The sequence below is a fragment of the Hypomesus transpacificus genome, chromosome 10, assembly GCF_021917145.1.
Source record: "Hypomesus transpacificus isolate Combined female chromosome 10, fHypTra1, whole genome shotgun sequence".
Taxonomy (NCBI): Eukaryota; Metazoa; Chordata; class Actinopteri; order Osmeriformes; family Osmeridae; genus Hypomesus; species Hypomesus transpacificus.
In genome coordinates, this window is record NC_061069.1 from 7,086,291 (window position 1) to 7,504,033 (window position 417,743).

Sequence of the window (417,743 nt, forward strand, 5' to 3'; positions counted from 1 at the left end):
GCCCTAACGCCTAACTGTCATGGCATTATAGAAATGATCGTTTCATGTGATATAAGATATTTAGTCAACAATTTTTACCCTTACAAGAATGCAGGAGACAGGTTCCATCTGGTGAGTGAATAGTGCCCGTAGTAATGAATGAATATATTAAGCTAATGTTTCTCATCCTGTTGCATGTAATAGCAATTGATGTTGGCCTAGAAACCCCAGGAAAACAGCTTTTCTCCAGAGCCCCTGACATGAACTGTGTGTTGGGTTTTGGGCTTGTGGGTTCAGCTCCGCGACACGGCTGGCGCTGAGGCCCAGTTCCGTCTGGATCATGAACGCAGGCTGAGAGCTGGGCCGGACGACCGAGAGGTCATCTTTGGTCCTATGACACAGGTAGGGACAACCGTGGAACCCTTATTGTTAAGGTTTTTCAAATCTGAGAACATCAAGCTTTCTGTGACAAACAGGCTTTGAAGAGGCTCCCTAGGATTGGAGCGGGAAAACCAGCCCAATCAGACAATGTTACACTCGTTATTTAAGCACCGAGCAAACAGAAAGCAGAACAGTTTTATTGTATTCATAGGACAATATCCATTCACTCATCTCCATCGCTGCAGTTGTAGTTGTTGATCATATGTCCAACCCTACCCCCCTCCCTCCCCCCCCCCTCCCATCCCTCCCTCCCCCCCCCCCCCCCCCAGGAGGAGGAGCGGAGGCGTCTGGAGGTGCGTCGGGGGGGTCTGGAGCTGCAGGGGCTGCAGCAGCCCCGTGAGGCTCCCTGGCTCCAGGAGAGAGCCCTGCTGCAGCACGAGGTGGGCCTGTTTCGCCACAACACCATCCTCTTCTACATGAAGCTGCGCTGGATCCTCACGCACTGGAGGCTGGGCCGCCGGGCCGACCCCGGGGACGAGGCCGCGCACTCTGAGGTCAGCAGGCTGCCGCTTGGCCGCTAACGCTAGCCTAGCGTGTGGTGGGATGTGTCTCCGACAACACTTTGATGCACATGCATGTACTCGTATGGTATCTGAATATACTGAACCTTATTCCAGTAGACGTATAGTGTCGACATGTACTGGATCGACTATGTCTTTAAGGCCTTTGTTCCTGAGGAAGATGATGTTGCACTGTCTCTGAGTTCTGTTCTATCTGTTCCAGTATGAGAAGTTGGAGAACATTCCAGAGCTGGCAATGATCATGGAGCAAGGGGAGGGGGAGATGGAGAGAGAGGAGAGGTCCTGCATCCCTCAGACCCCAGGGGACACCCCAGACCAGGGACCTATGGTTGTGCTCCATTCCCCTGAACATCTGCAGCACCAGAGACAGGTAGAGAGCCGTGTCTGTGTCCAGGCTGGTAGACTGAGCTTTAAACTGTCATTTGTATTTGACCCAAAGCCTAAAAGATTTCCCTTCCGAAGCATCTTACTCATTTTTGAGTGTGTTTTTGGCAGCCATTCATCGTAACTACTTAGCACAGTATGCAAATGAGAACGACGACCTAGATAGCTGGATAGCAATTGTTATGAGAGCATAACTTTGCATGTTGACATGAAAACATGTATCCACTGTCAGACACAAAGGAGACAGAGCAGTTCGTTCAAATTCATGTGGTACAGTTTTGTTCCAGTTAAAGGAATGTGTGCTCTAACAGTACTCTGGCAGACATGCATTATTCAGTAGCTCTTAGTGCTCTGTTTTGTCCAGCGTTTAGATTTTCCCTAACTTTAAGAAACTGGTTTGTAAAGTGATCTGGCATTTTTGTTTCAGCACAAACAATATCGCATTTGTGTATTAACAGGTATACCTGCCAGGTAGGCTATTTTTAGAATGTTGTATGTGGGGGAAAACTCACTAAGCATTTGTTCACACTTTAGAAAACTAGAGTAGCACTGAAGATAAACCCTAGCTAGCAGAAGATAATTCTATCTTTGGAATATTTTTTAATTGAATAATTGTTTGGATATTATTTCATGAGCTCCATGTGGTTGGAGTGTTGGTTGTTTCTAGTTTGACCTCCTTGTTGGCTGGTCTCACACAGCCTCAACACACAAAGTGTCTCTTCTTCCCTTGGCCATTACCTGGCTGTATGTTGTACACACATCACTTCTGTGTTACACAAAGCCTTTGTCAGGGTCTATTGTTGGCTCAGGGCTCTCAGCATAGACGATGCAAGAAGCTGAGAGTTTTCAGGAGCACTTTCAGAACATAACTACACTTCTTCAACCGGCAAATACTGGCAGGCAGGAGAACAAAACAAGAATTGTTTAGATCACCTGTTCCATGGAGAATATCGGCATGGCAGCTCGAATGTGTCAACTGTGAATGTGACATGGATTCCGTACTCTTCCTCCTCTCCCCCTCTCCCCTCCCCCCCCCGTAGGTGGGGGAGAACCGGCGGGTGCTGCATGCCCTGCGGATGTTGCTGGAGGAGTTCCGGACTGAGCTGAGGGAGGAGGAGACCAGACGGTGCCAGCTGCAGCAGACCTACGCCAACGAGAAGGCCTCCTGGGAGGTGAAGTGGGCAGAGATGCAGTGCCACGTTGCACAGGTGCGTATGATGTCATGTCCTGCTGCCTGCCTTGAAGGGTTAGGGACCCCCAAGAGGCTAGAACAGAACTAACGCTTCAAATTGGTATAAAACACCATGATGGTGAACAGGAGACAGACAGGGTTATGGCTCCTGCCAGTCCTACATCGATCTCCAGCATGGCTAGCTTGAAAAGTACAACATGTCACTGATTAGGGTCAGATGCAGCAACATTTGGGATCTGCACTGTTTTTCCTCGTGTTTGTAGACTACTGCATGTGTGGTGTGGAAGCTCATATTTTTACTCCGAGCAGAGTGTTCTCATTTACATTATTCTCCTATATACAGTATATATTTGAATCCTCTTACAATATTTTCTGGGATCATATATAGTTCATATATAGCAACAGTAAATCGACTTGACATTTTTTTTATCCGTAGTTACTTATTAAATGATATATTGTGCTTTAAAACCTGTTTTTTAGATGACATGGCCTGCTTGTCTGACAACCCATGTGGGCTTTCCTGTTGGTCACTGATACGGTGTAGCTTCCAAAATATCTCTCTATATTTACACAGCTCCATACTGACTTTGACATTTTGTCATCACATGCTATTAAAAGAAGCTACACACATGTAAAGTAAATCTGAGTATGGAATTAAATGACTGTTAAAAGCCCCTTTTGAAGGGATATTAGATTTATTAGATTTATTAGAATTATGTAAACTAAGGAGGTTTCAAGACTTTGGGATGCACATTTCCCCCAGTGTGAGAGGCAGATACATGTTGCTAGCTCTGCTTTGTACTATGACGTTGTGTGATCAAAGGCAGCGTGCAGATAACAAAGCTGTCTACACTGCAAAGGAGAAGGGAGACCTCAACGACTTCCCTATCTCGCTCCAGTCCTTTGAAGTATCTGCAGTACACCCAAAACTGGAGTTCAGGCTTCCCCCACGAGTACATGTAGTTTGAAGTACAAATTTGGGAACGGAAAACCAGCTCCTATTCCGAGTATTAATGAAAATGCATTTGTTAACAAGATCAGAATTCTTATCTCATCAGGCACTTCCTGAACATGATGGGTTGTGTGACAATGATGCTTTACTTTACTGTTAGTCAGCATTCGCTGTACTGATATGTGATTTGCTGCCTGTCGTGTCTTACTAGCTGGAGGAGGCACGGGGGGAGGTGAGAGGGGAGGCCCAGGGCGGAGCTGGAGCTCGGGGCGGGGACGGAGGAGGAGGAGGAGGAGAGCCTGACTGGGCCTTCCAGCAGGAGAGGGAGGAGCACCGTCGCCTCCTGGCCGACAGCCACAGCACCTCCCTGGACCTGCGCTGGAAGCTGCAGCACAGCGAGAAGAGGTGGGGCCGGGAGAGGGCCGAGCTCCTGGAGCGCTTCGACCGCGAGAGGCAGGAGTGGGATGGCAGCATGAGGGACATGCATCGCAAGATGGACAGGGTGAGACACTCAGGAGAGGGGACAGAGATGGAGAGCCCCGAGGCAAATGTCAGCATGTTTTGACGTGTTCGTTCTCACGGTCACAGCTCACAGGCAGACAATCATAATTAATAATAATGATGATGAATGAGTAGCAGTTCGGCTCAGTCTAGGACTTTTCGCTGATCGTTGAAGAGGGAGGAAGATGATTAAGGATGCTCATGGCAGAGTGAGATCCGCTGAAAGGATTCTTTGGTAGACGAGCTCCCTTTGAATGTAGAATTAATACAGCCAACTGCTGATGAACCAACCGTACCTTAGAATGCACATTCACAAGAGCGTTATGGCATTTCAAGATTGTGAAGAGAATAATGAAGACAATTGTTAACCGTCTACCCTTCCTGTCCCTCCTACCTCTCCTCTGGTCTGTTCTCTCTCACAGTTACAGAGAGAGGTGAATGTCCGCCGCACCGAGGGCTCACCCGCCGATGTCAAAGATGGGGTGGGCCACAGGGGCCTGTTCTCCCCCCAGGACAGCCCCTGTAAGCCCCCCCGGTCACCCCACTCCCCTCGCTCCCCCTGTCTGGCCACCGGCCCTGCCCCTGTCCTCCCCACGCGATCCCACTCGGACTCGGAGGCCGTGCTGGGGGAGCAGGGGGCTGTGGTGAGGCTGAAAGGGCCGACGGAGAACCTCTTCCTGGATGCTCTGTCGCTGGACCTCCTGAGTGGGGACCTGGAGGTCCCCCTACCCTCCAGACTGGAGAGTGAGAAGAGGTTCCCCTGCGTGAAAGAGGTGAGGCTTGGTCTGTTACACTGCTGGACTGCAGGGAGGATTGTCCAGCGTTTGGCTGTAATGGTGTTTGTGTTTGATCCTCTGAGCAGGCCCTTAATGAGATATCAGACATGGAGGCTCAGTCTGCCTTTGAGGAGGAAGATATAGGCTCTGGAAGCCTCCTCAGGTGAGTGTGGCCATCATTATTCATACAGCAACTTTGTGATCTGAGTATTGATTATGTGATATTAAGTGTAATATAGCATTTGGGGCTGTAGTACAATGCCCCCAGTACATACTGTGGGACTCCTTTGGGTAAAAGGTTGGCTTGTGTTGGTTATGGCTAGAAGTGACTTGAAACTCCCTGGGGATCTTTGTGAAAGCTTCTTGTTTTGGAGGGGCTGTAATCTAAGTAAACTCAACCTGCCGTTGAATTATTCAATTGGTTTAAAGTGATCCTGATCCCTCATGAAATGTATTACTATGCACTTTGAAAGCAGACATGATTTAACATCTGTTTCAGTTTCTTTATTCGACCAGACAAAAGCCTTGTGACATACTGTATCCAGAGCTGATCACAGTCAGTCTCATATCTGTAATGTGGGGAGAGAGCACCACAATAGTAGAACCTAATAATATTCACACGTCTCTGTGTGATGACCCAGCTGTAAAGCTGCTGTCTCTCTCGTGTCTCCACACAGGGCCAAGTCTGTCTGCTCCATGAGTGATTTCCAGCGCCTGATGGACAGTTCTCCCTTCCTCCCTGATAAGAGTCGCCACGGTGACAGAGGCCAGGACGACGTCACCCCTCCTTTGTCCCCTGACGACCTCAAGTACATTGAAGAGTTTAACAGCAAGGGCTGGGACTTCCCCTCTGCTCCCTCCTCCTCTGCCCTGGAGGCCTGGGGAGAGAGGCCCGGGGAGGGCCGGATGGGAGAGCCTCCTTTGGATCCATTCCAGCCAGCCTCCTGGTTCCTCACCACCAGCGCCACCCTGACCACCAACACCCTGAGCAGCCCCGAGCACTGCCAGAGGTCCCCCATCCGTGGTAATGGAGCGGGGGCTGCGGGGGGCGACCACCACGGCGTCCACGTCCTCCACAGCCCCACCAGACCAGGCACCGCCCACCGTCCTGCGACCCCCGAGTCGGACTTCCTCTACGCTAAAGGCACGAAAGGCAGAGGCGCGAGCGAGCCTGGGGCAGGGGGGCCCGATGAGGTGTTTGGCAGTGGGAGGTGGCCCTGTGAGCTCCCCCGGCATCACAAAGAGCTCCTGGAGGCCGGGGGTCTGCGGCCCCCTGCAGACCGCCCCCCGCTGTGCCCCACAGTGAGCTACGCCTCCTCCCTGGAGCTGCAGCTATCTCGAAACCTGAGCGACGACATGAAGGAGGTGGCGTACTCCGTGCGGAACGCCATCCGCTCCAGCCCGGGCCCCGAGCGGCCGGAGACGCGGCAGGTGCGCGACACGGCGTGCCAGACCAACGGCTTCACCACGCGGGGCACCCAGACCACCCAGACCATCAGCGTGGGCCTGCAGACGGACGTGCTGAGGAACCTGACCAGCAGCCCCCACCGCTGCCTGACGCCCAAGGGAGGCGGCTCCACGCCCATCTCCTCGCCCTCCCGCAGCCTGAGGAAGATCCAGTACTCCCCCGTGGTCCAGAACAAGTTTGAGAGGCCCTGCTGTTCCCCCAAGTGGGGCTCCCCCAAGCTCCAGCGCAAGCTCTCCACCTCCAGCAAGGCAGACCTGCCCACGGCCGCACGCTCGCCCACCCCCACCACCCCCCAGAAGGGCAACAGCGAGTCCGCCTGGGCACGCTCCACCACCACCAGAGACAGCCCCGTCCACACCAGCATCAACGACGGCCTCTCCAGTCTCTTCAACATCATCGACCACACGCCGGTGGCCTACGACCCACCGCCAAAGTTCAGCAAGTCCCCTAGCCGTTCCAGGCCAGCTGAACCCGGCCCTCCTGGTGGTCCCGGGGGCCCCGCAGAGGCCAGGTCCCTGGGGGCAGTGCAGGAGTTCCTGAGGACAGTGAGGGGCCGCTCCCCCAGCCCCGTGCAGCTGGTTGTGGAGGCGCAGGGGGAGAGGACCCCCGAGGTGGTGAGCGTGCGCCAGGACCTGTCGGCCCCGCCGGGCTACACGCTGGCAGAGAACACGGCGCGCATCCTCAACAAAAAGCTGCTGGAGCAGAGCTTCAAGGAGGACAAGAAGCTCCAGGGCGGCAGCCTCAGCAGAGATGCCAAGCAGGGAGAGCCAGACAGGGGACAAGCTGGATGTATAGAGGTAAAATACTTCATGTTTGAGCCAAATATTCAAAATGCTTCAAGTATTGGTTAGAGACATCCAATGGGCTGAAAGAGTTTCTTAAACCAACGTACCAGATTCTAACCTTATCCACAGCAAGGTAGTGTCAATGTGTGAAGCGTAACCCCATCCTCATGTTTGTTTTCTCAGATCGAAAACATTGAGTGACCTCTGGTAACGTTATCATATTTTTTTATCACGTTTTTCCTTACAGTACACTCTATATCTTTTTTTCTCTCTCTCTGTGCACACGATAGAGTGCTAACCATAGCTGGAACTCTTACCGTTGCTCCTTCTATGACTATCATTCTACGGCTATCACCCACCTCCCGTTCAGCTGACCTCGTAGAATCACTGGGGTTATTGATGACCGATGATGGATGAACGCCTGGACGGACCCACGTAGCTAATCGTTTTTCTTGTGCTGATTGATTGATGGAGGAACGTTACGAGTTATGCAGCACATGCATTACCAGGATAGAGGGACCTTCTATGGTTGGACTGAGATAAATAGTGTCGGGTTTAATCTTGCATTGTTCCTTTAAAGAAGAAGTCAATAGATGGATTAGGTTGTCCAGCAAGCGGGTTTAGAGTCATGTGCTATCATAATAATAATAAGGGGTCTTTATGGTACAGCACATTTAAAGAGTATGTGGAACCCGTTTTTAGACCACTTGTCTACAGCTCAAGAGGCTATAGGTTCAGATCCCCCTGTGCTGCATTTCGCTTCTGATAAAAACATTTGCTCAATGAAAACATGACATTATATTATGACAGTATGTCGATGTTTGAATGTAAAGAGAGCTGTGGCTGGGCTGCTTCTCCGTCTGGTCTGATGGCAGTGTGGGATTAGATTAGTCTGGATTAGGGTTGCATGGGTGTGAAAGGGTTGTTTGAGTTTAGCCTTTGATTAGTTGGAGAGCAGAAAGATTGTGATTCTCCTGAACAATCGACGTGAGCATTCAGAAGGGGGATGGAAATGAATTGAATTGATTCTCTTTAATAGGTGAGGTCACCATTTTTCTTTCTTCTAACGTTAACAGTGAAGGGGACCACAGTAGATTTCTTGCCTTGTGTGTGGCCCGCCAGCTGTGGTCAATGGCCTTAAAGCTCATTGACTTTCCCTGTCTGTAAGATACCGGCCTTATCCTGTTTTCCTCTCTTCTCCCTTCTCTATCCCGCTGATAAACATTTCTAACTCTCTTCCCCTCTCCTCCTCTTCCTCCTCTTCTCTGGGCTCTCTCTCTCTCCATCTTGCTCTTTCTCTTTCTATCACGGTCTGTTTGTTCTAATCTAGAACCACACTGTCATACTAACTGCTCCCTGGGGACTCTAGTTCTGCTTGTCTCCGTGATGTAAGTTCCTCTTCCTCTTGTCCTATATGACCTTTGACCCTCAGGTGTGGGCTCACAGGTCACATGGAACTCTCACGTCACCCCCTCATCAGTGCATGCCTCACAGGATGACAACAGACAGTGTGTGAAGCCATAGAGGGTGGTCTAAATGTGTTTCGTTGTGATGGTCATACATTTGTTTGTGTTAATGTTTTAATGCATGCTTGATTTATTGTGTATTGATCATCTTCTTTTCAAGATCACAAACTCAGCTTACGAGACCCAAAGAGTCACTCATTTGTGTGCGCTAGGGATTCTTACCATATTTCATACATTTTTTATGATGCAAGTGTATCAATATCTTCGAAAAGATATTTGAATGGTAATGGGAAAATAAAAACTTTTCAAATAAAATAAAAAGTATCACAAAGGCAGATGACTCTTTAGGACAAGCTTTCCCATTTGGAGCAGCACACTCCTCATGAAAGGTGGTTGTCCTTTCAGGGGTGGTGTGCATCGCCAGACTTTCCACCTCTAACATGACCCCACTGTTTCTAGTAGGTTCCACTGGCTGCTCTGTCTCTGTGTGTGCTAATGTACAGACTGTAAGGTTTCTCGCATAGCGTGTATGTGGCTACAGTGTATGCTTTTCTCCTCCCCTTTTACAGTTCTTACCCCAACCCTCCTCCTCCTCCTCCTCACACACTAACAAACCTTCCAGCCAGACTGGTGAAGACTCAGCTAACACCTCCCATTCCTCGTCTGCCTTTACTGATCTCACCTCTGTGGGCTGTTGTGAAATGGGTTAACTGAATGTTTAAGTGTTTTAGACTTTACATGGCTGCATGCGTAGCTAGGGGTTAATCAGGGAGATGAAAGCAGCATCATGGTTTGGTCATGTGCTGTTTTCAGAGGGATATCTAACTGGATGTTGTCTCGTAGTAGTCCACATGAATGGTGCATGGATTTTGACACTTAATGACATCACTTGGTATTAACAGTTATTGCTTGTTTAAAATTGGAAACAAAGGCTTCATCACTGCAGGTCATTTGTCTAGAACACATTTTTCTTTTTTCTGTCTTTACATTCTCCAAGTTCCAGCTTTCTCAAGCCAATCCTCCCTCGCTACTGTTACTGTAACTGTTGAGTATTTTTAGAGGAACTAGATTTGATTTCCCCCAACCCTCCAATGAAATCTGATGCCTGGAGAAAATGAACTAATTTTAAACCAGAGCGATGGAGTGAGTGTTTGCCGTGTGATCGTTCACCCAGTCACACTGTGACATCACTATGTGAGGGACAGAATGACACTGCCTCATCTACTATGTTCTGTCACATCTTATTGTGCTTTGGTCCATTATTTATGTTCCTATTGATTTTTCTCATCATAAGAATTGGTTATGTTCCTGTCCTCTGTTTCACTTTTGTTTCTTATCTTTCATCTCGATAAATATTTGTATTTTATTTTAATATATGCATCTACTGTCTTAAAAATGGTTAAAAAGGGTAAAATGGTTGATTGAATTCAAGATGTCTCTGTCTCCTCTTATCTAACACGGAATCTTCTCCTTGGAAGGACCTCCCACGCTCTCCTGTGGCCCCGCCCCTGGAGTCCTGCTTCCTGAGACCTGCTCGACCTGCCAACCGCCGCCCTCCCTCCCGCTGGGCGGCCCACTCCCCCTCCTCCTCCCCCCGGTGGTCTGAGGGCGTAGAGCGGAGGTTCACCTTCCCCCTAACAGGGACCAGTAAGACAATACTGGAGCTAGAGGAGCCAGGAGTGGACAACCCTCCAGCATGACCGCCAGGTCCTCCTCTGACGTGTCTCCTCCTCTACCTGCTCTCCTGTCGGAGCCTAAACAGACCCCTTACCTCAGATCCCACTTGGGAAGACTCAGGAGGGACAGGGAGGGGTTGAGACTCAGTAGCACCAGCTGACCAATGAGGACAAAGAACCCAGAACTTTATTTGTGAAGAACCTGGAATGTACTGTAACAACAATGACAACAACAACAACAAATCCATAAGAGGTGCCTGTACACACAGTTATTCATAGGCCCGTATGTGTGTATATATGTATGCAATACATGTATGGAGGAAGTGTATTTCAATTACTGTACAACTATTTTTCAGGATACTCTAAAGGAAAACTATAGATCTGATCCTGTACTTGTCCAAACATAAAGGTTTACACAGTTTTTGTCTGTTTACACGTTATCTTTCTTTTTGTTTATTTGGACATTTAGTACAATGCACTAGTTTATTCTGCCAACAATCCATATTTATGCTATTTTCGTATGTTGAACATGTTACCTTAATTGCTTTTCCCAGCCTTTGAAGCTTGAATGAAGAGTATTCAGTTGTATCTTGAGGAGACAAGACTCTTTCTACGGAAGCAGAGACACATGATGTCAATTAAGATGTTGATGTGTTTATTTATTTCTATGTTCAAATGAATGTTAAACTGTACAAACACTTAGATAAGGGACAACTACAACTGAATAACCGTATGCATATTTGGAAGGCAGTTGTACAAATATCTGTCACATATTTGCATGCCTTTTGAACTAGCACTTTAGTGCATGTACAGAAATGCTGTCGTTACTGATCATCACTGAGCTCAATGTATGAAGAAAAAAAGAACATTGTGAATGTACACTTGATTTTTCCTTTTGTTGTCCTTTAATTTGCATTGACTAAAGTAAAAAACACCACTTTTTAAATTATCAATCTATTATGCTGTCTTTGTACAGTTGTCACTATGGAATAGGATCAGTTTTTTCTTTAACAAAGAAAAACGGGATTGTAAAAAAATGAATGTTTTAAACAAGAGTCTATGTTAAAAGTCTAAGTCAATAGTCTAATTGGTAATAAACACGAATGTGTATTTACAAGTCTTGCTCAGACATTTGTTTTGTACCATTTCCGAGCAGGGAAGTTTGTTAGATAAAAGATTAAATGGAAAGAAATGACAGGGTAAGACTGGCTTAGAGTTCCACATGGAAATGTTGTAGGTCAACAGCACTATATTATAAAGCTCCAAAGACAATCCTACAGGTTTTAGTTTGGGGGATGGTTTAAAAAGTCTGTGGTATGTTTTGTGTGTGTGTGTGGATTACAGTGTAGACCACAGGATGACTTGGATTGGAAGAGAAAACAGTCACAGGGAATGTGAATGGGAAGATGATGTCCTCTGAAGGACCCAGTCTTTGTGTCATGTGCTACATTGTCTGTATGATGCCTGAAATGCTGCACATACCTCACCAAGGTTGTAATAGCACAATGGAGAGTGCAAAGTACACTTTCACGTTCAAGTCATTATTATTGACTTATTATTATTATGACTCTAAAAAATTCCTCACCAAAGAGAGTCCGACCATCGCCATGCCTATTCCAGAAATCAATAGGACTGCTGGGGATGATTGATTTCACCTCTAGTACTTGTGACTTTTCATTGGTGAACATGAAGCCACCAAGGGAGTGTGTCTGAGAAATAGAGAGGCAGACAGAAAGAAGACAGAGAGCTGCAGGGGTTACCTTTCCTGGAGTTATTAGGGTTAATAATTGATGCGTCTCCAGCTGAGATGCTGATGGCTCCGAGCAGGTCAACCCAAGGAACCTGGAGGGAGAGTGGGGAGCAGCATCTGAATAATTTACAGAGCGGTGAATCTGTTCTCAGACATATGGATAGACAGAGCTCTCAGGCTGCCCTCCTATCACATCATACAGTTCTCAGGCTGCCCTCCTATCACATCACACAGCTCTCAGGCTGCCCTCCTATCACATCACACAGCTCTCAGGCTGCCCTCCTATCACATCACACGGCACATGATTGCTCACAGCACACCAGGGAGCGCACCGGAATCAGGAAGGTTTCCTCTTCACCACTTCTACAAGGTCAGACAGGATTGAACTAAATCTATACCTGTCTCCTTTCTCAATATTGCAGACAGAAGGACTGACATGACAATGGGCTGCCTTTGGTCATGCAGGCACTCTCACATGGATTGGCCGTGTTGACAGATTGATATGATGCAAGTTCTTTTAACAAGGTCATTTTGAGAGTTTGGTGTCACTTTGGTCACTTGGTCAAAAAGAAATGCTTTGGTCTGTTCTGTATTTGATTTGACATTCAGATGTTGGAAAACAAGTTCACTGAATTGTATTAATTTACTACATTAATTGACAAACCTAAAATTGAAATGACCCACACTCAATTCAACCATCTAGTTGTCTAACTGAGCTCACTGAAATATAATTCTGTCTCAAAATGAGTAATTCATTTTGCCCCTTTGTAGAGTTGGTGGCATTTTTTTATGACTAACTGAAAGCAAATAGCTGAACAGACAAACTAACCAACTCTAAACTACCAAATGAAATTCGATTAAGCTGCATTTCGATTTATTTCCAACAACATTCATTTCTACTTTACATATTTAATCCCATAAATTAAATACTGATTTACGAAGCCGAATCCACTTTGGTAAAACCCCATTAAAAGATAAGAAGCAAAAAGTGAATTAGGCCACTTGTCCTCAGACCCTGTGTCTTTTCAGTTCATGATTAGATAAATAAAGATGCTAATCTATGACTGGTTGTTCTTTAACAGCAACCATTTTTCTTGGTTTGCTGTTCACAGGATTATTCCTTCTGCCCTGTAATTACGATTGAGGGACACCAACATTCCCAGCTACAGACACATCTCTTTCAGCAGCTACTAAGATGACAACATGAAATAGGAATGTGCCACTCACTGAATAAATCACACTACCGAATGTTAACAGTATCTAATTCATTTGATTTCAGACTGTGACTTATGTTGATATCAAACTCTCAGAAAAAAATGTTTAACAAATAGATCAAGAGAGATTTAGATGTGTTTCCAGATTTAAAATGCAGTTATGATTATTGCTTGAGTTATTGGATTACAACCGTGCAGAAGTATGTGTAAATGACAGGGAGCATTTGTGAAGACATCTTCTCGAACTTCAAAACATATTGAAAAATGTAAAACATTTCCCCTTGTCTCAAAGGGATGCATAATGCAACATAGTGGTCTAGACATCTTTTTTTCCAAATGGTACAGTTAGATACACCATGTTTCTCAAATCTCTGTTGGTTTCAGGTGACAGATGAGGCCCATTTTTTGTTTCCATCATGTGAACGGGGTTTACCATTGTTGTCTGAAGACCGCTGGGGTCTGTGATAAAAGACAAGCTGTTGTTCACTGTTTACAATCACATTGTATAAGTGTGCATCTATTTTGTTGTTTTTGTTTCTATTTCAGTTTTCTTCCAATTCGGTCTGTCTCATTATGGATTTGTAGAATGTTTAACGGTTTCAAGCTTTTGTGTTGAATGAACCTTTTGTCAAAATAGCTCAAAAAGAACGCACAAACCACCCCGCAGCTGTGTGCAAAAAAACTCCAACTGACAAAACAACACAACCGCTTTGGCTATGTGATTAGCTGAGGGGTTGTCATTCCAACACCACAACAAGCTCAGTCTCCATCCAGGAGGTAGAGATTGGGGTTGATGAGAATTCCTTTTGAAAGAAGACTTTGCCTGGAGGCCCTCTGGGTCCCCTGCACTTCACTTGTGTCATTCTGTGTAGAAAAACTCCCTCAGTTCTGTCCTGAGACTTGTGTACGGTGTTTGTATGAAGAGAGCATGGCAGGGGCCGGGTGTCAAGTTTTGGGATTTTCACTTCATAAGAAAGATGCAATTGTATGACGAAACAGACAGCTCCATTGTAAAAGAGGAGAGATGGCTTAAACCATGAATTAAGCTGTTGTAGACAGAAGCTGGCCTGTTCACCAGACAAATGTGTTTTTGCTCCTACAAGCAGATGTCATTTTTGGGAAAAGCAAATATTTATTTATGTGTATTAAAAAACAATGTCACACAAAAGGTATTAAAGATGGTTCTGAATACATCTATACATTCGTTACATGAATGGAAACATTCAAGAAAAAAGATCAGTGGCTCCCTGTGAGTGTATATTTCAGTTATGCCATCTGTCTTCCCTTTTGAAAGGAAACAACTCAAACTGACTTACAAAGCCCATCCATTTGCGACCTCCTTTGACTTGCCCTTTGTGCAGCTAGTGCAGCTAATTAGCTGTGAATATGCTGCACAAAGTTCACCAAGCCCTCACACACACACACACACCTGCAGACACACACACATACAATCATTCCCTCACAGACAGCGGGTCTTATGCCCGGAGCAGGTCCCAAAGCAGCTGATGGAGGCTGAAGGAGAAAGACAGGGGCTCTAGCTCTGAGCCTGTGACACATCATACACAATGCGAAGGATTTGGGTCCATAATCCTTTGGGGACTGGTAGGGGCGTGGGGGTGGGGGGGATGGGGTAAAGATGCTTTACAGAATAAAGCTGAGCCTCTCCTTTTTGCTTGAGCGTGAATACAATATGTAGCTTTACTTGTAGGAAGATGTAGATAGTTTGCTGTCGTGCTGTTCTCAAGTATTGTACAAAATAGATGGCTATTATTTTTTACAATCTCCCTGAATGACAAAGATATCAGCATGGGCAAGCTTTGTTTGTGATTGGCTTGATTGGCTGGCTTGATTACACAACTCTTGAATTTGAAATAGCTTGTGTCAGGTGAAACAAGGAGGTTTTGTGGTGACCGAGTTGTTCTTGATCTTGAGAGTGACAATCAGCTGGCTGAGGACCACAGGAGGTTTTTACACTAATAGAGGGCACGTCAAACAGCCTCTGTGGCCAGGCTGTGTCTCTCATACATAATATATAAACTATGATATATGGTGTGCACTGTAGAAACCAAAAAGGCTGCACGCAGTAAACAAACTGATATACTAAGCCTTCAAGAATATACAGAACTGTTTATTTCATGAGATCACCCCAACCTGACACAAGCACTGGATCATCAAAGTGGCTTTATATCCTGGTTGTTGCACCTTGTGCCGGGTGAATCCCTGATTCAATCAACCATTTCAGAGATTCCAAATATATTTCCCATAAATCAGTCATCACCTTCTTTTTTTTTGAAAGGCCAATAACACAACATGTCATGAGACTTGATTGCGCAACGTTCTGTGCTGCAGGTGTTTGGGACGCGGCCTCCAGGGGGACAGAGAGGAGAACACGACGGCTGATCCTGTGGCCACTGACACGGAGGGAGCACAACCCTCCCAGAGGAAACCACTGGCAGACTTCAGTAAGGACTGGAGAGGGGTGACAAGGCAACCATCGTCGTAGCAACCACACCTCATGAGGTGATGACATAACACGGTGTCGCTGTCCCCTCCCCATGTCGCTCGTGACAACAACACTGCGGAGAGTGCAGGGGCGTGTGAGTGTGTGTTTGTTGGTCTGGGTTTGCGAGATAAAACAAGAGACATAATGACCTAAGGAACTTCTGTGGCTCTGTGATGTCATCTCAAAAACAGAGATTTCTTTTCAAAGGAAAACAAAGGCTTGTGATTTCAGCTCCAACAAATCCAGGATGCACTAAAATAAGGTATTGGTCTCCCTCTCTTCTATCTCTTTTCCTCTCTTTCTAACAGTTCCTCCCTACAGGCCTGGTCAGATGATCAAAGCCAGATGTTCCTCCACTGCAGACAACAGAGAGACAGACACTTCCACTGTACTGGTCGATGACTGCACTGGTTTAACCACAAGGGGGCATCTTTGAGATTCTAAAATCAAATCAGATTCTTTCTGATGTCAAAAGTGTTTATGATTATTTTATTACCTAGAATAGATCATTTTGTTATACAATTTAATTTTCAGGTCACAGAAACCAACTGTAAATATACATCAACATTTAAAATACAAACTATATACGGAACTCAGCAAAGCAGCTTGTCTACCATGTGATCCACATTGTGTCGTTAATGATGATCTGCCATTGACATCTTCATATCAACAGATCCCATTTACTAAGGGTTGTGACAGTTAAAACAGGAAACAGAATGCACAACTTGAGCTGGGATTTAATTCTCAACAGCTACTCCATTGTACTGTATTGTATTCCACTGGCTTTCCTACATAGATGAACCTACCCCTGATTTCCAGCCCAGACCCCATCCCTCAACAACGTTGTCTGCATATTGTCTGCATACAACAACCCTGAGGCTGATCTGGTACCAGCACAAAGGGAAAACTATCCATCAGCACCAGAGCAGAAAGAAGGTCTGTGTTGATGCCTCACGCTGCTGCCTCGCAGCGCTGACTGAAGAGGACCTCCACCACCTTAGGATCCGCCAGGGTTGAAAGGTCGCCAAGATCCTTCTCGTTCCGGGCGATCTGCCTCAGGACTCGCCTCATAATCTTACCTGTTGACAAACGAGGTCCCAATAAACGACAAGGCTGATAGTCAGCCAGGGAGATTTATTGTTCCCTCTTGTTGTTGGCCACCTACCAGAGCGAGTCTTTGGTAGCCCTGGAGCATTCTGAATGAAGTCTGGTGTGGCGATGGGCCCAATTCTCTCTCTCACTGAAATCAAAAATGAAGCAGGCAACGATGTGAAAGAATGTCCAGCGTCAAAAAACTCAATGCCAACTTGTCATCTTTAATCAAGTGTAACTCCTAGTTACCTAGTCCCTTCAGCTCCTCCACCAGTTTGTGGTTGAACTCCCTGCTGTCTTTGAGGGTGACGAAGCAGTAGAGACACTCCCCCTTTACCACGTGAGGCCGGCTGACCACGGCAGCCTCCGCCACGGCCGCGTGCTTGGTCAGGGCTGCCTCCACCTCCGCTGTGCTCATCAGGTGGCCTGGAGGGAAACACACGCCGCTGGGTTGACACACAGACTCACACTGTAGTAGATAGTCGACTCTCACTAGAAGGCTCACCGCCTGAGGTTTACCTGACACATTTAGCATGTCATCTATTCTGCCTGTGATCCAGTAGTAGCCATCCTTATCCCGTCTGCAACCTGTTAAAGAACAAACAGAGTCATGCAAACATGAGTAAATATAGTCAGAAATGTGCCTATTCAATAAAAACATATGTGTCTGATGAACAGATAAAGCTGTTTATCAGAAGTGGCTGAAGAGACCTACCATCGCCAGTTACATAAAACCCTGGAAATTTCTTGAAGTATTGGTTCTCAAACCGCTCTTGGTTTCCATACACAGTACGCATAATACCAGGCCAGGGTCGCCTGAACACCTGCAGGGCCAAGGACAACATAATAAACAAACACTGAGCTGTAGGAATATTGAAAGACTTTCATTAAGAAAGACTGTGCCATAATTGTAAATGGCAGGATGGTGCTCCTGAATGAAAACATAGCTGTACTGACCAGGTAGCCCTCAGCCTCCCCCTCCAGCTCCTCCCCATGCTCATTCAGAATGGTGGGCTCCACCCCAAAGAAGGGGAATGTCTGAGAGAAAAAAAAGAAAAAAAAACTTTTATACAGACTTTATACATCTTCATTTTATGGGATTGAAGCATTGACTGTTTCTTCAAATCCAATACTAAGGACCTGACCAGGCAAGTCTGTACATCAGGAACATGTGAAATAACCCAAGCATATGACAGCTTCTCCCCCTGGCTCTGTAGTCATGCAATCATTGTATGTATCATCAATACATCCAATCTTTATGTGTAGGTATACATAGCACAAGGATCGGCCATGTAAACAGAGAAGAGAGGAGAGTTGTTGTCACTTACAGCAGAGCCAGGTTTGAGAGGCGTGGCAGCGGGGAGAGGAGTCAGAACATGGCCACCCTGCAGGTATGATTACACAACAGATCAGGCCACCAGCTGACAGCATTGCACGGCAACCACACCATGAACAGGTGGAAGACTACTTTGTACAGAATAAAACTAGCTTCATTGACAAGCTACACCAGATTAGGCCTGAATTTGCTGAATCATTGGCCAAAATGAGCATATTGAGAAACAGGGTCTGGGCCTTGCCACGTGTTTGCAGAGGGATGTTGCTCAACACTCACTGTCTCTGTCTGCCAAAAGGTGTCGACCACGGGGCACCTGCTCTGTCCCACCACCTCATAGTACCAGAGCCATGCTTCTGGGTTGATGGGTTCACCGACTGTACCCAGAATCCTCAGGCTCGACAGATTGTACCTATTAGAATCAGGGATTGATCATGCCAACCTTTACTATTTAATGTTGTACATTACTTAATTTCAACATTTTATAAATATGCCTGTATGTTAGGGCTAAGGAACAACTCTAATATACTACCCGACAAGCACCAAAGAGAAGCTTATTGAAAAGACACATTAAGTAAAGGAGTAAAGGAAGGTTGTGTTATTTTACTTTTGTCCAACAGATGGCACCTATGGGCTAATTATATTTCACTGTGTGTGTGGTTGCGTAACCATGTGCAATATTGTTAGAATTTTCAGTATGTGTGTGCATTTATGTATGTATCGGTGTGTGTGTGGTGTGTGAGTGTGTTTTCTTACTTCTGCAGTGGTTCTTTTCCATACTTCATCAACAGGCGTATGGCTGTGGGTGCCGTGTAAAACGTGGTCACTTTGTACTTGTCAATGATCTCCCAGAACCTGCCCACATGAGGGTAGACTGGCAAGCCCTCGAACTGAGACACGCACACAAACACACATGACGTCCATCAACATCATCGCACATCACCTCAACATGTTGACACGTTGGTTATGATATCACAGGTGTACTTTGACACACCATTTGACCAGTGAGAAGGTCTAATAAACAGCAGCAATAAGCCTGTTTTACTCACGAGAACACCAGTCGCCCCGTTGGCGAGAGGGCCGTAGGTGATGTAAGAGTGTCCTGTGATCCAGCCAATATCTGCCGTACACCAATACACGTCGTCATGGTGATGATCGAAAACGTACTTGAAGGTCAGTGAGGTGTAGAGCATGTACCCTGCCACTGTGTGGAGAACACCCTGTAAGGTACACACACAGGAACATAGTCCTTGGCACTGAAGAGCCTCAGTCAACATTAACAAGACGCCACTCCCAAATGGGCTGATTTGAACGTGTGTGTGTGCATGCGTGTGTCTGTATGTTTTTACCTTCGGCTTGCCGGTGGAACCGCTGGTGTAGAGGATGAATAGGGGGTCCTCTGCATCCAGCCACTCAGGCTCACAGTGGTCCGAAACATCTGCCATGACCTCATCCCACCACACATCACGCTCCGCATCCCAGGGGATCTGCAGCTTGTTTGAGGCTTCTCCGCTCTTTGTCCTTAGCGAGTGGTTTTTCACAACCAGGCATCTGGTAACAGTAGGGGACACTCTATGGGGGAAAAGAAGTGAACTATAAGTGGCAATTTCAGACAAAACATTTTTTTTGTTTTATTCCTTGTTTCCACTGACACCTGTCAATCAACCATCTTTTAGAATGTGGTTCAAAATAACTTGTTAACTTTTATTCTAGGATATCTCTAATTTCTGACTGATGAACCCCCACTAATTTATAGTGTTAATAGTGGTGAATGCTACGGGGTACATTATGGGTGTTTATTCTTTTGTATTTCTTCTGAAATGGACATACGTGTTATTTCACACATCGCTACGGGCAACAAACAGATGGGACTTCCCTGATGCCTCCGTGTTGCCCGGCAACCCCACACAGCTTGGAGAGCAGACGATGCTTTTCGTCAACAGCCCAGATAATAGCTGATAAGCACTGAGGAACGTGTGTGCTTGTGTGTGCGTGGCAAGTCTATGACTCACATTGCCAGGGTTAGGTGGCTGTGGTAAACACAAGCCGTTGTAAAGACACGGAAGATAGCAAAGGCTGTAGAACTTACTTGTCCCGGCACTTCTCCAGTGCCTCTTCCACTATCTGTTTCAAGTTTATGAGCTTCTGTCCTCTGTACACTCCATCTGTGACATAGAGAGAGAGGTGAGATCACCTCATCTGGGAGGGTCTGTTTGCAACGGTGAGGCCACGTTACACCAGAGGAACCTCTTTACAGCGTCAAATGTGGTTAGTCACAACTGTGGTGTGATGAAGTTGGGGGGGAAGGTCCACATGCTACTGGCTGGGTGCGCCAGCAGCATCCTGGCCCACGTTCTGTATTACCTGCCGTCACCACGATACAACACTGGGCATCCAGAATCCTCTCACACAAGGACTCAGAGGAGTAGCCTGCAAACTAAGCACACACACACATAATTTCAGCTCAATCTGTAAGACACATACAGAATAACAGTCGTTTTGCCAGGTCCTTCTACAGATTACTGTACTGTTCTTTAAAGTAGTACTTGGTTTCCAAAAAGGCAGAGTCCCACTTTAAGAACATCACAAGTCCCACTGTGTGTGGGACTTTGAACTTCTTAAACAAACTTTGACAAGTTTTGTCATTTCAGTTTGATGTCAGTGATGGACATCTGACGTTAATTGGATCACATATGACAGAACAATGGGGTCAATCATATTCCTTCAGACAAAAATAGCCTCACATACTGGATCAAAATTAACCCTGAAAGTTCCCAGATGACCTCGGCAACCACAACACTTCTCCACATGGATACAAGAGGTTGAGTGACAAAAATAGTATTTGGCTGACTGGAATCATGCTTACAATGATCCCATCTCAAATTGCATGAGGACAGTTATAGTCTGACCCATATTTAAACCCTTGGCAGGAAGAAAAGGACCCTGGGAAGAATGATAGGCCCTCTTCTGTGCAGGTGCAGTCCCAGTCTATTTTCACAGGCCATGAACAGCTGATACAGTAGGAGCAAGTGGAGAACAATGGGACTGCTAGGTTTTTCCAGGGGTAAAATAGGTTATAAAAACTACACAAAACTCAGGTGAATCTTCCAAACCCATGCAATAGAAGTTGAGGAGGTTCAAATATGCAACTTACTACAATGGAGTGCACTGCTCCTATCCTGGCACAGGCCAGCATTGTGTAGACCAGCTCTGGTATCATAGGCATGTAGACAGCCACCCTGTCTCCTTTCTTGACTCCTGTAAAAAATACCCAAAATATTTTGGGTGTTTTCAGTGTCTTCTTAACGTTGGCTCATTATAAAAGGTTATTGCCATTGGCAAATACATATATCATGGCTTTGAATTTTCAGAAACATATGGTGAGAATTATAGTTTTTTATTTATTTCATTTTGTTATACAACACTGATAAAGTCTTACCCATCTGTTTTAGGACGTTGGCACACCTGCACACCTGACTTAACAGCTGACTGTACGTAATAGCCATGCTGTGATCAGGAGAGTTCCCTTCCCTGAAAAATCAATAAATATATCAAACTTAATCTACCACACTTTTTTTCATTTAAGACTTTACTCCCCTTATGGTACATTGTAATTTCAATCAATAATTATTTCTAAGGCATGGTCATGGCAGCATGGTCTTTGCCATTGTCTCTATCTATATTGTGTTTGGATGCCAGTCAGGATAATTCTTGAACAGCAATGTAGCACAAAATTGCACAATACACAGTAATAACCAAGCGACCATGGCAGTGTGCCTGGTCAAACCTTGATTCTGGTCTGGGAAAGATTGTATTTAAAACTGGATTTCAATCAGGATTAAAATTCAGGATCTGATTTTAATTTGTTTGTGAAATATGCCTGTATTACCTAATATGGTATTAGTCTTAATATCATGGGATATTTAATCTATCTACGCAGGGCAATTCCCTTTGCTCTTAGTCCATCAGCCACTGCACCTGGCACCATGTTTTAAGCAAAGTGCTGACAGACTACTGACAAGATAGTATCTTTAGTCCAGAACCACAAAAGTATCTAAGACACATTATTCATTACCTGCCATCGACACATCATTTGTCATTACCAAGAGTTCTACACACTTTCATAACAGCTTTGTTTCTTTGCTATGAGCAACATAAGTGCTCTATTTCCTTGAATCATTATCTAACTTATTTTAAGGTCAGAAATGCTCTTGGCAGGAAGGAGGGGATTACTTTTCTACTAAGATTGCCACAATAATTGTAAAAACCAACTGTCTACTGAATTAAGCAAATTATTTTATCGAAAATGCATCTCACTATTGAAAAGAAATGTTCATATTGTAACTGCTTGAGATTGACAGCTTTGGTACAAGCCCAGTGGGCTATTGCAACAAACTGAACAATCAAGTCCATCAGGCTGGACATCCTTACTGAAAAGCTCCTTTTTAACTGGATTTTTATACGGTTCTCCACTGTGAGGTTTGTTGTTGTAATCTGTATGCTATTGTAAAAACCACTGTGGCAAAACAATTACTGTTCTTGCATTGTACCCATTTTTACACCTTTTTGAGTGTAGGGTAATCTGCATGAGACCAGACACGTCTTTGATTCGATGATCGTTCAACCCAGGTGTGAAGCTGAATGAAACACGACTGGTATTTAAAATTAAATACAATATTTCATTTTGTTATGGTGTGTAGCAAATATTTTGATTACTGATATTTTGTACTGTAATTAGGCCTACCTATGGAGTTTTCTATGCTGTTGAACCTAGTGGTTTGCTATGTGTAAACACTCACCCCTTGTAGGAGGGAAAACTACTTTGCAATGCTGTATCAGTGCCATCACAGTTTCTATCTGGAGCTCAGACCTGTAAGCCCTGTTCTCTTTTAAAGGGGCACTATTTGGGATCTATGGCTAGTGACAATGGCTGAAATGCCTCACATAGCTGTGCACAGTCATTTTCCCTGTGTTGAGACATGCTAACTTACCAGTAATATGCAACTTTTTCTCCAAGATTTCTGTCTTTCACATTTCTGTCCAGGACATTGTAGCACATGTTGGTTTTGGCCCCCTCCATACATTTGACATAAATATTTCCTTTAGTAACATCAAAATTATATTGAAGAATTGGTCCTGTTGCAGGTTTCTTCCAATAGAACTCTGCAGCAACTTCCCTCCAGAACACTGTGATTTAGAAATACATTTTTGATTACACACACACACGCTCACACACACACATACACACACAAGCACACGTATGCACACAAAACACGGATTCACAGTATTTGCAAGTAATCTAACTTACCCTCTGGCTCATCAACAGACTTTTTGTATAGTGAAAGATAGGAGTAGAAATCAGGCACATGTGCATCCTTTTTCAGGTCTTTAGGAGGATGATACATTTTGTCCTCTCTATGATGAGATCCAGGGACAACCATAGTTAACAGAGATCTTGTTTGAGTTTCAGGTCAATGAGTCAATCCAGAGACCCTGCTGATCTGACTATCCTCCAGAGATAAATACGCAACAAGGCCCCAGTATAGGAACAGTTTCAGTCTGTGTAGAGCCCAACCCTAATCCCATGGTTGGTGTCACTTCCAGTCTGCTTAGTTCCCAGGCAACCAATCGAAATTCTTACACTGGCACTCCCACCTTTTCATTGGTTGGGTGTACCCTGGTCTGTTGATCGTATTATTTAGCTAGCAGGAGGAATCTCTGTGGGTGGAATGCAGTCGGTATACTGTGTATTTACGCCGAGCGGTGGTACAGAGGGTGTAGTGTATTCCTAGAAAAAAACAACTTCGCTCCTCGTCCATTAGCACTGAATTTCTGTGCCCCACTCATCCATAAGTGATATGGTTATATTTTCTCGCTCTATTTAGTTAATTAAATGTAATGGTATTAGTATGGTATTACTTTCATTATTTAGATAATATACAAAAATACAATATTAAACGGTTATAATAATATGTACTGCACAAATGAGAAGCAAACATTTTATCAAGTTAGGATACATACATTTATATTCCGAAAGTTTAATGTTTTGTTGTCGATTGAGTGGACTGCAGACGTTGCGTAAATCAGACCCTCCCAATCGATGATCGACTTGTGTTGATGTCAGCCATTGCTGTCCTGTAGCGTAGGTGTCGGCAAACTGAAACAGGACAAACAAGCTATCTGAGAATGTTTTTATCTTCGGCTATTCGTTCTGCTGTATCGCAGACGGTAAGTATATTAAAGGGTGTATATTTTGAGTAAACTATGTAGATGTTTGTTTTTTAAACTCCGTTTTACATGTCATGACACTTCACAAGGGCAAGTTGCAGCGGCCTATTAGTGAATAGCTAGCAAGCTAACGTCAGTTCAAAGCGAGGGAGTTACATATACCATTACTATATAATCGGATAGGGCTTTTTTGTATCTTGTATGTGTTGGTATGGTCAGACTGGAATTGGATCTGGTAATTAGACATCCCCGTCTACGCTGCATGTTCGACAGCTGTTAATGCTGTGCATGCTAAGTTATCCATAAGTTATGGATGTCAACATACATGCGTGCTGCCTGTGCCACAGGCAGTGGTGGTGGTGATGTGTATGATCTCGGACAAGTGCCACACATTAAAGCTGTGTAGTTAGCTAGCGCCTATATCACGCACCAGATGACCAAGACAATGTGTCTTGGTCATCAACAGATGTACTGGTACTGTACATGTAAGCCAAATATTAATACGCCAAGAGGTTCACGTTGTACGATTGAATGAGTTCATAAAATGTATGAAACTCACCGTGTCCTATCTCCTCGATCACAGGCAAAACAGGTGCGGAGCCTACACAGGTCCGCAGCCCATGCTGGAGCTGGGGGCATCTTTGTGGTAAGTGTTCAAATGTTCTGTGTTGCTGATGACATTTGTAATAGTTTTCTAAATGCAGCATACCGTGGCCACTTGTGTGCTCTCCTTCCATCACCAGATAATAAAAAATATGAATACATATATAAGTAATTACCAAGTAGATACATTGGGTGCTGGCCGATTTCAGTGTTGTGAAGAAAACAAACAGCCAAAGCCAAGCCACTCTGACTGGACACAACATAGATGCTTTTGATTAAAATCCGTGGTGAATTCAATTGTTGTTTTTCCTGCCTTCTGGTGTCCTTCTTTTTCAAAACCATATTGTGTCAACGGAAAATTCACATGCATGTGTGTGGCAGGTAGTGGAACTATGGCATGGTAACAGTCCCCTGGTAAAAGTGGTGCCTCATTAGTGTGATTATTTGGAGCCCCTCATTATCTGGAGGCAGTAGGTTATTGTCAGTATGAGCGACTAACCTTTCTCCTGCTCACAAGGGGGCAGTATGGTCAGAGGTTACTTTTATGAATAAAGTAATTTTCTGTTGCTAGATACACTGACACATTGAAATGCTTGTTTTGGATGGACTTGGGCTGATGAAAGGGACCTGTTCTGATACTGGTCATTTCTATTTCAGCATAGGGACACCCCAAATAACAACCCAGATACTCCATTTGAATTTACTGAGGAGAATAAGAAGGTGAGTGTTTTTTATTCGAAGCAAGTGTTCAAAGAATTGGTTCATGCAGAGTACATGTAATCTGTTTATTTTTGTTTGCAAAGTAGAAATGTTAAACAATTATGTAATGACCTCTTATTATACTCTATGTTATCTATTTTCCTACAGTCCACGCCACAATTGTTTACAAGCAGTTTTGTTTCTTTCTTCCTTAGCGGATTGAAGCAATTATTTCCATGTACCCAGAAGGACACAAGCAAGCTGCCACCATTCCTGTGTTGGATCTGGCCCAAAGACAGAATGGATGGCTCCCAATATCAGCAATGAACAAGGTACCCAGAATTTACTACTCCGGACTTAAGTTAAAAAGAGATGATGTCTTGAATATTATGTCAACCATGACAGTATTATGACTCATCAGATTTGTAGCCAACCAGACACTACTACAGTCAAGTTTTGTTTGTAATTTTGTTTTAAATAACTAGGTTGCAGAGGTTCTTGAAGTCCCTCCGATGAGAGTGTATGAAGTAGCAACGTTCTACACCATGTTCCTTCGTCAACCTGTGGGAAAATATCACATTCAGATCTGTACCACAACACCCTGCATGCTCTGTAACTCTGACAGTATCCTGGAGGCCATTAAAAACAAACTGGGTAAGAAAGCAACCATGCTGTTCACATTGGGTCCCAATAAAATACATGAAATTAGAGGAATAACATTTTAATGTGTATATTAAGGATAAACAAAGATGAGGAGCAAACATATAAATAAACAGGACTTGCTGGCATACAAATGTTTACTAAGTTTATACAGCATATGTAGACTTTCAATAAGAGCAAGATAATAAATACATGTAGTCTGTTTGAAAGGGTTTCATGGTTGTGTGTTTTTGCTTCTGCCTGGTTGATGATGCATCATCAAATGACATTAGGCTAAAACTATCTTTAATAATTTCCCACAGGCATCAAGGTTGGAGAAACCACACCAGACAAGATGTTCTCACTTATAGAAGTGGAATGCCTTGGTGCTTGTGTAAATGCCCCCATGGTCCAGATCAATGACAACTATTATGTGAGTTTTTAGATACACTGCATGCACTATGTAAGGAATGAAACAGGCCACAGATGCATAAAAGAATAATGTGTTGCTTCCCTCATGTTTTCAGGAGGACCTTAGTCCCAAGGACATAGAGCAGATCATTGATGAACTCAAAGCTGGGACCATCCCAGCACCTGGCCCCAGGTAAGAATATCCTTCGGATTCCTTTGTCACACAGACTACTAAGCAATTTTTTTAAAATTAGGATCTCAAAAATCATATTGCTTCAACATTACTTTTAGTCATTAAATTAAGAGTATATTAAACATAATACATAACTGTCAATTACTGATTGTTAATATTGTAAAACTCTTTTATTTCTCTCAGGAATGGGCGTTTCTCTTGTGAGCCAGCAGGTGGACTGACATGCCTGACAGAACCCCCTCCAGGGCCTGGCTTTGGTGTGAGAGCAGACCTGTAAAGACTGGGGCACCCTGATCTTACTAAACTATGTCTAAAGTGAAAAGTAGTATTGTGTAAATAAAATATACATGTATCGTTGCGTTGTGTCTGTGTTTGACAGATGACACAAGCCTAGTGCAATGGCTACAGTGTTTACTCACAGTTTTGCATTGCAATGTTTAGTACCCAACTGAATACATTCTTAACTGCCAAGCTATTGTAAATCATATTCAACTTAGGAACTCTATTTGTATAAAGACTGGTCAGTAGTTTAATCAAACCTTTACATTTACAGCTCAAGAGGAATTTACAGCAATTGCCCAATAATGCATAATTTCTCAAATAGAGAAGACCCCCTCAGTGATCAACATAATTATGTTGATTTTCTGCACAACTGCACCCTTGTTACAATTGCCTTTATGGTACTGGTGGTACTCGTCTCATGTCTAGCCAGTGCCCCTCCCCCACATCGATTTCCTCGTGATTTTACCCTTGTTCTGCAACATAATATTATGTGTTATTGCGCATGCGCTGCCATTCCTACATAATGCAAATGTCACTGCGCCACAACTAAGGGAGACAAAAAAAAGCATGATGCAACACCCTGAATTATATTTAACTTAGCATATTTACAAGAGAATGGAGAACGTTTGTCATATAACGCACACGCTGCCTTAAAACGTGCAATACCTATTATTTTCTTCTCCCAACATCTTCGAGAATGTTCCCACTGGCCGCAGAGTAGAACGGAAAAGATTACGTCAAGTGCTGAGCGTCACCTCACCCTTCTGTTTAATGGGTCTGCACGTTTTGAACTACAGCCATTACCAACGAAAGAATGCGGCGAGAAAGCACAGTGTTTTATCTGCGGATATTGGATTCCAGCACGCACTTGGATTATGGTTTCGTTGTCGACCTCACAACTTCCAACCGAATTTTGTTATCACGCATATGCAGATTGTTTAGTGTATAACAAAGAGGCAGATTTATTTTATGAATTGCAAATTCCGTCCACCGGATCAACAATCGGTCATCCCTGTACAACAAAACGTGCATACCCAATGCCCAAAGTTCCTGACAATTACTTTTCATAAACTCACAAATTATAAAATGAATATGTCGCTTAAAAATGCGTGTGTCTCCGTGATCCAAACTTTCCATCAATTCTGAACATTCAACTAGTAATGGAATCAAATTATAAGAGAAACCGCTTGACATACCCATTTATATCCAGCAGACGTAGCTAGACCTTTTTAAGCTCGGTGGGGCTCAAGCGACCATATGACTGATCTCGGCCAATGAAAGCGACGTTTGAGTGTTATGCTGGGCTTTTCTTGGAGACTACGGACGACTGGGGATGTTTTCAAACCAGCAATAAGCTGGAAAGAAACGTCACACAGCCGTAGGCTACGGTTAACGTTTAATATTTAGGAAATATAGATTTATATAGCGTAATACACGTTTATGGTTTAAACCGAATGAATTGGCGGAATCAAACACAGCATTGGAAAGGTGAGCTTTAAGCAAAGTAGATGTCTTTTTATTCCATGGGATCATAGGAAAAACCCCAGTTAGTTAGCCATCTGGCTAGTTGGATAGCTAGCCAGCTAGCTAACTTTGACGTAACTGCGTGCGAAAATGGAATGTTTTGCCAATGTGTGGGTTTTTAGTTGTTTGCCACGTGTGTAATACATGTTTGTGTGGAAATGTTATTGAGTGCTAATCGTTTGTTAGTATTGTGGCAACGTTTATTTAAAACGAAAGACGTTGTGAATTGTAGTTTATGTGCGCGTTTCAACGAGGGCGAGCTGAGTGACAACTGGCTAGCTAGATTCTACTGGTTCGGTTGCGGATTGCGCTTGCATTGCTAGGCTAGCTAGTTAGCAAGTAGCGACTGGGGAGGGGGACGGTGATAGGGCGGTCAGGAGGCTTTGTCTACACGGTATTGTTTTGTTCTCTGACTGCATAAATAAAAAGTGTTGTTTGTTGTAAATTTTCAGTCTAATACGTAGCTATTGGTACGTTTCTAAACACCTCCAACTGACAACCTTTTCCCCTGCATGGGGAGGTGACGTTTGACAGTGAGCTAGGTCGCATGAGCTATAATGGTAGCTCAGAATTTGAGCGCCCAAGTAATGCAGCTATGCTACACTGTTAGCAAAGGTTAGCAGATGCGTGTTGTTCACTCCACTATACGTGTTGACCAGATAGCTAGTGAAATAGGAGTGATGTACTGTATTGTGGGATATCTACCAAATAAAGTCAGGTCGGATTCAGTTCATGCGAAACTGTATTGTAACAGTGTTCAAGGCATCATCAACCTACATACGATACTAGTGTGATTGAACCCTTGCAAAGCTTTAGGCTAGTAGTAACTGTGTCATTGAACCCTTGGTGGGTGTGATGCCCTGTATGGTCAGTATTGAATCCATCATATTGAATATTGTTTAAAGTTAAGACGGCGAAATATCTCGTGTCAACGTGAGAGAAAAATATAATTTGCTGTTTCATGGTCTGGACAACACATCTGAAACTGAAGTAAATTCAGTTGAACCTTTCATTGAAGGTGAGGTTTTATAGACCTTGAGTGAGAATATTAATCTGTTCTAATAATGAAGATACTTGAAGCAGGCTGTCGTCATAAGATGCATGCAGTACTGTGAGAAGTTTGATTAACCCTAGTTTTACCTTTTTTGTGAACCAATTTTCAATATCAGTCAACATTGGACAACAATGACTCTTTAACTTAATTAATACTATATCAGCAACCACAGGTTGGCTACTGAATGTTTTATACAGATTGGCTACTGACTGTTTTTATACCAGAGATGGCCTAATATGGGTGATCTCAAGAGAAACTAGGCTTGTTCATACAGTCTTATCACAACTTAAGTGTAATTTAACTGTGACATCCTCAGTGCTTTATCTGTGTGTTGACAGTGTAAACATTGATCTACAAGGCTATGGGAATAATTCTCAGTGGTTTGGTGGGTGACTGGAATGTTTTGATGTGACAGAGCCACAACTGTTTAGCATCTTAGTTTATGAGATCTGATCTGAATAATGGTGCAGCTCCTATTTGACTTTGCCCCTTGTGCTGAAGACATTTCCTGCTATTGACTGTTCTTAGCTGCCTGTTAAAATGATCGTTGTACAGGCCTATTTTAGATTTTTCATTGGAATAAAGTATTAGAGTATGCAAGTACATAGTTGAATATACTCTATTCCCAGTAAAAGCCCTCTCTGTGTTAGAATTAGAATACTTTTACTTGGAGAACACAGGGTACAGAGGTAACCAAACTACCCTAATGTAACTAGCCATCCTCTAGCCTCACTGAAATAGGCTTGTGGATGGCTGACAGCTCATACTACTGTAATCATTTAGCTATTGGTTCACTCATAACTAGGATGTTGGTCATTATCCCCTCATTGAACTGTGTTTATGAAATATGATGATTTATGATAGGAGAATATCCATTGATATTTCTGTGAAAAATTAAACATGTCATGCTTTCTGTATTTATTCAACATTTGTAGGCCTATTATCTTATCCTGTAGGCTACTACACTATATAACTACAAAAACAATCCAAAGTTGATGTCAAATTATGAGATGGAAATAAATACGAGGGAGGGGGTAGCCTAACCTACCGTTTCTATTTCTGGGAAAATTGTGAAGTTTACTTGCGAGACGCCCCATTTGTGCGTAGTGTCCGACCGTACTGCTATCAACTACCAAATTAACGTGAACACCGTTGATACAGCTCTGCAGGTAGCTAGCTAAATAACCTACCATCGGAACACAAACAGCTAGCTAACTCCTACGTTCATCAAAACTCAATTGTTTTCTGACATTTTACAATGTCAAAGCTGGAGTAGCCAGAAGATTGTCTGTGGCGACAGCTACGCTCTAATCCTCAACATCCATCTATTCATTTCTATTGGCCATATTTCGCAAAATATCTCAGTTCTCTGACGAATCAGCAATTTAGCCTTTTTGTGCCCCACTCTGCCAGTTTGTTTCTTTTTGTAGTGTGTTTATTCAATGGAGAGGCAGTAGGCTAGAAACCTTTTGGCTTTATATTTGAGCTGTAAGTCAACCCATCAGCCTGTAGCCATGTGAAGCGCTCAACCAAGGCAGAACAAGCCACAGGGCAGAAGAAACCTCTTGAAAATTAGCTATTTTATGTAAGGAAAAATACCACCAATGAATCATAATACACTTTGGAGTGTTAGGAATCGAAATGCGTGTCTTACCGAATCTACGGTTGTTGGAAATTAGTTTCTCAATACCCAACCCTACTGACCTATTGACATGCAGCACTTCATGTTGAGTTCCTCTTTTCTGTGATTTGAAATGGATAAGACCTTGGACTGGGAAAGCCCCTTCAAATACAAAATCAGCTCTTGTTTACTACCCCTTTAGTAAGGTCAAAGCAATTACAATCTTGGTGTTAAATCTGTTCAACGGTTCAAATCCCTTTTCATTTTGCATGTTTGAAAGTGGCTTATGAATGTTGTAAAATCTTTCTTCAGTACTGATAAGACACTTCTAAAGATCTTGTATATGCCAGCTGCCGTGAAACTGTATTCTGAATGTCAGAGCTTGTGCAAGCAAAATAGTCATTCATGAAATCAAGTGTATTATCTGTGGTTAGCTTTTGCAGGTGAGTATCTGGATCTATCTCAAAGGCCTAAGTGCAGTGTGTGTGTGGAGTGGAGTGGGTGGTGTCTACTGATTACACAACATGTGCCTGCCTCACCAGCAGTACAATAATGTTTTTTTTGTTCGGTAGTAGTGTCTCTTGTCGAGTGTGCTGCTAGTGTCAAATGGCTCCAGGTCATGATGTCAACTATAGAGTTTAGGAGGACCTTGAGTTCATGTGCTTGTTAGTTTGGATCATTTATTTGCACAAAGACTCAGCTGAAAAGGGAAAGCGTGCACATGAGTAAAATATGTAGGTTAGTTGTTTCTTTCTACATTAGAATATAATTGCTTTCCTTTTCCCCATAGCCTAGTACCCAGTGCAGCTGTAAATATCATGTATCAGCAGAGAATGACACAGCAGGCTATGGAGGTCCATCCCTAAATCAAGGTGTCCTGAATAGGGGGAGAGAGTGGAGTAAACATGTGCTGGTGAAAACTGTGAAATCTACCTATGTGTGTTCGATTGATCTTGAGTGAAGATGTGCAACAATAACTAAGAACTAGGCCAGGAGTAATGTAAGGGGAAATTGAACTAGTGTTTGAAACATTGTTTCTGTAGATGTTTTTAATACCAGTTGCAAAGACAACCCAAAGCCTGTGATCGGATTGACAGACTCATTCGTGATAGGATCTGGCAGGTGCGGACATAGTCATGTCTGCATGTCTCAATGAAAAGTGTATTATACAGTGAACCATAACCTGCTCCACATAAGTGGCGCCTTTTCCCATATGGGACCTCTGAACTAGTGAAGGGCTCCTTTTTAATTTTGTGTCCCAAAAATGTATAGTCAATCGATAATTATGGCTGGTACAGATCAGATTTAAAGCTGTCAGTGTCTGACAATGCACACACAATAGCCTTGACATTTAGCAAGACTACTAAGGCAACAGGACTAGTCAATTTGGGGGGTAAGCGATAAGTTTGACTGTGAAGAAACAGCATTGCCTCGGTGCTTATAACCTTCGCCCCAATCCCCCTCTTCCTTTTTTAACCCATAAGCAGTAGTAAATGGTTCATTGTTCTCATCCGGTGCGGGTATCTGTGATCATTAACCTACATGTTAGAGCTGCAGTGGCAGGCTTCTTAAGGCTCTCACAGAGACTGCTCTGACCAGCTTAATGGGAGTTCTTCTGTGTGTCAAGGTCTGGGCTGAGCCTCATTTAGTGGCCAGTAAAGTTAACCCTGTTTCTTCCTGGGAGACACTGTTCTCACATGGCCTAGTGCTCTGTCTTGGGTATGCAAGAAGGATACCAGAGTGGTGCATAGTCTTATGCTCATTTCACACTGATTGTTGCGGCATGTGGCCACAAAAATAACTTTGGCAGATTCTTTCAAACTGGCCAGATTTTCTTAATTTCTTTATGCTAGCAAACACATTTATATTTCTGCTGCTTTTGCAGCATCTGTTGAATAATTGACTCATAGCTAAAGATGCTACAAACGATGCCTCTCATTTTTATTTATGTAGAAACAGGAAGGTAATGAAGAATTTGAAAGTCACAGCCATGTGCAGGCCTAAATAAACCTAAAATGACTTTGGACATGACTGCATTCCTCTGGTAATAATTGCTGTGGTGATAATTACATTAACCAATAAAACAAATCACATTCCGGTAGGACTTCATCTGGACGTCAAACTCAGTGGTTAGCCTACCTGCTTTTACTTCTTAACTGGCTGAATGTTAGAATCAGGTGTGCTAGATTATGGTTGAAGCAAAAACCTCAGACTTCACTACTCATTTATTAGAAGCTAGCTATAGCTTAGCTACACTTATTTAGTTGAACACATTAGGTTTATTGTCTGGCAGAAACTGCTTGGATGCCAGTAACACCTTTTAATATGCCCCCTAAAATCATGTTTCTCAGAATGCTTTAAATGAGCAGTGAGTCAGTTCCATCCAGGTTTTGGCTTAGTCTGTGATGTCCTAAAGTGTAGTGATCATATTTATCACATTATCCTATATTGTAAAGTCCCTGTAAACTACGTGGTGGTAAGCTGGCAAAGATGGAACAGGCCAAGCTTAGTGGTATAGGGAATTGACCTACAATCTGTAGTGTTGTTAGATCTGAAACAATTTTAAAGGCCCTCTCCTTACATAATAACACATTGGATGTCTGGGTCTTAGAGAGGCTTAATGCTTTGAGTATTATGAATTAATCCAATGGTTTGGTTGGTCTGTCCACTTGCCTTACTGTCCTATTTACTTTGTATATCATGTCAGCTGTTGGCCTATTCCCTGCACATTGCATTTTGTAGACTGAGCACACACACACACACACACACACAAAAAACCCTGCATAAAGCTAGTGCTTCAGAAAAGCTAAAGATGTAAGTTGGACATCCTCTCAGTGACAGAGTGGGCATCACATGTGACGTGGCTGAACTCAGCCCAGACTGAGTGATTGGACAAAGCATGTTTAGTCTGTTCCTGGTAAGGGTGGTGAGAGGTGAACAGATGCCCTGCGGCATTCGGTGTCACTTTTTGTTTGTTTGCTCATGTTGAAATAAGCTGTCTATTCATGTGGCCCGGTCTTGGTTATTCTTTGTGGTGGCAGACAGGGAAGAAGGAGCAATTTTTTCGCAGTTTGAAGTGATCAATCTTTTTTTCAATTCAGTTAGTCATGGAGCTTCAATATCAATACACTATGTCTTTGCATTTGTTTGTATCTAGCCTTGGTGATGTGTTATAGTAACATAGGGGTCATGCTACACATGACCGCTTGTGATTTTTGTCTCACTTCAATGGTACGTGTAGCCTACATGATGATTACTGACCACATAAAGCATAGGATCACCCCCGCCCCATTTTCTCCGGCGTAAAAAATAATTGAATGGGACAGTTCTGGGGCAGGAAGCAGATTCAGCGTACATGAATGTGGGCGTCTCAACGTGTGTGTGGGCGTGACGTGTGTTGTGTGAGCGCTTTGGTGACGGCTCAGCCATGGCTGCCTATTGTTTCTCTGGTCTTTCCATACTCCATAATCAGGCTTTGGCTCCTGGCTTTGTCCTACTGCTCATTAGGGGGTCTGGGAAGGAGGAGTCAGGCGGTGGGGGTGGGGAGCGCTGGAAGAGACCTCCCCCATCATTCAGCCAGACTGCACACAGGACTGCCAGCACGTGACGTGGTGTTTACTGTCGCATGCAGGGTATTCTGATTCCTCGAGTAGTTTATGTTATGGGATTTTGTTGGATAGGGTCTGCTTCGGAAAAAAAATCTAATGTCTCGATTATATTAGAAATGGATATTGTTTGTGGCTGTACGTTACAAGAATATATTTTCGGGGGGGGGGGTGTCATACTCACATTTTCAAATGTGAGTATGAGAGTGCTTCTGTCTACTTGTACAGCAGCCACATGGAGGGCCGACAGAGATCACATGTAGTTCCCACATGGTCTGGGAGCAGCAGACTGTATTCTTGGAGGCAGGAGTGGTGGTGGTGTACTCTGTGCTGTATCAGGCTGGCTATTCTTAGTCCTCTGCCCCCCCTGTCCCCTCTGCAGTCAGTGGATCAGGTTACCGTACTCTGAGTGCAGTTCCATCTCCCTCGGCTCCACACATCCTCATCACCAACCTCCTCGCACAACTGCTGCTCACGCAACGGGACACACGTGCATACACACACACACACACTCGGTCTCTGGTGCCCTCTGTTCTGAATACCACACTGTTTCAATGGTGCAGGGAAATGGGTGTTATTGTTTCGGTAAGAGCAGTGAAACACCAGGCTGCATAAAATCTTCTCTTCTTAGCAACGGTTTTCTTTGCTTAAAAAATACTTTCAGATGTTTCTTTGAGCATGCTGGTCTAACTGTTAAATGATTCACCAGACCGTTTAAGAAGAGGCCGAGGGAACTGTCCCTTGTGTTGCCTGCTTCACATCACGTCTCCTTTCCTGCCTCACTCAACCAGAAGGCTGGCACAGTTCACCTTCTCCTGCATGCACTCTGCAGCCATACATTCTGCAGCCATACATTCAGTATGTTTAGAATGACATTTCTGGCATGCTCTCAAGGCCAACATGACACTGCCATTGCTTCCTTTGATATTCTTTAATGGTGTATCTAAGGTTGCAAATTGGTTGAAAGTTTCCATGGGAATTCTTATTTGTATTTAGAGAATGCAAAATTCTGCGAATTTACATTATGAACAGTCCCCAAGAATATGTTGAATTTAGCTACAACCTATATTATGACTAAAATACAAAAAATGGATTGCTTCAGTAGGTAGCAGTGAAACATTTAGCTAGTCTTAGCTAGCTAGCTTCCGAATGAGCTAGCAAAGTTACCAACTAGCCAAGAAAAATATTTAGTTAATGGGCCAATATTATTGTAGTATTTAATTGCTAGTTATTCTAACCTTAACCTTAAACGTACACATTCACCCCAGTTATACAATCAAAACTTCTTGAATGCTTGTGCTCATTGGGCTGACTGTGGGTTTAGAGATGCTAAGAACTGTGTCCAGTACATGTGATGTAAGAATGAACCGATCACGTGACGTAAGAATGAACTGATCATGTGATGGAAGCATGAACAAGGGCATGCAGTGAATTGCAATAGCCTACTACTGAATCCATAATAGGTAGAGGTGTGTTTTCTCTAAAACGTGCCACAGACTCAAATTAACTTTCATATGAAAATATATAGGCCTATTATGACTAAACCAAAGTTCACTGTCCAATGTCCATTATGACCTTTTCTTATTTAGCTTGTTGAGTTCATGTACAATGATAAACAACACAGGGAAAACCCTTTGATATTATCACCTACCAAGACATGATGTGATCTTGCCTTCCAACAGCTCAAGGTTAATGGCAGCGCTGCTCACAGAGGACGATGCAGACCGTAGCCGCTCGTGAGCGTAACGTGCAAGGGATGTGAATGCCAAGCTGGCCACTGCTCAAATACCTCTGTGATTATAGTCCCAGTCTCCTCGCTCATCCCTGGGCCAGATTGGAGTCATGTCAGCATTTGTTTTCTGGGCTCATCCCATGGCATCCATGCCACTTTCAATACCCCTGGTACACTGGCTCTACACACACGCAGAAACCAACACCCTCTCACTCTCATTCCCTGTGGCCTGGTTCTGCTCATTCTCCCCATCAGCTGTCTGAATGACAATGCTGCATATCTGCTGACTAATGATTCCGCCCGTGCTGGCCGGAGGTGACGGCCATTGAGGAAAAGGCCTGTGTCATATATATGTGCCTACATATATAAACTTCAAACACTATTATACATAGTTTGTCGTATGGTTTGACTTTGGAGTGCAGATATTTTTGGGATGCCTTTACTCTGTAAAGCCCTGGATGGGCATAGCCTAGTGAACCTAAAATGATTCTTGGCGACTCTTCTCAAACTGACATAAGGAGAATCAATCCATGTGGTCCAGGCACACAGAGGTGGCTGGCTACAGCAGTGTTCCTCTCTGAGGATGAATTTCAAAAGCATTCGGTGCTGCTCTGTGACAGGGTGGTAGGGACTAGCCCCACAGTAGCTCTATTCATACGAGAGGCTAGACGACCATAATCTAGAAGCATTGACCACATCACAAGGACTTCTGGCCAGGCGGATGAGTGGGCTTGTGTGAAGGTGGGAGGTTTCTTTGCATATACAGGATCTGTAGAGAGCCCCTAAACCCATGATTCATGTTCTCGTTTCCCCCCCCGTGAGCTGGCTGTACACAGTAGTTTCAAGAGTCATGGAAATGTCTTCGATTTCCCCTCTGTGTACCAAACTCGTCATGTCTTATTGTATTATTGCTCACTCACTTCAGACCACACACTGAGCACTATTAAAGTGGAATATTGTGCACAAAGGATACTAGTAGGCCTATAATCTGAATGCTATTTAACCAGAAATACTCATAACTATGTATATGTTTGCTGCATATACATATATAGATATATAATAATAATAATAGTTTTGTTTGCTGCATTTCTTTTCTGGGCAGGCCACAGATTTGAGGCTACTTGGGTACTTAAATGCCAGTAGATTATCCAAAGCGTCATTTCATCCCTTGCGTTCTGTTTTGCTCCCTCTGTTTACAGAGCATTAGAAAGGCGCCCGGGCCACTGAACCACTTAGCTACCACAGAGATGCTTATCTGGCCCCGTCCTCTGTGTTGCAGGTGCATGATGAACCCACTGCAGCAGCTCTGTCTCAGCTAGTCACGCGCCGCACCATGGCCAAACCTGGGAGCGACCGCGATGGAGCCATGGTGGACAAACAGGCGGGGAAGAAGGTAAGTCTCCTCTCTCCCACACACCACCACGCCTCACTATCTGCCACGCTGTCACTGGCTCAGCCACAGTGGAAACCTCAGAGCACCCGATAGGGTTTCTGTTGACCATAACCCCACATGGTAGCTCAAATTACCGAGGGAATATTGACTTCCTAAGGGAATTGTGACATTCCCGGTTGTCTTGCTAAGACTGAAAGACAGTTTGGTGTGTGTTACACTGTACGTGTGAGTACAGTATCTGGTCACCTTTTATGCCCCTATAGTTCCATCCATGATCTTGCCTCATGTTGAACCCTACCCATTGTAGTATGTCAGTATGGAGGTTTACAGAGTTTTATTAATAGGTCTACTGTTGAAGACTCCGACATTGCTGAATTTGGTATATCTCAAATGAAAATGATTCTTTGTATTCCAGAGCAAAGATAAGATATCCCCCTTCACCAAGACTCCGAAGCTGGATCGGAGTGAAGTTCTGGGGAAGGAGGGCAAACCCAAGTCTTCCATGAAGCGCAAGCTCTCCTTCACTGCCAGTCCGCCCCGAGCGGAGGAGCGAGACTCCGACACAGGTAAGAGCTGCTCCTGTCTCTGGACGCCCTTCTAGCACTGCTGGCTGGAAGCCATGGCTCCCCACTGCCCCTTGGTGGCCAGCAGTAGAACCCAGGATCTCCCCTTGCTGATGTAAAACAGGGTTTTGTCTGCAGAGACCAGTTAGTCTGATGACTTGGTGCTTAATAATATGTGTAAAAGGATGAGAAGAGTTGTTTGCAGCCACGACAATGCTGTATTAGCTGTTAATAAAAATCACGATCATGAAACATTGCTGGGTTTCGGCACACACTTGTTCATTTGTATTTCAAATATGTGTTGGTTATTGGATTTCTTAAAAAATATACTTTATTTTTATATAGAGTTTCTGTGGTGGGCCAGACATCATGCCAGGGTTATTGGACCCTAAACCCTATTTATGACAATGGCTTAAGTCACACAGTGTGCTTAGGTTATTCACTTTTTCTACTTCATAAGTCATATCGAATGGTATATAATTATCTGTTATGTCGTCTGTGAAAGGGAAGCTTTGAAGATTCCTTTCGTACTCTATTTCAGCTCGTACTGATATGAGATCATATTGCAGTGGACCTCAAATGCTTTCATACCCATCCTTCCTGCATCTTAACAATGTTGACTGATGACTTGAAGACCAAATTGCTCTCTGATCTTCCCTCTAATATGTCAGGTTTGAGAACATTGGATGGAGTTATATTCGTTGACCAATTCTTCTTTGATAATGGAACCTTAAAAAATACTATACATTTTGGGACATAGCTCTGCTGCGCCTAGATACTACAGTCAACAGTGCCTCCTCAGGGGTGTTCATTTCCTGTCGGACAAGGACAGGCTCCGGCTCCACAGCCCACCTTGGATCTGCACTGTCTCTCATGTTCTGATGAGTCATACCCAAATCTGTGTGCGTGCTTTGTGTCTGCCAGTTCTTTTGTTTAAGTGTTTGTGTGCTTGTATGTCTGTGTGTGTGCTTGTATGTCTGTGTGTGTGTGTGTGTGCGTCTGTGAGGGGAAAGGGAGAGAGAGAGAGAGACAGTGAGCGAGCGCAGGCGTTAATGCAGTGCTTTCCCCTGCTCTCCCCTCCCTCCCTCCCTCCTCTACTCCTCCCCATCCTCTCTGCTTTGCACTGTAGATGACTCAGACCCAGGCCAGTCGAGTGAGACCTGGGGAGAGAGATTAGTGCCTCCCTGCAGGATATACGCAGGTAACTGCTGCAGTCAGCCCAGTCCTCCTCAGTCAAGTCGCCTTTCCTGCTACGCTGTCAAACACACACACATACATACAAGCGCGCACACACACACGTGTGTCTCAAACTGCCTCCACTCCGCAGTGGCTCAAGCATGTTTGCGGTTAGCGTTCTGACTGATGGAGCGCAGACCCGACGAGCGCTGGATGCACTTGGCTGGCTACTTTTTTCCTTTCCTTTCCTTCCTCCTCCCCCCCCCCCCCCCCCCCCGCCCCCAAATTGACGTCATGCTAAACCTGTACCTTTTTTTTGGGCGTGAAACTTGGCTTTCAATTTAGTTTGAAAGGAACAAAGAGAACACGGCGTGATCTGTCTGAGGGTCTAGGTGCTTAAGGGAAATATTGATGACTTGGTGTCTGAATATTGCATGTTCTGAATCTATTGTAGATAAAGATGGGCCTGACAAGAAGAAGGTGAAAAAGGAGTCTGGAAGTAAGAAGTCGTCCGCTTCCGCCAACTTATTGTTTGGCTACCCTCTGTCAGAGCGCAAGCAGATGGCCCTCCTGATGCAAATGACTGCCAGAGACAACAGCCCAGGTCTAACTCTGCTCTTTTCACTTTTTCTCAGCTTTTCAAGATGTTGGATTGCTATATTAAGAAAGCTTGGAAATGATGGCATACTTCTAATAGAAACAGTATTTTTTTTTTTTTTTTTTGCAACAGCCATGTTTGATAGATTTAGTTGAAATTTACCCTGGCAGGTGCTATGAAATTCATGTTAATGACTCCCCAACATTTTAATCCCGTCATATTTTTGTGAGTTGTTCTTCTACCCTCGCTCTGCTTTGTTGAATGCTCAAGTCGTCTGTCTGTTTTGACCCCCTCTCTCCCACCCAGACTCCACTCCGAGTCACCCCTCCCAGACCCCCCCAGTACAGAAGAAGGCCCCCAGCAGCACCACGTCCAGACAGAAGGACAAGGTCAACAAGAGGAACGAGCGCGGGGAGACGCCCCTGCACATGGCTGCCATCCGGGGCGACGCCAAGCAGGTCAAGGAGCTCATTAGTCTGGGCGCAGATGTCAACGTCAAGGACTTTGCAGGTAAAAAGACAAGGTTTTGGCCTCCAATGAGTTCATGAGAGAAATTCGACCACTCTTGGACATGCATTACATACTGCTTTGTATTCATGCTTCCATTTTTTTCTACATACAGGCTGGACTCCCCTTCATGAAGCGTGTAACCTTGGTTACTATGATGTGGCAAAGGTTCTTCTTGCGGCAGGCGCAGAGGTCAACACCCAGGGTCTGGATGATGACACGCCCCTCCATGATGCCTCTAGCAGCGGACACAAAAATGTAAGGGTCGAACATGAAAGTTCCTGCAAATGCTCAACGTGGAGGATAACACCTTTATTTTCCCTGCAGCTACAATCATATTACTTTCAAATGCTTCCATACATAATGCATGTCTGGAGGATTTCCTCAAAGAACAAATCCCAGTATATCATGCAATCCAGATACTCCAGAAGAGACAGCTCTTTTGAATCTCCTTTTTCCACAAACATAATTTTGTCCTACTTTCAAACCCAACTTCCAGTTCCTCCACCCACAATGTTTACACTGGCAGGGGTTCCATAAACGAACCACTGACTCCATAACCTTTCATCTAGATCTTGAAGCTGCTGCTCCGCCACGGGGGCAACGCGTTCCAGGCCAACAAGCGTGGGGAGCGGCCGGTGGACGTGGCCGACTCCCTGGAGCTGGAGCAGCTGCTGAAGGGAGAGGTCCCCCTGTCCGACTCGGAGGACAGCTCCTCAGGTAAGCAGGAAACAAGAAGGGCTCTGGACCTGCCCTGCTTCATCGCTTCATCTCTTCCACACAAAAAAGGTTTTAGTACTTTTACACCTGTGCCTCGAAAAACTATTTCCTCATTTGAAACTATTGAGTTGTTGACTGTTGTTTTCTTAAGATTAAACATGTAAAACCTGTCAAATTACAGATGTTTTGTAATTTGTACTTTTATTTTTCCATCACAACAGAGTCTGAGGATCCTCCCTCTGTAAACCCCTCCAGTGTGGACGACGACAACATGGAGGACTCCGACGCCGATAAAGACTCCGATGACAAACAGACCACCGTCAAGGCCTCGTCTTCCATGTCGGGGCTGGACGAGTACGAGTTCAAGGACGAGGAGGAGGAGGAGGACCTGAGCAAGGCCCTCAATGACCGGCACATCCTGAGGAGAGAGCTGCGGCAGAGGGAAAAGGAGGAGAAGGAAAGGAACCATTTCACGGCCAAGCAGAGCAGCAAAGGGGGGGACGCTTCTGGTCAATCCGGCAAGTCCAAGAAGCAGAGGACGCAACGCGTGCTGTGCTGCAGCTCGGACAGCTCCAGTGATGAGATGGAGAACCCCTCAGAGAGGAGGAGCTCCCCTACATGCTCCCAGAGCGCCGACGCCAGGAGTAAAAAGGACAACCTGAGCCTTCCAGCTGAACAGAGGGACAAGGGCAAAATGAAGAGGAAGAGTAAAAGCCTGAGCAAAAATAAGGAAAATCAAGAGGATGGCAAAGAAAACAGCAAAGCCCTTGTGTTCTCCGTCGCCACGGTGACGGAGAGCACAGACAAAAGCCGAGACGAAGACTCCTTCAAGATGTCCTTCAGCCCTAAGGATGAGTCCTCTGTGCATCTCTTCCATCTGTCATCAGTCAAATCTCCCAAAGTGAACCACAGCCTGACCGATAAACAGTCCACGCCTCTCAAACAGGAAAATGCTAAAATGTGCCTCGCCATTGGGGAAGGCCCCTGTCAAGTGGACGCCGTCAAATATATCCACTACACGGAGCAGGACTACTGCACGGAAAGCACCAGCAGTAAAGGATGCAAACACAAGGAGAAGAGCAAGCATCATCAGAGAGACTTGAATGTGGACGGGGAAGATGGAGGCTCGAGTCCATATAAGGAAGTCGGCACGAGCAACAGCGTAGACAGCGGCGACGGTGCCTTACGGAAGACCGACAAAGATGGCAAAGTGGTCAAAAAGCATAAAATCAAATACAAGGAGAAGGACAAGCACAGGAGAGAATATGAGGCCGAGAGGAGTCGCCACAGACAGAAAGAGGGCAGGAAGGACGGCCACAGGAATTTGGAGTTTGACAGGGAGTTTTGGAAAGAGAACTTTTTCAAAAGCGACGAGAACGATGAACCTCTGCCAGTGAAGAAGGAGCCGGACGACGGCGGCTCTCCTCAGAAGACCTCGGACGCCTCTCCCGCTAAGGAAGAGAGGGGGGCAAGAGACAAGCACTCGGGTGGCGGCAAGGACAAGAGGCCGAGGGAGGAAAAAGACAAAGCTCTGAAAAAAGAGCGAAAGGAATCCGCCGGTAAAGAGGAGAGGGGAAAGGACGTGAGGCCGAGCGAGCGGGACGAGCGGCCGGACTGCCATGGCTCCGGGCGGATTCCTGAGGAGTCGCTGCATCACACGAGTATGAAAGAGGAGCCGGAAGACAAACCCATAACTGGGATCCCAGCTGATCAAGACCAGCTGGAGTCCTCTGAAAAAGGCTCACGTGAGAAATATGACAAAAGGCTCCCTGTAAAGGAAAAGGAAGTGGAAAAGTTTGAGAAAAGGCATCCTGACAAGGAGAAGAAGGTCAAAGTCGAGCACTCTGAAAAATCTGAACCACAAAATGTCATGGATCGCCTGAAGGAAAAGGAGAGAATTGCAGGCAGCTTGTCCCACTTACCTGGAGATAAAAATCATAGGGAAAGTGAAAAGCTTAGGTCCATTCCAAAGAAGCATGACGAAAGCAAGAAAATAAAGGACAAGGATAGAAAGAGTGACAGGGAGAGGCAAGAGAGAGAGTACAGTGCGGGGGAACACAGAGAAAAAGACCGGACAGGCTTGGACAAGAGGGGAAAACCTCCAGAGAAGACAATAGATCACAGCAAATCTGACCGTTCCAAAGAAAAAGAGTGTGAGAAAAAGAGGAAAGACAAAATGAAGGAAAGCTCTTCATCCTCAGGCTCCAACTTGAAACTGCTCTTGGAGGAGAAAAAGGGATACGTGTCTGAGAGTGGCAGGTCTGTTTCGACCAAAACCAAGGAGGAGGTTATAAGAACTCCAGAGAAAGAACGGGACCGAAGAGACCGGGACCGGGAGAAAGACTCTGAAAGACACCGAGATCGGGACAAAGAGAGACACAGAGATCGTTCTCAGCCAGGGAAAGTGAGCAAGAGCAAACCCAACGAGGCCGAGGGAGACAGGGCCAAGTCCAAATCCTCCCCCGCCACCAGGGACTCCCGGCCAAAAGAAAAGAGGCTTGTCAACGACGATCTGATGCAGACCAGCTTTGAGCGCATGCTCAGCCTCAAGGACCAGGAGATCGAGCAGTGGCACCGGAAGCACCTTGAGAAGATCAAGCAGAAGGAGCGAGAGAGGATGAAGCAACGTCCCTCGACGACGGATCCGGGAAAGGTCAAGAGCAAAGACAAGGCAAAGACGGAGCCGTGCATGAGTAAAGAGCTGCTGCGCTCCAAGAGCTCCGAGAGCTCCGAGCCCCACGGCAGAGAGAAGCCCCTCAAGGACGGCACCACCTCCAGGACCCTCTCGTTAGACGGCAAGAGCCTCTCTGCAGTTAGCGGGAAGGTCATAGCTGGTATGGAGAACAGCCTAAGCCGGTCGCCCAGGCCTGAGAGTGAGCGATCAGGCCTCATGTCCAGATCTGTGTCCATGGTCTCGGTGGCCAGCTCTGAAGACTCCTGTCAGGCTACCACGCTGACACCAAGACCCGTAGAGTATGATTCAGACCTCACCCTCGAAGCCTCCGACTCCCAGCCGCCTTTCCTACAGTCTTCCCTCGTCTTGCAGGCCACCAGGTCACCTGTCGTCCAAGACAAAGACAACAGTCTTCCCGACGTCACTCAATGTAACCGAACTCCGCTGCCCAGCAGACACACCTCCCTTTACCTTAGGGCTATTCTTGACGAGGATGCCAACTCTGCGTCAGTGGAGGGTAAACCGTTTGAAAGTCTGCCAAAGGCCGTTGTACCTGGTCACACAAATGAGGAGCCCGTAAATGCTCACACTTCAGAAATCTCTGCCGACACAGAGGAGAGTCATAGTGGTCACCATTTGACACCCCCTAATATACTAAGTGCAAAATCGGATGTCGATGCCAACTCTGAGAGTGACGTAAACATTCCAGGGGTTCTCCCCCCGCCGGCGTCCGCCTTCAGAGACGCGAAGGAGCCGCTCCTCCCTCTGATCAGCCTCTCACAGTCTGACGTGCCACAGCCAGCTGTAGAACACAGAGGGCCTCCTCCCACTGACCACCTTCAAATGCAGGAGGTCAAGTGTGTCCCCACAGGCGGCTCTGTGGATGGAGAGGGCAGTCACAAGGACCCGCCCTCTGTGGACGTGCCCCTGGTGTCAGCAGCATCTCTATCTTCTCAGACTCCACCGTCGTCTAACACTAAAACATCTGCGCAGTTGTCTTGGCAGCAGAATGAAGCCACTCTAAATGCCAGTGTTGAGATGTTTCTGCCAGCAGAAGCTGATGTAGACCCTGGTCTTGACCAGAAAGACGATACTCCTCTCGAGAGTGGAACCAGCAGTGCTGACAGTAGAGAAGTACAAGAGCTCATGGAGAGTGTACCCGCTGGCTGCAGAACTGACAGGATGAGTAGTCCGCTGCCCTCCACGAGCACCCAGATGCAAGGTGCTAGTTCAGAGGAATCCTCTCCCAGCAAGACTGCTGTTGAGCCGACACATGCTCAAGAGGACATGGAAATGGACAGCCACGATTGTAAGACATCAAGAGACTCCAGTGACGTGGCAGGGCCTTGCAGCAATCCCCAGGTCGATAACGGTGAACATGTCCGTCCTCCATCTTCTTGTTTGTCTAGTTGCGTTAGCCCTGAACACAAGACCGAGGAAATGACCGACTCGGATACGCAGTCTATGGAGAGCAGGAGCAGAAACGCTGAGGTAACGACATCCGTGAAGGAGAACTCTTCAGAAGAATGCATCTTCATCCCCGAGAGTGGCCCCGAAAGAGCAGAGCCGCCGTGTCCAGAGCCCATGGACGTGTCCGCTGCAGAAGAGAGGCCAGAGCCCTCAGGTGGAGGAGAGCAGAGTCAGAGTGGCGGACAGCATGCGGCTCACGCTGACCTGAGCGGCAGCAGTGCCTCCGGGAGCTCCTCTCCCCAGTCTGGAGACCGAGACTCGGATTCCTCCGGAGCCAAAGCCAAAGTACGCTCGCTGGATGAAGAGATGGACATGCAGGTGACCCATCCCCGCAAGAGGAAGATGCCCAGAATGTCGCTGTCGTCGTCGTCCTCCTCCTCCTCCCAGGCCTGCCCCACCACACAACAGGAGAACGACAAGCCACAGCAGTCTCTGGCAGCTATAGTGGACTCTGTGAAGTTGGAGGAGATCCAGCCGTACCAGACAGAGAGGGCCAACCCCTACTACGATTTCCTTCACATTCGCAAGAAGATCGAAGAGAAGCGTAAAGTACTGTGCAGCGTCATCCCCCAGCCCCCGCAATATTATGATGAATATGTGACTTTCAATGGGTCCTACCTCCTAGATGGAAACCCACTCAGCAAGCTGTGTATTCCTACAGTGAGTAGGAACGGTTTTCTGGTTTTCTTTCTTTGGGGACCATATGGGAATTAATCAACAGATGAAGGAGCTGTAGTTTAAATATGTTTAACTCATCATCTTTGTCTTTGGACAGATAACCCCGCCTCCTTCTTTGCCTGACCAATTGAAAGAGATGTTCAAACAACAAGAGGTTGTCCGCATGAAGCTGCGCTTGCAACACAGCATTGAGAGGGTGTGTGTTTATTTTTTTTCCTGTCTATCTTTTAATTTCATATAAGACGACACTTCTCATCACCTTCAAATGTTTTGTATTACTTTTGCCTTTTATCCTGTAGGAAAAATTGATCGTTTCTAATGAGCAAGAGGTGTTACGAGTCCATTACCGGGCAGCAAGAACACTAGCCAATCAGACGCTTCCTTTCAGTGCCTGCACAGTCCTTCTGGATGCTGAAGTGTATAATATGCCTCAGGATGTCCAGGCAAGTGGCATGATGTCACATTCTGTAGAATCAGTAAGTTTAGCACTTAAAGACAATAAAGAATTCCAAAAGTCTGTGCTGGGTCTGGGAAATGAGTTTCATGTTGTGTTTGGTTCTCAGGGAGACGATGGCAAAACCTCAGTAAGAGATCGGTTCAATGCAAGGCAGTTCATGTCCTGGTTGCAAGATGTGGACGACAAATTTGATAAACTAAAGGTACAGTATTTTCTGCTTTTTAAACTGCCTGGGACAGGATTATGTATTAATCTAAATAAACCATTTTCCTTCTCCCTAGACTTGTCTTTTGATGAGGCAGCAGCATGAGGCGGCAGCTCTGAACGCAGTGCAGCGTCTGGAGTGGCAGCTCAAGCTGCAGGAGCTGGACCCTGCCACCTACAAGTCCACCAGCATATTTGAGATCTCAGAGTTCCATATCCCGCTTGTGGAGGTCAACGACGACTTCGACCTCACACCAATATGATCCATTGGCTAGAGGATGATCACCTGTCATTCATCACTGACCGGCAAGGGGACGCTCATATGTTCAAGAAAGGAGAAAAAAGAAAAACGTGAAGCACTTAGTCAGGCCATGGGTTTTTTGCCAGAGAGCACTTACACATGAGCATTGTACACCAGAGCTCTTATGGTGGAAACAAACAACCCCCCCCACACCAAGATGCCCTCCCCAAAAGTGACAGACTGCATATTGTGTATTGCGTGCAGAGCAGAGGCTGTGGTCACCAAGGCCCAGACCCACACTTGGCCCAAGGGCAAGAGGCTGGGGCAGGCAGCGCTGGCAGCTGCTGTCTGGTAGAGTTCCTGGACAGAAGAGAAGCATGGAAACCACCACATGCCACTACTCACCAAGCAGGGTTACAAATAGAGAGATTTCAATTCTTCTTTGTTTTTAAGTGAGTGTTCATACAAAATGTACAGACTGTGCTCTTAATTTTTTTTAACTTATTTTATACATACAGATTGTGCATTTGTAAATAGCCATGTAATTATTGTTTTAAACCTGTAAAAAAAATAAGTGATAGATATTTTGATTGTAAACTTTGTTTTGTCTAATGTTTTGATGGACCAAAGTTGTTGTTTTTTTATATTGTGTCCAAATTGTTGATGTTAGTTGTTGTTCTTGTTGTTGGCTTAATCTTAAGCATGTGTTGGATTTTTTGTTTTTATTTTACTCAGTTTCTTCTTTCCTCATCTGGCGTTCCACAACACAGCTGGTGTTTTTTGACTTGTGATTTCAATGCTGTGCATGCATTGCAGGTTTGTACTTTTTCCGAAAAGCTGTACTGATGATTATTATTGTGAGGTTTACTGGTGTTCCAGCTTTTGCGACATTGTGTTCTGTCCTTTTGCAACACTTTGTGCAGCCTCACTTCTTGTGTTGTCTGTTGTGTCTTGCGCACATTAAAATGTTTGTTGTGGCTTCTAGGAAAAACATACTTTTACAGTTTCAATGTGAGATCACAACAAACCTATTTTTTCAACATATGGCCTTTTGAATGATAGTTCTAAAAATGTCTATTTTAATATTTACTTGTTACATGACATGTACATATTTGTAATATATAATTGAATAAATTTTATTGGTTGTGAAATTAAACATTGACTAGTCATCTTTATCCTGCGAAAGCTTATACTGTTTATGGTTATTTGCCAAGTGAGGAGCTAGTAGGCCTAAATGCTCTGTTGTAGAATAGTGTTGAAACAGTAGGTGGCAACAATTCTCATATAACTTAGTCAATGAGCAGTGTCCAATGAAATTAATGGTAAATAACCTGCTTGCCTTAAGCAATACAAAAACCAAATCGAATTCCTTTTTTAAATTGCATATTTAAAACGCTATAGACTGGTCAGCTAAACTGGACTATTTCTGTCCTGGTAAATTAACATTCGGTTTTATAACATTTTAAGATTTAGGGTGAGCATATCCGTGGTGTAAATCGGCTATGGAGGTATATCAGGTTGCGATGGGATACTTGTCACGTTTTATCGGTAGTAGCACGACCCGTCGAAGTAAACTGCCCCCACATGATCACGATGGCTTCCGAATGGCTCTTTCACTGCTAATGAGGTACTCTTGGCCACCTATTCATCGCATTCTTGATAAGAAGGGAGACAAAGAATTTTATAATGGGGGTTTTATGGCTGCAAGACGAGTCAAGCAATGCAAATAGTGGCCAACTCACAAGGTCCCATGGATTCAACGTGTCCACTTTATAACTTTAGCGCATGTTGTTTACACATTTAGCGTGTATGAAGACACCGTGTGTTTGCCTAAATTTAGCATTCCAATCTCGGCCGCAACATATTTCTCATCTCACCTGGCTTGGGCTCTCTTGCAACTCTTGGATTTCAAAATGGGCTGTGTGTCTTTAAGGCGCCCGACTGCCTGTCGCTTTGTGTTGCGGAGAAACTGACGCCCTCTGGACACATTAGCGGCATAATTCCATCCTGGAAAGTGGACGGGTTCAATGTGAATAAAACCACCAGTCAAAGGAAAAGTCCAGGACATTCTTAACTTACTTTTGGTAAGTTTTTCATGTCTTATTATTGATAAACTGGCACAAATCAGTGTCTGCTCACGATTTGTTGTGCATGCGAGTTAAATGTATCGAGCAATAAGAGAACAAATGTAGCCTATTAACACAAACGAAAAGTTTAAATGACTGTCTAAAATGGTTTTCTCTCAACCATCTCATTATCTTTTTATGGAAATAAAAACCCTTTCTATGGCAATCTTGAAGAAGCATCTCACCATGATGAGTAGTTTCCTTGCATTCAAGTTAAAGATTAAAGCTGATGTTGCCAGATGTTTTTATGTTGTACTTGTTGCAATCTAAACAGGTTAGTGGTCACAATATCCTAAAAAGGAGGAATGAAAAAAAACTTCTAAATAAATGCAATCATGAAATACTAATTTGACTACATTTAGAATCAAGTTAGAATATCCTAAACGAATGTACACTGTTCTTTGCCACCCACTCTGACACGGTTGCTGCTGTGTGTTGATCCAGGTGGACAGTGACTTGCTGTTGAGCCCCCAGGATGAGGTCGGGTCAGCTGATGATTCCAGCCACGGCTGCACTTCTCTTTCTCTTGTCGGGAATGTCTCTGAGCATGGCCTGTAACAAAGCACTCTGTGCCAGCGATGTTAGCAAGTGCCTCATACAGGTAAGAGTGACTGCAACCTTCGCTTTAAGCCCAGGAACTCATGACTGTTAGATGAACACTGCTTGTGTGATTGATCCCAAAACTGTACTCAAATGCATCACTAGTACAATTCTTGAAAATGTAGATGTACGTATATGGTTTTATTCTGGTTCTGTACACAACGTGAAGGTTTTCCTTATACATTTGTAAGCTGAAATAATATGGAGGCTGCTTTTCTTCATTGCAAGAGTGAAATGAAACATTCCTGTACTATGCAAATGGTGACCGTTGTTTTCCAACTGAAGGAATGAAGAAGAAATGTGACTGTGAAAAGGAATGCAGATGCATTCCTTCGATAAGCTGAACAAAATCCTGAAAACGTTCCCAGAACAGGTTGCTAATGGTAGTATAAGACAATTCAAGTCGTCTGTTTCTTTTGGCTGTTTGACTGTTTCACTAAATAACCGATAAATTGAAATAACTTAACAGACATTTAAACTAATGTTGACATGACATAAGCATTGTCAGAGCTATAAAACAACATTAGATAGATTCCATATTTGAGCTTGAGTTTTGTGTGTTTGATCTCACAACTTCTTGTGATTATTTGCTTATCTGTTAGCATTGTGTTCTCTGTGCTCTCTCTTTGTCTCTTCTCTCTGTCACTTTTTTGTTCTGTCTTTCTCTTCTGTCTGTCTTTCTCTTTTTTTCTCCCTCTCTCGCTTGCTCCCTCTCTCTTTTTCTCTGAATTATCTCTCTCTCCCTCAGAGCTCTTCTCAGCCCTTGGCGGTTGGTCTGCTTTGAGCCAGTCTGTATTTAGTGGGCCTTCCCAGCCCACTATTTCTTTATGTTGCACTGTTAACCTCAGTGACCAGTTCCTCCTAATCCGTCTGACCTCACTTTCTGTCTGACAAGAGGGTTCATTAGTGTACAACACTCGCTTGTGGTGTTTGAGTTCTTTGTGGAGTGTGCTCTCGCACTGTAGTGTCAAAGTTTACTGTGTTATTTATCATCATTTATTTTTGTGCTTAGGCCCCCTAAATAGAATCTGACAATGCTTTACAAAGTGTTCTTTTGGTGCCTCTTTATTCTCTGGCATAATTAAATGTTGTAGTCCTGTATGTTTGTAACACCCTCGATTCATAACCAGATTGATTACTGCTCAAATTGATACTGACAGGACAACCTTTCCACCAGACTTAGTTCCCTGAACCTTCAAAATGCTAACATGCTAACTTGCTGTCAGATTTGGCAGTGTGGAGTGAAAGAGAAAACGACCTCCTCCCCCTGTGGAAGCTGCATGCTGCTGGTGATTAGTGGGATATGTCTGATGCTCTATCAGTCTTTGCTTCCATCCAAAGTCATTTGTCTGAATTCCCAAAGCCCCCTAGGGGGGAGACGGAAGGGGCGGAGGGGGCTAGGGGAGACAGGGAACGGTAGGGTCAGAAGGAGGTGTGTGTGTAGAGGGGGGATAACATGCTGCCCTGGAGCCTGGAAGTGTGCAGTCAGACACACACACACACACACACACACACACACACACACACACACACTCACACAGTGAGTTCTAGGGCTGCTTCAGGGTAGCCTGCAGCCAGCTTTGTCCAAACCCAGCCGTTAGTAGGGTGGGGCAGCAATTTCAAAGTTACACATGAGTGCTTTGCAGGACAAGGCAGCACACGTTCTGTGTCTGAACACACTTTCGCTTTCACCCCATCTTCTTCATTATCTAGATGGAAGTACGGGGTTCTGAATCAACCACTCATTGCTACATTACTGAGTGGTGTTTAGTCAACCAGGTCAGATTTGACATGAAGACATGTTTAGTTACAGTAACTAAGGTTCTAAGCTGCCTCCGTTTTTTGTTACAGGCCTCGTTTTCTAAGCAGTCTCCATTTACTGTTTACTGGAGATACAGGAAGACATTCTTCATGAAGAGTAACCATAACAAACCCTTCTATCATCAGATCAAGCATGCTGGGAGGTAGAGGGAGCTCTCTATGTGGTTGTGAAATTATATGCCGTTGAGTCAGAGGCCGTCCTCTGCAACTGCATTCTGTTTATGCTTCAGAGACGGTTTCTCAGAGAATGTTAGGGGAAAGGAGGGGAGGGATTGAGAAAGAGAACAAATGAAAAGAGGTAAAGAACGAACAACAAGTTATCGGGTTAGGAGAGAGAAGGAACAAGATCGAGGGAATGAAAGAAAACAAAAGAGAGAGACTGAGGGAGCCTGTTGTGGGGGGAGCAGCCATGTTCTGTGCACCAGGTGTTTTCTTCTCACAGCTCTCTCTCTCTCTTCCGCCCCTCCTTCATTGCCGTGACCTTGACTTTGTGGAATGTGCTCTGTGTTCTGTGTCAGGAGAAGTGCTAGAAACAAAGGAACACTATGCCAGTCGAAATCACCATTAGTCCTTGCCCACAGGCTCGGTAGTATCCATGCCAACATGTTGTTGACATTTGTTGAACGAATGTAGATGCTTATGAGTGTTTCTTTGTTCGGTCTTCATTTTGCTTGTGTAAGGGTAAACATAGACATGGAAACATTCTTTGCAATTCAAAGACGTTTACAATTACTACACTTTGTAGTGTAGTACACTTTTGATACACTTTGATCAAAAGGAACTCTGCTTAATGCTTGCTATCCTGTCCCAAACTTTTCTTGTAATAAAGATGTGAAACTATATCCCCTTGCTTAGCAAGAACAAACACAGACATTCTCTTTATCTCTATTAAGACACTGCACCTTACTGTAATATTTGAAAGCATCAATGCAATAGTTGTGGGAAATCTGTTGTTTGTAATCCTGTTCTTTAGACGTGCCAGAACAGGTACGTCCATATAAACTCAGATTCACCACAACCAATACACAACCATGAAGTTATTATTGCGGCTGAATGACACGCGCTTACATTCTATGATACCACATTGTACATTCCATGTTACTGTGCAGTTGCACTGACCTGTAATTGTTCCTATCTGATGGAGTTGCCGTCCGGAACACCAACCTGCTGTTGAACTCCCTTTTTAATTGAATGTTTCTTGTGTGTTAGTGTTGATGTATTCTGTTCTGGCATCTGTTATTTTCTACTCAAACCACATGGCTCTCAGAGCCAAATCTGTACCCTTTTTGTATTTACCATGAAAATGATATCTGTTCTTCTTAGCACTTTTGCAGTAATGTTGCTGATGCTTGTGTGTTTGTGTGCAACAGGAGCTGTGTCAGTGTCGTCCCTCTGATGGGAACTGCTCCTGCTGTAAAGAGTGCATGCTGTGTCTGGGGACCCTATGGGAGGAGTGTTGTGATTGTGTGGGTGAGTGTTATATCCCATTTATTCAAGTTGATATATCTTATATTTGGATGCCCTTTTAATCAGCCAAGATGTTGCTCATGAAACCTAGGCTATGAACTATATTTTATGTCAAATGTGTGTGTGTAGTAGACACAGTACTTGGTGTGTCTTGGTACTTGTATGTGTTTTAATAGTGCTCTTGTCTATTTTGGCATGTTTTTAGAAAGCATTAGTCTTTTTAGTGGTGTAGTTCTGATATGAGGTGAGTGTGAGGTGAGTGAAACCAGACACAAAAGGGCCCACTGGAATGAGAAATGATTCCTCTCACAGCCTGGAATGAGAAGAGGTGAAGGGAGGACTCTTTATTAGACTTCAGGAAATGAAGGGAATAAAGTATTGGATTTTGGTGTTTCAAAACCCATTGACACTGTATGACTATGTTTAGCTTGTGTTCTGCTCCTCTCTCTTACCAACCGTCTCTGGAGGAGGGGATCCCTCTCTGAATTGCTCCTCCCAAGGTTTCTTCCATTTTTTCTCCCGGTGGGAGTTTTTCTGGGAGTTTTTCCTTGTCTTCCTTGAGGGTTTAGGTTGGTTGAGGGGCAGTTCTATGGGCGCATGTGAAGCCCTCTGTGACATGCTTGCGTGTAAAAACGGCTATACAAATAAATTTGATTTGATTTGATTTGATAAAGTCTCAATTTAGGGCCCACCACATGGACAGGAAGTCCAGAGGAAGTTCGGAGCATCAAAGGTTTCAAGAGTCAGTCGAGAGAAACAGGGTTAACCTTTCGTCAAGTGAACTTTGACCTTTCTTGTTAACCGAAGCACAGTGGAGCGGGTGGTGTCTCATAAGAAAATAAATACAGCTGATTATAGAATGATCAGAATATTATTGTATGATCAGGTATGCCATTAAGTTCAAACTGGATACACTGTCTTTCCTCCCTGTGCTTTCAGGAGAGATGTGTTAGTCTGTTTTGAAAGACAGATGTTGCTGTAGGTGTTGACAACCAATCTTATATTAATATTTTATGTGAATGACAAATGAAAGCATGTGGCTATGTAAGAGCAGAGAGACCACTGTTGTACAGATGTTTTGTCCATGGACTATCCCACAAGGATAGGCCTTTACAACATATATAGAATAGATTGCAGCCACTAGCAAGTATATATTTCTCTTTTGTATGTTATTTTATGACAAGTTTCCATGCAAAGCATGTATTTGGTGCCAACAGCACTGCTTTGATGTGCAGAAAGGGTCACTAAAGTACAGTTTGTATTAGAAAAGGGGAGGGAATGAGGGACGGTGGACCCATGTGTATCTTTTATTGAAAACATCTGTTTTTGCTTTGCTTTTAACATTGGTTTGAACTCCAATTCCTCTGTCCAACTACTCTCTTCATAACATAATTTACCAATTAGGTGTAATTCACTTAGTGTCTATTTAAAAGTTAAGGTCAAATCAATTCTGAGAAGGCAATGACTTGTGAAGCGATTACTGCTGTATTTGGAAATTAAAGTAGTAGGATTAAATTAAGATAAGAGTGTGATCTTTGAAACCTTTTTGCACGTTTCTTATCAAATATTAATCACTCAATCTCTCTGCCACTGTCTGTACCTGTCTGTCAGGCATGTGTAATCCAAAGAACTACAGTGACACTCCCGCTACCTCCAAGAGCACAGTGGAGGAGCTACACCGACCAATCCCCTCGCTGTTCCGAGCTCTCACAGAAGGAGAGGCTCCAATCAACATGATGGTGGTGTCCTTTCCCGTCGCAGAAGAACTCTCTCACCATGAAAACCTGGTCTCTTTTCTGGAGACACTTGATGACCAGCACCAAAATGTATCTCTGCCTGGCAACAGCATTCATGCAAGCTATGACACTCAAGGTAGTGTAAACACTTATGGCAGGTCCGCTGTTAAAGAAAACAACATGTTAAGCAACACCATCCTAGTTGTTTACACTTGTAAATTATACTTGTACCACCCTGTTAGTAACAGATCTTTCTACTAGCACAAAATGTCCAACATAAAAAGACTGACTGCAAGTTAATGGACTGAGGTGGTTCTCTGCCTCATCCTCCCTTCTTCTCATTCTTCTGTGGCCAGTTTGGCTCTGAACCTCTGACCCAGGCTTATTTACTATAAAAAGACACTCTTGAGAGAGCGTTCCCACAGAAGTGAACCGTTAACTCATTAGATCCACCAAAAACATATGGTCGCACTTACTTACATTTTTTTATGGCTGTAAAAATAACTCAACAAAACACGGGAGGTTTATGTATTGCACTTTTAGCAGGCAACCTTTATTATGTTTTAAAGATGTGTTTATTGGCTTACTGACTTAACATCTCCCTTATCGCTCTCTCCCTTATCTCTCTCTTCTCTTAGACAACATGTGTACAGTGGTCTACTTCGATGATTGCTTGTCCATCCGACAGTGTAAAATATACTGCGAGTCAATGGGAGGATCGAAATACCGCTGGTTTCATAACGCCTGCTGTCAGTGTATTGGCCCAGAGTGTCTGGACTATGGCAGCAAGGCTGTGAAGTGCATGAACTGTCTATTCTGAAGTGTGGGCACATGCTGGCACCACGTCAAGACTTGACCAGAACGAGGACTGCGGGCATAGGAATCTGTCGCCGATAATGTGTTCACATGCCTGATCTAGGTTGTAAGATATTTCCCACCCCTTTTCAAAAAAGTTTTTTATTCTGCTGATATTTTCACTGTATATTTTAGATATGTTCTCAATAGTGTTGTTGTTCTTTTAAACTAGAGGTGTATAAATAATGTATTTTTTACAGTAATGATCCACTGAATCCCCATTGCACACCAAATAAAGACATTGTTGGTGAAATTGTCTTTGGTTTGTAGTTCAAGATTCAAAAAACAACACATGAAATTGTCTTTATTGTTTTGTCACCATTTATAATGCAGAAATTGCAGCATGGGAAAACAGTAATTTGCTACAACAGCCTTCATTCCTGTTCACTCCCCATGCAATCTTACCTCAGTTTCACACAGTCAGGAAGTGCATAATTTCCTGGGGAAACAAAGGTGTCATTATAGTTCACAGGTGTCCCAGTGCAAGCCAAGCATCTTCTGCAAATGAGGGAAAGAGTGTTAACTGATGCCAATCTTTTACTGCTACAGAACTCCTCTGTAGTGCCAACAAGTTTTCAAAGGCGGCAGGGTGCTTATCACTGATGCTGTGCCCAGTTGGCAAGCAGTTAGTGAAGACAAATGTCCCAGAAACACAATGAGTCTTTTTATGATATTCATTTACGTGACCTCATTTCAGCAAAGAGCAGCTGTGAGCCTTGGAATAGACTGAGCCAGATCAGTTGAAAAAAGGTTGTAGTTTCTCCTCTAGCCATTGAACTACAATTCCTAACATGCATCTGGTCATACAGCGCAGACTCACGTCGGTTTATTTGGTATACAAACGGGCAGCAGGAAGCTCAGCTCAAAATTGTCCGGAAGGTTAGTTTCTAAACTTCCTCATATTTTCTTCTGAGTTAACCTCACTACAAATGTGTAACATGGTTAATATGGGTTGATTTACTTATATGATCTTAATGGTTCGTTGAGTGGCCAGAATAAGAGAATAGCTTTGCTGTGACGTTAGCAAGCTAGCTACATGGCTTACTTGAGCACAGTAAACTGGTTACTGTACTACTAGCTAGCAAAACTAGCATATAGGCCTTCGTTAAATGTAAGCAGATTCATTAATAATGCTAGTTAGCTTACAGGTGGTGCTATGGCTGGAAATAGGCGAGTTAGAAAATGCTTAGCTATTATTACTGCCCGTTTATCTATGTTGAATCGGTATTCCAGAAGTCAAGCCAGTTTTGAAAAGGATAATACTCCACAACAAGGATGGTTAGATGGCAGTTTTTTCTTTTGCTAGCTAGTTTTCTTGGTCTGTAATCTCCATAGTTTGATTTGTTAAACGATTAGAATTTACAGTCTTTGAGATTGTTAACTCCAGTTATATTTTACTGTATGCTGTCGAGTTTGGTAGTGTTTGAATGGGGTGCATGTCAAGGTTCCCAGCTTAAGCCATATCATGACATAAGAAAGATGTTTGGCAGATAATGGGACCCATTATTTATTAGAGAAGCTCTGATATTCAGTGCTACTTAGATTTGTAATAGTGCTGCTATAGGTAGGCCTACCTGGTTAATCTGAGAAAGGAACTAGTCAAAGCTTCCCCATTCAAGGGTCTAGTATTACACAGCAAGGGATTTGGATGCCATCGTATTGGCATAACAATGGTTAGATACGGGTGTGACATTGCCTTCTGTTGGTATGCTATGGGTTTGTGTGGGTTTGGCACAATCCAAAATACACCTTTTCTACAATAGAGCCCCATCTGGTGGGTATAGTTTGTTTCTGCAGCGGTTGTAGAAGTTGTTCTTTCATAAGAAAAATAAGTTGCATCATAAACCAGAATCAGTAATAAACAAACGTTGAATTAGTATTAGACTCCTGTGTTGTCAAATTAAGATCAAGGGACTCATCGAATGAATCTAAGAGGTGCTATAAGAAAGTTCAACCTTAACAGGTGGTAAACAAGGTAAAGACAATACCGTGGCGTTACTAACTAAGACAGCTGCCCCCTGTAGGTGTGATGGAGCGGAAAGGTGTCTGAGGCCAGAGAGTTCTGACCAGGGCAGTGCAGCCATGACGGAGTGCTTCCTGCCCCCCAGCAGCAGTCCTGCGGAGCAGCGCAGGGCAGAGCACCCAGGGGGTGTGGCCCGCACCCCGAGCTCTGAAGAGATCAGCCCCACCAAGTTCCCTGGGCTCTACCGCACGGGCGAGCCGTCACCCCCCCACGATGGACACCACCACGAGCCCCCTGATGCCGTCTCAGACGACGACAAGGAACACAGCAAGAAGAAGAACAAGTTTAAGAAAAAAGAAAAGAGAAGTAAGAAAGCTTCTTTACATTCTAAAATGTACATGGTGTGTAGTTTAAAACAACAAAGACACGTGTCAGGTCTTATGTGTCTATGAGAATAAGTTTGCCTCACCAATTTGCCTCTGTTAGACCTAGTTTTGGGTCAAACCATTTGACAGTGTTAACCTTTCTCAATCTGTTTAAATGTTACTAGATCGTTAGATACATTTTTCCACATGACTATCTTTTTTGTTGTTGTTATCCTGCAGTTAAATTTAGCTATCCAAGGGCACTGTGACAGAAAGGAAGAGAAAGAAAGTTTGAGGGCACACCCAATACCCGGTGAAGGTGTGTCTTGGGCCACAAGCTGATAAAGAGTGGGAATACGTACTATAGTGGCACTGATTAAAGGAGACAACAAACTGTGAGCGGAGCTTTAATGCAGGTTGACACTAGTTGGTTGCATTTTGCTCAGAGGAAGCACCGAATCCCAATTCTACAGCTTATTCAGGAAAGGAAACTGGCAAGATGCAGTGGGAATTGTGCTAAATTGGTGGCTGACCTCTTTTTCAGTCCCCATTCTCCCCCTCCTGTTCTGTCCTCTCTTCTCGCCTCTGTCTCAAAACATGGTGATCGAGGGCTGTGTGGTAGCAGAGAGAGAAAGAGGGGATTAAGGGTTTACCTTAACTCTCACCCTCTCGTCTTTTTCCTCTCCTTCTTCCTCTGCTCCGTCATTCAGCGGAGGGCTACGCCGCCTTCCAGGAGGACAGCTCGGCAGACGAAGCGGAGAGCCCGTCCAAGATGAAGCGCTCCAAGGGCATCCACGTGTTCAAGAAGCCCAGCTTCTCCAAGAAGAAGGAGAAAGACTTCAAGGTGAAGGAGAAGGAGAAGGGCCCCAAGGAGGACAAGGCCAAGGACAAGAAGTCCAAGGACCTGACGGCCGCGGACGTGGTCAAACAGTGGAAGGAGAAGAAGAAGAAGAAAAAGCCCACGGCGGAGGCCGAGCCGGTGCCCGTGGAGACCCCCACCCTCAGGCCCATCTTCGGGGCCCCTCTTGCCGAGGCTGTGAAGCGAACAGCCCTCTACGATGGCCTCCAGCTGCCGGCCGTTTTCAGGGAGTGCATCGACTACATCGAGAGCTACGGCATGAAGTGCGAGGGGATCTATCGCGTGTCGGGTAGGAGTTACTTCAGAATTGAACTTTGGGGAGACTCATCAGTTTGAGGAGTTGACTTTTGTTGACCACGTGAATGCGTGAAAACATGTTTTGTTTTACGTCTGCACAGTTGTTAAATGTATTAACGATATCTTCCCGTTAATGCAGTGTGGCAATGTTGGTCACAGCAACATACAATATGTACAATATCTTCTGTTAATATCTCACCTTACATTAAATGTCCATAACAGCATTTTGACTTCCATGCCCACACCTCCCTGTCCCCTCCCTCGTCCCAGGTATGAAGTCCAAGGTGGACGAGTTGAAAGCCGCCTACGACCGTGAGGAGTGTCCCTGTCTGGAAGAGTACGACCCCCACACGGTGGCCAGCCTGCTGAAGCAGTACCTCCGTGAACTGCCGGAGAACCTGCTGGGCCGAGAGCTGGCCCAGCGCTTTGAGGACGCCTGCAGTAGACAGGGCGAGGCGGAGAAGGTCACCGAGTTCCAGCGGCTGCTGACAGAAGTGTCCCCTGGCTGCAGGCTCATTCTCTCCTGGCTGGTCACCCACATGGACCATGTCATCGCCAGGGAGGCTGACACCAAGATGAACATCCAGAACATCTCCATAGTCCTCAACCCCACCGTCCAGGTCAGAGATGAAGAGGGACAGTGTGATGAGAGGAGAGAATAGAAGGGGTTTCAGAAGAAATGAGTTGATCATGTTAAACATGTGAGGATATACCATAGATAATGGCAGAGTTACTGTTTAGAGGGATTTGGGCAAATAACCCCTATACAAGAAGTAGTTGTAAACATATTCTACATTCAGCTCATTGAAACAATTCCTTGATTTTTTTGTCCAAAGGAAGACAGTTATTTAAAAAACAAAATTGGGGGGGGGGGGGGGGGGGGGGGGGGGGCGGGGGGGGGGGGGGGGGGAGAAAGCATGCCCTACTTCCAAGCAGCTAATTTATTCTCAGGAGAACTGCTTCTGTGGCTGTTCCACTTTCGATAATCCAGCGGTAGCACAGCATCCATCATCCCACAGACTGCCATGTAGACGAATGACTTTCAGCACGCCCCATCCCCTCCCTCCCTCCCCCGGTTGCTCCTGCTTTAGATCGGGAACCGGGTTCTCTACGTGTTCTTCACGCACGTGAGGGAGCTGTTTGGAGAAGTGGTGCTGAGGCCCGTGGTGCGCCCCCTGCGCTGGTCCAACATGGCCGCCATGCCGGCGCTGCCTGAGACCCAGGAGAGCATCAAGGAGGAGATCCGCAGACAGGTGGGTGGACTGCTCCCTTCTGCCCTCCCCGTTTAGCCCCGTTCAGCTTTGCCATTCACTAAAGCACAGGGACGCCGCAGTATTCGACCACCACTGCTGCATTTGTGTGACGTATATGTGTGATGTTCCCCAGGAGTTCCTGCTGAACTGCCTGCACAGGGACCTCCAGGCAGGGGTGAAAGACCTGTCTAAAGAGGAGAGACTGTGGGAGGTGCAGCGCATCCTCACTGCTCTCAAACGCAAGCTGAGAGAAGCCAAACGGCAGGCTAGTAAAACACATGCCTCTTTAATGGTCACAGAACTGTAGGTTCTGTGTCATTGAAACTTGCTACATTAATTACAAAAAAAAATGTTTTTACGAGCCACAATCCAGTATGTCTCTCGTGATATGCCTGCGTAATGTAATTCCTCCATGCCTCCCTCCCTTGTGACCTGTCAGGAGTGTGAGAGTAAGATCGCACAGGAGATAGCAAGCCTCTCCAAAGAGGACGTGTCCAAAGAGGAAATGACAGAGAATGAGGAAGAGGTGGTCAACATCTTGCTAGCACAGGTAAGACGCACATCTACATTGTGAGACTGTGGTGTTTTTAAAAGGGCTCATACAAATATAGGAACAATACAATACAAATATGGATGTCCCCTTAAATTCCACAATGTTCCCCTTATTGTTCCTCTTTTCCTCCCGCCCCCCTGTGCAGGAGAATGAGATCCTGACAGAGCAAGAGGAACTGATCTCTCTAGAGCAGGTGCTGCGCCGGCAGATAGCCACTGAGAAGGAGGAGATTGAGAGGCTGCGGGCTGAAATTGCTGACATACAGAGGTGAATGTGTTCACAAATAGACATTATAGGATGAAAATTCACTTGGGGTAATGACACGGTGGTTACCGTTTGATTTCCCACTACGCTGGGTGTGTGTTTCTCCAGTCGGCAGCAAGGCCGCAGTGAGACTGAGGAGTACTCCTCAGACAGCGAGAGTGAGAGTGAGGATGAGGAAGAACTGCAGATGATCCTCGAAGACCTACAAAAGCAGAATGAAGAACTGGAGGTGAGAGACAGACTTATAGTATAACGTTTTTCTATTACGTTTGCCCTTTTTCGAGGGGAGACATACGTTGTTTGTCTAATTTTTTAGGTGTTGGAATATTGTTGGTGACAGTAAGGGTTCTATCCCGCTAATGTTGTGATTGGTTGACCCGCAGAACAAGAACACCCACCTGAATCAAGCTATCCACGAGGAGCAGGAAGCCATCTTGGAGCTGCGTGTCCAGCTCCGTCTCCTTCAGAGCCACAAGCTGCAGCAGGAACTGACGGTCCCGCCTCCCTCGGAGCAGGCTCCTCCCACACAGCCCAGCCCAGAGGCCAGGAATGAGGAGCAGACCAAGCGCTCCATGGTTCCTGTGACAACCGTTACAGAACAACCTGCCTCCACCAATGGCAAGCCCTGCAAGGATGCCGCTAAACCTTCGCCAAGTAAAGATAGGAGGGAGACCAACCTGTGAAGTCTGCTCATCTCTGTTCCCATTTAGCCTACATACATACTGCTTTACATTTCCAGCTGTTCAAAGCCCTAGGAAGTCAACAGCCACATGTCTATTATCGCTCCACAATTAGGCAAGTCAGTGCATGCTAGCTCCACATAAGGTTGAAAACTGACCAAGGTTATGAACTTGTTATTTACCCATGGTAAATAACCAGTGCATAATGAAATTGCCTATAGCTGACGCGTCAATGGAATTGAGGCCAACATGAGAAAGTAGGAGGGACCATGCGTCAGAATAGAAAGCTCCCTAGTGCCAAGCCTTTGTGTTAGGGAGGGCGGGAGCTGGAGGAACTGAAGGGAAAGGGTAGTATTGGAAGTGTGAGGAAGGCACCCTACCTTTGCAGTTTTTAGAAGATCCTGCTTTTAGACCTTAAGGACAAGATCAGACCAATGTATTCACCCCCTATAATGACCCCCTCTCCCAGTCAGTCTCAGATGGAACCACCTGTTTGGAATGCAACCACTGTGCCATAACCGAAGCTGCAAGACTGGACGAGTTGCACAATAGAACCACTAGGACAAATGCTCTTTGAAATATGAAGAATTTTTGATGGGTCTCTATATATTATATATATTTACATAGTATTCTAGAATATTTGGAGGACTAATTATGCAAATATGTTGATTTGAAATGACATGCCATATATATATTTGGCACAATCTGGTGTTTGTGAGAACTACAGATGTACAAACATGAGAACTGGTGGACCGTGCCTGGTAACTGACCTGTGCATTATGTACTCTGTACACAAATTGCATTTGCATCTCTTAACGCAATAGGGTCATGACTCGTGATGTCTGTTATGAGTGAGTACAAGCCAATATTTTAAGTCAATCATTTCAGACTCTATAGTATATGATCTTTTCCAATTACAATGTGCTACCCATCTACCATCATTACAGTGTATCTGTGATGGGTAAAACAAAGGCACAGCATATTGTGCATGTACATTATTGTAAAATTGGAAATGTGCTGTATTTTCAGCTGTTTTTTCCATGTTATTTTTTATTTTAATGCTCTAAATAGAGGAACTTTGTATGTGTGGGACTGCATTTGAATATGGCAAATCAAAGCAATCTGATGATAGGACACCCCAAATTATATAGTAGATTAACCTAAAGTGATTGTAATGGATTACTGCTAGATGTGGCTCATAATCTTTCCTTCTCATAAAATTATTTTCATATTATTAAAGGCTTTTGTAGCTTGTATTGTTGCAGACAAAATAATGCTGTGAAAATAAAGTGTCAATCTTAAAATAAATAAAAAAGATTGTATCTCTGAGTTTGCGTTTTACAGATAGTTGTCTAATGTCTAATTTAAAAGCTAGGCCTATACGTTTATGCAAATACTTCTGATTATACCCTATGTAAATGTTCACACATCTTCTATCTTTACTCGCCGAATAGAATTGGTGATCAATACACTTTAAAGACACGTTATATAATTTTTTATCTGTTAAAAATAATGTTCATAGCGAAAGATGGAAACACCACGTGACTAGTGATTCGGTTGGCTTCAACTGGTTTCCGTTATGGTTGGAATGATGATCAGTCTGTCGTAGAGTTTGGGTGTCTCCTTTTTTAAGAAAAATATTTTTGCTGTAAGCATGTGGACACAAAAGTTTTGAAAATATATTGAAGAGATATGTGAGTAGCAGTAGCCTTCTATAATGGCAATAAGGGAACTTAAAGTCTGTCTTTTAGGGGTAAGTGTACTTCTTGTTGACTCAAAAAAATCTGTCTGCAGTCGGTTCTGTATCGACAGCATTGAAACATGGAAAAGAGAACAGACATTATACTTGACAGTAACAAAGGTGTTTTAATCCAGGAAGCCTACAAAATATTTTACTGACCAAATGTAATGTTAGCCAACTTTGTCGAAAATAACAACCCCTTGGGAAAAAACCGCTACCATTCGCCCATGAAAAAACTTTCTAGCCGGTAAAATAGGCCTCTAGATTACATTCAATGTCAAAAAGTATGTTTTTTTGTCATTGACTGATTTGTCATTCACTGTTTTGTGTGTGTATTTAAAAGGGGGGCATCTTTTTGCATTTGTGGAATTACTCTTACAATTAAATACCAGCCATTACGTCATCACCTGAAGTAACCAGTTAGCTTCAACATTTCTTGCGGTAGGTTTTCGACCAATTTTGCAGCCCGTGACGTGCATTTGTAGACTATCGTCTTCAACTCCCAGGTGGCTTAGTATTGTAAAAATACCTTATGGGGTGCAAAAAGGAGATTTAGCCCAACTTCCTTGTCTCAGCGCAATGTATGATGCTAAGAGTATTGGGACTAATCAACTTATATTGTTTCCCAGGATACAGGAGTGGGAAAGTCCAGTATTGTATGTCGTTTTGTTCAAGATCATTTTAGCCACAACATAAGTCCCACAATAGGGTAAGTTAAAAAAAAAAAAATTATAAAGATTGTTTTGTTATCGGAGCTCAAAGTAATTTAATTGAAAACCAAATGAAACATACCTGCACATGACTCGCCTTGAGATCCACTGATGTCCATTGAGGATAACACAAAGCAAAGTGTCCTGTCAGTTCGTCTTGGAATAAATGTCTGATGTATAACATCTCAACCTGGTTTTTCCAATTCAAAGTCGCAGAAATGTGATGAGACACTGCTTTTTCTATGAAGCTCATTTGTTTTGGTGTATGCTTTTTGTCAAACACAGGGCATCATTTTTAACGAAAACGGTGCCATGTGGAAATGAACTTCACAAATTCCTTATCTGGGACACAGCAGGACAAGAAAGGGTGTGGACATCCACAGAATTCATCCTACGTCTTCTTATCACATATTTATTTCTAATACTTTTGAGTTTTGTTGAAATAAGCACAAAACTGGGACACACTGTTTCTTACTCACCCTGTCTAATCATTCTCGTCTCAAGTGCCCCCATGACATGATTTCGCTTAGCTACTATTTTTAGTGCTAGTTCTGTTCAGTGATTCACAGGGTGTATGCTAAAATGTGTGACAGAAGAAACAGTAACTTGAATATTGCCATAGGAAAATATCACTTCTGTTTATAAATTGGGAAGTAGGATTTTGTATTTTTTGTATACTCTTGTTTTGCTTATGTTTGTGTATTTTGTTCTATTCTTTGTTACCAGTTTCACTCACTGGCCCCAATGTACTACAGAGGTTCAGCTGCTGCTGTCATTGTCTATGACATCACCAAACTGGTATGGATATTTATTTCCTTAGAAAAGAGGTGACAAGGCTGATTCCTTTTTAAATCAATCCCAATTACAGATCTCCACAAGAGTAACAGATACCTCATAGATTTACACTTTTCTCTGTGGCCTGGCTCTGTCTTGCAGGACTCTTTCCAGACACTGAAGAAATGGGTGAAGGAGCTGAAGGAACATGGTCCTGAGGACATTGTTGTAGCGATAGCAGGGAACAAAAATGATCTGGGAGACATCAGGTATGAGGTTTCTTTTGTAGGGCTTTACCATCTCGATCTGCAGTACAATACACAAGCACCACAATTCAGGATGTGATGTCATTCTCTTCAAATAAAAAGACGATTCAAAGCTTGGCACAAGAGTTCAAATATAGTCACAAAGGTATTTCCCTATTGAGAAATACAAGAATTTGAAATAAGAAATGTAAAATGATCACAAAAGTGATCTGTGTGGACGCAAGTTTAGTTACACAGGGATTTTGATAATGCTATAGCTCATTATATTGTCCAACAACAGGGAAGTCCCTATGAAGGAAGCCAAGGACTTTGCCGAGTCAATTGCAGCAATTTTCATCGAGACTAGTGCCAGAAATGCTATTAATGTCGAGGAACTCTTTCAGAAAATCAGTAAGTGTTTTTAGTAAATTCTGTGTTTCAACAATGCGACCATTACATAATATGTAACCCTAACAAATAGTAGTTGCATATAAAATAGCAATATACAATATGTTCTACTCTCTCAATGATTTCAGGTCGACAGATCCCTCCCCTGGAGAATCCTGAGGTAGACAGTAACGAATCCTTTAAACTGAGCCGACAGCCTCCTTCCTCAACAAAGCGCTGTTGCTAGTAAAACCAGGAATGGCCAGTGAGACGTCTGGCTTCAGGAACATGTCTTCCTCTTCACTTTGACACAAGATCGACTGTGCCTGCAGTCACCCCTAGGGAAGGATTGGAGGGGAAGACCTGGACCCGATTGAAATATTTTACTATTTGATTGACCAACTTTATGTAGGGCTATTTGTCTCCCTCTAGTGTTGGAGGGAGAGCAAGAGGTTATCCTTAAATACAATTGTAATTTCTGCGTTTCAGAGGCTGTATTATAACCATGCATACAGTGACATGAGTAATCACGTCTTAATGACATTCTCCAAATTCTCAAATGATGACTTTAGCAAAAATTTGCAAAAAGATCATTGTAGTTTAAATGGATTTAACAAGACTACTTTGATTTGGTCAAAGGTGGTTATGATTATGTACACATTTATGTCCGGAACATGTTTTTAGTCTTAAGCAGTGTAGATCAAGTGATTGCACTGTGGTTCAAGACATTACTCAAATTAATTTGGTCTTTGCAGATATCTTTCTCTGTTCAACTGCAAAAAGTGATACACATTAGTCTATAAAGCACATCTCATGTACCTTGAGTCTAAAATATGCTTAAGGTGTGTAGTGAAAGGGACTTGTATTTCAATGGCTTCCATTTTGTTACAATGGAATCACAACGCAAACTTTTAAGTTTGTAACACATGCCGTGGTTGTGAATTCTGAAAAATACATTCCCAGTAAACGAAGTACATGTCCATCCGGAGAGGAGGCTCAATTTGTTTATCTGGCACTTTACAACTTCGGAATACTTTTTTTTTGGGTAAGTAGAGTACACTTTAAATTAAAATATTTGAGGTTCAGCATTGCTTTTTTATTAAAATGTTTACACTTTTTACTCAAATGTATTTTATAATGTGTTTTTTTCTAGATTGTTGTAATACAATTCTAGAAGTGACATTTTGCATGTGATCAACTAATACTCAGATGCAGGTTTATCATCTGACTTGACAATTCTGACTAAGATAATTTAGCAAAACATTTGATTGCTTTTTAATGTAAGATGACAAGTGCCATTGTTCTTTTCTTTTTACTTATGTAAATAAATCATATTAAACAGCTGAGTAGGACATACTACTAGTTTCATGCTTGAATGTTAGTAATAAATAATACATGCAATGTTTAGACATGTCAGACCACCCTTTAAATGTTAAGTATGGTAGGCCTGTATACATTTTCACAGTACGTGATGTGCTTAAGTGATTTATTCCCATTTCATCCAGACTACATGACACACTACACATACTTTTTATATTCTCTTTTATGCCAATTAAGTATTTTTTTCTTTAGTTGTTCTTGTATTACAATATAATTAAAATAATCATGACCTGAATCAGTTTTGTCGAAATGCCATCTGAGCCTCAGATTCAAAGGTTTTCTTTCCATTTAGTTATTAAATATAACACCTAACACTGTCACTTATGAAATTTAAAGATTTTGACTGGAGAAAGGTTTGCTATTTAAGAATCTAGGAAGTGCAAACTGATCGAGTGTCAGTTGGAATGGGCGTTTGTAAACAATACTTTGTCTCTACTCACTCGTTGGCTATTGTAAAGACACATTGGCTGTACATAAATGAAATGCAAAACTACCCCACCTTGAAATGGGGGTGCAGTCAGATAATAGAACTGTTATCCACCCTTTTATTTTCCTTGTTATCTCAAAGGCCTGTAGTTTTATCACTGTTAAATCATGTATATAATGGGAAACAAATGTCCAGGTCTGACACTCCTTATTGCCTACTTTTCTATCAATGGTTCAATGTGTTTGTTCTATTTAGTCAATGTGTGCTTGCGTGACCTTTTGAAATGCTGTAAATAGAGCAAATGAGATGGAGAGTACAAGATTCCACAAGCTCTGTTTCAGTCGTGCAATGGATTACCTTGTCAACAGCCTGCATATTCTGAAGGGGGGTATGTTGCACTACTTAACACAAAGATGGACTTAACCACGGCCAAGATAGTCAACTGATTCAGAATATTTAGGAATTGCAATAAAAAAACAGGAATTGAGTCTAGTAAAACAGTGACACTCAAGACACTCAGAAAGCCACAAGCTAGAGAATGATACAAGAGACTGCAGGCTGCAAATGATGTAATTGGTTCAATGGGAAAGAATGCAGAGTATGCAGTGATTTCCACAGCCATATGTAGTACATATTACATTTAGCAAGGACTTGTAATCTATTTATGGATAGCCTACATTTGGGTAAATAAGATTGGAGAATTTAAAAGCATCTCTGTGTGTGTTTGTGTGGCATGCATGTGTCAAATGATTTAAGTTAATTCAATCGGAGTGAAAATCCCTTTCAGCAAAGTGCAAACATAATATTTTACAAACATATTTTCAAAGAGGTTAAAGACATGGCACTTAAGGCCACGTTAGAAACAAGTCACCTGGTGGACGTGTATCACGTGAGCGCGCAACCAAGTCGCGCACTTGCGCGTACAAATATTTGCACCCGCATGCTCGTTCTCAGCGCCCAGTCAGCGATTGACTCAGTTGTAGGGATCTAGGATTTCTACTTGTCAGTGACTCTCTGGCGTCGCTATCAAGTGTGTCTCCCCCCCGAAAATGTCAAAGTTGGAGCAGATCCTTATTCTTGACCCTTCGTCTGACCTCAGATTTAAAGGTAAGTGCGTTTAATCGCTGAGCATTTAGACAAACCGACAGAACTCCGGAATTGTCAAACGAAATGACTTCACACTCCCTCCAATGAGTTTTGCTAGCTAACTACCAGTTAGCATTTCCGCCATTTTGCGTTGGGGGAGAGTCGGGCCGCTGTTGCAAAACTGCAAAGCCCCGGACTGTAGTGACGTGGAAAACCGGCGTGGCAGAGTGTTTGTGAACTCGTAATGAAATCGTACTGTAAAAAGTCAAATTAATACATCCGTTCTGAATGGTCGTTTGCCGTCATGCGTTTAGGCAGTCTAAGTTTGTAATAATAGTGTTAATAAGCAGTGACAGCTACTAGCTAGCTTGTTTAATCGTGGTCAAGTCCACCATGGATATGCCAACGACTTGAAGACGCAAGCTAAACGATGTGGGCTAGCTAGCTCTACACTTAACGCTACGTGAGAATTCAGTGGCGCTTTAGTAATACAGTCGGTAGTCTATACATGTCATATCAGTATAGTAAAGATCTCTGAACAGTCATCTGCAGTTAGATAAGGGTATATGTCAAAGCCAGGTGGCAGTCAGGGTTAGCTGGTTTAGTCAGTTGACTTAGTGCTAAGTTAGCTACTTGACCAACCCTGTTCTTGTTGTAACCGAGCTAGATGGCTAACAAGCTAGATGGGGTTTTAAAGCATACTGTAAGAGCTGAATTGGCAAGCCAAAAAACGACTGAACTTCCTATTAGCCACTATGAAGATTTGTCTAGATAGTCATACAAGTTATTTCTCTCAGTCTCGAAAACTAACGGTAGACAAGCAGCAGTACAGTATATCGTTAAATACAGAAGGCGACTAGCTAGTTAGTCACCGTTACCCAGCCAACTGATTAGCTAGCAACCCTCTCTGGTCACAGAAAGCGGACAATTCACTTAAGACTTGCAATTGTCTTATCTAGACTGATTTTCACGTTGACATTGCAATGGCAATACTGCTGGGAGTGCGAGCTCACATGTTGCTATTGGAATTCGTAGATTGAGCAAACTAGCCAAACTAGTTATGGGCCTTTCCTCCCAATGCACGTCTGAAAGAAATACTGTTTGAGGGTAAATGCAGGGTTTCCTCCTCACACCAAAAAATACATTGGTCGATAAAGGTAGAGCTATGCCTAATGAAGGTTGAATAGTCTGGTCGTAATGGTTTTCCACTCCCCATATTATACAGTTAATGTGGATGCCCCTAATTGAGATTTTAAGACTTGACATCTGGTTAAATCATGAGATTTATATTATCCATCTTCAGATTAAACATTTGTCCCATTTAGTAAATAAAAAATGATTTGACAACTAATATTGATAACTTTGGTACACATCAATTTGACCAGTTATATTATTAATCTGACTAGTTTGAGAAATTGTCAAGCCTTTTTCTGCAGCCACAATGTCAAGTTTCATACAAGCATCATGGCACCTCAACATCATTTTTTAGCATGCACGTAATGCAAATCTGCCCTTTTGTGTGTTGGCATTTGTTGCAAATATTGTCAATTCAATGCTAATTACGTAAATGTATCTGACATTGTCCAACATTTCAAAGCACTATTATATTGTTTTCAGTTCCATGTTACTCTTTCCCGTTTGGTTAATTTTGGGTAGCACCACATTCTCAATATCTCAGGATTTTCGAGTGGGTTAGCATCTTTCATGGGTGATTGTGATGACTGTGTGGTAAGATGGCCCTTGCTCCTGCTTGTCACACAGACTGAGCTAAATATGTCTGTGTGAATCCTGGAGCTGCTCTGGTTAGAGACTCTGCTGGGATTTCTCCAGCAAGCTAGAGGGGACAGCCCTCCTTTCCTCTGCTTGTATTTTTAGCATGAAGCAAGCCAGGGGGCCTACCTAAGTAAACATCCAAACATTGGAGTTGTGCTTGGGCAGTAGCACTCCAAAAAGGGGACTGATGTATGTTTTCATGTGTCTGTATATTATACCTTGTTGTCAGTGAGTGGAGGTTTTTGTTCAGAACAGGAACCCTGCTCTTTTCAGTAGACCTAAACCATGTTGTTGCAAGTAGATCTAGATCATAGAGCCTGCAGTGACACGGAATATGGAAGTGAAATTGACCTTTGGCACTAAAATACTGTCTGATGAAGCCCAGCTTGAGGTTTTACTGGTTTGTAGAAATCAGGACATTGTAATCAGTGGTCCATGTTTCACCTTTTATGATGTCATAAGCCCACTCAGTCTTATCATGCATAGCATTCAAACTGTACACCAGGAATGGTTCAACTAGCCTAATTAGTTTGTTGTGTGTCAGGCAGTTTCAAAGTCAGTTTTCCAAGCAGGCCAGTTTCTACCCTGCTTTGTAATGCAACAACCACTGTAGCCAGGCAAGCATACTGTCATTGGTGGACCCAGTATTTCACAGTTGAGTGTAACATTAAGTTGGTCTCCCAGGGATGATCTTTGTTGTGTTCAGCAGTATTTCTGCCCTCCAGTGCTCTGCCACAGATCCTGTAGTCTAGCATGAACATTTTGAGTGGAGGGTGTACTCATTGTTCCGGAACTGGATCTAGACTGTTACTGAGCTGTTTTACAAGCTACTGAAGTCAGACGATGTGTCATGGGTTGCAGCCTCAGTTTTTCTAGATAATGTAATGTAGACCGACATTTGATTAAGTTGTTGATGTCATGACAGCAAATAAACTGAATTTGAACTTGATGCAATACTGCAATTTGAAGAAAACGATTCTCCTTGTATACGTTTTGACTTATCGTTTCATCTTATTTTCATCGATAATCAAAATCGATCAGTGTATTCTATCCTTTGTAGTTCTTAGGCCACTACTTTCAACTAAACTTTACCAACACCATGAGAAGAAAGGGTGCCACATAATATTTGAAGGACAGTCCATGTCTTAGCACATGGCCTATTTAAAGACTGTGCCTGACAAGTTATGATTCAACACAGGTATGGGAAGTCACTGGACCTACTTTCAGACTTATCTGCATGAAGCCAGGTAGCTACAATAAGATGGTTCATTCGGTCCTGACAGTCTAATTGCTCTGATTGAGTTTGGTTGACTTTCACTTGGCATACAGCTGTGTTTACAGTATGGTCATCAAAGCTGGACCATGTGAACAGTCATTACGGTTCTAATTTGGGGAAAACAACCTTGTCACAAGATGGAGACAGGACTAATGGTATCTCCATATATGACCTGAGGAGCCTTTATACAGACAGACATGGAACGCCCATGTGAAATTATCTCAAATTCTGGAATTGTGGAGAAGGGTTTTTCCCAGTAGAATTTCAGACCACGTTTACTGTGTACATTGGGATACATTCATGATTGAAGTGACATTAGGTCTGGAAAAGATGACATGACAATATGATCCTATGACTCAAATGATATTTTGTGTTTCTGTAGCCAACTTCATGTTGGGGGTCAGTTCTGTGTCTTCTTGATTCAATCACTGCTCTTTGATGTGTTTACCTAGCCAAAGAACTATGTAGGCAAAATGTATTTATTTGATTGGCTTGATGAATTCATAGCAGTGTGTTCATGCAATGTTCCGGTGAAAGCTGAGAAGGAAACTCGATAAGGGAATAAACTGCAAGCCCCGCCCACCCCCACTGTCATATCAGGACCTAGTCGTTTAGCCTAGGGACTTTGCGTTCTGAGTTATTTAATTTAACTCCTAATTGAGGACAGAGGAACTGCGTGATGGCATTTAAACTCCCCTGTTTTGAAGTTCCTGATTGGGTCTTCTAGGATCTTCTCCCTGGGAACGTCTGGTCCTCTCAGTTCCTCCCTGCTTCTGGTCCTCTCAGTTCCTCACTGCTTCATTAGAGGGCCAGTGTGCAGAGACCTCTTCCAAGATCTCTCCAAATCAATCAACTGATTAACGATATTGAAACTTTCTCACACTCACACCTGGCTTCAGAAGACACATATGTAACACATCAAATAGTTGTAATATATTTTAACCAGGGGAGATGCTTAAAACATAAAATAAATAACTACTTTCTGTGTCGTGTCTCTGTCCAGGGCCCTTTACAGATGTAGTCACCACCAACCTGAAACTGAAGAACCCGTCTGATAGGAGAGTATGTTTCAAAGTGAAGACCACAGCACCACGCAGGTACTGCGTACGGCCGAACAGTGGCATCATCGACGCTGGGGCCACCGTCACTATATCTGGTGAGTTCCAAAGGAAGCCCAGTCTGAACTGGGAGGTCATGGTGAGGGGACAGGAGCCCTGCCCCCCTCAGCTGGTGGGACTATGGGAATCCAATGGGATTGCAAAATGGTGACGCCATTTCACTTTAGACTAAATGTACTGGGCTGGATATTAAATGGAGGGACGAATGGGCATCTCTGACACATGATTCTGCGAATGCGTTGATGTGTTCATCTATTCATAATTAATATCAGATAAAGTGAGCATGGTTAATTTACGGTTGGATGGAAACTTGACCCAACATTAAGGGCAAAGCAGGTCAGTGTCTTTTCGCACGCAGGTCAGACCTAGAATGAGCTGCTTATTCAAGACTTGCAGAGAGAAACGCCATTTAGTTTGAATGAATGATGCTCTGTGTAGATGATGCTGAAAAGGCACCTACAAAACATAATGGTGAAAGGATGAAGGCCATGGCTATAATGAAGTTGGGATATTTCAAAGCTAGAAATACATTGACTTATCTTAGGTATTTGTGTCTTTTATATTGCAGTAATGCTACAGCCCTTTGACTATGACCCGAATGAGAAAAGTAAACACAAATTCATGGTGCAAACAATCTTCGCTCCTACAAACTCATCTGACATGGATTCAATGGTGAGTAATTTTTGCACAGACATTCATCAGGAGATTAAATGTATGCATCTCTTTGGATTGTCTATCGTCTCTTAGTCACCTTTGTTGGATTAGCAATATTAGCCAGCCTCCCTGTCTTGAGTCAGGTTCAGTTGTGGTGGAGTGCATTCATGTCCAGCAGAGGGCATCAACCACCAAATCAGTGGGCCTACACATTTCTGAAACTCCTTGTAGTCGTAGTCTGCCCCCTCTGGTTACAACTGAGAACACTCCTGGAGAAAGTAATGTGCAATGCTCCCAATCTGAAGAAATAACTTCAACTACTGGAAAGCCTTTTCCCCTCAATAATCTAACGCTGGGTTGCTGACTGATTTAGTTTTTTTTTCCTTAGAAACTTGAATTACAGTGCTGCTACAATGGTTATGCATGCACCAGCTTGTTTAATCACGTTTGTGCGTGCGAGGAGGTGCAGGCTGAGTTACCGTAGTGTCGAGGTGTGTGGACTGTGTGGATGGGATTCAGCTGCTGGCAGTGTAACTTGATGTATAACATGCCTTCTTCATCTCCAGTGGAAAGATGCAAAAACCGATGACCTCATGGATTCCAAGCTGAGATGTGTCTTTGAACTGCCTTCTGAAAACGATAAAGTGGTAAGACCTGCGGCCCCCGTACAGTCCACTCTCCACATTTAACACCATGGCTCTGCATTCCACCTCTAGTCTACATCTACTTCCATTGCAGTCAAACGTGTTCATGTGGCAGCGGTGCAGAAGTGTGTGTTCATCCTGTCATGGCTGTGGTTCCCTCTCAGGTCAGCAGCTCAGAGACTGGGGAGGGTAGATCCTTGTCTAAAGCTGGCTGGGGGTTAGCCACCCCGAGGCAGACAGACAGGCAGGCCTCCATGTTCTCTGGGGAGCCAGGCTATGACGGGGGCTCTCGTCTGCCCCCCAGAGCCACTCCTGGCTGTGGGGAATTCCGCACCCCCTTCAGCAGCAGGTCAGGCCTGCCCCCCACCCCGTGCAGCGTTAGCAACAGGAGTGACCTGCAGGGATTCAGGACAGCCCCCAGCTCTGAGGTTAAAGTGAGGAGCAAGATGCAGGTTTGTGAGGGTAGGCCAGCCAGACCTAGAGGTAGGCACTGACTGACAGACAGTGGGGGGAGAACAGCAGAGTTGTGGTAATTAATGTTACTGGTGCATTCACAAATGGTGCCAACAGCCTTGCACGGACGACTGATGACCCATTAAATGTGTACAAACGGTATATGAACAACCCTCCTCAGTAGTTTGCCAGTGTTCCCCACTGGGTGGATTTCTTATCCCACCTCCTGCAATTCTATGACGTCAAAGTGACCCATCTAGATCAAAACCCCATCTGTTCTCAGAGAGGCTGGTGCCTGCCCTCCGCTTCAGGCTCCTCAGTCTCCAGACAAGCCTCTGGGGGTGGTTAACGTCCCCAACTCGTCCCCAGGTCAGGCTGCATTTCACTGACGTGGTTTGTGTCTGCAGAATGATGTGGATGCGAGCAACAAAGCCGCCCCCGTGCTGAACTCTGCCAAGGCTGAAGGGCCCCTGGCAGCGGCGGCGCCGGCCAAGCCTGTGAGCGCCTCGCTGGACGACACGGAGATGAAGAAGCTGCTGGAGGAGTGCAAGAGGCTGCAGTCTGAGATGGGGAAACTGGCCGAGGACAACCGGCAACTCAAGGTGAGACGTACCGCTAGGCATACTGGGAATCATTTATGTGTATACATTCGTTTTTTGTTGTCTGAATTATATGGGGGGGGTTTGTGTTTAAAAAGTTTGATATTTCCCAACTCCTGTGTCTAACTCCTGTCTCTTATTAGGATGACGGTATTAGAATGAGAAAGGCCCCACGCTCCGACCACATGACATCAAACGCTACAACCTTCCTTGGCCGAGAAACGAGCACCGCCTCACTTCCTTCCCTCCTCGTTGTCATAGCAGCCATCTTCATCGGATTCTTCCTAGGGAAGTTCATCTTGTAGACTGGGAGACGCATGCCTGCTGTATCCCCCACCCTGGCTCCGGAACCCAAAGGCCTGGATTAACCAAGAAGTCTTTCTGTTGACTTTGCCATATCATTGGTAGTGCGGCCTACAGTGAACACGTCTGTACAGCATCATATGAGGGCATCGCCTTTTTACAATCTCTCACACACGGTTAGAACACATGCAGAAAGGCGAAAGAATGAAAAAGATTGCTCCTTTTTTCGTTTCTGTTTTTGATAGATAGATGGACAGGTTTGTGGAGGTTTTGAAGAAAGGTGTACACTATCAATCAACATGAAGGACTGTTGCTATGCACCTAGAGTGACCTTGGTGAGAAGCAGTCAAATAAAATAATCGTTTTCTCTCTCTCTGTCGTTTTAATAGGAGTTGAATGGAATGTTAAGTGTCTTGTAAATGTTATTTTAATCCTTTTAACAAAAGGAAAGAACTTCCATCAAAAAGACCTTGCTACCTGTTGCTGGATTGCCTCTGAAATCAACTTAATTTGTTCAGTTTGTAATTTCTACTTTCTCTTGGGGAATGTTTCGAGTCCAGCTGGGGATATAGGTGCCTCCTTTCTTGTACATTTCTGTCCTTTCCTATCCCTGACAATACCAATGCAGACTTTATATTATTATTATTAATATTATTATTGTATTTTTTTTCTCAATACAAATCATATATCCCTTTGAGGCAAATGTTGACTGAAAATAAGGTCTCCATTCTTAAATCCTGTCCCATGGTATTAAGCATTGAAGAAAATAAAACAGAAAAAATGTGGTTTTGATAGTATTTCATGTCTCCCTTAAAGTTTACTTGGATCATCTACACACTAACAGTTCCATTAATATTGAAGAGAAGTGTTTTTTGTTTTGAATGTTTAATGTAATTTGCCGGTTAGCTCACCAACTTGTCATCTCGTTTTACGTCCTGGTTTCAAACCCAGGTGAAGACATGGGAATAGGGGAGCACTACAACTTTGAGAACTTGCCAGCTTTGCTACTTAACTATGGATTATGAGATAATCATAACCAGGTTCTTCCTCATTTAAGATGAATAGGAAAATACCAAATAAGCTCCACTTGTGCTTCATAACTGAGTAGTGACATTTTGGCGTTGAAGTATATAGGCGAAAGAAAAAAAAATCACACTTATGAGTTAAGTATACTAAATATGTTTTTATTATTTAGTTTATGTATTAAGTATTTATAGTTTATTATAGTTATGAGACATCTACAACTTCTTCATCCACGCATTTGACAAGGCTCTGGAACAGCAGGACGTTCGGAAAACGGCCTGTTCACATCTAGGAGCTACTCACCCTGTCATTTTGGCTTCTCTGTGGATGAGAGCGAAGTCAGTGATTTGAGGTAAATATGGTCTTCATCTTCCAAAATATTGTTAATAATTGTCATTTAGTTAATGTCGTCTTGTACTTAGTCATTTTCTAATCTTAATATTTGTACCAAGTTCTTAACATTGTTCATTTAGTTTTTTTGCTTTACATTGTTCATTACTTAGTTATTTTCTGATGTTTTTTGAACATCTCTCTCTCCGTTCCTGTTCTTTGATTCATTTAGGACATGGACACAGCCAGCTGTAATAATCTGCTGGCCACCCCCGGCTACCTCCTGAGCAATTCCGGCCTAAAAAACACCCCCTGTATGCGCTCATCTTTAACACTACAACCCTGTTATACCATCTCTGGTTAGGTGTAGTCGGGTTTGTCACCCACACCACACACACACACATACACGGTTCAGTAGCAGTCATCTCTCTCCATTAGGGGGTCAAAGGTCGTGTGGCCCAGCCAATAGGACTGAAGGCTACATTAATCAAACCCCTTCTATTGGTCAGATCATTTAAATATGATCATTAAAAAAAGTTCACTCAACTTATTTCCCTTTTACCCTGCATCCCGAAAATCTGTTTTTTCTTTATAAAACAAGAGACCACAATTGTCTTAATAGTATTTTATCTGCTTGTAGTACCAAAAAACTTAACATCTCAAGTTAAACTCAAATTACAGACACAGTCCTGTCTGTTAGTACATCAACTTTTCAGACTTTTCATCTTCTCTACTAAAGTGCAGTTTCTCTGGTGCAGCAGTGTCAAGTCTTTGGTAATTGGTAAGAAGTTCAAAGAACAGGTATCAAAAGAACAAGTCTCAACTTGTTCTCCACCTTGGTGACCCCAGCTTCCATAGTTCCAAGAGCAGAGAAAAAAAGTTCAAGTGTGTCAAGTTAACAAGCAGTCTTCTTGTCAGTTCTCTCCTGGTGCTCGTGCCACTCCTTTCATCATTGGCTCTCGTGTTCAGCCAAACTGTTTAGAAGCTGCAGCCCCAAGGGAACAGAAGAGTCACCAATAAAGCCAGAAGTAATGGGCAGTCCCTGGTCTGGCCTCTGTGACACGTTTCACAGCTGTTGCTAAGCCTCAGGGGCTGGTCGTTGTCCTCCCCGCCGGCCTCTGAGTGCTGGCTGCTGGCAGAGCACTGGACCAGAGGCATCTGGTAGGACGTGGCCCGCTTGTCGGGACGGTCAGGACTGGAGCCGTCACTGGGCCGCTGGCCGTTGTAGAGCAGGTAGCGTCCGTGGGCGTCCTGATCCATCCGGAACAGCTCATACTCAGTGTGGGGCAGCCGGATGCCCAGTGCCACGCAGCCATTGGTCAGGGTGACGTCCTGCTCGACCCCCACCTGCCAGGAGCCCTCGGCTCCACATTCGTTCCCATTGAACACGTTGAGCAAGGAGTTGGTTGCCAAATCCATGGGCCTCACTCTCATGTGGTTCACTGGAGAGGGGAGAGAGAGAGGAGGCAATTCATCATTTGCAGTTGTCATTCCAACATCATTACCCCGTGTTTAACCATACATGTCTCAACAGTCCACCCACTCACATGCACAAACAATGGCATAGTCACCTTTGAAGACAAACTCAGTGCCACCCATAACATCGGTGGAGTGCACCCCTCGGCTGTAGCGCCCGCGGGCATAGATGCTGAAGGTGGGGTGTTTGCAAATGGGGTCAGAGTAGTGGTAGTAGTAGCCTTCCCAAGTGTGGTTGTTGTCATGGAAGACAAAGTGGCGGGTGAGGAACAGGACCTCTGGCCGGACCTCACAGCGCTGGCTCACCCACTGGCCGTACAAACCCACCGTCATGTCTGCCCGTGGAGGTAGGATGGGCGGGTGGAACTCGTCGGAGCGGTAGATGATGCGACAGGCTATGCAGCCGTGGTCATGGTTCTAGGAATGAATGACACCGATTGGATTATGGATAGAAGGTCAAAGGTATCGTAGACAAGGCCATTTATCTCATTTATTGCATGTCATGCGTGCTTTGCCAAATTCCTAAAGCAGACATCCTGTTAAGACTAGAAAAAGGTTCCATCGTGGACACCTATGCCTTCTACATCTTATAGGTTCTACAGACACCCTTCCATAGGGACAAATCAAGAAAACTTGACAAGAATTCAATATGTTGTGGTAACACACTATTAAGTCCAGTTCCTTCACAGACAACGTTATGATTTTATAAGATTTAAGGCAGGCAAGGGACAATAAATCACCAGAAAGGAAAGCAGACTTTTCAACCCTTTGCTGGGCTAAAACCACATTGGTGCAGTCCATGAGCTGCTCAGTGTGAAGGGGTTGACAGGACCACTGAAGCAGTGGCCTCTCGTGTGGACTGTTCCATGTATGAAGGGGACAATAAAGATAATGGGAGAGAGGAATATATAGGAAAGAGAGAAGAGAGAGATTGCATGTGAGTAAAAGATGTTCCAGCCTCTAAAAGTTCCTCAGCTCCTAAAACACAGGCTTCCTTACTGCTGGGCTCATTCCTGACCCTCTTTTCCCCCTTGCTTTACCTGTCAACAAACCTATGGTGACTTCACATAGTGCTGCATGGGATCGATTCATCTACTGTCGTAATAGAGATCTTGGTCACAAATTGTGTTTCCGTACCACTGGGCAACGCAATAGTCTGGCAGAGCATGCTTTTAGCAACACGGAATAAAGTTAAAACACACGATGTCTTGCTCTTGCATCGCTGCTGAAAATCTATCCAATACCCTCAAAGGAACATTATGGTAGCATTGCATAATGGACTGGACTCAGACCAGACCCAATCATGCCACTTCAGATTAATGGAATGAACAGTCACCATGGCAACCGAATAACTGTTACAGCCTCACTAGATGGTCTGGTTGATGATTTGATTTTTATGTTTTCTTAAAAGAAGGACTACGGCAGTTCTCTGAGCATCGGGCTCCATGCAGATGCCTCCATTACAACATCTACTCCATTTACTGGTAAAAGCTGAACTGTTTGCAAACAAAGTACAGATGATTCATACTGGTGTTGAGTTAAAGCCAGCTGCAATGAAATATGGTCGATACAGACTGCAGCCTAAAAAACAAAAAGAAGGGATAAAAAAAGACGAGAAAAATGCATGCAAACGTTTCGATATGGCCTCAGGCATGTATGAAATCAGACCTGCTATGCGCTGGGCGGAATAATTCCCAAGGACGCACGATACCAGATTCTAAGAATCCCACATGTTGATCACTCCCAGAGATACAGTAGGTCGGGTTTCACGTTTCTTCTCTGGAGCCCAGTGGAGCTTAAGAGCACTACACTGGTCATTTACAGAGCCCCGGGGGAGTTAGTCTGATCACAGTTCCTCACCCGTGCACTGTTTACATTGAGATGAACGATACCAAGCCCTATAATCTCTGGACAAATGTGTTTTTGTTTAGACAGGAGACTAGAAAGGATTTCAAAGTAATCCACTTAAAGGGTGACAGTTGGTGCATTGCTATTGGGTTTCGCAGAGAGGAACAGCTGTTGCTCTGTGATGTAAAAACTTGAAATGACTTCCTTTGTGGACGCTGAATTAATTGGCTTTTCTTGTGACAGAATTAAGACACACTGACCCATCTCCCCAGTACAACTGGACACATAACTCTTCGACAGCCGACATTTTTATAAAACATGAAAAAGATGACTAACTGTACAAGGGTAATCACCGGAACGCTTTACCCACCCCTGTAACACCCCTTTGTGACAGACAGTCTAATAACCACTAACCACCATCGAAACACCAACTGTGACAACAAACACTGTAAAACCTAATGTGACAACAACTCTAACAACCATTAACACCCATTATCACCCACTAACACCCACTGACCTTGGCGTTCTGCAGTGCCGCCTGGTAGCTGGAAGGCCGGTAGTACATCCTCTGGGCCGGCTCTGTGTGGATGTCTCCCAGGAACAGCTCCTCCACCAGATTGTCCAGGTTGTGGTGCAGGTACTGCTTCTCCACCCGCAGCAGCTGCAGCTCGTGCATGGCAAAGTTGAGCTCCTGCGAACAGTCACAGCCGCCCTCCTCGCTCCAGAGCTCGTAGCTCACGTTGGGCTTCCAGGGCCCCTTGGCCCTCACAGCCCCACGGCAGCTGCGGTTGAGCCTCTGGCTCAGGTCTTTGGCCACAGCCGCACTGTGGCACACCAGCTGGGTGCGGTGGAGCTGATAGTCGGCCTCGGTGCCCCCCCGGATGATCCAGGAGGCTTGGCGTAGGCGCAGCCTCCCTTTCACCACCAGGGTGTAGGTGGGGGTGGTGCAGTGGTTGTCCCCGTAGTAGAACTGGTGGGCCCGGAAGGTGTTGTTTGGGTAGAACTGGTAGGAGCGGGTTAGGAACTCAGGGCCTGGTCTCACCTCACAGCTGACACAAAGAAGAGAAACCGTTTTTGTTTCTTCTCAAAAGTGGACGAAAGGGATCTATGTTCATCCAGACAGACAACTCACCTGGTTGACACCCAATGACCCTCTATGTTGGGTGGCATCTGCACTGTGATGCGGGCACCGTTGTGCAGATGCTTGAGCATATGGTGGCACTGGGACTCCTTGACTGGCCTACCAAAAGTTTTCTCTAGGGAGAAACGGTTGGTCCTGCCGTCGGAGTAATGCAGAGAGGAACCTTCACTCCAACCTGTGCGGAAAAATAACAACAGCATGAACATTTAAACGTAGCAATATTTTGTCAAAGAACGTTTGGCTAAATGCTATTGTGAGTAGTGGTCAAATGTAATCTTAAACCTGACCTACAAAAATTCCACATTGAAAAAAACCTTCCTGTTTTAAACTGCCCCAAAAGCACCTGACAAATGTTGTCAAAGAAATGAATGTCCATGCTTACAAACCAGTGCGGATGAATTTAAAGTCACAAGGAAAAGATCAGTTGACTCCCGCAGCAATTAAGTACATCTTAGGTTTTCTTCAAATGTTTTACAGTACAACATTTACGAATTTGTCTGGATTTGGCTTTGAGCGAAATGTCATCAATCAACTTTACTCTGATGTGCGGTCCAGGGATTTGCTGTGCTTCATTCGACTGAACATCTTTGAAGTAATAAGAGGTTTAAGGTAGTCAATTTAACCCTTGTCATCACTTAGGGATTAACTACAGAGGATCAATGACCTGTTACACCAGGTATGTCATCAGTCAGTATACTATAGATGACTCTCACGATAAAAGTAATTTGTGGTGAAACACGGTTTATATTTACTTATTTATTTTCATAATGTTTTTACCTACTCAGACTCTAAAGTTGCTGAGCAATCCAAAAAGTATTCCCAACCTTCAGTTTCATTAGTGCGCTGCTGGCGCACCACATGAAATAACAAAACCTTTAACAATGGGCCAGGCTTAAGAGGACGAAATGTCGGAAATTAAAGTATTTTAAAAGCCTGAGGCAAAGAACATCTGAGCATCCAAAGAAAAGCCTTCAAAGCAGCAGATTTATTACAAGTATTGCTGTAATTTCATCAAAATCTTCCTTGAAATAAAGACTTGGCTTTAAACATGATTTTTCTACATGATTTGCACAGCAATATAACTTTACCACTTAAAATGATGGCGTAATAGTATTAACTATATTCTAAGTTAGTGTTTGATTTGAAACTACTACTGTTGGGGAAACATAGAATTAAGGAAACTGTTAAATTAAATGACCAAACGTGAATCTGACTGTTTTAGCCTATTAAGTGTATCTACTCAATATCAAATATCAAAGATTTGAACTACCACATGATAGTGTTTCTCAGTAGAAGCGTGAGCGCACATGATCTCAGGACTTAGCTGGTATCATTAGTGATGCTGAAGTGCTGGCGGGAGCTGTACGCATATCAAAGAGATTGCTTTTCAGTTTGCTCTGTGGATCTTTCTAGACTGTTTGCACCTGCAGCTTGGCCTTGTCCAGAGGACAGACCCACAGCGGCTGCCAAGAGCTTGTTTTAAAACTGAGGAAACCAGAAACCACTGTTGTGAACTTCCTGGAGAGATGTGTTATGTAAACATAGTCTTTACTCCACTGTTGGTCACACCGGACCACTAGTTTAATAGCAGGTTGAATCTCAGGTTAGGACCTCCCCACACAAACACACGTACAGTGTACACACACACATACTCATTCACAGTTGTGGTCAGGATTTACACTAGACATGAAGGATCGATAGCTCTTGAAAATGTAAAGATTTACACTGAGGTAAAGATATCACTTTCCCATGCCAAACATAAAACAAATTCCTGAGCATTGAGCCATGCTGAATAACAGTACACCTGATACAAAATACAGTCAGCTGGACTGGATAACACCACTGGTGATACAGCAGGCTATTTTGTTTCTTACAAGTTTTGCATTATAATCCACCATGTTAACATAGTGGCTTAGACACCTGATTATGTCAAACCACGCATATGGTTAAGAGAGTACGTTGTCCTGCTATGTGTATCTAGAATGCATGTTCTTTTTCTATAATGTGTATGCAAGGTAATATCAGTTTCAAAAGTAATCTAAAGCTGATCAATGATCCCAGCACTCTCACCCATGGGTGTGCAAACCAGCAGTAGTTAGACTGCTGCATGGGTGAGAGCTGGGAGTCTCCTCAACTTCCTGTCTTTAACCCTTCAATTGTCATATCTTTAAGCCTCCCACAGCCAAGGCCAAAAAGCAACTCAAGACTTTCTGGTCCCTCACCAATTTCCTAAACCATTGCCCTCTATCTAAATCAAAGAGCCCACAAAACTCCCAAAGCTCTAAACCACAGAGAACATTTCCAGTTGGCGAGCTCCTACCAGTGAGGTAACAATTTTGGGACCCCTGACAAACTGGAGTATTCCAGATCATTTTGGGAACAGAAAAAGCAGAACCGTTCCAATAGCACATCATCAACTAGGACTGCATGTAGTTTCATACTAATAAACCTTATTAAATTGAATTATTCATAGAGCTCCGATGGCATTATGGCTGGATTTTTGGGGAATGTTTTCTCATTAATCTCTAAACATATCACCCATTTAAATATGCTATTTTAATCCACCATGTGAACAGTTTGTAGTCTGCCTAAAATGTCATTTTAATCCACCACGTGATCATTTTTTTGTCTGTCTAAATTTGATTATTTGTGGGTTAAATCGACTATTACTGAATAGAAACATTGATGTGAGCTTTTTTAAGGACTCCATTTTCTCTATGAACTCGATGCATCAGACTATCTCCTGAAAAATTTTTCCCTATAAATTTACAGCACACACTAGTAAACCTTGACAGTGGTTTAATCGCTTCTAACAATATTGATTACATGTTAGATACACTTAAACACACTTAAGAGCAAGTGGTTTCTAAAATATATACTTTTAATCTCACAGTTCATCTGAAGTTGTAGCCAAGAGGCTGCTTCCACTGTTATTACCACCAGATGGAACAGGTCAACTCCAGTCCAGTAATCCGCCACTTCTGTGGTTTTTTGGCCGGAAAGAATAGTCTAAACTTGAAAGGTCTTAACTCTCCCAATGCTTTTATCCAGCCGATAGCCCAAGGCTACCCTTTATTGCTTTTGTTTTTCAATAACGTACATCAATGAGGCAAAAGAGACATAGTCCTGGTGAATAACCTGTTGAAGACTAATTCCAAAAATGTTGTTTGCAGAAAAAAATATAGTGATTATCAGGTCTATATCTCACTGCTGAAATTTAGTAACCTATATTGCATGCGCATCCACACACACACACACACACACACATTAATAAGCGGTAGCGGTGCAAACAGGTGTAAGCTACTCGTTAAAGCAGTTGCAAGTCCCGCTTCAGACAGGTTTATACTGTGCTTCTATGCCTATATTCTGCACCGACGCACAGCAGACCTGTAGGACAGCCAATATTTTTATGGGCTTTTCATACACCATGTACCAATAACGAGATGTATTTTTGAATCTGTTGATCTACAACCAAGTGTAGGATATTAACACTTCATGAATTAATTGAAGTCTGACCCATTCGTTTTTCACATTTCCATTGATATTCTTTAGAAATACAGAACAATATAGAAATCAAGCAGACGTGATAAGGTCTTACCTAAAAGGACAATTAGAAGCAATACTATAGGTGACTCCATTTCTGCAAACTGCTCAACAGCTTCACTTGTCTGACTAGAATGATCAGCCCTCCGTCCTTATTTCCGAGATGAATTTTGACATGATTTATCCAGTGTGGGTGAATGATTTATATTCAAACACCATGCCTATTGCTGTTGATGCAAAATAAATCAAGTGATAAAAAAATCTTCGTCCTTATAGGTACAAGGGAGCAAAACCGAGCACCTGATCCATCCGAAGTTCAAGTTCGACTAAATCGCCAAACTATTCAAGTCCGAAGCATGACTAGCTTTCCAAATTGTGAACAAAGCTAAAGGCCTACAGATGTACTAATGTGTTTACGATCTTTGTCGGTTATGCACCTTGAGAACAAAAACTTGTCTTACTTCAATATAGTAATCGACCACTGCATTTTTGCGCACGTCTTCAACGCGCAGCGCGTTCCTCGTGTGGAAAGTCTGGAGCAACTTTACGCCCCCGCCTGTGATGGATTGTTAGGGGCGTGGCATGATACGACTCATAGTAGTCTACGTGCATAAGATTTAGCCCTGCTTTTTAACATGTATGCAATAACTGAATGATTTAATTAAATGTAATACTTGAAATGCATATCTCAGAGTTTACTACCTTGTAATACTGAGCCTAGTCTTCGTGTCTCTGTCTTTTAGGGATCAAAACATGCGGAGTTTGAACACAAAGCAATTATCGCTGCACATTTGTCTTTAAATCCGGCAGGTACATACTTTGTCTTTTTATCTTTATATGCTTGAAGGGAAAATTATCAAAGAAAGGCAGACAAACACCTGCATATAGAACAAAAGCGAGAGGGGGGGAGCCAAACTGCCGTCAAAGATTTGGCCTATTGACTTTGACCTCCTGTTTCTTTGAACTGCAGGCTTTGCGTTCCTCTCTAATCCTATTGACCCTCGGGTGACACAGTAACACCTTCCCCATCTCAACCTCTACTCCTCAACCCTTGTGATCCAGCTAGCACAGATGGGCAAGGCATTCTTCAAAGTTTTTAACTCAAATGTTCAACTTTGTTTTTTTATTTTCTTGTTCAGTCACCTTTTCAAAGACATCAGGGAAACAAGAAGAAGAGCAGAATTCTGTGTGTGAACAGCTACATGCAGTATGTGCAAACAGAAACCTCAGTTAAGATTTTTTAGAATGCCTCAATCCTTGACCTAGAACAACAGCAGCATTCACCAGGAGATCAGTGTCCAGGCAAGGCTCTCAGTAATCTCTATTGTCTGACAGCTTGGCCTCATCACTAGGTTTCCCTGGTAGTCACCATGGAATCTACTCTCCCTCCTCTAATCCTGGATCTGTGCTCTGGGAGAATGACTCCAGCCCTCCTTCTTTTATTCCCCCTGTTCTATCGTTCCGGAAAGGCCCTGTGTTATATCCGGACAAACACCCTAGAAGCGACAGGATTTGGTGGGTCCAGGAAAGAGAGAGGCATATTAGGTGGGGGGATCCCATTGAGCTACAACAGGAACAGGGAGTTGAGCAGAGGGCTGTTATGGTGCGTTGACCCTTGTGTTGTCCTATGTGGCTAATCAAAGGCTCACTGCCCCTCCTTTGTGTTAGCTAGATGAGAGGGAGATAGGGGTGAACATGAGCATTGTTCTGAAATTGAAATAGTCACAAAGTCTAGTCTCTTGTGATTCAGTCCTAACACATGGAATCTATAAATGCCCATGAAATGTAATTTCATCAGGGAGGTTTTCTTGACCATTGAAAACTGTCCAAAGTTTGTTTGCTCCTTAAATTCACAGGTACAAATTGACATTTCCCTTATATTTTAGAGCATGACAGAAGGGTACAAACATATTTTTCTACTTAAAGTTTACTGCTTGCGTCCCCTAACATGTCAGCACAGATGGATGATGTGAGGAACAAAGTTGTTGTCTTTCTGGATCTGATTAAAGACATGTTGAAAATAATTGTCTGGATGTGCTGTTCTCTCCTTGTGTTCTTTCCGTGTGTCCCTTTAGACATTTGTGTAATTTCTGGAGAGCAATAAAGTAAGAGATTGAAGAAGGGTGTGGTGCACGACAACAGCCTGCTAACAGCATCATGTGTGCTGTAGAAGATACCCTTCCATCATTTTGAATCGCATCATCACTACTCTACCCACATTCCCTCTGCATCTACAGACTGTGATCAAGCTGACTGTGATAAAGACTGGGTCTCTCCTCTCACCGTTCTACTTTGCTACCAGAAACAATGTCCTCAGCCAAATAATGAGTCACACGGATGAGGCAGTCTAGCATAGTCTACAGGAGAGGTTGTCAGAAGCTGCTGTGCCAAAGCTCTGTGTCAATATGGCCAGCATCTGCTGTATAGACAATGGCAGCGGCACAGTTAAATCAATCCAGTTCGGGGAGAGCCGAGAGGAGGGGCAGAAACTCTGCTTGGCCATGTTGCATTGGTAAATACTCCCATGTGCAATAAGAGGCCCCTTTGTGTGAAATCCCTCTGATGTTAGCAAAGCATGCTATAAAGCCCTGTTTGGTGATTAAAGAGATCTTCCGCCAAACCCCAGTACTGGGACGGAAACAACAGAACTCATCCACCACAGAAACACAAACAATGGAGGGGAACACAGGGACCATGTTCTCAGCTTTTCTCATCAGACAGAAAGAGAGAGAGAAATAGGGAGAGAAAGAGATGGAGAGTGAGGAGAGAGCGAGATGGACTAAGAGACCGGAAAAGGCTGATCGAGAGATAAAGAGAAACTTTAGAGAGAGAGAACGATAGAGAGAGTGAGAGAAAATACTTGGTGTACTTGATGGTGTTCAGTTGACCCCCTCCTCCTCCACCAGTGCCAGAGTTGGGCCATGAGAGGATGTGGGCCAAAGCTGAGGCAGAGGCTGCCATTTGTCACTGGTGCCAGAACTGGAATCTTTGTGGTGTGGCTGCTGTTCCATGCAACCCTCCCAAACCCCATACAAAAGGCCCTCCTTGTACACTGCAGTACCAGCTGCTGGGTGAACTCACGGCTCGGCTACTTCTAAGATCCTCTCTTACTACACTCAAGGGGCAGGAAGTTGAGGTCTTACTTTATGTCTCATTCCCCCAGCCACAACAGAGGAGACACACAATAACAATGCCACAGTCAACAAACAGGACATATTCTACAATCCAAATAAAACCAACTCCCCAAAGTGACTCAAGGGGAGTCATTTCAGAAGTACAGCTTGATTTGAATCCCTTTAGAATATCCATCAATTCATTGAACTGAATATTGTCATAAAGCTTTGATCCATCTGTCCACCGTCAAAGTTTTCCTTTCCGTCTTTTCCTGGGTTTTCCCCACCGGGTGAGGCAGATAGCTGCAGGGATCAAACACTGAGGCACGCCACGACTGACGGGCAACAGTTAACTGTGAAACGTTCCCCAGCCTTCCAGGACATTCTACACTTAAGTGTCAAGAGCATGGCTCGGGACCTGTCTCTAAAACTCAAACATTTTCATGCCACCAAAATATGGCATTCACAGAATGCATCCAAACAAATCACCTGTTCTAAGTACATGACACATGAATGTTTTGTTGGTTGTGTTGTTGTGAAAAATGATTTCCCAAGCTTTGTTCACTAATTGTGGCAATATCTGTGCCAATTAACTGTCTGTTCCCAGTAGAAATGCCATAGTTTTTGTGTACCGCATGTTTTAGGAGGGCTTTAGAATGTAGGCTATCCATAGGTATTTAGGGGAGTTTCTCCCCGAGGGCTTGTAGACAGACTTGTTGGCTGGAATCCACCTTCCTGTGGCTCTGACCCTGTTGATATCATCGCCCTGAAGATGGACAGGTGGCTCCAGTTTCCTGCTGACAGCCTGGCCTTCTTGAGGAACACACAGAGGTTCTCCAACACCAGAAATAATCAAACAATAAAATAATCCAACCACACACTATTTGCCTGCATGGCAAACAGCAGTTCCTAATCTCTAATGGTAATCTTCTTCGTTCTACTGTTCCCTGCAAAGTCTATGAATTAAAAGAAGCGTTCACTGGAAGGGCCAGAGGGCATGTTCTCTAACGTTGGAGCTGCGGTATACTTGATTGAAAGGAAAATGACTGTGGAGTCACATTTCACAACACAAGGGCCCACCCCCCCAACTCTTTTGATCTGTGGCGTATACTATGTGTGTGTGTGTGCACGTTAGTGTGTGTGTGTGTGTTTGTTACTCGTTTACAATGCAGATGAGCAGAACTGCTCCCACACAACAGCTTACAAATAGCTGTGAGAGCCCTTAGTGAGGGAAGAGAGCTATAACCGGAAAGTTCTACAAGCAAAGCGGTCAGAGCTGAAGATTCATCGATTCTCAATGCGACCTAAATGATGTGCACTGCAATCTTTCCGTGAGCAAAGTCAGATTGTGGTAAGTGTGTGAGAAATAGAATTTGTCCCAGATCTCTGACGTCCTTTTCCTCCCCCTGTCTCCTCTGTGGGCTAGCTGGATGGAGCTTTGATGTGGCTCTCTCTCAGTGTTGTGACCGCAGGCCCAAGAAGAACCAGATGCTGTTAGGACCGGCTTGTGGCTGAGAGGCATATATAAATAACACGATGGGGGTGGGGGACCACTGCCGCCATGCCAGCCAAGTTGACTTGAAAGTTCTCCCACACTGAAGCAGACAGACATGGGTGTCTTCTTCCTGAGAGATTTTACACGGCACCGTGGAAACAGAACAGCCACAGTTCTGCTATCTGCATCATCTTTCATCTCTCGTCAGCAGCTTCCACGGGCAACAGTTTCTCCTCTGTTGTGCTGTTATTCTCCTGAAGCTCGTGAAAACATGGTCATAAGGAGCCTTCTGTATTCTGGAAATATAAAACTTTATGTCTAATACTTTCATGTTAGGATTGTAATGTAGCATCCAGGGCCATATTGTGCAGCAGAAAACAACAGAAAACACATCAGGCCAAGCCAGAAACATCTCATTTCAGACATAAAGAAACCATGCCCTTGGTAAAGCACCATTCCGAAACCCCATTAGGGCTTGATTTATGTCCCTCACGTGACTCCGTAGGGTCTGGCTCTGAGCAAGAAGCCTAGAGCTCCATCCTTGGTAGTCTGACCACAGCAACATGAAGACCTACATTAAGACTGTTTCTCTGGACGTGCTGAGGTGAGGAGCACCACCGCTGGACTCCACGGCCCTCCCACAAAAGCAGGTCAGGCCCTCTCTGTCAACTTCAAAGTGTCCCAGCTGGGTCCCCCTCTCTGTCCCACGCCTCGCCATGCTATCTGTCTGACAGAGGCTGGCTGGGAGCTCCTCTGTGTGAGCTTGGGATGATGTCAGTGTTTCCATGACCATGTGAGAGAGATGTAAAGGGATGTTTACGGCATGTGTAAACCGTGGGGCAACAGTCTTGCCTTGACGATGAAATCAATAACATAACCTATTCACGAACACTCAGACCAGTTGAGTTTAGTCAGGGTGAAGCTAACAATCTGAGCAATCACACACGACATGTTTCTAAACTAGGTTTAAAAAAAAAGATTATTTTTCATTTGTGCTTCATGATCCACATTGAAAGTTTCTTCCTAAATAACTCAAGTGCTCATGTAAGTGGCTCATTTCATGTGGTGGATACATTACCTTATCGTCTCTAAAGGATCAAAGGGTGGTCTGGGTAATGTATTAGACTGGGCCTCGACTGTCTCCATGACAACATGATCTTTGATGGGAGGCCTGTCTTGGACTCTTGTCATCAACAATGTGACCACTCATCAGTGTCGGATTTACCCAGAGGTCACTGTGTGCGTGTGTGTGTGTGTGTGAAACACAATCCCACACAACTTCCTCCCTCTATTTGTCTGCCTGCTTGCCTGCCTGCCTGTCTGCCTGTCTGTTTGTCTTTTAGAACAACATCCTCCCTCATCTCCCAACTTTAATTGAACTGCCATTTGGACAAATTCCAAAGCCTTCGCTATCTCAGTATGAACACTAAGATCATATATACACCCTCAGAAACGACACTGTCCTATCACTACCAGACACCCAGATCATGCCCCCCCCCCCCAACACCAAGCCTAACCCCACTCCTCCTCAGTCCCAGCTCCTCTGTCCCAGCATGCAGAACCATCCATCCTCCTCCTGGCCAGTTTCTGATGAGAACAGTGTGTGTGCTCTTCTGCTCCCCTCAGTCACAAGACAGTTGTCATCCTGCAAAAAAATGTTTTTCTTGAATATGAACAATACGTTTTGGAGCCCACAGGCTTTTGTTTACAGGAGGAATGTCGGGCCTGTGTCTCATTATGGATCTCTTCTGAACTTGCTATGGAGAGATGGAATGAGCTTGAGAAGCAGGGGGAGGATCAGCTGCAGTACATTAGGACAAAATCTTGACAGATCGTTTTCCCTGGGGTCCCAATGCCAGAAAGCCAATTTTGTCAAGGTTAAGTCACTTTTGCTTTCACAACAAAAGCGACTGTTTAAAGGCCAGAGACAATTGATAAAGTAGATACAATTCATGTGAGTGTGTTACAAGGTGGAGAAAGTTTGATAAATGATGGTGCAAGATGTGAAATCTGGCCCATGCTGGTTCCTAAAGCCTGCCAGGCAAAAAATGATGTGAGGTTCAAAGGCAATGACCCTTTTTAAGCTAATCATGCTTGCCAGTCAGTCACACATTAGATCTCCAAATAACATCCATCAAGGTGTGCGTCCAACAGGCATCTGGCTAAGATCATAAATTGTCAGGTCTGAGTGTTTGGTGACATTTTAAACCATTAGAAACAGAGGAGAAGTTTTGATCTGCAGGGAAGACGCTCTCCCTTGGCCCCCAGCACCCACACTATTTAAACACTTCATTACTGATGAGTTGAGAGGAAACATATTTTCAAACATTGACTCCATCTCCTCACAGAGCTCTTCCTGTCTAGAGATCCTGCAGGTTTGAAACAGATGTTTGATGACCATGGAAAAACAACCACATTATCACAGTGATGAACTCTAATCTCCGATGCATGTCTCCTTGTAGAATCCTCCTCATTATTCAGCAGTGTTCAACAGGAATATTCCTTTAATTCTTCGTGGTTTTTACCATCGATATATTTTCCTCTATTTCTAAGTTTGCTTGTTTCTCAGTTTAGGATTCTTGTACCTCATCATGCAGGTGCAGAAGCAACTTTGTCTGGAATGACAAGATGATTCTGGATTCACTCTGAAGGGGAGAGGAACGTTCTGCAACTGATGGTGACAATGCAATAATTCATCTACAATAAACATTTAGCTGTCATTTCCAAAATGCAATACATACTATTATTTACGACCAAGGTCGACCAGCTCGTCTCACCAGCAATCTGTCTTTCTTACTTGGCTTGGCACTACACCTTACCCCAGCATGCTTTATGACTTGCTGCTTAACAAAGAGACACATTATTGGCTAACTTTATGATATTCTGACATTCAGCATTTAATTCTGAATTTTCCTTACTCTATCTCATTGTAAACCAGTCTAATAAACCAGTGTGGACAGGTAAAGATGGAACACTTCACATGCAAATACTAACTCCCCTAATGATGCTTCCAATTCCATAAAACCATTCTATGAGAGTGCATGGCAAGCTAAAGGAGAAATTCCAGTTTTTCAACCGTCCAGAACCTTTTTCTTTTGGAAACATGCAGACTTGAGGTTGAGGTATTTTGGCTGCGTGTGTGACACTGGTGCTGACGGCCTGGTGATAACATTGTAAAGTACAGAAGGACTCAGAGACGGACTCAGAGAAGGCCTCTCAGAGTAGCTGTTCTGAAGCCCAGAGCCCTGGAAGCACAGACTGATGGCTGTGCTGCTCCGGATATTCAATACAGTCCTATCTTGGATTAAACATGTCATATTTCAGGGGTGTTTGTCATCAGCTCGTGGAAGTTTCTCCACCAAAGGGACTTGTGAAGGGAGGGGATTAGCCTGGGGAGAGTGCGGGGGGGGGGGGGGGGGGGGGGGGGGGAGATCCCCTGAGGGGTGCATTGTGGTTCTACCAAGGACATGTCATACTTCTGATCAACAATAGACCACCATCCTATCACAGTATAGTCCATTTTATATCAAACAGAACATTTAATGTTCCCAATACTATTTCTATTTTTTTTATCGCATCACATATTCTATTGTAAGATAATTGTGTCTATTGAAGCATTTGATCAGAGGCCAGGAAATACTGAAGCTTGTTTAGAGGCAGTGAGAGGGCTTTCTCAGGGAGCCTATCAGATGCTGTGTGACAGAGCAATCTGTATGAGCTCAGAGGCTAACCTCCTGCATTCCTTATTCTAGGGGGACCACCCAAAAAGACCCCCACGCCCCCCACGCCCCCCACGCCCCTCTCCCCCAGACCGCCCAAAGTCTCGGGTTACACGGCATCGCCAGTCTCCAAAAGAAACTGTCACAAAAAAGGAACTTGAACTTCAAAAGGCAACTAATCTGAAGTAGCTTGAGTTAATCGCATGCATCTGCTCCTCAGCTCTGGGACTGTAGACCTGATGCAGTCTACCTCCAATGGCCACTACACCCAGCAATGCATGCAAACACACACAAGCCAATTGGTTTTCAAATGTATTGAATCACAGTCATTTTGATGCAAAGTCCATCTTTAAATGTCTCTCCATGTGACAAAGCCACATGGAGAGACAGACTGAGACAGAGAGTCACATGGAGAGACAGAGAGAGAGTCACGTAGAGAGACAGGTCATTGAATGTTCTCTCTTGAACTCCAATTCTGGAGTTTATGAGAAAGCAATCAAGAGCTGTCAAGCTAACAAATTATAGTGTATTGCAACCAAAATGTAAAAGTAATTCTAAACACACACACTCACACAACTCATACACACACACACTCCTCCATGACAAGTAAAAAATAATACTGGTAAAGACATACATACAGTATGTCTACAGAATTCACATCTATCCAATAGTGTAATGTAATGTAAAAGTAGATTTAAAGATTTAAAGTATGTATGTCAATGTAGCCTTATGTATAAGACTTGGAAACTACTAAGGAAATCGTTCATCAATTTAAAGTACACTACACAGTAAAGATGTGATGATTACGGTTCTTTCAAATCACAACCACTTCTTCACAAGGGCAAAGCTCTGCCTGCATTCCTAGGAGCAAGGCAGAGGCATAAAAACATTGACCATCACGTTTCATCTCTTGCACCAGCTTGCCAGGCAGATAGTAGCCGTGAAACATGTGGCTTGCCCTTGAACACTACTCCAAACCACATGTGTGAATCCCCCTTCCCCCCTCTCCACATTCACCCATCCACACACACATACACACAGACACACAGGCACTGACAACCTGGTGTCGCTTGAAAGCAGCGATTAGGGGGAAGGCCAAAATCTAATGCACATATAATGAAAATGAAAGGACTGTGAGGCAGCCATCTATTCCGCTCCTCGTCAGGAATGCTTCTCATTAAAGAGCAAGAGCTCAATGTGAACCAGTCGGCCACAAATTCAGACTGGAGTGGCTTTTATGCTCTTTTCCGAAAAATGAAACTAAAAAGTCCATAATGTTTTCAACATGTCCAAGGAGTAAGTTGAACTACAAATGTAACGGGATGCTTTATAAGATTTAAACATCACATTGAACAGCCTTAATCGACAGAGAATTGAAAGAAATACATCAGAAAAGGCTGATCCATTCTTCCCCTAGTGGGAAAACTTGTGGCTGTCAAGCCTCTTTTCAACGTTCACCAAGTCTATTATTATTCTGGGTTTTGTCAGGGCTCCATACAATTTGGGCTAGTTTTCCTCTCAGTACACTGCATAAAAGACAGCTTCTGAGGCAGACTGTGATGGTCAGTAGCCTGACACAGCACCACAGGCTGAGCCGGGATCTTTCAGGGTCATGACAGGCGTTCTTCTCATGGGGCTTGAAAACATCTTTGAATAAGTCAGTAGATTTGATGCAATCATCTCCAGACTGGCGGTTTCTGTGGCCTTGCCTGAGGAAGAAAAAGCAGGCTAACATTTGGACCTGTGTAGGGGTTGGTGTGGAGAGGCATGGTGGGGTCAGAAATAAATCATCACCTGTGTGGACACAAGACAGGAAACACTTAAGATCAGAGGCCTGCTATCGCATGTGGGCGCGTTTAAAATACCCCAAATATGGATCGTTTTTGCAACCCATTTATTCACATGTTTAACTTGTGTGAGTGTGTGTGTGTGCAGAATTACACTTTTTCTTTTCATCACTTAGGTCACCCTTCAGTCTCTATCTAAATCCACTTATCAAGCTGGCCAATTATTCACAGACAGAAGCATTTAATCATTCTGCTTTCTATAGCTCTCCAAAGCCCATCCTGACAGCTAACAGGGTCGTGTCATAGGTGTCTGTACATTCAAGGGAAAGGCATGCTCTAAGTGAGTGTTTGTATAGACTTAGAGTCAACACCATATCCTGCTTACATTTGCACACTCCTTGGCATTTGCTATAACATTCTGTAGTCATGTTCAAGAAAGAATTAAGTATGTGCAAAGTCAGACCAATAGTTTCTATAGCTGGAGTTTCCAACTTGCCAATATAAATGATCGTGTTCAGGATGGCAGCGCTCCAGCTCAGTGTGGTGTGATCCCACCTGTTCTCTCTGCAGCCTCTATCTCGATCCCGTTCACTGCAGACGCACCAACTGCTGGGCTGGAGGAGAGTGAAAGCCTCTGAAAGCAGGCCGCTGACCTTCTTCTTATGAGGTGTTTATGACTGAAGGTTGTGTTCTAGGCTCTTGAGTTATGTGACCCCCCCCCCCCCCCCCCCCCCCCCCCCCCCGACCAGACTCTAATGTAAAAACAGGCCAGTCATTCCTCAGCTCCAGCCCCTCGATGGCTAAGCCTCGTTTTGAAACCCTAGATTGTGTGATAGTACGATAAAGAAATGTAAACTCCTCTTCCATGCCTTTAGTTCAGGGGGCCACTGAGGCCTGGCGTTGTGTGTCGAGGCTGCAGTCACCACAGCAATGTCGTGGCGATGTATGTCTCAAACGATTACAAAACAAAAGAGAGCGGAAAGAAGGAAAGGGAGAGAGGCAGAGAGAAATAAAGAATGTAAAAATAGAGAAGAGATTGTTTTTTATTTAATCCAGAAAATTGGCGAAATACAGGCCTCCGGCTCTGAATCACATTCCACATGACAAATGCCTCAAATGATTCGTCAATATTTGCAGGGACTCCCCAGTCGTCTTGTGTGCACACGGAGGGTCCTGTGGACCTGTGTATGTCTGGCTGGAGGGAACAGAGGTTCCTCTCATGAAACCCAGAGCCCGTCCGCACTTCAAAGGTCACCTCCTTGTTCCGAGACAGGCAGGAGGCAGACAGGCTGAGCGGCCGCGAGGCAGAACTGATACCTTTTATCATTTATTTTCTTTCAGCAGGGGAGTGAGACAGAAAGGTCTTCAGATTAAACATGAAAACACAAGACACCCCTGGAATCAGGGATTGAAGAAACAAGCCTCCTTTAATTGATATTTGAACACCTGCTGAGGTATGGAAAGCAAAGCTTCTGAACTTCTGCTCGTTTGGATTTTGTCCAATGGAGAGGAGCGCCACGGCAACGGCAGCCTCCATTGTTCACACTGTTGACTCTGACAACCATGTACGATTCATTTATTATTCTGTGTCTTCCAATCGGAAAGAATCTCGGCCATCCCATATCTTTATTGACAGACTGTTATGATAACAATGGCAGAGTCCTTGGGCGAGAGCTGCCATCTAGCCTTTGTAACAAGTGTTATAACAAACATCTCATTATGTTGTATCTCAGAGGATTTCTTCTGTATTGTTGTGGGCACTGACTGAGGATGAGACAGTTGACAGAAACAGCAGAGGCAGGGTGAAGGGGTCGAGCTTCCTCCAGGGTAGGTCTGGACTCCATTATCCGTGCTCTCGATCAGACTCTTCCAAGAAAGTTTCAAGTAAAGCGTCATTTAGATAATTGCGTGTGTCAGGAAAGTTACTCAGAGTTGCCTACACAAAGCACGAGAATCCTTTGAGACTGATTCTTCAGTGTAAAAGAGGAAGGCATAAACATTTTCCTTCAGCAACAGAAACAATGCAAGAAAAGCGGATCCTCATGACGTGCACAGTGTACATATAAGAAAGTCCCAGCTCAATAGAATTTCAGGTCGAACAATACATGTCCCTCATAAAACTATACACTGCCAAATTAGAACTTTGGGCTTTAGAACCCTCAACTCAATCACACAGGGAATTTCATTAGGGTGAGACTTGCATGAGTGAACTTGATAACAGCTATGGCCAGAGGAAGGCAAGGAGGAAGGGAGGGAGGGAAGGCGGGAGGGAGGGAGGATAACAGTGCTAGCTGTGTTTAACCAGGGACAGCCCCTGCTTATGATCTCTGCAGGATGGCAAGGGGCTAGTCCGTCTGGGGGGAGAGGCTCCCTGGCCAGCAGGAGTGATGCGATTCTAATCTCTCAGCTGGAACATCTTGTCCAAACCTGGACAATAGAGGGTCCAGATAGCAGGTCGTGGCTGGCCGAGGCGCTAGGTCCGCTCTCAGGCTTGGAGAGATGGCCTGATAACCCCCAGCTCCAACAGGGGGAGGCTGGTCAAAGGGAGATCCTTTAACTAAGGCAGACTTCTGAGGTCACCTCCATGCTGTTCAACAAAGGCATACCTTGTCTGTGGCTACACTGGCAGGTCATGGTTAATAAACGTGCTACTGCTGGGTCTGATGAGAAAGAAGGAAGCCAGACAGATAGTAGTTCCTATGCAGAACATGATAGCAGAAAGCCTTTGAAATTCTGCTGAGAGGTCCGTGTGTGTCTTTCATTACTATGACAGTCACTTGAAGGATTTTAAATGAACATTTGGACTTAATCTGTATTTTACATTGTGAGATCTGAAAAGGCTCATCAAAATTCTTCTTTCGGATCATTTCATGATGGTATTAGGATGTGGAACCCCATGGTACAAACATTAGGTCCTCACCAGGCAGCTCGACAAATCCAGATGTTGTTCGTGAGGACAACACCATGGGAGACTATATGGTTTATGAATGTCAGCAGATTTGATTAAAAACCATTACATAAGGACCATTACATTCTTTCTCATGAAATTGTTTGTGTATAGTTGCTTCTATCCCCCCCCCCCCCCCCCCCCGCCCAATATGTATGATGAGATGAATGTAATTACAGTTTTTTTTAATGAGCCCATGCTCTTTTCTGGGAAGCCTGTGGCAGCACTGGGTGGAGTCAGAGTGGAGACAGGAGGTTTGTGGTCTGGCTGAGGGAACCATGCCGTGGTAATGGAAACCGGGTGTTCACAACATACACACACACACACATCCGTCACAATGCAGTTGCACATTGCACGCACATGCATGGATGCTTTCACGCATGCATGGACCCCCACACAGGCGCACACACACCCACCTCCCTTACAAGAGAACGCTTCGCACACTCATGCAAGGATGCACGCACGCACAACCAAACACACAAAATAATCCTCCACAAATATCTATTGTTCATATTCTGTATATAATCTTCAAACATGGGGACACACAGAAAAACGAACACATTCACTACATCCACTCATGTTTATACAGACCAATCAGCCTCATAAACACTCTAATACCAAACCCAGTCTGTATTATCCTCCAGGCTTAATACTCATACACCAGGGCCAGAAAATGCAGAAAACAGATCTTGGGCATCCACCGACACCAGTGAGGCAAGGCCCGCCTTTTCCATTAGCAGTTGACGTCATTTTTCCACAAAGCCATTTCACCCCAAATTATAGGAGATCAAACCCTTCCTCTGTTTGCAGTTAAGAATAGATCTATCTTATATATTACATGCAGTTCTGGCTGGAGTGTTTATAAAGGGGGATTGTTTCCTCTGGATAGCACGACAATCTAGCAAGATATTCAATTTATTAGAACATTTGTTTGTTGTTAAATGGCCTTCTCTAAGCAGACTGACAGCACCGCTGGGTATGTCTGTCCAACCTTCAGAATATGGAGGATTCAAAAGGAATCCACACTAAACTTGTATGCTCACATACACCAAAAGTATGTCATCTGCTTCACCTGAAACCAATACTGTCAAATCAAATCAAACGTTTGCATGCCTACTCTAATTTGTGGTTAGCTTGACCAGGACAAGAACACAAGCTGTATAAAGTGATGCCGAGCGAGCACCCCCTTACTTACTGAGAGCATGGCACCATCTAGTGTTTGACACCATGTCAGTCAGCTGGCTCACACCATTTCACTCTGAAGCATTTCTATGAAATTATATAATACAACTGTGATATTTTGTATCCTGTGATCACAACAGGGTATATTTGAAGGCTTGTTCCATTATATGTTTGATAATTCAGTGTTCAAATTTGACAACATTGGGAAAGCAAATGTGACTAATGTGTTATGTGACTCAAGTACTATGTTGAATCAAATGAAAATATATATTTTTATTAAACAAATTGCTGACTCTGAGAGCTCTTTATAACAGCATAGTTACAGTGCCAAACCCAATGATAAACATACTTTCATAAAAGCACTGGGTTATAAAGTGGATATCCTTACCTATGCTAGACAAATACTGAGATGAAAAGCCTAGCATTAAATGAAGGACATAAATCACATCAACACAATCAAAATCCACTCATCAAATGGAGTTTATTGTCAAAGTGTAGGAGAACAATGTTATAGATGCATCTCTCATAATTGTGTTCTAATAATTTTACTGTGCAACAAACTAAGCTACTGTATATACAGACATCTTTTATTACCGATGATAGTTTGATGACAGTTATACTGTATAACAGTAAATCTAGTTGGACTTATGCTTGGGTAACAAAGCCCCTCGGGCAGTCAATCAAAGTCCCAAGACTTTGGTATAATCTGTGTCAAATGCAGAACGGTGACTTACTCTTACAGTGTAATATCAATCAATACAACTAAACATCCATTAAAACACCAACATGAATATATTCAACGCAACAAATGTTATGCAGAAAAAAATCATTTTTTCTTAGAATCCAGTTAGGTTAAACAAAACATTTAAATGTTACATATTCCATAAAGTAAAGAGAAATAAAGTTATGAAGACCCAAGTCTAAATAGCAAAGATGTTTTTTTTGTGTGGAAAATATTCTTATAGTAGAGTGAACTAAAACATTTACATGATTTTACAAGTGGGAAAAGAACAATCGTTAGACAATTTCTTTCAATTCAGTCCTGCCATGTGACCTCAGGTCCACCTCTTGCCATCACTCATCCTTGTCCATGTGATAGGCTAATGACCAATATCACAGGACCGTGTACGTGTGTGTGTCTGTGTGCACATATGTGTATGTGGGTGTGTCTGTGGTCCAGTCAGACGACTCAGGAATGCGGCCCAGTCTCTAGCTTCCAGTCCCTCTGGTCAGAGGAGTCTCCTTGCTGAGCAGCGGCGGGCGACATCTGTCGTGTGCGCTGGCTGTGCATGGTGTTCCAGTGGCGCTTCAGGTCGGACGCTTTGATGAAGGCCTTGTCGCACGAGCCGCAGTTGAAGGGCCTCTCGCCTCGGTGCTGCCTCTCGTGGTCCTTCAGGTGGGACTTGTGCTTGAAGGCCTTTTCACACATCTGACAGGCGAAGGGCCTCTCGTTGCTATGGACCCTCTCATGCCTCTTGAGGTCGGGCCCTCTTATGAAAGCCTTGCCACAGACCAGGCAGCGGTGTGGCTTGAAGCCTGTGTGGATTTTCAGGTGCTCCTTAAGATGGGCCTGGGTGGTGAAGGCTTTTGGGCAATGCTCGCAGGCAAAGGGCCTCTGGGCAGACTGGAGCTTGTCTTTATTCCGTATGTTGTCCACGGGGACAGGCTTGCCACCAGACTGGCACGCCCCGTGCTCACGATGGCCATAGAGCAGGTACTCCAGCTTCATGTCGCTGGAGGAGGATGAGGAGGAGGTCCAGCCGTGACCATGGGGGTCTTTGACCATGTTGGTACTGTAGTTGTGGGGCTGAGCACCATGCGGGCCCATGTCTTTGAGCCCTGAACCCATGGCCTCCATACCTTGGTCGTAGAAGCTGTTCTTCCTCACCTCCTCCATGGCCAGCTCTTTGAGGATGGCGTCCTGGACACGGTTGACTCCACGGTCGTCCACAGAGGCCCCCGGGTCCTGGTTCTCCCTGGTCTTCATACTGGTCAGCTCTCGTTTCTGGGAGCAGAGGTTGTCCAGGAAGTTGATGCCCAGAATCTGTCCTGAAGACATCATCATGTTGATGTCCTTCTTCCTGACAGCCAGCCTGGCAGTGTACATGTAGTTCAGCACCTCTTCGAAGATGTCGGAGCGGATGAAATCCAGCTCTACGATGGAGTTGTCCTCATCACTTTGTTTCTTGAAGAGCTTTTTGAAGTATAAACTACAAGCTGCCAAAACACAGCGGTGAGCCCGGAACTCTATGTTTTCCACAACCACTATAACATCACAGTGGTCTCCCTCCATTCGTTGCTGATTGAGCATCTTCAGGAAGGTGTTTTTGTGGTCATAATCAATGTATTTCAGTAATTCTGACATGGTTCTGGTCGATTCGTGATACTGATTTAATCCGTAACAGTAAACTTTGTTCCTTGTAATATGACGTTAACCACGTTATTGTGTCCATAAAACTCCAACCGTGTCAAGTTTTGACCCAACTACGGTAAAGACAGAATATCTCGATGATTATCTGAACAGATTACGTAGAATGCCACATCCAATCAAGACAAGTAAACACGACAGCAGAGGCCACCCAGGAATAGTATACAAACTCTGGGCTGTTAATTTGACTGTTGACGGAGGTTCAACGTCGAAAATCACTGCCAGTAAACAACAAAAGTGTCCGAATCAGTCATGCAGAAAACCCTTGAAAAATACCGAATATCTTGACAAAACGCAGTTGCAAAAGAGATAAAACATTCCTCAACTCACTACAATGCTGAGATGAAGGTGAGGTTCAAAACGCAGGTAGCAATCACTTGCTTGATCTCGTTGCGTGCGAGTTGTTTCGTGTATGAGGATAACCTTATAATGTTTCACATTTCACTGCGCCCAGCCATTTTGCTCAGCAAATCTCCATTAGCATGTTTCCGTGACTTTATCCACGTCGGGAATCAGAAAATAACCCACCACAATTACGAACCATACAATGTAGTAAGGTATTTACTTTCCCCTTATAAAACAATATATTGTCGAGAAAAGGCGATTCCCAAAGCTTGAAGGCTATCCTGGTGTTGTCACGCAAGGCTGTCGACGACGATCCAGGATGTCGCTCTTCCTCTTCCTTCAGTTGTTGTGACTGTGGCGCTCAAGAGGAAACGCTGTTGTTGTATTGCTGCCACCTATAGCATTGGGGCTTTTTGCAACATGATCCCTCTAACAACAATGTCCTTTTATATGACCTCCAGAGGCCAGCTTTAACTGTTTTCCACCAGTGAATATTAAAAGTGTACTTCCTCATTATTAACGCCCGTAGTTAATATAATTAAAAGTTTTAATTGAGGTTTACACAGCTCTATTCACTGACATATTTGAACAGACCTCCCACTCTCGCATTTAATATTTAAACTCTCACAATGAAGGTATTGAATAAGATAATCCATAGTTTATTCAAAAACAAGACTAAACAGACCACAATAAATGCATAGGCTATGCCACTTTTATTTAACTGTTGAGGAAACCACTGTACATGAATGGAACTCATTTGATACTGGAACACAGATGAGAGATGGTCAGATGTCTGAAGAACTGTTGGCTTTTGCATCCACCAGTACACAGTTATCCAGTCTGAGTCTTTGGCCTGCATACAGAGTACAGGTAGTGTGTTCCAGACATGAACACAACCAGAACCAACATCAATCAAAGGCTTGCTTGTAACTTAACAAACAGAACCTTCCTAAAATGAAAACGTTTTTCTGTATTTCAGAGTAAACAGACATAGTATTTCCCAGCCTCAAATTCTGTAGTAGGGTGAAATCATTTGGTAAGGAGGAAAAAAAATTAAAGGCATTCAACTTTTTGTTGAAGATATAATGAGCCTTTGTCTAGGAAAGTACAGCTTGGTAGGCTTTGTACAATTCATGATCATGATGAATTTGTAAAGCTTGATTTGGTTTCGGCCCATATTACTGAAAGTCACTGAGGCAGTGAGGAGATGCTTATTGGTATGAAGTTGGCACTTACAGGGCAAGGTTATATAGCTGTGCGCTTTAACATGTACAGCCTTCTGCACTTTGAGTGATGGCTTTATTTCATAAATAAAATTATGCTACAATAATGATCATAATGCGCAATAGCCTATTTATCAAATTCTAAGAGGCAGTGAAATAATACTTTTGCCTGTTGCACAGTCAGCGTGCAGATGGATCAAGAACCGGTGTATTTGGACAGTTGTATATGTTTTATCTTGTCATTCTTGAATAATGCACTATTGTGTGTCTCATGCATTATGCATTTGCCAGTGACGGAGGGGACTGATTGAGAGCAGAGATGGAAGGAAGAGGCATCTAAGTTTCCATGTCCCAGCACAGTAATGTAGTGCATGATGTGGGCGTTGCATGTTGGGAGGTTGAGTCTTGGCAGGTGATAGAAAACAGTCCTCAGGTTTATTCCTGGAATACAGGAAATGGAGAGTGTTTTAGTTACAGTAGATTTATATCATAACAACAGGAGACAACCCATGAAACGGACACATTCGATGTATTGTTGAGAGCCAGACATCCCGCAATACACACATTGGAGAGGTTAACAATATTGCAACATTACACCCTCCTTTTGAAAGGCAGACTCACAGCACAGCACAGCACAGCACAGCACAAAGGGCTGAAGGCAAACCCACAGAGTCATTCCCTTCCGGTGAGTCACATAAGATCACCCCCAACACCCCCCCCCCTCCCACACACCGCTACCCCCCCCGCCCCCACACACACACACACAAACTCAGGTTCAATGAGGTTATTTAAGTCTGAATCTGATGAAATAAGTTAGAAAGCAATCAAAAAAAGATCAATAATGAGAATGTCCAATGAAGAGATGCACAAAGAAAATATCAGAGGGGTTAAAAGATATCCGAAAGAAGGAGGAATGTTGATGGGGTGGAATGAGGCTCCATCGCACAGCTCCTGCTTGCCAATCAATCAAGACAAACCTGAAACCCAAGTTGGCAATGCTGCAACCAGAGCAGACGAAGAATCTCTGAACTACACACAGTGGACTGGATGTGCTCAACTGGATCGAATCAAACATAAGGGGAAGAAGATACTGGAACTGCAGACAGTTCTTTTTTCTTCAAATTATTTGCATGTTTGGATTGTTACATATTCTATTCCAATCAGCAGGTCAGACATAATGGACAGCTCTCCAGTGTAGGGCACATCTAGTCCTGTGTATGTAGGTCAGTGATCAGTGCACAGATGAGTTAGTAGGCCTTAGACTGGCAGCCTTAGCAGGAGAAGGGAGCGTTGCAGACAAATGGCTTTTGTGCTTGAATGCTGCTCAGTCTCATACAATCCCATGGGTGACCTGGGAGGTGTGGAGCTTCATCAGCCTGAGTTACAGTGGAGTTGTACTGTGTACTTGGTTACTGTAACAGAAACAAAAACTAATATGGCATCAGCCAGGCAGGATAGAGGAGATGGGTGACGGCGGCATTGAAGTGCATTTCCTGTTAGTGCCTCAGAAGCGGCGCTCTGTGCTAGTGAGGAGGAGTGTTGATGGAGGAGCAGCCGCATGCCCGAAATGAAGACCAGCTCGCAAGCCCAGCTGACCCCAAACCAGGCCACGCCAAACCCAGCCCAAACCGGATCGGCGCTGCATGAGATCCTTTCCTTACCTGGGTCAGTCCTCCCCCTCCTCAGGCGTGATTTCTGTCTCTTTATGTACCACTACTTTGGTCACTGACATGTCAGGGTGCTGCTCTTTGGCTTCTTTTATGGCCTGAGCCAGAGCCTAGAGCCACAACACAGACGCAACACCATGAGACGCCACCAGGTGGAGACAGAGAGGGGAGGGAGGGAGGAGGGACGGGTGTCAGTGTTTGTGCCAAAAGCTTCTACTGGTTATATCAACTGGACAATTCAGGTTAAGTCACGTCACATGTTAAAAGATTCATTCATCAAAACATTTTTGGATGAAGCTGGATCACTGATTGAGAGAGAGCGCGGTTAGGAGTTTGGGGAGACATTGGCAATTATCATCTGTTCTACAAAATCACTGACAGAAGAAATGAAGCACAGGAGTAAAAGCACAGGAACCTAGTGCGGTGCGCTGAGGAAGAGGGAGGAAGAGAGAGACTAAGAGACCTGATCATGGTCGATGTCTGTGTCTCCCGTGATGACGATCCGTTTCTCGATCCGCGTCTCCGACACGCCCCCTTTCACCGTCTGCTCAGTGGGAAACGGGCACAAGTCTCTGTTATGACCGCAGCATGCCTGGGAACGCACGCGTCTACAGATCCAAACCCCCTCTGAGGTCTGAAAGGCGACCAGACGACCCCTCTCCCCCTGACCTTAGTGATGTGCGTGGTCGTCGTGGTGCTGGTCGTTTCAGAGGTGATGGTTTGGGCGCTCATCAAAACCCCCGGGTCGGCGTCGCCGTTGGTGTCGGCCTGTGGACATTCCCACAAGCGTCCTGTGAGCTTCACCGTCACCAGCTGAGCTGTACAAACTGGGCCGGGGCCCATGCCTCCCTCCTCACCCCTCTCTTCAGACCCAAGTGCCTACGTACCTGGGATGATTCGTACGTGATGGTTTTGGTCTCGGTGTGGACCACAGGCGCCTCCTTGGAGGGCAGCTCCTCCTGCAGGACAGCCTCCGACTCCTGGGAACATGGGCAGGCAGGCAGGTGCCAGAGAACACAGTCAGACAGGACGCCAGCATCGGGCCACATATCCACACTCACATAGATCTAGTGTTCAGTCTCTAGTGTTCATTCTCTGGGGAGTTTGTGTGTGCTCGGTTCAAACCCATTTATCACAGTTTAGTGAATCTTAAACTCAAAACACCAACATCATTGAGATCAAGTTCACCAAATACGCGCTGCATGCTGGTAGACAGAGTAACTGCTCGCTAAAATGTCATGCAGACATGCATCAGAAAACGCTATTCAGTGAAAAGTGGATTCCGAGTGGAAATATAGTGGATACGACACGGTGAATGCAAATCACATGGCTCCTGTCAGGTGTGTGCCAGTTCATACATTCCCTGATCAACTCCATTCACCAGTGTAGTAAGAAAGTGGAGATGGAGGTCCATGCTCTGTGTTGCCCTTGATTAATAGCGGCAGATTGTGCCAGCCAGAGGGAGGGGGCAGCGGTGGGGTTAGGGCCCAGTCTGGGGCCACCAGGGTGGGTTAGGGTTACCTCAGACAGAGGCATGGCTGGAGGTGCGTGTGTGCTAGGGGCTCCTAGGTCCTCAGTCTGATCTATTTCACGTGCGGTGGATTTCCCGTAGTCCTTCCCAACGTCCTCGTCATCATTCCACTCTTCATTCTGTTCTTCTTCTTCTTCTTCATTCTGACTTTTCTCTTTCTCCTCTGTCTCTGTAGAGCTGGACTGGTCTGACGCCCCAGAGAGCTCTATATCACTGGTCTGGTCTTCAATAGATGCTCCGGCCTCCTGGCTGTCTCTGCTCTTCTCCTCCCTCACCCCTTTCATGTCATCTTCCACCTCCACGGAACCTTCCGAGCCCGTGTCATCGTGAACATCGCTCTCCATGTCACCGTCGTGGCTTTCCACAGCTTCTTCTGAACCTTCATCAGACTTCTCATCATCCTCCTCTTCTTCTTCTTCATCCATGGGACACTCCATAACATGGTCTACTTCTGAGAACTTCACCTTCTTCTCAGTGGTCAGGACCAGAGGATTTATGGCGGCCACGTCATTTCCTGGCTCTTCCATAAACATCTCACAATGGTCTTCTTCACTGCGACCACCCTCTTCTTCTGCTGACAACTCATTCTTAAAAGGTTCTCTTGGGTTAGACACGCTGACCGATTCAACACCCTCAATCTCTTCCTCCACCCCTCTCCATGTACCATCCTCCCTTTCAACCTCCTGCTCCTCTATTTCTTCTCCAACCCCATCACCATCATCATCCTTGTCGTCCTCCACCCATGTTGTGGAGGCTGGTGTAGTAGACTGCAGCAAAGCTATATCTGCAGAACTCTCTGATTGGCTGAAGCTTTCCTTACATTCTGGCATCTGTGTCTCCCCCCCTGCCCCTGGTCCCTCACACAGACCTGCCTCTAATAAACCTGCCTCTAGTAAACCTGCCTCTGGTCCCTCACACAGACCTGCCTCTGTTTCTTCAGGCAGACCTGCCTCCAGAGTGGAAGGCCTTTCTCTTCTGTCTTCAAAGGCCTCAATATCAGCTGGCCTACCTGGTGGCTCTGAGGGGCTCTCACTGACAGCTGCTGCTGTGTTGGTGTCTGGTGGTATCAGTGTAACTCCTGCCCCTGTCTCTGCTGGGCGGTCTGGCTCAGTGTGTGTGCTGACAGTGGGCTCGGTGTCCTCCACAGGAGGGAGCTGCTCTGCAGCATGTGCTGGCCCTGCCTCTGCAGCTTCTACTGAGGGAATATTCACCGTAGGCCCTGACGACTCCGCTGGTTCTGCCTTGGTCGCCTCGGCTACGCCCTCCTCCGTCTGTGAAAGACAAGAGAGTCACTTTACAGTGCAGTCGGCGCAGCACAGTGGAGGTATTCCACAGACAGTTTGAGTAACACCCGTTACCCGAAGAAAAAGGATTGCAAATCACACAAGCACCGGCGTGCAGTGAACAGGCAATGGAGCCGTTTTAAAACATTCTAATGTGACTGAACAGAAATGACTGCTGAGACTGTGTCTATAACAACCAGATGAGAGGGGTCACCTTGTGTGAGATGGGACTCAGGGAGGAGGAGGCCCATCCAAGTGGACACTGAAGGATGGACGGAGGAAGAGAGATGGAGGAAGAGAGATGGAGGAACAGGGAGGGAGGAACAGGGAGGGAGGAACAGGGAGGGAGGAACAGGGAGGGAGGAACAGGGAGGGAGGAACAGGGAGGGAGGAACAGGGAGGGAGGAACAGGGAGGGAGGAACAGGGAGGGAGGAACAGAGAGGGAGGAACAGGGAGGGAGGAACAGGGAGGAAGGAACAGGGAGGGAGGAACAGGGAGGGAGGAACAGGCAGGGAGGAACAGGGAGGGAGGAACAGCGAGGGAGGAACAGGGAGGGAGGAACAGGGAGGGAGGAACAGGGAGGGAGGAACAGGGAGGGAGGAACAGGGAGGGAGGAACAGCGAGGGAGGAACAGGGAGGGAACACAGACAGGTGGACAGAGAGAAAGACAGGGGACAGTCACAATTCCGAAAAGCAAAAACAGAAGGAACACACAGAAAGAAAGGAAAAGAGGATCGCTTTAGTCGGGAATATTTAGGAGGAGGAGGAGGAAAGCGAAACCATTGTATGGTCTTGACATTGTGTAAAGTCTTGCTTGGAATCATTCAATCGTGATGAGCGGCGACAAAAGGGCATCACACGCCTGTGCTGGAACACACAGCTGTTCTAAAGCCCGACTCTCTTACATGAGACCCATACAATGTTTGTGGTGCTCGGGGGCTGTAGGAGAAGCCAGCAGGGAGCGGAGCAGGGAGTGTGGGGTGGGGGGGGGGCTGTGGCATGGGGCCAGGGGATGAACTCACTGCTTGAGGACTGATAACACAGCTAGCAAAAATGGTGTTCAGTCCAACTGTCAAAACAGAAAAAAAGACCCCCCCCACCCTGTTGACTTACACAGCCTCCCAAAATAAAATCGAAGCAGTTGTTTAAAAACAAAAAAACAACAACAAGCAAAGCAGTTTAGGAGCAACGGAAACCTTGAGGTTGCCAGGTCAAAAGATGATAATTGTTTGCTTGGCACGACAGCCGTGCAGAGTGGTTAGAGCTGCAGTTACTATGCGGTTAGACTGGTTGGAGCACTGCTTGAGGGCAGGTAGGTGGAGCTAGGCATGTGGGAGGCGGGGGATGGGATGAGGGAGCAGCAGCTATAGTGGATGTTCATACGGTACCACTGCTAAAGAGGCTGCTGACGATTCAGTTACAGAGCAAGGCGCGGGGAGGCTCAGCTGGGATTGCTCAATCTGGCCTTTCCCCAGCTCCTCTTCGGTGGTGCTCAGCTCTTTCACTTCCTCATAGGAGCGCTTGGTGACCATGGTTACCTCTTCCGTTTCTATGATCTCAGACAACCACGGAGCCATGGCCTTCTTAGGAGATGTAATGCTTTCCATGCCGTCGGTGTCGACCTGCTTGGTGCTGAGGGGAGCCTCCGTCTTGTCTTTGACCTCCATACAGGTGGGCAGAGATTCTCTCTCGCTAGCTTCATCTTCTTCCAGGGTACTCTGGGCCTCTTTCTCTTCGCGGGGAAGAGAATCCATCTGGTTTTCTCGAGCCTCGTCGGGAGCAGGACGATATCCGTTCACGCCATCAATCTCCATGTAGGTGCCGTCACTGTCCCCCCTGTCTATCTCCATGTAGGTGCCGTCACTGTCCCCCTGGTCTTCGGATCCCAGCTCCTTCAGGATGATGAGGGTTCCTCTCTTGGTGCTGATGGCCTGGGTGACCTCCTGTCTGACAGACCCCGGGCTGATCTTCACCTCTTCCTGGAGCTCTGGGCTCCTCTCCTCGTGCTCCGAGGACAAGCTGCCTCGGACGTCCTCCAATGTGGCCGACAGATCCCCCCCCAGCGCGGCAGCCTCTACACGGCCTTCTGCCACACCTTTGTCTGCAGTCTGGAAGACACCGCTTACTGGGACTTGCTCAGAATTAAACACACAGGCAGACAGAGCAAGGTCTAATGCTTCAACACAACAGAGCAGGTGACCTCGACAGATACAGCACATCTAGTTTGCTACAAATATCTGGTTTTATTAGATGGAATGCCAATTCTTAACTAGATGTCTAAGAAAACAATGCAAGCTGTGAGAGGGCTAGGTCTCACCTCGCTTAAAAATAACCTGAAAAGAACACTTCTGTATGGGGGGAATTTAATTTGGCCAGTTAACTCGACTCTCATTCGATTTATGATCTCAAAATGGCTGCTCCCCATTCAGGAACTGGTGTAGTGTACATCTGAAATGGCGGAGGTGAAGGACACAGCCGACACAAGCTCACACAACAACCCTCATGGATCAGAGCCGTGTTCTGTTTAGGGCTTAGCATGGTGGAGAACGCCCGTCTAAACATGTCTCTTAACATGCATCGTCTGCAGGCTTCATAGGGATCAACCCTTTGATGTCACGACCAGGGAGGAACCACAAACACAGAGACAAAGAGAGACACACACGCACAGAACTTTGAAAGAGTGAGCCCACATGTAAAGGGGGAGGGGCCTTACCTCAGAGGCCCCGGCTGCTACCACCTGCTTCTCCTGCTCCCCCTCGGGTACCTGCTCGTCATCCTGCAGAGGAGAACAACACAGTCAGATGGGATGACCACTCAGTGGACAGGACATGCAGAACATGAGTTAGGGTCATGCACAACACATGAGTAGTGTTTGCCGCAAAACAAAGAGACATTTTAAGAAAGCACACACCCATATTTTATTTCAAAACAAATGATTAGTCAACTACATTTTATAAAAGGAAAACAAAACATAAAAGATACAGAAAACACATTGTAAAATAACATGCAGTTTAATTTACATACAAAAATACAAAATATACTCTCCTATACATACGTTTAATTCAGAGAAAATATATACAAAACTTGGGTGAAAATAATAACAACGTATAAATGTATCTGCCTTTAGAGAAACCTGCAATATTGATCTATGTTGTACTCTTATCCTGGATTGTGACATGTCCTAGCATGTGTGGCAGGTCTGGTCTCCTGGTCGTGCATCCCCACAGTGCTAACCATGCTGTTAGTCTGCCCTGCAGCCCTCCAGCCCTCCAGCTTACATCCTGGCTGAGGAGGGGTTCGATCATGGGGGCATCATCCGTCTTGGGGCAGTGGGCCGGGGACGAGGACAGCCTCTTCTCCCACTCGGTCATCCCGGGGGCGCTGCTGCCTGTCTCCAGGAAGGAGCGCTTCAGCTCGCTCATGTTGCTCTGGTGTTTCACCAGCTCCTCCGGAGGCTCCGTGTCCTGAGAGACCAGCCAATCAGGACACATGGAATCTGAGGTGTCCGGCGGTGTCGGCGGAAATTATAAGCCAATGGGTTTGTCCACGTCCAAGAAAAGAATGTGTGTGGTGTTTTGAACAGATAACAGATAGTAGCAGGTACTTAAATGCTCCAAATGCATTTAAGTCCAGCTGACTGGCATGAAAACGTAAAGCTTCGTGCATAGCTTAATGAGTTTAGTACAACACTCCCACTTCTCGTTAGGATTCAAGGATTCATGAAACCGTCACAGTAATCCAATAATCTGTTGTTATTGTATTATTTCACAAAAGTGGCCCTCAGGGCAAAGTCCAGTTGAAACAGTAAGTACTACTATTACATTAGTAGATGTTGTCACACTGACGTAACTGTCAAGAATAAACTAACTGCTAACAAAGTCAGGCTTCATGTGATCTCCAGTTAAGGACTCTTCACACCAAAGTCCCTCCATGCATACTGGCATCATGCACTTGGGTCTTTGTACCAACCTCTAACATCAGGTTACTATGCTTGATAAAAACGTTCTCCCCCTTTACTCGCCTTATGAAACTATACTGGAAAGACAAGGGGAGAGACAGAGATTCAGAGGGACATTTGACAAGATCGTTGAAGCTTTATGTGGAGAGAGGTAGGGAGTTTTGTCCTGTGGATGAGACCATGGTTCCAGTGGACTCGTCAGGAGGGTCACCATGACCAGGTCTCCCCTCCTGAAGGGTCCTCAACATGACAGAAATGCAGCGCAGCAACAGAACATGAATGGGACTGCACTGATTAAAATGCAAATAAAAATCAACAAAACGGGTACATCTGTGACGTTTCGGCGCCGGTCTGAACGGTTAACTCGAGGGGTTAACTCAAAATGTCAAAAGGTGAAGTGACGACAAGTGGGCGACGGCGGCAGCAGTGGCAGCAGCAGCAGCGGCAACATTGGCAGAAGCACACAGCACAGGGTGACCATCTACAGTGGCAGCTCAGTGCACTAGGACCTAGAGACTAGGTGCTGGTATGCAGAGAGCTGGACAGAGAATGGAGCCTGGAGTACCTGAGTCCTCATCTCAGAGTCCTCCTCTGGCTCCGACTGACAGCAGAGAAAGGGGGGGGGGGGGGGGGGGGAGACATGTACGGGGGACAGCAATTAGGAGGGGGGGGGGCAGGTAGAAGGAGAGACAGCGTGTGAGGGCAGGGCAGAAAGAAGGATGTTAGAGGGAGGCTACAGAGATTACACAGTGCAGAATCTGGATTCCTATCGAATATCACTCATGGGTATGATTATCAATGCATGCCAAAAAAAGTGCGGCCCTGTATACAATGTAGACACAAGCATCCCTATCGTAAATACTCCCGCCGTTCTATAAAAAGGCGAGGAACACTAGAGAGGGCAGTTTCAACGAGCCGCTCACGCGTGAGATCGGACACGTCTCCAGAGCCTCCAGGGATCTCTACAAACCTCTGTGGCGGTGGTCTCCCCGTCCACGTTAAAGTCAGTTTGCTCACTGTCCGTCTGTTTGGGTCCACAGACAAACCATCCCATCGGGAAGCAGGAAATGAAAGAGAAGCCATCTTGTGAACTCTCGGATGCACAACAGCCCTCAACACAGATTCTTCACAAACACGGATGGAGAGTATGGGAATGTACAGATCATCTCACGAGCGAAAGACTCAAAATATAGGTCAGTCACACAGAGAAGGCAGAGCGAAAAAAGGCAGAAACTAAAGAAGACGGAAGCAAGCAGAATTAGCATACAGACTCAGAGGAAGTTTGAACCTTTAAAAAGGTTTTCAAGGCTGTCCTTGCTACTTCAGAGAAGGACCGAAAACTCCATTAAAACATTACAGCGAGGCTGCGTGAAATCACTTGGACTTCTTGCCACCTCCACATTTTGGAAATGTCTTTCCAGGTAGCACAGGCTGGGCTAATGATGCTGGTGAAACAGCAAGCTGACTTTCAGGCCCCCCTCTTCGCCATCCATGTGCAAGATGATACAAGGCATGTGGTGGGGAGTGCTGTGCAGTCAGCCTCTCTGCATTACTGTAACTCAATATGTGGGACTTCATTGTCTATGGGGCATCCTCTCTACCTGGAACACAGGCCTGCCTGCAATCCTGACTAAGCACAGCTGCATTCCTATTTATCAGCTGAAAGCCCTAGCACTCGGCTGCAATGCTCCTTTTTGTTTTGATGGCGGTGTTTAAACGGCCTCGCTTGAGGCGTGGCGCTACGCAGAGACACTCCGGCCTCGAAGGAGTGAGGAAACTGTGTGTGACGCCTCTTCATGCAGCTAACACTGTACGGCGGGAAATGGACTACAGATGACAGCAGAGATGGGTTAGGCACAAAGCTATCTTCAGGACTGATGGATGGTGGCCGTGGCCATGCCTCGTTGGTGGTGTAACGTAGCGCCAGGGGTGGGCTGTGTGACTGCCGCCATTACGTTAACATTCCTATAGATTGGTGTCTAACCCTCTCTGGACCCAGATGGAGAGGACAGCAAGCGTGCGCTCTGCAGACCAGAGAGAGAGAGATGGTCGGACCGGCGCGAGCATCTCAGCGCTGCGGTGTCGATGTGACGATGCCGTCTAAGGATGAGCGAGTGGCGATGATGAGGTTCTGAAAGCGGGGAGCCCTGACATAGTCAGTCACGTGGTCTGAACCAGGTCAGGTGGTCAGATGACCCCTGGTGGGTCTACTACAGAACGGGCCAGAGTAACAAAGAACACACACACACACCTCCTCCTCTTCCTCTGAACTGTCATGGTCATGGAGGCCCTGGGCTATGGATGCCGTCAGGGAGGCCGCCTTGGGCTCCAGGTAGCAGAGACACAGAGCCAGGGGGAAGGACAGGGTGAGGGCGTAGGGGACGGAGAAGGAGGTGGAGAGCAGGAAGAAGAAGATGAAGAGGAAGCAGGGGATGAGCGAGGGGGACTTGATGGGCAGGAAGTGCTGCACGCTCTCGGGCAGGAAGCGCAGCTCCGACAGGTCGGGGAAGGTGATGTAGCCGTCGTCGTCCAGGAAAGAGGCGAGGTCGGGCAGGTGCAGGGAGAAGGAGAAGAGGGTGCCCCCGCCGCGGCCCTTGCCCCCCTCCAGCCTCTGCTTGCGGGCCGACAGCAGCAGGGCTCGCTCCTCCAGCAGGGCCGCCCGGCGGTCAGCGCGGGCCTGCCGCCTCCGGCACCCCGCGCCGCTCTTGGCCGGGCTGACCGACGCCGCCCGCTTGCGCGAGTTCTCCCTGCGCCGCCGCCGCACTTTGGTGGACGACACGGGGGAGGAGGGGAGGGAGAGCTCGGAGCGGAGGGGGTCGGTGGAGTACAGACAGGGGGAGCGCTGATGGGGTGGAGGAGCGTGATGTGGATGAGGGGACCGGGGGAGGGGGGGGCCAAAACGCATGAGCACGAGTGTAGTGTAAGGGTCAGATGAAGGACGAGAAAAGAAAAGCAAATTAGTTAAGCGTACTCCAGACACAAAGCATGTCAAGTCTATTCTGAAGCAGTGGGTAAGCTCAGCCCATCTTTCATATTAGAACAGCAGTCAAACAACGTTTTTTTATGTATTTTTTACGAAAAATCTATGTATTTAAGTAAATCAAATGTTGACTGGAAATAGGCGCTGGACACCCAGACAAACCTTGTAGCCATGTGGTGTTCTCCACACATGAGATACCTCCAGGATACAACTGACAGTTACAGGCCCTTGCTCTGTCGAGCACAGGCACTCAAAACATAAAAGGTCCACCGTTTTTCCAGCTCATGAACACTTGACTAATGTTATGCTACTCAGGCTAATGTTCTGCATGACAGGAGACCTGTCATAACACTCCGTTCTCCCTCAAACTCAGCTCCTCTCTGACGGGGAGGTGAGAAGGGGGCGGGGTTACCTTATTGTCCTGTCGGATGGGGGTGGAGGGGGAGGGCTCCGGGGGCTCGGTGCCGTTGGCCTGGGCCTCCTCCTGCTCTGCCAGCTCCTCCTCCGCCTTCTTCTCTGGCGTCACCGTGGTGATGAGGTCTCCCTTGGCGCCGGCCTTGCCCAGCCCGTCGACAGAGGCGTCCTTCATGAGGGTGTCGTGGTTCTCTGTGATGGGGGCTGGAGGGGGGGGGGGTGGTTGGTCAGACGGGAAACGAGACAGTGCTAATGACCTTAGTGTGACCTTAAAGCAGAGATGCTTCTAGAGAGGAGAACAGAGGGAAAGTCAGAACAGAGTCCACCGCAAAAAGGCCCCCACTAGAGGGGAAATACACAGTACCAGTCAAAAGTTTGGACACTTTTTCCCATAACCTCAATCTACTGCTATTTTCCTTTGTGTTCTAAAAGTAGCAATTTAGTCACTTTTCCTCTGGATGTTGTGCCAAGTTATCATGGTCACTGTTGCGGTCTGATCTGACCTCATGTTTACTGCAGAAACAGCAGCATGCCAGCTTTCTAGGAAAGGGGCTGAAAAGCTGCTCCTTTGTCTCCACAGAAAGAGCCTTATGTGAATGAGCACGAGAACAAGGCACTCATTTGCATTTCTGAGCAAAAACGGCCAAAAGGTTGAATGTATCCTTCCCTCCAAAGCACAGGTGGCATCATTGTTTATTGAAGGAGGAAAGGAAGTCTTTCTGCACAGTGGTGTCTATAATGAATCAAATAGCACTGGACTACATTAGGTAAAGTTGTCTATTAGCCCAGCCGAGCAGGGGGTTAGCGAGTCTCAGCAGAAGTGATTAATGACATGCAGTTAGAGCCAATGCCGTTAGACAGCTGGACATTTGGCATCATCTGAGCTAGCCAAAGCGCTACCATTAACCTTTGATGACTCCCATCCCAGAGTGACCTTCAGCCAGCGTCTAGACTAGTCCCACCTTATTCACAGAGACGGCGGGCAGACGGACACACCGTCACACTGTCTCCCTCAGCACAGCTTTAGAACCTGAGGGAATGTGGATGCAGACGGGCGCAGTGCGGTAGTCCACATCCAGCTCAGAGATGTGGGCTGGGTCATACCTCCATCCAGGCTCCGGGACATGGTGTTGCGCTTGCTGGAGGAGCGCTCAAACAGAGGCGCAGGTCGGATGATCTGAGAGCTGGCCCGGCGGGTCTGGGCCTGCGTTCTCCCGCTGTAGCGGAACTTAGACCCCAGGCCCAGGAACTTCTTTGAGGGAGCCTCAGGTGACACCAACCTGCCCCGGGGGGGGGGGGGGGGGGGGGGGGGGAGAGGAACAAGAAGCAGTCATGAGGCCAGGCGTGTGCGGGGGAGGGTCTGTTCTGCCACGGGCCCAGGAAGGAGAGGCTTGTGACGGCTCACCTGAAGAACGTGTGGTGCTCCACACACACCTTCCACAGCCTCTTGGCGGCGCGGTGATTAGGCAGCTTGAAACCAATCGTGCTCTCAAACTGCTCAAACTGCACAGAAGAGCACAAAACAAGCACATGCTGCATGTCCGTACGAGCACATGATGATGATCCCCTCCCCTTGGAGAGCCGGGGTCGTTCCCCTGAGCGGGCCTTATGCGCACCTCTCCTGGCCGGATCTTGATGTAGAAGTTGTTCCTCTTGTAGGAGATCTTGAGGACCTTGGGCCAGGCGAACCTGTTGATGCGCAGCCTGTCTCTGTAGATGAGCAGCCCGCTAGCACACACCCCCAGCATGATCTCCACACCCTCAGAGTCCTAGACAACACACACACACACACACTCGCATGAACACCATCTACTGCTCCGAGGAACACAAGCAGGAACATTTTCAACAGATCACCTCAATAGACTCGTCTCCCATACATTCCAGTGCCTAGTTCCTAACCCTTACAGTCAGGTGTCTGTAAACAGAGCAAGGTTGTAAAGCAGGCAGATGGATCATGGAATCAGGCGCTTGGTGTTCTACATGAGCAGAGCGAGGGGAGGAGGGGGGTGATAACCGGTGCCGTGCGAGCACAGCAACCCCCGCAGCAGCCCCCCCCCAGGTGGGTGTGGGGGACGTGATGAAGTAGGCGGAGGTCAACAGGCTCTTCTCTGAAAGCAAGCGGGAACATGGCCCATTGAACTGAGCCAATGGGAGGTAGGCGTGGGGTGGGGGGGGGTGGGGGGGTGGCGGAGGGATGGCAACCTGTGCATGTCGATCAAGTGGTCTGAAACACACTACACACACTACCATGCAGAGGGAGACACACACACACACACACACACACATCTACAGGTATGGATGTGCATGGATGGAATGCGGCCTCTTACCTCCCCTCTGGCTGGAGCCAAGCACTCTAACAGGTTTCCTACCAACTAGGCCATTCAGTGAGAGAGGAGAGAAAACACAACGCATGATCTGATTCAGCTCCAGACAGGGACCAAGGACGTGCACACCTCAGCACCACAGTGACCACAGACCTAACGCTCTCCAGCCAGATCTCTCTCATCTCCCTTCCTAGGGCTCTGACTTGTTCCCAAGGCCACTCTGATGACGGCCACTCTAATTCCCCACGAGGGGAGGGATGTGTGGGATTCGCTCGGCTGACAGCAGACAACTGCTGGCGTCGGTCCTCGTCTCCCCGCCCGCCGCTCTACCGCTGGGTGTGATCTCATCCGCCGGTGGATTCGAGTCGCACCAGCGTGGCCGCGGGGCCCACGGCCCACAGACACATCAAGAGCTGTCCTGGGCTGGCGGCATGCCGGCATGTGAAGCGTGACATTAAGGTGGCAGCGGGTGGGGATGTTTTGAGCAGCGCCGTGGCAAGCATCAAAGCCGCCACAGAGTGAGGTTCGTTTGGCACACGGCAACACACAGCAAATCCAGTTTTGCGGGGTGTTTACAAAACATGAACACACAATCTAGCCTTTATTGTTAAAGCGGGATGACGACACGTGTGTGTGTGTGTGTGTGCGTACCTTGGCGTGGTGGAGGTCCACTCCGTACATAGACAGCTTCTTGGCGTTCTCCAGGAAGCGCATTTCCGCTTCAGCTGGTGTCATCCCCCTGAGAGGACAGGCACACAAACACACTGATCACACACAAGAGCAGGAAGACATGAGGGTCCTGCATGAGCCGTCTGCCTGGAACACGGTGCTTGCAACACCAGGAGCACTATAGACCACAAGGGTCCATCACATGTAGTCCATAGCTCACAGAGCTGATCTCTGAGGAGACAGAAAGAGGCTCTGGACAGGAAGAGGCTCTGGACAGGAAGAGGCTCTGGACAGGAAGAGGCTGTGGACAGGAAGAGGCTGTGGACAGGAAGAGGCTCTGGACAGGAAGAGGCTCTGGTATGAAAGAGGCTCTGGACAGGAAGAGGCTCTGGACAGGAAGAGGCTGTGGACAGGAAGAGGCTCTGGACAGGAAGAGGCTCTGGACAGGAAGAGGCTCTGGTGTGGAAGAGGCTCTGGTGTGGAAGAGGCTCTGGACAGGAAGAGGCTCTGGACAGGAACAGGCTCTGGTGTGGAAGAGGCTCTGGACAGGAAGAGGCTCTGGACAGGAAAAGGCTGTGGACAGGAATAGGCTGTGGACAGGAAGAGGCTGTGGACAGGAAGAGGCTCTGGACAGGAAGAGGCTCTGGACAGGAAGAGGCTCTGGTATGAAAGAGGCTCTGGACAGGAAGAGGCTGTGGACAGGAAGAGGCTCTGCTGTGAAAGAGGCTCTGGACAGGAAGAGGCTCTGGACAGGAAGAGGCTCTGGACAGGAAGAGGCTCTGGACAGGAAGAGGCTCTGGACAGGAAGAGGCTCTGGACAGGAAGAGGCTCTGATGTGGAAGAGGCTCTGGACAGGAAGAGGCTCTGGACAGGAAGAGGCTCTGGACAGGAAGAGGCTCTGGTGTGGAAGAGGCTCTGGACAGGAAGAGGCTCTGGACAGGAAGAGGCTCTGGACAGGAAGAGGCTCTGGTGTGGAAGAGGCTCTGGACAGGAAGAGGCTCTGGACAGGAAGAGGCTCTGGACAGGAAGAGGCTCTGGTGTGGAAGAGGCTCTGGACAGGAAGAGGCTCTGGACAGGAAGAGGCTCTGGACAGGAAGAAGCTCTGGAGAGAGAGACAGAGACCCGCAGGAGGACTGACTTGTGGTTCTTGTGCAGGTCCATGACGCTCTCCTCCAGCTCCTTGGTCTGGTTGGGGGCGAAGCGCAGCTCCCTGATGTAGTCGCTGCCCAGCTCCTCAGGGTCCGAGTCCCCCAGCTCAGACTGGGCGGTGTAGGCGCCCAGCACCGTGTGGGTGGCAAAGGAGCAGGGCAGACGCCCCGACACCACGTCATCCCTCAGCTGCAGGCACAGGTAGTACCTGGGGGGGGGGGGGGGGGGGGGGGAGAGAGAGAGAGAGAGAGAGAGAGAGAATAAGAAATAGAGACATGGAGAGAAAAAGAATGAGAGAAAACGAGACAGAGGAGAGAGAGCAAGAGAGAGGGGGAAAAAGAGAGAGAAAGTTTGTTGCCAAGGGTGAGAACGTGAGAGACGGGAGTGTTTGCTTGTGTAGATGTGGATGAGACAGAGACAAGACGGAGGGAGTCTCCATGTTATCGTCACATGGTGTGCCGGCCAGGAATTTGCTGCATATTTCAGCCGTTCTAAATGTGTCGGCCACGTTTACCTAGTAATGTCCTCGGACAACTGGGCGGGGTCTGGAGGGTAGAACTTCACGTTGAAGGCAAAGTTCCAAGGGCCAGCTGGAAGTCAACAAGGTACATCAGAATAGAACTCTTCTAAATGGAGAAAGTACATACATAAATGAGTGTTGTGATGCCCTTATTGGTTTACTTACCCCTGATCTGCTTCTTCAACTCTTTGGCAGAATCCAACCAATTCTAAGAAGAGAAAAAGTAATTAATCAATGCTCCTATTTAACAGGAAATAAAAAGAGAAAACAGTAAACAGTCGTGATTTAGAAAGTCAAAGTCTGACTGATCACTGAGTGACTTTGGATTTTGCCCGTTTCCTATTCACACATCAGGTTCTGCCTCCAGTACCTTCTGGTTCTCCACATCCCTGTATGTGATGCCAAAGTAGTCCTTCTCCAGCAGGTTTAGATGGTCGCACATCTTGTCAAACAGTAGCTGGCCCTTGGCTCGCTTCTGCAGACCAAAAACCAACAAACAAACCAGTTTCTTAACAAGAGGTCAGAGGGCAAGTGTCACATGACTGGAGGTCTCTGTGGAAGGAGGAGACTGACAGGAGTCTCAGTCCATGGTTGGCACGTGCCATTAGTGAGCCATGACCATCAGTGGGGCTCAAAAGGCTTGGGTCGATTCCTAGACCAGTGAGAGTCATGTATACACAGCGTGGCGCTTGGCTTCCGCCCAATCAGCTCCCAGCAGGGCCTGTGCTGGAGTTCATTCTGGAGACGCGTTTGGATTGCTTCACAGAGGGGTTATTTTTAGGTTGGTGTTACCATGTCCCCCCTCCTCCTTCTCCCCCCCTCCTCAGGAGAACAAATCCTCTAGCCCCCCCCCCCCCCCCCCAGCTCACCCTGCCCCCCCCTCCACCCAAACACACAGCCTCCTAATCTCCCCCGAGTGTGACAGACTCAGACAAGCCGGCACACACACAAACACACATAATACACAAGCGTGCACACACACCTCTTTATTATTCAGGGTAGATCTGACATGCTTTTGTATGATTTACAAGCCCATCAAGACATGCAGGCAGAGTAGTTAATCCAGCAGGAACATCTCCTGGAGAATTAGCAGAGTCTTGTCTCAGTGATGCTGCCTCAGGGACTCAGCCCATACTGGGAGATCCATCACAAGTTACTGGAAGCAGCTCTTCCTTGCCAAATGACTGTAAATGTACTGTGGGTCCCAACAAATAACAGAGGCTTATGGAGCTCTATGAGACGCTGGGAGAGGAAACAAACAGAAATAGGAACACAGGATATTAGCACCGACTATGAACGGATAAATCTAATTAAGCTGGGAGGTAGGGTATACGCAAACATTGTTAGGACATTGAGAGGGATTTTTTTGGGTGCGGAGTAAAACCACCAAGCTTAAGTAACAATCCCGGAGGAGGTGAAGATACCGGCTGAGGCAGGGAGAGGGTTTTATGTCACACAGACTGATGAATAGCTACAAAAGCATTTTTTCCCTGCAGGGAGAGAGGGTTGCGTATACAATGTTGAAACTAGACAGTCAAGGAAAGACTTTTCCCCACGTATGGAGTCTTATCGAAATGAATTGGAGGAGTGACCCTCCCTCCAGTTACCTCAGGATTCTTGTCTGACCTCCACAGGATCGCTGTGAGAACAGGCACAAGTTTCAACCAGGCTGTGTTGATGCTTCAGTACAACAGTGGCTGTTTAGGTGCCCTTAAAACTGCCCGATGTAAAAAATAAAACAAATCCACGTATTTCCTTGGGACAGGATGAGGTTGTGGCATGAGGGGGTCTCAGGTTACACCTAGATGCTGACCCAAGGTCAGCTAGGAGTCCCCCCCCCCCCCCCAGTCGTGGTGGCTCAGGGCTGAGCAGCAGGGGGTCTGGGCAGGGCTGGAGACAGATGGCCAGGCCAGGGGGATCTCAGGGGACTCTCTTCCTCCTCCACACTACAGCCACAACACCAGGATACTGAGGCCTAACCTGCAGCACTGTGCCGACTAACCACATATACTGACACTCCTTCAAACCCAACAGAAAACTGCTTCTTGTTTGACTGATGGTCTACTCCATCAGTCCACTAGTCATGGAACCCCATGCTGATGGATATGACCAGTCGGCATGACCCCGTGTCCAGTTTGCAAACTAAGCAGGTCTTGTGTCCTTACGACTCCTGACTGGTCACAGTGGGAGCTTAAGCTGGCCAGTAATCGTAACGAAAAAAACTATTGTGTGACACTTATTCCCTCCACACAAGTGCTCCTATTTCTCAGTCCCACTCAAACACCCAGCTAATCCCTGGGCCCAATCCCTGAGTGGAGGGGAATCCGGTTAGCAGGGATTCTGGTCTGAGTCACTGTTCAATCTTCATCTTGACTCGACCAAAACAGAACTTCAACAAAACACCGGTATCGCAGAACGAACGTCTGTTCAACTGAACCAATTTAAAAATCAGTTTCAAACAAACCAACATGAAATGATATCCCTTAACACAAATCATGATAAGTTAAAGACAGACAGACAGGTTTGTACGATTCTCTCCTCCTCCCTCCCTCCCCCCCTCCCCCCCCCCCCCCCCCCCCCCCCCCCCGTGAGCACGTGCCCCCCGGTCTCACCTCCACCGTGAGGGTGTAGTCGGAGCCGTCCAGCAGGGTGATCTTACACTGCATGATCTTCACCTTCTTCCCTCCCCTCAGAGGAGACCTGGACAGGCGACTGGTAGACGACTGGTGGGATGCCTGCTCCTCCTCAATCTGCCCCTGAGGGAACCACCACATCTGTCAGGGCACTGACCGCTTTCAGAGCACAGAAAACATCCTGCACAACCAACTTGAGGGCGACACTGCAACTAGTAGACATGGAGCACATATTCATTGGAAGTGACAGCGTTCATTGTCCATGTGTTGTTGTGTTATTTGAAAGTACATGGGTGGTAAACAACAGTCCCACATTACACAAGACTGAGTCCACTTCATGACCTGACTGTCAAGGCACACCGCCATTTTGTCTTTAAGAGAAAATCCAATTTTCCAGTTCACTGAAAACAAAGCACCGCTCTAGATGGTTTTATGTGAAGTGCTTTGGCTCCAGGACGTTTGAAGTCCTTCCTTGAACTGATTTCAATATAGATGTTCCTGTGCTGGCTAGGTCCGTCAGGCTATGAACACCACCACTGTGCTTATATGACTTACATAAAAGCCTGGATCAAGGTTTTGTCTAAGCAGAAGTGCAGCTAAGGTCTCCGAGGAAACAGGTATGGTTTCCATCAGCTCTGCGCCTGATAGCACCTCCCTCACAGTGGAGCAAAGAACCATCCCTCATCCCCAGCCTATCCTCCACCCTCCTCCCTCACCTCAAACCCACAATGCATCAGAATCATTTTATGCTCTATTTCCTCTTGCAGGCCAACAACCCATTTCCCTACTTCCTTTTTGCACATAATGAGAGAAAACACACTGTTTTGGGTTTCCTATTTGAGCTCATATTTAGAGAACATGACAACAAAGCCATTGCAATCATCGTCATGGGGATCTTCTGAGCAGCAGGGACACTATGGGCTGTAGTTGTAATCCCCACATTCACAGCAACGAATCAGCTCCTCTGACAGGGCACTCCCTTTCCAGAAAGCTCTAGAATCAGGGGTGAGGAAGACATCTCTCATTGTTTGGGACTCGGGGTGACTTTCAAAATCCAGTCCGTCGGATGCACAGCGTGGCACTAAGGGGCGATCTTTAAGTGCGAGCCCTTCTGTATCCCCCTTCTGGGATCACGTACTGCATCTTTAAGAAGGAGGAGGGAACAGAAGCGTGGGAGGTGGTTCACCTGCTCCTTCTTGACAGGCGTGCTGTGTCCGGCAGCAGCTGGAAGTGGCGAGGACTGGGGCGAGGATGTGGCTGCTGGGGGCACCTGACACGGCTGTCCACTCTGCCCTTTCTCCTTCCCTTTCTCCTTCCCTTTCTCCTTCTCCGACTGCTTTGGGTCGGAGTCTGCACCTGATTCAGTCGTCATGGCAGATCACACTGGGGGGAGGAATGAGATGAGTCAACCGACCTCATTCAGGGAGCCTTGGATTCACAGATGTAAACCCATCAGGACATCAAAAGCAGGATTTACACTATGCACGGGATGCAGAGTAACACACACACATATTCCTTTGCATCATCATTCACATTTCCAGTTCCATCCGGTCTCTTTCTAATCTCAGGGCCATCCATAGTTTATTGTCAAAAAGGGCAAAGTCTTCTGTTGTCTTGTACTTCACTAGCTCAGTGGTATCGAAAGGATTAAGACTGAAGCTTATCTGGTCCAAACGGGTCCTTCGTATCACCATCTAATCTCTCATTTGTAATGCTAATCCCCAAAAACAACTCTTTAGTAGTACACTGTGAAGTTTAGCCATATGAACCTGAACACTGGTCTTTCTAGTGTACAAAAAGCGTTCAGCGACTAAACAGTGAGCTGTAAGGTCTCAAATCCACTTTTTGTTAAGGATGATCCCCCCCCTTTTATAAGTAACTGTGGAAGTCCTAGTTGTTCAAAGATACAAAGCTGTCCTACGTTTAAAACTCAAAAATGGATACATGCACACTTTAACCACACCAAACTTTTCCATCAACCACCGCAGCAAAAACACATCCTTCAAGTGGAAAAACATGGTAATGAAAGGAATCATCTAATAGTCTATTGGTCCAACAGAGATGAAGGATCCTGTTGCTCTCTGGGGCCCCTTCAAACCAGCCTGGGGAAGTGGAGCTGGGGAGATCGGCGGGCCCCTGTTGAGTGTCTTGGGTTAGTAGTATGGATGCCTGTCATTCTGGTCTAGGCCTCTCCCTCGCACGGGGATATTTATAGTGTGGTGTTTACCCTGGGGCGGGTGGGGTCAGAGAGGGGGCTCCAGACTGTTTGCCGTGGCAGAGACAACAGCCTGCAGGACCCCAGAGAAGACCCCACCTCTGGGAGCAGTAGCCATGCAGATACTACAGTACACTCCTGGGGAGAGGGGGCTGTACTGCCATTTCACATAACATGACAGCCTAATGGAACAGATGTTTACCAACTACAGGTGATGCAGGACTACGGTTATACATCGGTTATTAATATATATATATATATGGTTATACGGTTGGTTCTCTTATCGATGGGATTGCCTTATTCATCAATTCTTTATAAAAGCAATGCCAGACTAAATCATGCTTTGCCAAGTAACAAAGCCCACACAAGAACAGCAAATGCTATTTGTTCTTAAGGGATTGAGGCTGAACTCTGTAGATAATTCAGACTTTATCTAGAAATGACACAAACCTACAGACAGCCATGAGCCCCTGTAATGTTGTTGCCGTTTTGGAGGATCTCCAGAACATATCCAAGGTCATGCTAGTAACGGAACGTAGTTCAGTTGTAAATCACTGCTGGGGGGAGGGGGGGGGGGATTCAGGCAAGGTCCTGTCAAATCCTCTCAGTGTCCTCCTCATGAGTCATTCACCAGCACGTGGGGCAGCACAGACCTACTACGAGGTCAGAGACTGAGGCAGAAACACGGCGCATCTTTACTAACCTCTGATGCTCTTTACTGACTGGGGCAGTTGGGGGAGGGGGGCTAACAGGAACATCTTGGCACCATTGAAATAGGAACAAGAATACTCTGTTGTTGGTACAGAAGCTTGTCGATGGAGACAAGACAGGCCTTCCTCCCAGAGTGATACAACAGCCCACACTAGCCCTCTGTGCCACCAACACTATGGCCAGGCACAAACATTGTCCATTCTAAATGCTGTCTTACATACTGTGGAGACATAACTAAACCAATGAGTTTGCTTTCGAGAATAAATCCTAGTCTATTAAAACAGAAGGAGGACAACTGAAGTATTATACTGCGTTCATAGCATCATAGGGAGTTCTAATGCCCTCCTTCCATCCAAACAGCTACCTTGCTTCACAGACCCTCCTAACACCACAGTCAGTGGGCAGACCTTTGACCAAGCGAGGAGCTCAACCCAACATGTGCACGTGTGTCTGCAGTCTGCAAAGAGGCAATTCTCAGTTACTTCCACTAATGTGCTCAAATGTGTGTCATTTGAATAGCACCAATACAAACCAATACAAATCTGGTTTCACTAAAGGTCACAGGAGGAAAGAGGATGACAATATTGATAGTCAGATGAGAAGACACAATCCAGATACAAACCATGAGCCGAGTTTGATGACGGTCAACATCAGCGTGTGATAACTTGATAACTATTAAGCTCAATTAGCCAACAGTCACCCACTGCACATAATGCCACTGCACTCCCAATATTACCACCGGCCGCTCTCAGCATATCTCGGCTGATGTTCGGGCCCATTTATGATCGCAATGCACACCACAGGATCAGGGCCTGCCCACAGAGAGCCAGGGGGGTGGGGGGGAGAGAGATGCCATCTGTGCTGAGTGCCATTCCCCAGAATGTGCCACAGCTGGCCCCACTGCCCTTCCCCGACCCCCAGGGGCTTAGGAGGGTTACACAGAGATGACTGCATGACCACTTCTGACAACCAGAGCCATCCCAGCCCCATCTGAGGCCCCCAGCCCCATCTGAGGCCCCCAGCCCCATCTGAGGCCCCTCTTCAGGGCTGGAGGGGGGGGACAGCTGGCACTCATGGAGGTGCTGTAACAGGATACATCATTGCTGGCTTGGGCCTTCTGTACAAGCACCTCTGCTGGTAGAGACAGGCCTCAGAGCCCACAGTCTCCTACCTACACCCTATTAAGGAAAACAGAACACTACCAACTATCTGAGATCAAAACACAGACTCACCTATAAGATGCAAATAAGACAAATAAGACTCTGACCTCATTGGCATTCCTGTAATTACTGTTCCTTAAAAGCCTCTACTCCACCCAAGTCAGTCCACAGTCCATCCTGCCAGTATCTCAACAGGATTGTCCTGATTGTCCACTTCAGAGTGTTTGTCTGTTGCAACATCAGCCTATAGCATGCAGTCATCAGTGACCTGACACATATCGTAGATAACTTTATAAAGAAGAATATTAGCCCCAAACACTGTAAACCCAATGAAGTGCTAATGTCGGCTTATAGAGGCTGAGACGTGGATTTAACAGTGTGCAGATGGTTTAAACCATCTTATGAGCTTAGCTATAGCTAATCACTAAATCAGCTGTGACTCGATTCCCAGTCATGTCTGCCGCACAGCATGACGTTACATGGCACCTCCAACTAGTCTCTATGCTACGTACCAGTATAGCCTAGTCATAACTATCGTGGACAGTGCAATAGATATGTTTGTATGTAAAATTTAGGACAGATATGTATGTAGAATAGTTATGTCTATAGACATAACTTTAGATTAGATATGAGAAGTGACCTAAGATATGTCCGGTTAATTAAAAACAGGCTCGTGGACTCTTTTCAGGTGTCGTAGACCTACTGTAGAATTACTGTACACCAGACTGCTTCCAAACACCTTTTTAAAGATGAAGTAGAGACAGGATACAAAAGCCAGTGGCGTGAGGATATACGAATAACATGCATTAAACCACGCCTACCGCACTGCAGATCAAAAACAAAATGTATCTGTACCGTAAGCCTACGTTAAAAATAAATAAAAGAATATCATAAATACTGAATAGCCTACTTCTGGCAATTGCCTTCATGTAATTTGCTCAAGAGAAGCAACACGCAGCCAAAACACAAGGCTAGTTTGACGTCATTCATTTGACGTCCATGACAAACCATATTTCGATTATCACAATTCAGTCTGCAACTGTGGCGAAAACGACTGTTTTAAGAGCGTTCTAGTGCGATGGTGATTTCACATAAACTGTTCAAAGACATTTCAATTTACAGTCAGTCCGCGACAAATATTTTATGGAAGACTTAACTCAAGAACATTATATTAGATACCGTTACAATGTTGCCCAAATAAGGTTTAATAACAGACCCACGCGATGAGCCATGGCTGACATGCAAAGAATCATCTAGCATGCCAATTTCACTTTGCCGCATCACTGAATAAACAAGCAGAAAATGTATTTTCAAGCCAATTATCTGTCACCGGCCGAGGGTGATCAGACGACCCCGTCTTCAAATAATCACTGCAACAGACATGCTAGACAACATGCACGACATTCTCTCAGAAAGCCTACATACTAGAATATTTCAAAAATATATATGATGTTATTACCGGTGAAATGCCCTCTCCTTCAGATCGGTATGCGTGTGGTAGCCTAAATATGTAGTGTAGTATTTCCTGTCAGAAGTGGAGCTCGGTTGCAGTTCTCTTTTTGACCAGCCTATCACACTCTACTGTTAGTTACGCCGTTAAGTGCAGCATTGTGGGATAGCAGGACAGCCAGGGCGTTATTTTAGCCACCCCGCACAGCAGGGCAATCATAGTCTATTCATGTGACTTCTCCATCAGTCTGTGTATTATGTGGATCACTTTAATATGCAAATTGTTATCAAATTAGTTATTGAGCAGGAGCAACAACAATAAATCTGACAAACTCCTATACTGAGAAAATCAAAACTGAAATAACTAAATGTATCCCCCACCCTTCTGACTGTCACTCACATACACACCATATTCTTCCATGTGGAGTCCTCCAGGACTTGCAGTGTGCAGGAGCACATTCCTGTGCCTGAACCCACTGTAGGGCTATCTATTTAGGGGCAACCATTTCATCCTATATCCCTCTCATCACAACGACACAAACACCAACACACACCGACACACTACACACAAACATGCATCTACGTACTAAAGAAACGCACATATGCACACATGTTTTTAATTAGTGTTTGGGCTGCCCTCTCAAGGGATTTGTGGGGTTTGCCTTCCTCCTCCCAGTGGGAATTTGACCCTACTTTTCTGGCACAGCCTGGTCAATTTTGACTTTAATCCAATCTAATTGCTTTCATGCCACAGAGTGTATAAGAACACATGTATCCACTCCAGGCAGACAGAAAGCACACAACCCTTTAATTCATTACAGCGGGATATTCAGTACATTCAAATAGAGACTTGTAATAGCTACAGTACCATTTAGGTTAAAAAGCTAGTCTCACAAGTCAAGTGTAGTGTTGGTAATGTCCCTTCTGGAAGGTTTAAGAATTTCCAGAGCATGTTTTCCCCTTGGACAATAACACCGTATGAAGCTCTTTTCTCTAATAACCCCATATAAACCTTGACCACAATACACTAGCATAGAGTCACACACAATATGAACATCAATTGAGTGTCGAGTGGGTGAACATTCCCATAACAAACATTAATTCCATCTATAACAGGCTGGTGTTTTCATGTCTTAGACCTTGCTTGTCTCAGGTCTAGAGTGTGTGCGATTATCCCTGGAACACATCAACCTAACCCATGGGAAGTAGGACTGAGACTGTCCTGTCTTTAAGATAAGAAATAGCCTCTCTGTCTGCACCTCCAGACAAATTCTTGGCAGCTCTACGTAGCTTAAAGCTCTGACATAACTGACATAAATTTACACACACACACACACACACACTGAAGAGGTAAAGGGACGTGATTGAGGGTGATGGGTATCACCTATAGAGATTACAAATACAACCTACACTAATGAGGCCAAACTCAATCAAGTCAGACCAAATTAATGTGTCGTGATCAAACTTCTATGAAAATGATCCATGAACTACACTGTGTACATTAATACTCGTATGATGCCAATGTAAAGCCTTCCTGTAAAGTGACAGTGCAACTTGAGCCTGGAGCGAACATTGAATTTTGAGAAAGCCATCGATTACTGACGATAAAGCTACTGTAACTGAAGAACAGCCAACAGATGCCTGTTAGAATAGCAAAAGAGAAGAAGAAATAATGCGCCCAATCAGCAGCCCTAGACATGGCAGCTTGTGCAGTTGTTTCCGTAGCTTAGAGAAGGCAAGACTGTGATCTCGTGAGTGTCTCTCCGAATGGAACAACTCTGTCAGCGCAATGACTAACAGCAGACAGACATCATGTGATTCCTGCGTCTCATCTTTTCTGGCTCCTGCAGACCTGTACCGTTTGTGACTCAGGAGTAATCTCCTACAGTTGACCTTCGATATGACCTTCGTGTGACTTTGGGAAACCAGATTTGAGTTTACCTCAATAGGTCACAGGTTTGGGTAATGGTAACTGCAATTCCATTTTAAATTATTTGAAAATATTATGCCACTCTTCACTTTTACTGGACTTCCTAGGTTGAGCGAACAAAACATCAAAGGTGAACTTGAGTTGACCTCAATGATGATATATAGGCGGGTGCCAGGTGGGGTTCAAACGACTCAATAACACACTGAGAACAGTAGCTACTAACATAACAACTGCATAATAATCTATATTATTATGTAAAGCAAAGAAAAGTATTCCCCAGATCAATAACTTTGTAAAGACTAATAAGAAGTGCAGTGTATACAGCAATCTGGCATTTAATTATGCCACATTCACGTTTGAAGTTCAATGACAAAAGACAAACTGCCCAAGTAAATCAATTCAGGTTTAGGCAAGCACTTCAAAAAGCATGGGGGGGGACTGTTGACTTAGAAGAGAAGTACACAAACAGCAAACAACTTCCATGAAGTCGTTTTGATAGTCTGCACACAGTATCAGAGATAGCACTTGGAAAATAAAAGGAGCCAGACTGGATATCTGATGAAGCTCTACTTTGGCAATGGGAGCCAGTGTGAGCCCAGGACCCTGCTGACTGTTTCCTCTTCTACAGCTGGAGTCTCAGGGGCCTCTGTTCAGAGAGCAGGCCAAGACCACATGCCAAATGATTCTCTCCGCATGTAGTAGACTAATGTTCCTTACCCACTAAGGTGGAAGCCACAAAGTTGGGCTACAGAAAAGTGGCCCATGAAAACAAAAACTAAATGGGGATATTTGTCATTTATCAGAATCTTTTGCTCTTCATGTGATAAGATAAGCAGATTTGCCATCTTTGCAGGAGACTGTGTGACCTTGGCTTGCACATGCTAGCAGCACACCTTATCCTTGTGACTGCGTCTCATAAATGTGTGGATTTCTAACCTTTGGAAAGTGCCAGGCTAAGGATTGTGTCCCTCTTTGTGCTTGCGATTACACAGAAAGGCGTTTAGAGACTATGGGAGTATGTGTAGAGTCTCAAATAAGCACACATAAATGACACTAGCCTTACGCTGTGCATGAGCATTTCTCAGCATCCTAAGTGCTACGTTCACCAGAGATAATATCTTCCAGAGGATTATGCTACACACAATGTCCTTCTATCCAAAGTAAGGCTAAAAGAAATCAAAGACTTGTCCGACATAGCTCTTGGCAGGAAATAAAGGGACCTCACAATGGCACACTTCAAGAGAACTTCAAAGAAAGCCCCAGTCCCCTACTCTCCACTATAAATAACCTTCGATAAGCGAGGTGCCATCCCTAATACCATGGCTTTATAAGGCAAAGCATACCCCCGGTCAACTGATCAGCAAAGTCAAGATAACCATATCCTAACATACTTATCACTCAACGCACTAAGATTGTCCCAGACCTGTTATCTCACCCACACATGAGGATTTTGCTAACCTACACACAATCGTCACGTGCATGTTCAAGCCAAACTAGTCATGCACAGCAGGGGGGGGGGGGGGGGGGGGGGGGGGGGGGGGGGGGGGGGGGGGGGGGGGTATGGGAAGTGCACAACTGGCACAGGAAGCTGGACGAGGGGGTCGAAAGTCTGCGCCGATGGCACAGGTTTCTGATGGCAATCCCAGTTGTGGCGGGTATGATGTACGAGAGCAGCTTAGGACTCCTCCCCCCTTCCCTTTGTCCTTAAGAACGTCCATGGAGGAGTTCTGGCTCAACCTTTGCGCAGCGTTATCTTCAGATCATGATTGAGACAGTAGTTTACAGAGCCTCTCTTCTGACCTTCAGCCCCACTCTGTGTCTCTCACACATGGTCCGACCACGTAAGAGAACCGTCCCTGCAGTGTGGCTTTCTTATGTGCAAACTGACAACGGGCCATGCAAAATCCCTGCATATTCCCATTATTCAAATACTTCCAGTAGGCTGGAACAGGCAATTTAGGACTTACTTTACATCACTGGCATCTGTAACTGTTTCTTTTTATGGACTTATACTAGGCCACAATGATGAGAAAAGGCCCAACTACCATTAGGCAATAAATGTTCCTTCATATGGCCTTTACCCTCCCCTATCATCCATAAACTAGTCCCATAGTGTTGTCAGCAACACTGGTTCTTTAGCTGTACATTCAACTTGATGAACCCTTTACAAAGTACTAAACAGTGGGTCTACTCATAGTGAGAGGGCGAGATACACTGGAACAAAGCAACACAGGCACCGCTAACTGAGGCTGCCATTAGCAGTTGCTTAAAAGCAAAACTGCAATGACATTAGTAGCACACACAAGAGTAGAGACAGCACCAAGTTCACTGACCCCCTCTTCCACCGTCTTCCATCAGCAAAAGGAAACAAACACTCTGAGAGCTTCCCCCTTTCAGACTAGTCAAATGAGCTTTTGAGAGGGAAACTTTCCGCCTGATTCAGCACTTTGAGAAAGTGATGTGCTCACGTGAAGAAATTTGACAAGTACATACAATGATCAACAACTTCACACGCTCTGATAAACACATCCTTCTTTTTTTTTACCTTAATGATTGACCTGACTGCATCTTGGACAAATAGCTTGTCAGTTTGATACATTCATAATGCTGAAACAGTACCTCAGAGCAATAACTGCAGTTTATCTTACTGTCTGCTTAAGTACTCACCATTAATAATTTCCAAGGACGCCAGTTGACAAGGTCCAAATATTTTCAAAAGGACCACGGTGTCCAACGTGTCAGTGAGAACATGAAACAAAAATGTATTATGTTCATTCATATTTTATATTCTCATAAATACGTCTCTCCGCTGAATTAAACATAGGACATACATTGATTATTTTCCTTAATATTTCTAATTTAAAATACCAAATAATGACCAATTTTCTGCTAAACAGCCACCTGTGCGTGGACAATGTGAGAACTGTTGAGAAACAGAGGCCACATTGCCTGGGATTGTCAAAATTCGCTGGAGTATTGTGGCTAACTTAGTTATTTAGCGGTATTTTAGTGGTCTACCTCTAAAATAATCTAATTCACAGCACGACTACAAAATACTAAACACATTTGTAACAGGCTTAGTTTTTATATACTAAAAGGAATATGAACGACCCACTAAATAGCACTTTACCTGTCTTGACAGCGTCGAAAGAAATCCCCGTACAAACCTGTCACATGCCAAACCGAACTAAACCGTCACTGAGGGACAAGATTCCACAGAAACTTGCGACCTGAGAAGTTCCACTTTCGTCCTGCTCCCGACGGTAGCTTCTACCGAGGCTGAATGTACCCGCCTCTGTTGTTTCTCATTGGTCCGCGTTTGTAAATACGCCCATTAGTTAAACATGCTCATGAACGTAGTGACTCCCAGAGCCATACATTTTCTATGGCTCTGGTGACTCCACATCGTAAAGGGAGTCGCAATATAATCAGACCAATAGGGGAGACTGCCACCCCGAGGTTGCCAGAAGAAAAAACTGGTATGTATGACCATTAGATGGCAGTGTTAGTCAAGATACAAAAGTGTCATTGAAATGTGCACGAAATACAAGAGTATTTATGTCGCCAGAACCATTCGACATTGTCCAGCCAGGGCACGTTTTGTCCATGTTAAAACTAATCATATATATTTTAAAGATTGTACAATGAATGAGTTAGGAACCAACTCTAATAAGCGATTTGCTTAAGATAAACTAGTAGTATCAGACAACAGAAGATAATGCATCATATTAAATCTGAAGTGTTACAGTTAAGTTTATTCAGTCATTCAACTACTTAGTATTTAGACAAGTGTGCACAGGTTAGACCTAATTCTCAAGGTCGCATTGCTAAACAGAACTTTTCTACCTGAGATTCCATGTCTGGTAATTCCACCTAACATTTAGAGAAACAACCTACACTTAAATGTTCTGTGGCACAGTTATAGCTACACTATCATGTGTTACTTAGTGACGACTCATTTTACAACCTAAACCTATAGTTTGAATCTACAGGTAAACCAACGTCATACAAAAGTTAATAAGCACATTTTCAATCAACCCTAGAATTAATTTGACAGCTAATATTTATGGTAGTATTGCTGTTGCTACAATGAAAAAATAGAACAGTTATTATCTGAAGATTGAATTGTGTTGATGATTTTCCTAGTCAACAATGCCATATGTGTCTTTATTGATTTCCATGGCTGCGTCTCAATAGTTTGGGAACGGCTTCCTTTCCTTGCCTCTTTTTCCTTCATGACCACTAAGAGAAAACAAAGGTGGGGGTGTGTAACTACAAGGAGAAGAAACCTTTGAAGAGTTCAGGAGAAGACACCCTCCAGTCAGAAGACCCCCAGTCTATTGTTCGGCTGAAGCGCTGGGTGTGACTACAACCTCTGCACCCTGACCTTCTGCAGCTGTTGTTGCCACTTCCTGGTCCGTGACGAATGAGGACGTGTCCATTTCAGGTGCCTCGAAAGACTCTCCCCCCAGGTCTGTCAGTTTGATGTACCCCTTACTGTTAGAACGCTCCAGACGGGGGCAGCTGAACCGCCTAGCCCCATCGCCCTGGCGACAGCCCGACACAGAGAGGCTGCAGCGCCGAGCAGACCTGGGTTGATCAGACAGGGAGTTGAGTGACAGTCGCGACCCCATTGCCCTGGCAACAGGGGAAGGAGGGAGCAGTTGCATCTGGGCCCCCTGGGGCAGGGCCATGAGCACCCCCTGGGGTTCACTGGTAGCTACCTTCTGGCTTTCCTGCGGAAGATGCAAGTCCATTGTCGAAGGAACCTTCTTTTTGGTGCCTGAGATGGTGCTGCTGCTATGGTCAGGGCTTGCCTGTGTCTCTCCGGCACGGTCCATTCCAATGTGTATGACAGCAGTCTCCTCTCTGTGCTCCTCTGCATCCGTCCTCTCAGCCTCCTCCACTTCACAGTTGTTGAGCTTGATGACAGGGAGGGTGAAAGCGTTGACGGAGGAAGTGACAATGGAGGTGGTCTCCCACTCTCTGGGCTGTGGTGTCTCCTCGGAGCTCCTGGTGTGGTCTCTGTAGATGCTGTAAACCGTCTCCGTGAAGCTCTGGACCTCTCGGGACCAGCTGCGAGGCCTGCAGGCTAAGGATGGCCGTCGAAACAGTTCGCTGATCCCCGATTCTCCCTGATGGCCCAATGTTGTTGATGGCCAGGAGCTCTGTGTCAGGGTAGCGCTGGTATTGTACAAGCCAGATGTCATATTCACACCCCTGGAGGTCTGCGAGTAGTTCACCAAGCCATTGATCGGCGAGTAGTCTTTTGTCCGTATTTGATGTAAATCAATGACTGTGGAGTAGATGTCTCTGAGGTTGATGATTTTGGTCTTTTTGTCTCTGTTTTCGTGCAGTACTGCATTGGCGCAGATGAAGAAGAAGATGCCGATACCCATCACTAAAGGGCCGAACACTTTCAGATTGTCTGAGTACAGGTAGTTGGCTAGGAAGTCATTCAGGAACCCCAAGGAAGAAGGAGGCTTAGTACTGCTGTTATCATTGCTCTGGTTTACCAACTCTCTCTGCCCTGAAGTGGTTTTATTGCCTGTTCGATTCAAAGTGGTTGGTGGGCTCTTAGAGTAGCTTATCTTGCCATTAGTTTGTTCCCTCAGCTTCTGGACATTCACCTGGTTGTCATGGTGGGGCCAGTAACCCAAAACAGCCATGGCTACCCCTACTAGGAGAACTACAACTCCCACAGCAGCTACCAGACCTGCAGGAGAGCACAGGTTGAGTTTGCCCTTCACCACCACCACGTCGTTTTTCTTCCTCTTCTTGGCTTTCCTCTTCCTCCTGTTCTCTGCTCGGCTCTTGGAGTGGATCGAGTCCTGGCGCCTGTTCATACGCAGCAGGCCGCCCGTGGCTATCATGGTGGCAGCTGGACAACAGTCACTCAACCTGAGACAAAGACAGTTAACACAATAAGGGTTATCCTGAAATGATGCTAAATATGTAGAAGGTGACCTTCTCAGAAGGTCAGACATAAAATGTAAATTGATTTAATAGATTAAAAATACCAAATAAATCATGCCCATCTGTCAGTGCTGCCTTTCGGCATCCTGCTACTTCATGAAATGAGATAAAGAATATGACAGTTGGGAACAGACAGTGACATTAATCTATTTTCAGTTGTGGGTCCAGGACTATAATGCACTATGACAGCATTTTCTCTCTGTTTCTCTCCTTCTCACTACTTTTTCCCTCTTGAACACCAAATGCATAATAATATTAAAAACGTTTTTGACCCATGTTTTTTTGTCTCCAGCACAGGAGAGTCCAGGGGAGGGTTTAAGACCTACAGTGATTGCAGCCATTTCCTGATACGTCCCAATCACAGAGTAATTATTGATGTGAGGATACGACTTCTTAAATACAGAGATAGCCTCATGCATGATTTAACCTGACTGTGCCGGTAGGTATTTAATTTGACTAATCACTCTTAATTATGTATGATTTAGGGCTTAGATTCATGAATAAGCCATTTCACAAATTATTTCTGAGCAGCAATTATAACACTCTTTTTCAGAATAGTATGATTGCCAAGTTGTCACTTTTTCAATGGATAATGGCAGACTGCTCTACAGTGATATGTCTGGATAACAAAATGCATTGGAATCAAACTATTGTTGCAACATGTTGACATGGATAGTTGTGGACGCTTTACACTTGTCAGTTTGTATTGTATTGTATGCAGTCACATCAGACTAGCACTCAAATGTCTTCTGGGACCTTTGGAAAGTCAAGTCAACCTGCACTAAAGAGAGAAACTGTGGGCGTATCTATTTGGTTTTAATGGGAAAAAGCATTGCATTCAGGGTCACTGTTCAAGGTTCTGAGAGATGTACTGCTATAAATTCTGCCATTAAAGTTGAGAGAAATTGTAGACCAACATGTTTTTAAAATCTTGAGAAAAGCATAAATTTGTACTCAGTTATGTGACTAATGTATTGTTATTGTTATCAAGTAGGGTTTCCTTTTCTTTGCGACCCAGAGCCAAGGAGACAGTTGACAGTGGCTCTGAGGTCAATGGTACAGCTGGATCTCAACTGATGCTGTCCAGAACCAAACTTGTAAAACGATCTAGAATACACAACCTGGACCACTTCATTTTTGGTGTTACCTTCAGAACGGAGTTAGGCTATCTAACATGCATATTGACATCTTATTTCAGATGCCTGAAATCGTCATAGCCTAGTTATTTCATTTCTCCAAAATTACAAAATGCGGAATGTAGCCTACATGAAATTGTGCTGCTGGTAGCATAGCCTCTTGTTTTTATTTTATTTATTTAGGCGAATAACTTTCAGACCGCTAAAGAAACAATTCTATGAATACATGCGAAAGTGGAGTCTGGGATTAATCAATATAAAAGCAACGGAAGACAATGGAACAATAAATGCTCTGGACCTTTAATATAGTTTTTGCTTATTAAAAAGCTCCCACAAACATTTCGCCTACCTTAGTCACATTACACAACAGTCCACATAGCATCCAAATTCACGAAAGAATAATTTAAGGACTATTCACTCAAATCTATCTTGAATATTTTTACTACACACCGAAAAAAAAAAACATTTTCCACTGCACAGTGATTAGGTTAAAAATACATGGAGCGCAGACCTCACTGAAAGACGCATCAAGCATATAGTTCAAACGAATTCGCAACACATTTGTGGACTCGTTTATCTATCATAAATATAATTTATATGGGCCATTTTATTACACCGCACCATTTGGAATGGGTTAAATGATGTCTACCCTCGTATCATTGCAGTTGATTAAATGAAATACGACTACTCAAACGGTATTACCAAGACTATTGCGCTGTAAGTTTTAAATGGCATTTATGATAATAAAACGCTGACAGTAGATCAAGTCTTACCAGAAACAGCTTTCTGAAGATTAACCATCTTTAAAAGCATACCGTCTTTGTGGTCACTAGGCTTCGAGAGCTTCCCCTTGGTGCGCCACTTTGGTACCAAACTGGAAGAGTGATTATCATTTGAACAAGGATTAACAATATATCCGGCCACAAGGGGCGGGGCAACTATTGTCGATAATTGGGCAACTGTAAAATCTATTCTACTCGTTAAAATGATGATAAGATTGTCAAACGTTTTTTATGAAATGTTCTTTTCTAGTCAAGTTGCTTGAATGGGTTCTAATGTGCAACTTTAGATTAATTTCCCAGGATTAAAGTATGTGTTCAGAGGTTGAAGGGCAGTGACACATGTTGCATCTGGACAGAGAGGTTTAAGTCATGTCTTTTGCCTCTTAATGCTTCATAACATAATCAGACTCTCATGCAATGATTAAGAGGTCGTTCTACGTGGCATGTAACACAGAAAAGCTTTAGCAATTTAAAATTAAAAGAAAGAAAAAAAATAACGATTGTATTTAACACCATTGCTGATACTGGCGATATACAGTTCAACATAAATGCAAGTATGAGATCCTCTCTGCCTGGTTTTCAGACAACTGTCATTCTTCATAACAAAGGTTTAGAGCCCTCACATTTGACAGGTTCCAGATATAGTATGTGTCTAAATGTGTTTGTGCTAACTTCGGAGATGGAGATACATTGGGCAGGAAGAACATGAATAACAAAGGCTTGTGTTGATACTCCAGAGGTTTGAGTGTGAAGCTGTGACCCAGAAATGTGTCTTGTTTATGATAAAATTACTGGTTGGAGAAGTTCAGCACCTCCAGATTTCACACACTACGCTTCAGTATGCATAAATGGCAAATTAGGTTTTAAGACGTTTCTTCTCCGTAATCAATAGTGTAACAAACAGGATTTACCAACCCACTAGTGAACAAGCCTCAAATACAGATTTAAGCTCCAGCTTCCCAAACAAAAGTGACTCTCAACGGATGTGACAGAAGGGTCCAACATTAGCTCTAAACATGATGTTCAGCCTCAGATACAATCCCACAGATAAGTGTATAGCTTGGGAGGGCCTGAGTCAATGTGCATCTCCTGTTCCCCGGACATCTTTAAAGTGGTTATATCTTCTCCAGTCACTGATTTCAATCTATCCTGCTCTGTAATTACCACAGATGCTGACGGTGTCTTCCTCCGGGTCTAATCTCTAATTCAAACAAAGTCTGGTTTCACTTCACCACCCTACAAATGAGGTGTGGGACTAGACGTGTGCTCCCCCATGTCTCACGGTTGACATTTGCATGTGCTCTATGGCAAAGGCTACCTGGCACCTGTTCCACTTAATTAAGCCGATACATCGAAGAGGAGGGAAAGTGAAACTCATTCCTCCATGCACCATGTAGGGCACACAAGAAATCATCAAGTTAGCTCCTGTCACCTTTTATTTCAATGACCGGGCTTGTACCCAAAGTATGTGTGTCAGACAGAAAGTGAGACAGTGACGTGTAGCACAGTATAGTATTGTATCGTGATAAAGTACAGGACTGTACAGTAGTGTAATGAGGTGAGGATTCTTACAAAAACAACAAATGGTTAACGCCCAATCCTCAGCTTGTCTTACTGACTTTACTCTCTTCCACAATTAACCATTCATCATCAGGACATGTAAAAGCAATTAAACTCACCTAGAGCCAGTTGATGAATTATAGGAGTTGCCCCCTACAGGGATTACGAATGAAATCGACGCATGGAGAGATGGTTGAGCGAACATATTCGTACGTTTCTATTTTGCCTCGAACGTAATCAACACATATATTTTCAATTGTGGTGACGTGGCAAATGTTTGATTTCTATTGGGTTTCATGTCTGTCCTGGGTGTTTGAGAACACACTGCAGTGTCGTCTCTGTTCTCAGGTGACTCCACACATGACTGACAGGACCTTTAAAAGGTATTCTGTGGAGGTGACATCTGATGTGTGCCCACCATTCTCACACCATCCATAACCAAAATGGATCGACCACTGACTGTCCCAGAACAGTGTCGCTATCTGTTCAGAGGTCATACCATACCAGAGGAAGACTCGGTGAAGGTCAGATCATGCGTGGAGGGTTAACACCAACATTCTCTGCTCTCACTTTGGGTCTTTTGTCTTTCTCTCAACCCAGCATGGTTATAAAACTAACAAAAGTGTCAGTTTGCTTTGTCTTCCAGCTCTTTTGATACTTGCACTGTGAAACATGATCCCTTCCTCTGTTTAATGGCTGAAAATAAAGGAGCACCATCTGGAAGCTTACAGCCTTCCAGATCTGCTGGGGCTCTCTGGCTCTCCTTACCCGGGTTTAGGGGGTTGTGTAATTGGGAATGTAGGGAGTTGGTGGATTGCCTCCGTAAAGGTTCAAACCCTGGAGGAAAGCGACCACAGCTGTAATTGCTGTGGAAGTCGCAGGACCGAAGATAAAAGCACCATTTCTTTTAAAGATCTCTGGGAGGCAGCACTCAGTGCTAAGAGCATTTAGAGATCCGCGTAGATGCTGGGACAATAAATTAAACATTTAGAAAGGAACGTGCATAACTCAATTATTGAATATCCATGTATCTCTGTGTCTGAGTACTATGTAAATACTAAACTGACACTGAAAGGTTTGCGAAATCAGAACTAAAGATGTAAATGTGTGCAAAGTACTGTATCGTGCTCATTAGGGTGTCTGAGTTATACTGCCCGCTCCTGTGCTGCAATACTATATCCTCAGCCTAGGTGCTGTCTAACAGGGGGTAGAGTTCAAACTACATCCAAATAATGAAGCTAAAGAAACAATGCTGAGGGGATGTAGACCAGACGGGTAACCCAGAACGAGACCAGTATTTAATCAGTTCCCATAAGGACAATAAGCGCTGAACCTGTATATGAAAGAACCTTCTCTTTTTGTTTAGTTCTAAGAAGGTCCTTTTGATGAATGATTACTTTGGTCCATCTGCCGCTTATGTTTGTCTTAATGAGATGCATAACCAAGGGGCGACCGATGCAGGTCACTGAGACATATGGGGGTCTCTGTGACTTTCCGTGTCTATGTTCAGAATCCATGTGTCTCTGACATCCTCCACAGCCAAGGAACAAAGCGATAAGGACCAGAAGATGGAGGAGTGCTCCAGTCAGGCTGCCGGCTGGGGGAGGGGGGGGGGGGGCTGGAGGAGAGGAGCAGGGTTGGGTAGGGAGCAGCAGGTGCACACTTGTTCCTGCAGGGATGTGCTCTCCACAGGTGACCTTGTTTCTTCCTGGTGGATGGCCACGGGGCTAGGCTGGAGTAGCACACATTCAGACGGGGCTGTAGCTGCTCTGCTCATCAGGACAAAGCCCATGCGGAGATCAGAACATTCTGGGGGGAGGATCCATATGAACGTCCATAACTCCCCTTGTCTCATACACCCCCCTGGGCTACAAAGACTTTAAGTGCTGCTACAGAGTGCTTGTCTTCCCAGATGTTCACTGCAACAGTGATCTGTTGCCGTCAGCAAGACAGTTCTGTATGGCCAGCTCCTACCTCCTACCTCCCCCTGTAGACTAAGCAACGGAGACGTGTGGTATTACTGAGGGAACAGCCAGCTTTGATCTCCCATCCTTGATAATATAGGTCATCTCTTCAGGGAGAAACAACAAAGAACCAATGAGGTGGAAAATACCATTCAATTCACCTCTGTGTCAAGCGCAAACAAGAAATAAAAAGCCCTTCAAACGCAGTTTTCCAGACCTTTACCTTGGCTTGATCTTTGGCAGTATTAACCCGAAGGGCCACGTCACATCATCAGGAAAAAAATTACATTGAAACGTAAAATATTGAACCTGTCATTTCCCATTCTGTTGTGTGTGCAGCCCCTTCAGACAGGGTAGCCATGGCAACAGTTCCATAATGCATCATGAAACACCTTGGAAGAGGCTGTTTTTGATCTGGAGTGGATGGGAGACGAGGCAGTACAGAATGACTCAGATAAGAGCCCTGTAGAGAAGACAAGCACTCAATGAAATATATTACAGTAGACATGATCTCGGTCCTGGCTTATTGACAGCAGGGTATTGATGAAACCCAACAACGAAGAGACTAGAGAGATCAGCGTGTAAGGTTGTCAGGGTTCAGTAATCAAGGAGAAAACACCAGACCTAAGGCAAAGAGGCCAAAGGAATTACTGAGGCAACAAGTAATACCCTCCCAGATGCTTTACAAATGCTTTAAAACCGAAACAGAAATGTGTCTGCACAGCTGAGCATAGGGTGGTCTAAACTGAAGTGAAGATGGGTGAGAGAGGAAACTGTGTAAACACTGCACAAGGGCTTGGAGTCCTGCAGAACACACTCAGTCATGTGGAAATCAGCAGGCAGCCCAGCAGGCAGCAAGCAGGCAGGTCAACAGACAAGCAGAAAGCATGCAGACAGGCTGCAAGCAGGCAGCCCAGCAGGCCGCAAGCAGGGAGGCAGGCAGGCAGACGCAAGCGGGATTCAGAGGGCATTTAGCCAGATGGGTCTTCTGCAGGGGTGTGGAGGAACTCATGCCAGGAACTGACAGGACCAATCAGCGACCATCCATGCATGCTAATCAGCCAGTCAGAGTAGCTCGGGCTTTGAGCACTTGCAGGGGTCCATCGCCACGGTTACAGCAGCAGTCAGCCAGCATTACCTGAGCAGGTAAACGAAGTGGAAGGAACAAGGTCTGTCTACACGTGGACCTGTCTGGGTGACCTTCAGACTGCTATTCTGCAGCACAGGAACACAGGGATGGCTGAGAGGAGAGGGGCTGTTGGCCTTGGATGCCACGGTTGATTTGTTTCAATTCTTGATAGCCAACAGTGGACAGCTGGATGCATGATTAAGACGAACAAAGAGCTGTGCAGTTCGATAAACATCACAGATACCTGTGTCTAACCTCGTTAGAAAATGTGCAGGTGCTTTAGCAGTAAATGGAGTATTGTACATTGACATTCATTCTCATAGAGATTTGTTCAATAATATCAACCCACTCCTTACGTCACATGCTTGGGATGCCTGGACTAGTTTATTTTCACATAGTTTGTTTGCTCATTCTTGCTAATTTAAGAGATGAATCTCCTTATGTGTTATCCAGGCATTTAAATAGGTGTTGTTTAAGTGTCCCTGTGGTGTTCTCACTGTAAGAACTCTAAATCATAGAGGAAATAGGTTTCTTTTTTCTTCACAGTGAAGAAACTAAACTAGCTCAAGAAGTTAAAGAAAAAAAGCTGTTTTCCATTTTATGGACTACTACATTTGTTTTATTTGTTGATTAGACTGTACAATTTCATCTGGGTTGCAACAGAATAATTGCCACATTCTACAATTCAAAATTAATTCGTATATAACTTATTCAAAGTGTATTATTATCATCATCTCCATTAACATTTCATGTTAGCAGTGTAAACAAAATAGGCTTTTTCCCATTAAAAGTTTCTCATTTTGATCCTCAACCTAACACTATCTCCATTTATGATACCCTTTATCATCAATGTCTTTGAGGTCATCCTGCTTTTCATATGCTAATGTGTTAATCAACATTTTCCAACGAACGAAGCCTCTGAGGGCCTCAGACTCATTTGTGTTATCGGGCAAATTAACCTTCGCTGGAGGAAGGCAAAGACAGGCCAGAATCACCACTGTCTGGCTTCAGTCACAAATGAGTGTGTTTCCATCTTGAGTAAAAGCAGTTGTCATCTGCCTTGGGAAAACAGGGTGGTACTGAGGAGCCAACAGATGTCTTGGCTGGTCAGTACCATCTACACCTACCGTCTCTCACCTGCAAAGCCCACTCAACATAGCAAGGTACTGTGCAGAGATAGTGATGTTCATTTTCACAAACACATTCACTGTAATCTAACCATCTAGCGAGTATTGATCCTCCTCCTCTCCTTCTGTAGACCCCGCAGGCCAACCATTGATAAAACATTAAAAAAAACGTTGACATGAATTTTAATGATGTCAATATTGATCAGAGAAAACAATGTGATAAACACTCCCATACAATGTCTTCCTCCTAAACCCCTTACCAAGCGCACCCACACAACAGTAGCTTAATGCTGCCAGTGCACAATATACTGATGATCTCCATAAACACCGTGGCCGGCCAAGCAGCAGTGTCATGCAGCAGGACAGCCTCGGCAAACAGCCGTGCATGTTGTAGTCGTCGCTGAGAGGAACCTGTTATCACCTTTCTCCTCTTCAGAGAGTCTGCTGCTGGCTTCGGTCCAGATTGGCCACCAAAAATGCTTCGTCAGCTCTTTTCCCCCAAAACACACTTGGAGCAGTAAAGAGGGAGAAGACAGTGACAGATCTATTCCTTTGTTTTTCCCGGCATTATTAATGAGCCCAGAGGGACACCCACATTGTTTATGAGCTCCCAGGGGACCATCAGTATTAATGTAATGAACACTGTTGTGCTGTCTGTGTAGCTCACCCATACACCATTGGTTTTCAGTTAACTGTATTTACATTGTTAGCTCTCTGGCGTCGCTATGTTTGCTGCACACATGCTCAACACTCCCCATGTTGACATTGGGGCCTTGTGTAGTGACCATAGAGACAGCTCATACATTGTCTTCTGTCGATCGCTCGCTGTTATCACGTCCTGACCCAACAGCTGGTCATAGAGGTTGATTGTACAGCGGGGAAACTGCTGGAAAGCTACGCTACAGAGACCCGTATCAGGATACAGTGCCAACGACGGCATACTAGGGCAGACTGTCAACTTGAAACGGTCCGCTTTGAATCTTTTAATGACATTTACTGTTCATCGGATGAACGGTTGAGGAAATGGAAGTTGTTTGTTCACGGTCCTGTCCTCAGGGCTGAGACGCCGAGTGCTGCAAATCAGCTGTTGAGCTGCTGACACAGAACTACTATCTCTCGTTGATCAGTGTCTGGCATCCGACTCCTGTCTGCCATGGAGAGGCGGTGAACACATGCTGCTACTACAGCTCAATACTGAGTGGTGGGAGGTGAGGGAGATAGAGGCACTGACTACCCAGCACTTGCCATCCACAACGCTATTACGGCGCCATGGCAACAGATGAAGACGTGCAGACCTCTCTGAAAGGGGGCACCGCTGGTTCGCTCCGCTTCTCCTCTGACTGGCAGGAAAGCTCCGCGGGGCTGCTATGGCAACAGACTGATCCTATGCAGAGAGGGTCTGTTGCTGCCACGGCAACGTGGGGCCAAGCCGTCAGTTAGGAAGAGGACTGGGAGGAAATTAGATTGACTTTGATGAGAACTTGACCTTCGGCTGATTTCCAAAGATAGTTCCTTCCTGGTGTGTCCTGGTGTGCCCGTGTGTGGTTGGATATGAGCCTGGCCGGGCAGGAGTGGTGTGTGGCTTTATCACATGACACCATGGAAGAGGAAATGTGTGCTCACGTATCATTTGGACAAACTGCCTCCAGTGGACTTTTCACGAGAAGAAGTCTTTTCTGCGGATGAGATGCCATCTTTGACCGTTGCTCCATCTATTCTCATTCAATAGAACTAGCTGGATCTTTTTTTTTATCTTTTTGTCTATTAAATCCAATTGACAGATACTTGATTATAAACACTGCGATTGTGCACTCTGATAATTAAATGACAAAGGAGAATAACTGTAATTTTGAAGACAGACGTCTCTCCCTTTCTTTATCTGCCCCTCTCTCTCGGTCTCTCTCTCTCAGTCTCTCTTCCTTTCTATCTCTCTTTCGCCTCTGTTTCATATGCATGAAGAAGAAAGAAAGATGAGATATGGATCAGTGGCTGATGTGAGAGCTCAACAGGGGTGCTTGTGTGTGTCAAGCTGCTCTATTGATTGATCTCTTGCTCCCTTGGCGAACGCTCGATGGTAGACTGCAGCCAGGAGCAAATACGACTTGTCCCCGAATCATCTGAGCTCTGAACTCAAGCCAATCTTTGTGACACTGTAATTACTTAGGGGAAACGTGTAATGCTGATGTAAGAAATAGCCCAATGCAGTTATAAACGACAAAGGCCTATATATTGGGAATGAAGGGAACACAAGACCATTTCCCATTACAAACAGACCCATAAAGCCTTCCCCATGTAGCCAGGACAATGACTAAGGTGTTAATGGAAAACGTCTCATTAGGACCTGAGGAGATGGGAAGCTTCCTCTGTTATCTGCAGTCTGGTCTGTTGTCTATGGAGAGTTGGAGAGACAGAGAGAGAAAAAGAGAGAGAAGAAAGAGAGAGAGAGAAGAAAGATAGCTCTTGAAGAAGACCCAATAACGTCTGACAGAGTGTGTGAGAGAGGTGAGAAAGACAGAGATAGTGTATGTGTGTGTGGGAGAGTGTCACACAAATAGAGAGAGCAAGCGAGAAAGAGAAGAAACTGAATAATGCAGTTCCTGTAGGAAGGAGAATGCTTCGTAGCTCTGATCCCTGACCCCTGACGATCTACAGTGATATTCTAACACAGTGTGACACTTGGGTTGTCTGGCTGTAGATACAACACATTGCACTGTGCAGTACTGTGCAGTACAGCTCAACACTGTCCACCTTCTAATGTCACTTTTCAACATTTCCATTTTCTCTCATGGTATTTAATATAACTTCAGAGGACTTACCTTTGGAACACCCTGAAGACCACACATAAATACCATGTTACAGGAAGAAAAATGAAACTGAACTGAAGGTGATGGGAGAGCACCCCCCTGTGGCAGTCATTGGTAACACTGTTACTGTGAAACAGCGTTTCTACATCTATGGTGTCATCTGGTGGATTTGTAATATCTTTGCACCCTGTACTAAAAAGTATGATTTAATTGCATTATCTTGGTCTGTCTTGGTACATACATACATATTGGTATCTCTTACTCCAAAGCACCGATAATAGTACTATAGCCAGCACACAGTACAACATGTTCACTACACCAAGCATGTATGTGCGTGTGCGTGTATGCATGTCTGTGTGTATGCCTGGACATGGGCCCCCTAAGTAACATCTGGAATGGACCCCCTCCCCCCCAGTAGCACAGCCCCCACCCAGACAGCATCTCCTCCCTCCCTCCCTCCCTCCCTCCCTCCCTCCCTCCCTCCCTCCCTCCCTCCCTCCCTCCCTCCCTCCCTCCCTCCCTCCCTCCCTCCCTCCCTCCCTCCCTCCCTCCCTCCCTCCCTCCCTCGAAGGAGAGGAATCATCTGACAGGATAAGACAGTGAGACTAGAACAGCTTCAGCGGCACCTCCGAGCCTGTGGTCCTGACCAGCTGGAGGGTTCTGGAAGGGAAGGCAGTCATGATGATGTGCCAGCACTTCCTGTCCTTGGTCCAAGAGGCCCTGCTGCAGACGACAGGAGCAAACTAGCTAAGTGAATAAAGAGGGAACAGCTGCCAGGCACCGAGCGCTCTGCTAGGAACACTGCTGCTGTTAGTGAGCAGCTTGTTTACGTGGGCGCACAGGAGAGAATCAATAATCTGGTTTGTCACACCACATGTCCATTTCTAAGAGCATAACAACTGAAGGACTTCAAAGAAATGTGTTTGTGCTGTGCTCGGTAAGGGATTGATATTAAAACGAACTCCGTCCACAGTTCATGCCTGAAGGAAACGTGAGGATGTATCTTATTGGTTATGTGGACATTTTCTGTTCTCTCTCTCTCCAGTAGATGTCACTACAACCTCATATTTCAGTTTTGAGGCAGTTCCTTGAGTGGTGGCATGACAACTTTCCCAGCCCTTCTTGATCAAAAAAGGACAAATTACAAGATTTGCATCATAGGCACATTTACACTTTTTATTATTCTTTCTTCTTTTTTTTTTTTTTACAATGGAATTGATTTGACCAACAGATCAAAAAGAGCACTCAATACAACCAATAAAACCGACAAACCCATAAATCATGATTGTCACTTACTGCAAGTCACAAAAAGTACATACCATGAATAAATAATCTACAGAAATATGTACAATATGCACAGCAATAAGGAAATGGAAGTGCAAATCAAGCTTTGGATCCCCGTACAGGAAATAGGGTAAGCCAATGTATATTGTGCCCACTTTCCCTCCACCCCATTTAATGCAATAAGAATAATCTATATGCCATAACTCACAGGACACTTAGCAACATTTAGGCATTTTAGGCCTGCTTAATGACTTGAATCATGACATTATTTAGCTTTGAGCAAAAAACATGACTGGAGAGATCAAATGAACACGTTACATTACGTACAGTTTATATCGCATTCCACGGAAAAGCTGGAAAGTATGATGTTTGTCATCCGAGGAGGATCAAGGCAACAACCACGGGACCACAGGCGAGCGAGAGACAAATCAAAAGAAAGAGAGAGAGTAGGAAAGACATAGCAAGACAGAGAGAGAGACAGAGAGAGAGAGAGACAGAGAGAGAGAGAGAGAGAGAGAGAGAGATCCAAAGAAGTGAAAGACTGCAGGGGGACATGTGTGTGCTTCTGTGTTGTTCCAGACACAATGCAGGGACAGACAGACAGACACTGGCTGGCTGGCTGCATTATCAATACTGTACACGCCAGTACTATCCTTTCCATCACAGAAAGCAGAAGAGATGCTCAAAGAGATTGTGTGAAGAGTATCTGATCACACTGTACACACACCCGAACTGCAGTTGACTGTATTGTCCCATACCTTCAGTCTGTGGGCTATTTCTGGGTGGACATCTTGGACACCTGTCAGCCCAAGTTCAGGTACTCTAGAGCCACTTCGTAACAGAACTTGTACTGATCCTGGAAAACACACCAGAACACCATGTGTTGTTATTTAGCATGTAGGGTTCATGTGCTACACCATCATTCTCATCCACCTGTAAACCCTAACATGGAAGATGGACATGTTGACCTCAACACTAAATCCCTGTAACAAGATACAGGTGATGGTGCTAGTGCTGTGCTCACCAGTAGGTCCACCATGTTGGGTTTGTTGTTCCTCAGTGTCTTGACGGCGTGGAACACGTCCACAGAGCGCTGGTGCTGGAGCATTTCACACACAATGCTGATGGCACAGAACGTCCCACTGCGCCCTCCTCCATTCCTACACACACACGCACGCATGCACACACACACACACACACACACACATGCACACACACGCGCGCACACGCACACACACACACGCACACACACAAACACACACACACATGCACACACACGCGCGCACACACACGCACACACACATAGAGAGAGGGATAGAGAGAGAGGGCAGAGAGACAGAGAGGGAGAAAGATAAAAAAAAAGTTATACTAAGACAAAGAAAGAAAGAAAAAGAACCTAGTGCGATGCAGTTCACCAGTCCAGCCAGTAGGTGAGGATGTTTCTCCTCTAATGCCTACAGTTAGCGCAGCACATCTTCAGGTGAGCTGTTCCCCGTGGAATGACTGACTTACAGGCAGTGGACCACCGTCCGGCCCTCCCCTCCGTCGTACTCCTCCTGCCACTTGTCCACCTGTCGGATGAGCTTGAGGAAGGAGCGCTTGGACATGGGCGTGTCTCGGTACATGGGCCAGCCCAGGAACTGGAACTGCTGCACCATCCTGTAGCCGTCCTGGGGCTGCCGGCACCACCAAGCACACACACACAGGTAAACACAGGTTAACACAGGTAAACACAGGTTAACACAAGTAAACACAGTTTAACACAGGTAAACACAGGTTAACACAAGTAAACACAGGTTAACACAAGTAAACACAGGTTAACACAGGTAAACACAGTTTAACACAGGTTGACACAGGCTAACACAGGTTAACACAGGTTAACACAGGTCAACACAGATCAACACAGGTCAACACAGGTTAATAAAGGTTAACACAGGTTAACACAGGTCAACACAGGTCAACACAGATCAACACAGGTCAACACACATATTCAGACTTCAAGTCATGCTGTAGATAGCGAGGGGTGTACTAATGATCTGTGCATCAATCAATCTGTACTCAATCTGACTACAATCTGTAGTCAGTGTGTGCGAAGCCCTCTGCTGGCCAGAGGCCCTCATGCCAGCCCTCCAGCCTGTGTGCCTGAGACAGATATACTTCTAAGGAGCTTAGGGGGTAAGTGCAGGTCAGCCTGCTCAAGGTCTTGTTAGCAGGTGAGCAGGGCGACGAGGTCAGTTTTAGTGGGTCAGTCAGTTTACCCGGGCGGCATTGTAGATCCGGAAAATTCTACTGATGATGTCCTCCTCCAGGTCAGCTGACACAAACTCCACCTGGATTGGCCCATGGCGGTGGACACCGTTTTCTGGCCAGTACTGAGGGCACAGCTTAGACACACGCACAAACGCACGCACACACACACACACACACACACACACACACACACACACACACACACACACACACACACACACACACACACACAGAGACACACACACACAGAACAGAGCAGAGCAGAGGGAGGAAAACGAAGGTTAGTGAGTTTCCTTAGGAGAGTTAGGAGAATTACATAAATAGTGATTTCATAGTTTCGGCACATACATCGATATCCCTTAGAGTGAATTTAGCGACAGCCTCACCATACAAACATCAGGAACACCATTGAACCAGGACATCTTGAATAGAACTGAGGACTAATAAGGAGTGATTATTGACTGGAGCAGTACTGTGAGGTGGGTCAACCCATAACCTTGAAAAGACCATTTCATTCTAGACCTAGAGTTAACCTGTTTAAAAGATTCAAGTAATATCTTTGTACCAATGAAATCAAGCCTGGGCTTAAAAAGAAAAAAAAACATTTTTTTCTTCAAATGCTTTCATTCCCATCTACAGTGGATTATTGACTCTTTGCTTTGGCATCAGTTTTGAACTGCACAGAGAAGTGAGCTCTTGGGACAATCTCATGAAAGCACACAAATCGCCCGATTCACCTCTCCAGGGAGACAGCTACGTTTGAAACATGCACCTGCATACTACAGGGCTAACACTAGACACACACACACACACATGCTCACACATACACACTCATACATATGCATGCTCACACACACACAAAACACACGTCCACACACATACACCTAAAGGTTCAAGGCAAATACAAATACAAACATGCAGGCTGACATGCACACAGATTATTGTGAACAAAACAAAACACATACCTCAGCAACATGCCAAGATTCTCACGCACAAGTACAAAATCAGAAACAAAAACATTCAATTTTTGCCTCCTGTGAGACCTTATCAAAACTCGACAAATTCACCCGATGCAAAAAACGAAGACAATGACGGTGAGATGATGAGTCAAATATCTATCTCCTTCCCCTCTCCTCCTCTCTTCCACCCTCCCCCTCCACCTAGTGCTGCCTTGGCTACAATGAGAATATTGAATGAAAGGTCCGGCCAGCCAGTCAGTCAGTCAGTCACCCAGGGAAGGGGATTGAGGGAGCGAGGAGCCCAGCTCCAGGCTTTGATCCCTGGGTGTTATGACAAGGCCTCAGGCTGGTGCACCCGGAGAGCTCCCTCCACACACCTGCCTATCCATCTCTCTCCACCCTGGGCTCGCTTTCATGGACAGGTCCTTTCTCATTCCACCTGCAGAGCTCTTTGCGGATATCTCTCTTTGTTTACTTTCGCGCTTCTGTCCTTGCGTGTCTGTGTAGGCATGGTGATTTATCCATGAGACGGGCGCACACAAAGCAATGTTTTGCTCTCTATGGGAATGTAATTCACGTTGGTGTCTCATTGACATCTGTTTCTATTGAAAGAGTGTACAGTCTATCCCATACAATATCCATACCACTATCGGAAATGTGTCGGTGTGTGTCATCAGGCCTACCTGGGCAGGGTCCACATCGTTGAGCATCACTATGGAGGTGCAGTGGTAGTCCAAAACCAATCTCCAGAAGTCTTTTACGGTGTTTGGTAAAGGATGCTGGGTAACAATGAATGCCGAAGGTTGCTTGTAACTCTGAAAAGGAGGACGGACAAAGAAAAAAGAAAAAGCAAAAGAACCAGAAAGAGAGTGAGCCAATTTGGCACGGAGTGCACAAATGTGTTCCATTTATAAATATCCCTCTCTATACAGTACATGTCTACTGTCTGCGGAGGCCCTGTCCCTCTAACGGAGGATGAAGTGGAGCCTCGGCCCTGTGTGGTGCTACGCCGAGGCATCGAGGGAGCGCCACGCCAGCTTACGTCCATGAGGGCAGCGTTGATGTAGTTGGAGCTCTCTCCGTCGATGGTGATGAGGAAGGGCAGGCAGCGGTCTGGAGGTAGTACGTCCATGCAGCGGTTCTTCTCGTGGTTGCGCGGCAGCAGGGCGATGCTGCAGTCCTCCACCCTCAGTGTGGGAGTCACCATGTTCAGGGTCTGATGAGGACACACACACACACCAGCTCTTATCTTTACACGCTGGCCAACAAGCGTCGGGCAATCTCGATTGGTTACAAGGGGCCACTGATTTCAACTGTAGAGATGAGCGGGAGAGCATGTGTCCATCAATAAGAAATGGGGAGAATAGGTAGGATGTCACTGACCACAGTGCAGGGTGGTGTGTGTGATGTCACTGACCACAGTGCAGGGTGGTGTGTGATGTCACTGACCACAGTGCAGGGTGGTGTGTGTGATGTCACTGACCACAGTGCAGGGTGGTGTGTGATGTCACTGACCACAGTGCAGGGTGGTGTGTGATGTCACTGACCACAGTGCAGGGTGTTGTGTGTGATGTCACTGACCACAGTGCAGGGTGGTGTGTGTGATGTCACTGACCACAGTGCAGGGTGGGGTGTGATGTCACTGACCACAGTGCAGGGTGGGGTGCACGGTTCATGAGAGAGTTGTGGCCGTGGTTTCAGTCTCTCACCCTGAATTCCTCTTTGATCTGGCTGGAGTTGGTCTGGGGATCCAGGCGGTTCATGTCGTAGTAGACCGATCGAAGCTGATTGGCTGGAATAGTGGTGTCCCCACAGAGACACGCCTCCAGGATGGCATCATGGATGAAGACGTACTGCTCCTAGGAGAATCACGACTGGTTAGACTGGAACCCACTGACACGGTTAGACTGGAGAGACTATCAGCAGGAAGGTGCAATATCAACTACATACACCCACACACCGAAAAAATGAAACAAATTCCATGGATATCAGTTGAAGATAAATCTACTCTTAGGACCTAATAAAAGTCTTGGCGATGATATTGCACTTGTGTCGTGGCAACAGTTTCGGATGGTACCACTAAGGCAGACATCCTCGATCCATCTCACATGTGACGGAAATGGAGAAGAGTCCTTAATGCTCTCAATATCAAGCATGATCCCCTTCTCTCCTAAAAGTGACTGAGAATCAGGTGGGGGGGGGGGGGGGGAGTTATGTTCACTCCACATCACTCAGCCAGCCAACCAGTCAGCAGATCAGCCAGCCAGTCAAGCAGCCAGAGGTGGCTCAATGCTTGATGTAAATTCATTCTGAAGTGACATTTTGCGCTGATGTTTCCTTGTCACTTTAGACCAAATCCTGTGACACTCGTGAGGTCAGTGATTTACAGATCAGGTCACGGTGCTGTCGTTTAATGAGGCAGAGTGTGCCCGGCCCCACAATGTCATTTGCCAACCTGTCTGCTTCAGGACTACTCTGAACTGGTCAACTGGCACAGAAAACACAAATTCAAAGAAGTACATTTTGTCTGCAATTTTGACAGCACAGCGTTGGAGAGGTAACGCACGGCTGGAGGGTGCGGAGTCCTGCCAAAACCCCAAAACACCTGCGAGGGAGAAACTCACACACACACACACACACACACACACTTTGAAGGTCACTAAACTTGAGGAGGGTGACTCAGGGAACAACATTTGGTCACCAGATAGTCAAATCCCAATTTGCACGTTGACAATGAAACATTTGCCCATTAAATCCAATGATGCTTGTGATTTAAAAGGAATTACAGTGAAATGATGCATTCAGCGAGACTATGGATGCATCCAGATGGTCCATGTTCAAAAAAGCACAAAGTCCTTCCGTACCGGAGCTGGCACACAGAGCTGGCAGGAGGAGCTGGGGATGTTTTCATCCTCAACCTGAGCAAAATGGGCCCATTTACAAGCCTCTAAAAATCCTTTTTTTATTGCGTATTGTATTGTCCAACTTCTGCCGAACATACAGCATGGCTGCCTCGGAAATAGCCGGGGTGTGCTCTCAGATAAAGTACTCATGAGATGAACATGGTCAAACGTGAATGTGTCATGAATGAATGAATACCAGGGCAGAGCAGACGATGAGAAAGCCTGCTCCTAAAATGAATCCTGCTATTGAAGACAGATGATGGCTATTGGCCTGCCTGTGACACAGCAGGGTTGCGTGTTCGGGGGGGGGGGGGGGGGGGGGGGGGGGGGTCGGTTTCTATGGGGAGCTCATCAGCAGTGGCTAGCTAGGAGGCTAACGGAGCGTCGCTAGCGTACCTCGGTCTGCACCATGTTGACTCTGCGTGAACGCAGCTCCCGCACACAGTTATAGATGTCCACCACGCCCTCTCTCTCCGCCATGTCCAGCATGATGTCAATCACAATGAAGCAGCCTGTCCGGCCAGCCCCAGCACTGCAGGAGGAAGCAGTCAGAGACCAGTCAGGAGTCACGGGGAAGCAAAAGCCAATCCGATACAGGATTACAGATTAACAAGGCCAGGTCATGCTGTATGCTATCGAAACATGAATGGGGCATGTAAACAAGTGAATCCATATTCAGCCCCAAGAGGTCAGGAGCCAAGTCCTGCTGTGTTCTACCTGCAGTGGACCACCATAGGCCCAGCGTTGGTGAGCGTCTTGGCCTTAACCCTCCTGATGAAGCCCAGCAGGCCTGTGGCGTGGTAGGGGACCCCGTGGTCTGGCCAGCCTGTGAAGTGGAACTGGCGGATCTCCCGGATCTCATGGGCCCCTCTCTGTGGACACATACCAATCAACCATCAGGGAGGGAGCCAAGAGGAGAGGAGGTGAACACATGTACAGTATTCATGATACAGCAGAGAAACGCCGCGTGAGAAAAACATGGAGGGGCTGAGTTTGAGGAGGAAAGTTCTGCCACTGCGCCAAAACGATATGTTGTTGGTTATATTTCCAATTTAAAACAGCAATCATGGCTACAGCCTAATCACGAGATCAGTTTCCAAGAAAAAGAAGTGTGTAATTTACTTGGCTGGTGGTTGATTAGTAACAATAGCTTTGGCTAAGAATAGTAACATTCAAACGTCACACCGAAAGTCAACAACATCGACAACAGTATTTCTCGTGTGATTAAGGCCTCGTAATGTTGCGGAGAGATTAAAGTAGCTTACCTTCTCCACGGCGAAAGTCCTGATAACGTACTCAGAGAGTAGCTGTGTTTCTATCAGTGTGACTTTGATATCTCTGTAAATGTCTGTGTCATCTGGCCAGTACTTACAGCACTTCACCTGTGAGCACACACAAAAACAGAATGGCAGTCAATTAAAACACACATCTTACCTACACACATGGACCGTCCTGTACTGTACATTAGAGTTAATTTGCACCTGAAGGTAGAATATTCGAGTAGGATCCCTTCATTGGCAGATGGTCACATGCTGCAGCATGGCATTGTATCCTATTTTCTTCAAGGACTTTTATTTCTAAGGAATTTCTCTAAAGTAAAAATGAGGTTCATTTTGGATTCCTCTCAGCTGCAAATGGGAATCTTGTGTATCGATGGAGAGCTAATTCTCACATTATTGCTTTTCTCATTCGCACATTGATGACGTGTTAATGAGTTCATGTCTAAAGGTAGCCTGGACAGGACTCTGGAGTGAGACTGTTTGTGAGAACATGAGGGGATGTGGTACTCAGAGCCGTGGGTTGTCTCCACCTTAACATCTTTCTGGGTGAAGAAATAAGACAAAACACGAAAAACTGTCTAGCATGGTTTCACGAGCAAGTCATAATTACATCCAAAAAATGATATCTAAGCATCAACTGTTAAATATAGATTTCCCCATGGTCAAACTAAAGCACCCCTTTGGATACATCTCATATATCAAGCTTCATCAGAGTGCAGAATTACCCCATATTCAATTAAACTGTTGAAACAGTTGGGCAAGAGAAGGCGTCTCAAACCGTGGAGACCGTGGAGGTGTAACACAGAATGATCATTTTCATGAGGGACAAATGCGAGTCGGCAACCAAATTCAATTTTGGTCCAACAGTATATGCTGTCATTAGGGCTGAAATGAGATTTCAGTATGGAGTGACACTCTGGGGTGGCGACAGAGGAGAACTTCAGGTCCCACTCTATGACATCGCTGATGACTAACCCCTGATGACAATCACAGATCCACCGTTTCCACCGCTATTCAATTTAGCAAAACCCATTACATTATTTGATCACTTCAAATCACCGCCTCGGTTTGGAGAATTAGTCCTCAGCGATATGACGTCTATATGCAGAGATGTGGGGATAAACACACACATGCCCCCCCCCCCCCCCCCACACACACACACACACACACAGACAGGCAGCTATGCAGAAAACACTGTACAAAACACGCCTTCATACCTACATACACCCACAAGATGATCCACACACACACACTCCCGTGCACATCACCCCACTCGACGCGTCACCTGAAAAACCAAACCTCTCGTACATCAAAGCGCGCATCGTGCTGCCCCTGTGTGTCTGGCGGTTTGACGGGAGCGCGTGCCAGGATCTCCCAGAGTTCATCAGCGAGCCCAGGCTGAGCAGATGGCCCGCTGTGATACGGCGGACTGATTTTATCGGCCCCTCTGCGGAGCCTCCGCCACCGCGACCAACTGTGCCGCCTGCCATTGGATAAGGATCATATAACCCAGGGTCCTGCCCCTCAGAGAGTGGCACAGCAGCTAAGCAGGTGTGGAGAAGGTGGGGGGCGGGGCGGGGGAGGCCGCTGGAGGGGGACAAGGTAATGAGGTGCCCAGAGATAGGTTCCATGAATCATCATTTGCTGTGGTACATTTAGAAGAGAAATGCAGATCAGCACATCAAGGTGTGCTGGTGGTGGAACAATCAGAGGGAATGGGCTGGACAGAGATTGCTGGAGGTGGACGTTTTATGTGCTGTAATGGACTGACGTAACGCACCAGGCTGTTGGCCTGAGCCAGTACAGAACTCTACCACTGTGCCACAAAGATGTCGGACAAAAGCAGGTAGAATTGAGCGTGGCCCTAACAGTAGGACTGGGTGGCCTACAATACAAACGCCAACACCAAATGATGGTGGTTTCTAGAGGAAAGTCAAAAGCACCCGTGTCTACAGCAGGAGCTAAGTCAAGGCAGGGTGCCAGGTCTGGATAATCCCCCTTTCATGGATCCACTCAGATGTAACAGTAGTCAGTCTCCCTTGTAATGAAGGCCATCAATCAGTTTCCTCTCACTTCACTTGGATCAGATAGAGCGTGTGTTGCCAGCGCACAGGACCCACGGCTCACTGAGCCCTCCAACAGCAGGAGGTCACAGTCGTGAAATGCACAAACAGGGGTTTGATGCTGTCCCATGGATCATATGTGTTTTTGTCTCGTTTTACATAGACAGCTCAGCGTGGGGCTGCTGTAGGTCAGGTCAGGTCCTGGATGGGAAGAACAGTTCAAGTGACAGAGTACCCACCCTTCCCACTTCCACCAAGTTGGTGACCATGACGATGGCAGCTGTGTTTTCCTGCCACACCATCCTCCAGAAGTCAAAGACCGTCTCCTGCATGGGGCCTGAGAGGAAGAGAGAGGAAGAGAGAGAGAGAGAGCGCGGGATAGATAGATGAAACACACATTAGAACAGAAAAGCCGTTCAAAAGATTTTTTTCCTCAGCTTTGTAGACTCCAGACCTGTGTATCAAATCAGGAAGCTTCCAGGCTGTCGCATATTTGAAACTTGACTGAACAATAATTGTGAAGTGATAGGAATACAATTATGAATATAGTTAATTCAAATTAATATTGTTTTTAATCAACCGCCAACTGGAAAAAATTTACTTCTGACAAATTAATTAGTGAGTGCAAATCCCTGTGCATCCTCCATAGTTAATGCGAATTACCTGGAGCCACAGCAAATTACGTTGAGAACAGCATCACAAAGACACATACACACACACACACTCCCGCACATACACACAGGGTAAAGCGCACTAGGCCCCACTCATAAAAATGTCATTACACAGCTGCTGTGTGGAGAGGTACAACTCAGTAAGCCTCCACCTGACTAGCCTCTCATCCTCCCTCTCCTCTCCCAGAGCGCCGGCTCGGCATGTTGTGAGTCTTCATCTCCATGCAGACACACTATCTCCCTTTTAAACCTCTTCTCGTTTCCTTGTCTCCTGCAACTGATTTACCCTCCCACTCCAGTCCCTCGCACACTCCTCCCTGCGGGATCAGACCGACTATTGAGGAGTTTGGGTCGTCGTTTTCGGAGCTGAACGGGACATCTGGTGTGTAGGTTTTTTCGAGAAAAAGAAAAAAAACACGCTACTATGGTAAAACGATCCAACTGAAGAGCCATGCCAAGTGGAATACAGACTGAAAGCTCGATTCGACTCAATCCTTGATGTAGAATGGATTGGTATAGAGAAGAGAATTGCAGGAGCCGGGAATACAATGTACAACAGACGGTCAAAGAGAGTACTGAAAAGCCCACGCTCCAAACTCAAACATAGAAGACGCAGAAGGAAAGGCAGAACATGCCAACTCTTCAAAGAAACACCTGGAGATAGCCCACCTGAGCACCCACAGGCCTGGGGGAGAATGATGCCCCCCAACGCCAACAGGGCCCCACGCTGGAATCAGACCCAGGAAGGTTTAGCTGTGAGGGGGCAGTGCAGAGCACCGGAGCTGGGGCTGGTGTATGGGGGCTCCATACTGTACCCAGGTTAGCAGTGGGCTGGTGTATGGGGTCTCCATACTGTACCCAGGTTTGCAGTGGGCTGGTGTATGGGGGCTCCATACTGTACCCAGGTTAGCAGTGGGCTGGAGGGTCTAAGAGTCTTGTGCAGGAGGAGTCTCCACACAGCACGGCAAAGTTGGAGCAGTTTGCTGTATTGTGTGTGTGTGTGTGTGTGTGTGTGAAGCTTAGTAGTTGGAGGAGTTTGGAGAAGCCACTTCAGAAGGAGAGGAGCCCAACTTCCAGCTGTCACAGCGATACTGCTGCTGCTGCTGCTGACATTCAGCCCTCAGTTCTCCACTCTGAAGTAGCAGTGTGACAGCTGTAGAATTCCCCTAGCCAGCGCCACACGCCATCAAACTCCTGATCAACACACCGCCAGCCTCCGCTCTCTCCCTGCTCACCCCATTAATATTACATGTAGCAGAGTCTGGCATTATGTACACTCACTCATCATTGATTTGCGGTGCTCTCTCTCTCTCGCCCCCGGTGGGCTTTGCGATGTTACCTGTAAATTATAAAACTGGTGACATTTGGCGACCAGGTCTGCTGTGGGGTGCGGGGAGGGTGGCAGTCTGGCTGGCTGGATGAAATTGAGCCTTTCCTGTTTTGTATATATTTCCTTCGTCGCTAGAGGGGGGTTTCCAGAGAATATCAGGGGGGTCAGACCCACCCTGCTGTCATAAAAAAATCATCTGACAGGTTTGAGATCATGTACGTGCCATGCTTAGGGAAGCAATTTGCATGATGCAAAACGGGTTTACGCTCGTTTCGAAACCTCAATCAGCTTACCTTGCTCACTATGTGGTGAGCAGGGGGGGGGGGGGGGGGACTGAATTAAAAGTGCGTGTGTCCTCTTTTGTTCAGGAGCCATGATGAGAGAATGACCTAGATAATGAGGACTAAGGCTCTGGTGACGAGGCTTTTATAGACTGACAGCTGCTCTACCTGTCTCCGCCACCTTGGAACAGCAAAGAGACTCACCAATAAACAGGGGGACTAACGAGTGCGGGCGTGGTTTATAGTGCATGGGACGGTGACAATGTTATCCCACATGCTGTCACTTAGAACAAGGCCACATTTACGACCCCCCCCCCCCCCCCTGTCCTCCTACTACATGGACCCCATAATTTGCTCCTGAGCTAGCCAGTCCCATTGGGTTCCTGTGCTCGCTCGAAGAATTTAGAGAAATATAGCAGGGGGGGGGAACGACTCATTTGAAACAACTATGCAATGCCCAGGTACACTAGTCAGGTGATGCTACATGCAGTCTGGCTGATTGGAGGAGACAGGGTGGTGTGTGGGTGCTATCATCTCCAGCTCTCTGCTTTAGGAGCAGACGGCTCCTTCCTCCTGTCACACTGCTCCTGAGGATGATGATAAATTATAAAGCATCCAAGGCGTGCTCTGCTTTGCCAGAATACAGAGGTTTTCACACCGCTTCTCCTGTAAAGTGCAGCCCAGTGGAAGTCACTTCCTGTACTTCATAACAAAACCGGGAATGTCTACTTATACACTGCAAATGAGAAAGAGGCTAATTATCTTGAGTGGAGCATACGCAGTTTCTCCCACTTTTCATCTTAAAGAAGGGCCTCCATCTGCAATATTTCTTTGAATGCGGCTCTCTTTGCATGCAAATGCCTTAGATGAGAAAAGAGCAAGGATACTCTATGGAATTATCCTAAGACAAAGGCTAGCTCCGTACAAATCCTGATCATCTTTTAAAAATAACTCAACTCTAGGCTAAATATAATCTGTACCAAGGCTGGCTCGTAGTGTCCTAAAGACACTCAAGAGTGATGAGGACTGATCCGTGTTTTACTGTGAGACTGGACAGAACAGAGAAACACAACAGACCAACAGAAACAGGGCCAGTGACGCCAACGGATTGACAGGCAGGCAGACAGACAGACAGACAGTCCCCTGATTGGTATGCTATCTGTTACTGGAGTAAGAGCTGGCAGAGGGCTGTTTTAATTGAGACACCGAGGATAGGAGGCGATGCTCTAATAAACAGGTAATTATGCAAGTCCCAGCTCCACCAAAGCAGATTGTGAATCCATTACGGCCTCATCGCGTACGCCTCTTCCCCTTTTACTTTTTTTCCCCTCTAATGTTGAGCTGAAATCCCTGTGCAGGCACTGTGATGTGTGGGAGTGGGGTTCTCAACAAAATTCATAACAATTAACCATCAATCAGACTTAACCTCTGGGGTCATGGTAAGTGCTCCTCGCCCCACGAATCTGCCGGCCAGATTAACACAGTGACAAAATGTGCCTGTACATGCCGGCTAATCCATTTATTTATTCAGCTTTCTCCCTGAATGACTGATTAATCGTTCCCCCACCAGAGAAAGTGAGGGAGACAGAGGGAGGGAGGGGAAAGCGGGAGAGAGAGAGAGATAGAGAGAGAGAGAAAAAGAGAGAACCTGTGCTCAGCGAGCTCAGAGAGGTGGGACAGTGTGTGCATGCGAGCGTACGTGCGTTCACAGTGAGCGGTACCAGATTCCCTGAACACACACTTGACTGAGCATCAAAGAGTAGCTCACAGGAGAATCTGTAAACAATGATACGATACACGTTACGATTTCCGAGCGCACCTGCAAATGTGCTCATTTACAAACAGAGACAGACAGCTTTAAAAAAACAGACTTCAGAGATGCGTGGAAACACAAGATGGCATGAGGCATCTTTCTTACCTTGGGTGGCAATGTAGTGGTTTGGTCTGTGATAGCCCTGAAACAAAAAGTGAAAAAGAGAAAGAAAGAATGTTGAGAATCACAGCAGATCACGATGAATCCTCAATACATAGCATCACAAGTTTGAAATGTCTAGCTGGACAAGGACTGCTTTGTGACTGTAAAGGGACTGGGACTGTAACACTCCGAATCATTTCTAAATAGTAACTAACCCAGAGAAAATGGACCCTCTATTACATGCACGCACATAACTTGAACATTTACTCAAGATACTGTAGATATCAGATCACCTGCTAACAGAAGAAAACCCACTGCATGTGTAAATACAAGCACACGTACTGTACGGTACACACCTCCACAAACACTGCCAAAATGTTGATAATCCCTCAGATACAACTAGCTGCACTGATCCCCACAATAGGCCTCTACTCCCAGGGATTACTCTAATCCCCTCAAGTTTTATTTGTGCAATTCCTTGTATTCTCTTCTGAGATAGGAGGCAGGAAACAAAACATTAGGACTTAAAGGCTCTTCCCATCCCTGCCTCCTCCTGATTGTCTCCTCACTCTTGCCAGTGTCTTATCTCCGTCATATTCAATTTAACTTGGACTGTGATTAACGGTTCCTCAACCAAGGGAAGAGACACAAAGAACATTTTCTTCCTCTCTCATCCACTGACTTCTTTCAGCTATTCAGTTGTCCTCCATTTTTAATGACTTCTTTATCTCTGGACTAAGAGGAGATTTGTTTGTGCTTTCATGTGCGTTCTGTCAAGCAGGGGAGCCGGCTAGCACAGGAGTGGATTAAAGAGGAAAGGGGCTATTTTGACAGGGACTTCCGCCTGGGTAGGGGTTCTATAAACGGACACTTCTAGAACAGTCCCTTCACATTAAGGAAGTGTGTTATTATAAAAGGGGCGAGGACAATAGAGACATTTGGTAAAGTGCTGTGGAAAATAAAAATTAAGAAGGTATGGCCACCATCAGCTACTTTTTGTGGTAAAGTATGTAGGTGGTACTAAGTAGAGGTAGGCCTGTGGTATGTGAAACAGTCACACGCACACACACGCACAAACACTAGTTGATATAAATGGTGGCAACAGGCCATAATGCTGTTTACCTTGAGAGTTAAGAATAATAGATAAGAACCATCAATTCCTGGCAGAGCAAAGATGGCCTGAAGGTCCTGCGTTGTGAGTTGTGAATAATTGCTAGTTATACAACAGAACAATAAGCATTGTAGGAAATGTTCCAAACATAAGAGTTTATTAGCCAGGACAAGCTTGTAGATGGGTTAAAAAGCTTTTCTGAAGAGCAAAAACATCATTATCCATCTGTCTGCATTGCTGCTAAGTACATTTCCAATGAAGCCCACAGTGCTAGGGAAAATCCTTTTCAATCAGGGCACACTCTTTAATATGCATATATTCTTATCTTATAATGGGACTCTGCCATTGTGGGAGCCCTCTCTGCAGCACTCTCAACATAATGGACCATAAACTGAATGGTGGGAGAGGTAAATAATTTAAGCCCTCTGCATTTCCAGTGGCCCACCTTGCATTATGAATTTACGTTTGATGGCGTAACAAGAGATTACAAATGACCACATTAGAGGGGCGGAGGGAGAAAGGGAAGGAGAGGGGAGGAGGGCGGTAGTCCTCCTGAGTGGAAACCCACTTAGGGAGTCAGGTACATCAGCGAGCCATTACGCTGGGCGTTGAGGTAGAAATGTTGGCTAAAAAAGGCTGTCGGGTTGCCCTGATTGGTTGCGTCCTGTTACTAACACTACTATTATCAGCAAATCAGGTCAGAGAGGATAGAGCCTAAGTGTGAACAACCATTGTATCGTGGGAGCCAACGGTTGCTCTTCATGCTATTATAGAGTACCTTCGAAAAAGTCGTTCCTTTCTCTTACATTAGTCTGACAAAGGTCTTTAATACGCCTCCCATTCCTCCTTTCATCCCTTCATTGAAAAAACCCCAACCTCAGCTTGCCCCACACTCGTCTAACCTCCTCTATCCCAGCGCTGCCAAACGCTGACGTTCATTTCAGGCAACACATCCTCTTCAAGAAAACTGCATTCCTCCGAAGCGAAAAAAGAAGGCAAGTGTGCGTGTGTGCGAGTGGGTAGCGGGTGGGACGGGGGGTGGGGTCGCCCCCTCAGGGGCCCCCGGCGATGACGGCACCAGCACCCTCTCCGTTCGGAAAGAGCGAGCGCGGTGACCTTTACGTCGGAGGCTCTGGCTGGTGTGTGTACTTACATCAACGTAATTTGCATTAATGTAATCGGAGCTCTGTTCCCCCTCCAGGGCCTGGAGCCTGACACGGGAGTGATCATCTGGAAGAGAGAGGAAAAAAAGAAACCAGCGCTGAATTAATCATATTAACGAGGGCACAGGGAGATTGGGAGGAAGGAAGGAGGAAGCTGAGAGAGGCTGGGGCACAATGTCATCATCGCAGTGCAACAGCAGGACAGCAGAAGGCCCAGACCTGGTTGCTACCACAGCTGTAGATAGATAGACAGATGAAATGTGGGGACCAGAGGCTTAGAGAACTAGGCCTGTCCCAGGCTAGTTGAGGTGATTTTTGGGAATCCTTGGAAGAACTTGTCTCATGCTATAGTGCCATTCCTACAGCCAGATAACTTCAAGAAGACACACATGAAAGAGCACAAAGGTCCAAGTTATCTAGATAACTGATCATACAGTAACGCTGTCTTTGAAGAGCTATCAGCCAACCAAGGTGTCAAGCAGACTCAATAAATCATTTAGTAGACAATGACATGTATAGACTCCTGAGTAGAGAGAAGAGACTTTGTACACACATGCGATGATATTCCCATATCGGTTCTTCATACGGTTTTCATCCTTCTTGGCAGAGTCCCAGGGTGCAGACTGCCCTTCAAAAAAACTCTGAAAAGAGAGGAAAGAGAAAGAAACAGATAGAAGAGGAAGATGAAAAGGGATGTCATGTGTCAGCTCTTTCAATGACAAAGTAAAGAATAGCATCCTCTCTTTAGGCTAAAAAATGAAAGACACTAGAGTGATATACTGTAAGAGAGAGAGAGAGAGAGAGAGAGAGGGGGAGAGAGGAGCAGAAATGGAGAGATGTATCCCCATCATTAATATACATGAAACACAGTGAGGATAGGGTCCCTGGGAGAGATGGCAAACAGAGAGCCCATTAGGGCACAGGCTGTGTGTGTTGCGCTCAAACTGGTCCCACAGCGCCACTTTCGTACCAGTGTCTGCCTGCCTGCATGTCTGCCCGCCAGTCTGTCTACACAGCCTGTCTGTCTGTGTGTCTACACAGCCTGTCTGTCTGTCTGTCTCTCTCTTTCTCTCTCTCTCTCTCTCTCTCTGTCTCTCTCTCTCTCTCCCTCCCTCTCTCTCTGTCTGCCTGCCTGTCCGTCCGCCTGCCATCCTTCCTGTCAGTCAACCTTCTCTAAAGTACTCTCTTACCCCTCCAAAAATAAAGCCAGCTCATCGTCTGCAGATCAAAACTATTCGGCTCAGATTACCCTCATGAAATATGGATCACCTCTCGCTAGGGAGATTTCCATTCTGATGGTACACCAGGCACAATTAAGCCAAATTATGAAAATACATTTCCACCAGCTCACTGATGTTCAAAGGCATGGGTGCCGTGGCTCTCAGCAGATTGGCTCTATACAAAAGCATGTTATTGTTCATTTGGGGGTAATCAACTATGGTTATCGGGAAATTACACCAAAGCATTAAGACTCAGTCCACGTACTAATCTTCAAATATAGACTCAAGAGCAATTGGAATGCATATATCATTTTGGAATGGTTCCCTTTATGTGTCATAAGCCTGACACACTGTGTGGGTATATAAAGGGTGATAACAAAGTCTTGATCAATCTTCAATGTTGCTGTGCAAGACGCCTTCATTCATCTCAGCCCCAAGAAGCAGCAGTTTGTCTGGAAAATGGAGGCCTTTCAGACAGCACACAAGGACATACTTCTATGTATTAAGTCCTGGGGATTAGGGAAGCGTTCTCTCTGAGAAACAGCTTTAATATGGTAAAAAGATGTCCCTCCGTTAAACCAAGATGGAAATGTGTCTCGTGGATGTATTACGTGAGCTTTTCACACAGCACTATGTCAGGAGAATGCGTTGGCCAATGTCATTCTCACTTTCAGTCTGAAGCAGAGGGTATGAAGGTATAATATTCAACACTTCAAGACAGAATGCATTGTTCACAGTGTTCTAGAAGTGCATTCTGAATAGAAAGACAATTCACTTGTAAGTTGTTTGAATCGTGGCTTCCTCATAACAGACTATGGTGATGATAGAGTGGTTAGGGAAGGAGGGATGACACAGAGGGCAGACACTATTTTCAAAAATAGAAGATAAAGTGAAATTATCAAGAAACAAGAACACCAACCAAGGCTCCCACAGAGAGTTGTCCATAGATCACTCTGTGTGCGTACAGTACTGACTAGTTATTAAATTAAATATATATTTAATTGCTAAATATATGTACAATTCAAGCTACAGCTCAGTTTTGTCCTTGCTCCTTCAGTGTGGCAGTGAGAGAGAGGGTAAAAGAAAAAGGATGTTCTAACAGCACTAGAAACGTTACTACAGAATACTGGAATGTAAACAAGATCAAAAAGGGATGTGAGAAGAGAGAAGCAGAATTATTTCCCACTATTGATAAATAATTCACATCTTAAGAAAGAGGGACTCATTCAAGTTGACTAGAATTCATTTGTGGTTTCCGATGAGCTGTGAAAATGTCAAAGTATATTATTACTTCCGTTTGTAATTGATTACTCACATTATACAACACACCTATCCTAGACGATGAATTTGAAAACCAAACTAATCAATAAAGGTTTTGGTGCAGACAAAAATGTGGCCCCAATAAACCTGCCCTGGTATCCTTCCAACCCCATCAAAGGTGCCGACACACTGTGTGACGCGTGCAGAACAGTTTGGGCATGCAATACTTACTCTGTCACACTCAATATCAAACATCACTTCATAAAGCCTTTGTCAAGCATACATACCCAGTTCCCAAGAAAGAGGCCTTAACTTATATTATATTAAATATAAATATTAAAGTATATTAATGAAGCGTCCTGTCCAGCATGAGTCACAGCATGATGTTTAGTATCATATGTAAGATTGTGTTTTACCTGCATACTGTGAAGTCATCAATAACCAACATGGCACCACCGTGAGGGCCACATGATTAGAGGGATCATTTGCATATGACACTGACCTTGTGCCCACCCAGTGAACCAGCTGGACATGATGTAAGGACATACCGTACTTCTTATGGAACTGGCGCAGGGTTGGAAACTAGAGGTTTTGCAAAACAAATTTGTTTTTTGTGCTAGCTTTATTTTACTCCTATTACCTTTGTATGTATGCTTGGCAGATGCCTCACAAAGCCACATGAATGTTTGGTAGAGTATGTGTTGAAACAATGCCCCAAACAGAAAACATTTCACAGTCACATTCTCAGGGGTACAACATGAACTCACAGTGCCACTAAACTTGCAGTAAATAACTGGTTCCAAAGTCTTTCGGTGTCTTGTTAAAATGATATATATCAGATTATCTATGTAAATAATCTGTGTACTGTCAAATGCTTTCACAACAATACATACTTCATACTGCTGGCGAAGGCCCTCATCAGATTATAATAAAAACGACCTAAGGTGTTGCTATCCTACTGTACAAGGCCAAAACCATAGCCGGCAAGCACCATCACTCAGACTCAAAACTATCTACATGTCTAAAAACGCACAAATAACCAAAAATATCGTCTTACCTCGTTTATCTGTTCCAAAGTAAACGTACAGAATAACAAGAAGCATGGATCAGAGAGAGATATAGTACAGTATAAGTCAACAGTTTAGAAGTTCATGGGGCTACAATCTCATCTCCAAAAAAAGAAGTAGAAAGGGCATTACTGTAACCTGACACAGATTGATCATAGAAGAGACAGCATCGGAACACAACATACAAATGAATTGCTCCAGCCAAGAGAGAATGAGCTCCTTCACACCCCCCACTTGTCCTCAGGCTTTTAGGAATCGTCAGTGGACAGTTTGATGGCAGTAGAGTAGGGGGGCAATCAGTAATTCTGTCATTGCGCTTTTGACGGGAGAGTGGTCTCCATGGTGTGTGCCGCATGGGCCCGCAAAAAAAATACATTACAAAATTTGAATTAGTTATAAATGTCTTCTACACAGAGGTAAGCGGAGAAAAAAAAGAGAGTGAGCAAAGGAAATAAGTCAAAGCGGGAGGAGGTGAGGAGAGAGCAAGGAAGGAGGATGCAAAACTCAGCTGCTTTAGCGTCCGGGGCACTGAGAGCTGAGAGAGGAGTGTGTGGTGGTGGTCATCAAGTAAGACTCCTCTACCACCATGGGGCCCTTCTGGGCTAGCCTCGCTTAGCCTTGTCTGGCCTAGTTTATTCTGTCTGAACCTAGCCTTTCCTTGTCTGGCAAGGCCTGATTTAGCCTAGCCTAGTCTGCCTGACTGGCAGCTGAGGGACATGGAGAGAGACTGGAGCTGAGCCAAGCTCCAGCAGACGTTAGCTTAATGAGAGGATATGAGAGTGAGGCCCGGTGCGCCGCACGGAATATTTGGTTCGGGTGTCAGTGAAAGGTGCTGTGTCAGATTACCGCTGGCCAATGAGAGGCAGAACGCCGCTCTGTGACAACGCTCTCCTCAAGGGGAGCCAAAGTAGCAGCGAGTCAGGCAGTAGGAGAGTCATCGGAGCTGATTCAGATAAGGATGCGACATTCACACACACCTCGCTCACACAGATGTTTTGAATCTTTTTTAAAGCTGTTTTATAGTTACAATTAAGCGCGTGACTGCGAGGGGAGTTGGAATGTAGTTCCTGGGACAAAGTGGTTTGACACACGCATACACACACACGACACAGAAATGTAGAGTTCAATCTCGACATGTAACAAAGAGAGCAACCAATGAGCGACATGACTAGCCACGCCATCAACACACAGGGACAGGAGAGCTACATGTGAACTGTGGACGAATGACAGTTCACCTCATGACTACCATTTTGTGGCGCCGAACCACCAACAAGACCCACACACACACACGTACAGACACACACACACACGCGCTGGAAGTGGCCGTCTCACCTCGTACTCCTCCTTGAAGCCGTAGCCCTCGGCGCACTTCATCTGGGTGATGTGCTGGAGGAGGTCGGCCACGCGGATGGCCGGGTGGAGCTGCCCCGTCTGGTAGGGCACGTCCACGGCCTCCCTCTTCCTCAGGGAGTGGGTGTGAGACTGCACCAGGCTGCTGGTGTCACTGCCCATCGTCTGGCTCTCATCTGGGACGCATGTAGAGGGAGAGACCAGGACCAGCAGGTCACTACACAGTAGCATGGAGTCCCCCCCCCTGGTTGTACTTGATTGATCAATATCATATCATATCATATACGGCTAGGCTGCGATAGGCTGTCGTAAGGGTGACATAGCGCCTGTCATGTACTAAATGATGATGGACAGTTCATGACAGTCTATCAGACATAGCTACTTGTGTGTCTGAGGTACCAGTGCTATGAGGCATGAGATGGTGATAATGAGTGCTGACGTTCATGCATCATAACCAGGTTATGCCTGTTCATATCACATTGTTATACCGTGACTGCCGTCACCCTAATCCATTTGTCTCAAATTATCCCACAGGAGGGGGGTCTGACACCCCCCCCCTCCTCCAGCTAAATGGTATGACCCAAAAGAGAGTGCTAACACAGCCGTCTGCAGCAATGTGTCTGTGATGAACGGTCACAACGCAACGTCATTCGATCCGGATGATGAGTGAGTGCGGCGGGGCGGTTCGGATCCATCTGTGTCAGTGTGGCGCGTGGAGAACACGGGGGTGACAGAGGGCCTACGACAGGTGTGTGTGTGTCTGGCCCGCACTCTCCCTCGACATCCCCCTTCTAGCGCACTTCCAGTGTACTAGTTCCCAATGTGGGGGGGCCTTGTCCGAGGAAGAGACGCTATCGGGACTGAACGGAGATTGGAGATGCAGACTGGTGGCGTGACCTGGCGTCACACTGAGGAACAGTACTGAGAACGCTCACACGCATCCAGGAATAGGTGGCAACAAAAACCAAAACCATGTGCGCGTGTCCATCCCGGTATGCTTGTAGACACTTAATTAGAGAGTAGTCATTCTGGGGGGGTTGATTCAAATACGGAGTTCACTTTGAGTCATTCCCGCTGTGATCCCACCAGTGCCCTCCTGAGGCCCAGATGCTGATGCTGTGAGGTGCCGGGGAGCACAGATGAGGATGCCCAGAAACATGGAGGAGGAAGAGGAGGAGGAAGAGGAGGAGGAGGAGGAAGAGGGTGTGAGGGCCGAGGTGAGTGTGTCCCAGCCTGCGGGCACCGTTCAAGCATCACACATCTTGAATCGGTACCTCAAATGAAATCACAACTCATAATCCCCCCCCCCCCCCAAAAAAAAAAATACGAGACTAGGGGAGGACGAAAGCGGTGATAATGCATGAGGTGATGCTTGCGATGGGGGGTAATGAACGTGGTCATGCTAAGCTAATGGCTTTGTGGTGGATACGGAAGGTGGTGAGATGCTAACAACATGTCCACATGCAATGTCAGAATGTCCATGTCAGAAGCAGCCTGGCGGGCAGTGTCAGCCTGCCGTCTGAGTGGCACCACACCTCCTCCCCACAACCCAGGGCCCATTTGGGAACTTACCATTAATGGGCACTTTTTAAGCAGATACATGAGAGGTTAAGTATGTGAAGAGAGAGAAAGAGAGAGAGAGAGAGAGAGAGAGAGAGAGAGAGAGAGAGAGAGAGAGAGAGAGAGAGAGAGAGAGAGAGGAGAAGAGGAAGAGGGGATAAGCAACAATACAGCATGAGTACCTGTACAGTGAGTTTAGATCTAGGCTAGGCAAGATCACATGCCTTTTCTCTGGCACTGGCAAAGCCTATGCTGGGAATGTTTAGTGGATGGATCAAATTAAATGGGGCTATTACAACAGTGCAAGACAGGATTTACTGTAAAACAAAACAGGACAACTTTGAAGGGAGAAAAAAGGGAGAAACTTCACGACAGCAAATTTGGGAGCAGAACTGGTCATGGTTTATATATGCTTATGGCTTGAGAAATGATATATGAACGGTGGCCCTGAAGTGCAAATGACACCCCCTAATATGAGTACATCCCCCAAATGAAAATACTCCCCCCCAATACGAGTCAACTCCCCCCAAATCGGATGACTTGTTCACCTCCCCCCAAAAATGAAAATACTCCTCCCCAATACGAGTCAACTCCCCCCAAATCGGATGACTTGTTCACCTCCCCCCAATACAAAAACGCGCCCCCCCCCCCCCAATACGAGTCAACTCCCCCCAAATCGGATGAATTGTTCACCTCCCCCCAATACAAAAACGCGCTCCCCCAAATGGAAAACGACATTACATTAACTCAAAAACACATTACATTAACTCTGAACGGAAAGGGTAGGTAGCCTACTACACTTTAGCGCTGATTGGATGCAGTAGGCTAACTGACAAGAAATAAGAAATTGATTGACAGAAGTACAAAATGCAATAGCCTGACAGAGTTACGTGCACCAGGACATTTATTTGGGTATCGAAGCATGTAGCATAGGCTAGTATGCAAAAGCATAAATTGCAGTGTTAAACGTAAACATCGATAGCCAAACAACTTGTCCACGTAACTCTGTCATTATCATGAAATTAATCGTTTTGATTTGAAGGAAAGAGGAAACATTAATGTTTACAATTCAGAGTCATTACACTACTCTTTATTTTAATCAGGGTCATTCCTATGAAATAATCTTAGATCGGCTGTTAACGTTTCACAATATAAGTAGCCTATGCGCACGCTAAAAACGCAGTTGAAGGAATCAGGACTTTTCAGAAGAAAAAGCTAATAGTCCACTACAGAAGAATGAAATGCCACAATGACAGAGTAACGTGGACCAGGATAGTTGTTTGGCTATCGATTTTTACATTTAACTCGAAATACTTTTGCCTAAAAAGCCTACTATTTGCTACATTCTTCGATAGCCAAACAAATGTTCTGTTGCACGTAACTCTGCCAGGCTATTGCATTTTGTACTTCTGTCGATCAATTTCTTATTTTTTGTTAGTTAGCCTACTGCATCCAATCAGCGCTAAAGTGTAGTACCTACCCTTTCCGTTCAGAGTTAATGTAATGTGTTTTTGAGTTAATGTAATGTCGTTTTCCATTTGGGGGAGCGCGTTTTTGTATTGGGGGGAGGTGAACAAGTCATCCGATTTGGGGGGAGATGACTCGTATTGGGGGGGGGGGCGCGTTTTTGTATTGGGGGGAGGTGAACAAGTCATCCGATTTGGGGGGAGTTGACTGTATTGGGGGGGAGTATTTTCATTTTTGGGGGGAGGTGAACAAGTCATCCGATTTGGGGGGAGTTGACTCGTATTGGGGGGGAGTATTTTCATTTGGGGGATGTACTCATATTAGGGGGTGTCATTTGCACTTCAGGGCCACCGTATATATGTCCATTTCTGAATCTATTTAACAACTGACGTTTTAAAGTGAGTCTAATTGATGCAAAATGAGACTGTTGTGAAATGAAAAACATGTCGCTTGTTTTACTTATTGACGATCTTCAACTCAATAATTACAGTATAGTAATACTATACTACTATACTATGCTAAAACAGCACATCTGTAAACCTTTTGAGACGTTTAGATGTCATTCATCCTAGACTTTACAGCAATTTGTGAATTGTATATTCCGTAGTGGATTGTATTATTGTTGACATTATCTCTGAGGTAAACATTATGCCACGTTAATGGGGTGGTGCTTTACTGCACAGGGCGTCCTTGACTGGAGTTTAATTATTATAATTTTGGTGCCCCACATACTGTGGAAGCAATGTTTTCAAAAGAAGGTTGAGTAAAAAGTATAGAGTGATATAAATGGTGTGTACTCCAGGCTGCTTTGCACATTTGACAAAGACCAGTCATTATTAATGTGAAAACAAAATGTTTTTATTATTCTATTTTATCATGGAACAGGATGAATAAACACTGGCGAAACAAAAACAAAAACAAGTAGGTCACTAGCAGTTAGCCGGCAGGGGAGAAACATTAAAAAGAATAATAGAAAAGGTTGTTGTTGAGAGGAAGGGGTGGGGGGGTAGTCAAATGTGTCGAAAGGATCAGGGGAGGGTGTTGGTGCTGGTGGTGGGGGGGCATATCTAATCGCATCTTTAAAATTTCCGGCCGAACATATCCAGCTTTAAGCATGGGGGGTCTGTGTGTGCGAGAGAGAGAAAAGCAGTTGCTAGTTTCTCTGCCTGTCAGCACGTGGTTGATCTACGTTGTTTCTCGGTGCAGACGGTATATTGTTCTGTGGCTGATGTGGCTGCTGTGGCTGGATCTGCAGTACAGTGGCCATGGCCATGGGGTGAGCTGCCACGCCCACATCCCCCCCCCCCCCCCCCTCTAGTCACTCCCCCACATCCAGTCCACATGTCTGTCCATGCATATGAGAGGTCAAACACCTATGTGACATCACACGCACGACACGCAATGCGGATGGGATGGAGTGAAGCCAGCCTCAGCCCAGGGTAGCCCCACGCTGGGGGGGAGGAAGGAGAGGGGGGGGGGGGGGGGTAAAGGGGGGAGGTAGAGGGGGGGAGGGAAGCAGCAGGCAGGTATGGAGGTGAGAAAGCCATCTTCAGTGACAGAGCAAACCAAACCAACATGAGGAAAAAAAAACAGTCTTTGGTCTCACTATTCACTCCATGTGCTTAACGTTTACACAGATATATCATATATATATGTGTGTGTGTATATGCACAGCGCAATTCTGAGGAGGGTGAGCGATAATAAAGTCAACAGCAGAACAGGGTAAGTGGAAAAAGAATATTTGTCTCACCTAAGATAGCAGTGGGCACAAAGGGATCTGCTCATACAGCCCAAACAAGAGCAGAGGACGGAGGAAAGAGAATCACAGTCAATAAAAAGCAGTAAGATAAGGACGGACCACAATAACAAAGCAACAGCCCTGTAATGTGATTATAGAGAAAGTCCCACAGCGAGAGGAATGGGGTCCATTAAACCTCACACAAAAGAAGAAGAATATTCAGCTCGCCATTGGACCATTGGAACAGATATTCATGAAATGACTTAGTATGTGGTGGTGTGCAGTGTAGATAAAAGGTGACAGTAACTTTTGGAAGCACATACACATAAGTATAAGTTACGTAAGTACACATATAATCATATTTCTATTTCTGGAATTCTCCACTCACAAATATTGTCCATTGTGCTATCTGTGTGTGACTGCTGAGGTGAAGAGGAGGGGTTAGGGTGGTCGTTTACCTGGGTAGTAGGAGTTGGGGATGGATGTACTCAGAGTGTTGCTTTTAGTCAGGGTAAAGGATGAGGGCGAGGAGGCCGCTGGAGGAAACAAGAAATCTCATTAACAGTGTCTCTGTTAAGTGTCAAACGTTCTACACTGAAGCGGGATACAATGGTGTGAACACCAGTTGGTGACCAGATAAGGAGCAAGGCTTTGGGGTATTAGGAGATTCACAAACTGTTAACAATTGAATATCAGCCACAGTCTGGTCGACTGCAGAAACAGGGGGACACAGACAACAGAGCAGCTTTAATCTCTCAGTTTGGCTCAGATAAGACTGGGTCAAATCCAGGACATAGACTGAGCCCAACTGCCCAGATGAACAAAACGATGTCTGAGTAACCATGTTGTGGATAAGATTAGAGGGCTGGAAGGCAGCTGCCTGGTCAGACTACAAAGATAATTTGAGGACACCTGATCTCTAACGCACAAATAATCTAATGGTCACAAATGGGGGGGGGCACGTGAGACCAACGCTTCAATTTGCCAGATTAGGGAGTTTCCCCCAAGTGTGCAGTATATAATATCACATGGTCAGTATACAGTATCACATGGTCAGTATATAGTATCACATCGTCAGTATACAGTATCACATAGTCAGTATACAGTATCACATGGTCAGTATACAGTATCACATGGTCAGTATACAGTATCACATGGTCTCACGAGCAGGACCTGTGATGACTTACTTCTGCCGTTCAGGGTGAGGGCGCACTCGCTCCGGCCGTTCAGGGTGAGAGCACACTCGCTCCTGGTGTTGAGGGTGTGGCTGTGGGTGTCCATGAAGGACAGGGCCTCGTCACAGTTGGTGCCCTGCTCTGTGTAGCTCTTGTCCATGGAGTTGACCATCACCGTCATCTCCTGGCGCGTGCTGCTAAGGGTCTCCTTGCGCTTCTTGGCCAGCTTCCTTCATTAGGAGACAAAGACAGAGCAAGGACACAATGACAGCGCCTGAAACAGATGTGTGAGGACCGTGGGCCGGCCGGTGCAGGTGTGCGCCGGATGACAGACAAAGAAAGAGCAAAGGAAGCTGTCGATAAGTGGCGCTACGCTCGTTGTCTTTTGTGTCGGCCTTGAGTGTTTTAATTCATCTTTTTTTTTTTACTCCTTTTGCAATTGACCTTGCAGAGGCCTCCTATCCACAGGAAGGATTCCAGCTGCCGTTACGACATCCCTCTTCAACTGAATTTCCTCGGCACAAAAACCGCTGTCAAACAGCCAGAGTGAATGTGGTGTAGTACTGTAGCTACCACTGCTGGTTGTTGCCGTACCTCGAGGGCGTGAAGGACTGCGTTAAGAAAGAACGACGGCAGTCTCCACAGATTGCTTGCTCCACTTTGGAACCCACTGCGAGTCCCCGTCCACGGCTGTGAGCGGAGCCCTCTCTAGCGGACAACCCTGGGCTAATGACACCCCACCCTGCTGCTTTGTTTTCGCGAGTCTCCCCTGTTTATTCAATTTTGCCGCTGTCTCGTGCCATATGGCGACATGCCCCTGCTGCCTTCAAACAGTCATTTGCTGTGAAGGCCCCGACGTGAGGCTAATAGTGGAACTGTTCTTCCTTGTCTGAGTGACAAGGTAGTGACATTTTCATCTGCTGGGCCCTTTTTGTCTTTAATCTGCAATTAGAGCGGAGAACAAAATGGCAATCTTGTCATTTTTTCTCCCTTTTTTCTGGTTTCATAACAGACTGAGAGAGGAGAGCAGCGTTGTCGACTGTGGCAGTATTAGGATGTGGCGAGCACAGCAGTCTACGATCCGTTCTTGAGGAACCAATTTAAAAACACTCTTAATCCATCTTTAATACTGTATCAGTGTCTCACCCTATGTTTGGGGGGGCTAGTCAGACATTTCTGCTAAGCGCAGGATTTGGAGGTGATGTGGGATACTTGGTTGCCAGTATGCCAGCATGGGGATGTTTGCTAGGCACGGTAGGGTGTTTTATGAAGATTAATCGTCGTGCTATTTTCCTCTCATTTGTAAGAGGCGGGAAAGCAGTGATAGATTGCTATATTACCAAGAGACTCTGATGTGCTGAGAGAGACAGTGCGAGCATGTGTGTAGTATAAGTGTTTGTGTGTGTTGATGAATGTGACCATTCATCATAATCCTCAATAGTTAGCCCTCTAAGAGTCCTCTATTCACAGAAAACACTTCATCTGTCTATTTAGTCGGGCTACAATATCCCATCTTCGCCCCACCGCGTGTCGAACTGCGACAACCTATGAAGGAGAAGAGGTTGATCAAGTGGAAGGTAAAGATATCTCCAACCCTCCAGGGGACTATATATGGTAACTCTGATTACAGCTTTAGCTTCAACACAAGGCAAACAGTGAGTGAAAGACTTCCTAGCGTGCGTGTTGTCAGAGTGTCTGGGGGAGGTAAGGCTGCCAGAACATCTGAAACAGAACTTCAAAACCTCGCGCTCAGCATGGTGGCGGCTGAACATCAACCTCGAGACACGAGGACAAAGAAGCGTTCATTAGGACGATTCACGCGCAGAGAATGGCGTGTTTTTGTGTGTCTGTCTGCTGTGCCTTGCGTGTCAAATGACTTGCTGATACCAAAAGAATGCACTAAAAGCTTTGATTAGACCGGTGGGATTTTACATAAAATTCCTCTATCTGTCCATTCATCCATCCACCTATCCATATCATTCCATTCATCCACCAATGTGCAGGAATGTGCAAACAGTCTGGGTCTCCTTCCACTGCCTCCCCAACCAAGACTTCTGCTGCCCCAATCCACACCTCAGCTGTACCCCCCCCCCCTCTCCATGACCCCCTCTGCTACTGAAGACAATCCAGAAGGCCCCACAGACCTCCCCCTGCCACCAGAGACAACCTCATGACTGACACCTCCCCCCCACAGGCTGTCCCTAACACCAGAGGACCTCGTCACCACCCCCTCCCCCTCCACCAGCTCATTCATCACATCCAGCCAGGTGAGACGAGAGCTGTCTAAGCTCCCAATCAACAAAGCAATGGGTCCAGGCGACGACGTGCTGGCCTGGATTACACACGACCTCACCAGCAGGACACAGGATTGTCATTGCATTTTTTGTAACCCTCAATATCTCTATATTTTTTTTATGAACACCGTAATGCAAAAACGATGTTTTATTTGATCTTATCTTTTCCATCTATCCATCAATCCGTTGTTCTATCCATTCATCCACTTCCGAAACCCAGATCTTTATGGTATCAGGCCACAGGGAATGACAGTATGAGCTCAAATTGGTCGTGCGCAATGAAATTGCTATAGTGCACTGACCATCATGTTCCAAAATCAAGAGCAACCTTGAACACAGTGTTCATTTCTGTGGTTACTTATCTGTCAATGAGGGGAATGAATTGTCAGATAGAAGTTGTAGAGAGAGAGAGGGATGACGATTAAGACTCTTTTCTACTGCTCAGCCATACAACACCACACAATGTGAACAAAGTGGTTGTCCATCAGATCATTATATAGTAAGTAAAAAACTAAAGCAGTTTATGGTTCCACTGCACCCCTCCTCATCCGAATGCAGGCCCCGTCACAGCAACACATGTGCATTGCTTGTTCCAATTAATGTGATTCTTGCTCCACGTTCAGGCAGCCTTGTAAGGTTTAATGAAGGTGTTTGTGCACTCAGCACATTCTGTTAAATGCTGTGGGTTTAGCGAGGCCCCGCGCTCGCTGTGCTCTGACGCTGGGTGGAGCGGAGACTGCCATGACGGTTGTGATTTATTATCTGGGATGAGACAGGAGGAGACAGGCTGGGGGGGATTGGGGGGGCGATGCCCACGCAGCAGAGAAAAAACGGCAGACAACTTCTTCCCTCCCTTCTCTGTTCTCCTGCAGAAGTCTTTCCGGAACTTTTCATCTAGCTTAGCTAGCTGTTTTATTTTTCATTTTTTTATTATGTTGAACTCAAGCAGAAATTCCAACTTCGGGCAATGGCAAACCTATTTCCTCTCCTCCTTGCTCCTTCTCTGTCTCAAAATGCCCTTGGAGGGTAAATTCTAATGGTGTGCATTGACAGGTTTAGTAATAAGAGTCTGACATACAGTACAGTATGTCCTTGGTATTGATGACATGACAACACAGCCAGTACTCCTAGGCTCCAAGTAACACCAGGATATCTCACAGCTGAGCTCTCACTGTTTCTAAATCCTCCCGACACTCTGCAAGTGTCAATCAATCATTCCCCTATTCACATCCAGGCTGGGAGCTACATATAGTTTGCCTGTCTTTGTGTATCCACAGGAAATACATAGATTAAAGATCACGTATCACTCCCGCAGGGAGCAAGGAGCACAGTGCGTGACTGACAAGTCAGTCAGAGAGGGAGGAGAGTCTATCTGAGGAAAAGATCTCACTTGATCATTAAGATTGTCATGGGAACAGACCTAGCCCAAGCCCGACCCTGCCACATGGCCAACGCTGCCACATCTAACTGCAGCATTTCAACGCCCGTCTGATTAAAGAACTGAGCTCCCATATTTACTCACACATGCAACTGCATCCCTGATCACTGTTGACTGATGTGAGTGAGTGAACTCAGAGCTCTACCCCTGGCAGTCTACCTAAACCTCATATTCTGGCAGCCCATAATAGGCTGTACAGCCTTAAATGTGTTTGATGAATACATAAAAGCGTTAATGGGCTCCATCCATCATCGATGAGCCTGATCCTGTCAACAAGGTTCTCATAAATACCGTTAGCTACAAAGGCTTCACCACCTTATCAGCAGCAGCGTTGTAAAACAACGTACAATATGTTATCATCAACAACCCCCACACACAACCCCCCCCACACACACACGCAGACACACACACTTCCACCGTATGTTCACATGTAAAGATCATAGGCTGACGCTGGCCTGCTTCATCATTGACTCTTCACCTTCAGACAGCCAGGCTCTGGCATGCTCTGACTGACATTCTGTGCATTATTATTTCAAGGTGTCTTTCTCAGGGGTCTACTTTGAAGTGTGCCTGGTTCCCCTTGTAGTCCCTGATCTCACTCATCTAAAGACAGATTAGCTGCTGTAGCATCCGTCACAGAGACTACAAGCCCCAGCATGGGGAGGACTAAGCCTCTTTCCTGTACTGAACCAAGGCACATATTCAGGATCTCAGAGAAATTGGACAATGGGATTTAATGGTGATTTTGATTCTTATTTTATAATGCTCAGACTAATAAACAGTGGTGGTGAAGGGGTTAGTGTTTGATGTGATGGGGATGTGGAAGTCTTGTCAGGTCAGACAGGACATCCGGTCCCACTCCACCACCACCACCATGGAAGGCAGATCTCACATGCAGTATAGCCGCACCATGCGTGTGATGACAGGGGAGCGAGAGCCTGAAAGGTCATGTGCTTGACGAGAGAAGGAGCGGATGGAAGGATGAGGATGTGAGGAAATGGATGGTACAGGGCTGTGCTCAGCGCAGGAGAACGTTACGCTTTTATCACATGCTTTTGCCTCTGGATAGGTAATGGCATCATTTCATGCCTTGTTTTTTAAATGCAAATACTTTCATGAGCTTTTCTATCAGCTTTAGTGAGATTGCTTTAGTTTTTAGAAAACAAATATAATATAATATGGAATTTCTGGCAATGATATGTATTTCAAAATCGTACTCTGAAAACCCAGAGAGAGAAAATGATTTGAGGCAACATGAAATTCCACACTGAATAAAAATGCACAAACAACTATATCTATTGGTTAAAAAAAATATCCACAAGATGTTTTGAAGCCAAACTAACATGAAAACATTTTAGTGTATCATTTGGTAAACAGAAAACAATTTCAAAGTCAAATGGATATCAATTCTGTCACAGAATATGCATTATACAGTAGTCTCTGACTGCTGCTAATGCTGTGGTGGTACCCTAGATGGCCTGTCTAGCTGCAGCGAAGAAGAAGTCGTGCAGAGGTTTGAGAGGTGACATCAATGTCATTATTATGTGGAAATGTATTAGTTGTAGGGCCTTCCATCTCTGGTAACAGAGATGAAAGACCCCTTGCTAATAGCTGCAGGCAGGAGGATGATATTGTTCTTCTCATGCATGGAACACTCAATGCGTGGCTGAGAAGCATGGCACTAACATTACACAAAGTGGTTACTTACAGGTAGTAAGTGTAGGAGTGATAGGTTCTTCTGCCGAGTGGGGTGGTGGTAGAATATAAGCAGTGGAGGGGGGGAAATGGAATGAAAGGAAAGAAAAAGTAAAAAATATATTAATGTTTTGAAAAAGGAGTAAAATGAACAAAACTAGATATGGTGGCATACGTGGAAGGTAACTTGTGATCGTGAGGGCTGGTGATGACTTGGAGTCATGTCATGCTTGAGCCTCTGTTCACACACTGTTGTTTCGTAGCATCAGGTATTAGCTTTCTGCCTGTGTCTATAAATATAAGGCAATTAATGTTTGTAACCTGTAGGGGTGATTGTAAATGAGAAGTTAGGGAGTCTAAACACACTTCCAATGCTTTCTCTGTAACTGTTAATCAGAACATTTACACCCAATGAAATCATAGCCCACTCTCACTTGATTAAATCAAATTGAAAACAATTCAATTTACTAAACCAGTGTCTGCATAATAATTTCCCAACACTGTTCAAGAAAAGAAATTTCCAGGGTTGGCACAAAAAATTATGAATGTTATATTACTGGAAAAATAAATATTGAATGAGTTAAGTCGTACTGATTATATTACCAAGCAACTGCACCTTCCCACACAACCTCTTCGACCTTAACTTAATATTCCAATAATCTGTCGAAAGAGAACAGCCGAATGGAAACCACAAGTAATGAAAGTTTTATTGAAAAGTGGGCTCTATGGAGTTGTCAAGGTATTTTCCCTTCAGCTGCCCTTCTCGTCTTCAGTGGAGATACAGTACCGAATCAAGCAACCCAGAGCCAACCAAACTCATCTTGAGCAAACCTAAAGAAACTGACTTGGTATTATTTCAGGCCTCCGTGTTTACAAAAGAGGTTTGATATTTGCTGAGCTTTAGCTCCTCAGATTGCCAGGAGGCGTACAAAGGCCTTCCTCCGGTATGTGGTCTGACTCTAATGTAAACCTTGCCTACAGCTATGTGGTCATAGCCATCTCCCTTGGAACCTCTATCTCTCACAGTTCCCCTCTTATCTCCCGTCTTCCTCTGTTAAAATAGGCCTTAAAAAGATCCTCCTTATTCCCGTTCCAATGTCATTCCAATGTCGTGTGCTCGAGGTTGTCATGGAGGGGCATTCATTTTTCATGCTACGCTGTGTCTCATCGCTGTAAACAGCCTTATTAGTGGGGGTACAACATAATCAAATGAATTATTTAGTATAGACTATCTAGCCTATTGAGAGGGAAGTTACACAATAGAGAAAAAACAGCCTTTCCTTACGCGAACAGTCCCAATAACAATAACATGTCTAGTGTTTCAACATTTCAGCGACATTCCAAAGAACTTCTGTCTAACGGTGGGACTACAGTACTTGTTCATGCATCCAGCTCTAACATGTAGGTGTGAATAACAAGGGCTTACCTTTTCTTCATGAGGAGTACCACTCCTAAGAAGATGATGACAAAGAGGAGGATGCCGGCGATGACCCCGGCGATCTTGACCGTGTGGTCGGTCTGTTTCTCCGGTTCCACCGCATCAGGCTTGTGGGTGGCTGCCCCTGCATGACCCACGCAGTCAATGGAGCAAACAGCAGTCAAGGTACAAGGTTATCACAGACAAGTAAAGTACAGTACACCTATCCTCCCCTAGCCTCTCACACACACAGACACACGTGCTGTCTATATCCTGTCTGTTCTGCACCAAATGTGCTTATTGACTATATTGAATGTTTTGGGGGAGATTGATTAGGGTTGACTGTCAATATTGTGACAGGCTGAATTACTATGGCGGTAGAGCAGGTTATGACCACGATTAGTCGTCTGTGTTATTGAATGGAAAAGGATCTCCAATACATAACAAGGTAAATGAAAAATACCCTGACAGAGTGCTGACCTTGTCATGCACAGTCCACAACCAGGGTCGGCCTACTCTCAGCAAGTGACTGTCCTCTCAGAGAGGCAACACTCCAGTATCATACACAGTGGACTTTACATTAGCAAGCTGTGGACTGCTCAAAGTGCTGAGGGAGATAAGCAGGCCACGTCTTTACCCTTGGCTAATCACGCCAGAGTCAAATGTGTGTTGGGCTGTGGAAACACCGTGAGTGTGGGGGGGGGGGGGGGGGGAGGAGGTGAGGCGCTTGTGATAATACCCTCAGAGATAAAACACCCAGAAATAACCAAAACATTAAGTATCAGCTCAGGGGAGAGATAGCCGGAACGCTGAGGAAAGCTGCTTGTTTTAACAACGCTCGCTCCCTCCCTCTCTCTCCCGTTTGCGATAAGCAGCACTCTAAGCAGCGGGACGTTTCCAGCATCTCAACTGCCCACCTGAAAAATACATTACTCCCTGTCAGCGATGGGTAAATTTAGAATGACAAATTGTTATGTCACACAAATCTGCTTGACTAGATCTATTCTCTTCACTTGTGCCTCTGTCTCCCTATCAAACAGTGGATATCCATCCAGGCAGGCAGAGACGTATTGTCCCCAGCTCGGACACGCTGTATCGGGCAGCAGGGCTCGGTTTAGATAGCTGTGTTAAACTCACACTGGTGGAATTGAACAATGCTTTAGGAGCTTACCCACTACAGGCACATTGGATTCCCTCTGCGGAATGATTCTTTCTGTTTGCCTAGTTTGGATGGGGCGCTTGGAAAGAAATCCTACAGCAATTGAGAATTCTCATATGTTTGCTGGAACCGGCAAGACCCATATGGCCTCTCCATTTCCAAGTAGACATATGGACAGTGGGATGCGTGCTCGAGCAGATCCAAGGATATCTTTTGAAATATGCCAATTCTAACGAGTGTTTCTACATCTTTGATGAACACTCAAAAAATGCAATTTGGTGTTTGTATTGTTACATCCATAAGATCAAACACTTTATCTCCAGGAAATAATGAGAAATATTAATGAAAGGGACTAATCTCCTGCCGTAAATCTTCCACTTCAACATGACGGACCGACGGACCTCAAAAAAGCTTTCATGTCCAAAGCTCGGAAGGTGCATTATAATGATAGAGACTGCACTTACGACTTTATTGAGGCTATAAAACACACACAGCAAACGACACACCCATTCACATGCAAACGCACCGAATGTCCCTTTAAGGAAAGTGAGTGATGCCCCTGGTGCCTAGACAATAGCTGGTACAAGGCAGAGTAATGTGAGTGGGCTGAGAGGGAACAGGGAGAGTGTGCGAGGGGATAAGGGTCTGACCTGTTAGTTGGTTGTCACCAGCCGCAGGTGCGATACGGACGTAGGGGGTGGTGAGCTGTGTCACCAGTATGGCGGCTGAGTGAAGTCAGTGGGTCCAGAAGAGCATGCAGCAGAGACCGCACACAAAGAACGAGAGAGAGACAGAGAGAGAAAGAGACAGAGAGAGACAGAGAGAGAGAGAGACAGAGAGAGACAGAGAGAGAGAGACAGAGACAGAGAGAGACAGTGTGAGAGTCCACACTGAAGCGTAACACGGCCACACAGATGTTGCCCCCAGTCACCATGCATCACTGAGGCATTATTAGAGAGCTTATCAGGCTGGCCTGGCTTGGTGACAGAGCAACCGTGTGAAGTCGTCTATTGGATGACTTTTGCTATTTACAATTCAACTAAGTCTTCTGAAGGTGGTGTTTTTACTATAGGTATTGCTATGTCGTTCATGTAACCTTGCTGTAAAGTATTGCCAAGAATTGGACTGTAGCAGTTAATACAGGTTTCTGTCTGTTCAGTTTGGCTCGATACAACATTACTGTCATTAGAATCCATAAACCCAATCAGTGCCCAGACTCAGTACTTCATCCAGGCACGGTGGAAGATTGAGATATGTTCGATAGGAACGTTCCATTGGAAATCTATGGCGGGCCAGCATGTGAGTTCATACAGGACGGTGTGATGATGAGCCGGGCCGCGGCGGAGCAGAGAGAGTGTGACTGGGACTCTCCCAGGTCTTATCAATCCTGCTCCTGATCAATAGTGCTTCATTTAGGATGCTTCACCTTAATGTCCGGAGCATGACAGGCTAGGAGGAATAACTAAGTGGCCATGAGGGCTGCTCCGGCACGTGGTCCCTGTCTCCTGAGACAGAGCCCAACACTGCCCTCCTCTGCCTGAGGCCAGGCTGCCCTGTTCCTTCCTCTAGTGAGGGGGCCCGCGCTCCAAACAGGTTCATGCGCTGTTAGTTCCCCAAAAGACGACGTTAGATACGGCTGTGTTGTTTCAGCGGTGTCAACTAACGTCCCCGGCGGACCACTCAGACGGAGGGGAGAGCTGCCTAGCGGGAGCTTACCTTTGGTGGCGACTCGGACACAGTCGATTTTGGTCTCCTGTGTAACAAGACAGGAAGGGGGAGACAGCATGAGCGAGAGAGAGAGAGAGAGAGAGAGAGAGAGAGAGAGAGAGAGAGAGAGAGAGAGAGAGAGAGAGAGAGAGACAGAGAGAGAGAGAGTGGGAGTGAGAGAAAAAGGATCAGTGCTAGTATGGTGCACACACGCACAAAAACAGGAGAGTCCATGGCTGAACAGGTTAAGGCCCGGGCCTACATACTGTAACCTATCATCAGAGGGACTCATGGACTGTGACACAAAGTTGGCTGGTGGATTGATAGAAGCTGTACCACAGATAAGCGGTCTTCAACAAATAAAATGCCCAGCTCTGTCTGCACAATCTACAGTAAGTCACTGTGAAGACACAACAACACTGGCAGTGACACCACAGAACACAACTGGCTCCACTCTGCAGAAGGCCTCCAGAACAACATCCTGCATTAGCACCGCCTCCAATTCAATAATGGTGAGCTGGAGTCCTGGCAGCAACCCTGGGCATTCTAATCCCTCGAGTACAAGTTACTTGGCGGAAACTTTGCTATCCGCGGTGACCTCGTGAAGGGCTGGTGCAAGGACAGCAGTGCAGCTTAAGAAGAAAGCGACCATATAATACATGTGTGGTGTCCCTGTTTACTGTACACCATGGCCCAGACGGTAGAATATATTAAGAGGAGGCCGTCGGACACAACAAAGAAGAGAAAATACAAAGAATGATATGGTTATATAATTTATATGTAACATTTGTATGCATGTGTGTGCATGTGCATGTGTGTTTATGGAACACAAACACACTGTAATAGCTTGGGTGCATTCAAATATGTCATATGTAATCACTTAATTGAATAGCAAACCCAAATAGTGTGTTTCATTAGGGCTGGTTCACAATTGGATTGGTTCACTAAGTGCTCATTCCTTTTGAAATGTACAAAACAAATGACTAGAGCATCAATTAGGCTGTCCGTTCAAACCTGAAAACATACATTGAAAATAGCTGCTTAATGGCACACTAGTGGCAGGATCTCTGTTAATCAAAACATGAGCTTTAAAACAGACACAAAAATGAACTTCACTGAAGTACACTTTTAAAGAGCACAAGGTTAGACTCTTCATGGACAGATGGCCGTCTTTCACATTGAAGCGTTTGTGCAATACTGTTGCACCATGGAGAGTCCGGACTTCGATTCACCCTGAAAAGTTTACTTTGGTCTAGAGGAGAAAACCCTTTAATTGTATTCTGTCCTTTCTCACACACTGTTTTCACTCCTTTTAAGACGTGCTCGAGTTATTAATGGGGCCTGTTTACGGCTATTCTCATTCCAGACCACAATGAAAGTGCTCTTCAAGTCACCATTGAACCGTCTCTGGGAGGAAGGGCCAGGGCGAGTGCCACTTGATGACAGACGCTGAACCCTGAACGATCGGTGAGCCTGTTATTGTTGCCTGCCTCCCACACTTCCCCGCGACCGGGTCGGCCTTGTATCTTAAACGGACTTGATCAAAGGCATGTCGGGCGTTTGGTGTAAAGCTGCATTGGAAAAGGCTAGCAAGCAGCGCTTGCTAGCGCCCGGTTGAAAAGCAAGAATGCGTTTCAACCGGGGCTTCATGTACAAACAAAAGCAAACGTATCGTAAAATTACATTTTAAACTGACGCTTGTTCTACGACTAAAACGAGTCTCCAGAAGCACCCACCCCATTGGCTGTGCTGACAGCCTGGTAGTAGATGCTGTAGCTCTTCTGGGGTAGCAGAGGGGCGTTCCAGTAGCCACTGTAGGTCTTGTTGTCTCCCACGGTGAAGGGCTGGGGCCCGTGGATGCCGCTGGCAGGGAACTGGGCGGTGAAGTAGTACTGGGAGTTGAGCAGCGTGGCGTTCTGGAAGTGGATGGGCACCGGGTAGCAGCGCAGGATCTCAGCTGTGCCCCGGGCTCGTCTGGGCCGCTCCTCCTCCACCACCACCTGGTAGGCACTGCACACACACACGGCATACACACAAAGCATACACACGGCATACACACACAGCATACACACACGGCATACACACACAGCATACACACACAGCATACACACACAGGGGCCACAGAGAGGGGGTGAGAAGGTACTCACACATACATGTATGATTCAAAAGAAAGTTGATCTAATGGAACCCTAAAACGCCGGCCGACTCACTGAGAACTGAACTGAGCCTAGAGGAATAAGTTGCACTTGTCGTTTGCTTTTCTCATCAAGCTAAGTCATGGGGCCCTTGGAACATGATTCGTTTTATGAAACGGATTCGACGGCCCAAAGGCCGTGTTGGAAACACAAAGCCAGGTGCTTAGGGGGAGCGGGGGGCCTTTCCATGCCCCGCTGTCTCGCCTCCTCGCCAGGCGAATAAGCAAATCACACAGCACAGGGCTCCACTCTTATCTCCTCCTTTATAATTCCAAATCGCAAAAGGTCAACACCTCTTTTCATTTCCTCTGTCTGAGTCCTACTTGGAGTCCAATCACAAGCTCGGCCTTTCTGACAGAGATGAGTCTGTCTCTGACTGTCCACCGTGGTGGTTGGAGAGAGGGCCTCTCTCACTGACAGCATTATTAGTATTCACCTCACATCCGCCTGCTAAATCTATTGAGTTACCAACTGACAGGGAGGCTGTTTGGAGCAGACGTGGAGAATTACTAGCCTTGATTGGAGGCTTGTGTTACATTCATTTACCAAAGATACCTTCCAAAATACAATAAACATCTTCTAGCAGCAACTTCACAGTGGAGCCACCTCCAAGTCACATCTGACTGATTGAGAGTTGAGGCGTGACTATTCCGTCTACCTGTGTGCCCCGCACAGTACACCTCTCATCAAGGGAAGGAGACCCAATTAAATCGGCTTGTTTAGAAAATGTTAATTAGTCGTGTTTGAATTACACAGAAACAGATTGCAGCGTTGAGATTAATCTTTGCGTTCTTTAAAATTAATTAGACATCCAAAGTTAATTTCCATTCTACTCTCCTTAACACACTGTGCTTAAATATATTAAGGTTTGTTGATATATAAGGCGGATTTACAGATTTACAGAGCTAGAAACTAATGCTGGAACATGAATTATATTTCCTTTTGATCAGATGACTGCCGTGAGCTGGCGACATGCAACGACCCAACCATGAAGATGAATGTTGACTAATGTTAATCTGACCTTTGGATTTGCTAATCTGCAATAACTTCTGGGTTTGTATGAGGCCATATGAAAAGGTTATCTGGGAAAAGAAAGTGCAGGATGTATAAATATAGTTAATTAAATTACATAAGTCTGCATTAGCAGGACTGCCTCCGCTGGCCTTTCTCCCCAACTCTCATTATTAAAACAGAAAGTCTCAAATCTAGGCAGAGGACTCAGCAACAGTCTCCAATAGTTGAAAGCTCCCTCCCAGCAGATCCATTGTTTCATATGGTTGGAGGACGGTGATTAAATGTCTCCTATGTATGGTACAGTATGTGCTCTTTAGCCCATAGTTTATCACAGGGTGCTTGTCAAGTCATTATAGAATTCCCCGCACTGGATCTCTTAGTGGGTGTGTCTCAGTTCCACAGAGCTTCCCTATGTGGTGATGACATCGGAAGTGATGAAATATTTAATCCTACTGAGAGTCTGCAGGAAAGATGAGACCTTAATTACTGTTCCCTATCCAGACCGAGGGTCAAGGGGCAAAAGGAGTCAGTACGCATGGGCCGCTTAAGTAGAGACAGAAATGAAAGCTGTGTCGTGGACAGGAATTTTACTCCATTTCATAGGGCCAGTGTGAGATCCAGTAGGGTGGCTTCAACTGAAGCTCCAAAAGCTTGTTGAATCATTAGTTCTGTGGGAGGACTTTTTACCTCACCTACGGTCATTTGGTCTTGTCCAAATGCTTCAGCATTGATGCATGTTGTTAATCAGATTGTGTTACCAGAGAACTTTCCATCAATCAGAGTTTGCTTAAATGAGAACAAAAGATGCCTCCCCCAGAGAAGCTCCCTGATGATGTGATGATGTGGCTCTGGCATGACCTAATGATAGAAACAGAATACATAGTTTGGCTTTTCTTTCCTCAGGCTAGATAGTGAGTGCCGAAGGCTATGAGGCTCCAAGGCTGAGGCACACTTGTAATGTAGAGATCTCTAATCTTTTCACACAAATATTGAATGCAGTGTAGTCCAAATTCAGCCCTGCAGAATGTTTTGTTTCATTGAAAATTTGGTTTGAAACACTTTTAATGATTCGTGCCGAATGACTGCAGTGTCAGTGGTGTGCAAAGTGGTAGAAAGATGGAACTTTTGAGTTACAATCTTCACCTTTAATTTTGGTACAGTGCAATTTGGGCTGACAATAGCTGTAGCTAATTAAGGCTGTATTGATTCGGTATGATAATTCTTGTGTAATTACTGCTGTCATGTTAATGTCCTTTTGAGCAGCAGACACCTTGTCACCACATGCTGAGTTCACAATTTACATTATGAGTCACTTTGACAGACCCAAGTCATTTAGTCATATGCTTGATTTAGCATGACATTAATGAAAAACGAATAAACAAACAAAAACAAAAAGATTATAAGGAAAGGAAAGAAAAAGGAAAGCAAGAGCTCAAACTCCACAGCTGATCTGATACTATACCTACACGCTATACGTCAAGTGAAGACATTTAGAAATGGCCATTTCTAAAGACATCCACTACAAATATGAAATCTCCAAGCGCCTCATGGGAAGCTACAATTGTTATACTGAGGCCATCTATAACAGTGTTTCTAGGCACAGTTTAATGCTGGACAAGAATTTCTTGTCATAGACTGCTGATTGTAGCCACAGTGTTCTCAGATCAATCTTTAGAGAAGCTGCTTTCAGACCGTAACCTTCCACAAGTAAACTGTGCCTTGTGGTGAAGAACCCCAGCGCTGACACCACGACTCCCTCTGAATCACATAATTGCAGATAATTCAAGGTGGCTGCAATCCCACATCATCTCTCCCCCAGAGCAAAAAAAAATGGGGGAAGCTAGAGCAATCGAGGGAAAGTAGTCTCAGAAGAATGGAATAAGCTGTTAAAAGTGGTCCGCCATTGGGGCTGGCAGGGTGGACCTGTATTCCTGCAGCATTACTGCAACCTGAGCTGACACCAATTAGGCCTCCTCCAGACCGACTGCCCGATAGATTTCAGCCCCGCCGCCATGTGACGCCAACCAATTAGGGTGGATTGACTTGGCATCGACTGGATTGTGACCTGAAACTCAGATTTATTTTTCATGTGGGCTGATAGGGGAAGAACTCCAGGCTGTTTGAGCAGATGAAGGAACGGCATGGGGAGCATTTCAATCACCCCCCCCCCCCCTTCTTCTCAGTCCCCCCCCTTCTCTCTTCCCATCCCACTTCCTCTCCCACTCTTTCCCTCCATCTTTCTCTTTAATGCTAATCGCCTTACCTAGCAGCCGGTTTCATGTTATTGAACCAGTGAAAGGTGCTGTGGAGGCCCTATATCTGTCTGATTTAAGAGGGGTCGTGAGTAACACCTATCTCCTGACCCAGCATCGTCCTTGCATGCTCCTGTCCTCTAACGCTTTATCTATCCCCTGTGTCCATAAAGCATTCAAGCAAACAAATTAGTGGGGGGCATAGATTATACTCGCAACTAAATTGTAAACTGCATTGCAATGTGCCGCATTTATACCCCGCCATTAGTGCCTGTGATGCCAGGATCAAAGAAAATTAGGGCTTATTTTAGTACTGTAGAGAATCAGTTAACTGATTCAAGGCTATAGCTGGGAAAAGATAATGTGATGCTACAGGGCAGAAATTGCTGTGGAAACTCCACTTACTTTCACTTGAAAAAGGTGTGAATGAGGTCGTAAAAGAATGTGTATGCAAGTGGGAGCGCTCTCTCTCTCTGTACGTGTGTGAGCTCTGGTTCTAGCTCAAGGCAAAGGTGACGGAAGAGAGGGGAACAGGGTGCGATGGAGGAGCGTGGCAAGCATCACAAATCATTTTCATTCCAGCGAGGCATGTAAACATTTATTTGGATGCTCTGCAGTGAGGAGGCGTCTTCTGGCCCCGATGAGGGGCCATTTCAAACATTAGTTTAACACAAAATGACTGATAGACAGATCTCTAATCCTCTTAAAGGAACAGCGTCCCCTCTGGTAAAAATTGTTCCGAGTTACGGATGTTGAGATTAGTCTTCAAATCCAACTTGGGATTTTTTTTATTTAAAAAGATTAGTAATTACACAGATATATTAAATATGTCTGACTGGCCATGTCATGACAACGTTGGAGGAGCTATACAGTATCTCATATTTAACTCCACTAGAGTACATTGAAGCAAACCTGACATGTGGTCCAACATTTCTTGGGTTTTTATGAACTGATGCCATCGTTTGATGTTCCTTGCTTCCAACCCTTCCTCTATCACAGCAAAACATCTGCTATTTAAAATTCAAACGTCTGGAGCTACACTACCTCCCATATCCAATCAGTGTGGAAGATTGCGCTATCAAATCATGCCTCACATGGCTGTGGTGTGCTACTCGCTTGCTCACTCCACTCTCCTGTCAAATAGAGGGGACTTTAAAACACATTTTACATCAGCCCTAGCAAACGTCACCAAGCCATGCAACCTGATGCTACGATGTCACACTGAAATGACTATTTATGTCTTTAATAGATGAAGTAAATACACATTAGTAAAAAAGAAGAGTTTTGGGTCAATATTTTGTGAATACAAGCTGCTTTCCACTCATCTGAAACGTTCAAAGCTCCCCTGTGTCACCTGAGGTAGAGGAAACCCCTTCAACAGCCAGTAGTTATCTGTCTGGCTCCAGCATCCTGGCTCCCCCTCCTTGCTATCTTTCACTTTATCCGTTTCTTTATAAATTCATATTTCCTGGACATTGGCTGCACAGATGAAGGGGCCTTTCTTGCCTTTTCGTCAAAAGAGAGTTGACAGAACTGAAACGTTTGTAAACTGTTTACAGAGTTTCTATGGTGGTATCAATTGATGGTTCAATAAATTACTTTCAGCATAAGCAATAGTGAGTAAACATGGATTGTACCTTATTATAAAATTACAGTATTAATATTCTTTGCATGCTTTCAAGACCCTTTTAAGACTGTTTAATTTTTCCCTCAAAATATCAACTTTCTATATCAAAACACAAATTATCTCTCTAACAGCAAACACCATGAAATTACACTATTGATATGATTGTATCCATGTAAAACAAATTAGATTACAATATTCATATGCAGGGCTTATGTTGTAAGACATTAGAGTACAATTATGCTTTAGCTAATGCAAAGAGGATGAAGTGGGCCCAAAACTCAAGTTCATATCTCAAAAGACAAATTTGAGTCTTTCATCTCTAGTGGGGTGAGCAAGCCTTCTAACGGTAAACAAAAGAGTAACTCAGCATGCTAATTAATGGAAGCTCTGAATCATGCTGCTGTGTTAATTTTAATTAGCGCTTTGTAATTAGCTCTCTGAAAGAATGGCAGGCTGAATAAGGCCTTCGGAATTGTACCTGCAAGAAGATTAAAAACAGATCGGCCTGTCTTTTCTGTTCAGGCATCTTAGTTTTTTTTCCACAGGCATTTTACTGGGCAGCTACACACACTGTAAACACGAGTTGACAAGCCTGACTAAAAAGCGTCTAGCTGTAATCTTTAAAGGGCTCAGATGAGCTGATAAAATGTACAATCCAGTTTAACACCAAGCAGCAGCATTTATTCACCCTCAAATGAGGGCACACGTGGAGACTCTGTCTGGCCTCCTCATTCTCAGCTTCATGCAGTCCTGTGTCAAAGTCTTCTGGGCGATGTGTACAGGCAATACATTACTGCAACCGCATGACACGGACAATGCACACATCAAGCCAGAAAGGTACAAAACGACCGATCGGGTTTTCCTTCAGATGGGTAGTTGGCTCTGAACTGAAAAACAGTTTTTAAAGCAGAGCCACAATCTAGCAACTGTAACACTGACTAACGAATGGAAAGGTCCAGCAGGGAGAATTCCAGTGTTTCCCAGAAGCCTGGTGGCTTGGGGTGAGAAACCCAGTACATAAAAGACATGTAAAGGGAAGAATCCCTGAAGCTAGGCAGCTCCACGAGGCTTTGTAGTCTCCTTCAAAGGCAAAGTCTTCCTCCGCAGGATCAAAATCAAACAAACAAATAAAGTTTGTGAAAATGAGATATATAAGGTAGCCCACTGAAATCCCACTGCTTACATCCTGATGCTTTGTGTGTAGCAATGCACTGATGATGACTCATTCTGTGATCATTGTTTGCTTTAGCCTTTCCAGGGAAGGCATTTAAATATTCCTCATTGTGTGTACGCATGTGTGTGCGTTCACGTGTGTGTGTGTGTGTGTGTGCATGTGTGTGTTCAAGCCCACCTTACTGGCGCTCCTCTGCTCTGGGCAGGCTTGAGCAGGACAGTCACTGTACTGTCAGTCTGGTTGAGGGAGGTCTCCAGGTCGTACGCTGGCATGGAGGGAGCTGAAAACACACGTCAACCAAGACATACGACACATTAGACGCTTCCACCATTCAACAGAAAGGCCATGTAATTGAGCCTCTCACGATGGCAAGCTAAATCAAACCACTTAGCTATAATACGAATGACGCTAGTGACAGTTTCCAGCCCTGGCAGACTGCCGTCGAGTGTCCCAGTGCTGACCTGAGATTTTGGTGGTGAACTGGGTGATGATGGGCAGGCCATAGCCCTTGGCTGTGCTGGCTCGCAGGGTGAACGAGTATGTGGAGCCTGGGTAGAGGCCCATGAACATGTGGGTTGTTTCATTGCCTAACTTCAGCACCTTTCCACTCTGGTTGGACAGGTCCATCTCCGGGTCAAAGGAGCTCACGGCCTTGTAGGAGATCTGAGAAGGGGTGTGTCAATCACAGCTGACATTAGATGGTCTGCATTGGGAGCTCGTCTCATGAATAGTATCCGCTCCAGTACCCAAACATTTTTCAAACATGTCGGACTACTTTCTGTGTTAACTTAATGGATGACCGAGAGTGCCTAACGAAACCTCTAACCGGGCAGAGCATATACAGTATATAGTTTATACATTATTCATGCACAATTTAGAAACTGGGTTTTTAATTATTTAATACATTTTTGGTTTTCTTAAATAATTGGTAAAATGATGAATCTCCTACCCTTGGTTCATCCTATCTTTTTAGTATCTGACAAACATCAAGGTCCAACATGCAATGTCCTGCTTCTACTCAGAAAGATGCTCAGCAACTGCCCAAGAGGGTTTGGCTCATTTCAAAAAAGTTACAAGCTTTTGTCCAATTTTAAAATACAAAATGTATTTCCAACAAGACAGTGTTACTAAGCAAACTGTAACTGTGGAGATCTCTGCAGCACTAGCTAATCATTACTAGGTTCTGGGGAAAGGGTTTTGGTGATACTACCCTACTCCTAAGGCATTTGTCTGCGGACAAACAATCACAGCAATATGCTCTTTGAGATGATCTTTTAAGCAGGTTTTGAGGGAAACTCTCCAACATTGAATGTGATGGCTCAGTAAAAAGACAGTTACAGTGGTAACCAGGTATGAGATCTGCTGAATGGACAACAGTGCTTATCTTTCATCACATACACATCACACATTTTGTACTGGATGTTGCTGATGAAAACAGTTAATCTATTCATCCTTCATGAATATACACAGCACCTGTAGAGTGAAGCATTAAGGTGAGTGTTTTCTTAATACTAATTTTAAATATCTGTGAAGCCCATTTAAGAAAATGCCTCTGCTCATAACACAAAGCTCCCATTATAATTCCAATTAAAGAACACAAAGGGAGTTTGGAGTGCTGCATAATTTCTGTCCATCAAGTTTGAAATGGCTAGAGGCTTTTTCCTTTCTTCTTTGTCTAAGAAATGACTCTGCGATGCCAAATACTATATCATACATTCCAGTGAGAGGGAATTAGAAATGGCTCATCAACACTGGGCATTTGGACAATTTTGGGGGAATTATAATTCAACTGACGGGAAAAACTGAGATTAATTGTGCAGATAAAGGCTCTTATTATTGGTTCGTTTTTGAACTGTACAATGAGCTCTTTCTGATAATTGGGACACACCGTGTTTAGATGTATTTTTAGGGGCTCATTGTGCACTTCATCTTTGTTGTAAGAATGGTCCTGTCTGAGCGGTAGAGGCAGTTAAAACCTGGTAGCAAACAGGAAGTTGCCCATGCCATATCCATACAGTACCACTTGGTCGCTCGGAAAAGGAGATGAGGAGTCTTTTTGATATTCCAGCCTGTCAGAAGAATCTCACTTTGAGCCCTTTGATAATGTCAAATCAAAGACATTTCCTGACTTTAAGGAACTGACATCATGAGAACACTGACAAGGTAGATACAGAGCAGGTCTAGGTGTCCCCTAAGCAGAGACTGCAGAGGAGTAAGACACACAAACTGAGGTCAACTTGTTGCATTTTCTTGACCTGTATTAGTAAGGATTCAGTCCAGGTGATGTGAGTAACATGAAATTCGACCTTCGATTTTCAGATCGTAAATTCAACCGTGGTAGAGAATGTCTATAAGGTATAGGTCTGCTTTTAAAATGTCCACCATTTCCCTTCACTGTTTGCTGCATGCATGGGGCACACTGTAGTGTTGGGGAGTCAGATGGCTGAGCGGTGAGGGAGTCGGTCTAGTAATCCGAAGGTTGCCGGATCGATTCCCCGCCGTGCCAAATGACGCTGTGTCCTTGGGCAAGGCACTTCACCCTACTTGCCTCGGGGGAATGTCCCTGTACTTACTGTAAGTCGCTCTGGATAAGAGCGTCTGCTAAATGACTAAATGTAATGTAAAATGTAATGTAATGTAGTGTTACTGTACTGTAGCTCCACAAAGAAAGGGAAGTGAAAGCTGGAGTGTGTCAATTGGGAGGTTGCGGCGTCTTGGTCTCTATATAAATATGTGTCTGATACGACTGTTGACATCAACTGTTGTTAAGGTCTTTCCAGCTATGATTGAGATGTTCTTGAGCTGAAGAGATAATATCTATTTCATATACCAATGCTCCCCAGATAGAGCGGCTGTGGACAGAGCGACCTATGATGCTGTGCCTGATTGTATTACCCCATTCAATCTCTGCCTCCTCATGACGGAAACAGTTCTGTGGATGAATGCTAACCCAGTCAAAATGCCAAGCATGAGCAAATGGGGATAACAGCAAAAATAAACAATGGAGAATCGATAGCTGAGGGAAAGGTTGGAGGATGACTTCCACCTAACGCTGGTTAAGATGAATGAACATCATGCTATGGAGGCTCCTTCTAGCGTCAATACATCTCACGCATGCAAGCCTCCCGAGAGCTCAAACCTTTATGTCAACAGCTGCATGGGGAATGGTAGTAGACTGTACTGAACATGTATGTAAAGCACATCTTTTCTCATGAGGATAGGAGGATTCAGTACAGTGTTTCTGCTCCGTTGCTGGTGAGCTTAACAAAGCTAGTCAGGTAAGGGTTCCGTCCCACTGCAAGCTATATATTACAGTGTGACATTGTTTTGAACTGTCTAAAATGAGCTCATGCCACACTCACCTCGTACTGAGTGATGACACCGTACGTCTGGGCTGGTTCTCTCCACTTCAGGATGATCTTCTCCTCATAGGCGCTGCCCTGGATCGACTCCAGAGGAACTGCCCCAGGCACTGATGGACAAACAAGCAGAATCAGATCACACACAAACACACATCAAGCATCGGCCCACAGGTGACAATGCACGGTGAGTGGTCAAAGGGCCTTTCACAGGCTCAAATGATCCTCTCAAACTCTTATTACTGTAACTTTGGAGTCCATCTATTGGAATCCAGACACAGCACCCTGACAGGTTGCTTTTGGACAGAGAGAAGGAACAGCATTTTTCACATTCAGTGTACAAATCTTGACCAAACCAAACTGGAACTGGCCCCGCTGAACTGTGGAAGAAAGTTACATCCCCCCCGGGGAAATATCGGGCATGTCAATCTCTCCACACTGTTTACATGTTCTTAGAGGCTGCCAAAGAGGTCTGGACCTTTCAACCTGATGTGAATTGCTTCTACTCCTTAAAAGAAACAGAAAGAGTTGGTTATTTCTGTTGTCATAGGGAGCTATCTCTGGGAACAGACGAGTTCCAGCTACACTGAGTCTGTTCCTAAATTCCACAGGGAGCCTAAACACACACTCTATCCCTGTACAAGTCTGATAGCGAACACACAGGTTCCCCTTTCATGATTTCTTACAAACGTATCTGAGGTTGACATGACAACACTCTCTTTTCGATAGTAGAACCTGCTTGTTATTTGGCACAGGGTTCCTTGAGAGTTATGCCGGTTCATTTCCTAAGTCTGTAGAGGCACACTAGTACACATTTGATCTTTGAAGAAAGGAGGGAAATGCAAGAAAATAGCTGCATCCGTTCTCTTCTAGTCATCTTCTCTTCGACTAGAATGTTAAAGTACCACAATGATAACAATGGAAATCTCAGTACCATCTTGGCTGACAATGACAATGAGAACAATGCCTTACATTATCCCATACCAATGACCCGTTATAAACATGTTATCAACACGTTGTCATGACGACAAGTACTTGATCCAGCTCACCGTCCTCGTCCGTTTGCACCTCAATCTCCTGGCTCTCCTTGACCCCCTCCTGGTTGCGCAGCACCAGTTTGACGCTGAGGTTGGTGTAGGGGGTCAGGTTGAGGATGGTGTGCTGGGGATCTCGGCCCTGGGTGGCGTAGCACATCTCCTCGTGGGTCTCCTCCTTGCCGCCCACCCTGGAGCGGTACTGCGCCGTCAGGTTGTAGCTGTGGCAGCGCGTCACGTTGTAGCCCAGCGGCTCCCAGCGTACCGTCACCTGCTTGGACTGGATGTCCACCACCTCCAGCTTCCTGGGGCCGTGCATGGGCTCTGTGGGGAGGACAGGGGGCAGCGTGAGGAGACGCCGCCGGGACAATCACCATCGATCATCTGTCTCTCTTTACAGCCGGCCGTGTGGTGGAATCGAAAGGGGAATCTATTCGACAATGGATTGGACTGAAACCCTTTGTTGTGGCCAATGCTCTAGGGTGATAACTCCGTTTTTCTGAGGACCAGTTTGACAGAGAAGCACCCAGCGGCCTGTCACCATTGCAGGCACCACAATCCAAACCCCCGTCGTCCCAGCCTTGCTGGTGCAGCTGTCACAGTGGGAGGCATATCATCCTATCAGAGCATGTCTTTCTATCCTTCCCCCTTTTCCTTTCCTCTCCTCTTCCCCTCCTTTCCCATCCCAGTCAGTCCCGGGCAGCTATCAGCTCCACCCTGATACACAGTCAAGCTTCCTGTCTGTCCAGGCAGGCCACAGCCCCCACTGCCATCCTATCACCTCTCATCACATACGTTCCGTCTCTCCCTGCCTCCTCGCCCCCTCTCTCTCTCTCCGCCGCCTCTGTCTCTCGCCCTCTCTCGCCCTCTCTCCCTTGCTCCTACGGGCGGAGAGCAGCCAGAGCCACGAGGTAATGGGATCAATTTCCATTCCAGGTTAAATTTGCAGTCCATTTCTCTGGAACTTAACACTTTACCACCTATTAGGAACAGCCAGAGCTCAATTTCCCCCCGTTCCCCAGGAGATACAGCAATTCAGAGGCAGCGGCGGTCGCTATGTTTAACATTCTGGAGGTGCAGGAGGGGACGAGGGGAGACTGGGGACACACAGGGGCACACTGGGGGAGGAACTGGACAGAGACTGAAGGAAGACTGGAGGTGACCGGTGTACACTGGGGCTGTCTAAACTATACGTTTTTTAAGTGTGTTTTGTTGAGCAATAATTTATAACCTGCAAAAGTATGTATATCATTGTTTTGTGAACGGCAATAATGGCACAAAATATTTTTATGATTTCAAAAATGATTTAAATAAAGTTGCAAGTGTCATCCTTGGGAAGGTTGTGTGTGTATTGTTCCAAACTCACCTGTTTAAGAATATATTGATTTTCCTTCAACAGGCGACCTCCAACAACGTTACACAGTACAGGTGTTTGGAATTCAAATGTGTCTTTGAAAAGAATAGGTGTGCTATGCATATTCTAATGGTGAGTCGCTATCCTGGCCCAAGTTTCTTCGACCGTGACGTTTTATACTGTACAATCTCGAGGCAATCTCCACATCACCTACACTCCAACACATCTGCTGCCTTCAACTGGAATCACTCGGCGAGGTAAACAGATACATTTGGACAAGTCTTGATGAGAAAGCCAATTCCACCCCACAAACAACTCATTGTGATGTAACAAATTCTTTCAAAGGGCTCTCTGTTATTAACACAACACATACGCACACAAACAATCCAAGAAAACAAAATGGAAATGGAAATAGCCCTCTTTAAGTCAGTACCTTGTGGGAAAGCCATCCAGAAAATAGAAGTTGAAACCCTTCTATTTGCGGAACTATCTGCTGGCCGCACTCGGTAAGCAGTGGTTACACTAAAGCACAGAGAATTGCAGGGTGGCCAGGCACAGAAATCAAATTAGACCAGATGCTCTCAAAGTGACAAATGCACTAAGGTGTGAATTTCAAGCCGTTGTGAGCGAGCGGCTTGGAGAAAGTCTCATTTCTGGAGCGCTCATGGAGAATGTCACACTAGCATTTTAGAGGGAGGCCAGAGATAATGTCCACTGTACTCCAGACTTGGCCAATAGGGAGATGCCTGAATGCAACCACACTGCTGCAGAGATGAAATTGTATTGTTATAGGAATGGTATTGCTCGCAAAAAAGACAGCAATCAGTGCTCCAGTGTTAAATAAGGGGAGCATGAAACTAAAAAGCCAAACAATAAACATTCTCATTCCCAACTATAACAAAGGTGATAGGGTACCATTTTAGACAATTGAATTATACAAATTTGGTATATATTTTATGGATGTATCATTCTATCATAAATTCTGTACAGTATGTTTAGTAAATAATGCATACATGTACTTTATATTGGATTCTGTGCATGTCACGTACAGCAATTTGGTGCTATAGACCACTGAGAAGCCCTTAATGACTGGACTACTTTCTGGGGTTGATTTAGAAACTGTCGGTATTATGTGGAATTACTGGCTCCCTGTAGTCTCATCACCAGCTGTCAATAAAGCGTGAGGATCAGTGGCAGGTGTCCAATCCCAACTCACTGTCTGTGACTCACAACAATGTCATCGGCTGTTTTGCATCAACAATGAGGTACCTCATCCTGGGAGGTTGGAGCAAGGTTGGGGGTGGTGGCGGACTGGTGGTAGTGGTGGGGAGGCTTAAGGTTGACTTTCAAGAGGAAGAAATCCTCAACCCCTCCCTTAATCTGAAATGAAAGGGTCATATTGAAAAACTCAATTTCCTCTTTAACCCTTGATGGCGGGAGGATATCCCGCCATTTTGGAAATGGAGACATGGACTTGTGAATGACAGCTGATGAGCAGGACCTATTACTCCATCTTAGTGTGACTTCTCACTTGGTTTTATTGACCAAGCAGTAAGAGACTCAACCTTCTAAGCACAAGCACAAATCATAACAATAAATAACACAGGCTATCGCCAGAAATCCATATCTTTTACTGCGAGCTATCAAGCACTGAAGGCTTTTCTCCGATGAAAATACTGGAAATATAACACTAATATCCTCACAGTATGCTGAACATTTCAGTGGCATCAGAGTTGTAATGGTGGATATGAAAGGATCCCGCAAAGCAGGTTATTACTGGGTTGGATGGTGTGCCAGACCACACTGGATGGCCACCATCGAGAGCCAGATTGGTATTCCAAGCATCAGGCAAATTATCACCTGCCCCACCTGTCTAATTGAATAATTTGAATTTGACATTTAGATAGAACTATTAGTGGGTTTTCATCATTACGGTTTGACATTTAAATAATGTTTTCTAAATTATCAGCACATTATCGCCTCCTGTTAATTCTAATAGGCTCCACGTCTAACCTTTATCATGCAAATAGATAACATGATTACCCCGAACATGAAAAAAGCTACAAATAATCCTATGTTGCAGTCCAACTGGTGTTTCCAGACCCTCAGGGGGTGAGGGTGGTGGAGGTGGAAGTGGGGGCATTAGCCTCTGTGTGTATACATGTTAGCAGATGCAGGTACCACACGGGTTTACGTGGCAGCATTCACATCACGACAACTGCAAGCACAGAAGAAGAACTCACTTGACAACATGCACCCTGGGCTCGTGACATGGTGCTTCAGTTCCCTGAGCCAGGATCCTTATCAGGTCCACATGGATTAAGAGCAGAGAAACCCAGCCCTCGCCTTTCGCCTCCATCCCTCTGCACAGCCTGCACCGCCAGGAGGGAAAACACTACTTCCCCAGTGATTAGAAACCCTGTCATGTTATTAGGGGCTCCGCCGCTACACACAGCACAGGGCAGATGCAATCAGGACAAAGCACTGCTCAGGTAGAGGAGGAGGAGGTGCTGGAGAAGGAAAAGAACAATGTCTCCCCTTCATGAGACAGCGTGTACACAGAGGCTTGCCTGTAGGAGACTAAGAATGTCAGCCTCTGTTTCACCCAGACAGGCTGTGTGAGAAGGCCTTCCTCGGAGACAGCACTTGTACAACAACATGACAATAACATACAGCCCATCTTGGTTCTGAGGGCTTTTTCATGCAAAGTGTCCCAGTGATCAAGCCCAGCCAGCTGTCCCCGGTGACGCTGTCATTTATATCTCGACGGCAGTGTTATTCACCCCGTTCTGTTTAAGCTGGAAGGGCTGGGGACACATTTGTTTTCCTCTTTCTATTACTTCTGGCCGCTAGCTGTGAGGCCATTGAGGTAATGACATGGTTTTTACACTCATGAAATCATTTTCATATCGCACAGAGGCAAGCCTGTAATGATAGCTTTTGATAACCAACAATCAAACCTCCATCACCCTCCTAGAGTGCTCCTTTATGCAATCCTCTAGAGATAGAGATAAAGAGGGGAGGAGGAGGGGGAGAGGGGGAGAGAGAGAGAGAGAGAGAGAGAGAGAGAGAGAGAGAGAGAGAGAGAGAGAGAGAGAGAGAGAGAGAGAGAGGTGAAAGAGGAGAGGGAGGACAGGAATGTGGGGGCTGTACAGCCAGGGTTCTCATTCCAGTCAGATGATAATCATGCAACAAGTTAAACAAGAGGGCAAGGCCTTGAGGTTGACACGTGTACACACATTATAACTGATGCTACAACCTACAAGGGCCTATAGAAGTCCGCTGCACGCCCACCCCCACACACACACGGGCGCACACACCCACACACACAGACACACACACACACACACACACACACACACACACACACACACACACACACACACACAGACACACCCCTTTGAGGCTTGGATAATCAGAGGGATTTATTGAACGGCGGCGGTCTCCCCTCCACTCTATCAAGTCCTTCTTTATGGGCACAATGATGAATGAGAGTGCCATGATGGGTGAGGATGAGGGGAGGCCGGGAGAGCGGCGGATCGAGCCCACAGTGTGAGCAGAGAGCTGGGCTGCCACCTTGCCTGATGAGTCCCCTGGAGCTGGGGAGGGGGGGGCTGAGATGGAGTCAACACCTGCTCAGACCTCCAGAGTGGAGACAGCCCACTCTGCTCTGGTGAGGCCGCTACACGACACGACTTCAGATGAGCGGGCTTCAGCCAGCCATTCATTACGGACATCAAAGAGTCCACAGTTATGCGTGTTCTGGCTACGTGATTCCAGATGGAAAGATATGATCAAGTGTTAGGATCATTAGTCGACTTAATTTCGATTGAATTAATTATGTACTCGATTCATCATCTCTCATGGGCAGTGAATACGCCCTTACTTCTATCGGAGGGAAGTCACAAGGTTCATACCCCAATAAATCATCGCTAAAATACCTGATTAATGCCTTTCTGAGGGGTTGGAGGACCGGCTAAGAGTGTCTCACTGGGGTGGAGGTGAAGGCAGAGCTGTGGCAGTAGGATGAAAACAAATGGACAGCTGAAAGACGGCGAGAGGAGAGGAGGAGGCGGGGCCAGGAAAATCGATCTTTCATTTTGTTTCCACCAATATGCTGCGGTAGTGATTGGGGTCAGAGAGGCAGCAGAGACTCCCCACCACCCACCCACACACACACACACTCACGCGCACACACACAAGCGCACAGGCAAGTGTGAGCCGCGCCTGTGCTCTTTGGGGAAGAGCCAGTGGTTAGGCTGGATAACAGGAGGGACACACACTCTCGTTCACTGACGGGACACAATCTGTACAAGAGCCCTGGGAGGCGGGAGGTTACCGAAGCGATCCTTCATCTTTAGAACTTTACAGATGGTCGAAGGAGTGTTGTCATTTGTCGACACAACCTGAGCGAGCCTGGCTCAGTTCAGCTAGGGTGTTACCACAGGCGTTAATCAAAGTGAAGCGCTTGACTTTGTAAAATGGCCACCTGGATTTTTGGAGCTATGTAGGGCAGGGCACCGTAGAAAATGTCCTGTAGGAGCTACTGACAGAGGAGAGGCCCGGACAGGGAGCCGGGTTACCGTGACAGTCATGTGAGTTGAGTATATATGAAGTACTGTAGCTCTGCCTCTCAGGCTGTCACACTTATACAAGCAGACTGGTGGAGAACTTCCTGGATGCCTGGCAAGAGGAAAAGGCCATCTATAATTCAGCAAAAGCTGGATAAAAATCTGTGTGACAAAAACCTCACCAGATAGACCATGAATAATTGAAGGTGGAGAATGGCAACATTTAAAGACCTTGAAGTGCGTTTTTGTCCAAAATTAATAGTCGTCTAAAAAGGAAAACTTGTCAGGCGTTGCTCCACCACCGCTGTTTGACTTACTCTCGGGGTTTTGGATGTGACGTTACAAAAACAAGTATGCACGTTCTTGTTTGGGAGGTGTTTTTCAACCAACACAGACAGCTTTTAAGGGATTTCTATGAGATGCAGATGTCACAAGAGGAAACTGTTTGCACATCTGTTCAGAGAGTTTGAATTCCTCGTTGTCTGTGGGGATAGAATGATGGTGAGGTCTAAATAATAATAAGGCAAAAAAAAGAATAAATGCACAGGCTCTCTCTCACAACATCCGTTGTTTGAAGACATGTCCTTGAAAAACACACAATGAACCATTCTACTCCCAACGATAAACAGTTTTTTTTTTCAAATTAAAGCTCTGATAACCTTCCCCCTTGAACACCAAGCTCGATCTTTTTTGCTTTCTCTTGCTGACAAAAGGACACACATTCAGACGGCCTTAAACGAAGGGCTTTCACTCACCTTGCTACACACAGTATATAAGGCCTATAGGTCACATGACTGGCAACAATCAGTGTTGACAGAGCAATGTAATCTGGCATTGAGTGGAAGAGTGGTTCTCCATTCATACTTCAAGGCTACAATGGCATTAATTAAAAAGAATGTCAAGCCCACCTAACCAATTCCCTCCCTTGTGGACACTGGTAGATGGATATGCTGGGGCTCAGCCTTGGTGATGAGGTAGATCTATGGAATCTCTATAGGAAGAAGGCCTTGGTGTAGGAACTTATCATGGCCGTATTCAACTACAACGGTAGTGTTTGCCGCAGCAACCGGAAACCCGTTTAGAGTCCCAACATTTTTTCCATCTCATACTTCAAAATGTATTATTGTGAAAAATATCACGAAGCAAGGTCTTCTTTAAACCCTGTTTTGTAATTGAAACTTCAGACCAAAAAAGTCAAATTGCCTTCCACTGGTTAATATCAGGAAAAACAGCATTCCTGGCCTGCAGATAAGGACACGTCCTCCATCACAGCACCAGCAGACTGTATGTAAATACCAACCATGTCTATCTGAGCCTTATTTCACCGCTCCTCCCTCTTCACGTGGAGCGTTCCTGTGAGCGAGGGCCGTCCGTGATCAGCGCGGTCTCGCTGTTATCCCCGTGTTTAATAGCACACAGAGAGCAACAGAACGGCAACCAAAACAAACAGATGAGACTACTCCCACGTGGCCTGCGAGCGCAGATGGAGACAGCTCATCGAAGGAGGCATGGAGCTGAGCTGGCAGGGCTGGCGCTCTGAGCAGGTGTGTGGGCCCAGCGTGGGCATCATGCACACCCCATTTGGAGAGCGGTCCACAGGGGCCGGGCCGGGGAAGGGGTGGGGGGGTGGAGCAGAAGCCCACTGAAGACTGTGTGTTTCAGATCAGGACCCTAATTGAAGCAGGCCTTAAAACCTCAAGGCAGGCAAGATCAAAAGATGCTAAATACACCACACTCACAGCCTCCCACTCTAAATGAGCCGACGGCATTGGAGCACGGACAGAAAACGAATGAATACGTAGTGAGCGCCCAGTTATTAGATCATGCCTACTCTTAACACAAGAACACTTGAAGCTGTAACTTGGAATTTAAGGGATAACTTGTTTAATATCTGCCTACCTAGAGTGGACAGAAAATGACTTCTCTGTGTGAGACTGTCTTTCAACTGCTGCTGTTGGAATACACTGCCCCCTGCTATGGTCTGGGTCCCCAACTGACAATAGAGCCGCTTTCCCAACATACCGGAGCACTTTAGAAGAGTCCATTAAGCCATCTGATGCAGTCAACAATTTCACACTGCTACAACGTCAACAGGATGCTGTTGAGATTTCAGCTGCCCTCTTATGTTTTCAGTTGAACTTAGTTGAAAATAATACCAACTGAACAATATTTCGCTGACAACAAAGTCGACAAGGACGGACAGAACATTTTCTTTTTTTGAAGGGCAAAGGAAATAGGAAAGTGTCCCTCAGATTTCAAACCATTGTGGAAGCACTCGAGGTTCACACACGGATGCAAAAGCAATCACAAAAGCACTGGACGAACAGTGTCTTTTGAAGTTGGCAAAAAAAATAATCAAATGGCTGCACGCGAAAATAAACTGCAGAAGGGTATCTTTTTATTCTCGTTGCATCTCAAAATCATTGGTTGTGTCCTTGCATTATACATTTTCAGTTATACAAAAGAATGGAATTAAGCATCCTTTGTCAAGAGAAAAAATTACTCAATTTGCAAAGTGACCGAGCGAGAGCCTCGGAATAATAGCATGCGCCGTGTTGCTAGTTATGAAATACAAACTGCCCCACAGGTTCCCATTAGCATCTGTGGCGCAGCGGCGCAGTGCTGCAGGCAGAGAGAGTCTATGGCCTGTCTATATCAACAGTGATGTATCACAGTGCCCTGTGAGCCCTAACCGTTCAATTAGGGCCTCTGCTGAGGCGAGCCTGTCACTGGGAACCAGCAGAGGAGAGCTGGACAAGATCAAGAGCTGCTTCCTCAAACACACCTCAGGAGGCGCTGGCATCAATCTCCCTGTCTGGGGGGGGGGGGCAGGGGAAGGGAGGAGGGGGGGTAAGCAGGGGCAGGACCCCCCATAGACACCCAGGCCTTGCTCTGAAGGCTAAACAGGTTGAGCTATCCATCCCCATCAGCTGGACCCCAAAAGGAGAAAGAAGACGACCTTCACCACTAGGGGGTCACGGCCTTGATTACCAGGAGGGAGAAATCCCATTTCCATCAGCACTCCTCTGGACACCAAATAGAATCGGGAGTGGAAACGCTGAGACGGTAGCTTTGTTTTTGGTCTGTGAGGTTTTGTGGTTAGATACGGGAACTTAGCTGGTTAATGTTGTGAGAAGGGCAATTTGTATCAAATTATGCTCTTATGGAGTTTATGTACATATAAGGGGTTCCTAATGCATGCATTAAAGTAACTATATCAGCACCCAAATATAAGGTGCCGGCATGATTCAAACTTGAAATCAATCTTTGTTGCTGATCAATTAAGGGGTTGCTGATGCTATTGAGTAAAGAATAAAATGACAGCAGTCATTGAGTAAACCATGCAGGGGGATGGAACCCAGCTCCTGCCTGAGGCCCCATCGTTCAGTCAGACCGAGGCTTACATGATCTACCATCCACAGAAAAAAAGATGGAGGCCGCATGATCTGACGAGGGGGAGCTCACAGGCCAACACATGACTGAAAGGAGGTAGTCGACGGTGTCAGCACCTCCTGGTGGGACACGGTGTGTAGGGTCTGACTCACCAGCACATTTGGTCCTGGCCCTGAGGGGGGGTCCAGGGGCCCCGGTCCCTCCGTCCAGGGGCCTGGTCAGCAGCACGCTGATCTCATACTCTGTGTCGGGGTCCAGGTGGCCGATCTTGTGGGTTGTCTTGTCGACGGGCTGCAGGTCGTACATGGTACCGGACACAGTGCGGTACTCCACCTCACGGTTGGTGATGGGGCCGTCGCCGTTGATGGAGTTGGCATTTAGCTGGATCCACAGGTAGGTGGCCCCCACGGCCGTCAGCTGGGGAGGGGCAATGGGCACTGGGGGCTCTGGAAGGACAAGAGGGATTCTTTAGGGCTTGAGAACAATATCACCCTGGGAACCACAATTTACTGTAGGAAAGTATGTTCTGGTATTCCAAGTACAAGATTCCTTTGACAGGGTTCACAATCAGAACAGTTCTAAAAATGTGAGCAAACAAAGGGTGTGTTCATGCTGTTTAAGAAAGCAGAGGTTTCAGAGCCTCATAGACTCCAACACATTAACTGCACTCAACAGCCCTGACTAGTTTGAATGGGAACGTGTAATCATCAACAGTGGCCCTGTGTATGTCATGCCATCTAGTCAGAAAGAAAGACAACCATTAACCGGCGCACAAATAAAGTAATTTGAGCATTTGAATAGTTTTGGCTTCTTTTAAAAATAAAAACGTATTGATTTACGGTAGAGGGCTGCTACTGTCTCACATTGAGAGCAGCTTCTTCAACATGCCAGCCACCATCTTTCTGTTAGGTAAGCTAGGTAGGGAGATCGATCAGTTCTCAGATTCACTATTTACTGTTGGACATTTATTTGATGTCCCTAGCCCTTTGTCTTTCTCCTCAGACATGGCTTAGGAATCCTTTGTTGTCACATACTACAATAGTTACAGGTCCCAGTGGCCTCAGTGAATTACTCTAATGAGCACACACATGTAACAGAATAATACCATTAGCCGCCTGGCTGGTTTTCATGGAGTTGTCATGGAGAGATATCCGGCCGCATTAGAGGCTGTGGATAGTCCAAAGGTGGCTTGGTTGCTGGGCTAGCAGATGGCTGGACCGTCATGACCCTACACAGACTTGCTAAACTCCACCTAATCCCAATGTCCGACCCATGAGTCAAACATCACCTAGTATGAACCTGCTAATCCTTATGTCTTGACCAACACGAGTTCACCCCATCAGTCACATGTTCCGATCCAGACAGGGACATAAGGCAGCGGTGGCAGGTGTCTCTATCGACATTGTTGTGATTATCTGTAGTTATCCCTCAGGGACCAATGGGGTTGAAAATCTGGTGTTGTTTTAAATCAACGTTGCCAGTTAAGCATGCCAGTATATTAGCAATAACAACAATGGCACTGCAAAATCGTTTGTTGTGGTTTTCAAGCAGGCTTTTGTTCCTGTGTGTTGTGGTACAATGTTGATAATATCAAATCTTAATAACAGCTTTAAAATCCTGAAAGATTTAAACAAACACAGAACTAAGATCATCATACCTTTCCCTGTGTGAACAGCATAACAACAGGTAATCTCACATCTATAGACCAAAACCTATGCAAAAATCTTCAGTGGGGTTCATCAGTAGAAGGACCAGCCATCACACTCAGATGTCAGGACAAGACAAAATGGCTTCTGTAACACTGCAGGGAATCCAGACAGTGACCCACATGATTCCAGTCACAAATTAACAAGCTGTGGCAAGCTAGTGCAGAAGGCCTCTGAAAAGAGAGCTATAGAAATCTCTATTGAGTGGAGCAGATTCAGTGGTACTTTGTTAGGGAAAGGGATGACCATAGGCAACAAGCAGCAGCTCCAAAGGAATTCAATCGATCAGGACTCTCATGGTAGTGTTGCTCGTGTACCAAGCAACATTAGAGCATACACTACTGCAATGAAACAATCTGCAGTGCCAAAAAGACACTTAAGGCAAATCATGTCTTCTGAGTGAACATATGGGTCATCTTCTTCTTCTTATACTGATGCACGGACTTAATTAAACAACAATCCCTGAAGGTAATTAAAAAGATAAACTGCTAGTAAAACAACGCTTTATTTTCAACAAATCTAGCGTTTATATTCAAGTTCAAACAAGGTCCTCCGTTCGAAATGATCCTAAAAACCCGGAAGACCTGTATTATTATCCCAGTGTCCCACTGACAAACATTCATGGTTCTGAAACATGAAACAAGATGATAATGACTTCCGTTTAAGCCTCGCGAGGAAGCTTTGGGACAGTGGGGCAACTTTGGTCAGAGAGCGTCCCCAGTGCTGGCAGGAGAGGGCCTGTCCACAGCTGAGAGGGAGCGGCATACACCAGGGTCAGCAAACAGCTGTTGCTGCGATGTGGAGCAGGCGGCCAGGCGGCCAGGGGACAGCTGTGTCCTTCTCCAGCACAGCACCTGTCTGTCTGCCAATACACACACACACACACATCGTCACCTCATTCTCTTCACCTCCCGTCATCATCTGCCCCACAGACCACAAGCCGGCCTATTGTGGCGTCAGTTATAAGAAGGCCTGTCTGTTACTAGACCTCCCTTTGTTGTCTGTTGACAAACACTGAGTCTGCCTCTAGGTAAGATGGAAGAGGTCCTCGTGACGTTGTCCAGTCTACCGATTGGCCGGATTTGTTGAGAGTTGATCGACTAATGATTTGAGCGAGGACAAGGGATGAAAAATGACAAGCTCGTTTTGATGATAACGGTGGCATTTATCATTAGCCCAGACACTGACGCCACGCGACACTGTAGCTGTGTGTCAGCGTCGACGGCTAACGGTAAGGCTCTGCTGTGATTCCAGCCAGGGCAACACGCAGCCAGAGAGCACACAGACAGGGGGTAATTATAGTCATTTCAGAAGCCCTGGCCGCGCTGCCGGAGACGCATCTCGATGGGGGTCTGGGAAGTCGTGCATCGGGGAGACGCGTGTAGCGCCACGGAACCAAACAGCAAGCACTCTTCCACACAGGCAGATAAATGTGATGGAACATTGGCATGAAAAAGCAGAAGTGATTATCCCAGATAATCAAGCATTCACTCTCCTCATGTTGAAGGAGGAGCAGTGTATGGTAATGAGGACCCAAGCGAGAGCTCGGCTGGGACTGGAGAGGGAAGATAATCTACAGAATTACTGTACAGTCACTCCTCCCAAAAAACCCGCTCCAGATATGGTGAACACACATTTAAGCAGGATTTATGATTCAAAGACATTACTGCAGGTTAAGCACTGGTTTTATGACTTGTACAATAAGATGAGATACTGGTGTTTTATGTCTGACACTTATGACCGGGAAAATGCCTTGAAAATCGCTGTGACAAGTTGGCTTATGCTGAGGTCATTGTCTTATGGACTCTCAACCGAAGGCTTGTGAGATCATAAACGTGTCTACACAATTTAATACCGGATGATCTGAACAATCTAAATATCTGATATATGCCTTTAACTAGAGTGGAAATTGTATTTAAGACTATGGAAATTGTCTTTTTATGACACATACACTTGATTAATTTATCGTCAGTGACAAATCTCTAACGACATGTCAAATGGAATATTTGGCAAAATTCCTTTCTGGAAGCAGCCACAGAGGGGGTATGTTTGGCTGCATACGGTTTGTCTGTTTATGCAAATACATTTGGGTTTGTTGTTGCTGTCTACCACATGTCACTAAATTCTCTGAGAACAATCCACTGAAGCCCACTGATACACTGAGGCACATAGACTTTATCTCTCTCTGCGCCAGAGTGCTTGGGCCCAGCCATTTTACTGTGATTGACAGACCTCGATCTGGACAGTCAGGATTAAACCTATCAATCACATAAAGCTGGGAGACAAAAAAAAAACAGGGCAGTAAATTCAATTGAGAGCGGAGGGAGAAAATTGAGGTGAAGAAATATAGAAGGCCATTACCGGACTATAGGCTATAGGAAAGTGAGGCCTTGCAGGATTTAGTTTCTGACGACTCCATAAATTCATATCAAATGACTGCAGGAGTGTAATATCGGTGAGGTTACTGTAAACCCTGGCGCCTCCCGGCTTTGTGCTCTTTTAGGCGGAATTGTGGTCGCTCAAGGGCAGGCTTTACAGGAAATATCAACGTCCTCAAGGTAACAAATCCACATGCAGCTAGCCTGTGTTTGGCATCATTGGCATCACCTTTCAGGAGATGTTTCTCGAACAAAAACAACTTGCAGCTCATTTCTGGGTTTCTGTTCACCTTCCCTTTACATTGTTTTAGGTCAATCCAAAGTATAATTTCACATCCTGATCGTTCAAAAGGGGCTGATTGTGAGATGCGCCGGATCTCTACTTACGCTTTATGGTCAGCTCTCCGTAATTGGACACTCCAACACCTTTGTCTGAATGAACGATGCAGCGGTAGCGTCCTGAGTCGCCCTTGGTGGTGTTCTCCACATCAAAAGTGCCAATGAAGCGTCTGTTGTTCCAAGGTTTAGTGGATTTCATTGGGGCCTCCCGTCCACCGATGCCCTGTTTGGAGCCGAGAAAAACACACTGGTGAGGCTCGAACATGGAGAGCTTTAATTAGGGAAGTGGCTTGACCTTGTGGGTTTTGATGACTGTGGATGTTTTGTGTGTGTGTGTGTCTGTGTGAGTGTGTTGACTCCCTTTCGTAGATGGTAGGCAGCGGTGCATTTATCATATGTGCACACACATGTACACACACACACACACACACACACACACACACACACACACACACACTGGGCTCTCCCCAGCTGTCACCCCACACAGCAGGCAGATGGGGGACATTTGTTCATTAGAAATATTTCTTCATTACTGTCATCGGGGGACTTCACTTAATGTTTGTTTTCCAGCTCCTGTGCTAATGAGGACGTGTTTGTTAAAATGATGGAGTACCTGGCAGAGGACCTTTACCCAGCGCCATGCTCCCACTGATCACATATGTGACAGTGTGCTTAGCAGCCAGGGCCAGTGGGGTGATGGTTGCCAGATGCAGTACCTACGCTGCACCGAACAAGGTCAATATGAAGTGGCTCTGAGGTTTGGTAAACAGCGTGGAGTGTATATATAGTTCAAGCTATCCACATAGGTCCTGTATCCTACATTTACGTGGGTTAGGAACAAAGCTCGCTGATATGGAAACCCTGAATGTATGTCAGGTAGGAAGGCACTGTGGGTGAGGGGTTTTACGGGTAAATGGGCTTTCTAAGTCACTCATTGGAGTAAGGATTCAGTTGAAGAAAATATATTTGTTGTGTTTCAGACAAAAGCCGTACTGATTGGGGATTCTTTGCGTGGTCAAATGCCTGTTTGCTTCCTGTTGATGAAGCTCCATCATAGATTAGAGGATTAGACTAGAGGATGAGTAATGATGTAGGCTGTAGTGCTGTGGGCTGTAGTGCTGTCACCTGCAGCCAGAGGTTGAAGTTGTCTCTCTTGCGTCCGTTGACGGTGCACTGGAAGGTGGCCGTCTGTCCAGCATTTACCTCCACACCCTTTATGGTCAGGAAGTGAGGAGTGTTCACTATTCAAACACAAATACAACACGATTAGTAAAACCCCATGGAACGAATACTGTACTGCAAAAATCTTTGTGTTGAATTGTTTTACTTAAGAAAGTTTTGCTTTCACACAGTAATTTCTATAATTCGACTGTCATCCTTTCATTAATTGATGGGAAACTACAAAAGCTCAGAATTCTCTTTATTTATGTTCCTTACGAGGAAGATCACATAGGATATAGTCTAAATCCATGTGAATTAATTTATATAGCACATTTTTGATTAGTCTTCCATTTATATGTACAAAATAGGCCAATTCAACAAGGCCAACCTTGATTTGAAACACAACCAAATCTCTACAGACACTAAAACAGCTAATTGTATAATTTTCATCAAGTCTTTCAGTTATACTTCTAATTTCATAAAATGCCTTTGAAGTAAGCCTCTTTTATTACTTTGACCTGTCAATCCCTTCAATGCCAGAGGAGACAGTTCTATTTTTCTCATCACTAACATCTTTTTTAATGGTGTACAGAGGCAGACCACCCAGTGTCATAATCACACCTTTGAGCAACATATTCCATGTGGTCGTAAAAATAGAAAATGAATTGGCTGTCTTCCACCACGAACCACATCTGATCGCCCTGCTTATCACACAGAGAAAACCACTCAACACTCAACCGTGTATTGATCCAGCCACGTTTAGACATTTAAACATCTATCACGTTGCAAGTGTTCATTGATCTACTTTTCCACATTTATATTCTGAGCCAATCGCCATACAATCTATCTCATTGACATAACATTTGCAGGAATTCCACTGGTTTGGAATGGTTACGGGGATATTAGCATATAACAAATGCTACCTGATGCAATTATGAAAGCTAGAGTAAGTACTAATCAATTGATGAAAAGCCTGGAGGTATTGATTCAGGATTAGACGGTATTAGATGGCAGCCATACCATTATGAGACCTTTTAGCATAGGTCTAGGGAATAGCTGTGAAGCTAACATGTGACCGACTCAGAGGCTCACGCGTGAGCTGCAAGAACCAAGAAGAGACAGTGTCGAAAACCCTAAATACACCTGTGATTTAGTTTGGCGAGACACTTTGAAGAGCTGCTGATCCTATTCAGAGTGAGTAGTGTGTTGTTGGCTTACACACATCAGAGAGGCTTGCGTATCCTTCTTGAGGGAGAGGGATAGAAATGTGGATTCTGAAATACGGCTGTGGCATATGTGGCATAGGCAGCTCCCGCACTTGTATTTAATCCCTATCCTTCTCTCTCTGTCTAAGGACAGATTTAACACAGCTCCTTCAGCAATATATTCCGGACAGGCTTTATGTGTGTCAACTACCACCACTATAAATTTGATTCCGAGAGTAAGGGTATGTGTAGGTCGGGGATACTTTAGTTCCACTGTATCAGTACAGTGAAATGCCCTGTTGTTTGGCTTGAGCTCCTTGAAAAAGATCTAGTATATTGATATTTGGAGGGTGTCAGAGAGAGGACAAGGAGCGTTTGATGATGGGCTTTTATAGTGGAAGAGACGGGACTTACTGCACTGGTGGCCCTGGAGGACGACATCTTTGATGGCCAACAAGCCACGCTGTCCTGAGGTCACCACTTCAAAGACGATCTGAGGAGCAAAGAGAAGGCTCATAACAACGGTGATAAATGGACACGCGCTTCAAATGGCATTTGCCTATGTCCACAGCAGCCAGTCCAGCTTTACAAGTCATGTCACCCATACTGATAGTGCGGTTAAGCCGCTTTCAGGAACAACCGGCGGTTCGTTAATGTGATATGTACAGGAGATGAATGGCGGCATTGAAATGTGAAGGGTAAATCAGGTGAGCGCCGGGTGGTCCCAGCAGCAGCACTATAGTGCAGCACCATTGCGAGCGATCAGGAACCGAAAGGTACCATACATATTCTTTTACCTTAACGTCTAATGGAGAAGCTAACAATGATATGTGGGCGTACGGAATGGAGAGAGCGGCTCCCACATTCCTAACAGGCCTGGAGTTATTCTTGGTGATTAGAACTAATGTGCAGGCTTCGATACGTGACTTTATTAGGCGAGGCACTGTAACAACATGTAGTCATTCAATGCTATTCCTAGCCTGTGATGACAGAGGGCGAGGCCCAGTGAAATGTTACGGTTATGTATACTACAAGCTGCTGGGGGGTCAAAAGGGAAATGGAATGCCAGCGCTCACCAAAACCTGGGTGTGGCACACCAGCCCAGTAACCCCACACACACAGACGGACATGCTTCACATGCCTTCACGACATAAATATACCCTATACACTCCACTGTCTCCTATACATGCTGATGCATGGTAGTGATGGAATACGAAAACGTCCTGGTGTGCTAGTCGTAGCCTAGGGACACACATCTCTGGAATGTCTTTTATACCCCGGGAAGGCTGAAAAGGAGATAGCTCCCATTGTCATCTGGGGAGCAGAATGCCTTCAGATAAGGCCTCTAATTATAAATTTCATTCTTTGTCTTGTGAAATATTAAAGTGAATGGCTCGGGTGCCAATTATGGCCTCATTACAGCCTAATTTAAAGGAAATTAAAAGGCCAACCACTCCATATCATTGCCACCAGACAAATGAAGTGGCCCCCGCTCTCTAATTGAAATCTTTTGTTTGTGCAACAGACATCAGTCTGCTTCGCTAATGGCTTTGATATAATTGATTTGAACATCACTGATAGTGCAGTGCATAATTGAGCCTGACCCATTGAGTGAGAATGTACACTGGGGACAAAAGCACTTGATGTCACAGGAAAGTTCAACATGCCCATTTATCACAGTGACAGGTGCAGGGCCTACAGTAGTGTTGGACTGCATGCCTTTATCTATACAGCTGGTATCTCTATGGGATTGAGCTGAGTACATGTTGCATGAGGATACATCAGTGCAGCCATAGGCTTGACGAACTGACATGACTTCCAATGGGGAAACTTGTATTTCTGTTTGATGCTGGAGTACTGAAACCTGTCCAATGCATAGAGTAGGTATATCTCTAACAGAAAGTACAGTGAAGACAGAGATGGAAAATATAGACAGACAGACAAACATAGATTGTAAACAATAGACTATATCGAAGAGGATAGTGTTTATCATCTTCCAGCTATTTTGGAAATTCTTGGACACACTTAATTAAAAGTTTTAGGGATGACCTGACAGCAAACTCATAATCACAAACGACTAATTTTGATTGAAAAAGAAAAGCTTAACCAGTAATTAAAAGATAATTTCCAAGTACCAGGTGGTTTCATTTTGACAATCACTTAGGTTACTATGCAATTAAAGAAACCTATAATTAGGGCTGTGATGCTAATTAGATATCATTTTGACGGTTGCTTTGGCTTTTTTTCCTCTCTGAGTGGTACAAAGATCATTAGCATCCTCAAAAGTTTTCCGTGTTGTCAGTTGTAACCATTATAAAGGGAGACATGCTTTCAGTTGGGGGTTGAATGGCAACAGATGCTAAGGATTTCCCTGAACACATGGAGAAGAATATAATATCTCTTTTTGGTCCCAAACCAAGATTGCTGAGTGTGTTCAAATGAACGCCTCTACTCCAAGTCTGAATGTCACATCAATAAGGGGAGACTGTCACAAAAGGGTAAAGACGTGGGTGAAATATTATTATGCATTCATAGTCAACAAGTATAGCCTTTTACGAAAGTCATTCATTGGCGACGATTATTTATTCTTTACAGAGGGTAAATAAACACAAATGCCGGTAGATGGATTAGTGTATAACTGATCTCTCATAGGGTCTTTCAGCCTATTGCACGTCTTAAGAAAAGTGAAAGGAGTCTTGTGTACTGTATGTCAGGGTCACTGGTCATGTTAGCAGTGAGTGTGAACTGTTGCTGTGACTCAACTCTGCTGTCCTCAGTTGTTCCTTCCCCTCTATGTGGTCCTCATTATCGAGGAGAAGAAAGGTCTGGCTCCTGGGCTCCTCTGCATAGTGGGAGATCCCCAGCAGTGTACCTTGTTAACTAAGTTATCAGGGTCATTGTGATGAGCAGCCTGGATCTCTCCCTTCAGCTTCTCTATGGGCTGGCGCTGGCAGCCATAATGAAATAATTCACGGGGGCCCAATCTCCCATTGGGAGGTCAAGGGGTCTCTCTGCATCAATTAACATTTGGTTTCCTTTCTGAATGAGTCAGGGGAAGACTAACAGGCAGGCATGTGTGAAATCAACCTCGCCTGTCCTGCAGTCATGTGCATTGGTAAGTGAAAATGAGTTCCAGGGACAAAAAGAAATCATTTAGAACTGTTCCTGATGGAGGCCAGGAAGTCTACTAGCACCTACGCACGGTGGAGTCATTGCCATCTCACAAGAAAAGTATTTGTAGTATAAGAGTCCAGACCTCATTTCTGGAAACAACAAGCTTGCGTGTTTTCTTTCCTTGCCTTTCCAAGCATCTCGTGTCCTCCTTAGGCTCCTCAAACGGCTCACACACGCCCTGCGGTCTCACCTGATAGAAGTTGGGCCAGTAAGTGCTGATGGCCAGCTCCACCTGACCCCAGGTGCGCGTGGCGGGTCCCGACACGTTCCACACGGGCATCCCCATGGGGCTGTTGTTCTCTCTGATGTAGACGTTGAGCTGGCCAGGATGGCTGCCGTCTAACCCTAACCCAGGATGGCTGCCGTCCCGGCCGGAGATCAAGTAGTGGAAGATGACACAGTGGGTGTCGTTCTCCTTCAGCTGGGGCGTGAGCAGCAGGGCCTTCTGTCCAGCGAAACGCCCCGACGTGTTCACCATCATGAAGGCTGAGCCTGGGACACAGAGTGTGACAAGACTGTGTTGATGGGTGTTTGTTACCAAGGCATGAATCGCGTATGACCACGTTCAAAGTGATTTGGATATGTTGTTTTTTGGATGCCGTGTAATATCGGTCACTGCTGTGAAATGGCTTGATTTGAATTGTTTCTTTGAATGTATAGAAGCCTATTCATCCCAGTCTTTCCATTCTACTAATAACTAGGTTTTAAGAAGTTTGGCTGGAGCCCAAATGAGCTTACTGGAGGGAAAAAACAATACAACGAAAAATCAATAGCAAAAAATGTAGAGCACGACCCATTTAGATTTCCTAATTTTGGTTGAATATTAAAGGTTAATACCAATTCACTTGTCAATAACCAAATTATATTGACAAAACTCTTAATCAAATGGATAGAGACTACATAATTCGTCATCTGTTTTCATCTTTCAGTTTAGGAAAGCTGTAAGAGCATAGAAAAAGAGTAGACGAAAAGGGGGTTGCATTGAAAATATGATTGAAAATAGCAAAGAATATAGTTTCATTCATTATTGTACAGAATACATTTACATAGTTTGGGGAAGAATGACTGCAGAAAGTAGTAGTAAGCAGAAACATGAAACATAAAACCTAAACTGACAAAAATAAACTGTTATGGATCTGAACTGTTTGTCATGTGTCCTCCTGATCCATGGAGGTACCAGGGTGAGGCAGGTAAAGCGGGTAAAAGATGTTGACAGGAAGTTTGCCCCAGGAGTGAAACAGCCAAACAACCTTTAGCAGAACCCTATTTGTTCCGTGACCGACTCAGGCTTGCCCAGTTGTCTTGTTGTGCTCCTCTCGTAACGCTTCCCAATTCCATCTGTCTCCTAGCCTCAGATAACGAGCAAGGGATCTGTCATGTTTACAGAATGTAAAAGGAGGAGGAGGAGGAGAGGAGGAGGAGGAGGAGGAGGAGGAGAGGAGAAGAGCTCTGAGCTGTGATGACACTGAGTCAAGCCCCTCTGCTTTGTTTGTCATGCAATAACACCTCTTGGGACTCTGTCTATCTGGATCCCGACAGGATTTAGATCATGTGAACATAACCAAACCTTGTACTAGCAAGGAGAGTGGACTAGCTTTTGTTTGAACAGTGAAAATGCTATGAAATGTCACCCCTTTTCCAAGGTTATTATCAGGGAACAGATTGCCACTTATCGACAAGGCCACACAATGTGTATGAAAGAACTGGTCTGGATACCTCGGTACATAGAGGCAGGTATAGCATGTCCCTCCCTTTTCCCTCTCAAACACTCAATTCCACCAGTCAGTTTTTCTTCGGATACAGCGATGTCCCTTTGATGAGGAGGAGTAGGATAAGGAGCAGCCTTCAGACACTAGGCTGTCCAACTCTGATCGGGTGGCTCCATAGAAGCTGCCTCTAATAATCCTAACCCATCTGGTCAGGTGCTGCAACCTTTCAGTCCCTCTCCTGAGGGGCGTCAGGGGCCCCTGTGTGATTTGAACCAGCACTAATAATCAGATGATGAATAGTTCAATTGAAGCTCACTTTACAGAGACAAAGGAACCAGCTCCAGTGCTCTCCTCTATGATTAAAACAGGTTGCTTACTATTCACTTGGAACAATCGTGTTCTGACACTGTTGAACAGGAGATTGATCCATCATTGTGCTCTCTATACAGGTAATTAAAGATAAAAGTCGGGTCTCTCCAGCAACAGTTGGAGATGTGACTAGCATGGCTTTGTAATATAAATAGACACACTTCCTGTGCATGAGTGGTGTATCATAAGGCTTAACAAACCTTTTGATAATACTTGAAATTACACTCTGGGAATAGGAATTAGGAAATAAGGAATTTCACGTTAGGAATAAATACATAAAAAATGAAGGTATAAAATGTGTCTCCAACAAAGCTCTGATGCTGATCTTCTCAAGAAATGTAAATATGAATACATAACATAACTTATTTTCCAGTTGCAAGGAGCATCTTTCTTTCTGGAGAATGATTTAAATGACACCGCTTTAACACATCATCCTGTCACTGTTGCCCTGTCTCTCACAGGGTCCATCCAGTTCCCTGATGACATGCCCTGACTCTGACTGTCATTCACCCACCCTTTGTGTTCTTCAAGCCTAATGACCACATACACTGCTGGACCTACTACAGGACGACAAGCTAATTAGCCGTCTAGTCTTAGAGCAAACTATAATGAGATTGTGTTAGTGCTGTGCTAATGTGAAAGCGACCAACATGCAAGGGTGTTCTGAAAAGGCTCTCTCTGTCTCTCTCTGTCTCTCTCTGTCTCTCTCTCTTTCTCTCTCATTGCTTAACAATGCCATGTTCGGGACCAATTAAAAATATAGAGCTCTCTGCACACTTGAGGGCTGTCTGAACTACCCAGAAAGGGCAGATCCCTGCTATTGTCTACGGTATTCTGGAGAAGAGATTTATTATCATTCTAATGTAGGCCACTTTCACCTCTTATTAAGGTGATGAGTGAACATGGAGAACATGCAGGTTCCTATATGTCTAATGAAAAATGGATAAGGGACAGATAAAATGCTCCAGCTGCTGATGCTACATTGTTCATGCAGCCTTTAGAAGAGAAGGCCAACTGACATAGTTCCTGAATTTATGTGAAAGAAATCACACGAGGAAGGCACATATAGCATTTTCTGCACTCGCATGTTGCCGATGAGATGGCTGTCTTGCTGACTGTTTGCTTGCTCGCTGTTTCTTTATGACAGTAGCTCACTAGTTTGTCATTAGAATCCAATACAAAAGTTACAGTTTGTGCACTTAGGTTTCAATAGACACACTTATTCTAGCAACTGCCACAGGTTTCATTTTCACTCACCCAATCAATCAAGTAGCAGACTGGTTATAGAGTATAATGACATCATAGATGGGATGTGTGTGTGTGTGTGTGTGTGAGGGAGGGGGGGGGCTCTGGAATAACAACAGACAAGTTGCCTTTATCCAGCCTCTGAGAGCTTCAATCAAGTTAATACTTTGACCCTACAACCCACCTCAATTGACAAGGTGCTGGGGAATTGGCCAAAGTTTGGTCATTTGCGATAGACAGGTACTTTCCCCTTGAGGATCTAGTCCAGGGGGATATTTTTCAAAGTGGCACCTTGGTGTGGAGGCTTGATGGTAAATTGGTGATCAATCACAAGCTAAATGCCTCATCTGACATCACAAGCCACTAAGCAATTTCATGTGGTAGTAGTTTATAGCAGCTAGCATCTACAGATAAGATTGATACTGTAGTATCCAAACACCGGGGTGTTAAGTTTCTTTTTACCACTCATACGGTATCATAAACAGTCACCGCACGTGTACTAGAGCATGGAGTCATGTAAAGAAATCCTCATTTGTCAGTGCTGAACGCACCGCTACATAAACATTAGCCTGGAGCATGGGAGGCCAGTAATGACTATTCTATAGGGGGTCTGCCATTGAAAACATCATCTCTACTTTCCCTTGTTCTAATGAACCCACAACAGCGAATTTGACATTGATAGGTCTTTAGTGTAGTGTATTCAAGAACAGAATTGCTTTCATTGAGATCTCTTCTAAATCACCTAAAACATCTACCAGTGCTGAGAAAAGTAGCCTAGATGACTTTCCATTCCACAAATGTAGCGAAATCTCCCATACATATTTCAATCCGTTTTACTGTGCGGAGGAGAATCTCTCACATAGTACATAGTCTCAACTAATTTAGTTCACACGGACATGAAACTGTCTGCTACTAATCATCAAAGTCTATAGGTTGGGGGTATTTAGATTCATTATGAGTTGAGTGATGGCCAGAGTGGAGGATATAATTTGCAGTAATGACTAGTGCTCATTATTTCTCCTCCATTCAGGTCCTGAACTCTGTGAAAATCATTATGTGGGGGAAATCAGAATGAAGGGGCGCTCTTTAAACCCAAACCCTCCAGGTCTCATTTGCTAATAAAATTCACAGAGGTCACAGCCGCAGAAAAGCATGGCAGCCGCTTCGGAAATGTCAATGAAGACAGGGCTATTCTCACTTTCTGCCACCAATCAAAAATGCTCTCACTGTGAGGGTTAGGCTGTTAATGTGAAGAGCCGAGGCCCCTGCTCTATTTCCCAAGCCTTCCGGTACATTCCCTGTGTCCTTTTGAAATCTGAAAGGGTCTGATATAAAAAAATATCGAAATATAAAAATATTCATCTATAGCTTTCCAGAGCAGGTTTCCGGTGGTTTCTTTGTCAAGTCTGAACAAAAGCACAGATAGTTCTTGACGAGTTTTAAAGGTAGACATACAGGCCAGAAGCACTTAAACAAAAAATGTGCATATTAAATATTCTCTTTGGAAACATGGGCTGTTACATTTTGCTTTATAATTTAACATGGGATATTGGCACTTTGTATCTATATCCTCTGAATGAACAGCAAGCACTACAGCAAACACACTGTACACCAACCTAGACATCTTTGTTACACGTTCCCTAGCTATATGATTAGCCATAATTGTTCATATTGCACAGACTAAATTGAAATACAGTACACAAATATGTCCTCCATCAAGACAAGCATGAATTAATAGAGTGCAGACACACTGGTGGTGTGTTTGGAGGAGCCTGTTGAAGGTAGACGGTTCAAATCCAATTTTGATGGAACCCACAGTACGTTCTTACCATACAAACACAACAAATTGGAAATCTTAAGACTGACGTCCCAGGGAATGAATTTATGAATTGATCAGACGAGGTAATTTGCTGTACTGTTTTGGCACCTTAATCATATAATGGGGTTTCTCCTTAACCTTTCAACCTTCCAATCCTCCACACAGAAGGTACATGCGACGTCCACACAAAGTTGGGGATGCCTCAAACACAATTAGCTTCTCTTCACATCACGGACACCCCTCTTCACATACGCCCCACCCTCTGCAAATCTCATCTTTTGCTGATGTGATTTAAATTCTGATTTAATTCCTGACGTCCTTCAGTCAGTGAGAGTTCTCCTCTCCTCTACCAGTCTAAGTGGTTCCCCCTCTTCCACTGTTTACCCCATGGTCGTAAACAAAAAACAACCTTTGTCCAGGTTAGAAAGTCAAGGCCCTATTCAACCAATTGTATTGTTACTGTGCATGCAACAAAAAACAAAAACAAAAAAAGAAAATATACATATGGTTTTCTTTTTTTATATACTGAATTAATCACCTTATCCATATGCATTGGTTAGCCCCAGAGACATGATAGCCCACTGAGCAGAAGAATGAGTGGCATTGACATTTATGCATTATGAACCTGCAACAAAGAGCTGATCTGAGCTCGGACAGATACCTCACCCTACGAGAAACCTTACTCTGCCAATCTTCCAGTATTGTTTAGGTTTCATTATCGACCAAGGACACGATCGAAACGTCGGCATGGAGCAGAAAAAAACTGGAGCCATTTTGCTCCTTATACATATTTAGAGAAAAGCATTGGAAATAAGACAATAAGCTATTCAGCCGGAGCTGCGATTGCTATTGTGTTTAGCATAATACAAAAAACCCTAATTAATCTCAGTTAGAGGACCTCCATTCTCCTCCTGCCCATTATTCCCCAGAACGAGTCTCCAGGGAGAGGCACGGAGCAGCAGCATACTGCTGGCAACATCCATGACACCATCAGAGAGGAGGCAGCTAGCGCGCCAGCTGGGGCTCACTAAAAACAGCTCCGCTTTTAATGGCATCTGGACACCCCCCGCAGCAACAGCGACGAAGACAGGGAGCAAACTTCCTCAAAGTGAACCGGAGCCATTCTTCTCTTAACCCCATAGCATGGAGAACTTTCTGACGACCAAGGAAGGCCTGGAAACGTTCACTTATCGAAATGCTAACTTTAAACCCGTTCAGGAGTTCTACTGAGCATGATACCAATTTCTTTGACATGATCGTAGCCATGTCCTTCTTTCCAGCTCATTCATTTCAATAGCATGGGACTGACTGACTGTTACAGGGGGTGATATGGTTTTGTAATCATAACTACCCAGTCCAGATAAAGGCTTTTGACGGGAGCGACGCAGACAGTTTCACAGTGGGTGTTTTCACTTGGCCTGGGAACGATCATTTCGGGGTGTGTCCATACAGACATAGAAAGTCTAAGAGCTGTGCTGAGCAACCCTGAAGCAGCCAAAGCATGCAATCAGAGCCCTGCAGAGGGATAAACAAGGATCCTCTCAGTCCAGACATAGCAATTAGGCAGGGAAAGGATCCTCGTTAACAATCACCGGTTTCAGGCCCAGTTTGGGTCCGTCTCCTCTGTTTCAAGTGGCCGCGGGCCTCATGTCCCTCACTGCGTTATGTTTCCCTTTTCCATTTTGGTCCTCTTTTATTTACGCGCTGAGCTGGAGTGGGCCTCTTGTTGGCTTTGGTTGCCAGGGTAGCTGCGTACGAATGAACTCTCCTGTCTGCGTGCCTGATGAACAAGTCCCTCTATAGGACTGCTAACAGCAGGTGGAACAGTCTTTTCTCATTTTACCCTAAAGTAAACATCATCAACGTGAATTCTGTTACATCTGGTCTAATACCCATTTTTGATTTGGATCATTAAGGGCCGAAGTTTGATCAAAGCCTTGAAACAGAAACAACAACATAAACTTTAGCTTCATGAACTCAAGCAAATTGTTTACGCCTAATAATCATCAGCTCTAATGATTGAATCTAAGTCCAAACAAGTCCAGCTTTTAAAAAAGGCTTTGAATGGCTACACTCACAGACGTCCAAAATGAAGCTACAATGAGTCCAATTAGTAAACTGGAGTCGAAATGTGAAAAACACTGCTGATTGTATCTAACATTCAGATGTCAAATTTGATAACTTGTATAGTGCAACCAGGCTGAAATCATCATGTGTATCTTATTTACCATTTAAGTGAAAACAATCCCAATTGAACAGATGAAAATTCTAATCTGAAATTCACTACCCGCTTGTTGGAGTTACTGTTTTATACTCTTCCATGTACCAGGCAGGGAAGCAACACTTGTTCCTGAACAAAATGAGGTGGTTTTGTTGAGATTCTTAAGTACAGGTTGAACGAAATACAACAATCAGAGGTGAGATAGCTTTTCCACAGAGATGGCTTTCACCTAAATGCATTTCTCCCCCCATCAAACCTCTCTCCAGTCATCCTAAAACAATTTCAGCCGTCAAGAGCACTACATTTCCTATCTCTTTCAAAGCGGTCAAAGAGGATAGATTAGAATTTTGAATGGCAGGGTGAGTGCTCAATCTGAGAGCTGAAGCTAGAGCTGCAACCTGCTAATTACCCACAATTCAAGATGCAGTTGCAGAAAACAAGCCTTACCAGAGTGCACTCAAAGTGGAAAGCACAATCAGAAACACCTCTTAACAAGACTCAGGCTTTTAATCAGGTATGGTAAATTTAGGCCGCACATGAGGTGTTAATTTGTAGGTCACGGCTTATTCGGATCCCGCTTTAACCTCTGCCCGGCCTCCTTGTGTCCCCACATAAATCAATTTCAATGGAATAGTAAATGCTTCCCTTTTTTCTGGCAGGTAATTTCTCTGGGGCAGTGATACACCCACAGACACACACACAAACAGGCCTAGGCGGCAGGCTGCAAAAAATTAGCAAAGGTTTCCTAATTAATTCCCTCTCTGACACTGGGGGGTGGATCACCACAATCTAGCTATCTGTGATGCAGCCTTTGTGAGATTAGGCGGCAGATAGGGGAGGAAAACAATATCCATTAGTTTTCGGTGCTACCTTTGTTACAACATGAAAAAAACTGCCATTCCATTAGTCTAATTCCTCAGGTGCTGTCAGCTCGGTGGTGCTGATATCTCCTCATTTCAAATCAAATGAAAAGCGATCAATGGAACATTAAAGAGACGAATTGTGTGAGGCAGACACAAAATGCGGGGAAAGCATTTTAATGAATTTCAATACAAGGGCTGATGGAACAAATTCTTTAATTAAAATGGATTTGAGTATTTTGATATAAAATTCACTGTCAGTGGTTTTGTCTAAATTCCCATTATTGTCACAAAGAACAAGGGGAAGCAGATATTTGTGATGGACCAGCCAATATCAACATGTGTTGGAAATATTATCACAACTACAAAGTACCACCCAACATGCCTGTCATTCAAAGTGTTTATCAGAATATTAGTTCCAATGAGTACAAAGAGGTTACCAGCTAAAATAGAGCATACAAAGAAGAATGGAAAGACAAGTATGCGTTCATCCTACCTGTTTTCATTCATGCAAAGCGGGTCTTTAAGGGCGTAGGTTTGATTTCAGCTTTGGTAGGGACATTATTAATTAAAACAAAGTTATTTGAGTGTAAATGCTGTTTTTGGAGCTTTATGTCAAATGAGCTTTATGTAAAATGAACATTATCAAAATGATAAAAATAATTTGGTAGTTTTGGCCTGCCGTTGGATCTGCCTGTTGCCGAATGCTATCATAGATGTTGCTATAGTAGGTAGTAGGTAGTTAATGTAACATTAATGTAAAGTGTTGCTGTCAGTTCTACTGTATGTTTCTCTAACTTAATCTGCATGTTAAGTATGCATTTGAGTTCTTTTTCCTTTAAAAACGACGGTGAATTGGTGTCCTTCTGATGAAGAAAATTACGTCACCCTGCTGAAAATGATGGAGATGGGTTACATTTATGGAACTATCTAATTGAAAAGTGAATGTCTCAATTATTCCTTATATTATACTCTAAGTTGTATTATGGGAAATGTGATGCTAAGCTCTGACTGAGTAAAAACAATAGAGGTGTGAAAACGTTGGTTTTAGCAAAGGAAGATAGGGAAGTACCACTCTAAGGAATGCAGAGGCCTAGCCGTAAATTAGAACGTACACATAAGGCCAAGCTGCAGGAAAACTCCTCCAAACCAAGATAAGTGTGCACCCAACACGAGCCTGGACATGGTCAGATTTATGTAAGGACAGAGATGCCAACGTGACCCAGCTTCTGTAATCAGAAACCCTAGTATAGGGGCCAATTGGGTGACAAAGCGTAGAAATGGTCATCAACAGAAAGGTACCAATAATGTGAGGATGCATAATGTATCTGTGACCAACTGTATTGTACCAATAGCAAAAAATGACACAAATAATAGGCAGAAAATACAGTATAAAAGGGACTGTCCGGAGAGAAACGGACAGTCTGCTCTTGGGAGCTTACTCACTTGGATACCTTTTTTTACCCTGTGTTGGAATAAACCTTTGCATCAATACTCTTGAGAAGTCAATAATTTTTGACTGGTTTGGACTTAATTTTCAACGTTGGGACTTAGTTTATTTTTCACTTGTCTACACTTGGAATAATTTTCAACCTTTGGACTTAGTTTATTTTTGACTTGTACGGACTTAGGATTTTCCTCACTTCGACACTCTGATTTATTTTCACTATACACGGGAACTGGAATAATTATTTACGACACTTCAGTGAAAAAAGGTGTTCATTCAAAACTGATTATAATTCTACCCGTCAATGTGTGGAGAAGGCTGAGATATTGCACAAATGTGTTTCCTTTCAGAGAAAGCAGTTCTCATTTCAGCTCTCTAGTATGTCAGTGTCACCTTGCTTACCTGCGGGCATCCAGGGATCTGATGAAGGCTTCTCCCTGGTATTGGCTTGCTCCCAGTCAAGGTCATCTTCTCTGCCTTGGCTGTACCCACACGCTGCCAATGGCTTCTCAAAGTCACAATCGCCTGCCACAAACCAAAGAAATGTATATTGTTACAGCTTTTCCATTAACTCCGCACCCAAATGAATGAACACATAAATTACATTCCCTCTTTTTTTCACAGCCGGTATTCATAATGCAATATGCCCGACAATGAGATGCATTTAAGAGAGACAGAGTGAAGGATTACGGTAGCAGGCGAGGCACAACATACATTACCGTCATTAGCAACACGGCAGTCCAATTTCACAATGACAAGTATGAAGTGTCCAAACTCCATCATCGTTAAGCATTATGTTCCCAAACTGCACCATCTAGCATAAATGGATGTATTTTCCTGCAGCTCTCTACGGAACTTTGCTGTTCAGAAGGCTTTACTCCACGCAGAAACTCTAATGCTTTTCACTGGCTGCTTGGAAAATGACAGCAAGGAGCCGTTCGGGCCAGACTTCAACTTTGCCAGTGTGATCAATTAATACAAATATATTTTATTCTGCACAACTAAAAAGGCCACAAGGAGACCGTAAAAGTTTCGCTTTTTTTTTTTTTTAAGTGCTTTTCAATTCACTGAGAAATTCAAGACAAGGTGTTTCAGAGAAATATTTGGAGGAACAACAGTGCCTCCACTTTGAAAATATGCAGCTAAATCAAGGGCAATGGCATGAAAGAAACTGGGCTGAAAAAACACCTCACAAATAAACAAGACTGTAATTTGATTTCACGCGAAAAACTGATGGGACATTTGAGCCCTTTTCTAAACCACACTGAGAACATCTTCTCCTACAAGCTCTCCATGACATTCTGCCGCACAAAGGCTTTCAACTCTGCTCTCTGATTTCTCATTTATCTCTATGTTGACATTTACAGTACATGTGCAAATGCACAGCCAAATGCACAGGGTAATTAATAAGGATCTAGCTCCATAGGGCAGCTGCTAATGATATATTTGCTGCTTTGCCTGTTTTTGAGTGGGCGGACATGAATGGGAAAGAATGCCAATATATCATTATATTGGTAAAAGGTTGAGGATGTGGATAGAGAGATATGCCCTGTAATGTTCATGTATTGAGGTTGTTATTGACCACAAAGCACCATCTTGTCAAATCGTCTTCAGCGTCAATCAATGGATGTCAATCTCTGTTTCAAATACCTTCACAAAGACTACTATCTATATCTCTCCTTCCTTCACTCTCTGTATACCTGTCATTGCTGTATTTGTAAGTATTTTATAACAGTAAGAGGTGTTATAGGTCTTTGCAAAGGGGTTTGTATGTGTACAATAGACTATTTACTGTAAACACAAACAAGTGTGACCAGTCAAAAGAAAAATATTTTAGTTTGGTACAGCATAGCCTATGTTCAGGTCCACTGCCATCTTCTTCTCATTCTGCTGGAGCCCTGTACAGCCCTACATGGTTACACTTGTACCAGCAGGATGCTCACACTGTGGATCTGCACACACTGAATTAATGCTAATGATTGATCATTTATGCATGTGTTGCAAAGATGTGGGCTTTGGTTTGTTTGGAAAGAACAGGGCATTCATCTAACAGGGCTCTCTGTGGTTCAGTGTCACGGGGGGTGGAGCTGGGAGGGGGAGCAGGGGGTTGTCTGATTTCCATCGATGCATTGGCTCGATCTTCCCTGAGATCCCCCACTCCCCGCTCTCCATTCTCGCACAGCATGTGGAGCTCAAACAAACGCAAAAGAGATGGCTTTTATTAGTGTTTGATATTTAAATCAATGGCATTGCTACATTCAGTACTCAGAGTCAGCGGGTGAGAGAAGAGAGTCGGGAGCCTTGGAACACCAACACTTTTCTGTTGAGAAAACGATCAAATACAAATAAAGAAGGTTTGCTGCATCCAGCCTGTTGTTTCATTTTGAAAGGTTTAATTCTTGAAATGTCAAGTCTGAGTAGAATAATGACCCAGGAGAGCAAGGTGGCGGGTGTCAGTTTGCTGCTGGGTCCCCTGTCTAGATGTCACATACTAAATCCTGCATCTGCTAGTCTACTCCCTATCCCAATCATTTGTACATCATGGTAAGTGATTTTGCATTACAGAATACAGCCGAATATCCCATCTTTGACTTTCAAAGAAATTCAGTATTGTGCAGTTATTCATACTATTTGACTCTGTGTAAGGTCAGCCAGCTCAAGACCCAGGGTACGACTCGTGAAAATGTCACAACCAACAGCAAAGCAAATATTACATGCATTGGTTTGATCCATCTCATACAAATCAGACCTTCTGAAATATCATCGCGTGTCTCACAGATCAACAAAACAAATCAATGGTACCCCAACAGCTCACGCCATAGGAGAGTTCTATCTATGCCAGTGTGTGACACACACTAAATGTAATCAGTGTTGACAGCAGCTTTAATGGGTGTCCCTACAAGCATGGGAGAGCTATCTGAAGGAGCTTTAACGTACGATGAAAGGCTGCCCTGCGAGGTAGGCTCTATCGGAGTGGAGACGAATGCATGCCAGCCTGTCAACATCCCTCCTTTCAAGTACAACAGGCATCTGCAAGCTAAAAGGTGGCCCAGATATATGTCATTAAACAATTTATTCCTGAGTGAGAACACACAATGGTCTTTATATTCTCACACAGTGAGTGCATTTCAAAGAAATCTATCCATCTTTTACTGGGCTGAGCCAGAGGCCAGAATCAATAACTCAACCCCTCAATGCTGGAGCCAATTTCTCCTAAAGATTTTCCAGTCAGACTTAAAAGGCTTTTGTTATTGCACCTGTAACAAAAGTAAACTTTCGACATTAAATGCTGCTGTGCAAAAGTTTGGTGCAGCAGAGGACTATATTGGACATCCGTGCCAGTGTGAATACGGTTGGTGACGGTACAAGTTGTGAATCACTGTCTTGTGGTTCATAATGGAAACTTACGAACCAATAAATGTGTGTTTTAATGGACACTTAACAGTATCATACTAAATGTCACACTAAGAGTTACGCATGTATGTCTTCCTCTTTTGGCACTTGTAGTATTGAAGTCCTCACAATGAACATATTTAGCTTAACAATTACAGCTTTAGACTTTGATGTCAAAAGGCCGAACACAGATGAATTATTGCTATGTAGTATGGGAGAAACCAGGGTATCAGTCCCACATCATCTTTGAATTCAGACAAAATATAATTCTTGAAGAGAAATGGTGAAATGATGGAGGACTGGTGTGCCATTTTCATCAAATGTAGCTTGCATACATTCAGGTATGTCATTTGATAGACTGCCCTTCCTTAGAGACATCAACTCCTCTACACAGCAGAACTTCTGGAGTCTCCCTCTGGCAGATATCATTACTGCTAGACCTCCTTGGCTCCTCTGCCAATTCAGCAATTACCGTCCTTCCAACCTGTTCTGTCTGGCTAGGAAATCGCAGGTCTTCTCTCCACCCCAATCTGCTTCAATGGCTGCACTTGTTTTAACACACGTCTTGTCTCCTGGCGTCCCCGTAGACTGAAACCACAAGGCAATCTGGGGTAATTTAAAACCAATGCCGACTATCTCACTCCACCAAAGCAAGTTTGGAGCTTCACAATCCTGCAGCTAAGCCCCTCAGGGACTGATAGGCCTTTTTCACTCTGGCCTTATTTCACTTATCTATTGGCAGCTCCTGCCAAGTCCTATCGCAGCACTGAATTGCATGTATATATACTGTCTGTTTGGGGACTTTGAAGTAGGGAGGGGGATTTAGACAATCAATCTCAATATCATTATCAATCACATCGTGCTGTTCCCTACATTGATTTAGGGAGAACTAAAGAGAGTCAGAGTGGAGATTTCCACAGATAATCTGCCCTGCTGGTAAAGTGGTTTTCTTTGTAATGTTTTGAAAGGCAAAACTGACTAACAAACCTAAACCAATATACCAAGAATAAGACAGCAAGTAAACATTCCAGGATGTCTTTGCTAAATAACAGCGGATGCAGAATTGATGTACTTACCTTATCATGCATTTCATGCATTTTCCCTAAAACTCAAAAACAATGTTTAGAATTTACCAATGCTACACAACTCTGCCCTGACAGCTTTGCTGTCAGCCAAATATCAATGTGATGAATGTGTCGTGCAGTGTGAGCACTACTTAGTTCATGATCAAATCTACCCATGTACATGGTTAGGTACATAACAGAGATAACAGGCACTCTGCTTTTCAGATATGCTCAACAGAGACAGATGGCTGTCAAGTTAAGCACGCCATGCCAGTTCTCTTGACATTCCTACCTCTGCACTTGTCAAGACTTTCCAGTGAATTACTTCAAATGTATCACAATTTCTAGATTCTGCCATGTAGCAATTAAGATGAATATGCAGTCAAACTCAAGAGATGAGCTTGAATCTCATCCTTGTTACTCTGGAGTGAAAACAGTCAAGATCAGATTTCCTTCAGAGCAGAAGAGCGAGTGGTGGTAACACTATATAGATAATGTTTATCATCCTTTCATGGAAGGTCCATTTGGTGTCACAGCTTGATAGTGCTGTTGAAGCAACAGCAAATCATACAGCTCAGGGTAGGCAACTTGGGGAAGGCGACCAACCGCTTCCTTTCTGCACCGCGAAGCCAGTGGAGGGCCTCGACAACGCTGAAGATCAGATTTAATCTGATTGGAAGACTAAGGACAACCACCTGCTGTGCTCATGTAAATGTATGAGGGAGGCTGAGCGGGCGAGCGAGCGGAGGAGTAAGTGGAGTGTTTAGTTTGCAGAGCGTCGGCTAAAGCGCATTCTGACTCTGGGCTGACAGCAACAAAGCTGGTTAACAATGCCTCTCCTCCCATTGTTCCCCTCATCTTCATTGCTCTCTTTATTCAAGGGGAGAGGAGGCTGCTGTCGGCTGCTCCACCAGAGAAAGGGAAACGAGGCCGTTTCCAACACAGCTTAATGCCTGTTTATACTCTGAATGACAGAGAGAGATGGGCTTGTTTGTTTTGGTTACCAGTGTGTGATTCCAGCATGTTGGAAATCCAAAACAGATTTGGGGGAAGGACATGATCTATTATGTTATATTTAGAAGTGATATATTCTTGTTAGATACATTTGGGATTCTTCTTTGTATTGCTTGATCGCTGCGTCGTCATGGCTGTGTTATATATAGATGTCAGAAGGGGTTTGTTAAACCCGAAACTGTACGACATGAAATATCCTACTACCACACAAGTAAGGATTGCATACCAGCTTAAACACGGGATCACTCAGGTATTGGTCTGACACTGTATTGATTCACAACCAGGTGCCAGCTCAATACTATGAGGCCTGGAATTAAACTTCCTCTGGGTCCAATTCATACAGTTTTCGATCAGGTGCGATGGGCCACCTGGCTGGAGCTACAAATGGAAAATGGTCAATGGGAGACAGGGAGCGGAGAAACCCTTGGCCCGTCTCAGCAAATAGATCCCCACCTTGCCTCAGAGCTCTCTGAATGAGTGAGGAAAAAAAAAACTTGTTCCATGCTGAGTACCACCTGACAAACTCCAATAGAATACAGCATTCCTATCCAATAGCAGATAACCCTTTAGATTGAACCTTTCTCCAAACCTGCCAAAGTCAACAAGGCCTTGACAGAGAGGAAAACCACACGTCAGCTTCAGTGGCAGTGCATTGCCTCTCTTTGTTGGGAGTTCCCAGAAAACTAATTTGTCAAATGTGCAAGTTACAATGCCATAAAAGACCCCAAAGAGAGTTCCCCTCCAGAGGAGAGGGTGATTATGTTTGATCATGGAAATAAACAAGAACATTAACATGCTTTGTTGATTTCAAGATCTGGAACAAACGCTTGTTTTTATGAAGGAAAGAGGGAATAATTCAAGGTTGAATGTTGAGGAATTAGGAGAGCATTGCAGCTACAGTAATTGGATAACGCGTGGAGAAGATAGGAGAGGTTTTTACAGTCCCTCATGAAGAGAGAACTGAAGAAAAAAAAAAGAAAGAAAAAGAAATCAGTTGAAATAACTAATAGATTCTTTGATCCTTGACAACACTGTGTATGGATTAGAGCTTGAAGGCGAGCTTGCCAGCAGCACCGGGGCCAGGGTGAAAGGTTACGGCGTGGACCGGCCCTGGCAGGTGTGGCTGAAGAGATTTCAATCCCAGCGGGGGGCTTTTTCAAAGAGCTGTCTTACGGTCTTCCCCCTGCACACTTCAAACACATCTTCAGCCTTTGTTTCTCTGTCGAGGCTCCATAAATCTGCTACCTGAGAGAAAACCCCATGGCCAGGCTTAATCCCTCTGGGTCAGGGAAAGCGGATGTGGAACGCCACAGAATATAAACACTGTAACCCCAGCTGTATGTGTATTTGTGTCTGTGTGAGTGTGTCCATGCGCAGGCTTTTGCTAGCCAGAAGGAGAGTCTGCAGTCCAGTTGCAGTAAAGATCCAACAGGTTGGATCAAATCTGCATTAATAACCATGCATTATTAGGAAACAGTTGATCTCAAATGGAAAATAGAGTCAGTAAACTGATTAGGCCTAACTCCAAAAACATTGTATTGCACTACAGCAGAACAAGGTTAACAGGAAAGAAAACGCAGGGTTTCACATTCCATCTGTTTACATGGCTAATCCTGTCCTAAACAATGAAAATAGGTTTGCATCTCCGAGCAATGACAAAGTAAAGCTTGACCAAAAATAAATTGTTTTCACCATGTCTGTTGCTCATTCAAACTGTCAGGTAGCATGAATAAATCCTGAACAAAACAAAATGCATCCGCAGGGAATGTGTAATGCCTCATTAATATTTTGAATTATTAAATCCAATTATTATAAGAAGGCTCTTGACCTATTTTTTCCATTGACTGTCCAACTCCATACATCACTGAACAACCCCAATGGTATTTTCACATCAGGGTATAGTCTTGGCTGTAGTATTAGGTACTATAGTGCTTTTATCGCTTGCAGCCTGCCTTTGTGTCCTGTGAAGGATCATTCCAGGAACTAACTAGCCTACTACAGCATCCAGCTCAATGGTCATCAGGATTAGGCTGGAACCAGAAAACCCGTGAAGTCAAGAGCAGCTGAGATCTCCTGTTACAGTATGGGATTTCTCATTAAAAGTGTGACAAGCACTAAGGGGAAGATGTGGGTCCATTTCAGGTGTGGATAGAAGGGAGGCTGGAGATACTGTGTGGTCAGTACAACTGACTTGGGCTTTATAAAGCCATCTGGGGTGTGCTCGTTCCTGAGAAAATCTAACCAGAGGCTGATCATCTATAAACAGAAGTGTCTGTCAATCTATCAATCTAAGGCCCAAGGTCATTTTCCTTTGTGGTTTTGGCTGAATGACCCACAAAGGTCAGGATTCTTAGAATACACTTGAGCAAAAACAAGCCAGTCTGACCATCCCTGAGGCCTAGGCTATATCTTATCTTGGCCCAAAGAGCTAAATCAATCACTAACCAGACAAGCAGTGCTGCCGGGGCCTTGTATCACGCCCAGACACATCAGCACAGCCACACAGAGAGACAACGTGTTCAAAACATCACCAACATCAATATGACCCGCTGGTCACAGTTGGTTGATAGGCCTTCTCCAAGAGTCACTAGATGGGTCTCCCCTCTGACACAATTCTGCGCTGAGTCAAAAAGATAATCCTTCTCGCACCGTATGACAGCTCATTAGATTAGAATAGCCTACAGTAGCATATAGTGCTGAACATAGCCTGCAGTGAGCACTGATGTAGCCCCAGGCAGCAAGGTATTGTGGGATTACTGAGCGCTACTGTAGCAAGGAGGCAGGGCTGCAGGGGGATTTTCCATCTCCAGCACTAAGATAACGGCTGCCAGCGCTGGTGCTATAGGGGTGAAGTGAACACATACTGGATCTTGCCTTCTGAGAAAACAAGTCTACACTCTGAAATCTCCTGTGCTAAAAAGTGATTAGCTATGGGGAGATAGACAACAACCAGCCTTCCATGTACGGTTCCCATTTCCTTAGAACATTCACTGTGGAATGAGTTGAATGTTGACTTTTGAAACCACAGACGGAGGCTGGGAGGAAATAAAGTTGCATTCCAATTAGGACTGAAGAAGATAATGAGAAACTTTTCATGTCTGCATATTTGTGAAAATACGATTTCGTTTGAACATCGCAATGGTAAGTCAAGTCACTAAGGATTCCACGTGTATCCAGATGTTTAAGAGAAAGCTCTACTTCTAGTCAATACACATTATTATATGGCCATCTGTAGTGCCGACCTGTCATGAGAATGAGACTTGTCTCGCATCAAGTGTAGTGTGCTAGCAATTAAGAAATGTTTTCCATATGCATGTGCATATATATTCTTAAATATAAAGTAGTCAATTCAAGTTAAGTTTGTAAACAGCCCACGTGTATAAAAATAAACAATACAAAGTCAAACTAACTCTAACTAATAAGCGAGACAGAAAGCTGGCAAGCTTCCCAGAGTCCTACCATACTGATCAGGAACGTAAGCATGGATGCTGGCTTTGTTCTATTTTCCCAATATCAATACGGTAGACTTCACCCTTCACAGACTTCCAAACAAATGTGTCTGTATCATTTAGGAAATTTGTTTTAAAAAATTGCAAGGTGTGCACAAAAAAGAAGTCTCAAATTACTTTAGCAAAAATGTGCCTCCAGCCACAGTGCCATTAATGAATGTAGAGGACCTTTAAAAGAAAACTCAGCCACACATTTTGTTAACCTACGGTTCAGTCATAATGACTGCACAGATGAAAAGCAGAAGCCACAGATATAATTGCATTATTTAGGTGGGAGCGTGTTAACGAAGGCTGTGTCTAATTAGGGACTGTCATGTCGCCGAGGCACTTAGCGAGTGGCTGACACGGGACGGCTGCTGAAGCCACAGCTTGTGACATGTGTTGTCCTCCATGAGTCGGGGCATATTAACTGACGCTCCGTAACAGAATCGAATCACCTCCGTGGAAGTCGAGGCTGTGAACACCAGAAGGTCACACAGTAAGTCAAGCCATATTCGGGCCAATCCTGACATGACATTCCATGCAACAGCTACACAAAACGTAAGAAACCGTTGTGATGGTGGGAAATGACTGTAAAGTAGGAGCCGTGCCTTTCTGAGGCCTCTTATCTACATGCGGGGGTAGGCACTGTCTTTTCCTTCAGCTGCCAGGTATTTTTTAAGGGTGAGCAAGTAAATTACTTTGTGTAATAAACTACGTTTTTGCCACATCCGAGTGAGTCTGAAAAAGCTCCTGGCCAACGTGGATGGGTTCTGTCACTTGGCCCTACCTTATCTCACAGCCGTCACAATGGCTGGCTAAGAGACCAGATGCCTCAGACAGAGCTCACAAAAGACGCTCATGACAAGACCCGCACAGCTGAATATTTCTTCACAATCAAAGCTTGACAAAGGAATAATGGGGAAAGTGTAGGTGGGAGAGAGCAATCCTAATATATCTGTGGTGATGTGGTCTTTTCTTTCTCTTATCCTCCTGTCTGTCGATGGCGTTTCTGATTCTTATAAACCCTTCACGCCCACAGAACAGGACGTGTCTTTTATGAAATTGGCTCGAGACAACTTCTTCACTCCTTGACTTTGTGAACTGAATTGTGAGTTTGAGAAATGTGTCAAATGGACAAAGAACTTTGTTCTGTTCAAATATCTATAATAGAAAACCTATGGTGAGTTCTGGAAAGCAGTCTGCACCAGCTCAAAATCCAGCACTGACAAGCCTTCGCAAGCCTCACCAGCCACAATGATTCTGGTGTCGAAAAGCCTGACTGGACTCCCAGACTGACTAGTTTATTTTCCCCTCTTTCTGCCATTTTTATCTCTCTGTTCGCATGCTGTTCAGTGTCCATTTATCCATGCTGAGGGTTTCTCCTTGGCAAGAGCGATCACTTTCAACAACAGGACCCTGCGAATCAGAGCGACGGGTCGCTTCGCTCCAGTGACAACTAACGACTACCAATGTGGGTGGGTAGGCTGCCAGACCACTGGGGAAGGGAGAGGATGGAGGGGGGGTGCAAGCGTGTTGGTGTGTGTGAGGGGGGGGAGACAGAGCTGTGGCTCACCAGCAGCATCAAGAACCTCACATCAGTTCAGTCAACAAAGGCCCCTTTACATGATTGACTCTGAGATCTGATCAATCTGTTGACTCAAATGTGCCAGGGATGTGTGAGACAGGGAGAGCAAGAGACCGAGTGAGAGACAGACAGAGAGGAAGACGGTGGGGGACAGAGAGAGACAAACAGACCGGAGAGAGATAGAGAGGTAGAGAGAACTAGAAGGGAGAAAAAGAGAGCCATAAGAGAGCTGCCAGTCAGTCAAATGACTGACAGAGTCATGGTTGAGGAGACATGGTTGAGGAGACATGGGGTGTTTGTTTTCCTTCTCCCCAGCCGCTCTTCAACTTCCCTCAGAAAGTCAGAGAAGCCACCAAAACTTTTTATTGCCCCTATTTTTGTTGCATTAAGTCGAGGAACAAAATATAGACTACTCACCATGAATAAACACTAATTGGTTGCTAATTTTCTTAGTTCTTGCCTGGCTGATTTATTGCCTTTGGGCTAGTATGAATTATTCATCCTACTGGCAAAACAGCTTTATGTAGAAACCTAACAGCCACTGCATTCATTATACTATCATGCAGAGTAATTCTGGGAACTGATGGAATGGTATTAGAATAAAATGCATATTGGGTATTTATTTATTTTTTCCGGGCTTTGGCAGGCGCAGCTATTGCGCTTCCGTTGGCAAAGACTAAGAGGGATGTAACGCCCTCGTCGCTGACAAAACCCCCTTGTTTTTAAAGAGCACTGGGGGGGATTTAGTCCATGTGCTGCTGGGTGGCGAGGGGTGAGAGGTGATTGGTTGTTATCGTGTCAATCCTCCCTCCCATGGTGACAGAGAGCCACACCCCCTCTGATTTGTGCAGGGGCAGCTGCAACAACTCAAGGCTTTTAACATTTCGACATCATCCCCAACCTCATGAGTGAGAAGCAAAACTGCACGAATGAAGAAATAACCTACAAGAATATCCAGTGAAGCTAATTGTGTTTCTTATACTCTCCTGCATGTTCAGCACATACCCTCCTCCTTCCACCCATCCCTTCTAATAGTGTGCATCCACTGGAATCCACTCCATGGTGGTTCAAGAGGAGGGTGAGAAAGGGAAATGCCAGCGGAAGGTGCGGGAGGTTGTAAATGGCAGCGGGCGCCTGAGCGAGGTGTCTGCCTGCCCATGTGCTCTCTGTCTCCCTGGATCTGTCACCGCACTGGAGACGTCTCGCCCCGGGAGGACAGGCCGTGGAGCCGTGTCCTCAGGCTACACAAGCACCAGCGTGAGGACAGCCGGGATGGCTGGGCAGGAGGGGGGCTTTGGTGGGTTTAGGACTAGTTTCCTTCGCCACGGGACCTCCAGTCCTGTCGGCTCCAGCATTGCCACGGAGCCCACCACCTCACATTGTGCCTGCAGTCACAGGAACGTGAATGCCGCCATTCCTTTACTGTGGCAGTGTGTTTTTCAACAGAGTGAAGTACAAAGCAGTAAAACACAGTGTATGTCATTTTAATTAAGAACCGAAATGTTCTTTTTTTTGTGCTTTGATTTGGTACCAGAAAATACTTTTCAAGCATAAAGTGCCCATTTTTCCCACTAAGCTGAGATAAAAGCTAATCTGTCCAATTTGAGGGCAAAGTGGGCATGTTGGGTGAGATTGTTAGGGATTTCAAGTGCTTTCCTCATTATTCTGAGTCAGACAGGGAGCTGCCAGATATTAGAGGGCTTTAACATCAACATGGTCACCCATGTGGAATGCTGCCCATCTCAGGCCCTGGATGCGCATTTCCATGACCAGTATTTAAAGAAACGTGCACTCATAACCAGGTCAGTGGGAGTTATCGAACTCATAAATGGACTTTGACATTATTTGTGCTAATTATAACAAGTTATTTATTTAGCTTAAACTATGTCAGTTGTAGTGTGGTCCACTTTGCAGTATCCAGTGACACATTTTTGGTTAATAGAACACAAATGACAATGGGTTCTGAAGTATTGAAAGAGTAAAAAAAGAAAACCTTGCAAGACATCATCTTCTGACTTCTCCTTAGAGAGTAGTGGTGTAGATATATTAAACATGTTAAGCAAATCTCTACCTAGTCCCAAGTAAATTGAAAAGATGTTTAAAAACTTATTAACGGGCAAAGGATAATATCCCTCCTGGAATTACAGGACTGACAGATTTGGAGCAACTCAAGCGAAACATTAATTAAGCCTGGCATATGAACGCTTCACCATTTTAACCAAAGGACTAGCAATGTTAGGTCTTACATTTTCACAAGAAGCCACGATGCACACCAAATGCAAATGTTAAAATGTCATTGCAGATTGTCACCCTGTCTGATTAAGTATAGTATCATTTACATTTAGAACACACACCACTGATGCAAAACTAAAATAGCCCGGCATCTCTACCAAACATGGCGACAGCACGCAAAAAATCCGAAAGGCTATCAGTGCTTTGATTCTGAAACACATAATGCAGTAAAGATAAGAATATATCTAATCCACAGTCAGACAGTACGTAAAGGTGAGTTTGTAGAGAAAATGTCAGCTCCTCCTATAGGAGGGTACCTCTAAGTACACTACTGTGGTTGCTCAGCAGAGTGTGTCTGTATGTGTGTGCGTGCGTGTGTGTGTGTGTGTGTGCGTGTGTGTGCATGCGTGCATGTGTGTGTGTGTACGTAAGTAAGTAAGTAAGAAAAGGCGTGCACATCTGAGGGCGCCCTACTTAATCTCTAAAAGTAGTACCCTTTCACAAGTATGCAGGATGAACTTCCACTTCCCCAAGCTGCTTAGAATGATAAGACTGAATATTACAAAAAAGGATTTTAGATCATAGTCCAACATACACACAAAACTGTGTGACCTCAATACTGACCCTCTCTGTGACAATGAAATTGCCTCTAATGACACACAAGGGTTGAGCTACTTTTTTTACATGTTTTTTTTCACAGCGTTGTCAATTGATACATCTCAAGAATCCTTTTCTCATTCACTGTAAACCTATAATACCAAAGGCTTTCTGTGACTCAGTCAGCACAAGGACAAACTGAAAGGCAGCTGTAGCCTACAATATGGACAGTATCAATTGACAGATACGAATGGCCAATATCTTACGTCTGATAACAATGGTGTAATATTACTATTATTAACAATGGTACAGTATGAAGAGAGTGAAGTAGATTTGTGCATAATGGCTGGGACACACATTATATATATAATATATATATATATACTATGCTCCTGTAGTATCCTCCTGTAACCTTGGATGCAGGAAATTATAATGCTAGCCATCAAAGAAAAACATGTACTTATACCAGAGAAAACGAACACCCATGAATTAATAACACTAATCCTAATTTATCTATTTCAGTCAGGTGCTCCCATTAAAGTTGGGCAATCTGCAGGGGATTTCTTCAATTAAAGTGTGACACTACAAGTAAGACCTGGAAAAATAAATCTCATCCTACCTTCTTTTCATCTTTAAACCGCGTGATGCAAAATCATCTTTTTTGTTGTCATTCTAGAGGCAGCTAATTACAACTCATACATAATCTCTCATGTAAATTTGTGTCCTTCTTTGATCTCACCAAAGCAGTCAAGGACAGCAAGATCATAAACTTGGACTGGATTTGTCAATGCTGGCAGATGGGACCAAGTGGTGTGCTGGAGCAAGACAATATTTTCTGTGATGTTTCCCTGGTCGTGTGTGAAGACTAGTTTGGATTGAATGTTTGTATTGAAGATCCTCACAGGCAAGATTCCTACCGTTTTGGGATATCCAGTGTCACTTGATGTTCCCAAACGGTGTCTCACATGGAGACAAGGCCTTAGTTCTGTAGTATCTGTAGTATAGGATGGTAACTACATTCTTCAGCACTGGACACATTGTCATGTGGAGGTGGAAGTCAGTGTCTACAGTGACCCAGAGCTGCTGTCTAGCATGAGACTGTTGCATGTTTTTGTAGCACATGGTCATCATGATTCATATGGAGGTGACAAGTCATTATCTATGTGTGGCATGCCTTCTCGCAGCAGGAAGGTCCTGGGTTTGATTGCCACACTGGGCCTGTCGATGCTCAGGTTAATCTCCTGGGGTTATCTGCATGGAGTTAACATGTTCTGCACCATGCACAAGTGTGTGTTCACATTGTGAGATAAGTAAGGGATTCTTCTTGTCCCTTCTCCTTCTTTATGGCAATATAAGTCATTCGTTAGACTGAGAGAAGCTAGAAAAAGAACCAAACTTTACCATTATTTCAAGACCTGGAGGTTGTACGCCAAGAGTTCCCCTGACCTGCCAGGAGCTACCAAAAGCCAGGGGCACGAGAGATCTAGGTTAACCAAGCACCCCCACAAACACACATCCCCTCCCTGCTTCCCACCACAAGTGAAAGGTCAGACCTGACACCCTGGAAGAAGCCCTGGAGCCCTGGTATGTGCAGCAGCAGTAGCCAGGGCATGGGGCATCTCCTCTGGGGGGATGGAAAGTGGAGAGTCAAAGCTGACCTAGTGAAGCATAGGGAGAACCACTGGCTGTTCCAGTATGTCTGGGGTCTCATGCCTCTTGGCTACTTTGTCCACAGTAAAAGTTGGTTGCTGCTGTGCAAATATCCCCTCCCTGGTTATGCCCTATAAGGCTAATTACCACTTATTTCAGTCCAAAGAATCATTTATTTCAATGTGATGACTTATGGAAGGCTGCCAAAGTATAATGTAAAGGGCCAGGACTAAAAAAGAAAAGTCAATTGAAGACAAAACTTCAAATTAGGAACAGGTCTTGCCAATTTCAGTGGGGGCTTTGCAATTTCAGGATTTTGATAGAAAGCGTGTATGCCGTTTCTTCCTCAACAATCTTCAACAAATGATCATGACTGCCCTGATACACTGGTGTGAAGGCTGGTGCTGCCTTCTTCTCCTCTCCTCTTTCAATCCCCGATGCCCCAGTATCACAAATTAGTCAAGACCTAGATTCATTAAGGTATCAGCTCGGCTGCCTGCTGTGCACTGACACATCCCTGATAATAAGCCTCAGATGGGCCTCCACCTGACAAGCAGGACCTTAGAGGAAACAAACCCCAGACAGACAGGCACGCAGGCAGGCAGGACACCCACAGTGAGCGCCCACACATCCCCGGCCCCCACGCCCACACAAGACACACACACGTGCCCTCGCTGGGTTCATACTAGTCACCGCGATTGCACACACGCATGAAGTGACACGCAAAGCATTGTCAGGGCACACACAGTATTGCGAGCGCACACACAATCGCCTACGCACTCTTACACTGACATACAGTCAATCTGCGAATGCTTGTTATGTCTTTGTGCATTCATGAGTGTCTTTTGTTCAGATAATTATAGAAACCAATGCAGGAAACAAAGTTGGAGAGACAGGTTTAGGAGACACAATAGTCAGAGGTAGCACCACAATCTAGAGAGAGCCTGCCATTACATCTGCTAAATCCTTCTGTCGCAGCATGTACTGCGCATTATTATTAACTATTACCTTACTATAATCCATCATTAACCAATCAATCAAGTGGCATTTCACTCCCACAGAAAATAAACAATAAACCTATAATTGAACAGCAGAATAAAATGAAGATAAAATGAAAATACGAACCATGATTCGTTACTGTGAGCACTGGAACTAAGTAAAATCAATACAATATTGCTGACCACCTCTGCAATGCTCATCCTACAAAACATCTCCAACCCACCATTCTAGCCATACCAATGTCATTGTGACGCTCACGTGAATGCACCGTTGGGGTGAGGCTGGGGTTGGGCTCTCCCCAAGTAAAGAAGGGGTCAGGGGACATCAGGCCTCCCAGGGGCTGTTGAATATTAGTCTCACACTGGAGCAGGGGCTCATGGGAGTGAATTATTCATCCTTCTTCTGGGCTCAGCATGACTCTGGCTCACCAGGCCACTCCAATCATGATTTCCTCTGTTTGGTGCCCCTTTCTCTCCCCATGACTAAAAAGGGCAGGGAAACGGCTGTGTGGTAGAAGACTATGACCAAGGAGATCCCAGCAGGAATAATGCCTAAGCTAGGGGAAAAAAACTCACCAAGAGCTTTGAGACTGTGTTGCTGAGGCTCTGGCCCAAAATGAGCTTCCAATTTAGTCAAAACAATCTGAGCCCATAAAGTTGGTTATGATATTGGAAAATATGTTCCAATTACGACATATTATTTAGGCTGTTCTGTATTCCAGGTCCGATATTCATGTTTCCAGTCTATTTACGTTTGAAACCGGCTGTTACTCTTTGGGCAGCTGGTTAGGGAGAACTTCTGAACGATTTACTACTCAGTAAAGACTCAGAATGATGATACTGTTGCTGGAAAGCCTGTTGACGCTACAGGCCTTCTGCATTAATTACTCTCTCTTTCACCCTGATAGCAAGTCTTTACAGCAGAATAGTCAAGCAAATATCCCCCAGCCCTGCACTATCATTACTATCAAAATGTCCAGTTTGTTCTGTTTTGTTTATTTAGACATGCATTATGCCCAAAACATGTGTTTTCAACCTGTTTCCGTTAGCAACACAGAGCTCTGCTCGCAGCCTCTAATGACTCCAGTGCCCTGTAATTTCTTTAGCGTGTGGCAAACTCTGATTACAGGGTGCAAGCTAAGCTTCAGCGGTGCATCATCTTTTCCAGTTATTGTTTTGTGTTTGCTCTGTTACATGAGCCCTGCAGCTGTGTGTCTCAACAGCCACACAGATGTAGGGGTGTTTAACACCAAGCTGATTTAATACAACACTGCAACGCACACCCTTTGGCTACGGGCTACTTAATAAATGTTTTGTAGTACCGGACTGGTACATTAAACAGGGCTCATGTAAGCTGAGCGGGTTGACATCAGTGCATTGCAGTTGCCCCTGAACCAGCTTGTTCATCTGCCCAATGCTAATGTGAAGGTCTAGTAGCGGTCCCTTGAGGAGACAATGATGGACTGTTGTCATATCACTTACAATGAAATAACAAAGTATGCATCAGTGACAAACAGGGGTGACTAACAAAAAGATGGCATTCGTGTTTTATTTTTCGGAGGGGATCATGAGGTTTAGAGTTAAAAAGGTTTAGAAAATTGCAACGTGTTTCTATGGTCCCTGAAGCTAGTTTTGGGATGCCACATAAAGAGGTCATTCAAGCTACCATCGCCATTTTCAGAATGTTGTGAGAAACAGCGCATCCTTTCTCAAACCTCCTCTACACCCCCTTTCTGCAGGCAGAGGCCCTGAGGTCCTGGCAGCTCCCATGTGACCACCCTGTGCACGCATGGAGCGTACAGTAATGCCATTAAACCTCCCCTGGGGATTAGTCACACACAGGTTTAGGCTCAGGGGCGATAGAAAAGAGGCCGTTTGAAAAAGAGCCAAACACAGCCTGGGGAGGTCAAAGGCCTGTTTACAGAACAACAGTCTCTTATCAGCCATTTGCTTCCCCGAGGAGCCTCCAGAGCAAACAGATAACAGCCTACAAACAGGCACCAAGTGTGTGACCGATGGAAGCATAATCAGGTACATTCTGCTTCGAGTAAGGAGGGGAAGCATTGGGAGGGCAGCCAACAAAGGGCTCCACTGTGAATGTTTAGATCATGTGCTGGAAAGGTGCTTCTAATGAACTGCTGTTTCAAACCGGTGACGTTCAGAACACATTTATCCACTTAATACCTCAACTGGATAAGGATATCAAGTCAATCAAATACAGAATAGGTGGAGCTTTTCAAACCACATTAATTGATATAAAAATACACCAAGGGAAAAACATCATAGGTCATTTGTGGCCTAATTCAATTTAAGGATGGCTCCATTATTGAATAGTTAAATGGCCGATAGGTTCATCCAGGGCAGCTTTTAGCACGAGGGAAAACCAACTGTGAAAAAGCCAATGCAAATAACTCTTGCTCAAACAGGGTCTAATGCATTAATGACTGTGCACCGTGCGTTAATGTGACGGCAACAGATTCAGAGTGACAGTAATGGAGAATTTCGCCTGTGGTTATACTCATAAGGCCTGGATGGGAGGGGGGCGTCTGCACCTGCCTACTGTTTGAGCCCCTGACAGAAGGCAGAGAAATAGCATGAGACAAGGTGAAACATCAGCTGCCCCCCACTGCCACCTCCTACAGTACCCCCAGTTGTGAGCCCAGACAACAAGACAGGACTTTGACATTACGTAAGCAGTTTTTCTTCAAAGTTAGGGAGTGGTGTGATTGTCCTATGGAGGGGGGATTTCAGGTTGAACTTTACAGCTGTGCATGGAGTGACATTTTGATTAGTTCAGCTTTGTCATTGTATGAATTTCTTAAATTTCCAATACAGTACACTGACCCTTAGGTGGTATCTAAGTTGAATAAATAGCAGCCTGTCAATTCCAGAATCCAGATATAAAGCAGGATAAGGGCCACGAAGAAGACAGGGTCTTGCATTGGGGACCTCCATCCATTTTCCGACTCCTCCCCTCCTTTCCTCCCAATGTTTATCATTAATAACAATTGATACCCTTGGAGCATTAATTAGCGCTGTTTTCTTGAGTGTCTGGACTCTCACAGCCACCTACAAAGAATGCAAACTTCTGTATACATAATCTGCTGAATAACAAGTTGTTGTTTTTTTTCTGTTTGGATACCCACGATGAGATCAGAGTAAAATTGCTCGTGCATATCTATTTCTTTCTCGCCCATCTCTTTTTCACTCTTTCTTTCTATTTTTCTCTCTCTCTCTTTCCCTCACTCCCCCCTATCTGTCTCTCTCTCTTCATTAGCCAGCCCCTGTGCTGGCCTGTGTGCGATTCATTAGCTTTTATCCTCTTCATTTGAAGAAGGAGCTGTATATAATTAGAGCATCTCTGTTTGTCCAGCATCCTTCACACAGTCACATCTCAAGGCTAATTACCATTCCACTGCAACTCCTGCATAACAGCCTCACATTAGCCGCTTTAAGAATGAACTTCAAACTATTACAGGCTCTCCAGAATGTAAATAAAATCACTTGCAAATCAACAGTTAATGATTGAATTTGGAGTGTCCCTTTCTGAGAGCTTTCACCCAGACAAACACAAGTCTAACACATATCATATTTTAGAGAAAACTCAGCACTGAACATACATAATGTCCATAGAGTCACACATACACTGCTATTGTCATCATAAAAACATTTCTGAAAGCACAGTGAGCACAACCACGGAATATAAATGTCTAAACTTTCTGCTTTATACAGTCATCAATCAATCATCTAATGTTTTGAGACAATCTTAAAACTTGCCTACATATTTAATTTCATTCTCCACTGGCTCAAACAACAGAAGCTGCCACCCTTCAAGACACCTTCCTGAAAAAAACTGTCTCTATTATTCTTATAAAGGAGAGGGAAAAAAATATTTTCATGAGTGAAACGTAATTTAAATGATTGCCAGACTTCAAATGAGGTGCTGTTTATCTTCACAAACAGACAATGTGTTGTTATACTCTGAGTCACAGCTTGGATGGCAATCAGAATTGGTCAACCAGGACACTATCAGAGGCAGTCACTCTGCAATGACAAAGTACTGCATTGGAACCCAGAGCAGCAGCATTACTCTCAACACACGGCTAACCCCTATCAGAAAACAAGACAGCTTTTATGGCTGTAAGAGAAGGTGGTAAACATAACAAAAAGCTCTCTAGAATTGAATGTGCTCAGTCAGAAGGATATAGATATCAAAGCTTAGGCCTGCCAAGAAACAGTTATTTAATCTTTGAAAGACCCCCTATACACAACAATGGACACATTGATTGTGTTTTCAGATGTTGGGAGCATGGGCTGAGAGCAGCTCGAAATGTTAAGATGCACAAAGATTATATGTTTAGCCAAAATTGTCAATATCCTATATTATATGATGCTAGTAATATTGATCAATTCACAGTATTCCCTGTCTCTGATCTAAAGATGTACATGAAAACTACACAAACGTAGAGGGAAACTGTGAAGTAAAGTGAGCCATTTTTTGAGAAATCTTTTTGGAAGAATATTTTTTCTTAGTTTTACAAGATTTTTAACACACAGGCTGCAATGTGTTTCACATGGTTCCTGCATCTACCGAAGCTTCTACACGTCTAGACATATGTAGATGATCCATCATCCAGTCATAGGGTAAAAAAGATCTAATTGATTTTCTTCCTGGTTTACATATTTACACACACGGTCATGCAATTAGGACAGCATTTATCGATGGTTTGAGTACCACTGGGGGCTGAAGAACACCCGCCTCAATAAATCTCTCTCCTTTCTCAGGCAGCCAGTCACCACAGCAAGCAAAATGAGGAAACCTCAGGTGAAATAGACCCTGATTGGTTCACCAGGGACTTCTTCAAATAAATAAAAATATGTAATAGTGTTGCTTTAATGATTGATCAACCACTATGAGTTATTTGCACTATTGTAGGTTAAATGTTCTTGGTTTTAAAGTTTGAAATGAATCATGTTCATCATGGTAGTACATTTTGGGGAATTGTTTCAGTTCTAGTTGAAGAGAAACAACTTTTCCAAATCACATTAGAATAGCTTTAGCCTGTGTACCTAACTGGTCTTGTCCTCTGAAGCAGTTTAGATCTCAATACTATGAGCATCCATACGACTATAAGTGTACCATGCTGCCCCCAACAGGTTCTCTGAGTAATAGACGAAAGTTGTCAACAACATCTAAACACCTCAATACCACAATATAGTTGCACTTAAAGCATTCTAAGAGTCACAGTAGTTCACAGTAGTTCACAGTAGTTTATCAAATGTAGGAGATATTAAAAAACTCTTATTCTATTAAACTTATTTGAAAAAGTGTGTCAATTAACAATGATAAAAAGCTTTATGCAAGGTAGGTAACCTAAAATTACCCTCAGGCTCAACATTTAAAATTCATGTTGGTATTGATTAGCATGAACATAATGTACTTCTTGCACATAGAAAATCCATTGTTCAGACAGCTGAAATGACCCCCTTTTAGGAGTGGAATTAAACCGTTTAATGTCCCCCCAGGCACTACTGTCCAGTAGCCTACTGTAAGAGTGCGAGACTGCATTTGTCCAATGTGAACAAATTTGACACCTAAACATAAATAGCATAAACCTGAAAAAGAACCGTCTAAGCCTCGTCTCTACTGGACACCAATCTTATAGTTGCTGATAATTGATAACATAACTGTTCATTGTTCACCCCAGTCAAATCTTTTAATACCAGTTTAAAACCCCATCCTAATTACACTCTCAATTGCTCAAACTTACGAACACTGTTGATAATTTACAAGGCTGACCAAAACACAACATTGTCAATGATAGCCTACACTCTTTTCGGCAGCTGTTATACGACATGTACTGAAACTGAATTCAGGAAACGTATGTAAAAGTTTGGAGAAGACTAAGTGGAATGAAATTATGTGTGGATATACATTATTTCAAAGCGCATGTTTCTGGAGTTCGCGAGGGGCTGAGTTACTACAGTATGTTTAACCACACCTTCTGAAGCATCACATGTATTTAAGCATGTCAAAGCAGTACGTTCGGTGGTAATGGAAGCAAAGCATACATCTGTTTAATCTGGCTATTTAACAACCTGTCCAAAATTAACTTTAACTGTATTCTCCTGTTAAAGCTTTACTCTTGCTAGTGTCTCACTTTAAACGAAGTACTCTATCACACATGTCACTGCACAAGTAAAACTTTTTAAACAGAATCAAAACTATACAACATATTTACATCTAAGTACACCTGATCGGGAACCGCGGCGCGCGGAGTAGAGGCGAGTTGGAAACAGTATAGCCTACCCGAGCTATAACAAAAGCATGACAGCACAAATAACGATTTTTTTGTTTTTACTTTAGATTTTCATACCTTTAAACACTTCTCCTCGAACAGACACCAGCAGACTTATTGCAGCAAATAGGTAATTGATAACTTTATCCATCTCGAGACTGCAGTCGATGAGTTAACCCCCGCCGCGGGGTTAACTGAAGACAAACTCTTCCTCTGTTGCAAGTGGAATAATACCTGTACAGGATATATCTAATATACTAAACTGCAGCCTCCTGTCCTTCGTATTATTGTGTATAAATAGGCTATTAATGGTACCGCTTTCCGATTTACAGACTTCGAGGAGCTAGTCCAGAATTACGCGGACACACTGACTGGTCCGCAAGCCTCGAAGTGCGCGTGCTTTCTCCAGTAGAGGGGGTATTCGAGCTCTGACTGTGCTGGCACGCGCGAGTCAGAACAGCTCATGGAACCGATGCTGTCCCCTCCTACCTTTTTAGGGTTATTTACTGGGATTTGCAGATTTGCATGTTTTCCGTGTATCCAATTTTACACTTTTGTCAATCTATCTCTTTGTGTATGACTGTTTAACAAATAATTCGGTTGTCGTTATGACTTTAACTACTTTATCTATTTCCTAATCTACAATGTTACAAACTCAATTGTAATTGATTGTATGTCTACAATGTCAGGTATATTGTACTACATATTCATCGAGACCATTCTCGTCATTCCTCTGTGTACTCTGATCAGATTGGCACACTGATCTTCTTAAAGCATACCCCAGGGTGACATTCATAGAAATGAGTAATTGGCATTGGAAAATAAGTCTCTGTCATCCAGAATGTTACAGATGATGTCATTATACCCATTATTGTTGCATTAACATGTTTTGTGAAAAACGGATCAATATCATAGCTAACGTAAATATATTCTTATGTAACTAAACAAGTAAATTATCGTGGGACAGAAAACTAAATCAATGCAATGGCGCGATACCGGGTACCTCAGCAAGCATGAATGGATATATCGTGTTTTACACGAAGCAGCAGTTTCCACCCCAATTATATAGCATTGAGATTGGCATGGATCTTATTTTAGCACTTAAATTACTCTTTCTGTCAAGGACGATGTTGAACTTTTTGGGGGGTTGCAGCAACCTACAGCGTAATATATCAGCTGTGGTGAAACCACTCATCTTTCTGGTATGCAAGCATTGTCTTTGCCATTGCAGTGTGGCTTGCCAAAATTCAAACTCCTCTGGCCAAAGACGTCTGGGAAATAGTGAATGTATAATACCCTGTAACAGGGTATAAACAAGAGATAGACAAATGCATGGAGCTATAGCCTACAAATGTGACACAGACACTCTGTCTGTGTATAAAACTGAACAGGAGTACCATATATTGTATATTTATCGCAGATGAGATATGAGCTGGTGGGATGTGATTGTGTGTAAACCATTTATTGATCAGAAAGGTGTATGACTGGTTCTAGGGTGGTTCTGTCTGAGAACAGAAAACAAGTTTACCGTGTGGAGATAACATCATAGTGGGTTGTTGTTCTGGGAGCTAGATGCTGAATGTTGCATGACTATATAAGTAAAATGTAAAATGTTGTGGAGAATACTGGAACCTCTCACTGAAATTGAATTTGAAAAAATTTGATTTGACCTGACAGGATCAGATGATTCCATCATGACAGCATTGAAGTTGTGTACTACTTTGTTTTCCTCTCTCAGCAGTAAACAATATCATTTTAGAAAACAGAGCAACTACGGATTTGTACAAAAAGGTTCATTGAATGTATAATACATTTGAATCAACGTCTTCAAAATATTTTAATTGTTAAAGGAACAGTTGGCATGTGGAGTATCTGGTTACGTTACATTTCTCCTTTGGGAACAACACAAATGACTGATGGAGAAGGTAATCACATGTTTTAGTAATTAGAAAAGTAGCAGTGCCACACTGTTTATCATTAATCTCCCATCATCTCAGGCAGTCATGTTTGTCAGCAGGATGCATTTTATCACAAGACTCACAAGCCTATTTCAATAGGGAACTATAGGTTATTATTCCATTGTTAATCTAATGTGGTTGCCAGACATCAGTGAGTTTGTGATATCCCAACTTTTTGATTGCCCAAAACAAATGATTGTAGAAAGAGCACCAGACATTGATTAGTAATGTTTCTGCTGCGTTATTTATTGGCCCCAAGATGTTTTCAGAGCCCTGCATGGACAAATTCCTCCCTACATTTCTGATTTAATACAGCTTCATACCCCCACTCGTAATCTGAGGTCATTGGGTCAGAAGCTTTTAGTGGTTCCCTGTACCCATTTTAAAACTATAGAGGATCGATCATTCCGAGCAGTGGCCCCTAGGCTGTGGAATGTCTTGCCTCCCTTTATACAGTGTGCAACTTCTGTCTAAGCTTTTTAAAAGCAACTCAAGACTTTGCTATTCAAGCAGGCTTTTAGTTAGTCAGGGGTTTTTATGGTTGTTTGTCATGTTTCCTATTTACAGTAAAAATTTACCTGTATTCTTAATTTGTAGTGTTATATTGCATTTTGTTGTGAAGCACTTTGTGATTTTTATCTGCAAGGTGCTATTTTACTTACTTTTGACCTCTTTTGTTCAGAATTCATCGAAAGAACAGTATTTCTGATTGGGGAAGTACATTAGGTGATCCTGTTAAAATAAGGCTGGTCGATAGATCTGTCACTAAAAAAGCTTTGATAATGTACAAACATTGAGCCATAGCTGGGTGTGCAGAAGATTTGAACACCATTAATTCCATTCAGACTGATTGCCTGCTTGTAATCAATTTACTGTAATTGTAATCAATTTTCATGGCGGGTTAATATCCATAAAAACTGTCAGTACATTACTTACTTCAAGTAGCCCCAAACACTATTTTAGCAATGTTGGTACTTTTCAAGTACTTCTACATTTTCCAGTTGAGTTGACTTCAACTTTACTGTAATGCATTGTCAAAGGGGTGTTTTACATGCTCAATGTGTCCAACCCTCCCCTACTACCACCGGAAATCTTCAAGTCCCGCTGACTTTAGATCTGGTAAAAGTTTTAAAGGTGATAAGCAGATGTTCATTAGAAGTTAATCTATCATGGATGAAGCATGTGTGTGCGCGCGTGTGTGTGTGTGTGGGGTGTGTGTGTGTGTGTGTTTGTGTGTGTGTGTGTGTGTGTGTAAAGAAGAATGTTCTGTTTGGTGTAAATTTGGTGTTATGCTAGCAAGCTGCCAACAGAGGTCGTTTTTGTGCCACTTTCATAGAGTTTATCGTACAATCCAACAAGTCAGGTTCATGAAACATTCTCTATAACTGATCAAACTGTAAACCATGGGTTCATAATCCCCAGGGGAAACAGCCAAAGACCAAAATTTAAGAACAGATTTCTTAGAATGATTTATAATGGTCAGAGTATAAAAATCTATTATATAATGAGTATAGTTCTAAAGCAATTAGATTGTGAAGAGTTACGGGGCTGTGTGTCAATACAAATCTGAAGCTGGGGATCATAAAGAAATATAAATATATAGTAGTTAGGAATGCCAATGATCCAGTGAGAGTCACAGATATTAGTGCAGCTGTTTAAGGTCAAAGTGGAATCCCATTGGATGGCAGTGGACACGCCTTTGGAATGTGACCATCACAAAATCTCATTAACAACTGTCTCCTCCAATCTTGAACTGGCTGAATTGGGGTCAGACGACTGCAACACTTGACTTAGGGCTGTCTCCATTCACCCCAATATAAATAAACCCAGAATCTGTCCTATGCTCTAAAGTCAGGTTAAGGTTATTACACATTATTGGTTATGATATAGAGAACAGGGTAGAAATATGACACGTGATGCCACACTTGCCCAAGAGAGATTGCTTCACAGCCAAGTCTGACTCTCATTTTTGCACACCTTTCAATGCAATTTATCTGATGGTAAAAGGTTGCCAAATGCCACCAACAAAGAAAACAAAATCCAATATATGAGCTCCACTATCCATCTGCTGAGAAAGAAAGAGAGAGATAGAACGATAGCATTTGTGTGTGACAAAGAGAGAGAGAGTGTTATAATAGCCACCGCCACCTCAGGGTCTGCTCCTGACCAGAGTGTTGATGTGTTGGAGTGGAACATTTAATCAGAGTCTAAGACCTGCTTTTGTTGGGATGTAAAGCCCTCACAAACACAGTTTCCACTGCCGGTCTCCACTCCCCATACCTGATCCTCATCACCTGGATGGGAGAGGGGGAAGGGGTGCGTGCTGTCACTGACCCAACACCCAACTACCCCTTTACTAATGGGACCAACAAAGTCAACTGAGAAGGGAAAAGGAGCTACCCAAAAGTAGAGTGGTGAATCGGTGAATTGTGAAACTCATTAATGGATTATACAGACTTTTGACATGGTTTTCATGGTATTCATGTGTCACAGGAAAATCCAGTAATTTAAACCTGGCAGTCTCAGAAAGCATTTTATCATCTCATCTGTGCAGCAAGGTCACAATTACAAAAGGTGATCCCATCCTTGCAGTTCATCTCTCGGTAATCAGATTATTATTACTTATACATAAGCGTTGAACAACATCACTGATATGAGTTCTAGGAACACGCACACACAGTCACACACAAACACATTCATAAACTACACTCATTTCCCTCATCCAGGCTTGAGGTAGTTATAAAGAGCACTAAGGCCTCCCTGCAGCACCTCCTGAATAGGTTTGAGCAGGGGGTTATGGACAATGTGCAGCCCTTTATCCATTGGATGACACGCCAGTTTACCCAGTCGGCTCAGCTGATACATCTCCACAGGCACACTCTGCAGGTCATTAAAGTCCACATTCAACAGTTCCAGCGTATCCAGGAAGCACAGGGTCTTAGGAAGCACGTGGATACTGTTCCCCTCCACAATGAGGATCTTCAGATTGACCAGGTCCTGGATCTGGTCGGCGATGTTCTCGAGCCGGTTGCATGCCAGGTGAAGGAAGACCAGACCCTTCATACTGTAGACGCAGGTGGGGATGTGAGCCATGCGGTTGTGACTGAGGTTGAGCTTGGTCAGGCTGCGCATGGCCGCCAGGCTACCCGGGAGGCCCGTGATCTTGTTGTTAGCCAGGCTGAGCACCTCCAGGCGAGTACAGGAGCCCAGCTCCTCAGGCACCTCGCTCAGATGGTTACGGTAAGCAAAGAGGACGCGGAGCTTCTTGAGCAGGCCGATTTCAGGCGGCAGGCACGTCAGGTTGTTCCCCCACAGGTTGAGGATCACCAGGTTGTCCAGAGTGCCCACTGCTGGAGGGAGGGCACACAGGTAGTTCAAGGAGAGGTTGAGTTTCTCCAGCTCTCTCAGCTCCCACAGTTCGGCAGGCATCTCGTCGAGCCCACGCATGGACATACTGAGGGTACTGTAGCCGAAGTGCGTGGTGGTGTTTTTGCGGATCCTCTCTGCGGCTGATGACAGACTGGGATGGTCGTCTCTTCCGGGGGTCCTCCTACCCTGACTCACACTCACCTGACTCAACTCTTCTCTGGAGAAACTTCTAGACTGCTTGGCCCCCATGGTCCTCTCAATACACAGCCCCCTAGTGCGGTTGGCACTTTCTTTCCTATTCAAACCAAGTATCAAGGTGAGTTGGGCTGAAGCTGGCTTTCTGTGGTTGAACAAGACTTCCTAGCCACAGAGCACATGGTCAGGGTCCTTTCTTTGTGGTTGATGTTGATAGAAGTGTTCACTGCTGATGTTTGGCAGGAGAAAAAAGTAATCCTGTGTCAGTCTGTTGAGGCAGAGTTGTGTTGCACTCTAGTGAAACGTAGAGCTATGGGGAACGCAGCCTGTGCCTCCCAGACCAACTGCCTGTCTTACAGAGTTTCATCCCCCCAGCTGGCCCTGTCACTTCACAGGACTTCAGCCAGCACCACCCCCTGTGATAGCAACCACGACTGCAGGGACACTGTGTGAGTTCAATCAGCTGATGTCACTGTCATGATCTCATAACAGCAAACGCACCCACCCTTGTGTACACACTCACGTGCACATACAGAAGCACTCACATACACAGCCACACAGTGAGTAACAAAGCTGGTTGTTATTGAACACCTGTTATCATTTGTGTGAAAATAGTATCTTACATGTTTATCTGCTTAACCTTGTCTTGCATTATTTGTGCATGTGTGTGTGTGTGTTTCTTTTGTTTATTAACTAAAATTTCGCATCGAGCTTTCAATCCACTCTCGAAAGGTTGTTCTTGGAGTTTTTATTGAAGCTGTCAGAAACAGGTCAGCACCAGCCTAGACTCAAGTATAGTCTGAGGACATGGAAATTGTCCAGTGATCATTCAGATCCGATTTCCATTGGGCATTGGTGTTACCTAAGACTGAGATTGCTAACCACAGTACATTTTTATACAATCCTAGATTAGTTTAACGCTTGTATGTTTATCTTTACGAGCTGTGAATTTAAAGCAGGGGATGAGAGGCCAGGAAAAGGAAACTTGGACCGTGGCCAATGTTTTGGACGAGTCTCTTAGATTGACTGCTACTTGGAGTCTCCTCAGTCAGCCATCATTACTTGCTCAGTAAATGAATCAATGAGCCTTGGTAATGAACCGCACTGATACTAAATGTAAACCTCACAATCAATTGTTCTACTCCAGAATGCGGTCACATTAGAAATCATGAATCTATTGGTTGTGTATGCATAAGAGTTTGATATCTTGACATATTGTATATTCCAACAGCTGCCTGTTTGCCATGTTGACCTCTTGTTTGAATGTATTTCTGTAAGTGTTAATGCCTCCAGATTATTGTGACTGGTACAGCTCTTGTGTAAAGTTACTGTAAACCATGACCACTGTAGAACATTTACTTGCACCTAATGGAATATGGAATTTTTCAGGCAAATGCTCTCATTTGATGTCACATAACTAGGCAGATTGTGCTGTGGTGGAAGTGAAGTTGATCCTGTGTGTCCATGCCAAATAACACAGCAGGTCTGCTATACGCTGCCATATTCTATTGACATGAAAAATGACACCTTGACGTCAGTGTTCTAGCATTCCCTGGGTGTGTAAACACAGGCCTGGAGTGGCTGCATGAGGACGGCAACACATGCTGGCAAACATGGAGGATCTTCTGTTCCTGTTCAGGATAGTCGGCCTTGGATGTACAGACATACACTGAATGATCGAATCTCAAAACGAGCGAATGGATGGATGGGGAGGCTGATGAATGAGCGGAGGCATTGGTGGATCTGAGCATGCTGCTGGACTATCAGTTATGGATCATCACAGTTTTTTGTGAATGGCATAAATAGAAAAGGTCTCACTGCTTCTACCGACAAGACCGATGCACAAACAACAGCTTGAAGTGTAAATTAGAGAAAAGTATCTCACAGTCACACATCTTATTAGCCTGTCCCTTTACCACCAACAAGGATGAGATCCTCACCTCCACAGGCCCTCAGCCCTGAGGCACACACAAGTGATTTGATTTCAAAGCACTCATCTCCTTCCATGGCAAAATGATCTGGATAGGGAATAGAGATCAGTATTTGCCCCAATAGAATCTACAGCTTGTGTTGCCACAGGACTTGACAGGGAATATGAGGGTGTGCTACCACAGAACTGGCCTTAGGTGTCCATTGGAAGAAAGTATGTAGGGATCCTGCCAAACCTTGGAGTTCTGCAAACTTGTAATGGCTGAGATGTCACTTTCTGAAGAAAAATATCCTTACTGAAGATTGTGTTCGCCCTTTAGGCGTGAGTCTAAAGGGTGAGTCACTCAATACGGCCTAAAAGACAAGAAATGTGCATTTAAGACTCCTGTTAAATATTCAATCCCAAATAAGGTGCACTAAGTGGTGAAAGGCATGTGATAGCTGCTGGTGAGCCTCTTGAACTAGTGCTCCTTTATTATTCACCAGGTGCAGATAGGAATATTCACGCCACTGGACACTTTCCATTTGCGTGTCTCTTCCCCTTGGCTAATGGTGGCTGTGGAAGAAACGAGGCACTTTTTGTCGGAAATTGAGGATATGTCACGCATTGGAACACCATCTGGAATTCGATTGCGATTAGCCTTCGTTCAAACCTCCAGGTGACACAATGATCTACTCAGCCATGCAAATGTGCCAAGAAAAACATGAAGGAGTGTCCAACTCTGTCTGCTCTAAGGCAAGGATACTGGGCCAAGAACATTTCATTTGGATGTTTTAGATGTTCATTTATTCATCCATTTGGACACATTTGAGTTTTGCCTGTGGCTGGTTGTGCAAGATGTCACTCTGAAAATAATACCAAGCAACTGTGCATTTTGTAGTCACTGGAGAACATCTTGGTGCTTGAGCTTGGTGCTCAATAACATTTTATTACATTTGCGAAATGTGTATATATAAATTCTGGACTGTGCACACATTACAGAGAGAGTGTAAATGTTCCTAAATTATTATCTGTGACACAGAAATTGTCAGCATGCTGAAATGTGATGGTGGAGCTCTAGATCACGTTTTTATCTCCTCGTCTGTTACTGGAGGTGACAGAGGCGTGCAACAGCAAGCAGTATAGTTTAACAGAAAGATAGATCCTAAGCTAAACTGGGACAACAAGATGAATAGATGATAAAGGTGCTCAAGGGAGAACACTATCCGGGTTAACACACCACATAAAGACACCATTTGTAATGATCCATGGAATCAGAGGGAAGCAAGTGAACAAGGCTCCAAAGTGACCAAATCAGGCCAGAGTATGCTGAGGCAGCAGATGTGAATACAGAGCAATTGTGCTTCTGACAACAACAAGTTTAGTGATTAAGTGCCTGTGAGAAGACTATCTGGGTCTCACCTGCACAACATAGAGCGGTAGTAGAACCACACAAACCACACGGTAGGCAGGGAGCAGAGTACTGTGGATCACTAGGATGGTAGAGTGAGGATCAAATCTACTGATACTTTTTAACATGGAAAATAATGTTTGTAAGACAGCAAGAAGCATTCTTCTTTTGGCAGATTGCAGACATTGTTTTATTCAACTTGTTTATAATTCACAGTTTTTCCCAAAACTAGAATTAAACAAAACAAAACGAGGGGTCTTACAAGAAATCTTTAAGGTAATCGCATCGATGCTTGTGTTGATCACATGGTCGTTCCTGGAGTGTGTGATACTTCCTGCTGGGTAACTATGTCTGTCCACCAGACCTTCCAGCATATCTGGAAACACTCTCAAAATACAAACCCTAAAAGTAAGTATCACATCAAATACAAAACGTTCACCATGCACCACCAAGGTGGCTCAGCAGAATGCACACATGATGAGGTGAATAAGCCCTCTCAACCTCAGACACCCTCTATAAAGTGGCAACACCCCTGGATGAAAGGTGCCATACAAATGCATTCCACTAACTTAAATATGCATTCCGTTTCATGAGGTTCGTGAGTGGGTCCAGGTGCCCCGTGGTGGCTCAGACCCAGCTGGAGGATGTAACGGACTCGCTCCGCTGGCATGCATGCTGGCATACTAACAGAGCCAGGGGCACTTTCACAGTGAGCTGAAAGAGACTGGCACTAGCGCCACTGCCAACTACCTAGGGATCAGCAGCCCCAGCTCCAGCTGCCTGTTCGCCACACAGCCAAAGGATGCAAAAAAAGAGAAGGAAATAAGGGACTTATTCTTTGCAACATGGTTCATTATGTGTCAATGAATGTCAGGACACAAACCACACAGCAAAACATACATGTCCACCCAGTGTTCCTTTCATCATATTCCCCAGAGGAAAGCAGCCCACAGTCATTTCACATCATGTTTCAGTGCCATCCCATGTGACCCTCTGAGTGGTGTGGTCAGGAAGAACGTCTCACTAATCGCTGACAACAGGAGTTCCTGGGAGTCCAGCTCAGAACAGTGTCCTCTGAGGAAAAGAGCAACTGGAATGTACAGTAGCTGCTGGAGTGTTTAATCCAGTTTGCTATTTCTATAAACTGAAGTGCTAAACTGATAATAGACTGCACACAGACAACATGAAGTCTAACCATGCATTATCTTTAAAAAGAGTCTGAAACTTATTTGTAAGTTACTGTAAACTATGTTATTCAGTAAACTATTTATAGATGATGAGTTCCTTTCTCTTCTGATCAGCATACCACAACAATTCATTATGAATAAAACTGTCTGCCTCTTTGCTTTAAACACTTGATGTGTAATTTATATTGCTGTTGTTACAGTTTAGTTATGGACTAAGTTATATTCAGACAATTATGTTCTAGGGCCCTCTAGCGGCCGAATAGATGTACTAAAGAACTGTGTCTTAAGTCGAGATGCGTTGCATTAGAAAACGTAGGGATTCAACGCAGAACATAAATGACACGTACATTCTACGAATTACATTATTTGTTTGTTTTTAAAAGCTGAGAATCTTAAAGAAAAGACAATTTTCACAAAAATGATTTTGCCTCCCGAACACAATAAATCTATTGTGTAGTAGCCTATCGATGACGTCTTCGAATGACATTGCCCTTGACCACCCAACATGCGGGTCCATTACGTTTCAACACCAATGGTTTATCAGAGACGAAGCATCTCACCTCGACAAACAGCGATATTATCCAACCATTCTTCGGCACAAGAAGAAGTTCCCTCCTTTATTTCACGTACAACCTATCGGAATTGAGTGTTCATTACTCATCATTATAATGCAAAGGGTAGTGACGCAGTTATTATAGACACCCCATGCTTTTATATGTTGAGAAATTCGTTTTCAAACACGGTTAAATTGACCGTTAGTTTATACCAAATACACATAAATCATCATTTTAAATTCAGGGTGGAAATATGTCGAATCCCTGCTCTTGAATTTTTATGCTGCTCCAACTGAAGGCTGCAATTCACCCGGAGGTCTAGATGCAATAGCCAGAACAAGATATGCCGCAGCCAAAGTCCCGAAAAATCGCCATCCTCGGGTACCGATCCGTAGGTGAGTCCAGTTTGGCTGTAAGTTAGCTCTAGCACACTATACGTTTTTTATGGTGTTACATTAGCAGAAAAATACTGCGGGTTGCGTCTCCTGTAATTAACTTAAATTATAGGGAGCAGAATCTGACACACTTACACCTCAGTAGAACGCATGACCAGGTGAGTTTGGCCTAGTGGTCGCTCTTCAGCTAAGATGTAGTAGGCGAGGCTATTTGACGCGCTAGAGGGTATTAACAATGATGTTACAAATGTTAGCTCTATTTCCTGGAGGAATATTATGTCATAGATTACCATTTGGTCAGAATTAAAGCTTGCACATGGGAGTGGGTTGTCCATGTTCTGTTGTTGAGCTACATAGAATATACATTTAAAATAGAGCTGCCATGACAAAATCTAATGGAAACAGCAAGTTTCTAGATGGAGATGATGATCAGCACAATAGTTTAATGGTTCTTACTTCTGACTCAGATCACATCTAATCTACAACTGAAATAAGACAACATTTATTCAGAATATAACCCATCCTTGTGTTGGTGTGACAGATCCTCAAGTGGAGCTAATTGATAATAATGCAAATTACATTATTACTACAATACTACATGTGATGCCTCTCTTTTTTTTCTGTAGGAAAATCCTCACTAACGATTCAGTTTGTGGAAGGCCAGTTTGTGGACTCGTATGACCCGACCATAGAGAACAGTACGTAGGACACAGCTTTGGGTCTGTGTTGGCCTCATCGCACAGTTGAAACAGCATCAGAATATGAATATTCAAACTGAGCGTGCAGGTTTTTTCTTCCACTTGCCCATAGGACTTGCTTGACTCTGGCTCATTGTGATGTGATAGCCTAAGGCTTTCTTTGTTCAAAGACCATCTGGAGTACAGCTTCATAATCACATTATCATCTTTCAGCGGCCATTATGTGTTTGTTTTTTTATTCAATGATTGTTTTTTAACCGCCTATTCTTAAACATTGCCCTGTTAGACGCCACCATCTGCACACCCGACTCCATGTCAAACATGGCTGGCCTGTGAGGCTGATATTTAGTATGTATCTACTGTGCAGAATGACATACACCATGTCCTGGCCTGCTCAGGTGTAAGGTCTGTATCTATTAATAGGGTGTGTTTAGTGTAGCGTGGAGGAAGGCGTCAGCGTTATCAGGCTACCTCTGGAGCTGGATACTCGGCCGTTCATGTGTACGAGGAACGTAGAGGCCATGCCAATATGGACCCATTAAGATAGGTGTGTCGCACAAACTGGATCCATGTGCTGGATTGTATTGAAGTGAAAGTACACAAAGCAACAGGAACAACCCTTTAGTGGACAACCACTGTAGTGAGAGCAATTTTGGGTCCATGAATGTTTTCCATGTGCTTTATGTTCCATGTGGTGTTATTACTCTGATCTACCATCTTTGCCATCAGCATTCACAAAGATGGTCACAATAAATGGACAGGATTATCATCTGCAATTGGTGGACACAGCTGGACAGGTAGGGGAGCAACACATGCCTCAACGCTTTTCTCATCAGCACCAACAACAGTCCACACAGACTCATGCTCATCTATAATTCATAACACTGTGCACAGTGTGACAATGCACTTTTAACTCTCTTCTCTTCCAGGATGAATATTCTATTTTCCCTCAAACGTACTCCATAGATATCAATGGTTACATTCTGGTGTACTCAGTTACATCCAATAAAAGGTCAGTTGTACTTCTGTAATGACTGTAATTCCACAATGACTAGACCATAGACTAGAATCTAAAACCTTAACAAATAATTTATTTTGAAATTGAATTTTGTATTTTCCAGTTTTGAAGTAGTACAAGTCATCCATGAGAAGCTGCTGGATATGGTGGGGAAAGTTCAGTGAGTATATTTTATGAAAATAAACTTTATGACATTTGGATGAATGGGGTATAAAGATAACATACAACATTTATTTTCTTTCTTCTAGAGTTCCAATTATGTTGGTGGGAAACAAGAATGACCTACACATGGAACGGTACGTAACAGACATATACTGACATTCCTGCGCCCGAGGCTCAAGAAATACAAAATGGTTTCTAACAATGTAACATGAGTATTTTGAAGCCAGCATTACATTCACACGGTGTGTGAAATGCTCCTAAAGCATGTATTTGTCAGTTGGATGACCATTTTTTTACAGGGTTATCAGCTGTGAAGAGGGTAAGGCATTAGCTGATTCCTGGAATGCCGCCTTCATGGAATCCTCAGCTAAAGAAAACCAGGTGATCACAGCAATGAATCTGCATCCGTGTAGTGCACTAGTAGTACCTCTACTGTACAGCAGGGGGCCGGTTCCAGACAGTGGGGTACAATAGCAAAGATGTAGATTGTGTTATTGAGGCAGACATGATTCATGCTTTATACATTTACTGAATAGTCCTACTGAGTAGAATATTGGATATATGTGTGTTTTCCAGAGACACATTTGTGTAGGAATGTGGTGTGCAACCTATAGTATTGTGGGGGGTAACAGAGTCCTGGATGTTCCCTGATACAGACAGCCGTAGAGGTGTTCAGGAGGATGATCCTGGAGGCGGAGAAGATTGACGGTGGCGTCCAACCAGGGAAGACTTCCTGCTCCATGATGTAGAGCCACCCAATCAACACACTGGACACTGCACTGGGATATCCCGTTACTTGAAGGCTACCTGCCAGTTCTTCTCCTCCACCTCAAATGATTCCACCATGGTCATGTATATTCCATTCATATTGTCGACATCTTTTTCTTTGTTGGTTTGTTAAAGGATTAGTGGCTGTCTACTGTCATACTCCACCCACAATCCAACTGTCCACCTAGTCTGTGCTAAGACCTGATGCAAAACACAGAACCTCATACTGATGTATCAGAATAAATGTTTTTTTTTAAGGTTAATTAAGACTAGTGACGATTTAAGATTAACAATAATTGTGTTATTTCAAATCTTCTAATGCCAAATTCTAATGAAGGCAACTATTCCCCTCTGTTGAAATAATGTTTTCCTTTCTCCTCAGTGGAGAGATCCCGTTCAGTACCTACATACCTTTACAGCCACATAGACTCTAAGGAAATGGTGCAGTTGACGTTTCTTCTGATACATCCCTAGCTGGTCACCCCTTCAACGTCCAGCTCTTTTTCTACTTAAATGTTCACATAACCACCTCTTTGTCCGTTTGTTTTCATAGCAGTAAGTATCAGCCAAAAAACTGCATCCATTTTCTAATGTTGAATATGTTGTACAAATGTTTTTGATTGTAATCATTAAAGCAAAAAGTGATTATGTAATTCATTCTTTGGGGTTTGTAACATTCTTTAAGTAGCAAGTTTGCTTTGTGCACAGTTTATTCTAAGCAGTTGATTTCAGTAACTTTTAAGAAAATCAATTTAAGACAATTTCAAAAAAAGAGAATTCCAAGGAAACAATCTTTTACCACTGTTTTTTTCTCATGAATACTTTAATCCACTGGATTACAGAAATTTAACAACAATTCAAGGTCAAGAACATAATACATCAATGTCCTTCTTATCCTTACTTCTGAACTAGTATCAGCCAGCCTTATGCAGTGTGAAGGCTAGAATGTGTTGCACATGTCGGTATCACAGCACTTCATGTCGATGTAGGCATTCATTTTCAACATCTCACAGTCTGACATGGCCATGCATTTCTGGTACTGGCCGTCTAAAAGGAGGTGAGAAGAGAAGGTGTGATATATCATAAACGTAATATGTAAGATGTTGAGTGCTTTACTATCAATGTATAGAAGGTTGGTGTTTTTTTACTGAGAAACCTGACCTCCAGGTGGTCTGTGGTTTATACTACAGTGATACTTACTGGGCGCACGGAGGAACCTGGCTGCTGCACACCCATTCTTCTCTGGCTTACAAGTCTCCACCGTCAGGTCACATGACCCTCCAGCTTTCTTGGGAACACAGTGATGGCAGTCCAGGGCTTCTCCTATGGCAAAAGACAAAGTTGGATAATAGATCATGGAGACTGGAAACACTGCACTAGCACATTGTTTTTTTCTGGCTCTAATTTTTAATATCGTCTTTTTACACAAATTGTTGGTACTGGTGTGGCATCAGTAGAGGGGAAGAAGAAGACTTGTTTAGAACCTGGACTTTTTTCAGTGTCAGTTCCAATATTTAACATTAACAAATAGAGAGAAAAGACATCCCTGAACAAACAGGAGTCCAGGGGTCGTCTGCCAGTGTTGACTCAGTAATAAATCAGTGACAGGGACTCACCACTAATAAACAAAAGAGTAAGAGCAACGCTCAATATAAGGATCTTCATGGTTCTAGTCAGTTGGTACCTGAGGACAAAAATATGTGAGTTTTAAACACATTTATATTATCTTCTCTGTTACGTATACAAACGCATTGTAAGCAATATTATGAGACATGCTACCATATTTGCAGCCCTGGTGTGAATTCTATGTACAGCCATGAGTATAACCAAACTTTTTAGGTTATTCCTTCTGAAATGTTGATGACGATGACTTCTCGTTCCCAATAATTAAAGAAAAAACTGTTACTGTATATAGTTATGTCACAACTAACAACACACAAGACAAGTACAGTCAGATTCAGGGGGAACTTACCTCTCCAGTGCTGAGTTGGTAAATGTGATTTAAGTCTGAGCTTCTACCTTATTTATACCTGCTGTTTTTTCACAGTCATATCCGCTTCCCTGGAGCCACAGTGGCGTATCAGAAGAACACTATCAGTGAACCCACCCACTCCGCCAGTAAGTACACAAATGTGTACACATGTGATAACTATACATGAAATCCTTGCATTATGCAAGGATTGAGCAACATGTCTGACTAAGACATCTACTGTAAATATTACTTAATTAAAAAACATTCAATAGAGATGTGTGTAATATCAGTGCCTCTTTATCATACCTTCATGATCAGATTAGAAGGTATTGTGATTAGACTTAGCAGTATTAAGACTTCATGTGAACTTTGTGGGAGGTGCAATGTACATTTAGTAATTTTAGCAGCAGACGCTTAATGTATTTTCTTTGTTCTTTATGTAACTATGATTTTATATACAGGTCATGCAAAGCTGGGAGATTTGGCCTTCTCTTTAGGCATTGAAAAGAATGTCCTTGCCTCTCCTCTCCGTCTAATCTGTGTCTACGGTGGGTGTATGTACAGTGGGTCCTCCCTTGTCTAATGTCCATTTTCTCTCCAAAGCCAAGCAATGTTTATTTTGTTTACACCCCAAAACAGACTGGAACCTTGCCCAATACCTCAATCATTAAAATACCACCCCCAAAACTCAATCAAAGCAAAATCATTGGCCCTATTGTTACCCGCCTCCTAAGCTAAAGTCCAATATCAGCAGTGCAAATGTAAGGGAAACTGTCCATGAAGCAGAACGTGTAAACCCTCTTTTGTTAAGCCTTTGTTGTTTTGGCCTCGCAATGCCACCATGCTCCCTATTGACCATATATATCAGGGAGTCCAAATTTTTCCAGTCTTATACTGTGGGAGTAGTTTAAACTCTACAGTTGGAAAATGTCGCAGTACTCAGGAAAGGTGAGTAGCATGACAGGGAAACTGAGACAGCCATCTTGGAGCACTCTTCCCAACAAACACATGCACACTTCTGGACACCTGCATGCTAACCCACAAAGGATTTGTACTGTAGTTTGAGTAGTTTAGTCTACAGTTGCATCATTATGAAAGCTTCATATCAGTGCAAGAAGTAACAATAATGCAGTACTAAACCTGACCAGATCTTCAAAACTGCTGGAGAAATCCAGTAAAATATTTGTTATTAAAAAAATTGTGCAATGTAAAATACTTATGTCTGAGAGCTTAGTCCTAACGTCTTTTTTGGTGTGGCTGGTCAGATCGTATTCTACGAGGGGAAATGTTTCACCGGGCTTAAGCTGGAGATATGCGGTGAATGTGACAACTTCCAGGACCGTGGCTTCATGAACAGGGTCAACTCCATCCGCGTGGAGAGTGGAGCCTTCATCTGTTATGACCACCCTGACTTCAAGGGCCAGCAGTACATCCTGGAGCACGGAGAATATCCAGAGTTTCAGCGTTGGAACGGCCACAATGACCACATAGGCTCCTGCAAGCCCATTAGGATGGTAAGGGTTATTAATGGTCAGCCCAAATGACACACAGGGATCAGCAGTTTGAAAGAGAGCTGGAAGGGCTGTAGGATAGATGACATGCCAGACTGGCAAGGGGCAGACTGGTTGGCATGTTGCAAGAACCTGTGGATTCATGTCCTCTTAAATACTCTGCAAGACAGAGGGACAGACTGAAATAGAGATGCCTATGTATGTGCTTTGCAAGCAAATGATGTGCATGTTTTGATAACTGGACATGTGGCAGTGACAGGTGGGGAATATTTTATTGGAATCACATGAGCTCCGTGGCCAGTAAAAGGCTCAGTCATGTTATTAAACAAACAGTCTCTTCTGGGATATTTAAAAAAGAGAAAACACTGCAATGAAGCTGAATTGTACTTTCATGTGCCAAGAAGCTGGTTTATTTCGTTTGCTGTCGTTTCAGCTGTTCAACTCTTCTTTGTGTTCTTTCAGCCTCTTGTCTTGGTGCTCTTTTTTACTGCATTTCTTGAAATCCGTGAGTCCGCCTGTCATTCTGTCCAACAGCACGGCGAGCACTATAGGATGCAGCTGTTTGAGGGAGCTGACTTTGCGGGCCAGTGTGTGGAGCTGTGTGAAGATGTTCCATTCCTTCAGGGCCAAGGCCTGAGCAAGAACTGCATCAACTCCATCAAGGTCTATGGAGATGGAGCGTATGTATCAAGCTGATTCAATGTCATTAGTGGAACACTTTGTTTGCAATTTAATTGTACATCCATCTGGGTCTGTTACCTGTGTGACAGAGTAAATTATCAAGATTCACTTTTCTCTCATGACATTTGACCTTTGTGCTTGCCAGGTGGGTGTTGTACGAAGAGCCTAACTACCGCGGCCGCATGTACATTGTGGAGAGAGGAGATTACGGTAGTCACATGGAGTGGCAGGCTCAGAACCCCAACATCCAGTCTATTCGCAGGGTTGCCAACTACTTTTAAACCATTCCATGATTACCTGACCTCCCTGGAGTGCAAAGCCAATCATGGTTGGACCATACACCTAAGACAATGTAAGGTATTGTCAAACATGGTTAAGTACCAGGCATGGCATCTTATCTCCACCCCCTCCCTGATATCAACACCATGTAGCTATGAAAATAAAAAGAGGAAAAACTATTTTATGACATGCTTGTCTATTTATTTTTGTACTGAAATAATTGGTTGAAATGGTGGAAATAAAGTAGCAATTGAATTACAAAAATCCTCAATGTTATTTACATTCATGTACATGGCTATTTCTCTCAAAATAATCTATTCCATCTACCAACTAAGACTACAAGTTAATATCAGACAACCAGAGTCATGGTGTATTACCACCACCTAGTGTTATCTATCTATTATCTGCTTTAGTAGATTAGTGATCTTCATCATTGGAAATATAAGATCCAACTATTCCTTCTATTACACTCCCAGGATTGCCAGTGACTTAGAACAATGCAGTAGGCTACCACTGGGTTCACTGGGGCAATGATATTGAATAATTCAATTTAAACTACACTTAAGATGCTGTTTCTAACCAGATCGACCCTATTTGATTATTGTTCTATTATGAGCCATTTAGCTCCAAACCATGGTCTTTCCTCCTCCATGGATGTCTCGTCTTGGCAGGGTTAATGAACATTTGACCAGCACTCACATGCTCTTTTAGTTGCCATGACAATATGTGAGCACATCTGTCTTTACACAGGTTCACTGATGCACTATATTGAATTAAAGGGTCAATATGGAGTAAAGGGAAATGCTTTGTCTCAGGTTGCACTGCTAGGTCGAAAACCGCTACCATCCTGACAGGCCTACATGTCAAAGCACAGAGACTTCATTTTCTGGGAGGACACATTTATGGCATGTTGCACAACGTATAGCCCCCATAATTGTTCTGCAGCCGTTCTTTTCCACTTCAAGCAAATCGTGTCATTTTGCAGGTGGAAGGATGTAAACATATTTGGATCATGATCGTAGTAAAACACAGTTGACTTTTAGGAAACCAGGTCGTGAATTTCACCTCGTTGACAGACAGTTACAAATTCACGCCTCGACCGAAATAATTTTGATACATTTTGTTCACAGAGTGAGCGCACAGCTGAGTTGGTGAATGCAGGCCTGGTCTGTAAAGTCAATAATTCCAAAAAATACTCCCCGTATAGGCTACTAGACGCATGAAGGATGGCTAATACTTCCCAGCTATATACATTATTTTCATTATACAAGTCTGTTGACTGTTTAACAGTTGTCCAGGGCTCTCTAATTTGATCAAAAGTTTCAAATGTCAACGTTTGCCAGGTACAAAACGTTTGGGTGGGGGCTGGTGATCAGCTCGGTAATTAATATACATTTATTGTAGCCTATATAGCGGGACAAGTTACAAATTCCTTACCTCTCACCGTGAGAAATGGTTCAAATATAAATACAAGGTGTTGCGTGAGAATTAGAAATGTTTGAAAAATGTGTGAGACTTGACAGCACTGAATATATCTTGGAGGACGAAAAATATTTTGCGTGTTTATTTATAGGATATATTTCTCGCCAACGTTCCCTGTTCCATTTCACATCTCTTACTCTAAGGTCATGCCGCGAGCTGCCTGAATTCCCCTCTTTGTGTTTACACATCCGGGTTTCCCTATTTGCAGCCCATTCCCCATTAAGAAGCCATTTTGGACACAGATCAGCAACATGTAAACCGCGACCTCCCGACGCAGTGGTGCTATTCAACTCAGTTACCTCGGTAAAGGTCTTAAACCGTAATTATTGGTAGACAGAGTGCATTTATGGTCAATTTGTTAAATAGGAATGGTACATATAGTCTAATCTATGAATGCACCTTGATAATCAAACGTCTCTACATTCTTCAAACATTGTTGCTCCGAGGCTGTTGACACGCGCTTGGTTGTTGGATGGACCGCGAAGGCCTGTGGTCTTTTTGATCGTGTACTGATGCTGGGACTATTTTAAATGTTCGCTACGGAAAAAAGGAGAACGTGTTCGCTGTCTTCAATTTTTAGGAGAACATGTCTTTTTCGTGGTTGACTTGTTCACTTCTTCTGGGAACTTTATGTGCAGGTAAGCTAATCAATTGCAAAGATTGCAACAGTCTCAGTCTAGGCCATTAATCAAACTAAACCACACTATTCAGTTTCTGAAACAATGTAACTTGACGAGTAGCCAACACGATTTATATAAATGTTGCACCAGTTGTAGGTTGCCCCTATTCCATATACTCCCATTGAGTTTCTCCTTTAGTCTTCTAATATTGCTTTTTCAAAACTAAAATCATTGTTGAATTGTTAAGTGATCGGCTAACTCGACCTATTGTGAACATATGTGTATATATTTTGCGTCAGCAATTTAGCTAATGCAGATTACATCAATGAGAGTCCTAACACTGAATCGTCCTTTAGCCGCTTGCGATTTTCACCACAAATATCTAGAGCAGCAGCTGTATCAGCAGCCCCATGAAATGCTGTAGTAGTCTATTTCCGAATTAGAGCGCTTTGTTTTGATTTGGGATGACGAAATGAGCCGCACGAAAATGCACATAGCTACAATACAAGAACATGCTCGTAAATGATAAGGCTACTCAATTTACATCTATATACCCTACCGCACAGTCTTGTTTAATTCGCAGGGAAGTAAAACTGCAAACTTATAACATCTTTATTTATCACGTGAAATTAAATGTCGGCTTGGTTTTCTTTGGGTATTTTTTCAGGAATTCCTCCCTACGTCAATGATGGGAAGTGTGCAAGGCTTATATTTTCCTCTATTTTGATTTAATCTGACTAAATGTAGGAAAGTGGAGAGTAAAAACAAAACAATGGATCATCAAAAAAAAAAAAAAAAAAAAATATATATATATATATATATATAATTAATAGATATACACATTTGGATTGAGAAAAATCTTTCCCATTTAATATATATTCAATATTATTGTATGCCTTTAGCTTGTAAAACAGAATAGGGGCACAATAGGAAACTGCTTCTCCAGAGTTTGTGTTGTTGGCGTGTAGGCTTCAGTGAGTGATAGAGGGAGAGGGGGTTGGGGAATTATCTAGTAGTAAAAGTCCTCAGGTCATGTGACTACACACAAGCGATACAATCAGCTTAATGGAGGCAAAAGTAGTCTTCCTTTTGTTTGTGTGTAAAGAACAAGTAATGGGTAACAGTACATACTGAAGAAATGGCCCAATTATTTTGGTATACACTTGCCAAATATATACCAAAAACCCCTGCCTGTGTGTGTGTGTGTACGTGTGTGTAATGGGTTGAGGGGTAACATTGGGGGATGGGCAACTACCCCTTCTGGTAGGGATTTAAAGGGACATTAATTATTTTTCTGTGAACAAAGATAAACGATGCTTTGAATGGAATTCACAAATGATCTATTATCGTTGACAAAGTACATTTAGAAATGCAGGGGTATGTTTCCAATATGATTTGTTGATCGAACAAAAAGTGTAGTTTGGCTGACAGAGGTTTCCACAGTAAAGATTAAGGACATTCTAATCAATAAGACCTCAGATGACTTTGAGAAATTGCAAACAGCGCAAGTTTCATTTGCAAAATGGTAGCTGGCTTACACATGTAATGGGTAGGACTGTGTTCACCCTAAACTTGTAGCTTGTCATCCATACCAATTACTCCATCCACTGTTGCGTCATTGGCTGGTGTATAACCTTATCTGTCTATCCAGATGTACACTTTTCTCTTGTTAAGAACAGCACTAGCTAATGTTGTTATCTGTACTCTTGGCACACTGTAGTCTGTCTCCCTAGCACAACACGCTAGTATTCCATCATTTGTCAGAGGATGATTGAATCTAAGTTGATCTTCTAAGCAGTGAGGTATCAGTTTTTATACAGATTGAATTAGGCTAACTCTATAATGCATGAGAGAAATTAAATACTATCGCCCAATGCCATATTTCACCCCAAAAAGGTCTCATTAGAGAGTTCCTGACTTGGCTGCCTGCCAGAATGATGGTGGAGAAAGAGGCCTTGTTTGGAGAGCACCACATTCTAGGAATTAAAAGGCCCAGTTCAATCATCGAAGTGTCCACTTTTCAACTCGGCAATTGAATTACAATTCATTTTCGTAGCTGACTGAGTGTAAATGAAATTGAGCTCAAACTGGTCCGGTCCCCCCACCCACCAGGATACAGCCTAGGAGAAGCAGAGACCAGAGAGTGTGTGTACTACAATGATAACTGGAGGACAGAGAGGACCAACCAGAGTGGGTTTGAGAGGTGTGAGGGGGAGAAGGACAAGCGCCTGCACTGCTACTCCTCCTGGCTCAACTCCTCAGGAACCATCAAACTGGTGAAGAAGGGCTGCTGGCTGGATGACTTCAACTGCTATGACAGGTCAGAGTACTCTCTAACCCCTCACGAGACGCTTTACGTTGTCTGTTTGATTGCTAAAGGAGGTAAATGCTACTCATTCCGACAGAACCTTGACGAGAATTCTTTGTATAGACAGAATAGATAGAGATGCACAAGTCATGCATGGATACATGGAGAGGCTGGTTACATTGAAGAGACCAGTCTATGGAGAGCCCTTGTGAGGATGGGAGGTGATTAACGCTTAAGGATGTGTGTCATGTCCTCACAGGCAGGAGTGCGTGTCCATGGAGGAGAATCCTCAGGTGTTCTTTTGCTGCTGCGAGGGAAACTACTGCAACGAGAGGTTCACCCACCTCCCCGACATCATCGGCAGCGGCAGCCGAGGTGAGTGGCGACCTCTGGCCCCATTCTAACGATGGACTGGCGGAAAATACATATTCATCATACTAACGCTTCAGGTCGACGCGGCGGAGCGACATCACAGTCATTTATTTTGTGCTAATGTGTGTGCCTTTTTGACATGACTGACCGTACATGTGTGACTGCACTCTCTCCCCTCTCAGTGAAAATCCTCCCACCCAGAGTGCCCTCTCTCCTCAACGTGCTGGTGTACTCTCTGCTGCCCCTGTGTGTGCTGTCCCTGGCCCTTGTGCTGGCCCTGTGGATGTACCGCCACCGCAAACCTCCTTATGGCCACGTGGACCTCGGCGAGGTATGTCTGCCACCCCCTTACACGCTCATCCCACGACACACCACTGTCTTTCCTCCTCACAGGAAATGGTTAGATTTGAGGTGTTACAAAAGATTCAAGAATTTCATTTGTACCCTTTATGTTTCTCAGGACCCTGGTCAAACCCCACCCTCCCCTTTGGTTGGTTTGAAACCCCTGCAATTGCTTGAGATCAAAGCCAGGGGGCGCTTTGGCTGTGTTTGGAAGGCCCAGTTGATGAGTGAACATGTCGCTGTAAAGATCTTCCCTATTCAGGTGAGGGACTGTCTCCCTCAATGCACACATCACTCCCTGGCAGTATAAATGCACACACAGCTGTGAGTGGCTCATCGGCGACACATGCAATATCAGTGTCTTTTCAACGGAACTGACAAAGGAACTCCTCTGGGTGGGGGGGGGGGGGTGTGTCTGTGCAGGACAAGCAGTCGTGGCAGAACGAGCGGGACATCTTTCTGACCCCCGGAATGAGGCACGAGAACCTGCTGCGCTACATTGCCGCGGAGAAACACGGCGCCAACCTGGAGACGGAGCTGTGGCTCATCATGGAGTTCCACGAAAGGGTGAGCACTCGGCCGACCAGCCGCCAGCCACGCCACTCTGTCACACTCCACACAAGCGCGTCCACCACCTGCCTGCTGAGTAACGAGGTCTCTGTGTGCGCAGGGCTCGTTGACGGACCATCTGAAAGGCAGCACCGTGACATGGAGTGAGATGTGTCACATATCAGAGACCATGTCCCACGGGCTGGCCTACCTCCACGAGGACAACTTGATCTACAAAGGAGACGGGCCTAAACCCACCATTGCACACAGGTAGGGACAACTACTGTCCTCCCACGGCCCGGGGATTGGACTTGTCAGTATCCGATGAGCTGACATTTTTAGTTCCAACATTCTAACGGCGCTCCTCATGTTGTTACAGTTGATTTAGGAGTTTATGCCATCCTTTAGAAAATCTTGGGCACTTACATATGCTTGCTTCCATTTTCAAGGGACTTCAAGAGTAAGAATGTTATGCTTCGAGATGATCTGACTGCAGTTATCGGAGACTTTGGGCTGGCTGTCCGGTTTGAACCTGGGAAGCCACCTGGGGATACGCACGGCCAGGTATCTTTCCCTGATCTGACACAGACGCACACGTACATAGGTGTCACCCACTCACTCACTCAGGCATACTACCACCTCCATCCATCTCCCAGCCTCACTCTCACCCCCCTGCATCGTCTCTCAGGTGGGCACGAGGCGATACATGGCCCCTGAGGTGCTCGAGGGAGCCATCAACTTCCAGCGGGACTCCTTCCTGAGGATCGACATGTACGCCATGGGCCTGGTGCTGTGGGAGCTGGTCTCGCGCTGCTCCGACATAGACAGTGAGTCCGAACTCTGCTCGGTGACTTTAATGATCTCATCATCGGGGGTTGACTTCTCATGAAACCTCCAGTCGGATCCCTTTTGTCTAGACCGTGGCTGACCATGGTTTCCTCTTTTTGCAGGTACTTTGGGGGAGTACATGCTGCCTTTTGAGGAGGAAATAGGACAGCACCCCTCCCTGGAGGACCTGCAGGACGTGGTTGTGCACAAGAAGATGCGTCCAGCCTTCAAGGACTACTGGCTTAAACATCCTGTGAGTTACTGCCTATTAAGCTCTTTTTTAAATGCCATGTGGGTTTGCTAATGCATTCTGCAAATTGAATATTTCCTTGACATCTGTGGCAGAAATGCTTGTACAAAGGTCACACACATTTGCATGGAAGTTGAAAATGGCGCTCCGTAACATTGACTAGAACAAAATAGTGGCCTGACTTGCTTCAACTCACTGTGTTGTAATGTCATTCTTGTGATTGGCTGCAGGGTCTGAGTCAGATGTGCGAGACCATAGAGGAATGCTGGGACCATGATGCAGAGGCCCGACTGTCAGCTGGCTGTGTCGAGGAGCGCATCGCACAGATCTCCAGGACAACAAACAGTACTACCTCGGATTGTCCTCTCTCCATAGTGACTTCAGTCACCAATGAAGACCTACCTCCCAAAGAATCCAGTACCTGAGGGTGAGATCACCGAAGCATACAAGTAACAGTGACTTCGAGCTCCTAATGTTATATCCAAACTCAGCGGATCTCCGTGAAAGATATTGTAAACAACTTGAATGCAGCTGCTATTTTTATCTTTTATTTTTTATTTTTTTTGTTCCATGTTTCCTGTGATTTTGTTGTTGTTGGGAGGGGTTACTAATACATCCGTCTGCTGTAGGTTTTAATAAGAAACAAGAATAGAAATAAGCTATTGGATGGGCACCTCATACACCCACGTGTCAAATCTTAAATTCCATCAATACCTCAAATACTTTGTGTTAGTTTTAATATTGTTATTTTAATTATTATTATTATTACCTCATATGTTGATATTGTCTCAGTTTGGTAAAGATTGTCTTTGGCCGAACAAGAAACCTTACAGAAACCCTGGATGTCGCGCTGCACACCTTGGAGAAACTATAAAACTTATGATTTTCCTCAGGGGATGAAGAAGCTTCTCTTTCACTTAATGTTTTACTTCTTGTCTGTGACCAGCTCAAAAACGAATTGGCTAAGAAAACAAATGACAGGACCACAGATTGTTTTAACTAACTGAGAAAGACATGAGCTTAAGAAATCCATGTAATTATTGGACTGAAGAATCTGGACAAAACACACCTTTTGTCCTTGTGGAACTACCTCTCAGGTATCAAGTAGGCCTATATTGGAACTATACGTTTATTTTTTTACTTTTTACAACAACAAGAAAGCCCAGCTATCTAGCTACTGTATGTTGGAACTATATATTTACGCTTATTGATCAGTTGGAGTTACTCCTTTACCAGTATAGACATAGATGAATGCTATCTGGAGTTGCAATGTTACACATTCTTGATTTTATTTTTGCGTTTTGATTTTACTATTTGTACATGTGCGTGTGAAAGAAATGGAAGAATAGAGACTGTGAGGCAGGAAGAGTGACAGGATTTGTGTTTTAACAGCCAGAACATTGAACAGGTAGTAGATTCATCCTCACAAGGGCCATAAATGAGTAGGCAACATGTCTGTGTTTATCGGTGTTCCTGTAGCAGACTCCCACACACCATTCTCAGATACCTCAAATATACTACATCAAGCAAAGAAATCTCTGGATGTCTAAAACTCAATACCATAACATTGAATGTCCTAAATGCTGCTGTGACTACTCAAGAATTCTCAAGGATAGATGTACATGTATTCTTTATTGATGCTAACAACTGCAAAGGTCCTCTACTGCTTACTCCTCCTGACCTCAGATATTCTGACAAGTACCTCAGGCTTTTATATATATATATATATATATATATACCTATATATTATATATCTCTGTTTTGTTGTATTTTATTGTGTCAAGTAGTCAAAAACATTTTATTGCAGTTTTGCTGCATCAGTAGTGATTTCTTGACAGATTTTGGTGTTGTAGGAACCTAAAGAAAAGAGGTGTAATCTTGTAATTTTCTGTATGCAGTTGCCGAACACTGATTTTATACAGGACCTGGGCATTATTGATTTTGTTTCCATATGAATGAAAAGGGACTTTCACTTTAATCCTCTGTATTTAAGAATCAAGCTAGTCATTCTGTGATTTTCTGTGTGTTTTCTATTGAATTTTCAGGATGTGGTTGTGTTAATCATGTATATGACGTACCCAATTATTTTTGGTCAGAAGATAGGTAGCACTAGATTAGGAATCTTGGAGTGTAAAGAAAACAACAAAATATAACAAACTCAGATGATTGTGATGTGGTGTCTGTCCATAGCCTCATTCAATGCCAATATGAACAGTATTACCTCAGTGATGTTAGTCATCAGAAATGTTATCATTCAGTTATTTCTGTCACGTTACAACAAAACAAAATTGGGATTTTATGTTATCTCAATACAATGAATACAAAAGTTGAGAGAATTTTCTTCTACTCTACTGAAGGAAAAACATGCCATGGTACATGATATATTGCATATATATACATAGACATATATGTGTGGGTAACAGAGAAGTGAACATGTGGGTACACACCACATACTATATCAAGACTGATGTTGTTGGACATGCAGTCCTGCAATATTTTGTATGCAGCAATAGATAATATCATGGTTTGTTTATCTCTGATCTGCTGCTGGTCATCAATTAATGGTTTGAGGACCATCAAATTCCATGCATATTATACACTGTTACTGTGAATGCTATCTTGCATCCAGATATGAACTGAAACCTGATACCTCATGCAGTACCTCATTGATAATTATTTCCAACTCTGAGAGAATCTAATAGAAGTATCATGTAAATAGTTACTTGACTTAATGTAAAGGATTCTTCCTTTCCATGTTTAGACCCTGTGAAGATTAATTCTTTTTTTTTATTACAGCTGATTATTTTCAATTTCTATTGTGAGAATGGGAATGGGTGAATATTTTTTGTCCTGTTTGAATGAGTTGTGTATGTGTCCACTAAAAAGAATGAATGTCCATGTGATATGTGAGAAACCAATAAAAGCTAGATAAGAACACATCCAACGTTTTGTATTATAATAAAAAAGAAATACATTAACCATGTATCTGCATATTTTTATCATCCATTCTTAACAGTAATTTACAGTGCCCGTGATGCAGTCGGTGATTAAAATGTCAGTGAAGCACAGAGATACAGATTCAGTGAAATACAGTGCATGGTTCCCGTGATAAAATTGGTGGCACACAGATTCCTGGAATTATAGCTCGTTAGTGCAGTGCCCGTGATGCAGCTGGTGATGACTGTTCTCAGTGGTTTTGGTACCTATATTTGTCAGATCCCAATGGAAATTCTCAGTCATCTCTGAATTACTTGTTCAGCCTCCACATCTATTCTAGTCAAAGTGCCAATGCTGTGGTAGCTTACATTTGTGCAAAGGATTATATAGCTTTGATTTGTTTGATGTTTCCTACGTTATAAATTGCTTGTTATGTTGATCAAAATGTACTATATTGGTTACGTTTTAAATTGTCTCACCACCACAAACATCTAAACATTTAGTTAATAACAGAAGTCAATATACGTGCACAATGGTTGAGCCAGTTGTCATAATTGTAGGCCTAATTAACCACACAGCACTTGTACATTTGCAATGTGCAGGCAGTTTTGACATCAGTAAATTATTATTGAACAAAATTCACCATGCATGTGCATGTTGTACTACACAATAATGGCAAGTAAAAGATTATTATTATTATTCGTAAGAAACTCGCTGCAGATCTGAGGACCAATCAGATGGAACTGGGACGCTAAGAGAGCAAGCCAAACTGGAGGCAAATTATTTAATTTTTTTCATTATTTTATGTCGAAATGCTTATCCAAACTACGTCAATCGCGACACTATACTCCGTTGAATTACTAAGAGGACACATGCCGAATATGACATCAAGTCTCTCCCCCACCCGCCACCTACGGTCTTCTTCCGACAACCGTCTGGTGGTCCCACCGCTAAAGAGCGCCCGGTCCCAACACAAGCTCTTCTCCTGTCTGGCCCCCCAATGGTGGAATCAACTCCCCACCTCCACCAGGGACACTGACTGTCTCCCCACCTTCAAGAAAAGGCTCAAGACGCACTTGTTCCGGGAGTACAACGGCACTTAGGAATGATTGGCTGGACCTGATGTTTGTTTCCCCCAAGATCACAATGACTCTTATTGAGAGACTTGTTGCTCTTATTGGTTTGTTGTAACTGTCTTAAAATGATTGTACTCGCTGTGAAGTACATTACTGTTGCTTGCTTTTCCACAGGTACACTTTTGAGGTTCTTGCTGTTTAATTGTAACTTGTCTAACTTCGCTCTTATTGTTCTACCCTTTGGGACTTAATTGGTTTCACAATGTATGCTTCATGTTTGGCTACCCGTTGGCTACATGTTTGGGGCTATGTCGTTGTTATGATCACATTACTGTTGCTTGCTTTTCCACAGGTACACTTTTGAGGTTCTTGCTGTTTAATTGTAACTTGTCTAACTTCGCTCTTATTGTTCTACCCTTTGGGACTTAATTGGTTTCACAATGTATGCTTCATGTTTGGCTACCCGTTGGCTACATGTTTGGGGCTATGTCGTTGTTATGATCAATGACCTATGCACTTTTGTAAAACTCTCTCTTGGAATATCTTTGAAATAAAAATCTTTGGATAAAAGCGTCTGCTAAATGCATACATGTAAATGTAAATATGAACTTTGCAGACTGCACGGTTCTTCAGCTGATCGTGGGAAACTAAACCCATTCTCATACTCACACACACACACACACACACACACACACACACACACACACACACACACACACACACACACACACACACACACACACACACACACACATTAATGGAGAGAAATTGGCCCTGTATTGGATGTAGGCCTACAAGTCTGCACTAGGTGGCAGTATCGATTCTTCTAATCTGTGATCGCAGCAAGGTTTGTATGGGTTACAATGTGGTATAATGTTAGATAGTAGCATACTGTAGTTGACAATAATCAATGAGATATCAAGTCAACGCACTTTTACAGAACAGTTGTTCCTGACAGAGTTTATACAGATTGACAATGTTGCGTTACATCCACATTCTTGCATCTAAATTCGAATCCATCTAGTGAGTAGAGTGAGATAGCCAGTCAAAAGTTGTCGGCATGGTCACGTGACAGAAGACCGTCGGGTATAGTAAACGGTGATTGTGCCGAGAGGATCGTAGAGAACTTCTCTATGTCGAGCGAGTAAAGTGACATGTTATTTTAGACAACCAAGCCCATTCTGTTGCCATACTATGTATATTTGAAACACGCAGGATATATAATGATCGCTTTTCTCATAATGTCGTTGCAATGTCAATAAACTACAAAGCAGGTGAGTTTTTATTTGTTTTCCTCTTTGAGATAGATGTTTGTTCGAGAGACATGGTATGCCAACTAGGCAGTCTCAACGCTGGGGATTTGTCCGTTCGAATACATAGGCAATCTTTATTTTGTATCGAAAATGTTTAGTTTAGTTTTTTTTTTACTTGAACAATTACATACGTTCGGCAATTTAGGGGCACACAGTAAAGTCAGTCTGTCGTTATGTTATCTTTTATGTCATTCAGAAAAAAATGTGGTGTCAGAAAAGTTGTTAACAGCTTTGTTTAACTTTTGTATTACACTTTAACGCTAAACCCATCAATATAGTTTGAACTTTTAATTGAACTTTTAATGACAGAGCCAGCCATCCTGGGACAGCTGCAGGAGAGTGATCTCAGGGGCTAGCACGACCTGGTGCACTCTGGGTAGTGTGTCCGGGTCTGGCTGCAGCACTTTGCCGTTGGTATGTTACGGAAGAGCAGCAGCAGTGGAGGGATTAAGCGGCCCCAGGGTCCGTCACACCTCTCTAACCCCCACACTGGGTCTCTGTCGGCTGGGTCCACTAAGACCTGGGACATGGGTCGCAGCTCCAGGAACTCCAACCCCCTCATTAGTATGGGGCTGGAGCAACATGTCTTGGGTGCCCCGGGGGTGGACCCGGACTATGTCATGCAGCTGGTAAACGATGTGCGCAAGTTTGCAGATGTCTTGCTCAACCTCAAAGAAGCATTTCATTCAAAAGGTGAGTTCGGTATCTCTTCAAATATGGTGATTGTTGATCTTTTTGAAAGATCGGTGGGTAAATGTGGAAAATGCAAGATGATGGACAGTGCCCACTACGTGCAAGCCCTCCAAAAATCTGCTTGTGTGAGTGCGTAGACTGAGCGTGAACCCAAGCCGTGTTCCTGTGTTTATGCCATGCCAGCCAGACTACAACCTGTTGAGTGTCCGTTTAGAGAGGGTTGACGGCCTCTGCTGACACCTCCACACACACTCTGTCCTCTAGGTCACTGGCATGTACCCCCCCCCCCCCCCCCACCCCACACACACACACACACACACTGCCCCAGCACTGTGAATGAGAGAAGGTTGTTATTCCACTTGCTCTGAGTGGAGGAGTGTGCATGTCCCTCGTTGTAGGAGTGCTTTGGAAGAACCCCAACTTGTGTTGTGCTTTGTGTTACACTGAGCTGCCACAGAAAACCTTGACAAAGAAGGATGGCTTCATCCAAAATCCATATGGGATCATCATATGTGGCCTCTATGGTGCCCTTTGGCTGTTTGTTTTCTGAAAAACATGGTGTTATTGTTTTACTATCTGTAGGCCGAGGCCTAATCATTATTCAAGCTAGAGCATGTCAAAATCGAGGCTATACCTCATTTTCATACATTTCTTATCTATCTTTGTGGTATTAGAGCAGACATTTCAGTTTTCTGTACTTCACTTTTTCCATATTTCCCGCACCTCTCAAATTGGTAGGTTTAAACTAAAGCCAGGTGTCTCAGAGCGCATTGAGTCTCCACTCTAGGTAACGGACTGATGGAAATAGGTATGACGGAGCTTGTTGAGATGTTTTTGTACATCCCTGAGTCAGACCGAGGTGGTCATTCCCTTCTGTCACTTACAGGTCTAGACAGCACATTTTGTTCTAGATAGTTATGTCCTGATTGATGGTTAAGCCAAACAAATGAGATCCTTTTTAATGTGTCATTGGAGTCGACCTTGTCCACTTTTTGTGTGTGAACGGGTGGGACCGTAATTGGATTGGATTAATGGCCTCTTTGTTATGGTCTGTGTTGGTCACATAGGTTAGGTTGGGCCAGAAAAAGCATGGCAAACAATGAACTGTGTTGACCTACAGTAGCTCTCTGTGAAAGGCTAACACACACGGAACAGACGATGCCCACGAGCATAGCATAAATCCTAATGACAAACTGTGTCTTTATTCTGTGTTGTACATGTTTGCATACTGAGGTACTGTTCAAAAGCCATACTCTTCAATCGGAATTCCTTTCTAGCCATGTGGAGCCTGTTCATACTCTGCTGTTCCAATGAGTGATGAGCAGCATGTGTCAGCGTTCTCGGTCCTGAGGCCAAACAAGCAGAAAGCAGCATGGTTCCATGTGGCTGGAGAAGAAATGCGAGGGGCAGGGACAGTGGGAGGATGAGGGGAGGAAGGCACATGGCAGCTCTTGTGTTATTCTTTTCATATTTTCAACAGGTTTGTCACTGGAGGACGGTGTGAAAGTTGCACTCGGCAGTTCACTAAAAGACAGGCGTTTCCTAAGGATCCATAGCAAAGTTTCGATTCCAGTAAAAGCAAGATGTTTTTTTTTCTTTTTTTTTGCGGAAGGCAGGGTTTTCTATTCTCCTCACAACTCTTGTGGGGGAATGTGCATTAGCTGAGGTGGTGCTTATTCCCCCCCCTTCCCTGCAGCCTGTAACTGGCCTACACACACACACACACACAGGCGTAGGCTCACTGGGGGATCGTATCAGTGACTGCAAAATACGCTTGAGTCTGACTCACCACATCCATTCTTCCCACAGGGCTTCACCTACGAGTTCCACAGGTCAGATCAGTGGGTAGATTGTCTCAGTTATCGGCCTTCTCAGCCACACTGTAGGGATGGTACACCATCCTGACCATTTGGCGCTGGTCTATTCATTAATGCAACTCCAGAAGAGGAATGTGGGTCTAGTGACCGATCAGATGACCTTTTGTCCCCAGTCACACTTAGTTCCAAGCTAGTCTCCTTCTTGTCCCACAAGCACGCGGCATTGTTGACCCCCTGGCCTTTCTCGACCACATCTCTCTCACAGTTGAAGATCACACAATTGATACTTCCATTCCCTAGAACTCCATCAACGCAAATACCTTTAGTGATTTGACCTTTTTCTTTCAGGACTCGTCTACCCAATACAAACAGCCTTACTCGTAGTTGGGAACCATTTTCTTCCGGCATCCCCGGTGTGGCGTAATGGAGTCATAGAGTGTTCAGAAGGGGTATTTTATCCACTGTAGCAACGTGGAGCTCTGTGGCTTTGAAAAGACATCGAATGGTTTTGATGGGGATGAAAAGAGTCTTCCACACAGACAGGCTGCCCTCCCCCTCCCATCCCCCCTCTCTCCTGCATGCTCTACATTCCTTTCGAACAAATGTTCACTTGTAGTTGTAGCACCTTCAAATGACTGATGGTAGGTGTGAGACGCCTACCACTCCTGGCATTTTCATTTTTGTCGTATGTTCATCATTCAATATGCTTTGTTTTGGTTTATTTGGTCTCAGTAACATTTTGTCATAACCTTTCTAACGTACTGCGTTTCAGAGAATGGTTACCCGAACCCCTCTAGGGTGAAGGGTTTTAGAACAGAGTGGACTCTAACTGACTTGTATTAGAATACTAACTCTGTCATACTGGGACAATATAAGCTAAGCCACTGTCATACTGTAGTTGTGTGTTTGAGTTAATTCCAATGGACAATATTTTAGGTTTTTCTAGCCCTATTCCTGTTTCAATATGTTTTCTGTGATTTGACTTTATTCTTAACAGAATTGAATATCCTCCCCATCCATTATTCATCACGTTTAGAGAACTGCTTACGTACTGTTTAAACAATATAGTAAAATATGATGTGATTAAGCCAAGTGAATTCCTTGCCTATGTCAGTGTGATTGAGAAATGCATTGATTTATATCCACATTCCAACAGTAGGTCAGTGATCTGTCTGCTCCTACACTCAGGGACACAAAGCGTAGCTAGCTCATATCAGGTAGAACCAACAGGGCTTCGCACCAACACTATCATTTACATTGCGGGGCTAGGCAAATATCTCACTCAGTGGTTTGTACATATTTGCACAAAATATATAGGGCATAGTTGACACAACAACATGTCTAGTTAGTGTTGGCTCAAATTACTAGGCCTATGCCTAGTTTTGATCTTTCACAATGTTGACAAAAGAACCTGAAAATGCCCGACCGCGTTAAAGCAATGTCACGTTCAAGACGCTCGTGTCCTCAGTTCATTTGAAATATCTTGAATTCTTTACCCCAGCCTGTGTCATCGTGACACTGATAAGATCTGGCACTTCTCCAGTTCAGTTGTATTGTTCTTTCTCACACTTTGGTCTGAAGATGACTTCATTCTTCACAGCCTTTATTAGAAGGGCAAGCCCTGCCGTAACTGTTTGTTATGACATGTTTTTGGGCTACATCCCATTCCTCACCCCCCTCCAGAAACCCCACTGCCCGCTTAAGTGACCACCCTACAAATAGCTGCAGGTGGTGCTTTTAACTGAAAGAAAAGGCCTAGGCCTCACGTATAATAGTTTAATGGCTTGCTTCTCTGAAGAGAAAGACAGGAAAGATTTGTGGGGCAGTAACTTTCCCTGTGATGCCGAGGGATGTTTCAGAGCCAGCCTGTGGTCGGGCGTGTTTCCTGAGGTGGGGATTTACGATTATGGGCCCAGAATCTTGGCTCTGGAGATTGGTCACAGCAAGGGGGCGGATAGGCCTATAGAGAGCAAGCTTCGGGACCCGTCCCTGGAAGTGACTGTAAACCTGTAGAAGGGAGAGCCTGTGTGCACAGATGCTGATCTCCTCAATATGATGACTCGGGAATTGTAATCGTCTAGATACTGTCTGAGCCAGATCTCTCAATCTGTTCTCCTCAATTTGTTATTACTGGCTATAGCCTACACACTTTGGTTCTGACTTAACCACGTAATGTGTAACAATTAAAGGCCTCTACTCTATCAGCATCGCCCTCTTTTGTTTATGAAATCGTTGGTACTTTTGTCAGATTCAGGTCTGATTTGTGCCGGAGGTGGTGTTCTGACATTCATGTATTGGAGGGGGAAACCTTTGGACTGTTTAATAGTCCAGCACAGGGAGCTGGTAGTTAGCTGGTTTGGAGCAGGTACTTATTGACGGTCCTTGTCATGTGTGGAGGACTCTCTGTCTCAGTTTCCAACATGTCAAACATGAGCGCACCAAGGCGCCACCCTGCTAAGCTGCATTTGTTCGGATAGGAGAGGAAATGACTGTTTGGAGATGGGATCCTGACCAAACAATTCCACCTGTTATAGATCAGGTTGACAGATGTCAATGCCTACTAGAGATGGCTTATAGTGAATATTCCTTTCACAAGTCATCCGTTTTTGTTGTTGCTGTTGCTACGTGTCACTGACCAGAAATGAGGTGGATGGATACAGGTCTGGAGGCAATCAGATCCCTCCCAACTCAGCCGCTGAGCGTGGGAGTGAGGGGCTTCTCCTCCCAAAGGGATCCAGTCAGGGAAGCAGCAGCAGCCTGCTTCATGCAGAAGGGATGTCTCATCCGGTGTCAGCAAAGCCCCGCGGCTCTTTTTCAGGAAGTGTGTCGCCACGCATTACTGGTAAGTCTAGTTTCATGTCAACTGGGTACGTGTTCCGACAAGCCAGTTGATTGCCTGTTGTTCTACCGCCTGCAGCCCCCTGGCATCCCATCTGAGGGGAGCGTTGACTTTAGCCTCTCCTTAAGCAGAGCGTAACGGGACAATAGGCTCTCGCCTCAAGTGTAGGACCTGTAGAGATAAGATTGGCCTCGTCCCTTTCTGGTACAGTACAGTTCAGCTCTTTGTTGGACCCTCGTTGAGAGAGTCCAGTGGTTCAAGGCGCTGAGGGAAGGGGCGGGGCCAGGGGCCATGGTGTGATCTTGGGGGGGAAACAAACACGGAGCAGACTGAGCGTGAAGCGTGGCTAGGAGGCCCGACCGTCCCTCCCCGCAGAGAGAGACAAGGGGGCCTTTAGCTGTGGTGGAGTTGGCAGGGGGTCTTCCTTTAAACAATATGTTGTAGCCTAACCCTCATCTGAGGTGACCCCACAACGGCTAGGCCCCCATCGTCGTGGACACATTTCCAGTGATCTTTTGATGCCATTGTTGTGACAGTACCAATTTACAGTAGGGCCTTGGATAGCATGTTATTAAGGGCGGGGTGACAATGAGTCTAGTCACTACTGATATGACTGTTCCCCCTGCTGTCTTGTGCGGATTGGTGATTATAATCATATGAAACATTGTGCCTCTGTTTTCTTCTGGACCATATTCCCTCTCTCTTGTGCTGTTCAAATTCCCACCCAGTATTTGAATCTCTAACTTATCTTACCTAATTGTCTCAGTATTTATTTTCTTTCTCCGCATACAATACTCTGTCTAGGTGAAAGGGGTAGGGATACGGCATACAGTAAGGAATCACACCTTACAAGTCGTAAGACCTGTCTGTTCTTCTCTCAGAACTAGTTGTTTTCCAACACCCTCTGAATCCTCTTCAGTCTTACCGAAACAATAGCTTGAATAAAACGTGTCTTCATTTCGAAAGGGGAAATGGGTGATTCCACACTGCAGCTGTGATAGGAATTCTTTATGTGACCGTCACTAGTCATGACCCACTGTTGTCATTCAAAATGCCATTCGGATGTGGGTCCATCATTAAGTCCTATATGCTAATGTGAACCTACACAGCTCGTTGATGTGAAAGGCTTCAAACACTTGTGGGCAAGCCCTAAGTATCCAGCTGGACATACATTAAAAGGCAGGGTAAAACAGGGGTTTGTGCTTAATGAGGGCCTATTGTTGGGTGTTCATAAGGAGGCAGACATCAAAGTGTGAGTGGCAGGGTCATGGACCTTGCCCCCAGGGGCAGCCCTCCAGGCTAGACCCCTGCTCCATGGGCCCTGCCTGTGGAAGCCTCTAATCCTGGAGCGGCCCTGGGTCACATGTGCACCTACCTCAGGCAGGCCTCAGATCTTAATGGGAGATCATCCAACGACGTGTTTTTACAATGAAAGGATATAGAATAGACAATTAAAGGGGAAATGGAGGTCTCCCAGGAACGTGTCCACAATACGAGAAGGTTGAGTTGCAGACATGATATCAGAACGGTGAGCACTACAAACTGGTCGAGTTTGATATTGAATTAAAATGATATACAATAGGTTCCTCTGTTGGTGGGTGAACTTTGAGGAGGTAGTGTTTCTGCTCTTAAAAATGACATGGGGAGAAGGGGTGTGGTGATGTTTGGGTGGATGGTTTTGGAATACATACACACAAACACACACACACACACACACACACACATACACACAGGCTGGCTTTTATTTTCACTCCCCCTGCAATTCCCTTAACTTTCCAATAAATCCAGCCTCTCATCTCATCCTCTTGGCACAGCTTTACAGTCTTAAAAAATAGATGACCGTTGTTTTATCGTGCTTCCAAAACAGTGGGTGAGACATGAACTCACCTATTGTCTAGCGCCAAGCCGTAGCCCTACTACTGATTACTCCCCGCCAAGAGAAAAGCCAGCCTCCTTCCTCTTTTAGACCTGTTTCTCCTCACTCTGTATCAGCTAGCTGGCGAGACTGCAGGGGAGGCATACCTCTCATAGCAAACTGAGAGAGACAGAGCATGCTCTGTCACGTGACCCAGGCAAGTTAACCGCAAGGATTTTATGAACACATTGGTGTGCTTCTCTTTTTGCAGTTAGCTTCTTTTTTTTGTCACCGGTCAAAAGAAGAACTGGAACAGGTTCCCCGTGTTCCTTAGTTGCATGGTTAAATAACTGTGCTTCCTAGTTTATTTGATGAAAGACTTGGTCCCTTCCTGAATTTGTATTTGTATGTTCGCTATTTCAACTTTACTAGAAACTTCTGACCATACCAAAGTGTATCTTTATTCTGCAATTGAACCCATGCCAATGTAGCATGCCGATGGTGGGCATTACAGTCTAAGTATAGTCTCTCGCTCAGTAGTTGTCTGTTGTTGTAGGCATATCCTTTTTGTTGTTGACATATTCAGTGGTGACTAAATGGGAACACGGCAGTTGCATCAGATGCTGGGCCTTGATGTTTAGGTCAACCACAACTGCTTTTATTTCCTCCAGTGCTGCTTGCATAACCTCTTCTCAGAGATGCAAGATACCTGCATCTGACAACTACTTCAATCTGTGATCTGTCTGTCTGGGTTAAGTAAAGGAATGTGAAGTATTCTTGAAGCCAGGGGACACTAATAAGTGTCTACGTGGGTCACGTCATAGCTCGGATTCAACTTCCAGATTAGTAAAAATGTGGACTGGTGGCCGAATTCCTAACCTTTTGAGCTGTAGCATCTTTTTGCCAGTTTCTTCTCTTGGTTTATTTTTTAGCGTGGCCATGAGATTGATATGACTTGACACTTTGACCTCTTCATCTGCTTTCAGAAACCCAGGAAGGTCTACACCAGCTGGTCAAAGAGCGCCTAGGTGAGCTGCTCCGAGTCCTCAAGGTTGTCATCAGCAAACACCAGACCCTGAACTCTGTGGACATCCTCGGGGCGGCTGGCACTGTCATAGCTAAGGTCAAAGGTCAGTCAGAGGATTACTTTCTATTGGTTGTTGTTCAACTTTGTTTTGCTCCTGCAGTTGGTCGATGTTTCGGAGACTGTTCGGCGAGTGAAACGGATGGTCCTTCTACTAGAGTTGGCACCTCATCTTGTTGCTCCAAGGGCTCAGTGTGAGATGTGATTATTATCTGGTTCAACAAAGGAATCCATTCCAGTCTCCTGAATGAATATAAACTAGAAGAATCCCAACTCGCAAGCTCATCTGCCAGAAATGTGATCCGCTGTGGGGGTTATTCCTCACTTGGCCTGGGAACAAGAATCTCCAGAGTGTGGGCCTAACATTGCTGTATAATTTGCATTCCATATGTCCGCTATGGGGCCTTATGGCTTCACGTTTCCCCAGCTTGATTCACGTTCAACAATCAGTCAGAAGTGTGGACCGCCTGGTTCTTCACCTCTGTATCTTGTCAAGCCGTTTAGGAGTCAGTATGAAGTTTACCATGTGAGAGGTGTTAAAACAATTCTGAGAATGCAAAGAAGAGACCAAAACTCTATTGTGAGTGACGAGGCTCCTCTGTTGAATGGACACAGATCCAGCCAGTGATGCAACTGGCAAGACAAGATTTTTTCTCTGTCCATATCTTGTCATTCCAACCTACATCAATACAATGGCATTCTTGGCCACTAGGGGGTGGGTTATCACCCCACACTTCCATCCTGCGCCTGTCCCCAGAATGACAGAAAACCAGTATTTCAGTATGACACCTGGAGACTTGGCAAGGTGCCAGGCATTACACAATGAAAACCAAGCTGTTGGGGGTCAGATGGCTGAGCGGTTAGGGAGTCAGGCTATTAATCATAAGGTTGCCGGTTTGATTCCCTGTTGTGACAAATGATGTTGTGTCCTTGGGCAAGGTACTTTACCCTACTTGCCTCAGGGAGAATGTCCCTGTACTTACTGTAACCCTAACCCTGGATAAGAGCGTCTGCTAAATGACTAAATGTAAATATTTTTAGAACATGTAAGCAGCCATTCTTTATATGTAGATGTTATCTACTGAAACTCCATTCCAAAGGGTGTACCTACAAGCTTTACCATGTTTAGCCCACAGCTTTAGACAACCATGTGTGCTGAATATTCAGAGATGTTTACCTCAGAGTGCTGCAAGACGTGAAGCTAAAGGCTATTGTTTTCTGTAAATAGTCTTCTCTGTCTCTTTCTATCCCTCCACATCTGATCCCCACAGACTCTGGCAGGCCCAAATCAGACACAGGTTTCTTTCCTGGTCACGTTCCATGAACGTCCCCACCCCCGATCCCACCCCGCACCCCACCCCCTTGTCTTAAAATCTCCAGGGTAGTGCAATAAAAGTGTCAACTTTCTCAAGTTATTGAAATTCTTTCCTCTCACGCCCCCTTCATCGGGGGGAGATGCTGGCATCTGTCAGTGTGTATTTATTTACTGCAATCAATCTGCTCCTGGCTCTCCCTTTCAAGAACCCCTTTCTTTGCCTACTCTGCTAGCTTTTTGTTCGTTCAAAGAAAAACACTAGTTTAAAGTTACCGGATACCTGTCACGTATGATCAGGCTTCACAATATCAAACCACACACACCTGTCACTGAAGTAGATCAAGACAGAGTGACAGACTGCACAACTGCCACACATGTTGGGGACTCACTCAGAACATTTATTGTCCCACAGAGGACTCGGTGTGAGTAAACAATGGCTTCTGTGCTTGAATGGTGCTTGAATGATGCAGTTCCCATATTTGGGTTGTGACAAGGGGGGTGGGGGGAGTTGGGGGGGTGGGGGGGCAGAGCTGGGATCATTGTTGTGGAAGCACAGGATGTCCTGAGGAAGAAGCCAGCTCTCCTGCAGCCAGGCCTTAGAGTGGCTCTCTAGCATTCAGGAATAGGGAGGCGTGCGGTGGGAGCCTCGTCTCTATCTCTCCTCACTCTCACTCCTGGGGTCCAGCTGGGGGTCCCGACAGGCAGGGCGTGTCCTCCCCCGTCTCCTCCGTCTACGCTCAGGTGACTGGACATTCACGAGTCCATTGAAGTTGAAGATTGCGTTGGGTGTCATCTCGTGTCAAGAAGACAAATTGGAAGTTTAAAAAGATGTTCAGTGGGAGTGATTTGGAGTTGGGGGCAGCCTAGCTGCAGTTTCCACATATGCAGGTTGGTGTCAAGAGGCAATGCCGCAGACAGTTGGGGGGATAGGTGGAGTCGATGGAGGGTGAATCTTGAAGTGTCTGTCTGAACGTTGACTCTGTTGACTTGGTTGTCGAGGAGCTCAAGCTGTGTGAGTGTTTCCTGTGGCAAGGAGACAGGAAGCCCTCTGCAAAGTCGGATTTCTTTGCCTGTCTAGAGTTCCTCTGATTGCCTTTCGCAAATGTCCTCTAGCCGACTAAACCATTTCCTGTGAAAGAAAGCTCCTGTACAGAAATTGGGCCTGTCATTTCGAAGAATCGTCAAAGCATTTGGACTTGACTTGAAATTCTTTGTGAAAGATAACCTTTCGTCTTAGCCCACTGAGCTTGTGACCTGAGTGGAACCAAACGGATGATCTAGAGAATTGAATTGCCACTGGATTAAAGAAGAATGTGTTTAACGTCATTCTCTCCAAGTCCTTTTCTGGATTAAAATGAGGCAGAAGAGAAAGGTGTAATATCAATGCCAGTAATACTCGGTGAGCCAGTTTTTTGTGGCATTTGGCAATGGTATAAGGTCCCTTCATGAGGAACATGCCTATCGATACCACTTTGACCATCAGCTTTCCGTTTGTATTGGCTATTTAGTGTCAGCACTTTTTACATTTCGTCTAACTTTACTTTATCGAAACCTTGTTTTCACTGTTGAACTGCAAGAAGTGTTTCCTCAATATACTTACATATTCTCGAGGACAAACAAGGAAGTTGTGAAGTTATGTAAAAAAAAAACGTGCAGTATTTAAAATCAATGGAGAGTGGTAAATAAATTACACTAATGTGTGTTTTATTGAAAATGACATTCCCTGATATTATTTTGAGTTCTTTAGAGACACACAGAGAATTGTTCTAGAACTGTTGTTGTTGAGTGCTTGCTCTTTCTGAATGGGGTTTGTGGTTTTATCACTCTGAACAGGCGTTAACTTCAAGGAAGTAAACCAAGAAAGCAAGAACGCTATATTCGGCGAGATATACACATCCATTGACACTTTAGCATTCACGTTTGGCAATGTGTGAGTATAATCCTACTGTACCTTTCAACACTGTTGACTTTTAGCTCTCTGGTGAAACAATTAGTGTAGTTGACCAGACCAACAATGCCAGCCTATTTTTGGAATAACACGATATGTCAATGTCTGTATCTGTAAGAGCAGTGTTGGTACTGTTCAGATGCTGACAGCTATTCATCAGATGTTGAGGCTAGCGTGTATGTGTTTGATCCCTTCAGAGTGTCTGACTTCCTTATGGGAGATGTGGACAGTGGCCCAGGTTTGGGGCTCCCCCACACCAGGAGGACCAGGGTGAGACTGCACAAACACACACACACCTCTTTAGTTCTTTAATTGGCCAGTGTGGGGGGAGGGGCCGGGCGGGGGGGGGGGGGGCTCTCTGATCATATTAGACAAAGCCTCTACTTTCAAGGAAAACCCTCAAAGTCCTCCTTTCCCCTTGTGGGTGGGTGGTGTTCAGACTCGATGCTGTGAGAGCTTTTTAATCTTCTCTCCTTGTAACATTAAGCACATGTTCAGAATCCACTCTGTAATTATTCGTTTGGGGGGTTCCGTGCTGTCTGTTGTAATGTGCTTCTCATCTTTTTCCCAGTCTTTTGAGAATCTCTCTGCTAGTTCTGGAGGGTACGCGCCAGACAAACATGACCTTGCAGGTGAGTGACAGCACCGCAAGCCACTAGGAACACAAAACATTGGAATGGAATGAATGTAATGATTACAAATGGCAGTTATTCAAATAGTTCAACAGCTAGTAGCCCAGGGCTTTAGTGTCAGCTAACCAGCTCACAAATCATTTATCTCTGTGGCCCCTCACATGCCTCAAGTGGTCCCTCCCTTAACCGCCTTCAGACCCCTGTTATTTCTGCTGCAGTTTTCATACTATGTGGTCTTTTTTTTCTCCTCTGCCTCCGAATGGCTGACATTCTTTGCCTGTTTAGAAGTCGTTCCGTGGGAGATGGGAAACATGTGCGTGTATGTTGAATCAGATGGCAGGCAGCTGGGAGAGGTGCGTGGCAGGCTGCTGGATGGGTTTAGGACAGGGCCGTGCACGCAAAGGCTCCAAACCATGAGATGTTTACCTCCTCAGGCATACCTCCTGAGAGGCACCCCTTCCTGACAGCCACAATCTGATGAGATTCTCACTCCTATAGCCAGGACTGGCAAACCGACACTGTTGACTGGTTTCCTGGGAGCCTAGCTAGCTGACTGCATGGCACTTTCATATCCTCTTAGGCACACTCCTTCTCTCTGTTCCTCATTTGAAACGACTGCTCCGTATCAGAGAGCACTCAAACATGTGGACGATTCGGCCTGTTTTCTACACGGTAACCGGCTGACCTGGTGTTTGGCTAACTGCCGTCCATGTGCTCCCCTGTTCTCCCACGGCCAGGTCCAGAAGGGGTGCTGTCTCTGGAGGAGGAGGTGGACCTGACCCTGCTGAAGAACGACAGTGGGGTGGAGTCAGCGCTGCTCTATGCCAAGGCCTGGTCCAAGTACACCAAAGACCTGCTAGCCTGGGTGGAGAAACGGCTGGCTCTGGGTGAGCTACAAGCTCACACATGATTAACCCCAGCAAACAGAGATACTGTGCCACTAAACCCTTATGCATAAAAGTGATTGTAGAACAACACTAGACATGGTATACAGACTTATTGTATATTTGTCTTATACATCATTTATTCATTCATATAGAGTACAGTTATTCAGCTATCTTTGTCATGGACGTTGTATATATGTTATATGAACTACTTTAAAAGCTACCTAAAATACATTGATACCTATACTTATTTTTACAGACACTGAATGTGCAAAAAGTTATGCAAAAATGGCAGAATCTGTGAAGTCACTTGCAAGTCAACAGGTAGGGGTTTCGTAATATATTGGTACACACTGCTTCATCTGAAATGAAAAGAAGGTGTCACTCATCTCTTTCCTCTCTTGTGGCGCAAAGGTGTTCATGCCATTCACAGACATATATATATCTACCTTCAAAAACGACATTGAGTACAGCCAGCTGCTCCTACAAACCGCTACAGCTCTGCAGACCAATAAGTTTATACAGGTATGACTGAAACAACCAGAGAAAAGGCTTTATATTTGGAATGATTCTTCGTTTCGAATGTTCTATTAAAGCACTGCTCCTTGCTCTGGTCTTCAGCCTCTACTGGCCCGCAAGAATGAACTGGACAAACTGAGGAAGGACATTAAGGAACAATGGCAGCGAGAGCAGAAGAAAATGGTGAGAAAATCCAGTACGGTACTACAGCACTACATGCTGGGACTGAGTGCGTATCTGAACCTATTTCAGATTTCCGATGTGTTCTCTTTGGACTGCTTGTGTAGAAACGAGGTCATGGTCGTTTCCCCTCAGCTCCGGCAGTGTGAGACAGCCGTCTCACTCTGCAACAGTCTAACCCCTGGGCATGTGTGTGTCTGTGTGTTCTCTGTGCGGAGCAGCAGGAGGCGGACGTGTGCGTGCGGAAAGCCCGCGTGCTGCAGGCCCAGCGGACAGAGGAGCTCCAGAAGGCTCAGCCCTCCAGCAGCAGCAGCCAGGCCCAGGAGGAGCAGCCCAGCGCTGGGAACAAGCAGCAGGAGAAGAGGAGGAGGCTGGAGGAGAAGGTGGGCGTCTGGGAACGACACAGAGGGCCTGGGGGGGGGAGGAGGGGGGGGGGGGAGTCTGATAAAAGCATGAGTGAGGCAGCACCCATGTCTATATAAATAGACAAGGAAAATGGAAAGGGGATGTGTATGTCTGTTGGTGTGTTTGTGTGCTGAGCATAACAGCAAACACAGCCCCGCTAGATGTGTGTGTGTGTGTTCTTTTTTCCATGGCCTCTCTCCTGCGTCCAGTCTGAGGAGGCCCGGGAGCAGTACAGGGCCTGTGTGGCGGAGGCAAGCGCCAGGAGGAGGGAGCTGGCCAACGCCAAGACGGACATCCTCACCCAGATCAGGGAGCTCATCTTTCAGTGTGATCTCACTCTCAAAGCTGTGAGTGTCCAAAATAGGAGACTCTGGCCATTGTTCCTGCACCTGATACTGGTCTCTCCTGACATGAGTCATGGGCCAAGGCTAAGAAACCCCGTCATGTGACGCGTGGGGTAACAGAATGTTAGTCTGTGCCATCACAGGAAAGCCCTGTCAGCCCATTGGTGAATCATCGCCCCCCCCTTCCTGTGTCTCGGTGTCCAGGTGACTGTGAACTGGTTCCAGATGCAGCAGGCCCAGGCTGCGGTCCTCCCTGCCCACTACCAGGCCCTGAGCGAGAGCGCCAAGTTGTACGAGCCCGGACAGCGATACGCTCAGTTCGTCCGCAACCTGCCCAGAGAGCCCCTGCACCTGGAGGCTCTCTCCTCAGAAAGCCTCAGGTCAGCTTCCTGCCACAGCCTGCCTCTGTCCCCCTCACCTGACTACCACTTCAGAAGGACTGACAATGAATGTGTATGTTTTCGTAAACATAGACATTTCAGATTTGTGAACGATATATAGAACCCAGAGGCCAAGTTGTTGAAGGCAAGCTTTAACAATGACCCGCTGTTTTTCATAAACGAAGGTCCGGTTGCGTTTTCACGAGACATTTTGATGCTATCTGAAAGGTTTCAATTATACTTTGATTGGTTGTTTATTTGTTTTTATAGTGACACTATCTCAGCAGGTTTAGAAATTCCCAGTGAATTCCCTGTCTTCACTACACTAGACCTGCTGACTTCTCCAAGAGGGCAACAATGAGTCAGAGTGTGGGAGGAAGAGAGAGAGAGAGGTCGAGTGTGAGAGAAACAGAGAGACAGTTGGAGAGAGCGAGCGAGGGAATGAGTAGGGGAGCGAAAGAGAATGCGTGTTGAATTTGAGCCCTTCCTCAGGAAATATCTGTGGTGCAAGCTGAATGCAGTTGAGGAGATTGTGAGCGTGAGATTCTGGCTTGGGTTATAACTGTCCCATATGACTGGTGCTCTCCCTATCAAACCAAGCCAACTATCAGTTGACCACACACACTCCTCAACACAGCACAATGGTGTTAGCCAACACGATGGGCCTCACATTGAACCACATATCTTTCTGTGATAATATGTTGGCCTCTAGCCTGTGGTCACGACAGACAGCCTGAACCATTACTTCATATCATATTTTTCCCAATTTGTGGTCTTCGTACACGTCAAGTATTTTCGATCATCCCAAATAGTTGCTTAGCTTTTTGTGTATTCACACCATGTTTCCCGGCCTCCCTCAGGTTCCCATTCAACAAGCGCTCAGTGGGCAGCAGCCACTCCTCTCATGGGAACCTGTCGCAGGTGTCGGTCACCTCCTGCGACGTCCTGAGCGGAGACGAGGTGGACAGCCCCCCCCACGCCCCGCCAGGGAGGATCCGAGAGAGGAGGTCCAACAGCAGCACGGACATCCAAGGTTACACAGAGACGTTCCATGAAGCTCCACTGTCTAACTGCAACTTCTTCTCCCGTCATTCAGGGCCTTTCAGCCCACTTCCCCTGTGAAGTATTAACGTTCCGCTCAGCAACACCACAAATACTCGAGGCTTTGATAATGACTCGAATTAAAATTCTATAATTGTCAGCGCTGGCGGAGGCCAAGCTAAGTGAACTCTAAACACGTCTGCCAAGACATGTGGTGGCATGATTACAGCGTAACCTGGTTGTGACACATGTACTCTCGGGTCAACAGACAGGTTCACAGGTTGATGACTCAACACAGCTCCAGACTCATCCAATGATATTCTGCCCTGCACTTTGCAGTGGCTTAAATAATTGTAGCTTAGTTACTTGTTTTTCCAACAAAATTAAGGGTTTGGTCTTCTGTAGTTGTCTTTGATCTTATTGTATTTAATTGTAAAATACTGTTTAATTTTACACATCAATACTAGTCCTAGTGAGTACTAGATATACAATAATGAGTATGTGTTATGTGTTTCCTGTGCTGCAGCTCTGAGAGGGCAGGCCCCTTTACGAGCCTGGGCCTCAGGTAGTCAGGCTGGGGGGATGTGCAGTGACTCTGAGAGCGCCGGAGGCAGCAGTGAGTCTCGCTCCATAGACTCCCCCACCGCCAGCCCAGGTAGGCAGGACGCTCCGGCAGCACCGGCTGCGCTGCGTGGGCCGCGCACTCACAGACGCCAGCCTGATGAGGGGGCCGTGGGTGTGCTCTCTCTCTCCACAGGAGATTTCAAGAGGAGGCTCCCTCGGACGCCCTCCACCGGGACCATGTCCTCCGCTGACGACCTGGACGAGAGGGAGCCCCCGTCGCCCTCTGACAATGGTGAGCGGACCGCTGTCTGGATGTGTGAGAGCGGGCTGGGAAGCTCGTGTGTGGGTGAGGGGGGGGGCGGGGGGGTGGGGGACTTTCACCGTGACTGAATGTTTTTACTCCCTGCACAGCTGCACAAATGGGGTTCATGTTGGTTTTGGCTCGGGGCCTCAGCCTGTAGTTCCTGTCTCTAAGCTGACCTCTCCCAGTTTGAGAATGTGTTATTTTTATTTTCTCCTTGTTATTCAAGGCATCAGGAGCTTGTGGTGTTAAAACCAATCCAATTTGCACTAATTCCAAGGCACATTAATATATAGATGCGTGTGAAACAACATGATCTGGAAAGGCCCTCACTTCCCACCTAAGCCCATCATCAATCTTTGTGACAAACAAAGAACAAAACACACATATATAGTTTTCTTTTCTCTCTTACGTTAGTATGTTCATCGAGGTTTGATTCACTGAGATGTAACCTGATACTCTTCGACAGAAAATACCCAGTAAAGTCAACCAAAACGCAGCGATCCACAGCAGATTCTCGAGTGTCGTGTGTCTCTCTCTCCCTGCCTCCCAGGTCTAGGTGAGATGGTGACTGAGACGGCCAGCTCCCCAGGACCCTTCAGGAATGCCCAGATGTCCAAGGCAGCCCACACGCACAAGCTGAGGAAGCTGAGAGCTCCGTCCAAGTGCAGGGAGTGTGACAGCCTGGTGGTGTTCCACGGAGCAGAGTGTGAAGAGGTATACATGCCCTGTGGGACATGAGGAACACATCAGCCACACCAGGGTGTCTTAGGGTGACATGATGCAGCGTTGCTTTGAAATGACTGTTCAGTCTCTGTCTCTGTCTCTCTCTCTCTCTCTCTCTCTCTCTCTCTCTCTCTCTCTCTCTCTCTCTCTCTGTGTCTCTCTCTCTCTCTCTCTGTCTCTCTCTCTCTCTCTGTGTCTCTCTCTGTCCAGTGTTCCTTGGCTGTTCATAAGAAGTGTCTGGAGACCCTGGCCATCCAGTGTGGCCATAAGAAGCTGCAGGGCAGACTACATCTGTTTGGTATTGACTTTGACCAGGCAGCCAAGAACAGCCCTGATGGAATCCCCTTCATCATCAAGAAGTGCACCTCCGAAATCGAGAGCAGGGCCCTGAACATCAAGGTAAAGCCGCCCCTAGAGAACCAAGTTTCCGTGTTCAAGTGCGTCAGAGAATATGAACGGTACAGGACTCACAGGACATGGTGGATGGTGTTTCTCTGTACTAAAGGGGATCTACCGCGTTAACGGGGCCAAGTCCCGCGTGGAGAAGCTCTGTCAGGCGTTTGAGAACGGCAAGGAGCTGGTGGAGCTGTCTGACCTCTCACCCCACGACATCAGCAACGTGCTCAAGCTCTACCTGAGACAGGTGGGCTTAAAGCAGATTTCACACACACACACACACACACAAAGTCATTGCGATGCAGTAGTAATGAAGAATATGTTTTTACAACCTGAAACCCGATTGGCTTCCTCCCCTGTGTTACCAGCTACCAGAGCCCCTGATCCTGTACCGCTACTACAACGACTTCATTGGGCTGGCCAAGGAGACCCAGAGGGTGATGGTGGAGGATGCGGAGGCAGCCAGGCGAGCAGAGCCGGGGGACAAGCCCAGCATCAGCATCCAGCTCAACAGGGTCATCTTCAAGATCCGAGACCTGCTGCGTCAGCTGCCCCAAGGACACTACAAGACCCTGCGCTTCATGGTGGCACACCTGCACAGGTGAGACTCTCACACACACACACACACACACACATAGACCCTGACACAAAGCCGAACTCTATAAACCATTTGGGTACTTGAAGCAACAACTGTCTCTCCCACAGGGTGACGGAGCAGGCGGAGGAGAACAAGATGACAGCCAGTAACCTGGGCATCATCTTCGGGCCCACGCTGGTGAAGCCCCGGCAGGCAGACGCCGAGGTGTCCCTGTCCTCCCTGGTGGACTACCCCTACCAGGCCCTGATGGTGGAGCTGCTCATACGATACTTCCAGACCATCTTCGACGTGTCCCCCGGCGCCACCTCGCACCCGCCCGGGGCGGAGCATGCCTCCCCCAGACTCACCCCCCAGGAGAAGGAGCAGAGGCTCAGCAGACATTCCACCTCCCTGCTCGACATCAAAGAAGTGAGGGGGCGAGGGGGGTGTTTTGAATCCATTTCAATATTTTCCGAGCGGCCTGAAAAGTGTAACGCGATCGCCATGATCGTCGTCGCGTTGATTTGGAATGCTTGTGTTTCTCCGCAGAGCGCCAAGGTCTACAAGCGGCACTCGTCCGTGATCCCCTCGTCGCACATCCAGGACGAGGTGAGGGGGCCCCTGCCTGGCCCGGGGAGGAGAGAGGCCGCCACCCTGGACAGGCTCAACGGCGTCCAGTCCTCCGCGGCCCCCGATGTCCAGAGGTCCACTCTGGTGTTTGGGCGACCCAGCCTCAACCCCCTCCCCTCCTCCTCCTCCACCGCCCCCCGCGTCCAACTCCGTGCCCAGCGTTCACGGCTCGTCTCTCGGCCAATCAGCATGCCCCTGGAGCGCCTTCCCGCCCCGGCCCAGGTCAGCGAGAGGAACAGCCGCAACGTGTCGGAGTGTGACTCTTCCTCCTTCTCCACCTCCACCATCCAGGAGTGTCCGGAGCTGGAGAAGCCTCGCCCCAGTGGCTCCTCCAGGGTCAGCACCTACTACATCACCCCCTTCATCGACACACAGGCCATACAGAGGAGGACCTGGGAGAGGAAGTACAAACACTACGACGTCACTCCCAGGACCGCCATGATTGTAAACAACTTGCCATCAGCGAAGCCCGGGGCCCTATCTGGGAAGACTTTGCCAACGTCATCCTCATTCTCTGGACCTGGTGCTTCCTCTTCCTCTGCAGGCCTCACCCCCTACCCCAACCCCCAAGGCCCCTACGCAGCGTCGGTCAAGCCCGCAAGGATGGCCAGAACAGATAAGTACGACACTGAGAACTCTGCCAGTGAGGCGAGCCCCTTGGTGAAAGCCCCCATCTCGTTCCGGGCTCCCCGGACTCTGCAGCCGCCTCCAGGCACCTTCTACCAGCCCCCTGCCTCCTCAAGCAGCTGGGCGAGGCAGCAGGGGGGCTCCGGGGCCCCCACCGTCACCTCCTCCTCCTCTAACCCCACTCCAAACACCCCCACTCCCACTCCCCCTCAGACCCGTCTTCAGACACACAACTCCCCGGACAGCTCCGCTGGCCCTGAGGTCACGACCTCCGCTAGCTTGTCGTCTCCCGAGTCTCCGCCCCCCCAGTCTCCGCCCCCCCAGTCTCCGCCCCCCGGCAGCCCTGAGGAGCTGCTGGGCTCGAGCGAAGCCAAGCCCCTGTTCCAGAGACTGCGAACACGCCGTCTGCAGGAACTGGAACACAGGGAGGCCCACTTTGTCTGAAGCTTCCAATCATTGGGACTATTTGTATATGAACTGTGTTTCTGTGCCATGTTGTAAATGTCTGAAAAATATTATTTTTCCTGAACCGTTTTATCATCAGAGATGGTGGGTAAAATTGAGAGCAGGCATGTGTATATGAACCGTGAAAGTGTTACATCTGTAAATATACGTGTGTGTGTATATATATATATATCTATATATATATATATATATATATATCTATATATATACATTAACTTACTATGTGCTGCATGTTAAAGTCTCATAATTATTTTACACATGCGTTCAACAGACCTATTATCCCAATTCTTTCTGCCAGTCATCCCTTACCACCCTGGATTTCAGATGATAACACTGTCAAATATAGATGTTTTAAAGTTTTATTTGTACATTTATACAGTGCATGTAACTGTGTAATTTCTTGTTCCATATTAAATATTTTACTGTTACCACACAATGCACTTATTCAATGCAGGTTCAAAACGACTAACATTGGCTTCAATGTTTGAAATGGTTTAAATGGCATAACAGAATTTTTAAAAGTATTTTTTACAGTTTTATAAACATGATCAAAAATCTATCATTCATGCTTTTTTGTACCAGTCTTTCCAGAATAAAGGGGGATTGGTACTTTAGGTTCTGTATGTAAACTCATGTATCTGTTTACGTTTTATATACTTTAGTTCCAAACTGCACATTATGACATTGATTTGTTAATGAAGTTATTGTGACTAAAAAGAAACAATATGCAAAACATCTTGCTGCATATTAAAAGTATAGTTGAAACTCAACTTACGTTCATTGTGAATTTATTTTTCTGTTTAGCTTAAATACATGTTTTTAACACTGATACATTTACTTTCAAACATGTAGATTTTTATTGGAATGGTAATGTCATGAGTAAATGATCCATCAAGATTAAACTGTCTGGATGTCTGCAGTTGTAGCATTTACTAGAAAAGTAGCCCACACTTAATAATACAAATGTGTCAGACAGAAACAATTGTTGAGTGGGACTGTCCCTGCTCCCATGATGCACCTGGGTCCCAGCAGGTTGAAGTGATTATATTCCCCTGACCAGCCTCTTCTCAGTCTCCCAGCCTAATGAGATATGTCAGCTGTCCAGCTCATCAGAGCTGCTCACACAGTGACTCACCTCAGGCAGACAGAACCAGAAAAACACTCTCTAAAACACCCATGTTCACAACAAAACCAACTTCCACCTCCCTGGAATGACTACAAATACACACACCCAGACACCAAAACCCATGTTCCCTGAAGAATGTTACAAGGTATGGTACAAAATGGATGACTGTTGTCTTTTTAGTGCCTGGCTGCTTGTCCATGTTGAGCTGAGAGATTAAAGCAATCAGATTAGGAGCGTTGAGTGACCTGGCGGTGGGTCGCAGAGGCATGTGGATAGTGTTGGAAGGAGCTCTTACATATTCGTATGTCTGTGATGTTGTGTCTTTTAACCTCTTTCCCTAGATGTCGTACGACTTCTACATTTTTCTAATAGAGGTAAGGTTCTTTTTTTTTTTTCATGCTGGCTGACCTTGTGTGTGAGTTCTGTCTAGAATTAGATGGGTGGTGATATAGCTGTTGAAGGAGCCATCCGGTGTGCTTCAGTGTTGTGTGACAGGTCTATCAAATACAACAATAGAAACACATTTAGGTTTCAATAAGCTCAATATGACTAGTAGGTTTCTGTGTTCAGTCAAACAATATTTGTATTTAGAAAACTAGAAACTACAATTTTACAAAAGTACTTTTCCTGTTTGTTCTCTGGAATAATTAGAATGTTATTTCAAAGGGTGTCCTCAATCAGTCTATTTTATCCAGCCTTGATTACCATTGGCGTAAACAAGATTAACATGGAATATTCTCACCTGTCAGACATAATGACAGTCCCTTGAATCCTGTGTGTGTACAGTCAATCCTGCCTAATCTATGGGTCATGTTACTCAAAACGACTCGCTTTTACTCCAGTGTTCTCTCACATCTCACAGTGGAAGAAGTAGATGACACAATGGCAAAGATTCATTTGAATCTAACATCAACAAAAGGGGGTTAAACATGTCAGTGTTTTGGCAGCGAGTGTGTGGTTACCATCTTTCTCCGTCTCTCTCACTCACCCTCAAATCTCCACACTAAAACAACAAACACAAGCCTAAGACGTTAGAGAGGAGGCTGCAGTGTCAGGTTTAGGTTACGTAGTTACATGAGTGGTGCTGTGCTCCTGCAGGTCTATCAGCAGCGGATGACCCCTTCTAGGGGATAAGTTGCGGAGCCATGAACACAGGCAGTCAAATCCGCCTGTTACTGTGGAAGAACTGGACCCTCCGCAAAAGACAGAAGGTAAAGTCCCCTGGCCCCTCGCATACCGACCTTCCTGACCTGTTGAAGCCTTACTGAGAAATTAGCTAGGAGACAATCAAGTGGACCTAACAGGACAGATCATGAGGAAATATAATACTGTATGTCCCAGAGTTGAGTCTCCGCCATTCTCAGCCCCTTAGTTGTGAGTTGGATTCAGCAGGTTGTTGATGTTTGTGTGCTCAGATCCGCTTCCTGGTGGAGATTGTGTGGCCAGTGGTGTTGTTTATTGGTCTGGTGTGGCTGAGAAAGGCTAACCCACTCTACAAGCAACATGAATGTACGTCTTATGTGGAACACTTTTTACACTGAACAGATGTAAACATTACAACTACAGTTACTCTGCATTGTCTTAATTTACATGTTTTTTCCCCTGTGGGGTTGCACATTCTTCCAGGTCACTTTCCCAACAAGGCCCTGCCTTCAACAGGGATTCTTCCATGGATCCAGGGCATATTCTGCAATGCCAACAACCCCTGTTTCAGATATCCAACCAGAGGAGAATCCCCTGGAGTTGTTTCCAATTACAACAACTCCATGTGAGCATGATTATAGGGGTTTCAGTTCAACTAGATATATTCAGTTTTACTGCAAGCTTTGTATTTTGTTAATGTCATTTGCAGTTATTCATTGTAGAAGTCGCTGTTAGTTTTAGTCATCTGCATGGATTATACAGGTCTGTATTTGTGTGTTCTAGACTCTTTGGCCCTGCTGTGTTCTGTGTTCTAGACTGGCCCGGTTCTATGCCGACTCCCAGGAGGTGCTGTTCAACGACCCAGAGTTCCAGCAGCTGGGTCGGGTGTGGAGGGAGCTGTCTACCTTGAGCAACCTCATGGACACTTTACGGAACAACCCTTCCCAGGTCTCAGGTGAGGAAGTGGTCTACTTTGACCCCCTGTATCCCTGGGAATCTCAGTCACTGGGAATCTCTCTGGGTGTCATGATAACAAGATGTCTAACATCCCATTCCCCACTCTTTCCTATTCACCTGTTCCCCCCTAGTTTCCCCCCTTGACATGTGTCTCTTGTAGACAACCCTCCCTCTCCCTCTCTGTGTATGTTCTTCTGTCTACATCAGTCAGTCTGGCTGTCAATCACTTCCTGGTCATATTTGGGGCCCCCCTCTCTCACTTCCTGTATGGAGGGTTGAGACTATCTAGTCTAACCTTCTGGGTCTGCTCTGCTTCCTGTCCAGGACGGGGGATAAAGATTGAGGACATTCTGAAGGATGACGAGATGCTTACAAGTTTCCTGCTACGGGATGCCGGCCTGCCAGAGTCTGTGGTCCACTCGCTGATCAATGCCCAAGTGCGACTGGAGCAGGTAGGACTGCAAACACTAACGTGGAGGTGCTTCAGCCGACTGAGACCCTTGCAGCAGTATGAGTCATTGTTCTCATTTATGATGTACTATTAGGTGCATGATGGAACATGTAGGAATTGTTCCTCTTTGTTGTTCCTCGTCGGCCCTTTGTATCGGTTTAATAGTGTTGACAACAAAGAATGCAACGCATCTTTTCTACGTGCGCTCTGTATTGTACACAGAGCCGGAGAGACTCCGGGGGGCCACAGGGCCTGGTGGTGTCAGTCAGGCCTGGGTATTCTCACTGGGCTGTTCCTCCTCCAGGAATGTGCTGTCTGGATAAACCTCAGTAGCTAATCGTTACCCATCCTCCCTGGGTGATTCACTGCTATCCCTGATTTCCTGTCTGTTGAATGCAGGGCTAGTTCCTGTCTCTCAGGACAGCCCGTACCGCAGAGAGGTTGGTCTGTACCCTATTTACTTTATTGGTAGACCTGCGCTTCTCACTATGATTGTGCCAGTGACAAATGGTAATACAATTTCAGGGAGGATAATACCTTTTTAAAGGTTTTTTTTAAAACCTCAAAATCTTTTGGATATCCAGGATGTCAGAGGCCTAAATCTGAGGGTCACATAATGCTCAAACCCTCTGTTGATTTTGTGTTCTATGATAAAACATATAATATCTATGTACTGTATATGAATACATATTTACAATCCTTTCTCTCCTCCCTGTCCTGCCTCTACTCCCTCCCTCCCCCCCTCCCTCCCTCCCCCCCTCCCTCCCCCTTTGCTCCTTCTTTCGCCCCTCTCTCTGGCTAGTTTGCTTTTGGGATCCCAGATCTGCAGCTGAAGGACATTGCCTGTAGCCAGGCCCTGCTGGAACGCTTCATCATCTTCCAGAGCCGCAGGGGCCTGTATGGAGTCCGTAACGCCATGTGTGCCCTCAGCCAGCAGAAGCTCCAGAGGATCGAGGACATGCTCTACACCAACGTGGACTTCTTCAAGATCTTCCGGCTGGTCAGTGAGAGAGTATTTCCTCTGTCACCTCTGGTCGTTACAGTGTTTTGAGTGACATTCTTCTGGTTCTTTTGGGTACTGAAGTCTTGTGAAGAAGACGTGACATGCAGGTCGTGCTGCATTTTCAGAGTGGTGTCTCCTGTCAGGTCTACCTACCCATTGTTCGATGCTGGGTTGGATCTGACCGGCTGTGTTTCTGCCACCTCCCTCTCTGCCTCTTATCTGCCCGGGCCCTCTGAAGCCATGATCTCCCATCTCCCCCCTCTCTGTTGGGGTGCACCTCAGCCGGGGTGGGAGATTGGCTCAAGGGGTTGGCATGGCGATGTCCCTCTTGGCCTATTTTTCTAATAGGATTATAGCGGTCCCTCCCACCTCATTCAAGACTGACTAAGACTCGGCAAGGTTCCATGTATAAATAAATTCCCCACGTGTCACCCATGGAAGAAGACAGACAGCCATCCTGAAGATGTTTTTGTCCTGTTGCAATAAGTTAGCTGTAGTATGAGTGTAGTGATATGAGAGTGTTGCACTGCTGGTCAAATGTAAACTCCATGGCAAACTTAAGTTTAACCTTACAGCCCAATTTGACTCAAAGCCCATTAGCTTAACAAGTATAGCAAACAGCCTATGTATAGCTCAGCACACACACTACTCCCTGCTTCCAGCTCTTCCTCTCCTCACACCCAAGCCCCCATGGCCTATCAACCTCTCATCTCCTTCCCTTCCCCTCCTTCCCTTGTCATTCGCTCTCTCTTTTCCGTCTTTCCTCCCCTCTTCCTTTGCTCACAGAAATGCAAGCGTGAGGAATGTCTGAGGAAGGCCTTCTCATGTGTGTGTTTGTGTTGGCATGCACTGTTTCCACAGCTCCTAGCTCCATGCCCTGTAAGGGGCCTCTGTCTAAGACCCACTGCTCATGGTGTTTGGTGCCTGTAGTGGTAAAGGTGAAAGTGTGTGTTTTTAAAAGTGATAGTAATGACTTTTCTCTCATATCAAAGTACCTCAATAGCTTACCTCTGTCCTGTATCCCTACAGAGGTTCAGCACACATCACAGACCCTTTACAGACAGTGGATTAAACAAAATCCTGAATCTGTTGACGCATGAAAAGGATTTCTTTGGCATCAATGGTAGCCTGCCTGTTGAGTTCTTCCCAGATGTCATCTCAGATGTTCCACCTGTGTTGTATTTCATTTCCCAGCTGCCCCGGGTGCTTGATGACTACGCTGATGGGATTGACCTGTACTTCTGGGGCCAAGTGTTTACTGGGGTGTCAGAGAAGGTCCAAGTGGTGAGTCCTTCTTGTGTCCAGTCTTCTCCTCTCTCGGAGAAGAACGCCTCCTTATTTTTAGCATTCAGGAAACTAGCATCTTCCGTATAGAATCGTTTGAAAGAAAAACTCAAGGAGAGATTTGGGTCACACGACCATGCACCCCTGCAGCTCAGGGTCCTTTCCTCAGCTTGAAGTTAAGTCGATAGGCACATTAACCTGTGGGTCTCCCAGCATACCAGAGCCATTGAGTGTTTATCATTAGTGCACGCTACGCATTGTTGTCTTTGTATTAGTGATCGTAGTGTACGTGTGTTTCCCGGGGTGTGTGTGTCCCATCTGTCCTGCCTTTGGATCACAGTCACTGGGACATTCCTGGGACGTGACATCCTGTAGGCGGGTCTAATCTTTTCCATCACTGTGGTGACAGAAAGCCTGGCCAAAAGTACTCATCACCTATTTGTACTTTGAGGGATTTTGAATGTGTGTGTGGGTGTGTGTGTGTGTGAGAGAGAGAGAGAGTACCGTGTATGAAGCATGTGAATGAGTCATATCCTCAACAGACCAGACCACTTTAGTTGTTTCAATCTGTGTTGTTTTACAGCTTAGATTTATATTGTAGTGGGATCACTAAAGTATGATAACAAAACAGTCAAAGGCGTGTGTGAGAGCATTGCCCAGGGCTATGCTGAGCAGCCAGAAAATGGCTGTCTAGGCCAGTCACAGTTATGGGCTATCCTGTCCTACTAGCACTCAGAAAAAGGCTCCTCCTCTCCTGAACAGGAAGAGAGACAGTGCCAAATGAGCGTACCAACGGAAAACATGCACTTGCGTGACTACACTAGAGTCAACTTATTTTCATCAATGGGAGGATACTTTGCCCACCCTCCACCTATCCTAATTATTTTTTATAGAAAGGCTCTTTAAGAGATTTGTTTGTGGGGTCTATTGTTTCATGAAAACATTTATAATAATATACTTCCCTTACTAGTGCAATGCGTTCCCTTTTTTGGCTGTTCCCATTATCAAACTAAATTGAAATACGAGGTCATCTTGTGGTCAAATCCTACATTTACATTTGACAACGTAACAAATTGCATCATGCAGAGTGTGAAACGTGCCACTAAAAATACTGCTAATCTATTCTGAGAAATGAGGTGAGGAGATGAAGGTGGCTCAAGGTGTTGGATCAGGACATCTGTGGCTGACAGGGTTCTCACTTGACCCCAGATGTGGTTGCACTGGATCTGCTTTGGGATTTTAACAGTCAGTGAATCATCTCCATACCGTCAATGGGAGAACTGCCAGTTGAATCCATATGCCAGGCCATGCCTATGAAATAAATAACGCTATAAATTAAGGTACATGATGGTATCATAAAAAAGAGAAAAAAGCTGAAACTGAATTTGACCCAAAACACAGCTCACTAAGTATTGCAGTACAGGACAATCATAATTCAAAGCTTCTCTGTTAAGTGTTGAACTGTAACAGTTTAATCAGCTTTTAACGGTCAGAACACGTTGAGTGGAACCCAGCCCTAATGACCAACTTTGTGGAGAGAGGTAAAGAGTGGAGTGCAGCAGAGAATAACGTTCTCACAGTAAGGACTGTTTTGCTCAAGTGTTTAATGTATGAGTACTAAGAAACGGATTTGACAAGGTTTCAGTCAATGTGCACTTGTGAGTCAGTGTAATGCCCATGAGTCATACTCGCTCACTCACTCATTTACCTCCCTTCTTTCTCATGGCTTCTCCCCACCCACCGACGCACGCATGGATGGACACATATTTCCACACCTCCTTGATGTTCTGTCACCCACACTCCCAGCTGCTGGAGAGGAACAGCACCAAAGAGCTGATCCAGGTGGTCTACCCGCTGTTCCAGGCGGGGGGGCCCTCCTCCTTCACCCAGCTCATGTCCACTGTTTCAGGCCTGTTCTGTGGCTACCCAGAGGGAGGGGGCTCCAGGGTCCTCTCCTTCAACTGGTACGAGGACAACAACTACAAGGTCTTCCTGGGCGTCAACAGCTCCAAGGGCCAGGACAGCTACGCCTATGACAAGACCACCAGTGAGTGTTCATGGGATACGTAGTACTAATGGTGCACTTGTATATGGGTGGTCATGGAAAATGTAATATAAATTGTGCACTTTAGGTGGGTAGTCATGGAAAATATTACATGAATAGTGCACTGCATGTGGGTGGTCATGGGTTATGTAGTTTGATATAGGGTTACAGTGCTCTTTCAATGTATCATTGTCTCCTGTCCTGTGACCTCTTTCCTCTTATTCTTACTCTCCTTCCCTCTCTCTGGCTCATAGCTCCCTTCTGCAATTCCCTGATGCAGACTCTGGAGTCCAACCCTGTCACCAAAATTGTGTGGAATTCAGTCAAGCCCCTGCTGATGGGAAAGATCTTGTACGCCCCCGACTCCCCTGCCGTCCGACAGATATTAAAGAGTGTAAGAGAGCACAGACCCCCTCCTAGCCCCCCCCCCGCCCGCCCGCCCGCCCGCCCGCCCCCGTACCCACGTAGCCCTCCTTTCACCCCCACCCCTCTGAGGAATGAGCTGACTATACCACATTGGAGAGAAGGGGGGTCTGCCACAAGTGGGAGAGGGGAGGAGGGCAGGAGGAGGGGGATGTTAAATTGAATGTGTGGGTGCAGCACAAAGGGAAAGCAGAGCTTGCTTTTAGACTCAGTGAAGTCATATTCACAGCAGTTGACAGAAAACAGATGTGATTCCCAAGGGGAGTTCCGTTAATGAGAATCTTACTGGGCTGCTCGAAAAAAAAACACGTACACCTTAATGCCCTGAATTCAGACAGAGAGGGGTCGTCTGTTGGTTGATGATTGAGACGAAGATGTAACAAGTCGTTCTTTGACACTGCTACAAAGATGCAGTGTCTATACTTCTGAAGTTGAGCCTACATATTATACAAGTGCGTTTCTGTATCGGTGTGTATTTCTGTCCCTATGAACGTGTGTGTCTGTGTGTGTGTGTGTGTGTATATTTCAACAGGCCAACACAACATTTGAGGAGCTGGAGAGGCTGCAGAACATGGGCAAGGCCTGGGAGGAGGTGGGACCTCAACTCTGGGCCTTCTTCCAAAACAGTGTCCAGATGAACATGATCAGGGTGGGGCCTACACACACACCCACACACACACCCACACCCACACACACACACTCACACAAACACGTGTCATAAGGTTTTCACTTGACATTTCTTGACAAATCTGGTCCGTCTCTCCCTGTCCCTTTAGGATACGATTGCAAACCCCACAGTGACTCACTTCCTGGACCAAAGTATGGAGGACACAGAGTTTTCCACCAAAGACATCCTCAACTTCCTGTACAGTGGGCCAGAAGAGAATAGGCAGGCTGGCCTTCCCAACTTTGACTGGAGGAACATCTTCCAACTGACTGACCAGGTCATCCGCATGTTCAACCAATACGGAGAGGTGAGGAAAATGACCAGACCAGTAGTACTGCATAAAAAAATAGCTATAAATCCAACAGGGTTAGCATTGAGGCTCTTCATGTAGAGACATCCAGTGTCTGGAGGCTGGTGTCCGTCTTCCAGGTCTGAGCCCCGACAGATCACCTTTCGGCCCCCTTTTCAAAGTGAGAGAGCCACTTAGTGGAGCTATGGAACGCTGCTTCCATCCAGATGGGTGAAAGGCAAGAGAACAAGCCAGCTGTCATCCCCATCCAGGCCTGCCTTTGTGTGGCTTGTGATAAAGTGGAGAGAGGGTGGGAGTGGGGCACCACCCCCCCCCATGAGCTCAATGTTGTTTTTGTGTTTGGCTTTGCATTGAAACACCCCCCCCCCCCTGGACTCGGCAAATAAAAGGGGGCAAATCACTCTATCCATCCGCCATTCCTCCCACCTCTTCCTCGCTTCATCTGTACGATCCTTAGGGGGGCCCTGTAATCAATTTGAGGGGTCGGAGGTCGTAGTTGGAGGAACCCTATGGGGACGAGTGTCTTCATCTCTTCTTTGTCTCCCCGAGGCCCGGGGCCCTCTTGTGTTTCTGCAAACAAACTCAGGCGACTTAGCCAATTCGATATAGCTGTCAACTAGAGCCCACTCTTTGGAGAAACGGCCTCAGTTAGCATCTTAGCCACTCACTTATCAGGGGTGTGTTCACATGACGAAAGCCTATTAGAACGTGTGTTTCACTGAGAACCTGGCACACTCACGTGTGTATGTGTGTGTGTGTCTGTGGGGGGGTGTTTTTCTCATCCTCAGACTGTGGGTATGCTTGTATGGTGAATGTATGGGGCCATAGGGATGAATGAGGAGTGTCCTTGTCTCTCTTTGAGTGCTCCGGGGGCATTGTACAGTAATATGAATGAAGACATTAGACACGCTTTACATCCAGCGCTGGGGCCCCCAGCAAAAAAGCATGATTTGTGTGTGTGTGTGGGTCAATGTGTTTGTGTGGGAGATGTTCACAGGACCATTGTGTGTATGTGTGTTGTGTGTGCGTCTTATAGTGCTCCGGTGCAGAGTGAACGTAGCTGTTAAAACTTTCCCATGTCACCAGAGCCCTTGTGAATGAGAGGCCTGTGAGGACTGAGTGGCTCTCCTGAGCAGGACACTGTTCCTGTCTCCGCTGTCTGCCCACACCCAGACGTGCTTAGCGATCGTTTCCAAACCTCCCATACACCATACACATGGTCACACACACACGCTCAAAGTGGACACTCACACTCACACATTCACACAACCCGTGCCTGAGTGTACAAACAGACAAACACAAACACACAAATAACCCTGCCCCTTGTTTCTCACCTGCCTATAGTGCATCAGCCTGGATAAGTTTGTGGCCCACACCGACGAGATCCAGATGACCCACCAGGCCCTGTACCTGCTGGAAGAGAACAAGTTCTGGGCGGGGCTCGTCTTCCTGGATATGTTCCCCTGGACCACCTCCCCACCGCCGCATGTCAAGTACAAGATCCGTATGGACATTGATGCTGTGGAGCGGACCAATAAGATCAAAGACAGGTAGACAGCACCTTAACACTGACCTGCTGAGGCAGACGTTTCAACATGTGTTAGGGATCTTTACATGGCCTTAAGATGGTCAATGGACATTCTTCTTATGTTGCATGACTGATACCTGGCAGCACTTGTCTCTAAGATTCTACATCTGAACCCACTCTTCAAATGAACACATACAGCCAAACTAAGCCCACACATTAATATACGTAATATCTCCATGCTAACAATCACTTTCACAAGCAAGTTGGTGTCAGAGCAGAGCCAGCTATGCAGCCTGTTTTTGTTTGTGCAGGAGGGCCAGTGTGTAGCCCTTACCAATTTACTAATGAGATTGTTTTCGAAAGGGGAATGCAAGGGACTTATCTCCTTGACTGGAAAGAAGAATTGAGTGTACGTTGTGTCTGCTGTGTGTGTCGTCTAGAGGATTGGTAGATGAGCCAGCTACTGTGAGGGCTATCTCCCTTTAATGAATACAGACCTACAACAACATTGCTCTGTTAATCAATGTTGGCCTCCCTCTAACCTACTTGTACGTACGTTGAGGATAAGGACACCTGCTTGTCTCTCAGGTACTGGGACCCTGGTCCGAGGGCTGACCCCATGGAAGACCTGAGGTACATCTGGGGGGGCTTCGCCTACCTCCAGGACATGATCGAACACGGCATCCTCAAGATCCACACTGGAAACGACTGGCCACTCGGCGTGTATGTCCAGCAGATGCCCTACCCCTGCTACGTGGACGACCTGTGAGTGGTTGACCCGCCTGTCTGTCATTAATCCCCATCTCTTTCACATCCAATTGAGGAAGAGCGGTTTGTTTTTGGGGGGCTTTTGTTCTGACTATAACAGATCTTCTGAGTTCTGACGCTCCTTTTATTGAAAGTGTCGTGTCTCAACACGCCTCCCTCGTCCTCCCACAGCTTCATGCTGACCTTGAACCGCTGCTTCCCCATCTTCATGGTGCTAGCCTGGATCTACTCTGTGTCCATGATCGTCAAGAGCATCGTGCTGGAGAAGGAGTTGAGGCTCAAGGAGACCCTGAAGGCCATGGGGGTCACCAACGGGGTCATCTGGTACACCTGGTTCATAGACAGCTTCCTCATGATGACAGCCAGCACGGCCTTGCTCACCACCATCATCATGGTAGGAGATGAGGGGAGAGGGAGGGATGGGAGGGGAGGTCAAAGAAGGGACAATTGATAGTTTTGGTTTCGTGTTTCCGATTTCTGACAGGAAACGTTGGACAGTTTTTGTATCCATTAGTGCCACCTAGTGGAATTTGGGAGAAATGTGTACATCGAATCATTCACATTCAAGAGGGGGGAAATCTAACGGGGTCTGCTGTCCTCTTCCAGTCAGGAAAGGTACTCAACTACAGCAACCCCATCATCGTGTTCTTCTTCCTGCTGACCTTCACCGTCACCACCATCCTGCAGTGCTTCCTCCTGAGCGTATTCTTCAACAAGGCCAACCTTGCGGCCGCCTGCAGCGGCATCATCTACTTCACCCTCTACCTGCCCCACATCCTCTGCTTCGCCTGGCAGGACCGCATCACCAAGAACATGAAGCTGGGCGCGGTGCGTCCACTAATGCCTTCCCCCATGGGAATGAGGATCTCGGTGTCCCGATAGGACCTCGTTAGAGCAGCCTGGTGTCACTGTGACAACTGCTGCTAGGGCGACGTCATGAATGAAGTCACCGTGATGGTTAGGTCCAGTTTTTGCAGGTATCCGTGTGTTTTACTGGAGCCCTGTCCCCCTTCCAGAGTCTGCTGTCTCCTGTGGCGTTTGGTTTTGGGACGGAGTACCTGTCTCGGTATGAGGAGCAGGGTCTGGGGCTGCAGTGGGATAACATCGGCACCAGTCCACTAGAGGGCGACACCTACTCCTTCTTCACCTCCATACGGATGATGGTGTTTGATGCCGTGCTGTACGCAGTCCTGGCCTGGTACCTCGACAATGTCTTCCCAGGTCTGTCTCCACAGTATGTTGTGTGTTTAAGTGTGTGCGTGTGTGGAAACAAATGCCCACTCGTACCTGATCTCATACTACGTCCAGGTGTTCTGAGTTGAACCCTCTCTCGCCCTTCCAGGGCAGTATGGTATTGGCCGACCTTTCTACTTCCCCTTCCAGTCTTCATACTGGCAGAAATCTGAGACCACCTCCTCAGAGCCGGACGACGTTGGTTAGTGACACTGTTCAAGTCTCATACCTATCCATTGTGGGCATTGTTGTCAAATGGTTTCTTATAGGGTTCTCTCTAAATATGATTAAATACAGCTGTCATTTGGTATGTGCCTCTTTGACAAAAGTATTAACGATTTTCCCTTCAGAATTGAATGATTGAAACAAGTGAATGATTTTGTCTTCCTCCCTGTGTCTCCCCTGCAGAGAAGCCTGGTCCTGATGTGGACGTAGATGTAGAGAGCCTGGGGTCCAGACGCAGGTCCGTATGCAACGGCTCTTCTGGCAAGAAGACCTGTAAACACCAGGACAAAAGGGAGAAGCTAATCAAGGACAGGGAGGAGAGGGAGGAGCAGCAGAAAATGCTGGAGGGAGAAGAAAACCAAGAGGCTGCCAACGAGGAGGAAGACACAAGTAGATGACACCATCAATTTGACGTTTTGACACCGTGTTTTTTCAAGTTCCACCTCTATACCCACCATTTTTCTTTCCCTGCTTCTTCCAGGTAAGTTGTTCTTTGAGGCCGAGCCGCTGGGGCTGGTGATGGGGGTGGAGATCCAGGACCTGGTGAAGGTGTTTGCCGGGAGCTCTCGCCCTGCCGTCAACAGTCTCAGCATCACCTTCTACGAGGGACAGATCACATCCTTCCTGGGACACAACGGAGCCGGGAAAACCACCACCATGTGCGTGTGCCACAAACCACTCTGACCAATGGCAGGAGCTCAACATTACTAGCTACGAAACTGGCTGCGGATCTACTGGATGGTTGGATCCCACTCACAGTCAGTGTTCTGTTCCCCAGGTCTATCCTGACAGGACTGTTCCCGCCCACCTCAGGCACTGCTTACATTCACGGGAGAGACATCAGGACCGATATGGACATCATCCGCACCTCTATGGGCATGTGTCCCCAGTACAACATCCTGTTCAACCAGTGAGTCCTGCAACCGACTGGGAAATTTTGCTTGTAGCCGGGGTTACAATTTACTGACTGACTGATTTAGAGAAGGTTGCTTACCCACCAAAGGAACAGCACCACACCATTGAGGGAACACACACCTTATGTTAATGCTGCACTGGTAACTGACGGTTCCTCCCGCTCTCCCCAGTCTGACTGTGGAGGAGCACATCCTGTTCTACTCCATGTTGAAGGGGAGGACGAAGGTGGAGGCACAGAAGGAGGTGGAGGACATGCTGGAGGACCTGGGCCTCCCCCACAAGAGAGATGATGAGGCTCAGAACCTCTCTGGTGAGTCTTGCCCAGGATGTCCGTCAGTTTGGGGTGTACAACATCTTCTTAGTGCCAACAGTTCAAAGTTAATCTATCGCATTGTAATGTTTCTGTATTCATATTGTCGAGGTTTTATGTTTTGAGTGCGCACAGGTTTTTTCGCATTCAGTGAGTGGGTGTGTTGGATCGTGTTCCCTGGTTTGTTCACTGATACATTGTCTCTTGCACTGTTCAGGTGGGATGCAAAGGAAGCTGTCTGTTGCCATGGCATTTGTCGGGGGGTCAAAGATTGTTATCCTGGATGAGCCCACCTCAGGAGTGGACCCCTACTCCAGACGATCCATTTGGGACCTTCTGCTCAAGTACCGGACTGGTAAGCTACTGCCCTCTACTGGCTACAGACATGTACTACTTCCCATTTCACTGCCCATTCCAGATTCTAGACAACTTGCAGATGAGCAAGGAAGCTCATAAACCACTTGCTAGCTTGTTTGAAATCTAAGCAACTTTGCCCAGTTAAGCAACTTTGCCCAAGTGGATACATTCATATCAAACTTGAGCTATGAAACATCTTCATTTGAATAACTTGTAACCCCTCCCCCAGGTCGGACAGTTATCCTGTCCACCCACCACATGGACGAGGCTGACCTGCTGAGCGACAGGATCGCCATCATCTCCAAGGGCCAGCTCCACTGCTGTGGCTCCCCCCTCTTCCTCAAGAACTGCTTTGGCGTGGGCTTCTACCTCACACTGGTCCGACGCATGAAGGACCTGAAGAAGAAAGAGGTGAGGACCCGTCGTTCTTCCCGGACTTGACTGGCATCCGTCGGTCGTGCCCGCTCGTAGCGTTTGCAGTACATGGTCATCATGAGTGTCTGAGCTACATGCTTTACTGCTTTCTCTCTCTCTCTCTCCCCAGAATATGTGTGACTGTGCCTCTGAGTGCTCCTGCACCTGCTCCACCTGCACCAAGTACAAGGACCAGTCCCAGAACCAGTCTGAGCAAATGGACAGAGCCCTGGACGGTAAAGGACCTCTATCATGTCTATTCTAGACTCTTAGTCTTTTCTTTATGTTCTGTTCCTTCCTGTGTGGCTCTTAGTTACAATGTTGAGTTTTTACTTAGTGTGGAGATTCTGGCAGGGGTGCTGTATGTGGAAAATAATGTCAAATAAAGGAGTCTTTTGTTCCGAGTCGTGAGCTATATTTCCTTATCCTCCTCTCTCAGGTGAGGTGGACAGCATCACAAATCTCATCCACCACCACGTTCCTGAGGCCAAGCTCATCGAGATGATTGGTCAGGAGTTGACCTACCTGCTGCCCAATAAGGGCTTCAAGCACAGGGCCTACGCCAGCCTGTTCAGGGAGCTGGAGGAGACTCTGGGGGACATGGGCCTGAGCAGTTTCGGCATCTCTGACACCTCTCTGGAGGAGGTAGGATCTCATCCTCGTTTGATGACATCACCACGTGCCCCCATATCTGTTCTGAAAAGGACTTTAATCGATTTAAGGGATTTATTTGACCAACAAATCCACTGACGTGTTGGTATATCGATAGTGCAGTACAATGACACGATCCATCATACCTCTAATGTTATATATCACATCAGATCATGCACATCTTCAAGTGGTTTAGAAACAAGCTTTTCCCCCATGCAGATCTTCATCAAGGTGACTGCGGACGGCGAGGCCGCACAAAAAAGCACCCCAGGTAAAAGATGACTTTGTCCCGGCACATTCAGCTGTGATCCACACCCCATCTTTTCCCTAAACCCCTGCTGAATACTAAATGGGATCTGTAGTAACAGCTTGAACATGTCTGATGTGTAGATGTGTTTTTTGTACTATTCCAGTCTCCACCTGGTTCCCAGGAAGCTAAAGCCCTGTTGCACCAACCTTAATCTAGTGCACCTAAATCTGGTTAGTTACAACTAGAGGTTGGAGAATTTGGAGAAAATGTGATAGGGCGGTAGCTCTCCAGGACCAGGGTTGGGCAGCCAACAGTCTGCCTCAGTCTGAGGTGTCATGTTAGTTCCTTGTTAGTTGACATGTTGTCTGCTGTGACCTGTCCACTTCCCACTGTAGAGCAGTGGATGCTTCTGCAGAGGAAAGTCAAAGTTGGTGTGGAGGAGGATGAAGGTTAGAGGAAAGGCTAGCTCGAGCTGCCGCACACTAATTCTGCTTGCTGGGTCAGAATATAACACCAGGGGCTTTGCTGATGTAGAGTTCTACTGTTGGCAAAGATTCATGGGCTAATGACAGCAGTTTTGTCTTTTCTCACAGCTCTTCTGCCTTTACAGACTGCCATTCCAAAGCAATGCTTTCTCTTTTAATACAAAATAGTGGGGGCCTGCATAGTTTCTTAATTATTTTTTGCTTTTTATATGTTCCTTTACATAGACAGTGGAACCACACTGTCACAGTTTGTGGTCTTAAATGTTACATCTCCTCACACAAACTCACAGAAGCCAACGGGCTGGCGCAGACCAATGGTGGGAGTAACCAGGGCAACTCGGACAGCAATGCGGGGCGGGGCTCCAGCCAGGTGAAAGGTGCCAGTCTGGTGATGAAGCAGTTTCACGCCCTGCTGGTCAAGAGGGTACACCACGCCACGCGTAGCTACAAAGACTTCTTGGCACAGGTACCAGACTTGACCAGACTTCTCAGAGACACTGCCATGTTTGTGGGGTTAGCCAATGTTCATGTGTTGTCATGCTTCAATACTGATCAAGACTTAAAGGATGCAATAGTAAGATCATTCCAAGTTTATTCTGCATAAGGATAAAGTTGTGATGTCTGTTCTCTGGCTAAAAGCTGTCTTGCAAAAAAATACATACAAATAACAGATATCTGTGACTTCACAAGCAGTTTGGTTCCGGTTACTAAGATATTTATGAACTCCCAACTGGTTCCAATAAGTTAGGGTCCATAAAGATGGCATTCCTTTTACCTATAAAATGGGCTGTTGGTCGGAGGTCTACATGGGCTGTGGGCTCTTGGGCTGTGAACAGACCTAAACATATCAGATTAGGCCTATACCGTCACCATCATGTGACTTTATCAGAAAGGGTCACCTCAGTTTTGTCCATCCTATCAGTTCAGAGAAGGGTTAAAGATTCTCCCACAGAGTCTGCTGAATAAGTATGTTTTAACAGTCACAGTGTTTGGATGTCTAGCATATAGAAGATGGTGGCATTGGAGGTTCAATTCAAGGCCAGGGGGATACTTAAAAAAGAAACAATAGATGAGTACATATTATTCCAGTGTATCTGCAAAGGTATAATCCTCTCAAAGCAACAGTTGACTGCAATATGCTGTGTGTGTCCAGATTGTCCTGCCTGCCAGCTTTGTGCTGATCGCCCTGATCTTCACCATGATCGTCCCTCCGTTTGGGGAGTACCCCAGCCTCTCCCTCACCCCCTGGATGTACGGACAGCAGTACACCTTCATCAGGTCGGTCCTTCCATGCCTCACGTATCTCACAAACACTTTTAGTGAAGGACTACATCACCCACCAGCCTCAGTTATAGTACATCCCAGGAACTACCCAGATAAGGCTTTTATTTGACCTTTTGAAATATTTTCCTTTGTTCTTAGTAATGAAATGCCGACACACCCAACGATGAAACGCTTCACCGAGGTGCTGTTGGGAAGGCCTGGTTTAGGCACGCGCTGTATGTATGGAGAGCCTCTCGAGTGAGTAAGAGGTCCACCATGAATATTCAACATGCAACATTTACTGCTGTTAACTTGGTTTGTTGTTTTCAAATGAAATGAACACACAGTAGGGAAGTCTCTATTCGCTCTAACTACAGGAAGCCCTTTGTGTGTCCTACAGAAACATGCCGTGCGGGAACATCACCACAGACTGGGCCGTACCTGAGATCTCCTCTGTGGCCAGCAACATCCTCATGAGCCCAGAGTGGCACCCCCTCAACCCCTCCCCTTCCTGCCAATGCAGCACTGACAAGAAGCTGACCATGATGCCCATCTGTCCGGAGGGGGCCGGGGGGCTGCCCCCACGTCAGGTTAGCGAGCTCTATGTCTGTCTGTCTGTGTGTGTCTGTGTGTGTCTGTGTACGTCTGTCTGTGAAGGACTCCATAAAGGCAGCAGTAATATCTGACATGTGATTGTGTTTTCTGTGTTTACCAGAGGAAGCAGGCATCAGGAGACATCCTGATGGACCTTACTACGAGTAACATCTCTGACTTCCTGGTCAAAACCTACCCCGATCTCATCAGAACCAGGTACAACTTCAGCCTTATGAGCTGAGGGTTTTCCCTTTGACACTTCTTTAGAGATTCCTTGGAGCCATACATTGACAACATGTCATTCATATCAATCTATTTTTCAATCCCTTTTCCATACCATTGTATTGTTTTTAATATCTAGTTTGAAGAGCAAATACTGGGTGAATGAGCAAAGGTAAGGTTTCAAATCCTCTTCTCGATGTGAACCATTTGTCATTTGTAGTTTGTCTCTCTCTAGTGGAAGGCAGCAGGTACTGACTGACAGAACATGTCTGTCTGGATCCTTCTCAGGTATGGAGGCCTGTCAGTGGGAGGGCAGCTGCCAATACTGGATGTGGATCCCAAGGAGATCCAGAGTGTTCTGTCCCAGCTGGGCCAGATGCTCAACATCACTGGGGTAGGAAGGGCTCCAGAACCCCTCTGGCGAGCCATACACTATCAGTACTCATGTCTGTGCTTACAAATGTAAACTAAGTGGTTGGTGTCATGTCTGTTTACTCAGGGTCCTTATGCTAAGGTTTCCTTGAAGGAAATTGGACCTTTCCTCAGGTACATGGAGAGTGAATACAATGTAAAGGTGAGTGTGACTCAGAAATACAAACCTCAGTGTATGCCTATATTATAAGCTCTGAAAACCATATTTATGTTGTGGAAGCGTCATACTCAGTCCAAACCTTAATGTGTGCTCGTCACCTTCTGCCTCAGGTGTGGTACAACAATAAAGGCTGGCACGCCATGGTGTCCTTCATGAACGTGGCCAACAACGCCATCCTGAGGGCCTACCTGCCCCCCCACGCTAACCCCGTGGAGTACGGCATCACCGCCATCAACCACCCTCTCAACCTGACCAAGGAGCAGCTGTCTGAGGTCACTGTGTGAGTGTCACTGGGACCTCCGGTTCTGGGCCAGGCTCCAGGGCTGGAAGGCAGGAGTTTGGTCCACACTGCCTGGGTCTGGCAGATGAAGACACGCTCTTATATCATAGATGCGTATAAGAGAACCCACGTGTCCAGTTTTAAATGGATGTCTGAAAGGGCTTATTAACCTCCTCTGCACCTCATCTCCCCCCTCCTCCCCCTCCATATCCCCCCCTCCTCCCCCAGGTTGACCACATCAGTGGATGCAGTGGTGGCCATCTGCGTCATTTTTGCCATGTCCTTCATCCCGGCCAGCTTCGTCCTCTACCTCATCCAGGAGCGGGTCACCAAGGCTAAGCACCTGCAGTTTGTCAGCGGGGTCAGCCCTCTGATCTATTGGGTGGCCAACTTCTTCTGGGACATGGTCAGTGATCACAACTAGTCACGAGAAACAAGTGATTGCTGTACAATGCTGTGTTATTTGAGTCATATGGATAGTCATAGTCTGTAGCTGTATAAATGAGAAGTAATACTTGGTAGTAATTATTTTACGGAAATACTTCACACATTATCAAATTAACACTAAGCCCAATTGTACTCATCCCCATTAACGAGCAGCTTACATTTACATTTAGTCATTTAACAGACGCTCTTATCCAGAGCGACTTACAGTAAGTACAGAGACATTCCCCCGAGGCAAGTAGGGTGAAGTGCCTTTCCCAAGGACACAACACAATTTGGCACGGCCGGAAATCGAACCGGCAACCTTCTGATTGGTAGCCCGATTCCCTCACCACTCAGCCATCTGACCCCCAGCTTACAACATTCATACACTGTACGTGACGGATCTTTTTCTCCTACAAACGTTTTGTTTCCTTGATTTCTTCAGATGAACTACAGCATCAGCACTGCCATGGTGGTGGCCATTTTCATGGCCTTTGATAAGAAGTGCTACACTTCCCAGACCAACCTCCCTGCCCTCATAGGCCTGCTGCTCCTCTACGGGTGAGCCACTCCAGCAGGTGCCCCCTCGCCCCAGTGTGTTTGGCCCTCTTGGCCCATCCTGACGTACTGATATTGGGACCTGTTTTGATTTCCAGGTGGGCGGTGACTCCCATGATGTACCCCATGTCCTACATCTTCAGCATCCCCAGCACGGCTTACGTCTCCCTCTCCTGCATCAACCTCTTCATTGGCATTAACAGCAGCGCCATCACCTTCATCTTAGAGCTGTTTGAAAACAACCGGGTGAGCAGAGAGAGGAAGAGGCCGGTGGGAAAGGGTGATGTCGAAGGCCATAGAGAGACAGAGAGAGAGAGAGAGACGGAGAGAGAAGACGGTGTCAGTTATCAAGAGAGAAATAACGAGAAGAATTGTGGGAGCAGGCTGAAAATGGAAAAACCTGAGCTGTGACAAATCGCCGTCGTCGCTAACTCTGTTCCCTGGTGTCTCTGTTCTCAGTCTCTGCTGGCGTTTAATGAGTGGCTGAAGAAGGGGCTTCTGGTGTTCCCCCACTTCTGCCTGGGGAGGGGCCTCATCGACATGGCCATGAACCAGGCCGTCACCGACGTCTACGCACGCTTCGGTCTGCACCTCCCCCCCTCACACGCCTCCCCCTCACACGCCTCCCCCCTCACACGCCTCCCCCTCACACGCCTCCCCCCTCACACGCCTCCCCCTCACACGCCTCCCCCCTCACACGCCTCCCACTAACACACCTCCACCCTCACACGCCTCCCCCCTCACACGCCTCCCCCTCACACGCCTCCCCCCTCACACGCCTCCCCCTAACACACCTCCCCCCTCACACGCCTCCCCCCTCACACGCCTCCCCCTAACACACCTCCCCCCTCACACGCCTCCCCCCTCACACGCCTCCCCTTCACACGCCTCCCCCCTCACACGCCTCCCCCTAACACACCTCCCCCCTCACACGCCTCCCCCCTCACACGCTTCCCCCCTCACACGCCTCCCCCTAACACACCTCCCCCCTCACACACCTCCCCCCTCACACGCCTCCCCCTCACACGCCTCCCCCTCACACGCCTCCCCCCTCACACGCCTCCCCCTCACACGCCTCCCCCCTCACACGCCTCCCCCTAACACACCTCCCCCCTCCCACGCCTCCCCCCTCACACGCCTTCCCCTCACACGCCTCCCCCCTCACACGCCTCCCCCTAACACACCTCCCCCCTCACACGCCTCCCCCCTCACACGCCTCCCCCTAACACACCTCCCCCCTCACACGCCTCCCCCCTAACACACCTCCCCCCTCACACGCCTCCCCCCTCACACGCCTCCCCCTCACACGCCTCCCCCCTCACACGCCTCCCCCTAACACACCTCCCCCCTCACACGCCTCCCCCCTCACACGCCTCCCCCTAACACACCTCCCCCCTCACACACCTCCCCCCTCACACGCCTCCCCCTCACACGCCTCCCCCCTCACACGCCTCCCCACCACACCGCCGGCCCCCTCCACAACCTCCTGCCATGCTAGGAACAGCCAATATTGCATAAGGGAGCGTGCCGTTTTATAAGCTATGTTATCGGATTGCAGGTGAACAGTACAGCATGGACCCGTTTAGATGGGACTTTGTGGGGAAGAACCTGGTCTTCATGGCAGCGGAGGGCTTCGTTTACTTCCTTCTCAACATCCTGATCCAGTACAGGTTCTTCATGGACCACTGGTGAGCCTCTGCCTCTTCTCTCTTCACGACGATAGTCGAGGTTCCTCAGCCCTTCACAAAGGGATTTTTTACCGGGTCACGTTTCCTCCTGACTTAAGGGGTGTCTCTTCCTCTCTCCCTGCCGCAGGATGTCCGACGGCAACAGATCCCAGCCCAAGGACGATGACGAGGACGTGGCCGCGGAGCGCCAGAGGATCCACAGCGGAGGCAGCAGGAAAGACATTCTGCAGATCAGGGACCTTTGCAAGGTCAGACTCTCTGAAACACCCGCGACTGCCCGCCTCGTGGCTGCATGGTGGATTAATAATGCATTGGTGCAGGCGCTGTTTGGGATACTGCTCAGACACTTAGCAACATCAAAAATGAAACACTGTGTGTACTGTACATTGCACTGTCTGGGGGGGGGGGGGGGACCTGTACACACAGGAGTATTATAAAGTGTGAAGTTGATGTGATTAGTAGCTGTGTAGCAGAGTAAACCGTGTAAAAGGTGAGCGTCTCTTCTGCGTACAGACCTATGTGGGCCGGAAGAAACCAGCAGTGGATAAGATCTGTGTGGGCGTTCCTGCAGGGGAGGTAGGACCAGCATGACGCTAGATAGACAGCACATTTAAAAGCACGGACGATGGCATGTCCGTGTACCAGGTACGTGTGTCCACTGGTCTGACCAGCTGTGTGTGTCACTAGTGCTTTGGCCTGCTGGGGGTGAACGGAGCTGGGAAGACCACCACGTTTAAGATGCTGACTGGGGACACAGACGTCAGCTCTGGAGAGGCCACGGTCGCTGGCTACAGGTACTGCTGGGTGGGCTTGAAAAGTACAGGGTTGATACAGTCAATTCAAGTCAGCTTTATTAGCATGACAGTCATTACAACCGTACGGCCAATAGTCTAATGTGCAGTTCTGATTGCTGTTGTCATATATATGATTGTACGTTAGAAACGGTACACCCTGTGAGAGGCGCCTGCTTCCTGTTGGTCTGAGTTGACCTCGTCCTTTGTCTTTTGACAGTATTAATGATCAGATGCTGGATGTGCATCAGAACATGGGCTACTGCCCCCAGTTTGACGCCATCGATGAGCTGCTCACAGGCAGGGAGCACCTCTTCCTCTACGCCCGCCTCCGGGGCGTGCCGGAGGCCGAGATCGCCAGGGTGAGTGCCTCAACCCTGGAGACACGCAGAAAAACAAACTCTGCTTTCTCCAGGTATGGAGAAAGGTATTGTCATTTTGACAATAAAAATGATCCATATGGGATTAAAGTCGTTGCCTGTATGTAAGATAAACACAGATGTATATGTATTCTAAGTCATGCCACGTCTTGTGTTTCCTCTCCAGGTGGCAGAGTGGGGTATTCAGAAGCTGGGTCTGATGGAGTACGCCGAGCAATGTGCTGGGACCTACAGCGGAGGCAACAAGCGCAAGCTCTCCACAGCCATCGCTATGATTGGCTGCCCAGCTCTGGTTCTCCTGGTGAGTCAGTCAGCCAGCTGTGTTGCTGCCTTTCGTATATAGGCCTGCATTTTTGGGCCGTTGGCTTTTATTCAGAGATTTGTCAGTGCAATGGTCCAGGGATCCAGATTGGCTACCATATGGCTTCAGTAGACCCAGAATCAAAATCCTTTTTTCCCTGGCTTGAAACTACACTGTTCCAAGTACGATTTGGCAGAGCTGGAGAAAGTCTGCCATATGCTATTTGAGTTTAGGATTTTTCACGATGCTGAAAATCTGTAATAAAGGGTAAAATAATATGATAAGAGTGTATGGACCTGCATGTAAGTGTGTGTATGTGTGTGTGCTTTGTGTGTGTGTGCACCCCAACAGGATGAACCTACTACAGGGATGGACCCCCATTCGAGACGCTTCCTGTGGACCGCCATCATGAGTGTCATTCAGGACGGGAGGGCCGTGGTGCTGACATCACACAGGTAGGCTCCACCCACACCCCTCCCACTGCTCCTACATGCAACAGGACAATAATGAAAGGTTGACCTTCCCTGTGTCTCCTCTGTCTCCCACCAGTATGGAGGAGTGTGAAGCTCTCTGCACTCGCCTGGCCATCATGGTCAACGGCACCTTCAAATGCCTCGGCACCATCCAGAACCTCAAATACAAGTAAGACTGGGTGACCACCCTCACCATCTGAGAGTGGAGCGCAAACTAGCAGCAGGATCAAACATGTTCCCCTCAATAACACTGCTGCCATTTTGCGTTTGACTGACGTGGGCCTCCCTCCCTCCCTCCCTCGTCCTCATCCAGGTTTGGTGACGGCTACGTGGTGACCATGAAAATCAAGGCAGCTAAAGTGGGCGTGGCCCCGGACCTGAGCCCGGCTGAGAGCTTCATGCTCAGTAACTTCCCGGGGTGTGTCCAGAGGGAGAAGCACTACAACACCCTGCAGTACGAGATCGCCTCCTCCTCCCTGGCCAGGATCTTCCAGCTGGTAGCAGCCAACAAGGACAAACTCAACGTAGAGGACTACTCTGTGTCCCAGACTACCCTGGACCAGGTAAACAACTCTACGACCGAGGTTCTGTCACTTGGAAGTAGACTTAAGCTTAGCAAGGCTAAGGCATGTGCAAAAGGGAATACTGTTGTATGTAGAAATGGTCATACTTTCTCTGACTTTGTATTGATTCTGAAATGCGCGTGTGTTTTCCAGGTGTTTGTGAACTTTGCCAAGCAGCAGTGTGGAGAGGATGAGGACCTCACGTTGCACACACGGGCTGCAGGTGCACGGAAAGAAATCAAGATTGCCCCCCTTAAAAGGAAAAAGTGATGCATATACTGACACAAGCACCCATACGCCTACTAGGAAATATCCAGTAGGCTGTTGTATTGTTTGGCTGTATATTTGAAGGTTTGTGTGATAGACTTTGGAAGTCATTTTTGTATGCTCATGTGTTTTGTACAGCAAAAAAGAATGCACAAGTCAAGCTGTTTTAACACTATTTTAGCTAGGCATTGGCTAATGATGGTGGTTCCTATAGATGGTTTCCTTCCATATCCTGCACAACTGGTTTACATAACCCAGAGGATAGTAATGCAAGTAAACCGGTACAACAAAACAAAATATAAAGCTCAAAACATAGTCATATCCTAACATTTTGCCTGGCTTATCTAACTCTGTACATATGGCACAGAGATTGAATATATTCAGCAGCACCATAGCTGTTTGTCTCTGTGAACAGGCCAGTATACCCCACTAAACACAGGGCATTTCTATCTACTTGAACTTTGACATATAGAAATAAAAAGGATGGATAATGTGGGTTAGAGTGAGTTATACAAAACACCTTTTCCCGGTTTTAATTATTGATATCAGTTTTCCATGCTTTTAAATTCATGTCACTTACTGTGTTTGTCAATTGAAATGTCATGAACATGAAGACAAATGTTTCCATAACCAAGTAACTAAACCACCTGACTTGTGCTTGTAATAGCCACATGTGATGAGAATAGAATAGCTTTGTGTATCAATTGCATTGTGTAACTTATGCTATGCTTTACACTGCAAAACCAGACACTGCATCAGCTATCGGTAATTTATTTGTGCACTTTGTGAGTGCACATCATGGATAAAACAAGAAAATGTTCGTAAAAAATATAAAGCAAAAACAATTTTTCAATACATTTTATAACAACCAGAAGGCAACAAGCCGTCTGATTGGCATTGTCTTATTGCTAAACTATGCACACATTCACCCAGTTTATCTGTGCTTCACAAGTCATGATGGTAAAAAAAAAAAAAAAAAAAGAATCCTGTCAATGCTTATTTCTCTGCTGCTTGTTTTTCCTGAGTCTCCCAGGCACACCCCCCATCCCCCAGCTCCAAACAGCTCAGACAGACACTGGTGAGGTGTGGTAAACAGCCCCTCCCACTGTCCCCTCAATACAGGGTTTCGACACGGGGGTCCGCTGGAGGGGACTGTGGAGCAGAGCCTGTAGGCTGAAGCTACCCTAGGTCATAAGAGATGTGGCTGAGAGCTGGCTTGGCAGATACCCTACAGCACTATTCTGAGCAGCTGTCACAAAGCTGATTGATATGACACTGTATCCAGTTACTGCCCTCCTCCACTGTCACCCTGGCTGGGCATGGATGGCTGGCTGGCTGACTGGCTGGCTGGCTGGCTGACTGGCTGACTGATGGCTGGAAGGCTTGTATCAGAGGAAGAGTGGAATGATGGCTGTCCTTAACTCTGGGTAGTTGGTAAACTCTCTGGTGTAGATGTGATGCTTCTCTCTTGCCCATACGGTCATTTGGATGAAGCCAAAAAAGGTGAATATTGCCACTGTGGGGAAGTGAAAGGGGCTCGCATCAGGTTCTTCTATAAGAATGCTATTTATCAGTTGGTATTTCAGAGGATCAAACGTTTGGTTGTACCTGGGACACACTGGGTCATGACACTAAAACCAAGCCATGCTCCCACCTGTATGGAACAAGGATCTGCCGTTATCTCAAGCAGGTGTATTTAAAAAGCTCAAACAAGCCATGCTCCCACCTGTATGGAACAAGGATCTGCCGTTATCTCAAGCAGGTGTATTTAAAAAGCTCAAATATGCAATGTTACAATCTTACCGCACTATGAAAACACACTATGCCATATTTACAATATCCTAAACAATAGGCAGTAGTCAGTCTCACAAACCTCATAGGTGTAGTTGGGGCACGACACAAAGAAGAAAAGCCAAGTCAGTGGGTTTCTGGTGGGGTAAGGGATACATTTTGGCCTGGAACCTGTTAGCAGGACAGTGTTACGAGACTGAGCTCACAATGTCATGGAAATATCCTCACTGCAGGCCAACTGGTTGGCAGTCAGATGGGACATCCAACAGCAGTGGTGATGGGAGGAATGTGTGTGTATGTGTGCATGTGCATGCAGATGCTGGCAAAGTAGCTTACCAGTGCAGCTCAAGTTGTTGAGAGTTAAATGGACTGAGAAGTTTCCAGCTTCACATAGCTGGAGAGAAATTAACAATAAATGGAGCTTGGTAGAAGGTTGACGATGATTGTAACTGAGTTGTTTTGCATTTCCTGTAATACGAACATGATGGCGTGAGGGTGGAGAATAATACATACCACAAACAATGCCAGTGCACTATTTATTTGAAGATTCCCATATGCTGTAAAAGACAGAGTTACTCAGTTCCACGATATCAGCCAGCAGATATGTAAACAAGGTGTACTCACTGGGGGTTGTGTAGAGGGGGTGGTTGATGTAATAAGCTAGCCAGGCAGCAAATCCCCAATAATACAGACAGTTCTGAAATTAAAAGAAAAAACACAAGTACTTTTAGTGTTCTAATATGTCAAGCTTTTTCATGTTTTAGGGTTGAGAGCTTCAGCACAGAGTTCAGCAGAACTGCCAGTTTTACATGTCCTAGTGCAAATGCTCCAAAGTCTTAGTGAGCTTAGTGAGGAGATAGTGTTGGTCTGTGCATGGAGGAATGGGCTGGTGACCACTGGCAGTTGCCAAGACCCTGTCAGGCTGGTGAGCTCGGCCTCCTCGGGTGTTCCAACTGTCGCCCGGACGCCTCAACACCAGGATCTCAACCCAGGCACAATAAATAGCAATGTCAGCCAATCAAAAAAGTGCATCCTTCAAATGAGTTGATGACACTGTATCACTGACCAACGAAACAGCCATGTAAACTGTCCAGGTGCAGAGGGGTATCAGGATCCTACCTTCATGATGGTCTCCAAAGGCATGGTACCATGCGAGAACCGGTGGACGAAGATGGTCTCCGCCAGCCTCTTGATGTAGTGGAGAGAGTGACACATGCAGGCCAACCTACAGTGGTAACACAGTAAGGAAACACTTCATCGCAGGTCTTCTGAAAACAGGGAGAGGTTCTGATAGAGCTTGTCTTCATACTTGACCACTGAGTGGGGGCTGGTGGTGTAGTCATGTTGGGTCAGGTAGATATTTGGTAGTCGGAAGAAGAAGAGAAGATAGATGAACAGAGGGCCGATACATTCAGCTAAAAACACCTGGGAGAGAGACATAAGTGTGCGTTGATTGCACTTTCCAGCATGTACTGTCAGACACAGCAGGATAACCAAAGCATGGGTCGTATCTCACCATGGTCCATCCCAGCTGAGGGCCCAGGTCATGGAAGAACATGGTTGCTGACGTCCCCACCGGAAGATTCTCTAACACCTCATCATCTTTGAGGGACTTTCCATCTGATGGTTGGTGGCCAGTAGAGCAATTACTTGAAATTACAAGCAGCTAAAACACTCATAATCCCTTTAAGTCAATATTTATCATATTTTTACATTCAATGGTATTTTATTTGCACCTTTTATATATGTATTTTTGTGAAAGAGATGCTAACACTGAAGGTGAAGACATGAAAAGATATAAAGGATTTACACTCTCTTTCCTGCTGTTCAAGATGACAAGGTCAGCTGAGAACTGGGTCAGACCATTCATCAGCATGGCAGTCTCTCATAACTACATTATGGCTTCTGCCATTCACTTCTATGTGAACTGCTGGCACATAATCTGCACACACAAACCCAGCTGTTGCCGCTCTTTGGTTGCATCAAAACATCTTCGTGTTACGATGTAAAGCTTGCTGGTGGTCAAGTTGCAATTGCTATGACCAAATGCATTTGACAAGTATTCAAGTTGACTTATGACCACAACAACAGAAAACTGAAAATAGAATAACTGGAACAATACAATGCATAACTGCTGATGAGCCCCCAGAAATCAGTTATTTACCATTAAAGAGACTCTATCCATTGATTTGGTGAATTTCCAGGTACTTACTAGGGTGGAGGGTGAGGGCCTGTCTGGCTGGATACCATTTAGGATCTGTGAAAACCCCCATCAAACTGATGTTCAATTAAATTGACCTGACAAAGATGCCTCTGTGAATACTTTGGGGAAAGCTAAGAAACTAAAACAGCAATGTTTAAATAGGGTAAAACGGTGTTATTTATTGACAGTATTACAGTATTTACACATATTACATGACAGAGCACTTACAATTGTTGTGTAACAGACACTTGATCTCTCCTATGGTAGCATTGGGTTCCACCTGCCAGAATAATTAAGTGTCACGAAAAGTAATGAACATGAATAGACTTTCACAATGATCTGGATGAAAGATGGAAAGTGAATCACTCACCTTGTCCAGAAAGCAAAGCTGTAACTTCTTTGAATCCAGAATCTCCACCTCAAAAAAAACATAGTTTTTATCCTTTTTTACCTCTGCAGCCTTTAATCCATCGCCACACCTGGACTTTATAAACTGAGCTACGGTGTATAGATCTCGTAGGTTAAAACCCATAGTGACAAAGAGAGAACGTGTGTGTGAGAAAGAGTGTGTATGAGGGAGTGTGTGTGCAAGAGTCAAGATGTAGTTGCATGCTTGCTTGCTATAGGTTTGACTGGAGCTCAATACGTCTGGCCTGAGGTAAGAGGCTGGTATTCATTCGATGACCTCACTGGCCTATTTTATTTTGCAACTTGAGGGGATGGAAGACCTCTGACCTCTGATTATGTTTCACTATCAGTTACAACATGTTTGGACAGAAATGATATAGTCCATACCCAGTGTGACGCTTTTGACGAAACAATCCTGTATCAAATGTAAATAAAATGAAATGGTGTGTAATGTGACATGCAGAAGCCATGTTGTTTATCTTTAACACACCCCCTGCGGCGAGCATCAACACCACTTCTCCTATGACTTCCTGACATTCTTGGTCTTTGAATCTGCTTGTCGGCATGGTGCCAAGGGATCAGTGCTGCAGCCAGCGTTATGCTTGCAACATGTCATTGGATAACAGGGGATCCAACACGCTGATAGTAAAACTACAGGAGTTTCACACCTGCAGTAACTTCACAGATGTCTCTACTATCTAATGCATCGGAATCAGTTCATGATGTGAATCCTCTGCAAAATGCAAGAAAAAAACGATGATTTGCATGGCATGCATCCAAAACAGATGAGTAACCCAAACCAGACCTGTCTTACCTCAAAGAAAGAAACTCTGTTCATCATCCTGGTGCGTCTGTCTTGTTTGCTCCTAGTTGATCCCATCATCCAACTTCAGAATCTGCACTCCACCTCAGTCACTATTCTGCTGCTGTTTACCTGGCCGCATAGAGATCTCCAACTGGAAAGAATAAAAGCAGTTTTTGCCAGTGTGTAAGAATGTGCCTATCACACCACAGTCGAATTGATCACATGATCAGCGTTTTTCCTGGCCAAACATAATGGTAGGCGTCCTCCCCTGGGGACAGCTTGACAGTAGTCAAGCATCCATCTCGTCTAATTGACTGTATCAAAGGTGCAACTCAACTAAACGGAATACTTTCTACCGAACAAAACGATTGATGTCAATTGTTCCATGCTCTGTTGTGCTAAAAAATACAAAAACAAGAAATTATATTTATCCTACGGGTACTATCCATAGAATACATGTGATATTTGTAGTCAATTCAGCAAATGTTATGTTACTTGTATTTAGTCCAATAAAACTTTGAGATCTCCCTCCAACACCACTAGAGGGCAGTGACATTACTTTCTGTCAAATGTACTGAAAATAAAAATGGGTAATGGCAAAAATAATAATGAACTTGTTCACACTTGACAAAAAAGTCAGTGTATGTCTGTATGAGTCATAAACACATTATAGATGTCATAGTCCATGCAATCCATAGACAATGGTGATTCCACTTAAACATCTGAGCACAGTATACAAATCTTTTGGAAAACAAATTCCTGTCCATTTTGACTGTGTCTGGCAACCTTTCTCCGGGAATCCAGGAAGCTGCATGTCTGTGTGGCCCCACATAAAGAATCATTGATCAAATGTGTGTTATACTGCTTGAGGCTACGTCAACCAGACTGGATGTTCTCCAGGGTCGGTATCTTAGCAAACAACTCCTTTTCAGCTTACACAACCCCTCACCATTATTACTGTAATCGTTTATAAAAACAAAGTGAAATAATGTAAATTAAAAACACAATCCTGCCTAAATTCTACTTAGCCATGCTCTACTAAGCACAACACCCCTGGGAGTCACTCAACAAGCAAGGAGTTGAATTTAAAATTCTTTATTTGAGGTTTTACAGTGATGCAAATTATAATTGCTGCTCCATGGTACTTCCTGACAGTGCTGACTACATAGACAAAGAAAAAAAGAAAAATCTGAAGACAAAGTATTTTGATTTCTTATGCCCATCTTAATAGACTTGCGGCAAATACTTGTCTTCATCATCCACTGTGTTCCATTCCCAAGGTGGGGTCATTTGCATTTAGAGTGCACAGATAAAAATACCACTGTCTCAATGTGAGGACACTTGGGACCTAATGGAGACAGACAAAGTCTATTTATTGGGTTAGAATCTTGTGGCAACGGGGAAGGCAGGTTTTAGATGGTGGTGAGATCGCTTCGGACAGCTATGTCTGGCACGACTGGGAGAGCGCTGCCTGGGCTGCCCCCTCTGTGTGGGCTTGTGTTTCAGCCTGAGGGAATCAAACTGAGCCTAACTTTAATCCACACTGTTGTCTTCACTCATCATTAGTGTGCCCCATCTTCCGCTCCCTTCGGCAATCAACAAATATTCTAAAACTGTATTTGTGTGTGATATTTCTAGAACTGGGCTCACCCATTTACAGTAACATGAGAGTTAGAGCTGTAATGAGCTTCCATGTGGAGAAGGTCTTTCTGATGGAAGAACGCAGAACGCGACTTGTGCATCTCGCAGTTGTCTATAACTTTGCTCTGTCTGGGCACTGTTGACCTGATGTCCTTCATCCTTCATCCTTCCATCATGGTAAACACTGATCCAGGGGCTCCGTCAAATCCTGATCCAAACACCCTTTCTTGCTTTTCCTAAGTGATCATCACCATCAATCACAGGCCAAGGTGTAGGGATGATACAGCGAGCCATTAGAGAGATGACAAATACAGTCATTAGCGTAGTCACGAGTGCCCTTCTCATGAGTTTCTCATCTGTACATTGTTACTTTCAGGGGAGAGTATGAATGACTTTGGTTTTTGGCCTCAATGGACTTGATATTGCTGTGATTTGATGGGAGGAAAGGTTTGACACATGAGCACTTTTGGGAAATATTCTCAATTAATTTCTAATTGCAAAAAATTACACACAGGCCCATTGTTACATTCAAAAATGTAAACTCAATGGTAATAGAAGAAAAAAGTATTACTCTATACAGCATGAATAAGTAACGTGTCAGACACATAGAATTTCAAAGTTCTTCATTTGTAATATGCTAATCAAAGTGAGAGCGAGAGAGGAAGAGAGAGAGGAAGTGGGGGAGGGAGAGAGAGAGTCCTGAGACATCCTCAGCCTCTGAGCTGTGCTACATTTAGAAAGAGCTGATGTGCACCACAGCAAGTTCAATCTGTCAGCCCATTTAGAATAACCTGACCAGACTAAAGGGGCCCCACCTGAACAAGCTGAGCTCAGTGGAAGTACTAACTACATCTGACTTCAATTTGTACAGACCCCCAGTGTCAGGGGGGACCACCAACCAAGCCCAGTTTAACTCATTAAAGACACAGAAACAAGTCTGTGGTATTTTGTACAAAGCTAATAAAATACAAAACCCCCAAGTATCACATTCAAAAAAGTATATTTTTGAAGCTGGCTGATGTGTCATGTGATATGTCATGTGATATGTCATGTGATATGTCATGTGATATGTCATGTGATGTGTCATGTGATGTGTCATGTGATGTGTCATGTGATGTGTCATGTGATGTGTCATGTGATGTGTCATGTGATGTGTCATGTGATGTGTCATGTGATGTGTCATGTGATGTGTCATGTGATGTGTCATGTGATGTGTCATGTGTATCATATGAGTTGGCTGCATTTGTGGGTTTTGGTTTTCGTCTATTTGAGCTTGCTATGAAATTCTGAGAAAAAAAACGTTTTGATCAATATTACACCATCATTAATTCATCTTAAATCTGTTTCTCATCTCCTGTCTTTCAAATGAAGCAAACACACAACGGTGAAATGACTACGGGATGCACAACAGCATCTCCCCGCCAAGCCGGAGAGCCTTCCTAGAGTGAATCAGTCTAATCTGTTTTGCTCCAGCCCCATGCTATGGCCGTGCCTGCCGCGGGCATGGATCAATCTGTGAGCCTCCGAAACACAAAGTTAATTTTAGACGAGGGGCCTGCTCCTCTATGCTCAGGCACTCTCTGCTGTCCGTCACAGTCCTCTTCCCCCCAGCTGACACCTGCTCGGCCAGCGATGGAGGCTGACAGACGGCCTGCCCTTCCCAGCCAGGATCTGTCAGGCATCACACGGGACGTGGGCTTCACAAGCATCCTCAGGGCATGGAAATGATAACTCAGTGTGCCTACATAAGCCGTGTGTAGTCTTAGGTCAGAGCCGGTTAATGCAATAATAAGTGGGGAGCGCATTTGGCTCAATGTGGAGTGGGCCTTTGACTGTACGTACGCTCAACTGTTTGTCTTTAATACAATGTAGTTTTATAGCGAGATTGAGGAATGTAGCTAATGGATCTCTATGGTGGCAGTGGCCCTGCTGCGCTGTCAGGTTTATGGGACCCAATCACTGGCTGTCATTGTAGCTCAGGGACAGCCTCAGACACAGATAAGGAGTGGTGGTAAGAGGGAAAAACCCTCACAAACACACACACACACACACACACACACACACACACACACACATGTGATCGCCACTATCCTTTAAAAGCACTGTCATCATCTACTTGAATGTACTTGTTCAATATTACGAGACCTTTCACTGTGGTCTTGCAGTCATTAACATTGTCCACACAGCTAGACCAAACCCAGAAGCCAAGAATTAAACTTCCATTTCCATGATTATTAGTCTTAAGAAAATCAATAACACAGAATGAATGTAAACCACAGTTCTCTACAGTGGTCTACATCAAGTCTCTCTGCTAACACATTCGTTACATATCACTTGGGAGCAGCTGTCATTAGGGATTAAAAATGGGCTACTCGTCTTTATACACAAACTGTATGTTGATTTGGTAAAGCATCCACTGACTGAGTTGAAGGCAGCTTTTTCAAAGAGTTGTTTTTTTCCTAATTTTGTTGTGTGAAGTGTTGAAGACTATTCTAATATATACAACAGTCTTTGATCTCCTTGTTGAAGGATTAAATCATACCATTCAAATATAGCATTCAGTCATGCTATATTTTCCAGGAGGATTAGTAGAGAAAGTTCTGCAGTTGTTTACGTACGAAATATTTTCTCTTTTTCAGGATTTGTTCAGACTTTGTTGTTATTTAGTGAAACGGAGCCATCGGATATATTTTACTTAAGATGTCCATGAAAATAGAGATTCCCTCAGTGTCTGACTTGAGGTAGGATAGGTGACCTGTGGACCAGCATCGATCGACTACTGTAAGCTGGAGGAGGGGAGTTTGTATGGTGTGTGTATGGTGTGTGTATGGTGTGTGTATGGTGTGTGTATGGTGTGTGTATGGTGTGTGTATGGTGTGTGTCACCATGCAGGCTGTCAGTGACTGGACCAGCTGTGGGCTGGCCAGGTACCCTGCAGTGTGGTGTGTTTATCTGTGGGCTGGCCTGCTCTCAGGGTGCTCTCGGCTAACAGACCCCCAAGGATGTAGCGTGGGATGACTAAACAGCTGGAAGACTTTTACTCAGATGCACACAAATGCACACACACATACACACACACATGCGCGCACAGGCGCACACAGGCACACACTTGTTTGCTATCACTAGTTTCTCAGGATCTCTGTTTAATGAGAACCCTGTCAGGCAGCGTGCAGCTGTATCTCTTGCCTGCCTCGTGGTTAATCATTCTAAGGTCAAACCTCACACACATATGGCAACTTATTCGGCAGCTCATTTCTTTGGCTTCGAATGTCTCGGGCCAGTACTTATGGAAATTACCATCATGAATAAACCAAGACTGTACACATGACTTAATCAAAACAATAATAAGTTTATTTCTTCAAGTGTATATTAATCATTTATGATAAATAGATACATTTTATGTTATGGATTTTAGAACTATAATGTTTTGTAGGGTAATAAATTATGTTATATTTAAGAGAAATTCGACGGTTGCCAATACAAAAGACACGGATACAGAGTTACAGTAGAAATGCTATCAGGATAGACATACATTCATGCACAAGAGCTGTTTCCCTTGGGCTTACAGAATACACTGCAATGAATAAGGCATACTCTTTCTTATCTGCAGCCATGGATGCAAAAGCCAAGGTACTGTGCAAGTACATGTCACCACCATCCCTCATTGTCACTGACAAGTTTGAGTGCAAAACATGAGAAAGGGGGAAGAGAGAGTCAGCGACGACAAGAAAACAGTTGTAGAAAAGAAACACACCAAGTATAACACTCCACCACAAAGGGGAACACAGAGACCGTTTCTCCTCAGGAGTCGTCGTCCGTCCTAAGGATGTGGAACAGCGTGACGTTGAAGAGCACCTGGTGGCCGTTGTTCCAGCCGTACAGGGCGCGCTCACGGGCGTTGTAGTCCAGCATGGACATGTGGAAGTACAGGTTGTGGAAGGGGATGTCCGTGTACTCATAGCTGGAGGTCTTAGTGGAGTAGGCATAGTACACCTTGGCCCCCGTCAAGTGGGAGTTGGTGATGTAGAGGGTTCCACAGATCATGAAGGACTCCCCGGCGTTCCTCTTGGAGTACTCAGTGTTCCAGGTGCCGAGAACCTGCAGGGTGTCCGGGTTCAGCTGGCTGATGACGATGTTGCCTGCGTTCTGATTGGTGGCATACACGGCCCACAGTCCCAGCTCGTCCGCCATGAGGTCAATGTCGGAGAAGCCGCCCCACGTGTAGGGGTAAACGTTGTGAAAGCCAGCCGATTCCAAGGCCCTCTGGGTAGCCACGCGTCCGGTCTCAAAGCTGTAGCGGACCATAATGTTGCTCTGGAACTTGTTGTAGTACAATGAGCCGTTGTACACCACGTGGTTAGTACCGGCCCATTTGAACGGCAGGTTGTATGTTCGAGACTCAGCCCCGGCAACAAAGTCTGATATGGACTTGTACTCCTTAACAATACGGTTGTTGGTGTAGCTGTCCATGCACCAAACCTGAGGGAAATACAGGATGTCAGACAAAAACAGATCAGATAGAGGATGGGACTGCTTGGCTCTCTGCTTCTATTGCCACACAAATACAATGTCAAAAATGCCACTCCGGTTCCACACACCCTGTTGTTAGTAGGAGAGGCCAGTGGATCAGTCATCCAGGCTCCGAACCTGGTCCCCGATGTCTTCACTGTCACAGGCCCAGAGATCTTCATCAGCTTGCCACAGGCTGGGGACACAAGACACTGATTAGATATGCTTCCATTCCTACATTCCAGCAGCCCCTTCCCTGCCTCTGATACTGGGGCTGATCCCAGATCAGCTGACCGGATGGAATTGACATACCCTGTATCCTATTTGTATACCACAGAAAATAAAACTCCAAACATGCTAAATAAGGATCCCTATTTCCCCAAAAAACAGCACCCAGTTAAGATGGACACCGTTCAGTAAATAGAGCTAGCTAGCGGAAGGCTCCACACACCATGCGTCAGAGTGGTTCTGGTAGATGGCCTTGGGGGACTTACTGAGCTTGCTCATGCAGTTGCGGAGCCTGCCCTCCAGACTCGAGACCCTCTTCTGGAGCTCCTCATAGTCGTAGGCCCCCATCTCCTCCTGGATAGTGGTTAGCACCTCTGACAGGTTTCTGATCTCCTCTTTAAACTGGGAGACAAGTCTGGTGTCCATCTTGTACTGCTCCAGAACGGGGATCAGAGGCAGCAAAGCCTCCATCTTCCCCTTTAGCTCCTGCACGGTCCACAGATGAACAATACAGGTAGAGTGACTCACTTTATTACTGATTGGCTCAATGTTTTGTTATTTATATCTGAATAAAATGTTATAGCAAACACAACAAAGAATAATACAATTGCACCTGGAAGTTTTTGTCTGCTAAAGGCTTCCTGTCCGATTCAATTTGTCTGAACTTTGACCTCAGTCCTTTAATCTGACTCTCCATCCTCATGATGTACTGGAAGTCCCTCTGTGTTCGCAGATTCAGGACCTCGATAGACTGGGACATGTTCTGCACCTTCACAAAAGAAAGATGTGACCACATAAATGATTGTGTCTCCCATGAGATAGAACATGAGATACATGAGATAGAATGTTTTTATATTGTTGTATTTCCATACTTACCACACACAAGATGTGTTTTATATCAAGTTCTGGAAAAAGATTATGGCTTACAGTCTTAATGATGATTCTCTTTAATTGATTTGTCTCCACAGAAGCGCACCAGTAATTGTACTATTAAATGGCCCACAGTGAAAATGGATCAATCTATCTCGTTTCCTCTCCCTCTCTCTAATCTATCTCGTTTCCTCTCTCTCTCTCTCTCTCTCTCTCTCTCTCTCTCTCTCTCTCTCTCTCTCTCTCTTTCTCTCTCTCTCTCTCTCTCTCTCTCTCTCTCTCTCTCTCTCTCTCTCTCTCTCTCTCTCTCTCTCTCTCTCTCTCTCTCTCCCTCTCTCTCTCTCTCTCTCTTCTCTCTCTCGCTCTCTCTCTCTCTCTCTCTCTCTCTCTCTCTCTCTCTCTCCCTCTCTCTCTCTCTCTCTCTCTCTATCTCTCTCTCTCGCTCTATATCTCTCTCTCTGTCTCTCTCTCTCTCTCTCTCTCTCTCTCTCTCTCTCTCTCTCTGGTTGCTGTTATAATGCACATCATTGTTGCATTTTCTACCAGCAAAGTGGCATCACATACACTCTTTGTGTTCACCATGCCTCTCAGGGTCTAGCGGATGTGACCTTAAATGGCCTTACTGAAGCCCCCAGGCCACTTAGTACATTAGCGTCAGCTTAAAACCCTAGCGAATTACGCCCCATGGCATGCTGTAGGGATGAATACGTTGAAAAGTAGGCTAGGCTAATGTTTTTAAACAGACAATTACTATGGATAGATGAGCAGCAGGGGCCATGCTGGCTTCACACATTCTATAAGCACAAAGTGTGATGAGGAAACATGTGTTATGTTGGTCTGACCCAGTATAATGAAGATCATTTGTGCCCATCTATACGGCCATCCAACTAAGATCATTCATAATGGAGGTTTAAAGAAGGGTTGTCTGGAGTTATGGAACCTCAGTCTGTGTGAGGATTAGTTCTAGAAAAGACATTCAGAGTGTGTTTATTCTGTATGTGTGAGTATCAGATGTTTTGTACATTATTTGAAACTATGTAATTGATCTATTTTTGCTGAAGGTATAGGGTCATGTTAACTACAAATATAAAACAATGAAACTGTTAAAATGTTTCTCCTTTATGGCCCTTGTCTTGGCAGTGACAATTTTAACAATAAGGAAGTCCCTTACTAACCAGATATTTAAACCCATACACACGTATGCATCAATTATTGAAGTAGAAAGGTCACATTTCAATATCATGATGAGCGTGTTCGCAGTGTCCATACCTTCTCCAGGAGTTGGCGGAGCTGTCTGCCCTTGGCGTCTTTGGAGCAGAGATTCTGTTCAGGCGCCACCACTGTGCAGATACAGCGGCCGTCTGCATCCTGAGCTGAGCTGTACACCTGCCAACCCTCCTTCGGCCTGATGGTCTACATGCACACGCATACACACACACAGACAAACGCACGCATACACACTCACGCACGCATGCACACACACACACACACATACACGCACACACACACACACTGTTGAAAAACATCCCTTCCATCCAGACTCTTGCTCTCATGGGTCATAAATTCTACAAGATGCCTTAACATTGACATAACCAATTTCACCAAGTTCTGAGGGTTCCTCTTTGGGGAACAAAGTGCTTTCTCTAAAAAGAAAATGGCATATGGTGGATTTTCTACCCACCAACAATAAATACTGCTGTCTCAGAATGAAGAATAACTTGACTTCAGTAGAGTCTTGCATCCCTCATAGAAAAAGTCTATTGGATGTGAGTTTGTATCTGCTTGGTTTAGATTATATCCAGTAAACTGCATACATGAAAGCACTGGCAAATTAGCAACCTTAAAGCAGAAGCATTGAAAATGAAATATTGCTGCATTTAAAATCAACCAACATACTGCAACACAATCCAACTTATGGCACAAACACAATCTATTCAAATGTATATCTATAAATTGAGCAAGCTTTTCCACTTTAAGGATAATCATCTGATCTAAATGTTCTTCTTGAGCTCTGCTTCATAACAACGTTCCAGCCAGCTTATTGTAGCTGTACTGTAAATAAAACATATTTCTCCTCGCTCCTAATCTCCTGTTTTCTCTTTCTTTTCTCCCAGCCTCTTTCTCTGTCTGCTTTTACAGTTCACAGAGATTTGAGTCCTGACATGAAAGAGCAGGTTCCCCCTGAGCAGAGTGAGATGTCCTGCCTCCAGTGGAAGAAAGCTCAGGGCTGAGTGCTCCAGCTGCACACTAGGAACAAGAGAAACTCTCGTTCCTCTGTGTCTGTCGGTAGGTGTGCCACCTCCCTCGCAGCAGGAATACTGGAGCACCGCATCTGCACAAATGCACTTGGCACTAAATATCTACACAGTGTTCAAGCTGTAGATTTGGCATGAGAACATGTTGCGAGATTTGAAGACTACTGATCAGGAGAACAAATGGAGGACCTGGTCCGTCTTGAAGCTCTTCGTGAGCTCACACCACTGAGTGAAGAGTCAACCCAAACGGACAGAGCCCCGAGAGTGGGCCGGCTTAATTGTTGTTAAAAACCACTGTCTCTGTCATGGCAGCAGGTCTTAATGGGCTTGAACCCCACCCCCCCTCCACAATACTTTAGAGGTTTGAAAGGCTCGTGACCGGGGCTAGTTTATTCTGGTGCATTGTGGTGAAATGGTCTCTCTTTTCTCCCTCAGACACACATCCTGCTAACTCTCCACACTATAATCTCTACATTCATCCTCCACTGTACCCCAGCCAAGGCGGATGCTCTATCCCAGCTCTCTGCTTTGGGAATGGAGAGTTTTGTTCATAAGATTGTTGAGACAGCTGCTCCTTCTTTGTTTCCAACAGTAATTTAGACTCTTAGACCAAAGATGGTAATATGGCCTCCAAGTGCCTCATGTCATGAATAATCATAAAAAACATTAATTCTCTACAGCACATTCAATTATGGGAAAGAGTTTCCCCGCTAGGACTAAAATGCACATTAAAACACTGCACACAAATGTTTTACAGTGCAGGCATGCATTGAATCAATCATGCTTCTTGTACAAATGTTTTGATCAATCTGTCATTTTCCATGATAAATTTCAGTGGATAAAAAATAAATATTTTGTTTGGTGCACTTCATGATACTGTAATGTCAAAAGTGAAATATTTAAGGGAAATGTTATTTTTAAATGTTTGCTTTAAATGTTCAGATTTGCCAGGATATGCCACATTCACATTGTGCATAAATCATTTGGAAAGGGAATTTGGATCTTTATTTCCATTTTGGCATTTTAGGGCCAATGGGTCAATGTAATTGTTTCTTACAATGATTTAAGCCACCATTAAAAGTGAGTTACTTCCCTGGCAACCTCCCCAGATCAATATCAGCCCAATACGGTTGATGTGAGCAAAAGCAGGGCAGTCTGTGTGCATGTGTATCTGTGTGTTTCTGTGTGTGAAATAGAGCGAGAGAGGTAGAGATGAAGCTAGAGAGAGAGAGAGGAGAGAGAGAAAGAGAGAGAATTATAATTCCCAACACAGTACTCTTGTTACAATTATCATTGATTGCAGAAATATATATACATTTGAAATTAAAATTTCATCCGAAACCCCTTCTCGTAGCTGACTTGCTCTTCAGCATGTTCTCTGGAAAACACCCCCTCTAATTTTTAAGCAACAATGCATCTTTCCAAAAAACGGTTTCTCATCACGTTTACGAACTTCAAACTCTGTATGACACCGTCATGTGAAATAATTACGCAATTCTTTATTCTAATCTACACCCACCATAGTGCAGTGAAGGCTCCCACCCGATGAAAAGAGCACTGAAACTCACCGCTGAAGGGCAGTATCCGAAGAGGATCAGAAACAGCAGCGGATTCAGCACCACGGACAGCGCCCGCATCCTATTAGCAAACTATTTGCCACCGATTCCCAAAATGTTCACGCACGTCGTTTCGTAAGAGTCGCTGCAGTGCAAAGTAAACAATGGAGAAATGCCGGGCGTTTAGTTTTTGACGAAATACAGTGAGACAGTGAAGGTAGATCCACACTCATCACCTCTCTACGCGCTATTGCCATGTGGGCAGAGAGAAATGCACCGCTAGTGCCCGCGAGGGAGAAAAGTTTGTGGCAGCAGTAAAAAAAACTGCCGGGTGAAGGACCTGCTTAACAACGGATGTGACATCATCAAGTTGTTCTTTTGAAGACATCGCTACCTCTGTCTCCTTTTCTTTCCTTTGCTGTCACTCTCTCTCTCTCTTGCTCTCTCTCTCTCTCTCTCTTTCTCTCTTTCTCTCTCTCTCTCTCTCTCTCTCTCTCTCTCTCTCTCTCTCTCTCTCTCTCTCTCTCTCTCTCTCTCTCTCTCTCTCTCTCTCTTGCACACACACAAAAGCAGTTAAAAACGTGAGAGGAAGCAGATTGGACTCAAAGTGTAAGTCAATGTGTGTATGTTTGCAAGGGTGCATATAATAATAATTAAATATAAGTGAATGATTTTGGTATTCATCCAACCCCTTTGTAGAAGAGTAGAGTTCTTACTGTAAATGAGACTCACACATTCATCTATCTATCATTCTATCTCTGCAGAACACTAAGTGCTGAGTGTGAACTGTCTGGGAGACTGTCTCCTCTGCAGGAGTCACCTTCACCCTGGTGGGAGGGCTCGACACCTTGACACTCCAATCAATGCCTGCATCAGGCAGGGTCAGACCAGGAAATAAGGCAGGAGTCAAGCGGTCTCTTCGACCCTCTCCAGACAAGGAGGCAGAATGGTACAGGGCTCCTCTGGAAAACGTAGGTCGGCTACTTGAACTTGATAAATGTTGCTGCAGTTACTACGTAAGAGACTGGAGGCCACTTGAATGACATTTCTCCTCATCCACCATCTTATTTGTCATGCACATTTATTTTGAATTGAACAGTCAAATAGCAAACAAAAATTGTAGTCAGACATAAATGGATTACTAATAGATGAACTCATTCACCTGACAAACCCTCTTTTACGTGCAATAACAATAATGATCTTGATGTAATATGAACAAAAAGGTGAACAACAAGTATGTAAACAATTACTATTTTACAAAAACAAGAACATCCTGATTATTGTCCTCCGTGTTTTATCCACATTCAGTAGATATGAGATTCTGTGCTGTAATGTCTTCTCTCCACACTGATCAATGTGCCTAATTTGGAAGAGACTAACATTTGTGCAGCATATCGTCATACCTAGAGCAGCGAGATTAATTATTATTAATCTGTGAAGAACAGATTTGCCTCCCGAGAGTTTTCTACAGGTACAGATTATTATTTTTTTTTGTGTTGGATGGCTAGTTAACATAAGGTAATATCCCAAGATTTTATGTAAGATGCATCCGGAAAAACTATATACTGATCATAATCAGAATGATTTTACTACAAACATTATCAATTCATCACATGCAAGTTACTGTTTCTTGTGTGACTGAAACTATGAACAGGACTGTTGAGTATGAGCAGTGCTGTTCCCTTAGAAAACAATACTACTGTTCCCATGCATCCTCTGGTGACACAATGGAAGTCAACCTCAATGTAAATAATGTGGCGTAAACGTAACTTTGTGGCCACCCCTGATGTTTAGACAACCAGCTTCACTATCCTCACTGTCTGGGAGGTGGAATGGGATGGTAGCCAGGAAAGTGTATTTCGTAAGTGAATGCAAACTATTGCAATATGCATTTGGAAAGGTAGCACACATTTATTTCAGCCTTACATAGATTGTAAACACAGTTACACAGGTTAGAAAGCTCTTGTCTTGATGCTACTCCAGTCAGCCACACAGTGTGGATGCTAATTAAATGGAGATGTAGACAGACCATGATCCAAGTCACATCAGAGTCAGATGAAGAGAGAGAGAGCGAGAGAGGCTTGGAGAGATCAGACCACTTGTGGTTCAGCTCAGTTGTGACACATCATACTGTAGCAATAATCACACCAATCTGAAGGGAATGAGAGGATAAAGACCGAAGACAGGAACAATCACAGAGACACAGAATCACCAGGAAGTGGATTTCTGCACCAAAATAGGGAACAACACAGCCGTTCAGTCAAACATTGTTCTGAATCCAGTTTTAATATTTTGAATGAACTGTCCAAAGTACATTGAAAATGTTTCTTTATTCTTACAGAAAGGGCACCAAGGGGGTGTTTTGTGCATTCACCAAGGCACTGGACAAAAAAAGGTACACAAATACGTTTTTATCCTTTCCCTACCCAAATATATAAACTTAATTGTATAATCAAGATATATACAGGGCTTAATAGCCTAACATCTCAATATTTATCTAGAGCAATTGAGGTATACCATTGGGAGGAATAGAATCTATCTGGTAGAATAAGCTCATGAGTGTTGATATTGCATTGAAGCAATATTAAGACATCTTTACAAAACTACCCTTTATTTAATACTGGCTTTGATAATGGACACAAATAATATTAGATAAACTCTCAAATGACAAGGAGTAAACATAGTTTGAAAAGGTAGTTCTGTCCAGTTTTGTGACCTTTTTATTTTTTGAGGAAATGGAAAAGGATGAAGTGCTCATGATGGTCAATATTTACAAAAAGGGTCTCTTCATAATTACAAGTAAGGGGATTTTTTAAACCGAATTGTTGATATTAACACTGCATTCAAAAACAACTTGATATTACTTCGCAATTACTGTAGTTCTCAACAGACCTTTAAAACAAACAAATATATTTATTGCAAATTTATTTCTATAATGTTACCACACATTTATTCAAACCTTACCAGCTTGGTACACATGCAAGTTTTGAAAGTGGATTCAGAAAGAACAGTATTGTACAAAATAATAATAATAATTACAGTTGATCAAAATGCACTTTTGTAGCACCTTGGTGTTTTGTGTTCTGCACAAAAGCACCTCTGTGGTTTTATTTGGAGCAGCACCAGGAGCATTCAGACAGGGGGACTGGGGACAGGCTTGGTGAGGTGGGGGCTGGGGGCAGGCTGGGCGAGGTGGCTAGGAAGGCTGGGGGTCTGGAGTGTGAGGGTGGATAGGGATGGAGGGGGATTTGGATGAGAGTAGCAAGGGAGGGACGGGGGGTGGGGGGCGAGGGAGGGAAAGGGGCTGGGGGGTGAGGGGAGGGAAGGAGGAGGGGCTGGGGGTGAGAGGAGGGAGGGAGGGTGGGGGCTGGGGGGTAAGTGGAGTCCTCCCTCTGTTGCTGAAAGTGCGCCTCTGTCCGCCACGGCATCAAATGTCCTTTTTTTTCTCCTGATGTCACTCGGATTACAAGTTAAAGTCATGTGATTCTGGCCCTACAAGGGCGAGGAGTATTATCCCCTGGACAATGCTTACACGACAGGGCGTGGGACACCTTCTCCGTGCTCAAGCTGATCTTCTGGATAAAAATAAAACACAGGTTTGGCGCGAGGAGAGAAGGGGCGAGAGGATGGGGTGTCAGGTCTCGGTATGCGACCCTGTCCTTCAGCTGGGAGGGGGCTTGGTTAGCCCAGGAAACAGACTGGGCCGACCTCGAACCCCAACCTCTGGGCGGGATCCCCAAAGTCATTCAGCATCACATCAATGATGGGCACTTGGTCGATGCGTGGAGTGTTGATCTCCATCACGGTCTTGGAGTAGCCCTGCTTCAGCTGGTGTGTGTGTGTGTGTGTGTGTGTGTGTGTAAGTGGGAGCAGGGGGGTGGGGAGGAGAGATAGAGAGAGGTTTTAATACAATGCAAGTGAACACTGTTAAATCCGGAATCCCTGAGTCAACCATTCTCATTGTATCATCATGATGTATTCGCTGGACCAAATAGCGACCACACTATCGACCAAACTACTAGTGGTCTAACCGATCTAACACCCCAGCTGGGTCTAGGTTAGCACTGCTGGGTCTACATTTACATTTAGTCATTTAGCAGACGCTCTTATCCAGAGCGACTTACAGTAAGTACAGGGACATTTACCCTGAGGCAAGTAGGGTGAAGTGCCTTGCCAAAGGACACAACATAATTTTGCACAGCCGAGAATCGAACCGGTAACCTTCTGAGTAACTAGCCCGATTCCCTAACCGCTCAGCCACCTGACTCCTCTAGGTTACCACAGCTGGGTCTAGGTTAGTACTGCTGGGTCTAGGTTAACACTGCTGGGTCTAGGTTAGCACAGCTGAGTCTAGGTTAGCACTGCTGGGTCTAGGTTAGCACTACTGGGTCTAGGTTAGCACTGTACCGAGCAGCCGTCCGACAGGGTCTTGATGAAGGGGTTGTTGTCGTAGGACATCTCCTCGTCGTTGGAGCCCAGGAAGCGCAGCGCCTTGTCATAGTTGTCTGCCTTGGCATCGTACCAGGCCACTGACTGGTGGCAGATGTAGGTGAAGTTTTGCCTGGCAGAGGAGCTCAGCAGCTTGAGGAAAGTCATCTGGACAGAGTTGATGGAGTTCTCCTCCACATCCACGTAGTTCAACTGGTGGAGAGAGATTAAAATAGATATGGGGATGAAGGGATAGGGGCGGGCTTCGGTACGGCACTAACGACACGCTTGGTACAGAATCCAATCTGTGGGAAGTTGCTATGTGTTTGCTTGTATTTGTTTGTTCTATGAAAAGGATCTTGCTGTGGAAATAAGACATTGAGAGTGGATGTGTTGGTCTACTTACGATTTTACCACGTTTAAATTCACTGAACCATGAACCTGGAGTCTCCTTTGGCCAGTTGGATATTCTAACCTGTAACCAGAGTCAATTTCCTTAACCTGACGTAATATGACCTGATGTCATATTTGTGATTTTGGATGTAGTTGTATAAATGGTTTTATAGTGAATAACTTCAGTTACTTACACCAACAGACCTGCTATCAGGGTAGATACAGGTCTCTCCTCCTCCGGTAAAGTTACAGAAGACCTTGAAGGAGTCTCCTGTGCAGCCCTGGTTGGGATCAATCCAGTATTCACCTGAGGATTACACACACAAAAGAAACATAAGTTGTTTAAAAAACCCAACCTGCATCGGGGCTCTGTGGCCCAGTGTCATAACAGACATTTTGTCTAACTAAGGTCTGTTGTTTGAACTCCATCGCCCACCGTCAGGGAAGTCGGGCTGGCTCAGGTGGAGGTCGTTGCAGGTTCTGGCGGGGTTGTCCTGGGTGCCCATGGGGAACTTCATACGCTCGATGTCCTGCTTCAGGTTGTTGAGGGAACCGAAGACATCCTCCATACCCGTCATGGCATCCATGCCATAATCAGCCACGGGCTCGTCTCCCTGCTCGTCCGCCTGCCGTCTGGTCTTCCTGGCAGCCTGCTGGATGGGCAGCGGCTGGATGAAGTCACCAGGGGGGCCCTGAGTCACAGAGGCGAGAGGTCAATGAGACTGGGAATCGAAATCCATCAGTGGGGCTGTAGCTATCCGATGTGTGCTTTTCCAGTCAAATCTGTGCTGTAGAAGGAGAAGGAGACTTTCGCTTACAGGAGGACCAGGAGGTCCAATCAGTCCGGTGTCTCCCTTCTGACCGACGGTACCCTAGAAGGTTCGAAACACAGGAAGCCGTGAGGGACACAGCGAAGACACACACCACACATGCAGGCAGATAGGGATCACATGTGATAACAAAGAGAATATGTGAACTTACAGATGATCCCTTGGAGCCCTTGGATCCTTGAGGGCCCTGGTTGAGGAGGAGACAGACAGGAAATAAAGTGAGCTATGGTATTGATACTGATGCTGAACGGATGCATGTAGATTAAAGAGTTGATCTTACAGGGATTCCAGGAGGACCAGGGGGGCCGAGAGGACCACCAGAACCACCGACACCCTGAGAACAAACAGTAGATGAAACAGTAGATCCAGCCAATAAAAACACTAGTCACAGGCAGGATTGACATGTTCTAAACCAATAGCATAGACCAGTTTGTGTGTACTTACAGCATCACCCTTGCCTCCGCCAGTGCCCTGTGGTCCGGGCAGACCTCGGTCTCCTTTCTCGCCATGCTCCCCAGGGGGTCCGATCAGACCAATCAGACCAGGATGACCCTAAGGTGGGGGACAAAAAGACGGATAAACAATTAATTTCGGTCGATCATGGAAATCACACGACCATCTTTAAAATACTTGAAGCTGTAACTGGGATTTTGAGTCATTTCCGGGATTTGGGTATCTTCTAAAACTTCTATCTGCATGTGCATCTTCTCAGAGCTAATCTAATAATGCATGTTGTGAAGCGTACTGTTATACAAAGGAGAGTCGATACAGGAACCACCAGCAGGTTTATGAACAGTCCCTGGCAACAAGGCTGGACTAGTCTTTGATCTCCCAGTAAATAATTGTTAGTGGCTGTCATATTTTACTAGGGTGATCTGTCACAGCACCTGCTACACATAGTAATGGCCTTCCGTTTTCTCTTTGGACTACTGCAGGCTGGAAATAATCCAATGACCATAACAAATATAATATTATTATGTATACATATTAAATGACACAGTTAAATCCGTTTGGGCACTATTGTGCGATGAACAAAACTTCCTAATAAAGAGTGAGAGATAAAGAGAGTGAGGAAGCATATATGCATATGTACAGAATACAGGACATTTTACAGTAAAGCATTTGAATAAAAAAACTTCCTGTACCTTCTCTCCCTTTGAACCAGGGTCTCCCTTCAAACCAGGAAGTCCAGGAGGTCCCTAGACAGAAACAAAAACAAGTTGTCAACTAAAATGCTTCTGAATATCAATGATGCTCTGACTGGTCATTTGGTCAAAAGATAGAGAGAGAGCTCCTTTCTCCTACCATTGGTCCAGGGGGGCCGTCACGTCCAGCCGCACCAGGAAGTCCTTGTTCACCCTAAAAAATACACAGTAAATCCCATTAGTTAATCACAGTTGTATTTTGCTGTACAGATAAGTGTTTTAAACACAATCAGGATTCTGATCATGAAACTTTGGTCCACTTAGTTCAACTCACAACAGGGCCAGGTATTCCACGAAGCCCATCAGGTCCAGGCTTTCCTGAAGGTCCCTGGGGTCCGACAGGTCCAGTCTTACCAGTAGGGCCCTCAGCTCCTCCCTCACCCTACAATCACACCACATTAACAACTAATAGTCACACAGAGCATACCAGAAAATGTATTAAATCGAATGAATTCCCCTCATAGAGAACATGTTAAAAAGAGATCCGCACTGCATGGACCGATTTGTTTCTGAATCTCATCCGTTTGTCTATGAGAAGGGAGAGGCAGCTGTTAAGCGCATATCGAAGATCTATAGATTTCATGTCAGTTTCGTTGACAGAAACTGAAGATTAAGCCTTTCTGACGTCCAATTAGGCCTTTGCTTTGACAATCCAAGATCTAAGAGAGGCTTCGTCTGTCTCTGTCAAATCAGCTCTAATCCTCGACTCCCTTTTGAATGGATAGGCATGCGTGTGTTTGAAAAGGTGCAGTGAAGCATGCATGGGGAATAGAGATGGAGCAGTCACAGTATTAGAAAACAGACATTGCCTCACCTTGGAACCCTTCTCTCCTTGTCTGCCCTCAGTACCAGCTTGGCCAACGGGTCCCTGAGAAAAGACATGGAGGTCATGTGATTACCTTGACTATTGATCTGATGAAAAAGCTGAAGGAAGCTGAATGGATGTCAGGGTGTTACTCAAGCATACTGTACAAACAACATTTATCTGCCTCCGACTAGCACTGAAGTCCTGTTGACCTGGTGATGGTCCTCTGACGAAGAGCGGGTCCCACAGGGGCAGCCCAACACCAATGTGAGTAAATGGGACCTACATTCCTAACACACTGCACGGTAGCTAAAACCCACCAGATAGGCTGAATAAAATGGCCTCTGGCGAAAGACATAAAAGCACCATTTTGTCACTTGGGACCATCATCTAATGGACCAAACAAAAGAAACTAGTCTTGAATGTGGCTTCTGTTCATCAAAGTGACCATGTGTGTGGCACCTCACCATGCTTTATTAACACACAGACCAAAGTCAATTTAGAACAGAGACTGACTTGACTGGCTAGGTAATTGCCCTGATGAGATATTAACTCAAATATCCCGTCAATAAAATAATTTTAAGAGGACATGAACGTATATTCTAATTTGTTCAGTAGCCTGTGCCACCAGTGCAGAATTAACCTACCGTTAAAAATGCTTGTCAGGCAGAAAGATTCCCTCAAATGCATCCAACCCATAAATGCCTAATTTCTGCAGTCAGAGCACAGAATGGCCTCAGACATGCAAGATTAATAAGTCTAATGCTTTAGAGCATTCTAAGCTACGGGCAATCAGAGAGCTATACCACTCCTGCTCTTGGAGTTGGTACCTTTCAGAAATTTTACATCTACTGAGTCAACATGACGGAAAGTAAAGACTGCAGCTTTTGAACAGTCTGTGCTCCACACGTACTGGCCAACTCTGAGTCAGAGGAATGAGTCAAACCTATGAGTGGAAATGTGACTTCATTGGTGCACACGTATTTACTTATGTGCTTATGTAGAACTGACATTTTCATATCAAAGAATGCAAATAGACTGAATGAATGAAGTGAATTTCAAGGTGGAGGCTTCATTACTGATGTTGTCCAACATTTTCATTGTACTGTGGGTTTAGTCATGTATTGCTTGCCATAAAATGTAATTTGCTGCAAGTGAAGAAGGTCATAAATATGTTATATTGGTAGGACAAAAGAATCCGATTTGGTTTGATTCGTCAAGACTAGTGCATGGTGCCACAGCTTAAAGTGACACATCTAAATAAAACCAAATGCAACAAGTGTAATAACAGAGACAAATCCTCTATGATTTAATTTCTTTGTGTACTGTACTCACCCTCTTTCCAGGAGGACCAGGTGGGCCGGCCTCTCCAGAAGGACCAGATGGGCCCTACAGAGGAAGAGGTGGAGGCACACAAAGCCATGATTATCTAACATGGCTACAAACACATAAAGGCCATTCTCTCTTTAAACATTGTATTCTACTCATCTTTGTTCATTAACCGTAGCTACTACTGAATATTAAAGACAGTGATTATGCTCAACACCAAACACAAGCCGTGCATATATACATGCATGTATAAACGATGACCAACTGTTGTATGTACAGTATAACGCCTTCACAGTATGTGTGGGTGGAAAGAGATTGGTGACATTTTTCCATCTGTTTACGCATGAATCTAGTCATACATTCATAGACTGTGATTAAGAGTGAACTCACCGGCTGTCCAGCCTCCCCGTCATCTCCTTTGTCTCCTGCCAAGCCGTCCACACCCTGACAGAACACAACACATGCAAACACAAGGTCACAGCATCCCTCTGATTCACCTGGAAACACTTCTACTGGTGGGAAGTCTCAAACATATTACTGATGATGGGAGGCCTGGAACCTTTCATTCCAGACAATACAGAATTCATCCACCTTCTCAGCGCCGATCCTCACATATTCATGAATGCATTTGATACTGCCTCCAAGACAGATTGCAATACAGTACATCCACACAGAGCTACAGCTCTGCAGATTTATTCAAGGATTAAAGATACATTCTCAAGCAGCACTTACACCGACACCTGGCTCTCCAGGGGGACCTGGGTCTCCAGGGAAGCCGACTGGTCCCTGCAGAGGAAAACAACACATGTTCAAATCCCATCTTGACACCGAGTAGAATCCAGCGTTAAAACAAGTGGCACTACTCATAGTGGAATCAGGTGAGTTTCTGTCGAGGGGTTCTGACATACAGGGTTGCCTTTGGGGCCATCGTCTCCAGGGGGTCCGCGGGCCCCAGCGGGTCCTGCAGCTCCTGGTGGGCCTGACTCTCCCTTCTCCCCTGTCTCTCCTCGTGGGCCCTGGAGACAGACAACACAGCTGTTATCACGCTGGCATCAGACCTGCCACAACACTGTCAACATCACACTGGGATCGGAGCATTCACAGCTATGACAACGGATCTGGAACTACAGTTTCTTCTGACTGTGCTCAATGTGTGGCTTTGTGTTTTTGAGCTAATGTTTTTGGCACACATTAACAGCTTTGGAAATAACTGAATTAAATGTGGTCACAAAAAAGTAGTATGATTAAAGTAAACATCAGTCATCATGTTGTCTTTATTGCCAAATGTACCACAGAAAAAACCCTTCCTAATCAGTCTAATAAACAGGCTTTTGGAAAGAACATGATGTAAATATTAATACAGTTTCAGTGGGAAAGTGGAACATCATAACACAACAGCTTAGCCATTGAAGGAGCAGGTGAGCATTTGTGGCTCAATCAAAATGTCTAACATTATATTCAACGGTCCCCCTTAAAAAGGAGCACTCTTGGTTTGATAAACAGATTCAAACTGAATCTGTCCAAAGATAACTGCTCTAATTATCTCTCAGAGTCTCCAGACTGCAGGCTGGACTGTGGATCATCCAAGATATGATGGGGCACGGTCAGGGGTAAACATCCCTACTGCTAAAAGTGACAAATGGCAAACAAACCTCCGCACTAACTGCACACTCAAATGTACGACCACAATAGGAAGTCCCATTTACATGAAGCAGAGCGATGCGTTGTTGGATATGAACACCCCCGCAAATAAGCCTCACAAAACATACCTACATGAACACTTTGTCATCTTGGTCATCTGTTTTCACACTGCTAAAACCCAACCTACACTAATGCAACCAAACTAAAACTGAAATATGTGTAGTGCCAGATGGATGTACTTACTCCAGTACCAGACTCTCCAGGTGGTCCAGGATTGCCAGCCTCACCAGTCTCACCCTACAGAAACACACAAACATCAGCACGCTGAAGACCAGACCAAGTTCTCCAGTGGCCCCCAACAAACCAACAGTGTAACAGGACAGACAGAAAGGACAGTTGGTTCATTCTTACCTTTTCTCCATTGCCTCCCTGGGAGCCTATTCCACCAGGAGGTCCAGGTGCACCCTGCAGAGAAGACAAGCCTCTCAGTTATCTACCTCTCCATGGAACACACATGCCATTATGGCCTGCCATTATAGTGACACTTACATCAGCTCCACTAGAGCCCTGAGGACCTCTGGGGCCAGGAGGACCAGGTGGACCCTGCCGACAGAGAAGAGAGCAGTGAGACCGAGATCAAGGAAATCTGCAGCTTCTCTATGACTCGTCCGGAGGTGGAATATTAGTGTAAGGAGTGTAAGGTGAACAGGAACGGTGTTAGGTGATTAAGTATAAATAAGTTGGCTTACCATTGGACCGACATCACCGTTCTCTCCCTTCTCACCTGGGGGTCCAGGCAGTCCCTGGTGGAGAGAGAATCAGCTCTTCAGTATTCATCAACAAAATTATTTCCATTGAAAAAAAAGCTACTAAAAAGCCTGCTAATGAGGATGTGCTGTGAATGGAGAGTGGGGGTCCTGAAAGCACGATAGCGCTGAAAGCATTAGTAGACCCAAATACTTCTAGGTAAAAACACACAATTAGTCAAAGTGAACTGGTAGATAATTAAGGGTTTGCTACAGGAGGCCTGGGCGGGAGTAAATCACTGACTGTGCTCCATCCATCATTGTCAAAAGCAAATGGAAAATAAGGGGCGTATCTCAGCTGGGACAGAGAGTTGTGTTCTTGTGATGAAATGATGTGTGGCTAAAGTAGTCTGTGTACTACTGTGGTGATGGGCGTGTCTCTCCAGCTTGATTGACAATGTACCTGTGAGAATGAGGTATGTTCTCTGAGTTAATATCCCCTGGAATAATTGCTGTTATTGTCTGTGTTATGGGTACTCTGTTGATCCAGGGAGTGGAGCATGCCTGATCGATAATTGGGCATGTGCAGCTGTAATAAGAAGTTACCATAAAACAAAACTGACAGGAGTATCAGTCACTGGGATAATCCATAAGGTCTTTTAAACCATTGTCTTGATTTATGTCTGCTGGACAGAAGGCTAATTTAGAGACTGAAACATCAGTTACAGTCATAGTATGTAGTATATAATGTGTAGGATATGACACACACACACACACTCAGGTTTGTTTTACAATCCTAGTGAGGACCAACATTTCACTTTCATTCAAAATGGTGTGAACCCCAACCCCTAACCCTTTAAGTCATTGTAACACTAATTGTACTATTTGTACCCCAAACCCCTCAAACATAACACTTGAAGTTGTGGAACCCCAAAAACATCTCCATAAGGTGATTTATTTTGTGTTTACAATCCTTGTGAGGACTAAATTATGAACATATATTTACTTAGATGTTGGCATTTACTTACACTTCCAGCATTGTACATTAAATATGATGACATTCCATGAGCAATCGGGTCTGATATTTACTTTCTGCTGTCCCTGAAAACCTCAATATGAGGCATACATCCGGTTGGGTGGAATTTTTATATTACACTGTAATCACTACAACCTTTGAAGTGATCAAGTCAGTCAAAAAAAGCATTACTGCAACAGATAATTGGACTGAAAGGCTGAGCTCACAGTGTCTGCTGCCATGTATTGAAAGGACAGCTTAGCCAAACATAATTAAAACAGTTCAGATGAAGTGCATTTGCCCAATTTAAAGCCAATTCCACTAAATAACATTATCTGGTCTCATTGAACTGATGAGACTCACTCAAATTTCCTCCTTACTCAGTCTTGGATAATTGACCGTCATGCTGAATAGTGGTGTTTTACTTTTTTCTCTTTCACTATGTTTAAATCTAGATTGATCTACAATCATAACCAGTGGGACTCTTAACAGGTGCTCTTAAATATTATCATTAATCAAAGTAATTATCTAAAAAGATCTTAGAGAGATAAATGTGCCTCAACTGGGAAAACAGAGTTTACCTAGACTACATGGACCTCTGACAGGTAATCATTAATTCAAGTGAACTGGCCCTCCAAGACTGGTCATGGTCCTGGTCCAAACTGGTCCTACAGTTTATTTCCGTCTCTCCTGGCTGTCTGTGCTGATGGTCTTTATCTGTTAGGCTGCATGCTCCTGAACACCTGATGAGGTCTGCCATGGCAGCTGAGATCATGTCTAGATCTGGGAAAGCCCTAGGTGAGGTATGATCATGATCAAAGATGACTGGAAACCAAGGATGGGTTTTCTTCCATTCGTAAAAGAGGGAAAAATGCCAGAAACCAATGTAGATGGATTTCCTGCATTTCCTGCTTTGGTCGAGTAGAGGGTAAAGGAGTAGAGTGCGTGAGGGATTTATTTTATAGCTTTGGGATAAATCAGATCAACAATGAAGCTGGGTTGGCATCCATGAAACATGTGAATGATTCAGTTTGAGTCTAATCCAAATGATGCTGGACAGATCAAATGTAGCACAGCAGTGTTCTGGGGTGTAACGGTTTTCCATACTGTAGGTGAGTGGTTGTGTGTATCAGTCTGTCTGACTGGGCGCACAGTGAACATTGCCTTTAACTCACCTGCAGTCCGATAGGTCCAGGTAGGCCAGGGAATCCTCGGGAGCCTTCATCTCCCTTCTGGCCAAACATGCCCTGCTGTCCCCTGGGTCCTGCCTCACCATCACTGCCCTGTGTTGAAGAGGTCAGAGGTCACACACACAGGTCACAAACACCACTGCATTCCAGTAGCCCTCCACTGACTTCCTCAGTAAGGCCAGTGAGGGGTATCATTCTGTAGCCCGAGGCCTGATGGAGAGGGAGCTTGAGAAATTTGCTGAAGTAATCTCTCCCTGAGAAGCAGAGGTGCAGCACTGGGAAGTGATGGAAAGAGGAATGGAGAGATGTAGGCTGCAGGGAGTTTGAAGTGCTGACAAATAGGGGGTTCTCAGTTCAAACGCATGGCACATGTCAGCACTTGAAAGTGCTCCAGGGTTGTCAAGTTGTGCCCTGGGATCGTTCTGATACCAGGGAGTTTGGAGGGCAGGTAAAGTTTTGGGTGAGGATAAATCGCATGTAAGAATTTGAATATATTCAGAGATCTAAAATCAAATGAAAACATATCCAGGCTTGAGGGATTATGTAAAGTTGTTGTTTTTTTTACAGAAAAACACCCTCCATGGTTCCACTTTAACAACAAAGTCAGAATCTAAAAGCCCTTTGCCTTCAAGGACCATGTTGTGCTTTTCTTATAGCTCAACAAAAGAGTGATTTCCACTCCTCTCTACAGGTTCCACAGATACTGGAGTTGTTTTGGCTACATTACCAAACAAAGGCAATAAAGACAGAAGGCACATATGCTAACAGCTTGCTTTAGTGATGTGTTATAGTCAGCCTATGTGCGCCATCTAGCAGTAACCATGTCTCCTACTAGGCAGGTCAGAACTTGATTGGAGCCCTGCAGATGGTGAAACAGAGCCCTGCCAGAGCAACTAGTCCCAGAGCCCTGCTAGCACGGAGCAGGGATATGGCCTCAGGCCATGAGAAATTCCATAGACTGTGGATCGAGGTCTGAACTTTGTGCAGGTGCTGAGGAGAGCATGTTCTTTTGTCCTGAGCTGCTTAATACTGTGGTACGTCAGCTCTGTGTGTCAAAGCCACAATGGTATGACTTTAAGCTTAAGGGCACAAAGTGCCCAAAGATTGGAAGTGAGACTCACGGCTGGACCTGGAGCTCCGACCACACCCTGGATCCCAGCAGGACCGGGAGGACCCTGAAGAAGGACAGACGGACGACAAGGACACAGTCAGCAGGGACAAACAGACACACCGTCCGCAATGAAAACAGGATGCTACTCGCAAACAGACAGTATATGCTGATGAGAACCACAGACACCATGTCAGAGCAGGGGCTGAATGCTGTTCTTTCCTGGGGGGAACAGTTCTTATACTGTTTATGAATGTAAGATTGTAAATGTAAGAGGAATGTGGAAGAGTAGTCGAAGGAAAGAAGACATGGACTCACTTGTTCCCCCTTGTCGGCCTTGCTTCCTTTTTGTCCTGGTTCACCCACTTCTCCCTGGAAAACAAGTCAAACCATCATGTCACATCTCTTTCATCTTCCAAAAAGTCTCTCCGCCTTGTTCAGTCTAGTCTCATCTTCTACAAATGTCACCTTTCCCCTGATTGCGTGGTAAATATTATTCCAGAGATTTTAATTTAATTGGCCAACAAAAAACCTTGCGAGGGTGTTTGCAATTAATTGATTACTTGGCTCTTAGTTCCCACAACTGGCACTCTCATTGACAAAGGGAGGTGCTAGAGGACGTGACAGGGATGTCTGATGGTCACCACTCCACAATAGTGTATTAGCTTTAGACATCCAGTCGGCCTGAAGATAACTTATCTGAACTTGTCTGTGTCTTCCTGGTGTGCATATTGGTGTCCTGTCTTCATGGGTTTAAAACTAGGAGTTTTAAACTACATTTTTCCAAAACAAATTCTTATGTTTACACTTATGGTTTAAAAATTCACATGCAATGTATTTTAGAACAGGTTACAGGAACAGAAGTGGTTAACGCACCTTGTCACCATCCTCTCCCGGCGGGCCCTGGGGTCCGGCAGGACCAGGAAGACCAACCGGACCCTGGATGCCGTCGCGACCTGCCGGGCCCATAGGACCTTTCTCTCCCTGGGTTTAATCACATGACAAACACTGGCTGTCAGCACACCACTTTTTACAGTATCCTTACATGTCAAGCTCAGTGAGATTGTGTGTGAGCATATGTGTGTGTACTGTATGTGAAGTGTACTCAGGAGGAGTGTGTGTGTGTGTTCTCACCGGGCCTCCCTTCTCTCCTGCAGGGCCAGGGGGTCCCTGAGGACCGTTGCGTCCAGTCAGACCAATGGGACCACCAGGGCCGGCTGCACCTCTCTCTCCTGGAGACCCCTGTCATACCCCAACACACCACCCCATTAGACTCAATCTTATAACACCTTCACTGAGAACTTCCCTTCCTTTATCCGATCTGTTCAAATTTCAAAGCCCGACCTCGTGAAGGACTCTTACAATCACCATTCATACTCTCATATGTAGGCCAGCTAGCCTGTGCTTTATATATGGGGACAGAATGAAAACATCTGTCAAGCACGGTCCATTAAAGACACGTTTTCATTCTCTGAAGGTCTACCATGAAAGAAACAGCACTCAGCTGCTCTGAGCCTGCATTCAGAGGGTCACTCAATTGAAACTAAGAGCTTTTACAAACACTCATTGGGACCTTGTGCATTATCCCCAAATACTGAACCAAACAATGACGGAGTGAGGATGGGTTTGCCAAAGCAAAACAATTCTGCTATCAATGAGCACCTCTGGATCAACTCTAAGAGTCATGGTGATCATGAAGGTACTACATGTAAGGCAGAAAAATACACACACCTGCACATACATGCAGCCATGCACACACATACACGCACACACACACTTCCACTACACACAAACACAACACACATACACAAAATACACACACATAGTGATTCAGCTGAACATTTGAGCAGCCACCTGGCACCCTGGGGCCTGGTGTGTTTCATGGTAAACATCTCCTGACACTCAGCCAGCCCCTGACTAAACACTCACAAACTTTCCGACAACAACTATAGGCAACACATACTCCTCTAAGCTGCTCAACTTGACTCATTCTCTGGCAGGAAATCGATTGAGGAGAATAGCAGATAGCTGGTGTGCGTGGGCACGACACCGAGTCAGACCTCGCTCTTTTCAAGGGGCTTTTCTAAAATCATGCTCTACAAAACAGTCACGTGTTCTCAGTGAATACCCTACTTCGAAACCAATCTCTCCCACTTCAGACAACTATCTCCCATAGCACTGGGATGAGGTACTGAGGCAACATTCTCGATATTATGCATTCCGTGCACTCCGTGTCTGTCCTCCCTGGTCTAATCTAGTACTGCTCTGTCACTGCCGAGGCACAGCAATTAAAGGGAGCTTGTGTTTATCGCCTGAATAAAATGTCAGACAGTTCAAAGCTGCCTGTCAGTCAAACTTAAACAGATTCATGCATTCCCTGCAACTCTGCAGCTTTGTCACAACAGGCACCAATGGGTGAGATTTCAAGCTCAAAATTTTAGAGACAAATGCTTCATTGTTAAAAATCCTTGTGCCCTTACTATAAACTCTCCCCCTAAAGAAAGAAATAAGGATTTCCTGTGCTTAGAGGCCCCAGAGGTGATATTGAAAGGCTGGTCCACAATGTAAAAAAAGAGCTCTAGACTGCAGCAGTCGATACATTTGTCCTGACTGAAATCATTCGAAGGCTCTTGACTTTTGCCCATCTGAAACACAAAAACATTATTTCAAGACCACCACCTGCTTGGGTTCAGTTTTTAAGAACCACGATAGTGGTTGTCTCTCTCAGAACAATTGTTTTTTCTTCTGTTCCTGTGGAGGAAAGTGGGGAGGTGGCCATGGTTACAGGGTACTTACGATAGGACCAGGTGGACCCTGTGGACCTTCACCTCCCTTCAAGCCACCTGGACCCTGAAACGACAGACAGGAGAGGAAGACGCTTCTATCAAACTGACTGCTAGGCAGGGGACAGCTCCGTCTTGGCACAGTAAACACAGCTGTCAAAAGGGTTTTCAAACTGTGCGTGTGAGTGTTTTATTGTTGATACAAAGAATATGCAACCGCAAATACTGTATCTACATAAGACTGGGTGCTACATTGATTAATCTACACAGCATAGTAACAATGGACAGGTTGAATCTAGGAGTGCTAAACCGACAATAACTCTGTGAATAATTCATCAGTAATAGTCCAACTGAGTTTTAAAAGAATGGGACGGCCCTAGTGGCCAGATGCTTGCCTGCAGTCGATCTATCTCTGGCCTCCTGTCATCCATGCCCAGACTGCCCATTATGGTGCTGGTGCTGAATCATAGCACCAGAAGCTAAGGTGGCATATGGTAAATGCTGCTCGCCAGAGGCAGTAAAGGCTTTCATTATAATGACTAATTTACAGGCGCACACAGAGCTTCAAACCAAGCCAGGGGGTCCTAAACCTGCCAGAAGCCTTCCCCCAGCCCTCATCTCTTCAGCTCCCCATGTTACCACAGAGTATTAGAAACCTGGAAGTAGCACACTTGCCTGCCACCAAAAGTTATTTATTGGCTCATATATACTGTATGTGAGTGTGTGTGTGTGTGTCTGTGCAATGTGCTTGTTTGTCGATCTGTGTCCGTTTGTGTTTCTGTGTGCATATGGAAGAGATATGTGTGCGTGTGTGGGTGTATCTATGTGTGTCTATGTGGAAGTGTGTATGTGTCAGTGTGTTTGAGTGGTACAGAGGAAGGTCAACCCTCTCTAACTCAAGGGGCAAACACATAACTGCAGTAATAAGTCTCTGTGGTGTTGTGAGCTGTTTTAATGACCCGCCATGAACAAAGTCAGGTCAGCAACCTCAGACTGAATCCCCAGTCAATCAGTGTCACCTTGAACTACACTTCCTCTCTACTCAACAGAAGAAGAAGACGATTTTGAAGGATTAATGTAACATACCGCAACTACATCAAAATCTGTCATTATTTCACTACATTGCATGTCTTTTAGTGTGATTAACTTAAAGAGAGACGATGGCTTGAAAAGTGAACATGACTATAAATGTTATTGTCTCTCAAAAATTAATTTCACTTCAATGAAAATGCATCTAAGGTCAACTCATCACTACGGTTGCAAGAGGACAAACGATGATGAAGCGCGACAATACGATGGCCATATTAGTATGTGAGCCTCACAAACTCTCTTTTCAAAAAGACTCAAGACCACTGCGTTTGATTGAACAGCAGGTACTTAGCCTATCAAAGGCTGTTGGGAGGTATTGTGGAGGAACGTTGCTGGGTGTTTGTTTGAAGGGGGTGCTGGGTCTTACCATGGCCCCAGGAAGACCTCTCTGTCCTGAGAAGCCCCTCAGACCTGCGGGGCCCACTTTTCCAGGCCCCCCCTGGGGACCTGGGTCACCCTACAAAGAGAAAGAGAGAGAGAGAGAGAGAGAGAGAGAGAGAGAGAGAGAGAGAGAGAGAGAGAGAGAGAGAGAGAGAGAGAGAGAGAGAGAGAAGGAGAGAGAACACAATGTTGCATGCATTTAATTGCAAACAAATAAAAGATGACTTGCCCTTGATGTTCTAAAGCCCTGTTGACTTTCACTTTCACTTAAGTAATCACTTGAGATCTTTAACCAATCAATTCAAGAAGACCTTCTTTTCCCTTCTGTTTGGCTCTTTGCCTAAAATCCCAGGCAGTGTTTGTGCTTACATTCAGCGACTTTGAATGAGCCTACTAGATTCTAGCTAAACCTCCAGCTCTCACTTACTAAGTCTGTTTCACCTGCAAAAATAAAAAAAATGATAGAGACCCTCATCAAGATACTACAATATTTACAAGCTCATAAGTGCATAAATGTAAATAAGTAGTTAGTGTACATGCAAAATATGATTAAGGCATTGACGTCAGTGCACTGACATAATCAAAATTTCTCCATCAAATCAAATCAAATCAAATCAAATTTATTTGTATAGCCCTTTTTACACGCAAGCATGTCACAGAGGGCTTCACATGCGCCCATAGAACTGCCCCTCAACCAACCTGTCCATGACAAGAATAACATTTGTTTCTTCCTATCCTCGCAGCTCAGTAGTAGACTGCCAACCCCCCTATTTACCACATAGTGTTCAGGCAATGTGATGAAGCCCAGGGAAGTCTGGTTCAGAATCTAGACGCTAGTTTACCTTCCCTCCCTCCTTCCCAGCAGATCCAGGAAGACCTTGCTCTCCAGGGGGACCAGGGGAACCTGGATGTCCTCTCTCCCCGATGGGGCCTGTCTCGCCAGTGGGTCCCTGAGGGCCCACGACTCCTCCTGGGCCTGGAGGGCCAGTCTTGCCTTGGAAACCCTGGAGAGGAGAACACATTGAGAACAGTTTCAACTTAAAATCCAGCATGTTAGCTTGTTAGTTTGTTTGGTTTATTTTAGGCAAACGTAATTCCATGACAGGTATTAACAGCCTTGTCTAGGTCAAATCGTAGTCGAAAGCCTCTGGAGAACTCACAGTCTCTCCTCTCTGTCCAGGGTGTCCAGGAAGTCCATCTTTCCCAGGTGGTCCCTGATGGTGAACAAGTAGTTAGTTAGCAACAGTGGCCAGAAGCCTTGAATAATATACTTAAACCATAGCTTGTTAGATACAATACTGAATGACCCATAGGCCACTCCAATACTTACATTGGGGCCTTTGGGTCCAGGGAAGCCGACTGGACCCTGAGGGCCTTGAGGCCCCTGAAAGAGAAAGAGAGAGGTGAGCACCACGTTAATATATGCATTCCAAAAACAACCAATACAAAACCATCATGGAACTTCCCCAAAAATACGAACCATAGTAGTACAAGATCACAAACTGTGTCTCAAGAAATTGAATATAAACCAAAACATGGTCTGGTACTCACTCTTTCTCCGGGTCCACCTGGGGGCCCATCGTTTCCTGATGTGCCCTGAGGAGGAACAGCAGAGGTACAGTTGAGACTTAGACAGGATTAAAGACAGGATTATTGCAGTACTGTGGCAGCTGAGTGAATGGGAAGCAGAGGTAGGTACCTGCTAAAGTTAGAGTTACACTAACCTTAGCACCCGGCTTTCCTGTTGGGCCTCTAGCACCACGACCACCACGGGGACCCTACATATTTGACAATACACACACAAACACACACAAAGCCATTTGTTTAGAATGGTTGCAACTTTTTTTTTTTTTCTGATTTGCAGGTGAATTGTTAGACGGATGTCTACCGTAGGACCACGTTGACCTCTTGGACCAGATTTGCCAGCGATACCCTATGAAAGAAAAAAACATTCAAATGTCTATCAACAGAACTTTCCAGACTCGTGAAATAGCACAGCTGTATTTTATTTTGTAAAAATCCTGTCCAAGTTGTGAGCTGAAGACATTTAAACACAGCAAAGCCTATCAAAAACCGACAGTGTAGCAAAGGGGGTTGAGTAATGGTTGAAATAGAATCCTCTGGAACATCTTATACAAAATAAATAATTTAATCCCTGTGGTAATCAGATCCTCAGAGCCCCTTGACAGCTTAAAGTACCTGTCAGATCTGGCATTTTGGATCCTGAGGTGTCTACTCTTGATTGTCTGTCTGAGAGAGGATAATAACATAAAGCCCACCTCCTCTCCTCCACTGCTCATCACTCCTTGCACCTGATACCCCTCTCTACTGGATCCCTGTGTGCTGGGACCTTGAGTCCCTTCAACCATCTTGATGACATCATCTCAACTTCCATGTCTTTTGGTGGTAAGTTGTATCTTGTGGTTGAACTTCATTCTTGTAGGCTAAAAACTGGATGCACTTATGGAGTAGAGTGTGAAATAATTTAATTTCCTTACCCTCCCTCCTTTCTCTCCATTTGATCCAGGGAATCCAACAAAGCCATTGGAGCCCTGTGAAGAGAGAGAAAGAGAGAGTATGTGAGAGATGGAACGTTAGAATTGGAGATCAAAGAAAAGTCCAGTCTTTAACGTCCAGTAGCGTCCCAAAGAAAATAATTAAGAGATGCTTGCCCTTCAACGGCCCAGGACAGGAAATGAAACTGAATGTAGGAAAATAGGAAATGTACTTTATATCCTGTATGGGGCTGTCCATGAATCACATTGTTGGACTAATGGAGGCAACTACTGGTTATGGATGCTATCAATAGGTGTTGCCATTGAAAAGGCCAGGAGACCAGGATCTCAACAGAAACTTCCGGTCTCACCCACAACAAGCTACCTGGCAGCTGGAGGCAAGGTAGCTTGTTTGCACAGTTAGGGGACAAACTAGGAAGATAAATTAGGTGTGTAGAAACAAATAGAGACAATGGGATGAAAAACACCACCTCCTATTTGAAAGACATCAGCAATTTAGCTGCTGTGCTATCACAGACGATGTCCTCTAAGGCTGATTACCGTGCCAGTCAAACAAATAGTCTGGCAGAAACTCCAGACGAAGCAGAATGACAGTCACCGCGTGTATGAAGAATGTAAGATAAAGCAGCTTACCAACACAGCCTTCCTTCACGCAGCATAAAAAATAATAGCAAAGAACCCTTTAAAAAAAAGTTTGCTCGACATGCTTTTCTATTTCTGATCGATTTTGCCAAGTGCAGACCAATGAGACACCCTTCTAATAGGATTTGCTCATTGCACTGGAACCAGACAATCCAGGGCCATGTTCTGTAAGCATGGCTAGACCAGTTGGTATAACTACCATGCAAATCATTGCTGTGAGGAGAGAAGCATGGTAAACACCAATTCTATAAATGGTAGAATTGGTCATCAGTAATTAGTAATAAATGGTAAAATCACTGTATTTCTCTCTTCATCTGTGTGTGAGGTCGTGTATTCTGCTTGTGTGAATGGTTATAATGTACAGTGGCATGGGCTGGTGGTATGAAGGACAACTTCATCCCAGGCAAAGTAGAAACAGTGGAGACAGCAAGGAGAGGGATCTTTGCAACTTAATCTTTTTCCCCCCCCACACTGCAGTCCTGCTAAACTGAATGTTGAGGAGATAGGGCGGTGGAACAAGCCCGACTCACAGCACGGAGATAAGACAGCCGGAGCAATAGCAAACGGCTCCCAGAACGAACACAGGAGAAAACTGTTAACCGAGGCTGCCAGAGTGAGGCTGCCAAGGAACAGTGGGAGAGAGACCTCATGCATTCCTGAGGTTGGAGAGAGGAGAGAACGGCAGGACCGCACTGTCATTGCTGTGATGACCGTCTCCCCTCACCTTTGACAAAGGTAGATACATCACACCAGTCTATTTGCTTATCATGTTCACTTGGTGGACTTGTCACAGCGGGGAAAGTTGAGCACGCTTACACACACAAACATTTTCTTGCGTCATCATTAACTCCAAACTCGGAATCCTTGCCACTGTTTATCTCTGAAGGATTGGGGTGCCGTGACAACCGTGAGACAGAACCCCCCTGGGGGAAACTGAGGGCTCCTTCTCTGGCGGTGCATGTCTGATCCTTCACTCTGAAATGCTCCCTGAACTGACAGAAACAGCTGGTACAGCACATCCTCCTTATAGCCTCGCAGCCTCAACATGCTTGGACCTGGGACTGGAACTGGGACTGGACCTGGGTGACACAGCATGTATCTATATGTAGGCCAGCAGCAGAGATGAGAAGCTGGGAGTAGCTGCTGAGTCTAATACATGTACATGACCTCATCTCCAGGGAAGCACAGTGATGGGAGAGGTGAGAAGGGGGAGGTGTCTGGGGATGGGCCAGTGATGTACATCAAGACACACACACACACATCCATGGTTTTGATTATACACCTTAGGGCCTTGTCTTCCTGGGTAGCCAGGTAATCCCGGGACTCCGAGTTTGCCCTAAAAAGAATACAACATTAACAACATCACAAGAAGTTCTGGCTCGCTTGAGGGCTGTCTTCGCAGGCACTGAAAATACATTAACATTTAAGCACTGTAAAATTGTTGAACAAATTTGTGAAGGTTTTTTTTTTAAATGTGTCAAGACTTCTTTTGGTTTACAGCGCTAACATGTGTTCTATGTATTTAGTATTTTTATTAATGATCGCATTAACGTGACAATTATGGGATTTTTGACACACATATACTGTACTGTGTATATAACTATACCGTTTATTTTCATAACAAGACACAGTTTTGATGGTTGCTCAGTTGGATCTAATAATGAGTGGATCCCATCAGATCAGGTACCTTCTCTCCAGCAGAGCCGATTGGTCCAGCCTCCCCGTTGGGACCAGATCGACCCTTCGGGCCCTCAGGACCATCCTCTCCTCGGATGCCCAGCACACCCACCTCACCCTGGACACACACACGTGCACACACGCACACACACATGCACACACACACGCACGCAAACACACACGAACACACACACAGAGACACTTATATATTATTCTCTCCTCTGACAATGGGGAGGGGGATTTTCCTGAGCATTAACTACAGTCACCTTGTCTCCCTTGAGCCCCATGTCGCCTTTGAAGCCTGGAAAACCATCTTCTCCCTATAAAAAGAGAATAGACATATTGGTCAATCCATCAATTGAATTGTGTTCTACCATGTACACTTGACAAAGATAAAGCTAACATTCTTTACAGTTCAATAGATAAGTACTGACACCTGCTGGCCACAAACCTAAAATAGTTACATTCTAAAAACAAATGGTTTACCGTTTCTATACAATTTTTGGCAGTACAAATTATTTTTAGTATTTCATATGTTCACGTATGTCATCATCACATTTTATTGTACTGTATATGTTCTCTCAATAAAATACAATAAAATGTCTAGATCTAGTGCTTGCAAGCAGTTCTGACACCTGCTGGTGAAACATTAGAATGCAGTTCATCAATGTTAGTGGTGTTTTGTCTGTCAAATAAGATAGTATGGTGAAAATGGCATTAAGATGTTTTATAAAAAATGTATACACAGAGATAGGGTGATGAACTACACAGCTTTAGGATTGCCTCTGTGTCGGTTCACACTTCTGTGGAAGTAACAGATGACCACTAACTGAAATAGCGATGCAATCAAAATATTTATAAAATCAAATCCACATTCATAGTGTAATCTAAACCCAGAGGGGTCCCGTTTTGCTGAGTCAGTGGAATATCTCATAAACAGAGCGAGGGGTAAATATTCAAAGCATTTCCACATGGACCAGCAGAAAACAATGGCTCCAGATCAGCCAGCAGTCGGATCACAGTAAAAACAACCTCATTCCAGATGAATGTGATGCACTCCATTACCCCACAATGGTGTGTGCTTCTAACAAGCCTTACAGGCTCTTAATGGGGTTTCTACTTCATCCAATATCATTGGATGGCTCAAACCCACCAGGAAGATGCACATCTACAAATAGTATATCAGTACACTTATACTAATGAATCCTCCCCGAGCACACACTCACAGGACATACACACAAACAGTCAAACACACAAATGAATGACCTAATCCACCACTAAATGACGGTTATGCTACATATGCATTAAGAACCAGTGTTCTGTAATGAGCTTGTCAAGGAGGGAGGGGGGGGGTCAGAGGGGCCCGCTTACCTTCTCTCCTCTTCCACCTTTAAGACCTCTGATGCCCTCAGCACCCTGTGGAGAGACAAAGCATGTCAGACAGGAAGGAAGAGGGGGCAATCAACAGAGTTCAAAGGTCAAGGCAGAAGGTCTTATATGGTACCTTCACACCACGAGGCCCAGGGTAGCCGATGGAGCCCATTGGCCCGGCATGACCCTAGGAACCCAGCAGGAGAGAGTGAACACAGCTTAGTCAACTGTCACTCCATAGAATTGTTTTGATGGAATTGTTTCAAATTATCCGGTTTAGACAGTAAGACACTTACAACCCCCCCTTTCTCTCCTGGAGGACCCTCCTTCCCAGGGTGACCCTGAAAGAGAGATTTGGGGATCAAGTCTGTTACAAAATGCATCAGCGCTCTTCAGAGTTCAAGTATGAGGATCAAGATCAAGCCCACAGTAGTGGCAAGGGCAGGTGGAAGCAACAGTGGCAAGTAACACACAGTGACACCTGTTAGGTCTAGACAGCACTTTTCACCATATGCTTTGACTTGAAACAGAGGGACAGGCGATTATGGTTGTGATAGACTGCGACAGGAAGTGAAGAGGTACTCACCGGAGGGCCGTCAGCACCGCCCAAGCCAGCCAGACCCTGGCGACCTTGAGGTCCCTACGTGTGGCAAAACAGAGAGAGGAAGGCAAAGGGGTGAACAGGACGAGACATAGTAAAAAAAGAGGGATATAAACATCCATGTGTAAACACAACTAACCCACAGTTTTAGCTAAAAGAGCCCAACGAAATAGCTAACCAAAACCCCTAATGAAATGGTTTTGAGTATGTGAGCTATATTAAGTGTACAGTACAGTATATGTAAGAGCCGGTTCCAAGTCTTTTCATGTGTGTTCTTCCTATTTGTGTTCAGAGAGCCTGGAGAAGTATAGGGCCTACAGAGCTAAGACTCTGTTGGATCACTTATGAAACCTATCTCTAACAGAAGAGCAGGAGGAGTGTGGGATCGACTGGGTGCTTTCAGACTTACTTTTTCACCAGGAGGACCAATAGGGCCTTGAGGTCCGACCAGACCCTGGAAGACAACAGGAAATTACATGACATTTTAGCGACCTGTTTTTTTATAGTCACATACCTGAACTAACAAGCTGAAGTAACTTGTCTTACAGCTAGGTTTGGAAATCAGAACAGACTTTGTGATGACCTCTATGGCTATGGATACTTGATACACTACTACCATGAGGCAAGCTGTTTCATGTTAGATATCCAAAATCGAATTTCCTCCAATGAGCTGTCAAATTGACAGTGACATGGGACAGACAGCACCAAATCCATCCAAGATGTGTGTCCATTACTTATACTAACAGAACACATTCTAAAGATGACAGCCAACTGTTCTGAGTAGCTAACAAAGCCTGGAAGTCCTGAGAGATATTCCACAGCGTGCCCTACGTTAAAAAAACGAGGAGTAAGGGAGTGAGGGGCGAGGGAAGGGCGAGGGAAAGTCAAACACAAGAAGATCTTACTGATTAAAAAAACATGAGTGTGACCATCCAAGGTCAAGGTACTCCCCGCCGTGCTATAGATATAGCTGAGAGGCTTGAGGAGGACAGAGAGAGAGAGAGAAAGAACAAGTGAGCAAGGGAGAGAGAGAGAGAGAGAGAGAGAGAGAGAGAGAGAGAGACAGAGAGAGAGAGAGAGGGAAACAGAAAGAGAGAGAGAGAGGGAGACAGAAAAAGAGAGAAAATCCTTACTTGTGGTCCGGGGATACCTTGCTGGCCAGGAGGCCCTCCTTCTCCTTGTGGACCCTGTGGAAAGAGAGAGGAAATCCGTGTCTCTTTGACAATATCGTTTTAATGTCTTCAAACCTTTCCTATAGATTACTGAATTCATCTTCATTCTATATGTGCTACCATGGCAGCAGTGAAGTTAATCTTAAAGATGTACAGTTACACATAAGGGAGTGGGATTTCTTCGGTAAAACTATTTCAACTGTGTGAATCAAAGAGACAGTAATTCAAACCCACTGTCTCACTGCCCTCAGTGTGAATATTGTTTTTATCCTACCCGTGCCCTGCTCTGATCCTATGTTTGACTGAACAGACCCCTACATGAGATGGCTTTCACTCTGAGTTATAACCTTGTGCAATGGTTTTCTCTCTGTGTGGCAGCACATCCATCTGGTTGTGGGTTCAAAATAACAGCACTGACTGGAAGTAATGTGTTGTTTCACATCCCTGCTGACGGCTCACACAGACTTATTGTGTCACAGCCTTTAAACACAACTGTTACAAGGCCTCTGGGAGCGACTGTGTGTACAGCTGTAAAAGGCAGATCCCCAACCTGGATGATTCACTGGGCTTATAATAACGTTTCAGTGACTATGGGTGAGGGGGTTCTAGGCTTGCTGGAAATGAGGCAAGAAGTCCATGTGTGAGGGAGATTCTTTTGGGAGTTTTTTCTCTAGCATCATCTTTATCTTATCTGCAGGCACAGAAAAATCTGTATGAATAGTTCACTAGATATTCACCTAACTTATCTAGTGTATTGTTCCAACTTAGTTACTAAACACTCACCATGTTCCCCTTAGGTCCTGATTGGCCATCAAGTCCAGGTAGACCCTGTAAATAGGACAACTTGTTAGTATTGTGACAGAACTGTGTCTTTCAATTGTAGCAGTTTGAGGTTGATGAGAGGAGAACATACACGCTGTCCTGAAGGTCCAGCAGATCCTCTGGGACCCAGCAGCCCCCTAGGCCCCTGCAGCGCCACGGAAAGAAGAGTTACACCAAATACAGATACATATGTAGTAAGTAAGATAGATAAGTGTTATTCTTGAAACCTTATTAACTATAGATGGTGGTGGGAGTTACTAAACACCTCACTGAAGGCATTAGCAACCGCTGTGGCTTTTTAATAATGAAGTACATGAAATACTGAACTCTGGTGGTCAAATATGGTAACTACAGATGGTAGTAAGTAGGGTAGAGGGGAAAACTGAACCTCTTTTTCACTATGTTCTATATCTACTACCTTCAAATGTCGTTTTGTGAAAAGAATGGTGTGCAAGTATTTGGGTTGAGTGAGCCTTAATAAGATGCACAGAGCAGCGACCAAGGCATTTTCTCACACAACGCCATGGTCCATTTCCTGAAGGCAATGAGAATGTTGCCTTTTCCCATGGGTAATGTGAGAACAGCTAGTTCTCCTTCCTGACAGCATGACCCTCCCCTAGTCTGCATGGACAGAGTTTCCATGTCTGATAGGATGGCTCTAACAGACAGGAATGTAACTGGGAGTGGGGAGGAGGAGGGGCTCCTCTGCTGAAGTCATTGTCTCTAATAGATGCGGAGGGGAGGATGCAGGCATGGGGCCTGGAACCAATGTTGTTCTGAGGACAGAGACGGAAGCGTGAAGGTAAGCTAGTCATCGCTACGCTGCGGTTTCGGGAGCTGGTGCTCTGTTAGTCTGTCTGACCACAACTTTAGGGCGTGTGGGCTTACGCTCTCTCCAGCCACGCCCCTCTGACCGATCTCTCCATCTTCTCCCTGGAGAGACGGAGAAGGAGAAGGGGGTCAGGGAGGAACACAGGGTAGAGGGAGAAAAGGTATGGGGCCGAGAAGCCGTTAGGGTAGGATGGTTGGTGGGTCGGGGGTCACTTACTCTGGGGCCATCCTCTCCTGGTGGTCCTGGGGGGCCAGTGGAACCATGCTCTCCCTAGAGACAGAGAGAGAAAGAGAGAGACAGAGGGGAAATAGGGTGAAAGGGTGGAAGAGAGAGAGAGAGAGAGAGAGAGAGAGAGAGAGAGAGAGAGAGAGAGAGAGAGAGAGAGAGAGAGAGAGAGTAAGAGAGAGAGAGAGAGAGAGAGAGAGAGCAAGAGTGCCAAAAAAGAATATAGAAACAAATCACAAGTATGGCCAACACCCTTACATTGTTTCCACTATATATAGAGAGAGTTCTGGGAGGCCTATAGGCCGGCAGGGCTGCCTCTGGGTGCCCTGTAATTACCTGGGACAGGATTAGGAATAAGAGCCCAGTGCTGGGTCTACAAATACACCCTCTGTGATCGTTGGCCCTTTAGTTCCAAACTCAGCAGAGCATTCCACAAACTCCAAACTCAGCAGAGTTCTGCTAAGGCGTTCTCCTCCACAGGCCCGGTTCAAAGGCAGCTGAGTGCTTCTGGAGGAAAGGAGCGGCCCACTGTAATTGGGTCGCTGTTCTAACGAGGCCTAATGGTTGAGGGTGCGTGTCGCCTGGCCCCCGAGGTCAAAACGCACTGCGCCCGGGGAGAATAGACTAAACTGATTGGTAGCTTGACTTGTTTTTTCTCTGAGAGTATTTTAAGGCTCAGTTTAGGCCTAAGTCTGATGTGGCTTGGCGAGTCAATGGCACCAACGATAATAGACAGGGAGATAAACGAGGTGTGTCCGAGGACCCTTCTTACCCTGTGTCCTTTCTCTCCAGGGAGTCCAGGCAGGCCATCAAAACCACGGTCACCCTGTGATAGCAGATACAAGAACACACAGGTTGACGGGAGTTGGACTTCTTGCCGTAGATCACAGATTGCGCCATGTGCGATGACTTGGGGGTTGTGAGAGAAGAGATCTCCAGTATTTACCTTGCCTCCAGCCTCCCCTGGCATTCCTCTGGCACCATCAGCTCCATTACGGCCCTGTGGGTCAGGCACACACACACACACACACGTCAGGTTCCAAACTAGTTACATTAAAAAGAACATCTGTACAAATAATTGAGAACTTCATGTTTTTAGGACACCATTGTCACACTGTAGCTGTTTCAGTTGCACAGACAGTAAATAATTGAATGGAAGGTTGCTGGTTTATCCTAGCCAAGGAGAACACAGTGTGATCTTCTTAACTACAAACACTCCCTGCATATTCCCTGCAAAGACAGGCCACACTGCCAAATGGATGTTGGCTAGGAGAAACGTGAAATGCTATTATAGTAAAAACACATACTGGCAGGGTTTACCAAGAGGGACAGTCATTCTTACCCGCTTTCCTCCTTTCCCTGGTGGACCGGTAGTGCCCTGAAGACCCCTAGGGCCCTGAAGACATCACAGAGCTGTTACTGTTTGTTGTTATCAAAGGAAAACATACAGTACTGGTCAAGAGACAATTGAAAGCGGAGTGAGGAGGAAAATGTAACCTGAGGTCCAGAGTCGCCACCTTCACCCTTATGTCCAGGAGATCCAGGTCCACCCTATACGACACACACACACAGACACACACACACCATTACTGGTTGCCTTAATTTCTATGATAAATTTCAGTTCGATGTTAAACTAAACTGGAGAAATACATCATCCTGATTAAATGCTCTTCTGCCCTTTTGAACATAACCTGAATTACAGTACACACTTTTTATTCTACAGCGGTGCTATAAAGACATTAGTGGCAATGAGGACATGCAGCTGCCAAAATGAGTCTTAGGGATTCAACTGGTATTAAATAATACTGTGTGTGTATGTGTGTGTGAATTTGTGTGTGCGTGAGTTACGATAGTTTGTGGCAGGTTAAAGGAAAGTGCTCTCATCAGCCTATTGTTCTGCCGGGTGAGGAATGAGGGATGTATGTATACAGTAGTTTGTTTACAGGTGTGCTGGTGAGGAATGAGGGGATGTATGTATACAGTAGTTTGTTTACAGGTGTGCTGGTGAGGAATGAGGGGATGTATGTATACAGTAGTTTGTTTACAGGTGTGCTGGTGAGGAATGAGGGATGTATGTATACAGTAGTTTGTTTACAGGTGTGCTGGTGAGGAATGAGGGGATGTATGTATACAGTAGTTTGTTTACAGGTGTGCTGGTGAGGAATGAGGGGATGTATGTATACAGTAGTTTGTTTACAGGTGTGCTGGTGAGGAATGAGGGATGTATGTATACAGTAGTTTGTTTACAGGTGTGCTGGTGAGGAATGAGGGGATGTATGTATACAGTAGTTTGTTTACAGGTGTGCTGGTGAGGAATGAGGGATGTATGTATACAGTAGTTTGTTTACAGGTGTGCTGGTGAGGAATGAGGGGATGTATGTATACAGTAGTGTGTGTGCAGGTGTGCTGGTGTGTCTCAGCATGTGTGTTTGTATGGATGTGTATGAGAAGGTGACTCACCACTGGGCCAGACCTTCCTGACATGCCCATTGGCCCTGGAGATCCTCTCATGGTCAGCTGTGGATCAAACCAGGGACAAGAAAACCAATCAGGACAAAGCTTGTGCATGTCCTATAAATCAGCCGGGTGAATTTGGGCTGCAGTAAAAGCTGCAGATGTGAACATGATTAGAAACAGCGAGTTACAGAGAGGTGATAAGTGCTTTCTCTACAAAACGTTGCACCTGCTACTCCATAGACTCTGCTCAGCATTTTGTACTGGGCTTGTATGATGTACAGGCTAAATGTGCTCCATGTGTCCCAATAACACACCTTGCTGAGCGTGACCTGTTTTCACCACACTTCCCGAGGCCCCAGAGGGTGTGAGCATTCACTCTGGCCCTGTATTCACAACATCATCGAAGCTTGTAAAACGAGGAATGACTGGGCCAAGAGTTCCATAGCCGTAATGAATGTTTAGAATACAGGTGGGACACTCTTGCTAACGATTCGCAAAGAATACCCAGCCGTCGTTAGCTCGTAATACAGCAAACTCTCCATGTATTCCTCAGTGGCACTCACCCTGGCTTGGGCTAGGATGGCCTGGGCCTGAGCCTCCTGTGCTGAAACCACAGGTCCCTTCTGGGCCTCACCTCCAGCACGGAACTGTCAGAGAGATGGGGGGAGAGACAAAGAGTGAGAGAGAGAGAGAGAGAGAGAGAGAGAGAGAGAGAGAGAGAGAGAGAGAGAGAGAGAGAGCGCAAACACACATTCATGAAAGGAGATGTCTTCTTTTACACAGTCGGCCCGCTAATGGGTCTCCCCGTCGTGTGTGTGTAGAGTGGTACCTGTAAAGCTGTCAAACCCTGCCACACAGACAGAATGTGCTCTGCCATTGAGCAGCCCAGGGACTCAGTCACTGGTTCTACTCCATTACACTCCGTGACATTTACAAGATAAGTGATTTGCCACTCTGTGAGTAGATGTTGGTTAAAATACTTTGAGGTAATGGTGATGCAATGAGGTATACTGTTAAATGACTGGAGTTTACAGCCTTGATACTGCAGGAACCACACAGTTTAGAGACTGTTATGTATGAGAAGGAGGTGTGCGTGTGACGGGTGGGCGGGACTTACAGGCAGCATCAGAATGGTACCTGGAGGACCAGGAACCCCATCCGAACCAGGAATTCCTGCACGCCCAGGTGGACCCTGGACAATAGAGGAGAGAAGGAGAGGAGGAGACAGAGAGAGAGAGAGAAAGAGAGAGAGGGAGACAGAAAGAGAGAGAAAGAGAGAGAGGGAGACAAAAAGAGAGAGAAAGAGAGAAACAGAAAGACAGAGAGAGAGGGAGACAGAAAGAGAGAGAAAGAGAGAGAGGAAGACAGAAAGAGAGAGAAAGAGAGAGACAGAAAGAAAGAGAGAGAGGGAGACAGAAAGAGAGAGAAAGAGAGAGAGAGAGGTAGTCAGAAAAGACAACGGTTGTACACAGGGTGAATACCAAAAAACATTTGCTTAGTGACAATGAACAGAATACACTCATTTGGTGTATTTATCTGACCTGTGACAATAAGCATTGAGGCTGGTCAGCGTGATGAGCTTTTACAGTGGGTCAATAAACCACCAATGTTGATCTATCATTGTCCAACTTTATCACATGACTTAAGAGTCAACTTGAACACATTCTATAAAATATCCTAACTTTAAACACCCACACTGTTGTTTACATACAAACATCAGCTTGGCTATGGTATACTTTGCTGGTGGTGAGATCAAATAGGCCAGATGCTGAAATGATTATATACAGTTTTTTCCAACAAATAAAGAAGCAGGCTACAGTTGAGAGTCATCATAAATAACATCTACAGAGTTTCCAGAGCTCAGATCTCTTTAGCAGGCTCGTCACGCGCCCAAGTTTGAGACTGATGCTTTAAATCGTTCCCATGTGTGAATGACTGACTGCCTCCACTGCCTCTGCTCATCCAGAGGGGGAGAAAGCACATTCCTCAATGGCTCACAGAAAACACTGCGCCATCTAGTGTTCACAGGGACACTGCAACGCTGGAATGGTGGGGATGGGATGGATGATGGGGGGGGGTGAGAAATGTGATGATCAAACATGGAATCTAGGGGACCCCGGCTTTCCGAACCCACACAATACCACACGGATGCGTCACTTTGAATCACCCTAGCTTTTCAGTGAAAAGACTCCTCTGGGGAGGAAATGGAGGGAATTGAGGATCAGCAAAATATTTTCAGACTATTTTGACCTTTCGAAACAAAAATACTTTTGTATCGAAGGAGGTCACGTGAGCGCTTAGGTGGGTGTGTCTGACTCTTTCCAAGGAGGTATTCCAAGGGTTAACCTCTCTAGCTTGTGAGTGTGTGTATGTGTGTGTGTGTGTGTGTGTGTGTGTGTGTGTGTGTGTGTGTGTGGGGGGGGGGGTGTTCACCACATATGGGAAAACAAGTGGGGATCTAGAGTGGGACGTCCACTTACACTCTGTCTACCAATCAATCAACATAAAGGGTTGGATCCCGCAGTCCTGAGAAAAGGATGTTGACACGCTGAGGAGCTGGTCTCTTCATGTACTTCAAAACGTGTCTCCAGAATGCTTTGCTATGCGAGCCACCAACGAAACTGTGTGTCTCACCACTCACAAAATGCCGGGCATAATGAGAGTTGGGTTTACAGGCATATCTGGTTTCTGTATCCCCATGTGTCTTCCTCACCTAGCCCACTCCCCACCCCCACTCCCCCTCACTCGCTTCCTCTGTAGCAAAAAACTGTGTCCAATTATCCCTCCCCCCACCCCCCCATCCTGTACAAGATTGTACAGCAAGCTACCCAAAAGAGCAATAAAGTCAGAAACAAATAAAAATGTACTATTACTGTTTATTTGCTGATGGTTTTTTTATTTTATTTTTTTAACAAAGGCAGAATGGGTATTTATTATTTTTACCAATTCTTACACTGTTTTTTTGTATGTTTTATTTTTCAGCCAATATGAACTCAATTTGGATCACACTTGTGTTTTAATTATTTACTGCAATTGTTGCTATGTGGTTTAGAAGGGCGTGATAGTTAAGGTGGCATGCAGTAACTTCCATGGACAAACCAAAACTGTTTCCCTCTGGAGCATATGGAACATTCTAGAATCCCTGCATGACGGCAGCTCTCAACTTACCCTCTCACCATGATCTCCATGGGGGCCTGGGGGACCCTGCAAGCCTGGGGTACCAGGAAGACCCTGGAAAGACACACACACACACACTGAAGCCATACACATCAGAAACCACAGCACACCAGCTTACCACTGCAGACTAGCTACAGGAACCAGCACTACCACCACATTTAATCTTTCAACCGTAGACACAGACACACACACATGCACAGGCACACACACACACTTCCCACTGTCTTGCTGCTCTCTCTTTACAGGCTAGCAGGACTCAAGTTTTTTCCAGTCAGACATTTTCCCCTGCTTTAACGGTTCTCCATGTGTGGAAGCAGACAGAGAGAATGTGATACTCACTGCCTGGCCGGGGACTCCTTGGGGTCCTTCTATAAGCATCCCCTGGATGAGGAAAAAAATGGATACAGTAGCTTTTAATGCAGGCAGTAAACCTACAGGCAGTGCAGTATTGAAGAAACTAGAGGGGATTCCAAGGAGAAGAGTCTCAAAGAAGATGTCCAGGGGTTTATTCCACTAGCTAACCAGCTGAGTAGTCACTTTCTTTTACAGTAACTATAGGGGAATACACAGTGGAGAATTTCACTGTAGCCACCCTGTTAGTTCAGTGAATCTGGAGATTTGTCCCTGGTAGCTACGACACAGTTTGTAAGAGGCATACAGTATGTAATAACTTAATCCATTTGAAAATATTGTGAAATTAGCAGACTTGGAAAAGGCCCTCAGACTAAGACCATGTTTTTGTGTTAGACCCTTGACATCGAATTCACTATCATAGTATACTGTAACAGACTCATATTGAGAAATGCTTCATGCTGCTAAGGAGATGTACAGTATATGACTAAATGAATATTCCATTGGGAGAGAGTTTACACACAATAGAGAGACAATGGGGAAGAATATAGAAAAATGGCATAAATAGGACAGCAGTGACTGTGGGGGTACACTAACCGGCTCAATGACGGCTGGCTCGCCCTTCTCTCCCTTCTCTCCCAGATAGCTGGTACCGCCTGACACCTGCAAACACAACAAAGACAAGATGAACTCCTCTGAAAGTGATGAGCTTGTGTTTACCCCAGTACAAAGGCAGGCCCAGGGTGCAGCTTCTGAGGCGACATCAAAGACTGACAATGGCACCAAAGTTCTGCGTTAAAACTAATAAACCAGGGGACCCAACTGAGTGTCCTCACTTTAACAGGGGACAATGTCCCATACAGCATATTTAAAATGTAAAAAGAGCTAGTCAGAATGCTGAGTACTGTTACTTTTGAATTAAGTAGTTTTAATAGCTGTTTCTCCCTTTAACTTGTTCCATCAGTAGGAACAGTTAACCACAATAATTGGTAAGTAGAGTAAGGCTCTATAATTTGGGCTTTGGTCTGACTCCTATGTATTAATCTTTTTTCAACCACAGACAGAAATAAACCCTCCACATGAAGTTAGGGGAGCTACCTGATACTATTCACACAGTGACTTCATGCAAGAGGAACTTAGAAACCACCTGGTGACTAAAGGCCTGGAGAATGTGCACTGTCTACATCCAGGAGCGGCAAAACAGAACACCCAGAAAACAAAATGGAGTTTGGTCCAGTGGAAAGGACCCATATGAGCCCAGATACAAGATGAATGCCTGGGCAGACACAGACTGAGCTTGTGTTCAGACAGGGATCATGTCACTTCCTGTCTCGGAGACAGCAGCGCCACAGGGAGAGAGTTGACCACCCTGGTAAGAGCTGTGGGGGAATTGTCCACTCTTGTGGTGTGGTGTTCGAGACAAACCAGAACTGCTGACAAACTGCTTGGTCATCTGTGTGTTTAGTTTCAGATAAACATGCTGGATAAGATTGTGAAATAAAAGGGGTTGACAGGAAGTCACGGGCCAGGGGCTCAAGGGGTGGGAAGTGCATTTTCTAAACTGAACACTAGGTCAACACGTGTGTAAAATGAGATGGAGAAGGTATGCGTGCGTCTACGTTAGAGAAAGAGAGCGTCAGCATGAGAGAATCACACACGGTCTAGTCCATTTCTAGTCCATTCGAGAGTAAGCAATCCATTCAAAAACAAGTGGAGAGTACTGTAGGTGTTCCCAACCTTGGAAGCTAAATCTGAGGCCTTTCTGAGCACGGAGCCACCTAAGCAGCTCACCACATCCACAACTCTACTTACACTGCTCTCTGTGATGTCAGTCTGAGCAGGGACCCCAGGCCCAAACTCATCCTCGCTGGTAGGTTTGGTCTCACTGGGGGTCCCATAATCGTCATAGGCACCATAGTCATACTGAGTCTTGTCCAGCTCTTTGGCGTCTTCCTCCTTCACCTCGTATTCCTTGAAATCATACGAGTCAACGCCAGGGTCCGCGCTATCTATAGGTTTCCCTGGTGCGGGCGTTTCCACAGCAACGGTTGGGTCCACCCCCACCTGCTCCACTCCGGTGATGTAATCGTCTATGATTTCCTCTTCGTAGTTCTGAACCAATAGAGGCCGAGCATGGCGTCAGGTGGATGAGGGGAGGGAACATGGAGGGGGGGGGGTTAGTGCAGTTATAAAGCATGTGGATAGATTAAACCTTCACATGATTTCACAGCATCATACTGATGCTTCAGCTGTCTCAAACTTAGACCTCAGGAGAACTTTTGGACACAATGTTATGTCCAAAAATATAAAGTTTCATAGTAAATCAGAAAGCAACCAGTAATATAATGTATATTACAATATTTATATCACATGAGACATGGGAACATTATGAGCGCAGTTAGAAATGTAATTTCAAATCAATAAAAGGTGCCCATGGACTTATGGGTTAATTAAAAGTTTGATTTAAGTTTGAAAGACACAATTCAAGAATAATGTGGTGGTGATGGGACTAAGAGTTTAGCAGGGGAACATCCACGTCATGATATTGTTCCCTGGTAGCAGAGACATTTTAGCCAAAACCCCACTTCTGGCATGGACCCAACAACCTCTAGGAGGTCAGATGTGCCTCCCTGATGTGTTCCCCTCTGAACATTCCTGTCTCTCTACTCAGGGGGGATGAACCACAACCATGGCTGCTCACACAGGTGAGGCTCCGATCACTATAGGCTTTGTTCCATTACAGTACATATTTGGACCTGGGGGAACAAACGTGTTTCACAATGGACCGACCGTGCTTTGTCTTCACGAGGCAATCCTGCTGCTTGTCTAATGAGCATCTTGTCCTGGTATATGTTACCCCCTAAAGGGATATGATGAAACACAGACATTTGGCAAGCGGATGCCTGCCTGCATATTGTTTCAGTTTAGACCCGGATGTTCTTTATTATGCCACGTTTTATGTGATGGTTTAGCACAAATTAGAAAAGGATCTGCCAAGTTCTGGATAGGAGACAACATGGGGATGAGAGATGCGCTTGCTCGTTTTCCATTGGTCACCGTTCATGAGTTTTCTTTTATCTATATTATCATCAAGATAAGACTTATTTGTTTAAACAGTAAGCTGCTAACTTGGTTCAACCTCCAAGGAAGCAAATGTCAACAGTATATTTGTTAAAACCTTTTCCACGTGTACTTTATTGTAATTATCAAGTTCATATGCTTTAATTTTGGTCTGGGTTTATCATTTTATATGAACTGCATCCTTTTGGTATACCATTTTTGGTCTTTCTCCTATGTTTATTAAAACTGTTGAGTTAAAGCCTAAAGTGCACTGAGCATTTTGTGGTAGTGTTAGGGAGAAGACAGTACCTCGGCTGGGCTGGCTGTGCCAGGGGGGCTCTCAGGTTGACTGCCGTCCACTGCTCCGTAGTCTAACTCACCACCATAGTACTCTTCATCTACAACAGCCTCCTGGAGAGAGAATGACAGACAGAGAAGATACATGTTTTAAAAAATGTCTCAAATAATAACATTCCCCTTAGTAAAACACAAACTTTCCGTAGATGCTAACTCTAATGGTGTGCTAATGCTGACGGGGTGAGAAGGTGGGTTGGGGAAAAAAGGAGTTTGGGAGGCTTAAGATGAAAGGTGTTGGGAGGAGTGAAAAAGAGACCTATGCCTATGATGGGAGGAGCTGTGATAGACAAGGTAATGAAAGATGGCCACACTGCCTGAGACAGGGGCAGGCTAGGGGTCGACATCAATGACAGGAAGAGACCACATGACAAAACAGTGTGTGTGTGTTTGTGTGTGTGGGGGGTCGTCTGTGGGTGTATATTTTACCTCTTTTTCAGGTTTAGTTGCTTCAGTTGGGGCAGTTTCAGTGCCTACCTCTCCCTCAGCGTAGTCATAGAACTCATTGTATTCTAAGTCATAGGAATTGTACTAGACATGAAAGGAAGAGTCAAAGCAAGCAAAGAGTTAGTTCACACATGTAAATAAAGTCCTTTTTCAACTAAAAAGGATTATACTATGTCAGTCAGACATAACATTTACATGGCTAAAGGAGGTCAACTTGAAGTCACTGACAGAAAAACAGAAAAAAAAAACATTTAATCCATTATGAGTGAAATACAAAACATACATACTGAATATTTCACATAATGGATGAAATGAACTGGTTAACCTCGTTTTGTTTTATACAACCTTTTGAGAGGTTTATGTCTGTAACCATGAGAATTGCAGTAAAGTCTCTGTTTGCATAAAACAGGATGTTAGCGGGTTAATGTGGTGCCAATGAAAATGTATACTCCTTCACCATTTCTTATACAACAAATGATAGCCTCTGGCCCATTCTAATGGGCTCTCTTAAACAGCGGCCATCTAGCACATGTGTGTTTTGTGGGTAGAACTGTATATAAAGTGTTGACTTACAAATGAAAAGTCGCTAAAGAGCATTATGCTGAAAAGTCAAAATTTTCGAACTTGTCTTTTGATCTAAGCATAGGTGTGTTGAATGAAACAACAGATCAAACATCACAGATTGTAAAACATAATGAATGAACCAACGTTGTCCAACTGCTCATTGAGGTCTCTTTAACCTTTATTTCCTTCCATAAAAAAGGCAAGGGCAGTCAAAACAAAGGCAAGGCAGATTAAGTTAACAGGCAAGCCCCTGATATCTCTCTGTCTATCAGAGGGGGATAAATATTAGTCCCAGTACAACTGCTGAGCTCGTAAAAATAATAAAAGACCCAAGGCCTGATGGGTTGGCTGTCTTCCACTGGCTGTGGAAGAGAGGCCAGAGAGAAAAACTCGCCAGTCAAAGACAGAGCATGAGACAGAGAGAGAGACAGAGAGAGAGACAGAGAGAGAGACAGAAAGAGAGACAGAGACAGACAGAGACAGACAGAGCATGAGACAGAGAGAGAGAGAGACAGACAGAGAGAGAGACAGAGACAGAGAAAGAGAGAGAGAGAGAGAGAGAGAGAGAGAAAGAGAGAGAGAGAGAGAGAGAGAGAGAGAGAGAGAGAGAGAGAGAGAGAGAATTGAGTGAAGGACGAGAGTAGATTTATGGACCTGAAGTGCTTGGCCAAGCCAGAGGCCATTGCCACCACAGGCGAGAGAGCTGGATGAAACGCATAAATATTGAAGTGTGCTCATAAAAAGCCCGCCCCCCTTCTTCTCTACTGTTCCTCTAGACATGTGGCTGTCTACTGCAAAGGATTATGGGGTAGGGGTCAGGGGCATATTTGATTGAGGCCAGGGTCAAAATCATGCTCAACATATTTCCATTACTTTTCTTCAGAATGGTCCCTGTATCTCCTCTGGTCAGAAATACTTGTTTAGAGATAAATACAACTGGCATTACTGTGTAACATACTCATTATTGCCGGTTTAGTCATGTCAGGTTTTGTGTCTTGGATTACAGCAGAGAATGAGCAATGAAGCATCATTTTACATGACCTTTCCAGGAGCTTCTAGCTACCAATTCTTGGACATATGTTCATACACAGAACTGTGTTTTTTGCCTGATTTACCATTGTGTTGTAATTGAAATGTACCTTTAGCTGCCCAAAGATATAACTCTATTTTTCCAGGTATTGGGAACTCTCACTGTGGAAGGGAAGGCTTATATTTCCCCGGGAGAGGAGGCAGAGCCTGGAGAACTCATTAGTGATATAAATCACAGGACCACTCCAAAGTAGGCTCAGACTTCATGGCAGGGAAGAAGGAAAGTTTCCAGTGTGAGCTCATCAGTTATTTAGTGAAATACTGTCGGAAAATGTCAGGCAGAAAGAGGAATTGAAATAGTGAATAAAAAACCTCAGACTTGAGTTTGAGTTAGAAGGATTGGTTAAAGAGTCTTTGTAAGATTCTATGATTGGTCCAGTGGAGACAGTTAACCATAAAACTTAAATTGGCCAGATGAGTAAAAACACAAGGGTTGCTTTGAAATACAAGTGCATCTTGTACCAGTAGCAGATTCACTGGATTGAGAAATGGCAACAAATACGTGGAACACATTCATTTTCTGTGAGAATTTGGAAGAGATGATCTCTGTGACGTAATCCTTGCCAGATTGGCAGTCCCTGTAACATCCCCTAAATAAGCCCTGTTACCTGCCTCCACACACTGAGAAGAGTTTAATACAGTGTTTGCAAGGTGACAAAAGAACAAGCCTTGTAGCCTTGTGACCTATGCCACTGAACTATGTGAAGAGTCACATGACCAAAGAACCCCCAACTGCCCCTTACGACCTCTGTAACCCACCACAACCCACATTTACCCTCCCTCCCTCCCCTCTCCTCCAAAGACACTCACCTCATCCTCAGGTTCCTGGGCCTGTGGGATGTCCTGGTGGGGGGTTTCACAGTCTGGGCTGTAGTGTTCACAGTAGTCATAGGCCGCCCTGGGGTCCGCTACAATCAGCAGCTGCTGGATGTCACCCTAGAGGAACATGAGGAAGAGAGCACGTCAACACAGGTCACTGTTACCTTGAGGAGCTCTGAGGCTACTGGGGTGAGAGCTGAGCACACCTCTTCTCTGAATAAACCCTCAGTAGCTCTGCTCTACTGTACTGGTAGGAGAAGGTGAAAGGATGACAACATGTGTCTCTGGTCTCGACTGGCTAAGGGTGGTGAAGGGTCCTTCATTTGAAAAGTATACAAAGAAAGTTGGTCATTTTAACCTAGATGGCTCGTATTGCAAAAATTCAAATGTATACACGCGATACAGTAAAGTAATTCTGAAACGTAACACATTTTCTTACAAGGGTGGAAAGGGAAGCAGGGAGTCAGGTGGCTGAGCGGTGAGGAAATCGGGCTAGTAATCAGAAGGTTGCCAGTTTGATTCCCGGCTGTGCAAAATTACGTTGTGTCCTTGGGCAAGGCACTTCACCCTACTTGCCTCGGGGGGAATGTCCCTGTACTTACTGTAAGTCGCTCTGGATAAGAGCGTCTGCTAAATGACTAATGAGTAAATGTAAATGTAAGCAATTGTCAGAATAAGTTAGAGATCCATGGAACAACAGCCACAGTAGCCCGGGAAGATCAAATGCATTCATGGGCCCTTAAGACTGAACCGGGCGCTGTCATCAGAATATCCAGCAGCGGTTTTCCTCCTGGTCTAAGACCACTCACACTCTCTCTGACAGACTGAGTGAAAGAAAGAAAGAAAGAATGCAGACTGGGCGCTCAGCTAAGAAAACAAGAAAGGGCGAGGGGAGATTGTGTCAGACTGGTGTGTGCACATGTTGAATAGGGCGGGTGTCTGCAACCGTTTTCTAAAAGCCTCTTGTCCAGTCCCTCGCCTGGCCATTAGGAAGGGAGAGTCCCATTTCACAGCATCATCCTGCTTTACTGCTCGAGGAATGGGAAGATAAATAACCAAGTCTGTACTTCTGTGAAAATATCTGAGGCCGCCTGTTTTTCATGAGCATTTGGAAAAGGAAATTAGATCCCCACTCCCACCCTACTGGAGGCCAAGGGCCCTTTGTTGCATGATCTTATCCCAAGGAATTTCTCCACCAGGGACTTTCTAAGCGGCCGCTGCGGAGAATGTTAACTACCATCACCCGACCAGACCACAGAGAACCTCAACTGACCTAGCTTGACCTGGCCTGCTGCCAAGAGTATTGAGGGGTTTGTGGACAAACACATATCGTAGCCTTAAAGTAAGGGGATGAACCATCAGGTAAATACTGTAAGTGGTCAGGCCAGGCTGATACGCAGTCAAAGGAGGGCTCATGCCCAGGCGAGCAGGGTGGCCTCTTTAGAGGAAACACATCAATGCAGATTACATTCAATTACAGGGGCTCCATCTGTATGGACTTAACCCTCTGGAACACATTATATATTCACAACCCTGTGCTTCCATCATGCGTGGCCAGTAAACTTCAACAGCTAAGCTTCCTTGGGTAGCTTGACAACCCCCTGAATGACAGCCAGTCCACATAAACAGACATGAAGTTTATGGGCATGCTCTACCTATGGAGTCACAAACACCCCAACCGGCTCCTACTGTACCTATTCTCCCTCAGCAGCTGTCCCTGTGCCCAACGCCACACTTCTGTACTCTACAAGTGTTTTGTATGAAAGGAAAAAGTGATCAATCTTACGGAGAGATAGCTGCATCTAATTTGTGATGGCAAGGCATCTCCTTTTCCATCTGCCTGTCTGTCCCCATTCCCTCCCCTATCTCAGTCTCTCTGTCTTCCTGTGTCTGTATGTCTGTCTGTCTGTCTGTCTGTCTGTCTGTCTGTCTGTCTGTCTGTCTGTCTGTCTGTCTGTCTGTCTGTCTGTCTGTCTGTCTGTCTGTCTGTCTGTGTTTGTCTGTCACTGTCTGTCTGTCTATCAGTCACACTGACTATCTGTCTGTCTATCAGTCACTCTGCCTGTCTGTTTGTCTTGTAATTGTCTGGGTTATGCATCTGTCTGGCACCTCCTCCAGACGGCTAAGAATGCAAGTGAAAATATGGGGTGCTGTCCTGGCACTGGACAGAGGCTTGGCAGAGATACACAAACAGATGGATCGACTGTCAGATCTACAGTAGCTAGTCCCAGCACTGTGTAGAGGGTGTGTAAACTCACAACACAGCAAGTCAGTGCAGTGTTTCCCCTCGACTGAGTGACGTTTTCATCCATTATAAAGTATTGCAACATTGTTTAAATCCCCTGGGAACAAGAAAAGCCAATATCTGGCAATCTGCCACCTCAGCTGGTCACCCACAAGTGGGACATATTAAAAGGCCTCAGCAGACCATGAAATCCTGCCCTGGCACGACCTTTCTAGTATGACATGAAAAGTGGGCTCCCAAACGCTGCTCAGAAAAGGGCACTTTGAGTGAGTGGAGGGAGATCAAACAGCAGAGAGGCTGACCAGACGGCATTACCTCATAGCCACCCTCCTCACCCCCCTTCAAGACCTTGACCCCAAACTGGAGTCAACTGTGGTCCACAGCTGTTTGCTACTGCTCTGCCAAGCAAAAGGTCAACAAGTTATTGTTGTGTTTTTCAGTTGTGGAGGTAACTTTGTAACAATTCTGCTATACAATAATGGTATTGAGAAGTAACAGATAACACAAATATCTGGTGTGCTTATTTTAGATTCACAACTATCTCATGCCACTGCAATGGACATAAGTACGAATGATTATACCACAGGTTAGAAGGTTCTTAATGCTGTACCAAAAAGTGTCATCTACTGAACTGGGTTTTAAGAAAAAACTGTGCAAGATAGTGTACATGCCTTTAGGTTTGGGGTCCAGGTGCATATTATAGCAAAAGTAAAGGTAAACAGTTTAGTGAAGACGTAGTGAAATTAAAGCATCTGTGAAGTCTGGAAATATGCTCAAGGCATCATGGGCCACGGAAAAACAAGCACATTCACTTGAAAAGGAGGTGTTGGATTTGGTGAGTTTGCCCAAAACAAATCAGTTCATTTGACATAAATACTACCTTACAACACCCGTACTCAATGTATCCTTGTGTTCTCTGTATTGACATGTTAGGAGTGACATTTGTTCACCTGGCCTGACCAAGACACCTTAAACTCTGTAATTACGGCCCAAGAAGACTGCCAGGTACTTCGGCCTGTCATCTACCTGACCTGGCAGTGACTCTCTTCCCAAGCAACATGGGGCCTGCTAGACAGTTCAGAGGCAGCACTTAGGAGTTACACATCCACGCACTCCTCTTACACACATCTATCCCTTTCCCTACCTACAGTATGGCTATTTCCCTTTTTTTCTTCTCTTTTCTGCAGTCAAGCACCTGAGTCATTTGGACATGCATCTGTTTTCTCTCTCAGTAATTCCCCTTCTCCCTTCTCCATTCCCCCCTAACCATCCACCCACCCCTGAACTTAATGTTCCAAACACCTAGTCGGGCTGCTCCCTGGGAGGTGAACAAGCTCCATCAGAACCCTAGACAGGCAAGGACAACTGTTGACCAAGGAATAGAAAAAGACAAAGAAGGAGTCTAATAATCTCCAGATTTTTCCCAGCCTTCATTAAATGCAGCCTTTGTGGTCAAAGCTGGGTTTAAAGTTTATTTTTAAGTATTGGAAACAGATCGATGCCATGTGCAGATTACATATCCATGCCCTTTCCCGGGTAGTAGCTTACAAAAACCATCCTTCCAATTACTGTTTTGGACTTTTGTAGATGGCCACCTCCACCCTCACATTTGACATGCTCTCTCCCATCAGCAGCAGGAAGTCATGAGCACCATAGAGCTCGACCTGCAGCCTCAGCACTGCGTACTGGGATGCTCACTGAGACGGTTTGGCTGACTCAAGAGGCACCGGGGGGGCGGCCAGAGCTGAGATTTTGAGACAAGAGGACGGTACATCAGAGGGAGGAATGGGGTGGTGGTGGCTGTTACATGTTATGAGGCATGTCCAGGTGCATGATGAATGGTCAGTAATCTAGCTGGGGATCAACAGGAGGTTCTCCTTTCTGAGCATGGGGGGGGGGAGAGTATAAAAATATAATCTTTATATAGTGATACTAATGACAACAAGGGTGTCTACGTGCATATGCCAACAGTCTCACTGACATGGAATGTGACAACTCAGGGAGAGCTGTCATATTCCATGGAACAAGATGTTCCTGCCAGGACAACAACTTTAGGTCCACCTGCTAGGAAAATTCTCTTTCTCTTTTTCTCTCTTCCCTTTAATTCCCTCTCTTGGTCTTTGTCGCAACTTTCATCTTTCTTTCTCTCTTATCATTCTATTTCATTTCTTTGTTTCTCTATCTAACCTTCTCGCTTTCCCTGTCCCTACTATCAACAACTACAGACCTACAACAATTAAGTAGCCTTTGTCCCTACTAAAGGACAGAGAGAACGAGACAGAAGGGTGCAGATGATTTCAGCTTGCACATTTCATGGCTTTGGTTTGAAAGAGGAGAAGATTTTTTAGGGGCCCAGTCAGAGGCCATATCTTTTAAACAGCTGTGAGGATTGAGCCAAGACAAAGCACACACTGATCATATTTTCCCCTAGCCTTCACTCTTCCTTCTGCTTCCAGACCTAACACCTGGTTATGCAATCTGCAGCAGTAAGGTGACCACATGCTCGTGGCCACGGCTACACGGAAAGCGAGGTATATTCTGGAAGTATAATCAATGTTTTCACAGTTTACCTTACAAGGCTCTAATGCTCATGTTTCCTTTCCCCTTTAATCTGATAAACACCTTTACAGTGAGCGGTAATTTGTTATTGATTTCTCATTAGCTAAACAATGCTCTTGTATTTGACTAAACTGTGCATGGTAGTTTCATAATATCTGTTAAGTAACAAGCTGACAGACACAAAACGAGATACTGTAGGGTTTCTATCGAGGGGCCAATGTCATCTCCTAAACAGAGTTTGTCACACAAAGGCTGTTCAAACCAATTCATCATCTTATACAGTGTACCAAAAAACCTCATGTGTAGAAATATGATCCTTAAAAAATAAATCTAATCTGTTTTCATGTTCTGTTGACTAAAACATACATCACGAAGACAATACCCTGATTACATTAAGTTGATAATAGCTTGTTCTGGGTGATCTTTGATTGCCACACCACAGAATGTCTAACACATGTCTCATGTTGAGTGATAATTGGTATCAATTGGGAAGCAAGGAACTATTTATATTATCTGCCAGCACAAACTGTTTTGCCAAATGTCCCAGAGACAGTGAGACTGGCTTCACTTGACAAGAGATTAATAATTTTCATTAATAATGACAAACCTTGAACACTTTCATAAATGCATAGAATTTCAACTGTGTACCATGTGTGTTCATACAAAGTATGTTTACACAATTGTAACATTTGTACAATTGTAATACTAATGGATTGCGTAATAGCAAGAGCACATGCTTGGTCTTAATATATAACATTTCTAAAATCTTAATTGATTTACAAAGCTACAGCATATTTAATCCATGCTGTTGGACTACCTTCAAAATGTGCTTTAAGGATTAAGGTTACTATTTGGCTGCTCTCAACATCTGCATTTGCAAGCACTTAGTACATCATGGAGACTGCAAGACATTGGCAAAAGACAGGCCACAGTGACTGGATGACTAACACATTTCAGATCCTTCTACACAACTATAACCAGATATTAGTGGAGAATTCTGTGTATGCAAGTTTTTTTCTGGGTTGGTCATTAGTATGTCGTTTGCTTACAAATAGCCAGATTGCAATCAACAAACCCAAGGCTATTAAAGTTGAAGTGGAAATAATTACAGTTTAAGAAATAGCTCCACAGCCTGCACTATGGTCACCACAGCTACCACTGGCTGATTTGCTCTATCAGAAACCACCTACAAACATGCAAACACATCTACCCCTGGGACAAACAAAATTATTTTCCCCACTCCTTGTTTCTAAACAGAGAAAATGCTCAAATTGCTTTGTAATTCCATTCCATTTGGCTTAATTTATGTTCAAACACAGAACACCCAAACAAGACCAACATTGGCCTCAAACCAGAATTAAAACTATCTGTGGTCAAATCTAATTGAGTAAAAGTGAAGCCTTTTACATGCTTACCCTTGGTTCTCATCCCATTATAGTCACTACAATGTGCACAAACAGTACAAAACCAAGAAAAAATGTATGTTGGTTAAGAGTTGTGAACCCTGTTAATGGTCTCTGACCTCTCAGTTATAGGGTCAGCATTAAATAGCATTACAATACCACCACAAACCAAGTGAGGAAGTAAAGGATCCTTTTTCAAATGGCTCGACTGTTCAAAGACATCTCTGACCTGCAGGCAAGTATTTAGCAGGCTGTTCTTGTTAGCAAGCATTCCAGGAGCACACATCAAAGTTAGAGCCATTGTCTTTTTTAGAGAACATTCAGCTTGAGCACATGTTCCATAGTGCTCAAAACTACAGTACCTGTGATAAAACCTGTGATCTTTACAAAAATTATAATCTGCAACTGACGGAATTCGTTATCCTTTATATTTCAAGCCATTTAGGCATTTGTCTCAAATCCTATTCGATCCCCCCAAAATTGGCAAATAAACGCACAATTCGATAATAAAATAACTATGGGACGTCCAACAAAGAACGTATAAAAAATACAAAATAAAGAATGTTCATAAAACACCAACTCCACATAATTCCAAGCCTCCAAAGAAAAATATCAGCGGAATCAACTGAACTAAAGCAGGAACAATGACTTAGGGTGAGCCAAACTCTCAACTGAGGCTAGTATTGGAAAAACATGCACTATCAATGAGAAAGAAGAACCACAGAGGGCTTTACCTCAAAGACATCTTCATCAAGGATTCTCGTTCCAAAGACAGTGATGCCCTCTGTGTTGATGACAGCTCGGTCACTCCTGCCCAATGGCCTGGTGAGCTTCTTCTTACAGTCCACAATGAGGGTCACACTTTTCTTCTCCACACTGATGGCTACACGATGCCACCTACATTGTTCAAACAATAAGAGATTATCAAGAAGATCCACAGTATACCGTTAGATGAGAAAAACCTCATTAATCAACAATGGGTAAACTAATAGGAAGAAGTGTACTTGACTCTCATTTACGCAAGCAAAGCAGAGAAATTGTAATTTATAGATCTTTTTTTTTTAATCACCCATGAGGAACACATTTCATTCTGCTTCAGACAATAGCATCAGACATGTTTTAACCAAGTGTTTCATATTAGCTCCACTGTCTCATTGTCAGGATAGTCATTTTATGGTTATGCAATTTATGATGGTTGAGCCCATAGTTTTATTGCAAATTAAAAACCACACTGTGAATCTTTTTGGGGAAAAGACAGACTATCACGCAGACAATTTTTGGAGGACAAACTGATGATTTGATTACATTTTTTTCACATTATTGTTTTTTGACTGATAATGCTTAATGTTTTCAATGTAAATACAATAACACATATGTTGGTATAATAGTATAATATCAATGTTGTTTTATTCCACAAGTACTGAACTATGTAATGAAACTATTGCACAGTATTTGCACTGTAGTATTATTGTAGTATCATAGTTCATCGCAGTATTGGGGTTTTTTCTTCACGACTGTTAGCTGAGATGTGGTTACTTTGCAATGCGCCAAGTAAATGCAGACTGTTCCTTGACTCTGGCCACTGAAATACTGTAGGCCAAAGTCCTAATGTTGTAAAGTAGGCACAACCACGCCCTCTTCAGAAGTTACCGTAAAACATGTCTGTGCAACATTCAGTGGTTTATATGTCTAAAACAGTCTAATACAGTAGTTCACATGTACATATCAGACACCAATAAACAAAGTGATCACCCATATCATCCCCCACCACGTCATCATCACTTACTTTCCGTCTGCGAGGTTGATTGTGCGGAAAAGGGGGTACTCCTCGGGTGCGGGTTTGCCATGCTGGTCCTCATACAGGAAGACAGGTGCGCGGCCCACTTCCACACCCAGCTGCTGGATGCCCTGCTGGTTGTACACAGACAGCAGGAAGGACTGGATGCCGGCCTTGGGTTTGATGGTGAACAGGATAGAGAAATCCTCAGGGAATACTCCTCCTGGTCCAGGGAAACAGTACAGTGTGAAATCAGATTGGTCTCTGGTAAGATCTGCAGTCATAGACCCAAGAGCTAATACAGTAGATGGCTCATACAAGCACTGCATAATTTATAAGTATTCACAGTAAAGTGTTCTATTTATAAGTGAGAGAAGTAGAGAAGTAACAATTATCCAATTTCAGCTCAAGACTAGTCTTTGATGAGGCATACTGAAACTAAACCACAGTTTGTGTTCAGTTTAAGGAAGTATTTTGTTTTAAAATAACCTTGGTTTAACCTGAAAAGAATTAGAAGTGAGAAATTAAGGCATCATTACATTTACTAGGTGTGTGAAAAAGATCAGTTTTACAAATGTAATCATGCAAGCATTAATAAGCTTTACTGATAAAATAATAGGCTACAGATGATTTATAAGACAAATTGCACTATTCAGACTGAGAACACTATGGCAACTTGTTGTTAAAAGCATATGGTTTGCTAGCAGGATTTTCTGCCAAAAATCACAGAAATCTAATTGTTAATTTCAACTCTTAAATGTTGTGCCTTTTTTTCTTTGTAATTAAGCCAGTTTGGAAGATGACCAGCGCACACAGACTGGGAACATTTATTTAACGAGACCCTGTTCCTAGTAAATGTGTATACAGTATTCATATTTTAAAGGCCAAGTGGGCAACGTTCTCTGCCATACTTGCCTTTCCAACAATAAAAGATGCAGACACAAATCGACATTCAATGAAGTCCTCTTTCCCCATTCATTCATAACCTAAGACCATTCTACTGGGAAAATTGCTGAATGAAATGAGAACTGGATATATATCTGAACACAAGGAATGAATTGATATGTGTCCAAGTTATACAGCTAGATTGTTTGCTCGAGTCATGATTGCTTCACCTCTGTAATTTATCATTGTCACATTATTGGATCACAAAGTACAGTTTGAACCAGTAGCCAACTCAATGAAAACATTGGCAAATAGATGAAGATGTGTGTACAGTAGTCACAAAATATCGCTGCAGGCAGGATCCACCTACAAATGTCAGTCTTGATAAAAGCGTAAAGTCAACAGCCTTCCATGGTGATGACATGTTGGCGAGGTGAGATGTTACCTGGGAAGAACTGCTTGGTGGGAGCGCTGATTTGTGCCTGCTTCCTCACTCGGAAGGCTACGTCGGGTTTGGACCCTCTCCGGACTGTACAGAATCCTGCTGTTTTCTCGACGCCCTCAGGAGAGCTGTGAAAGTCCAGAGCCTTGAGTACATCCACAGGGTCAGCTGTAAGAGAAAATAGATAAGTACTGAAGGGGTTTCCCTGTAAATGCTGTGGTAACAACCAGAAGGAGGAACAGTGCAGCAAAACATTTACATTTAGTCATTTAGCAGACGCTCTTATCCAGAGCGACTTACAGTAAGTACAGGGACATTCTCCCTGAGGCAAGTAGGGTGAAGTGCCTTGCCCATTTGGCACGGCCAGGACATTGTGTCCTTGAGCAAGGCACTACACCCTACAGAAACAGTTTTATTTTCTATTATCTATTGACTGACACTGCAGAGAACATACAAAACACGATACACAATAGTCTCAATTCGAAAAGAAGAACAAACACTAATATTGTAATATGTGTTGATATTTTTACCACACCCATTCCGTAGCTACTGCCAGTTTGCCAAATCTGTCAATTCATCCAATCAGGTTTTTATTAGAAACTTGAGCAGTGTCACAGTAAAAGTATTAGGAGCCGTCATCGGGACCCTTGTCCTGGTTCTATCTACAAAGCTCCAGGGTCCCATGATAAAACCCTGTGGTGCTGCTCAATGGGCCTTTGGTAGAGAGGCAAACACAGTGGGGGGTGACTTTTACAGGCAGTTTAACTCTGCAGCCAGGCTCATAATGGAACAGAATCTGGAACACTACAGTTCAGATCTCGCATCCAGTTCCACAAGAGAATATGTTCAGTCTCTCTTTCTACTCTCTTTCTCTTGAACTGTTAAACTGTCACTCTCGTCTTGGTTATTCTCGCTCCCTCTTTCTTTCCGCTCTCGTTCTTTCTCTCTTTGTATCTCTCGACCCTTCACCCTCTAGCACAAGTAGATTTACGGTGTGATTATGGGGAATTTAAGGAAGCCTAATAGGATTCGTTTAAAAGGAGGGTACACACACAGGGTCTTAACTAACATGACAACATCCCAGTTACCCACTGATTTATGTAGCGCCATCTTGCATTCACCTTTGCAGTCGTTAAAATAGCAAAGAGGGACAGTGTGCTATTTTTTAGAAGGTCATGACTGCAGCTATAGATAATACTTAAAGTACAGGGATGTAGAGCATTTAAGGTTTCCATTTAAAGTTGGGGTTTGAAAAAAAATCATTTCAAGCTAAGTCTGTTCTTTGACAGTAGCAGTTAGTTCTTGCACCGTGCCTATGCACACCACTGCCATCCCTATCAATCAGTGTCAATCTGTTTAAAGTTCCAACATCTGAACAACATATCTACTACACGTAACCATCCTTTAACCATGACTAATAGTTCCTTGGGAGCCATGTTTGAATACTGCTGCCAACGTTTTCGAGAAATATCTTTAGGAGGTGTTTGGAGTTGTTGTTTACAACAATCAGCAATACATATAACTGACTATTATTGTTCAACTGCATGGATAAGTTTCATTTTTATTGGTAACATGTGTGTGTAGAATATAAAGCAGCCACACTTGAACTGGGGTGATGAGAAATACATTAAACTCCATTATGAAATTGGGCATGAAATTCAGAGGACAGAGATCCATGCCATAAAAAAAGTCCTCTTTCAGACTTAGCTTTGTGAATAACTTGTTTGATTTTAATATTAGCAGCCCTGTTTTGTTTTACGATCCACTACAACAGCACAGCTATAAAACAATCTAACAAATGAAGCCAAAGAAACACACACATGGCAATTGTGTTGTCAAATCTCAGATGTCCCTTCAAACAACCATCAATCTATCTCTGTTTCAGGAAAGCTTACTCACATGCTGCATAAGATCCTACACTGCAATATTCTGTCCTAACAATACCTCACAACACAAAGGCTAAGAACATCTTGTCTGGACATCCCTCCCATCCCTGGGTCACGAGACAGGATGCAGATTCTTCAAAGACTCAGTGACAACAAACAATGGCTCAACAGTCTTCTCATCGCCCCACTGGGAACTATTTTGCAGAAAAGGTGTGATCTGGATTTATTGTGGAATCTCCCTGATCACCAAACGGTGGAAATCTTTTTTGATCTCACTCTTAATTTACACTCCTGACATCCTTTAAAACGAGCCATGATGAAGCCTCTTTATGGTCCATGACACAGTAAGCCTCAGTCTTTCCTCTGATACCACAAAAAAAAAGAGTTTGGCTCCAACAAAAACTGCATAGGGAACAGAAATGGAACCGTTTAGAGATGTCTAGAGAAAGCTGACATTGTTTAAACACTGCAGAAGCTTTGCATACAGTACATATCTACTTTAAATTGACTTTAACCTGTTATCAGTTCAATTAATGTCACATGCAACAAAATAAATTGTTCTTTTAAAAAGCTTTTTTAGTAAATATTTAACTGATATAGTTTAACTATTTTCCAAACATCTGGTTTGTGAAGCCAGGAAGTGCTGATCCGACAGTTCCTGTTCCATTTCTGTCGCCAGGTGGGGGTCTAAGAGGCGGAGTCAGTTAGCATGTTGAACACATTATGGTACCGGCACCCCTCCACTTAAAAACACATGGGGCCAAACCAAGAATGTCCAAATCTTCACAGTTCACACGTGACCAAACAACACTTGAATGATTCATCAAGCACCCTTTGTTCAACAAGATTTTCATGAATGTGGGTCTATTTCATAATATTTTTTTATTTTCATTGGAATGGATTGGATTTTCACATTATTAGTAATGGACAGCGGTAAGTGATTTTAGTGATTCCCAAATATACGTATTTTTATGTAAATAAAATATACATTTGAATATATAAAAAGACTCTCGAGAAAGACATTTAGCAAAAGTAGCTGTGATAACTCTGTGCTACTTGAGTAATTGCATATCATTTTAAATTGTACACAATGTACAGAAACAAGATCTAATGTTTTGTGATCCCTGATGATAAATTTAGAAAGGATGATTCGTCTGTCTTATTTTGTCCTATGGACAGCAGTGGATTTAGCGTTTCTCATGTACGTGCTGGGTAGAGGCAACTGCAAATGTTGGGCAAAATGTATCTCAAAATGCCCCATAACGAGGGCAGTAGCTATTCTGTACACTGTCCAGAATACAGAGCTACTGGTTCCTCAAAAAAGAGTCTGAACTAAAGGTCTCTTTGTGAGTTTCAGAATGCCTTTCTGCATTACTGCATACCTCAAGGCCTCATATATTCCAGATGTGCTGAATTGGCCAGGAATTGCCCCTCCCCTTCACTACCACCACCCTCCCCACCTCCTCCACTCCCCTCTTCCATCCCAACCACCTCCTCACAGAAGCACTCCAAAAGCAGGCGTTATCCAAAAACCATTAAAGACTCTAAATGAGCATGCAAATCGTATTAAAACCATTTCATCTTCAAGAGGTAGAGTTATATGACTATTCTCGACATCTTTATAATGCTCCTGCTTCCGTTTCCTCTCTTTCCCTCCCTACACTATTCTAATAGTAATGGCTGTACCCACTTTTGAAGCTTAAATAACTTCAATCGTCCAAATACTGAGTCCCTCAGTAGTTATACTGTCTCCACCAGCCTGTTTGAGAAGTAAACTTCAGCAATCCCGCACCTCACAATAGTGCATTTCAGTGACACTTGAGCATGACTGTTCTAGGAGACAGTGATATATGTCCTGCCATGTTAACAAGCCACAAACACAGCCGATGAGCATACTTCCTCTGAGGGAGTGCTGCACATACTGACACATGACACTTCAGTTCAAACCATCTGAGGAAAGGCTTTCCCAAGAAAGCAACAGAACTTAGAATACCTCTAAACAAGACAATAAAGGGACAGTTAACTAAACATTCTGGCATTTTAAACTTGAAGCTTTTCACCCTCAAATAGCTACACAGATCTTTTGAAGATAAGTTCAGCACACATGTAGTAGTCATCTCAGTTCATCATTTTTTGGTTGGCACTACTGATAAGGTTTTGCCTGACTCCTTGAGACATCTGTCTCCCTGGGACATTTGTTGTCACTGCCATCTACTGAGAGTTGGCAGCATAAGTAGCAATTACAGTACTCTGGAAAGCTTGTAAATGTTTGCTTGCACATCATGCAATTATGGTTATTTTAAATATCAGATGCAGAAAAGTAGGAGGGCACTAGGCAAGCCATGACACTGGTGTTTCGTTCAATTTGGATCGTTTCTCGTCAATAATCAATTTCCAATACGACTGACAATGAACAAATACATGATGCATTCATTTTTAAATGAACTTGTGGGGCGGTGGTGGAAGTGTTACTATCCAGAGGGAATTGCATCATGGTAGCAGGTTATGGCACATAGTCAAAGATGGCAACCCACTGTATGTAACATTGTAACAGCTTTGTGATATACAGTGTGCTCATTAGTAAAGAATGAAGTCATTTAACCTAAGAACCGGCAAGAATAACTGAAGACAATATTCTGGGCTGCCAGAGCAATATCATGTATATAGACTTGAAATCTATAGTGAATTCAAAATGAGCATTGATATCTTTCAGATCATTTTAGTTATCTTGTCTTTTGGCTGAAAAATAGCCTAACAAAATAAATACATAAGTATAAATAAACGCTATTTATTTATTCTCGAAAGGATCTGTAGTCACTAGAAAGAGGCAGCTGGTCTGACCTACATATTGTAAGTAGGCAACTTAAAAGTGGGGGAAATACACCAGAGATTTTTTTTCCATCAACGCCCCTTATTGGACTTAGTGGGAACCAGGATAGTGTGGAGAAACGGTGATCGTTCAGGACAGTATATGTACTTCACTTCCAGAAGATAACGTCCATGCTTCCTTGTCGCATGTCGCATTATCTTGTACTGTATGTCATATGGATAATACCAAATCACCAGATTAGTGCAAATACTTAAGATCGTAAAATTGTGAAGGTAGAGCATGGAGTGTTATCTGACATCGAAGTGTTGACAGCTGTCAGTTTAGTGCAGAAGTCCGCAAATGGCAAGCACCACCATCATTTACAGCCAAGTCTTTACAAATATCAAAAGGGCAAACAAACAGGCAGTTTTAAAGCAATACTGTTTTCAAAAAACAAATCAGAAAGTCCATACGTTTCAAGGAAAGAGTTTCAACATAAGTTTCATAGTCAAGAAAAAGACAGCCAATACTGATGTGTAAAACGATCTATATTTGATGGATGGTGCAGAGAAAACAGATAGCAGATTGTAAAGCAAGTGGCTGCTCAACTTTATTGGCTACAGAATTCTGAGGTAGCCTGATGTGTAACAGCTATCTTGACCCAATGAAATCCCTCTTTCAATGCCCATCCACACACACCTACCGGACCACCAAGCGCAAACAAAGAATATTTGTTTGGCAAAACCCTTTAAAACTGTCGCCCGAGAGAGCTCTGGGCGCAGTTTTATTTCTGCCCCATCACATCAATCTGCCACGTACCGCGAGTCACGCTGTGAGCTCGCTCAATTGGAGATGACTGCACCTGAATGGGTGCCTACGACAGAAGTACTAGGCTACTGAGAGGGTGCATCATGTGTTTGAAAATGGGTATTCCTCCCTTTTGGAAAAGGTTTTATCTTTAAATGGAATACAACTCCACTTGTCTATGTTCAAATACTTTCCCATAACCAATTAGACAAGGTATGGGAATATTTTTTGATTTGCCCAGCTAAAAATGTCACATTTTAGAAACTTAATTCAACTTAAAATTCAACTTTATCATTTTAACATGTTGGCTGTCAGTGAGTGACGTAATTGTGGCTCTATAGATGCAATATCGTGACTTGACAGGTAGAATATGATATTCTACCTATTCTACCTATGATATTCCTGTATATGATAAAGATGCACTCAAGGTGGATGATACGGCGCAGAAATGTGTCCTTCCCTGACACTTCTTACCTGCTCTGACATTGGCGGTCTGTAGAATTAAAGATAGAGTGACGAAAGTGGTTAGACTGGAGTTCCAAAGCCACCTTTTCGTTTTCCACCTTGTGGACCACCTTTGCATTTCCATCGTAAACGCCCACAGTTGTACAAAACGGACTTTATACAAAATGTTGTCCTGTCCACAATCCACAAAAATATGTGATAAAGTTGTACTAGAGAGCCATAAGTGAAATAGTATTGATTTTTCGTACAGTCAAACTGGGCCCTTCTGATCCGCTCCCCCTAAGCCCAGCCCTCAGACTGAAGTTGTATGGGCTTTCATGAAAAAGCGGAGACCATTCGATTCCCCGCGAGCCGTGTGCCGTCGGGAGGCTGGGCATGCGTCTCGAACCTGAACCGCAACTAGAGGAAACAGACACCGGAAAATCCTTCGTTCAGCAAATCACCGTGCTTGAAAGTGGTCAGGGCCCGCCCATTATCTCCTGTAAGATAAATCACTGAAGGTTCTTAGTTACGGCATCCGTTCTCATCTGATGTCAGATATAGGCTAAGAAATGTTCAAATGTAGATTCGATTAGATTTTTTTTAAAGAAACTTAAAAAAGCTTTTTGGAAACAAATTCTTCCTTTATTGTTTTGCTTATCTTGCAATAGATGGAGCTGAATCTTGAGGACCTGGCACCTAATGCAGCATGATTGGAGGTGTGGAGCAGCTATTTCAGAAATGTCCTGAATTCATGAGCACTGTGGAAAAAAAGGATTGACTACTAGTATATAATTCGTCCATACTGGGCGATGCTTTATTGGCCAAGATGAAATGCTTTCCAGATCTGAACAGTTTCCTGAAATATTTTTCGGGTGGAAGCACTTTTGTGAGGAAATCTGAAAACAATTAATGTTAAGATCACTGGAACAAAGAGTCAAGGCACAGGTGGCAGCTAGGGCTATGCCATTTTTCTCAAGAGTGATGTTGAAAGACTGTCTGTTGATAGTGTAATCAGTTTTATTAAAATGAAAACCAGATTATGATTTTCAATCAAAGTCGCACTGTAAAAATACTGGATGCTATGTTTTCATCTAGGTCTGTCTCAAACAGATGCCATGTGTCTGGACCAATACACTTACTACCTGCACTATATTTTAGTAACTGTAACAAAGGGATTCAGATGGCTGTGCGGTGAGGGAGTCGGGCTAGTCATCAGAAGATCACTTGCCTCGGGGGGAATCTCCCTGTACTTACTGTAAGTCGCTCTGGATAAGAGTGTCTGCTAAATGACTAAATGTAAATGTAAACATCTGTACCTCAAATGATAAATAGGAAAATACCCTGATTGATGTGACGGAGTTCTGGGAATTTATTCATTTATTGATAGTGTTGTATTTTTCTGACTCTGAGCAGTTGCATCTTGCTTTCTCAGCAAAACAGTTACATTCAATCTGGCATTTTAACTTCTGAGATTTAAAGCTTTCATTCTTCATCTAATTTGGTTGGCAGCATATGTCAAACCTTGCTCATGCTGTTTGCTGGGACTGTTGCCGAAAATGTTTAGTTTAATTTGTGGAGCATTCTTGGGTGGGGAGAGAACATCTATACACTAGTACTGCAGAAACTCACGTCCCTCTGGTGATGTGCTTTTAGTTCTGTAGACATAATGAAACTGTTTGATTTCCAACAATGTTTGAATGATCTTAGGGCTTCTTGTACAGTAAATCCCCTTTTTCAGAAGTGGTCAACATTTTCAGCAAGACTGAATTCTGGCACATTTATCTGTAGTTGAAACCACATGATTGTACCCAAGGTATTTACTGCCAACATGTACCAAAAGATTCTACAATAAATTGTAATTATTCTATAATAAGTATCCATACTAAACCAAGATCAAACCAGAATGGCTACATAAACATAAATGTCTTGAAAACATTGTTCACAATCCAATTTTGCTACATGAGCCAACTTTAATTTGAGTCCTTTCTTCAAAATATACAATTTACTTCTTGCCAAGCACAAAATTGATGCTGTAAATGATGAAGTAGTATATTTCCACAGTAGTTGTTCAAATGCATGCATACCCTCTTTTAGAATGGATGGAACCCTTCCCAAGTCCCATGTTGAATGTGAAGTAACACCACCCTAAATCTGTAATGCCTTTGAAAAGAGTAATATTTTGTTTCACAGGACCTGTTGAAATCCATTGGTTGTCCTCACAAAAACTCAAGTTAATGGACAAGTCACTAAATTGTATTTCTCCTTGTTTTCATATAAAATAAGTATTGTCAAGATCATTTCTGGCAGACAAGAGTTGTAAAACTAAATGGATGGCAGACGTACATTAAGCTATTACTCAGACAACCATCCCCTTCGATCACAAGCAGGCATTACTGTACCTCTAAAGGTCCTGTGTAGAGGGGTTTGATCCAGTTAGAGCAGTGTGTGTTTGGTCATGGGGGGATACATACTAGACACTGAAGACCACAAAACTACAGAATGGAATGTGTGTTTGTCTGGGCATGCTTATTATAGCTGTAAGTAGCACCCAGCAGCCCTACCTAATACGACTTGAAAGAGGCAAGGAGGAGTACACTCACTTTCACATTTTATAAGGTCACTTTATTTGTAGAGTGATCATTTTTTAGTCTGGTAGTTACACACACTACTGAAAGCTACATTAGTGTGGACATTAATTTGAGACAAAACCAAACCTGCATATTTTTGATAGATTATAACATTGCTGCTCAACAAAAAAAGAAGGTTTACTGAAACATTTTAACCTTCAGGCTTAATCATTTGGAAATGTGTTGAGATATGTTCATGGGGAGCGTACAGAGTTACAGAGCTTGAGAGTTTGTTTTTGCTGCTCAGATTTAAGGCAGTTGAAGGTAATGTAATGATTCTTCAACTTGATGACTGGATGTTTCTTATGGTGTAAATCTCTCTTGAAACTGTTACCTTTGTTAATTTTGAGGTTGAATGTCTGTGAACGTTTAGATAAGACAACACATTGCTGGGAAATGTAGCTGGGGGCATTGCTACTCTTTCAAGATAAACGAAACATTCTTAGGTTTTAAGGTGTTCCCCACCTCGTTCATATACTGTAGTCGAGGTTCTGGAACATATATTGAACTGACACTTGACCCCCTTCCTGCTTCTGCCCTTACCCAAGGGAAATCCATAGACTAAACAGGAAACCCAAGAAGGCCTGTTACTCTAGCTGCCTACTTGGACTGGGCTGTAAACTATCATGTCTGGCCTGGCACTGGGGTGACGGAATCAAATGACCGATGTAATGTTCCATATCAGAAATGTAAACCATCAATTTGCTTTAAATCTTTATTCTGTGTCACAGAGAAGGTAAAGTGCACTGTCAATAGAGTCTGTAGAGTTTAGCACACAACAATACATCGATGATTAATATCTTCAAACACTTTAAAAACCAAACACACTGAAAAGGTAAATGAATGCTTATATTTCATTGGAACAATCAAAGTGATGTATGAGGACAAGGAAAAATCAAAGCAACTTGTGTGAGTGGGAGGGGCCTGTTGGACCGTGGAAGATGTCACCAGACCTCCAAGCAAAAGAATGGAAACCACATTGGCTTGATTCCTCGATTGCGCCTGAACACTCAAGCTGAAAGACCAAAGAGACAGCTCTGGCCAGAGGATCGGAAAAACACATGAAGTAGATTAAGAGGGACTGCAATCATGTCACCCTCAGTATGGAGAATATGAATGGGCCTTTATGTTCCACTCACAGTAAAGAACCTCAGTTCTGCACACTGTATCTTCCACTAACAACACAATAATACTGCCACATTTAATATGGTAGTCTGTAACGTAAAAGATTTATGATAACTAGATTAGGATATAATGCTCTAGACTGGTAGTCCTAAAAGCAAATGGAATAGAACTATTGAAATATTTGCTTTCTGTAACTGTGGACAATTATTTCTCAAATTAAACAAAGGAAAAAGCAATAGAACACTGTGACATAAAAACACATTTATCTCAACCAATGCACTGTGATGGTCTCCTTTCCAAGATGGGGGTTTTAACTCTCTAACAGTTGACTCAAATGTTTTTTTTTCCACACCAGTTAAAACTTTAGTGCCTACACGTCCCTCCATAAGAGTTCTCCAGCAAAGCAGTCACCAGGAATCACTTTTGCAAGTACGGAGAGTCAAGGAGAAAAAAACCCCACATGGTTTTCCATTAGTAGACTCAAAGTCGAATAATAATTTTCCATTGTGCTATCTCAATACTGAAGGACTTACTGGTTGTCACAGATACAAGCCACTAATGCTACATACCAAAGATGCAAACATCCTCTATGTAAGTGAATGTGTGTGAATGTTTAAACCCTAGCTGCTTTTTGTTCAAATCTATCACCTGTGTTCATCTCTACAGTGAACTAAAATTAATATCTGAATGAGAAGATGACTGAAATAGATGTATTTTGTTGAAATGTAAGAATACAAGAGACTGCTCTTTTCATTTTTTAATGAAAATGAAATGAAATGTATTGTCTTTTTGTTGTCTTTCTATGACGTAAGATTTAAGAAGAGGACAGAAGAGTCTGGGTAATCTATGTAGTTAGCCGTCATCATCCAATGATGAAATGTCTCTGAGAAAGATGTCTCTGAGATGTTACAAAGACTCCAAAAATCCTCTTCATATCATGGACATGACTGACGGACTGACTGACTGTGTTGTGCATTTATGTGTGCCTGTGTGTTAGTGTAAGTGTGTGCAGATAAAGGAACAATGTCTGGAATCATTTAACAAGGGGGAACACATTCCTGTGAGTGGAATCGTTTCCCCCAAAAGGAGTATCATTGTTTCCAAAGACAGCACAGTTTTCACTGTGATTCAGGTAATGTTTTTTCTTATTTCATTTTTCCACTCAGTTACTCAGATCTTTAAGAACAGAGCAGCACCAATGGGCAACCAAAGCAGCTGCAATGTGAGAAGTGAGCTAGATCACTGCATGGAAAGCGCAACATTACTCTGAAATCAGTTGATCTTCTTTTGAAAAGTTCATCGTTTCAATAAATAGAATGGATATTTTAACAAGCATAATTGTCTTCCAAAATAGGACACATTTCAAACAAAGGAAGTCTCCTTCATGAAATGACTATCATGCAAAGGGCTCACCCTGTGGTTACCCTGGCAATCACATAGTTGCTGGTCAAAGTACGGCCTTAGAATAGATGTTTATTACTACCCAGGAGACTAGCATGGTTCACCAAAGAGGTTGTTTTAGGCAAATATAACACATAATCACATACGTGCATACACAACAAAGTTTTTAGATTTAAGTTGAGTTTTTTTTCTTGGATTCAGGTGTGTACTGTATGTTAGTGAGCTCATTTAGTATGGTTAAAAGTAGAGAAAATAATTAACCACTCCCTTACGATAAATGCAGGACCTACTGTACAGAACAATTATTAAGATCCAAACAAATATTACATTAATAATCAACTTTTAATACAAGTCTACAAAATGGTGGATTGAGTTGTCAATAAAAAAATACCATATTAAAAAGACTTTGTTGTCATTTAGTAAAAAGCTTACTCCTGTAAAGGTGATGAAGGGTCCAGTCAGTTGCTATCACATCACTGTAATCCGAGGCATGATGTCACTGGCTCCTGTATAGCTTCAGCTAGCAAACGCTGTTGCTCTCTCCAAAGCTATGTGGTTTTATCAGATTTGCTTCACATATGTGTAACACACACTTAATAACAGACTGAGCTTACTTTTGGCTCCAGAACTTTGGCATGATCTGATTATACTCTAAAGAACTTCACAGAATGTAAAGAATATACTTTTGGTGGTTGCTCATGCTCTAAATAGGAGGATGGTGCGTTGGTGAGTGGGTCTGTGAGTGGGTCTGTAATGGTGCCACGCAGGTACTAACCACAGTTTAGAAACTCAACAAACTGTTTGACCACATCCAGACTACAGCAGTGGAGAGACTGAGTACAAATTGGTTCCTCCCCCTCCCCCCATCTGGACACTGTAAATCCAATTTGAAATCAAGCTTTCTCTGATTGTTGCTTTCTGCACAGTATTGCTCCATTTAAGTGATTGGATCCCCCTAGTGGGACACTGGTGGTATGCATCTGTTCAACTGCCTTTTAGCCACTATGATTTAGAACCTCTAGCTTTTGAGTTGCTTCTCTCAAACTTCATGATACAGACCCATGGGGCTGTTTGGAACATGACTTGCAGATTGTTGCAAGTTTTACATTCTGTACCCTTTCACAGTTCTGATCTGATTTGGAAAAGTTGAACTTTCTAAAATGCTATGTGGAAGTCCTCCAACATACACTTCCCGCATATTCCAGGGACTACTTTGAACTCTAACCAGTACTGTACAGTTGTATCTACTTGATGGTGATGAAAGAATTGTATGTTATATTTGGACCAAGCATTGTGCAGCACATATTTATCCTAATAATCTTCTCCAATGCAGGTTAATGGGATGCCCTCAACTACGGTATGTGGTTATTGTCTCTCTCTCTCTCTCTCTCTCTCTCTCTCTCTCTCTCTCTCTCTCTCTCTCTCTCTCTCTCTCTCTCTCTCTCTCTCTCTCTCTCTGTCTCTCTCTGTCTCTCTCTCTCTCTCTCTCTCTCTCTCTCTCTCTCTCTCTCTCTCTCTCTCTCTGTCTCTCTGTCTCTCTCTGGATATCTGCAGGAGAATGGGAGCTTTGTTCCCTAAAACCTAATTAATACTCCATGTGTTTGGAGCAGAGTCAAGTAAGTGTATGTCGGCGAATGTCTGAAGATTTATAGTTGAAGATTTACCCAATGCCGGACATAAATTACTCTTGTACTTGCAAGAATTTTGGTATTAAGACCGTGTGGGAACTGCATTTTGTTATATGTTTATATTATATTTCCCAATGCCAGTTTGTAGGCTATTAGGAAAGTCTAGATAAAAAAATTAGTAAGATCATGAATCCATATACTGTACAGTACATACTTGAAGGATTGCTATGAAAGTGTTCAGAGAGAGAGATAGAGAGAGATAGAGAGAGAGAGAGAGAGAGAGAGAGAAAGAGAGAGAGATAGATAGATAGAAAAAGAGAGACAGAGAGACACAGAGAGAGAGAGAGAGAGAGAGAGGGGGGGGGGGGGCGAACCACATAAGCTAAAGAAGTTAGTAATTACCTCTGTTGGTCTCTCAAGTACAGCTACTGCCCTAACCAACTAGTTCATGATGTGGACATGTGGATGTACAGACAGGACACAGCACTGTGTAAATTGAAGTCACAGGCAAAGAGAAAGAGGAAAGCTAAAGTATACTCAACTCAGGCCAACTCAACAATATTCACCTGATTTTGTGCTTTCTTTTCAAAACTACTTTAAAGTAAATTCATGTAAATAAAAACATTTAACTTACCTGGGGAATGTTCCATGTTAAATTATTAATGAAACTGAATTGGGCAATTATGCACACAGTGCAGCATACTGCAATCAAGTTGACTGGTAAAAGGAACTCCGTAGAGTCGTAGACCTTCTAAATAGAATGTTTCAGTCTAGATCTTTCATGTGCCAATGTGATATGTTTTACAGATGTTGAGGAAAGTTGTCGTTCTCACTGCGAAGAATAAGGTCAGTGAATCAGGTCCTTTGGGAAAGATCCCATAGTCTGAAACAAACACACAGAGTCAGAGAGAGAGAGAGAGAGAGACAGAGAGAGAAAGAGAGAAAGAGAGAGTGATAGAGAGACAGAGAGAGAGAGAGAGAGAGAGAGAGAGAGAGAGAGAGAGCGAGAGAGAGAGAGAGAGAGAGAGAGAGAGAGAGAGAGAGAGAGAGAGAGAGAGAGAGAGAGAAAGAGAGAGTAGGAGAGTGGGGGGAGAGAGAGAGACAGATACCTAAACAGGTGAGAGAGAAACAAGACAGGCACCGTCCCTATATCACAGCACCTATAGCAAACTCATGCTGGAGTCTGTCCTCAACCTGCTGTTGTGAATGTGAAGAATTCTCGAATATCGCCTGCAGCATGCTGTCAATTTTTTCTGCAATAATTGGCGCTATTCTCTTTTAGAAGTTCTACAACAGACTACTACAAGAGGTTATTTAGTGTACACTGTCAGCTGGAATCACATCTCCAATCACGTCAATTCAGATATTGAGGTGGAGGGGAGCATTAGAATTTTAATTGGCCACAAAAACAGAAACAGAGCTATGAATTTTATCCAGATGTAAGAGGTGAATGTGTATAGTACAGCCCAGGAATGTGCCAGACAGATGTCTGTCTGTGCCACTGGAGATACAAGCTGAGAAAAATATCCTGCTAAGACTCGAAATCTCTGCCATATTTCAGCTAAAAGGAGTATTACAAAGAGTATAACAACCTTTGAGTGCATTTTGAGAGTACACAGACCGGTCAGCTGTGTATTTCCATTTTGACTGGGTCCATCTAAGTTCCTGTGGAATTTGAGCTGTTTGTTGCTAAAATGAACGTCTCACCTAAGCACAGGCATGGGCACATATATACAAATGAATCACAGGGTACACTGCCATGTAAGCTGATTTGGAAGGTTTGACAATGAGGCAAAAAAGAACACATATTGTTTCACTGTGGCTGAAGACTCACAGCACACAGTGGTCTTAGAAAACCACAATATCTGGTCCAGACCCATCCCTAAGCTGAAGGGGTCCATCCAATTCTGCAAAGGCTTCCGGAAGTGATGGCGTCTAAGGCCCAGTTCATCTCCACCCTCAACTCCCCCAAGGGGTACTGGCAGGTTCTACTCACCACCCATGCCAGGGAGAAAACGTCCTTTTCTGCAAAGAAAGTACAGGCCAAGGCCACCCTCCAGTGGCCAAGGCCAAAGACAAAAACAGGTAAAATCATTCCTGGACTTGGTGGGATAATACCAACGTTTCACACCCTCACATGCTTCGCCACCCAAGCGTGCCCTACATGATCTCCCAAGATAGAACCTTCCCAGGCTCATCGACTGTGCTGAGGCAGCAGAGGAGGCCTTCACCACCCTGAGGCAAGCACTGTATAAAGAATCTATGGGCAGTGTACAGCTGAATGATTAGAGCACTTGACTGCAGATCAAGAGGTTGCAGGTAAAAATCACCGCCTGTACAATATGAAAGGTACTTTGGGATACAAGCATCTGCTATTTGAAAATACGGTGGCCCTGAAGTGCAAACCACACCCCCTAATATGAGTAGGCCTACATCCCCCAAATTTAAATACTCCCCCCCAATACGAGTCAACTCCCCCCAAATCGGATGACTTGTTTACCTTCCCCCAATACAAAAACGCGCTCCCCCCCAAATACGAGTCAACTCCCCCCAAATCAGATGACTTGAAGGGTAGGTACTACACTTTAGCGCTGATTGGATGCAGTAGGCTAACTAACAAGAAATAAGAAATTGATCGACAGAAGTACAAAATGCAATAGCCTGGCAGAGTTAAGTGCACCAGAACATTTGTTTGGCTATCGAAGAATGTAGCAAATAGTAGGCTACTTAGGCAAAAGTATTTCGTGTTAAATGTATAAATCGATAGCCAAACAACTATCCTGGTCCACGTTACTCTGTCATTGTGGCATTTCATTCTTCTGTAGTGGACTAGTCTCTTCTGAAAAGTCCTGCTTCCTTCAACTGCGTTTTTAGCTTGCGCATAGGCTAGCCTACTTAGCCTATATTGTGAAACGTTAACAGCAGATCTAGGATTATTTCATTGGAATGACCCTGATTAAAATAAAGAGTAGGCTAGTGTAATGACTATGAATTGTCAACATTAATGTTTCCTCTTTCCTTCCAATCAAAACGATTAATTTCATGATAATGACAGAGTTACGTGGACTAGTTTGGCTTTCGATGTTTACGTTTAACACTGCAATTTATGCTTTTGCATACGTAGCCTATGCTACATGCTTCGATACCCAAATAAATGTCCTGGTGCACGTAACTCTATCAGGCTATTGCATTTTGTACTTCTGTCAATCAATTTCTTATTTCTTGTCAGTTAGCCTACTGCATCCAATCAGCGCTAAAATGTAGTTACTCTTTCCATTCAGAGTTAATGTAATGTGTTTTTGAGTTAATGTAATGTCGTTTTCCATTTGGGGGAGCGCGTTTTTGTATTGGGGGGAGGTGAACAAGTCATCCGATTTGGAGGGAGTTGACTCGTAATGGGGGGGGGGGGGGGGGGGCGCGTTTTTGTATTGGGGGGAGGTGAACAAGTCATCCGATTTGGGGGGAGTTGACTCGTATTGGGGGGGAGTATTTTCATTTGGGGGAAGTACTCATAATAGGGGGTGTCATTTGCACTTCAGGGCCACCGTATGAAAACGTTCTTAGTGTTAGTCACCCCCCAATTTTAACATGCCTTTCTTAGTGCACACAGATGCCTCTCCCAGGTCCAATAGGGAGGAGAGGTCACGTACATCAGCCAAAAACATACCCCTCGAGAGCATATTCCACGGTCGACAAGGGGGCTCTTGTTATCAAAGGCCTTGAGTAAACACATTGCCTTCTGGTATAACAGAACAAGTTGGTCACAGACAAAGTCCCCTCAAGTGTATTTATTTTTTCCAAATGTTGGAAAAAAGGTACTATTTTTGACAGTAGTAGTGAGAAAGACTGATAACACACACCTGTTAGGCTTGAATTTACCTTGTCATGCTGCTAGATACTCCATAAGTCTGCCATTGGTCATTGTGTGTGATCTCTTTTGTATATATAGTGGTGGGGAAGCAGCAGTTCGACATCTGCCTTTCTTTCTCACCCAGAGGAAACATGAAGCTGCTCATACTGGTGGCACTCCTCGGGCTCAGCCTTGCCCAACACAACCCGAACACTAAGCATGGCAGGACAAGCATCGTTCATCTGTTTGAGTGGCGATGGGCCGATATTGCTGCAGAGTGTGAGCGTTACTTGGCTCCCAATGGCTTCGGAGGTGTTCAGGTGAGTACAACAGTAGATTATTACGTTTATTTATAGTCTAGGAGTTGTGAATTTTTATTAACTGCTCTCCTGTTCTGCTGAATCAATATCCAAAATGTTTCTACTGTAATCAAACTCAAAATCTTTGATGGCATCTGCTGTGTTCCCTACTCTCCAGATCTCCCCCCCTCATGAGAGCATCGTGGTGAACAACCCCTGGAGGCCGTGGTGGGAGAGGTACCAGCCAATCAGCTACAACCTGTGCTCAAGATCCGGTACTGAGAATGAGCTGAGGGACATGATCACCAGATGCAACAATGTTGGGGTAACCAGAAAAACTAGCCACATCATGATACTTTTATTACACTCTTTTAGCTTGAGTGCATGTATTAAAATCAAGATTCAAGCCTCTACCATTTACAAATGACTGTGAGGGATTGACAGTATTGGCTGTGCTGGTAGGTGTACATCTATGTGGACGCGATCATCAACCACATGTGTGGTGCTGGAGGTGGACAGGGTACTCATTCCAGCTGTGGAACCTACTTCAATGCCGGCAAGAAGGACTTCCCCTCTGTTCCTTACAGCCACCAGGACTTTAATGACAACAAGTGTAAAACTGGTAGTGGAGAAATTGAGAACTATGGTGATCCTTACCAGGTAGGACAAAGACACACTACAAGTTGCTTTACACTTTGTTAAATACTGTGTGAATGTTTACTTCCAACAGTAGTTATCATTATTTTCTGAATAAGTTTGCATTTTGAGTTTACTGACCACCACTGCCTAAAAAGGGGAACGTATCCATGTTCCCAGGGTCCTGTGTTTCCATTTCAATATCATGTCAACAAAGATTCAATTTGACCCATTTCAAGTTAAAATATTCCATAAATGTTATACATTCTTTTAATTGAAAGAAGGCTTCAAAATAACTGAAAAATGATGTTCCAGGTCAAATCTAGCCCGGCAAAGAATATTGTATAGACTGGGTGGTTTTGTAGATACAATTTATAAAATCTTGACTCTAACCTTAACATATATGGATCCTGGGAACATAGGACCCTTGGAACACAGGACTTACACCCTAAAGTCAATTTGTATAACGTGCAGAAGCAGCTTATAGTTTTATGGACCCAGACATGTAGTGTCCTCTGTATCAACAGGTACGTGACTGCCGTCTGGTGAGCCTGCTGGACCTGGCTCTGGAGAAGGACTATGTGAGAGGCAAGGTGGCCGACTACATGAATAAGCTCACTGATATGGGAGTGGCTGGCTTCAGAGTGGACGCATGCAAGCACATGTGGCCTGGTGACCTAAGTGCAGTATACGGTCGCCTTCATAACCTCAACACCAAGTGGTTTGCCAAAGGATCCAGGCCCTTCATCTTCCAGGAGGTAAACACAGACTGTTTAATCACCTAATTCATTATCTTGTACTCTAATTAGTATTCTGAACCCTCTCTGTTAGGCTTAGGCATGATGTCTAGGAATAGTGACAAAGTACAGATTTGTACTGTTTGCTTTTAGGTTATTGATTTAGGTGGTGAGCCCATAAAAGCCAGCGAGTACTTCCATCTTGGCAGAGTCACTGAGTTCAAATATGGTGCGAAACTGGGAGGGATCATACGCAAATGGAATGGGGAGAAGCTGAGTTACACAAAGTATGTGTTTACGTTCAAATTCTGTGTTTTGTCCTGCTGCAACTTCGTTTGTGTACATATCTAAAATCTGCCTTTTTCTCAGGAACTGGGGTGAGGGCTGGGGCTTCATGCCAAACGATAAGGCTCTTGTGTTTGTTGACAACCATGACAACCAGAGGGGACATGGAGCTGGTGGGGCTGCCATTGTTACCTTCTGGGATCCCAGGTGAATTTAATGGATGTCTTTGACAGGTTTTTAGCTATGTGGTAAATTGAACCCTCCTATTGTCCTGGGGTCATAATAACCCCAAATCTAATTCATACTTAGCAAAATATTCTTACAAACATTAATCTAAGGATATGGCCTCCTGTGTTCAGTCACTTATAATATCACCTATAATGACCCCATGAATTTAAATGTTGTATATATTAAAATGTTTTAGGATGCACAAAATGGCTGTTGCCTACATGCTTGCCCACCCCTATGGAGTGACCAGGGTGATGTCTAGCTTCCGCTGGAACCGTAACATTGTCAACGGAAAGGTGATCATTTCCTAACATACAACTTTACAGTAACTATAAATATGGTTTGTTACATCAATTGATAGGTGGTCTCATGTAAAGTATCTGTATTGATGGTGGCCCTCAGGATACAAATGACTGGATGGGCCCCCCCAGTCATAGTAATGGATCCACCAAACCTGTTCCCATCAATCCTGACCAAACCTGCGGAGACGGATGGGTGTGTGAGCACAGATGGCGTCAGATCAAGTGAGTCTTATAAGACCACCAAACCCTTTAACGGGATCACATACAGCTGTGCTGTTAATACTTTGTCATGTCCCCAGGAACATGGTGATCTTCCGTAATGTGGTCAATGGACAGCCCCACTCCAACTGGTGGGACAACCAGAACAACCAGGTCGCTTTCGGACGTGGTAACCGTGGATTCATCGTCTTCAACAACGATGACTGGTGAGGAAAACTGAATTCAGAACAGATCTTAAATCATACATAGGACAGTATAAAGTACATTAGGTTACAAGTGATCTCAGCCACATACTGAAGTTTCTGCTCTCCCTCTGCAAATCATTCAGGAACCTGGATGTCACTCTGAACACTGGCATGCCGGGTGGCACCTACTGTGATGTCATTTCTGGTCAGAAGGACGGAGGCAGGTGCACCGGGAAGCAGATCACTGTTGGGGGCGATGGCCGCGCCCACTTCAAGATCAGTAACCGAGATGAGGATCCCTTCGTAGCTATTCATGCCGACTCTAAGCTGTAAATGTTCATGTAATGATCATTGAAAACAAAGCTTACAATAAAAAACATAACTAACTTGGGTTGTCTTGTCTTAAGTGCTCCAATGACAGTGCAGCAGTATAAGCAGATCTATTTTCTCACTGAGACCTTCCTTAACATGAAACTCTTGAGAATGTGCTTGAGCCGAGTCTTATTAAGGAGATCCAGTTATAGCCTGCAAGTTTGAACGCTGGTCCGTGTTGTCACTGAAAACGTCTTGAACATGAGATCTGGAACCTTCGTCATCCCCTGATCTCTGTAGAGGATATCCTTTTAGACAAGGCAGTTGGGGTGATTTACACCAAAGACAAAATCATATGGTAATCAAGGGACTTCTGAATGAGGACGGCCACAGTTGACCTGCTGACATCCCGGTCAGTCACACAGCATGATGCCCAGTAATGTCCTGTCAAGAACACTGCCCTTACACAGGAATACCACACCAAGCCAAGTTAAATGACGTGCTGAATTTAACACCGTTCCCGTGCCAAAATACTCTTTTTAGCATCTTTCTCCGCATGAATGAAATGCATTCAATAGAAATCACTGGACTTTAATGGCACATGCAACTAGACACTGGATCAGTAAATAAAGGGTACTGTAGCATAAGTGTCACCCAAGCTTCTGTGTTTTAATCACAACATGGGCTGTCTGTGTTTGAGCCTGTAGAGTGCAGTCTAGGGCAAACAAAGCAGGTGTGAGACGAACAGCTCCAGAGCCAATGTCTCGAGCCCAACCCCTTCCACATTTAGTATTCCTCTCTGATCTTTTGGGACAGCTCCTCGCCATCACAGAGAGGCCACATCAGTTTCACCTGAGTGCAGCGCTGGCATCCACCATTAGGGCAGTCGAGGGGCCCAGGGGTCCTCAATGCCCCCCCCCTCCCTCCTCCTCCACTCCCCCCCTCCCCCACCACCACCTCCTCTTCCTTCTGTCCTCTCCCCCTCCCGCCCTGCATCCCCATCACCGAGTCTGAAGTCACCAGTGCCAGACACGAGAGGTGAGAAAGTGAAGGTGACATATTCTGTTCACTTTGTTGTCATGGCAACACACTACAAAGGCGAAACACTCATCCAAAGGGGTCTACAATGAGTTAGACAAATAGAAAAAAGAAAATAATACAGGCTGTAAGTCTACCCTTAATTGTTAAATGTGCTATAGTCTTTAAAGAGTTATCTTTGTGATTCCGTCCAAGGAGAGAGAGAGAGAGAGAGAGAGAGAGAGAGAGAGAGAGAGAGAGAGAGAGAGAGAGAGAGAGAGAGAGAGAGAGAGGGAGAGAGAGAGAGGTTGCAATGGCTTAACATATTGCACTTGTTAAATTATTGACCCTATCTCCATCTTTTGGTCCAGCAGCTGTGAGGCCTGTACCTTACGATTAGAAGCAGAAATGTCAGCGTGGCAGGTCAGGGTCTCTGGACCTGTCATCCTCACTGATGCTTTATGACATGGCTGTCAACAGTGTCCCCATCTTGTTTCATATTTCATACTGCGGCACAGTGGGAACCTGCCTGTCACCTCACCTCTTCCAGTGAAAAAGTCAGTCACCGAGTCAGAAAAATAAACTAAGTTTGAATCACGTCACCCTTGATCCCAGCAGTTTTGCACTAGATATGTCAAATAATAAAAGTGTTGCTAATTCTAAACATGAAAACATTGATGTGAAGTTAAAAAGAGGTTCCTTCAAATAGAAGAGCTAAGACAATGGTCTTCTAGAGTATCAATCTGATAAAATGTTTTTTCTTTTCATGACTACACACACAGACTGGGCGTGCAGACAGACTGAATGACAAACCAAGTACTTTTTCCACAGCTGTTTCTCATTAGTGAAACATTCATATGTCGATCACATGGGGGCAGTATTGAAACAAGAAAACGTGCAATGTAAAGTGCCAAGGAGATTGATGACATGGTCATCATCATGCAGAGCTAAAAGTTGTTTACAGTCAGGGAACTCTGCTCAGAAGGTGTGTGTGTGTGTGTGTGTGCAGCTATTATCTATATATTAATATTAGGAAAGTGACTGTGTGACCTGTCCTCATCACACCAAAGCTAGCAAGCTAAGTCAGCTGGACATCAACCTCAATGGCAGAGTTTAGGATTACAATAATTGGGAAATCAATTTACAGTACAAGATGCTTCACGCTAATTGTACAAAGACAAAAAGTATTCATAATCGTCAAAATCTTTTTTTTAAACGATCATTTCAAAACCGTCATATTTGAACTTGAAGTGACTACAAAGCAACACCTATAGAAACAACATTCCAGTGACATACAAATGGCTGCAGAGCTACACTTTGTCACGATTTAGCGGTACAAGTTATGAATGAAACTTGGAAAGGAGGAGTTTGGGCTTTCCAGGGCTATGTGGGCGTTAACATTGGTCTTGCATTGGTAACAAAACATCAATGCCCTGCCCAACATCCACTGACCCCTCCAACTCCTCCCCCATACTGTGCCTTTTTTAAACTTTTGTAGTAACTTGTAATACTAGCACTTAATATAAAGCAATTCCTGTGAAACTATCATGTTTTTACTATTTATTCTGACATACAGTTACATGGTAGTTAATTTAACCTTACTGTAAAGTGTAGCCTCAAAGCCCAAAGATCCCACATTTTCAGAAGTAATGACTACTTCACTTTTGACTACTCGTCTGTTTATAATTTAAACTTCCAAACAGGGCAGATGTACTTTGTTAGCATGCTTACTGTAATCTGTGGTCTCTGTAACCATCTAAATGAGGACAGATCATCATGAAAAATATACAGTGGAAAGGGCATTGATTTGCAATTCACACGCACACACATCCACACACGCACACAGTCATGTAAAAAACAACCTGAATTGACTGTCTCAACACGTTCTGGGCCTCTGTGCAGGTCAGACTGGTCCTTTACTCTCCACCTGCCTGCCACAAGACCTTCTCTTTGACTTGGGGTGTCCGACCTGTCATATCTGGAACTGTGTGTGCATGCATGCGTGTTAACCAACTTGAATGTTGAGTATTGCCCTTGTGCTGAAACAGGTAAGTGAGAAGTTTCATTTCATTGTCGTCCTCTTTCTCTCATTCAAGCCCCAAACACTTGAAGTACAGTACACAATTTCGAAATAATGAAGACAAACTTCAGTCATGGCTCATTTAGAACAATTTGCAAAGTGAGCAGTTCAATTTGCATATTGATAAGATGCTTCCATCAGAGTAAACTGCCTCTCAGATAAAATACTGTGGGTATTGGATTTCATCAGATCATTGATTTCCTGTGGGAAGAACAAACCTTATGGTTTTAATTGGATGATTGTGAAGTCCTAATTACTTTAAGGACAAAAAGACCACTGGGTTAAGAGAAGCCTGAGTAATGGCGTCATGTGAAAACAGCTGCAGATTATTGACTTATTGTACAAACAAGCTTATGTTAGTCATGGAGGAATATATACAAACAAACCAATTGGCCTCATGTGCACAATTGACTTAAAAAGTCAAGCAATTACTTTTGGAGCACTTAGAGGAGTGGACCTGTCCATCGACCTTGTGCTCTTACGGTTCCACCCGTATGTTACTGCCCTCGGTCCTCTCCATCTATTCCTTTGATGTTAGAAAAGTCCTGGCCAGGGCCCATGCCTTTGGAATCCATTTGACCAGGTGCTCTGTCTGGCTCTGTATGTGTGGACCCACAGCAGCTGAGATGACACCAGTGATTGCACGACTTCGCTAGCTGATCTAAATCAGATGTGTTTCTGCTTGCGGCTGCCAGTGGTGCTAGAGTTGGACCTTGGGCCCTGGCTCCAGAGCTCCCATGCCTGCAGAGCGGAGCAGAGCAGCGCAGGCCAGGGTTGGGCCAGACGTGAGGAGGGGGACCAGATGGTGACATGAATACTGCAGCAGCAGGCTCCTGGCCAGCCGCCCCCTCCCATTACCTTGCGTGCTGCACATTACCTCAACAAACGTTTCTCATAATTGATGTGGTGGAATGCTCCCATCACTAGATTCTGCAGAGTGGCATTTCACCAAGGTCAGAAGTACTTTGACACACTTTAATGTAAGGTACCTTATCCTGCACTCTGCAGGGCTTGACTTTTAAATTAAGTTCTCAAACTATACAATACTGTAGCTAGGGCACTCACAGAATGAGAAACAAATCAAAATTATATGTTTTTATACTGCATACCAAGTGAGGAACTGATCAGCCCTACTATTTTAATGCTTTACTAAACTTCTCAAACTATACTGCAGCTAGAGCTTTTACAAAATAAGAAAAACATTGCATTCTGTATAGATACTGTATAAGAAGAACGGGACTTCTCAGGAAAGAGCTCACTTTCAGAAAAGCTTCCAAACCAATGAAAAACTGACTGGTTAATTTTGTTTGTTTCCTAGTGTCTAATACATGCTGTGTTGATGAAACTGAAACCAAAAGAACTGCACAGCAAAGGAATAGCTTGGTGATCCCACGTTGGGTATTTACTTTTTTATAAAAATGCCTGATGAGTCATTAAAACAGATTGGTTAAATTGACAGAAATACCGCTCAGAAATACTGTATGTATCAGTCTTGTTAGCATTCAATTTGTATAGGCTAAATGTGCATGGATCTGGAAAATAACATAATTGGTATCACTCCCTTTTCTGTCTATTGAAAACATCAAGTTGAAAATCATTGAAGTCCATTCTATAATGTGGTATATTTTCTAATATCAGAGTACATTTTTTACAGAGCTGACTGATTCAAAACCCCTCTTCCCACCCTGTTCCCAGTGTGCTCGCCCCCTTTTGCAGAGGGAGAGCCCACAGAGGTGTCTTAATTATACATGACACCCTAAGGCAACACATACCATTAAAATTGCATGGCTTGGTCCAGTAGGTTTAGAGTGTGTAAAAACCTGTTTTTGTGACCCATTCATCCCAGTGTTCAAGCTGGCACTCTGACACACAGCTTCATTTGCATGCACGCACGTTCCATAACACTAACACGCAAACAGGTTGAGGGTTATCAAATCATCATATCAAATTAATTGTTCTTTATTTCGTTTAGTTCTTATTCAGTTCTTGATTTACCATCATCAGAAACACTTACTACTACTGCCTAATGAAGATTTAGATGGAGAGTCTCGTTGCATGAGAATTCATGAGATTTGCCTATTTTGATGTATATGTGAATATACATCAATACCATGTCCACAAATTGAAACACAGATGTTATGATATTTATGTCCTCCCCCATACTCCTCTTTTCCTTCCTTCTCTCCCTGCATCGTAGAGTCTATCTGCCAAGCCCCAGAAAGCTGAGGAGTGTGTGTGGGGGGGGGGGGGGGCAGAGGTGGAGATGTGGAGAGGTGGTCTGCTGTGGAGGGGCAGTAACGTGCTCCGCCTGAACATTACAACACCACACCTTCTCCTCTGCCAATGCTTGCCCTTATTCCGAACCCATTCACAAAAGAAGTGTGTCACTGTAAGCAATTTGAAAATAATGTGTATGTGAAGTGATCTGAAGAGACGTGTAAGATTACTCATTTGTGCTTTTGCCATATGTTCGCATCGACAAACTTTTAATAACTCGGGCAGTTCAGATACATCAGCACCTGTGAACGTGGCTTGCCATTTTCAAACTGAAACTCTATATATATCTCATTTGAAATTGGTCGAAGCACCGTTGTGTCTGTAATGGCGTGTGCTGTAGATTGAAAGGTAAAGCAAAGATAACATGGAGGTGCCAGTCTTCTGACGCTGCTTCCCCCTGCTGAGGGCTGCTCTTCACCAGCCCACTCTGTCACCCTGATTGATTGGCTTTGGCCAGACTGATGTGTCACCGACAGCTGTCCAGCAAACTAGCGGTGTTAGGTCAATGCTCCCTGACAGGAAGCTGACGACCCAATTTCCTGATAGGCTGCCACGTCCCACCTTCTGGGAAAGTTGTCCACACCTCCTCCTCTTCCCTCTCTCACTTTGCTTAATTTCCTTCCATCTCTTGTCATCTGATTATGGAGTCATCCAGTCTGACATGTCAGCAGACAGGCTGATAGCTAATGACTCTGACACCAGTATTGGATTCTCCTCCCTGTACTAAGAAATGCATCTTTCAGGTGTCTAATGGGAAAGTTACGAGGGCAGTGTTAGCAGTTGAAGGATATTCTCCCTATCAAGTCTGATGAGAGTTTCTCAACGTAAGCATAAGCCCCAGCTTTGGCAAATGTGAAACTAGCTATATACCACCGTGAGAAAACGGAATAGAGCAAACGCCTTGCCCGTAACATTTTATGTAAGTCGATATTCTTCCGTATAATACATTTCTAAACATCCAAAAGCTCATTCTCAGACTTTTATACATATGGATCTGTGCAGTTTTTCATTGTCATTGAGTCATCGAGTACAGTACTGTACATACTGCACACTGTATGTCTTCATTCTGTTAAACCTCTCTTTGAAAAAATAATATTGTCATGGCATTTCAGAAAAAATAAAAAATGAGAGCACTAGACTATTATCCTGCCCCAATACAATGTACTGTACGTGGCAGTCTGCAGCGAGCAGCATCATCCACAGTGTAAGCTTTGATATAATGAGGCAGCACAACATGACTCTCCTTCCCTCCGATTGAGATCTGATTATGAATCTGCCGTGCCATACACAGGCAGCACTTCTGTTTCTTTCTGAAAATGAATTCAGTTTCTGTATAATGAGTGTCAGTATGGGGTCCATATGGTTTCAGCAGGGAGACACCAAGGGGGGGGGGGGGGGGGGGGGGGGGGGGGCTTCGGGGAGAAGGTAGCTCAGGTTTTTTTAATGAGAATCAGCCTCTCAGGAACACCTGCATTCATCCACTCACTGTGGATGGGGGGAACTGGAGATGTGGCGAGACCTTGTTAAAGCACCTGGGTCTTTAAAAGAATCTTGTGAGCCTTTCCTTTTACAAAACCTCAATTCCAATCCAGCTCCTTAGCACAAACTAGGAGGAATTAAAATTGTTTTTTGTTGACTAACTTATTTGTCTTGCCTCACTGGTGCATGTTATTGATCATTCACTTCTTCCTAGCAGTTAGAGCACATGGCCTGAACTGTGGCTGAATCCTGTTCAGTAAGGATCTGCCAGACACGTTCCAAAACCAAAACAGACACCGCATTTACAATTGTTGTTCAGACAAGCATTTGTCTTATTTGAAGATTAGATTACAGTGTGACTACTGCAGAGCAGGTTGAGGATACTGCAGTTGTCCGGCATTGGGCACCTGGCAGGTACCGGGTGAGTCTGACTCACGGCTGTAAGGTAGATGTATGACTCAGACTCCATGTGCCTGTGGGGAGGGCAGTCGGTCACCAGCCACATGCCAAAATTACACAGAGTGATTCACTCCTGCTGAGTCTTCCCAGCATGGGACTCCTGCCTTTGTAGTGTCATTGCATTCTAATGTGATTAACCACTGGTCACAATGTCTACAAAGCAGCTATAATGAACTACTGTTCATTTGACATAGAAATGGTCTCGCTGTTCTGCCACTGTATTAAGGTTCTTATGGAATACATCCGTTCTTGATCTGCTGCCAGAAACACACAAAACTGGACTATTCAGTCACGAAAAATATATTCTCACACCAGCCCAGGATTAGTCATTTCCATGCACAGTTATTTCACATGCTGGCTGAATTTACATGATCTGACTGGAGGAATGAGAGCTCAAGGTCAAGCTCTGACAAACACCATGTAATCACAAGCTTTGGGGGTGGAGGTTGGGGTGTGTGTGGGGTGTGTGTATATGTGTGTGTGTGTGTGTGCGTGTGTGTGTGTGGGGGCGATGCACCTTATCACCCTCTTAGACCAATCGAACCACTAGGGGCCTATTAGCCCTCCCTGTT

General features: G+C 44.8%; 24 protein-coding genes and 1 long non-coding RNA gene across 47 annotated transcripts in view; 13 read left to right on the top strand and 12 right to left on the bottom strand.

Moving 5' to 3' along the window:
* LOC124472953 (microtubule cross-linking factor 1) overlaps window positions 1-11,252 on the top strand; it is a 32,060-nt gene extending 20,808 nt beyond the window's left edge. The window contains exons 6-15 of one of the 2 annotated variants that reach the window (XM_047028140.1): window positions 277-381; window positions 690-914; window positions 1,144-1,311; window positions 2,366-2,533; window positions 3,681-3,971; window positions 4,393-4,743; window positions 4,833-4,909; window positions 5,388-7,011; window positions 7,183-7,206; window positions 9,944-10,030. In XM_047028140.1, the coding sequence (XP_046884096.1) occupies window positions 277-381; window positions 690-914; window positions 1,144-1,311; window positions 2,366-2,533; window positions 3,681-3,971; window positions 4,393-4,743; window positions 4,833-4,909; window positions 5,388-7,011; window positions 7,183-7,200 (3,027 nt within the window). In that variant the 3' untranslated portion in view covers window positions 7,201-7,206; window positions 9,944-10,030. Of the gene's footprint in view, window positions 1-276; window positions 382-689; window positions 915-1,143; window positions 1,312-2,365; window positions 2,534-3,680; window positions 3,972-4,392; window positions 4,744-4,832; window positions 4,910-5,387; window positions 7,012-7,182; window positions 7,207-9,943 lie in introns of both variants that reach the window. The other variant, XM_047028139.1, reaches the window with a different exon arrangement.
* Window positions 11,253-16,071: 4,819 nt separating this feature from the next.
* acss2l (acyl-CoA synthetase short chain family member 2 like) lies at window positions 16,072-23,598 on the bottom strand. The gene is made up of 17 exons (XM_047028048.1): window positions 23,342-23,598; window positions 23,025-23,220; window positions 21,473-21,564; window positions 21,188-21,291; window positions 20,398-20,470; window positions 20,123-20,198; window positions 19,383-19,605; window positions 19,083-19,253; window positions 18,790-18,923; window positions 18,313-18,445; window positions 18,029-18,085; window positions 17,658-17,738; window positions 17,416-17,524; window positions 17,220-17,288; window positions 16,950-17,126; window positions 16,774-16,848; window positions 16,072-16,687 (listed from the first exon to the last, which is right to left on the bottom strand). The coding sequence occupies exons 1-17, from the start codon at window positions 23,472-23,474 to the stop codon at window positions 16,560-16,562; spliced, it is 2,031 nt and encodes a 676-aa protein (XP_046884004.1). The 5' UTR covers window positions 23,475-23,598; the 3' UTR covers window positions 16,072-16,559.
* Window positions 23,599-23,760: 162 nt separating this feature from the next.
* On the top strand, window positions 23,761-27,159 carry ndufv2 (NADH:ubiquinone oxidoreductase core subunit V2). Its single transcript, XM_047028055.1, has 8 exons — window positions 23,761-24,261; window positions 24,845-24,907; window positions 25,522-25,584; window positions 25,779-25,895; window positions 26,049-26,217; window positions 26,526-26,635; window positions 26,730-26,806; window positions 26,990-27,159. Exons 1-8 carry the CDS (start codon window positions 24,220-24,222, stop codon window positions 27,081-27,083), a joined length of 735 nt encoding a protein of 244 aa, XP_046884011.1. The 5' UTR covers window positions 23,761-24,219; the 3' UTR covers window positions 27,084-27,159.
* Window positions 26,049-28,370, bottom strand: LOC124472913. 2 transcript variants are annotated; one of them, XR_006956666.1, is made up of 2 exons: window positions 28,285-28,370; window positions 26,049-26,124 (listed from the first exon to the last, which is right to left on the bottom strand). It is a non-coding gene; the product is annotated as an uncharacterized LOC124472913 (long non-coding RNA). The 2 variants fall into 2 exon arrangements; XR_006956665.1 differs by lacking the exon at window positions 28,285-28,370 and adding an exon at window positions 27,755-28,275.
* A 37-nt stretch (window positions 28,371-28,407) lies between these two features.
* Window positions 28,408-56,163, top strand: ankrd12 (ankyrin repeat domain 12). Of its 5 annotated transcripts, XM_047028050.1 has the most exons (18): window positions 28,409-28,576; window positions 37,904-38,017; window positions 38,433-38,583; window positions 39,710-39,781; window positions 40,211-40,360; window positions 40,661-40,864; window positions 40,977-41,119; window positions 41,434-41,581; window positions 41,803-46,385; window positions 46,501-46,599; window positions 46,703-46,879; window positions 46,967-47,062; window positions 47,142-48,932; window positions 49,239-49,389; window positions 49,876-50,032; window positions 53,223-53,322; window positions 54,931-55,191; window positions 55,694-56,163. In XM_047028050.1, the coding sequence occupies exons 2-13, from the start codon at window positions 37,958-37,960 to the stop codon at window positions 47,325-47,327; spliced, it is 6,069 nt and encodes a 2,022-aa protein (XP_046884006.1). In that variant the 5' UTR covers window positions 28,409-28,576; window positions 37,904-37,957; the 3' UTR covers window positions 47,328-48,932; window positions 49,239-49,389; window positions 49,876-50,032; window positions 53,223-53,322; window positions 54,931-55,191; window positions 55,694-56,163. The 5 variants fall into 5 exon arrangements, with proteins under 5 accessions (XP_046884007.1, XP_046884006.1, XP_046884005.1 ...); XM_047028051.1 differs by having other exon boundaries at window positions 28,408-28,576; window positions 46,703-46,846; window positions 47,142-49,389; XM_047028049.1 differs by having other exon boundaries at window positions 47,142-49,389.
* twsg1a (twisted gastrulation BMP signaling modulator 1a) lies at window positions 49,907-56,163 on the top strand. Its single transcript, XM_047028056.1, has 4 exons — window positions 49,907-50,032; window positions 53,223-53,322; window positions 54,931-55,191; window positions 55,694-56,163. Exons 1-4 carry the CDS (start codon window positions 49,907-49,909, stop codon window positions 55,873-55,875), a joined length of 669 nt encoding a protein of 222 aa, XP_046884012.1. The 3' UTR covers window positions 55,876-56,163.
* A 520-nt stretch (window positions 56,164-56,683) lies between these two features.
* On the top strand, window positions 56,684-63,471 carry ralbp1 (ralA binding protein 1). Its single transcript, XM_047028126.1, has 10 exons — window positions 56,684-56,789; window positions 57,935-58,239; window positions 58,949-59,386; window positions 59,665-60,014; window positions 60,486-60,647; window positions 60,781-60,912; window positions 61,087-61,197; window positions 61,346-61,467; window positions 61,573-61,693; window positions 61,848-63,471. Exons 2-10 carry the CDS (start codon window positions 57,993-57,995, stop codon window positions 62,145-62,147), a joined length of 1,983 nt encoding a protein of 660 aa, XP_046884082.1. The 5' UTR covers window positions 56,684-56,789; window positions 57,935-57,992; the 3' UTR covers window positions 62,148-63,471.
* A 228-nt stretch (window positions 63,472-63,699) lies between these two features.
* On the top strand, window positions 63,700-67,353 carry rab31 (RAB31, member RAS oncogene family). The gene is made up of 7 exons (XM_047027488.1): window positions 63,700-63,897; window positions 64,515-64,594; window positions 64,881-64,962; window positions 65,322-65,393; window positions 65,532-65,638; window positions 65,916-66,025; window positions 66,151-67,353. The coding sequence occupies exons 1-7, from the start codon at window positions 63,862-63,864 to the stop codon at window positions 66,246-66,248; spliced, it is 585 nt and encodes a 194-aa protein (XP_046883444.1). The 5' UTR covers window positions 63,700-63,861; the 3' UTR covers window positions 66,249-67,353.
* A 1,405-nt stretch (window positions 67,354-68,758) lies between these two features.
* On the top strand, window positions 68,759-76,499 carry vapal (VAMP (vesicle-associated membrane protein)-associated protein A, like). Its single transcript, XM_047028256.1, has 6 exons — window positions 68,759-68,915; window positions 72,947-73,099; window positions 73,630-73,733; window positions 74,282-74,362; window positions 75,220-75,414; window positions 75,555-76,499. Exons 1-6 carry the CDS (start codon window positions 68,858-68,860, stop codon window positions 75,714-75,716), a joined length of 753 nt encoding a protein of 250 aa, XP_046884212.1. The 5' UTR covers window positions 68,759-68,857; the 3' UTR covers window positions 75,717-76,499.
* Window positions 76,500-76,941: 442 nt separating this feature from the next.
* LOC124473141 (protein APCDD1-like) lies at window positions 76,942-85,604 on the bottom strand. Its single transcript, XM_047028420.1, has 5 exons — window positions 85,131-85,604; window positions 81,524-81,707; window positions 80,909-81,440; window positions 78,639-78,960; window positions 76,942-78,509 (listed from the first exon to the last, which is right to left on the bottom strand). The coding sequence occupies exons 1-5, from the start codon at window positions 85,168-85,170 to the stop codon at window positions 78,046-78,048; spliced, it is 1,542 nt and encodes a 513-aa protein (XP_046884376.1). The 5' UTR covers window positions 85,171-85,604; the 3' UTR covers window positions 76,942-78,045.
* A 14,176-nt stretch (window positions 85,605-99,780) lies between these two features.
* Window positions 99,781-102,435, bottom strand: LOC124472540 (zinc finger and BTB domain-containing protein 14-like). Its single transcript, XM_047027455.1, has one exon. It carries the CDS (start codon window positions 101,681-101,683, stop codon window positions 100,508-100,510), a length of 1,176 nt encoding a protein of 391 aa, XP_046883411.1. The 5' UTR covers window positions 101,684-102,435; the 3' UTR covers window positions 99,781-100,507.
* Window positions 102,436-102,781: 346 nt separating this feature from the next.
* On the bottom strand, window positions 102,782-128,117 carry LOC124472315 (band 4.1-like protein 3). 4 transcript variants are annotated; one of them, XM_047027090.1, is made up of 26 exons: window positions 127,989-128,117; window positions 123,630-123,826; window positions 122,423-122,566; window positions 120,181-120,285; window positions 119,976-120,018; window positions 119,805-119,880; window positions 119,280-119,498; window positions 118,124-118,211; window positions 117,476-117,520; window positions 116,765-116,917; window positions 116,554-116,651; window positions 116,253-116,428; window positions 115,147-115,352; window positions 114,006-114,596; window positions 112,725-112,778; window positions 112,320-112,355; window positions 111,766-111,831; window positions 111,075-111,260; window positions 110,510-110,572; window positions 109,185-109,904; window positions 107,724-107,783; window positions 105,869-105,961; window positions 105,651-105,749; window positions 105,445-105,525; window positions 104,976-105,091; window positions 102,782-103,755 (listed from the first exon to the last, which is right to left on the bottom strand). In XM_047027090.1, exons 2-25 carry the CDS (start codon window positions 123,813-123,815, stop codon window positions 104,981-104,983), a joined length of 3,699 nt encoding a protein of 1,232 aa, XP_046883046.1. In that variant the 5' UTR covers window positions 123,816-123,826; window positions 127,989-128,117; the 3' UTR covers window positions 102,782-103,755; window positions 104,976-104,980. The 4 variants fall into 4 exon arrangements, with proteins under 4 accessions (XP_046883046.1, XP_046883044.1, XP_046883043.1 ...); XM_047027088.1 differs by lacking the exons at window positions 112,320-112,355; window positions 112,725-112,778; window positions 114,006-114,596; window positions 117,476-117,520 and having other exon boundaries at window positions 122,423-122,560; window positions 127,989-128,115; XM_047027087.1 differs by lacking the exons at window positions 112,320-112,355; window positions 112,725-112,778; window positions 114,006-114,596; window positions 117,476-117,520 and having other exon boundaries at window positions 127,989-128,115.
* A 5,571-nt stretch (window positions 128,118-133,688) lies between these two features.
* LOC124472948 (transmembrane protein 200C) lies at window positions 133,689-137,919 on the bottom strand. The gene is made up of 2 exons (XM_047028127.1): window positions 137,794-137,919; window positions 133,689-135,809 (listed from the first exon to the last, which is right to left on the bottom strand). Exon 2 carries the CDS (start codon window positions 135,779-135,781, stop codon window positions 134,246-134,248), a length of 1,536 nt encoding a protein of 511 aa, XP_046884083.1. The 5' UTR covers window positions 135,782-135,809; window positions 137,794-137,919; the 3' UTR covers window positions 133,689-134,245.
* Window positions 137,920-147,552: 9,633 nt separating this feature from the next.
* On the bottom strand, window positions 147,553-248,503 carry ptprt (protein tyrosine phosphatase receptor type T). 7 transcript variants are annotated; one of them, XM_047027884.1, is made up of 34 exons: window positions 248,151-248,503; window positions 226,152-226,274; window positions 216,270-216,571; window positions 213,320-213,398; window positions 211,665-211,780; window positions 210,588-210,762; window positions 206,269-206,562; window positions 196,814-197,122; window positions 195,768-195,877; window positions 192,867-193,068; window positions 192,583-192,685; window positions 185,880-186,153; window positions 184,153-184,189; window positions 183,087-183,161; window positions 181,287-181,422; window positions 179,874-179,903; window positions 174,446-174,663; window positions 173,717-173,794; window positions 173,271-173,297; window positions 168,476-168,669; window positions 164,150-164,237; window positions 163,587-163,663; window positions 161,326-161,362; window positions 157,365-157,462; window positions 155,048-155,164; window positions 154,500-154,654; window positions 154,179-154,314; window positions 152,589-152,738; window positions 151,922-152,095; window positions 151,563-151,694; window positions 149,929-150,054; window positions 149,183-149,346; window positions 148,695-148,830; window positions 147,553-148,526 (listed from the first exon to the last, which is right to left on the bottom strand). In XM_047027884.1, exons 1-34 carry the CDS (start codon window positions 248,221-248,223, stop codon window positions 148,473-148,475), a joined length of 4,599 nt encoding a protein of 1,532 aa, XP_046883840.1. In that variant the 5' UTR covers window positions 248,224-248,503; the 3' UTR covers window positions 147,553-148,472. The 7 variants fall into 7 exon arrangements, with proteins under 7 accessions (XP_046883840.1, XP_046883843.1, XP_046883842.1 ...); XM_047027887.1 differs by lacking the exon at window positions 183,087-183,161; XM_047027886.1 differs by lacking the exon at window positions 179,874-179,903.
* Window positions 248,504-251,497: 2,994 nt separating this feature from the next.
* Window positions 251,498-253,922, bottom strand: LOC124472860 (leucine-rich repeat-containing protein 30-like). The gene has a single exon (XM_047027985.1). It carries the CDS (start codon window positions 253,646-253,648, stop codon window positions 252,749-252,751), a length of 900 nt encoding a protein of 299 aa, XP_046883941.1. The 5' UTR covers window positions 253,649-253,922; the 3' UTR covers window positions 251,498-252,748.
* Window positions 253,923-258,756: 4,834 nt separating this feature from the next.
* LOC124473020 (GTP-binding protein Rheb) lies at window positions 258,757-262,349 on the top strand. The gene is made up of 8 exons (XM_047028236.1): window positions 258,757-259,050; window positions 259,677-259,748; window positions 260,478-260,545; window positions 260,678-260,760; window positions 260,870-260,926; window positions 261,015-261,062; window positions 261,228-261,309; window positions 261,585-262,349. The coding sequence occupies exons 1-8, from the start codon at window positions 258,999-259,001 to the stop codon at window positions 261,675-261,677; spliced, it is 555 nt and encodes a 184-aa protein (XP_046884192.1). The 5' UTR covers window positions 258,757-258,998; the 3' UTR covers window positions 261,678-262,349.
* A 151-nt stretch (window positions 262,350-262,500) lies between these two features.
* On the bottom strand, window positions 262,501-263,765 carry ly97.3 (lymphocyte antigen 97, tandem duplicate 3). Of its 3 annotated transcripts, none has more exons than XM_047028241.1 (4): window positions 263,716-263,765; window positions 263,313-263,380; window positions 262,897-263,019; window positions 262,501-262,743 (listed from the first exon to the last, which is right to left on the bottom strand). In XM_047028241.1, the coding sequence occupies exons 2-4, from the start codon at window positions 263,359-263,361 to the stop codon at window positions 262,637-262,639; spliced, it is 279 nt and encodes a 92-aa protein (XP_046884197.1). In that variant the 5' UTR covers window positions 263,362-263,380; window positions 263,716-263,765; the 3' UTR covers window positions 262,501-262,636. The 3 variants fall into 3 exon arrangements, with proteins under 3 accessions (XP_046884197.1, XP_046884195.1, XP_046884196.1); XM_047028239.1 differs by lacking the exon at window positions 263,716-263,765 and adding an exon at window positions 263,669-263,708; XM_047028240.1 differs by lacking the exon at window positions 263,716-263,765 and adding an exon at window positions 263,476-263,566.
* LOC124473021 (gamma-crystallin N-A-like) lies at window positions 263,035-266,344 on the top strand. 2 transcript variants are annotated; one of them, XM_047028238.1, is made up of 6 exons: window positions 263,035-263,396; window positions 263,744-263,814; window positions 264,130-264,216; window positions 264,934-265,182; window positions 265,714-265,859; window positions 266,006-266,344. In XM_047028238.1, exons 4-6 carry the CDS (start codon window positions 265,018-265,020, stop codon window positions 266,139-266,141), a joined length of 447 nt encoding a protein of 148 aa, XP_046884194.1. In that variant the 5' UTR covers window positions 263,035-263,396; window positions 263,744-263,814; window positions 264,130-264,216; window positions 264,934-265,017; the 3' UTR covers window positions 266,142-266,344. The 2 variants fall into 2 exon arrangements, with proteins under 2 accessions (XP_046884194.1, XP_046884193.1); XM_047028237.1 differs by lacking the exons at window positions 263,035-263,396; window positions 263,744-263,814; window positions 264,130-264,216 and adding an exon at window positions 264,438-264,616 and having other exon boundaries at window positions 266,006-266,343.
* A 1,509-nt stretch (window positions 266,345-267,853) lies between these two features.
* Window positions 267,854-275,873, top strand: LOC124472894 (activin receptor type-2B-like). Its single transcript, XM_047028027.1, has 11 exons — window positions 267,854-268,259; window positions 270,354-270,561; window positions 270,809-270,924; window positions 271,104-271,252; window positions 271,382-271,525; window positions 271,687-271,830; window positions 271,934-272,082; window positions 272,262-272,376; window positions 272,501-272,639; window positions 272,763-272,893; window positions 273,121-275,873. Exons 1-11 carry the CDS (start codon window positions 268,208-268,210, stop codon window positions 273,313-273,315), a joined length of 1,542 nt encoding a protein of 513 aa, XP_046883983.1. The 5' UTR covers window positions 267,854-268,207; the 3' UTR covers window positions 273,316-275,873.
* Window positions 275,874-277,984: 2,111 nt separating this feature from the next.
* Window positions 277,985-299,208, top strand: LOC124472488 (rho GTPase-activating protein 29-like). Of its 3 annotated transcripts, XM_047027359.1 has the most exons (22): window positions 277,985-278,177; window positions 278,526-278,909; window positions 286,407-286,550; window positions 289,653-289,749; window positions 289,965-290,037; window positions 290,339-290,399; window positions 291,137-291,286; window positions 291,543-291,607; window positions 291,698-291,808; window positions 291,905-291,985; window positions 292,204-292,365; window positions 292,597-292,734; window positions 292,936-293,111; window positions 293,972-294,144; window positions 294,679-294,807; window positions 294,910-295,008; window positions 295,571-295,734; window positions 295,954-296,142; window positions 296,249-296,386; window positions 296,508-296,740; window positions 296,845-297,145; window positions 297,266-299,208. In XM_047027359.1, exons 2-22 carry the CDS (start codon window positions 278,633-278,635, stop codon window positions 298,415-298,417), a joined length of 4,113 nt encoding a protein of 1,370 aa, XP_046883315.1. In that variant the 5' UTR covers window positions 277,985-278,177; window positions 278,526-278,632; the 3' UTR covers window positions 298,418-299,208. The 3 variants fall into 3 exon arrangements, with proteins under 3 accessions (XP_046883315.1, XP_046883317.1, XP_046883316.1); XM_047027361.1 differs by lacking the exons at window positions 277,985-278,177; window positions 278,526-278,909; window positions 286,407-286,550 and adding an exon at window positions 288,354-288,707; XM_047027360.1 differs by lacking the exons at window positions 277,985-278,177; window positions 278,526-278,909; window positions 286,407-286,550 and adding an exon at window positions 288,724-289,218.
* A 1,501-nt stretch (window positions 299,209-300,709) lies between these two features.
* On the top strand, window positions 300,710-324,254 carry abca4b (ATP-binding cassette, sub-family A (ABC1), member 4b). Its single transcript, XM_047028456.1, has 50 exons — window positions 300,710-300,775; window positions 300,980-301,073; window positions 301,191-301,332; window positions 301,523-301,662; window positions 301,989-302,116; window positions 302,918-303,115; window positions 304,313-304,402; window positions 306,209-306,449; window positions 306,701-306,840; window positions 307,402-307,518; window positions 307,646-307,843; window positions 309,191-309,396; window positions 309,963-310,139; window positions 310,314-310,536; window positions 310,749-310,970; window positions 311,159-311,363; window positions 311,485-311,577; window positions 311,784-311,990; window positions 312,082-312,259; window positions 312,379-312,510; window positions 312,686-312,825; window positions 313,043-313,180; window positions 313,412-313,593; window positions 313,727-313,832; window positions 314,036-314,241; window positions 314,467-314,518; window positions 314,893-314,946; window positions 315,273-315,448; window positions 316,136-316,260; window positions 316,405-316,503; window positions 316,646-316,835; window positions 316,961-317,055; window positions 317,201-317,233; window positions 317,350-317,455; window positions 317,561-317,635; window positions 317,764-317,933; window positions 318,162-318,339; window positions 318,805-318,920; window positions 319,016-319,163; window positions 319,377-319,500; window positions 320,476-320,605; window positions 320,733-320,853; window positions 321,119-321,181; window positions 321,293-321,399; window positions 321,617-321,758; window positions 321,943-322,077; window positions 322,429-322,532; window positions 322,627-322,719; window positions 322,864-323,113; window positions 323,267-324,254. The coding sequence occupies exons 1-50, from the start codon at window positions 300,710-300,712 to the stop codon at window positions 323,381-323,383; spliced, it is 6,972 nt and encodes a 2,323-aa protein (XP_046884412.1). The 3' UTR covers window positions 323,384-324,254.
* Window positions 324,255-324,461: 207 nt separating this feature from the next.
* Window positions 324,462-327,921, bottom strand: LOC124473159 (very-long-chain enoyl-CoA reductase-like). Its single transcript, XM_047028457.1, has 12 exons — window positions 327,745-327,921; window positions 327,603-327,654; window positions 327,384-327,428; window positions 326,688-326,791; window positions 326,481-326,596; window positions 326,291-326,396; window positions 325,796-325,868; window positions 325,685-325,728; window positions 325,508-325,565; window positions 325,254-325,342; window positions 324,989-325,034; window positions 324,462-324,896 (listed from the first exon to the last, which is right to left on the bottom strand). The coding sequence occupies exons 1-12, from the start codon at window positions 327,904-327,906 to the stop codon at window positions 324,769-324,771; spliced, it is 1,023 nt and encodes a 340-aa protein (XP_046884413.1). The 5' UTR covers window positions 327,907-327,921; the 3' UTR covers window positions 324,462-324,768.
* Window positions 327,922-333,638: 5,717 nt separating this feature from the next.
* Window positions 333,639-339,943, bottom strand: LOC124472755 (noelin-3-like). The gene is made up of 6 exons (XM_047027768.1): window positions 339,659-339,943; window positions 337,105-337,248; window positions 335,579-335,734; window positions 335,232-335,451; window positions 334,827-334,933; window positions 333,639-334,707 (listed from the first exon to the last, which is right to left on the bottom strand). The coding sequence occupies exons 1-6, from the start codon at window positions 339,725-339,727 to the stop codon at window positions 334,030-334,032; spliced, it is 1,374 nt and encodes a 457-aa protein (XP_046883724.1). The 5' UTR covers window positions 339,728-339,943; the 3' UTR covers window positions 333,639-334,029.
* A 1,590-nt stretch (window positions 339,944-341,533) lies between these two features.
* LOC124472096 (collagen alpha-1(XI) chain-like) lies at window positions 341,534-396,505 on the bottom strand. Of its 2 annotated transcripts, XM_047026688.1 has the most exons (66): window positions 396,053-396,505; window positions 390,080-390,244; window positions 388,759-388,972; window positions 387,707-387,869; window positions 380,757-380,882; window positions 378,276-378,377; window positions 377,802-377,903; window positions 376,245-376,544; window positions 375,030-375,095; window positions 374,421-374,462; window positions 374,073-374,135; window positions 372,022-372,096; window positions 371,468-371,551; window positions 370,908-370,964; window positions 369,945-369,998; window positions 369,790-369,843; window positions 369,394-369,447; window positions 369,220-369,273; window positions 368,439-368,492; window positions 368,279-368,323; window positions 367,482-367,535; window positions 367,352-367,396; window positions 366,530-366,583; window positions 365,806-365,850; window positions 365,382-365,435; window positions 365,092-365,136; window positions 364,929-364,982; window positions 364,796-364,840; window positions 363,691-363,744; window positions 363,435-363,542; window positions 363,030-363,083; window positions 361,088-361,141; window positions 360,478-360,522; window positions 360,314-360,367; window positions 360,141-360,185; window positions 359,920-359,973; window positions 359,750-359,803; window positions 359,432-359,593; window positions 358,576-358,665; window positions 357,133-357,186; window positions 355,471-355,578; window positions 355,213-355,320; window positions 354,655-354,708; window positions 354,350-354,403; window positions 353,214-353,321; window positions 351,027-351,080; window positions 350,827-350,880; window positions 350,689-350,742; window positions 350,521-350,574; window positions 349,545-349,652; window positions 349,369-349,422; window positions 349,027-349,080; window positions 348,643-348,696; window positions 347,317-347,370; window positions 346,777-346,884; window positions 346,603-346,656; window positions 346,443-346,496; window positions 345,742-345,849; window positions 345,578-345,631; window positions 345,449-345,484; window positions 345,286-345,339; window positions 344,904-345,159; window positions 344,662-344,774; window positions 344,481-344,549; window positions 344,054-344,287; window positions 341,534-343,474 (listed from the first exon to the last, which is right to left on the bottom strand). In XM_047026688.1, exons 1-66 carry the CDS (start codon window positions 396,165-396,167, stop codon window positions 343,328-343,330), a joined length of 5,472 nt encoding a protein of 1,823 aa, XP_046882644.1. In that variant the 5' UTR covers window positions 396,168-396,505; the 3' UTR covers window positions 341,534-343,327. The 2 variants fall into 2 exon arrangements, with proteins under 2 accessions (XP_046882644.1, XP_046882645.1); XM_047026689.1 differs by lacking the exon at window positions 378,276-378,377.
* An 8,831-nt stretch (window positions 396,506-405,336) lies between these two features.
* On the top strand, window positions 405,337-409,934 carry amy2a (amylase alpha 2A). Of its 2 annotated transcripts, none has more exons than XM_047028424.1 (11): window positions 405,337-405,377; window positions 406,802-406,976; window positions 407,134-407,280; window positions 407,418-407,615; window positions 408,119-408,349; window positions 408,482-408,615; window positions 408,698-408,820; window positions 409,038-409,137; window positions 409,244-409,365; window positions 409,443-409,568; window positions 409,691-409,934. In XM_047028424.1, the coding sequence occupies exons 2-11, from the start codon at window positions 406,809-406,811 to the stop codon at window positions 409,878-409,880; spliced, it is 1,539 nt and encodes a 512-aa protein (XP_046884380.1). In that variant the 5' UTR covers window positions 405,337-405,377; window positions 406,802-406,808; the 3' UTR covers window positions 409,881-409,934. The 2 variants fall into 2 exon arrangements, with proteins under 2 accessions (XP_046884380.1, XP_046884379.1); XM_047028423.1 differs by lacking the exon at window positions 405,337-405,377 and adding an exon at window positions 406,282-406,621.
* The last annotated feature ends 7,809 nt before the right edge of the window (window positions 409,935-417,743 follow it).

Excerpts from the sequence above, each read along its gene's own strand:
- acss2l (XM_047028048.1), bottom strand. The coding sequence starts at position 23,474 with ATGGTTGTCCCTGGATCTCATCATAGAGAGGACAAAATGTATCATCCT. Across the intron at positions 21,292-21,472 it reads CAACGTCCTAAAACAGATGG|GAGTCAAGAAAGGAGACAGG; the intron begins GTAAGACTTTAT and ends TATTTTTTACAG. Across the intron at positions 19,254-19,382 it reads GTTCCACCGGCAAGCCGAAG|GGTGTTCTCCACACAGTGGC; the intron begins GTAAAAACATAC and ends TGTACCTTACAG.
- ndufv2 (XM_047028055.1), top strand. The coding sequence starts at position 24,220 with ATGTTTTTATCTTCGGCTATTCGTTCTGCTGTATCGCAGACG. Across the intron at positions 24,908-25,521 it reads GAGCTGGGGGCATCTTTGTG|CATAGGGACACCCCAAATAA; the intron begins GTAAGTGTTCAA and ends TTTCTATTTCAG. Across the intron at positions 25,896-26,048 it reads CAATATCAGCAATGAACAAG|GTTGCAGAGGTTCTTGAAGT; the intron begins GTACCCAGAATT and ends TTAAATAACTAG.
- ankrd12 (XM_047028049.1), top strand. The coding sequence starts at position 37,958 with ATGGCCAAACCTGGGAGCGACCGCGATGGAGCCATGGTGGACAAACAG. Across the intron at positions 39,782-40,210 it reads TCCCTGCAGGATATACGCAG|ATAAAGATGGGCCTGACAAG; the intron begins GTAACTGCTGCA and ends AATCTATTGTAG. Across the intron at positions 47,063-47,141 it reads ACAAATTTGATAAACTAAAG|ACTTGTCTTTTGATGAGGCA; the intron begins GTACAGTATTTT and ends CCTTCTCCCTAG.
- twsg1a (XM_047028056.1), top strand. The coding sequence starts at position 49,907 with ATGAGGTCGGGTCAGCTGATGATTCCAGCCACGGCTGCACTTCTCTTT. Across the intron at positions 50,033-53,222 it reads TTAGCAAGTGCCTCATACAG|GAGCTGTGTCAGTGTCGTCC; the intron begins GTAAGAGTGACT and ends TGTGTGCAACAG. Across the intron at positions 53,323-54,930 it reads GGAGTGTTGTGATTGTGTGG|GCATGTGTAATCCAAAGAAC; the intron begins GTGAGTGTTATA and ends CCTGTCTGTCAG.
- ralbp1 (XM_047028126.1), top strand. The coding sequence starts at position 57,993 with ATGACGGAGTGCTTCCTGCCCCCCAGCAGCAGTCCTGCGGAGCAGCGC. Across the intron at positions 58,240-58,948 it reads TAAGAAAAAAGAAAAGAGAA|CGGAGGGCTACGCCGCCTTC; the intron begins GTAAGAAAGCTT and ends TCCGTCATTCAG. Across the intron at positions 61,468-61,572 it reads GAAATTGCTGACATACAGAG|TCGGCAGCAAGGCCGCAGTG; the intron begins GTGAATGTGTTC and ends GTGTTTCTCCAG.
- rab31 (XM_047027488.1), top strand. The coding sequence starts at position 63,862 with ATGGCAATAAGGGAACTTAAAGTCTGTCTTTTAGGG. Across the intron at positions 64,963-65,321 it reads ACACAGCAGGACAAGAAAGG|TTTCACTCACTGGCCCCAAT; the intron begins GTGTGGACATCC and ends CTTTGTTACCAG. Across the intron at positions 65,639-65,915 it reads AATGATCTGGGAGACATCAG|GGAAGTCCCTATGAAGGAAG; the intron begins GTATGAGGTTTC and ends GTCCAACAACAG.
- vapal (XM_047028256.1), top strand. The coding sequence starts at position 68,858 with ATGTCAAAGTTGGAGCAGATCCTTATTCTTGACCCTTCGTCTGACCTC. Across the intron at positions 73,734-74,281 it reads CATCTGACATGGATTCAATG|TGGAAAGATGCAAAAACCGA; the intron begins GTGAGTAATTTT and ends CTTCATCTCCAG. Across the intron at positions 75,415-75,554 it reads AGGACAACCGGCAACTCAAG|GATGACGGTATTAGAATGAG; the intron begins GTGAGACGTACC and ends GTCTCTTATTAG.
- LOC124473141 (XM_047028420.1), bottom strand. The coding sequence starts at position 85,170 with ATGGAGTCACCTATAGTATTGCTTCTAATTGTCCTTTTAG. Across the intron at positions 81,441-81,523 it reads GGTCATTGGGTGTCAACCAG|CTGTGAGGTGAGACCAGGCC; the intron begins GTGAGTTGTCTG and ends TCTTTGTGTCAG. Across the intron at positions 78,961-80,908 it reads CGGCACTGCAGAACGCCAAG|AACCATGACCACGGCTGCAT; the intron begins GTCAGTGGGTGT and ends ATTCATTCCTAG.
- LOC124472540 (XM_047027455.1), bottom strand. The coding sequence starts at position 101,683 with ATGTCAGAATTACTGAAATACATTGATTATGACCACAAAAACACCTTC.
- LOC124472315 (XM_047027090.1), bottom strand. The coding sequence starts at position 123,815 with ATGACGACTGAATCAGGTGCAGACTCCGACCCAAAGCAGTCGGAGAAG. Across the intron at positions 109,905-110,509 it reads TAGCAGCCGGGGCCTCTGAG|ACTGCAGACAAAGGTGTGGC; the intron begins GTAAGGCCCCTC and ends GGTGTCTTCCAG. Across the intron at positions 105,962-107,723 it reads CGGAGTCGTCAGGGCCTACG|GAGTCGGAGGCTGTCCTGCA; the intron begins GTGAATATTCCC and ends CCATGTTCCCAG.
- LOC124472948 (XM_047028127.1), bottom strand. The coding sequence starts at position 135,781 with ATGATAGCCACGGGCGGCCTGCTGCGTATGAACAGGCGCCAGGACTCG.
- ptprt (XM_047027884.1), bottom strand. The coding sequence starts at position 248,223 with ATGGATAAAGTTATCAATTACCTATTTGCTGCAATAAGTCTGCTGGTG. Across the intron at positions 184,190-185,879 it reads CTGTCAGCACAGCCAATGGG|GAGACCAAAATCGACTGTGT; the intron begins GTGGGTGCTTCT and ends CTTGTTACACAG. Across the intron at positions 151,695-151,921 it reads TCAACGCTGCCCTCATGGAC|AGTTACAAGCAACCTTCGGC; the intron begins GTAAGCTGGCGT and ends CCTCCTTTTCAG.
- LOC124472860 (XM_047027985.1), bottom strand. The coding sequence starts at position 253,648 with ATGGGGGCCAAGCAGTCTAGAAGTTTCTCCAGAGAAGAGTTGAGTCAG.
- LOC124473020 (XM_047028236.1), top strand. The coding sequence starts at position 258,999 with ATGCCGCAGCCAAAGTCCCGAAAAATCGCCATCCTCGGGTACCGATCC. Across the intron at positions 260,761-260,869 it reads TCAGTTACATCCAATAAAAG|TTTTGAAGTAGTACAAGTCA; the intron begins GTCAGTTGTACT and ends TGTATTTTCCAG. Across the intron at positions 260,927-261,014 it reads GATATGGTGGGGAAAGTTCA|AGTTCCAATTATGTTGGTGG; the intron begins GTGAGTATATTT and ends TCTTTCTTCTAG.
- ly97.3 (XM_047028241.1), bottom strand. The coding sequence starts at position 263,361 with ATGAAGATCCTTATATTGAGCGTTGCTCTTACTCTTTTGTTTATTAGT. Across the intron at positions 263,020-263,312 it reads TACTCTTTTGTTTATTAGTG|GAGAAGCCCTGGACTGCCAT; the intron begins GTGAGTCCCTGT and ends CTTTTGCCATAG. Across the intron at positions 262,744-262,896 it reads CAGGTTCCTCCGTGCGCCCA|ACGGCCAGTACCAGAAATGC; the intron begins GTAAGTATCACT and ends ACCTCCTTTTAG.
- LOC124473021 (XM_047028237.1), top strand. The coding sequence starts at position 264,596 with ATGTCGCAGTACTCAGGAAAG. Across the intron at positions 265,183-265,713 it reads CCTGCAAGCCCATTAGGATG|CACGGCGAGCACTATAGGAT; the intron begins GTAAGGGTTATT and ends TCTGTCCAACAG. Across the intron at positions 265,860-266,005 it reads AAGGTCTATGGAGATGGAGC|GTGGGTGTTGTACGAAGAGC; the intron begins GTATGTATCAAG and ends TGTGCTTGCCAG.
- LOC124472894 (XM_047028027.1), top strand. The coding sequence starts at position 268,208 with ATGTCTTTTTCGTGGTTGACTTGTTCACTTCTTCTGGGAACTTTATGT. Across the intron at positions 272,640-272,762 it reads GCGCTGCTCCGACATAGACA|GTACTTTGGGGGAGTACATG; the intron begins GTGAGTCCGAAC and ends CTCTTTTTGCAG. Across the intron at positions 272,894-273,120 it reads ACTACTGGCTTAAACATCCT|GGTCTGAGTCAGATGTGCGA; the intron begins GTGAGTTACTGC and ends GATTGGCTGCAG.
- LOC124472488 (XM_047027359.1), top strand. The coding sequence starts at position 278,633 with ATGTTACGGAAGAGCAGCAGCAGTGGAGGGATTAAGCGGCCCCAGGGT. Across the intron at positions 286,551-289,652 it reads TGTCATAGCTAAGGTCAAAG|GCGTTAACTTCAAGGAAGTA; the intron begins GTCAGTCAGAGG and ends CACTCTGAACAG. Across the intron at positions 293,112-293,971 it reads CTCTCCTCAGAAAGCCTCAG|GTTCCCATTCAACAAGCGCT; the intron begins GTCAGCTTCCTG and ends GGCCTCCCTCAG.
- abca4b (XM_047028456.1), top strand. The coding sequence starts at position 300,710 with ATGAACACAGGCAGTCAAATCCGCCTGTTACTGTGGAAGAACTGGACC. Across the intron at positions 317,234-317,349 it reads TACTGGGTGAATGAGCAAAG|GTATGGAGGCCTGTCAGTGG; the intron begins GTAAGGTTTCAA and ends GATCCTTCTCAG. Across the intron at positions 322,533-322,626 it reads GTGGTGCTGACATCACACAG|TATGGAGGAGTGTGAAGCTC; the intron begins GTAGGCTCCACC and ends GTCTCCCACCAG.
- LOC124473159 (XM_047028457.1), bottom strand. The coding sequence starts at position 327,906 with ATGGGTTTTAACCTACGAGATCTATACACCGTAGCTCAGTTTATAAAG. Across the intron at positions 326,597-326,687 it reads CTCAGCTGGGATGGACCATG|GTGTTTTTAGCTGAATGTAT; the intron begins GTGAGATACGAC and ends TCTCTCTCCCAG. Across the intron at positions 325,566-325,684 it reads GTGCACTGGCATTGTTTGTG|CTATGTGAAGCTGGAAACTT; the intron begins GTATGTATTATT and ends ATTTCTCTCCAG.
- LOC124472755 (XM_047027768.1), bottom strand. The coding sequence starts at position 339,727 with ATGCGGGCGCTGTCCGTGGTGCTGAATCCGCTGCTGTTTCTGATCCTC. Across the intron at positions 335,735-337,104 it reads TCCGCCAACTCCTGGAGAAG|GTGCAGAACATGTCCCAGTC; the intron begins GTATGGACACTG and ends TCTTTTGTGAAG. Across the intron at positions 335,452-335,578 it reads TAGCAGACAAAAACTTCCAG|GAGCTAAAGGGGAAGATGGA; the intron begins GTGCAATTGTAT and ends TGGACCGTGCAG.
- LOC124472096 (XM_047026688.1), bottom strand. The coding sequence starts at position 396,167 with ATGGAAATGCAAAGGTGGTCCACAAGGTGGAAAACGAAAAGGTGGCTT. Across the intron at positions 359,804-359,919 it reads CTGGACCCAAAGGCCCCAAT|GGACCACCTGGGAAAGATGG; the intron begins GTAAGTATTGGA and ends GTTCACCATCAG. Across the intron at positions 346,497-346,602 it reads ACGGCCCCCCTGGACCAATG|GGACCTCCTGGACTTCCTGG; the intron begins GTAGGAGAAAGG and ends GTTTCTGTCTAG.
- amy2a (XM_047028423.1), top strand. Across the intron at positions 409,138-409,243 it reads GTAACATTGTCAACGGAAAG|GATACAAATGACTGGATGGG; the intron begins GTGATCATTTCC and ends GGTGGCCCTCAG. Across the intron at positions 409,569-409,690 it reads GTCTTCAACAACGATGACTG|GAACCTGGATGTCACTCTGA; the intron begins GTGAGGAAAACT and ends CAAATCATTCAG.